The sequence below is a fragment of the Haliotis asinina genome, chromosome 11 (genome assembly GCF_037392515.1).
Source record: "Haliotis asinina isolate JCU_RB_2024 chromosome 11, JCU_Hal_asi_v2, whole genome shotgun sequence".
In the NCBI taxonomy this organism is placed as follows: Eukaryota; Metazoa; Mollusca; class Gastropoda; order Lepetellida; family Haliotidae; genus Haliotis; species Haliotis asinina.
In genome coordinates, this window is record NC_090290.1 from 15,145,009 (window position 1) to 15,696,081 (window position 551,073).

Sequence of the window (551,073 nt, forward strand, 5' to 3'; positions counted from 1 at the left end):
ACTGTTTCAGCACCCAGCTGAGTCGACATGGTCAAGATGGGGCAGAAAAAGAGGTGTTTGAGGTACGGATGATGATGATGTGACAGTGATGATGACAATGGTGGTGGTGGTGGTGCTAAGTTTAGTCACATGTTTTGATTATCCTGTTTTCATGACATGCCAGTTTAGTCACATGTTTTGATTATCTTGTTTTCATGACATGCCAGTGAGCTAAGTTTAGTCACATGTTTTAATTATCCTGTTTTCATGTCATGCCAGTGAGCTAAGTTTAGTCACATGTTTTGATTATCCTGTTTTCATGACAGAAGTCAGTGAGCTAAGTTTAGTCACATGTTTTAATTATCATGTGTGCATACATTTTGTCCTCTTGGATTATGTCCAGTTGGGATTTTGTCTGTTCAGGATTTTGTCCTACCCTCTGAAAGAACCATTGTGATTGATTCAGCATGATTGATTATGCCATTGTGAATAATGTAGTGTAACCATTGTGACAGAGTTGAACCGTATGGTGGAATTTTCACTCTGTGGTTTCTGTCTCCAGGCACTTCAGAGGATCCGGGTGATATGTGACAAGGCTGGGGTGCCGATGGCCAAGGCAGCCCTGTCGTGGCTTTTGCAGCAGGATAATGTTTCTGTTGTCATCGTCGGAGCCAGCAACCCACAGCAAGTAGTCGAGAACAGCAACATTGTCAAGCTGTCAGATGTAAGCATCACTCATGTATATATTAGACTACTAGATTATGCTTAGTCTGTGAATATATTTAATATTGATAGAAGCAAACTATTCCGTTTAAATTGAAAAGGTTGTTTGGTTGGTATTTAATGTCGCATTCAGCAACATTCCAGCTATATGGAAGCAGCTTGTAAATAATCAAGTCTGGACCAGACAGTCTAGTGATCAACAGCGTGAGCATCAATCTACGCAATTTGGATACAATGGCATGTGTCAACCAAGTCGGCAAGCCTCAGATATTTGAAACTTTGACATACTTGTTGGTACAACTGACATCAGTAGACACTTGGGTGACATTCTCTATAACATGCAATTTTAGCTGAATACAACCATCTGTTGCCCTTCTACCTGTTTTTACACTACTCTCTCCTGTCCAATCTGCTCCGATTTACTCTGCTGTGTCAACCCTCTCATCACTCACTCACTCTCTCTCTCTCTCTCTCTCTCTCTTTCTCACTCTTTCTCTCAAAAGGTTAGAATATGTTCTCAGCAGTCTTTGCTGATCATAGGAGACAATGTTAGTAGATCGGTGGTCAGTCTGCATGACTTGATTGATGACATGTTGTCATATATATTGCATGAACCATTATTCACAATCACTGAACTGTCTAGTCCAGACCCCAAGTTTTTACACCCCACTGTCTTTTAACATTAACCGGAATTGTGCCTACTATGGCATCAAACAACTCAGACATTTGATGTAGACTGTCTTGGTTTTTTTAGCAATATTACCAGGGCTGGCTGATCAGATTCATTGACTTTATGTTATAACTCTTTACTTCATCTGGGTTTCAACTACAAGTACTGTAACTATTTCAACATATTTCTATCACTCTCTCAACAGGATGTTGCAATAGACTTGCTATCACAATAGTATGTTGCAGTAGACCATCACCCTCTCAAGAGGATGTTGCAGTAGAACATCACCCTCTCAAGAGGATGTTGCAATAGACTATCACTCTCTCAACAGGATGTTGCAATAGAATTGCTATCACAATAGTATGTTGCAGTAGACCATCACCCTCTCAAGAGGATGTTGCAGTAGACCATCACCCTCTCAAGAGGATGTTGCAATAGACTATCACTCTCTCAACAGGATGTTGCAATAGACTTGCTATCACAATAGTATGTTGCAGTAGACCATATGTTGCAGTAGACCATCACCCTCTCAAGAGGATGTTGCAATAGACTATCACTCTCTCAACAGGATGTTGCAATAGACTTGCTATCACAATAGTATGTTGCAGTAGACCATCACCCTCTCAAGAGGATGTTGCAGTAGACCATCACCCTCTCAAGAGGATGTTGCAATAGACTATCACTCTCTCAACAGGATGTTGCAATAGACTTGCTATCACAATAGTATGTTGCAGTAGACCATCACCCTCTCAAGAGGATGTTGCAGTAGACCATCACCCTCTCAAGAGGATGTTGCAATAGACTTGCTATCTCAATAGGATGTTGCAACAAACTATCACTCTCTCAATAGGATGTTGCAACAGTCTTGCTATCTCAGGAGGATGTTGCAATAGACTATCACTCTCACAATGGTATGTTGCAATAGACTTGCTATCACAATAGTATGTTGCAATAAACTATCACTCTCTCAATAGGATGTTGCAATAGACTTGCTATCTCAATAGGATGTTGCAATAGACTATCACTCTCGCAATAGTATGTTGCAATAGACTTGCTATCACAATAGTATGTTGCAATAAACAATCACTCTCTCAGTAGTATGTTGCAATAGACTTGCTATCTCAATAGTATGTTGCAGTAGACTATCACTCTCTCAATAGTATGTTGCAATAGACTTGCTATCACAATAGTATGTTGCAATAGACTATCACTCTCTCAATAGTATGTGTGTGAGGCCCATTTTCTGGTGTCACCCGCCGTGATACCGCTGGAATATTGCTAAAAGCGGCGTAAAACCAAACCCACTCACTCACTCACTCACTCACTATCACAATAGTATGTTGCAGTAGACAATGACTATCTCAATAGTATGTTGCAGTAGACTCTTACTATCATAATGGTAGTATTCCCCTCAGTAGTCACATATATTATCTATGCATGAAGTATAGGAGAAAGGTTTCCTCCGAGGTTTTAGTAGACATTGTAAACCTAACCCCGATGGTTGTACATTGTCTTCCAAAACTGAGGAGAAATGTTTTCTCTACTAAACTGTAAAATCATTATTATTCGCGGGGGTTTAATTTTTGCGCTTTTCGTGCAAAAAAATTATCCGCAAAAATAAAACCTCCGCAAAAAATTATGATAAATTGTGAAAATAAGAACAAAGAGCTTTGAGTTTCAGTTTTGTATTGCTAGTAATTTGATGACAAGTACACTTCATTCATTCATGACTCCGTGAAACAAAAAGATACATAAAAACAAATGAAATAGTTGATTCAACACCTGTCATTTTCAGTGTCTCTGATTGACACGATACACACGACTTTACTAAATTAAAAATGTCATGTCACCTGCTACTGGTGAATTAGTCCAAAAGTCCAGCTTGGCGGAATCCGCCTTGGATTAAATCCTTCCTCTTGGATATGTTGTCGTAGGCCTGGATAATCCAATGCGCATGTAGTGGTTTGACAATACTGGTACACGTGCACAGAGCTTTCTGAGTAGCTGATTGGCCGAGCGCGTCACGGATCGAGGTCACATATAGGTCAATGATTTCTTCCACAAATCTCAACATGGGTTCTTCAGTGCTCCATTGCGTGTCTCAACATAGCGGAAGGCCCATGTTTCCCCAACTAATTAAGCAGGTGACAGGACGACAGCTAGGGTCAGTGTTTTCTTTACAGTTTACAGTTTCCTGTGTTATACTCTCGTGATTTCTGTACTTTGATGATGAGCGAAAATTAAACCGCGCGAATCAGTCAATTTTTCTGTTTCCGCGAAAATTAAGCCGCATGAAAATAAATGATTTTACAGTATACCGTCAGTGATGGATAATTACAATGTAGATGATCATTTAATGAAGCTACATAACAATGACTGAAGTGCACATAAAATCAATTTAATGGCAGTAACTGTAAACAGATAATTCAACCCTACTTCCTTCGTTGGCCTGGTGGCCATGTGTAGAGCGTCTGCCTTCAAATCTGTACGTTGCAGTTCCTATTTTGCTAGGGAAGACATTTGCAGCTTTGAGCTTAATCTCAAATGATATTTTTCAATTCATTTCAAACACTCATATATCACTGGAATGTTAATGCTCATACAGAGTTAGGAAAAGATGATTGCAGAAAGTAAAACCTGAGAAGAGTTCTTAGTAACAAAAAGTAAAACCTGGGAAGAGGTCTTTCTAGTGAAACTAAAACCAGTCCCCACAAAAAACCTCAAATGTGGTTATTCTGGGAAAACAAGAGATGGCGTAATATATACTGAGAAGCTCACTTCAAGTTTATATTATGTCATCAATTTTGTACTATGGCGGGTCAGCAATTTTGTACATGAAAATATTTTAAGACATGCTTAACACTTTTGGGAAGAGGATTCATTGATTTTGTACATGACATGCAGGGGGTCAGTTTGTGAAAAAGGTTTTATAGGTTCATTCTCATTGTAAATGCATCCCCATAAAAATCATCGTCACCCCCCTAGTCATATTTTATGAACAATCCCCCAGTTGATTAGACTTTGTTGTTTAAGAATGGCAAATGTCAGACCTAGAATGGATTATTCTGAGATTGCAGTGATCAACTTTTGAGGCTGCTTACTGTGCCATAAAAATACAAAGTTAACATTTTGCACTCACTCACCTGTCAAGATCCGGGGTGGAATAGCCCTTCAGCTACCCATGCTTGCCATGAAAGGTGACAATGCTTGTTGTAAGAGGCAACTAACGCGATCAGGCGGTCAGACTCACTGACTCAGTTGACACGTGTTGTTGTGTCCCAACTGTGTAGATAGACCATTTTGCTGTTGATCACTGGATTGTCTGGTCCAGACTTCATTACTTATAGATCACTGCCATATTGCTGGACTATTGCTGAGAGCAGTGTAAAACTAAACTCACTCACTCCCTTCCGCACTCACTGACCTCCGCCTTCATGTTGCAGGATGTTGTGAAGCAGCTGTCTGACGCCACAGAAGAGCTCAAGGCCAAGGTCGGAGAGACACTAGATGCGTGGGCTCACCCTGATAGATGTGAATAGACATGACTAGATGAGAACAGATGAGATCAGGACACTTATCACCAGAGGATAGGTTCCATTTCTCAAACATGCACTGGGAGTTTTAGTGACACATGAACTTTGATAAAACCACATTACTTTCCCCATCTAAAACATGTTTAATGAAGGATTACTTTATATAATATATTGTTGTGCTATCAGGAAGTTATTGTATTATCTCAATTGAGGTCACTGTTTGGTGTGTTTGGATCACCTGTTTCAACTACAGGGAGATTTATTGTTGGACGTGTCAGATATTTTACTTCTGGGGCTATGATTTGACAAATATAATGGAAAAGTGTTTTGTTATGATTTCTGTTATGGCGTAGGCCTAGGGTAATTTTTAAGCTGGCCTTCACAAGACTTCTGTGTATTATTTACTTGTTTCTAACCACCCATCCTCACTCTTGCCCCCCTCCCTCTCCTTCACACTGGCTCTCCCAGCCTCAGCTTACATTCACCACCCACCCCTAACTAATACTATCTCTAATTAGCCACCCAAGCATTGTCCGGAACACCTAGTCTCGTCATTATGCCACCCCTCTGTCTAGAGGGTTATATTATACACCTTCAGATAATGTAACCATGTTTATAATGTATGTTTTCAATATATATATTCCAGACCATTCCACAGTGCCTTATGTCAAATTGTCTCAAGAGTTATACAGATATGCTTGCTTGTCAGACAGGAACTCCAAAAAAATACACCAGTCCCACAAACCATTTTTAACATGACTAAGGTTTTCACCAATATTTTTCACAAATATTCAGAAGGTTTTTAAGTACTTCCTTAAAAGTTACGTGTGTTACGGTTAATAATTAGCCGTGATAAAAGGTGTAAGAAATCCCCTGTGAACCAGCAAAATGTAACACAGACAAGTCTAAAATATTCAGTATTATGTATTGACAAAAGAACAAGATACAGTGATTCACAAGAAAGGTTTCTAGTACAATGCAGATGAGACAAATCTACAGTAATGGGTCATAATTATAATATCAAATCACCAAAGTCTTGGTTTTAAGTGAGAAACAGTTTTGCTAAATGTTACGTTTCAAGTGGTCTTGAAAGTAGGTCAACCTTGGCGAAGAGGTAGACAGATGTAGATAGGTCAAATGACCACACAACATCAGTATCACTCTTAGCGTAAGTCCGTGTGTTTGTCTGTCCTGTCAACACAACAACCAGCCTTATATATACTCAGTCACTGATTCTTGAACATTCCAGAGAAGTATCGAAGCTTTGCAATCTGCTTCATGTTTACTAACGGTCAAAACACACATCAAAGGGAGGCAACTCTAAAGCACCACCTTAAGTGCGTGCCTCTAAAACACTATTACCGATGATACGAAATGTGTACCATAATAACTATCACTCAAAACTCTAAACATTGTGACCCAATAATAACTATCACTCAAAACTCTAAACACTGTGACCCAATAATAACTATCACTCAAAACTCTAAACACTGTGACCCAATAATAACTATCACTCAAAACTCTAAACATTGTGACCCAATAATAACTATCACTCAAAACTCTAAACATTGTGACCCAATAATAACTATCACTCAAAACTCTAAACATTGTGACCCAATAATAACTATCACTCAAAACTCTAAACATTGTGACCCAATCATAAGTATCTCTTAATCACTAACAAGACAAATTGCAGAAAATACACTCTCGTAACATGCGGTACTATGCACAGACAGACATTTCATGATTCTCTGCAGCCAATTTGACACTTTGACGCCTACAAAACAGATTATCTTAATATGGACCTCTTCTTAAGAACTTAAGGCCTAGATTTTTTACCTTCTCTTAGCATTGTAAGTTAATGTTGTGTGGCACTTATGACTAGCATAGCGCTAAGAGAGCTTTGATAATCTATGTGCTGGTTCCTCTCTGTTTCTGCATGTACACTTGAGAAATCCAGAACTTTTTATATTTGAAATTATATCTCCTTCAGTATTGTTGTTATGGAGAGAAGTTGTTTCAGTGCACTCATAGATGATGTGTACTCCATGATCAGTATGAACCTTCATGAATATGAGCGAACCACTAAACAAAGAGCCGATTCTAACGAATTGTTATTTATAAATATTAGGGCTGGTTATATGTATAGATCAAAGAGATTGATAATTGTTGACTAAATATTGATGTTTTATCGATGAATATCGAAGAAGTGACTTAGATCAAAGATGTAAACAAATCGGAAAGAAATACTTCATACTTCACATCACTTTTGTGTAGAGACATTTTTGTGGATTACTAACAAAACAGGGTTGAGAACATAATTTAAGAGCAGTCTTATAGACATCGGATTGTGTATTGTGAGTAAATTTACATGTTTATCATCATTATTGTCTAGAACACAAGTTTCATAGCTCTAATCATCAATGATTCTTTTCATGGATGATCTTTCCGATAACTGATTTTTAGCCAATCATAATCTATACATTATTGTGTGTCAAAATTGCTGCATTAGGAAATATGTTTTTCCAAGTCAAAATATCTTTTAAGTTTAGGAATTTCTAGCTAACTCTGCTTGTGGGTTCTGGCTCTGTCATTTTTATGGAATGGAGGATTGCTGGGACATGCAGCCTGGTAATATGTTTCTTACAGAAAATGTTCTTGAATCAGGCCAAGTGCTTACAGGATGTATCCCATTGTTTCTGTACTGAAGAATGTTTGGGAATATTTTGTATTATTTTATAACATGTGAATATCTGACAGACGGATGTTTGTTTTGCTGATTGTTTTGATATTTGATGACTTTATATCACTCTGTGTAGGGCATTTGATCACAGTCTTTATGGAAGAAGGAAATAAATGATGCTTGAAATCACTGTTTGTTGGTTTGTGTAGTTAGAATAGATGATACTCAGATGCTGGTGCTCTGTAGCTCTGTGGTCCAGTGAATAGAGGACCCATGGAGACCATGGGTTAGAACTAATCTTCAGTATCCCATGCTGTTGTAAGAGAGGGAGTAATGGGATTCGGTGGTCAGGCTTGCTGACTTGGTTGACCCTTATGTCATCGGTTACCAATGGCGTAGGTCTATGCTTAAGCCGTTGATCACTGGGTTGTCTGTCTAGACTCAGATATTTACAGACTGCCGTGCATATAGTTGGAATATTGCTGAGTGCAGCATAAAACTAAACTCACACGCTCACTCACTGGAACATCTGCTTACAGGGTGGATCATGCTGGAAGGTGAATGGTTTGGTCAGCCTTGCAACAAAATACATCGTCGAAGATAATGTTTGGAAAAGCTGTTTGTTTTAGACACACAAAGTTACTTCAGGCAGCTGGATAAACTAACTTGTCCTTTCCTTAAACTTAAATATTAGTTTGCTTAATCTTGTAATATACCAATGAATGTGCCTGATGACACGAGCCTTTAACAGATTAGTTAATGTATTGAATGTTCGCAGGTATGTATACTAGGCACATAAAGAAACTGTGCATACAAAATTTAAAATTTAAATTTATCAACCCGTGTAGACACATAAGGATTTAAACTCAAAGATGAGCGACCTGCATCCAACATGTATGCACGTTCCGTGACGTCAGTGGTTTCGTCCTTGAGACGTGCACTACGTTGTTGCACGTGCATACCGGGAAAGAGAAACAGCAAACGAATGCCACACATTACTGTCACTTTGGAAAGCTCAACCCCTGCCCTTTCGATCTTTTAAAAAATAAATGGCTATTGAAACGCATAGTATGCGTAGGGTAACGTGTGCAAAACTTCATGAGGCCATCGGGATGGTCCTTAGGGGTACGTCCCTAGGGGGCCTACAAGTGGCTGTACATTTCCCCTGCCACCGGAACACATTTCGGCACTGGGGAGACGTTACCACAGGTTTCAGACTGCAGTGATGACTGCCCGGACCATCCAAGGATTTCTTCCAAGCCAGTAGAGGGACAGTATATGTTCTGAGAGACAAGACAGACAAGACAATCGTTTATTGAATTTTAGGCCACTGGCCCCTATACAAGACAGTTGCCTTCAGCATTGTGATACATGTTGTAGGGATATACATTAGGACATGATCAATTGTAAGTGCTCCTTACGACGAATAAATGCGTACTTAACATAGAGAGCTAGGTTACGAAGAGTGGATTCATTGTTAGTTGTTAATATACTAATAAGAGCTATCAATGATGGTTTCGATTGATAATACTCTGTAACGTAAATCTTCATAAAATTGACAGTCAAGGTTAAAATGTTCTTCATCTTCAACTGAAGAATTGCATAAAGGACACATTCTTTCAGAATTTGGGATGGACAGTTTTCTGCCTCTATTAACCATTAAGTCCAACCAGCCTATCCTGTACTTGGCAAATATGTTTCTATTACAGTTAAAAGTTAGTTTACATGAATGCAGTTCAGGTTGTATTAGAGTTTTAAATGTTCTATCATAATTCATAACGAGAGCTACCTTCTATAGTGACAAGCCTTTCCTGATAAACATCCCCAACATAAAGACATCTCCAACACCCTGGCTTATCCATACCAGTCTATACCCATGAGAAAACAGAGGATTTCTTATATGTGATGCCCAAGATGTTTCACCCATATTATCTAGATGAACCATCACGTTATACGATATTTTTGGTAGACGACATTCAGGCATTATCACAATCTTAAACCATTTTTAAGGCATTGCATTTGTGAATTAATATACATGGGGTGTCTCCCGCATTCACCGTAAACCATGCAATTTGGAGTAGCGGGTCCGACACATAAAAACTTCTCGCAAGCCATAAGATGTAATCTCACCAAGTAATCGTAACGTTGAAATCCCCATACGTCCGATCCACATAATAAAATGGGTTGTACCTGGGCATCAAACAGTTTGAAAAATATATTTTGAGTACAAATTCCACATTCCTGGGAGATAGATAAAATTGAAACTGTAGCTTTCTTTGCACGCGGGAACAAGTCATGGACACAACATTTTAAATTCATTGTAGGCGACAAATTGTTCCCAAATATGTACATTGATTAACAACAGCAACATGTTTTCCCTAAAAAAACAACATTTCTCCACGGATTCTACAGCGCCACCCCTTCTAAATATGACTATGTTAGTTTTGTCTAAATTAACGGATAGTTTCCAGTTTGCAAGATAACTTTCAAGAATATTTAGCTGATTTTGCAAACCAGTAATAGTTTCAGATATCAAGATGGCGTCGTCTGCAAATAGAAGCATAAACAGTCCTATCATATCTGGAAACATCTGCACACCATGTTTGCCATTTCGCATAACATCGTAATACAATTCGTTAATGAAAAACGAGAACAAAATCGGACTTACAGTGCATCCTTGCCGTAGTCCCAACGGACGGTCAAACTAATCTGTTACACCAGAGGCACATCGTACACAGGATTTTACGGTTGAATACATTGCTTTTAACATACTGTACATTTCCCCACCTAACCCGAGCACAATACCATAGTTTCTGTCCATCTACAGAATCGAAAGGTTTCTTAAAATCGACAAAAGCTACACACATTTTGTGTTTTCGACAGGATAAGCATGTCTGTATCAGTATGGCTTATGAAACCCAGCTTGATTCTCAGTAATGCCGTCCCTCATGTTTGCCCATTTTGAGAGTCAGCTATTTAGTACAGACGTGAAGACTTCGCCGAGAAAACTCACAAGAGACATTCCCCTATACTTATCGGGATTATTAAAATCACCTTTCTTGTTATTTGGGACAATAATAGAAACCGAGCAACTCCGGGGAAATACTCTTTTTGTGAACAAACTATTGAAGCATTTATTGAGAAATGGAAGAATTTCTGAGACAGGAGATTTAAGCATTTCAGTAATGATACTATCAGGACCAGCTGCTTTTCCACATTTCAGTAATGATACTATCAGGACCAGCTGTTTTTCCACATTTCAGTAATGATACTATCAGGACCAGCTGCTTTTCCACTTTTCAGTAATGATACTATCAGGACCAGCTGCTTTTCCACATTTCAGTAATGATACTATCAGGACCAGCTGCTTTTCCACATTTCAGTCGTGAAATTGCACTCGTGATTTCATCATCCGATATAGGTGATTCCAGTACAAAATCATCTACTTCATCATAGCGCCCTTTAAACTCATCGGAAATTTCGAAAATTTCTTGGTCGGAGTCAGACTGGCCGAGCTCTGAATTATTTGAGAGAACATTCCACCCAGATTGTATCACCTATTGCAGCACGGCTCCCTTGGGAGCTGCATTCGCCGCCTTACACGCGCATCCTGCACGTCATTGGATAGCGGGACCCTTGCGCGTCACGTAGAATTTTTCCGTTTCTTTTTTGGCAAATTTATAGCCCAGCAATTAAGGTTTCCGTGATTTTAGGCCTTCTGAATTTCTTCCACAGGAGTCTCGGTGGAAGACTTTTCTTCCACCCAGCCTCCGGTGGAAGTCGCTCGCGCCATTGTATTTTGGAAGCCTTTTACTTTGTGATATCTATGCATGTTATACATGGTTGGAAACCCGATCCAACGCTCTCTCCAAAAATGCAAACGTGATTCTAATGGTGCCCCTGGTAACCAGTCCAGATTGAATCTCCGACATGATGGTTTGTGTAATTTTGTTGAACTTCAATTCTTCTATATCACAGTAGTCATCATGCCACCATAGTCCGGTCATGATCTAATGGCAACCACTCTTACGATTCACCTTAGAAAATGCATTTCTATACTGCGTTTGAAAGCCAGTTAAAGCGTGTGTCAGACAGTGTATAAAACGCACACGTTGCGCATTTAGTGGTGGAGCTACATGGGTTTTCATGTGCGAAATGCAACAAATACCGCAGGTGATATAGATTGGCGGAATTTACATAAATCTGTTCACCGGCTATACCGGCGTCGTTAATATTTACAACTACAAAGCATTTGCAAGGGGATTCATGTGGGATTCTGGAAATGTGCAACATGCTGGTGTGCAACATTAGACATTCGCTCTACACAGGAATCAATATACGTGACAGAGCTAAAGTTGCAACGAACTGGAATAAAGCCATAGAAGCAACGCCTGTGGTCTTAATATATAAACTTTTACGGTGGTGGAAAGCCCTTGAAAGTGCGGTTCTGCCAAGGTGTAATGTGCATTCGAGTCGCGTCTGAGAGTCAAGCAATGCGCGCCATTATGTAAATGCATTTGCGCCAATGGCGGGTAAAGTAGTCGGGGATCCGGCGCTCGTCTCCCGTCAGTGTTACGGCAGCTATAATTTCACGATCCACCATCCAAAATTTAATGTTTAACATGCATCTGAAAGCCCTTGAAAGTGCGGTTGTGCCAAGGTGTGACGTATATTCGTGTCACCTCAGACAGTCAAGCCATGCGCGTCATTATGCAACTGCTGATGGCGGTTAAAGTCGGGGGTCTGGCGCACGTCTCCCGTCAGTGTTACGGCACCTATAATTTCACGATCAATCATCCAACATTTAATGTTTCAAACGCACCTGAAAGCCCTTGAAAGTGCGTCTATGCCAGGTTATAATATGCATTCAAGGAACGTCTTTTAATCAAGGAATGCGCGGCATTATGTAACTGTACTTGTGCGTGTGGCTGGTAGAATTGGGGATCTGGCGCGCATCTTTCCTCAGCTGTTACTTCAGCATCAGAAACCAATGGTGTAAAAGGGGTCGGTAATACCTTGACAATGTGGATGTGCCAAGGTATACTGTGCATTCGAATAAACGTTCCCTTATGTAACGACGCGCATCAAACAGACAAGATGGCGCCATGCTCTGACAACTGTAACTTATCACAAAGGCCGCCTCTGTCTGGCCACTTAGTTACTGAGTTGCGTTCGCAACTCCTTATCATCATTATTTTCATAACTTCTTTCAGATCTGTCCGCATGGACTGATTGTATATACTACGAGTACACGTTCTTCTCTACCTTCCTGTAAACTTAATTACTACGTGATTAGCTGCATATCACTCGTCTGTGTTCACATCTTCGTACCCTGGAGATGCTATTTATCAGCAATTGTAATTTCGTCACCTGCCTTGCTCTCTTATGGTTATAATCACTCAGCTTGGGTCACTTCCTTTTGACATGCCGCTACTTTGTGATTTTAAACCTCGTCGCCCCACTGACTTCAACTTTGCGTATAAAATTCCTTTGGCATGTGCAATTCACACCTTTTGGCATGCTCTTGCCCCTCCAAATGGACATCACGCATGGAATGGAGATGGACAATTTCCAGTTTCCTCCTCCCCCGTAGAAACATCCGGCTTGGCCACGTGAACTTCATCTAAACCATCCCATTGGTTGTCTGACCGCGACATGGTAATATAAGGGAATGCATGTCACTGCAATTTCATCATCACAGACCAAGTGTCTTAGTGGATCACTACCAGTCAGCGCTGGCAATCACCATTGGCAAGTGAACTTTACTTTTATTTCTTCTCGTTTGTTCTTAATTTCTGCATTTTTCAGTCATTTACGTTGCTCACTTTATCAAACTGATACTCAACATTACTAGGTTTATTCCCTAAATAGACATATCGTATAAGCAGTTTATTTCTTAATTTGTTCAAGACTGTGACATCCAGACCAATCATTCCCAGAAAGTAAGTGTCCCAGCACTATCATCAAGTATGCCTTCCACAAACATTTCGGTCGTTTGTCAAAAGTGTAAAACATATTACAAAGGCATCGCGCATTTAAAGCAATGTTATCCTGGTAGCTCTACTCCTGGTCTACACGCCATACACGCCCAAAATCGCCGCCGTAGCGAGTCCTATACTGCTACACAGCTGGTGTCAATGTCGGCTCTACTGGCATTTTGTGGCACATACAGTGTCAACAAAAATCAAATCCCTGATTACATCAGGGTACTTAAACACTTTGGCCACACAATTCAAGGAGAGGACGCATCTGCAGCCTCTCCTTCAACTAGTAATCCAATGCCGAGTACCAGTGCTGGTTTAACTGGGTCTACCAGAAGTGGTACTCGGTATAATTACAAACAAAACACAGTCAGGGCTAATCTTACAAACACTGGCTTATACGATAGGTTCCCTGAAAGTGAGCCGACACTTTCAGGGTTTTATCAATATTTAACCAATATTCTTAAAAAAGCAGGGCGTAATGCTGGTGACACGTGTCGCCGCGTTTCTAAGTTTTTCTATTATATCCAAAAACATGTTTTCCCAAATAGTAATATGGCTTGTATCAACTTTGATATATTTGAGCATGTAGATGAAATTCATTATTTTAACACGGTCCTTTCACAAAATGGGGTATCTGCAGGTGGCATTAAAAATTACATGTCAGCTGTCAAATCCTTTCTCAGCTACTGCCAAACGTACGTTCAAATGTCCCCAAGGGTTTTCGATAATTTGCGTAGGTTTACAAGTGCTACGCATTGTTCATATACAGGTGTCTCTAGCCAGTATAAACGCGAAGAGGTCCGTAAATCTGTTACAGAATTCAGAGATGAAACCAAACAACCGCCGCCCATTTCCGTTGTTCAAAAGGGGTACACCGATCCTGCAACCAGACAAGAGGTGAGGGACATCCTGGACCGGGCCAAGGCAGATCAACTTCCATCTGAGGACGATCAGCGCCTGGTGATGCGGTACTTGTCTTGTGGGATAATTCAACTTGGACATGCCCAAAGACCTTCAGTGCCGTCGTGTATGAAGTTGGCAGATTTCAATAAGGCACGGTGTGTTGCCGGGAGGTACCAACTTTCTTTCATGGACCACAAGACGTCCATGAGCTTCCTGGTCACCCTAAGCTTGTCCAAAGAGGATTACGACATGTTCAGGGATTACCGTCAATATGTACGTGGTGACATGCCTGAAGATGCTCTACCGGACAAATCGCCTTTCTTCAGGAGAGTGGACGGCACTGAAGTGGGGAATATGTGTCTCGAGTTGGCCCGCTATCAGAGGACAAGAGGTTTCCTTAAACCCAACTTCGAAAACGAACGGAGGACATTTACGGCCACGGATGTTCGGAAAGCTTTGGAGACTGAAGTGGCAAGGCAGCATCCCGATGATGCTGCAAAACGTAAGATGGCCAGTGACTATCTTGCACATGGCCAAAAGACTGTCAGTAGGTACTACGCTAAGAAGACTCCCTTACAGGCTGCTAGTGAGTGTGCTTTTGTGCAAGATGTTATCCAACAAGCAGCGGGTACATCAAACGCTGAGGAATCTGCATCGGCGTCAGTTCCAACAGATTCCTCCAGCCAGCTCCAGCCCCAGACCCACCCCCTTGAAGGTAGGGGGAAGGGAAAAGGGAAAAGCAAAGGAAAAGGCAAGCTCATAAAGCCCAAAAGGTGAGAAACAAGTAGATGAAAGTGAAAGTAGACCGGAAAGTTGATAAAGCCAAACCCGTAGGATAGAAGTAGTAGGTTATAGCCTGTAATTCCATAACCTTATGTCAGTTTCGACCCATTAGGTTTATACAGCAGTAGTAAAGGGGTTCGCTGTTCGAACTTGCTGTTGTGGGAATGGTGCAGGAAAAGCTACATGACACTAGACCAGAGAGTAGATCAAACCAAAACCGTAGGATAGAAGTAGTAGGTTATAGCCTGTAATTCCATAACCTAATGTCAGTTTCGACCCATTAGGTTTATACAGCAGTAGTAAAGGGGTTCGCTGTTCGAACTTGCTGTTGTGGGAATGGTGCAGGAGAAGAAAAATGGCACTCTTAAATGAGCAACCTCCACGTGGTGAGTGCTGGTTAACACAAATAGCTCATAATGTATTTGGTTCAGTGATACAATTCTTTATGTATCTAATGTGTTATGTCTTTTTCAGATATATTTTTCTATATCCATTCTGCGCTACATAAGTCAAATTTCAAATGCAATGCAATGTTTCGTTCATGTGGTTTCGCAAAAGTCTATTTCATGATATATTTGGTTCAAACACACAATTCTTTATATATCTAACATACTATATCTTTTTCAGCTATATTTTCTTTCTACCAAAGATGCTAGGCATGTCCGTAGGCGATGCCGCTTGTCCGTTCCGTCGCAACGGCGCCGGTAGCGGAAGTAGACTTTCGTTCTAATTTCGTTATCCCTCATTGGATTTCTAATATCTATGATTCATTTGAAAGGTCTCTTCATGGGGTTTCTGGCGATGCATAACATGCACGTCTGCAATGCTGTGCACAGCTGCAACCGTCTGCATATAGTGCCGCTTTTCTATCCGGCTTGACTTCCGCCGCCGACTCATGTCGACCCCACCAATAACCCCTTATAATATCTCTCTCCTTTCGAAGATCGCTATCATCTACAGTGCATGTGAAAGCCCATGCAAATGGGCTTCAAGACGATGTAAGACAAGCCCATGTGCACTGGCATGGCAAGCTACATACGTCTGCGTGTCATGCCGCGTGTCCCGTGCGTCGCCAACACCATCAGTGCGTTATTTCTTGGTTAATCATGTGTACATGTCTGATGCGACTTTCAGTATCTTATATTCATTAGAAAGAGCATTTCAATTCGCTTCTGGTGGTGTATGGCATGTGCATGTGCGACGTTGAGCAAAGATGCTAGGCATGCCCGTAGGTAATGCCGCTTGTCCGTTCCGTCGCAGCGGCGCCGGTAGCGGAAGTAGACTTTCGTTCTAATTTCGTTATCCCTCATTGGATTTCTAATATCTATGATTCATTTGAAAGGTCTCTTCATGGGGTTTCTGGTCATGTATGACATGCACGTCTGCAATGTTGTGTATAGCTGTCCAGATTTGATGCCGCATGTTAGTTCCGTCGCAAAGGCGCCGGTAGCGGAAGTAGACTTTCGTTCTAATTTCGTTATCCCTCATTGGATTTCTTATATCTATGATTCATTTGAAAGGTCTTTCCATGGGGTTTCTAGCGATGTATAACATGTACGTCTGCAATGTTGTGTATAGCTGTCCGTATGTAATGCCGCATGTTAGTTCCGTCCCAACGGCGCCGTTAGCGGAAGTAGGCTTTCGTCCTAATTTCGTTATCCCTCATTGGATTTCTAATATCTATGATTCATTTGAAAGGTCTCTTCATGGGGTTTCTGGCGATGCATAACATGCACGTCTGCAATGCTGTGCACAGCTGCAACCGTCTGCATATAGTGCCGCTTTTCTATCCGGCTTGACTTCCGCCGCCGACTCATGTCGACCCCACCAATAACCCCTTATAATATCTCTCTCCTTTCGAAGATCGCTATCATCTACAGTGCATGTGAAAGCCCATGCAAATGGGCTTCAAGACGATGTAAGACAAGCCCATGTGCACTGGCATGGCAAGCTACATACGTCTGCGTGTCATGCCGCGTGTCCCGTGCGTCGCCAACACCATCAGTGCGTTATTTCTTGGTTAATCATGTGTACATGTCTGATGCGACTTTCAGTATCTTATATTCATTAGAAAGAGCATTTCAATTCGCTTCTGGTGGTGTATGGCATGTGCATGTGCGACGTTGAGCAAAGATGCTAGGCATGTCCGTAGGTAATGCCGCTTGTCCGTTCCGTCGCAGCGGCGCCGGTAGCGGAAGTAGACTTTCGTTCTAATTTCGTTATCCCTCATTGGATTTCTAATATCTATGATTCATTTGAAAGGTCTCTTCATGGGGTTTCTGGTCATGTATGACATGCACGTCTGCAATGTTGTGTATAGCTGTCCAGATTTGATGCCGCATGTTAGTTCCGTCGCAAAGGCGCCGGTAGCGGAAGTAGACTTTCGTTCTAATTTCGTTATCCCTCATTGGATTTCTTATATCTATGATTCATTTGAAAGGTCTTTCCATGGGGTTTCTAGCGATGTATAACATGCACGTCTGCAATGTTGTGTATAGCTGTCCGTATGTAATGCCGCATGTTAGTTCCGTCCCAACGGCGCCGTTAGCGGAAGTAGGCTTTCGTCCTAATTTCGTTATCCCTCATTGGATTTCTTATATCTATGATTCATTTGAAAGGCCTTTCCATGGGGTTTCTAGCGATGTATAACATGCACGTGTGCAATGTTGTGTATAGCTGTCCAGATTTGATGCCGCATGTTAGTTCCGTCGCAACGGCGCCGTTAGCGGAAGTAGACTTTCGTTCTAATTTCGTTATCCCTCATTGGATTTCTTATGTCTATGATTCATTTGAAAGGTCTTTCCATGGGGTTTCTAGCGATGTATAACATGCACGTGTGCAATGTTGTGTATAGCTGTCCAGATTTGATGCCGCATGTTAGTTCCGTCGCAACGGCGCCGGTAGCGGAAGTAGACTTTCGTTCTAATTTCGTTATCCCTCATTGGATTTCTAATATCTATGATTCATTTGAAAGGTCTCTTCATGGGGTTTCTGGCGATGCATAACATGCAAGTCTGCAATGCTGTGCACAGCTGCAACCGTCTGCATATAGTGCCGCTTTTCTATCCGGCTTGACTTCCGCCGCCGACTCATGTCGACCCCACCAATAACCCCTTATAATATCTCTCTCCTTTCGAAGATCGCTATCATCTACAGTGCATGTGAAAGCCCATGCAAATGGGCTTCAAGACGATGTAAGACAAGCCCATGTGCACTGGCATGGCAAGCTACATACGTCTGCGTGTCATGCCGCGTGTCCCGTGCGTCGCCAACACCATCAGTGCGTTATTTCTTGGTTAATCATGTGTACATGTCTGATGCGACTTTCAGTATCTTATATTCATTAGAAAGAGCATTTCAATTCGCTTCTGGTGGTGTATGGCATGTGCATGTGCGACGTTGAGCAAAGACGCTAGGCATGTCCGTAGGTAATGCCGCTTGTCCGTTCCGTCGCAACGGCGCCGGTAGCGGAAGTAGACTTTCGTTCTAATTTCGTTATCCCTCATTGGATTTCTAATATCTATGATTCATTTGAAAGGTCTCTTCATGGGGTTTCTGGCGATGCATAACATGCAAGTCTGCAATGCTGTGCACAGCTGCAACCGTCTGCATATAGTGCCGCTTTTCTATCCGGCTTGACTTCCGCCGCCGACTCATGTCGACCCCACCAATAACCCCTTATAATATCTCTCTCCTTTCGAAGATCGCTATCATCTACAGTGCATGTGAAAGCCCATGCAAATGGGCTTCAAGACGATGTAAGACAAGCCCATGTGCACTGGCATGGCAAGCTACATACGTCTGCGTGTCATGCCGCGTGTCCCGTGCGTCGCCAACACCATCAGTGCGTTATTTCTTGGTTAATCATGTGTACATGTCTGATGCGACTTTCAGTATCTTATATTCATTAGAAAGAGCATTTCAATTCGCTTCTGGTGGTGTATGGCATGTGCATGTGCGACGTTGAGCAAAGATGCTAGGCATGTCCGTAGGTAATGCCGCTTGTCCGTTCCGTCGCAGCGGCGCCGGTAGCGGAAGTAGACTTTCGTTCTAATTTCGTTATCCCTCATTGGATTTCTAATATCTATGATTCATTTGAAAGGTCTCTTCATGGGGTTTCTGGTCATGTATGACATGCACGTCTGCAATGTTGTGTATAGCTGTCCAGATTTGATGCCGCATGTTAGTTCCGTCGCAAAGGCGCCGGTAGCGGAAGTAGACTTTCGTTCTAATTTCGTTATCCCTCATTGGATTTCTTATATCTATGATTCATTTGAAAGGTCTTTCCATGGGGTTTCTAGCGATGTATAACATGTACGTCTGCAATGTTGTGTATAGCTGTCCGTATGTAATGCCGCATGTTAGTTCCGTCCCAACGGCGCCGTTAGCGGAAGTAGGCTTTCGTCCTAATTTCGTTATCCCTCATTGGATTTCTTATATCTATGATTCATTTGAAAGGCCTTTCCATGGGGTTTCTAGCGATGTATAACATGCACGTGTGCAATGTTGTGTATAGCTGTCCAGATTTGATGCCGCATGTTAGTTCCGTCGCAACGGCGCCGTTAGCGGAAGTAGACTTTCGTTCTAATTTCGTTATCCCTCATTGGATTTCTTATGTCTATGATTCATTTGAAAGGTCTTTCCATGGGGTTTCTAGCGATGTATAACATGCACGTGTGCAATGTTGTGTATAGCTGTCCAGATTTGATGCCGCATGTTAGTTCCGTCGCAACGGCGCCGGTAGCGGAAGTAGACTTTCGTTCTAATTTCGTTATCCCTCATTGGATTTCTAATATCTATGATTCATTTGAAAGGTCTCTTCATGGGGTTTCTGGCGATGCATAACATGCACGTCTGCAATGCTGTGCACAGCTGCAACCGTCTGCATATAGTGCCGCTTTTCTATCCGGCTTGACTTCCGCCGCCGACTCATGTCGACCCCACCAATAACCCCTTATAATATCTCTCTCCTTTCGAAGATCGCTATCATCTACAGTGCATGTGAAAGCCCATGCAAATGGGCTTCAAGACGATGTAAGACAAGCCCATGTGCACTGGCATGGCAAGCTACATACGTCTGCGTGTCATGCCGCGTGTCCCGTGCGTCGCCAACACCATCAGTGCGTTATTTCTTGGTTAATCATGTGTACATGTCTGATGCGACTTTCAGTATCTTATATTCATTAGAAAGAGCATTTCAATTCGCTTCTGGTGGTGTATGGCATGTGCATGTGCGACGTTGAGCAAAGACGCTAGGCATGTCCGTAGGTAATGCCGCTTGTCCGTTCCGTCGCAACGGCGCCGGTAGCGGAAGTAGACTTTCGTTCTAATTTCGTTATCCCTCATTGGATTTCTAATATCTATGATTCATTTGAAAGGTCTCTTCATGGGGTTTCTGGCGATGCATAACATGCAAGTCTGCAATGCTGTGCACAGCTGCAACCGTCTGCATATAGTGCCGCTTTTCTATCCGGCTTGACTTCCGCCGCCGACTCATGTCGACCCCACCAATAACCCCTTATAATATCTCTCTCCTTTCGAAGATCGCTATCATCTACAGTGCATGTGAAAGCCCATGCAAATGGGCTTCAAGACGATGTAAGACAAGCCCATGTGCACTGGCATGGCAAGCTACATACGTCTGCGTGTCATGCCGCGTGTCCCGTGCGTCGCCAACACCATCAGTGCGTTATTTCTTGGTTAATCATGTGTACATGTCTGATGCGACTTTCAGTATCTTATATTCATTAGAAAGAGCATTTCAATTCGCTTCTGGTGGTGTATGGCATGTGCATGTGCGACGTTGAGCAAAGATGCTAGGCATGTCCGTAGGTAATGCCGCTTGTCCGTTCCGTCGCAACGGCGCCGGTAGCGGAAGTAGACTTTCGTTCTAATTTCGTTATCCCTCATTGGATTTCTAATATCTATGATTCATTTGAAAGGTCTCTTCATGGGGTTTCTGGCGATGCATAACATGCAAGTCTGCAATGCTGTGCACAGCTGCAACCGTCTGCATATAGTGCCGCTTTTCTATCCGGCTTGACTTCCGCCGCCGACTCATGTCGACCCCACCAATAACCCCTTATAATATCTCTCTCCTTTCGAAGATCGCTATCATCTACAGTGCATGTGAAAGCCCATGCAAATGGGCTTCAAGACGATGTAAGACAAGCCCATGTGCACTGGCATGGCAAGCTACATACGTCTGCGTGTCATGCCGCGTGTCCCGTGCGTCGCCAACACCATCAGTGCGTTATTTCTTGGTTAATCATGTGTACATGTCTGATGCGACTTTCAGTATCTTATATTCATTAGAAAGAGCATTTCAATTCGCTTCTGGTGGTGTATGGCATGTGCATGTGCGACGTTGAGCAAAGATGCTAGGCATGTCCGTAGGTAATGCCGCTTGTCCGTTCCGTCGCAACGGCGCCGGTAGCGGAAGTAGACTTTCGTTCTAATTTCGTTATCCCTCATTGGATTTCTAATATCTATGATTCATTTGAAAGGTCTCTTCATGGGGTTTCTGGCGATGCATAACATGCACGTCTGCAATGCTGTGCACAGCTGCAACCGTCTGCATATAGTGCCGCTTTTCTATCCGGCTTGACTTCCGCCGCCGACTCATGTCGACCCCACCAATAACCCCTTATAATATCTCTCTCCTTTCGAAGATCCCTAACTTCTATAGTGCATGTGAAAGCCCATGCAAATGGGCTTCAAGACGATGTACGACAAGCCCATGTGCACTGGCATGGCAAGCTACATACGCCTGCGTGTCATGCCGCGTGTCCCGTGCGTCGCCAACACCATCAGTGCGTTATTTCTTGGTTAATCATGTGTACATGTCTGATGCGACTTTCAGTATCTTATATTCATTAGAAAGAGCATTTCAATTCGCTTCTGGTGGTGTATGGCATGTGCATGTGCGACGTTGAGCAAAGATGCTAGGCATGTCCGTAGGTAATGCCGCTTGTCCGTTCCGTCGCAGCGGCGCCGGTAGCGGAAGTAGACTTTCGTTCTAATTTCGTTATCCCTCATTGGATTTCTAATATCTATGATTCATTTGAAAGGTCTCTTCATGGGGTTTCTGGTCATGTATGACATGCACGTCTGCAATGTTGTGTATAGCTGTCCAGATTTGATGCCGCATGTTAGTTCCGTCGCAAAGGCGCCGGTAGCGGAAGTAGACTTTCGTTCTAATTTCGTTATCCCTCATTGGATTTCTTATATCTATGATTCATTTGAAAGGTCTTTCCATGGGGTTTCTAGCGATGTATAACATGTACGTCTGCAATGTTGTGTATAGCTGTCCGTATGTAATGCCGCATGTTAGTTCCGTCCCAACGGCGCCGTTAGCGGAAGTAGGCTTTCGTCCTAATTTCGTTATCCCTCATTGGATTTCTTATATCTATGATTCATTTGAAAGGCCTTTCCATGGGGTTTCTAGCGATGTATAACATGCACGTGTGCAATGTTGTGTATAGCTGTCCAGATTTGATGCCGCATGTTAGTTCCGTCGCAACGGCGCCGTTAGCGGAAGTAGACTTTCGTTCTAATTTCGTTATCCCTCATTGGATTTCTTATGTCTATGATTCATTTGAAAGGTCTTTCCATGGGGTTTCTAGCGATGTATAACATGCACGTGTGCAATGTTGTGTATAGCTGTCCAGATTTGATGCCGCATGTTAGTTCCGTCGCAACGGCGCCGTTAGCGGAAGTAGACTTTCGTTCTAATTTCGTTATCCCTCATTGGATTTCTAATATCTATGATTCATTTGAAAGGTCTCTTCATGGGGTTTCTGGCGATGCATAACATGCAAGTCTGCAATGCTGTGCACAGCTGCAACCGTCTGCATATAGTGCCGCTTTTCTATCCGGCTTGACTTCCGCCGCCGACTCATGTCGACCCCACCAATAACCCCTTATAATATCTCTCTCCTTTCGAAGATCGCTATCATCTACAGTGCATGTGAAAGCCCATGCAAATGGGCTTCAAGACGATGTAAGACAAGCCCATGTGCACTGGCATGGCAAGCTACATACGTCTGCGTGTCATGCCGCGTGTCCCGTGCGTCGCCAACACCATCAGTGCGTTATTTCTTGGTTAATCATGTGTACATGTCTGATGCGACTTTCAGTATCTTATATTCATTAGAAAGAGCATTTCAATTCGCTTCTGGTGGTGTATGGCATGTGCATGTGCGACGTTGAGCAAAGACGCTAGGCATGTCCGTAGGTAATGCCGCTTGTCCGTTCCGTCGCAACGGCGCCGGTAGCGGAAGTAGACTTTCGTTCTAATTTCGTTATCCCTCATTGGATTTCTAATATCTATGATTCATTTGAAAGGTCTCTTCATGGGGTTTCTGGCGATGCATAACATGCAAGTCTGCAATGCTGTGCACAGCTGCAACCGTCTGCATATAGTGCCGCTTTTCTATCCGGCTTGACTTCCGCCGCCGACTCATGTCGACCCCACCAATAACCCCTTATAATATCTCTCTCCTTTCGAAGATCGCTATCATCTACAGTGCATGTGAAAGCCCATGCAAATGGGCTTCAAGACGATGTAAGACAAGCCCATGTGCACTGGCATGGCAAGCTACATACGTCTGCGTGTCATGCCGCGTGTCCCGTGCGTCGCCAACACCATCAGTGCGTTATTTCTTGGTTAATCATGTGTACATGTCTGATGCGACTTTCAGTATCTTATATTCATTAGAAAGAGCATTTCAATTCGCTTCTGGTGGTGTATGGCATGTGCATGTGCGACGTTGAGCAAAGATGCTAGGCATGTCCGTAGGTAATGCCGCTTGTCCGTTCCGTCGCAACGGCGCCGGTAGCGGAAGTAGACTTTCGTTCTAATTTCGTTATCCCTCATTGGATTTCTAATATCTATGATTCATTTGAAAGGTCTCTTCATGGGGTTTCTGGCGATGCATAACATGCACGTCTGCAATGCTGTGCACAGCTGCAACCGTCTGCATATAGTGCCGCTTTTCTATCCGGCTTGACTTCCGCCGCCGACTCATGTCGACCCCACCAATAACCCCTTATAATATCTCTCTCCTTTCGAAGATCCCTAACTTCTATAGTGCATGTGAAAGCCCATGCAAATGGGCTTCAAGACGATGTAAGACAAGCCCATGTGCACTGGCATGGCAAGCTACATACGCCTGCGTGTCATGCCGCGTGTCCCGTGCGTCGCCAACACCATCAGTGCGTTATTTCTTGGTTAATCATGTGTACATGTCTGATGCGACTTTCAGTATCTTATATTCATTAGAAAGAGCATTTCAATTCGCTTCTGGTGGTGTATGGCATGTGCATGTGCGACGTTGAGCAAAGATGCTAGGCATGTCCGTAGGTAATGCCGCTTGTCCGTTCCGTCGCAGCGGCGCCGGTAGCGGAAGTAGACTTTCGTTCTAATTTCGTTATCCCTCATTGGATTTCTAATATCTATGATTCATTTGAAAGGTCTCTTCATGGGGTTTCTGGTCATGTATGACATGCACGTCTGCAATGTTGTGTATAGCTGTCCAGATTTGATGCCGCATGTTAGTTCCGTCGCAAAGGCGCCGGTAGCGGAAGTAGACTTTCGTTCTAATTTCGTTATCCCTCATTGGATTTCTTATATCTATGATTCATTTGAAAGGTCTTTCCATGGGGTTTCTAGCGATGTATAACATGTACGTCTGCAATGTTGTGTATAGCTGTCCGTATGTAATGCCGCATGTTAGTTCCGTCCCAACGGCGCCGTTAGCGGAAGTAGGCTTTCGTCCTAATTTCGTTATCCCTCATTGGATTTCTTATATCTATGATTCATTTGAAAGGCCTTTCCATGGGGTTTCTAGCGATGTATAACATGCACGTGTGCAATGTTGTGTATAGCTGTCCAGATTTGATGCCGCATGTTAGTTCCGTCGCAACGGCGCCGTTAGCGGAAGTAGACTTTCGTTCTAATTTCGTTATCCCTCATTGGATTTCTTATGTCTATGATTCATTTGAAAGGTCTTTCCATGGGGTTTCTAGCGATGTATAACATGTACGTCTGCAATGTTGTGTATAGCTGTCCGTATGTAATGCCGCATGTTAGTTCCGTCCCAACGGCGCCGTTAGCGGAAGTAGGCTTTCGTCCTAATTTCGTTATCCCTCATTGGATTTCTTATATCTATGATTCATTTGAAAGGCCTTTCCATGGGGTTTCTAGCGATGTATAACATGCACGTGTGCAATGTTGTGTATAGCTGTCCAGATTTGATGCCGCATGTTAGTTCCGTAGCAACGGCGCCGTTAGCGGAAGTAGACTTTCGTTCTAATTTCGTTATCCCTCATTGGATTTCTTATGTCTATGATTCATTTGAAAGGTCTTTCCATGGGGTTTCTAGCGATGTATAACATGCACGTCTGCAATGTTGTGTATAGCTGTCCGCATGTACTGCCGCATGCTATTTCCGTGTCAACGGATCGGTAATCGGAAGTTAATTTCGTTGATAATTTTTATATCGTTTTCTCGTTCCTAAATGTCCATAATGCGTATGAATGCCCTTTCAAATCTGCTTCTAACGACGTATCACATGTACATATACAATGGTTTTTGGAGAGGCTACACACGTCCGTATATACCGCCGCTTTTCGCGTCTACGGCCTTTCAATGGCGCATTTGCTCTCGTGTTGCCTTATTGCGTCTTTTTTGCTTCTAACTGCAGCACTCTAGTCTGTAGCATACATTTTTTGGTATCATTAGAAAGCTCTTCTGGTGACGGCAACAATGGTGTAAGCAGATTTCATCTATTCTGAAAATTGTAAAGTATATTGCACAATTTGTTCGAAAAAATAGTCGTTTTTTACTGTACTTTTTAAAAAAATACTATGTAACTTCTTTTCTAAAAGTCAGATGTCAAATTGGATGGTATTGCCAGAAAGCCCATTTAATGGCGGAGGTACATGCAAAATTTCGTTGCTCTATCTTTTCAAATAAAGTAAATCTAAACTTTTTAAAATGTGTACTATCGTCAGGTGAAAGTTTAACTATCCAACGTATTTACGTACTTTTCTACACAAGGGGAACCCGAGCCAGCTTGGCCACTGCTCGGAAAATGCCTACGTTCCCCGGGCACGAACGTAGACGGGACGGGAACGGAACGGCGATGCGGAAATTGCGACGCTGCCCTCTACGTCTGCCCACGGAGGTTGGAAAGTATCAAGGTTGTGCATAGGGGCATAATTCCGACCTCCACCATGATCAAGCACTTGGTTGACGTGGTGGTTAGCGTGAGCAACGGCGCGCGACGTTGTTCATACTATTCATCATTCGTTCTGCCGAAGACGCTCGATCCATAAGCGGCCATGGTGTAGCAAAACGGAAAACTATCGAGTCTTGACAGGGGGCTCAATGGCGAGTTTGCGAGAAGCAGATCGACAGGCTGGTGTTGCATAGCAGGCGAGGGGACGATCCCGAGAGGAGAGTCGATGATGGTGAAACGGTAGCTGGCGCAGGCAAACCCGTTCGAGTCTTGATTTGCCCGTGAGCAAGTGTAGACTCTGCTGACTTTTGCCTAGAGATGGGTGATAGTGTCGGAAGCAGAGCGACAGGTTGGTGTTGCATAGCAGGCGAGGGGACGATCCCGAGAGGATAGGCGATGATGGTGACAGGGTAGCTGGCGCAGCGAACCGGTTCGAGTCTTGATTCGCCCGTGAGCAAGTGCATACGCCGGTGATTTTACCTAGAAGCAGGCGATGTCTCAGCCACGAAGCAGGCAAAACACTGGTGTTGCACAGAGGTTGAGGGGGCGACCTCGAGACGAGAGGCGATGATGGTAAAACGGTAGCTGGCGCAGGCAAACCCGTTCGAGTCTTGATTTGCCCGTGAGCAAGTGTAGACTCTGCTGACTTTTACCTAGAGATGGGTGATAGTGTCGGAAGCAGATCGACAGGCTGGTGTTGCATAGCAGGCGAGGGGACGATCCCGAGAGGAGAGTCGATGATGGTGAAACGGTAGCTGGCGCAGGCAAACCCGTTCGAGTCTTGATTTGCCCGTGAGCAAGTGTAGACTCTGCTGACTTTTGCCTAGAGATGGGTGATAGTGTCGGAAGCAGATCGAAAGGCTGGTGTTGCATAGCAGGCGAGGGGACGATCCCGAGAGGAGAGTCGATGATGGTGAAACGGTAGCTGGCGCAGGCAAACCCGTTCGAGTCTTGATTTGCCCGTGAGCAAGTGTAGACTCTGCTGACTTTTGCCTAGAGATGGGTGATAGTGTCGGAAGCAGAGCGACAGGTTGGTGTTGCATAGCAGGCGAGGGGACGATCCCGAGAGGAGAGTCGATGATGGTGAAACGGTAGCTGGCGCAGGCAAACCCGTTCGAGTCTTGATTTGCCCGTGAGCAAGTGTAGACTCTGCTGACTTTTGCCTAGAGATGGGTGATAGTGTCGGAAGCAGAGCGACAGGTTGGTGTTGCATAGCAGGCGAGGGGACGATCCCGAGAGGATAGGCGATGATGGTGACAGGGTAGCTGGCGCAGCGAACCGGTTCGAGTCTTGATTCGCCCGTGAGCAAGTGCATACGCCGGTGATTTTACCTAGAAGCAGGCGATGTCTCAGCCACGAAGCAGGCAAAACACTGGTGTTGCACAGAGGTTGAGGGGGCGACCTCGAGACGAGAGGCGATGATGGTGAAACGGTAGCTGGCGCAGGCAAACCCGTTCGAGTCTTGATTTGCCCGTGAGCAAGTGTAGACTCTGCTGACTTTTACCTAGAGATGGGTGATAGTGTCGGAAGCAGATCGACAGGCTGGTGTTGCATAGCAGGCGAGGGGACGATCCCGAGAGGAGAGTCGATGATGGTGAAACGGTAGCTGGCGCAGGCAAACCCGTTCGAGTCTTGATTTGCCCGTGAGCAAGTGTAGACTCTGCTGACTTTTGCCTAGAGATGGGTGATAGTGTCGGAAGCAGAGCGACAGGTTGGTGTTGCATAGCAGGCGAGGGGACGATCCCGAGAGGATAGGCGATGATGGTGACAGGGTAGCTGGCGCAGCGAACCGGTTCGAGTCTTGATTCGCCCGTGAGCAAGTGCATACGCCGGTGATTTTACCTAGAAGCAGGCGATGTCTCAGCCACGAAGCAGGCAAAACACTGGTGTTGCACAGAGGTTGAGGGGGCGACCTCGAGACGAGAGGCGATGATGGTAAAACGGTAGCTGGCGCAGGCAAACCCGTTCGAGTCTTGATTTGCCCGTGAGCAAGTGTAGACTCTGCTGACTTTTGCCTAGAGATGGGTGATAGTGTCGGAAGCAGATCGACATGCTGGTGTTGCATAGCAGGCGAGGGGACGATCCCGAGAGGAGAGGCGATGATGGTGAAACGGTAGCTGGCGCAGGCAAACCCGTTCGAGTCTTGATTTGCCCGTGAGCAAGTGTAGACTCTGCTGACTTTTGCCTAGAGATGGGTGATAGTGTCGGAAGCAGATCGAAAGGCTGGTGTTGCATAGCAGGCGAGGGGACGATCCCGAGAGGAGAGTCGATGATGGTGAAACGGTAGCTGGCGCAGGCAAACCCGTTCGAGTCTTGATTTGCCCGTGAGCAAGTGTAGACTCTGCTGACTTTTGCCTAGAGATGGGTGATAGTGTCGGAAGCAGAGCGACAGGTTGGTGTTGCATAGCAGGCGAGGGGACGATCCCGAGAGGATAGGCGATGATGGTGACAGGGTAGCTGGCGCAGCGAACCGGTTCGAGTCTTGATTCGCCCGTGAGCAAGTGCATACGCCGGTGATTTTACCTAGAAGCAGGCGATGTCTCAGCCACGAAGCAGGCAAAACACTGGTGTTGCACAGAGGTTGAGGGGGCGACCTCGAGACGAGAGGCGATGATGGTGAAACGGTAGCTGGCGCAGGCAAACCCGTTCGAGTCTTGATTTGCCCGTGAGCAAGTGTAGACTCTGCTGACTTTTACCTAGAGATGGGTGATAGTGTCGGAAGCAGATCGACAGGCTGGTGTTGCATAGCAGGCGAGGGGACGATCCCGAGAGGAGAGTCGATGATGGTGAAACGGTAGCTGGCGCAGGCAAACCCGTTCGAGTCTTGATTTGCCCGTGAGCAAGTGTAGACTCTGCTGACTTTTGCCTAGAGATGGGTGATAGTGTCGGAAGCAGATCGACATGCTGGTGTTGCATAGCAGGCGAGGGTCGATCCCGAGAGGAGTGCCGATGATGGTAAAACGGTAGCTGGCGCAGGCAGACCAGTTCGAGTCTTGACAGGAGACTCTAGGTCGATTTGGTGGTAATTGTTCATGATTTGCCGTGTCAAATCTTTGCGATTCCCTAAGGTGTGGCATATGGGAAATGAGCGGTTTATTGCTGTAGTGTCTACAGCTACGAGAGACATCTACTTGATGGGTAGATGCGACGGCATGACATGCCAGACGGACATTGACGTTTTGTTATGCATGTTGATGTAAAGCGTAGTGTGTGTTGTTCACGTGTAGCAGCTCAACTGCCAACAGTACTTGAAGAACCACGACCTCCTTCCTACGTCGACTCAAGTGTGCCTTCACAGCAATCAGACTTTGGAATGAAAGTTGTATCCTTCCAGGTTTCATGATTTGTATGATACATTTGTGTTAACATATTTGAGGTATCTGTCCATTATGTACGGCAATTGTATGGGTATTCAATAATTCGTGAGCTATGGTTATCATGGTGCATGCTAAATTAAAAGAACAACCTAACGCTGTTCCCTTCTAATCCAAACCATTAACCTCCAATCAAAGTAACATAAAATTAAAACGGAAAGTCCACGTCCTTCTCTCTACACCAAATCACTAACCCATTCCGAATTAACCTAAATGACATAACCTTAAAGCTAAAATCATCAATACCGACAATGTTAAAACTAATCCGCTAACCCAAACCTAAATGACATAAATTTAAAGCTAAAACCATGAATACCGCGGTGCGTATAACTGAATAATAAACACTGACAATGACAGAACGTAAAACTGGAGATAAACGCCAAACTAAAAGGACAAAAGTAACACCGCCTAAACCACTTAACCCCAAACCAAAAACATTAAATTAACGTGAAAAAATTACCAAGAGAGAGAGAAGGTGACTACGAAACTCAAACATTACCAACTCAAACCAAAAACACCTAACACCACTAATAAAAAACTAAAAGCGCGAAATAAACAAAGTAGGTGGAAAAGGGTAGATGATGTAACCCTTGACCCAAGTGAAATGGTATACTTGCATCAAGGTCTACAAAGTCAGTCGTTCGGCCGAGGCATTGATAATATGTTACCGGGTGAAGGTGCCATATTTTCAATGCCTACAAACTGGCCCGGAAAAATTGTCTTTAATTCCAGCTGGTGTGATGCTTAGTACCGGGTTTCCATGTTTGCCGATAGTTTGATGTTGCATGGAAATGTAGCCTTGGTATTGTCTTTAGTTCCAGCTGGTGTGATCCGTACTCCCGATAGTTTGATGCTGCATGGAAGTTGTTTGATGTTGTATGGAAATGTAGCCTTGGCATTGTCTTTAATTCCAGCTGGTGTGATGCTTAATGCCGGGTTTCCATGTTTGCCGATAGTTTGATGTTGCATGGAAATGTAGCCTTGGTATTGTCTTTAGTTCCAGCTGGTGTGATCCGTACTCCCGATAGTTTGATGTTGCATGGAAGTTGTTTGATGTTGTATGGAAATGTAGCCTTGGCATTGTCTTTAATTCCAGCTGGTGTGATGCTTAGTACCGGGTTTCCATGTTTGCCGATAGTTTGATGTTGCATGGAAATGTAGCCTTGGTATTGTCTTTAGTTCCAGCTGGTGTGATCCGTACTCCCGATAGTTTGATGTTGTATGGAAGTTGTTTGATGCTGTATGGAAATGTAGCCTTGGTATTGTCTTTAATTCCAGCTGGAGAGAAAGCGAAGACACTGCCTTTGTGATTTTTAGCGTTACTACAGGTCACCCTCACACAAGACAAACACAATCACATCACATCACTACATTGTCTGGAATTGTGCCGTGACTGGTGTCATGTTTGCAGAAGCACTTGTCGGGGTGGGACACACAAGCTTGGCTCTGATGCTTTGATGGTAATGCCTAATCCGTGAGTTTCTGAGTGAGAAGCCAATCAAAGTGGCGGCAATTACGACTGAAAACACCAATCATTGACTCGTTGTTTTATCCCATAACTGAACGAGATGAGTGAGTCGTGTCAGGCTTAAGCTAACAACAGGTCTTAATCCATGAACGATTGATCCCGTGAGTTCAATGCAGAGCTCAGTACAAACACGTATCAATGACCCAGGCTATATATACTTAGCAGTCAGATACGAGCATCACGGCACTTGTGCTGATATTATTTGACACAACTCATTGTCAGAAATCGTTTTTGAAGACTAACTTCATTCAAGTCATGGCCTGCGCACTTTTTGAAGCTCCTGTTTCAAAGCCACTGCACTTTGCCATCCTGGGGCATAGTTTCGTGCGGCGACTTGTTCAAGTCTGTCCCCCTCCACATGGCATCCTCACTACCGTGCGTGGGATCGGAGGGGCGACCGTCGCTCGGATGAAAGCTGAGGTGGATGCCCTTGATGCAGCTTTTCAGGGCATTGTGTTCTTTCAAGTGGGAGAGAACGACGTGTCGGCCTCTACTGATCCTCGGGACCTGGTCGAAGACCTGCTGGATCTTCTGGACTACCTTCGGTGGAAACGGCCAGGCTCCAGGGCGGTGATAGGGAGTCTGTTTCCGAGGGTAAAACCAAGGAACATGACGGTCTCTGCCTACAAGCGGAAGGTGGAGGAGGCGAACCGGCGCTTGAAGAAGATGTTGCGACGCCGTCTGGATGCCACCCTTTGGGAACACAGCCAGCACATGAGGATGGGACCTGCGCTGCTAGCCAAGGACGGCGTACACCTGACACCAAAAGCTAATGGGCAGTTCTGGCTTTCAATTCGTAAGTGTATGTGTAGGTATGTTTAATCACTCTCACTCACTCACTCACTCACTCACTCACTCACTCACTCACTCACTCACTCACTCACTCACTCACTCACTCACTCACTCACTCACTCACTCACTCACTCACTCACTCACTCACTCACTCACTCACTCACTCACTCACTCACTCACTCACTCACTCACTCACTCACTCACTCACTCACTCACTCACTCACTCGCGTGATATCAAATAAGCTGTTTTGCATCCCGCCGCACGCACAGGCTTTGGCTTTGGGTGGCTTTAAGGGTGGGAAAACATAACGGCAGCCACACGTGTCGCACATGACGCGAAAGTCAAGACACAGGGCTTCCGACCCATGTCGAAGACAAAACCCTGGGGTCGATGTACGAAACATGACAAGTACCTACAGCGTGAAAAAATTGCCATAAATCGGGCTTAAAAGCGCCCCGGCGTCGAACCCGGTAAAGATTTGTCACTTCTGATGTTACCACCAGATAGCCCTGGGGACCAGCTTCACGTCGATGTGAAACCTGTCAATAGGATGTGAATATCGTTCGAGTGACGTTTAAAAGATGCTCTCCGAGTAAGGCTTTTGTCTTGGTAAAATTACAGGTCTATAACAGATGGGAAAATGGGCGTGGACGCCCAACCAGGCACCCCATGTCGACCCCGTGATAACCCCAGGTGCTTCATGCACGTGGCCGAATTTTCATGTATGATATGTGTGCAGTATGTCTCTTTCTCCCGGGATGGGACAATTAGTGAACGCAGGATGCATAGATCAAACCCTGGTGATATCAAATCTGAGCTGTTTTGGCCTCCGTTACGCGCACGGGGCTTAGCTTTGGGTGGCTTTAAGGGTGGGAAAACATGACTGCACCCGCATGTGTCGCACATGACGTGAAAGCCAAGACACAGGGCTTCCGATCCAGAGTCAAATCAAAACCCTGGGGTCGATGTACGAAACATGACAAGTACCCGCAGCGTGAAAAGCTGCCAAAAATCGAGTTACATCGGACTTTAAAGCGTCCCGACGTCGAACCTGTCGACGGCAGGTCATTTCTGATGACACCGCCAGATAGCCCTGGAAACCAGCTTTACGTCGATGTGCAACATAGGAATGGGCCGTGCATGGTCAGCGCCCAGGCGGCCGTTAAGTGACGGCACCCTACGTCTCTTGCTCCCTGATATAGGCCTGAAATGGATGAACCACTCAGTTTTGGAACCTGAATCTTGTTGAGAGCGTTTAGTTTTGATATGTCGAATTTCTTTCCAGAATTTAGACTGACAATGCATAGAAGTACTTAGTCTGTTTAGTTTATTACTTTTGAGTTCCTGTAACATTCCTTACACATATTTTATCTTTACAGTATGTGTGTCTGTGACTGTCAGGCTCTGAGTGCTTTTCTCTTGACCAATTTACATTCTCTGCTAAACTGTTTATTATTTTTCATATATTCATCAGATTCCAATATCATATCAACGAGATCATTAATAGTACCGTTGATATCGACCTCAAGTTTAATCAGCAGGTTTTCACCAAGCTGGCCCAATTCCTGAAGTAGAGTATTTAGAAATAAGTACATATTCAGTGACAGCAGGGAGGCAGTATATATTCAGTGACAGTAGAGCGGCTGTATATATGCAGAGGTAGTAGAGAGGCAGTATATATGCAGAGGTAGTAGAGAGGCAGTATATATGCAGAGGTAATAGTGAGGCAGTATATATTCAGTGGCAGTACAGCGGCAGTATATATTCAGTAGTAGTAGTAGCAGTTAAGTTAATTGGTGTTTGCCAATCCTTCGGACGAGGTTGATATACAGCATACACACACACACACACACACACACACACACACACACACACACACACACACACACACACACACACACACACACACACACACACACACACACACACACACCCCACACACCACACACCACACACCACACACCACACACCACACACACACACACACACACACCAGAGCATTATATCTATCATTTACGCATTACATTTAACACATTTGTTCGAAGACAAAGGTCCGATTCCCCACATGGGTACAATGTGTGAAGTCCGTTTTGGTGTCCCCTGCCATGACATTGCTGGTATATTGCTAAAAGCGGCATAAAACAATACTCACTCGGCCATCACTTAACATACGAAATCTTACATACATGCATTATATAAACATTGAGCAGATTATGGATCTGTACATCTTGCTCAAGAACCTCAGTAAGACCTTTGACCTTCTGGTCCTCTAGCTGGCAAGCTCATCCACATCATCAGACTCGGACATTGAACGATCCGTTTCGAAGCATTCAGTGGAGTGCTGTCGGCTTGTGATTTGACCACCGTTCTCCTCAGCCTCTTCTGGTGTCCCGTGATATTGCAGGAATATTGCTGAAAATGGCTCAACTAACTAAACTCACACGATCACTCTTCTTCACTTTTGTCCCCAGACCAGCCAACCAGGGCCAGGTACAGGGGGTGTACATCCGGCACAGTCATGACGGCGCAATTTTTCGACAAAGCCAAGACCAAAGCACTGACTGATCTTATCCTGACATTTGACGACCTCCAGGTGCTGACCTCAGTGATGAACAAACACTCCGTAGCCACAAAGACGTTTGGACTCCCACCAGCCTTATGAAGTCAAGCAACAACAACACTCCTCCACCCATCACCCTCGACGGTACTGAACAGATAGATAGATAGATAGATAGATAGATAGATAGACAGATAGATAGATAGATAGGATATTTATACAGCGCACATATCCACGCACTAGTGCATGCTCAAGTGTCTGCCGACACTTGACATCTGCATTTAGAACCCGAGCATCTTATCCAGTTACTGCCAGCTGTCCTAGGAGATCAATTTAAGGGTGAAAATCTCGCAGGGATAAAGGCGAGGTCAAAGCAGTTGATTTGTAGAAGACATAATACCTGTGAAGATCCGGGTTAGACTTTGTCTTCAGCTACTTATACTCATCGTACAACACGACTAACGTGACACATGTCATTGTATCCAAATGGCGTAGATCCATGATCATGCTGTTGATCACTTGGTTGTCTGGTCCAGACTCGATTATTTACATACCGACGCCAAATAGCTGGAATAATGCTGAGTGCGGTTTTAGATTAACAAACAAAACAACTGTCTTTCCAGTTAATTAGATCATCAAATTTCGTAGTAACCGGAGACGCCATACAAAGACACTTCATGCACTTAAAACCACGTTTCATGTTTTGCAGATATGTTCCACGTCGTTAATTTTGTCTTTATTGAAAACCATCCATTTAATTATAAGCCATTATGTTCTTTTCGTACAGCTGCCACGTTCTCCTCATCGAAAAACGTAATGGAATTGCATTCGTCATAGATGTTGTTCACTGAACTCTTACTTCATCGTCACCCTTTTTTAAAGAAATTACCAAGGAAAATAGATGACACTGTTCATCAGGTTTACGTTGTTTTCTTCGTGCTTATTATAGATGTAAAGTAAAGTACCCTTCGACACTTTAATCACCTGATTAAGAGCAGCGGTCCAAACGCTTCGAAATTCACATGCATAAACGATTTTATTCCTTCGAGAAAAGACACGGACTTCAATGCGAGTTTCAGATAAAGCAAACAGTATCATCACCGTAATTGTGTCTTCAAGGAATTGTTCTTTGACGAGAGCAAGCAAACAAGGCTGCAAAGAGGATTTCCAGTAATGTCCATCGATGTCACACTGGTGTTTTTTGTTTGGGTGATACTGGACTGTGTATTTATATGTACTCAGGGAAGTAGTTTGTGTGTTGATGAGGTGTTTGACCTCGTATTCAGTGGCAAAGCCGCCACAGATTACGTTGTAATTAACAAGACGGTTCCCAGTCGGGCGGAGTGTTCTGTCCTGTGTCATCACGAGGAAGGGTGTCTGTCCGTGGCGTATTCAGACTCAGGGGAGTGTGTTCTCCACAGTCAGCCACCACAGAAACTGACAGTGGTCACTACACCGGACACTGACATCTACTACCGTCAAGGTAAGACTAACCTGACACAGACATCCACTGACACCAAGGTAAGATATACCTGACACTGACATCCACTACCACCAAAGTAAGATATACCTGACACCTGACATAGACATCCACTACCACCAAAGTAAGATATACCTGACACTGACATCTACTACCACCAAGGTAAGATATACCTGACACTGACAGCCGCTACCACCAAGGTAAGATATACCTGACACTGACATCTACTACCATCAAGGTAAGATATACCTGACACAGGTATCCACTAACACCAAGGTAAGATATACCTGACACTGACATCAATTACCACCAAAGTAAAATATACCTGACACTTGACATCTACTACCACCATGGTAAGATATGCCTGACACTGACATCTACTAACACCAAGGTAAGATATGCCTGACACTGACATCTACTGCCACTAAGGTAAGGTATACCTGACACACACATCTGCTACCAGCAAGGTAAGATATACCTGACACTGACATCTACTAACACCAAGGTAAGATATACCTGACGCTGACATCTACTAACACCAAGGTAAGATATACCTGACACTGACATCTACTACCACTAAGGTAAGATATACCTGACACTGACATCTACTACCACTAAGGTATGATATGCCTGACTGTCACATACTAGAGGAAAAACCAAACCCCAGATTTAAAAGTTAATGCAATTTATTAACTAAATCTATCTTATTTACAATAAACCATTTAGGTTTGCCTTCACACCTGCATTCTCACCTCACCATCCACCCTCTGACTCTTTCCCTACACACTCACGCACGCCTGTCATACTTCACTCTTCAGTCATATCAACACTCTCACAACAACTCACAATATCACAACACTACAAATGCATTTAAAGAAACACACAACAAATCATATAATTATATCATTTACACTGAAGATGGAATAGACAATAACAATTCATTGAAAGCACACATCAGTCAATTATTGTTCACTGTTTCAATCACAATCGATGTTGTTGTCACCATATGTAGGGTTTCAAACAGTTTATTATTTCGGTGGTATATCAGGGGTCCTACCCCTGCGTGTTCATTTCCAAACACTTTGTCGGCATGTCACTGTGATCCCTGATGATCAACTGATGCAGCCTTACTGGCGGGGCACGGCACACTCCTCAGACACCCCGGTCAGTTCAACTCTATACAGGCGGCCTGTCAGGGTCGATGGCTCACGATCGTCGGGACAGCCTTACGGGGTGTAACACCTACCCCGGACACTGAATACAAAAAGCACACCATGTACATGGTGTCTTTACACATACACAGCATATGGGTTTTACACATACAAAATGTGTTTACAGGGCTGTTTTACCGTTACTTAATATACCACACTATCACTATACTTTACACGTAACTGTTGTCTGAACATTATTATTACCCCATCATATATACTAGCTTAGAGACATTCTCAAATGCTTACATTATAAATCACAATTCTTTCACATTCCAAACTTCAACAATTATATTACACATATTTCATCTAAGTTAAGGTTACACATTATAAGTTGAATGCTAAATCTCAATACATATACAAACAATTCATTGAACTAGTCTCATTAAAAGATAACACAAAACCTTATATTCCCCCCTCCTCCTCACCCCCCTCCCAACCTACTTGATTGACCCCCCAGCCACATACAATTGTCTTTCATACTGCACACCTCAGACACAAACAATAGCTCAACGCTTGCATCACTGCCCTCGCTCACAAGTCCTCACAAGTCCTCACCTGTCACCCTTCAGATTTAACACTGAACATTTATTATGATAATCGTGATCTTGACACTGACACATACATCTCATACACCCAGGTAAGATATACCTGACACAGGCAACTACTCCATGTGTCACACATGTATTGTACTATATGTACATAGTATTGTATCTCGAAACTTGAACCAATGGTATCTGCTACAGCATTTATGTTAAACGCACGGTTTTGATGATACGCGTGCGGTAATAGTCCTTTCTTAAGACAAAAACCCAGGCTGTCTTTTTTCAAACGGTCAGTACCACATTGCAGTGTTCGAAATCATCACTTTGAGGTAGCAAATTCGCTATTCAAAATCTTATTTTGCTACCTAAAGAAAATACACAGTAGCAGCAACTTTCTAATTGGCGTATTTTAATGAAACTGCTTAAGTTCATAAATTAGTCAGCACTTTCAAAGAAGAGATCTCCACTTTCACTCGTAAACTTACCCATACTGGTATTTTACTTTCTCCCAAATGCCCATCGGAGTGTTTTGTTCGTCACTAAAATTGCGACAGAGAACCAGCCAAGACAGTGTGCATGCACATAAGTATTACATTGCTGATTCCGATGTTTGAGAATAGACGTTTGTCATTTCCCGTGTAAGGACAGTAAAACATCATATGATAATACAAGGAGACCTAATACAGTTCCTTATGACCTACGACAACGAGCCTGACCTCCCGATCCGGTTAGTCGCCACTTACGACAAGCATTGTCGCCGTTTATGGCAAGCGTGGGTTGCTGAAGGCCTATTCTACTCGGGACCTTCACGGGCTTACGACGGTAATAGAACTGGGAGGGAAGAATTAACAACATTACGAAAGAATGCTGCTAGCTGCCAATAGATTTTGCTACCTATTTTTAAACCAGTTTGCAAGTAGTTGCTACTTGCTAAAAATTAATTGCGAACACTGCATTGACCTTATCATCGACGTGGTATGTCATGACATTTGGACTCATTATAATTTGGGTTCTTTGTGCATCTTTAGGAGGTCCCCAAGGCTGGGGTTTATGATATACATACACACACTGCTTACTGACTGATACCTGAAGTAACTGGCTCAAAGAGAGCAGTCCCTGACAAGGCACTTGCACAATTCCAAACTGTCGTTCTTGTGGAAACCCAAACCTGTAAAAGTTGTATTGTGAAAATGAACGCATCGGGAACACATATTAATCTATGGTGCATGACAGTGTATACAGATGACGATCTCAGCGCACTGACAGGTGAGACAGGAATTTTCTGTATTAATGTTTTTTTATCAATACTACCTACATGATGTATCAAAGATTCATTCTTCCCGATCAGGCACATTGAGAATGAGTCTCCGATAGAGAGTTGGTCTCAGTCTTCTTGCAGCGCCTGACCAAGTTTAGCAAACGTTGTCGGAGGCCCATTAACTTGACTCATGCATGTTGCTGAAATGCTCCCTGGAGGAAGGTTTAAGACCCATAGCTGGCAAAGTGATTGTTGTTGCTTGATGTCTGAGCACTGACAAATTCTACACAGTGAGCACAACGTCCTAAACAACAAGAACGTCTACTCATACACCGACGAAACACGAAAACGGGACATTGTCCACACAGTACTGTCCGGTCACCCTTACATGAACAGAATGAGTTCCGTCAGTCATATTAATGCTGATCCACAACGTGAGCTCACCACTGTCTATTCTGTCATGTGGATCCATGAAGATTTGGGTTAGAATTGGTCTTCAGTAAGCCATGTTTGTCGTAAGAGGAGGGTTATCAGGCTCGCTGACTTTGTTCACACATCGTATTGCGTATATCGACGCTCCTGATTTTTATCACCGGACAGTCTGGTCCAGAATCGATTACTTACTGGCCGCCGCCATACCACTGGAATATTGCGAAGTGCGGCATAAATCTAAACTCACTCACTCACAGCCATATGGCCCCAGGCTGACCTTCATGTCGGAGTTCATCTGATACATGACAGGTTATAATACACTAATGAGATATAATACGTTTGTAGAGTAACAAACATCCACCTCAAGTTACTCGCCGGGGACAGGTTACGTTTCACACCGCTAATGCAAGACACTCGAAGTTTAGCGGTAATGTGGCCACTATCCAACAGGGTACCCATTCCCTGCTGGGTGAGCAGAGGAAATTATAAACAAAACGACCTCCGAACTGTGTGACTACATGTGTCACATGTGCTTCATTGTAGGGAAGGACTGAAGCCAGAAGCCAAGCTGCTAAGCATGGTAACCCACATCGTGACACACTGTGTAAAGCGTTGCTTAAGTTCCACTGATTTTTAACATGGACCTTCTGCACAAGGCTGTATGCACGTTATGTACGTACACTTACACCGTGGATGTTACGTATGCCATTGATCTTACGTACACCATTGACCTTACGTACACCATTGATCTTACGTACACCATTGACGTTATTTACACCATTGACGTTACTTACATCATTGATGTTACGTACACCATTGACGGTGCGTACACTCCGACGAGTCAAAACATTGCTTACACATCGGCCTTGTTTCCGGCTGTCTTATTGCGCAACTTAGAACAATACCAGCTCCAGAATATTGACTCATTCAACCGGATATATTGATATTAATCAGCATTGTTTGAAACACCTAATCTCTTACGAAAATCGTGCAAATCTCGAAACCAGGCTGGGCCACTAGGAACATATGGTACGGATGTGATAATATATCAGTCACATTGTACGTTACAAAAATAACTTAATAAGTGAAAACAAACACATAAGAGGAGTAACTAGTGAGCCAGATGAATTATGAATCATTGTACGATCTCTGGGGCAATCTGTTACCTCTTCTTATCGGTCATGCTGTCTAAACCTCAACATAACATATAGAATTACGACATTTTTAAGTTTTAAAATTAAAATTAATTTGCAAATACCATTTTCTTATGAAACAGGAAGTTGGAATTTAGTGTAACCATGTTGTTTGTAGTGTCTTAGTGGGTTTTTTACTTTCACACGAGAACGTTTCGGATCGGCTGAAAAGTAGGTAGCCTAGTGGTTAAAGTTTGAATTGGTTAATGAGACTCATGTTTCGGTTTGGTCATTGACGCTCTGTGCATTATCAACTTATGCACACCATTAATGTTGGACGTAACTTACACCATTACGTTAACTATACCACTGACATACCTTACATGTACAGCATCGATGCTACATACACCATTGACTTCACGCACACTACTGCCCTTACGTACACAATGACGTTACGTTCACAGTGACGTTAAGTACGTTAGTCACGTTAGTTACACACGCCGTTGACTTTACTTGCACTATTGTTGTTGCGTATACCATTGACGTTACCTACAGCATTGACGACTGTCGGCAGTCTGACAATTTGCAGTTGTCCATTTACATGCCATTTGAGGTATGCTTCGCAGAGTCTGACTTCTGACCAATCGACCCTTTGCTCTTGACAGCGATCTTTAGCTCTTGACATGCATCCTTTGCTCTGGGCGTTGACATGAGGCATCTTGAACATTTTAGGTATACTGGGTTCTGCTCCACGGTCAAATAGTCACATTACCCAATAGACAATAGCAAAAGCCGGGTCTCGCGTTCATCTGTCTCATCTGTAATGCATGCATAATAAATAGCACCAACTCAACATCAACCATGAATAGCATGGTGTAATAATTTATATGTCATGAGCCCTACTCTATTTGTTTCTTTGAAGGACATTCATAATGAGCACTTCTAACACGTCCTCCGTCATAAAATCTTAATGATCTGAACGAAAGAACGTGACAACTGATGGTTTAATGGTTACAATATAATGAATATTGTTTACGTAGATGTTTCGTCCACATCAACTGTCCACGCTGCAACACCACCGACTACAACTACTGGTTCAGCAACGATGACAACTTCATCTACTGTGACGTCTCCCACACCGACGACGACTTCATCCGTTTCTACGGCCACAACTACCACGGCTTATTATTCTACTGCTCCATCTACGACTACTACTGCTGATTCATCGACTTCGACTACGATTTCACCACCAACAACTACATTCACTACCACTGCTCACACTGGCGCTCCTGTTAGTGCCTCTACAACTACTTCCACTCCGACTCCTACTACACCTTCTGCAACTACTACTACTGCTGCTGCTACTACTACTAGTACTACTACTGCTGCTGCTACTACTGCTACTCCATCTACTCCTGCTGCTACTACTGCTCCGTCTACTACTACCACAAGTATCACACCGTTGACTGCTACCACCATCTCTACTACAACTACTACTCCTGCTGACTCTACTACCACCACCACTACTACTACTACGTCGCCTACTACTAGCACTACTACTACTACGCCGCCTACTACTAGCACCACTACTACTGCTTCACCTACTACTACTACTACTACTACTACCACTACTACTACGCAGCCTACTACTACCACTACTACTACGCAGCCTACTACTACCACTACTACTACTACCACTACTACTACGCAGCCTACTACTACCACTACTACTACGCAGCCTACTACTGCCACCACTACTACTGCTTCACCTACTGCTACTACTACTACTACCACTACTACTACTACTACGCCGCCTACTACTACCACTACCACCACCACCACTACTACTACTACTACCACCACCACCACCACTACTACTACTACTACTACCACCACCACCACTACTACTACACCAACAACAACTACAACTACAACTACACCAACAACGACAACGACGGCTACATCAGGTACGTAACCAGTCTGATCATGCATATCATACATACATATCAAGAGAAATCAGTGACGTATCTGTTTCAACGAGATGGTTATCGTTGCTTGGTTTTGAACTGAGTAGACTGATTATTAAAATGCAGAAAATTCAGACAGATGCCGTATTTTAAAAAGCATTACAAACACCTCCTCTTACAGACGTTTCTCTGTTTGACATCCATGTCTGTGTGATAACTGATAATGAGGGCGGTGGGGTAGCCTAGTGGTTAAAGCGTTCGTTCCTCACGCTGGAGGCCGGGGTTCGATCGCCCACGTAGGCACAATGTGTGAATTCAAAGGGATTGTAGCTCGGTATCACCTTGTCTTTCATTGCAGAGGCTGGACTGTGGGTGACTGATGTTCTGGACTATTCGTCACAGCAGGGCGTCTCAGACAAGTAGATATTCTCTACTAATCTTTTTATACATGAATCTGTTCTCTTGACCAACGTGTGGTTTTTGTTTTGTTTTGCTTTCCGGTTTCCGCGTAATATTTTTTACCAGTTTGTCATTATGGCTTATATCCACAGTGAGTGAGTGAGTGAGTGAGTGAGTGAGTGTCACTACCACAGAGTTATGATTATGGGCGGATGAGTTTAGTTTTACGCCGCAGTCAGCAACATCCCATCCATATAGCGACCTATCGTAAATAATCGACGCTGGACCAGATACTCCAGTGATCAACGTCATGAGCATCTATCTACACAATTGGGAACCAATGACATGCCAAGTCAGCGGGTCTGACCACCCAATCCCGTTAATAGCCTCATACGACAAGCATGCTCGCCTTTTGTGACTGAAGACCGATACAAACGGGATCTCTACTAGTAAAAGTACCTGTAACGTCATCATCATCGTAAGCTACCAGACCTCTTAGTCCATTCGTTTCATTATGTTCATTTTAGTTTTGATTCAGATAACACCTTATGTTTCTCAGCGCCGCTATCCAGGTGATCGGAAAGCCTGACGTGTACCCGACTTACGGCCACAGTGTTAAAGCCTGGGGACAGACCAATTTATACTACTGGGGAAGGAGCCAGTATATAGAGGTGGGTGGACGTTCAACAGCATCTGTCATTGTTTGGTTGGTTGTTTGGTTGGTTGTTTGGTTGACTGGCTGGTTGGCTGTTTGGTTGCTTGGTTGGTCGGTCGGTTGGTTAATCCGTCGTTCATGTTTACAGGTAAAGTTCGCCATGAAGCTCTACATAAAGGAAGTGCACGTGTATGAGACGTACCGCGCAGGCGCAACATGGAGGCTGGAAGTCATAAAGCCTGGAGGATTTCAGACGATCTATCACTCGCGAGACACATTTTATTACACGTCAGCCCGAATCTTTAAAAGAGTTCTAGACAACGTAAGAAAATCTATCTCTCTTCCTTTAATTTTGATTTAAGAAAAAACCAAATCATAAAATAGTTCATTTTGTTTAACGCTGGACTTGTTCCCAATTGAACAGATTGTTGGTCATGCCCGTGCTCAAACCTCTATAAGTAATCGCACGTACCAGTACAATGGTTTGACACCATGAGTTGGGACAGGATGGTATGTATCAGAATTATCACGTGATCTCGCAAGTCGCCTCTCACGACAAGCGGGATCGGACACTGCAGTACACGTGCCCAGTAATCATGGCGGCATTGTTACTTCAGAAATTATTCAGATAGAAGTGCAAAGAAGTCGTGAGTTGGTGGGTTCAGTTTTATGCTACATTTCAGCAAATGTCACGGAAGGGTACACCAGAAATAAACTTCACACATTGTACCACGTTCCACCGCCCCAAACAACGAACCCCGCCATGTAGTAATATTGATTTTGTAACATGTTGTAGCATAGATTGAGGCGGGCTTCAGAAAGGGCAGATTATTATTAATATGTTTTACAGATTAAGATTGATATGCAGCAGAGAGGGTTTGGGTGATCCTGGCACAGTCAGGCCAGTAAGGCTCATCATCAGCTCAGGGTTCTCGCCCCCTCTACACGCAGCCCAGACAGCGAATGGGACTTCTCCCAGGAAACACTGCCTAGTCGAACCCACCAAGAACTTTCCGGAGAATATGGAGGCTCCCCAACACTGCAGCCTTCTGCATTACCCAGATTGTCAGAAGGGCTGTGCTCCCAGTGGAGAAGCCGGGCACTCTTCTGATCTGCGTCAAGAGATCACGAGGTACCAAACCAAGGACACCGAGAACAATGGGGAGCCTGACGACAGAGTACTTTGGATGCCAGCGAGACATTTCAAAAGCGAGGTCCGCATATTTATCATGCTTTTCCCGAATCTTGCCAATCACATTGCTGTCAAAGGGGACAGAAAATTCAATGATATAAATAATTTCATTGGTTTTATCAGAAAGGACAAGATCGGGTTTATTGGATGGAATATGTCTCAGGCTGTATATTGGCCTATTCCAGAGAAGTTTAAAAGCATCATTTTCCAGGACGCCCTGGACATGTTCAGGGTCGTACCATGGATGGACCTCGGAGTCAAAGCCACAGGCATGGCGGAGACGATAGTAAAAGCAGCGAGCCATGCCATCATGTCTTTTAAGATATGCTGTTTGTGCCAAGGAAGGGCATCCACTGACAAGGTGTTGGGCAGTCTGTAAATTCATTGCATAATCGATATTTCATATTAATATTTTGATTAAGAATCACATTCTGACGATTGCGAGTGGGAAGTGACTGGTCCTGGGCTGCAAAAGGGAAGCCCTCAGTTTCACAATTGAGACCAGCCGACTTCATCCAGGCGAAGGAGTCAGTTGGATTGCTGTTCTGTTCCACACACCGCATGTGCACACGATACAATGGGTTCTCAGAAAGCTTCTCCACAAAGAATCGACTCTGGACAGACTTGGTAAAGGACTTCACCTGGTTTACTCCCATTGCTGTACCGTCAAGGAGTACTTCGCCATCAACAAAATCTCAAATTTCAGATTATGTCCAACAACCTTGGCACGTTTAAAATAGCTGTGGAATTCCTTGTTTTCATCGTGAGTCTTGACGTGCATCACCAGAGGATCTTCTGATAAATATATATGTGCAAAAGTACACAATAAAATTCTGTCATGAAGAGCGTAAAACATAACTCAATCACTCACTCTTGCAGTAACCCGACACATGACTGTACAACGGCACTTCATGCTCTCAAAATAACCTTTCACGTTTTCAGTGTGCTGATTATGTCTTCTCTGCAAAGTTTCCATTCAATTAAAAGTCATATGGTGTTTTGTTTTGCTTTGTTTTGTGGGGTTTTTTTCGCGCAGCTGACACTTTGGATTATTTACAGACCGCCTCCATATAGCTGGAATAAAATAACAAACAAACACAAAAGCCTGTGCAGTCCCGCAAACATTTTATTTTTTTCTCATAAACAATGCTTGGACTTTTAGATGCTGGGGTTTTCGTCTGACGTCATCCGGGTTTTTGTGGATCCATGGTACATCGGGGCAGCAGTGGAGATAGACGCTATCAAGCTTGTTGGAGAACCCGACCCTCAGCAGAAGTAGATTTCAGCATGTCACATTTCTCGACATTCACTCACTCACTCACTACAGATTACTGGCATACGTATGTAAAGTGGCGTCACATATTTCATCAATAAAACTTGATTCGACGAAAACACTTCTCATCGTTTTGTTTGAAAACTGTACATTCCGACAGGTACAAATCCTCTGCAACACGTTTCTCCGCAGGTAAACGCCTTCTAGATATGTATGAGTAGATATATGGAAACATAAATTCTGGTGCCGATGAAAAGGATCCGTTTCGGTTTCTTAACAGCGGAGAACATTTCATTTTCAAGTTTACAGACATGACGCCAAATATACTCTTTCCTCATGAAGTACTATTGATTCCGTTGCTCCTTTCTCCATCATTGTTTACAGACTTATCCTGTGTGAACTCCTCTGAGACAACACGTGCGAACTACAGATGTCTTGGGTATAGTATCATGATTAGAGTAGCTCAATTGTGTGTTGATGGTCTTTGGTGGTAATGCACAAGATCACCGCACCAAGGGACTTCATATTTTGCCTGGAGCATGTAGCCAGGTGATAACATAGACAAGGCAATGAATTGTGGACAAAAGGAGGGTAGTCAGGCGCAGCAGAACTTTCCGCCGATCTGTAGTTTGAAGTCCAGACGAGCCTTTCCATATCAACATCGCGTATTGTTTTCAATGCCGAAAATATCCAGGTCACACGTGGGTTGCTTCCCTTTGAATGAAACATTGTTCACTGCGGAGTTAAATCATTGCACTAAGTTTCATACTAACGCACTTCACACTAACTGTATTACTTCTAAGCGGTACCACGTGTTTATGACGGGTTTTCTCTTTGTGATATATGTGCAATTTAGTGATTATTGACATTGATTGTTTGATCGTAAATTTATAAACTAGTGGGCAAAAGAAAGTGAACACCTTTATTAATGATCGATAAAATCGACGCAAAACATTCAGTCATTATGGAGCACAGTGAATCGACTGTCGGTTGTAAGAAAACACTCTCTGCTGCCAATTTCGTACCACGTGAACAGTGAACAGTGAAAAGTTCAGGGTATTGGCAACATGGCTGTTTCTGGTGCCAGTCTGCTTTTCTCTCTCTCTCTATCTCTCTCTCTCTCTCTGTCTCTCTCCATCTCTCTCTCTCTCTCTCACTCTCTCTCTCTCTCTCTCTCTCGTGCGCTGTTAACAATGGCATAACTCCGGTGGTTTTCCATCAACTGAAATTTGTGCCACTGTAAATAAACGACAGAATAGCTAAAGAATGAGGTTAATAGCTTTGAATTCAGGCCTTGCCTTGAGGTTTCTAATGTGCCATTGGGAAGTCCGTCTCTATTCAGTGGCAAATACTGGTGGGATGCTGGACGTACTGGAAGACACATGTCCAGGGATATTCCACCCTATGTACAGCCTATGTCCTTCAGTGTCACAAAGTTGTACAATTCGTCGTGGTGAGAGGCGTGATGGAGTTGATGTAACCAGACTTCGCCCACTTATAGCCTACAGAAGTATTATTGATGAAGAACTTTCACCTCTTTGTGACCAGTGCAGGGATAAAACGCCTGAAACAGGGCAACACTATCTTCAGGAGTATCCCTGTTATAGCTGCATTAGACAAAATCTTAGAAGTGTCGTGATCGTTAAAGGCGATACATTCTCCCTTGTTGCAACATTAGGCCCAACATACTATACAGTTCAATCCAAGGGGCTATATTAGAGTGCGGTGCATGTATCAAGCAACTTTCAAACAAGGAAATGTCGTCCAGTAGAAACATTAAACCAAATGTGAGTAAATTTAAATAGTTGAAACATTTCTTGTTCAGTATGCTGTACTGCTTTTTCATTGAACGAGCACTATTTGTGTATGTGTGTTACGTTGTTGCTTTTTGTTTGGTTGGTTTTTGCTTTGAAAATAAAAATTGGTTACTTGATGTTTATGTCATTAAGCAGAAAATTCCGTCATTTCATCAAAACATTTAGATAATCAGTGAATACTTATTTAATCACATGCAGTAGACTCACTTATATTTATGGTAGTTCAACGTCAATTAATGTAGACAAATAGATCTTTCTTCTGGTCCAGGTCGCTATAAAACACTATCATCCCCTATCACCACCTATACCGAGTACCCTGGTCGGGTGGGGTACCCAGGTAGAAACTTAGAACCTGTCCACGCGCTGCATCAAACAGTTTATATTTCGGTAAGGTTAATACGTTGCTCACTGGTCCCTCCGGTACATGGGTTGATGTACCGTCTATGTTTGCATATGTTTCTCTCGGGCTCCCAGTTCAGTGGACATAAACAAACAGCCAGTCATCAACTCATGTGCCCTTTTGATCGGTGAACAACTTACAGTGTCAAGCAAGTCAGCGTTCCCGTTACTCGCCTTTTACCACATGCATGATTGTTGCGTGCGATGATTTTTTTTAATCACGCACGCAACAATCATGCATGTGGTAAAAGGCGACTAACGGGAACGCTGACTTTGAAAATGAATATTGACAAAACTTGAATTGGATAATTTATTGCTTTATACTGGGTATATGGATGTGTTTTGGGTATATGGATGTGTTTTGGGTATATGGATGTGTTTTGGGTATATGGATGTGTTTTGGGTATATGGATGTGTTTTGGAACTATTAATGCTGTGTGAATGTTAACTGAGCTATTTCAAAAGAGAATTTGAGAGATTTAAAAAACCACCATTGATATGATGTTTCCTAAAAATTCAACAAGTTTACATTTTATGAACCAATGTGGAAGATTTTCTGATTAGGTTGACAAAAAGAGCAAATATCACTATCAATCATTTGCATTGCAACAACATGTTTCCATTGTTAATAACATGATTTATAAATATATACTGAAAAGCTAATACATTTACACTCTCCGTGCAATTTCTGTATTTTGTTAAGACCATTATTCAATTCAAATGTATATATTAAATTGATTGTGGTTTCAGTATGGATCTTCGAGTTTAGGATCAACAATAAACAAGGATATCGTTATAGTTGCTGTATGGGGTTATCAAGAGAAGGATAATAGAAGGATAATATACCCCTCATAAAACGTTTAGACGCACATAAAACACTCACTACACGTTATGTAGGTAGTATATATGGATACATCGAAGGTGGATTTCTCCGCTAACTTAGATTAACCAACTGCAAACCTTAGTTTGATGAACTGCACGACGGATCATGCATCAAATTGCTAAAAAGCATGTGCAAACATCGTATATGTGAACAGCTGCGTTTTTGGTGTATTTGTGTAAAGAATTAACCGTTTTACTACTTTTTATCATTTATTGAACTCATGACAAAGATCTTTTCAACATTACTAATTTGTTTTATTATACGTCAGTTCATGTGTAAACATTACCTTTAAACAATATGGAATATTTTGCGAAATCTATTGTACAGCTGTCTGAAGTTCTATAATTACACAAGTGAGTCTTAACTTTTAATAGGAAGTATATATGGATTAAAAACTTCTTTATTGCAGTGAGACCAGAGTGTGTGTGTGCGTGCGTGCGTGTGTGTGTGTGTGTGTGTGTGTGTGTGTGTGTGTTAGAGATGGGTCCAATGATCACTGTTGATTGATGGTTGGGGTCTTTTGATGTAGATAGCTTTGTGGAGTTTCGTGACTTCTAAGTCTTTGAGCCGGGTTGTCCGGTTGTGATCTTGTTCCGCTGGATGCTGACCATGACAAATGTATTTAGTATATTAAACCCTTTTAACCTTTTTCTGTCACAAACGATGACGTAACACAATTTTCATATTTATTAATAATATTTTCGATCGATGATATTTCCGGTTATCGATCATTTTAGCCAGGCCTTGTAAACAATACAGTCAACTCAGCTGCATGTGCATAAAACACTATGAACAATGGATCAAGCAAAGGTGGAACTGAAGTATTTGACACTAGGAACATATAGGTATTGACACCTGGAACATATAGGTATTGACACCTGGAACATACAGGTAAGAAATGAAAATCTGGGGTCATCTGACAAGAGCACGACAAAATAAGTTCAATTACAGCACGCAGATTTATAAAAAACATTTCTTTATTTATTGCATTAATACAAAATAAATGAAACATTCTTTAGCAACAAACAAGTTATCCAGATATTTACAAAGGAACATCTCTCTTGTGTCTACTAAGTAAAATTTATACACCAATATCAGAAATCCAAACTTAATTTGGCTCTATTTTGCAATGGATCACAATTAAAATGATATCAACAGTACAAAAATGTCGACATTATATCGCCAGAATAAAAATCATAAAAAGGTATACATATATACTCAAAATATCAGCAGTGGACAACATACACACAAACTATGTACTGATGAAAAGCATCAAACAAGATCTAGACAGGTAATCCAGATATGTACAGAAGAATTCTCTTAGGTGTTGTAAGTAAAATGTACATACCACTATCAAATAACAAGAACTCAAATTGGTTCTGTTCTGCAAAGGTCACCCCAGCAGACTCAAGGGACGGAAGCTCCTCATCAGGACGCATGAGGTACTGATGGAGACAACGTCTTGGAAAAAAAACTATTGTGGAGAGTTCCTCGGTAACCCTGACCTCTAGGAATTTACCTTCTAGTTCAATTACTGAGTTGGATGGTATAGATTTTGAGGCTAATACCTTATATCTGTCTGATAGTTTCGAACCCGTGAAGGTCCTGGGGTAGAATAGGTGATGCTTGCCATAAAAGGCGACTATGCTTGTCGTAAGATGCGACTAACGGGATCGGGTGGTCAGGCTCGCTGACTTGGTTGACACATGCCATCGGTTCCCAATTTCGCAGACCGATGCTCATGTTGTTGATCACTGGACTATCTGGTCCAGACTCGATTATTTACCAAGCGCTGCCATATAGCTGGAATATTGCTGAGTGCGGCGTAAAACTCAACTCACTCACTCACTCACTCACTCTGACAGTTTCGAGTATGAGTCTAGTTCTCGTGTTATAGTGAAGGGGAATCTGAAGAAACATCTTGCTTTACGGAGATACATTTCTGCTCAAGATTACATTTTGCATAGGATATGGTTATGTTACTCCATTTGTTGACACCCATCCACCCCATCTCCCACCCCTTTTTGTGTAGTCTCAACAATTGCTCTGCATTTGAACATGGCGAGTGTGTGACTGACACAATTCAACAACTCTTGAGTAATAATTATTTTGTTCCACTTCAACAAACAGCTCATGCAAAAACCACTGTCAGTGTCTGTTCACAAATCTGACAAGAAGAGGATAATAATAGACCTGAGGTTAGTAAATCGTTACGTTTGGAAGGAGATGATTGTTCTGGAAGGCTTTCAGAGCTATCCCGTGATTCCATACGCGCCGCCATATTGGTTGTCATTCTCCTCCCCAGCAACCATAGCATGTTGCTTTGAATCATGTACATACTGGTGGATATATGTTACTATGTTCTACTCGGCAAATATTTTATGTTCGTTTCAGTGAAGAGAACTAGAACATATTCCACTGCCAATGGGAATTACTACAAACTTTGAGCTTCAAGTCAAAATCAGTTAGGAAATGTTCCGGTTTCTCAACATGCAGAGCTGTGAACAGCATGCAGATATGTTTATTATACTTACTACAAAACACGCCTATAACGAATTGACGAGTATAACGACGTCGACTTTGAATTCCGGCATTTTTCACATTTTTAACAAAACTGGATGTAACAAAATGCGGTTATAATGGAGTAAATAAGTGAGGTGTTTGTTATAACCATGGTATACTGTTATATGGAAAGAGTGAGTGAGTGAGTGAGTGATATGTCACGTAGTCAGCACCTCAGCCCTATAGTGAAGACAACAGTTATATTGGTGACTATCTGTCACAAAGGACAAAGCATAAAATGATAGACAATTTCCTTTCGTAAAAACAAGAGAATGTTTACCATAAAGCGAACCCAAGAGATAAAGACTGACTGACGCTAGACTGACACTAGTCAAACAGAAAAACATAACAATGGTTTATCCCTTTTCTAAGTAGCACAGTTATACTACTCTTCAGAAGTCCAAATAACATGCTACATATATACTTGTACACTGCCAGTTATGCATCCATCACTCAAACACCTGTTGAGGCACTGTATTCACCACGTTCAGACTGTGGTCAGTAGTACGTGAGATATGTTCTCTTCAATCCAGGGCAACTATTATCATGATGGAGAGGACCTCAGCAGATAAACAATGTGCTCGTTGAAATTAACTTTTGCAACAGTGACATATTTCTCTATTTCCTTTTGACAATGACCAAATTGTTCCAAGGAAAGAAGGTGTTTCACTATAGACATGTTTTGAATTTCGGCATATTTCACATTTTTAACAAAACTGGATGTAACAAAATGCGGTTATAATGGAGTAAATAAGTGAGGTGTTTGTTATAACCATGGTATACTGTTATATGGAAAGAGTGAGTGAGTGAGTGAGTGAGTGAAATGTCACGTAGTCAGCACCTCAGCCCTATAGTGAAGACAACAGTTATATTGGTGACTATCTGTCACAAAGGACAGAAGCATACAATGATAGACAATTTCCTTTCGTAAAAACAAGAGCTTCAAATAATACCATTTTCTGATGAACACAGACAACAATAGCATTTTAGTACGAGTACGAGCAATTGACCACCAGCAACCAAGCCCAGCTGACCTTAATGATGGATCATATGGACCATATGATCATATGATCATAAGAACTTCAGTTTCCTGCGTACATCCCTGCAGGACTTGGGCCATCGCTTTAGTTGATGTTAGCTTCATAGTCGTCTTGAACAATAATCAATCGAACAAGCAATAAAATATCAGTGAGTGATTTTAGAGATCAGGAGCATGAGCATCGATCTACGCAAAAGGAATACAATGACTGGTGTCAACCCATTCAACGACCCTGACCATCCAATCCCGTTAGCCGACTTTTATGACAAGCTGGATCTTCACGGTTCCGCAATAAAATATTAAGAGAATAATACGAATATAGAATTTTCAAAGGGCTTAAACTATACGCACGTTTAAATTGACATTTTGGGATATTTACAAAGTTTATGCATGTAATAATTATCACGATATTCAACAGAAACAGACTCACACTGTTCAGATGGAATGTAGGTGAAAAATAAAACACTGGATCGTTTGATTCCTATGCATATGGAAATGAAGAATTCTTTTATTACTAAATTGTGACAACTACGGGAATGAGTCTACGGTTTCGTGACCGAAATGAATATACAGCACAATGTAGAAATGCCACTGAGAAAATATACTCTTAAATATGTTAGATTTCATCCCCTTCTAAATGGCCCTCTATAATCATAGTTTGGCCGTGCCAGTTTACACTTATCAGTGGGGTACACAAAGTCCTTAGCCTAGACCACCTGTTCTCCGATTTCCATTATTGTAGAAGCCATGGTGTTTACATGGGTAAGACCGTATACTTTGTGTGCTGGCGATCAGTGCCCTCAGAATGTGAGTTCTGGGTGTGGACTCAACCCAACAAAAGTACCAGAATCTTTACATTACTGTAAATGAGTTATCAAAAATATAACAAGCGGTATATTTACAGAATGTTTACCGTAAAGCGAACCCAAGAGATAAAGACTGACTGACGCTAGACTGACACTAGTCAAACAGAAAAACATAACAATGTTTTATCCCTTTTCTAAGTAGCACAGTTATACTACTCTTCAGAAGTCCAAATAACATGCTACATATATACTTGTACACTGCCAGTTATGCATCCATCATTCAAACACCTGTTGAGGCACTGTGTTCACTACGTTCAGACTGTGGTCAGTAGTACGTGCGATATGTTCTCTTCAATCCAGGGCAACTATTATCATGATGGAGAGGACCTCAGGAGATAAACAATGTAAACCTTGAAATTAACGTTTGCAACAGTGACATATTTCATTATTTCCTTTTGACAATGACCAAATTGTTCCAAGGAAAGAAGGTGTTTTACTATAGACACATTATCCCCCTACACATGCCAACATCAAACAGTCAGTGTTGCGTTTATCCAGATCAGCTCCCTCTGACACAAGAACATTATAAGCATCATAGTCTCCTCTTTCTGCTGCTATCATAACAGCCGATCGCTTCAGTAACCCACCTGTCCTGTTAATATCAAAGTTTGTCAAGGAAAGAAGGTGTTCACTATAGACTTTTTATATGGTAACATCAAACAGCCACTGTTGTGTTTATCCCTCACTGACAGATCAGCTACCTCTGACACAAGAAGGTTCGATACATCATGGTCTTCTCTACCATGTGCCATTATAACGTTTCATCGATTCTTGGACCCTCTCTTCCTGTTGACATCAAAGGTTTTCAAGGAAAGAAGGTGTTTTACTATAGACACGTTGCCTCTCTCACATGCCAACATCAAACAGTCACTGTTGTCGTCATCAGTCAGTGACAGATCAGCTCCCTCTGACACGAGAAGATTATATACATCATAGTCTCCTCTTGCAGCTGCCATCATAACACCTGATCGATTCTTGGACCCTCCCTTCCTGTTGATATCAAAGGTTTTCAAGGAAAGAAGGTGTTTTACTATAGACTTGTTACCTCTCTCACATGCCAACATCAAACAGTCACGCTTGTCGTCATCAACCAGTGAGAGATCAGCTCCCTCCGACACAAGAAGATTATATACATCATAGTCTCCTCTTGCAGCTGCCATCATAACAGCTGATCGATTCTTGGACCCTCCCTTCCTATTGATAGCAAAGGTTTTCAAGGAAAGAAGGTGTTTTACTATAGACTTGTTACCTCTCTCACATGCTAACATCAAACAGTCATTGTTGTGCTTATCCCTCAGTGACAGATCAGCTCCCTCCGACACAAGAAGATTATATACATCATAGTCTCCTCTTGCAGCTGCCATCATAACACCTGATCGATTCTTGGACCCTCCCTTCCTGTTGATATCAAAGGTTTTCAAGGAAAGAAGGTGTTTTACTATGGACTTGTTACCTCTCTCACATGCCAACATCAAACAGTCACGCTTGTCATCATCAACCAGTGAGAGATCAGCTCCCTCCGACACAAGAAGATTATATACATCATAGTCTCCTCTTTCTGCTGCCATCATAACAGCTGATCGATTCTTGGACCCTCCCTTCCTGTTGATATCAAAGGTTTTCAAGGAAAGAAGGTGTTTTACTATAGACTTGTTACCTCCCTCACATGCCAACATCAAACAGTCACGCTTGTTGTCATCAACCAGTGAGAGATCAGCTCCCTCTGACACAAGAAGATTATATACATAATACTCTCCTCTTGCAGCTGCCATCATAACACCTGATCGACTCTCGGAACCACCTTTCCTGTTGATATCAAAGGTTTTCAAGGAAAGAAGGTGTTTTACTATAGACACGTTACCTCTCTCACATGCCAACATCAAACAGTCACTGTTGTCGTCATCAACCAGTGAGAGATCAGCTCCCTCTGACACGAGAAGATTATATACATCATAGTCTCCTCTTGCAGCTGCCATCATAACAGCTGATCGATTCTTGGACCCTCTCTTTCTGTTGATATCAAAAGTTTCCAAGGAAAGAAGGTGTTTTACTATAGACTTGTTACCTCCCTCACATGCCAACATCAAACAGTCACGCTTGTTGTCATCAACCAGTGAGAGATCAGCTCCCTCTGACACAAGAAGATTATATACATCATAGTCTCCTCTTGCAGCTGCCATCATAATAGCTGATCGATTGTGAAACCTGTCTTTCCTGTTGATGTCAAAGGTTTTCAAAGAAAGAAGGTGTTTTACTATAGACACGTTACCTCCCTCACATGCCAACATCAAACAGTCACGGTTGTGCTTATCCCTCAGTAACAGATCAGCTCCCTTCGACACAAGAAAACTATAAACATCATAGTCTCCTCTTTCTGCTGCCATCATAACAGCCGATCGCTTCAGTAACCCACCTGTCCTGTTAATATCAACGTTTGTCAAGGAAAGAAGGTGTTTTACTATGGACTTGCTACCTCTTTTATATGCCAACATCAAACAGTCACTGTTGTCGTCATCAGTCAGTGAGAGATCAGCTCCCTCCGACACAAGAAGATTATATACATCATAGTCTCCTCTTGCAGCTGCCATCATAACAGCTGATCGATTCTTGGACCCTCCCTTCCTATTGATAGCAAAGGTTTTCAAGGAAAGAAGGTGTTTTACTATAGACTTGTTACCTCTCTCACATGCTAACATCAAACAGTCATTGTTGTGCTTATCCCTCAGTGACAGATCAGCTCCCTCTGACACGAGAAGATTATATACATCATACTCTCCTCTTGCAGCTGCCATCATAACAGCTGATCGACTCTCGGAACCACCTTTCCTGTTGATATCAAAGGTTTTCAAGGAAAGAAGATGTTTTACTATAGACACGTTACCTCTCTCACATGCCAACATCAAACAGTCACTGTTGTCGTCATCAGTCAGTGACAGATCAGCTCCCTCTGACACGAGAAGATTATATACATCATAGTCTCCTCTTGCAGCTGCCATCATAACACCTGATCGATTCTTGGACCCTCCCTTCCTGTTGATATCAAAGGTTTTCAAGGAAAGAAGGTGTTTTACTATAGACTTGTTACCTCTCTCACATGCCAACATCAAACAGTCACGCTTGTCGTCATCAACCAGTGAGAGATCAGCTCCCTCTGACACAAGAAGATTATATACATCATACTCTCCTCTTGCAGCTGCCATCATAACAGCTGATCGACTCTCGGAACCACCTTTCCTGTTGATATCAAAGGTCTTCAAGGAAAGAAGGTGTTTTACTATAGACACGTTACCTCTCTCACATGCCAACATCAAACAGTCATTGTTGTCGTCATCAGTCAGTGACAGATCAGCTCCCTCTGACACAAGAAGGGTATATACATCATAGTCTCCTCTTTCTGCTGCCATCATAACAGCTGATCGATTCTTGGAGCTACTATTCCTGTTGATATCAAAGGTTTCCAAAGAAAGAAGGTGCTTTACTATAGGCCTGTTCCCTCCCTCACATGCCAACATCAAACAGTCATCGTTGTGCTTGTCCCTCAGTGACAGATCAGCTCCTTCTGACACAAGAAGATTATATACATCATAGTCTCCTCTTGCAGCTGCCATGATAACAGCTGATCGATTCTTAAACCCACCTTTCCTGTTGATATCAAATATGTTTAAGGAAAGAAGGTGTTTTACTATAGACTTGTTACCTCCCTTACATGCCAACATCAAACAGTCATTGTTGTCGTCATCAGTCAGTGAGAGATCAGCTCCCTCTGACACAAGAAGATTATATACATCATAGTCTCCTCTTTCTGCTGCCATCATAACAGCTGATCGATTCTTGGAGCTACTATTCCTGTTGATATCAAAGGTTTTCAAAGAAAGAAGGTGCTTTACTATAGACCTGTTCCCTCCCTCACATGCCAACATCAAACAGTCACGGTTGTGCTTATCCCTCAGTAACAGATCAGCTCCCTTCGACACAAGAAAACTATAAACATCATAGTCTCCTCTTTCTGCTGCCATCATAACAGCCGATCGCTTCAGTAACCCACCTGTCCTGTTAATATCAGCGTTTGTCAAGGAAAGAAGGTGTTTTACTATGGACTTGCTACCTCTTTTATATGCCAACATCAAACAGTCACTGTTGTCGTCATCAGTCAGTGAGAGATCAGCTCCCTCCGACACAAGAAGATTATATACATCATAGTCTCCTCTTGCAGCTGCCATCATAACAGCTGATCGATTCTTGGACCCTCCCTTCCTATTGATAGCAAAGGTTTTCAAGGAAAGAAGGTGTTTTACTATAGACTTGTTACCTCTCTCACATGCTAACATCAAACAGTCATTGTTGTGCTTATCCCTCAGTGACAGATCAGCTCCCTCTGACACGAGAAGATTATATACATCATACTCTCCTCTTGCAGCTGCCATCATAACAGCTGATCGACTCTCGGAACCACCTTTCCTGTTGATATCAAAGGTTTTCAAGGAAAGAAGATGTTTTACTATAGACACGTTACCTCTCTCACATGCCAACATCAAACAGTCACTGTTGTCGTCATCAGTCAGTGACAGATCAGCTCCCTCTGACACGAGAAGATTATATACATCATAGTCTCCTCTTGCAGCTGCCATCATAACACCTGATCGATTCTTGGACCCTCCCTTCCTGTTGATATCAAAGGTTTTCAAGGAAAGAAGGTGTTTTACTATAGACTTGTTACCTCTCTCACATGCCAACATCAAACAGTCACGCTTGTCGTCATCAACCAGTGAGAGATCAGCTCCCTCTGACACAAGAAGATTATATACATCATACTCTCCTCTTGCAGCTGCCATCATAACAGCTGATCGACTCTCGGAACCACCTTTCCTGTTGATATCAAAGGTCTTCAAGGAAAGAAGGTGTTTTACTATAGACACGTTACCTCTCTCACATGCCAACATCAAACAGTCATTGTTGTCGTCATCAGTCAGTGACAGATCAGCTCCCTCTGACACAAGAAGGGTATATACATCATAGTCTCCTCTTTCTGCTGCCATCATAACAGCTGATCGATTCTTGGAGCTACTATTCCTGTTGATATCAAAGGTTTCCAAAGAAAGAAGGTGCTTTACTATAGGCCTGTTCCCTCCCTCACATGCCAACATCAAACAGTCATCGTTGTGCTTGTCCCTCAGTGACAGATCAGCTCCTTCTGACACAAGAAGATTATATACATCATAGTCTCCTCTTGCAGCTGCCATCATAACAGCTGATCGATTCTTAAACCCACCTTTCCTGTTGATATCAAATATGTTTAAGGAAAGAAGGTGTTTTACTATAGACTTGTTACCTCCCTTACATGCCAACATCAAACAGTCATTGTTGTCGTCATCAGTCAGTGAGAGATCAGCTCCCTCTGACACAAGAAGATTATATACATCATAGTCTCCTCTTTCTGCTGCCATCATAACAGCTGATCGATTCTTGGAGCTACTATTCCTGTTGATATCAAAGGTTTTCAAAGAAAGAAGGTGCTTTACTATAGACCTGTTCCCTCCCTCACATGCCAACATCAAACAGTCATCGTTGTGCTTGTCCCTCAGTGACAGATCAGCTCCCTCTGACACAAGAAGATTATATACATCATAGTCTCCTCTTGCAGCTGCCATCATAACAGCTGATCGATTGTGAAACCTGTCCTTCCTGTTGATGTCAAAGGTTTTCAAAGAAAGAAGGTGTTTTACTATAGACACGTTACCTCCCTCACATGCCAACATCAAACAGTCACGGTTGTGCTTATCCCTCAGTAACAGATCAGCTCCCTTCGACACAAGAAGACTATAAACATCATAGTCTCCTCTTTCTGCTGCCATCATAACAGCCGATCGCTTCAGTAACCCACCTGTCCTGTTAATATCAACGTTTGTCAAGGAAAGAAGGTGTTTTACTATAGACACGTTACCTCTTTTATATGCCAACATCAAACAGTCATTGTTGTCGTCATCAGTCAGTGACAGATCAGCTCCCTCTGACACGAGAAGATTATATACATCATAGTCTCCTCTTGCAGCTGCCATCATAACAGCTGATCGATTCTTGGACCCTCCCTTCCTGTTGATATCAAAGGTCTTCAAGGAAAGAAGGTGTTTTACTATAGACACGTTACCTCCTTCACATGCCAACATCAAACAGTCATGGTTGTATCTATCAGTCAGTGACAGATCAGCTCCCTCTGAGACAAGAAGATTGTAAACATCATAGTGTCCACTGACAGCTGCAATCATCAGTGCTGTTACTTCACTCCATCCTCCTCGCATGTCTAAAGTTATGTTTTCACGCGTCAGTAAATAGTTTACAACTGATACGTGACCATTGACGCATCCGCGGTGAAATGGGTTCATATTGGCATACTTGTTCATTTTCGTTAGGTCTACTTTGTGCGAAACAAGAAGTTTCAGGATTTTTATATGCCCTGACTCAGCACATAATATGGCAGGGGTGTTTCCATCTTCGTCACCTAGATTGATCAGGTGTGGAAACTGTTTAAGAAGAACTCTTACTATATCTTGGCTTCCTGATTTACATGAATGATGGAGACAGTTGCAATGTTGATTGTCTGTCGCTGAAACATCAGCTCCTTCTTTCAGTAAGAGGGTGAACACATCCAGCTGTCCTGCCTCAGCAGCAATCATCAGCAGTGTTTTGTGGTCCTTGGTTCTGTGGTCTACATCAAATGTGTCACGCTGTTTAAGTACAGCAGCAATACGCTGAAGATGCTGGAGATTACCAGTCTGTATACAGCCTATGATGCTATCGTATAAGTCAGTGACAACAGAATTTGAAAGCCCTTCCTCTCCACACATCAGTGACAATGAGCGTTCCAACAGGGAATGGTTAGTTGAAAGCGAGACCCAATACAGAAAGGATTCACCGGAGCTCCTATCTTTTCTGTGAACAACATCTGGCAGGTCTGGCTTAATTTGTGCCAAGAAGGAGGAGGATAGTTTGTCGTCACTAAATATAGGGTGACCGACTGTCCATCTAAAACACCCTTCTCGGACACCTTGCACCAGTCTGGTAATCACTAATGGATGTAGGTTTGAAGTGATGTAGATCATGTTTGTGACATCATCAACGTGGCTTGACTGAAAGCCATCATCCTTGTTAAGTCTGACTCTTTCGTATAGGAACTGCAGAGAGCAGTGTTTTAGTAACAACACGTCATTGAGATGGCCCAAAGCACATGCTGTGGCGTCGTGAATGGATGGATGAGAGAAGGAGGCTATATGATTCACCATTGTACAGTAGGTGCCGGTAAAGTTCCTGATCTCCTTCCCGATGTCTGTACGAGTGCAGGATGCTATCTCCTCCTTTACAACCTGAAACAATGCTGCACATTGTGTCCCCGACTTGAAGGAGACAAGATCCAACTTCCCCCCACACAGGACGAGGAGAACGAGAGCTGCTGATCTGCTGCTACCTTCACGGATTATGGCGTCAAGGTCATCTCTCAGATAGGTCACGGGCATCTGAAAGAAGCTAGTAATATTGTGCATCTGGAGGACTGGGTTGGTACAGTAAAGTTGACAGATCAGTGGAAACCCAAACATGTTGTCTTGTAACTGTATAATTGTGTTCTTGTCCTGACTGGAGATATCAAACATTTGATTTCTTTTCAAGAAGGAATTTAGTATAGACTCCCTTTCTTCTGTAGTCAGAGTGTTTGTGGTCAAATCAATGACAGTCTCAGGTCTAAAGAGTTTTATTTTGTACTTATAAAGTCTGTTACACCCTTCATTCCAGTCGTATGTTCTAGATGTGAAGATGAAGCAAACTTTGTTGATTTTTTTCGCATTTGCGTCAGACAAAGTCTCAGTTTTCTTTTTGTCTTCATTCAGTTTCTTCTGCTCTCTCTTCTTTTTGTCCTGTTCTTCCTTTTGGACTGAAATATTTACTAAAGCATCAGTCAGGACAGTCAACACTTTCCTGATTTTCTGCAGATTAGACGGAAATACTATAGAACCAAATATATCATCAAACACAATCAGCATGTGACACTGTCGCTGAATTATTGCATCTACCTGAAACTCTTCAGTATTATCAACAAACAGAACTTCGTATTTCTTTTGCAGATATTTCTCACATATCTTGAGAGCAATGCTTGTTTTCCCATCGCCAGGAGCTCCACAAAGTGTCACATGGCTGTGTCTTTTCACGAGTTCTTTTGCTTTGTGTAGAGTGCCAATTTCCTGAAACACTTCATTGAGCTGCTTGATCCTTATGCTGAGCGATGCTGAAAACAATAACATCAGAGAACTAGAACACATCTTTCCAAATATTGAAACATCAGACGAATTGAGGTTTTAAGAAAAATAGATGAGAACAATAAGTCTGCAATTATATTACATTCTACTGTAGATTTTCACATAAACCTTGGGCAGTGGTTGGGACAAAACAAAAGGAATCTATTATATTCTTTCTCCAATAAAACTAGCAGCATCTGTCTACAAAAGTAATGTTGCAATTGCATACTAAGCTAAGTTTATAGTTAAGTCCATTCCTAACCGTTGCATAGGAGATAGAGATAGAAGACATGTTTTGGCTATAAGTGACCGGTCACTAACAGATACCTTGTGACACACAGCCATGATGTCTGGCTTTCTCCTCAGATAAGGTGAACAGATTATCATGAGACATTGAGCAGCCTGGAACGAGAAACAACATTTGAATGAGGTGGCAAGGGCAGGCGACATTGGGATACTGCACTACCTGGAACAACACAACACTGATGAACTCGGACAATTCACACTTCGGTAAAGAACAGCCTGGAACAGAAAACCAATTAATTAAATTCTGTGACAAGAAACAAAAGTGAACGACTCTTACTGAGATACTAACATTATGGTACGGGGACAGGGACAGATAAAACAGAGATACTGAACATCATGGTACAAGAAAACAACATTGTAGGACGAGGATAGATATGACAGAGATACTGAACATCATGGTACAAGAAAACAACATTGTAGGACGAGGATAGATATGACTGAGATACTGAACATCATGGTACAAGAAAACAACATTGTAGGACGAGGATAGATATGACAGAGATACTGAACATCATGGTACAAGAAAACAACATTGTAGGACGAGGATAGATATGACTGAGATACTGAACATCATGGTACAAGAAAACAACATTGTAGGACGAGGATAGATATGACAGAGATACTGAACATCATGGTACAAGAAAACAACATTGTAGGACGAGGATAGATATGACAGAGATACTGAACATCATGGTACAAGAAAACAACATTGTAGGACGAGGATAGATATGACAGAGATACTGAACATCATGGTACAAGAAAACATTGTAGGACGAGGATAGATATGACAGAGATACTGAACATCATGGTACAAGAAAACAACATTGTAGGACGAGGATAGATATGACAGAGATACTGAACATCATGGTACAAGAAAACAACATTGTAGGACGAGGATAGATATGACTGAGATACTGAACATCATGGTACAAGAAAACAACATTGTAGGACGAGGATAGATATGACTGAGATACTGAACATCATGGTACAAGAAAACAACACTGTAGGACGAGGATAGATATGACTGAGATACTGAACATCATGGTACAAGAAAACAACATTGTAGGACGAGGATAGATATGACAGAGATACTGAACATCATGGTACAAGAAAACAACATTGTAGGACGAGGATAGATATGACTGAGATACTGAACATCATGGTACAAGAAAACAACATTGTAGGACGAGGATAGATATGACAGAGATACTGAACATCATGGTACAAGAAAACAACATTGTAGGACGAGGATAGATATGACAGAGATACTGAACATCATGGTACAAGAAAACAACATTGTAGGACGAGGATAGATATGACAGAGATACTGAACATCATGGTACAAGAAAACAACATTGTAGGACGAGGATAGATATGACAGAGATACTGAACATCATGGTACAAGAAAACAACATTGTAGGACGAGGATAGATATGACAGAGATACTGAACATCATGGTACAAGAAAACAACATTGTAGGACGAGGATAGATATGACAGAGATACTGAACATCATGGTACAAGAAAACAACATTGTAGGACGAGGATAGATATGACAGAGATACTGAACATCATGGTACAAGAAAACAACATTGTAGGACGAGGATAGATATGACTGAGATACTGAACATCATGGTACAAGAAAACAACATTGTAGGACGAGGATAGATATGACAGAGATACTGAACATCATGGTACAAGAAAACAACATTGTAGGACGAGGATAGATATGACAGAGATACTGAGCATCATGGTACAAGAAAACAACATTGTAGGACGAGGATAGATATGACTGAGATACTGAACATCATGGTACAAGAAAACAACATTGTAGGAAGAGGATAGATATGACAGAGATACTGAACATCATGGTACAAGAAAACAACATTGTAGGACGAGGATAGATATGACTGAGATACTGAACATCATGGTACAAGAAAACAACATTGTAGGACGAGGATAGATATGACAGAGATACTGAACATCATGGTACAAGAAAACAAAAAATGTAGGACGAGGATAGATATGACAGAGATACTGAACATCATGGTACAAGAAAACAACATTGTAGGACGAGGATAGATATGACTGAGATACTGAACATCATGGTACAAGAAAACAACATTGTAGGACGAGGATAGATATGACTGAGATACTGAACATCATGGTACAAGAAAACAACATTGTAGGACGAGGATAGATATGACAGAGATACTGAACATCATGGTACAAGAAAACAAAAAATGTAGGACGAGGATAGATATGACAGAGATACTGAACATCATGGTACAAGAAAACAACATTGTAGGACGAGGATAGATATGACAGAGATACTGAACATCATGGTACAAGAAAACAACATTGTAGGACGAGGATAGATATGACTGAGATACTGAACATCATGGTACAAGAAAACAACATTGTAGGACGAGGATAGATATGACTGAGATACTGAACATCATGGTACAAGAAAACAACACTGTAGGACGAGGATAGATATGACTGAGATACTGAACATCATGGTACAAGAAAACAACATTGTAGGACGAGGATAGATATGACAGAGATACTGAACATCATGGTACAAGAAAACAACATTGTAGGACGAGGATAGATATGACTGAGATACTGAACATCATGGTACAAGAAAACAACATTGTAGGACGAGGATAGATATGACAGAGATACTGAACATCATGGTACAAGAAAACAACATTGTAGGACGAGGATAGATATGACAGAGATACTGAACATCATGGTACAAGAAAACAACATTGTAGGACGAGGATAGATATGACAGAGATACTGAACATCATGGTACAAGAAAACAACATTGTAGGACGAGGATAGATATGACAGAGATACTGAACATCATGGTACAAGAAAACAACATTGTAGGACGAGGATAGATATGACAGAGATACTGAACATCATGGTACAAGAAAACAACATTGTAGGACGAGGATAGATATGACTGAGATACTGAACATCATGGTACAAGAAAACAACATTGTAGGACGAGGATAGATATGACAGAGATACTGAACATCATGGTACAAGAAAACAACATTGTAGGACGAGGATAGATATGACTGAGATACTGAACATCATGGTACAAGAAAACAACATTGTAGGACGAGGATAGATATGACAGAGATACTGAACATCATGGTACAAGAAAACAACATTGTAGGACGAGGATAGATATGACAGAGATACTGAGCATCATGGTACAAGAAAACAACATTGTAGGACGAGGATAGATATGACTGAGATACTGAACATCATGGTACAAGAAAACAACATTGTAGGAAGAGGATAGATATGACAGAGATACTGAACATCATGGTACAAGAAAACAACATTGTAGGACGAGGATAGATATGACTGAGATACTGAACATCATGGTACAAGAAAACAACATTGTAGGACGAGGATAGATATGACAGAGATACTGAACATCATGGTACAAGAAAACAAAAAATGTAGGACGAGGATAGATATGACAGAGATACTGAACATCATGGTACAAGAAAACAACATTGTAGGACGAGGATAGATATGACTGAGATACTGAACATCATGGTACAAGAAAACAACATTGTAGGACGAGGATAGATATGACTGAGATACTGAACATCATGGTACAAGAAAACAACATTGTAGGACTAGGATAGTTATGACTGAGATACTGAACATCATGGTACAAGAAAACAACACTGTAGGACGAGGATAGATATGACAGAGATACTGAACATCATGGTACAAGAAAACAACATTGTAGGACGAGGATAGATATGACAGAGATACTGAACATCATGGTACAAGAAAACAACATTGTAGGACGAGGATAGATATGACAGAGATACTGAGCATCATGGTACAAGAAAACAACATTGTAGGACGAGGATAGATATGACAGAGATACTGAACATCATGGTACAAGAAAACAACATTGTAGGACGAGGATAGATATGACTGAGATACTGAACATCATGGTACAAGAAAACAACATTGTAGGACGAGGATAGATATGACAGAGATACTGAACATCATGGTACAAGAAAACAACATTGTAGGACGAGGATAGATATGACTGAGATACTGAACATCATGGTACAAGAAAACAACATTGTAGGACGAGGATAGATATGACAGAGATACTGAACATCATGGTACAAGAAAACAACATTGTAGGACGAGGATAGATATGACTGAGATACTGAACATCATGGTACAAGAAAACAACATTGTAGGACGAGGATAGATATGACAGAGATACTGAACATCATGGTACAAGAAAACAACACTGTAGGACGAGGATAGATATGACTGAGATACTGAACATCATGGTACAAGAAAACAACATTGTAGGACGAGGATAGATATGACAGAGTTACTGAACATCATGGTACAAGAAAACAACATTGTAGGACGAGGATAGATATGACTGAGATACTGAACATCATGGTACAAGAAAACAACATTGTAGGACGAGGATAGATATGACAGAGATACTGAACATCATGGTACAAGAAAACAACATTGTAGGACGAGGAAAGATATGACAGAGATACTGAACATCATGGTACAAGAAAACAACATTGTAGGACGAGGATAGATATGACAGAGATACTGAACATCATGGTACAAGAAAACAACATTGTAGGACGAGGATAGATATGACAGAGATACTGAACATCATGGTACAAGAAAACAACCTTGTAGGACGAGGATAGATATGACAGAGGTACTGAACATCATGGTACAAGAAAACAACATTGTAGGACGAGGATAGATATGACAGAGATACTGAACATCATGGTACAAGAAAACAACATTGTAGGACGAGGATAGATATGACAGAGATACTGAACATCATGGTACAAGAAAACAACATTGTAGGACGAGGATAGATATGACTGAGATACTGAACATCATGGTACAAGAAAACAACATTGTAGGACGAGGATAGATATGACAGAGATACTGAACATCATGGTACAAGAAAACAACATTGTAGGACGAGGATAGATATGACAGAGATACTGAACATTATGGTACAAGAAAACAACCTTGTAGGACGAGGATAGATATGACAGAGATACTGAACATCATGGTACAAGAAAACAACATTGTAGGACGAGGATAGATATGACTGAACATACTGAACATTAAATTACAAGAAAACAACTTTGAAGGACGGCGACAGATATGACTGAGATACTGAACAGCCTGGAGCAAGCACATACGAAGTAATAGGTAATATTTGAAAAAAAAAAAATTATAAATTCTTGTGTTGAAGAAGGGTTGGATTGTATCCCTCCGCCATTTTACACCCTTCTATTACTGCCGGATTTTCTGATGGCAACAGCGACTACATGTCAATAAAGACTACCCGGTGAATTTTGTCCTTCAATGTCTGTCTGAATGAAAGCTTATGGTATCGACAGCACTTAAGTTTAGCAGTTGATTTACTAGCCTGTCTGCGTTAACCGGTATGCTGGGATTTGGGAGAGTGGGTGTGGGTGCAGCTGGGGGGTGGTAGCAGTGGTGTTGGCTGCAGCAGATGGAGGCTCCTCTGGCTGGAGAACGGCGCTGTTGCAGGTAGCGCTCCTGGGGTCTGCACCAGAAGCGTCTGCCTCCTCCGTATGTCCGTGGTTCGCAACTGCTTTCCTCTTTGGTGGCATGGTGATGGCGAGCACGTGACGCGAAACCTACCGCAGGTATACAAAAGGGAAAATGACTTTAATGCTAAATGACATTACTCCTTCTGTTACCTCTACAGTGTGTGTTGATGGTACGGCCACGAAACTTTCTCGTTGACTCCACTCTGTTAAAGCACCATCTTGTGCTTGTGTTTGTGTTGGCGACAATGTGGATTGAATGTCCAAGTGTTCGTTTGCTTCAATAACAGACTGTGTGCCTGTTTCTGATCCTGCCATCTAGTCTTGGTGCCGATGGGGATTGTCTGCACTCTGTGACATCTCGAGTGTGTGTCAGTGGTCCAGTTTTAATTTTTCACGAGACCTGTAAATATTGATAATGGTTTAACAAATGTTTCTAAATGATTATTGCCATTAAAAGTTAAAAATACATCCTTATGACCAGAAACAACCGGACATGACAAGGCTGATCCTCCTCAGACTCATAAATTCAGATACGTCAGACAGGTTTACATTCCGAGGTAATAATGGTCAAATTTTAAACTCATGCAAGATTAAAATCGAAAAGATCTTTCAAAAATAGTTATATATGTTGATGTCCAGGAGTAACCTATTTTGTTTCATTTTCAACCACCAAGTGACACGTGAAGGTCCGGGGTAAAATGGGCCATCAGCAACAGATGCTTGCCATAAAAGGCGACTCAGCTTGTCGTAAGAGGCGACTAACGGGATCAGGTGGTCAGGCTCGCTGACTTGCTTGACGCATGTCTTCGATTTCCAATTGTGCAGATCCATGTTCATGCTGTTGATCACTGGAATATTGCTGAATGCTTAAAACTAAGCTCACTCATTTCATCCACCAAGTGAACTATTGATAAAGGCAGCTAAAGAACTTGCAAGTTTGACAATGTGTAAACCAAAAGCATGACAAAGCCCAGGTGTGGATATGAACAAGCTACCGAGTAGTTTAAAAAATCATAAATTCAACTCTGGGAGATTTCCTCACTTGAAGACAAAAACAACATGAAACAACATTAAACATGACCCACTTACAGAGATACTGTCATTATGCAGTCCCACTCCACCTGTCCATAAAACCAGGAAGTGACCAGTGACTATGTCCGCCATAGTGCAAGAATGGCGAGTTTTCGTGCAGGAATAATCTATCATATACTCTTCAGAAGAAAAAGAAACTTGATATAGAATAAAAGGAATTTTAGGAAAATATTTGACACAAACCAATCCACACTGCATCGCAACTTGTGGGTGAATGGATGCCGAAGACACGATGCCAACGACTGCTTACAAGGATTGACATCGCAGCATGAGGTGGCAAGGCACTTCAGCGTGACACATGACATCTATTAGCCACAAATGGAAATGTTATTCAATAAACGGAGGATAACCATTGCGAGTTCTCTCACTTAAGGCCGACACTGTCTTTACAACAGCCTACAGCACCTAGCAACAAGGAAGGGTGAAAGAATGGATGTAAAGCATTGAAGACCTCGGAGGAAACCCTAACGACACTGGGCCTACATTTTCGAAGGTCTCTTAGCGCTAAGATAGTTGTAGGTGCCATACATTGACATTAATTTACGACTTATTTAGCGTTAAGAGAGCTTCGAACATTTCTGTCTTGGTGGGTAAGGCCACAGAAACGCTCAAAGGTATAACTGGCAGATTTGAATCCTGGCTTTTCGGTCTATTATGAAAAGCAGCCACTGGGCCTAGTCAAAACTATAGGCATTAATTGTCTCAGCTACAGGTTTGTAGTATGCTTCTGCTAACATTAACCAAAGACAGAGACCAACAGCAAGACGGCCTACCACAAGCAAGGTTTTCTGATCGATATGTCGTTGATTTTGTGTTTGAATACTGACTTAAAGTGGCTGTGACTTCTATGGTGAGCTCACACTTCCATCTCATCTGTATGGAGTTGTGTTATGGATGTTAATATCTGGGTTGATGCCTATTTTCTATTCACTCGTAGCAAGTGCAGTCTCGTTATTCGTCCGTGTGGGTGTGGAATTGTGTTATAGATGTAAATATCTTGGTTCATGCCTATGTTCTATTTACTGGTAGCAACTGCAGTTTCGTTATTCGGTTCACATTAACTCATTTCATATCACTAGGATATATTGGTAAACCTATTCTGAAAACGTCTACTTTTGAAAAAGCTTTTTTCGATGTGTCTTGATAGTGCTTGATGGCGATTTTTTCTGCTGAGCAAAAGCTGTCTCCTGGCCTATAATATTTGAAAGTGTTTATGTTTGTGCACCAAGAACAGAATTCATACATTCTGATTGCATGATTAAGTCTTACAACACTTGGATGAGAAAACCTGTTCGATTTCTAGATTTCTTCCCAAGCAACTTCAGGTCCCTGTTGAAACCTCCAAACACGGAAATCCTTACTAATCCTTATCAAAACCCATAAGGTCATCTCTCCACTCATGACATAAAATTTGCTCATCACTTGCGATCCCATTCTTTTAGCCTTTAGCTAGCGTCTGTGAGGGGCATATTGTAACCGATTGGAATACCCACACGGAACGTACTCATTATTGACACCTTCATTGTGCAGTCGTGTGGAAGCGAGTGCTTATGCCTTTTAAAAATATGATCCTAATCTGGTAATAAAGACCTAATAGGAACAAACTTTCTGAGTTTTACACAACTCTCTTAAAAAGTCACACCACACCCAGTTGTCACGCACCAATTGTATACCTGAAGGCGAAAGTTTATTCATGAATTTCATGCAAATATGTTCGACGATGGTATGATCAAAAATATTGTATCGGAGTACTGTCCCAGTTATCCACCACCTTGGCACTATTGACGTACATGATATATTTTTCTAATAAATCGATAAAACTCATTCCGTTCGCACCCACCACGACGTCCTGGTCCGCTAGGATCTTTGTACAGTTAACATGTTCTGCTTGCTCTAACAAGCACCGTTGAGAAGTCATGTCCAATATGGAAACCAGACGCTCTATCATTCAAAGTCGGACACATTGTATGCGATGGTTTTAATAGTATTTTTTCACTAAACTACGACATTTATTATACCTGATAGAGCTTCCCTCACACCAAAAGCTTCAACCAGAATACTTACATTAAGTAATCTGGTTCAGTAGAAACCATTCCTTAGGACTTAATAAAGACAAAGGACCACCCAAAACACACACAGATTACCGGGAATTGAATTATAACCACTCTCAAAAATGACTGGTTCACATTTACCAGCTATAGTTACATATCAAGAGTTGTACATTTATCTCACTCAGATTAACAAAACCGATAAGGCTAAATAAAAAAAGTGAAATGTTTTTTTTCGGGCATCGGCTCGTCACTCTTAATTTTTTATTGTCATTTAAAAAAATAATTTTGACTTGACTGCGTTCCGATCATCCATTCGTCCACAACAAGAATGAGTGGCCTGTAAGAACGAGTGTGACTAAATCTGCAACTTATCAACAGGTGCTAAACCTCCCAAGCTGTATTTCTCAGAGAAAAATTTGTTCCTCCCTTTTGTATAAAATTTACCCTCTCAAGACACATTTTACATTGAACGATTTAACAAAATTCACTGTTCTTTGTACCCGCTTTACACAACAAAATAAAAAAATAAGATTTAATACTACTTCTTTAAACGCTTGATGTAAACACACAATATCTCTGTTGACCTCAGTAAATTTAAAGTACCTAGTGATTTTATTTCCATTTTAAGCTTTCAATAATTTTACCGTCCATTCCTGTCCATAAACATAGTCGTTTATGAAATGCAGCAATATGTGATCGTTAAAACTATTCGAATTTTTCAGACATAGAGTTGTCATTCAACTGTGAAGTCTGTGATAATCTAGTTGTTTTACTGTCCTTCCTTGACAGGTCTTTATAAATTTAATTCTAATCATTATAAATTCATACCTTGTTTTATGGCTGAAATATTGCCGATGTGACTTAAAATCCTAACTCACTCACTCACTCAAGGTTGGGCTATTCTTTAGCCAACATAAAGTCGGTCGGCTTGTCCCGTAATATCATGAGTTGGTCACGAATGAATGGTCAGGCAGTCTCCCAGTCCCTAAACCACATAATTTCCCCTTCTCTATTGCCCTTCCTACAATGATAAAGTCCTAAACGAAACAAGCCATGATTCTCTCAGGTCTGCATTTCCCATCTCGCAGGGGCTCCTTTTCAATTTAAATGGGTTTATTACAATTATAGATATTCAGACTATACGAGTTAGTCTGTCGACTGGAATACAGGACTCACTATGACGCAGGGTCATGTGATCGATCACAACTTTGTTCCTCACTTCCTGTTCCTAACACGCGTATTTTTACTATATTGTGACGATGTCTCCAGTTGTACATATACACAGAAATGTAAATTAATAAACAATAAGATTCATTGAGTTACAAGTATCTTTAGTAGTATTAGTATTGATAACATTATTACAGTGCATATATTCCTTCATACATATTCATATTTTGCACAAAATATTCTTAACTAAGGAAATCCGTATAGGAGCAAGTCTCTGTGCATAGTGTATCTTGTTTATGACACAACTTGTAAAGCACAGCGTCAGGCAATTAGCAAACGCGTTCATGCCAGCCTTAACTAATATATCACAGATGAAATTAGTGAACTGTGTCGGCACTGGCCTTTCTTCTCGGCTACATCCCATGGTCAAGTGCAGATAGGTAGGCCCATATAGGTCGTAATCGAAAATTACCATTGTACCATCCTCTTACTACGTACTGACAGATATTTGGATTAGCAGCTGCCACAAGATGGCCATGGCTTTACCATATAGAAAATCAAGTCTTGTTAGGTAATCATCTTCTTACCACCTACCTGGTATAGTAAACCTTGTCAGCATAGGACAGATAACGCATATGGAAAACTGCAACATCAGAGAAACTTGAAAACGACAAACGGGTAGAGCTGTCGGTTATACAAATCCTGGGTTCTTCCATCTCAGGCACACTTGCTTGAATAAACCCAAGGAACTCACAGCTCTGTCCTTTCTTGTTTCAATGTTCGCTCCCAATAGCTAATTCCCAAAATCGAGGCTTGACAGCCCCTTTAACCTAATAAAGTTAAAGGTTGCCCTAACCGGCACAAACAAGCTGTCTTAACATCATCGCTTCCATCATTATCAGTATTTGCGGTACTATGATGTGCCATAAAATCGCCATATACATGTTGGTTTTGTCCACACCTCTACTTGTCACTGTCGACACGTCTGGATGTCGACCTCGGGAGCGTTTACCCTATATGTTCTGGCTACCCCAGGATCTGGGTGTAGAGTCAGTAGGGGACGGTGGACGGTGGACGGTGTGTGACAGATGCACCCACAGATCTTCCCGGACAGCATGCAACAACGTACTACCCTTGTAGTAGTATCGGGTTTCGGGGTTCTCACCGCACAGCCGATACAGCTCTTGACGTTGATGAGAAGGAAGGTCATTGTCATCCCCTACACCTGGATCTTTCAATACTCTTTTCACCTTAACCGAGTGTCTTCCAAATGACACGTGCGGGCTATTATGTGTCTTGTCTTGTTCCAGCTGGTGAATATCCTGTGGGCTCGTTCTATGTCGCGGGGATGACAGATCTCTCATTACACGTGTTTTGTTAAGTACCCCTAAAACTTTCTGTGCAATTTGCAGTGTCTCTCCTTATTCCCATTCTCCGGTACACCATACAACACCAGGTCGTTACGTCTATGTTGCTCTTAGTCCTCAACACATGCTGCACAAACATCATGGACTTATGTATATAGTTTCAGGACATCACTTCCAAACAAAATATACAATCTTGTTCCAAATCAGATATGGTGTAGATAAAGGGAAATTAGACGATGTCTCGAGCGTCTTACAGACTCGTCTAACTCAACAGTGGAACTGGTCCTCAGAGAACCATGTTTGTTTTGAAAGAATACTAATTGATTCGGGTGGTCAGACTCGATGACTTGGTTCAAAATCATCGTGTCCCAGTTGCATTGACTGATGCCCTTAATGCTAATTACGGGATTGTCTGTCCACACTGGATTATTTACTGACCGCAGTTATATATCCATAAGATTGCTGAGTGAGGCGTTGAACAACAAACAAACCAGATAGCCCGGATGTGCAGGAAGGAGGACGTATTGACGATGCATGTCTTTCTCAACGCCGTCAGTATCCAGTTTGAGAGAACCTCACCCGTGACGCTGAAACCCAAGTTCAGTTCCCCACGAGGGTACAATATTGCTAAACGCAGCTTAAACCATACTCACTCACTCGCTCACTCACTCATTCACTCACTCACTCACTCACTCACTGTTAGGGTCACTGTTAATGTCACTTTTGAGTTCATTCTGTTCACAGTTCCGTTCAATGTTCAGATAATTGCTCATTTCACTGTTCTTGTTACTGTGAAGTGCATGGTCCTGCTGGTCTGGGGAGGCTCGGGCTCGAATTCGACTTCAATAACCCAATCTTGGAGTCAGAAGAGGTTAACGGGACTGGGTGGTCACACTGGCTGACTTGGTTGACACGTGTCATCGTATCCCATTTACATAGCTCGATGCTCATGCTGTTGATCACTGGATTGCCTGGTTCATTTACGGACGGCCGCCATATATTCAAACAAGAACGACAACTTTCACCTTGTATGACCAGACTCGTTCAACTGATTGTCACGCCGATGCGCATGTTGTTGTTGATCATTGGACTGTACGGTTCATACTCAATTATTTGCAGACTGCCAGCATGTAGCTGGAATATTGCAGTGTGGGGCGTAAAACTAAACTCACTCACCCACTTCAGCAACTCATCATTATCAAATTATGAAAACATTCCCATTTCAAACTTATGTCTTTGAATGAAATATTGACAAAACGTAATCCTAGTAGAAAAATAGTACCTTTGAAGATAATGATGCAATGCATTCACCTTCAGAAGTAAATCAAAAGTGTCATTTACAAAGTCAATTTGCTCCTGCAGTAAAATACTTGTCATAAGTAAATTTACTTAAATTTGATTAAATTTAATTACTTAAATGATTAAATACAAGGAAATGTACTCCTGTAAGTTAATGTGCACATGTAAAAGCATGCTTTAGACTCACAGATTCGGTCAGACAGGTTTAAGTTTGAGGGTAATTATGAACCTGGTCAAATTTTAAATTCATGCAAGATTAAAAGGAACTAGCAATTTAACAACGCCTGTACCACTGATTCTTATGCATGACAAAGAGTAGGTCTGGACATATACAAGCCGCCATGTAACTTCATAAATCATCATTTCAACTTCAAATGGAAGTTGGAAATTACCAGTCCTGACTATCAGCTGAAACAATAAAACTGAAAAAAAAACACAAAAAAACCCACAGAAGACCATCTTGCAAAGACATGTGTACATGTTGATTGGCTACCTTACCTAATAGGCTTTGACAGTTTAGTCTGGGAAAACACTCAGTTTCACATGGTTGTATGTGAATTAGTGAATGGAGTAACTTTATCAACACAAGAGCGGGGTCACTGCTCACAGTCTCTAGAGCTCACATTTACTAAGTTGATTTTTTGGCATAAGCACCCAAACGCACTGGTGGTATGGTAGATATGACGGCCCGAGAATGCTACTACAAACGACAACACACCTGTTTTTTGGCAATGTCTCCATTAGTGCTGCAATTTATCAAATCGCTTAGTTTACGAAAAACAAAATTCGAACAACCAGTAGCGGTGGGGGTGGGGGTGGGGAGTTCAGCATACGTCGTATTGAGGAAAGACTATGTGGCTCAAAAGGAGAAAGAAAGATCAACATGCTTAGAAGCGACTTCCAATAGAAAAGCACTGTGATTCCAAGTCTGAATTCAAAAAAGCATTTTCCAAGTCACCCATGAAGACATGAGGTCTGCCGAAAGATTAAAACGTTATATTCAATAAACAGGGGATAGCCGTTGCGTAGATTTTAACTGCACTTGGGTTTCTTATATCAAGTTTAATTCTCTCTCTTAAGGGTTGCACTGCTCCGATATTGCCTATCCTGCCTAGCGACAAGGACGGCGAGAAAAATGGATTAAAATATTTAAAGTCCTTGGGGGAATCCCTTGCAAGACTGGCGGGTTAATCATGGAAGTGCCCAGGGTATAGTTGATAGTCATTGTATCCTAGCTATTGGGCCTATCAATTTATGGTATTCCTTGGTATGATCAGAACCCATCAAGATCACCCCTCCACTCGTTACTCGTGACATAAATATTTGCACATAACTTGCCACCCCATTCTTTTAGCGTCTTGGTGGCTTCTTTGAGGGACATATTGTACACGATTGGAATACCGAACTCCTAGTAAAAACTCTTATGCGCACGCCAAACGTTCGGATTACTGACTAGTTCCACGGTCCTGTGGAACAGGGTGCTTATTTATTTTAGAATTATGTGGCTATAAGTATAAGCGGTAGTATAAGCGAAACATGATAACAAAATTGCTCAACCTTGGAGAGTCACACCACACCCAGTTATCACGCATGTTTCATTTGTTTCTGCTTGTCCTACATATCTTCACTGATAACGTTAGACAGCGTTCGGACTTGTGATCTAATCATGGTCCATATGTACATTTGAATCGAAACAACTCAACTTATATGCAAATCGCTCTGTAACTGCAGTGGGAACTGTTAAAAGGAGACCTCAGAATCACCGAGACCGATATCTGACAAAATGATGTCAAGTGAATTTTTATTAATTGCTTTACTACTAAACATAACTCTTGTTTGTTATATTTCCAGAAAGTATTATAAATAGCCCTTTCTCACATACTGCAACAAGTGAAGACAATGTTTTGTCAGCGACCATTCACTCTTTGATTTTCGTCGAACGTCTTAGATTTTTCATAAAGTGGGCCAAAAACTCGAACATACCCCAAAATAAGATTTATCACGTGGTTCCCTAGCACTGTGAAAGGTTTCCTGTTTTCAGCAGGGAAAGTCACATAACGTTAGGATTGGAAATCCTTGATTTCTGACTGCCGTCTTTGACGCCATCGTGGATTTTTCGGAAAATGGTCCCCCAAAACGGGCACTCCTCCAAAATATGTTTTTGTCATGATATTACCCAACACTCTGCAAGGTTTCATACTTTAGTCCAGGGTGTAACAATCAGCTTCAAAATCAGACCTAAGGCACTGGGCCTCGTTTCACAACACTCTCGTAAGCCTAAGGTCTCGTAAGTTTTCTCGTAGCCAGTGTACTCCCTATACTGTAACACAGGAGCTACGGTTGCTACGAGAAAAGTTACGAGATCTTAGGCTTATGGGAGCTTTGTGAAACGGGGCCCTGTACCATAAGACTTGGCCTTATAAAAAAAACTCGTGCTAACGGGAAATGAAATATTAACCCTCATCAAGTTATCAAGAAGTGTGCATTTATCTCGATCAGATTAGCGCAGCGGATAAGAATCGAGGTGAAAACGCAAGATGTGTGGAAATGGCCGCCTTCTGTCATCTATGTATACGACTACTTAGGACATGGCTCAAAAGATCAGGGTATTTGTTAAGGTGGCTTGTGACAGTTTGCATCCTAGATTCGACCAGTACCATGCTCTTTGTTCATTATACACCTGTCTCTGTAAATTCAGTTTGTATAAGCAGTATTTGCTTTTGCTTTTCCTTTGATTAAAAGCAATAACACTTCATGAATTTTGAAAGGTATTTACGTAGACCCCACCTTCGTTCACCAAAACGCAGATGAATCAAAGTGAACAGTGTGTTGAAACAACTGCTGTCTATGTTCTTATGTTGTACGTGTATCCCCTTTGGGTGTTTCGTGCTATAACTAGCACACGTATGTAACATGACACCATACTTTTCAACAGAACAAGAACCATCTTACCTTCACCGCTCTTAATGTCGCTGGGCTGTGATATCTAGGACAGACTGATATGTATCACCTGATGATATATGCAGTCTTATCTTGACAAGCAAAGGGGCCCTGATCAAGGTTGTTATAAATCTGAACAATCGTTTATGACAATACAAACGTGTGTGTTTCTTTGTTTAGGTGGGGTAGATTCGTAATCATTGCTTAAGCCTCCCCTATTGATGACACCACACTTGAACGTATGTGCTGAAGATCAGGTTATGTTTGAATTTCTTTCCATTTGCTACTGCCTCACCTGGGCCTCTTGTGCAGTGTAAACTCGAATCTTGAACTTCACCCTGTATTGATTTAACACATGTCACGGTGACATCACCTTCGTCACCACCTCCTGCACTATCAATAGAAGTTATTTGCGAAGTGATTTTAAATATGAAAATACAATGCCATTAAGACAGTGGTCAAATGTAACACATGCAATATTAAGGATTACACATCTCAGTAAAGTGCCGATTTTAACACTTTGTTTGGTTGAGTCCCACCCAGGAACCCACTCCATTTGAGCCAATATAAAAGAGATAGATAGATAGATAGATAGATAGATAGATAGATAGATAGATAGATAGATAGAAAGAAAGAATGTCGCTTACCGGCATATGATCCTTATTCCAAACGTAAGGTGAAACATGGAAATGCAGTACATCGTATAGAGAGAAGTAATGGAGTATATTATGCTGAGAAGTCATAAATATGCCGGTCATGCAGTGAGACCTCATGGAAATGCAGTACATTAAGCAGTGAGACCGTGGGGTCATCCAGTATATCATAGAGTGAGACCTCATGGACATACAGTATATCATGCAGTGAGACGTCATGGACATGCCGTGTAACATGCAGTGAGACCTCATTGACATGCAGTATATCGTGCAGTGAGACTTGTTTACGTCCGACAGATCTGGTATGACAGACTAACGAAATGGTGAAGTGGTCGACCTCTGTGAAGTCGTTGTGTTGCCTACATGGTTGTGTTGCCTATCAGGGTGTTAATTGTGGTGACTGGTGTCCGTTTTGAATCGACAAGCACCATGCCTGTAGTTGATTGTGTACCTTGGTTCCCACATACAAGTGCTTGGTTACAAATGCAGGATTATACGTGAACAGGGACTGATGCTGTGTCACATACTTCGTTCGGAAGTCACATGGTTAAAAACACAGTGAGTGTGCGGATGCGTGTATGTCGGAAATTACCGTTAACGTTCATCTGAGTATATGTCAGACCAATCCGAATTGAGACAATCCAGTGGTCAACAACATGAGCATCGATCTACGCAACTGGGATGTTTCAACCAAGTCTGACTACCAGATCGGACTGGACGCTTCTTATGACAAACATGGGTTGCTGAGGACCAATTCTAAACCACATCTCCAAGATCTGTTTAAAATTTTATAATGCATTAGAAATTGTAAATATACGTTCCAGAATAAAAGAGATAGAGTTGAGTGCATTGACTTAAATGTCCCCCAAATCGTACAACAAACAAACTTTGTGTGAAGAACAGTTTGTATAGTTGCGTCACGTGTCCCGTTCCTGTAAACGTGAGTTCGAATCCGGATTTAGATCTGCCATCACCCCTCCACCCATCCAGTTTCTTTCCACTTTTAGCTGCTACACTACTCGAGAGTTGTTAATTTTCTTGGCGTTTTGTTTCCTGCAGTTCAAACGGGTCACATCAGTTATTTGGTAATTCAAATTTATAACTTATTTCTTGTCCCTATGGCCATTGCACCATTTTCCTGAAATCCCACAAACCCTGGATACAAATGATCTTCAGTTAGGTTAACAGCAATATGAAATATCCCACCGGGTACACATTCAGTGCTGTGTCAATGGTTAACAAACTCACTTGATCAGGGTTAGACCACATGCCTCACATGACAACACAACACCACAAATATGTGTGATGACGTCAAATGAGTTTTTTCCAAAGTTTTAAAACTCCCAATGACAATGTAATGATGTCATTGCCACAGATCACGTGTTAATAAACATGTCGGCCAAACATGTAACATACATGTAAATAACACAGTAAACACGTCACCACTGGTGACGGGTGGACATCCGGATGTATTACGTAGCTTAATGTATTGTGTAACAAATGTGAATTTGTCACTATGCCAGTGAGATTATGTATGAAACAAGTATCAGACTTTTTCAAAAAAATCTGCTGATGTCAGATCCATATATATGTAGAAAAGAGTGTAAATATGGATTGGGTGTAAGCATGGTGGAATTATCTGTAGACATTTTTCATAAACATTCCCTCTTCATAATTTAAGCCACACGTGTATAACAATCTCGCATGACTGTTGGTTTAGAAATGTCAGTGAAAGGTAGGGCTGGCTAGTGACAAAGATAAAGGATATCGATCATCATTAACTAATATTGGTCGATTATCGATAAATATCAGAAATATAACTTTTCGCAAAATGCTAACAAATGAAAGAATTCTGTCAGTATCACATCACTCGTGACAGGTGACGTGATTCATTTTGAGTGAAATAGCAACAAAAAACAACATCCACGTGCTTGATAGGGGTGTTGGAACCCACATCGAACTGTCGAAGAAGTTGTTCATATTGTCATCCTTCCTTTAAAAGATTATCCTATACATACACAAGCAGACCATGAATAAAGTCGCAATTTGTACATTAACCCTTTTTCTGTCACAAAAGCTGACATTCGATATTACAGGTGACATAATTTTCATATCGATAATCATTAACATTTTCCCCATCGTTTATTTTTCGGATTGTCCATCATTTTTGCCAGCCCCAGTAAAGAGAATTGTCAATATAGCTTAATGTACCTAAAAGCCTCTGGACACCAAACCAAGCCAAGGGAGATATGAGGAATTTGACACCTTGAACATACAGCTGAGAAATGGAAATCTAGTGTCATCTCACAAGAGCACGACAAACCTGATTAAGATATACATATCTATTAATATATGAAAATATATAAAGTATAAATAGCGGACAAAATAAACAACGAATTCTTTACAGATGTTAACCAACAAAACAAAATCCAGATACTCAAGCAAAATATTTACAGAGGAATATCTCTCTTATGTGAAGTGTGTGAAATTTATGCATCAACAAGAATTCAGTTTGGTTCTGTTCTGCAATGGGTCAGCATTTAAATGATATCAATTCTCCAACAACAAAAAGTCGATCGTAGAGAAAAACATAAAGTCCATGTTGCCACTGGTGGAAGGCATGAACTTAAACAAGCAAACGCTGGACATGTTACGCATTTGGTTTACTGGAGAAAATCATTTTTAGCCCATTTCATGTTGTGTCACTGGAACCCTGTCTCTCTTTCGTATATTTTCCATTCCATGTGTCAGAAAGATAATGACTAATTAACGTCCATCGTTAACATGTTCCAATGAATTATCACCAAGCGATGAAATATGACATGACATTTATATGAGGAACTGGTTATGTGGTCATATAAATTAAACCTCCCTCACATTTGTTTGCACAGATACAAACAAAATCAACATTTATTTGGAATGATTTTTAACATGTCTGTGGAGTCAGGTCAGATGGGCTGATGCCATTTTACCATTTTTGGGGGTAAATTTCTACTCAAGTCAAAATTTTGGCCTCATGTGTGGCATCATTTGACATGTCAGTGATGAATAGGGTTTTGTTCAAGCAATGAGGTCATGATCCAACATACTCATGTTAAGGTGTTTGAGACTTTGTCAGTGAGGACAACTGCAGACTTTGAACATAGAGTCAGATTCAATATGGAAATTTACTCAAGATGCAGGGCGAGCTCTGAACGATATGCCGATATAACGAACGGACGGGTATAACGGGTTTTTTTACCCTTCTTACCAAAACTGGATATAACGAACCCCAGTTATAACGGGGAAAATACGTGACCCTGTGGTGTTTGCTAAAATCATAGTATACTGTTAATTATATGGATAGATTGAGTGAGTGAGTGAAATGTCACAGTATCTCACAAAGGACATAGACATCTAAATAGACAATATCCTGTCCCATAAGAGAATAGATTCAAATAATACAATATTCTCATCAAGAAATACATCAATGATATTTGAATACTCCATTGCCATCATGAAAACCAAACAATCGAACAAGCAATAAATTATCAGTAAGTGTGTTTAGTAATCAGCAGCACTGTCATGGGTCTACGCAAATGGGATACAATGACTGCTGTCAGCGAGTCTGACCACCCGATCCAGTTAGTCGCCTTTTATGACAAGCCGAATCTTCATGGGTCCGCAATAAAATATTAAGAGAATAAAACGAATATAGCATATCCGAACAGTTTAAATTTTACACGCGTATAAATGGATATTTTGGGACATTTACAAAGTTTATGCATGTACTATTTATCATCATATTCAACAGAAACAGACTCACACTTTCCAGATGGAAATTTAACAATTGATATCAACGTAACATTCCAGTACTTATTGAGGAACCAATCACCTATGCATATGGAAATGAAGATTTGTTTTATACATAAATTGTAATTACGGGAATGCGTCTACGGTTTGGTGACGGTAATGAATATACGATGCCATCTAGAAATACCAGTGAGAAAATACACTCTTAAATATAACATATGTTGCATTTCATCCCCGAGCCCATTAACACCTATCAGTCGGGTACACAAAGTCCTTAACGTAGACTGTCTGTTGTCAGACTTCACTTATTGTAGAAGCCATGGTGTTTAAATGGGTTAAACTGTATACTTTGTGTCCTGGCGATCAGTTGGCTTCAGAATGTGGGTTGTGGGTGTGGACTCACCCCAACAAAAGTACCTGAATCTGTACATTACTGTAAAGTAGTTACCACAAACATATCAAGGGAAATATTTAGAGAATGTTTACTGTAAAGCGAACACAGGAGATAGAGACTGACTAATGCAAGGTTAGCACACAATGATGATTTCTCTCTTTTCGGAGTAGCTCAGTTATACTACTCTTCAGGTGTCAAAATAACATGCTACATATATACTTGTGCAGTGTTAGCTATGCATCAGTAATACACATGTTGAGGCACTGTGTTCACAACGTTCAAACTCTGGTTAACAGTCAGTGAGTTATGTTCTCTTCAGTCCAGTGAAACTATTCACACGGTGAAGAGGACCTCAGAATATTCACAATGTGATCGTTGAACCATTTCTTTGCAATAATGACATATATCTCTAATCCCTTTGGACCCTGGCCAAATTGTGTCAAGGAAAGAAGGTGTTTCACCATAGACACGTTACCTCCCTCACATGCCAACATCAAGCAATCACTGTTGTAGTCATCAGTCAGTGACACATCAACTCCCTCTGACACAAGACGATTATATACATCATACATCATAACAGCTGGCTGATTCTGAGACCCACCTTTCCTGTTGATGTCAAAGGTTTTCAAAGAAAGATGCTTCACTATAGACACCTTACCTCCCTCACATGCCAACATCAAGCAGTCACTGATGTAGTCATCAGCTATCCTGACAAATTCGCTAACTGTCCCGTTATCTGTCCTGCTAACCTTTGTAAACATTCGCCTAATTCCTGGCCAGCCATTTCAACAGAGAGAGTACTAACGAACCCTTAGTTCCTCAGTCGTATTTCGCAGTCCACTGGGCGCTCCAAGTTTTCGTCTGAGGAGGATCCGGGTCACGGCACCAATCAAGAACCCATCCAGCCAATTACTTGTAACAAAGTAAGAGACAACAACCAAAAATACAAGGATATAGACGTTTCTTTATTTGTCAACTACGTCACATAGTCACCTGGGAGAGAGAGAGGGAGAGAGAGGGAGAGAGAGAGAGAGAGAGAGAGAGCCTGAGTAGTAGCGAGGCTGTGTTTGTGAACTCCTTCTCTCTCTGGCTGATTATTGAGACCCACTCTTCATACGCTAGCAATGCTCGGCCAGAGCTTTTCTGCACTGCCCAGTGACCATTATTCAGGGGATTTCTACACTATCTCTTAGACCCCTGGTCACTCTTACTACACTGGCTAGAGTCTACTGTACAGGGCAATTCTCAACTCATGCGGAGTTACGGGGAGCTAACCTACACTGACCATTTGGTCATTGCTCTGAGTTTCTACACGTGGGTTATGGTCCCTACATCAATCCCGATTCTCCGGGTGCGACATGGCTTCTTCCCGCTCCTTTTTCCTTTTCGTTAAAATGGATTTGTTAACACAGTATTGGTCATTTCCCACTGAGTCCACTTTGTTAGAGAGAGAGAGAGAGAGAGAGAGAGAGAGAGAGAGAGAGAGAAAGAGAGTTATTGACAGCTAGAAGCATACGTTAGGTACACCTATTTGTATGGCCTCTTGCCGATACATGTTGTCTTAGAGGTGCCTGTGTTCAAGACATACAAAGAAATTAAGGTAAAGTGGACTCTTATTTTGATGTTGTAGAAGCACAAGCTATATAATCTACATTTGCACCGAAAAGGCCCAGGCCCATAGCACACAAAGTTATGTTACATTTGAGAGGAATTTAGATCGGGTAATCATAGCATAGTCAAAGAACACTGAAATATTCCGAGAAAAACTGAATTCTCACAACTTAACAGTGAGGAGAAATTTATCAGACTGGATGGACATAGTAATATATTTAAATATATTTGATTCAAAACCGGTCATAAAAAGAAAATATCAAAAGAAAATGTAATTCATCTTCTATAACCTATAAATTAGAAAGTGTACATAATCTATGTTCTATTTTCACAACCTTATATCTGCCTCTTTCAATCAACAAAACATGAGAAGAACATCTCATTCCTGCGACTGCATTTCTGAACCTTTCTACATTAACACAGGACAGATATAGCTCAATGACTATGGCATTTTAAAACGGTAGACAATACATGCATTTACTTGATAAGAACATCCTCTCTCGCCATGTTTGAACATACATATCTGTTTGTCTTGTCGTTAAGTGTTGTTTGAATCATGTAGGTGATATTGTGAATTCCAAGTAATTCCAAAACCAACAGAACATAGAAAGCTTTCTTCAGCATTTGTTGCCCCGTGTGGGTGTCCTCTTTATCATATAACAACATGTTATTATAACACTTCTTGGGAAAGTAATTTGAAGGCATAATCAGCAGTTTTATCCAGTATTTAATAACTTTACTGCTTTTAAAAATACTCATTGGATACCTGCCGCATCCATCACAAATCAATGCGATAATAGTGTTGATTTAAGCTCCCAGAAATTTCGTGCATGCTTACAAATGGATTTTGTCAATTTCGTCAAATTTCGGCTGGATATGGTAGAATAACAAGGGTTAGTCTGTCGACTGGAATGCCGGAGTCAACTGTGCACTATGACCCCGGGTCACGTGATCACAACTTTGTTCCTCACTTCCTGTTGGTGCCAGGTCTGGAAAGTAAGACCTGGGGGGATGCGGCAAGATTTCGTACCCGCATTCCTGTACAGCAGCGGCTGCAACGCGAGAGGTGTGTACTGGAGCATTGTCTTGATGTAGAAGAATACCACGTCTGATCTTGCCCCGGCGCTTCTCCTTGACTGACTGTCGCACTTGCTTCAGCAAGTTAGCGTAATATTCCCCATTCATTGTTCTTCCTTTTTAGTAAGTAATCTATGTGGATGACGCCTTTGCTATCCCAGAAGACTGTCGCCATTACCTTCTGCACTGATCTGGAGGCTTTGAACTTGGTCCTGGGAGAAGTGACATATTTCCATTCCATGGATTCTTGTTTGCTCTCAGGATCATAGTGGTGGATCCAGGTTTCATCACAGGTTACTAGCCTAAAGTGAAAATCTTGATTCTTGTTGTATCTGGTTAGCATGGAGTTGCTTATGGAGACCCTTGTTTGCTTCATTTCATCTGTAAGCATTCTTGGCACCCATCTTGCGCACACCTTAGACATGACGAGATGTTCATGAAGAATTGTCTCGATGGATCCGTGTGAAATACCTGTGGTCTCCTCTAACTCGTGGAGTGTGATTCGACGATTTTCCAGCACGAGTCTATGCACTCTCTCAATGGTGTCCTGATTTGTGCTTCTTGTTGGGCGACCTGGACGGGGTTCATCTTCAAGACTCTCTCTACCATGCTTAAATTCATTGACCCTCGTTTGATGGTAGCAGATCAAGGGGAAGACTTCCAATAAACTGCTGAAAGCCTTTCTTCAATGTTCTTCGCCGAGTTTCCTTCAAGAACTAAAAACTTAATTACTGTTCTATACTCAATTTTATTCATTTTCACTGCCGTGATGGGGGTCTCTTTCTGTCAGTGTGAGCTGTTCAATAACTTCTGAGAGTAGGATACCAAAACTTATACATGTATATCACATCAGCTACACCGAAAGGTTCAATGTGTGTGTGTGCGTGTACTTACAATAAAATAATACAGTCTTGTCACGTGCATCTTTCGTGTTCCAAATAACAAATGGTGTAGATAAACAGGAACTAGAGGATGTCTCGAGCGTCTTACAGACTCGTCTAATTCGCCAATGGAATTGGTCTTCTGCTACCCATGTTTGTTTTAAAGGAATATTAATGCATAGGGTGGTCAAGCTCGCTGACTTGGTCGATGCATATCATCGTGTCCAAGCTGCGTTTACTGATGCTCTTCCTGCTAATCATGGGATTGCCTGTCCATATTCGATTATTTAGAGACCACAGTTATATAGCCAGAAGATTTCCGAGAGAGGCTTTAAACAACAAACAAACAAACCAGATGGTCAGGGTGTGTATGAAGGAGGACATATTGACGATGCATGTCTTACTCAACGTCGTCTTTGTAAAATACCCAGCATGCCCCCAGGGCTGATAAATGAATGTTGCTGGTCCTGTTAACATGTAGCCACCCCTGTATCAAAAACAAGAAACTGGGATAAAGTGTTAAAATAAATAAAATAGTGTGGGATAAGGTGTTAAAATAATGTGATTAATGAATCGATGTGTTATTGTTACAAACTATCAGAAAAGAACAACACTGATCATTGGCTGAAAACATTCTCTAGACCAATCACATTTCGTGTTAGATAAATGGTTTGGCTGATCTGTGGAAGTTATAGTTTGATTGATCATGACAGACATCATTTAGCTACCATATTTTCGAAATATTTCCAATAGTCAATGACATGGTCAAATGTATGACCTTGGAAATAATATTGGTCCATAGGGCTGGCTATAAAATGAAGTTTTAAGCCCGCCATGTAACTAAAAGGCAGCGGGCCGCCGGGCAAACACTATTTCATACACTGATTGTATGCGATTGTTGTAACAGTGTTTGTTGACTAAACGACGACATTTTTAAACCCAATGGAGCTATCTTCATCCCAGTCAACCAGAATCCTTACATTAACCAGTAGAAATCATTCGTTAAGTCTTGATAAAAACAAAAGACTATCCAAAACACTCAGATTACCGGGAAATGAATCATTAACCCTCTCCAAACTGACTAGTTCAAAATTACCAGCTACAGTTACATTTCAAGAGCTGTACATATATCTCACTCAGATTAGCAAAACGGACAAGGCTAAATGAAAAAGTGAAATGTTTCTCCGACATCTGTGTGTCACTTTTGTGCGTGTAACAGTTTTTTTTATTGCCATTTGAAAAAATAATTTTGACTTAACCGCGTTCCATTTGTCCACTATAAGAATGCGTGTCTGTAAGAACGAGTGTGACTAAATCTGCAACTTATTAACGCGTGCTAAACTTCCCAAGCTGTATTTCTGAGAGAACAAATAAAAATGTGTTCCTCCCTCGTCACATTTTTTCTATCAAAAATTAAAAACAAAGTCCTACCGCCCTCGCCACTTTTGAAAAAATGAGGTGAAAACGTTTCATGAGGGGAATTGGCCCCGTTCTGTCATGTGTGTATACTACTACTTACGACATGGTTCAAAACACCAGGGTATTTGTTATAGTGACTGGTGACAGTTTTGATACCACCATCACCGTGTTCCTGTGTCATTATATGCCTGGCTTTTGGTATATTCAGTTTGTATAAAATAGTGACTTGGCCGCGTCCCGATCATCCATATGTCCACTACAAGAATGAGTGGCCTCTATTTAGTGTAACTAAATCTGCAACTTACTAACAAGTGCTAAACTTCCCAAGCTGTATTTCTGAGAGAAAAACGTGTTCCTTCCTCGTCACTTTTATAAAAAGTGCCCGAGAAACATTTAATTTTTTTTGCAGCCTAAGAATTGAGGTGAAAACGCTTGATGAAATAGCCCCATTCTGTCATTTGGGTATACTACTACTTACGAAGTGGTTCAAAACACCAGGGTATTTGTCATAGCGACTGGTGACAGTGTTGATTCCAATATTCCACCATCACCGTGTTCCTGGCTTATCATATACCTAACTCGCTATATTCAGTTTATATAAAATTCACCCTATCAATGCACATTTTACATTCAACGCTTTAACAAAATTCACTGTTCTTAATACCCAGTTTACACAACAAAATGAACAGATTTAAGATTTAATACTACCTATTTAAACGCTGGATACAAACAAACAATAACTCATCAGTGATGAACGCGGGAGAGTCTGACATTACAAGTTAGATGAAAAGTTTTGAAGACATTTTGAAGAAAAAAATCATAACTATTGAAAGGCATTTACGTAGATCCTTGTATATTTAACATGTTTGCTATGTTTCTGCTTGCTTCAACAAAAGCCGGTGACCAGTCATGTCCAAAATGGAAACAAGGCGCTAGATCATTCAACTGAATGTTTTGAAACAAAAACGGACACATTGTATGTGATGGTTACATTAATTTAGTGTTTGTTCACTAAACGACGACATTTTTACAGCTAATGGAGCTATCTTCACACCAAAAGAGTCAACCAGAATCCTTACATTAACCAGTAGAAACCATTCCTTAAGACTTGATAAAAACAAAACACTCAAGTTACCGGGAAATGAATTATTGCCCCTCTCAAAAAATGCCTGGTTCAAAATTACTGGCTGGATATAAACAAACAATATCTCATCAGTGGTTTAGATCAAAAGTGAAGCAGTACTTACTTTCGACATTTTGACCTTCGTCTATCAATTCACAGACAAATCAAAGTGAATATCACATAACAGATAATATTGTGTCAAACACCTGTCTTTGTTATAATTTCTAGATTTATGGATATTCTACGTGTATGCCCCTTTGAGCATTTAAACTTATCACGAATAAATATGTGTATGCTACAGTACACCAACATTGTCACCAAGACAAGTACCGTCCTTTGTCGAGTGCGGCAGGATTACGACATCAAGGACAAACTGATCACCTGATGTAACGTACATGCTTCTTACGACAAACGGAGGGTTCTGATTAAGGTTGTCATAATTCTACACACTTGCTTGTGACAGCATAAAGGTCTGTGTCTTCTTTGTGTGTAAGTGTGGTAGATTCGTAAAGATTGTTTCCGCCACCCCCCTACTGTTGAGAACACACGTGAAAGTATGTGCTATGGATTTCAGAATATGTTGTGTTTTGTGACTATTTGCCGCCACCTCCCTTGGGTCTCTTTGTTTTAACCCGTGAAGGTCCCGGGGTAGAATAGGCCTTCAGCAACCCACGCTTGCCATGAAAGGTGACTATGCTTGTCGTAGGAGGCGACTAACGGGATCGGGTGGTCAGACTAGCTGACTTGGTTGACACATGTCATCGGTTCCCAATCGTGCAGATCGATGCTCATGTTGTTGATCACTGGATTGTCTGGTCCAGACTCGATTATTTACAGACCGTCGCCATATAGCTGGAATACTGCTAAGTGCGACGTAAAACTCAACTCACTCACTCACTCTCTTTGTTTTACTGGAAACTCGCGAGCGGCTTCTTCTTTGATTTGCTTGAGTAAACAGACCTTGAATAGGTTTAAGACGGGGCACGGTGGCATCACCTCCGTCATCACCTCTACCCTGTGAGAAAACTCGTTCCCAATATCAATGAAAGTTGTTTACGAAGTGATTTCAACTATGAATATATGAGTTAGAAACTGGACAAGTGTAACACATGTTATGTTTGGAAATACACAATGTCAGTAAAATGCAAATTCTCCCTTGTGTTGGCCTGAGATCCACACACCATGGGTGCGACTGCATCCAGCTAAAGGATTAGAATCTTCACTCAGAATATGTAGTCCGAATTATACGGGTGGGAGTCATGCTAATTTACATTTATCAGAAATGTTCACAAGATCCGAGGGCGAGACTACAATCTGTTTGAGTTGGCCCAAGTGGGTCATATTCAAACATTTACTTCAACATTGAGGGTGCGTTGCAAGCCGAAAATCGCTTAGAGTAAGGAAATGAATCGCTTTTGAACAGCTCGAAGTGCTTATCGCTCTTCCATAAATGGTGGAGTGATTACAGTTTGCTCGTCTGGGGCTTATAAAGAACGTAATAGGAGAGTCTCGATGACGAGTGACGAACTGATTGCTGATGACTACATTGAACCTGTGGAACAAACAGGGGATGCTGGGATATAAGATGTTTGGGGGTTTTTTTTGTAGTTGTTGCTGTTTTGTTTTGGGGTTTGTTTTGTTTCTGTTTTGGTTTTGTTGTTGTTGTTGTTTCTTTTTCTTTTTTCTTTTTTTTGTTTGTTTGTTTGTTTGTTTGTTTTGTTTTGTTTTGTTTTTGTTTTGTTTTTTGTTTTTCAAGATTTGACAGTCAAATACTTTTGTTCAGCCTTTGAATTCAAATTTTCTTAAGCCGCCATTTTGGTTTGAGAACGAAGCGACCTCATCCAGCGATTGATGCGGTTGCAAGCGGCTGACAGTTAGCACTCCGTTGAAAGACGAATCGCTGTACATCGCTTGAAAGCGAATGGTTTTTGCCCAGAATGTAGTGAAAACATCACACCAAAAACGAACCATAACGTTTGTATCCAAAAGTTAGAAAGCAAACTATCAAACTATTTTGATTTGATTTTCCGTGTGAAGTGTTACAAGGTTAAAGTTATGGTAAACTGTTGCAGGTACAGCCTGAAGAGTTGGAAGCCCATTTACTTTAGACTGTGTCAAAACATATATAATCACTATTATCAACTAAATATATATAATCACTATTATCAACTACATATATATAATCACTATTATCAACTACATATATATATTCACTATTATCAACTAAAGATATGTAATCACTATTATCAACTGAACATATATTATCGACTGTCAGCAACGAAACATGTATTATCAAACTATTATCAACTAAAGATCATCATATTCATTTCCTTCTTGTAGAGGAGATAGGATGTTGTTGTTTACATCATGGGACAATGAGCATACGTACATATAAAGTAGAGGTTTTCATTTACTGAAAGTCCGATATTAATCATGTAGAATCAGTTGCTGCTCGCACTTCAAAGAGCGACAAGGCGCTGGTATTCAGGCATTGATGACACAGCAAAACAGCGGAGTGGAAGTTGGAGGCTGCAAAGGGCACAGATCGCCTCACTGGGCTGAAGGACTGCAGTCCACATCTAGGCCTCGATGTGGTGTCTGTTTTTGGCCAGGCTTCATGGATGACACGGTGATGATTTCCAATGTAGGAAAAAAAGTAACAGGAAAAAGAAACATGGAAAAAGTAACAGGAAAAATGGCTTATTTTAGTTAATTATTTTAGTTAAATAAAAACTGTTACTTTGATCATGCCCTGACCTACTCAGCTTATTTGATAGTATGAGCCACTTTGTTAAAAAAAAATATCCATCTGTAAAAACAATTCTCTACTTGAAGAGGAAAACTCGCACTTCTTACGAGGTTTTGTTTCAGGCCATTGTAGACAAGCTGAATGATATGAACGTGGTGTCACTCCAGGTTGAGCCACTCAAGACCTTTTGTGAACACTATGCAACAGACAGCCTATCCATCTCCTATTTCCTGACTGGGGTTCCTGAGAACATTAGACACAATAAGAACATTTAGTGAGAACCGAGAACAGGATGCAAAGCATGTACAAAACATGTTATACTTTGTTAATAAAGAAAAAAAAGGTGTTTTTTTCCTGTTACTTTTTCCTAGCAAAATCTGTTCCTTTTTACATTTCTTTTTTCCCCTGTTTCCTTTTCCGCGCATGGTTTCATGTGGAGACATCTGAAGTTGGAGTGCATCATCATAAGTTACACGGTGTTTCCATTCAGTTTGATGCTGCTGGGTTACTCGTGCTGTGATGTGTTTCCCAAGGCTGTTTGACGTTGAATGGAAGCAGTGAAGCAGTGTTCGAGATTGCAATACTGACACAGTTCGCTCTTTGTTACAAGGGAGGAGTGCAGAGAAAGTGACAGTCAGGTGTGTGAGAAGGCATGCATGGAGACTTCACAGCACAGGTTAATGAACAAATAACTTCGTCTGCACTTGTGCACATGCTTCTCGCACACCTGGCTGTGCCTTTCTCTGCACTCCTCCCTCGTAATAAACAGTGAACTGTGTCAGTATTGTAATGATAGTTTAGTAAACAACTGTTTTGTTATTTTGACAAAAATTCTGCAAAAACCTCACAGAGTTGGTATGATGTTTTGATTATGATCAGCGTTTCATTGAGTATGTCATGTTTATATTTCCGAGTTACGTTGCAATTCATCGGACCGCTTTTGAACCAAACGGAGCGTACCTATGTCCCACACCATTCAAAAGACAACAGATGTGGTAGTAAAATATTCACAACCGGTTATTTGTGTAACGACTGGCACAGCTGGTTACACATTATTGACTCTACTTATCGTTGAGTAATATTACTGCAGTCTGTGTCAATAATTCAAATACAAGAAAGACTGTGTAATTATAGCAAATTCACTCTAGAACTCTGTATACTCCAATCAATACTCAATATCTTCTGCGTATTAAGTGTGATGTAATAATTTAAATGTCCTTTTCAAAAGTTGCTTTCGAGTGCTTGGACGTATAGGGGCAGAGGAGTAGCTGTCAGGTTTGAGCGTTCGCTGATCGCGCCGAAGACTCGGGTTCGATTCCCCGCGTGGGTACAGTGAGTGAAGCAGACTTTTGGTGTTTCCGATGGGGATATATTCAGGGGATTCTGTATAATCCGACACTGACTGGGACCGGGACAAAATGTCGGAATGTGCTGAGTGTCGGATAATTCAGTGTCCCCTTGCTTGAATACTCTTCAATCGTACAATCCTGGCTCATTTAATTAGATTAATGATTAATAGCTATTTTCTTAGTAAATAGTGTGAAAAACAAATTCTGCATTTACATGTATATAATTGGATTTATTTTCTTCAGTAAATATCCATACATGTACTACTATGTTGTAACAGTGAAACGAAATTGCCTGAGGTACAAAGCTAATATGGATGAAGGTTAGAGGTGTGAACATTCATTACGTCAGTCGGTTTTCACATGTGGCAGTTCCGGCAATGTTTGCCAAAGGCATACAATACCTGATTGGCACATGCTGTCTTCTCCCTGTCACATCCGGGAGTGCGTGCATAAATCTAGATTTGTGTATGCAGGTAGCGACAGTTGCAGCGCTGATGTCTTCAATGAGAGGCTTGATCATTTTACTGGCAGCCATTGTAAGTGTTTCACTCTGGTTTTTCGGTCGGGTGGTGCTTGCAATTGTATAACACGTTGCGGCGGGTGACACTATTGATCAGTATGCGTGTTAGGTTGTACTGATATCAAGCGATACGGGTGGTGGTTGTAATGATATCAAGCGATACGATTGGTGATTGTAGTCATATCAAGCAGTTCGGGTGGTGGTTGTAATGATATCAAGCGATACGATTGGTAATTGTAGCCATAACAAGCAGTTCGGGTGGTGGTTGAAATGATATCAAGCGATACGAGTGGTGATTGTAGTCATATCAAGCGATACGGGTAGTGACTGTACTTATATCGAGCGGTATGTAAGAAACATCAGGTTGTGATGGCACTTGTGTGTGTGGCCATTGTTGTATCGACTGGCATGCTAAGCTAGTTGTATTTAAACAGTCGAAAGTCTTTGGATGCAGCCACTAGCCATTGTTGTCATCACTACATCCCTATGCTCACTATATCCATATACAACAGGTGCTTTAACATAGAACCCTGTAATATTCGTAAACAATTTGACGGAGTCATGCACTGGAGATACTGGGGGTCCTTGTACAGGAGCTAACTCTTTGTGACTGGTTGAATATAGATTCAGGGTCTCAGACAACCTTTGTATCGGCGATATGTTTACTGATTGTACAAACAATGCAGGTTTGTCGGTTCACGTCGGTAACACAATTTAATGAAATCAACAATCCCGCGATGAAGGGAACACGGGCTGAGCCACATCCACATGCGTCGCATGTCGCTGTAGTATTGTTATAGTGTACTCTATTGTGCAGCACTTAAAGGAAACTAGGTGACATGCTCACTCACGCCCGAGGCATGTCAAACTTCCCTGTCGAGCGGGAGACGGATAGACGGTAGAAGATAGACGGAACCAGGGTAACACCACCACCACCACCACCACCACCCCCACCCCACGCTGACCTCTCCTTCCCGCCCCACCCCTATTCTCAAAATATCAAAAAGCTGTATTCTCCCCGCCCATGGTTAGTATTTTGTACCACGTTATATATTTTTATACATAAACAATTACTGTGTTTGGGGGGGCATGTCTGTATATGCTTGAGTTCATTCCTTAATTGATTAGTTACACTAGCTTAAGTAGTCAATAGATTTTGAATGTATGAATCTACAAAAACTCGGACTTCCTGTGTTTTTGTATAAACGAGTGTGGTTTTATAACACTTCTAGCAGTCGGCTTTCAGCCACACCAGAAATTGATTCATGAAATGAACCGTCCTCTTGAGAGGGTACGACCGAAACAGAGAGTACTTTACCTCTTACCACAATTTTAAACGCAGAATATTGGTCATTTTAATTCATTACTATGTTTCTCTATAGTTATCAGCTGCTTAAGGGATTCTGTACATCCAGGGGCGATGGGGGAAGCCAAGTGGTTAAAGCGTTCGGTTCCCCACATAGGTACAATGTGTGAAGTCCATTTTCTGGTGTCCGCCAACGTGGTATTGCTGGAATGTTGCTACAAGCGGCGTAAAACTAAACTCGCTCACTAACTCACTCACTGTGCATCCAGGTAGGGTCCGTGTGGGTAGCCAAAGCACTGTAGGTCCCCATGGTCCCTGGTATGGTGATCTTCCATCGGTTGTTTGCGATCAGTAGCCCATTTTTATATTGCATAGTCCAAACAGAGTTTTCTAAAGTAACTTTTAAAGATATAAGCTAGCTGGTTGCGACTCCTGTTGTGATAATCTGGTAATTTTTCTGTCCTTCGCTGACAGGGTTTTTATAGTATATGTACTATGCATTATGAACTATTTTTCGTCACGATATGGCTGATATATTGCCGATGTATCTTTAAACCTCAATCAATCAATTAAGTTTCCTCTTTGCGTATATTTATATTCAGTGTAAACGCTTGTTAGGTAGGCCTGGCGGTTCATATGTTTGCTCGGCATCCCGAAAACTTGAGTCCGATTCCACACATGAATACAATATTCATATATTCATGAAGCCCATTTTCACAGTGGCTCACCCAGACATTCCCAGGATATTGCAAATATTGATCCTGAATATACATTTTGAAGAAAGTGGTCTAATCACCAGGTGACTGCCGAGGGTGCAAGATACTCAGGCGGAACAACATGCAGTACGTCACAAGATTGTGGAACCGGCTCGTGCTGCAGGGATGAGAAAAACGTACTCCTCGACCCTTCAATGAAAAGTACGTATGCACCTGCATGTAATTACAGTTACTGCTTGACAAGTAAAAGATAAGCCAGCGCAGTGAACGCGTTTGTGACAAGCAGGCGGGGCAAGTAATCTGGACGAATGCACTTGCTACAAGTACATTGGCGATTAACCACGTGCAATACACACTGACCGTGGCGTGAAATCAATACCTCTTTTGTTTAACACGTGTCTCGTACAGCGAAAAACATAACACTTGCCCAGATTTTTAATAACGTAATCGTGATGATGTAAATCATGGAAGAATACATCAACATTGCCAATGTTTTGTGGACTATTTATTGGGAAGTGATGTATAGCAAAGAAAGTTATCTCTACTCTATTATCATTATGAAATTGTCTAGCGATTTTTAGCAGATATGAAATGAAATCCGAGTTTATTTGCATTTTGAAACCGTAAGAAGAAATTATCTTGCCTGAAATGAAAAGTGACTTGTTTCGGGCGTCAGGCGATGGGGTTTTTGAACACCTGTATTATGGGTTTTTCTTTCGTAGAATACTGCTTAAGAGGAGACTAAAATTTCCCAATCAATGTCCCCTTCTAAAGAACAGTCTCATGCTGTGCACCGTCGACTTTCAGTTCCAAGTATATGCTTTAGAAATCCTTCAGTTTTGTGTACAATAGTACGACAGAATCTACAGACTTTGAGGACATTCTGGCAGTGTTGTAAAATAAACACCATTCGTATCATTGGGATCTAACCTTTAATTTTCCGTAGTCTGCTGAGAGAACCAGTAAACACACATGGTCTATGATAGTTCAGCAAAAGCCTTCTTATCAGATGTCTGTCGGCAAGAGATATGTTACGTCCGCTTCTTGAGGCCCATAGAGGCCAAATGTTGTTCCAATTTTTTGGTTCATGAGGCAGGTAGAACGCTATCCGACCTTGCAAACACTCAGGGAATAGTCTCTTAATCATGTTTTCAAACAAAGGCTCAGGTGTCAGGATAGCTTTTATCATTTACTTCGAATTTTCTATTCTGTTTGTCTCACCGGTGAAGCTATATGTTTCAGTCGATGTGAACATGTGTTTAAACCAGAAGTAGAAGTTATCTTGACACCGATTTTGATGATGTAAATGAATCTTTGACTTTTGACCAGTAAAAACTGAAACCGTGAAGTTGTTCTAAGGGCACCAGAGAGGTAGCCAAGCAACATCCAAGTAAACACTACCGTACTAGTTATCGTGTCAGAGACTTTTTCTGCTGCATCGATCACCTGACTGTTTTTGTTGATCAGGCAGCCGTTGTCCAAAGCGTTCCCAGCTGCCCAACATCTGTGTTAGAGTATGGGAGTTAAGTCACCTTAGCGCTAAAATCACTTTGTACAACATCGGGGAAGTGGTGAAGACAAGTGCTTAAGCGTTTTCTCGTCCTGCCGTAGACCCGACTTTGATTTCTCACATTTGTACAATGTGTGAATCCCATTTCTGGTGTCCCTTGCCGTGATAATGCTAAAAGCAACTCCTCATGTCTGATGAGGTTGACCGACTGTCCTCCTTTGACGTCCTGGGGCGATATTCAAAGCTTTGATTTTTATAAACATAATGATGAAATATTTTCCAAAGTAACTGGCTAAAGAATCGGATAAATTATCTTATTTCTAACCTGCTTCTAAACATTTGCTATAAAAAGAAACGTCACTCACTTTGGAACGTGGAATTGATTTGAGCGTATATGTCTGTCCATTTTTCCTTTTTCGTTTGAGCTGTTACCCCCGCACCGAATTTGCCGAGTAAAAGGCTCTTGTTTTGCACCACAAGGCGGGTTGCCTTGATTTATTTGTCAGAGGTTCCATTTTGCTGTCGTCTGCCTAAAAGACGTTACTAAAATTCTCGTGGGGTTTTCCAAAATGTCATTTGCACCGCTAATACTCGTACATACAATCCTATCATGCATATCAATTCTGAGTTGCAAGAACATTTTTCGCTAAGATGTTTTCTTAGTTTGGGCTAAGAAAGAAACTAAGAATGTTTCTTAATCTTAAGAATTCTTATAGAAACTTAAGCGGCGGTTTGTAAATAATCGAGTCTGAACCATACAATCCGGTGATCAACAGTATGAACATCGATCTGCGCGATTGGGAACCGGTGACATGTGTCAAGTCAGTCAGCCCGACCACCCGATCCCGTTAGTCGCCTCTTACGACAAGCTGAGTCGCTTTTTATGGCCAGCGTACGCGTGGGCTGCTGAAGACCTGTTCTACCCCGGACCTTCACGGACAAAAAACTAAGAAAATGACCTGTATATGCCCGGTGTCCAGGGCCCGGTTGTTCGAAGTACCGTTATTTTAACGTACCGTTAAACACTAACGACCCGTTAAATAGCTAACAGTAAGTTCAAATTTGGTTGCTGGAATGTCTTTTTAACAGGCCGTTAACTAACAGTATGATTTGAGGTTAACAGCCTGTTAAGGACCTTACCATTACCCACAATTCCTTGAACACTGTCCCATGATTCCCTGTCAAAATGGCATCGCTATCAGAAGCATCTGAAATCATCAGCTCAGCACCATCTGACTGTAAGAAAAGGAAAAGAAAAAAATTCAGCTTCGAAGAAGAAAATGTTATTAAGTCAATGTATCGGGAACATGCTGAAATTTTAAGTAAAAAATAACAGTAATGAAGTTACCAAAAAGGCCAATATCTGTATCTTTGGTGTAATTCCTCTTCATTAAAATCAACAACAAATTTCTGAATTCCTTAGGTTTTCTTTTTAATCTAATGTTCATGAATGCTGCATTAGGCTGGACAATAAATGCCATTTTGTCACCATGTATGTAGGTCTTGAACTAATGCCAATGGTAACGTTAGTGAACTAATGTACCCCCTTTCATGACGTTGACTTAACGTGTTCCTAAAAGGCAGTTAAAAGGTAACAGAGCTTTGAACAACAGGCTTTCACTCTCTTGACGTTAACGTTCCGTTAAGGACTAGTTAACGGTCCGTTAAAATTTAACAGGCTTTTGAACCGGACCCAGGCCTGTAGGTTGACACTTAACACCACCATTTACAAGACACTCCTTTGTAGAAGGCTTACGAAGCGGTGTTTATGGGTGACTATTTTTGAAAGTGTGTGATGAGACTTGTCACTGTTTTTGTAGATGCTGAAATTGGTCTATCTACCAATAGGGGCACGTGTAAAGCAGGATCAGCCCAGCTGAAGGAGGTGTGTAGCAGTAGGTGCCAGTGTGCCCCAGGTGAGTCGGTGTGAGTCGGTAGTTTGACTTAGTGTGCGTCTTTGTGAGTCAGCAGTGTGTCTGAGTGTGCATCATTGAAAGTCAGCAGTGTGACTTAGTGTGCGTTAATGTGAGTCAGCAGTGTGACTTAATGTGCATCATTGTGAAACAGCAGTGTGATTTAGTGTGCGTCATTCTACTCGGCAGTGTGACTTTATCACACTTGTACATGTATAAGGAAGACGTACAGTCAGCAATATCACAGCTGAATCAGAGAGACGTAGTCAGCAATATCACAGCTGAATCAGAGAGACGTAGTCAGCAACATCACAGCTGAATCAGAGAGACGTAGTCAGCAACATCACAGCTGTATCAGAAAGATGTAGTCAGCAACATCACAGCTGTATCAGAAAGATTTAGTCAGCAATATCACAGCCGTATCAGAAACACGTAAAGTCATCATCATCACAGCTGTATCAGAAACACGCTCAGTCAGCAATATCACAGCTGTATCAGTTAGACCTACAGTCAGCAATATCACAGCTGTATCAGTAAGACGTACAGTCAGCAGTATCACAGATGTATCAGGAAGACGTACAGTCAGCAGTATCACAGCTGTATCAGTAAGACGTACAGTCAGCAGTATCAAAGCTTTCAGTAAGACGTACAGTCAGCAGTATCGCAGCTATATCAGGAAGACGTACAGTCAGCAGCATCACGGCTGTATCAGAGAGACGTACAGTCAGCAGTATCACAGCTGTATCAGTAAGACGTACAGTCAGCAGTATCACAGCTGTATCAGGAAGACGTACAGTCAGCAATATCACAGCTGTATCAGTAAGACGTGCAGTCAGCAATATCACAGCTGTATCAGTAAGACGTGCAGTCAGCAATATCACAGCTGTATCAGAGAGACGTAGTCAGCAATATCACAGCTGAATCAGAGAGACGTAGTCAGCAACATCACAGCTGAATCAGAGAGACGTAGTCAGCAACATCCCAGCTGTATCAGAAAGATGTACTCAGCAACATCACAGCTGTATCAGAAAGATGTAGTCAGCAATATCACAGCCGTATCAGAAACACGTAAAGTCATCATCATCACAGCTGTATCAGAAACACGCTCAGTCAGCAATATCACAGCTGTATCAGTTAGACCTACAGTCAGCAATATCACAGCTGTATCAGTAAGACGTACAGTCAGCAATATCACAGCTGTATCAGGAAGACGTACAGGTAGCAGTATCACAGCTGCATCAGTAAGACGTACAGTCAGCAGTATCACAGATGTATCAGGAAGACGTACAGTCAGCAGTATCACAGCTGTATCAGTAAGACGTACAGTCAGCAGTATCAAAGCTTTCAGTAAGACGTACAGTCAGCAGTATCACAGCTATATCAGGAAGACGTACAGCCAGCAGCATCACAGCTGTATCAGGAAGACGTGCAGTCAGCAGCATCACAGCTGTATCAGGAAGACGTGCAGTCAGCAGTATCACAGCTGTATCAGGAAGACGTGCAGTCAGCAGTATCACAGCTGTATCTGTTAGACCTACAGTCAGCAATATCACAGCTGTGTCAGGAAGACGTACAGTCAGCAGCATCACAGCTGTATCTGTTATACCTACAGTCAGTAGTATCACAGATGTATCAGGATGACGTACAGTCAGCAATATCACAGGTGCATCATGAAGACGTACAGTCAGCAGTATCACAGCTGTATCGGGATGACGTACAGTCAGCAATATCACAGATGTATCAGGAAGACGTACAGTCTGCAGTATCACAGCTGTATCTGTTAGACCTACAGTCAGAAATATCACATCTGTGTCAGGAAGATGTACAGTCAGCAGTATCACAGTTGTATCAGGAAGACGTAAAACCTTTCTAGTTATTTCTATTAACATGTCCGGCGGATTTCCTTTGCATCAAATCTGCATCAGAAAGACGCGTAATCGTTATTATCACTGATTTATTATGTCGACCTGTAAACAGCAATATTAGATATGTACTGAGGGACATGCATTCTGTAAGCACGCAGCTACATCACTTCAAAAATATCAGTGGTGATGGCATATATGATGTCACTGATTTAAAGTGTTATAGTGATTTGTGTTTCAAAAGAATGCATCGTCCTTTTTAATACGTGTGTGAATGAGTGAGTTACGTATTACGTCACTCTTAGCAATATTCCATCAATATCACGGCGGGGGACACCAGAAAAGGGAAAATGGGCTTCACACACTGTGCCCATGGGGGGAATCGAACAAGGACCTTCGTCGTGACGAGTGAACGCATTAACCACTCTCCCCTCTCCCCTCCTCCTTTAATACTTAAGATCAGATACTGGTTATTATGAAATCACCTTAAGATGTTACATCGGTGTCATTAATGCCTGTGTTCACGCCTTTATTTTGTGTTTGCAGGATTGGTCTGTTACACGCCAGTCAGTGGAGTCTGCTGTCCCGCCAACCGTTGTGAGACGCAGGAGTATGTGGACCAGATGAAGAAATACTGGGACAACTGCGCCCCACCCTTGTGCTTTTTTCCAGCTCGAAAATAAATCCTAATGATAAAAGGTGTGTTGTACTGTTGCACTGTTCACATGACTGTTTATTTGGTCGCGGTATTTTAAACTGTATATTGCTTTGTGGTGCTGAAAACATGTAAGGTACAAAGGGTGCAGTGGAGCTCTGGTTCGTGTCAGTGTTTCTGACTTTCAAACATCCAGAACACAGTGGAAACGACCTTGACCTGAAAGGAAGGTTGCTTCCGGTTGTGTAGAGCAAGGCGAAGTGAGTACTGGTTTCCGATTTTGCGAGCAATAGGATGCTGTGACTAGTTTCCTGTTGTACAGAGCAAACGGGAAATGATGACACGTTCTATAGTCCGGTCTAATTTTAAAAAATGATGAAGAAATGAAATCGGCAGATATGTTTTACCAGTCTTCCTAAATGACATACTAGAAGTCCCTTAAACCCTACGTGAGCTAAAGTGCACGTGCATACGTGGCTATCCTTTCACTAATAGAAGAGCAACTGTGCTTGATAAAATAGTCACAACCTCTTTAGCTCTGTACATAAGAACATAGGTGTTTTATAAGAGAGTGAATATATCTCAAGCGTGTTGACGATGTTTGAAATGAAAAGAATTCTTAATTAGAAGGGGTGTGTGTAGCGGGGAGTAGAGGTGTGTGTGTGTGTTGGGGGGGGGGGGGGTCACGTGTTACTGCCTTGAGTTGGCCACAAACAGTTGGCCATCCCCGTTCTTTTGGCGGACGGTCAACCCTCTAGCCGCTGCCGCTGTTTGTGTGGTAAGGCACATAACTTTTATGTGTGTGTGAACGGGACATTTAGCAACCGCTCTTGTGAAACTATGAAATATGAGCTCATTCACAGATTCAAGATACTTAGGCGCCCTATTGATTACTGACAAGTGATTGCAAGTTCTGTCGTTTTGTGAACACCACAACAGCTCTTTTCTTTCCCTGTCAGTACAAGGCTGATGTAGTGTTACAACCAGTTTATAGCATGGGGACTGGGCAACCCAGAATTGAAGCAGTCTGCCAATTCTTGCCGTAACAACGAAATGTTGTATAGACGGTCAGCAGTCTTACCGCTCCCAGCTGGAAAGAAGTACAAGCTTTCTGAAGCACACAAATGAATGAGGAGCAAAACCAGTCACAAAAAAAGGCTTTGTGCCCATTATCAGTACAAGCAATACCCCTTTGTACCATAAAAATGTCAGCATCTGCACTGGCTTCTTTCACTGTGATATTGAGCTCATGAAATTGTTGTGTCAGAGCCTTTATCAGATGTGATCTGTTTTTACTACTGAACAGGAATTTATCCTGTTTGATCGTCAATGGTGTTTCAGAAATGAAGACAATATCAGTGCTCAGATGTCTAGATGCTTTCCGATTCTGTTCAACAACTTCTGTGGACACAGACTTGCCACACCCATCAAATACAATGATGCAATTGTTTCCAAAGTGTTTCTTCACATATACTCCAATCAAATGCTTAGACTCACTGTAAATGTAGCCGTTTACTTAAAACGCCTTCCACGCCTTCCGCACAGTGTGCTGTACATGGCGTCGGTAATGTTTTCACTTACAGACAAGGACATCGTGTCATGTCCATAAAGGACGTCAATGAAGGGCAATAGGCCACCTTTGTCAGACAAACGAGGGGCTGCTGTTGTAGAATAATGAGTGGGTCAGTTTAGTTTTAAATTGTAATTTTAGCAAATAACAATATTCAAGCAATGTCACGGCTGGGGACATCTGAAACGGACTTCAAACATTATATCTACACACTGGGTCTTCGGCATGACGAGCGGACGCTTTAACTACTAGGCTACCCTTGCTTTTGTACAAAGTGATATTAGCGTCTAACACAGACGTGGGGCAGCTGTAGCCGTTATGGTACGACACCATAAGGAACAAAACCAACCAATTCATTGATGGAACAGAAAAGGTCTGTGACACTGTAACTGGTACGTCAATGTTTTATAGACGTTGAATCGACGTTCACACTGTTGACTACCTTTCTGGTACCATTAGCAGAACTACTCAGTTGCGTTTTGATATAATCTTTCCCTGGGCCAAATCCAAAGCTTCATTTGCATCATCAAAAATAATAAAAAAATCATTACAATAACTTATTAATACATACATACTAATAATACATATTGTTTAAACACATTCTTTATGCTTGTCTCCAGTACATCATCCTTGTCCTCAGCGCCTCAGGCCTGTCCACAGTGCCTCATGCTTGTCACCACTAGTGTTAGTGAGTTAATATGTAACGTCACATCGGCAATATTGCAGCCATAGCGTGACGAGAATGATTAATTATAAAAATACAAATGAATTGATAGCACATACAGTGTAAAACCCTGTCAACGAAGGACAGTAAAACTAACTAGAATATCACAGAGTAGAAGGTAAAAATAGTGAAGAGACCTAAAACAACGTATCTATAGAGGACAGTACAATGAGCTAAAGGTTGCCAACAACTGAAGGTAGATCACCATACTAAGGACCATGGGGACTTACAGTACATTTGCTTCCTGCATGGACCCTAGTGGGATTTACATCATCCCCTCAGCTGTTAGCAATTTAGACAAATCTAGCCATAAAGTAAAAACACACTTATTCTACGATTAAAAAGCTGGAAAACTGAAATTTACTTCAAATGTTTTTGGACTTACGCACCCTCTCAGGAGGACAATTATTTTACAGTACTTCAACCCCCTTTGAGGGTACAGCCACTAACGATTTGAGTTACTATTTTAATCTTCCAATTATAAAATATTTATCTATTTACAGTTCATTTAACAAATCCAATTCCTTTAAAAATGCAATAATTAAATGAGGACTAATATTGCTAAAAAGATCCTGCAGGGATTGTGAATTAAAATACTGATCCCTTGTGATTGAATACTCAACACAGTCAAGCAAGATATGCTTGACTGTGATTCTTTCATCACAAGGGATACAGAACGGAGGATCCTCACCTTTCAAAAGGTATTCATGAGTATATCTCGTATGGCCAATACGACATCGCCGCAAAATGACTTCCTCAAATCTGGACTGACAGCCCAAGTGGGTATAACGAATATAAGGTTGTATTGCATGTAATGTATTGATACCCACTTGGGTGTCCCACTTCTTCTGCATCAGATCACGGATATACGCTCTAATTGTAGCTTTATAATCAGAGTATGGAATAAGAAATGGAGTCACAGATTTGTTGAGTGCTGCCTTGGCAGCAAGATCGGCCATTGTGTTGCCAGAAATGCCTACATGGCTTGGTAACCAACAAAAGATGATGTCGTATTGGCCAGTAGCAAGATTATTATATAGTTCAATTATTTCTATTACAAATGGATGTTTACATGACAGGTTTTTAATTGCCTGGAGGCAAGAAAGAGAATCGGAGTAGATAATATACTGTTTATGTATAGGATGTCTTTCAATATATTTAAGAGCCGTTAGTATAGCGTTTGCTTCCGCTGTGAAAATAGAACTATTATCCGGTAATCTGAAAGATATTGTTCTGGATCCAATGACAGTGGCACAAGCCACTGCACCACCGTCCTTGGACCCATCTGTAAATAAGGATTTATAAGTGCTATATTTATGTTTCAATTGATTATATTCTTGTTTATACTGTAATTCATTCGTTTCTGATTTTTTATATGTAGTTAATGTTAGGTCAACTTGTGGCCTAACCAACTGCCAAGGAGGAGAAGAAAGAAGTCGGAAAGGAGCTATATTTTCCAACTCAAGGCCGGAAGCAGCAAGAAATGGAATTCTGAGACCAAGAGGCGGAACAAGAGAAGACGTTTTGTTATAAAAATCCTCATACAGAGGATTAAAGACACAATTAAATGCGGGATTAGACTCATTGGAAGCTAATTTTGTGATGTATTGTAAAGACAGTTTTATACGGCGTTGGTTGAGAGAAGGCTCATCGGCTTCAACGTAAAGACTGTCAATAGGAGAGGTTCTAAAAGAACCAAGACAAAGTCTTAGGCCTTGGTGGTGGACAGAATCAATTATTTTTAGGTTGCTTTGACAGGCTCCACCATATATGATGGAACCATAATCAAGTTTTGATCGCACAAGTGATCTATATAAGTGAAGGAGGGTAGTCTGATCTGCTCCCAATTGGACACAACCTTTAATAAATCGAGAGCCTTCAAGCATTTGGCTTTTAGGGATTTAATATGGGGCACAAAGGTCAAAAATAAGTCCCAAGAACTTAGCCTCCTTGACAACTTTGATAGGGTGCCACTGAGAAATAGGTCTGGGTCTTTATGGGGTTTATATTTACGGCAGAAGTGTATACAATTGGTTTTTGATTTAGAAAATTTGAAGCCATTTTCGAGACACCATTTATCTATTTCGTTTAAGCACAGCTGCAGTTGCCGTTCAACAGTATGCATGTTTTTCCCACGACAAAAAATATTAAGATCATCCACAAATAGCGAACCATCTATTGAATCGTTTAAAACTTTAGATAAACTGTTGATCTTGTGGAACACCCTGATCCTGATTGTAATGATCAAACAGGGTAGAACCCACGCGGACTTGAAATTGTCTGTTACTTAAAAAGTTGGATATGAATTCAGGCAAACGACCTCGCAAACCGAAATCATGTAAATCTCTTAAAATGCCATATTTCCAGGTTGTGTCATATGCTTTCTCAAGATCAAAAAAGATAGACACAGCGTGTTGTTTATTAATTAGAGCGTTTTTGACAAATGATTCTAAACGCACTAAGTGATCAAGAGTACTTCTGTTTTTACGGAAACCACATTGTATATCTGTTATAAGGTTATTGGTTTCCAAGTGCCAAACAAGTCGGTTATTAATCATGCGCTCCATGGTCTTGCAAACACAGCTAGTTAGTGAAATGGGTCTATAATTACACGGATCGGTATGATCACGTCCAGGTTTAGGTATGGGTACTACTATAGCGTCACGCCATGAGGGAGGAAATTTACCTGATGCCCAAATATCATCAAAAATAGTTAATAGAGTTTCTAGGCAGGATTCTGGTAAATGCTTCAGGAGCTGATAATGTATGTTATCAGGCCCTGTAGCAGTATCGTAAGCTTGATTAAGAGCAGTATGAAGCTCATGAATAGAAAATAGTTCGTTATAATATTCCCCGTTATCTGAATGGGAATTAATAGGTTTCTTTTCTTGTTGTCTTTGATACTGTTGGAATTTCGGCATATAGTTAGAAGAGGAAGAATGTTTAGCAAGCGTTTCACCCAGTTTATTTGCAATATCTAATTTATCAGTAAGTAATTGATCTCCATGTTTAAGATGATGGACAGTAGATTTTGTACCCTTACCTTTAATTTTCTGTACCATGTTCCACACTTTAGACATGGGCGTTCGAGAATTTATTTTGGAGACATAATTTTCCCAAGATTGACGTTTATTCATTTTAAAGGTACGCCTCGCTTTAGCATTTAAAATTTTAAATTTATTTAAATTATGGACCATAGGATGGCGACGGAAATACTGTTCTGCTTTCTTTCGTGCCTTCCTAGCTTGTTTGCAGTCATCAGTAAACCATGGTTTACGTATATGTGGATTAGACGAGGACTTCGGAACACATTCATCAGCTATTTTATGAAGTTCGGTAGAGAAAGAATTTATGGGATCAGGAACATCAAGAAAAACATCAGGTGTTAATTTACTAGAACAAAGAATTTCATACCAAGTCCAGTTAGCTTTAGCAAAGTTCCATCGTGATGATGGAGAGACATCCGATGGTGTCACAGACTGTAATAAAGTGGGAAAATGATCACTTCCACAGAGGTCATCGTGAACTGACCATTCGAACTCACTCACAGCTAAATCAAGACACGAATACGTTCCAGTTCCTGGATGCAAATATGTAGAAGAACCATCATTGAATATGCATAAGTCATTGTTTAAGAAAAATCCTCCAAAAATTTACCTTTCGTATTGCTGTCATTGCTACCCCAAAGTGGGTTATGGCCATTCAAATCTCCCATGATTATACAGGGTTTCGGGAGTTGGTCATAAAGTGACTGAAGATCATATTGTTGAAGACAATATGACGGTGGGATGTATAAAGAACATAAAGTGAACACGACATTCAATGTCACACGAACTGCAACAGCCTGGAGAGGGGTACGAAGAGGGACAGGGCTATGAATGACACCCTGCCTCACCAAAACAGAAGATCCCCCAGTTGCTTTATCGCCTGGGGGAGAAAAGTGATGATATGAGTCATATTGTCTTAAATCAATTTTATCTGTGTTTTTGAGGAATGTTTCTTGTAAACAAAGAGCATTTGTTTTTCCTTCTTTCTGAGCAAAGTAGTTCGTTTTATCTCAGGTTCAGGCTGACTTTCAGTTTCTGGTATTGTTTCAGCAGACACAGTCGTTTGTGAGGATGATGTGGAATGGGAAGGTGTGACTTCAGCATATATTTCATAAAGAACCGTCTGTTCATCAGATATCCAGTTAATTGACGTTTGGCATCCTTGATCAACCTTTGTACGTGAGGAAGAAACTACAGCAGAGTAAGACACTGCAGAAGTGGAAGAAGAGGACTCCTTTTCTACTATTTTTTTGGCCTCAGAGAAAGAAACATCTTTAGAATATTTTATGGTGAGAATTTTATTTTGTTGCATGTAGCATGGGTATGATTTTGAGAAGGACATGTGGTCGCCACTGCAGTTTGCACACTTGATCTGTGCAGTCTGTACCGTCATGTTTCCCACTGCAGCGGGAGCAAACTGGAGAGTTACGGCAAGATTTTGCACCATGTCCAAATTGTTGACATCTGAAACACCGGAGAGGATTTGGGATATATACATCAACTCCAATGCTGAAATACCCGGCTTTAATTGATGAAGGTATTTTTGATAGTGCAAACGTGAAAAGGTAAGTGTTTGTTTTGATAACTCTCTCACCATCTTTCCTAGTGAACCGTCTCACATTCGTAACGCCTTGACTCTGCAGCTCTGCTGTAATCTCATCCTCTGACATGTCTGAGAGGCACTTTGCACGGTCACGGACAATACCTCTACATGAATTCAAAGTTTTGTGTACTGAGACAACAATCTTAGTATTTGCAAAATGATGGGCTTTGAGGAGATTCACAGACTGTTGTCTCCGAGCACATTCCACAAGCAATGAACCAGAGCGGAGACGGGTAACATTCTTTACGTTGCCACATATGCCCTCAGTTGACTTCGAAATTACGAAGGGATTGATTTTGAGGGGTTCACTATCAACACCTGTTACGACTAAAAATCGTGGCCAGTAATCAGTATTGTGTACAGATTCCTCATCCGAAGAAGTAGCAATATCTGCATCAACGTGTCTTCTCTTAGTTTTTGACCGAGCACCAGTTTGTTGTGGGGTAGCCATAATGAAGGAAATATATTCAACAGCCCTGCTCCCCACCCACCATGGAGTGTCAGCGCGGACGGTGTTATAGTGGAAGCCAACTACAGACACCAGGGTTACAGTTATGCTATACAGCAAAATGGACACGGGTAGCTATTTTTGCCAAACAAGGTATAAGTCAGGCTGGTTCTGCCCTAGACAGATCCCTGAAGACAAACAGAACCCGGAGGTCAAGATTGCCAGATTGGCCCATGAGCCACCGCCTTCTGGCATAGGACTCTAGGCAAGTTATTACACATATAATTTTGCATGGAAACTCGAAATGCCCAAGACCCAGTAACAGAAATGTGCACAAAATAATCACCATGCACAGGGCTTGGCGTGACCAGCCGATTGATAGAACCGGGCCAGTTCTACCACCCGTCTAGGTGAAGTCAGGGCCAAAGTGGTGTGCTGAGCAACAGGAACACGGTTCCAGGCCCCTGTTGCCCTCAACCACCAGGATCCCCGCCTCCACCGACACAGGGCCGCAACCCACGGCAAACGGGTTGGTGGACCAAATATCCCCCCGGGTCCACAACGGGGGTGTCGGCGAGCTCTTGGCGTTACCCAGCACCCACCACGAAGAGGTGGCTCGCCACGGGTGCCTTGTCGCCACTACCTTAAGCTAGTCACAATGGATAATGCGTGTCCTCAGTACCAAGTGTTTGCCGCCAATACATCATGCGTGTCCCCAGTACCCCATGCTTGTCGCCAGTACCTTATGCTTGTCCCCAGTGCCCCATGCCTGTCCCCAGTACCTAGTTCTTGTCCCCAGTGCCTCATGATTGTCCCCAGTTCCTCATGATTGTCCCCAGTACCTAGTTATTGTCCCCAGTGTCTCATGCTCGTCCACAGTACCTAGTTCTTGTCCCCAGGGCCTAGTTCTTGTCCCCAGTGCCTCATGCTTGTCCCCATGGCCTCACACTTGTCCAGAGTACCTAGGTCTTGTCCCCAGTGTCTCATGATTGTCCCCAGTTCCTCATGCTTGTCCCCAGTACCTAGTTATTGTCCCCAGTTCCTCATGCTTGTCCACAGTACCTAGTTCTTGTCCCCAGGGCCTAGTTCTTGTCCCCAGTGCCTCATGTTTGTCCCCAGTTCCTCATGCTTGTCCCCAGTACCTAGTTATTGTCCCCAGTTCCTCATGCTTGTCCCCAGTACCTAGTTATTGTCCCCAGTTCCTCATGCTCGTCCACAGTACCTAGTTCTTGTCCCCAGGACCTAGTTCTTGTCCCCAGTGCCTCACACTTGTCCAGAGTACCTAGGTCTTGTCCCCAGTGTCCAGAGTAGAGCATGGCAACAACCAAGAGGTAACGATGATCAAGGAAGGATTTCTCCTTGTCTCGGAAGGGACACAACGCCACAGTGTCGCCAATAGCACAAGCATTACAAAAATAGGTTATGCATTATACATCTATAAAAGACCTAAAGGACCAAATGGTTTGGGCACCACTCTCTGAACGATAATGACCAAAGATACTCTCGCTGAATATGCCTGCATGATCCTTGTCCCAGGTACTTCATGTTAATGTATACTAACGTACTAAAGAAACGTTGGCACTTGGAAATCACCATCACATTAAAACACATCCCCCGAACGCAGAAATGGGTTTTCTATTTCGAAAAAAGGCATACAATGCATGCTTCTTTCATTTTATCCAAATACGGTTTGCATGCTTTTCACACAAAGAGACAAAAATGCCAAACGGGTATAAAACCAATCCACACGGGTTCTCGGACATGCATTCTCTCCAATAAACACCAAATGAATAGTGCGATTAACTTCGAGAACTAGAACAGGCGATTGGAATGATCACCGTTTAAGACTGGTTGGCTGCCATCATGTCACCGTCACCAGACACGTCAGCGATACTGTCAGACAGGACTAACCACAGGTGGGGCAGACCTCTAATCACAGCGCCCCAAGAGGACCAGTATCTGCACATACTCAGAAACCGTTTGCTGGCGGTGACACCATAGCAACCTTTAGGTCATCATGTCAACCGATATACAGTAGCCAGTCTATTGAGAACCCATGGAATCATGGCTGACAGACCTTTCCGGGGGACAGCAGTTGACAACCGGACGTCGGCATCAGAGACTTAGATGGGCCGGGACGGTGGGACGGTTCGACATTGCCAACAACGTTATCGTCTTGCCTTGGCGAGCACACGTCCTTGAGAAGTCACCCATGAGCTACCCAGTAGCCAGTAGCCAGTAGCCATTATTAGCCATTAGTCATTTGCCATTGGATCGTCGAATTCGTCAAAGACCACAACTGCCAGATAACCGCCAATACCTTGCTCAAGCACTGCAGGTAGAGTGGACGTAGGAGGACGCATGACTGCTTATTGCAGGGTGAGGTCATACACATTATCAATGTGAACTGTTTTCCCAACACAGACGATGAATTTCCTTGTGTCGTGCTACGGTCACGAAAGTGAAGTTTAACTTTGACGCTCACACCCACATCGACAAAAGTGATGTCGAAACCGGAACTTTCATTGTTGCCTTTTATGAGTGTGATGACTTTACGAGTTATTGTTAAAAATATATTTTGTGCTATGGATATATCATTTGTGGTTGTTTCACTACAGGGATTCAATCTACGGTAGCCTTTCGTTAGCCCGTCAGTTTAATTTGGTGCTGTCAGCGGAAATTTGCTCAAGCAATTATTATTCCCAAAACACGAAAGACTATTGTCCACAACAACGTCTTGAAAAGACAAAAACAAATATGAAAATAAAATGAACACGAAAACTCTTGACACGAAGGTATTTAATGAATGAATTTTTTTGTCGTCATCGCGATATTTTTTAAAAAGTAATGAAATTAACTTAAATACATTTCTGTACATAATACCAAACAGCATACCATATAGAAAATTATGCCTTGTGATAGTGCGGCCATGTTTGGCTGACGTTATCAAAAGCAGTCCCGACACGGACGCTGAGTATGTAGTGGGACTGAATCTTATCTCCACTGACACCGACACCTGGATAGACAAAACACAAAAAACATGCCAAATCTGCTTGGAAGAAATCCGGATTTTGCAATCGCCACAACCCCGGGTGATATACCTCAACCAACACTGGTCTACCATTGGTTGAGAGCGACTGTCCTTTCACTGACTTACCCAGACCAACACCGTTGTAGTTCCGGGCTGTGAGCCTCTGTCCTGTCACCGACTTACCCACACTTATCCTGTTGTAGCCCAAGGTTTGAGCTCCAAACATGTTCCAGCCGCGACCCTCGTAAACGTTGCCGCCCTCGCGGCAAGCTATAGACGATGTCGTACAAGCCTGTCACCATCGTTATCACTGATTACATGTAAGTGCAACGTTTCTATTACTTCTGCCCTGTTCTGCAACGAAACTTATGTCATACATATGGTCTTACCTAAGACAAGTGAGTTTCTTCAAAATTGCCTTTGTTCACCCAACAGAAAATCGGTATCCGGAGTGATCAGTCATGTGGCTCTTAACCTAACAGCGCCTAACAGGCAGTTTGGGATATCTGGGATATTGTTCAATATCGTAAGAGGTCTCATTATTATGTTTATAATGATATGTATATAGTTTGTGTGTCAGCTGTAACCGGGACCTGAAAATCTGATTTAATCTCCGGGCATGTGCTTCTTTTCCACTCATTCTGATACGCTCGAGAGAACATCGGCAACCGAGAAGGGATCTACATGCATGTGAACCTTGATCACGTACACATCGTCAACTGTGTCACCCTAGCTGACCACGTGTCTGGACTTTCAGGCATTCTCACCCTCGCTACCTTCACCCATCCACTCACTCACTCACTCATTCATCTGACATGAAAGTATGGCATGCCTTTGACAATTGTGGAGTGTTCCACTGTCCCGGCAAGCTTTTCGTGAACCACTGGGCGTAAGCGCCCCACTACGCCCTGGTGATGAGGCAGGTGATGACCAGATAACATTTGTTCCACAAGATAGGGCTTCAAAGTCAATCGTCTTTCCCTTTATGTCGATAAGCATTCTACAGGTTGCACAGATTTACCTAAGGCATTGCATGACCGTGTCACAACTGGTTGGGTCAATTATTGTGAACGGGTGTGCCTTTGCCAGGTGATCGTTAACATGTTCGAACAGCCGAGACAAGGTCGGCGTTTGACGTCTCAGTGTCGAGAATTTGTCAACAGTCTGCTAACGTTCTTTAAACAGTTTGCTGCAGATGGTTTAATGTTTCCTATTTGGGCTTTTAGGCACGGACTCCCCTATTTAATGAACTCGACCAGTCGTTTGTGTCGTTTGACCTCCCGGGTCATGCATGTGTAAAATAGCTCAGGTCAAGCTGAACAACCTGTAATAGACACTTGTGTTTAAATTACAAAACGTTTGAGCAAACAGAGCATGCTCTTTACTTGAAGCATTGTAAGAGCACCATATGACACTTGCTGAAAATATGTTGACCCGGATGGTAATTTTTGTGCCATTACCACGTTAACATTTTCTCGAAATTTGCCTGATTTCGTTACATATATTCACCAGTGTCTGTTCTTCATTGTTTCAGGTAAAACTTGACGGGTTCACGAGTCTCGCTGCTCTGACAGAGATCAAAATCAAGAATTACATTGACTCATAAATGTTCATAAGCCTGACATCTGACCCGCTTAAACCAACGTCTCGCCACGAGGTGAGCTTCGACTGAGCTTATGATGTAATATTAAAAACCAGTACTGATGAAGGATACACTAAGAAAAGTACATGTAGATGAAGCCAAACAGCTTTTACCTGCACCGTTGGAATTATCCGGACAAGTCTGAACGTTTACGTTGCCTTTCATAATCCATCCGTCCTGTACTGGGGTATGACGTGACAGATGTTCGACGAATAATAGTTCTCATAACATTACATCAAAGCTGATTGTCCACAAAATTATCTATGGCCTGTGCTCTCAACACAAGTATATATCGACCACTACATTCCCGTAAAGGCTATTTCTGGGGGACACATGTGTTGAGGGCCGCAACATGTTCACGTGTCGAGGAGATAAATCTCTCAGTAACACATATCCTAAAAAAACCAAACGGACACTCGAAAAAGCAAAGTTCTATGAATCGTCAACATCTTTAGTGCAATGCGGCCTACGCTATGTATGTACTGACACTTTTGTTTTCCTTTGTCTTTACAACTTCTAAAGTGCCCCTCAAAGAAAACTTAAACTAAATCTTACAATGAAATGTAAACGTATTTTGGCACTCTTGAGGAAGTTTGAAAGTTCAGACTTGCTTTTTTAAACAGGTCAGGCGTCCTGACTTGGTAGATACATCTCAGCGTGTCTCAGCCGTGTGGGTAGATTGATGCTCGTGATGTCAATGACCGAACTGACTGGTCCACACCCGCTTATTTACACAACATCGTCATCCATATAAATCATAGTGTGGCTATAAACAAATGTCCACATGCAAGAAATGATGGCCATATTTAAACGCTATGAAGAGGATTTCGCTGCCTGTGTCCATCACGTTGTCTATAACGCATACATTATTCATGCAGCATTCACTTATGAAGTAGATACAAACATATGCTATGCAATAGTTAATATCTCTTACATTGACTTTGAACCTGAAAATAAAACCAAGCCCTCTTTCTATTGCATAATTAAAGACACGAGCAAAGCTTTCAAGGAAACTCGTGATTGTTTGTTTGCCGTAATAATATTCCAGCTTCATGTATATTGGTATAGTGTATATTGGTATAGTGTATATTGGTATAGTGTATATTGGTCTAGTGTATATTGGTATAGTGTATATTGGTATAGTGTATATTGGTGTAGTGTATATTGGTATAGTGTATATTGGTATAGTGTATATTGGTATAGTGTATATAAGTTTCATATTCGAGCTATAATACTGTAGTAATGTGACAGGGACATACTTTGTATGTCTGTGCATGGGTATGTGTGTGCATATAATTAGTTTCCTTTAGCTACTTTTTAAGCATTGTAAACAACTGTTAATTCTCTATATTTATTTCGGCATCCAACAGAATAAAACATGCAATGCAAATATAAGTCTAATGTATTACTTAAGTTTCAACTTACCATTGTGGCAGAACTAAAATAGATCATAATTCGTGTATTTTAAACAGGTTCTTGATTGCGGATCATATCAGTGCTGAAACAGTTCATAGTTTCATCGCTTTGTTTTAATAGTGAAATCAATAGTGTTTGCTCAAACATGGGAACATGTTACAATAGATCAGTTCAAACCTGCATGCTTTTTCTGTGCATGAGCATCTCGCACCCTGACACGTCATATCGTTATCGCACACGACTGACAAAACGTATGTGACAGACAAAGCCTAGCCATCTACTAAATTCTTATCAGGTTAGTAAGTTAACTATCTTAAGTAATCTTTAATCATATCTAATGTAGCCATAACATTATAAGTAATCTTAAACACATAATATATATTAAATAAGTCACAAACAATTAATGCCGTCAGGGTAGCAAGCGTGTGTGGTATTCGCCACGCTGGTAAACACAGAGTTTTATTATCTAAATCTATATCATAGGTCTCCTTTGAAATATATTAAACATTAAATAACTACAAAACGAGACATTCCGAGTATGCTTTGAGTATGAATGGTGCCCAAGTGTTGTATCTTATTTTGCACAAATGATGACTAAGTATCTCAATCTAAGGTTTTAAAGTTTGTAAAATATGTTTCCAATGTGTGTTCTGCACGCTGAACTTTGCTATTATATTGTTATATTTTTATTGCATTGTTGCCATGATTGTTTCAGGGTTCATCGTGTACTCCTACAAATCTCACTCCACAAAGGAATAAACTGAACTTACACCCTGCATTCACTTTGAGTGCCGCCATGGTGACCCTGCTACAGTAAAATAATCAATAAACGGATTGATATCATCAGCATCGATGTACTCATGTACTCACTCACTCACTCACTCATCCATCCATCCATTCACTCATTCGCATCCACCCCTCTACTCACTCACTCACTCACCCATGTATTCACGCACTAACTCACTCACTCACAGATAAAATACATGCAGAATGTATGGATGATGATCATGTACAAAAACAAATAGACGAAGTCTGAAGTCAATGGGCGAGTGTGGCTCACCCCCTCTGGGTCATCTCATGGAGTACAGAGCGGCTCTGTTCTGTCACATGGAAATATCACCAGAACCTTCCATGTCAGCAGTATCAAATTTATACAAGTTAGACAATTCCTAATACCAAAAAACCCTCAGCTATGTTGAGGTCGGTGAAAAAAGGCACTTACACAGAAATAGGACATACCACTCATCCATATCACATTCACCAATGTGTCCAGTACACACAATGTCTGGGTGGATGTTGGCTAGACCTACTTGATAGCCAGCAGCTGCTGACATCTCGATGGCAATGTTCTACACAGATATTCAGTCTCTTCTCCACAAGCCATCTCTGTCCTTACGTTTGACTCAAACCGGTATGTGTCTTGTTTGGTTTGGGTGGTTGGTTTCTTTATTGACTAACGCCGCTCTCAGCAGTATATCTGCCATATGGCGGCGTCTTCTATAAGAGGCATTTTAGAAGTTAGTATGACGAAAATGAAAACTTTATGGACAGACAACTTCATTCTTTCAGTAGATACGGGAGCAGGACAATTCCCACCCGGACAATGCCCACCCGGACAAAGGCCACCTGGACAATTCCCACCTAGGGCACTTCCCACCTAGGACAATTCCCACCCAGTTATTTCCACTTTAGTCCCTACCATACCACATGAAGCTGTTTTAACTATACATATTTTTAGATGAATCTTAGTGTGGATGTTCCTTTAAGGTGAACATACATACTTTGCTAGAAAAACAGTAGAATTCTACAGGTTTCATCCTTTTGTTTTTCAGAATTAATCTAATTTATTAGTGTTTGTAGTAAATTAGAGAACTGTACATAAAATGGGTCTGCATTCCACATGCACCTAACTTCCATAATGGATAACCAAGTAGAGTATGTTTTGTCGCAGAGAGGTGTCAAAAAGATTCATTTCAGGGGGTATCGGTGTGTTTGATACAAGGATCTGAAGAATGGAGTTGTCAGCTACCACTGTGGGCTGAGACAGACTGGACAGCGTAGTGTGCCCATCAAGGTTCTCGACGACCAGTGTGTTGGTGTCCTGCATGAACACACACGCGCGCCTGACACGCGCAGTCAGTCGCCACAGAGTACTCCAACAGACGGTGTCTAGACTTCTTGCGAATCGTTGCCCACAATATTAGAATGTAATGAACTTTAGTTCACGCTACATCAGTGAACATGCAAACATGGCACTATCATTAAAAGTTACAGTAACCTTAAGTATGTCACAAAATAGTGCTTCCTTGCTTAAATGCTATCATTTGTTATGTGCTAAACAAGATCAGTAAAACTGATACTAAAGCATGTCAAGAAGAAGGTAATAGTTCATGTTTGTTTTATATGGCACATGTGTTAAAATGAATAAATGTTGAAGCTGAACTATGTTCTTCATATTACTTTTATTTTGGGGTGGGGATTGTCCGGTTGGGAATTGTCTTAGGTGGGAATTGCCCTACGTGGGAATTGCCCTAGGCCGGCATTGTCTAGGTGGCATTTGTCCGGGTGGCAAGTGTCCTAGACCCCTGACACTGACATCCACCACCACCAAGGTAAGATATAACTGACACTGACATCTACTACTACTAAGGTAAGATATACCTGACACTGACATCTACTACCACCAAGGCAATATATACCTGACACTCAGATCCACTACCATCAAAGTAAGATATACCTGACACATACATCTGCTACACCAAAGTAAGATATACCTGACGCAGACAACTACTCCAAGTGCAACATATGTATTGTACTATATGTACTATATGTACATAGTATTGTATCTTGAAACTTGAACCAACGACATCTGCTGCAGCATTTATGCTAAACGTACGGTTTTGATGACGCATGCAGTAATAGTCCTTTCCTTTAAGACAAAAATCCAGGTTATCTTTTTCAAACGGTCAGTACTACATTGCAGCGTTCGAAATCATCACTTTCAGGTAGCAAATTCGCTATTCAAAATCTTATTTTGCTACCTAAAGACAATACACAGTAGCAGCAAGTTTCTAACTGACACTGGATTCATATTAATCAGCATTATTGGAAACATCTAATCGCTACCATCCTTCTAATCCTTGCTAACACGTCGTGCAGCGCGAACTGTCGTATATGCAGCCTGCTCTGACAAATGGAAATCCGGAAATCCTGAAAATCGCGAAACCAGGCTGTCCTGCTGGGAACATTTGGAGGTCTGGTACGGATGTGATAAGATATCAGTCACATTGTACGGTACAAAAATAACTTAATAACCGAAAACCAACTGTAAGGAGCTAAGATCATTGTGGTCAATAGCAAAATGGCGTTCAACTTGGTGTCAGTTTCACGCAAATAATTAGTTTTACGTTTGGGGATTGCTTTTATGTTGCATAAAACTGTATGATTCGCCTCGACACTTCAACAACACGGAGAGTGCCACATCGATTTAACGTCTGAAATATCGTTATTTGGGGTAGTGAACAACATCATTATCGAGTCGATATCATAGAGTACAATTCTCACCCGATTCAGTGTTGGAAAAAGAATGAACATACCTTTTTCATAAACAAAGAAAGGATAGTATCAAAAAGTGTCTGCATGCACTTAGCAGTGGCCATGACCTTTTCAATAACTCAAGGGCAGCTAATCTTAGTTTTTACTAACGGGATCAGGTGGTCAGGCTTGCTGACCTGGTTGACATATGTCATAGGTTTGCGCAGATCGATTGGGGCGTATCCCTTTTCAACGAGATGGTTATGGTTGCTTGGTTTTGAAACCGAGTACCGTCCACTGATTATTATGCAGCAACTTCAGTCAGATGTCGTATTTTAAAAAGCATTATAAACAGCACCTCTTAAAGATGTTTCTGTGTTTGACATCCATGTTTGTGTGATAATGAGGGCGGTGGGGTAGCCTCGTGGTTTAAGCGTTCGCTCATCATGCTGGAGGTCCGGGTTCGATTGTCCACGTAGGCACTATGTGTGAATTGAAAGGGATTGTAGCTCGGTATCACCTTGTCTTTCATTGCAGAGGCTGGACTGTGGGTGACTGATGTTCTGGACTATTCGTCACCGCAGGGCGTCTCAGACAAGTAAATATTCTCTACTAATCTTTTTATACACGAATCTGTTCTTCGTGACCAACGTGTGTGATTTTATTTTCCGGTTTCTCCATATGTTTTTAAACAGTTTGTCATCATGGTGTATATCCACAATGAGTGAGTGAGTGAGTGAGTGAACATCCCATCCATATAGCGACCTTTTTGTAAATAATCGACGCTGGACCAGATACTACAGTGATCAACGTCATGAGCATCGATCTACACAGTTGGGAACCAATGACATGCCAAGTCAGCGAGTCTGACCTCCCAATCCCGTTAATCGCCTCATACGACAAGCCTGCTCGCCTTTTGTGACTGAAGACCGATTCAAACCAATTTACTCTACTAGTAACAGTACCTGTAACGTCATCATAATCGTAAGCTACCAGACCTCTTAGTCCTACTCGGGCCATCAAATTAGTTGGAAATAAAATATACACAGGGAATGGCCAATCGGATGGCCCGTGTCTGTTTGTGCGGATCTGATCAGTTCACTTGAAAGTCAAGGTCACTTATGGCCGACAAGTGAGAAGGATTGTCAGCGGTTTGGGTGAAAAAGCTTGCTTACTGTCGAGAAAATGACATGTAGATGTTGCAATACGTTTTCCGAACCGCGGAATCCCGCAGCCGATCGAATCCAGCCCAACGCTGGTGCTGTCAACGTGGCTGGAATGAATAAACGAATTTTAAAGGTGAGTTTTCGCCGTATTTGGTGATCCATGATTTTGGCGTGAAATAGCGGAGGTAATTGTTTTCGATGATTCCTGGCGTATAACTTTTGATCCGATTGTGACCATTTATAGATCATTTTGTAGGGAAATCATCTGGCTTTCGATCCGTTGGCGTCGACAGGGCCTTAAAATAGTTTACGCGATGACATGTAACTTTGAACGAACAGGGGGTGGTTTCTTTGTTACATCCCTTTCCTTTTATATAGTACTAGGGTAGGGTCTATACATATATGTCTTTCGAGCGCTGTTTCTAAGCAATTTATGTCCCTGTGGTGTGGAGTTAAATCATTGCACCAAGTTTCATACTACACGTGAACACACTTCACACTAACTGTATTGCTTCTAAAGTAATCCCATCCGGAGAGGAGTTCCCGGGTAATTTCTTTGTGATATTTGTGCAATTTAGTGATTCTCGACATTGATTGGTCGATGGTAAATTTTTAAACTAGTGGGCACAAGAAAGTGAACACTCTAATTAATGATCGATAAAATCGACGCAAAAAACATTCAGTCATTATGGAACATGGTGAATCGACTGTTGGCTGTAAGAAAACACTCTTAGCCAATTTTGCACCACGTGAACAGTTCAGAGTCCTGGCAATATGGGTCTTCCTGTCGCCCATCTGCTTCATAACCTCTCTCCTCTCTTTCTCTTCCGCTGTTAACAATGGCATAACTTCGGTGGTTTTGTACCACCGTAATGAAACGACACATACACTTACCAAGTCTGGATTGCTAAAGGGTGAGGTTAATATGCTGACACCAAAAAGAAACTTCACAAAATGTAATTTTTAAAAATAATGAATGATTTTTCTCTGATGATACATCTATGTATCAGAAATGGGATCCCTATCTGTCGACTCTAGAAAAACGTTAGCAAAACCCACTCAAACCCATCCATTCGTCGTGCCAAGTCAGGTTTTGCACGTGCAGTCGATCACGTGATCTTCGCATCGAATTTTTCGTCACTTGCACGTGATTGCATTTCTGCCAGATAGACGAACCAGATCTGAGATGTTTAGAGGTCGACTGTCCTCATAGACCATTCGAAATCGGTGCGGGGTGCCAATCTCTATTCTCGACGTCCATATCGTGGGTCAATATTGACGCCGTTTCATCAATGTCAACGTCAACGTCAACGTCAACGTCAACGTCTGCTGTGGGAACAAAGTCACCTCCGATGGACCCAGAGAGACTGGAATCGAGTCGTCTTTAGCGATGATTCGCGGATGACAGGCATAGAGTCTGGAGACGACGTTGTGAACGGTATGTCCAATGTTGTGTACAGGAAGTCGACAGATTCGGTCGCTGAAGTTGCATGGTGTGAGATGCTTTCTGTGGGAACAACCGTTCCCGACTTCTGGTCATTCGTAGAAACCTCTTAGGTGCTGCTTACCGCGACCATGTGGTCACCCCTAAACTCGCTCCTTTCATGGCGGCTCATGGCCCAGGTCTACAGTTCCAGCATGATAATGCTCGGCCGCATACCGCGATGTTGACACGAAATTTCCTTCAAAACGCTGGAATCAACGTCATGGACTGGCCATCGAGGTCCCCTGACCTTAATCCAATAGAGCACGTTCTGGATGCACTTGGGAGAAGGCTTCGTGGTCTTAGGAACCAACCTCAGAATTTGCAGGAACTTGGCGCTGCTTTGCAAGAGAAATGGCGCAGAATCCCCAACCACGTGTTCACAAGCATTAGGGAGTCGACGAGGAGACGGTGTTTGGCAGTGGTGAATGCGCGGGGCAGCCATACACAATATTGCACAGAGAAATTTCGAATTTTTATTCTTGTGACTTGACATTCTGTATACCCATGTTTCGGAACGGCGGTGTAGCCTAATGGAACTGATTGTGACACTGTCAGTGTATCGAGTACATCACACAGATCTCGGAAATGAAATCATAACAATTTAACCATCTTACCATCTCTTGTTCTTTTATAGTGCCCTGAAGATAGAATGTGAAGTTTCTTCTTTTTTTTGTCTAAATATATTGCTTTGAAATCAGGCCTTGCCTTGAGGTTTTCAATGTGCCATTGAGAAGTCGGTCTCTGTTCAGTGGCAAATATTGGTGGGATGCTGGATGTACTGGATGACATATGTACAGACTATGTCCAACAATATTCCAGCATATGTAAAGACTTTGTCCTTCAGTGTCACAAAGTTGTACGATTCGTCGTCGTAAGAGGCGTGATGAAGTTGTTGTAACCAGACTTCGTCTTGGTCACTACGCACTTAAAGCGTACGCAAGTATTGTTGATGAAGAACTTTCTAACTTAAGACAAAGCGCCGTGCTCGAGCAAAACGATACATTTCCCTCCCTGGAACATTGGGTCCCAACATCCTATACCGTTCAATCCAAAGGGCTATACTAGATTACGCTACTGCATCAGGCAAATATGAGAGAACCTAAGCATATGTCGTCCAGTAGAAACATCAAACCAAATATATGTATTGCTGTTAAACGTTTCTTTCTCAGTATGCTTTTCTGCTTTTTCATTGAACGAGCACCATGTTTCTCTCTCTCTGTCTGTGTGTGTGTGTGTGTGTGTGTGTGTGTGTGTTTATCTTTTTGTTGTTGTTGTTGTTGTAGGACTGCAACTGAGAAGCCAGTAACAATAACATCGCATTGGCTGATGAGATAGGAGCGTTAGCAAATGAACCTGCCATGTGAACAAAAGTGAGTGAGTGAGTTTAGTTTTACGTCGCACTCAGCAATATTTCAGCCATATGGCGGCAGTCAGTAAATAATCCAGTCTGGACCAGACACTCCAGAGATCAACAACATGAGGATCGATCTGCGCAATTGGGAACCGATGATATGTGTCTGTGCGTGCGTGCGTGCGTGCGTGCGTGCGTGTAATAGATGGGTCCAATAATCACTCTTGATTGAAGGCTTGGGTCTTTTGACATAGATAGCTGTGTGGAGATTCGCGATTTTTAAGTCTTTGAGTCTTTGAGGCTGGTTGTTAGGGTTGTGATCCTGTCTCGCTGGCTGTGGACCATGAAAAATGTCGTAATTTGTACATTAAACCCTTTTAAACCTTTTCGATGTCACAAAAGATGACATAAGATATTATTGATAACACAATTTTCATATTTGTTACTAATATTTCCGATCAATGATATTTCCGGTTATCGATCATTTTAGCCAGGCTTTGTAAACAGTATAGTCAATGCAGCTGAATGTGCTTAAAACACTATGGACACTGAATCAAGCAAAGGTGAAACTGAAGAATTTGACACCTGGAACATATCGGTATTGACACCTGGAACATATAGGTAAAAAATGAAAATCTGGGGTCATCTGACAAGAGCGCAACAAAATATGTTCAATTAAAATATGCCGATTTATTAAAGCTTGAAAATGAACACAAGTATATTTCCAAAGTATTAATACCGGACAAAATAAACAAAACACTCTTTCCATATGAAAAGCAACATACAAATTATCCAGATATTTACAAAGGAACATCTCTCTTGTGTCTACTAAGTGAAATTTATACACCAATATCATAAATTCAAACTTAATTCGGCTCTGTTCTGTAATGGATCACAATTCAAATGACATCAATTGTACAAAACTGTCAACATTATGTCGACAGAATAAAAAACATGAAAAAACAAATACAAATATATACGCAAAAATCAAAACAGCGGACAAAATATACACCAATTATTTACCGATGAAAAGCATCAAACAAGATCTAGATAAGTAATCAAGATATGTACAGAAGAATTAAAATGTAAGTAAGTAAAATGTACACACCACTATCAAATAACAAGAACTCAACTGGTTTTATTCTGCAAAGGATCACACATTATAAATTGAATTCACTGACATTTGTTTGCGCAAATCGTTTGAGATTAAACCTGACTCAAATACTTTCTGTAAGTATACGAATATCATGTCTTGACTGAAGGATGAAGATCAGTCTGTGAGACACGGATTCGGGTGTATATTTGCTGGGCCCACCATCTTCTTGGAATGAGTTTTGGTAATCTTTTGGTGAATTGCTAGTGCAGCTCACATTCTGGCCCAATGTGTGGCATTATTTCCTTTGTCACTCATACATAGGAATTCGTACCAACAATAATTTTATGATGCCAAGATAATAAATTTATCTAGGGTAAATACGGTAGTCAAAGCCGACCATCGTGGATGCATGTGTTGCAAGAGAAGTCGTGCTTGTTTCGTCACTTGGTAAAAGGTTACAAGGTGAGTTGAAGAAATTGTTTCGTCACTCAAAATATGCGCGTTGCCATGCGGGTTGCTTTCCTTGGTTTCTGTCCATTTGTCCCGTGATCCGTTAACCCATGTCCTTATCCCCAACCAATTTTGCAACCAACATCTCAGATTCCAGTCAGTACTTCCGTCAGTACTTCAGGCTAATACCTTATATCTGTCAGATAGTTTCGAGTATGAGTCTAGTTCTCGTATTATAGTGAAGGGGGATCTGAAGAAACATATTGCTTTCTGGAGACAAAGTTCCGCTTAGGGTTACATTTTGCATAGGATGTGGTTATGTTACTCCATTTGTTACTCCCACATAGTCAGCACCTCAGCCATATAGTGAAAGCAACAATTATATTAATGAATATCTCACAAAAGACAGAGACATCACAGCATGAATAGACAATTTCCTTTCGTAAAAAGAAGAAGTTCAAATAATAAGAATTTGTCATGAACACGCACAACAATAGTATTTTAATACGAGTACGAGCAATTGACCACCAGCAACCAAGCCCAGGTGGCCTTAATCTGGATCATATGGATCATATGATCATAAGAACTTCAGTTTCCTGCAGATATCCCCTGCAGTACTTGGGCCATCACGTTAGTTAGTGATAGGTGTACACAATACTAGCCATTAATAATACATTTGTGATGTATTTGTGAAAAATAAACAATCGAACAAGCAATAAAACATCAGTGATTGATTTTAGAGATCAGCAGCATGAGCATCGATCTACGCAAATGGGATACAATGACTGGTGTCAACCCAGTCAACGAGCCTGACCTGACCACCCCGATCCCTTTAGTCGCCTCTTATCACAAGCGGGGTCTTCACGGGTCAGCAATAAAATATTAAGAGAATAAAAGGAAAATAGAATATTCAAAGGTCTCAAACATTTAAATGGACATTTGGGATATTTACAAAGTATATACATGTAATGTTTATCACGATATTCAACAGAAACAGTATCCCACTGTACAGATGGAATGTAGGTGAAAAATTGTACACTGGACATCATCGTTTGACTCCGATACGTATTGATTAGCCAATCACCTATGCATATGGAAATGAAGTTTTTTAATTTTTAAATTGTGACAACCACGGGTATGAGTGTACGGTTTGGTGACTGTAATGAATATACAGCACAATCTAGAAATGCCACTGAGAAAATACAACATATATTACATTTCACCCCCTTCCAAATGGCGCTCTACATTTACATTTATCAGTGGGATACAAAAAGTCCTTATCCTAGACTACCTGTTGTCTGATTTCCATTATTGTAGAAGCTATGGTGTTTAAATGGGTTAAACTGTATACTTTGTGTCCTGGCGATCAGTGGCTTCAGAATGTGGGTTGTGGGTGTGGACTCAACCCAACAAAAGTACCTGAATCTGTACATTACTGTAAAGTAGTTACCACAAATATATCAAGCGTAATATTTAGAGAATGTTTACTGTAAAGCGAACACAGGAGATAGAGACTGACTAATGCAAGGATGACACACAATGATGATTTATCTCTTTTCGGAGTAGCTCAGTTATACTACTCTTCAGGTGTCAAAATAACATGCTACATATATGCTTGTGCAGTGTTAGCTATGCATCAGTAATACACATGTTAAGGCACTGTGTTCACAACGTTCAAACTCTAGTTAACAGTCCGTGAGTTATGTTCTCTTCAGTCCAGTGCAACTATTCACACGGTGAAGAGGACCTCAGAATATTCACAATGTGATCGTTGAACCATTTCTTTGCAATAATGACATATATCTCTAATCCCTTTGGACTCTGGCCAAATTGTTTCAAGGAAAGAAGGTGTTTCACTATAGACACGTTGCCTCCCTCACATGCCAACATCAAACAATCACTGTTGTAGTCATCAGTAAGTGACAGATCAGCTCCCTCGGAAACAAGAAGATAATATACATGATAGTGTCCTCTTGCAACTGCCATCATAACAGCTGATCGATTCTTAAACCCGCCTTTCCTGTTGATATCAAAGGTTTTCAAGGAAAGAAGGTGTTTCGTTATGGACACGTTACCTCCCTCACATGCCAACATCAAGCAGTCACTGTTGTATTTATCAGTCAGTGACAGATCAGCTCCCTCTGACACAAGAAGATTATATACATCATAGTGTCCTCTTGCAACTGCCATCATAACAGCTGACTGATTCTGAGACCCACCTTTTCTGTTGATATCAAAGGGTTTCAAAGCAAGAAAGTGTTTCACTATAGACACGTTGCCTCCCTCACATGCCAACATCAAGCAGTCACTGTTGTATCTATCAGTCAGTGACAGATCAGCTCCCTCTGACACAAGAAGATTATATACATCATAGTGTCCTCTTGCGGCAGCCATCATGACAGCTGATTGATTCTCAGACCCGCCTTTCCTGTTGATATCAAAGGTTTTCAAGGAAAGAAGGTGTTTCACTATAGACACGTTATCCCTCGCACATGCCAACATCAAGCAGTCACTGTTGTCGTCATCAGTCAGGGACAGATCAGCTCCCTCCAACACAAGAAGATTATATACATGATAGTGTCCTGTTGAAGCTGCCATCATAACAGCTGATCGATTCTGAAACCCGCCTTTCCTGTTGATATCAAAGTTTTTCAAGGAAAGAAGGTGTTTAACTATGGACACGTTAACTCCCTCACATGCCAACATTAAGCAGTCACTGTTATACCAATCAGTCAGTGACAGATCAGCTCCCTCTGACACAAGGAGATTACATACATCATAGTGTCCTCCTGCAGCTGCCATCATAACAGCTGATTGGTTCTCAAACCCACCTTTCCTGTTGATATCAAAGGTTTTCAAGGAGAGAAGGTGTTTCACTATAGACATGCTACCTCTAGCAGATGCCAACATCAAGCAGTCACTGTTGTATTTATCAGTCAGTGACAGATCAGCTCCCTCTGACACAAGAAGATTATATACATCATAGTGTCCTCTTCCAACTGCAATCATAACAGCTGATCGATTCTGAAACCCACCTTTCCTGTTGATATCAAATATGTTTAAGGACAGAAGGTGTTTTGCTATAGACACGTTGCCTCCCTCACATGCCAACATCAAGCAGTCACTGTTGTAGTCATCTGTCAGTGACAGATCAGCTCCCTCCGACACAAGAAGATAGTATACATCATAGTGTCCTCTTGCAACAGCCATCATGACAGCTGATGCATTCCAAAATCCACCTCTCCTGTTGATATCAAATCGCTTCAAGTAAAGAAGGTGTTTCACTATACACACGTTGCCTCCCTCACATGCCACCATTAAGCAGTCTCTCTTGTATCTGTCAGTCAGAGACAGATCAGCTCCCTCTGACACAAGAAGATTATATACATCATAGTGTCCTCTTACCGCTGCCATCATAACAGCTGATAGATTCTCAGACCCGCCTTTCCTGTTGATATCAAAGGTTTTCAAGGAAAGAATGTGTTTCACTATGGACATGTTACCTCCTTCACATGCCAACATCAAGCAGTCACTGTTGTATTTATCAGTAAGTGACAGATCAGCTCCCTCCAACAAAAGAAGATTATATACATCATAGTGTCCTTTTCCAGCTGCAATCATAACAGCTGATCGATTCTCAAACCCACCTTTCCTCTTCAGATCAACTGTTTTAAAGAAAAGAAGGTGTTTCACTATACACACGTTACCTCTTTCGCATGCCAACATCAAGCAGTCACTGTTGTATCTATCAGTCAGTGACAGATCAGCTCCCTCTGACACAAGAAGAGTATATACATCATAGTGTCCTCTTGCGGCAGCCATCATGACAGCTGATTGATTCTCAGACCCGCCTTTCCTGTTGATATCAAAGGTTTTCAAGGAAAGAAGGTGTTTCACTATATACTTGTTACCACCCTCACATGCCAACATCAAGCAGTCACTGTTGTAGTTATCAGTCAGTGACAGATCAGCTCCCTCTGACACAAGAAGAGTATATACATCATAGTGTCCTCTTAGAGCTGCCATCATAACAGCTGATCGATTCTTAAACCCGCCTTTCCTGTTGATATCAAAGGTTTTCAAGGAAAGAAGGTGCTTGACTGTGGACACGTTACCTCCTTCACAAGCAAACATCAAGCAGTCACTGTTGTATTTATCAGTCAGTGACAGATCAGCTCCCTCTGACACAAGAAGATTATATACATCATAGTGTCCTCCTGCAGCTGCCATCATAACAGCTGATTGATTCCGAAACCCACCTTTCCTGTTGATATCAAAGTATTTCAAGGAAAGAAGGTGTTTCACTATGGACACGTTACCTCTCTCACATGCCAACATCAAGCAGTCATTGTTGTATTTATCAGTAAGTGACAGATCAGCTCCCTCCGACACAAGAAGATTATATACATCATAGTGTCCTCCTGCAGCTGCCATCATAACAGCTGATTGATTCCGAAACCCACCTTTCCTGTTGATATCAAAGTATTTCAAGGAAAGAAGGTGTTTCACTATGGACATGTTACCTCCCTCACATGCCAACATCAAGCAGTCACTGTTGTATTTATCAGTCAGTGACAGATCAGCTTTCTCCGACACAAGAAGATTATAAAGATCATGGTGTCCTCTTCCAGCTGCAATCATCAGTGATGTTTGTTCCTTCCATCCTCCTCGCATGTCTACGGTTATGTTTTCACATGTCAGTAAATACTCTATAACTGATACGTGACCTTTCATGCATCCTATGTGAAGTGGGTTCATTTTGACATACATTTTTGTTAGGTCTGCTTTGTGTGTAACAAGAAGTTTGAGGATTTCCACTTGACCTGACTCTGCGCATAAAATGGCGGGGGTGTTTCCATCTTCATCAGCGACATTGGTCAGATGTGGATAATGTTTAAGAAGACCTCTTACTATATCTTCGCTTCCTGATTTACATAAATGATGAAGACAGTTGCAGTGTCGATTGTCTGTGGCTGAAACATCAGCTCCTTCTTTCAGTAGGAAGTTGAACACATCCAGCTGTCCTGCCTCAGCAGCAATCATCAGCAGTGTTTTATGGTCCTTTGTTCTGTGATCTATATCAAATCTGTCACGCTGTTTGAGTACGGCAGAAAGACGTTGAAAATGCTGGAGACTGCCAGTCTGTATACAGCCTATGATGCTACCGTAGAAGTCAGTGACAACAGAATTTGAAAAGTCTGTCTCTCTGCACATCAGTGACACTAAGTGTTCAAACAGTGAATGGTTAGTTGAAAGTGAGACCCAATAAAGAAAGGATTCACCGGAGCTCCTGTCTTTTCTGTGAACAACATCTGGCAGGTCTGACTTAATTTGTGCCAAGAAGGAGGAGGATAGTTTGTCGTCACTAAATATAGGGTGACCGACTGTCCATCTAAAACACCCTTCTCGGACACCTTGCACCAGTCTGGTAATCACTAATGGATGTAGGTTTGAAGTGATGTAGATCATGTTTGTGACATCATCGGTGTGGCTTGACTGAAAGCCATCATCCTTGTTAAGTCTGACTCTTTCATACAGAAACTGCAGAGAGCAGTGTTCCAGTAACAACACTTCATTGAGATGGCCCAAAGCACATGCTGTGGCGTCGTGAATGGATGGATGGGAGAAGGAGGCTATATGATTCTCCATTGTACAGTAGGTGCCGGTAAAGTTCCTGATTTCCTTCCCGATGTCTGTACGAGTGCAGAATGCTATCTCCTCCTTTACAACCTGAAACAATGCTGCACATTGTGTCCCCGAATTGAAAGAGACAAGATCCACCTTTCCCCCACACAGGACGAGGAGAACGAGAGCTGCCGATCTGCTGCTACCTTCACGGATTATGGTGTCAAGGTCATCTCTCAGATAGGTCACGGGCTTCAGAAAGAAGGTAGTAATATTGTGCATCTGGAGGGCTGGGTTGGTACAATAAAGTTGACAGATCAGCGGAAACCCAAACATGTTGTCTTGTAACTGTATAATTGTATTCTTGTCCTGACTGGAGATATCAAACATTTGATTTCTTTTCAAGAAGGAATTTAGTATAGACTCCCTTTCTTCAGTAGTAAGAGTATTTGTGGTCAAATCAATGACAGTCTCAGGTCTAAAGAGGTTTATTTTGTACTGATGAAGTTTGCTACATCCTTCATTCCAGTTGTATGTTCTAGATGTGAAGATGAAGCGAACTTTGTTGATTCTTTTCGCATTTGCATAAGACAAAGTCTCAGTTTTCTTTCTGTCTGCATTCAGTTTCTTCTGCTCTCTCTTTTTTTCGTCCTGTTCTTCCTTTTGGACTGAAATATTTACTAAAGCATCAGCCAGGACACTCAACACTTTCCTGATTTTCTGTAGATTGCGCGGAAATACTACAGAATCAAATATATCATCAAACACAATCAGCATGTGACACTGTCGCTGGATTATTGCATCTACTTGAACCTCTTCAATATTATCAACAAATAGAACATCATATTTCTTTTGCAGATATTTCTCACATATCTTGAGAGCAATGCTTGTTTTCCCATCGCCAGGAGCTCCACAAAGTGTCACATGGCTGTGTCTTTTCACGAGTTCTTTTGCTTTGTGTAGAGTGCCAATTTCCTGAAACACTTCATTGAGCTGCTTGATCCTTATGCTGAGCGATGCTGAAAACAATAACATCAGAGAACTAGAACACGTCTTTCCAAATATTGAAACATCAGAAGAATTGAGGTTTTATGAAAAATAGATGTGAACAATATCTGTACTGTAGATTTTCACATAAAGCTTGGGCAGTGGTTGGGAGAAAAGAAAAGGAAACTGACAGACATTTCAAACTATTCTTTCTCCAATAAAACAAGTAGCAACATCTATCTACAAAAGTAATGTTGCATAACAAGCTAACTTAAAGTAAACCGGTGCACAGAGATAGAAGACATGTTTTCGCTATAAGTGACCGTTCATCAACAGTTACCTTGTGACACACAGCCATGATGTCTGGCATTCGCCTCTGAAGTTTCAGATAGGGTGAACAGATTATCATGAGATACTGAGCAGTCTGGAACGAGAAACAACATTTGAATGAGGTGGCATGGGCAGGTGACAGTGGGATACTGAACTACCTGGGACAATACAATAACACTGAAGAACTCGGACAGTTGACACTGCGGTACAGAGCAGCCTGTAACTAAAACCTAATTAAATTCTGGTAAACAAAACAACATTGAAGGACTGGGACAGATATTACTGAGATACTGAACGACCCGGAGCAAACTCATACGTAGTGGAGGAAATAATTGAAAACAGTATATGAAAATGAGCTGGAATTTTTCCAAAAGTATGCGTTAACATTTTGGAAAATGCTTCCAGTAAATTTTGATCAATCAAAGCGATGGACGGATTGACTAGGAACAATACCGCATGGCATAAGCTCAAACTGACAAAAAGCACCCATGTGTGCATTTACATACAAACGGCTGGGATGAAACAAGGAAAACCGTTGAAAAAAAATCATTGAAGTAAATATACAGTGGAGGACGAGGTCAAGTATTACTGAAATACTGAACATTAAATTACAAGAAAACAACTTTGAAGGACGTGGACAGATATGACTGAGATACTGAACAGCCTGGAGCAAGCACATACGAAGTGGAGGTAATATTTAAAAACAAATATATAAAAATGAGGTGATTATTTTGTATGCTTTGACTTTTTGGAAAATGTTTATGTTAATTTTGGATTAATCAGAGCTATGGACGGATTGAGCTCAAACTGACAAAAAACAGCCATGTGTGCATTTAAATACAAACAGCCTGGAAGAAACAAGGAAAACCGTTGAAGAAAATCATTGGAGTAAATATACAGTCTGTGTGAACACTATTCACATGTGAAGAAGCTAATCGTCCATGCTTCACATGTGAATCAGGTGTCAGTCTCTCAAGGTAGTCCGGCCACTGCACTCTCTTGTGTTGAGGAAGGGTTGGATTGTCTCGCCTTGCTGTTTACCCGTGTCTGTTATATATTTCAGGATTTTCTGATGGCAACAGTGATTTCATGTCAATAAAGGCTACCCTGTGAATTTTGTCCTTCAATGTCTGTCTCACGTGAAAGCTTGTGGTATGATGGCACTAAAGTTCAGTAGCTGATTTACTAGCCTGTCTGCTTTAACCAGTATGCTGGGAGAGTGGGTATGTCCAGTTGTGGTGTGGTTAAGTGGCTACGGTACGGAATAAGCATATCAGTCCATATATCAAAGTGACTAAACGGTAACATACCTTGCACACTGTCTGACGGGGCCAGCGGTGTGATAACAGTTGGCTGCAGCTGAGGGGTGGTAGCAGTGGTGTTGGCTGCAGCAGCTGGAGGCTGCTCTGGCTGGAAGGCCTGATTGACCTGGGGGACAGCGCTCCTGCAGGTAGCGCTCCTGGGGTCTGCACCAGAATCGTCTGCCTCCTCCGTCTGTAGCTTGGCCGCCTTCGCCTGTCCGTGCTTCGCAGCTGCGTTCCTCTTTGGTGGCATGGTGATGCCAAGCACGTGGCGTGAGACCTACAGTACTAATACAGGAGAGAAAATGACTTTGAAAGCGATCGAGTGTAAAAGTACGGCCTATAGATGCAACAGAGGAAAGTTCATGCAGGAATTCAACGGGAACTTAAGTTAAATCTGAAAGCGACATGCAAAGAATAGAAAAGAAGTGGAAGTGCTGTATGCCTGCCAAAGTGCCATCAGCCAAAATGTACTAGTAGTTTTTTATGCATGGATAGTAAAACAACACATGACCACAGTACACAGGATGGTTGATCTATGCAGGGGAAAACGAGAGTTCAAAGTTATAAAAAAGGAATTGTAAATTCTGCCAATAAACCCGTTTAGCTAATTCATTCTAAATGACATTACTCCTTCTATTACCGCTACAGTATCTGTTGATGGTACGGCCACATCACTTTCTCGTTGAGGAGAGGTTTGAGTATCTCCCCTGCTGTTGACTCCACTCTGTTAAAGCAGTGCTTGTGCTTGTGATGGCGACAACGTGGATTGAATGTCCAAGTGCTGGTTTGCTTCAATAACAGATTGAGTGCCTGTTTCTGATCCGGCCATCCAGTGTTGGTGCCGATGGGGATTGTATGCACTCTGTCACATCTCGAGTGTTTGTCAGTGGTTCAATTTCAATTTTTCACCAGACCATTCTGTAAATATTGATAATATATTGCCATTAAAAGTTAAAAGTACAATCCTTATGACCAGAAATAAACGGACATGATAAGGTTGATTCTTCTCAAACTCAGAAAGTCAGATACGTCAGAAAGGTTTACACTTGAAGGTAATAATGGTCAAATTGTAAACTCATGCAAGATTAAAATCGGAAAGATTTAAAAAAAACATATATGGTGATGTCCAGGAGTATGCTATTTTGTTTCATTTTCAACCACCAAGTGACACGTGAAGGTGTAGAATAGGCCTTCAACAACCCATGCTTGCCATAAACGGCAACTATGCTTGTAGTAAGAGGCGACTAATGGAATCGGTTGGTCAGACTCGTTGACTTGGTTGACACATGTCATCGGTTTCAAATTGAGCCTGCCGATGCTGTTGATCACTGGATTGCCTGGTCCAAACGCGATTATTTGCAGACCGCCACCATACAGCTGGAATACTGCTGAATGACAAAATTCACTCACTCATTTCAACCACCAAGTGGACAATTGACAAACTTGAGTAGGGTTAGCAAAGGCAGCTAAAGAACTTGCAAGTTTGACAATGCGTAGACCATCAGCATGGCAAAGTCAGGTGTGGATATGCACCAGCTGCCACATAGTTTCAAAAATCATAAATTCAACTCAAGGAGATTTCCAGACTTGAAAATAAAAAAACTACAAAGACAACAAAAGACAAAACAAAACTAAAAAACAAACACAAAAGGCATTGTGGAAAAAATGACAAAAGACAACCATCTTGCAAAGACATATGTAGCTACTGATAGGCTACCTTATAAAAATGCTTTGAAAAATTAAATTTTTTCAGTAAGTTTTTTGTTGGGAACAACCCTCAGCATAGAATGAACAGTTTTATATGGAGGCACTTATCAGAGATTACTTAGAAGTGTGTGAGGTGGCTTCATCAACACAGGTGTTAGGTCACTGCCAACAGTGCCTGAAGCCTGTACTCAAGACTGAACAATAACATCAAGATAAACCCCAAAGCACTGAGCATGAAACAACATTAAACATGACCAACTTACAGAGATACTGTCATTATGTACGCCCACTCTACCCGTCCATATAACCAGGAAGTGACCAATGTTCAACTTGCACGTCTACTAAAGTGGAAGAAGGGGGAGAACCCTTACAGTAATAGTCTATTATATACTTTTCAAAAATAAAAGAAACTTGACATAGAAAAAAATGAATTTTGGGAAAATATCTGATACAAACCAATCCACACTACATCCCAACATGTGAGGGAATGGATGCCGAAGATAAAACATCCTCAAATTCGGTATCACCCTGAGCTGAAGTCTATGACTGTAGGCTTTAAACAGCCATTTCAATGGTACTACATATGCATTGCTTTAAGCCACCATGGATGACAAGAGAATGAAAAGCTGACATAAGCTCAAAGACACCATGCCATCGGCCGTTTACAAGGACTGGCATCGCAGCATAAGGTGGCAAGGCACTTTAGTGTGTCATGACGGACTATCTGAAACCTTTCGACACGATACAATAATACTCAGAGTGTTAATGACAGACTCAGGTCAGGTCGACCTAGATTTGGCATCTCTGCCCAGGATCGCTACTTTCAGTTGAAACATCTTCGTACATCGGACTGCCCCGAATCTCTTACTAGACAGTGTGCAGTTTGGCTGCCAGAAGACCAGTTCAACGTCAAGTTGTTCCCTTCATCAACGTCAACGAATATTCGATCATGACAATACTCGGCTTAATGCTGCACGTGTTTGACAGAATTTCCACCAGCAAAACAATGTTCAGGTGTTATATTGGCCTTCTCGATTACCTGATTTGTACATTACCCCAGTGAACATCTATGGGATACTGTTGATTGACACTTTCGCCATCATAATCCGCCAACTCAGACAATACAAGAACTGCTCAAATACTTCAGCAAGACTGTCAAAACATTTCGCAGCATAAAGATTTGTTTGTAAATATAAATACTGTCGTTAAACATCACACACCCATTACTATAGACTTATTGTTGTTTGGTCATTCTGTCACCTCATGAAAACGAACTATTACTTGAACAATGCTAAATACGACAACACAGCTTTCTTTTTAGTGATATCTTTATTAGCGCAGTAGAGTTCAACAGACTTCACATTGTGGAAGCAAGAGAAAAGCGTTTTAGGTTGATGCCTATTTTCTATTCACTCGTAGCAAGTGCAGTCTCGTCATTCGTTTCACATTAATTCATTTCATATCACTAGGATCTGTTGGTAAACCTATTCTGAAAACGTCTACTTTTAAACAGGCTTTTTCAGTGTGTCTTGATAGTGCTTGATGGCCATTCATTCTGCTCATCAAAAGCTGTCTCCTGGCCTTTAATATTTGAAAGTGTTTATGCTTGTGCACTAAGAATAGCCCATTCATACATTCTGATTGCATCATTAAGTCTTACAACACTTGGATGAGAAAGATTTTCGAATTTACACATTTCCTCCCAATCATCTTCTGGTGCCTGTTGACACCCCAAAACACGACAATCCTCACTATAATCAAACCCCATAAGATCATCTCTCCACCCATGGCATAACAATTTGCGCATCACTTGCCACACCATTGTTTTAGCTTTTAGCTAGCTTCTATGAGGGGCATATTGTAAACGACTGGAATACCCACATCCTAATAAACTCCCGGGAAACGTAAATCTGGATTTGTGTTCATTTCTAATTCACTTTTTTAATTTATGCGCACACCGGACGTTCTCATTATTGACACGTTCATTTAGCAGTCGTATGGAATTGGGTGCTCATTCCTTTTAAAAACAAACTTTCTCAACTTTTCACAACTGTCATCAAAAGTCACGCCACACCCAGTTGTCACGCACCACCAAGTCTTTAAATATATTTGATTCAAAACCGGTCATAAAAAGAAAATATCAAAAGAAAATGTAATTCATCTTCTATAACGTATAAATTAGAAAGTGTACGTAATCTATGTTCTATGTTCACAACCATATATCTGCCTCTTTCAATCAACCAAACATGAGAAGAAAATCTCAATCGTGCCACTGCATTTCTGAACCTTTCTACTTTAACACAGGATAGATACAGCTCAATGACTATGGCATTTTCAAACGGTGGACAATGCATGCATTTATTTGATAAGAACATCCTCACTCGCCATGTTTGAATATACATTTCTGTTTGTCTTGTCGTTAAGGGTTGTTTGAATAATGTAGGTGATATTGTGCATTCCACGTAATCTAACAATTAACAGAACATAGAAAGCTTTCTTCAGCATTTGCTGCCCAGTTAGGGTGTCCTTTTATCTTATAACATCATCATCTTATAATACTTCTTGGGAAGCCGATGTGAAGGCATAATCAGCAGTCTTAGCCAGTATTTAATAAGTTTACTGCTTGCAAGTATGTGAATTGTATACCTGCCGCATTCACCACAAATCACTGCGATAATAGTGTTGATTTAAACTCCCAGAAAGTTTGTGCATGCAATACAAATTCATTTTTTCAATTTCGTCAAATTTCGGTTCCTTATGATAGAACTGGATTTACTTTGGCACCAAATGTTTTGAAGAATGAAGAGTAGCTAACATTACCATGAACACTCAAATGTTTCATAATTTTAATTAATGCCTTTTGTCCCAATAAAGCTGTATATTTTACATGTATTGTCCATGGCAGACCACTGGTGAAATATAATCCCAAATATTTATAACAACCAACACATCTCGGCTTCATACATTTACATAAGCAGTTTTTCCTGAGTATTGAATAGAAGCCAGAGGTTATTTTCGTTGTATTAAATCAAAAGCTTTTTTAAAATCCACAAATAATGCATAGTATTTCCCTCTTTACAGTTCAAATACCTTTATATAATTCTTTGTAGTATGAACATATTATCTACTGTCGTATACCTCTGTCTGAAGCCAGCTTGAGCTTCGCTGATCTTATCCACTGAGTCTCCCTAGTTGAAAAGTCTTTTATGTACTATAGAAGTGAAAGTTTTATTAAATATCGACAGTAGTGTTATGTCTCTGTAGTTACTTGGCTTATTCATGATACTTTGTGTATGGAAAACGACTATTATGCCAACTGCCCAACATTTGGGGAACGTACCATTTTCTAATATCAAGTTAAAGAGCAATAACGGAACGATGAGATCTGCAGAGTATTTCAAGAAATCAGTTATTATGTTATCAAATCCTGGTGATTTCTTACAATTCATTACATCGGTTTGATTCTAATCTTTCACATTCAGAGTCAAACCTGTTATCAGTTGTTCTTGTGGCTTCTTCTTGGCCAACATTAAGTCCTTTGGCGTGTCCCATAATACTATGAGTTGGTCACGAATGAATGGCCAGGCAATCTCACATTCCTGAAGTAAATAATTTCGCCTTCTGTCTTGCCCTTTCTGCAATGTAGTCTGTCTGATAGTCCCTGAACCACATAGTTTCTGTCTGGCCCTTCCTGCAATACTAAAGTCCTGAACGAAACAAGTCATGATTCCCTTGGGTCTGAATTTCCCATCTCACAGGAGCTCCTTTTCAATTTAAATCTGTTTATTACAATTACAAATATTCAGACTACAAGGACTAGTCTGTCGACTGGAATGCAGGAGCTAACTGTACACTATGACGGCGGGTCACATGATCACAACTTTGTTCCTCACTTCCTGTTCCTAACACGCGTATTTTTCACTATTGTTGACTTTAGAAAACACTCATTTTCAAGATACGTGTTAATATGTGTTTTATAAATGATTTGATTTCAGAGTAGTATACTCTACATCCCCTTTCAGTGGAATGGTAATGTTAGACGGTGTGGCGTACTTTTCGATCACAAGAGCTGGGCCACTAGACATAGAACGGCATGATTGATGCACTGGAAACCAAACAATAACACTAAGATTGTAGTCGACAGAAACAGTCCTATACTAAGCAGTTCAAAACAGTAATATCAGTAAATATGAACAACTTACAATGAAACCCGACTGTGTCAGTGTGTGCGGCAGTCCTCCCGTCCACACAACCGGGAAGTAATCTGTGTTCTACTTTCATTATCGTGTATGAAGGGGGACAACTCTTGCAGTAACAGTCGATTGACATTACTTTAGGCTGTGGACTGGTTCAACTTGTGGCTCACATTAACTCTCTTGCTGTAATACTATATATCTGTATGGCAATTTTTATTGGTTCAAGGGTGAGATCGATCCTGTACATGTAGTTTAAAAAGACATGCTTCCAGCACAGTGCAGTGGTATTTTACTGTAAATCACAATAGGCCAATAGAGTCCAAAAGAGAGAGAGAGACAGAGAGAGTTTATTATTGACAGTTAGAAGAATATCTTACATACGCCGATTTGTATGACCTCTTGCCAATGCATGTTGCCTTGGAGGTGCCTGTGTTCAAGACATACATATGAACTATGTCAGGATGGAGTTCAATCCCGTGTACACAATTAGTTTCGACTTTTTGTGCTTACCTTTTTATTAAAAAGGAAAACTAGAAATTGGTTTAACATACAACCTTGTCTTACACCAAGTTTCATGTCAAATGTTTCTGAAAAATAATGATTACTTTAAATACGTATTGCATAAAAGTTTATTCATTTTACCTTTGACAGCGAAACGAAACAAGTCATGATTCCCTTGGGTCTGAATTCCCCATCTCACAGGGTACCACTTGTTTACTCTATCACATACTGTTGTTAATGTTAATCCTCTGTTTGTCACAACATACCATGTATATAAGCTTCTCTCTGTTGGGTTGTATTCACACTTATCTTTTAAGAATCTACATCGAAACGGCGCTACATGTAATAAACAAGAAGTTGTAATCCATAAAGCTGTATGTTTCATTTTCCAAAGGAACTCCTTTTCAATTTAAAAGGATTTATTGCAATTACAGATATTCAGACTGTAAGGGTTAGTCGTCTGTCGACTGGAATGCAGGAGTTAACTGTGCACTATGACTCCGGGTCACGTGATCACAACTTTGATCCTCACTTCCTGTTTATAAATGATTTGATTTCAGAGTTCTATACTGTACATCTTCTTTCAGTGGAATGGATCCGAGTCTTGCAGTACAGTGCATTGTCATTTGACTGTAAATCACATTAGGCACTAGACGGGCATGCCAATATGCATACATTTCATAAACATAACAACCAATTTGAGAAAACCTGGGTTGATTTGTTTTATCATGACGATGTCTCCAGTTGTACATATACGCACAAATGTAAATGAATAAATAATAAAATTCATTGAGTTACAAGTATCTTCATTTGTATTAGCATTGTTAACATCATCACTATCACCATTATCATTATTTGCGGCACTTCATAAAATCGCCATATACACGTTGGCCCTGTTCACACCCCTACCTGTCACTGTCGATACCTCTGGATGTCGACCTCGGGAGCGTTTACCCCATATGTTCTGGCTACGCGAGGATCGGGGTGTTGAATCAGTATTAGCAGGGGACGGTATGAGACAGATGTACCCGCAGATCTACCAGTGTCTTCCAGGGGAGCCTGTAACAACTCACTACCCGTGTGGTAGTATCGAGTGTCGTGGCTTACACTGCATAGTCGATACAGCTCTTGACCTTGATGCGAAGGTAGGTCATTGTCAACCCCTACTCCTTGATCTTTCAATACATGTCTCACCTTAACCGAGAGTCACTTGTCTTCCAAATGACACATGCAGGCTATATTGTGTCTTGTCTTGTTCCAACTGGTGGATATCCTGTGGGTTCGTTCTGTGTCAGTCTACCAATCTAGTGAGAGATCTCTCACTACAGGTGTTTCGTTAAAGAAGAAAGTAAGATTCTTTATGGATAACAACTTCTTTTATTGTACTTGATGCATCGTTTCAATATGGATTCATATACCGTTGTCAAACAAAACCATTTACACTAGAAGAAGTTGTTATCCCTAGAGAATGTATATAGAGATGTTGGGTTTTGTAAATACACGTTCTCTGAATTTGAGTTCGATCAAATCAAAAATCATCTCAGCAGAGATGGTGAACTACTGAGTGTCTAGAAACTGTCATTCGTCCAAGTACAAAGCAGGACTTGAAATTGACAAGAGTTTGCACCAGTTTCCGTCAAATCCAGTCATCCGAAAAACTGGTTGTAGTTTGTTTGCAACCCACAGACATAAAAACTTGTCATGTGGACTCGGGTGCACGAGTCATAAATCAATTTATTTTGTTTATGGCGTATAGCCTGATAGGCGTTAAGTTCAAATTGCACGTGGTCAATGATTGAAGCTGTCTATTGTATATTGTATATTGTCTGTAGCAGACGGACAGGCAGACATACGGGTGTCAATAAACCAGACATTGTGCTTTCTCTGTGTCACAGGCCGTTTACTACAGTCATCAAGTTTTTTTATGTAACGAGTAGATTATTTACTCACGACCTCATACTCCGAGCATGCATACCTAGGTCAAGGTCTGCGAACCTATTCACTGCGCATGCGTTATTGCGCAGCGCCGCACAGCTGCTGAAGCCAGTAAGCCAGTTTCCCCCCAAGCGCTGGGGGGTCGGGGGGTAGTGAATCGTTTGAACTCCGATTTCTACGGCTTTTTTCATCGCGTTTTTTCAACTTTATAGACTGAATTGGCACTTTTCATGATTTGTTTCGGTAAGCGCATACCTAAAGGTATCAGAATCTGCAAAGTTGTGTTTTACGTTGCATGTGACCTTTAAGTATTCCTATGCACTTTTAATGTTATCTTATGCGAAGTATACGAGGTGATGTCAATAAGTTTTGAGCCTTGCATAGAAACACACAAAATATTGGTATGAACCACATTTATTTTTCAACATACTCCCCTTGTGAGTCATGACACTTGCTCCATCTTTTCTGCCAGTCGCTGATGCCATCTCTGTAAAAGGCGCCATTTTGGTCCTCAAACTAAGCCTCAGTAGCAGCAATAAGCTCCTTATCATCCTGAAATCTACGACCGCGCAAGTGTTTCTTGAGATTTGGGAACAGATGGTAATCACTTGGTGCCAGGTCTGGAGAGTAGAGGGATGCGGCAAGATTTCGTACCCGCATTCCTAGACAGTAGCGGCTGCAACGCGAGAGGTGTGTACTGGAGCATTGTCTTGATGTAGAAGAATACCACGTCTGATCTTGCCCCGGCGCTTCTCCTTGATTGACTGTCGCACTTGCCTCAACAAGTTAGCGTAATATTCCCCATTCATTGTTCTTCCTTTTGGTAAGTAATCTATGTGGATGACGCCTTTGCTATCCCAGAAGACTGTCGCCATTACCTTCTGCACTGATCTGGAGGCTTTGAACTTTTTGGTCCTGGGAGAAGTGACATGTTTCCATTCCGTGGATTCTTGTTTGCTCTCAGGATCATAGTGGTGGATCCAGGTTTCATCACAGGTTACTAGCCTAAAGTGAAAATCTTCTGGATTCTTGTTGTATCTGGTTAGGATGGAGTTGCTTATGGTGACCCTTGTTAGCTTCATTTCATCTGTAATCATTCTTGGCACCCATCTTGCGCACACCTTAGACATGACGAGATGTTCATGAAGAATTGTCTCGATGGATCCGTGTGAAATACCTGTGGTCTTCTCTAACTCGTGGAGTGTGATTCGACGATTTTCCAGCACAAGTCTATGCACTCTCTCAATGGTGTCCTGACTAGTGCTTGTTGTTGGGCGACCTGGACGGGGGTCGTCTTCAAGACTCTCTCTACCATGCTTAAATTCATTGACCCATCGTTTGATGGTAGCAGATGAAGGGGAAGACTTCCCATAAACTGCCGAAAGCCTTCAATGTTCGTCGCCGAGTTTCCTTCAAGAACTAAAAACTTAATTACTGCTCTATACTCAATTTTATGTGTATGTATGTATGTATGTATGTATGTATGTATGTATGTATGTATGTATGTATGTATGTATGTATGTATGTGTGTCTGTATGTCTGTCTGTCTGTCTGTGCCTGTGTTTGTGTTTGTGTGTCTGTGTGTGTCTGTGCGTGTACTTACAATACAATAATACAATCTTGTCACGTGCGTCTTACGATGTCTCGACCGTCTTACGGACTCGTCTAATTCGCCAATGGAACTGGTCTTCGGCTACCCATGTTTGTTTTAAAATAATATTAATGCATAGGGTGGTCAAGCTCGCTGACTTGGTCGATGCATATCATCGTGTCCAAGCTGCGTTTACTGATGCTCTTAATGCTAATCATGGGATTGTCTGTCCATACTCGGTTACTTACAGACCACAGTTATATAGCCAGAAGATTTCCGAGTGAGGCGTTAAACAACAAACAACAAACAAACAAACCAGATGGTCAGGGTGTGTATGAAGGAGGACGAATTGACGATGCATGTCTTACTCAACGTCGTCTGTGTAAAATACCCAGCATGCCCTCAGGACTGATAAATGAAAAATGTTGCAGGTCCTGTTAACATGTAGCCAGCCCTGTATCAAAAACAAGAAACTGGGATAAAGTGTTAAAATAAATAAAATAGCGTGGGATAAGGCGTTAAAATAATGTGATTAATGAATCGATATGTTATTGTTACATACTATCAGAAAAGAACAACACTGATCATTGGCTGAAAACATTCTCTAGACCAATCACATTTCGTGTTAGATAAATGGTTTGGCTGATCCGTGGAAGTTACAGTTTGGTTGATCATGAACTATACAGACATCATCTAGTTACCACAATTTTAAATTATTTTCGAAATATTTCCCATAGTCAATGACAAGGTCAAATGTATGACCTTGGAAATAATATTGGTCTAAAGGGCTGGCTATAAAATGAAGTTGTAAGCCCGCCATGTAACTAACAAGCAGCGGGCCGCCGGGCAAACACTATTTCATACACTGATTGTATGCGAACGTTGTAACAGTGTTTGTTGACTAAACGACGACATTTTGAAACCTAATGGAGCTATCTTCACCCCAGTCAACCAGAATCCTTATATTAACCAGTAGAAATCATCCGTTAAGTCTTGATAAAAAAAAGACTATCCAAAACACTCAGATTACCGGGAAATGAATTGTTGCCCCTCTCAAAAATCATTAACCCTCTCCAAAATGACGAGTTCAAAATTACCAGCTACAGCTATATTTCAAGAGCTGTACATATATCTCACTCAGATTAGCAAAACGGACAAGGCTAAATAAAAAAAAGTGAAATGTTTCTCCGACATCTGTGAGTCACTTTTATTTGTGCGTGAGTAGTATAGGGAATGACAGTCCGAAAACACTTTTCAAAAACCCCTCTAAAAAGCCTCATTTATTAAATGAGGCTTTGGTGGGACTATTAGCTCTTGCTATTATTGCCCCTACTACAAAGCCACGCCATCACGTTTACCGTGACTTGGCAGGCGGTAACACTGTGCCGTACGGTACGATCAATAATTTGTTGTAAGTTTTGACTGACCATATAGGATCGGTGGCTCACTTACGGTTATGTTATGTTTATATCAATGAAACAGTTTAATGTGAACCGCCTACGATCTCTTTGGTGTTCATAATAAAGGCTTGCTGGGCTTTTTGTATTCCCTGTGCTATGTACTTTTTTTTCTCGTCCTCGCTGATAGCAGACTTACGAGACTTGGATCGAATATCTTGTTTCATTCCGTTATATTTTTTGAGTTCAGAGAGGATTGAACTAAACTCCTCTTCTGAGATCTTACTGTCAGAGAGTGCCGTGGAAATTCGCTCACTCACTGTGTTCAGCTTTGCTTCGGCCAGAACCCTGATCTCGTCGTGTTTCAATGCCTTACGATTAAGTCTGCGTGATACTAACTTAAGTGCCAACCCTACCAACCCTGCCACCCCAGCCGTTATTTCAATACCTAACACTATAGGTGCAGCCACGATGGTGGTTAACAACCCAACGCCTGCCGCCCCTAGTCCCATGCTGGTTGCCATAAGGGTAGTGTCAGCCCCGTCCACGATATTGAAAGCTCTATTGTACTTTTTACATAGTGCTTTCCGCGTGTCACGGTCTTGTTCTAGTTGGCGTTTCACATCACATAACTGCCTCAAGCGGAACCCATCTACGGTTTCCAACGTCTTCGCTACTTCCTCTACGACTGGGTACAGACCCATCCTATAATATATATTATGAAAGATATTTTAATTGGGTTTCAGTTAATACTCTATCAATGTATTTGAAGCTTATAAGGTCTATACCCCTAGTCAGGGTAATAGGTGAGAGTCTAATAGACTTTTCTGTTGTAATAAAAACCCCACGGAGGCTTATTAAGCGGTTTATAGGACCCGTGGAGGTATCCTTTTGTATAACAATACGGCAATATTTGTTTGAGTGTTCTTTAGCCCAGTGTATTACCACCCCGGGTAAAATTGGGATTACTCTCGTGGTGTTTTCCGGGTCCCCCCATCTTATAAAAAAGACTTCTAGGATGATTGTGGAAGGGAAGTGTGGTATCTCAATATTCCTCACCCCGGGAAATATATTAGTGACAAATGTTAATTTACTGTCTAATCCAAAAGCTCTTAACCCAATTTCTTCGTTACCATACCATATCATGACTACTACATCACCCTCCGGAATGAAATCCCCGACCCAGATACCACTGTTCCTAATCTTAGAGATAAACCAATTTCCGCTAAATGTGATATAAGGTGAGGCGATTGTTAAGTTGATTAGCCATTTGGGCTTTTTAAAATCTGGTAACGACACCCGTCTGTATACGTTGTCTTTGAAGTGTAGGACGTATAATTCATCTTCCTCACCAGGCTGATCGAATCCCTCCGTATCTCCTAAGTCGTTAAGCGTAGTGTTGGGATGATGACTGGTCATTATTATACTATTATGATATAATTTCCAACTGGTTTTCTGATAATAATTCAGGGGTTAACTTAATACCCATGAAGTGTATGTTGTCAGGCAGGAAGATATTAATTAGTGATATCTTGTTTTCTACGATCACGTTGACCCCCTGCAGACTGGTCTTGGAGTCGACACCCACCCGCACGTAAACGTTGCAAACTTGAAACTGGTGTCGTTTCACCCACCCGAGTTTGATCCCCTTCACGATCTCGACATCATTCCCCGATGGTTCCCCTAGGTAGACTTTGATGAACAGTGTTGAGTTTGCCGGTAGACTCTCTAGTATCTTAACCACGCCTTCGAATTCAGACACCAACTGCAATTTAACGTTTTGCATGGCCGGTTTACTCGATAGCATGTGGGCTGCTATAGTGTTGACTGGGCTGACGACTATACTACGTCTCTGAGTTGGGACGTAAGCCACGAGCAGGGTTCCATTGTTTACGACTTTGTTTAGGTGGTTGTCTTTGTTATCCGTGAACACGTAAGGGGAGACGAGTCTAATATTGAGAAACCATTTGTTATCGGGTAACAACACCCACTTGTCATCTTCGGTGAAGACGAGCATATATGGTTTGTTTTTGACGACGGTAGTGCTCTCAACATCGTCTAAGTCGAACAGTTTACCTCCGAATGATGGGTATATTCTCCAGTTGTCATCACCGGTGTTGACGAGGGCGTACTTAGTGTTGGCTGTTGCCCCTGTGGTATCTATCATATCACTTAGGGCTCCACCGGAGGGGATTTCAACGCGTTTGTAAATGTTGTTTTTCAGTTGCAAGGCGTACGATTTACCATCTACTCCGGGAGCGTCGAAACCGCGTGTGTCTCCGAGGTCGGAGATCCCGATATTGACGCATTTTTTCACTCCGGGTCCTTGTGCGCTGGTCATGTTACGTGAAGCGTTAAGCTGAGGTATCCTATATTTACAGGATTATGATTTATATCTAACACCGATATTGTCAGCTCAGGTATGTTGCCCTGGGTTAATCTCTTATACTGCCGTGGTGAAAACGACTCGGTTCTACCGTCGTTGAATTTCTCAGTTTTCACCGGCACTGCTCTCAGTATAGTGGAAGGGTGGCCTCCTTGAATGTTATACGTTGTGCTCACCTGACCGAGATGAATGTATAGCTCTCGGTACGGTACTAGTTCGGGTAACTTCGTGCCTGTGACGGTTGTTGTTGGTTTTATCTCGTCAGGAGACATACCGAGTATCCTCGCTAATGGTCGGCCTAGCCTCAAGGAGGTTCTTCCGTTGTTGATTAACACCACTGTACCGTTTGAGTCGTTCATCTTGAGTTCGGCTCCCAGGGGTTTGAAGACCTCGTCGTTTAGCGAGCACACGCTGTAGTAACCGTCAGTTATCTGACTGCGAGTTCCACTGACGAACAGCTTATTGTTGCTGATATTAATGTTAGTCCATTGCGGTAGGTAGGTGATATCGCAGAGTGCGACTTCGAGTTGACCTGACGTGTTATCGATCGCGTGCGTCAGCTGAACGGCCTCACCGCTCGTTATTCCAGGAAGTGTTATGTACATATTACATATATATTTATTTATATAATAGTTTTAAAATGTATTCCCCTGGTGTGTTTTACCCTAAACTGGATGTAGATTTCTCCCCCATGAAGATCGTGGTTGCTCCTGAGTTGTATTTCAATGCCCAGCTTTTAGATGTGTTCGATAAGTATAAGCTTATGGTGACTAACATTGAGGCAGTCCACGCGTGGTTCAACAACCCTATGCAGTTCTGGCAGAATCAATTCAACTTTGCTGTGTGGTGCGCTACAACGGGGTGTGGTGTGGCATTGGCCGACTCTCGGCGTGGACCGCTGAGTCAGTCTGTGTTCAAGTTCCACGTGTACTACCAGGTCAGACGTATCCTTAAAGAGATCAGTGCCCCCCTCCCACAGGACAAAACGTGGGACGCAACAAACAACCCATACGATAGACGGGCCTACGAACGTATTTGTAATGAATTCGAAATAAACCCGAAGACGGATTGGCGTTTGCCGGGGCCGAACCACGGGTTGGGTATTCCTTCTGATGGCGTGCGATCAGTGAAAGAACTCAGTGATCTTATACTGAAACAAGGTAAACTACGCCCGGACTTTGCTTTGTTGAGTAATGAATGGAGGGATGATCGTATGAACTTTAAAGGTGGTGTTGCTTTCACAGTCCAGAAAGTGGAGCAGTCAACCGCAGACGGGTGGAAAATGTTCATGCTGGACACATCGAAAGGATTCACTCGTGCTGGTATAATACGCTTGAACGACTCGATTCGAACGTACGTGTGGTCGCTGTTGGGTGCGCAGTCGCAAACGCGTTCCAACATCATCGGTAAGGGAACTGCTTACGACGCTCAGAAACAATTCGTTGCCAACGTTGAGGATGCTATTAATTCTCCAGTTGATCTCCCGCGGGCCATCGAACGCTACCAAAACGTGTTAGAATACGCCAGATCGAAAGTTAACTACGTGTTCGGTGTGGGGTTGTACATGGCTCCGAGTGATATGCAACTGAGAGTAAAAAAAGTGGTGGGTTATAACAACAAAATAGTCATAGCCACGGCGGACCAAAAATTGGGTATCAACCCCGATATTAACACCCCCTATATCCCACACACCCAACCACGTGAAAAGGGTATAGTGGCGCCACCTCCGGAGTCTAAAATTCATGTGGAGGTACCCCCGGGGGTTTCCACCACCTATCAGCAGCATATTGATAATAAAACAGCCCTAGTGGTTGGTGGGGTAACTTTGGGACTTATTTGGTTAAAGATTTCTTAGCCGCTACGTACACCAGACCCGCCACGGCGACTATGGCTGCCCACAGGTTTTGACTGAGCCACATGGCAGTTTTAGATAGAGCGCTCAACAACCACGAGACGATGCTACCCAGGATGCCGGGAAGGGCTTCGGCGGCTTTACCAGCCAGTTTAGCTAGGCCTTCCCCGAGTTTTTTAATCCAGTCTTTAACACCACCACCGCCACTTGGAGTTCCGCCGCCTCCTGTAGACCCAACAGGGGCACCCCCCACCAGTGACACCACCAAGGTTGATATGATGAAACCCAATGCAGTCAGAATGCTGGCGATGGTGATCCCTTGCTCCCGGAATAATATCCGAATCCTGTTGGCTAAAGTTGTATCTTCGTTCAGTATTCTATCGATTGTTTCCCGAATGCGACTGATCTGGGATCGAAGATGTTCACGATTCGAGGAAGCGGCTTCCAATCGTGTATGTTTCTCGTCTTCTAAATCACGTATTCGTTCATTGATGCGACGCTTCATATCATCGTCGTCAGTTTCGGTGAGTTTGGTTTTTTCCCTAGCGATGTGCTCGTCGATTTCGTTCAGTTTCCCCATGTTGTTCACGAGTTCTCCACGCACGCGTTTCACGGCTTCGTCTAAACCGCGCAGTTCCCTTACCGGAAAGTCAAATCCCGGTAACGGTTTGTCCCAGTAGGTGCTCAACAGTTTTTCTATGCTGTCCGAGGCTTCTGTAGCACGCTCTGGCGTCATTTCATCTATAGTGGTGAGGTGGGATCTGGTAGCTTGCAGATCTTCTTTAACGGTCTTAGGTATTGCACCACCGTAATCACGCATGTTTAGATGTTCACGGATAAATTCAGCACCACCATTGCGGCTGGCTAGAGTTGACAAGGCCAGTGGTTTTTTAGTGATCTTGTTAAAGAGGTCAACCTTTGGGGCAGACTTAAGGCGTAGAACACCCTTTGTATCAATAAAAAAATCCTTATGGTATCGACCCTGTGGTTCAACGTAGTTTTTATCACTTTTTAAACTTTCGTAATAATCATTTACCGTTGTTTCTAAAAGTTGTTGGCTCAATGGCAAACTAGTAAATGAGGTCTCCTGCTCATCATATGCCTGGGCACTATCGTCCCACATATCATCCATAGGTATGTCTTCATCCATTAGTATTAAAAATATATTTCTTTTATATAACAATGTACGGTAGAAAATTAGATCCTTTCAGAAAATTGAGAGAGCCATTAGGTGCCAGAGCCGTGCGACAGTCGGTGACCATCACCAACAATCCCAGCAAGATAGACCAGAATCAAACTCTGCTGGTTAGATTTCCAAACCTTGGTGAGAATGACCTCATTGTACCAGGCACTGTTCGACTGGCGTTTAATATTACGTTGACCTCCGACAACGACAAACGCGAGCTAGTGCGGAACGTGGGCCGAGCTATCATCAAGAAAACGACCGTCAAGATCAGCGGTAACGAGGTGCTGAGCATCGACGACAGCGACGTGTTTCACTGCTACAAGGATCTCTGGAAAAGCGAGAGAGAACGAGTCAATGATGTGTACCAGGGTATCAGCAAATCAACCCGGGCGCGCATAGGATACGTCTTCACGACAGACCAGCAAGACAAGCTATCGGACGGTGAAAAGGCCATCGCTCTAGCATACGGGAATCGATTCTGCGTGCCGCTCGACTTCGAGTTGCTCACGGGGCACGCGCCGTTTTACCAGGCCGCGCTGGGTGATAGGCTAGAATACGAGCTCACGTTTAACGACTATAGCAAAGTAGTGCGTACGCCGAACGGTGATGAGGCCAGTTATGCCATAGACAACATCTCTCTGGAGTTCGACATGGTCACTAGCCCGGAGCTGGCCAGGCAGGTTCGAAGCCAGTACTCTGGGAAGATGGCTATCCTGTACGATCGCGTACTGAGGCATAGATCAGTCGTGCGAGATAAGAGCGACACTGTATGGAATATCAACCTGAACGTGCCGGCGAGATCGATGAAAGGTATCCTGGTCGTCCCCGTGGAGGATTACGATCCATTCCGGAGGGACAGCGAGAAGTTTTTCAACCCCGAGATTGAAAAGGTGGAAGTGACCATCGAGGGCGTGCCCAACCAGCTGTTCAGTCATGGTATGAGACCACACCAGCAGTGGGATGAGATAAAAAAGCTACCAGTGGGGGATTACATAACAAAGGACCTGGACCTCGGCTCCGTGCAGATCGGTGAATACCTGACCACCAAGTACGCCCTATGGTTGGACATGCGATCCACGGATGATGATAAACTGCACGGTAGCGGGCGTCGTATAGATAACGGCAGCGAAGGGATAACCATCCAGATTAATAAGAAGGCTCAAACCGCTGGTAAGTTGAAATTATATCTGTACGTTATTATGGACGCGCAACTTAATATAGACAATGGGAGATTCGTGCAAGCCATCTACTGATGGGGGGTACCCCCCCAATAAACTACCAACCTCTGGGGGGTGTGGGGGTCTCCCCCTCCCCACTGACCCACACTGCGCTATCATATGCGGGCAGACTGGCTGTGGGAAGACCGTTTTCGTGTTGGATATGTTGGAGGGTTACTACAAGGATGTGTTCGATAACATCGTTATCATGTGCCCAACTCTAGGTATGAATAAAACGTACGCGCGACCTTGGGTGATGACGGACCCGGACGTACACAAAATCGACCCTGGAACACGCCTGCAGGACTGGTTGAAAGCTCTTCACGAGAAATTTAAAGGAGAACCGACGCTGTTTATACTGGACGACTGCAGCGCTAATCGCGAGATAACAAAAAAGAGAGACATGCTATCGTACCTGGCCTTCTCCGGCCGTCATGCAAATCACAGCGTCTGGGTGCTAACGCAGAAGTTCAACTCGGTGTTGAAAGACCTCAGGGAGCAGACGCGATGGGTGGCCTTATTTCACTGCAAGGATAGGGATTCGTTTGAGGAGTGTTTGAGAGAGAACGATGTGATGAGTAAATTAGAACGGGAACGGGTGAAGAAACAGCTCGCTGAAACTAAACACGCTAAGCTCGTTCTAAAGACCGATCAACCAGTAGCATATAGAGTATACTAAAGCTAAGCAAAGCTAAGCTAAAGCTAAGCTAAAGCTAAGCAAAGCTAAGCAAATGCTAAGCATAGCTATGATATTTGAAGTATTTGTCGTGTGCAACTTAACTTTCATTTCTCTGTGTTTTGTCTGCATCGGGTATTATATAGTTAAAACTAAATCTTACTTGTTATATTATAAGATGGAGTGTGAGGAATTGCTCGAACAATTGTCTGTGGAGGGTTCCCCAACTGGGGATTCCCCCAAGCGAGAGAAACTGGTGGCGTTGGCTGTTGGCGGCAAAGCCAAACATTACTTTGGAGACTATACTCCAGATAAAATCAACAAAATGTCAGCCGAAGAAATCGATAAGCTGTACGCTAGATACGAGTCCCGACTCGGAGCAGAAATGACAAAGACAATAGGATCGGCTATGACCCAGATATACACCGGTATTGTGTCACATTTCCTTCCCATTCCACCAGAGCGCCGACTTTACCTGTGGGAGGACCTAGATAAAGACCCTTTTATCGAACACGCCGTGAGCTCTATCAGCTGCGGGCTGTACCACAAATATGGTATGTTGTTGGCTCCAGTGACGGCGGCGATTATCACGGCAAAACATTGCCAATTTGAGAGAAAGAATAATAATAATAGTATAGATGGATGCTGCACAGGAAACCCCAGTGGAGGTACCCCCAACAGTGATGGAGGAGACCCCAGTGGTGGTACCCCCCACACCCCCTACAGTAACCAGACAGAAGAATCCTAAGAGAGTAGCTGCCGGTAAAAAACGGTGGTGTAACCAACATAAAGTGACCAACCCAACCCGACTGTTGTTGGCTGTAGGCGTAACTGCTGCCGTGGTTATAACATGGTTATACACCTCCCACAGTGAGCCACCACCCAACAGTGAGAACAGTGAGGGTATGGGGGTATCCCCCATGGTAGACCCGCATATCATGTTATAATTTAAAATATTTTATATCATATACATAATGTCTGAGGGGAAAACGTTCGTCAACGACGCATACCACGCCACAGTGGTAGCCAGTCTAGCAGTAGGGTACGCTCGGTTGACTAAAATGGTGCTTAAACAACCAACTATCAAGCTAGATTTCAACCTGCAGGATATGGGTATGCTCATAATGAACCTTGGTATGGCGATGGCCACAAAAGACATCCTAGTAAAACAAGGAATAATACCTGATAATATAATGAAATAAATATAGGGATGGCCACGATAGCTATGATGGTTGGTGGGGCGTTAGTGAATGCCCTGGCATTTTCCGGGAGTAATTTCCTCTTCTCGAAACTACGAGATGATCACGCGGCTGAAATACAGGAAGAAAGGAAGCGACACGATCTCGCTACTGAGAAACTACAAAGAGCACAGGCCGAGTACGCTAAAAAACGCCTCCAGAGGATCGATTTTATTAATAAACAACTCACGCGTGAAAACCATGCCGTTCAAACATTCAAAGATGTCGATGAAGCAATGAAAGAATACTACCTACTAACTGGTAAACGATTGGAAGCGCTCAATAAACCCACACTCGCTCAGTACTACACACCATCCAAGGGACAAATGAATCGTGAACTGGGCTTCATAGTGTTGGGTATAGCAGCTACTGCGTTGGTTGCTAAGCAATTAAACTAAAATACCTATATAAGTAAACATGAGACCCGCTCCATACCGATGTGAATATATACTTATGGGGAAGACCGAGGCCTGTGGTAGGAAATGCAGGAATCAGGGGTTCTGTTGTTTCCATATGGGAAGTCCTAACTACACGTGTTCTGTGTGTGGTATCGGGGTTAAAGGACACTACTGTTTATGTAAAGCTCACGGAGCGAACGTAGTCAGACATCAACTCATATACGAGAATAAAAAAGACTACATAAAAGAACGTAGGCGACTGCTCAAGATAAAATCCAATTAGAGATTGGTTCTCTTAGGTGTAAACATGTCTACTGTACATTCTTGAATATGGAAGCCTATCTTACGGTAAAACAATTAAAAGCTATAGCAAAACAGCTTGGATGCCGGCGTTATTCAAACCTGGGGAGAGCCGGGTTAATCAAATTGTTATCAAATAACCAAACACTGATCGATGCCTACATAGATTCACACAAGCTGTTGGAAGACTTACGAGAATTGTGGCCAACAAACCGAGTTTGGTTAATAAGTGATTACAAGAAATAAAATATTTTTTATCAAGAGTGGAGGAGTTACCTCCCCTTACTGTGAACCAATTAGACATTAGTTCTCTTAGGTGTAAACACAATGACTACTGTGCGCGAGCTCAAGAGGGTCGCAAAACAGAGAGGTGTTATCGGGTATTCTAGAATGCGGAAGCCAGCATTGTTGAGATTACTAGGTTTAGAAGTCCCTCCTACGGTAAAACAGTTAAAAGCTCAAGCGAAACAGCTTGGATACACGGGTTATTCAAAATTGGGGAAAGCCGGGTTAACTGCATTGTTATCACATACCCCAGTAGCACGTCCAACTATAAAACAACTGAAAGCCGAGGCACACGATTTGGGTTTAGGTGGGTATTCTCGTATGAAAAAACCACAGCTTGTAGAATTATTACGACAGAATAGAGCTATTGACCTACAGTTTGTGCGCACTGAACACGCCGTAGGCAATTATTTGAGAGGTTGGCGCATGCACATTGATAGAAACATAGACATTACAGATATTAAGCCTCTGATAGCTGATAAGGTCAACCAGGAACTAAATAATCTAGGAAGTATCAAGTTTCAGATCACAGTGAAAATGTCACTCAATAAGCAGGTTGGGAGTACCACTGAGTATGTTCAACCTTACTTCCGAGGTAAACAAGAGGTCGCCACACATGCAGAGACCATTGACACATCAATCGATAATAGTTTTCAGCAGATACGAGAATACCTAGAACGCTACACACACATGGGGTCCGGGTGGGTTGTAGATAAAATCGATAATGTCTATCTAGATATAGCTAAATACGTGCCGTTCAGAGGTGGGTCATACCTAGACTTGCCTCCCTACTATAAGAACAAACAAGCCATAGTAAACGTTAAGAATAGAGGAAACGATTGCTTGAGGTTATCTCTCAGGTCAGCCATATTTCCAGCTGCCACTAATCCGAACAGGCCTTCTAATTATCCACAGGATGATGGGCTCAACTGGGATGGTATAGATGAACCAACCCCAATAACCCAGATTACTAAAGTAGAAAAACAGAATAATCTGGCTATAAATGTTTTTGGTCACGAAGGTAATACAACAATAATACACAGGGTCAGCCCGGTGAAGGATTGTCAAGTTATTAATTTATTCATGATTCAAAAAGGTGAAAAGTATCACTACACGTGGATAAAACATCTCAGCCGGTTGTTACACGACCAGTCGAAACACGATGGGGAAAAACACTTTTGTGTACGATGCCTACACTGTTTCAGTCGGGCCGATTTATTAGAATCCCACCTGGAGGATTGCCAAGGTGTTGGGCAGACGGCCATACGAGTCGACATGCCTAAGGAAGGTGAAAATATCCTAAAATTCAACAATCACAAGAATCAAATGTCTGTGCCTTATATTATATACGCCGACTTCGAAGCCTTAGTTGTAGGGGAATCATCCACTAGTGGGAGTTTCACACAAAAAACACAAGAGCATAAAGCCTGTTCGTTTGGATACATTGTCGTCCGTTGTGACGGGGAAACGAAAGCTCCGGTAGTGTATAGGGGTCCTGACGCGGCTGAAAGGTTTTTAAAGTGCTTGCAGGAGGAAGAAAAAATTATTAGGAATGCATTGTATAAAATCGCTCCAATGCGTATGACCAGAGCCGACAAGCTAGCTCACGTCAGTAGCACTAACTGTCACGTGTGCGACTCGCCACTTAACGGTGATTCGGTGAGAGATCACTGCCACATAACTGGTAAGTATAGAGGCGCCGCTCACAACGCGTGCAACCTCAAGCTTAAAATCAATCCTAAGACAATAAACATCCCCGTTGTCTTTCACAACTTGAGAGGGTACGACTCACACTTGATCATGCAGGCCATCGCGAAAATCGATGGTAATATATCGTGCATCCCAAACAACATGGAGAGATACATCTCCTTCAGCTTAAACGGACTTAGGTTCATTGACTCGTTTCAATTCCTCCTGTCGTCACTCGACAGTCTGGTCAAGGCCAACAATACCTTCCCTATCACCGATCGATACACAGACGCCGAGACTAGACACCTGCTCATGAGGAAGGGCGTATACCCATATGAGTACATGGATAGCTGGGCTAAGTTCACAGAGACCAGACTACCTCCTATCGGCTGCTTTTATAGCAAGCTGAATGAAGCGTCCGTCTCACGAGACGATTACTCACACGCGATTAACGTATGGAATAAACTGGGTTGTAAGAACCTTGGCGATTATCACGACCTGTACTTGAGGACAGATGTACTGCTGTTAGCCGACGTGTTTGAGACGTTTCGGCAAACATGTTTAAAGCAGTATAAACTCGACCCCGCATGGTATTACACCAGCCCAGGTCTGTCGTGGGACGCCTTGCTTAGAAAGACCGGAGTTAATTTAGAATTGCTCACAGATTACGACATGCACCTATTCATTGAGAAAGGCTTGCGAGGTGGGATTTCCATGGCATCCAAACGATACGCTAAAGCAAATAATCAATACGTGAAAGGTTACGATCCTAACAAACCAACCAATCACATTCTCTACCTCGACGCAAATAACCTGTACGGCTGGGCTATGAGCCAGTATCTACCTACAGGAGGATTCGAATGGGTACCAAACGTTGATGTTATGAGCATTGCACCAGATTCGAACAAAGGGTATATCCTCGAAGTTGACTTAGAGTATCCCAAGGAATTACACACATCACACAACAGCTATCCCCTTGCACCCGAACGTATGAAAGTTAACACAGACTGGATGTCTGAGTACCAACATAACTTGTTAGGTGGTCGTGTGGCGGACGTTGAAAAACTCGTGCCTAACTTAATGAATAAGACCAAGTACATAGTTCACTATCGCAACCTACAGCTGTACCTGTCATTGGGTATGAGGCTGACCAAAATACACAGGGTGCTCATGTTCGACCAGAGCCCATGGATGGAGCCCTACATCAGAATGAACACAGACCTACGAAAAAAAGCCACCAGTGATTTTGAGAAAAATCTCTACAAGCTCATGAACAACTCGGTGTTTGGTAAGACTATGGAAAACCTGAGGAAACGCGTAACCGTGAAACTGGTTAGATCTAGTGAGGAAGACAAGCTCAGGAAATTGATAGCCAGTCCGGCATTCAACCGTAATAAAATATTCACAGATGACCTAGTTGCCATACACATGAAGAAAAGCCACATAAAATTCAACCGACCTGTTTACGTTGGGATGAGTATCCTCGATTTATCCAAACACCTGATGTACGACTTTTACTACAACGAGCTTAAGAAACAGTACGGCGACAGGTGCGAAGTGCTGTACACTGACACGGATTCCCTGCTGATGGAGATTCGAACCGAGGATGTATACGAGGATATGAAAAAACACATCGATTTATACGACACCAGCGACTATCCTAAGACCCATACCATGCACAGCACGGTAAATAAAAAAGTCCTAGGTAAGATGAAGGACGAGTGTGCTGGCACGCCAATAGCTGAGTACATAGGTTTGAGACCTAAGATGTACTCCATATTGAAAGCCGACAATAGTGAGATCCGAAAAGCTAAAGGGGTTAAGAAGTATGTGGTGAAACAACACATCAAACACGCCAGATTCAAGGAGGCCCTGTTCAAGACCCGTACCTTTAGACATAAGATGAACACGCTTAGAAGTGATGGACATAAGATATACGGACTGACTATAAACAAGACGTCCCTATCGCCTATGGACACGAAACGTTGGATAGCTATTGATGGTATAAACACATACGCGTATGGACATGAAAAAATTTGAGGCTATTTATTACAGCCCGCGTGGATATTGGAAAGGAGCTAGCGCAGTAGATAAGCTATCTAAAATGGCACGAGTATCACCAGAGAAAGCCAAAGCGTGGCTTGAAAAACAAGCCCTGTGGCAGATCTATTTGCCGGCGCCACGCTACGTACCTAGAAGGAGTTTCGGAATTAACATACCTAATAGCATTCACCAGGCAGACCTACTGTTCCTACCTCATGATAAGAGGTACAAGTATGCTTTAACCTTAGTGGACGTAGCCAGTCGTTACAAGGAAGCCGAACCCTTGACCACGAAAGATTCGGTCAAAGTAGCCAAAGGATTAGAACGCATATACAAACGCAGCCCGCTGACTTGGCCAACAGAGCTGCAAGTTGATCCAGGACGGGAGTTCATGGGTGCCGTTTCACAACTGCTAGCCAAACACGATACAAAGGTCAGACGTGGCACGGCCGGAGCCCATCGCAGCCAAGCTATAGTTGAGAGATTTAATAGGACTTTGGCTGAGCGCTTGTTCGGCCATCAATATGCTAGGGAAATGACAACCACTGGAAAACGATCGACTGAATGGGTAGCGAGGTTACCCGAGGTGGTGTCGGCAATCAACCATGAAGTAACCCGGCTCACTGGTAAGAAACCGGCAGACGCTATCAAACTAAAATCAGTGTTAGCAGAGTCGTCTGCTCCATTGCGTGGAAAGGAGAAACAGATACCAGATAGGGCCTTAGTTAGGTATCTATACCAGCCGGGGGAACACGAGGGCGATAGCCGTAAGCGAGCCACCGATCCTATATGGTCAGTCAAAACTTACAACATAGATAAAGTGGATATGAAAACCGACGAACCTAACTTGTACTACTTGAGGGATGGGCCGGGTAGGGGATTTGTAAGAGAAGAATTATTGATCGTACCGTACGGCACAGTGTTACCGCCTGCCAAGTCACGGTAAACGTGATGGCGTGGCTTTGTAGTAGGGGCAATAATAGCAAGAGCTAATAGTCCCACCAAAGCCTCATTTAATAAATGAGGCTTTTTAGAGGGGTTTTTGAAAAGTGTTTTCGGACTGTCATTCCCTATACTACTGCGTGTAACAGTTTTTTATTGCCATTTGAAAAAAAATAATTTTGACTTAACCGCGTTCCGATAATCCATTTGTCCACTATAAGAATGCGTGGCCTGTAAGAACGAGAGTAACTAAATCTGCAACTTATTAACGCGTGCTAAACTTCCCAAGCTGTATTTCCGAGAGAACAAATAAACATGTGTTCCTCCCTCGTCACTTTTTTTCTATTAAAACTTAAAAACAAAGTCCTACCGCCCTCATCACTTTTGAAAAATTGAGGTGAAAACGTTTGATGAGGGGAAGTGGCCCCGGTCTGTCATTTGTGTATACTACTACTTACGACTTAAACATCAGGGTATTTGTTATAGTGACTGGTGACAGTTTTGATTCCACAATTCGACCATCACCGTGTTCCCGGATCATTCAGTTTATATAAAACTTACCCTCTCAATGCACATTTTACATTCAACGCTTTAACAAAATTCACTGTTCTTAATACCCAGTTTACACAACAATATGAACAGATTTAAGATTTAATACTACTTATTTAAACGCTGGATACAAACAAACAATAACTCATCAGTGATGAACGCGGGAGAGTCTGACATTACAAGTTAGATGAAAAGTGAAGCAGTGCTAACTTTCGACATTTTGAAGAAAGATCATGCTTGTTGAAAGGCATTTACGTAGATCACACCTTCGTCTATCAATTCACAGACAAATCAAAGGGAATATCACATAACAGATAATATTGTGTCAAACAGCTGTTTATGTTATAATTTCCAGATTTATGGATATTCTACGTGTATGCCCTTTTGAGCGTTTAAACTTATCACGAATAAATACGTGTATGCTACAGTACACCAACATTGTCACCAAGACAAGTACCGTCCTTTGTCGAGTGCGGCTGGATTACGATATCAAGGACAAACTGATCACCTGATGTAACATACATGCTTCTTACGACAAACAAAGGGGTCTGATTAAGGTTGTCATAATTCTACACACTTGCTTGTGACAGCATAAAGGTCTGTGTTTTCTTTGTGTTTAAGTGTGGTAGATTCGTAAACATTGTTTCCGCCGCCCCCTACTGTTGAGAACACACTTGCAAGTATGTGCTATGGATTTCAGAATATGTTGTGTTTTGTGACTATTTGCCGCCACCTCACTTGGGCCTCTTTGTTTTACTGGAAACTCGCGAGCGGCTTCTACTTTGATTTGCTTGAGTTAACAAACCTTGAATAGGTTTAACACGGGGCACGGTGGTATCACCTCCGTCATCACCTCTACCCTGTGAGGAAACTCGTTCCCAATATCAATGAAAGTTGTTTACGAAGTGATTTCAACTATTAATATATAATGCCAGTTAGAAACTGGACAAGTGTAACACATGTTATGTTTGGAAATACACAATGTCAGTAAAATGCAAATTCTCCCTTGTGTTGGCTTGAGATCCACACACCATGGGTGCGACTGCATCCAGCTAAAGGATTAGAATCTTCACTCAGAATATGTAGTCCGAATTATAAGAGTGGGAGTCATGCCAATTTACATTTATCAGAAATGTTCACAAGATCCGAGGGCGAGACTACAATCTGTTTGAGTTGGCCCAAGTGGGTCATATTCAAACATTTACTTCAACATAGAGGGTGCGTTCCAAGCCGAAAATCGCTTAGAGTAAGGAAATGAATCGCTTTTGAACAGCTCGAAGTGCTTATCGCTCTTCCATAAATGGTGGAGTGATTACCGTTTGCTCGTCTGGCGCTTATAAAGAACGTATTAGGAGAGTCTCGATGACGAGTGACGAACTGATTGCTGATGACTACATTGAACCTGTGGAACAAACAGGGGATGCTGGGGTGTAAGATGTTTGGGGTTTGTTTGTAGTTGTTGCTGTTTTGTTTTGGGGTTTGTTTTGTTTCTGTTTTGGTTTTGGTTTTGGGGTTTTTTTGTTTTTGTTTTGTTGTTTCTTTTTCTGTTTTGGTTTTTTTTTTTTTTTTTTTTTGGGGGGGTTTTCAGATTTTGCAGTCAAATAATTTTGTTCAGCCTTTGAATTCAAATTTTCTTAAGCCGCCATTTTGGTTTGAGAACGAAGCGACCTCATTCAGCGATTGATGCGGTTGCAAGCGGCTGGCAGTTAGCACTCCGTTGAAAGGCGAATCGCTGTACATCGCTTGAAAGCGAATGGATTTTGCCCAGAATGTAGTGAAAACATCACACCAAAAAAGCACCATAACGTTTGTATCCAAAAGTTAGAAAGCAAACTATCAAACTATTTTGATTTGATTTTCCGTGTGAAGTGTTACAAGGTTAAAGTTATGGTAAACTGTTGCAGGTACAGCCTGAAGAGTTGGAAGCCCATTTACTTTAGACTGTGTCAAAACATATATAATCACTATTATCAACTAAATATATATAATCACTATTATCAACTAAATATATATAATCACTATTATCAACTACATATATATATTCACTATTATCAACTAAAGATATGTAATCACTATTATCAACTGAACATATATTATCGACTGTCAGCAACGAAACATTTATTATCAAACTATTATCAACTAAAGATCATCATATTCATTTCCTTCTTGTAGAGGAGATAGGATGTTGTTGTTCACATCATGGGACAATGAACATACGTACATATAAAGTTAGAGGCTTTCATTTACTGAAAGTCCGATATTAATCATGTAGAATCAGTTGCTGCTCGCACTTCAAAGAGCGACAAGGCGCTGGTATTCAGGCATTGATGACACAAGCAAAACAGCGGAGTGGAAGTTGGAGGCTGCAAAGGGCACAGATCGCCTCACTGGGCTGAAGGACTGCAGTCCACATCTAGGCCTCGATGTGGTGTCTGTTTTTGGCCAGGCTTCATGGATGACACGGTGATGATTTCCAATGTAGGAAAAAAAGTAACAGGAAAAAGAAACAGGGAAAAGGTAACATGAAAAAGGGCTTATTTTAGTTAATTATTTTAGTTAAATAAAAACTGTTACTTTGATCATGCCCTGACCTACTCAGCTTATTTGATAGTATGAGCCACTTTGTTGAAAAAAAATATCCATCTGTAAAAACAATTCTCTACTTGAAGAGGAAAACTCGCACTTCTTACGAGGTTTTGTTTCAGGCCATTGTAGACAAGCTGAATGATATGAACGTGGTGTCACTCCAGGTTGACCTTTTGTGAACACTATGCAACAGACAGCCTATCCATCTCCTAATTCCTGACTGGGGTTCCTGAGAACATTAGACACAATAAGAACATTTAGTGAGAACCGAAAACAGGATGCAAAGCATGTGCAAAACATGTTATACTTTGTTAATAAAGAAAAAAAGGTGTTTTTTCCTGTTACTTTTTCCTAGCAAAATCTGTTCCTTTTTACATTTCTTTTTTCCCCTGTTTCCTTTTCCGCGCATGGTTTCATGTGGAGACATCTGAAGTTGGAGTGCATCATCATAAGTTACACGGTGTTTACATTCAGTTTTATGCTGTTGGGTTACTCGTGCTGTGATGTGTTTCCCAAGGCTGTTTGACGTTGAATGGAAGCAGTGAAGCAGTGTTCGAGATTGCAATACTGACACAGTTCGCTCTTTGTTACAAGGGAGGAGTGCAGAGAAAGTGACAGCCAGGTGTGTGAGAAGGCATGCATGGAGACATCACAGCACAGGTTAATGAACAAATAACTTTGTCTGCACTTGTGCACATGCTTCTCGCACACCTGGCTGTGCCTTTCTCTGCACTCCTCCCTCGTAATAAACAGTGAACTGTGTCAGTATTGTAATGATAGTTTAGTAAACAACTGTTTTGTTATTTTGACAAAAATTCTGCAAAAACCTCACAGAGTTGGTATGATGTTTTGATTATGATCAGCGTTTCATTGAGTATGTCATGTTTATATTTCCGAGTTACGTTGCAATTCCTCGGACCGCTTTTGAACCAAACGGAGTGTAGCTGTGTCCCAAGACAACAGATGTGGTAGTAAAATATTCACAACCGGTTATTTGTGTAGCGACTGGCACAGCTGGTTACACATTATTGACTCTACTTATCGTTGAGTAATATTACTGCAGTCTGTGTCAATAATTCAAATACAAAAATGACTACATAATTATAACAAATTCACTCTAGAACTCTGTATACTCCAATCAATACTCAACATCTTCTGCGTATTAAGTTTGATGTAATAATTTAAATGTCCTTTTCAAAAGTTGCTTTCGAGTGCTTGGACGTATAGGGGCAGTGGAGAAGCTGTCAGGTTTGAGCGTTCGCTGATCGCGCCGAAGACTCGGGTTCGATTCCCCGCGTGGGTACAATGAGTGAAGCACACTTTTGGTGTTTCCGATGGGGATATATTCAGTGGATTCTGTATAATCCGACACTCACTGGGACCGGGACAAAATGTCGGAATGTGCTGAGTGTCGGATAATTCAGTGTCCCCTTGCTTGAATACTCTTCAATCGTACAATCCTGGCTCATTTAATTAGATTAATGATTAGTAGCTATTTTCTTAGTAAATAGTGTGAAAAACAAATTCTGCATTTACATGTACATGTATATAATTGGATTTATTTTCTTCAGTAAATATCCATACATGTACTATTATGTTGTAATAGTAAAACAAAATTGCACTTCCGACACTAATCATCTTAATGTTATAGGTGGCTATGTTGTCAAGGCACTTCCGACACTAATGATGTTAATCTTATAGGTGGCTATGTTATCACCCCATTCTCAGAAAGCTATAACAGTTGTTTATTGTTTGATATTTGCATGCTTTTCTCCTCACGACAGCTATCTAAGTTATTCCGTAGCGGTATTAACATAAGCAATATATTGCGTGTTTACCAATCCGAGTCCTCTTCTGGAAATAAACATGTTTAAACCACATGTACTGCCATCACAATCATATTCACACGCCCACATGTTTCTTCATTTTCGACTCCAGTGTAAATTTCTCAAAGACAGCTTTATATTGCTGACAGTGACAATTCAAGTTGACAGCACTGCTTCACTGGTTGATCTCACCAAATTCATTGATCCCTTTTCTCAGCCCATTCATCCTATGCTGGACAAAACAAATGCCTAGGTCCTCACATTGGCAAGTCAGTTTGCAAAAACAAAGGTACAGTTGTTCTCATGCTGCTAATCACCTCCCAGTTAGCAAGTGCTGTGACCAAAGAGATTACCAATAACAGGATGTTGATTGTCGGCTGACCACTGACAGGTTGATTGGCTATTTGGGTCAAATTATGGGGAGAGGATGTCGAATTTTACAGATTGACAGTGCCACCGGAACCGGAAAATAGTGTCGGAATATACAGATGACGGATAACTCAGTGCTTAAATGATGGTAATATATAAGAACGCTGCCGGGGCCTCAAAATATGTCGAATTGACAGACAGTCGGATAATTCAAATGTCGGATTATACAGAATCCACTGTATATATACTGGACAGGAGTTAATAAGTTAGGGATGTTGGTATTTTCATTATATTTCATTTTATCATTGTGTCAATGAATGGGTCACCACTCCCAATTTCAAAATCCCTAACTATTAATGTCCAGCATATATTGCTGAAGTATTGCTGTAAGCTATAAGATGCATAAAACCAACTCATCGATTCACTACCACACTATTAATTCTGTTCTGGAGTGGCGTTAATGTAAGCCGCTGGGCTTGTTCGCCTATCCAGATATCAGCACGCTTTGGTGCAATAAAAATACTTTTAAACCACCATCACATAATGCATCACCATAACAGGAAAGCATAGCACAGCTTGTTTTAATGAACGTGGCAATAGTTCACGATTAATGACATTTATATATAATCACGTTTTATCACTTTATATGCTGACACATGACAATCCAGACAAGGTGCCCTGTAACCTATGCTAGTGATGAGAGAAGGCGAAATGGTCAAGTGGTCGAGCTCTGTGACCTGATTGTGTTCTGAGTGGTTCAAAATATCAGATGTTTATTGTGGTGACTGTTGTCAGTTTCGAATCCTAGATTCGACTAGCACCATGCTCATCGTTCAGTGAGTGAGTGAGTGAGTGAGTTTGTTTTACGCCACCTATAGCAATATTCCAGCAACATCAAGGTGCGGGACCAAGATGCTGGCCTCACACGTTGTACAGATGTGGGGAATCGAACCCCGGTATTCGGTGTGACGAACGAACGCTTTGACCACAGGGTTCGGGGTTTCGCGGCTGCACTAGCCTGGGTATCAGATCTAAGGTGAAAGATTCCAGGTTATATTTGAAGGGTTGCAGGTAAAAGACCTGAGGTACAAAGCTAATATGGATGAAGGTTAGAGGTGTGAACATTCATTACGTCAGTCTGTTTTCACATGTGGCAGTTCCGGCAATGTTTGCCAAAGGCAGACAACACCTGATTGGCACATGCTGTCTTCTCCCTGTCACATCCGGGAGTGCGTGCATAAATCTAGATTTGTGTATGCAGGTAGCGACAGTTGCAGCGCTGATGTCTTCAATGAGAGGCTTGATCATTTTACTGGCAGCCATTGTAAGTGTTTCACTCTGGTTTTTCGGTCGGGTGGTGCTTGCAATTGTATAACGCGTTGCGGCGGCTTATGGTGACCCTATTTATCAGTATGCGTGGTAGGTTGTACTGATATCAAGCGATACAGGTGGTGGTTGTAAAGATATCAAGCGATACGGATTGCGATTGTAATGATATCATGTGATACGGGTGGTGGTTGTAATGATATCAAGCGATACGGTGGTGTTTGTAATGATATCAAGCGATACGGTGGTGGTTGTAATGGTATCAAGCGATACGGGTGGCGGTTGTAATGATATCAAGCAATACGCGTGACGGTTGTAATGATATCGAGCGATACGGGTGGCGGTTGTAATGATATCAAGCGATACGGGTGGTGGTTGTAATGATATCAAGCAATACGAGTGGTGATTGTAGTCATATCAAGTGATACGGGTAGTGACTGGACTGAAACTTTGGATTCTTATGGGAGTTGTGTGTGTGGTCATTGTTGTATCGGCTAGCATGGTAAGCCAGTTGTATTTAAACAGTCGAAAGTTTTTGGATACAGCCAAAACCAATGTTGTCATCACTATATCCATATGTTCACTATATCCATATGTTCACTATATCCATATGTTCACCATATCCATATGTTCACTACATCCATATGTTCACTACATCCATATGCAACAGGTGCTTTAACATACAACCCTGTAATAGTCATAAGTAGTTTGACGGAGTCATCCACTGAAGATCCTGGGGTTCCTTGTACATGAGCTAACTCTTTGTGACTGGTTGAATATAGAATCAGGATCTCAGGCAACCTGTGTATCGGTGATATGTTTACTGACTGTACAACCAATACAGGATTGTCGTCTCAAGTCAATGAGGCTAGCGATTCATCATGGTAGTTGTATAATACGATGGATGAAATTAACAATCCCGCGATGGAAGGAACACGGGTTGAGCCACATCCACATGCGTCACATGTCACTGTAGTATGTTTATAGTATACTCCTATTGTGCAGCACATACAGGAAACTAGGCTACGTGCTCACTCACGCCCGAGGCAAATAAAACTTCCCTGTCGAACGGTAGACGGATAGACGGAGCAGGGATGTAGCTAAAGACAGACGGAAACAGAGTGGGTGTCAGGGATGCACATCCCCATCATCCCTTGAGAGCGTACGCAAGTCCCGAAACACAGAACGTATATTACCCCTTACCACAATTTTAATCGCAGAATATGTGTCATTTTAATTCTTTGCTATATTTCTCAATAGTCATCAGCTGCTCAAGGGATTCTTTACATCCACGGGTAGCCTAGTGGTTAAAGCGTTCGCTCGTCACGCCGAAGACCCGCGTTCGATTCCCCACATTTTCTGGTGTCCCCTTGGTGATATTGCTGGAATATTGTTAAATGCGGCGTAAAATCAAACTCGTTCACTCACTCACTGTACATCCAACTAGGGTCCGTGTGGGATCATGATCGATACATAATATTGCTCGCCATCCCGAAGACATGGGTTCGATTCAACACATGAATACAATATTCATGTATTCATGAAGCCCATTCTCGCAGTGACCCACCCAGACATTCCCAGAATATTGCAAATATTGATCCTGAATATACATTTTGAAAAAGGTGTTCTAATCATCAGGTGACTGCCGAGGGTGCAATATGCTCAGGCGGAACAACGTGCCGCACATCACAAGATTGTGGTACCGGCTCGTGCTGCAGGGATGAGAACAACGTACTCCTCGACCCTTCACTGAAAAGTACGTATGAACCTGCATGTAATTACACTTACTGCTTGACAAGTATTAGATAAACCAGCGCAGTGAACGCGTTTGTGACAAGCAGGCAGGGCAAGTAATTTGGACGAATACACTTGGTTGCTACAGGTAGATTGGCGATTAAGCACGTGCAATACATGCTGACCGTGGCGTGAAATCAATATCTCCACGTGTCTCGTACAGCGATTTAGTTCCGCAAGACACCATGACGGAAGAGGAAACTGAACATTCCAACATTTAGACGACAGCCTGTTTCCCTCTTGTTTCAGATAGAATGTTCTGGAGGGCGGTCTCATATATGCAAACTGGAGTCATTTGTCAGGTCGTGGCCCCTCTAAAACTTCTCAAGCAGTACAATAACTTAGTAGATTCTTCAAGTCACAGACCGGGCCAGGTTTTTGAAAGTCTTAAAAATAACACTTGCCCTCGTTTTTCTAACGTTATGATGTAAATCATGGACGAATATATCAACATTGTTAATGATTTGTAGACTATTTATTGGGAAGTGATATACAATGTATAGCAAAGAAAGTTAACTCATCATTGTGAAATTTTGCATTTTGAAACCCTAAGCAGAAATAATCTTTTAGCTCACGGACAAGTCAGATACCACTATTTGATTGCCCGAAATGAAATGTGACTTGTTTCGGGCGTTGGGCGATGGAACTTTTGAACACCTGTATTTTGGGTTTATCTTTCTCAGTATAATGTCATAGAGGAGGCTAACATTTCCCCAAAAATGTGCCTTTCTAAAGAAACTTCTCTTGCATTGTACCGTCGTCTCTCGGTTCCAAGGATATGCTTTAGAAATGCCCCCGTTTTGTGTACAATATTACAACAGAATCAACAGACTTTGAGGACATCCTGCCAGTGTTGTAAAATAAACACCAGGTTTTCATTCATGTCATTGGGATCTAACCTTTAGTTCCCTGTAGCCTGGTGAAACAGCCAGTAACACACATGGTCTGTGATAGTTAACCAAAAGTTGATGATGTCCAAGCCTGTAGATGGGCACTTAACGACACCATTTACAAGACACACCTTTGCAGGCGGCTTACGAAGCGGTGTTTATGTGTGACTATTTTTGATAGTGTGTGATGAGAGTTGTCACTGTTTTTGTAGATGATTTCATTGGTCTATCTACCAAAAGGGGTACGTGTAAAGCAGGATCAGCCCAGCTGAAGGAGGTGTGTAGCAGTAGCTGCCAGTGTGCTCCAGGTGAGTCGGTGTGAGTCGGTAGTTTGACTTAGTGTGCGTCTTTGTGAGTCAGCAATGTGACGTAGTGTGCGTCATTGTGAGTCAGCAGCGTGACTTAATGTGCATCATTGTGAAACAGCAGTGTGACTTAGTATGCGTCATTGTGAAACAGCAGTGTGTTTTAGTGTGCGTCATTACTACTCGGCAGTGTGACTTCATCACAGCTGTACATGTAGAAGGAAGACTTACAGTCAGCAATATCTCAGCTGTATCAGAAACACGTAAAGTCAGTAGCATCACAGCTGTATCAGAAAGACGTGCAGTCAGCAATATCTCAACTGTATCAGAAAGACGTACAGTCAGCAGTATCACAGCTGTATCAGGAAGACGCACAGTCAGCAGCATCACAGCTGTATCAGTAAGACGTACAGACAGCAGTATCACAGCTGTATCAGGAAGACGTACAGTCAGCAATATCACAGCTGTATCAGGAAGACGTACAGTCAGCAGTATCACAGCTGTATAAGGAAGACGTACAGGTAGCAGTATCACAGCTGTATCAGGAAGACGTACAGTCAGCAGTATCACAGCAGTATCATAGCTGTATCAGGAAGATGTACAGTCAGCAGTATCACATCTGTATCAGTAAGACGTACAGGCAGCAGTATCACAGCAGTATCACAGCTGTATCAGGAAGACGTACAGTCAGCAGTATCACAGCAGTATCACAGCTGTATCAGGAAGATGTACAGTCAGCAGTATCACAGCTGTATCAGTAAGACGTAAAACCTTTCTAGTTATTTCTATTAACAAGTCCGGCTGATTTCCTTTGCATCAAATCTGCATCAGAAAGACGCGTAATCGTTATTATCACTGAATTATTATGTCGACCTGTAAACAGCAATATTTGATATGTACTGAGGGACATGCATTCTGTAAGCACGCAGCTACATCACTTCAAAAAAAGCAGTAGTGATGTCATATGATAGATGATGTCACTGAGTTAAAGTGTTTTGTGTTTCAAAAGAAAGGTTCGTCCTTTCTAATACGTGAGAGTGAATGAGCGAGTTTAGTATTACGTCGCCTTTAGCAAATATTCCACCAATATCACGGCGGGGAACACCAGAAAATGGAAAATGGGCTTCACACACTGTGCCCATGTGGGGAATCGAACAAGGACCTTCGTCGTGACGAGCGAACGCATTAACCACTAGGCCACTCCCCTCTCCCCTCCTCCTTTAATACTTAAGATCAGACACTGGTTATTATCAAATCACCTTAAGGTGTTACATCGGTGTCATTAATGCCTGTGTTCACGCCTTTATTTTGTGTTCACAGGATTGGTCTGTTACACGCGAGTCAGTGGCGTCTGCTGTCGTGCCAGCCGTTGTGAGACGAAGGAGTATGTGGACAAGATGAAGAAATACTGGGCCAAATGCGTCCCACCCTTGTGCTTTTTTCCACTTCGAAAATAAATCCTAGTGTTAAAAGGTGTGCTGCACTGTTGCACTGTTCATATGACTGGTTATTTGGTCACGATATATTTAAACTGAAAGGATGTAAGGTACACAGGGTGCAGCGGAGCTCTGGGTCGTGTCAGTGTTTCTGACTTTCAAACATCCAGAACAAAGTGGAAACGACCTTGACCTGAAACGAAGGTTGCTTCCGATTGTGTAGAGCAAAGCGAAGTGTGGACTGGTTTCCGATTTTGCGAGCAACCGGATGCTGTGACTAGTTTCCGGTTGTACAGAGCAAACGGGAAATGATGACACGTTCAATAGGCGGGTCAAATTTTTAAACATTATAGAGAAATGAAATCGGCAGATATGTTTTACCAGCATTCCTAAATGACACACCACAAGAGCTTAACCTAAAGTGCACGTGCATACATGACTGTCCCATGCAACCTTTCACTAATACAAGGCCAACTTGATAAAATAGCTACAACTTCTTTTGTCCTGTACATAAGGGCATAAATGTTTGATAACAGACCGAACATATCTCAAGTTTGTTGACGATTATTTCAAAATGGAAAGAATTCACAATTAGGAGTTGTGACCCTACTCGTGTGCTAAAAATAGAATTTTGATGGTTTTCCCTTGGGTGACACCAAAACATATAGGTATAATAATAAGGCACAGATATGTCCAAAAGACCTTGAAGTGCATTGCTCAATGTCTTTTTCACCACCAACCCTAAAAAAATATAATTCATATTATCATATTTGGACATTTTGACTGAAACTCAAAAAACAATTCGCTGGCATTTTAAGTCATGATTACACGATGCCATTTAGAAAGTGGTCAAATGTAACAGATGTCATATTTGGGATAACACTTTCTTAGTAAAAGTACAAATTCTAGTACTTTTTGGAAGTCGCGGTGGCTGAGCGGTCTAGGCGGCTGACTTTGTGTGCTGGCGTTTAGGTGCCTGACTCTGAGGGTGCGGGTTCGAATTCCGGATGGGACTCAACCCACAAAGTACTAGATTTTGTACTTTACTAAGAAAGTGTTATCCCAAATATGACATATGCATATGAGGCATTTTAAGTCAATGAAAACTCAATACATGACCCAACAATTGCAATAATTTGATTTTTCACACCCGAAACTCGAGCAAGTCAGTTGTTATAATTTCATTAAAACACACTTTTAAGTAGCCATTTCCATGTTTTAAAAAGAGTTTTTGCGTTTCGATACTCACAGTTTCAAGAAAATATCATACGTCAACCTGACAGTACATGAAAATAACTGATAGTCTGTAAAGTACCAAGAAAAAGAAAGAAAAGAAAGAAGGAGAGGGGTGTAGCAGGGAGAAAGGGTGTGTGGGATCACGTGTTGTTACTGCCTTGAGCTGTCCACAAACATTTTGCCATCCCCGTTCATTTGGCAGAGGACTTCTTCCCAGTCACTGCAGCCCTCAGAGAATGTTCTCTCTACGCTGCCAATGTAGGTGGCAAGGCCCTTAACTGTAATGTGTGTGAACGGGACACTTGGCAACTGTTCTTGTGAAACTGTGATATATGAGCTAATTCTGAGATTCAATATACGGCTCCATACAATGCCAGTACGAACTGCTCTACTGCAAACGCAGCCTCATCCTTTGTGCATAATTGATTATTGACGTGATTGCAAGTCCTGTTGTTTTGTGAACACCACGACAGCTCTTTTCTTTGCCTGTCAGTACAAGGTTGATGTTGTGTTACAACCAGTAATAATATGGAGAATGGAGAAAGAGCAACCTATGCCAGAAATGAAGCTGTCTGTCAATGCTTGCCGAAACAACGAAATGTTGTATAGACGATCAGCAGTCTTACCGCTCCCAGCTGGAAAGAAGTACAAGCTTTCTGAAGCACACAATTGAATGAGGAGCACCAGAGGATCAACACCAGTCCCAACAGAGGTTTTGTGCCCAAGCAAGCAGAGACAATACCCGTTTGTACAATGAAAAGGTCAGCATCTGAACTGACTTCTTTCACTTTGATACTGAGCTCATGATATAGTTGTGTAAGAGTCTTTATCAGATGTGATTACTATTAGACAGGGATTTATCCTGTTTGATCGTCAATGGTGTTTCAGAATTGAAGATAAAATCAGTGCTCGGATATCTAGATGTTTCCCATTCTGTTCTACACATTCTGTGGACATTGACTTGCCACACCCATCAAATACAATGGTGCAATTGCTTCCAAAGTGTTTCTTCACATATACTCCAATCAAATGTTTAGACTCACGGGTGTAAATGTAGCCGTTTACTTAACACGCCTTCCGGGTCTTCCGCATAGTGTGCTGTACATGGCGCCGGTAATGTTTGCACTTACAGACATGGACATCGTGTCATGTCCATAAAGGACGTCAATGAAGGACAACAGGTCATCTTTGTCGGACAAACGAGGGGCTGCTGTTGTAGAATAATGAATGAGTGAGTTTAGTTTTACGTAGAGTTTAGCAAATAACTATAATCAATTAATATCACGGCGGGGGACACCTGAAATCAGCTCCAAACGATATATCTACAAACTGGGTCTTCGGCATTACGAGCGAAAGTTTTAAAAACTAGGCTACCCTACCACCCTTGCTTTTGTACAAGGTGATATTGGCGTCTAATATAGACGTAGGGCAGCTGTAGTGGTTATGGTACGACACCATAAGGAACAAAACCAACCAATTCATTGATGGAGCAGAAAAGGTCTGTGACACTGTAACTGGTACGTCAATGTTTTATAGACGTTGAATCGACGTTCACACTATTGACGTTCACACTGTTGACGTTCACACTATTGACGTTCACACTGTTGACGTTCACACTGTTGACGTTCACACTATTGACGTTCACACTATTGACGTTCACACTGTTGACGTTCACACTGTTGACGTTCACACTATTGACGTTCACACTGTTGACGTTCACACTGTTGAAGTTCACACTATTGACGTTAACACTGTTGACTACCTTTCTGGTACCACTAGCAGAACTACTCAGTTGCGTTTTGATATAATCTTTTACTGGGCCAAAGCCAAAGCTTCTTTTGCATCATCAAAATTACTTCTTACATCATCATCACAATGACGTCTGTCTCTGTATACAATTGTTCAAACACACTTTTTATCCTTGTCTCCAGCGCCTCATGCTTGTCACCAATACATCATGTGTGTCCCCAGTACCTCATGCTTGTCGCTAAGTACCTCATGCTTGTCCCCAGTGCCTCATACTTGTCCCCAGTGTCTCATGCTTGTCCCCAGTGTCCCATGCGTGTCCCCAGTGCCACATGCGTGTCCCCAGTGCCCCATGCGTGTCCCCAGTGCCCCATGCGTGTCCCCACTGCCTCATGCGTGTCCGCAGTGGCCCCATGCGTGTCCCAGTGCCCCATGCGTGTCCCCAGTGCCTCATACGTGTCCCAGTGCCACATACGTGTCTCCAGTGTCTCATGCGCGTCCCAGTGTCCCATGCTTGTCCTCAGTGCCACACGTGTGTCCCTAGCACCTCATGCGTGTCCACAGTGACTAATGCTTGTCCTCAGTGCCTCTTGCGTGTCCCCAATACCTCTTGCGTGTCCCCAGTGCCTCTTGCGTGTCCCCAGTGCCTAGTTCTTGTCACCAGTGCCTCACGCTTGTCCCCAGAGCCCAATGTAGAGAATGGCAGCAACCACGAGGTAACGTTGACCAAGGAAGGATTTCTCCTTGTCTCGGAAAGGACTCAACTTCACAGTGTCGTGAATAGCACAAGTTTTAAAAAGACAGGTTATGCATTATACGTCTATGGTTTGTGTGGCAGCTGTAACCGGGACATGAAAATCTGATTTTATCTTCGGGCCTGTGCTTCTTTTGCACTCAGCCTGATACGCATGAAAACAAAGGGGACAGAGAAGGGTTCCCCACTTGCTTGTGAACCTTGATCACGAATACATCGTCATTTGTGTCACCCTAGCTGACCACGTGTCTGGACTTTCAGGCATTCTCACCCTCACTACCATCACCGACTCACACACTCACTCACTCACTCACTCACTCACTCATCCAACGTGAAAGTATGGTGATTCTGTATGCCTTTGACAATTGTGGAGTATGAGCTTCGACTGAGGTTATGATGTAATATTAAGAACCAGTACTAATACACCGAGGAAAGTACATGTAGATGAAGCGAAGCAGCTTCTACCTGCACCCATTATGGTACGACATCACTGCAAATGGTTCTGTCGAACTGACCAATACGCAGGTCATAGGGGGTTTCGCCTGTAAGAAGTTATCGTACACATACATAAGTCAACACGTCTGCTCCTTCTTTGCTATGTAGTCATAGCCATACACATTATAAGTCTTGGTTCTCTTTTTTCCGACACTTGTCTCCAACACTTGTCTCCAGATACCGATCAGGAGTCCTAACGTGTAAAAACATCTCAGCGTGTCTCAGCTGCGTGGGTAGATTGATGCTCATGATGTCAATCACTGTATTGACTGGTACATACCCGATTATTTACAGAACATTTTCATGCATATAAATCATAGTGTGGCTATGAAAAAATGTCCACATGCAAGAAATGATGGCCATGATGAGCATGAACCTCTGTAGGTGTTGTCTAAAGGGCGTTGGACAGAATCTTTCCTGGTAAGGTCAAGGCAACTGGAGCTTGGTCCTTCAGTTGCGATCGGAACTTGACAGCCTCTACTGCTGTCTTGTGTGCAGGATGACTATGTGGGTTAGTTGGTAGTTAACACATGTTTGGGGATTTTGTCCACAGGCCTTTGTTCGGGTTGTTTGTCCTTAGGGGTTTTGTCCTTGGGGACTTTTGTCCTAAGTCTTTTTGTACCAGACGTTTTTTGTCCACATGGGGTTTTCTCCTACAATCTATTCAAACGCGGCTGCTATGAAGAAGATTTCTGTGTTCAGCATGTGCCCATCACGTTATTTATACCGCATACATTATTCATGTAGCATTCAGTTATTAAGTTTACGTCTGATACTGTAGATACAAACAGTCATAACCTAACACATTATAAGTCTTGGTTCTCTGTTAACACTTGTCTCCAACACGTGTCTACAGATACCGATCCTGACCGTGTCCTGACTTGGTAAATACATCTCTACGTGGCTCTGCTGCGTGGGTAGATTGATGCTCATGATGTCAATCACTGTATTGACTGGTCCACACCCGATTATTTACAGAACATCGTCATCCATATAAATCATAGTGTGGCTATAAACAAACCGTCCACATGCAAGAAATGATGGTCATGTTTAAAGGCGGCTGCTATGAAGAAGATTTCGTTGCCTGTGTTCATCACGTTGTTTATAACGCATACATTATTCATGTAGCATTCTCTTATGAAGTTTAAGTCTGATACTGTAGATACAAACATATGTTATGCAATAGTTAATATCTCTTACATTGACTTTCAACCTGAAAGTAAAACTAAGCCCCCTTTTTACTGTATAGTTAAAGACATGAGCAAAGCTTTCAAAGAAACTCGTGATTGTTTGTTTGCCGTAATAATATTCCAGCTTCATGTATACTGGTATAGTGTATATTGGTATAGTGTATATTGGTAAAGTGTATATTGGTGTAGTGTATATTGGTATAGTGTATATTGGTATCATGTATATTGGTATAGTGTTATATTGTATATTGGTATAGTGTATATTGGTGTAGTGTATATTGATATAGTGTATAGTGGTATAGTGTATATTGGTGTAGTGTATATTGGTGTAGTGTATATTGGTATAGTGTATATTGGTGTAGAGTATATTGGTATAGTGTATATAAGTTTCATATTCGAGCTATAATACTGTAGTAATGTGACAGGGACATACTTTGTATGTCTGTGCATGTGTATGCGTGTTCATATAATTAGTTTCCTTTTGTTAGTTTTTAAGTATTGTAAACAGCCGTTATCTATGTTTATTTCGGCATCCAACAGAAAAAAACATGCAATGCAAATATAAGTCTAATGTGTTACTTTAGTTTCAGCTTACCATTGTGGCAGAACTAAAATAGATCGTAATTCGTGTATTTTAAACAGGTTCTTGATTTCAGATCAAATCGGTGCTGAAACAGTTCATAGTTTCATCGCTTAGTTTTAATAGTGAAATCAATAGTTTTTACTCAAACATGGGAACACGTTACGAAAGATCCACTCAAACATGCATGCTTTTTCTGTGCATGAGCATCTCGCACCCTGACATGTCATATCGTCATCGCACACGAGTGACAAAACGTATGTGACAGACAAAGCCTAACCATCTACTAAATTCTTATCAGGTTAGTAAGTTAACTATCTTAAGTAATCTCTAATCATATCTAATGTAGCCCTAACATTATAAGTAATCTTAAACACATAACATATATTAAATAAGTCACAAGCAATTAGTACCGTCAGGGCAGCACGCGTATGTGGTATTCGCCACGCTGCCACACGGAGAGTTTTTATCTAAATGTATATCATAGGTCTCCTTTGAAACATATATAACATTAAATAGGTACAAAACGAGACATTGCGAGTATGCTGTGAGTATAAAAGCTGTCCAAGTGTTGTTATCTTAATTTGCACAAATGATGACAAAGTACATTTATCTCAATCTAAGGTTTTATCGTGTGTGAAATATCAATTTGTGTTCTGTACTCATGCTAAACTTTGCTATTATATTTTTATTGCATTGTTGTCATGATTGTTTCAGGGTTTATCGTGTACAAATCTTACTCCACAAAGGAATAAACCGAAGCCTGCATTCACTTAGCGTGTCGTCACCGTGACCCTGCTACAGTAAAATAATCAATAAACTGATTGACATCATCTCATTTACTCACTCACTCACCCCTCCATTGACCCACTCTCACCCACGTATTCACGCACTAACTCACTCACTGTGAGATGAAATACATGCAGAATATATGGATGATGATCAAATAATATAACAAACAGACAACGTCTGAAGTCAATGATCTCATGGGGTACAGACCGGCTCTGTCACGTGGAAACATCACCAGGACCTTCCATTTCAGCAGTATCAACTTTATACAAGTTAGACAATTCCTAATGCAAAAAAAAAAACAACCTCAGCTGTGTTGAAGTCGTAACTACCACCGGACGTGGGAGACCTGTCACAAAGTTTGAAGTCAATGAGCGAGTGTGGCTCACCCCCTCTGGATCATCTCATGGCGGACAGAGCGGATCTGTCACAACGTTTGAAGGAAATCCGTGGGCAGTGAGATCATGTCTCAAAAAACTCCTCAAAGGAGACAAAACGGTCGCATTCTTTAGTGAAAAACACAGCATAGCAGAGATTGAGCATAAAACCGGATCAGGTATTCGGTGTGATACAGGGTGGTAAACTGTTATTCATCCGCGGTATTCAGTCAGTGAAAAAAAGTACCTATACAGAAAGGTACCACTCGTCCATACCACGCTCACCAATGTGTCCAGTGCACACAACGTCTGGCTGGATGTTGGCTAGACTAACCAGTATGTGTCTTGTTTGGTTTGGGTGGTTGGTTGCTTTCTTGGTTAATGCCGCACTCCGCAGTATGCCTGCCATATGGCGGCGTCTTCTTTAAGACTTTTTTAGAAGTTGGTATGAAGAGGATGAAGACTTTGTGGAAAGAAAGAAGTTGTTTGTCCATAAAAGTATTCATCCTCATATGACGGTTGTCTCTACATGATCGAGTCTGGACCAGACTATCCCCTGATCAGAATTATGAGGATTCATCTACGCATCTCTTTCCTAACGTTTGACTCCTGTATAATCATTTCCCTTTTGAGTTGACACTTCTGTCAGGTTTGTTGTTTAACGCCACACTCAACAATATTCCACCAATATGGCGGCGTTGAAGATGAAATGATGCTGAGTAATCATTGTCGTCACTATCAAAGGCTATGCACATTAGTTCTGAGGCAATTAACTTCACTTTGTGGAAGGCACCCGTGAAGAACCTCCTCGTGGTGGGTGCTGGGTAACGCTAAGCGCTATTCTCCCGTGTGGACCCGGGGTAGAATGTATCCACAGCACCCCATTGCTAGTCGTAACAGGCGACCAGATTGAGCAACCTGTTTGCCGTGGGTTGCGTCACGTGTCGGTGGAGGACGGTAGTCTGATGGTTGAGGGCACTCGGAGCCTGGGACGTGTTCCTTTTGCTCAACACACCACTTTGGCCCTTACTTCACCTAGACGGGAGGTATAATCGGCCCGATTCCATCAATCGGCTGGTCACGTCGTGCACTGAGCATGGACACATTCATCTTGAAATTGACAAATGTGAAAATTATTGTGAATGATCTGAATGAATATCATCCATAACCTGTTGTCTTCAATTTGTCTAGAGTCCTATGCCAGAAGGCGGTGGCTCATGGGCCAATCTGGCAATAAAGACCTCTGAATTCTGTGTATCCTGCTTGACTGTGTTGAATTCTCCGTCATAAGGGATAAAGTTTTTAATGTAAAAATAATTTCAGATCTTTTTAACACATTTAGTGCTCATTTAATTCTTGGATTTTTAAAAGATATTAATTTAATGAATGAATTCTGATTATTATGTTCTGTATATAGTTGCATTTATAATTATTGGTAGTTTAGATTAGTAACTTGAATTGTTGGTGGCTGTACCCTCAAAGGGGGTTGAAGTACCGTAAAGTTATTGTCCCCCTGAGAGGGTACGTACGTCCAAAACATTCACAGTAAATTTAAACTTTCCACCGTTCTTAATCGTAGTATATGTGTGGGGTTTTTTTATTTTTGGTTAGATGTATCGAAATTGCTGACGGCTGAGGGGATGATGTAAATCCAACTAGGGTCCATGCAGGTAGCAAAGGTACTGTAAGTCCCTATGGTCCCTAGTATGGTGATCTACCTTCAGTTGTTGGCAATCTATAGCCTGTTTTTATATTGTATTGTCTGAATAGTCATATTAGTTTTAACTTTCCACGCTAGTTTTAATTAAAACTGTGATATGCTAGTTGTTTTACTGTCCTTCGTTGACAGATTTTACTACATGCATACATTTCATTTAAATGTTCTCGTCACGATATGACTGAGATATTGCCGATGTGACGTAAAATATTAACTCACTCACTCACTCATGGGGGCAAGTTCTGTCGTAACAAGACGATATGTTCTGGTTGTGGTGATGCACATGAACTCTCTGAGTGCACAAATGTCATCAAGTGTGCCAGCTGCAATGGTGATCACTTGGCTTCATCCAAAGCTTTCCCTTCCTATGAACTTGAAAATAAAATCCAAAATATCAAATACACCAGCAATATTTCATATGCTGAAGCTAGAAAATTGGTAGCTATTTCAACCACTTCATCAGTATCATATTCTGATGCAGTTTCATCACATGCCACTACTTCTAAACATCCCATGAGATCTACGTCAATATCATGGGTACACAAACAACTTACAATAGGTGACACAGATGAGACCTCTCAAATGGTCGAATCCAATACTTCAACATCGGCCTCTCAGACAGATACTATCACATCGACTCCTTCAGCTGAGCCTTTGTCTGTAACAGAATGTACCACAGATTCATCGAAAATACAACATAAATCATCTACAAATGTGCAAGAGGAAAAGAAGCAATCGAGAAGAACCAGAACCATCCAACACTTGGAGGTGCCTTCCTCTCAGTCGTCCCCCATACAGTTTCAAAATTAATTTGATCCTTTGGAGATGGAGGTCACCCCAACTCTGTGGGAGTAGACCCCACGCTAACTCACGAACTCCGATTGAGCCTCCATGAGTAGTTTAGACACCATTGTTCAGTGGAACTGTAGAGGACTAAAGAATAATTTTAATGATTTGCAACTACTAATACATGATTTCAAACCATCGGCATTTTGTTTACAGGAAACTTATTTTAAAGCAACAGATCAATTTGATATACGGCAGTATGCTTCATATAACTTCTTTTCTCCTCCAGGATTTAGAGCTACTGGAGGATCTTCCATTTTGGTGCGACAGGGTGTCATTCACAGCCTTGTTTCCCTCAATACAACACTTCAGGCCGTTGCTGTCAGATTGACTTTGAGCATTGTTTTTACATTATACTCCCTATATATACCACCATCTACTCATCTTCACCAAACTGATCTTCAGGCGCTCTATGACCAACTTCCGAAGCCATGTATCATTATGGGTGACTGAAACGGTCATAATCCACTTTGGGGTAGTTCTGATACAAACCAAACTGGAAAGATACTAGAGGATTTTCTTTCAAACAACGATCTGTGTATATGTGTACTTAGAAAACATATTTGCATCCTGGTACAGGCACATATTCATCTCTTGATTTGTCCCTCACTGATGCAGATCTGTTAAATGAATTTGAATGGTCTGTCCATAGTGACCTGTGCGGCAGCGATCATTTTCCAACCATTTTTAAACCATCAATCCCGGCTGATATTCCCCCATCATCACGATGGAACTTCAGCAAAGCTAACTGGACTCGCCTTTGTTTGAATTACTATGTACTGACAAACTGAATCCTGCTCGTTTTATTGGTGCTCCTGATTCTGTGCAATTATTCTCTGGTGAGCTAAACAAAATTGTCGAAAATCAATTCACGTACGATCCAGAAAATTAAAGGTAAGGGTAACAAATCAAGCACACATCATCTCAAAACTGGAGATCAGGTATTAACAGATAAATCTGATATCGCAAATAAACTGGGTGAAACACTTGCTAAACATTCTTCTTCATCAAACTACGTTCATCCATTTCAAAAATACCAAAAACTGCAGGATAAGAAACAAATTAATTTTCATTCTGATAATGCGGAAGACTATAACGAAATCTTTTCCATGCATGAGCTTCATACTGCCCTTGAACAAGCTCACGATACTGCAACCGTGATCAGGAGCTGATAACATATATTATCAACTCCTGAAACACTTACCTAACTCCTGTTTAGAGACACTATTGAATATTTTCGATGAAACTTGGATTTCTCGTACATTTCGTTCCTCTTGGCGTGATGCTATAGTTGTGCCCATACCTAAACCTGGACGCGATCATACAGATCCATCCAACTGTAGACCCATTTCCTTGACTAGCTGCGTTTGCAAAACCATGGGGCGCATGGTCAATAACAGATTAACTTGGTACCTAGAATCTAACAATTTAATCACAACTATTCAATGTGGTTTTCGTAAAAATCGCAGTACCATTGGCCATTTAGTCTGATTGGAGTCGTTTGTTAAAAATGCTCTTCTCAACAAGAAGCATTCTGTGTCAATATTTTTTGATTTAGAAAAAGCTTATGACACAACATGGAAGCACGGTATTTTAAGAGATTTACATGATTTTGGTTTACGGGGCCGTTTGCCTGAGTTTGTAGCTGAGTTTTTAACTGACAGGCAATTTCAAGTGCGTGTGGGTTCTACCCTGTCTGATTATTATAAGCAGGACCAGGGTGTCCCACAAGGCAGTATTTTGTCTGTCACTTTATTCAGTATTAAAATAAGTAGTCTTTCAAATGTTTTAACAGATTCAATCAATGGTTCCCTTTTCGTGGATGACTTTAATATTTCTTGTCGTGGCAAAAATATGCGAACCATTGAGAGACAATTACAGATCTGTCTCAACAAAATTCATAAATGGTGCCTTGAGAATGGGTTTAAATTTTCTCAATCTAAGACAAAGTGCATTCACTTTTGCCGAAAATACAAACCTCATAAAGACCCTGACTTGTCTTTAAATGGTGCACCCATCAAAGTTGTCAAGGAAGCTAAGTTCCTTGGTCTCATCTTTGACTCACACTTAACCTTTCTGCCACATATTAAATACCTAAAGACCATATGCTTGAAGGCGCTTGATTTGTTGAAAGTCGTTTCAAATACAAAGTGGGGAGGAGATCAATCAACCCTCCTACATTTATACAGGTCACTCATCCGTTCTAAAGTGGATTACGGTTCCATTGTTTATGGTGGAGCCTGTAAAAACAACCTTAAAATACTTGATTCTATCCATCATCAAGGGCTAAGACTTTGTCTCGGATCATTCCGAACTTCCCCTGTTGCCAGTCTCTATGTTGAGGCTGATGAGCCATCTCTTTCACAACGTCGTATACGTTGAAGCAGATGAACCTTCCCTTGATCAACGCCGTATTATATTATCGTTGCAGTATCTCACTAAACTGCATTCAAATAAGTCCAACCCTGCATATAATTGTGTCTTCAATCCCCCGTATGGGGATTTGTACAATAAAAAGCCTTCTCTTGTTCCGCCTCTTGGACTAAGAGTGGAACCTTTTCTCTCAGCTGCTGACATTAAGCTAGAAAATACAGCCTCTTCTCGCTTGTTTTCTTCACCTCATTGGCAACGGGTTAGAGCACAAGTTGACCTTACATTAAGTACATATAAAAAATCAGAAACTAATGAATTACAATATAGACAAGTATATAATCAATTAAAAAGTAACTATAGTACGTATAAATCCTTATTTACAGATGAATCCAAGGACGGTGGCGCAGTAGCTTGTGCCACTGTCATTGGATCCAGAACAATATCTTCCAGATTACCAGACAGCAGTTCCATTTTTACAGCAGAAGCACATGCCATATTAACAGCTCTAAAATATATTAAAAACTCCCTCAATATAAACAATATATCATTTATTCAGACTCTCTTTCTTGCCTTCAGGCTATTAAAAATGTATCTTCTCAACATCCACTTTAAACTGATATTGTTGAATTGTATAATAATCTTGCTACTGGCCAATACGACATCGTCATTTGCTGGTTACTAAGCCATGTTGGAATCTCTGGTAACACAATGGCTGACCTTGCTGCATAGGCAGCACTCAATAAATCTGTAACACCACTTCTGATTCCATACTCTGATTATAAACCTGTTATTAGATCTTATATCCATGATCTGATGCAAAAGAAGTGGGACATCCAAGTAGGTATCAATAAATTACACCAAATCAATCCAACAATCGGTTATACTTACTTGGATTGACAGTCCAGATTTGAAGAGGTCATTATGCGACGATGTCGTGTTGGTCATACAAGATACACTCACGAGTATTTGTTAAAAGGCGAAGATCCCTCGTTTTGCATCCCTTGTCATGAAGGAATCACTGTCAAGCACTGTCCTGCTAGACTGTATTGATTTTGCCATCACCAGGGATAAATATTTCAATATCAAATCAATTAATGATCTTTTTAATAAAGTAAATTATCATTTAATAATTGTTTTTTTAAAAGAAATAGAATTGTTGGCTAAATTTTGAATAATATGTTTTGTATATAGAATAAAGTTATTTTATTAATGGTAGTGTATATTAGCACTGCGATTGTCAGTGGCTGTGCCTTCAAAGGGAGTTAAAGTAATGTAAAATTATTGTGCCCCTGAGAAGGTACGTAAGTCTCAAAACTTTCAAAGTAAAATTTTCACATACCAAGTTTTTAATCGTAGTATTTTTGTTATTTTAAATTTTGGCTAACTTATCTTACAATCGCCAATGGCTGAGGGGATGGTGTAAAACCGCTGGGATCCATGCAGGTAGCAAAAGTATTGTAAGTCCCTATGGTCCCTAGTATGGTGATCTACCCTCAGTTGGTGGTGATTTATAGCCAGTGTTTTTTATTGTACTGTCTTCTCTCGTTACAGTGTTTTAGTTTTACCTGCTAAGTTTTATGTTCATACCTGTGATAATCTAATAGTTTTACTGTCAATTGTCGACAGGTTTTACTCTTCCAGACGTTTTCATTTTATTGAGTGAATTGTTCTCGTCACTATATTGCCGATCTGACGATAAATTTTAACTCACTCACTCACTCACTTTATGGAAGCCGTTGAGTCGAACTGGGAATGTCATCGGAGTTGTCATGTTTCTGTTTTTCACATTTTCATGTTCTAACGGACCCGTGAAGCTCCGGTGTAGAACAGGTCTTCAGCAACCCATGCTTGTCGTAAGAGACCACTAACGGTATCTGGTGATCAGACTCGCTGACCTAGTTGACACATGTAATCGGTCACCAATTGCGCAGATCGATGCTCATGTTGTTGATCACTGGATTGTCTGGTCCAGACTCAATTATTTGCAGACCGCCCCCATGAAATCGGCATATAGGTGAGGCGGTGTAAAACTAATCTCACCCACACAGTTATGTTTTAACGTGTGTTTCGTCACCATTGCATAGTTTGGTATCACTCACTTTCCATTGGTGGGGAAGTCTAGTGGTTAAAGCATTCGCTAGTCACGGCGAAGGCCCGGGTTCGATTCTATACATGAGTACAATATGTGAAGCCCATTTCTGGTGTTCCCCGCCATGATATTGATGAAATATTGCTTAAAAACGGCGTAAAACTAAACCCACTCACTCACGTTATTTGTTAGAACCCTTCTTATAACAAGCTTTGATCAAGGTTCATCGTGATATATATCATAATCTGGCCACATTACTTTTTGTCTCAAATTAGTCTTTCACCCAATTTAATTAGTACACATCGTTTCTAAATCTCAATTCATACACATTTCCTTCTTTTGCTGTTACCCCACACCCTTCGGGATATTGGTTGTAAGCTACACCGTCATCTTTACCTAGTTCATACCCATCGGGATATTGGTTGTCAGCTACACCGTCATCTGTACCTAGTTCATACCCATCGGGATATTGGTTGTAAGCTACACCGTCATCTGTACCTAGTTCATACCCATCGGGATATTGGTTGTAAGCTACACCGTCATCTGTACCTAGTTCATACCCATCGGGATATTGGTTGTCAGCTGTACCGTCATCTGTACCTAGTTCATACCCATCGGGATATTGGTTGTAAGCTCTACCGTCATCTGTACCTAGTTCATACCCATCGGGATATTGGTTGTCAGCTGTACCGTCATCTGTACCTAGTTCATACCCATCGGGATATTGGTTGTAAGCTCTACCGTCATCTGTACCTAGTTCATACCCATCGGGATATTGGTTGTAAGCTCTACCGTCATCTGTACCTAGTTCATACCCATTGAGATATTGGTTGTAAGCTGTACCGTCATCTGTACCTAGTTCATACCCGTCAGGATATTGGTTGTCAGCTACACCGTCATCTGTACCTAGTTCATACCCGTCGGGATATTGGTTGTAAGCTACACCGTCATCTGTTCCTAGTTCATAACCGTCGGGATTATTGGTTGTAAGCTACACCGTCATCTGTACCTAGTTCATACCCGTCGGGATATTGGTTGTAAGCTACACCGTCATCTGTTCCTAGTTCATACCCGCCGGGATATTGGTTGTCAGCTACACCGTCATCTGTTCCTAGTTCATTCCAGTCGGGGCAAAGATTTTGACAGACGTGACTGCACAAACGTGACACCTGTTTTGGTAGACGTGACTCTACGTATGTGACACTAATTATGATAGACTTGACCGCACACACGTGACACCTGTTTTGACAATCGTGACTCACATGCGTGACAGCGAACAATATACAGTTCTCTGACAAACCCACAAGTCTAGAAAAAACCAACACATTCTGGATTCTCCTTTAGCACCCTCGCCATTTACTTACCAACATTTACATGTTTTGTCTCAATAAGGACAACTCTCATGGTTCGGACACATTTTCGAAACCATCTTACAGATACGAGGGTTGGCTGAAAAGTTCTAAGCCTCACTGTGAAAATAAGTTACAAAGTCCACGTTTGTAATTTATTTTTCTACATAGTCCCCTTCCGAGTTCACACACTTTTGCCAGAGATGCTGCAAGGCCCGAATCCCGGTCAGGAAGAAATCTTCTTCGGCTACCCTAAAAAAATCAGTCACAGCGGAAATAACGTCATCATTACTTGCAAAATGGCGACCGGCGAGTTCCTTTTTCATTTTGGGGAACAGGTGGAAGTCAGAAGGAGCCAAATCAGGTGAATAAGGAGGATGGTCAATGAGTTCAAAGCCACAATCGCGGATTGTTGACATGGCCACCACCGATTTGTGAACAGGCGCATTGTCTTGGTGGAAGAGGACACCTTTAGCGATCATCCCTCGTCGTTTGGCTTTGATTGCTTCTCGAAACTGGTTCAGTAGATCAGCATAGTATCTGCCGTTGATAGTTTGACCTTTTTCAAGATAATCAATGAGCAGAATACCCCTGGAATCCCAAAAGACTGATGCCATCACCTTTCCAGCTGAAGGAACAGACTTGGCTTTCTTCGGAGCTGGTGAATCAGGATGCTTCCACTGTTTTGACTGTAGTTTTGTTTCTGGTTGAAAGTGATGTATGCAGGTCTCATCCATGGTTCCAAATCGTGCCACAAAATCATCGGGATCTGCTTCAAAACGACGCAAATTGTCAAGGAACGTCTGGAACCTGACACGTTTCTGTTCTGCTGTCAAGAGCTTTGGCACCCATCTTGCAGAAACTTTAGTCATTCCTAATTCGTTGGTGATAATATGCTCAACCCTCTCATGAGAGATGCCCACTACACTAGCAATATGTCGAGTAGTCAATCGTCGATCATCCCCAACATATCGAGCACTCGCGTGATGTTTTCTGGAGTGGTTGCTGTTGAAGGCCTTCCTGAGCGTGGGTCATCATCAAGGCTTTGTCTGCCACGCTTAAATTCTGCAGCCCACTTCTTTACTGTGGAAAATGAAGGTGCATCATGTCAGCATGTATCTGTGTTGGGGACATCCCTTTCTTTTGCAAGTACTTGATGACTGCCCTGTATTCAGTTTTGTCCATTTCTGATGATTTCAGAGGGTAGATATACCAAAAGAGCTGTAGTTGAGATAAAACTATTAGTACGTTTGTAGTTCTTGTGTCTATGATTCACTAAATGATTGTCCTCATTGGTGGCAAACACCTGTCTCTACCTGGTGGGGAAATACCACTGAGGCTGAGAACTTTTCAGCCAACCCTCGTACATTAGATGCAGGGAGCTAAATCCACTCTTACTTGCGTTTCAGGATCGTGCCTATTACTGTGACACCTTTCCGTCTTGAAGCAAGACTGCCACAACAAGACTGATACAGCAAGAACGGCACATCAAAACTGTTACAGCAAGGCTGCCACAGCAAGACTGCCACAGCAAGACTGCTACAGCAAGACTTCCACAACAAGACTGCTACACCAAGATTGACGCACCAACACCGCCACAGCAAGACTGCCACATCTTGTAACAAACACATATTATGATCATATTACTCAATGCACAGTGCATAATGATAATAAAGGAAAGAACAGCAGACAAAGCTACACCACCAGGTAAATTGAACAACCTAGCTCAAGCGAATGAAATTTCAATAACCACTAAAGCCCTGTTTGGAGTTTCTAAAAACGCTTCTCTGTCTCATAACAATCTCTTTCATTCTTGTCAGTTTGTAAATTGACATTACTTGGCTCGATTTTGTGCTTTATTACCTGTACAAATCAATTCTTTTAGTAGTTACACTTCTCATTAACACACCTACAAGATTCCCTAAGAACTGAGAGCAATCAAATCTTTTGACAAGTTTAAATTGCAGCTGAAAACTCATCTATTTACCATCTACTATGCTTAAATCTCAATCTGACTCACTAGTGTTCACACTTTCCGTCAAATATCCTGTCTTTTATAATGTGTTCTAGTTTATTTCATGTTACCCTTTGAGCATATGTTCTTATGGAATCTAGCGCTATACAAAACTACATTATAATTATTTATTGTTAATAAAAGATTCAATAGTATATTTGTTTCATTACATATTGCAACAAAAGTGGAATGTGACTGGTACAAAGAGGTTTTTATGTTAGATTGCGCTTGGTGCAAGTAGGATCAGATATCTTATATCGAGCCCTGCATTAGGCTAAATGGATTGACATGGTGATGTACCTAGAAAATTAAACCTTCATATATAATCTGATGCGTTGGCATCGCTCAAAACATTCTTCTTTGCAGGTGTGTTCACTTTGCTTATCATATCTTCATTGAGTATAAATGTTCATTCAATCGTGTAGTTTTAATCTGTGTATTTAGAAACGTTGATATTCTCTAGAGTAATGTCGTAATGAAGTAGTTCAATGGATCGTTCTGTTCTGAATATTTAAAGGTTGATTTTCTCGTATCTATCAAGGTGCAACAAGACAAAGGTCGCTTTGACACTTTACCACCTTATGGACACCTGATGGACACCTGATGACATTACGCGTTGCTGAAACAATTCTGAAATTGGAAGCTGCCGTGCGTGATCCAATCATACAATGGAGGAAAACGTGTGAAAAGATATTTTCAAGTCAACTGTGAACACGACGGTGAATGCGTTATCCAGATCAAACACGACAACGGCGATGTTAAAGTGTTTTGCAGTTTGGAGAAACTAGTTTGCGAGGAGACATTTCGTTCTTCGAAACATGTCTTTGGGTGTCAGTTGTATTCTCTGTGTACTGATCACGTTAGATTGTGTGCTAGTAAGTACCCAGGGAAGTAGCATGTGTGTGGACGAGGTATATGACCTCGTATTTAGTGGAAAAGCCGCCACAGATTACATTGTAAGGAACAGGACGTCTCCCAGTCGGGCAGAGTGTTCTGTCCTGTGTCATCACGAGGAAGGTTGTCTGTCCGTGGCGTATTCAGACTCAGGGGAGTGTGTCCTCCACAATCAGCCACCACAGAAACTGACAGTGGTCACTACACCGGACACTGACATCTACTACCGTCAAGGTAAGATGTACCTGACACTGACACCCACTACCACCAAGGTAAGATGTACCTGACACTGACATCTACTACCACCAAGGTAAGACTAACCTGGCACAGATATCCACTAACACCAAGGTAAGATATACCTGACACTGACATCTACTAACACCAAGGTAAGATATACCTGACACCTGACACTGACATCCACTACCACCAAGGTAAGATATACCTGACATTGACATCCACTACCACCAAGGTAAGACATACCTGACACTGACATCCACTACCACCAAAGTAAGATATACCTGACACCTGACACTGACATCCACTACCACCAAGGTAAGATATACCTGACACTGACATCCACTAACACCAAGATAAGATATACCTGACACTGACATCCACTACCACCAAGGTAAGATATCCCTGACACTGACATCCACTACCACCAAGGTAAGATATACCTGACACCTGACACAGATATCCACTACCACTGAGGTAAGATATCCCTGACACTGACATCTACCACCACCATGGTAAGATATCCCTGACACTGACATCTACTATCACCAAGGTAAGATATACCTGACACTGACATCCTCTACCACCAAGGTAAGATATACATGATACTGACATCCACTACCACCATAGTAAGATATACCTGTTACCTGGCACTGACATCTACTACCACCACTCAGCCTTCCCTGAGCCTAACCTTCTTTTGTATTACCATGTGTAGTGTGTTGTGTCATTCCCGATGAATAATTTCAATGGGTATTAAGTAGTGTCAGTCGATTGTAAATTAATGTAAAACAAGATATCAAAATTGTTGTTTTATTCTGTATTTTTTTATGAATGCTAACCTGAAAAAAATAAAGACAAGAAGAGATTTTCGTTTTCTGACGTTTATTAAGTTCTCAAAAGTACATCCGCAGACTGAAATGCGTCATTTTAATAATGCGACACGTGTACAGACGCATTTTTCGCATTAATAAAATGCTCGCATTAATTTCATGTTTTACAGTATATATTATCGCCTCTTAGGTCGGCAAATGTTCACAACTAAGAGGATACAGAGAGTTGTGTTCTGATTAGTTTTCCGTAGTCCAACCTAATAGCTAAAAATACATTGTTCAACGAATGATCGCACAATGATTTAAGAATAAGCGTTGATTGGAAAGCAATGATTGTTTACAATAACCACAATTGCTGCGACAACATCTCTGTTCCAACAGTTGTGACAACTGCAACCAATGCACCTTCTACAACACTGATGGTAACTGCACCAACTGTAACAGCCATGACTACCCCAGCAGCATCCACGCATGCGACATCTCCAACCGTTGTGACAACTGCAACCAATGCACCTTCTACAACACTGATGGTAACTGCACCAACTGTAACAGCCATGACTACCCCAGCAGCATCCACGCATGCGACATCTCCAACCGTTGTGACAACTGCAACCAATGCACCTTCTACAATACTGATGGTAACTGCACCAACTGTAACAGCCATGACTACCCCAGCAGCATCCACGCATGCGACATCTCCAACCGTTGTGACAACTGCAACCAATGCACCTTCTACAATACTGATGGTAACTGCAGCAACTGTAACAGCCATGACTACCCCAGCAGCATCCACGCATGCAAGTACATCAACCGAAACTACTTGGACCACCACCACGACTGAACCAACAACTTCACCGCCAACTTCATCAACTACGACTACTGTTGCTGCCACAACTATTTCCACAATGACTACAACTACTGCTACTACTACTACTAGTACAACTACTACTACCACTACTACTCCTAGTACAACTACTACCACCACTACTACAAGTACAACCACTACCACCACTACTACTCCTAGTACTACTAATACTACTACTACTACTACTACGACGACGACGACGACGACGACGACGACACCAACTACACTAACGACGACCACGGCGGCTACATCACAAAGTAAGAAACTTATCTGCCGTGATCCATTCTCTCTCTGGAAATTAAAATCTGTTTACTTTGTCAAAGAAAAATATCCACAATATTTTTACCATGCTATCCTCATTGCTGTTTAATTGAAAACCAAAATATTCATTGATGCATATCATCAGAAACTCAAATGTCAATGCACGCAGTCATTCAACATCAGTGCGATCCGTATAGACAGTCAGAGCTCCAGATCAGACGGGTATTTGCGTATTTTCAATTAATGAGAAAATCTGGGAGTACAAGAAAACGCGTACGAATCACTTTAAACCCGGTAGGTCTATAATACCTTGTGTACTTTACTCAGTCAACTAAACTGACTTCGTATGATAATTCGTTGTCGTGACATAGCGATGTCTAATATATACATATACTATTAAAGTCGCAGCCGCTGTCCCGAGTTCACTGCAGCAGTCACGTGACTTCCATGTTGGATTTTTAGAAATGGCTGCCATCAGTTTGGCAACATCAAAATTGCTAAAAACTTAGGTATGTTGAGAAGCACGTATATTCATATACTCACCGCCTAAAGAAACGCATATTGTGTGAAATGATGACATTGACAATGAGTGAAAACATGACATTTTTTCTACTAATCGTAATTGCTCAAGAGACAACTCGAAAGAAAGTATTTAGTGTGCTTATTTCCATGTAACATTAAATCCAGTCAATCAATAGGGAAACCACATAACGCTGTTATTGAGACGTCGAATGAAATATTCAATATTCCCCATTGCTCTCTGACGTTCGTTAGCGCTTAAACGTGACATGTTCACTGTTACATGAAAATGCGATAGCAGACGTTAAGCAGTATCCGTTCCTTAAGAGGCATCGTAAGGGCATGGACATCATGCAGAGAATGCAATTCTAACTTCACGGCCTGTCTCTGCAGGACACAATGAAAACCATTTAGTTCACAATTTAGTGATGTGTGACGTCATGTATGCTGCGTATGTGATAAACATTTTTTTCGCCGTGAAAAAGAGTATTAACGAAATCAGTTACAAATCAGAAACCTATTTAACACTGCGGCATAACGTCACAGTAGATATTGATGCATTTCTCGTTTCTTTTGGCTGTGAGTATATATTGAGAACTGTTAATTACCCAATAAAGATAATAAAAACCTCTGTGTAGACGCATCCAATTCTTTATAACTAGTTTGAGTATACTAGTTACTCCTAAAATTATTCATAAATATACATACCTGAGAGTAAATACCTATTGCTTGAAAAAATATCTGGAGCTCTGATTATTTATCTTATGCATCTTCTGGTGATAGCGCTAGACAATGTGCTTTACTTATTGCTCAGTCTAAGCAAACTTATTATTCGTTACGTTCCTTCACTGAGTCTGCGCAGATCGATGCTCATACTGTTGATCACTGAACTGCCTGGTCCAGACCTGATTATTTACAGACCGCCGTCATATAGCCGGAATATTGTTGAGTGGGGTGTAAAACTCACTCACTCACTCACTCACTCACTCACTCAAACCCCTGTCCAGTCAAATGCGAAACGGCCGAACGGCTTTGACCAATCAGATTCAGGATGGTCACTCACACTGACAGCTCAGCAAACTAAAATCTTCGTAAAGTACAGATATCTGACCAGCCGTATATACGCTTAGGGCTTTCTACCGACATGGTTACCATTAGCCAATATTTCCACATGCTGACATATCCTTGAATATTGACGGAACGCTGTTTTCAGCGACTGTTTACTCACGACTGTTTGCGGTGTGCTCACACAGAAGCGATCGTTTGGAAAATAGCATTCGGCATCGTTCGGGTACAAACCTCTTCGGTAAAAGTTCAAAGGGTATTTGCGAATGTCAGCTCTTGCGATTTGGTAAGCTATGCTCTGATTGGTCAATCGCAAAGGTTACGTGACGCAACCTTCTACTGGTACTAGTACGTCTTCGACTCAGTACAGGAGTGTAACGAATAATACTGAGACTAAGTTTACTTAAACTGCTTTTTGCTATATCTGTTACAGAGGTGGAGCTGTGGGTGGCGGAGGTACTGACGTACTCTTCACAGATGACCAACAACGACAAGTAAATACACTCTAGCGACCCTTCATTCTCATTGTATGGTACATGCTCGCATTGTATTGTCCATTGACTGGAGCTCCAGTTTTCATCTGTTTGAATATGTTTGATTTTAATTCGATATAGTATGGAAGTTACAAACAAATTATGCAAGTATTGAAATTTGTTGTATGCAGTTTCTGTGAACTGATGAATTGTAATTGTCTATTTTTCATATATATCTTCCATACAATGCCAAGCCTCCACGTCGGACATAATCAAAATTTGTCTACACTGTGCTTTCGCTTGTTAAGCTGAAGACCTATTTTCGAATCCCACATGGGTACAATGTGCCAAGTCCATTTCCGGTATTTCCCGTATTTCCGGTACTGCCGGTATTTAGCGTCATGCTAAAAGAGGCATAAAGCCAAAATCAGTCACTCAGTCTTGGAGAGCACTGTTTTTGGGTTTTTTTGTTTGATGGTGATTCACATACACATGAGCAAGATATCATTGGAGTTATATATTTGACTCAATTTTCACATGGATCTAACTCTGTATTAGTGTCGGAGTTCAGTTTTACGTCACGCGGCGGACACATTGTACATATGAAATGGTACATATTGTACCCATGTGGAGAATTGAACCTGGGTCTTCGGCTTTCACCACTGGGCTACCCCATCGCTTCACCTGCTACTTACTACTTCAAGAAACATGTCCTGTTTCTCAGCGCCGCTAGCCAGGTGATCGGAGAGCCTGACGTGTACCCTGACTACGGACACAACGTTAAAGCCTGGGGACAGTCCGTCACAAACGATGACCAGTATGTTGAGGTAAGTAGTGTTAACGTTCATCGGTTTTAACACAAGATTCAGTAAAATCTGAATGTGTAAAGTCAGTCCCGAAGAACGGAATCATATGAAGTGTAATCTTAAACACAGGGAACGCCCAAAAGGAGGTGAAGTTCTCGAACAGCTCGTCCAAACACACGAATCGCTCAACTTTGGGCGTTTGCACAAAGACACGTTACGCCCCTTGCACGTATATTTGCGTGTTTCACGTGTTCTTCTTGCTTTTCCCATGTCTCATCCTACAGACAGCGATAAATACGTTCATCTCGTCACAGTCGTTCTGATCTTTATGTCCCGTCAGAAGTTTGTTTTAAATACATAAGAAACAATGTGCAATGGCGAAAAGAATATTGCATTTCATTCTGGAATGTGGTTAGTGTTCACATTTTTGTTGAATGAGCTTTAAAGATGTTAGCTGAGGAAAATATTTTGCGTTTTCTAGTATTTTGGGGGAATTCATTTTATTGGAAAGCCTAACCCTGCCATTTTTAAAGAAAATATTTCAAATAATGTGACAATGCTCCCAAGCGCAGAAAAAAATAATGAAATCAACAAGACATTTCACTGAAAAAGAGATTGTATGTTACAAATGTAGAAGCATTTTGATTTCGTAGAAAGAGACACCTTTCATTCCAAGATATATCTTTTTTACTTATTTAATTAGAAATAATTTACATCTTCTAATCAGTGGACAATAAAATAGTTAAATATGATCAGTCACATTAATGAATTCATTGAAGTGAAACTTTTGTCTTCCAGTTGAAGTACGCCATGAAACTCTTTATCTCGGAATTGCACGTGTACGAGACGTACCGCGCAGGCGCAATGTCGATGGTGGACATTCGCACACCTGACGGGCAGTTTACTACGGTGTATAAAGCGAAACGTTTAAATCGTATCAGTTCAAGCCAAATCACCAAACTTGTTATGATAAGTGTGAGCATGCATTCCCTTCTTCTTCTTCTTCTTCTCTCTCTCTTTCTCTCTCTGGGAGGAGCAGAATTTGTGCACCAGTGATGCGTGACAATGACGCTCGTGTCGCTTGTGGCATGCACGTGCATCATGCTACTCTCGAGGATCACACAAAGCAGTATAACTCAACTGTTTGTGGATATGTGACGTTGGCAGAAACGACCATTCAAGGATACTGAACCGCAACATAAACGTCGCCCTACCCAACATTTTGACAGATATGTTCCGTCTTAGTTTTCATTATTTGTTGACTTTTTATATGTTAGTCATACCTGGTTCGTAACCAGTGTTAAAAAAATTGGTTTCAGATTCTGTATGGGATACGAAAGTCATGTCGTCAAAACACAGTTGCTAATGATTGGACGAGGAATTTGTGCGCATTTCGAAACAATGACAATGCACGTGCATTTTTGCCTTGACACAGAGACGATTGTCAGTCTACACGAGGAATACGGTCATTGATATGCATACCACAGGAGTAAGGCAACTGTCGACCATTACACCGTTATTAGTTTAGTCCGGACAAATGAGCAGACCGGAAGTCCAAAGTCACTACACCACGTGAAGACAAACAACTGCTACGACATGCACTCCTAGAACCCTTCAGTCTGAAATAACTGTGGTTACCCAGTGGGACCCATCAGTACCACAATAGTCAGATCATCTCAAAGCAGCTGGAATGAAAGCGTGAAGCGTCATTGAGCGTCCCTAGTTGAGTGACCCCCATAAATGTCACTCATGACTTGACCAGACGACACTGAAATCTGAGGACCTGAAGCAGGTCCATTGGTCGGACGAAAACCCCTCCATATGTCATGTTAGATTTGTACGTATACGAACTCAACTTACACTCCCGTGAACATTCTACCAAATGTTGTCTATGGAGGAGAATCTGTCAGGCTGGATTTGGTCACCCTTTGGGCAAACGTAACATGAGCTCAATACACCGGGGTTGTTTAGTTGGCTGTTCTGTTAGATGGCATTTCAGTGTCCAAGCATTTAGGGCCAGAGTGGGCCTGACATGTCTTTTCCTATTTCCCATTTGGTGTAAGGAAAATATCAGGGTGAGCTTAACTATTACCCTATAGCAGGAGAACCGCTTAAGGCGGTGTGAAAACCTTCTACTAATTCACTGTCACGTCTAAAATCCCTGCCGGCCTGTGTATAAAGAACAACCTTCCCCGCTCCCCGTTCTGTGTATAAAGAATGTCATTTCTGTTACAGTTGCCAAGCTACACGTCTGACGTCATCCGGGTGTGGGTGGACCCTCTTTACGCGGGAGGAGCTGTAGAGATAGATGCTGTGAAGCTTGTAGGGTGGACCGATCCGTAATTGGAGCTGACAATATCTCCAGACGTACAGTGCACCACCTTTTGCTCTTGTAAACTATGAATCTATCGCGAACTTTCAACAAGACATTGGCGGAATGCCTGGCTTTTAGACACATCAACATCACACTGTCAAGATGTCCACCAACGTGGTGGATAAACCGGATAGGTGTACTTCATTCACAGATGAGTCGTCTCACACCTTATTAATTGGTATTATACTAGAAGAATAAAGCAACTGTGCATTATTTTATTTCAACTTGTTAGATGTGATTTGATAATGCAAAATAGATTATATGATTTATAATAACTGAACTGCAAAAGAAACTTTGCACCAGAATGAGGTGATTGTAATTCTGGTTACTGTGAAGGTGCTCACCCGCTGACCCAAAGTATGCCCTACGTATGACGTAACTGTGAGAGCCTTTTCTTGAGTTTCTTGAGGTGCAACGATGTGGACTGGTGATCCGTAGTCTTTGTTTTGTTTGTTTTGTATTGTTTTTGGGTTTTTTTTCTGTCTTTGGTTTTTTGTTTGTTTGTTTTGTTTTTTGGGGGTGAGGGTTTGTTCTTTTTTGGTTTTGTTGTTTGTTTGTTTTTTGGGGGTGGGGATGGGGGTGGGGGTTTGTTTGTTTAGTGGGGGGGTGGATGTTTGACATGGTGGCTGTGCGGTTTTCATCCCCGTTTGCCACCAGCAATGACAGCACGTGATTTTCCACTTTTTCGCATTTTCCATGTGATTTTACGCTAATTATCGTGACACGCTCTGAAGAGATGTGGTGCTATAAGTCACTTCACTACTTGACAGTATCGTGTGTGGTCACTATTGGCGTTGTTGTAAGCTGGAACACGACGAAAATAATCGATTGAAGAAGGCCTCCTTTCATCCAAAGCGTGCTTGATAGAAGACAGGTTCGGAGATGCACTGCTGTCTGAGGAAACTTGTCAGAAAACGAGCGTCATATACAGCCCCGTGCCAAACATATTGTGCCATTTGACGCCATTTCTTTTGACGTACATCTTATTTCAGTGTAGCATAAATAATTTTATTTGAAACGCACACTCGCTTTCTGGTCTCTGTTTCACTCAGAAATAAAACGTAAATTACAAAAGTGAGTTGGTTTTTACAAATCGATTCTAAATTCAGCATTATTCGTGAAAGAATATTTGCTTTGTGAAGTACTCCATGACAGGCGACACGTGTGGCCTGCAGGTGTTATGTCGTGTTGATTATCTACTTGATCACTGAACCATGGGGAATTGCCACATCTTTTGTCAGCACGATAAAAATAGGAGGCAGCTTGTCATTTTGCATTAGCCTGGGTTCTGGATCGAATATTTCATGGTGGCGTCCATGTCAAGTCAACGCCATGTTAAATTTGTAAGAGTCGTAAAGGTGTAGTATGCGTCATCGCATACTGTTTAGGAAAGACTTGTGGCGTTACAATAATCTCACTACGTTCCATATTGACACACCATGTGTTAATCTATTGTCGTGATAGAAGTGACCGTGGTTAAGGCGTCCGGTCGTCATGCTGCAGACCCGGATTCCCCACATGGGTACGGTGTTTGAAGCCCATTTCTGGTGCCCCCTGCCATGATATTGCTGGAATAGTGCTATTAGGGTCGTAAGATCTTACTCACTTTATGGAATACAACAGTTTAACGACATCATGTAATATGGAGTCGATTGTCACTGGAACACTCATTCATCTACAGCACAAAACGATTCCTCATGAAAGGGGTTCGAAATTTTCCCTGCATTGATCCCTGGCATGCCGAAATCATTTTGTAACTTACATGTATATGTCGTCTTTAACACAGACCTGTGTCATCAACATCTGTCACTCTCATAAAGGTCAATTCATGTTGTAAACGCCAATTCATGTTGTAAACGTCAATTCATGTTGTAAACGCCAATTCATATCGTAAACGTCAATATATATATCTTAAACTTGAATCTGTATCATAAACGTCAATCCATGTAGTAAACATCAATCCATGTAATAAACATCAATCTGTGTAGCAAACGTCAATCCATGTTGTAAACATCAGTCCATGTAATAAACATCAATCCATGTAATAAATATCAATCTGTGTAGCAAACATCAATCCATGTTGTAGGCACCCGTGGCGAGCCACCTCCTCGTGGTGGGTGCTGGGTAACGCCAAGAGCTCGCCAACACCCCCGTTGTGGACCCGGGGGGATATTCGGTCCACCAACCCGTTTGCCGTGGGTTGCGTCCCTTTGTCGGTGGAGGAGGGGATCCTGGTGGTTGAGGGCAATAGGTTCCTGGAACCGCGTTCCTCTTGCCCAACACACCACTTTGGCCCTGACTTCGCCTAGACGGGTGGTAGAATGGGCCCGGTTCTACCAATCGCCTGGTCATGCCAGGCCCTGTGCATAGTGATTTATTATTACACAAATTTAATATATTATTTGGTCTTGGCTTTATGAAATTACAATTATTCCTCATATTATACTGCCTAGAGTCCTGTGCCAGAAGGCGGTGGCTCATGGGCCAATCTGGTTATTCTTCTGGATTAACTGGAGTATACCATTCCTGTAACCCTTTCGTGTCAGTTTGCTGGAAGTCCGCTTACGTATGACATCACCCTTGTTGGCGCTCCATGGCGGGCAGGGAACAGGTTTGCTGAACCAATATACATTTCAGCATGGGTAAACACAATCCAAAAAAACCAAAACGTCAACTTTCAGAATCCGATTCTGAACTTGATTCTGATGAAGATGAAATCGTTCACAAATTATTGTATTCTGAAAGGGATACTTGGCCACGCTTTCTTGTGCTGGAAGCAAAGGGTGAGCGTGCCCTTTCTTCCTACTCACCATGCCTTTTGGAAAAGGGTCTACAAGGTAAAGCTGGTGTCTTGAAAGATGTTACAAAATTACGCTCTGGAGGTCTTTTGGTTGAATGTGCCAGGAAATCACAAGCTATTAATCTTATGACTTCAACCAAATTAGCAGACATTCCAATTACCTGTTCTGCACATAAAACCCTTAATTTCTCTAAGGGTCTTATCCGTGATAGAGACCGACGCCTCGCTGATGAATCTATTGAAGGAATCGTATCAGAGCTTAGAAGTCAAGGTGTCATTGATGCCAAGCGGTTTACTTATCGTAAAGATGACCGTGTTTTCCCGTCAAATACATACCTTTTGACTTTTGACACGCCAGTGCTGCCAAGTTCTATTAAGGTTGGATGTTTCTCTATTTCTCTATACCTGTGGATCTTTTTATTCCACGCCCTACACGTTGTTTCAATTGACAGAAGTTTGGTCATGGGCAAAATTCTTGTAAGAATAAACTGACTTGTTTCAGATGTGGAGACTCTGATCGTGATGGGAAGATGTGCACTAACACCATTAAGTGCTTACATTGCAAAGGCGATCACATGGCATCATCAAAAGACTGTCCCATGTGGAAATATGAAGCCAGTGTGCAGAAACTGAAATATGAGAAACGAATCAGTTACTCTGAAGCCAGACAACAAGCACGACTACTTATACCTGACAATGCTGAACCGAGATCTTATGCTTCAGCAGCCAAAAAGGTGACCACGTCTGTTCCTTGTCAAACTGATTTAACTTGGGTCACATCGGACCATCCAACATCACTTTCGGAAACAGTACTGATTCAAAAAGCAGCCTCAGATTCAAAACAGCCATCGTTAAAACCAACAGGAACAACATCATCTACACAAACAGAATCCCATCAAATCAAAATGTCAAAGTGTGCCAAAGTAGATATTAAGAAAAAGCAGAGTCAGTCAGATAGATTGCCGAAGGCACTAAAAGACACTGTGCTACTTCACAATAAATACGGATTGCTTGAAGATATGGATACTGAAGTATCCACCCGTGTGAGCGCTGGTGGCCATCCAAGTGGTCACTCACCGAAAAAGAAAGGGAGAGCAGTATCTCCTGTTACTGCTCCTCAGATATTTAAACCACAATGGGTTATTCACCTAATCTATTACAATGGAATCGCAGAGGACTTAAAAATAACTTAAATGAAGTACAGCTGTTGGTTCAAGACTTTAAACCGTCAGCACTATGTCTCCAAGAAACGTATCTCAAACATACTGATGCATTTGATTTAAGGCAATATTGTTCTTATCATTCATTTTCTCCTCCTGGGGATAAAGAGACTGGAGGTTCAACTATATTAGTTAGACAGAATATCATTCATAGCGCTGTTCACCTGAATACAAATCTCCAAGCCGTAGCTATTCGCCTCAGCTTGCGCATTGCGGTCACTCTATGCTCTTTGTACATTCCACCCTCGTTTGCTCTTCGACAAACTGATCTTCAGAATCTATATGATCAGTTACCAAAGCCCTGTATTATCATGGGCGATTTGAATGCGCACAACCCTCTGTGGGGAAGTACAAGTACAAGCAATAAAGGCAAGGTTATTGAGGATTTTATATCTGAAAATAGCTTATGTGTTTTTAATGACGAATCAAACACCTATTTACATCCTGGTACAGGATCGTATTCTGTACTTGATCTGTCCCTCGCTGATTCAAACGTGTACAACGAATTTGACTGGTCTGTTCATAATGACCTTTGCGGAAGTGACCACTTCCCAACTGTCCTAAAAGCTATCAAACCTGACGATGACCCACCTTTATCACGGTGGAATTTTAATAAGGCCAATTGGTCTTTGTATGAAGCATTGTGTATGGAAAAATTAATACCAGAAAATTTTATCAATATATCAGACCCGATAGAGTTCTTTTCTGCTCAGTTAAATGAAATTGCTGACCAGTCTGTTCCTAAGTCCTCTGCAGTTCCTCACATTCGTAAACCGTGGTTCAATAATGAATGTAAACAGGCAAGAAAGTGTAGAAGGAAAGCTGAAAAGTATTTTCGCCGACACCCCACTGTACATAATCTAGATAAAGTAAAAATTTTAAATGCCAAAGCTAGACGGACATTCAAACAAAATAAGCGTCAGTCACGGAGAAATTACGTTAGTAAAATATATTCACGCACGCCAATGACAAAGGTGTGGAACATGATCCAAAGAATAAAGGGCAAAGGTTCGAAATCTACTGTTCATCACCTAAAGGATGGTGATAATTTATTAACTACCAAAACTGACATTGCAAATAAACTTGGTGAAACTCTCGCCAAGCATTCATCCTCTTCCAATTATGTCCCTGAGTTTCAAAAGTTTCAGAAACAACAGGAGAAGAAAAGATTAAATTTTAACTCAGACAACGGTGAGGATTATAATGAATTATTGTCAATACATGGGCTACATACCGCCCTTGAGCAAGCGCATGATACAGCAACAGGGGCTGATGATATCCACTATCAGCTCCTGAAGCATTTGCCCGAATTGTGTCTGGAAACGTTGCTAAACATTTTTGATTCAATATGGACATCAGGGAATTTCCCACCTTCCTGGCGTAATGCCATTGTGGTCCCAATACCAAAGCCTGGCCGGGATTATACAGATCCGTCGAATTACAGACCAATATCTCTCACTAGCTGTGTCTGTAAAACCATGGAACGAATGGTGAATAATAGATTAGTTTGGCATCTTGAAACCAGTAACCTTATCACAAATATTCTATGTGGTTTCCGGAAAAATCGTAGTACCATTGATCATCTGGTACGCCTAGAATCCTTTGTTAAAAATGCTCTAGTAAATAAACAACATGCAGTATCGATTTTCTTTGGTCTCGAGAAGGCCTACGATACCACCTGGAAGCATGGCATTTTGAAGGATTTACATGACTTCGGTTTAAGGTATCGTTTACCTCTTTTCATATCAGAGTTTTTAAAAGACAGGCAATTTCAAGTCCGAGTGGGCTCAACCCTGCCTGATCATTATAATCAGGATCAGGGTGTCCCAGAAGGCAGTATTTTGTCTGTAACACTTTTTAGTATCAAGATAAACAGTTTATCAAAGGTTTTAAATGATTCAATCGATGGGTCACTTTTTGTGGATGATTTTAATATGTCTGGTCGAGGTAAAAAATATGTATACTATTGAAAGACAATTGCAGTTGTGTTAAAACAAAATAAATAAATGGTGTCTTGAAAATCAAATCAAAAACTAATTGTATACACTTTTGTAGAAAATATAAGCCGCATAAGGACCCAGAACTATTTTTAAATGGTTCTCCCATCAAAGTTGTAAAGGAGGCCAAGTTCTTGGGTCTAATTTTCGATTCCCACTTAACCTTTTTGCCACATATCAAGTTACTAAAAACAAAATGCTTGTAGGCACTCGATTTACTAAAAGTGGTATCCAACTCAAAATGGGGAGGTGATCAAGCAACTCTCCTATATTTATACCGATCACTTGTCCGTTCAAACCTCGATTATGGCTCCATCGTATATGGTGGTGCTTGCAAAAGCAACCTGATACTTCTTGATTCTGTCCATCACCAAGGTATAAGACTTTGTCTTGGGTCTTTTAGAACATCACCTATCGACAGTCTCTACGTTGAGACTGATGAATCATCTCTTGAGCAGCGCCGCATAAAATTAGCTTTACAGTACATTACTAAATTATACTCTAATGAATCTAACCCTGCATTTGATTGTGTCTTCAATCCCCTTTATGAAGATTTATACAACAAGAAATCTTCTCTGGTTCCACCTCTAGGGCATAGAATTAAACCATTTCTTTCTTCAGCCGGCATTCAGCTGGAAAACATAGCTCCCTCTCGTCTTCTTTCTTCTCCTCCTTGGCAGTTGGTTAGGCCCCAAGTGGACTTAACATTAACATCATTTAAAAAAATCAGAAACTAATGAATTACAATATAAACAAGAATATAATCAAATGAAGCATAAATACAGCAATTATAAATCCTTATTTACAGATGGGTCCAAGGACGGTGGCGCAGTGGCTTGTGCCACTGTCATTGGATCTAGAACTATATTTTCTAGATTACCAGATAATAGTTCTATTTTTACAGCTGAAGCCAACGCCGTATTAACAGCTCTCAAATATATTCATAGACACCCTAAACGTAAACAATATATAATCTATTCAGACTCTCTTTCTTGCCTACAGGCGATTAAAAATATTTCCTGTAAACATCCACTTTTAATTGAAATTATTGAATTGTATAATAATCTTGCTACTGGCCAGTGCGACATCGTCTTCTGTTGGTTACCCAGCCATGTAGGAATCTCTGGTAACACATTGGCTGACCTCGCTGCTAAAGCAGCACTCAACAAATCTGTGACACCACTTCTTATTCCTTACAGTGATTACAAAGCCACCATTAGATCTTATATCCGTGATCTGATGCAGAGGAAGTGGGACACTCAAGTGGGCATAAATAAATTACATGAGATAAAACCTTACATTGGTTATACCCACTTGGGTTGTCAGTCCAGATTTGAAGAGGTCATACTCCGACGATGTCGTATTGGCCATACAAGATTTACCCATAACTACCTGTTAAAAGGTGAGGATTATCCATTTTGTATCCCTTGTGATGAGAGAGTCACGGTCCACCATATCCTGCTTGACTGTGTTGAATTCTCCATCACAAGGGATAGATATTTCAATGTCAGAACCATCAAGGATCTTTTTATCACTGTTGCTTCTCATTTAGTTATTGGTTTTTTAAAGGAAATTGATTTTTTGGTTGAATTTTGAGTACTATGTTCTGTAAATAGATGTATGTTAAATATTGGTAGCTTAGATTGGTAACTTGTATTGTTAGTGGCTGTACCCTCAAAGGGGGTTGAAGTAGTGTAAAATTATTGTACTCCTGAGAGGGTACGTAAGTCCAAAAACATTGATAGTAAATTTAATTCTACCAGGTTTTTAATCGTAGCATTCTTGTCATTTTAAATTTGGCTAGCATTTCGTACAATCGCCAGCAGCTGAAGGGATGGTGTAAACCCAGCTAGGGTCCATGCAGGTAGCAAAGGTAATGTAAGTCCCCATGGTCCCTAGTATGGTGATCTACCTTCGGTTGTTGGTGTTTTATAGCTCGTGTTTTATCATGTACTGTCTTCTTTAATTACAATGTTTTAGTTTTTCATGTTGGTTTTATATTCATATCTGTGATGTTCTAGTGTTTTTACTATCCTTCGTTGACAGGTTTTTATGCAATACATATATTTCATTTCAGAATTAAATGTTCCCGTCACGATATGGCTGAAACATTGCCGATGTGACGTTAAATATTAACTCACTCACTCACTCACTCAATCCATGTTGTAAACGTCAATCCATGTTGTAAACATCAATCTGTGTAGCAAACGTCAATCCATGTTGTAAACATAAGTCCATGTAATAAACACCAATCCATGTAATAAACATCAATCTGTGTAGCAAACGTCAATCCATGTTGTAAACATCAGTCCATGTAATAAACATCAATCCATGTAATAAACACTAATCTGTGTAGCAAACATTAATCCATGTAATAAACATCAATCTGTGTAGCAAACGTCAATCCATGTTGTAAACATCAGTCCATGTAATAAACATCAATCCATGTAATAAACACTAATCTGTGTAGCAAACGTCAATCCATGTTGTAAACATCAGTCCATGTAATAAACATCAATCTGTGTAGCAAACGTCAATCCATGTTGTAAACATCAGTCCATGTAATAAACACTAATCTGTGTAGCAAACGTCAATCCATGTTGTAAACATCAGTCCATGTAATAAGCATCAATCTGTGTAGCAAACGTCAATCCATGTTGTAAACATCAGTCCATGTAATAAACATCAATCTGTGTAGCAAACGTCAATCCATGTTGTAAACATCAGTCCATGTAATAAACATCAATCCATGTAATAAACATTAGTCTGTGTAGCAAACGTCAATCCATGTTGTAAACATCAGTCCATGTAATAAACATTAGTCTGTGTAGCAAACGTCAATCCATGTTGTAAACATCAGTCCATGTAATAAACATCATTCTGTGTAGCAAACGTCAATCCATGTTGTAAACATCAGTCATGTAATAAACATCAATCCATGTAATAAATATCAATCTGTGTAGCAAACGTCAATCCATGTTGTAAACATCAGTCCATGTAATAAACATCAATCTGTGTAGCAAACATCAATCCATGTTGTAAACATCAGTCCATGTCGTAAACGTGAATCCGTGTTGTAAATATCCATCAATGTCATAAACATCAATGCATGTAGCAAACATCAACCATGTTATAAAAGTCAATTCCATGTCAAAATCATCCATCTTTGTCGCAATCATTAATTCACGTTGTAAACGTCAATCCATGCCATGAACGTGAATCCATGTTGCAATAGCCAATCCGTATCTTGAACGTCAACCCGTGTTGCAAACGTCAATCCATATCTTGAACGCCAACCCGTGTTGCAATCGCCAATCCGTATCTTGAACGTCAACCTGTGTTGCAAACGTCAATCCGTATCTTGAACGTCAACCCGTATTGCAAACGTCAATCCGTGAGATAAACATCCGTGAAAATCCGGGTAAGAATTGGACAATGGGTGCTGTAACAGGCGACCAGCGTCTAGACAACAAAGAGGTATTAGTTATACGATTGATGAAATCGCTTATTTATTGTGCAGAATGACAAACACTGCAACGTGTCACGTGTACAATTCCAGAATCTATTCAAGCCACCCGTGTCTCCATTCTAGTAATGAGGCCACGTTTTGATGAGGGCATACAGTTTAGTCCCTGGACAGGCGGTGGCACCAACATCTCGATGCCCCCTAAGAATATAGTTGGACTGGATCTTGCCTTTAGCCACACCACAGGCTATCAACCTCTGGACAGTGTCCAGGGCCTTGGAGTCGGGGAGACGCTCCATATAGTTGCCCATGATACAGAACCCTAGTTGAATGTAATAATGCTTCAGTATATGCAAGTAAACCTTTTCATCATCCAAACCATCTAACCTGTCATCATCTGACCCTAGGGTTAGGGTTCCACAGGAGATATCGCTTGAGTTAGATTTTGTACAGCAGACTTTGTACAGTGCCCTGAAAATGCTACGCTGTCATGAACTTGATGACGTTACAATGCTATGAAATCCTACACTGAAAGTGTAATGGTAGTACAGTGTTGGAAGATGTGCATGTTTCATTGAAAACTAATGAAGGATGATTTTGGATAACTAAATAGATTTTGATAAATAGAATCTCACACTCGTGTCTACTGATATTAATTATATCAACACTCTTTCGGCAAGCCCCGGATATTTGTAATATTTCTAACGTTATCAACTCTTGTTGATACAATTAGTATCAGTAGACACTTGGATGAGATTCTCCATATACTGAAGAGCTTTAAAAGTGTTTGATTTTTGTTTTCGATGTGCGTAAATCAGTGTTTAGTGATCAGGCTATAAAACAACAATGATGTCGATTGTTATGTGTGAGTTTAGTTTTACGTCGCTTTTAGCAACATTTAACAACTTTTAGCACCTATATCACGATAGGGGACACCAGAAATGGGCTTCACACATATTCGGAAGCCAACATGGGCTCTCAGCGTGACGAGCGAACACTTTAACCACTTGGCTATCCAACCGCACTGATTCCTCCTATATGTTCACACACATCACTGACTACCTTACTGACTGTTTAATGACCAGTTCAAACAATAACGCTTAATAACTCGAAAATTTCAGAACAGTAATGATAAACAGATCCACCTATCCTATCTAAAAAGGCGGTGGTGTAGCCTAGTGCAAGGTTAAAGTGTTCGCTCGTCACGGAGAACCCAGGTTCCATTCCGCACATGGGTGCAATTTCTGGTGTCTCCCGTCGTGATATTGGTGAAATATTGCTAAATGCGGCGGAAACCATACTCACTCATTATCTTGCGAACTGCAACGGTCTCTGGAAAATGTTTTAAGTGTGATCGATATCAACAGTTATATGACTAGTTCTGTTGTGTGTTATACATGAGGGAACATGTCAGATGTGTTGGTTTAAGTGCTAAAGTTTTAAAACGGGGTGCTGGGACGTAAAGTTCACTCCTTAGGAAGAGCAACTGCTTACCTTTACGCTGAATAACTTACCAAGTCCGTCAGAGTTATACCCCTTGGTGTGAGCGCCGACGATATCCCAGCCACGCCCCTCGTAGGCGTTGCCGTCCTCGCCGATCAGGAAGCTGTATCCCACATCGTTGAAACCTGAACATGTTCGAAGAGTGTGTGAGTGAGTTGTGTTTTACGCCACACTCAGCAATATTCCAGCTACATGGCGGCGGTCTGTAAATAATCGAGCCTGGACCAGACCGCCGCCATATGGCTGGAATAATGCTGGGTGCGGCGTAAAACTTAACTCACTCACTCGCTGTGCTAAGTTGCGCAATTTCACGGAATCCAGTCAACAGGAAACGTGACTTGTGTAATCAATGTCTTGACTTAACTCCTCATTCTTAGCGATGGATAACCTTTGCCAAAAGAAAAATCAGAAGAAATCATATTACGTTACTTAGATTTTAGTTACCAAATGAATATTCATATAGCTACCACGTGAGTCTATATGGTCTCTCTGATAGGCCCTCGCCATGGCAGCACATGAATTCTCAGTGTGGCAGGCAGCGCTGGCGCCGTGGTGAATGAAGGCGTATTTCACAGCGCCGTGAAGATGTAGTTGACCAGCCTTGGGCGTCCTGGCTCCCCATTCTGACTTGGAGATGATTCGGGGACAGCCGGCGTGGGTACTGGTTCCTGGAACATGTGGACATCACACTGTCGTCACGGTGTTCTCGAAATTATCTTCCAGGACGCCGTTTCACATAGCTCTCGTAAGCCTAAGATCTCGTAACTTTCGTACTTCGTACACAACGAGAGTTTTGGTCTATTTGACGCCGCTTTATGGCTGGCCCCGAGAAGATCCGGGTTAGAATTGGTCTTCAGCACCCTTTGCTTGCCGTAAGCGACTACCAGGATCGGCTGATAAGGCTCGCTGACATGGGTGACAAATGTCATCGTATACCAATTGAGTATATTCATGCTGTTGATCACGGAATGGTCCAGGCTCTATTATTTACAGCCCGCCGCCATACAAACGCAACATCTTTGCGTGCTGCGTGGAACAACTATGAATTGTTCAACCAATAACAGTTTTTATTTATAACCACGGTCGCTCAAAGATACATGGTAAAATACATGTCCTCCGGAGGGACTAACTCCCATGCTATGGGTACGCGTCCGCACATTGATGCGTGTGTTCGCGCGTGCGTGCTTAAACTGCAGTACTGTTCTACCCTTCACAGAAGTTTTGAGGTCCGTGAAGACCGATGCCATACAATCGCTAAGCTGTATTTATATCGGTGTTTGTATCAGTTGTATACCAGTTGCACTGCACACGTTCAGCGTGAGAAGGAAACTGACAAAGGATAAGTCTTTTTGTCTTCCCTTATCAGTGTCCGACCAGTTGCACTGTTTTCACTGGTTAAAACGGGTGAAGAAACTGACAAAGGATAAGTGTCTGCTGGTTAAACCGGATTAAGAAACTGACAAAGAATAAATGCCTACTAGTTAAACTGGATAAGGAAACTGACAAAGGATAAGTGTCTTTGTCTTCCCTTACCCGTGTGTGTACTAGTGTGTGCTCCACTGCTGGGGTTGGACGCCACGGACGACGGACAGGTCTTGAGGTCCACGTAGTTCTCTGCAACCCAACCGTCCTGCAACAAAAGCCAACTTTATATTTATTTTAAAGAAATGACGGTGGTCATAATGAGTGATTGAGTATGGTTTGGCGCCTCTGTTAGCATTACTCCAGAAATATCACAACGGGAAACAACAGAAATGGGCTTCACACAGTGTACCCATTTACGGAATAGAACCCGGGTCTTCAGCATGACAAGCAGACGCTTTAACCTTTAGGCTACCTCACCGCCCCTGATCATAATGAATATATATATATAAGGTTATCTACAGTCCACTTCGATATATCAACAATATTTTTATGACATTGTTCGTGCACACACTTTATATAGATATTTCACTCCGTCACTCTTGACGCCAGGAAAGCATCAGTTAATGGCATAGAAAACCAAGATGGGGATGAAGACAGACAACGGCAAGTCCAAGCCACAGGTTGTAATCTTCCGATGGACCCTGTTTTCAGTCGGCCATCACTGCATTAAATAGTACGATGCCGTCCAGTTATGCCGCACACCTAAGCACATCGATTGCTGCTGGAGATCAGAAGTATTGAAATGTATTAGGGCCAGATTATTTTAAAACATCACTTTTCACCAATGTAAGGAAACGTTTTTCATATTAAATCCAAGTATGATTAGTGAAGAAAAAGGTTTGAAGCCTGATGAAAACGAAATTAGCCCTCGCGAGGAATCATCGGACTCCATGGTTTTTGGTAACCAAGCACTCTTCGTTTCATGGACAAACGCTTTGTCCCTGAGCATTTTAGTAGAAACAATTAATTCCTTTAATCCCTTGATCTGTAGGGGAGTCAGACACTCCAGGAAATAATAGTGGTCAACAGTTAGGTGTTTGTTGAAAACAACTAAATTCCTTTGGAATTTGAAAGGATTTCAGTGACCTGAGAAAATTTCACTAACTTCACTGTAAGCATGGGCATAGTGGAAAGCTCTGGGCGGAAGGGGAAAAAATGCGGTTCAGGGTTATGAGACTCGTTGGGGATTGGTATACAGGGACCAAAACACTGTAGGGAATGCCTTTGGAATTGATTAGGAGCTCAAGGGATGCTTTGGCATGTTAGAAGATGCTATTTATTGAACACATTTTTCTGGGTTACATAATCTTTTCAAACTTTAGTGCAGAGTTACTGTTCAAGCCTTGAAACGTTGCACTCAAGAATAAATAGAGCCCAAGTGAGTTGCCTAGCCCTGACTTCATTGAGGACTTAAACTTTGGGCGGAAGTGGGGACAATGTGCTTCAGAACTGTGAGACAACTAGTGGCCTCTGTGAGCTTACCTTCCCATCATAGTCAATGTGCGCCCACTCATAACCGCTGGCTTTGCTCTCATCTCCTTTGAACATGTAACAGAACCCGGGATATATGTTCCCTATTGTGCTATGTGTAGTTCCGGGTCCTGACCGGACGTGAACCGTGACCTTTCCACATGCGCATGTCGCTGCGCTAATACCCTCCACATTTGAGACTATGAGCAGCAAGGCAGCTACAACTGGGCCGGTCATGATCTAGGAAGAGTCAGGAATCAAATAATAAAATCAATAACTAATGTGTTCAATAACCACAATCAGTCATACTGTTTCAACTTACATTAATTACATTTTTCAGGTCATTTAAATTTAAGTGTTAGTATTATTAATCATTTATCATTTATTTGTCGTAAATATCGAAATACCAACCAATGCCGTTGATAGTATAATGGACAATGCCATGATCACAAGTTGAACCATACCGTAGGTGATCAATACTGCCACACTGGGCTTTCCACGGACATTAAATTCAAACTGTGATATACGAGCAACTGAAATATTGTTTCAAAGCTTAGTTCGTTTGGTGTTCGACACTGTATTCAGTAACGTTTCAGCTGAGTGATTGCAATCTGAAAACAATCGAGTTTGGATCAGACAGCTGAGTCATGAACATCAGTCAGAGCAGTCGGGATAAGATGTCGTGTATCAACCAACGTTGCCTCACATCTCATCCCCTTAGTCGCCACTTACGACAAGCATGGGTTACTGAAGATCGATTCTAACCTGGATCCTATCGGGTATTACTGCTATGAAGGTGGTATAACTTCAGCAGTCATATGATCATCATTTCACTCTGAGGAATACCCTAAAGAATAGAACAATTAAGCTACAAATAATCGATTTCCTGTGTAGTTATGCAGCAGGGACATGCTGCTTATTAATGAAGTGCCTTATTCTATCTAAAACACATGCTTGCTTATAGATACGAGAGGTATCTCTTGCTGTTGCAAAGATAGTTAGTGGCTGTGTCCTCAAAGTGGATTAAAACACAGTGAATTGATTGACCTCCTGAGACAGCACTTTAAATCATAGAACATGGCTAAATGTCAGTACAATCGCAAACGGCTGAAGGGATGGTTTAAATCCAGCTAGGGTCCATGCAGGTAACCAGAGTCTCTATAGTCCCTAGAGTGGTGATCTACCTTCAATTGTTGACGATTCTCAGCCTTTTTTTGTTTGTTTTGAATTGTCCTAATCTGAAATCCTATTTATAGATGCCCGCTAGTTTTATATTTCTTGATACTGAGAAATATTAGTTCGTTTTACTGTCCTTTGTGGGCAGGTCTTAAAAATCTGTGCAGTTATCATGATTCCAAACAAACACATTGATCGTGCAGCACATGCATGTATTGTCGATGTTTCAGTCTTCGTGTAGGTCACCTGTGTTTGTCAGTACGGACACCATCAGCCCAAATCCGGTCTTCGAAAATATAATAACGGTAACACCTGCAGGTGTTCGAGAAACGAAAGAACATGCCCCGAGTGCTTGCCAAGGCTTGTAACCAATACATATCAAACTGAACGGAAGGCTTGTAACCAAAACACATTAATTAGAACGGGAGGTTTGTAATCAATACACATTACTCTGAACGGAATGCTTGTAACCAATGTACATTAATCTGAACGGAAGTAGTACCTAGTACATATTAAAATGAACGGAAGGTTAGTAACCAGTACATATTTACCTGAACGGAAGGCTTATGACCAGTACACATGGAAAGGCTGTAAACAATACACATTGATCGGTGCTAAACCAAGTGAAAGTGTGCTTTATGCCTGGTACATATTTTAGCTTATTGCACGCATGTACGTGTTATGGAGCAGCATAATTAACCTGAACCTGAATATTGTCACACTGAGTTTAGGTAAGTTTTCATCTGACGTAGAGAATGACGTTTAGGTAAGTTTCACACATGGTCATACTTCGTACGTTGAAGTTCATGGACATATCTTGGGATGGCAACATTGCGGCTCAAAACATCGCCTTCCTTGTTCTGTTTGATCGACTCTTAAATTGTGTCGGCGTAAGGTATACTTGCCTTGGGAGCTGGACCAGGGGCAGAAACACACAGGAATGTCTCCTAGTGTGGAAATACGCAGAACAAGATAACCTATATTTACCTAATAGTGTCAGATAATGAAAATGTTCAGGAAAGTAACAATGGTGTGAAACCGATTTCAGAGAATGCTTGAATATTTATATATATATAAGAGCAGTGATTCCAACCTACATTCGCTTTGTGAGTGAGTTTAGTTTTACGCCGCACTCCGCAATATTCCAGCTATATGGCGGTAGTCTGTAAATAATCGAGTCTGAAGAAGGCAATCCTGTGATCAACAACATGGTCATCTATCTGCGCAATTGGGAACCGATGACATGTGTCAACTAAGTCAGCGAGCCTGACCACCCGATCCCGTTAGTCGCCTCTTACGACATGCTTAGTCGCCTTTTATGGCAACCATGGGTTGCTGAAGGCCTATTCTACGCCGGACCTTCACGGGTCTCTGTGTGAGGAGGGAACACATTTACCTCAAGACCACAATACCGAATTAGTGTCTCTTAACAATCCAGTATCAATCAATATTCGAACTACATTATGGCGAACTATCAATCTGGACAAGTCAACCCAGTCTGTATATTGAGAGCAAGGTCTTTAATGTCATGACTTTCTCATCTTTAATACTGATATCTTAACATTCTCAAATTGTCACATCTTTACACTGTCAGGCCTTGAAATAATGACATAGTCCAATATACCAGCGTGTCCAAACTTTGACATCAGGACTTTTCCCCATCTTCCTACTTGAACATCTTGGCACTTTCCCGCCTTGAAATACTGATATACTCCCATATTTCCGTCTTCAGAAGTTGGCATTTCTACTTTTTCCCCATCTTCCAAACATAACATCTTCACACTTTCGAACCTTGAAGTAATGACACATTCCCATTTTAGCGTCTTTAAACGTTCGCTTTTTCCGGCCTTGAAATAATGGCTTAGTCCCATTTTAGTGTCTTCCAGCTATCACAATTTTACTGTTTCCCATCTTCCTTCTATAACATCTAGAAACTTTCCCACCTTGAAATAATGACACATTCACAATTTCAAAATATGACATATTTTCTTTTCCCATGTTACAAAAATATTATGCCATTTTCACTTTTTCTTATCTTCATTACAGGACTCTTAGCATTTTCATTGACATATTGCATTTGCATTTTACCATCCCTCGGATTATGACATTTTAGTATTTTCTCACATTTTAAATCTTCATCTTCACACTCACTCACCCGACCGCTTCCTCACTCAATCAAGCACTCAAAGAAACTCCCAATAAACTCATACACGCACACACGCACAATCAAATGTCAAACACAACGCTTTGCTCGAACAATTTATATTATTCACAAATAGCGTGGCTTAATCTCCTTGTATGCCAACTGTTAGTAATGAGGCCAGGTCTTTATGAGAGCATACAATCTGGCCCCAGGACATTTTGAACTGCCTATGTCTCTATGCCCCCTGAGAGTGGGTACAGTGGTACGAGTATATGTTGGTAACATTTGTGTGTTCTGATATGAATACAATGGTACGAGTATATGTTGGTACCACCTGTGTCTCATGGTAAGAAAACTAAGAACAGAAGTTTTTCAGCATTTCAGGCCATATGACCTAGAGTACAGTTGTTGTATATTATCATACTGCACAGTCACCTGGATATATATATATAGCTGTCTAATTAAAAAAAACATTTAAGGAATATTAAAACGGAGTTTATTAAATCTATATTTCTTGAATTTAACAGGTTTTCCATCTGTTGTTCATCTTTCTACACAGTTGAGATCATAGGGACCTTCTATGAAACTGGTAACTTTTAGAATGAGAAAAACATGAAACTCATCCTCAACATAGCCTTCATTACATAAAATACATGAACTATTATTTTAGCATGTACATTTTTCTTTCTAAGAGTGTTAACACTAAAATTGCACAGTGACATTCGTGATTTACAGAATGCTCTTAAAGTTCTATCCAGTAGTTCGGTTACATATTTCTTCAGGAACAAGCAATGATTTTTATATTTGCATAGTGACACATAAATCTGGATAATGATTTTCGGCAGTGCCAGTTTTGTGTAAGCATATCATTTAATCTTTGCTTAAGGATAAAAGTAAATAATGTATCATTTCCAACATCTTAAGACATCCAAGCAAGGGAAAAACAGACGTAAAAAGACTGTTTCTTATATCAGACACCCATTCCCATTATCGTCCAATCTTTTTAACATGTTATAACATTGAATGGTAAATCTATTTGAAGTGATACAAAGTGGCTTTATTCAGTATTTGACAGAGCGTACGTTGACGCAATAAAGAGACGAGAGCGACCAGTTTCTCCTAAAATAGCTTTGTTAGAGGCATATTTACCAACACCTAAGAAATCTTTAAAATACAAAGCTTGATTTTTTTTTGATGGAATCATTGTATTTATCTCCCCATGTCACGGAACCATATAGGAGATTTGGTGCTATTTTTCTATCAAACATTTTAGAAACAACTGGGGATGATGGAAACTTTTTCTTTAAATATCTTATATGCGGGGATTAAGGCTTTAGATGTGTGCAACTGCTTGCAGACTGCTGACCATGATAATCTGGACCACACAATCAGCCCTAATCATTTGTCATGTGATACAATGCTTATTTCCTTAATACATGCGTCCATTTTTCAGATTTATTAATAATACCACCTTTTCTGAAAACATTTACATTTGTCTTTTTCAGGTTTACTTCAAGGCCCCGTTTTTCACAATATACCTGAAGGACATTTAATTGTTTCTGGAGGTTACTAACTGAAAATGATATTAATAACATAATATCAGTAGTGTCTTGTGAAACGAAACCTCCATAGTCACATCCATTATTCACTTCAGTTGCAATCCAACCATCCTGTATGAAACAAATATCACTGCAACATAGAGCATACATTTCTTATTTTGTGAGACAAATGAGAAACTTGTTTTTACATCGTCACGCAGCACTTGATTAATAAATAAAAATGCATTCCTAGCAGATGAGAGTGAATGCATTGTTTTACGCCGTCTAAGCGCTATTCAAATGAAGTGAATTGCATCATGTGTGAAATCGAACGCAGATCCTGGTCGTGACGAGCGGTCGCTTTACCCGCTAGGCAACCGCTATGTTACACAAAGGGTAAATCGGTGTAAGGTTTTTTTTAATCTGTACTGTTTACGATTAACTGACAATCATACCAACATTTACTGCGGATTAAGACACATCTACTTATGTAATGGCTGTCTTTATCGTGTAGCAAAACTAACCTTACGATATTCTGAAAATTTAACTGCAATACAAATGTAGGTGATAAACTGAAAAGAAAACACATGATACTTTATTGGACTTAGTAAAACTAACCTTACGATATTCTGAAAGTTTAACTGCAATACAATGTAGGTGATAAACTGAAAAGAAAACACATGATACTTTATTGGACTTCTGGGCCTAGATTTTCGAAGCTCTCTTAACGCCGAGATAAGTCATCAGTCAATGTTAATGTATGGTGGTCACGGTTATCTTAGCGCTAAGACAGCTTCGAAAATGTAGGCCTAGAATCTTAACTTCGCTGAAAAACACCAAGTTCACAAGACTTATCGGGTTTTCGTTATCTCGAATATCAGGAAATATTTTTTGAAGATCGTCACAGCAGATTTTAACAGATGTCGATGTCCCATCTTATCTTTGTGTCAAACTTTGAAACGTACACGAATATTCTGTTGTCACAGACATTCAGATGAACTAGTGTCAAGACTGACCGAGGAATGACATGGAAAATCCTTTTTATTAACGTTTTGTTGTTTAGCACATATGAGGACAAAGGAACAGGTGTTATTCCACCTTACCTACCTGTCAAACAGAATTCACGTTAGTACACGTTGGTGAAAGGATATTTTCATTTCACGAAAGTTAATATTTTGATAAGACGAATCACGATTTGACCTGGAACAGGTGTCACTCCCACTGAGAAGATAGAGGAGGTAAATTGCAAGTGGCATTAGTTTTGATAACAGTAACCCGTTGTCCTATACTGACATGCTCTAGTTTTCGGATAAGTATTATTTCTGTTGAGTTGCTTTTTAAATGGGAGCTGGAATGTTGAAAAACACGTGCAAAATCCGTTCTCTGAAGTACAACATACATGAGTTCAGAAAGAAATTCAAATACAGTTTTTGATATTGCGTAAAGGAATGTGAATGAACGATTCTATAGATTCCAAGCTAGCATGTAGGCTTGTGATTTAAATAGCCGCGGTTTTTGTTGATGAGGACAGATATAGTTATATTTACATCACGATAGGCAATACTGACACATAAAACATGCGTCTTTATGATCTTTAAGGATATATTTCTAAAGCTTGATGATCTATCAAGCACCTGATAATTTGGTTTGTTAAGAGGTCACCTGTGTTCTTATAAGCAGGACTCAGCAATATTGCCATCAGTAACTAAAGGGATAGTGTAAATCCAGCTAGAGTCCATGCAGGTAGCACAAGTACTGTAAGCTCCTAAGGTCCCTTGTATGGTGATCTAACCTCTGTTCTTGTCGATCTATGGCCTGTGTTGTAGTCACTTAATATATTCTCTTAAAGATACTATGTCACACCACACCTCTCTAAAAACATGCATTTCTCTCAGTAATACTATCAGCCATCGGAGAAGCTACCATATAATCTGTTCCCCAAAATATGTACTTAGATTACAACGTTGCATTAATTCGAAACTCCCTCCCTCCACCGGCTGAACATAATCTCAAACGAACCCCATAGCGTTTTGTCCCTTGGAGAGCTCTTTGCAAATATTTGTGATACTTACCTATTTTACTGTCCTTTCTCAACAGATATTTCAAAATGGATACATGTAGCGACATGGTGAATATTTCCGAAGAGATGTAATGCTTAATTCACTCACTGACTTTGTAAATACGCTGCTCCAAACATCGACAACACTACGTGCGACAGTACGATGTACAGAGCAAATGTTTTAGTCCACATATGGCAAGTGTTGTCCGTTGCCTCAAAGTTTCAATCGTTGGTTTCAGAAGAGACAATTTAATAGATTATATTGATACGGGTAAGTGGTAAGGGATACTAAGTATTTCATTAGGAATAATAGGAAGCGAAAGTGCAAATTTCCCAATGTGTGTAATATAGGCTAAAAGTTTGTCGAAAATGTGTGAAATTGTGCCTTTCAAAGTTCTGATGCCTGTGTTAATCTAGTAATTTCACTGTCCATCGATGTCCATATAATATATCAAGCATTTGTATTCAACGTTTCGTCACGATAGGGCTGCAATATTGCCGAAGTGACTCCCTAACAGGTCCCCTTCTCATGGCGGGTTCTACGGCGTCGAACTAAAAACGTGTACATTTTAAGGCAGATCGTATTAATGACGGATACTACCGGTGGAGCAGAACTGTTTACCCTTATCCCGAGACATATCGGATGTCATCAATGATTTACAGAACTATTTTGCCCTTTATGATTACTAAAATCTGTTTTAGGACGTTGTATATTGTTTTGCATTGATGTCGCATAATATCTAAATGAAACATGGCGTGAGAGAGGGAGCTGGATTTAACGATGATTAGAACGTATTCCAGCTATAGTTGTGCGTCATAAATTTAAGTGAAAGGTCATCCTCAGGTCAAAGGAGAGTCACTTAATAAGAGGTATGCGTGCTATTTTGAATTTACCCACTTAAAGTGGCCATGAGTAGTTTTTGAAAACTAAGAATTATCTGCTCCACGAAGACCAGTTTTTGGTCGTATACCTTTCATGGCTAAAACGGGTTTTCATAACACATCCCAAAACTTCTAAAGGATGTTAGTGTGAATCTCTATCCTCTTCTTGATGGAAACTCGTCCGGTATAGAGCCAACTGGCCCCGAAATTTCGGAACTCCACTCTTCCTCTTCTTCAGCTGCTGATCTGTCTGTGTACATTTTGTTCCATTTAATTTATGATGAAATATCTGATATCCCTTGAGAAAAAAAATCGGGGGCCAGTTAAACAAACAAATGTATCTTTTCCTAAATATGAAATTAAATCAATTTATTGCATAATATTGATATGATTTCTAAATACATGGCTGAAGCGGTCTTCCATAGCACTGTATAGATAACACCAAATACTTGATCCTCTGACTTCGTCCACACAGGTAGGTTGGTAGGTTATTATGGCTCCATACAGTTGAATTATTCTTTCTTTCTTTAAGCCGACAGACTGTTAAAACCTCCTTTGAAATATGTTTTCCCCTTGACATGAAATAGAAAACATGTTCCAAATGAAAAGTTTCTAATATTTTTCATTTCATTGTTTGATCAGTATTCCAGAAGTCGGTGAGGTAATAACGAAGCAAACCCATTTAAGCATAACATCTTCTTGTTTTATTAAATTACCTTGATTACGGTGTAAGTATCTATACTGACACGTTAACGTTGCTGTAAGCAATAAACTAAAAGATGCTCTCCACAATATTGCACTTATCTTTCATTTTGATCAATTTTACAATTACCTAAATTATTACTTCAGTTTTTGTCACACACTGCTCACTTGGTCAAGGTTGTTAAGAGTCTAGAGTTTGTTTCAAACAGTGATTCAAAGAAGACGGCCAGATATCAAAAGTGGTGCACTTACTTCAACAAGTACAGTCTTTCAAATTGCTCGACTGCCTAACTTCACTGATAAGTCACCATATTCATTTAGTCAAATTATATTAACAGCGTCATCTTTGGTAAAGGAAGGAGGAACTGACAGAATATTGCTCTTCGCTGCGTTACCATTTTGGGAACTTTTCGGTGTGAACAGCATTTAAAAAGGTGATGTTACTTGAAGACTAACGAAATTCACGAAATATGTCTGGATACGAATGGAGTGAAAAATGAACTGACCGACCGGACCTTAGAGTCCTAACAGAATGTTGTAAAACATTTCTTTTCGCTTTTAATGACAATCATTCTGGTAACCTCTGGTGGAGAAGAATTAATGACAAGGAAAGGATAATGAAAAAGCAAGGAAAGCATCCCCGTGATATAATGTCCACAATCCCTGGGATATTGTAAAATCTTCTTTTGAATGTGTTCTTCATCAGAGCTCTTTATCTGAATGGATGACAACTATTACCTTTATCAAATATTTTCTTCTTTTCTTTTTTTGTTTCTGGGTCTTCTCTATTTCACACAATTCTCCAGACTAATGATGCTGCTGAGTTTCATTACCGTTGGTCTCTTGGCAACGTCTCTGCGTGGGGCTAGCGCTGCTCAGTGCGCATGCGCCACCGGAGATGTCCACGTCCGCTCTGGTGTTGGAACGAGCCATTCAATCCTTGGCGTGCTGACTAAAGGCAGTTGCGCCACCTATGAAGACGAGCAGAGAAGCGGCTGGGTGCATGTCAACTTCAACGGCAAGGTAGGTGCTGTACATCATGGTGGTAGGGGCGGCGGGTAAAGCGTTAGCTTATCATGGCCAAGACCCGGTTACAGTGTGTGAAGCCCATATTGCTGAAACAATGTTAAAAGCGTCGTGAAACTCATTCACTCACTCATACCCTCAGAGTGTAAGTCATTCCGGTGAGATACCGTGATGTGGATCACCAGCTTCCGGATTTGCAACAACACAGTAAATTGTCGTTAGGCATACTAACTCATGAAATGCGTTTTCGAAGTTTGGTCGTACAAAAAATGGTTTGGATTTGTCAGTGTATTTTCAATGGTTGTCAGTGTATTTTCATCTAACACAAGTCCCAGAATCCATCAGCACATGTTTAGGGCACATGTTGTATTTGCACGGATTTACTGACGGGGTATGTAGCTCTAAACACCCGTTGCAGTGTTGAAGAGTCTACACATTCTTCTGAACGTTCCTGGTTGATTCGTCTAGCTCGGGAGCGTTTGCTATTCGCTGTCTGGGCTTTGTGTAAAGGGGACAAGGGACAAGAGCTGATTATTAGCCTTACCAGCCTGACCGTGCCAAACTTTCTCGGCTGCATATTTGTCTTAATCTGTAAAACGTATTAATAATTTCTAATACGATTTCATGAAGGCCAGTATGAGCGTGGTGAGATGGAAAATATGTATTTGATGAGAGCCAATGGGGCCGTAGAAATGACAGGTACGGTTTAAAGGTATAATACGAATGTGAGGAGTAAATATAGGTTTGAAGAGGCCAATACGAGTTTCAGGAAGGCCAAAACGGGTCTGGAATCAGTACGGTTCAAGGGGGTAGATATGGATTGGAACGGAGGGATACGGACTGGGCGAGGACCACTACGGGTTTGAACACTGTCAGTTCGGGTTCGAAGGGACCAGAACGTGTTTGGAGTCAGTAAGAGTTGAAGGGAGTAAATTTTGGATTGGAACGGATCAATACGAGTTTGAACCTGACAGGGTTGAACAAGACCAGTTAACTTTGAAGAGGATTAAAAGACGAGCAGTACAGAGGACGTATGTCCATTCTGTGTTAAAAAGGTGTCATCAGAGGGCTGTCATGTGCATATTTCTTGAGAATGTGGAAAAATATTTCTCAGTATTTTTCAACTCTTTGAAGAATTTGGTAAGGCAGTTTATCACTGATAATGTCGTTTATTCGTGCTTTCATACTAGCTTTGATACAAGTCCTAGTTCTTTCATATTAAGCCACGGCGTAGTTCCTGTGGTCAGTGTCACTGGCAATACATGCCAATGTGTAAAAACATACATGTGCATATCGACATATACATGTATATGTATATTACATGACTGTTCAATGCAGTGACATATTCGTTACAGAGCGGATGGACGTCGGGACATTACGTCAACATTCAGAGTTGCTCGGGGGGTTCTTCAGGTAAACGGATCGCCGCCATCTTGATTTCAGAACTGTCAGAAGAACCAGAGTTATCCGAATTTTGTCGTACTGTTTCGTTTGCACAGCTGCTCAGATGGGGAAAGGGTGATCTTTACTTATATATAGTTCCATTAAATACGGTATCAATGAAACAGTACGTTTTGCTTTGAAATGACCTTGACCTTTATTCCGCCATCACAGTACACACCTTCGAACTGCTACTGGGTACGTGTTAGCCATGCTCGTGTGTTCATGGAAAGGGTTACACAGTGATAACATACACAGGACTATTGCTAAAAGTTTCATGTGTCGAACTCACGCTTCACTCGAAGTAAACGCTCGCTCCTTGCGTAATTTAATTTCTGTGGTCATAAATTATCGTTTACCTAGAAGTATTCACATTGGTTTCTTCAGTGCACTAGATACATGTTTAAATAAAAAGTCTGTAAAATATTCCTTAAGGATTCTTTGACCGATGTACTGTGACCGATGTCATACGACAATTCTGATTGGATCGTTATGTACGACAGTCCATTCCCTTCCATGTGTTATTAGGGACAGTTTATTTTAGAGCTTATCTTCAAATTTAACAGTTTATCTTATCTTGTTCCACATGGGTATCATATAGTATCGAGTACTTTCGTTTACAGGTGGTACGAGCACCTATGACGGGTGCCCTCCCATTGTGACCAGGGCGCAGTGGGGCGCCAGGGCACCTGATTCCATCAGCCATCTTTCCGGGGCTGTGAGATACGCCTTCATCCATCACGGAGAGAGTGGAGCCTGTTCCAGTCAGAGCTCTTGCTCCGCCATTGTCAGGAGCTACCAGAATTACCATATGGACACACACGGTGAGTGAGGGAGGGAGGGAGGGAGGGAGCAAGCGAGTATAAGGGTATTCTGGATGGATGAAGACTGGCGATGACTCGTGGAGAAGGGACTGAATTTCTGGGTAGAACACTACCATCGAGATAACTCACCAGCTGCTGGCTATTAAGTAGGTCTAACTAACAGGCAGCAAGACTGATTCCATATATATGTGTATCTGTACCTTTTCCGGATCGATTGATCTCTTAACACAACTAGTCAAGGGAGGCAACTCTAGAGAAGTACCTTAAAGGCCTGCCGCTAAAATACCAATGGCACTGAACATTTATGATACGAAATGTGACCCATATTAACAATCACTCCAAACTCCAAACATTGTGACCCAATAATAATTATTACTTAATCAATAATACAATCTACAATAAAAAAAACACTCTCGTAACAGCGGAATATGACAATGTTTCATTCACCGAAAAAATCCAAATAATCTCGACAGTTAAAAGCAACCCTGAACAGTGAGTGAGTGATGAAGCGATCCAGTGAGTGATCGCTCTAGTGACTGAGTGAACGAATGATTGACCAGGTGAGTGTGTCGGCGAACACTGTAGTGAGCATGTTGATTCACACAGATTAGTTTTTTCAAGCTTCGAGATACATATTTCTTTTGTACACAGGGTGGAGTGACATCGGGTACAGCTTCTTGGTTGGCGAAGACGGCAATGCTTACGAGGGTCGCGGATGGGACAGGATAGGAGCTCACACACAGGGCTACAACAGTGTTGGTCTGGGTAAGTTAGTGACAGGACAGGGGCTCACAGCCCGGAACTACAACAGTGTTGGTCTGGGTTAGTCGGTGACAGGACAGGGGCTCACCTGGATCTACAGCAGTGTTGGTCTAGGCAAGTTAGTGGCGGGACAGGGGCTCACAGCCCGGAACTACCACAGTGTTGGTCTGGGTTAGTCGGTGACAGGACAGGGGCTCACCTGTGTCTACACCAGTGTTGGTCTAGGCAAGTTAGTGGCGGGATAGGGTCTCACAGCCTGGAACTACCACAGTGTTGGTCTGGGTTAGTCGGTGACAGGACAGGGGCTCACCAGGGTCTACAGCAGTGTTGGTCTAGGCAAGTTAGTGACAGGACAGGGGCTCACAGCCCGGAACTACAGCAGTGTTGGTCTGGGCAAGTTAGTGACAGGACAGGGGCTCACATCTAGGTCTAAAACACTATTACTCTGGGTCAGGACCAGTAAGTGGCAGGACCAGGGCTCAAACTTGTCCCTTCAGCAGTGTTGGTCGAGATCGGGGATCACACCTCCGGCTACAGTTACGGGACAATGGGTAACATCTGAGACTAGCATCGTGTTGGTGTAGGTAGGGCAGCTATTGGACAAGGATTGACACCCGGGACTTCAGAAGTGCCGGTCATCAATGCGTCATTGATGGGACAGGAACTCCCATCCAGGGACAGACAAACTCATATCTATTGTCTATTGTGTTTCATCTACCCAGGTTTCTGCATGATCGGCAACTTCATGACACATGTGCCCAACACTGCGGCTCTCAACACTGTAAAGGCACTCATATCATGCGGCGTCAGCATGGGCAAGATTCAGTCTAACTACATCCTCAGAGGCCACCGCGACATGGGCAGCACTGACTGCCCCGGGACCGCTCTGTACAACCTTATTCGGACGTGGCCGCACTATTGAAGTGTTCCTCTCGTAATGATAACATGACGCAGAGTGGAAAAATAAACACAGTTGCAGATAAAAAGTTGACTCCATGTGTCGATATTGTATCTTGCTATGATTTGAATTAAAACAGGGAAAGAAAAGGATTGTTACTCAGTTCAAACCAGGAGTCACGCATGTGGAATCACGTCTGTCAAACAGGTGTCATGAATGCAGAGTCACGTCTGTCAAAACAGGTGTCACGTATGTGGGGTCACGTCTGTTAAAACAGGTGTCACGCATGCACAGTCACGTCTGTTGAAACAGGTGTCACGTACGTGGAATCACGTCTGTCAAAACAGATGTCCCGTACATGGAAACACGTCTGTTAGATAGCTGTTACGTATGCAGAGTCACGTCTGTCAAAACAGTTGTCACGTATGTGCACTCACGTCTGTCAAAACAGGTGTCACGTACATTCTATTAACATGATGAGTCACGTTAAATGAGTTACGCCTGTCTAAGGTTCTAGCAATATGTCAAGGAAATAATGGATTTTTTCAGACATTTTATTAAAACAGGAGTGTGTGAAATAACGTCTGTCCAAACAGGAGTCATGTGTGTCAAAGAGTGTCATCTAACACCCATCCTGTACCAGACAGAGTACTTGTCCTCGCACGACTCAAGACACGCAATCATGCGCTGCCGAAACACAGTAAGTGTGGTCCTGACTGTTGTAATAAACTAGTCACACAGCATTCTTCATAGGTGTCTATTTCATGTCACCTGGGCGTTTCGGTCAGAAGTCTGACCCACACATTTATACATCCCATTCCTATATCCTCGGCCTCAAGAAATATCTTTAGTTAGTTGCTCCTCAACCAACTGTATAACGACCTTGACCTTCAGTTTTATTTGGCGGAGGTCATGACATGCTCCCTTTTTTGTGAAAATCTTTTCATAGGTGATTCGTCAACTCTGAGAGGTGACTCGTGAGTATCAGGTTCTATTTGTGAGTATCATGTTCTGTTACAATCTTTGATACAGGTTGTTCCTGAAACCGGAGAGTTACAGTAGTCTAGTCTGGAGGTCCCATAACACTTGATTAGGAATTTGGTGGTCTCAGTGTATAGATATCGTCTAATATCCCAACTCGCTGTAGATGCAGTGAGACAGCCCTCCCCATGGTCAGAGAGTAGGCATCCGGTGACGTGGAACTTGAGAATGTCACGCCAAGAATTTTCGCCTGTTGTATGCAGCAATGGTGTCTTTACCTGAGAGTGGGGGATTAGAGATCTTGTTTAGTTGTTCCCTGGTGCCAGTTATTATGAATTCTGTTTCGTTGTCTTTCCACACCAGACACTGTTGCATCTTATGCCTCAATTACGAGAGCACCCTCCACTATCAGCCACAAAACAGCCGTGTCCACTTCATCAACACTGTGTCAAACTGATCTGACATGGGTGGATACAGAAAAGCCTGAAGTATACTCACCAAATCAGTCCACTCAGACTGCTGAGTCCCTTCACATTACTGAATCCCTTCCAACAACACTAGTTCAAGTTCAGTCACGGTCATCTCAGGAACTATCATCGTCATCATCATCACGATCCATAGCGAAACATGAATCTCAAAATAGTGGGAAACATCTTACTAAAACTAAAATCAAAACCAGAAATGACTTACAAAAATGTCAAAGTAGAAGAGCCTCAAAGGGTTCGAATGACGAAGTCCAACTTTATAATAAGTTCGGATTTTTAGAGGACATGGATGTGTCCAAATTAGGGCACATAGCTTGTCGCCCTCAAGGAAAGCAAGGGGCAGATCCCCAATAAACCCTCCGAAGAAAATACAAATAATTTCTTCACATATTATTCAATGGAACTGCAGAGGCCTGAAGACAAATCTGAATGAACTACACCTGTTAGTCCAAGACTTTAAACCTGCAGCATTCTGCTTGCAAGAAACATATTTAAAACAGATGGATAATTTTAATCTTCGTCACTATAATGCATCTCATTCTTTTTCTCCATCAGGCGATAAAGCCACAGGAGGATCGTCAATCCTTGTAAGGCATGATGTTATCCATGGCCCTGTGACTCTCAAAACTAATCTTCAAGCAGTTGCAGTCCGAATTACTTTGCACGTTACTCTTACTTTGTGTTCATTGTACATTCCACCTTCATCGACTCTTCTCCAGGCTGATCTACAAACTCTCTATGATCATTTACCCAAACCATGTATACTCATGGGTGATTTAAATGGGCACAACCCTCTTTGGGGTGGTGTGACCACAAACACAAAAGGTCAGGTTCTGGAAGATTTCATTTCGAATAATAATTTATGTATATACAATGATGGTACAGATACATATTTGCATCCTGGCACAGGAAGATATACAGCTCTTGATTTGTCACTAACTGACTCCAACTTACTAAACGAATTTGAATGGTCAGTCCACAATGACCTCTGTGGAAGTGACCATTTTCCTACTATACTAAAATCTGTAACACCATCTGATGTGCCCCCATCAACAAGATGGAATTTTAAAAAGGCTGACTGGCCTTTATATGAAACGCTGAGTGCTGCCAAGCTTCAACCTGAATATTTTAGGCACCCATGAAGAGCCACCTCCTCGTGGTGGGTGCTGGGTAACGCTAAGTGCTCTTCTCCCGTGTGGACCCGGGACAGAATGTGTTCACAGCACCCCATTGCTTGTCGTGAGAGGCGACTAAATTGGGCAACCTGTTGGCCGTGGGTTGCGTCCCGTGTCGGTGGAGGACGGGATCCTGGTGGTTGAGGGCATTTGGACTTTTAACTGCGTTCCATTGCCCAACGCACCTCTTTGGCCCTTACTTCACCTAGACGGGTGGTTGAATGGGCCCGATTCAACCAATCGGCTGGTCATGCCAAGCCCTGTGCATGGACTGTATATGTGTCATTGCACAAATTTGATTTGAAATTGTTTTGAGTTTCGGCTTTGGCACTACTTGTGATCTTTAAGTGTTTGATTGTGAATTCTAATATGAACTTTGCCTAGAGTCTTATGCCAGAAGGCGATGGCTCATGGGCCAATCTGGTAGTTTAATTATTTATAATTCTTCTACTGGAGTATATCATCCGAGTATCCTTGGTGCTGCAAGCTGGAGGCCCGCTTGCTTTAGCATTGTCCTTGTGATACTCCGTGGTGGGTGGGGAGCTCGGATGATGAACCATATGACACCAATCATGGCTTATGAAATACCCCCCCAAAAAAACCAAACGTCCACTTGAAATTGATCCCGTTGATACTTCTCATAGACCGTCTCTATCGATTGAGTATTGGCCACGTTTCCTCGTTATTGAGACTACTGACAAGACACCGTTAAAGTTGAACCCTTTCGCAGTATCTAAGGGCATTCAAGGTATTGCTGGGGATGTTAAGAACATTACACGCTTACGTTCGGGTGCACTGCTAATTGAGTGTGGCAAGAAACAGCAAGCAACCAATCTGATGAGCATTGAATCTTTTGTGGGCATCCCGGTCACGGTCTCTGCTCACAAGACCTTGAATACAAGTAAAGGTATCGTCAGAGATCGTGATCGGTTGTTTGCTGATATGTCCGAACTTGATATAGCATGCGAAATGAAGGATCACGGCGTGCAACAATGAAACAATGAAACATTCCAAACGAATACCTATCTGTTTTCGTATTCATCGCCGAATGCTCCCAAATCAGTAAAGGCGGGTTACTGCGATATCCAAGTTGAAACCTACATCCCCAACCCGCTCAGGTGTTTTAAATGCCAGAAATATGGACACGGTGTATCTACCTGCACATTGTCTGTTGTGTGTGCTCACTATGGTGAGAAGACACACACAACAAAAGATTGTGACAGTGACTTTAAAAAATGCACTAACTGCTCAGGCGACCATTCATCTTCGTCAAAACAGTGTCCAATATGGAAAGAGCAAATGGCGATTAACAAAATAAAGTTCACCCAAACTATCTCTTTTTCTGAAAGAAACAGGTAAAGAGATCTGACCTTCTAGAAAGCTATGCTACAGTAGCAAACTCATCTGAATCCAGCTCAAAAATAACAAAATCATCCACAGGATGCCAAACTACCTTCACTTGGGTCAGTTCCGACTCCCCACAGGTTGTATACCCTGCTATATCATCCCAGACTGAGGAATCACTTCCTACTACATCAAAGTCCTCTGATCATAAATCATCTTCACAGTCACGCTCTGAGTCTCTTTCAACAGCTGATAGACAACAAATTGTTAAAACTAAACCCAAACCTAAGTCTGATGCTTCAAAACAACAAAGTGGTAGAGCTCCTAAGGGGTCACAAAATAAAATTCAACTGTTTAATAAATATGGGTCTCTTGAAGATATGGACGTTTCTGTGGTAGATCCCCAATAAATCCCCAAAAGATAGTTTATTCCAATAATATTCTACAGTGAAACTGCAGAGGACTGAGGACTAATTTACATGAATTACAGCTATTAGTCCAAGATTTCACACCTTCAGCGTTATGTCTCCAGGAGACATATTTAAAACAAACAGATACATTTGACCTTCGTCATTTTAATGCATATCATTGTTTTTCACCTCCGGGTGATAGGGCCACTGGCGGATCATCCATTCCAGTGAAACAAAACGTTATTCAAAGCCCTGTTTCACTTAATACTAATATGCAGGCTGTTGCAGTGAGAATTACTTTACATGTAGCGTTTACACTATGCTCTCTTTATATATCTTCTGCTTTTGCCAAAACCGATCTTCAAGCTCTATACGATCAGCTCCCAAAGCCCTGTATTATAATGGGAGATTTAAATGGACACAACCCACTCTGGGGTAGTGTAAATACAAACACTAAAGGTAAATTGTTGGAGGACAATGATTTATGTATTTGTAATGATGGTTCCAACACATATTTACACCCTGGGACAGGGACCTATTCTGCTCTTGACTTGTCATTGACAAATTCAGAACTACTAAATGAATTCGAATGGTCAGTCCACGATGACCTCTGTGGAAGTGATCATTTTCCTACTATTCTCAAATCTGTACCTCCATCTGATGTTCCTCCATCATCAAGGCGGAATTTTAAAAAGGCTAACTGGGCTTTATATGAAACACTGTGTGATGAGAAACTTAAACCTGAACGTTTTATTGACGTTCCTGATGCTATTAAATGTTTTTCTGAGGAACTAAATTCCATAGCTGATGAGTGTATACCAAAGTCCTCTGCAGTTCCACACATAAGAAAACCATGGTTCAACGATGAGTGCAAACAAGCTAGGAAGGCAAGGAAAAAAGCAGAACATTATTTCCGTCGCCATCCTATGGTGCATAATTTCAATAAACTTAAGATTTTAAATGCTAAAGCACGGCGTACTTTTAAACAGAGCAAACGCCAATCTTGGCAAAATTATGTATCCAAAATCAAGGTATGGAACATGGTCCAGAAAATTAAAGGTAAAGGTACGAAATCTACTGTCCATCATCTTAAACATGGAGATCAATTGCTTACTGATAAATCAGACATTGCTAATAAACTGGGTGAAAACCTTGCTAAACACTCTTCCTCTTCAAATTATGTACCAAAATTTCAGCAATATCAAAAACAAAAAGAAAAGATAACTATTAATTTCAATTCTGATAATGGGGAAGATTATAATGAAACGTTTTCTATTCATGAACTCCATACTGCTCTTGATCAAGCTCATGACACTGCTACAGGAGCTGATAACATACATTATCAACTCCTGAAACATTTACCAGAATCCTGTCTGCAAACTCTCCTAAATATTTTTGATGATATTGGACATCGGGTACCTTCCTCCTTCATGGCGTGACGCTATAGTAGTACCAATACCTAAACCTGGACGTGATCATACGGATCCATCCAATTATCGTCCGATTTCATTAACTAGTTGTGTTTGTAAGACCATGGAACGCATGATAAATAATCGACTTGTTTGGTACTTGGAAACAAATAACCTTATCACAGATATACAATGTGGTTTCCGTAAAAACAGAAGTACTGTCGATCACTTAGTGCGTTTAGAATCATTTGTGAAAAACGCGCTGATTAATAAACAACATGCTGTGTCTATCTTTTTTGACCTTGAGAAGGCATATGACACTACTTGGAAATATGGCATTCTGAGAGATTTACATGATTTCGGTTTGCGAGGCCGTTTGCCTGAATTCACAGCCAATTTTTTAAATAACAGACAATTTCAAGTCCGCGTGGGTTCTACCCTGTCTGATCATTACAATCAGGATCAGGGTGTTCCACAAGGCAGTATTTTGTCAGTCACTCTTTTTAGTATAAAGATAAACAGTTTATCAATAGTTTTACACGATTCAATTGATGGATCATTATTTGTGGATCATTTTAATATTTCTTGTCGTGGTAAAAATATGCATACCATTGAACAGCAACTGCAGCTTTGTTTAAACAAAATAAATAAATGGTGTCTTGAAAACGGCTTTAAATTTTCTAAATCCAAAACTAATTGTATACATTTTTGCAGAAAATATAAACCACATAAGGACCCTGAACTATTTCTAGATGGCAGTCCCATCAAAGTTGTAAAGGAGGCCAAGTTCTTGGGCCTAATCTTTGACTCCCACTTAACATTTCTGCCTCATATTAAGTCCCTTAAAACTAAATGTCTGAAGGCTCTTGACTTGTTGAAAGTTGTTTCCAACTCAAAGTGGGGAGGGGATCCAGCAACCCTCTTACACCTGTATCGATCACTCGTACGTTCGAAATTCGATTATGGCTCCATCGTATATGGTGGAGCCTGCAAAAGCAACCTTAAACTTCTGGATTCTGTCCACAATCAAGGTTTAAGACTTTGTCTGAGGTCTTTCAGAACTTCACCTGTTGATAGTCTTACGTTGAGGCCGATGAACCATCTCTTACTCAACGTCGTATAAAACTGTCCTTACAATACACTACTAAATTATATTCTAATGTATCTAACCCTGCCTATAACTGTGTGTTCAATCCCCTTTATGAGGATTTGTATAACAAAAAGTCTTCTCTGGTTCCACCTCTTGGGCACAGAATTAAACCATTTATTTCTCCTGCCGGCATTGAGCTGGAAAGTATATCGCCTTCCCGTCTTCTTTCTTCTCCTCCTTGGCAATTGGTTAGGCCACAAGTCGACCTAACATTAACATCATTTAAAAACTCAGAAACAAATGACTTACAATATAAACAAGAATATCATCAATTAAAACATAAATATAGCAATTACAAACCCTTATTTACAGATGGGACCAAGGACGGTGGCGCAGTGGCTTGTGCCACTGTCATTGGATCCAGAACAATATCTTCTAGATTACCAGATAATAGTTCTATTTTCACAGCAGAAGCTAATGCCATATTAACAGCTCTCAAATATATTCAAAGGCACCCTAAACGTAAACAATATATAATCTATTCCGATTCTCTTTCTTGCCTTCAGGCAATTAAAAATATTTCTTGCAAACATCCACTTTTAATAGAAATTATTGAATTGTATAATGATCTTGCTACTGGCCAATACGACATCGTCTTCTGTTGGTTACCCAGCCATGTAGGCATTTCTGGTAACACATTGGCTGACCTTGTAGCTAAAGCAGCACTCAACAAATCTGTGAGACCACTTCTTGTTCCTTAGAGTGATTACAAAGCCACCATTAGACCTTATATCCGTGATCTGATGCAAAAGACGTGGGACACCCAAGTGGGTATCAATAAATTACATGAGATAAAACCTTACATTGGTTATACCCACTTGGGTTGTCAGTCCAGATTTGAAGAGGTTATTTTACGACGATGTCGTATTGGCCACACTAGATATACTCATGTGTACCTTTTGAAAGGGGAGGATCCTCCGTTTTGTATCCCTTGTGATGAGAGAGTCACGGGCAAGCATATTCTGCTTGAATTCTCCATCACAAGGGATAAATTGTTCAATGTCAAAACTGTCAAGGACCTTTTTAACACTGGTAGTTGTCATTTAATCATTGGTTTTTTAAAAGAAATTGATTTTTTGGTTGAATTTTGAAAATTATGTTGTGTAAATAGATGCATTTTAATGATTGGTAGTTTGAATTAGTAACTTGAATTGTTGGTGGCTGTACCCTCAAAGGGGGTTGAAGTATTGTAAAATTATTGTCCTCCTTAGAGGGTACGTAAGTCCACAAACATTCACAGTAAATTTAAGTCTACCAGGAATTTAATCGTAGTATTCATGTTCTTTTAATTTCGGCTAACTTTACGGACAATCGCCAGCAGCTGAAGGAATGGTGTAAATCCAACTAGGGACCATGCAGGTAGCAAAGGTACTGTAAGTCCCCATGGTTCCTAGTGTGGTGATCTACCTTCTGTTGTTGGCGATCTATAGTCTGTTTTTATATTGTATTGTCTAAATAGTGCTATTAGTTTTAACTTTCCATGCTAGTTTTAATTGAATTTGTGATATTCTAGTTGTTTTACTGTCCTTCGTTGACGGGTTTTTACAATGTTTATATGCTCTTTTTCATTGTTGAATGTTCTCGTCACGATATGGCTGAGATATTGCCGATGTGACTTTAAATATTAACTCACTCACTCACTGAATATTTTATTAATGTTCCTGACGCTATCAAATGCTTTTCTGATGAACTGAAATCTATAGCTGATGAATGTATACCAAAGTCCTCTGCAGTTCCACATATTCGAAAACCGTGGTTCAATGATGAGTGCAAACAAGCTAGGAAGGCAAGGAAAAAAGCAGAACATTATTTCCGTCGCCATCCTATGGTGCATAATTTCAATAAATTTAAAATTTTAAATGCTAAAGCACGGCGTACATTTAAACAGAATAAACGCCAATCTTGGCAAAATTATGTATCCAAAATAAATTCTCGGACACCCATGTCCAAGGTTTGGAACATGATCCAGAAATTTAAAGGTAAAGGTACTAAATCTAGTGTCCATCATCTAAACATGGAGATCAAGTACTTACCGATAAATCAGATATTGCAAATAAACTGGCTGAAACTCTCGCTAAACATTCGTCCTCTTCTAATAATATGCCTTAATTCCAACAATATCAAAAACAGCAAGAAAAGAAAACTATTAATTTCAACTCAGATAATGTGGAAGATTATAATGAAACGTTTTCTATTCATGAACTCCATACTGCTCTTGATCAAGCTCACGATACTGCTACAGGAGCTGATGACATACATTATCAACTTCTGAAGCATTTACCAGAATCATGTTTACAGACGTTGTTATGTATTTTTGATGATATTTGGAATTCCGGGAAATTTCCTTCTTCGTGACGTGATGCTATAGTAGTACCAATACCTAAACCTGGGCGTGATCATACGGATCCATCCAATTATCGTCCGATTTCATTAACTAGTTGTGTTTGTAAGACCATGGAACGCATGATAAATAATCGACTAGTTTGGTACTTGGAAACTAATAACCTTATCACAGATATACAATGTGGTTTCCGTAAAAACAGAAGTACTGTCGATCACTTAGTGCGTTTAGAATCATTTGTGAAAAACGCGCTGATTAATAAACAACATGCTGTGTCTATCTTTTTTGACCCTGAGAAGGCATAAGATACAACCTGGAAACATGGCATTCTGAGAGATTTACATGATTTCGGATTGCGAGGCCGTTTGCCTGAATTCATAGCCAATTTTTTAAATAACAGACAATTTCAAGTCCGTGTGGGTTCTACCCTGTCTGATCATTACAATCAGGATCAGGGCGTCCCACAAGGCAGTATTTTTGTCAGTCACACTTTTTAGTATAAAGATAAACAGTTTATCAAAAGTTTTAAACGATTCAATTGATGGATCGTTATTTGTGGATGATTTTAATATTTCTTGTCGCGGTAAAAATATGCGTACTATTGAACAGCAACTGCAGCTTTGTTTAAACAAAATAGAAGAATGGTGTCTTGAAAATGGCTTCAAATTTTCTAAATCGAAAACCAATTGTATACACTTCTGCCGTAAATATAAACCTCATAAAGACCCAGAACTATTTCTTAGTGGCACCCCTATCAAAGTTGTCAAGGAGGCTAAGTTCTTGGGACTTATTTTTGATTTACATTTGACCTTTTTGCCGCATATTAAATCCTTAAAAGCCAAATGCTTGAAGGCACTCAATTTATTAAAGGTTGTTTCTAATTCAAAGTGGGGAGGGGATCAGATTACCCTCCTCCACTTATACAGATCACTCATCCGCTCAAAATTTGATTATGGCTCCATCGTATATGGTGGAGCCTGCAAAAGCAACCTGCAACTATTAGATTCTGTCAATCAGCAAAGTCTAAGACTTTGTCTTGGTTCCTTCAGAACTTCACCTATTGACAGTCTCTACGTTGAGGTTGATGAACCATCTCTTGAGCAGCGCCGTATTAAGTTAGCTTTACAGTACATTACTAAATTATACTCTAATGAATCTAACCCCGCACATAACTGTGTTTTCAATCCCCTTTGTGAGGATTTGTACAACAAAAACTCTTCTCTTGTTCCACATCTAGGACATAGAATTAAACCATTTCTTTCTTCGGCCGGCATTGAGCTGGAAAACATAGCTCCCTCCCGTCCACTTTCTACTCCTCCTTGGCAGTTGGTTAGGCCCCAAGTGGACCTCTCATTGACCACTTATAAAAAATCCGAAACTAATGAATTTCAATATAAACAAGAATATAATCAACTAAAACATAAATATAGCAATTATAAATCCTTATTTACAGATGAATCCAAGGACGGTGGCGCAGTGGCTTGTGCCACTGTCATTGGATCCAGAACAATATCTTCTAGATTACCAGACAACAGTTCTATTTTTACAGCTGAAGCTAACGCCATACTAACGGCTCTCAACTATATTCAAAGACACCCAAAACGTAAACAGTATATAATATATTCCGACTCTCTTTCTTGCCTTCAGGCTATTAAAAACATTTCTTGTAAACATGCACTTTTAATTGAAATTATTGAATTGTACAATAATCTTGCTACTGGCCAGTGCGACATCGTCCTGTGTTGGTTACCTAGTCACGTAGGCATTTCTGGTAACACAATGGCCGATCTGGCTGCTAAGGCGGCACTCAACAAATCTATGACACCACTTCTTATTCCATACTCTGAGTATAAAGCTACAACAAGATCTTATATCCGTGATCTGATGCAGAAGAAGTGGGACACCCAAGAAGGTATAAATATATTACATGAAATAAAACCTTATATCGGTCATACTTACTTGGGTTGTCAGTCCAGATTTGAGGAGGTCATTATGCGAGGATGTCGCATTGGCCATACGAGGTATACACACGATTATCTATTAAAAGGTGAAGATCCTCCGTTTTGTATCCCTTGTGATGAAATAATCACGGTCAAGCATGTCCTGCTTGACTGTGTTGAACATTCCATCACAAGGGATAAATATTTTAATTCAATTGAAGGATGTTTTTAATAATGTTAGGGGGGGGGGGGGGGTAAAAATTGTAAAATTATTGTCCTCATGAGAGGGTACGTAAGTCCTAAAACATTTGAAGTCAAATTTGATCTTCCTGTTTTTTAGTCGTAGTATTTCTGTCATTTTAATTTGTGACTAATCTTACATACAGTCACCAGCAGCTGAGAGAATGGAGTAAATCCAGCTAGGGACCATGCAGGTAGCAGAAGTACTGTAAGTCCCCATGGCCCCTAGTATGGTGATCTACCTTCAGTTGTTGGTGATCTATATAGCCTGTTTTTATATTGTATCGTCTGAATAGGGATATTAGTTTTAAATTTTCACGCTAGTTTTATTTCTCATTGTGATATTCTAGTTGTTTTACTGTCCTTCGTCGACAGGCTTTTATCATATGCATAGATTCCATTTTTAAGAATGCTCTCGTCACGATATGGCTGTCATACTGCCGATGTGACGTTAAATATTAACTCACTCACTCACTTGAATATTCCATCACAAGGGATACCTATTTTAAATCACGTAGTATGGAGGACCTTTTTACTAATATTAGTTCTCATTTAATCATTGCATTTTTAAAAGAATTAGATTGATTAAATGAATTGTAAATAGATAATTGTTTTATTATTGGAAGTTTGAATTCGTAACTGTGCTTGTTAGCGGCTGTATCCTCAAAGGGGGTTGAAGTACCGTAAAATTATTGTCCTCCTGAGAGGGTACGTAAGTCCACCAACATTCAAAGTAAATTGTAAAATTTCCACTTTTTTAATCGTAGAATAAGTGTCTTTTTATTGTCTGGCTAGATTTCCCAAATTGCTGACGACTGAGGGGATGATGTAAATCCAGCTAGGGTCCATGCAGGTAGCAAAAGTAATGTAAGTCCCCATGGTCCCTAGTATGGTGATCTACCTTCAGTTGATAGCAATCTATAGCCCATTTTTATATTGTATTGTCCTCTATAGATGAATTGTTCTAGGTGTAGTTACTAGTTTTACATTTTTGTCTGTGATATTCTAGTTGTTTTACTGTCCTTTGTTGACAGGTTTTTATAATGTATGATCTTTTTCATTGTTGAATGTTCTCGTCACGATATGGCTGAGATATTGCCGATGTGACGTTAAACATTAACTCACTCACTCACTCACTGTTTCGTTGTCATTAATTTTAGCTAGAGAAAGTTGGCGGACATCCAGATGTGGAGATCATTTATACACTACTCTTGAACTACAACTGATGTGGAGCAGTTCGATGGTTTCAGCCTGAATAAGAGCTGCGTGTTGTCTGTGTAGCCGTGAAACTCGAGGTTGTTCTTTCTGATGATGTTGCTAGTGGGGATGATTACAGGGAGAAAAGGATCGGGCCTAACACTGAACCCTGCAGTACACCAACCTTTATATTGATTGAGTGAGTTAATATCTACCGTCACATCGGCAATATAGCAGCCGTATCGTAACAAGGACAGTTAACAATGAAAAGGACTATATGTATATTATAAAAAGCTGTCAGCGAAGGACAGTAAAACAGCTAGAATATCACAGTTTGAAATAAAACTTGTGTGGAAAGCTAAAACTAATATCACTATTTGGACAATACAGTATAAAAACAGGCTATAGATCGCCAACAACTGAAGGTAGATCGCCATACTAGGAACCATGGGGACTTACAGTACCTTTGCTACCTGCATGGACCTTACTTGGATTGACGCCATCCCTTCAGCCGCTATCGTGTGTAAGAAATGCTAACCAGAATTAAAATAACAAGAATACTACATCTAAAAATCCTGGTAAGTTTATATTTATGAACTTCCGGTGGCGCTGTCCTCATGACTAGACGCTAGTTGCTCACACTCTCCAAACTCCAGACAAATGTCCGGTAAGAAAGGTAATAAAGCCAAACAGAATACTGAAACTCCCACGAAGGTTGCACCCCATACTATCGAGGAATGTCTATCGGACACGAGCCCGGACAAGTTCAGAGAGGCCCCCTGACCAAGCGAGCTTGCCGACCACGCCGTGGCCATTACAACCCTAGCCGATGCTGAAAGGGCCGAGATGAAAACTTTTATCCTGGATTCTCTAAAGACCCAAACAGTGCAAATTGTGAGATAAGTAGATATAATGAGCAATGAAATCAAGGAATTGCATGTTAAAACCAGATATATTCTTCAGTTGGTATCCAGAACAGGTAGACACGAACACCAGTGAAATAGAGGCTAAAGCAAGAGAGATCCAATATGAGGACTAATTTTGAAAAGAAACTATTAACACAAGAGCTCTACCCACGGAAAAATAATCTATTTGTGTATGGAATTCCGGATGATAAAGACGCTGAGGGGGCAGTCAGAGACTTGTTTACCTCACTGGGTGTGTCCGATGCGGACAAAATACAGTTTGTTAATATCGACCGTCTCCTTCGAACCAGTACGGATCCAACAAACTTCAGATCTAATATGCCAAAACCCATTGTGATGAAATTCGTCAGATATTGTGACCGCCAAATGATCTTCAATGCTGCGATGAAGGGGTGGACCATTCTTACGCCGAGGAAGATCAGCATTCGAACCGATTTACCTGTTGTGCTGAAGAAACAGAGGGGAAACTGGCGAACAGAGCATATCAACTGCGCAAAACGCACAAGGTACAGACACGGATCCAGGAGCGAGGGTGGAGTTATCCCTTCAAATCAGGAGGAATTCTCAGGACAGCTGGAGAAACATTGAAATTGACGATGAACCATAATATAATATGTTAGCCAACTCGAACGGAAAAGCTAAATCTTCATTTGTAAACAAGAATTCAAGTCTGTTTGTTTAATTAGCCTTTCTTAATTACAGCAAACTATAAAGATCGGGCTAAACAAACTCTTGCCGGACATTCATGAGGGTAAATGCACAATTTAGTACATCTATTGAATGTTATAACCATCACGCGTGTACCTAGCACAATCTGTTTCCATTTCCAGTCAAAGCAACTATGTCTACAACGTACACATGCTTGGCTATTTATATCCAGTGCGGATATCTACTGGAGGTGATGAACATATCCGCTCATATGGCCGGATGTCTAGGACTGAAAAGTTTTGATGTTGTACTCTGGCTCTTCACGTGAGTTACTGCTGGCATTGAGATTATCAATCCTATTCACGGGGGTTTGTCAGTATTCAGTGCACACTTATCGACAAGGGTTATATCGAAGAAATTGATACCAATCCGCTTCCCTGATAGGTTAAAACTATTGACTGTTGTAATGTTTATACGCAAGATACACGTTCGTGTGTATAAACTGTACAATTATGAGCTGCCGATCAGTGTTATAACTAGGAAAGTGAATTTAACCTGTTTTCCATAATGTACATTCACAGTTCTCTTACAATGTTCATATACAAGATACACGTGTGTTGCTATTTATAGATGGCACGCAGTGCGCATGCCGGATGTTTACGTAGTGGCTGTGCTATAGTCGGTCGGACTCTTTAAATGAGTTACTACTAATTTTTAGTGAGTATGATACTAGGATTGGACTGTTTCAGCTCATATCGGACATTTGTGAGGATAAATTAAACCATACAACTGACCTCAATTTGCTTCCCAGTTCTGAGAATTCAGTGGTATTATTTACTCACAAGATACACGTGCTATGCTATTTTAGCTGACACCCAATACTTGTGCGCAGAGCCGCTTTCATTGCCGGGTGCTTCTGTGTGGCAGTCGGTAGGGTTCTTCACGTGAGTTGCTAGTTTCTTTGCTAGTTTGACCTCTGCTAACTTGAGTACCGGTCTGTGCCAACTCATACCGGATGTTTGTGAATATTAATGGCACACCTGTTATCATCTAATGAATGGAGTAACTATGGTAATCAACTCAATCTAGGATAATGTTTATACACATGATACACTTTTGTGTTGTAATTAAGAAATTGATGTCATCCTCTTTTCCACATCGGTGACTCCTATTGTAATGTATACTCAAGACTCGCCTGTTGATATTTATTTCTATTCGACATACAGTGAGCATAGCCGCTCACAGTGCCGGGTGTTTACGAATAGTCTGTGTTGCAGTCGGTAGACCTCATCAAATCTGCTACTACTACCTTGCAGGGCTACGTTTGTAACCTTTTAAGATTGGACTGCCCCAACTCTTATGAGGCGTTAGTGAGGATAAAATATACAGTTATCAGCAGCTAATGAGTGGGTTTTTTTTTTTTTTCTTTATTGTAGCGACTGTGATACAAAATTCCATCTATGTCATACTCAACAAACACGTGCTTTGCTATTTTTAGATGACGTATAGTGCGCATATCCGCTCACACCCAATAGGACCGCTTTCATTGCCTGGTGTTGACATAGTTTTTGTGTGGCAGTCCGTAGGGTTCTTCACCTGAGTAGCTAGTTTCTTTGTAAGTTTGACCTCTGTACCGTCAGTCTGTTCAAGTGAGTTACCGCGTGCCTGATGAGCATGGCTTTTGATATCCTGAGCATTGGAGTGTGCCAATGCATATCGGTCGTTTGTGAATATAAATATGTACAGATATGAGCTAATGAGTGGCGTATCAGTGAAACTATCAATCTGTTTCCGTGATTTGGGAGATTAATTGCTTTCCTTATTGAATTATGAATATTATATGATATATGTGCATTTTGGTCAGTGATGGATAAGAGCTGCGTCTGGAAGAGATATAGACAAGCCCACTCCTTTACTTGATTTTAAACTTTATGTTTCTATTTTTTTAATTCTTATCTTATTTTCTACTTTCGCATATTATGTGTCTACACACATTGTTTTTATCTCTCTCTATCCTCTTTATTTTTGTTATGCATTAAATCTTTCCTTCCAGGCACCCATGAAGAGCCACCTCCTCGTGGTGGGTGCTGGGTAATGCTAAGTGCTCTTCTCCCGTGTGGACCCGGGATAGAATGTGTCCACAGCACCCCACTGCTTGTCGTAAGAGGCGACTAAATTGGGCAACCTGTTGGCCGTGGGTTGCGTCCCGTGTCGGTGGAGGACGGGAACCTGGTGGTTGAGGGCATTTGGGCTTTTAACTACTTTCCATTTGCCTAACACACCACTTTGGCCCTTACTTCACCTAGACGGGTGGTTCAATTGGCCCAATTCAACCAATCGGCTGGTCATGCCAAGCCCTGTGCATGAATTACATATATATGTCATTGCACAAATTTTATTTGGACTTTTAATTTCGGTCTTGGCTGAATTATTCATCGACTTTTCTGGTTTTGGAATGTATTTGATGTTCTGAATTTTGCCTAGAGTCTTATGCCCAGAAGGCGGTGGCTCATGGGCCAATCTGGTGGATTAATTCTTTGTAATTCTTCTACTGGAGTATATCATCCGGGTATCCTTGGTGCTGCAAGCTGGAGGCCCGCTTGCTTTAGCATTGTCCTTGTGATACTCCGTGGTGGGTGGGGAGCTCGGATGATGAACCATATTACACTAACTATGGCGTATGAAACCCCAACCAAAAAAACAAAACGTCCACTTGATATTGACCCTGTTGATACTGACCATAGACCGTCTGCATCGATTGAATATTGGCAGCGTTTCGTTGTTATTGAGACTCCTGACAAGACACCGTTAAAGTTGAACCCCTTTGCTGTATCCAAGGGTATTCAAGGTGTTGCTGGAGAGGTGAAAAACATTAGACGCTTGCGTTCGGGTGCCCTGCTAGTCGAATGCGGGAAAAAGCAACAAGCAACGAACCTGATGAACATGAAATCTTTCATGGGCATTCCCGTCACGGTCTCTGCTCACGTGATCGATTGTTTGCTGATATGTCCGAAATTGACATAGGATCAGAAATGAAAAATCAAGGTGTGCTGTATGTGAAGCGCTTTTCAACCCGAAAAAACAATGAAACATTCCAAACTAATACCTATCTGTTTACTTTTTCATGTCCAAATACTCCGAAAGTTGATACCTACATCCCCAACCCGCCCAGGTGTTTTAAATGCCAGAAATATGGACATGGCGTGAATACTTGCACATTGTCTGTTGTGTGTGCTCACTGTGGTGAGAAGACACACACAACAGAAGATTGTGACAGTGATTATAAAAAATGCACCAATTGCTCAGGCGACCATTCTTCATTTTCTAAGCAATGTCCTATTTGGAAAGAGCAAATGGAAATCAATAAAATCAAATTTACTCAAAATATCTCTTTTTCCGAGGCCAAAAAACTGGTAAAGACATCTGATCTTCCACAAACTTATGCTACAGTAGCAAAAACATCATCGGGATCTAAATCTAAAACTACATCAACCACAGGCTGCCAAACTACCTTGACTGGGGTAAATTGCGTTTCTCCACAGTTTTTGTACCCTGCTATATCATAACAGACTGAGCAATCACTTCCTAGTACCTAAAAGTCTTCTTCTGATCACAAATCATCATCTCAGTCAAACTCAAAGTCTCAATCCACAGCTGATAGTCAACAAACTGCGAAAAATAAACCGAAGCCAAAGCCTGATGCTTCAAAATAACAAAGTGGCAGAGCTCCAAAAGAACAAAATTCAATTGTTCAATAAATACGGGTCTCTTGAAGACATGGACGTTTCTGAAAACGTCCATTCTAGGGCACATAGCTTGTCGCCCTCCAAAAGAGTGCGGGGTAGATCCCCAATAAATCCCCCCAAACGATAGTTTATTCCAGTAATATTGTACAGTGGAACGGCAAAGGATTAAGGACTAATTTACATGAATTACAGCTATTAGTCCAAGATTTTATACCTTCAGCGATATGTCTCCAAGAGACATATTTAAAACAAACAATATTTCTCCGTCTTCGACGTTTGCTAAAACTGATCTTCAAGCTCTATATGATCAGCTCCCGAAGCCCTGGATTTTAATGGGAGATTTAAATGGGCACAACCCACTCTGGGGTAGTGTAACTACAAACACTAAAGGGAAATTGTTGGAGGACTTTTGTTCTGACAATGATTTATGTATTTGTAATGATGGTTCCAACACATATTTACACCCTGGTACAGGGACCTATTCTGCTCTTGACTTGTCACTGACAACTTCCGAACTACTAAATGAATTCGAATGGTCAGTCCACGATGACCTGTGTGGAAGTGACCATTTTCCTACTATGTTAAAAGCTGGAACTCCATCCGATGTTCCTCCATCATCAAGACGAAATTTTAAAAAGGCTAACTGGGCTTTATATGAAACACTGTGTGCTGAAAAACTTAAACCTCAACGTTTTATTGACGTTCCCGATGCTATTAAATGCTTTTCGGATGAACTGAATTCCATAGCTGATGAGTGTATACCAAAGTCCTCTGTAGTTCCACACATAAGAAAACCATGGTTCAACGATGAGTGCAAACAAGCTAGGAAGGCAAGGAAAAAAGCAGAACATTATTTCCGTCGCCATCCTATGGTGCATAATTTAAATAAATTTAAAATTTTAAATGCTAAAGCACGGCGTACTTTTAAACAGAACAAACGCCAATCTTGGCAAAATTATGTATCTAAAATAAATTCTCGGACACTCATGTCCAAGGTATGGAACATGGTCCAGAAAATCAAAGGTAAAGGTACTAAATCTACTGTCCATCATCTTAAACATGAAGATCAATTACTTACTGATAAATCAGAAATCGCAAATAAACTGGGCGAAACCCTCGCTAAACACTCTTCCTCTTCTAATTATTTACCTAAATTCCAGCAGTATCAAAAACAACAAGAAAAGAAAACTATTAATTTCAATTCTGATAATGGGGAAGATTATAATGAAACGTTTTCTATTCATGAACTCCATACAGCTCTTGATCAGGCTCATGACACTGCAACTGGAGCTGATAACATACATTATCAACTCCTGAAGCACTTACCAGAATCCTGCCTAGAAACTCTCCTAAATATTTTTGATGATATTTGGACATCGGGTAACTTTCCTCCGTCATGGCGTGACGCCATAGTAGTACCAATACCTAAACCTGGACGTGATCATACGGATCCGTCCAATTATCGTCCGATTTCATTAACAAGCTGTGTTTGCAAGACCATGGAACGTATGATAAATAATCGACTTGTTTGGTACTTGGAAACTAATAACCTTATCACAGATATACAATGTGGTTTCCGGAAAAACAGAAGTACTGTCGATCACTTAGTGCGTTTAGAATCATTTGTAAAAAACACACTGATTAACAAACAACACGCTGTCTCTATCTTTTTTGATCTTGAAAAAGCATATGACACTACTTGGAAATATGGCATTTTACGAGATTTACATGACTTCGGGTTGCGAGGTCGTTTGCCTGAATTTATTGCCAAGTTTTTAAATAACAGACAATTCCAGGTCCGCGTGGGCTCTACCCTGTCTGATCATTACAATCAGGATCAGGGTGTTCCACAAGGCAGTATTTTGTCAGTCACTCTTTTTAGCATCAAGATCAACAGTTTATCTAAAGTTTTAAACGATTCAATTGATGGATCGTTATTTGTGGATGATTTTAATATTTCTTGTGGTAAATATATGCATACCATTGAACGGCAATTGCAGTTGTGTTTAAACAAGATTAATAAATGGTGTCTTGAAAACGGCTTTAAATTTTCTAAATCGAAAACTAACTGCATACATTTTTGTCGTAAATACAAACCACATAAAGACCCTGAACTGTCTCTAGATGGGACGCTTATTAAAGTTGTGAAGGAAGACAAATTCTTGGGTCTAATCTTTGATTCACACTTAACGTTTTTACCACATATTAAATCACTTAAAACTGAAAGCCTGAAAGCTCTTGACTTGTTGAAAGTGGTTTCCAATTCAAAATGGGGAGGGGATCAAGCTACCCTTCTCCATTTATATCGATCACTCGTTCGTTCTAAACTTGATTATGGCTCCATCGTCTATGGTGGAGCCTGCAAAAGCAATCTTAAACTTCTTGATCCTGTCCATCACCAAGGTTTAAGACTTTGTCTTGGGTCCTTCAGAACTTCACCTGTTGACAGTCTTTACGTTGAGGCCGATGAACCATCTCTTGCACAACGCCGTATCAAATTATCTTTACAATATATCATAAAACTATACTCTAACGAATCTAACCCTGCATATAACTGTGTCTTCAATCCCCTTTATGAGGATTTGTATAGCAAAAAGTCTTCTCTTGTTCCAACTCTTGGGCTCAGAATAAAGCCGTTTATTGCTGCTGCTGGTATTGAGCTGAACAATATAGCTCCTTCCCGTCTTCTTTCCTCTCCCCCATGGCAGTTGGTTAGGCCACAGGTTGACCTAACATTAACTACATTTAAAAAAACAGAAACTAATGAATTACAGTATAAACAAGAATATAATCAATTGAAACATACATATAACAATTACAAATCCTTATTTACAGATGGGTCCAAGGACGGTGGTGCAGTTGCTTGTGCAACTACCAGATAATAGTTCTATTTTTACAGCAGAAGCTAACGCCATATTAACAGCTCTTAAATATATTCAAAGACACCCTAAACGTAAGCAGTATATGATATATTCCGACTCTCTTTCTTGTCTTCAGGCTATTAAAAATATTTCTTGTAAACATCCGCTTTTAATTGAAATTATTGAATTGTATAATAATCTTGCTACTGGCCAATACGACATCGTCTTTTGTTGGTTACCCAGTCACGTAGGTATTTCTGGAAATGTGATGGCCGATCTTGCTGCCAAGGCGGCACTCAACAAATCTGTGACACCACTTTTTCTTCCATATTCAGATTACAAAGCTTGCATTAGAACGTATATCCGTGATCTGATCCAGAAGAAGTGGGGCACTCAAGTGGGTGTCAATTACCCACTTACATGAGATAAAACCGTATATTGGTTACACCTACTTGGGTTGTCAGTCCAGATTTGAGGAGGTCATCATGCGACGATGTCGTATTGGCCACACAAGATATACACATAAATATTTGCTTAAAGGTGAGGATCCTCCGTTTTGTATCCCTTGTGATGGAAGAATCACATTCAAGCATATCCTGCTTGACTGTGTCGAGTATTCCATCACAAGGGATCAGTATTTTAATTCACGAACTCTGAAGGATCTTTTTAATAACACAACCTCTCATTTAATCATTGCATTTTTAAAAGAATTAGATTTATTGTCTGAATTGTAAATAGATAAATATTTTATTATTGGAAGTTTAAATTCAGAACTGTGCTTGTTAGTGGCTGTATCCTCAAAGGGGGTTGAAGTATTGTAAAACTATTGTCCCCCTGAGAGGGTACGTAAGTCCACAAACATTCAAAGTAAATTCAAACTTTCATATTTTTAATCGTAGCATAACTGTCTTTTTATTTACATGGCTAGGTTTCCCAAATTGCTGACGGCTGAGGGGATGATGTAAATCCAGCTAGGGTCCATGCAGGTAGCAAAGGTACAGTAAGTCCCCATGGTCCCCAGTATGGGGATCTACTTTCAGTTGTTAGCAATCTATGGCCCATTTTTATCTTGTATTGTCCTCTATAGATCAATTGTTTTAGGTATAGTTACTAGTTTTATATTCTCATCTGTGATATTCTAGTTGTTTTACTGTCTCTCGTTGACAGGTTTTATAATAGATATATATATTTCATTTCAGTATTAAATGTTCTCGTCACGATATGGCTGAGATATTGCCGATGTGACGAAAAATATTAACTCACTCACTCACTCACTTTCCTTCCAACACTACAAATTGTCCATTCTCCTGTAACAATATGACACTCTTCTCGTTGTATTGTATTTTTCTCTGTCTTCATTATCTTTCTTATTCAAAACAAACGCTGTTCCCAAAATCCCAGTGCAAATATCGCCTTCATTTGTAATAATGAGTGAGTGAGTTAATATTTAACGTCACATCGGCAATATTTCAGCCATATGGTGACGAGAACAATTTAACATGAAATGGAATATATTTATATCCTAAAAAACCTGTCAACAAAGGACAGTAAAACAACTAGAATATCACAGAGAATGTAAAACTAGTAATTAGATCTAGAACAGTTCAAGAGGACAATACAATATAAAAATGGGCTATGGATCGCCAACAACTGAAGGTAGATCACCATACTAGGGACCATGGGGACTTACATTACTTTTGCTACCTACATGGACCCTAGCTGGATTCACATCATCCCTTCAGTCATTGGCTTTTATGCGGAGAATTAGCCATACCTTAAAATAACAAAAATACTGCGATTAAAAGCCTGGAACCCTTAAATTTAGATCAAATGTTTCGGGACTTACGTACCCTCTCAGGAGGACAATAATTTTACAGTACTTTAACCCCCTTTGAGGGTACAGCCACTAACAATTTGAGTTACTAATTTAAACTTCCAATTATAAAATATATATCTATTTACAGATCAGCTAACAGATCTAATGCTTTTAAAAATCCTATGATTAAATGAGCACTAGTATTGTTAAAAAGATCCTTCATTGTTCTTGATTTGAAATAAGTGTCCCTTGTGATGAAATACTCGACACAGTCAAGCAAGATATGCTTGACTGTGATTCTTTCATCACAAGGGATACAAAACGGAGGATCCTCACCTTTTAGTATATATTCGTGTGTGTATCTTGTGTGGCCAATGCGACATCGTCGCATAATGACCTCTTCAAATCTGGACTGACAACCCAAGTAGGTATAACCAATAGAGGGTTTTATCGCATGTAATTTGTTTATACCCACTTGGGTGTCCCACTTCTTCTGCATCAGATCACGGATATAAGATCTAATGGCGGCTTTATAATCACTGTAAGAATGAGAAGTGGTGTCACAGATTTGTTGAGTGCTGCCTTAGCAGCAAGGTCAGCCAATGTGTTACCTGAGATTCCTACATGGCTGGATAACCAACAGAAGACGATGTCGTATTGGCCAGTGGCAAGATCATTACACAGTTCAATAATTTCTACTAAAAGTGGATGCCTGCAAGAAATATTTTTAATAGCCTGAAGGCAAGAACGAGAGTCTGAATAGATTATGTATTGTTTGTGTTTAGGATGTTTCTGAATATATTGAAGAGCCGTTAATATGGCGTTAGCTTCAGCAGTGAAAATAGAACTATTATCCGGTAATCTAGACGATATTGTTCTGGATCCAATGACAGTGGCACAAGCCACTGCGCCACCGTCCTTGGACCCATCTGTGTATATAAATTTATAGTTGTTGTATTTACTTTTTAATTGATGATATTCTTGTTTATATTGTAATTCATTAGTTTCTGATTTTTTAAATCCAGTTAATGTTAGGTCAACTTGTGGCCTAACCAATTGCCAAGGAGGAGAAGAAAAAAGACAGGAAGGAGCTATACTTTCCAGCTCAATGCCGGAAACAGCAATAAATGGCTTAATTCTCAGTCCAAGAGGTGGAACAAGAGAAGATTTTTTGTTGTATAAGTCCTCATAAAGGGGATTGAACACACAGTTATGAGCAGGGTTAGATTCATTAGAGTATAATTTAGTAATGTATTGTAAAGACAATTTTGTACGACGTTGTGTAAGAGATGGTTCATCGGCCTCAACGTAGAGACTATCAATAGGTGAAGTTCTGAAAGACCCAAGACAAAGTCTTAAACCTTGGTGGTGGACAGGATCAAGAAGTTTAAGGTTGCTTTTACAGGCTCCACCATATACAATGGAACCATAATCAAGCTTTGAACGGACCAATGATCAGTAAAGGTGAAGGAGGGTAGCTTGGTCCCCTCCCCATTTTGAATTGGAAACAACTTTTATTAAATCCAGCGCCTTCAAGCATTTATTTTTTATATATTTAATATGCGGAAGAAAAGTTAAACGGGAGTCGAAAATTATACCCAAGAACTTGGCCTCCTTGACCACATTGATGGGAGTGCCATCTAGAAACAGTTCCGGGTCCTTATGTGGCTTATATTTTCTACAGAAGTGTAGACAATTAGCTTTTGACTGAGAAAATTTGAATCCATTTTCGAAACACCATTTATTTATTTTGTTTAAACATAACTGTAGTTGTCGTTCAATAGTGTGTATATATTTACCACGACAAGAAATATTAAAATCATCCACGAAAAGTGATCCATCTATTGAATCATTTAAAACCTTGGACAAACTGTTAATCTTAATACTAAACAGTGTGACAGACAAAATACTGCCTTGTGGAACACACTGATCCTGATTATAATGGTCAGATAAGGTTGAACCCATCCGGACTTGAAATTGTCTATCGTTTAAGAAATTTGATATAAATTGAGGCAAACGTCCCCTTAATCCAAAATCATGTAAGTCTCTTAAAATACCATATTTCCACGTCGTATCGTATGCTTTTTCCAGATCGAAAAAGATCGACACTGCATGTTGTTTATTAATGATGGCATATTTAACAAAAGATTCTAAACGTACTAAATGATCAATGGTACTTCTGTTTTTACGGAAACCACATTGCATATCACTGATTAGATTATTTGTTTCCAAGTACCAAACTAATCGGTTATTGATCATGCGTTCCATGGTTTTGCAAACACATGGTTTTTCAAAATTGCCATAGAAACTGGAAGATACACTAATACTGATAGACATCTAAGACTGTGTAGCCACTGCAAAAATAATAATGTAAATGTCATTCAGGATGAATCCCATATTTTATTGGAATGCCCACTATATGCAGATATTAGAACGAAATACCTTAGTAATACGCTAAAGAAACCACACAACCTCATGTCTGTTGTTAACATTTTTAAAGATCCCAACACAAATACTCTCCATAATGTTGGACATTTCCTCTTTCATGCTGAAAAGAGGATCCATTTAAAATATGCTCAGCGACTGTAATTGAATTATGTTTGTATTTTGGGCCTGTGGCCTTTATACAGAATAAAAAAAAATGTCTATGTCTAAAAAATGTCTAAAATGCAAACACAGCTAGTGAGTGAAATTGGTCGATAATTGGAAGGATCGGTATGGTCACGTCTAGGTTTAGGAATTGGAACAATTATAGCATCACGCCATGAAGAAGGAAATTCACCAGATGTCCAAATAATATCAAAAATATTTAAAAGGGTCTCTAAACAGGTTTCCGGTAAGTGCTTCAGAAGTTGATAATGTATGTTATCAGCTCCTGTAGCAGCATCGTGAGCCTGGTCAAGAGCAGTATGAAGCTCATGTATCGAAAAGGTTTCGTTGTAATCTTCCCCATTATCTGAACTGAAATTAATAACCTTCTTTTCTTGCTGATTTTGGTATTTTTGAAATTGGGGTACATAATTTGATGAGGAAGAATGTTTTGCCAATGTCTCATCAAGTTTATTCGCAATGTCTGATTTATTAGTCAATAAATGTTTCCCATCTTGGAGATGGTGAATGCTAGATTTAGAACCCTTACCCTTGATTTTCTGGATCATATTCCACACCTTTGATATCGGTGTGCGTGAATTTATTTTAGATATATAGGTTCGCTAAGTGTGGCGTTTACTTTGCTTGAAAGTACGCCTTGCTTTAGCATTTAAAATTTTGAATTTGTCTAAATTGTGGACCATAGAATGGCGACGGAAATAATGCTCCGCTCTCTTCCGTGCTTTCCTAGCCTGTTTGCATACATCATTAAACCATGGTTTTCTTATGTGTGGAACTGCAGAGGACTTTGGTATACACTCGTCAGCAATATTATTCAATTCATCTGAAAAACATTGTATGGCATTAGGAATATCATTAAAAAGTTCAGGTTTAAGTTTGTCTGCACAGAGTGTTTCATATAAAGGCCAGTTAGCTTTTTTAAAATTCCATCTTAATGATGGTGTAACGTCAGATGGAATCACAGGGTTTAATATTGTTGGGAAATGGTCACTTCCACAGAGATCGTCGTGGACTGACCATTCAAATTCACTTAATAGGTTGGAATCAGTAATAGACAAATCAAGAGCAGAATAAGTACCTGTGCCAGGATGTAAATACGTATTTGAGCCGTCATTATATATGCATAAATCATTATTTGAAATAAATTCCTCTAGTAATTTACCTTTGGTGTTTGTGTTAATGCCACCCCATAGTGGACTGTGGCCATTTAAATCACCCATGATTATACAGGGTGTAGGTAGTTGCTCATAAAGATCTTGCAGATCAGTTAGTTGGACAGCCGATGAAGGCGGAATATATAAAGAGCATAAAGTAAAAACAACTTGTAATGTAAGTCGGACTGCAACAACTTGAAGATTTGTTTTTAGTGGTACTGAGCTATGGATAATATTGTTCCTCACCAGGATTGATGAACCACCAGAAGCTCTATCACCCGGAGGAGAAAAGGAGTGGTTTGCATTGAAGGGACGGAGCTCAAAATTATCTGTCTGTTTCAGATAGGTTTCTTGGATGCAGAACGCCGACGGTTTAAAATCTTGGTTTAATAAGTGTAGATCATTTAAATTATTGCGGAGTCCTCTACAATTCCACTGAATTATAGCAGACGACATTATTTCCTTGGTGGATGTACAGGAGATCTACCCCTCACTTTCCTTGTGGGTGACAAGCTATGAGTCCGACCTTGGATGTGGTAGGACACATCCATGGCCTCAAGTGATCCAAACTTATTATATAGTTGGACCCGATCATTAGACCCCTTAGGAGGCCTGTTACGTTGATTTTTCTTCGTGATTTCATTGCTCGATCTCCATGTAATGTTCACATTTGACTTCACATTAGAGTCTGATTTAGATGCCTGTTTCTGAGAAGCAGATGAATCCTTCCCAGAGGAAACCTTAGACTGAACAATAGTTTGTACGCTGGAAGTTTCTTTTGAAGAATTCGCCTGTATTTCAGCAGACAGCAATGTTGGAGCTGATGTACTAGCCCACGTGTAATCCGTTTGACAACCAACTGAACTGCATGAAACGTTTTGGTTTAGAGGCCTGAACAGAAGCAGAAACAACAGCAGCATAACTCGGGCCCGACTGTTCTTGTGCCAGAACGATCTGTTTTGCTTCAAAGAACGAAACGTTTTGCTCATGCTTCACCCGTGAAATCTTAGATTGTAACTTCCATGAAGGACATTCCTTGGATGAAGAGGGATGGCAACCAGAGCAGTTTACACATACAGGTGTGTTATCACAAAGGGTACTATCTTTGCACGCTCCAGCGCATCGTTGGCATGCAGCTGGATTGTGGCATGACTTGGATTCGTGCCCATACTTTTGGCAATTATAGCACCTCAAGGGGTTGGGGATAAAAGTATCAACCCTTAGGTTGCAGTATCCTGCTTTCAGAGATTTTGGAGGCATCGAGAGACAAAATGTAAACAAGTAAGTATTTGTCTTGAAGACATCATTATTCTTTTTGACTGTAAAGCGTTTAACATAAGTAACACCATGTGATTGTAGTTCAGTAACTATGTCAAGTTCACTCATGTCTGAAAGGCAACGTCCAGTATCACGGACGATGCCTTTGCTGGTATTTAATGTCCTCTGAGGGGACACCTCTACAGGAACATTAGCTAGAGACTTTGTTTTGAGCAGAATTTTTGACTGTATTTCTTTCCTGCATTCGATTAGCAGGTAACCAGATCTCAACTTTTTAATGTCTTTCACCTCCCCAACCAAACCTTCAATGCCTTTTGACACAGCAAAGGGATTTAACTTGAGAGGGCCCCCTTCAGGGACACACATCACAATGAAACGAGGCCAGTTATCAGGGTTACTGGAAGTTGTATGCAACTCATCATCTGAAGATAACGAATCATCAGATTCGTGTGATCGTTTTTTAAGTGGGGGTGCCATGGTAGAAAAATATATGATTCACCCTCCTAGCTCCCCACCCACCATGGAGTGTCAACAAGGACGATGCCTCATGCCTGTGGATCTCCTGCAGACGGCACCAAGGATACTAGGAGGGTATACTCAAGCAGAAAATATCTTGAAAAGATATATCCCACCAGATTGGCCCATGAGCCACCGCCTTCTGGGCATAAGACTCTAGGCAAAGTTCACAACATCAGATTTCAAAATCAATAAACATTTTAGATGAGCAATTAAGCCAAGACCGACAGTAAAACAAGTTCAAATCAAATTTGTGCAATGACATATATAGAAAAGCCATGCACAGGGCTTGGCATGACCAGCCGATTGGTCGAACCGGGCCCATTCGACCTCCCGTCTAGGCGAAGTCAGGGCCAAAGTGGTGTATTGAGCAACAGGAACACGGTTGCAAGCTCCTATTTCTCTCAACCACCAGGATCCCTTCCTCCGCCGACACAGGGCCGCAACCCACGGCAAACGGGTTGGTGGACCAAATATCCCCCGGGTCCACTACGGGGGTGTCGGCGAGCTCTTAGCATTACCCAGCACCCACCACGAGGAGGTGGCTCGCCACGGGTGCCTCATTTGTAATAATAATAATAATCCAATTTCTTAATCACCTTAAATCAGTTACTGTAACATATTGTTCAAATTATTTTGAGATCACTGTTTTAAACTGCTGTTTCAGTATCTCATAATGGATAAGGCAAAGGCAATTAGATTGATTTCAGCGAACTGTAGAGGCTTAGCTGACAAAATTAAAGGAAGTGATGAATTTATTTAGAAAAAAGGGTTATTCTATAATCTGTTTACAAGACATCCCTGTCACTAAAGAAGATATTAACAGAGTTAAAATGAATGGGGGTTACAAAGTATAATTGCGCCTTTTAAATCTAACTCTGGAGGAGTAGCCACATATTTTAATAACGACATCGAGTTCACTATAAAGAGAACATTAGAGGATGAAATTGGTAAATATATTATTGCAGATGTAACCGTAGACGATAAAAGATTTACCCTTACCAATTTATATGGACCCAATACCGATGGTCCCAATTTGTATCAAAAATTATTTCAAAACATACGTAATTTTGATAATGAACTATTGTAGGTGATTGGAGTTTGGTTTTGGATCCTTCCACTGATTTGGAAAATCATAAGAATATTAACAACCCCAAGGCTAGAGATATAGTTTTAGACAAAACTGAATCCTTAGATCGTACAGATATCTGGCGAGAACTAAATCCTGATTTGCGAAAATATACATGGTGGAAAAAACCCTAGACAACAAGCAAGATTGGTTTCTGTTTTAATTTCGCAGGACAGCTGGACTGTGACATTATACCTGGCTTATAAAACATTCTGCTATTACTTTTTCTTTCTCAAACACAATTAATCAACAAAGAGGGAGGGGTTACTGGAAACTCAATACTTCATTACTCATAAATCCTGAATATGCAGATTTTGTCAGATCAGTCTTAAAGGAGAATACGCAGATACTGACACTTATGATGAGAATATGAATGAGTCGGATATCAAACTAAAGATAGATGACAGCTTATTCTTAGAAGCATTTCTGAAGAATGTTCGAGGTATATCAATATCGTTTTCATCGTACCTTAAAAAAAGATAAAATTAATAACAATAATAATAATTATAATAAGTGTTCTTGTATAGCGCACAAATCAAACTGCAAGGCAATTTCTCTAGGCGCTAGAAGACAGAGTGATCTGAAGAAAGGGTTAAAGTTCATAAGCTTGTTTAAAAAGGAAGGTTTTCAGTTGAGACTGGAAAGATTCCATGGACGAGGCTTGTCGTATGTTAAAAGGCAGTGAGTTCCAGAGAAGGGGAGCTGTGTAAGAAAACTGTCTATGTCCATATGACTTTAGTCTGACCTTGGGAACATTCAGCTGACAGTTCGAACTTGATCTTAAAAGCCGCGGAAGGACATATTTACTGAGGAGATCTTTCAGATAGATTGGAGCTTTGTCATGCAGGCACTTGAAAGTGAGAGTGAGGACTTTATACTCTATTGTCTGCTTCGTAGGCAGCCAGTGTAAGCGTATCAGCAATGGTGTAATGTGACTGCGCTTGTTGACTCGGCAAATCAGTCGCGCCGCAGAGTTCTGAATCCTCTGTAGCTTAGACAGTAGTTCTTGGCGGATATTTACAAGAAGACTGCAGTAGTCCAAACGTGAGAGAATAAGTGGACGAACTAGATGGTGAGCTGCGTCGAGTGTCAGAATATCACGAATGGAAGCAATACTTCTGAGGTGAAAATAACATGACTTACAAACAGAGTTCACGTGCGTTTCCATGGACAAATTTGAGTCTAGAAAAACACCAAGGTCTTTCACCGAGTCACTGAAAGGAACTTTCTCGTTACCCACTACCAGCGAGGACACATCCACCTTAGCTTTGTTACCGGGTGATCCACACAGCAGAACCTCGGTCTTACTGTCATTTAATCTCAGCTTCCTTTGTGTCATCCAAACTAATGAATTACAAATTAAAATAAGAGACTGTAAAGATAATATCAGAAAAGATTTTCAAGACGTAGATGAAGAATTATTATTTGAACTTTCAAGAAATACGAGGAATTCAACTCATGGTACATGGTACGAAGAAGGAGGAAAACCAACAAAATATTTCTGTCACTTAGAAAATAGGAATTATGTCAGCAAATCAATAAATAAAGTTGTCACAGATAAGAATGGAGAAATTACTGAAATTGCCGTATTCTTCTACTGAAAATCATGAGAATAATACCTTTTTAGAAAATGTGATATCTCCAGCATTGACACATACTGGAAAAAAGAATTAGACATAAATCAAATATCATCAGCAATACGAAATATGAAAAATAACAAAAGCCCCGGCATAGACTGATTTCCAATTGATTTCTTTAAATTCTTCTGGAAAGAACTTAAGGTCTGGCTTTTCAGATTTATTAAGGATGTATCAAAACGAAATAAGATGTCTCTGACTCTGAAGAGAGGAGTTATAACTTGTATGTCTAAAGCAAATAAAAATAGGACTTTATTGAAGAATTGGATACCAATTACCTTTTTAAATGCTCTGTGTAAACTAATAAGCGCATGTATCTCAAACCGGTTAAAAACTACTCTTGATTCCTTGATACACAATAACCAAACCGGATTTATTCCAGGGAGAACATTAAGTGAAAATACAAGGTTATTATATGACATTATGTTTGAAACTAAGAAAAGAGATATGTCAGGTTTACTAACTTTGATTGATTTCGAAAAAACATTTGACACAGTTTCCAAGGATTCAACAATTCTGTTCTAGCAATAAATGTTGCTATATTTGTCCAAATATTTCGGTCCAAATATTATACGTTGGATTAATGTCTTAACATATGACACATCCTCGTGTGTTATTCAGAATGGGCATCTCTCTGACTTCTTCCCAAACCAACGGGGCTGCAGGCAAGGGGATCCCATATCTCCATACCTGTTTCTTTTTGTAGCTGAAATCTTAGGATGTATGATAAGAAAACATGAAGTTATAAAGGGCATTATAATTGACTATCAAGAATACATACTGGGCCAATGTGCAGATGACACTGAACTATTTCTGGATGGCACCGAGGAAAATGTACTCCGATATAGACACACTTAATACATTTTACAATATGTCAGGACTACAAATAAACATAGATGAGACTAAAGCAATCTGGATAGGCTCAAATGCTGGTAGCGGGGATATACTATGTCATGATGTGAATATAGAATGGCAAAGAGAACAATTTGAAGTTTTAGGAATTAAATTCACTCCGGATTTGAAGGATCTATGGGTTATTAACACCTAGAAAAGATTGAAAGAGTTCAATAGATTACAGGCAACCTGGAGAACAAGACAATTGACTCTAACAGGCAACATTACTGTTAAGATATTGGCCCTTTCAAAATTAGTTCATATTTTTAACACTTTACCTAACCCTAAATAGGAAGGACTTTATCGCCGCTCTTGAACGAATTATTTTTTAAGTCATCTGGAATGACAAAAACTACAAGATCAACCGGAGCACCTTAAAGGGGGGGGGGGGGGGTTCTACGGATGATTGTTGATATCAAGATCTTTGTTAACGCCATGAAATTATCTACTCTCAAACTATACTTGAAAAAAAAACCCAAATCCTTGTTACCCATGCGATTTCCCATTTAAGTATATACTAAAATATGGGGCAAACTTTCAGAATATAACAGCAGTTGATAATCCTTTTTGGAAAGATGTTTTAAGTGCATAGAAAATATATTTACCAAAAATAATATTGATGCTGAGAATATTAATGAAATCTTATCCCAGCCCCTATCGTTGAATAACAATTTCAAAAACTCAAACCACATTATTAGACACTGGGCTAAAAGAGGAATCTTGACAATGAAGGACCTATGTGATGAACATGGGTTTATATTCTTTGAACATTTGAAGCGTAAATTTAGTATAAGAGGTACATACCTAGATCTTGAATATGTTGGAAAAAGACTATAAAGGAACATGGATATATAAATACAAATGACCTCGCCTTAAATTCTCCCCAAAAGGAATTTCAAGGGTCTTCTATGATAAATTGCTAGCTGAGAATGCTAAACCCCACAGGTGGGAAACATTATTTAATTGTATTGATTTTCATTGGTGTTTGATTTTTGATACTTGCAGAAAGAATTTAAAAGATGTGAAATTGTTAGATTTTCAATATAGATTTCTGCACGGAATTGTGAATACCAAAACAAGAACTTTTTAGGATGAATCTGGTCGACAATACAATATGTTCTTTTTGTAATGGATCTGATGAGACCTTATGCCATGTATACTGGGATTGTGAGGAAACCAAAACTTATTGGAAGAAACTTGAACAGTGGATTACTACACATATGCAAGCATATCATTTGACAAAAAATTGATTTGCTTTGGCTTTTGGGGTAAGAACCCATTACTAATTCACGTATTGTTATCTGCTGAGAGGTATATGTACACATGCTCTTTAAAAAATAGAAAAAAACTCCGAAAGTTGATAATTACTTGAGGCCACTGGAAGACATATTTACCATCGAAGCTTTCATTGCCAGAAGAAATAATAAGGTTGGAAGATTTTTAGCCAAACGGTTTCCTCTAGTCCATGAATTCAAACCCTGAATGACCACAAATACATACCACTGATATTGATATTGATATGTGATGTACTCTTAATCCACTGTATGCGTTTTTATATCTCTGTACCACATTCAATATTGGTTATAAGGTTATTGGTTTCAAGACACCAGTTTAATCTATTATTCACCATACGATCCATGGTTTTACAGACATAGCTAGTTAGAGACGACATTAGTCTGTAGTGTGACGGATCTGTATGATCCCTGCCAGGCTTTGGTATTCGGATTACAATGGTATTACGCCATGAAGGAGGAAATTGCCCAGACGTCCATATTTGATCAAATATATCCAAAAGTGTCATCAAACATGGTTCAGGCAAGTGTTTCAGAAGCTGGTAATTGATATTATCATCAACAGGTTGCAGTGTCATGAGCTTGTTCAAGAGCAGTATGTAGCTCATGTAATGAAAACACTTCATTATAATCTTCACCATTATTTGAGTCGAACTTAAGTTTTGTCTTTTCCTGTTGTTTCTGATATATCTGAAACTCAGGGATATATTTGCCCATGATGAATGTTTTGCAAGAGTTTAGCCAATCCTAGTTGCCATTTTAGATTTATCATCTTTAAGATGGTGAACAGCAGATTCTGAACCATTACCTTTAATTCTTTGAACCATGATCCATACCTTGTACACTGGCACGCGATTTGCATGCATTATTTTGTACTTATTTTATTTAAGTTATGGACAGTTGGATTTTTCCTCGCTTTTCTGGCTTGTCTACATTCTGTATTAAACCACGGTTATCGTACATGTGGAGTCGTAGAGGACTTTGGTATACACTCATCACCTCTTTCATTTGAAACGTCAGCAAAACATTGAATGGGATGAGTTATGTCACTGAAACACTCGGGTCGCAGTTTTGATATAAAGACCAGTAAGCCTTTCAAACGTTCCATCTAGTATAGGATGGAGAATCAGATGGATATATTTCTGAGAGGATGGTCACTTCCGCAGAGGTCATTGTGAACTGACCAATCAAATCCATTCAGGAGGGTAGAATGTACAAGAGACAAATGTAGAGAAGAATAAGTGCCAGTTGCAAGATGCGGATAGGTGTTTGAATCATCGTTACATATGCACAGGTCATTATTGGAAATGAAATCTTCAAGTATTTAGCCTTTTGTATGAATATTAGTACTGCCCCAGAGTGGGTTATGACCGTTTAGGTCACCAATAATAACACATTGCTTAGTGAGTTGATCAAATAGTGATTGTAGATCAGTCTGTTGAAGTGCCGATGAACGTGGGATATACAGAGAGCATAATGTAAATGCAATACCCAGAGTAGGTCGCACTGCAACAGCTTGGAGAGATTAGTGTTAAGTGTAACAACCCTGTGAATGACATCCTGCCGTACAAGGATAGTGGAACCTCCAGTGGCCCTATCACCGAGAGGGGAAACATAATGGCAAGCTGCAAACTGACGTAGGCTGAAATTATCTGTCTTTTGCAGGTATGTCTTCGGCAGACAGGACGCTGATGGTGTTAGATCCTGGATTAAAAACTCTATTTCATTCAAATATGTCCGTCGTCCTCTACAGTTCCACAGTACAATATGTATATAGACCTATATTTTAGGTGGATTAATAGGGGATCTAACCCTTATCTTTTTCGAGGGCGACAAGCTATTTGCCCAAGAATGGTTGTTTTCAGACACGTCCATGGCATCAAGTGATCCCTATTTGTTAAACAATTTGATTTTATGTTCTGACCCTTTAGGGGCTCTGCCACTTTGTTTGTTCGAAGTATCTGCCTTCGGTTTGCTTTTGCTTATTACGATTTGTTGAACGTTTCTGTTTGATTGAATCATTTAAGATGCCTGAGAAGATTTACCACGATCATAAGATAATTCTGATTGGATTAGTGCCGTGCGAGGAAGTGGTTCCACATTTTGTGTAAACGTTGCAGGTGATCTCATCTAAGGAGACTCGGTTTTCATCCACGTCTAGTCCGTCTGACAGCTTGCAGATGACGATTTCTGTAGGGGTTACAGCGGACGATAATTTCCTTGATGTTTTCTTGGCCTCAGATCTTAACAAAGCTTTCTTGCATCAACGAAACTGATGTTTTCAGTACATTTGATCTAAGTGATCTCCATATGTTGTTTCCAGATCGGAAAATCTTTGGAGGATGATGAGTGATTGCCAGCAAAGTTGGTACAGTTCTTAAAGTCACTATCACAATATTCTGTTGTATGTGTCTTCTCATCACAGTGAGCACATAGAACAGACAATGTGCACGTACTAACACCATGACCAAACTTCTGGCATTTAAAACAGCTTAAAAGGATTGGCTATGTAGGTGTCGACGTTATTGTGACAATATCCTGCCTTTGCTGATCTGGGAGCAGTTGGAAAGGAAAATTAAAACATGTACATGTTAGTCTGAATAATCTTCTGGTTTTTAGGTGTTTTAAAACGCTTACCGTATGTGACGCCTTGATCTTTCATTTCTGAAACAATATCAACTTTAGACATCGATCTCTATCTCTGATGATTCCTTTTGGTGTGTTAAGTGTTCTATGACGAGACACCGATACTGGAATGCCTACGAATGTTTCAATAGTCATCAGCTTATTTGCCTGTTGTCTTTTTCTGCACTCAATGAGCTGTGTACCTGAACGGGAACGTTTGATATTTTTAACGTAACCGGCAATTCCTTGTATACCTTTCTGCATTGCAAAAGGGTTCATCTTTAATGTGGTGTCATCTTTTGTCTCAATCACGAAAAAACGTGGCCAGTAACCAATGGAAGTGGTCAGTCCTTGGTCGTTATCATCTGGATCAGTGTCAAGTGGACGTTTGTTTCTTTGTAAAAGGGGTTACGGAAGCCATGGTTAGTGAAGAATGGTTCATCAACCGAGCTCCCTATCCACCACGGAGTATCACAAGGACAATGCGTAACACAAGCGGGTCTCCAGATGATATACTCCAGCAGAAAATTAAAAGGATTAATTCTTCTACCAGGTTGGATCCACCGCCTTCTGGCCATAAGACCGTAAGCAAAGCTCGTGATAAACATAATACAAACTCAAATGATATTACATAAACAACTGGTATCAAGACGATAATTTAAATCAAAGTTAAATTCCAAATCAAAGTTACAGATATATATTGTACGTACATATAATCTATACACAGGCACTGGCATGACCAGCTAATTGATAGAATCGGGTCCATTCAACCACCCATCTAGGTGAAGTCAGAGTGGTGTGTTGAGCAAAGGAAAAGGCGGTGCTCTCAGTGCTCTCAACCACCAGGATCCCGTCCTCAACCGACACAGGGCGGCAACCAACGGCAAAGGGGTTGGAGGACCAAATATACCCCCGGGTCCACAACGGGGTGTTGGCGAGCACTTATCGTTACCCAGCACCAACCACGAGGAGGTGGTTCGCCACAGGTTCCAGTAGGCTGACAACACTACCATATGAAATAATTTGTTAAAAATGGCTTTAGTGTCAGTCAATAACACCCGAGACTATGTAATCGAGGAACAGCCCTCGATTTAAGCGCAAAACCATCAGCGCTTTGCCTTTGCCAGGCCAAAACGTGTGCACCTCAGTCATCGATTTTACGTATTTTCATTGCAAATGTAACGGGAAGTTAGCAGTAGGGTGGCGATGTGTATCAGTTATATGATAGACCGTAGTGCTGATGGTTAATGATAAAGTGTTGGAGAGGGCCGTCCCTCTGTTATATGAGCTCTTATTAAACCATCTGTTTGTATCATTTGTGACGGAGACATCTGTACCACCACATTGTCATTGATTAATCCTGACGACACACGTTGTTCTTTTGTTCATTGCACACCACTCACATCAGCGCTAGTAAAGGTTGCGTTATACAGGTAAGTAAATTGTCTATATAGAATAATGTTTAGTAAAGGTACAAGAGCGCTTCCGTACTTACTCAAAAATATACTCTTCAAAAAAAGTGGTGGATAATGAACTTTCAATTTGGATAGGAAGTGTAAACGTTAACAAGCTCTTCAAGGACAGACATCTTATAAACGCACCACCATTTCCCTCTATTACCACCCCTAAACACAACGCATGCACACATGCACGTGCACAACGCAGTAGCCCCATACACGTGCATGGGGTCCCATTCTTGATTTTGACGTTTTTTCAAGAAGGTGGAGAAATCACTTCGAACATTAATTGACCCGTGAAGGTCCCGGGGTAGAATAGGCCTTCAGCAACCCATGCTTGCCATAAAAGGTGACTATGCTTGTCGTAAGAGGCGACTAACGGGATCGGGTGGTCAGACTAGCTGACTTGGTTGACACATGTCATCGGTTCCCCATTGCGCAGATCGATGCTCATGTTGTTGATCACTGGATTGTCTGGTCCAGACTCGATTATTTACAGACCGTCGCCATATAGCTGGAATATTGCTAAGTGCGACGTAAAACTAAACTCACTCACTCACTCACTCGAACATTAATTATCTGGCGACTCCAGAAATGGGATTTACATATTGTACACACGTTGGAAATCGAACCCGGGGTCTCGGCTTGACACACTTTAAACACTTTCTACCCCGCTTCCCCCGTCTATTTTGTTCTATTCAAAATAAGTAGGAAAATGTTGGAATTATCAAAATATATCTTTAAATCGATACAGTATTGGCAACTAGAAATGTTTTGACCGTATCTACAGAGAATTAGATGTATGTCATAGAGTGATATACTGAGTTGAGCATTACGCCGCTTTTAAATGTCTTGACAATGTCACGACGGGGAACGCCAGAAATGGGCTTTACATGTTGGACCCATGTGTGGAATCGAACCCCGGCCTTCGACGTAATGAGCGAACACTTAACCACTAGGCTACCTCCCCGTCCCCATGTCATAGAAGGTATTCAACAAAGAGATGCAGCAGATAAAACATGCCTTTCAATGTTGAATCCGTCATACGCGGCTTCAAAGGATGAATATGTAGATGACACATTATTAGGCACAGATGCAAGGTACCCTAAAACAGATGATAACACACGGGGACAATAAAAGTATTAAATCGATATCACTTGTCTTAGAATTCAAATTGTATCTTCCGTTCTGTAATACAATACCATATTGGCACAAATATACGCTAACGTAAGTTTATTTCCATGTTAGCAGTCATTCGTAACTACTCCTGTCATCATGGCAAGTCGGATGGCGTCTCGTGCCCTTCTCCTGGCCAAGTTTACGACTGGGTCGTGTCTAAACGTAGACGGACATGGAAATGAAAACACTCTAGTAACTTGATCTAGGAAAGATAACTCTGAAATTCCAAACGGGGCTCTAATAGGATCCTACATCCCGTGGGCAAAACAGCAATATCGCCATTCCCTTTTCAAATATGTTTCACTGTCGAAGGTGTAGCTCAAAGTTCATGTTTAAATTGTCCTTGGTATAGTTTAGCGAAGTTTCAAAGTTCAGCGCTTCCGACATTTTCATGCGTTTTACTATGCGCGTTTTCATTGGTTTGCCACGACTCTTGGCAATATGGCGTACAAGATGGGCACGAGTCTTCTTGTAGGTTACGGAAAGAGACGAGTAGTTGCTTATGGTTAGGTATAATCCAGAAAGTGTAAGATCATTCTCTACAAGTGTGCCATTGCAACACTCGCGATGCAATGATCGTATGAAACGTTTATCAGAAAGAAAATACTTCGACATAGAGTCATTACCATCGCAGCCTTTACTGTAACTGCTTCAAATATTATTACTATTATAAGGGTAACGCAATATTTGACTGCAAGAGGTAATGCCCCGAAACGTAGCGTTACCGTTATAATAGCTAAAATGAATGGAATTTTGGATAAAATAAAAACAAACAATGGTGTCTGTTTTAAAACATTTTTCACTAACAATGTGAAGATACTTCTTTGCAACGAGCGATGGAGGTTACTGACACACTTTTTGCAAATATGGAAACGCCCTAGAGCAAGACGGAAGACGTCACAATTGAGCGTGACGACATTCGACAATGACATTTCACCTTCCTACCATCCGCCATGTTCAGTTCTAAACAACGTTCCAGTCGATGATTTCAAATTATGAGAGTTAAAAATTATGGTACAGTTGTTGTGGTTCAATACTGAACCCACTATCAAACAAACAGTTGGTGATTGAATATCAAAAGCTGAGCTCCTTATGACGTCACCTAACAATGGGCATAAAAATGGCCCATCGTCAAGAAATTTGGGGGCATTATCAAGTTAAAGTCACTTTTGATAACATGAGGGCCTTTCAATGATAATTCTATCCATACTAGCTATAATTTATGTTAACATGCTGACGTTTTAATTACAATTCTATCCATTTTAGCTATAATAATCGTGACAAATAGACTTTGGAGCAAAAGATTGCATTTAATGCATTGCTCGTACAAGGTATCTATCATCTGTCACTCACGTCCCTCGAGGCTATAAACGTGGAGTTAGAATGGGAAGTATTGATCGTACAGTGATTGCAACCTACCACACTTCGCAGATGAATCCCATTCGTTGAACCTTGACACCCATGAAGATCCAGGTTAGAACTGATCTTCAAAAACCCATGCTTGTCGTAAGACGCGACTAACGGGATCGGGTGGTCGATTCGCTGTCTTGGTTAACGAACACCATCGTATCCGGAGCGCGTAGATCATTTTTTATGATGCTGATCACTAGATTGTCAGGTCAAAGCTCGATTATTTACAGACTGCCGCCATATAGCTGGAATATTGCTGAATGTGGCGTCAAACAACAAACGTGGCATAAATAGCAGTCTCAGTCCAAAAGGAGTAAGATGCATAAAGACGTGAGTCAAATGTTAGGACAGAGATGGCTTGTTGAGAAGGGACTAAATATCCGGTTAGAACGCTACCATCAAAGTGAGTCACCATGTGCTTGCTATCCAGTAGATCGCACCAAACTCTAGCACGATATTGTATTTACTGGGCACATTCGTCGCTGTGGTATTGAAAATAGGTATCTCCTATATGTACATATGTACCTTTTTTCCTCACCGAGTGAATACCGCATGTGAATAACAGTCTGCAGCTGTATATCACATATGACAAAATCGTACCAGTTTGTAAGCTTGAACGCTGTCAAACTGGCAGAATATGAACATATATTATCACCCGAAAGAATCAAAAGAATGCATCAATGAAAACAGCCCCGAATAGTTTTGTCTTGTTTGAAGAGATGCAGATTTGATCTCACTGCCCAAGAACTTCCATGTGAGGTGGTAGGTATCCGACCCGTGAAGGTCCCGGGGTGGAACAGGCCTTCAGCAACCCATGCTTGCCATGAAAGGCGACTATGCTTATCGCAAGAGGCGACTAACGGGATCGGGTGGTCAGGCTCGCTGACTTGGTTGACACGTCATCGGTTCCCAAATGCACAGATCGATGCTCATGTTGATGATCACTGGATTGTCTGGTCCAGACTCGATTATTTACAGACCGCCGGTACATGGTTGCAATATTGCTGAGTGTGGCGTAAAACTAAACTCACTAACTCACTGGTAGGTACCCTGACACGTGGTGTTTGCGACAACTCTGACATACCCGAGAACAATTTTATAAGGGTCGGAGATCGTAGGACTTGTACAATGTCCATAGTACTGAAATGTAAGGTCGTGCAATGAGTGCTGGCCTACCTATGCTTCACATCTCTGCCACTGAAATATCTACTACTCTCCCTGGTTGCAAAACTGTACTGCTATGTTGAGTGAGCGCCATGTATTGTTGAACAAGAGAAGGCCGACCACCATATCCGAATGACGTGCCATCATCCATTGATAGCTTGGCCTGGCTGTCTGCCATTGGTGCCATCTCCTGGCATCTCTGCCACTGAAATCTCGAAAGAGCATCAGATATCACCTTGTGACGGACGCTCATACACTTGCCATGAAAGATGTTTTGAGGACATGCTTGTGCGTAAGAAGCGACTGATTGGGTTTTTTTGGTGCAGGTTACATAGTTCCGTAGATCGTTGCTCCTCAGTAACCCATGCTTGTCCTCAGACTATCCGAATCGGATGGTCATCCTGGTTGACGCATGTTACTGCATCCCACAAGCGTAGATAGATGCTCATGACGTTGATCACTGGATTGTCTGGAACATTTATAGCATTTACTCACATACCGTCGTCACATAGCTGGAACACAGAGCGCTGCATTAGACAAGAAAACAACCCCACAAACAAATACCTAATACTCATGACACAGGTGTCAGTGTGTGAGTTAATATTGAACGTCACATCGGCAAAATCTCAGCTATATGACGAAAACACACAGGAGTCAGTGAGACGTTCAGGGGTTTCCACGAAATATAGCTATATGTGTCATCTAGTCACACCCAAAGGATCTATAGCCTGTTTTTATACTGTATTGTCCATATACATTGTAACGATATCAGTTTTAACTTTCCACACTAGTTTTAATACTAATTGTGATATTCGAGTTGTTTTACTGTCCTTCGTTGACAGGTTTTATAATGTACACAATAGTCCTTTTCATTGCTGGATTTTCTCGTCACCATATGGCTGAAATATTGCCGATGTGACTTTAGATATTAACTCACTCACGCACTCATACCCAAAGTTATCAACTTCCGTATTTAGTAGTTAAGCACTTGCTTCACGTTGCCAATGGGTCCGGAACACACTTCGGCTTCATGGCAAACAAGGGGCAGAAGTGTTATCCGTGTGGACGACAACTTCTTACAGGTGAAACCTACTACGACCTGACCATTTGTAGAATACACCTTTTGTTTGTTTACAATCTGTCTGCTGTCAACCACGTTTTGTTGTACTGCTAGACACCCGTGAAGGTCCCGGGGTAGAATAGGCCTTCAGCAACCCATGCTTGCCATAAAAGGCGACTAACGGGATCGGGTGGTCAGACTAGCTGACTTGGTTGACACATGTCATCTGTTCCCAATTGCGCAGATTGATGCTCATGTTGTTGATCACTGGATTGTCTGGTCCAGACTCGATTATTTACAGACCGTCGCCATATAGCTGGAATATTGCTAAGTGCGACGTAAAACTAAACTCAAGTGGATCGTTCTGTCGGGCGTTCCCAAGTATGCAAATTGGGGTCATTTGTTAGGTCGTGTATCATCTTATATGTGTTTACCAGTACCAACCTGGCCCCGTGGCCTGGCCACAGCATCCCCGTGTGCTGTAAAAGCCTGTGCAGTTCATGCGTGTGGCGCGCTCGCGTCTGTATTCCGGTAGCCACGTGTGGTGGCTGTAAATAAAACGACGAAGGTTTCAAGGTGTTGTGTCCCGTGTTGGTAAAGTTAGATGAATGAAAACACTACACTATTGGTCAGTTGGACAGTAGTTACGTCTTTGTCTCACATTACCAGTGGTCCTGGACACACAACATCTGAACAACAAAAACAAGTAACGCCCTCTAGTCATAAGAAAAAACATGACCTTGACCTATATGTCTGTGGCCCATCATTTTCTGAGGAAACATGTCACGTGACCAATCTGTATTCAGACCACTCTTATGTTTTGGCATATAAATACCTGACTAGTTGTAAGAGAGAGAAAAGCGCTCCCTCACAGAGAAACATTATTCGGCTGTTTTGCTTGACAGGACAGGTAGGTTGTCATGGTTAATATTGTTTATATCATGCTATTTTACATCTACTGGGCCCATGGTGCTCAGTGGGGATATTTCCCACTTTTCAATTAAGTCACTCACCCTCTTGATATTCAAAGCAAGCGCTGGAAACTGAAAAGCTTTTAACTTGATAATGAGATGCCAGAAATGAAGATGTGCAATATTTAGCCTTAGTACGGAGGTCAGTTGTTACTCAGTACCATTTCATATTCAGCAATTTAATATTTATTTTATATTTCTTTCGTGCTTCTTGACCTTCGAATATAAATAAAGGCGTGACTGAGTATTATTTTGCACCGCTTTTAGCAACGTTGCAGCAGTGCCACGAGTGGATATCCTACTTTGTGTAGCCATGTCGACCCAGACCTTCTGTGTGAGTGAGTCAGTTTAGTTTTACGCCACACTGAGCAATATTCCAGCTATATGGCAGCGGTCTGTACATATTCTGGAGTCTGGACCAGACAATCCAGTGATCATCAGCATAAGCACCGATCTGCGCAACTGGGAACCGATGACATGTGTCAACCAACTCAGCGAGTCTGACCTCCCGATCTCCTTAGTCGCCTCTTACAAACATGTGTAGGATATAACATGACCCTTGGGCATTTCTCGTGGGAAGCGGGCTTACTTTTCAGTAGTGCCCACGGGTCATGATATATCCAACTTATAAACCGACTGAATATGCACTTTAGTTATAAACCTAATTCTGATCACTGCCTTTAATGGTCATTATCCTTTCTACTTGCACCAATACCCTGTAAGAGGTTTTACTCCCAATGTAAAACCTGGGAATAGGTTTAACTAGATTTAAGTAAAACCTATTCCCAGGTTTTACTAGGAGTAAACCCTCGTCCCGAAAGTACCGGTTTGGAGCGATCAGCCACCGAAATCTGCATTCACAGGAAAGGAAAAACAAAAACTCTGACAACAGTGTTTTAATTGAAATTGAACGTCATTGTAACACTTCCGTGAGCGACAGTTTGTGTTGTACCGGAATCTCCCTCTGAAGTAGGAACCGACACTGTCGCAGACGTCTGAGTTTTCTTTGGAGCTGAACATGAGAGAACATCTGACGCCATTGCTTGTTGTTGATCACTGGTTCTCTTGTAAACCCTCACTGCCTCGCTTTTGTGACCTACAATAAAAGAATTCATCTTGATAAGTCATTTCAAATTGTACATAACCGTTTGAAAAGCAATTTATATGATATTGTAATCGCTTTGCTTGGGGCCATCATTGGGATTCGAACCCGGATCTTGGCATGTTAACCATAACACATGTTGACATCACAAGTTCTAGCATTTATAATCGCCAAATTGCAATTTGGCCCAGTCACTTCAAGTTTCATTCGTGTTTTGCAGATATTCATTGAGTTACATACCAGTTTGTTCACAAATCTGTTGCTCGCTTATGTTTGCCTCGTAGAGACGGGTAGCAGCAGTGCATCTGAGCGAGTGGTTCGTTTTCCTTCCTTCAATTCCGGCTTCAGCACATATTCTCTTCACCGTTGTCTGGATTGTGTTGTGGCCCATGGGCGACTCTAGGTACCATTTTCCATCCTTAGGTTTCTTCATCGGGGTGAAGTAAAACGCATTTGCTCGAGTTGAAGATGGTAGGCTGGAAAGTTAAATTGTGTTGACATAGAATCAATTAAGTATGAAATGTTTGCATTTGTCATTTATATGCCCCTAAACCAATGCGTGCAATCATCATCAGGGAGTAAAATTATAAGACAATTTACATGCAGTATGGGTCAAGTCACCCGCATGATGTGATTAAATGAGTGGTATATCTAAAGAATGTATAACATGTATCAGAAATGTATCAGAAAACATCTAATACATACCAAAGTGACTTGTACTTCATGAAAAGGCGCACATAACATCGTTCCGGGTTCTTGGTATTTTCATACGCTCGCACCTTTTTCTTCTGCAGTTTCCTGTCTTTCACTCCCCCGGCATTTGTCTTAGAGACGTCTTCCACATACTGCAGGTACCTGCGGCCGTTCTGGTCTGTATGTGGGCCTGTAATCTGAGGTTGTTGGTGTAGTCTTAAACTCCGATGTTCCTTTCCACCTCTCAAGGCGAAGTTAAGTCCTGGAAAATAAAATTCCGTACACAATTATATAATGTTTATCTATTTTGGTCTTAACACGGGATTCAAAATATCCATCCAAACTTTGTTTGGTTTGGTTTGCCTCAAAGTGAAGTCGGGCATTTTGTTCCAGTTAATCACATTTATTTTCGATGTGAAGGTTTGATTGTAAATGCCAAAATTGCTAATATCCGACTTTTCGACAGGGAAATCAAATGCAAAATGCAACTCACCAGTTAAGTAGAGGACTGTGTCCAGGAGTTTTTGCGGCGTGCCTTCTCCAAGAGCCCCCTTCTCCCACAGAGTGTTCTCCTCGTCTCGAGTTATCACCTCTGTAGGTTTTCTCACGTCTGCTCCAAGACCAGCTGTGGACCTCTCACGCATGCATGCGTCCAGTGCCTGTCTGCTGTCCTGGAACTCTTCGCCTTCCATCAGATTGTAAGGAGATTTGTTAGCTTTCAAGTGTGACGCTATTGCCGTGAATAGCCCATACACAGTAACAGCTGGGTAGCAAGTCCCGTCCACTTTCCTCGCCTCGAATAGGAAATACTTTAGGGCTGTATTTATATCTTTAGCAGTCATATCCAGCAAGTCTTCAGTCAAGACGGACGACGACAGCGCGATGTTTGCATCCATTGACCTCGTCCGACGCTCTTCTTGCCATCGCCTGAATACTCCTTTCGCCCAATCATTTTTGTACCTTGTCGTTCTTGGAACACATCGAGATAATTTCCTTTCAATATCTTCCTCAGTCAAAGGTGCCGCGAAACGGAACAGAAAATCATCATCATCATCAGCAGCAGCAGCAGCAGCAGCAGCAGCATTGTCATCATCTTTCTTAAACTGCGACTGTGTTAAAAACATTTCGTCTTCGCTCTGGTTTGCCATGGTTAGCAATGAGCGGATTCAAGTAACCACGTGGTATATAACTGACTCACTCACAAAAAACACGTGCACTGCGTGAAAATCCCGTGCGTTTTCTAACTTGTGCATTAGAGTTGCGACATTGCTGTCATTCCGAATGTTCGCGGTATAGTGAGGTCCTAATTCCTTATAACGCAATATTTAAAATGACGGTTTATAAGCAAGAGAAAAAACTTCTCCTCAGTTTTGGTAGAGAATGTAAACCTTCGGGGGTCGGGAAATCCCTCGGGGCTACGCCCCTCGGGATTTCCCTACCCCTCAGGTTTACATTCTCTACCAAAACTTCGGAGGCGTTTTTTCTCCTATACATATAATTTCAATATTTGGTATTCACTGATGAAAATCAGCTGGGATGAGACTGGCAACCGACGCCTCGCCTTGCATGCGCTCGGCACACGTTACTCGTCTTGCGAGGAGCACAGGGTTCATACCTAGAAACAATCTCCTTGTTCACAGCTTTCCTTCGTAGCCTAGTGATGGCAAGACAACGTCGTATCAATCTTTAAAATAAGTACTAATTCAAAGTTCCGGTACTGGGGAACATTATTAAGATAATACCCGGGGCAGGGGAAAATTATTAAGATATTGCCAGGGGCAGGGGAACATTATTAAGGTAGTACCCGGGGCAGGGGAACATTATTAAGATAAAATACCCGGAGCAGGGGAACATTATTAAGATATTGCCAGGGGCAGGGGAACGTTATTAAGATAATACCCGGGGCAGGGGAACATTATTAAGATATTGTGAGGGGCAGCGGAACATTATTAAGATATTGCCAGGGGCAGAGGCACGTTGTTTAGGTAATTGCCCGAGGAAGCCAGATTGTGTCAGATTTCAGGGATATTACGAGAAAAAATGTTGCCAAGAACAATAGAGTGACGTCATTGTCGTTTTTTTAACAACTCTACTACACGTTCAACAAAGAAAAAAAACCATGATCGATCTAATGGTGAATATATCAGATCATTGTCATGAATAAGATCTTGCTCATGTCTTAGGTCATGCAGTTGTAATACCCGATGATAAATTGTTTATCGGTGATTAGTTAAACCAAGCTTAGAGGTATCATGTCAATGCATATGGTAATCAATCAGGAAACACACAATTCATTGACATAAATTTAGGGAATTAAGAAAACTGAGCATTTATCGGAATAGTTCATCGCATCTTGCTTCATAGCACGATTTGTGGAAATAGTCAGTGCAAGTGCAAAGACGTCCTGCAACGAACACATGTGATGCGAACACACCTCAGGCAATGGGTTTGTTCAAACATGTCTCTATTCAGTCAGCACAAAATGGGTACCCTATGGAATAGGTCATGTGACTATAACCTTTTAGCACCTCGCAGGCAGGTGATAATGTGGTGTGCAAGTGCATGGAGCAGACGCTTAGTGCTTGGAGCAGACGTTTAGTGCATGGAGCAGACGTTTAGTGCTTGGAGCAGACGTTTAGTGCATGGAGCACACGTTTAGTTCTTGGAGCAGACGTTTAGTGCTTGGTGCAGACGCTTAGGCAGACGTTTAGTGCTTGGAGCAGACGTTTAGTGCTTGGAGCAGACGCTTAGTGCTTGGAGCACACGCTTAGTGCTTGGAGCAAACGCTTAGTGCTTGGAGCAGACGTTTAGTACTTGGAGCAGACGCTTAGTGCTTGGAGCAAACGCTTAGTGCTTGGAGCAGACGGTTAGTACTTGGAGCAGACGCTTCGTGCTTGGAGCAAACGCTTAGTGCTTGGAGCAGACGGTTAGTACTTGGAGCAGACGCTTCGTGCTTGGAGCAGACGCTTAGTGCTTGGAGCACACGCTTAGTGCTTGGAGCAGACGTTTAGTGCTTGGAGCAAACGCTTAGTGCTTGGAGCAGACGTTTTGTGCTTGGAGCACACGCTTAGTGCTTGGAGCAGACATTTAGTACTTGGAGCAGACGTTTAGTGCTTGGAGCAGACGCTTAGTGCTTGGAGCAAACTGATAACTATTATTAATGACCTAAAATATCATTCCCCCAGCTCATTCGTTTCAGATGAATGTATTCCATAAAATCCATTTATGCCCAAGGTATCTGATTCTTTATGCTATATCTCGGTGTTATATATGTGAAGTCCATTTTTTGTGTCACTCGACGTGATGTTGCTGGAAAACTGCTTGAAAAGGTTTGCAGGAAAAATTGGATCAAGTTTGAAATATTATAATATCACGCGTATATCTTGTTTAGTAGCTTTGAAAGAATCATGAAATGGAGATTTGTTTTGTTTCTACCTTCACTCTCCTGTGTTACGTGCGCTGTAAAACTCAGAAAACAGAGAATGTTCCCCATGGATGTGTTGTATTGTCCATGTACATCTCATCACTGCAGTGGACCAAGTGTCTGAAACACTGTCAGCGTGGACTCACTCACCCCGGTTGACTCATTCACTCGCACACTACCTCACATTGACGCACTCACGTGCGTGGACTCATTCACTCAAAGTGACTCATTCATGCAACCAGAGTACATTTTTGAGTGCCACCCACCATTCACTTTACATGAGCTATTCCATGTTTATCACTCACTCACTCACGCACTCAGTTGCTTACAATGACTCATCACTCGCTCGCTCACTTTGACTCGTTCGCTCAGGTTGACTCACTCAGATTGACTCATTTACCCAGTTTAATAGCCACACTATGACTCACTCATGTTCACTTACTCGCTCAGTCGGCACCCGTGGCGAGCCACATCCTCGTGGTGGGTGCTGGGTAATGCCAAGAGCTCGCCGACACCCCCGTTGTGGACCCGGGGGTATATTTGGTCCACCAACCTGTTAGCCGTGGGTTGCGGCCCTGTGTCGGTGGAGGAGGGGATCCTGGTGGTTGAGGGCAATAGGGGCCTGGAACCGTGTTCCTATTGCCTAACACACCACTTTGGCCCTGACTTCACCTAGACGGGTGGTAGAAATATGCCCAGTTCTATCAATCGGCTGGTCATGCCAAGCCCTGTTCATAGCTCACTTTTTGCACATTCAACATATTGGGTATTGGTTCTTGTGATTATGAATTTCAATATACAAATCTTTGTTACATTTAATTGCCTAGAGTCTAATGCCAGAATGCGGTGGCTCATGGGCCAATCTGGTGGTATGGACCTCTAAATTCTGAGTTTCTGAGGACTTATGTCATGGGCCGAACCAGCCTGGCATTTGATCTTTTAGATTTCTTAGCTATTTATGTCCTTATTTCTGGAGTATAACATCCCTGTAACCCTGGTGTTGCAGTCTGGTTTCCGCTGCAGCATCGTCCATGTTGACACTCGATGGCGGGTGGGGAGCAGGGTTGTCGAATAATATTCTAATACCATGGCTCAAAATATGCATTCTGGTTCATCAAAGACGTACAAGCGGAGACATCCTTCTTCGTCATCTGATGAGGAGGTATCCCCTTCAGTGAATGATTCTTGGCCAAGGTTTTTGGTTATTGCAACTGATGATGGGAGTCCACTTAATATAAACCCTTTTGCTGTTTCCAAGGGCATCCAGGGTGTCTGCGGAGAGGTAAATGGTTCCCTCTTGGTAGAATGTATACGGCGACAACAATCTGTCAATCTGCTGGGCTTGCAGCATTTTGTTAACAAACAGGTTGTTGTCTCCGTTCATAAGACACTGAATACTTGTAGAGGCATTGTTAGAGACAGGTCTCATTGTTTGTCAGAAATTGTGGCCGAGTTGAAAGACCAAGGTGTTACTTCTGTGACGCGTTTCATCAGGAAACAGGATTCAAATGTGGTCAAAACTAACACCTACCTTTTCACTTTTTGTATGACAGTACTCCCTAAATCTGTTAAAGCAGGATACTGTGATATCGGGGTGGAAGTCTATGTACCGAATCCACTCCGGTGTTACAAATGCCAAAAGTTTGGACACGGTGCAAGATCTTGCACAGGCCAGTCTGTATGCTCACGTTGCAGTGGACCTCATGAGAGTACTGATGGCACTGATACTCAAGTGCGCCAACTGTAGTGGTGAACATCTGGCTTCGTCTAAATCTTGCCCAAAGTTTGAACATGAAAGCCAAGTTCTAAAAATCAAATCCACAGATCCACAAATGAGTCTCAACGCTCCTCCTCGTCCCAGACAGAATCTCAGCCAGAAGCCATGAATTCAACACAGGCGACAAAAGGCGTTGATCATATTTCTAGCAAAGAAAAGAAAAGAATGAGGAAAAAGACCAGAGCTCTTCAACATTTAGAAGAGTCACCATCAGTGACGGTTCAAAATCAGTTTGAAGCGCTTGACATGGAGATCACTCCTTCACAAACAGGGTGCAGGAGTGGCGCTACCAAACACGCACGGTCTCCAGTTGAACCTCCCTAGATATTTTTATGACATTAGTACAATGGAATTGCAGAGGCCTTAGGAACAATTTTAACGACTTACAATTATTATCACAAGATTATACACCATCGGCGTTTAGTTTACAAGAGACTTATCTGAAAAGTACTGAAAAGTCAATTTGAACTGCGCCAGTATAATTCATTTCATTCATTCTCACCTGAAGGTGATAAAGCCACTGGCGGTGCTTCTATTCTTGTGAGGCATGATGTAATCCATAGCTCAGTTCGCCTTAAAAGTAACCTTCAGGCTGTTGCGGTCCGGCTTACTTTGCAGATAACCTTTACGCTTTGTTCTTTGTACATCTCTCCTTCTTCAGCTCTTCAGCAGTCCGATCTTCAGGATCTATTCGACCAGCCTCCTAAACCATGCATAATCATGGGTGATTTTAATGCCCATAACCCATTGTGGGGAAGTGCCGATACCAACAATAAAGGAAAAATTCTTGAAGATTTCATTGCAAATAATAATTTGTGCATATTTAATGATGGATCTGTCACATATTTACACCCTGGTTTTGGAACCTATTCTGCACTCGATCTGTCGCTCACAGATGCAAACATATATAACGAATTCGAATGGTCAGTCCACGACGATCTTTCTGGAAGTGACCATTTTCCCACAATACTTTCAGCTATAAATCCGAATGATGAACCCCCTGCAACAAGGTGGAATTTTGATAAAGCTAACTGGCCATTATTCCAGACACTGTGTGCTGACAACTTACAATCTGACTCTTTTCTCAATGCCCCACATCCGATTCAGTTGTTCTCTGAAAAACTGAAGAATATCGCCGATGAAACTATTCCGAAGGCTTCTGCTAAACCACATATTCGTAAACCATGGTTTACTGATGATTGCAAACAAGCTAGAAAGTGTAGGAAAAAGGCAGAGAAATACTTTCGCCGCCATCCTAATGTTCACAATTTTAATCATTTCAAAGTAAATAATGCTAAGGCTCGACGTACTTTTAAACAAAGTAAACGTCAATCTTGGAAGACCTTTGTATCAAAAATTAATTCACGTACACCAATGACAAAGGTGTAGAATATGATACAGAGAATAAAGGGCAAAGGTAGAAATATTAGTGTTCATAATCTTAATGATGGACCAAATGTATTAACTGATAAACTTGCCATTGCAAACAAGTTGGGTAAAACTTTAGCTGCACATTCGTCTTCATCCAATTATAATCCAACGTTTCAGAAATATAAAAATCATCAAGAAAAGCAAAAGCTGAACTTTCATTCTGATAATGGCGAAGACTGTAACGAAGTATTTTCACTACACGAGCTGAATACTGCTTTAGCGCAGGCTCATGATACCGCAACAGGCGCTGATAATATCCACTACCAGCTCCTGAAACATTTACCCACTGTATGTCTTGAAACACTTGTGAACATTTTTTATCATATTTGGACAACAGGGCACTTTCCTCCTTCGTGGCGTCATGCCATTGTTGTACCAATACCTAAGCCTGGTCGTGATCATACAGATCCATCGAACTATAGACCTATTTCACTAATTAGCTGGGTTTGCAAGACCGTGGGACGCATGGTCAATAATAGATTAGTATGGTTTCTTGAATCTAATAACCTTGTTACTAACATCCAATGTGGTTTTCGCAAAAATAAAAGCACTACTGACCATTTGGTTCGACTAGTATCGTTTGTTAAAAATTCCATAGTCAATAACCAACATGCTGTTTCAATATTTTTTGACCTGGAGAAAGCCTATGATACCACATGGAAACATGGTATTCTAAGAGATTTACATGAATTTGGTTTGAGAGGCCGTTTGCCACATTTTATATCCCAGTTTTTAACAGACAGACAATTTCAAGTTCGTGTTGGATCAACCTTGTCTGACTATTATAACCAGGATCAGGGGGTTCCTCAAGGCAGTATTTTGTCTGTTACTTTATTCAGTATAAAAATAAGTAGTCTCTCAAAAGTTTTAAATGACTCAATAGATGGCTCATTGTTTGTGGATGATTTTAACGTTTCATGTCGTGGTAAAAATATGCATACAATTGAGAGACAATTACAGATGTGTTTAAATAAAATTCATAAATGGTCACTTGAGAATGGCTTTAAATTTTCACAAATAAAGACCAAATGTATACATTTCTGTCGGAAATATAAGCCTCATAAAGATCCCGAACTGTTCTTGGATGACTTTCCAATTAACGTTGTAAAGGAAGCCAAGTTTCTGGGACTGATTTTTGACAAACATTTGACCTTTCTACCACATATTAAGTATCTGAAGAATAAATGTCTGAAGGCATTAGATCTATTAAAAGTCGTGTCCAATTCAAAGTGGGGAGGGGATCAGACTGTCCAGTTCAAAGTGGGGAGGGGATCAGACTACCCTCCTTCATTTATACAGATCACTCATCCGGTCGAAACTTGATTATGGCTCCATCGTATATGGTGGAGCCTGCAAAAGCAACCTAAAGCTATTAGATTCTGTCCACCACCAAGGCCTGAGGCTTTGTCTTGGGTCTTTCAGAACATCTCCCATTGACAGTCTCCATGTTGAGGCCGATGAGCCATCTTTAAAACTTCGCCGTATCAAATTGTCTTTACAATATATCACAAAGCTATTTTCTAATGAATCCAATCATGCTCATAACTGCGTTTTTAATCCTCTTTATGAGGATTTGTATAATAAAAAATCTTCACTTGTTCCACCTCTTGGTATAAGAATCCAACAATTCATTTCTGCCGCCGGCATTCAGCTGGAGAATATTTCTCCTTCCCGGAGAACTAGTGAGGCCACAAGTTGACCTAACACTAACAAAGTTTAAAAAATCAGAAACTAATGACTTACAATATAAGCAAGAATATCATCAATTTAAAACATAACTATAGCAATTATAAATCCTCACTTACAGATGGGTCCAAGGACGGTGGCGCAGTAGCTTGTGCCACTGTCACTGGATCCAGAACATTGTCTACTAGAATACCAGATGACAGCTCTATATTTACTGCAGAAGCAAACGCCATATTAACAGCTCTTAAATATATTCAAAGACACTCTAAATATAAACAATATATAATATTTTCAGATTCCCTTTCTTGTCTTCAGGCTATTAAGAATATGTCTTGTAAACATCCACTTTTAATAGAAATTATAGAATTGTATAATGATCTTGCTACTGACCAATACGACATCGTCTTTTGTTGGTTACCAAGCCACGTAGGCATTTCTGGTAACGCAATGGCTGATCTTGCTGCCAAGGCAGCACTCAACAAGTCTGTGACACCACTTCTGATTCCATACTCTGATTATAAAGCTACAATTAGATCGTATATCCGTGATCTGATGAAAAAGAAGTGGGACACCCAAGTGGGTGTAAATACATTACATGCAATAAAACCTTATATTGGGTATACCCACTTGGGTTGTCAGTCCAAGGTCATTTTGCGGCGATGTCGTATTGGCCATACGAGATATACTCATGAATACCTATTGAAAGGTGAAGATCCTCCGTTCTGCATCCCTTGTGATGAAAGAATCACAGTCAAGCATATTCTGCTTGACTGTGTTGAGTATTCCATCACAAGGGATCAGTATTTTAATTCTCAAACTATGAAGGAACTTTTTAGCAATGTTAGTCCTCGTTTAATTATTGCATTTTTAAAGGAATTATATTTGTTGAATGAATTATAAATAGATAAATATTTTATGATGGGTAGATTAAAACAGTAACTCAAATCGTTAGTGGCGGTACCCTCAAAGGGGGTTGAAGTACTGTAAAATAATTGTCCTCCTGAGAGGGTACTTAAGTCCAAAAACATTTGATGTATATTTAATTTTTCCAGGTTTTTTAATCGTAGAATAAGTGTTCTTTTACTGTATGGCTAGATTTCTCTAAATTGATAACAGCTGAAGGGATGTTGTAAATCCAGCTAGGGTCCATGCAGGTAGCAAATGTACTGTAAGTCCTCATGATCCTTAGTATGGTGATCTACCTTCAGTTGTTGGCAGCCTATAGCCCATTTTTACATTGTATTGTCCTCTATAGATAAATTGTTTTAGATCTCATCACTAGTTTTACACAATATTCTGTGATATTCTAGTTAGTTTTACTGTCCATCGTTGACAGGGTTTTAAAACGTATGTGTTATTAATTCATTTGTATTTCTGTAATTAATCGTTCTCGTCACGGTATGGCTGCAATATTGCCGATGCGACGTTAAATAGAAACTCACTCACTCACTCAATACTCGCTCAGTCAAACTGAGACATAACTATTTGTAGTGACGTCGTGCCAGAATGTATGGGCGAGAGAGTTAAAAATTATAGTCACATCGGCACTAGTCACATCATCCATATCGTGACTAAATCCAAATATAGATGGACAACAGTTAAACGTAAATTAGAAATAGCTGCCAAAGAAGGACAGTAAACAACTACATACGAGGGTTGGCTGAAAAGTTCTCAGTCTGAGTGTTTTTTCCCCACCAAGTAGAGACAGGTGTTTGCCACCAATGAGGACAATCATTTAGTGAATCACAGACACAAGAACTACAAACGTACTAATAGTTTTATCTCAACTACAGCTCTTTTGGTAAACCTACCCTCTGAAATCATCAGAAATGGACAAAACTGAATACAGGGCAGTCATCAAGTACTTGCAAAAGAAAGGGATGTCCCCAACACAGATACATGCTGACATGGTCTCCACTCTAGTGGGTGATGCTCCTTCATTTTCCACAGTAAAGAAGTGGGCTGCAGAATTTAAGCGTGGCAGACAAAGCCTTGATGATGACCCACGCTCAGGAAGGCCTTCAACAGCAACCACTCCAGAAAACATCACGCGAGTGCTCGATATGTTGATGGATGATCGACGATTGACTACTCGACATATTGCTAGTGTAGTGGGCATCTCTCATGAGAGGGTTGAGCATATTATCACCAACGAATTAGGAATGACGAAAGTTTCTGCAAGATGGGTGCCAAAGCTCTTGACAGCAGAACAGAAACGTGTCAGATTCCAGACGTCCCTTGACAATTTGCGTCGTTTTGAAGCAGATCCCGATGATTTTGTGGCACGATTTGTAACCATGGATGAGACCTGGATACATCACTTTCAACCAGAAACAAAACTACAGTCAAAACAGTGGAAGCATCCTGATTCACCAGCTCCGAAGAAAGCCAAGTCTGTTCCTTCAGCTGGAAAGGTGATGGCATCAGTATTTTGGGATTCCAGGGGTATTCTGTCATTGATTATCTTGAAAAAGGTCAAACTATCAACGGCAGATACTATGCTGATCTACTGAACCAGTTGCGAGAAGCAATCCACCAAGACAATGCGCCTGTTCACAAATCGGTGGTGGCCATGTCAACAATCCGCGATTGTGGCTTTGAACTCATTGACCATCCTCCTTATTCACCTGATTTGGCTCCTTCTGACTTCCACCTGTTTCCCAAAATGAAAAAGGAACTCGCCGGTCGCCATTTTGCAAGTAATGTTGACGTCATTTCCGCTGTGACTGATTTTTTTAGGGTAGCTGAAGAAGATTTCTTCCTGACCGGGATTCGGGCCTTGCAGCATCGATGGCAAAAGTGTGTGAACTTGGAAGAGGACTATGTAGAAAAATAAATTACAAACGTGGACTTTGTAACTTTTTTTCACAGTGAGGCTTAAAACTTTTCAGCCAACCCTCGTAATCACAGATATTAAACTAGACTAAAGTTTATCTAAAATAAAAATCTAACTACACATGACGATACAATATAAAAACCAGGCTACAGATCGCCAACAATTAAAGGTAGATCACCTTACTAAGGACCAAATTGACTTACAGTACATTTGCTTCCTGCATGCATCCTGGTTGGATTTACACCATTCCTTCGGCTGTTAGCAATTTTGACAATTCTAGCCAGACATTAAAATACATCTATGCTTCGCTTACAAACGTGGAAAGTTTTAATTCACTTTGAATGCTTTGGGACTTACGTATCCTCTCAGGAGGACAATAACTTTACCGTACTTTAACCCCCCTCGAGGATACAGCCACAACAATATTTGGTACTAATTTAAACTTTCAATCAGAAAACATTTATTTATTTACAAAGCTATTTCTTTTAAAAATGTAATAATTAAATAAGAACTAACATTGTCAAAAAGATCAAACATAGTTCGAGCCATAATAAGTGGACCAGTTGTTGAAACAAACAGTTGTTTGGAAAACATCACCTGACAGTAAATATGCATACATTTATTCTTTGAAATGGCCCACATTTGATCTCAAAAAGAATTTCTTTGCTTTACTTTATGATCTCTCAGCCCAATGATTATGTGTTATGGCAGAGTGAAATTGGATATTTCTGTTGCAGAGAGGTTTTTGGAATACGTATGGCACCTATTCTGGTCTTCGTTGCCTTTTTGGCAACAGCTGTAACTGAAGTTAGAGCTGCACAGTGCGCATGCGCTACCGGAAATGTTAATGTCCGCTCCGGTGTGGGGACGAGGTATTCCATTCTGGGTGTCTTGAGAGTTGGACGCTGCACTTCCTTCGAAGGCGACAGGAGATATGGATGGGTTCGCGTCAATTTCAAGGGAAGGGTAGGTATTTAACTATCTTTATTTAATTATTGAATTCATATTTAATGAATTACTTTTACCATTTTCATTTCCATTGGCCAATGCATGTAGAATATATTTAACATCAATTTACTCAATATTATTTCTCAAAGCATCTTCACACCATGAATAAATGTTTTTTTTCAACATGATTTCCATATTTAGTGTTTCATTATCAACTTCAAATTCTTTAGCATGAAGAATTTGTCTGTGACTGTGAATGGTTTTACGTAGCGTTCAGCAAGATTCCAGCAATAACCCAGTGACACACCAAAACTGAGCTCCTTACATTGCACACGTGGAAATCGAACCATGTCTTCGGCTTGACGAGCGAACGCTTTAACCACGCGGCTACCCTACCGCCCCGTCCCATGTATTTCTGGCATACTCAGGTCCCAAATACCCGTCAATAAATGAGGACAGACATTGTGCACGTGCAATCTTTCAAAATATTATTGTGATAGGAAGAAACCGTCTTGCAATGCATCGGCCAAAGAGAAAAATGATGGGTTACGGGGATGTGTGTTTTAGAAGGCGCCGCATAAACGAAGGTCCAACTTTAGTTCAAATTCCATGTTCGCTCTTGTTTTGCATGTTAGTGAGACGTTTGTGTGGGAAGAATTCACTAAAACAGTCTGCCTTCAGTTGTTGGTGATCTATATAGTCTGTTTTTATATTGTATTGTCTAAATAGGGATATTAGTTTTAACTTTTCAGGCTAGTTTTATTTCTTATTGTGATATTCTAGTTGTTTTACTGTCCTTCGTCGACAGTTTTTTATCATATACATAGGTTCCGTTTTAAGAATGCTCTCGTCACGATATGGCTGCAATACTGCCGATGTGACGTTAAATATGAACTCACTCACTCACTCACTAAAACAGTAAACGTAAAGAGCATCGGTTGTCCTTGCACAGCTAGGTAAAGGTCAAACACTTTTGTTTTTTTCTCACACAATAAAGAGCAATCCTTTTGCTTTCTTCACACAATAAAGAGCAAACCTTTTGCTTTTCTCACACAATAAAGAGCAAACCTTTTGCTTTCTTCACACAATAAAGAGCAGACCTTTCCTCACACAACAAAATGTAATGGTCAAAGACCTACGTCTGACACAATAAGGTAGACGTCAATGTCTTTTGGTCTTTCTCCCTCAGTAACAGAGAGACGTCAAAGACGCTTGCCTGTCCTCACCCAATAAAGATTAGACGGAAAGACTTGTTTTTTTCTACCCAAAAGGATTAAACTCACAAATATTATTGTTTTCCAGTAAAGGTTAAACGTCAGTTACTATTGTTTTTCTCGTACATTGAAGGATAAAGGCATCATACAATTGTATGTCTGTTACAGTAAAGGGAAATTGATGATGCAGCGGTTGGCATGTGTTAAGACTTGTTACCTTAAATCCAGATTTAATTTTTCCCACTATTCCTTGAAAATCTGGACCCGTGAAGGTCCCGGAGTAGAATAGGCCTTCAGCAACCTATGCTTGCCATAAAAGGTGACTGTGCTTGTCGTAAGAGGCGACTAACGGGATCGAGCGGTCAGGCTCGCTGACTTGGTTGACACATGTCATCGGTTCCCAATTGCGCAGATCGATGCTCATGTTGTTGATCACTGGATTGTCTGGTCCAGACTCGATTATTTACAGGCCGCCACCACATGGCTGCAATATTGCTGAGTGCGGCGTAAAACTAAATTCACTGACACTCACCTGAAAATCTGCGTTGTAATTTTGTAAATATAATTTTGTCAAGGGTTCAATGTTATACCCATTACAGAACGGATGGATTTCGGGGCGTTACGTGAACATTCAGACTTGTTCGGGTAGTTCCGGCACTTCAGGTAAATACTATTCCAGTTCATTTACATTAATTTTGCTTCCAATAATGCATCCTTCATCTGTGTTGACTATTATTGATAAATCATAACGTCATACAAGGCTCATCTTACAGGATGCCCGGGGATTCCATAAAAATGATATTGTAGCCCTATAAAACTTATCGTCTTGATAAAAGAAACTTTCAGCAAGAGTCATATGATAATAATGAGGGTACTTATACCACGCAATACTCTACACCAAAAGGGTCAGGCTCAAAATGCGCCTCCACACCACAACATTACTACTCCTGATAACCCAAGCTGCCTGTTAGGCGCTAGAAGGTTATTGCCATATGCCTTTATTTCACCGGGTACCTGTTTTCTGCTGAATGAATAGAGGCAGACTTTTTAACAAATGCACTTGCTTATGGGGAGACCAGATCATTCAAGCTCATTGTTGCTGAACTTCAGCTGATTTGTGACCTGAACTCTATGCACAGGGCCACACGCTCATACAACGTGAAAAAAAACATGGTCGGTTGCATATTAAACGTTTTGCAACACAGACACGAAAACAGGGTCTACCGAACTTTCGCTTACAAAGGGAAAGACGGCTGGCTTTGAAGTCATCTCTCTTATCGTACAGCTGTTATGTGGAGGTCAACTCTTTACAGGAAGCACCAGCTCTGTCTGTCCCCGTATCACCAGTAGGTCCGAGTGGGGCGCTAGCCCTCCACGGTCTACCAGCAAACTTAACAGGCCTGTGAAATACGCTTTCATCCATCATGGAGCGAGTGCACCCTGTTTTAGCCAGAGCTCTTGCTCCGCCATGGTCAGGAGATATCAGAATCAACATATGAACAGGAACGGTGAGTGAGTGAGTCAACCTGAGCGAGTGCGCCAAAACGCGTGAGTCAACCCGAGTGGGCGAGGCAAGATGAATGAGTCGACCCGAGAGAGATTAAACCCAAGTGAGTCAATCCGAGTGAGGCAACCTGGGTTAGAAAGAGTTAGTCAACCTGAGTTAGTCAATCTGAATGAGTGTGTCAACTTGAGTGAGATAGTCAGTTAGTCAACCCGAGTGGGTCAACCTGAATAAGTAAACCTGAATGAGTGAACACGGATGAGTGAGTGTATCAGTCCAAGTCAGTGAGTCCACCCGAGTGAGGGAGTGACTCGAGCTGAGTGAGTGAGTCAATCCGAATTAGTGAGTCAACCCGCGTGAGTGAGTCAACGTAAGCGAGTCACTATCAGTGAGTCAACCTAAGTGAGCAAGTGAGTCAACCTGGGTGAGTCAACCCGAGTAAGTGAGTGATTCAAGCTGTGTGATTAAGTCAATTCGAATTAGTGAGTCGACTCGTGAGTGAGTGAGTCAACCTACGTGAGCTAAGAGTCAACCCGAGTGAGTGAGTTAATATTTAACGTCGGGAATATCTCAGCCATATTCTGACGAAAAAAATTATATGAGAAAAATGAAAACATTTTGAAGAATGAAACCTGTCACGATGGACATAAAAAATACTAGGGTATCACAGATATAGATATAAAACTAGCATGGAAAAGTAAAACATTCTAGTACTTAAAGCAGACAATACAATGTAAAACACGGGTCATTGATCTCCAGCAATTGAAGGTAGATCACCATAGTAAGGACTCAACCCGTGTGAGTCAACACGTGAGAGTTAGTGAGTCAACCTCAGAGAGTAAGTGTGTCAGTTTGAGTGAGTAAATGTTTCCAGTGCGTGACGTATCGAGATATTCTGTTTTCTCTGGCTTTACAATTTTATAACACGCGAGTCTGAAGGTGGGTAACAAGAGTTCTAACAAATTTCCTTTTCATTTGTCCCGTTTAAAGTCCATACGTTAATCATAGGCATAGCATTATAGAGAAACAAACACTTGACACTTGATCCCTTGTTAACCAAACTATTTACTCATCGTAAATTTCTGGAAACATTAACAAACCTTACACTTGTATGTTGTCAACGATGAATTCCTTTATAGTTCATGCCCAGACTGCGGTTACACTTCAGGCTGGAGTGACATCGGCTACAACTTCCTCATAGGCGAGGACGGCAACGTCTATGAGGGTCGTGGCTGGGACAGAAGAGGAGCTCACACACGGGGCTACAACAGTGTTGGTCTGGGTAAGTCAGTACGGGAATGGGTTTCACGTCAGCGTTGGTCATGTTGGTCAGTGCCGTGACAGAGACTCACATCTGGGCTACAACAGTGTTGGTAGGGATAAGCCAGTAACAGAACAAGGTTTCATAACACGAGGGCTACGAAAATGTTGGTAGGGTGAAAAAGGAACAGAACAAGGGTTCACGGGGCTACAATGGTGTTGGTAGGGGACCACAATAACAGGACAAGGGTTTACAAACGGAGGTGCAATGGTGTTGGTAGGGTAAGCCAGTAGCAGGACAAGGGTTTACAAACGGAGCTACAGCGGTGTTGGTAGGGGTAAGCCAGTGACATGACACGGGTTCACTTGTTCACATTTTCATCCATCCAGGTTTCTGTTTCATCGGTAACTTCATGAAGCGAGCCCCCAACAGTGCAGCTCTCAACACGGCCAAGGCTCTTATTGCTTGTGGCGTCAGCATGGGCAAGATTCAGTCCAACTACATCCTCAGAGGCCACCGCGACATGGGCAGCACTGACTGCCCCGGGACCGCTCTATACAACATCATCAGAAGGTGGCCGAACTATTGAAATGTTCATTTCACAAGACCTATGTTTATGGTATGTCATTTTGAATAAATTTGATTATGGACCGAATTTCGTTAGTTTTGAAAGATATCGTGACCATAACTCACCAAAGTTACATTCAACAAATACAAGAGACAGTCTAAGTAAACTTATCCTCAGTACTTTGCGTTACACTCCACTACTGAGTCTAACAAAACCTCATGGTAACCTTTGAGATTGACCAATCAGAACACAGCTTACCAAATCGCGAAAGTGGACATTCGTACATACCTTTTGAGCTTTTTATCTCGAAAAGGTTCGTATCCGAACGATTCCGAATGCTTTTTAAGTTTAGTTAGACTGATACAAGACAATTACACACAGTTTAAGCATTTACCATTTGTGTCCAGAGTTAAAATATAATTTCGTTTGTTTGTTTGGGGTAATTTTCTTAGTTGTTTTTCAGTGTTGCTGCGGACAATAGTCCGTATGCCTGGCTATGTACACAGCAAAAATAACTTCCGGTTTTGCTGAAACCTGACGTATACTGGGTAGTGTAGGTTCCGCTTTTTGTTGTCTTTGGTTTATTGCTTAACGCTGCAGTCAGCAGTATGCAAGCTATCTATTCTTTGAGAGCCATTTTAGAAGTTGTAAAAATGAAGGAAAACCAACCTCTGTTGATAGCTACTTTCTTAGTACCCACACCGAAACGTCGCACTGAAGATCTTGACTATGCGTAGAATCTGGTGTTTCTTAATATTTAAGCTACATGGCGGCGGTCTGTAAATAATCGAGTCTGAACCAGACAATCCAGTGATAAACAGCATAAACATTGATCTATGAGCTTTAGATGGCATATATCTGCTGCCTGAACACCCGATTCCGTCAGTCGCCACTTGGTTGCTGAAGACCAATTCTAACAAGTATCTTCTCGGTATTGTGATTTGTATAAACATAATTTTAAATTTTCTTCTAGCAATTGGCTTCATTCATGTGCGAACTCGTGTTATTCCGTGACAATTCGAACAGCGACTCGTGCCCCACTGGAAGAATTTCATTTTGGCGTAGGATCATCATATCTACATCAAACAGGAATGATAACTGTATTCCTGTATGATTCCACTGGTATTTAATACCGAAGTAGTCATGCACTGTATTGTTGTTTTTGTCCTTACTCATTTGTTTAAAAGAACTAAACCTCCTTGATAAAAAAAAGAGAAAAACATATTTGTCAAAGACATATTCTTACGTAATTATTACCAGATGTTCACTTTATATTTATATATTATATAGTTATATTCTTTAAAAGGGTTTAATAATCACAAATGGGATTTGATTCATTGGATATGCAAATAAAAAATCTACGTTAAATCACAAAGCAGAAAGTGAAATGTGACTTTAAATATTTCGCTTACTGGACATTCGTACAACCTTGCTGTAAGGTTGAATCTGTTCCTAGAAATTCAGACTAAAATATTCCCAAAGACGTGAAATATATTTTAAAGATGAAATTTGATAAGTACATACAGATATTATGTTATTGCTTGGAAACTTGGTAACTCATAATTACACTTCCTGAAACTGTTGGAAGCGCACGTACAATCACAACAACAAGCTCGCAAAAGCGTCAGCAATACACCAGTGAGAGTGAGTGAGTTAATATTTAACGTCAAATCGGCAGTATTGCAGCCATATCGTGCCGAGAACATTCTTGAAAAAAGGAATTTATGTCTATGGTAAAAAAAACTGTCGACAAAGGACAGCAAAACAACTAGAATATCACAGTAAGAACTAAAACTAGTGTGACACGTTAAAACTAATATCACTATTCAGACAATACAATATAAAAACTGGCTATAGATCACCAGCAACTAAAGGCAGATCACCATACTAGAGGCCATGGGGAGTTACAGTACTTCTGCTACCTGCATTGTCCCTAGCTGGATTTACACCATTCTCTCAGCTGCTGGTGATTGTATGCAAGATTAGCCACAAATTAAAATGACAGAAATACTACGGCTAAACAAAATGGACGATTAAATGTTTTGGGACTTACGTACCCTCTTAGGAGGACAATAATTTGACGGTACTTCAACCCCCTCGAGTATACAGCCACTAACAATCTCAGTCACTAATTCAACTTCCAATCATAAAATACATATCTATTTACAAGTCAGACAACAAATCTAATTCTTTTTAAAATGCAATAATTAAATGAGAACTTACTTTACTAAAAAGGTCCTTCATCGTTCTTCATTTGAAATAATTTTCCCTTGTAGTGGAATATTCAACACAGTCAAGCAAGACATGCTTGACTGTGATTATTTCATCACAAGGGATGCAGAACGGAGGATCCTCATCTTTCATAAGATATTCATGCGTATACCTGGTGTGGCCAATACGACATCGTCGTATAATGACCTCTTCATATCTGGACCGACAACCCAAGTAGGTGTACCCAACATATGGTTTTATTTCATGTAATTTATTTATGCCTACCTGGATGTCCCACTTCTTTTGCATCAGATCACGTATATAGGATCGAATGGTAGCTTTATAATCAGTGTATGGAGTGAGTGAGTGAGTTAACATTTAACATAACATCGGCAATATCTCGACCATATCGTGACGAGAACATTTACTACTGAAATGATATATATGGATACTATAAAGCCTGTCAAAACTAGTGTGGAAAGTTAAAACTTATATCACTATTCGGACAATACAACATAAAATCAGGCTATAGATTGCCAATAACTAAAGGCAGATCACCATACCTGGGCAATGGGGACCTACAGTATCTTTGTTACCTGCATGGACCCTAGTTGGATTTACATCATCCCCTCAGCTGTTAGTATTTTTAATTTTTGGCTAGATGTGACTAAACTGCTACGATTAAAAACAGTGGAAGTCTAAAAGTGCATGGAACGTTTTGGGACTTACGTACCTTCACAGGAGGACAATAATTTTACGGTACTTCAACCCCCTTTGAAGGTACAGCAACTAACAATTCAAGTTACTAATCTAAACGACCATGAATTAAAATGCAACTATTCACAGAACATAATAATCAAACTTCAGTGATGAAATCAATTTATTTTAAAAATCCAAGTATTAAATGAGAACTTACAGTGTTAAAAAGGTCCTTAATTGTTTTTTACAATGAAATATTTATCCCTTATGATGGAGAATTCAACACAGTCAAGCAGGATAAGCTTGACCGTGGTTCTCTCATCACAAGGGATACAAAACGGAGGAACTTCACCTTTTAACAGGTATTCATGAGTATATCTCGTATGGCCAATACAAAATCGTCGCATGATTACCTCTTCAAAACTGATCTGACAACCCAAGTAGGAATAACCAATATAGGGTTTTGTTTTATGTAATTTATTTATGCCTACCTGGGTGTCCCATTTCTTCTGCATCAGATCACGGATATAAGATCTAATGGTAGCTTTATAATCAGTGTAGGGAATAAGAAGTGGTGTCACAGATTTGTTGAGTGCTGCTTTAGCAGCAAGATCGGCCATTGTGTTACCGGAAATGCCAACGTGGCTTGGTAACCAGTAAAAGATGTCGTATTGGCCAGTAGCAAGATTATTATACCATTCAATAATTTCAATTAAAAGTGGATGTTTACAAGAAATATTTTTAATAGCCTGAAGGAAAGAAAGAGAGTCGGAATAGATTATATATTGTTTATGTTTATGGCGTCTTTGAATATATTTAAGAGCTGTTAATATGGCGTTAGCCTCAGCGGTAAAAATAGAACTATTGTCTGGTAATCTAGAAGATATTGTTCTGGATCCAATGACAGTGGCACAAGCCACAGCGCCACCGTCCTTGGACCCATCTGTAAATAAGGATTTATAACTGCTATATTTATGTTTCAATTGATTATATTCTTGTTTATACTGTAATTCATTAGTTTCTGATTTTTTAAATGTGGTCAGTGTTAGGTCCACTTGGGGCCTAACCAACTGCCAAGGAGGAGAAGAGAGAAGACGGGAAGGAGCTATATTTTCCAGCTCAATGCCGGCAGCAGCAAGAAATGGTTTAATTCTTAAACCAAGAGGCGGTACAAGCGAAGATTTCATATTGTATAAGTCCTCACACAGAGGACTGAAAACACAGTTATATGCAGGGTTTGACTCACTGGAATATAATTTTGTTACATACTGTAAAGCTAATTTGATACATCGCAATTTGATAATCGGAATAGATTATATATTGTTTATGTTGAGGGTGTCTTTCAATATATTTAAGAGCTGTTAATATGGCGTTCGCTTCTGCTGTAAAAATAGAAGTGTTGTCTGGTAATCTAGAAGATATTGTTCTGGATCCAATGACAGTGGCACAAGCCACTGTGCCACCGTCCTTGGGCCCATCTGTAAATAAGGATTTATAATTGCTACATTTATGTTTTAAGTGATTATACTCTTGCTTATATTGTACTTCATTGGTTTCTGATTTTTTTAATGTAGTTAATGTTAGGTCGACTTAAGGCCTAACCAACTGCCAAGGAGGAGAAGAAAGAAGACGGGAAGGGGCTACATTATCCAGCTCAATGCTGGCAGCAGGAATAAGTGGTTTTATTCTTAAACCAAGAGGGGGAACAAGAGATTTCTTATTGTATAAATTCTCATACAGAGGATTGAAAACACAGTTATATGCAGGGTTTGACTCATTTGAATATAGTTTTGTTACATGATGTAAAGCTAATTTTATCCGTCGCTGCTCATCAACCTTGACATACAGACTGTCAACAGGTGAAGTTTGAAAGGAGCCAAGACGAAGTCTTAGACCTTGATGATGGACTGAATCTAATACTTTTAAGTTGCTTTTGCGGGCTCCACCATAGACGATGTAGCCATAATCAAGTTTAGAACGCACGAGAGATCGATATAGATGGAGAAGGGTAGCTTGATCCCCTCCCCATTTAAAATATGAAACCACTTTCAACAAATCAAGTGCTTTCAGGCATTTAGTTTTAAATGACTTAATATGCGGTAAAAACGTTAAGTGTGAGTCACAAATGAGGCCCAAGAACTTAGCTTCCTTCACAACTTTAACTGGTGTGCCATCTAGAGAGAGTTCAGGGTCTTTATTTGGTTTGTATTTACGACAAAAAATGTATGCAGTTAGTTTTCGATTTAGAAACTTTAAACCCGTTTTCAAGACACCATTTAATAATCTTGTTTAAACACAACTGCAGTTGCCGCTCAATGGTATGCATATTTTTACCACGACAAGAAATATTAAAATCATTCACAAATAACGATCCATCAATGGAATCATTTAAAACTTTTCATAAACTGTTAATCTTTATACTAAAAAGTGTGACAGATAAAATACTGCCTTGTGGAACACCCTGATCCTGATTATAATGATCAGACAGGGTAGAATTCACGCGAACTTGAAATTGTCTGTTATTTAAAATGCTGGCTATGAATTCAGGCAAACGACGTCGCAAACCGAAATCATGTAAATCTCTTAAAATGCCACATTTCCACGTTGTGTCATATGCTTTTTCAAGATAAAAAAAGACAGACACAGCATATTGTTTATTAATTAGTGCGTTTTTAACAAATGATTCTAAACGCAATAAGTGATCGACAATACTTCTGTTTTTACGGAAACCACATTGTATATCTGTTATAAGATTATTAGTTTCCAAGTACCAAACAAGTCGATTATTTATCATGCGTTCCATGGCCTTGCAAACACAGCTAGTTAGTAAAATCGGACGATAATTGGATGGATCTGTATGATCACGTCCAAGTTTAGGTATTGGTACTACTATGGCGTCACGTCATGAGGGAGGAAAGTTACCCGATGTCCAAATATCATCAAAAATTGATAAGAGCGTTTCTAAACAGGATTCTGGTAAGTGCTTCAGGAGTTGATAATGTATGTTATCAGCTCCTGTAGCAGTGTCATAAGCCTGATCAAGAGCAGTATGGAGTTCATGAACAGAAAACGTTTCATTATAATCTTCCCCATTATCAGAATTGAAATTGATTGTTTTCTTTTCTCGTTGTTTTTGATATTGCTGAAATTTAGGTATATAATTAGAAGACGAAGAATGTTTAGCGAGAGTTTCGCCCAGTTTATTCGCAGTATCTGATTTATCAGTAAGGAATTGATCTCCATGTTTAAGATGATGGACTGTAGATTTAGTACCTTTACCATTAATTTTCTGGACCATGTTCCATACCTTGGACATGGATGTCCGAGAATTTATTTTGGATACATAATATCCAATCCAAAACACGATTGGTGTTTGTTCTGTTTAAAAGTACGCCGCGCTTTAGCATTTAAAATTTTAAATTTATTTAAATTATGCACCATAGGATGGCGACGGAAATAATGTTCTGCTTTTTTCCTTGCCTTTCTAGCTTGTTTGCATTCATCGTTGAACCATGGTTTTCGAATATGTGGAAGTGCAGAGGAATTTGGTATACACTCATCAGCTATGGAATTCAGTTCATCACAAAAACTTTTAATAGCATCAGGAACGCCAATAAAACGTTCAGGTTTACGTTTTTCAGCACACAGTGTTTCATATAAAGCCCAGTTAGCCGTTTTAAAATTCCGCCTTGATGATGGAGGAACGTCGAAGACGGCGAAATATAAAGGGAGCATAGCGTAAACGCTACATGTAAAGTAATTCTCACTGCAACAGCCTGCATATTAGTATTAAGTGAAACAGGGCTTTGAATAACGTTTTGTCTGACTAAAACGGATGACCCGCCAGTAGCTCTATCACCCGGAGGTGAAAAACAATGATATACATTAAATTGACGAAGGTCAAATGTATCTGTTTGTTTTAAATATGTTTCTTGGAGACATATCGCTGAAGGTGTAAAATCTTGGACTAATAGCTGTAATTCATGTAAATTAGTCCTCAGTCCTTTGCAGTTCCACTGTACAATATTAGTGGAATAAACTATCTTTTGGGGGGATTTACTGGGGATCTACCCCGCACTCTTTTGGAGGGCGACAAGCTATGTGCCCTAGAATGGACGTTTTCAGAAACGTCCATATCTTCAAGAGACCCATATTTATTAAACAATTGAATTTTATTTTGTGACCCCTTAGGAGCTCCGCCACTTTGTTGTTTTGAAGCATCAGGCTTAGGCTTCGGTTTACTTTTCGACGTTTGTTGACTATCAGCTGTTGATTAAGACTTTGAATGTGACTGAGATGATGATGATTTGTGATCAGAAGACGACTTTGAGGTACTAGGAAGTGATTCCTCAGTCTGTGATGATATAGCAGGGTACAAAAGCTGTGGAGAATCGCAATTTACCCAAGTCAAGGTAGTTTGGCAGCCTGTGGTTCATGTTGTTTTAGAGTTAGACCCCGATGTTTTTGCTACTGTAGCATAGCTTTCTGGAAGATCAGATGTCTTTACCAGTTTTTTGGCCTCGGAAAAAGAGATATTTTGAGTAAATTTGATTTTATTGATCTCCATTTGCTCTTTCCAAATAGGACACTGTTTAGAAAATGAAGAATGGTCGACTGAGCAGTTGGTGCATTTTTTATAATCACTGTCACAATCTTCTGTTGTGTGTGTCTTCTCACCACAGTGAGCACACACAACAGACAATGTGCAAGTATTTACACCGTGTCCATATTTCTGGCATTTAAAACACCTGAGCGGGTTGGGGATGTAGGTATCAACTTCCATGTTACAATAGCCTGCCTTCACTGATTTCGGAGCATTTGGGCATGAGAAAGTAAACAGATATGTATTTGTTTGGAATGTTTCATTGTTCTTTCGGGTTGAAAAGCACTTGACATACAGCAAACCTTGATCTTTCATTTCTGATACTATGTCAATTTTGGACAAATCAGCAAACAGTCGATCACAATCTCTGATGATACTTTTACTAGTGTTTAAGGTCTTGTGAGCAGAGACGGTGACCAGAATGCCCACGAAAGATTTCATGTTCATCAAGTTGGTTGCTTGCTGCTTTTTCCCGCACTCAACTAGCAGGGCACCTGAACGTAAACGTCTTATGTTCTTCACATCCCCAGCAATACCTTGAATACCCTTGGATACAGCAAAGGGGTTCAACTTTAACGGTGCCTTGTCAGCAGTTTCAATCACAACGAAACGCGGCCAATACTCAATCGATGCAGACGGTCTATGGTCAGTATCAACAGGGTCAATATCAAGTGGACGTTTTGGTTTTTTGGGTTGGGGTTTCATACGCCATAGTCAGTGTAATATGGTTCATCATCCGAGCTCCCCACCCACCACGGAGTATCACAAGGATAATGCTAAAGTAAGCGGGCCTCCAGCTTGCAGCACCAAGGATACCCAAATGATATACTCCAGTAGAAGAATTATAAAGAATTAATCCACCAGATTGGCTCATGAGCCACCGCCTTCTGGGCATAAGACTCTAGGCAAAATACATTCCAAAACCAGAAAAGTCGATGAATAATTCAGCCAAGACCGAAATTAAAAGGCCAAATATAATTTGTGCAATGACATATATATAATCCATGCACAGGCATGACCAGCCGATTGCTTGAATAGGACCCATCCAACCACCCGTCTAGGTGAAGTAAGGGCCGAAGAGGTGTGTTGGGCAAATAGAAAGCAGTTAAAAGCCCATCTGCCTTCATCCACCAGGATCCCGTCCTCCACCGACACGGGACGCAACCCACGGTAAACAGGTTGCCCAATTTAGTCGCCTCTTACGACAAGCAATGGGGTGCTGTGGACACATTCTGCCCCGGGTCCACACGGGAGAAGAGCACTTAGCGTTACCCAGCACCCACCACGAGGAGGTGGCTCTTCATGGGTGCCCACAAGCATTATTAACATTGGTACATTCTTGTATGTTTGGTATGTTATTAGTCCAAGGAAATGGACCAGTGAAGGTCCCGGGGTAGAACAGGCCTTCAGCAACCCATGCTTACCTTAAAAGGCAACTATGCTTGTCGTACGCAACCACATCACATTCACCATGCGTCAACATGTCACAGACATGACAGGATATATGGGCCTGACTTTGGTACACTGTTTCCTAGCAGAATACACACTTCGGTCTCATAGTGATAGTGATGGTTCCCTTGCAGGAAGGCAGCTGTTACGGGCGTGTATAAACAGGGGCCGTTTTTCCGTTTTCCACTTCGTCCGGAAAGGGAGGACATGTGCAACAATTGGTTCGGGTGTTTATACAGGAACCTTAATCCCAGAGGAAGACAACAACCGCACGACGTTACAAACAATACTGGAACAGTGTAAAATTTGATAGTCATCTATACACTTACACTGGTTTGGCCATTTATACTTCAAAAGTGAATGTACATATTTTGTGTGCTGCACGGGCACTATTATCAACATCTTAGGGCTTGAAGCAACTGATTCACTATTCGTTGAATTTCAGTGAAATGAAACATTCTCTTAAACAATGAAAAACAAGGGTCCTGAAACACACAAGCACTAGTTTAGATTCAAACGTCCAAACACAACAGAATGAAAAGAGACTTCCCAAGCGGCTGTGGCAACATATTCTTTAAAAACGTCTACAGACAGTATTAAAGTCTGTACAACTACTTCTGGATGCCACTGCGTAAACCGTTACACATCTACGTCGGAATCGGGGCCATTGCATGGTCACACGATGGTTAAGTCTTAAGAAGTATAAATAATATAAATGTCCTTGTGTTCTTCACAGAACGAGGGACAGGTTCGATAAAAACTGTTCACGAAATCGGCAAGAACGACCAATGAACTGTGTACACGTATAATTTAATCGCCACCAACACTAAACATGGAGGAGTACCGTGTTTCGCCTTTATGCGAATAACTAACACTTTAAAGTCACCTTCCGGCGAAGACACCCTTCTGATATGCCCTAACGTAGGACTCCCTCATTAACCTTTGATGTCAGTAAATCTTCATCTGATCCCGATAGTTAATAAAGATACTACCTCATTAACGTCTTCTACAAACTAATCGTAACTGTAAAATCTACAGTCACCACAAACACCACTACAACAGCCAATCAGCCATCAAAGGTTACACTGAATTGGATATCGAAAACAACAAAACAGTCAATCAATGTTTAAAAGCTTATGCACAATGAAGTAAATTTAAATTATTTAGGATAAGTAATAGTTATAGTATAGTAATAAGTTTTCACTTGGCACAGAGGCCGTTTCTCCAGGGTTAGGGGCCGTTCTCTCCTACACGTTGGCCGCTTTCTCGATTTGATTTTTTTTTAATTGGGGATGGGGGTCCCTTTTCTCCTCACTCCTTCACACAGGGAACCTTCACATTTCTGCCAACGTGCACCGATTGCAGAATTCTTGTCAAAATTCTAACATTGTGTCTCTTTATCTCTTTCCACCATTTGGTAAAATATGGATTGTATTGAGTACTTTATTCATAATGTCAGGATCCTGGAGATAGTTCCCAAAATGCAGATGCTCCTCTATGGAGCGTTAATTCAATTTCTGTCTTCACGGGTTGAAAATGAGCATCTGTCATGTCTTTGCGAATGTTGAAAGTTCCAGGTTATTACTATCAGGAAGGAAGTCTAAACATTCAGCAGTTTCAGCTAGAATGTCCACCTTATCAGCTGACGATTCCTCATTAGCAATTGCTACGTTATCATCACAGGAACCCGATATCGCACTGTAGGTTAAACATAGACCATAGATATACCCTCACGTCATATATATTAATGGCACCCGTGAAGAGCCACCTCCTCGTGGTGGGTGCTGGGTAACGCTAAGTGCTCTTCTCCCGTGTGGACCCGGGGCAGAATGTGTCCACAGCACCCCATTGCTGGTCGTAAGAGACGATTAAATTGGGCAACCTGTTTACCGTGGGTTGCGCCCCTGTGACGGTGGAGGAGGGGATCCGGGTGGCTGAGGGTATGGGAGCGATGCATAGCGTTACTGTGCCCAACACGCCACTTTGGTCCTAACTTTACCTAGACGGGTGGTAGAATGGGCCCGATTCTATCAATCGGCTGGTCACGCCGAGCCCTGTGGTATGTAATTTTGTTATATCTTGACTCGGTACCTTCATTCTGAATACTCAGAACGTTCATGAATTTGTTTTATGTTCTTACCTAGAGCTTACTCCCAGAAGGCGGCGGCTCATGGGCCAATCTGGTTGATCCTTTGGATTAACTGGAGTATATCATTTCTGTAACCCTTTGGTGTCAGTTTACTGGAACTCCGCTTACGCATGACAACGCCCTTGCAGGCGCTCCATGGTGGGCAGGGAACAGATTTGATGAACCATTCTACTATTCATTATGAGTAAGCAAAATCCCAAAAAACCAAAACGGCAACTTTCAGAATCTGATTCTGAGCTTGACTCTGATGAAGATGACGTTGTGACGAAATTGTTATATTCTGAGAGGGATACTTGGCCACACTTTCTTGTTTTGGAAGCAAAGGGCGAACGAACCCTTGCTTCCTATTCCCCATTTCTGTTAGAAAAGGGCCTACAAGGTAAAGCTGGTGAGTTGAAGAATGTTTCCAAATTACGGTCTGGGGGTCTTCTGGTAGAATGTGTCAGGAAGTCACAGGCCATTAATCTCATGACGTCAACCAAACTAGCTGACATTCCAATTACATGTTCAGCACACAAGACACTTAACTTTTCCAAAGGACTAATCCGTGAGAGAGACCGAAGTCTCGCTGACATTTCTGTTGAAGACATTGTCTCTCAACTCAGAAGTCAAGGTGTCATTGAGGCAAAAAGATTCACATACCGTAAAGATGACCGTGTATTCCCGTCCAATACATATCTTTTGACCTTTGACACCCCAGTTCTGCCTCCTTCTATTAAGGTTGGATGTTTCTCCATGAGTATAGATCTCTTTATCCCACGCCCTACTCGTTGTTTTAACTGTCAGAAGTTCGGCCATGGGCAAAATTCTTGTAGGAATAAAATAGCTTGCTTTAGATGCGGAGAACCTGACCATGATGGGAAAACATGTACCAACACCATCAAGTGTTTAAATTGCAAAGGAGACCATATGGCATCTTCTAAAGACTGTCCTCTTTGGAAATATGAGGCCACTGTGCAGAGATTAAAAAGTGAAAAACGACTGAGTTACTCTGATGCCAGAACACAAGCCAGACTTCTTGCACCTATTTCAGAAAGTCCATCATATGCTTCAGTAGCTAAAAAGGTCACGGTGTCTATACCCTGTCAGACAGATCTTTCCTGGGTACATTCCGACCATCCCAAATCCCTTTCAGATCAATTACAAAATACCGTAAGTTCCAAACCGGCCACAGATCCATCACCAAAACAGAAAGGAACATCTTCTACACAGACAGACTCAAATCAAATCAAACCGTCCAAATCTACCAAAGTGGATACAAAGAAAAAACATATTCAGTCTGACAGATTGCCAAAAGCACTAAAAGACACAGTGCAATTTCATAATAAATATGGATTGCTCGAAGATATGGATACTGAAGTATCCACCCGTGTGAGCGCTGGTGGCCATTCAAATGGTCACTCACCCAAAAAGAAAGGTAGAGCAGTATCTCCTGTTACTGATCCTTAGATACTTATCCCTCCGTGAGCCATTCAGCTAATCTAGTACAATGGAATTGCAGAGGACTTAAACATAACTTTAATGAACTACAGTTGTTAGTGCAAGACCTTAAACTGTCAGCACTATGTCTCCAAGAGACGTATCTCAAACATACTGTTACATTTGATTTAAGGCAGTACACTTGTTATCACTCTTTTTCTCCTCCAGGGGATAAAGCGACTGGAGGTTCAACTATATTAGTAAGACGTAACATCATTCACAGCGATGTTCATTTGAATACCAATCTCCAAGCGGTAGATATTCGCCTCAGCCTGCACATTGCGTTTACTCTGTGCTCTTTGTACATTCCACCTTCATCTGTTCTCCGACAAACTGATCTCCAAAATCTCTATGATCAATTACCAAAGCCCTGTATCATCATGGGCGATTTGAACGGGCACAACCCTCTATGGGGAAGTACAAGCACAAACCATAAAGGTCAGATTATTGAGGATTTTATATTTGATAATAACTTGTGTGTTTTTAATGACGAATCAAACACCTATTTACATCCTGGAACAGGAACCTATTCTGCACTTGATCTGTCCCTCGTTGATTCGAATGTTTACAACGAATTTGACTGGTCTGTTCATGACGACCTTTGCGGAAGTGACCACTTCCCAACTGTCCTAAAAGCTATCAAACCCGATGATCCCCTTTTATCACGGTGGAATTTTAATAAAGCCAATTGGCCTTTATATGAAATGCTGTGTATGGAAAAATTAATACCGGAAAACTTTATGAATGTATCAGATCCGATAGAGTTGTTTTCAGCTGAGTTAAAAGAAATCGCTGACCAATCAATTCCTAAGTCCTCTGAAATTCCACACCTTCGTAAACCATGGTTCAACAATGAATGTAAACAAGCAAGAAAGTGTAGGAAGAAAGGAGAAAAATACTTTCGCCGACATCCTACCGTCCACAACTTAAATACTGTTAAAATTACGAGTGCCAAAGCACGACGAACTTATAAACAAAACAAGCGCCAGTCTTGGAGGAAATATGTTTCCAACATTAATTCGCGCACACCCATGTCTAAGGTGTGGAATATGGTCCAAAGAATAAAAGGCAAAGGTTCCAAATCCTCTGTTAAACATCTCAAAGAAGGTGATAAATTGATAACTGGTAAGGGTGACATTGCAAATAAAATTGGTGAAACTCTTTCCAGAAATTCATCATCATCAAATTATATACCTGAATTTCAGAAATATAAAAATCGACAAGAAAAACAAAGAATTAACTTTGACTCCAATAACGGTGAAGATTATAATGAAGTATTTTCATTACATGAGCTACATACTGCTCTCGAGCAAGCTCATGATACTGCAGCTGGTGATGACAACATTCATTACCAGTTACTGAAACATTTACCTGAGACATGTCTTTTGACACTTTTGGAAATATTTGACCGTATTTGGATTTCAGGAAATGTTCCTCAGTCGTGGCACAATGCCATTGTAATCCCCATACCAAAGCCTGGCCGGGATCATACAGATCCCGCAAATTACCGCCCTATATCGTTAACCAGTTGCGTTTGTAAAACCATGGAACGAATGGTAAACAATAGATTAGTCTGGTATTTGGAAACGAATAATCTTATCACAGATATTCAATGTGGTTTCCGGAAAAACCGAAGTACTATTGATCATTTAGTACGATTAGAATCCTATGTTAAGAATGCTATTGTAAATAAACAACACGTTGTATCAATTTTCTTCGATCTGGAGAAAGCATATGATACCACTTGGAAGTATGGCATTTTAAAGGATTTATATGATTTCGGTTTGAGAGGTCGTTTGCCTCATTTTATCTCACAATTTTTAAAAGACAGGCAATTTCAAGTCCGATTGGGATCATCCCTGTCTGACCATTATAATCAGGATCAGGGTGTTCCACAAGGCAGTATTTTGTCTGTAACACTCTTTAGTATCAAGATTAACAGTTTATCCAAGGTTTTAAATGATTCAATAGATGGATCACTTTTCGTGGATGATTTCAATATTTCTTGTCGTGGAAAAAATATGCATACTATTGAACGGCAAGTGCAGTTGTGCTTAAACAAAATTAACAAATGGTGTCTTGAAAACGGCTTTAAATTTTCTAAATCGAAAACCAGGTGTATACATTTCTGTAGAAAATACAAACCACATAAAGATCCAGAATTGTTTTTAAATAACACTCCCATCAAAGTCGTTAAGGAGGCAAAGTTATTGGGTTTGATTTTCGACTCACATTTAACGTTTCTCCCCCATATCAAATCTTTAAAAAATCAATGCCTGAAGGCGCTGGATTTATTAAAAGTAGTTTCTAATTCAAAGTGGGGAGGTGATCAAGCTACCCTCCTACACTTATATCGATCACTTGTCCGCTCAAAACTTGACTATGGTTCCATCGTGTATGGTGGAGCCTGCAAAAGCAACCTGAAACTATTAGATTCTGTCCATCACCAAGGTCTTTGTCTTGGATCCTTCAGAACTTCACCTATCGACAGTCTCTACGTCGAAGCAGACGAACCATCTCTTACCCAACGCCGTATAAAATTATTCTTACAATATGTTACAAAGTTATATTCTAATGAGTCTAATCCTGCATTTCACTGTGTCTTTAATTCAACTTATGAAGATTTATATAACAAGAAATCATCTCTTGTTCCACCTCTTGGGCTGAGAATTAAGCCTTTCATTACTGCTGCCGGCATTGAGCTAGATAATATAGCTCCTTCCCGTCTTCTTTCTTCTCCTCCTTGGCAGTTGGTTAGACCACAAGTTGACCTAACGTTAACTACATTTAAAAAATCAGAAACTAATGACTTACAATATAAACAAGAATATCATCAATTGAAACATAAATATAGCAATTATAAATCCTTATTTACAGATGGGTCCAAGGACGGTGGTGCAGTTGCTTGTGCTACTGTCATTGGATCCAGAACAATATCTTCTAGATTACCAGACAACAGTTCTATTTTTACAGCTGAAGCTAATGCCATATTAACAGCTCTTAAATATATTCAAAGACACCCGAAACGTAAACAGTATATAATATATTCCGACTCTCTTTCTTGCCTTCAGGCTATTAAAAACATTTCTTGTAAACATCCACTTTAAATAGAAACTATTGAATTGTACAATAATCTTGCTACTGGCCAGTGCGACGTCGTCCTTTGTTGGTTACCTAGTCACGTAGGCATTTCTGGTAACACAATGGCCGATCTTGCTGCTAAGGCGGCACTCAACAAATCTGTGACACCACTTCTTATTCCATACTCTGATTATAAAGCTACAATAAGATCTTATATCCGTGATCTGATGCAGAAGAAGTGGGACACCCAGGTAGGTATAAATAAATTACATGAAATAAAACTTTATATCGGTTATACTTACTTGGGTTGTCAGTCCAGATTTGAAGAGGTCATTATGCGACGATGTCGCATTGGCCATACGAGGTATACTCACGACTATCTATTAAAAGGTGAAGATCCTCCGTTTTGTATCCCTTGTGATGAAGGAATCACAGTCAAGCATGTCCTGCTTGACTGTGTTGAATATTCCATCACAAGGGATAAATATTTTAATTCAAAAACTTTGAAGGATCTTTTTAATAATGTTAGTTCTCATTTAATTATTGCATTTTTAAAAGAATTAGATTTGCTAAATGAATTGTAAATATATAAATATTTTATGCTTGGAATTTCGAATTAGGAACTTAGAGTGTTAGTGGCTGTGTCCTCGAGGGGGGTTAAAGCACTGTAAAATTATTGTCCTCCTGAGAGGGTACGTAAGTCCCAAAACATTTAAAGTCAAATTTGATCTTCCTGTTTTTTAGTCGTAGTATTTCTGTCATTTTAAATTGTGGCTAATCTTGCATACAGTCACCAGCAGCTGAGAGGATGGTGTAAATCCAGCTAGGGACCATACAGGTAGCAGAAGTACTGTAAGTCCCCATGGCCCCTAGTGTGGTGATCTACTTTCAGTTGTTGGTGATCTATATAGCCTGTTTTTATATTGTGTTGTCTGAATAGGGATATTAGTTTTAACCTTTCACGCTAGTTTTATTTCTCATTGTGATATTCTAGTTGTTTTACTGTCCTTCGTCGACAGGTTTTTATCATATGCATAGATTCCATTTTTAGGAATGCTCTCGTCACAATATGGCTGCAATACTGCCGATGTGACGTTAAATATTAACTCACTCACTCACTCACTCATATATATTAATAGAGTAAAGGAGCAGCAGCTGCCATTTTGAGTTGTCGTGCAGACATCGACTCGTTCCGATTTCAAGCTGAAATGCACGCTAAGAATTCGATGACATTCAAAACTATGCACACGTACCTCTCAAATATACATGTTCCCACACATCCTGCCTGATTTCCACGACACAACACCCATTTTATTGACTTTAATACGTCCTCAAACTCGAAAATCAAACCAAAACACCTCTGTGGTGAACGTTATCCCGCACTCGCAGCCTCTCGCTTGATCGCTGAACCGAAGTTTTATAGTATCGGTAAACAAGACGGCATGGTTTGAGAGCGAAAAGTTTTGGATGAGCTATTAATTTGACACCCGATCATGTTTCAACGAAAAAAACCAAAGACGATTTTTAAATTTCGCGCTAATGTAATGAATTTGTTCTGAAAAAATTACTTACGTTCAGCGGACCAATGAGATTGCTCGAAAGGCTGCGAGTGCTGGATAACATTCACCCCAGAGGTGTTTATCATGGCCTTCCTAGTGTAATACTGATTTAGAGATGAATAAAAGCAATATTATATACATATAGTTTTCTGATATATATTGTTGCCGTTTTCTGTTGGCCAAAACGCCGTTTTCTCGTGGGTGATGGCTGTTTTGTTTAAATGATCATTGGGCCGTTTCGGCTGGGGGCCGTTTTCACTAGTATCATCCTATTAATTATACGCTACTAAACGTAACAATTTGGTACAAAGTATATCCATCGTAGTTCATTGTTTGTCACGTAAGACCCCTTTAAGAAAATTGACTGTTTGGAACAGCAGTTACTTCTTTTGCAACATACGTATATTTTATGTGTAATTCCAAAGTTTAACGGCTGAAGGCTTCTTGTGCAGTAAACATCTTTCACGTTACACACTGCAGGTCCAGTCATATTACGCTTGGGAAAGAGTGACCTTTTTTATTCCAGCAAAAGTTCGCCGGGGGACACCAGAAATGGGCTTCACAAGTTGTACCCATGTGGGAAATCGCGACGAGCGACCGCTTTAACCACTTTAACCCCACAAACCGTCTCTGATACAAACTGACGCAATATTTACATTTTGAGCAGTGAGCGAAATAATTTCTACAATTGGCAACCAGATTGGTAAGCTATACCTGTAAGGCCGAAAAAGAATTACGCCCACGTCAGTTGCAACCCAGCGCGTGCTTTGTCATGTAAGGCCATGTCGTTTCTAATAAAATTCCATCTTGCTGAAATCTGTTCGTCCAAAGTTCACATCCATAAAGAAGGATTGGCAGTACAATTTTCTTCACTGTTGACAGTGCAATCAGAGGATTGAGCTGTATGCCAATACCAGTAAGGGAATGGTAAGAGGCTCTTACTTTACGACAAGCGGTTTTTATAGACTGTGAATGCTTTAGATTGTTGCAGGCTTTAGTTCCACGGTGGGAGATGCAGTCACTGCTGCGAAGTGGTTTGCCAGCAAGAAAGAAGACACGATACTTAATTTGAGTGCATTGCTGACTGAAGACGATAACTTGGCACTTAGTAGGATTACCTCGTATCTCCAGTTGGAGCTATATGAAGTGATTATATCAAGAAGTGGTTGGAGTCCAGTGGGATGAAGGGAGACTACTGTGAGGTCATCTGCTAATGTCGGGTTCCCAAGGTTCAAATTTCACACATATGTCATGTCCTGAATATTGAAATTGATTCAGCAGATCGTCGATAAATACCAGGTACATGAAGGTCGAGAGTACTCCTCCTTGTCTTACTCGTTGCTTGATGGAGAAGTGTTCTGAATGACACCGTTAACTGCAACAAGACTTTTAAGGTCATAGAGGCAGTTCACAAATAATTTCCATGTTCTACCAGTGATTCCGAGGTTAGCTAATTTGACAAAGAGTCCACTATGCCATTCAGTGTTGAATGCCTGCTTGTCATCGATGAAGGCTCCGTACACTTTACTCCTTAACTCTCGGTTATGGTGAATGGATTCTGATAAGTTAAAAGAGGTTGTTGTGCATCCAAGTCCTTGTTGATAACCTTATTGTTGTGCATTCGGGAGTAAGGTACCAGTGCTGGTAATCCATTTGGAAGGTTGCTGTTCAAGAGTTTTCTAAACAGTTTACAAGGAACTGGCAGTAAAGTAATGGGTCTGTAGCTGTTTGCAAAGTGTTTTGGCTTGTCGTTTCCTTTGTGTGTATGATGATGCCTATGTTGCAGTTTTGAGGAACATCCGCAGACTGTATCATGGCGTTGAAATGAAAAAGAGATGAAAAATAAGCTGAGGTCCATCATATATGATGTTTTCATTTTGTATGCTGTCTTGTCCAGCAGCTTGTTCCGTTTGTGTTTCTACTATACTTCCAGTTTCGTCACAGTGAGGAATATGCTTGGATGTGATCACGATTTGGGGAGGAGGATTAACTCATTTAGTTTCCGTTCTGTTTCTTGCAGGAAATGCTGGTGAAAGTCTGGATTTGTCTGAGGAGTATGAACTGAATGATGGAAATCGGCAAAGGAGGTGCATAAACCCAATGGATCCCAGACATCGTGCTTATCAACAGTCATATGTGCACAGTAATTGCCATTCCTTCCTTTCTTAGCTTGCGACATTTTCAAGAAAAGCTTGCAATCCCACTCTGCGTACTGTTCAAAGGCTTTGGGGTTTTGTTCAATAAGGTCTTAGGAGGCAGTTCTTTGGGCACGTTTGAAATCTCTCTGAAGACGTTTGTAGTTTCTTAGCGCACGAGACAGAGCATCAGAGTAGGATTCAGAAGCTGTATCATCACAATGTTTCCATGAAGGTCTCGTTTCTTCGAGTGGGCAATTTCATGTTGCACAGTGTGAGCAACGATAGGGAGGTGATCTGAAAAACAGTGTAAATCATCTTCATCTTGTATGTAGACGTGATGGATGTGACATTTATTCTCACTGGAGATGAAAATGTAGTCAATCTGTGTTGTGGCAGGAGTGAACGTGTAGCTGCTGCTTGTGTTTTCGTTCGATATAACTGAGATTAAGTTGTTGTCAGCTACAAACTCTGAGAGAAGAATTCTTTTGGGATGAGTCCCTAGGATGGTGATCTGCCCTCTGTATTTGGCGATCTATGGCCTGTTTTTATATTGTACCGTCCAAATAGTGATACTATCATTTTTTAAGGTTCCACGCTAGTTTTAATACTAACTGTGATAATTTAGTTGTTTTACCGTCCTTCATCGACAGGTTCTTCATAATATGCATATATATTTCGGTTTTTGTCACGTATAATCAGTCACGATATGGTTAAAATATTGCGTTAAATATTAACTCACTTACTCACTCAATTGGGATGATGGAGGGGAGTTTAGTCTCGCATTAAAATCTCCCAAGAATACAACCACACCGTCGCTGCTGTAGTAGTCGTGAACATCTTGAGGACTGTTTGATATTCAGCAGTTCCTACTCGGAGTTGGTATATACACTGAGAACATGAAGAGCGGGGGCATGTCTTTCAGCACAAGTTGGATGCCAATTATCCGTTCACTTTGTATGTGATCTAAGAGTGTTCCGTAAGGGGACAGAGTTGTCTTGCACATGATGGCAACGCCTCCTTTTCCACATCGTAAGTTTGTTCCCGTTAGAGACTGTGTTTTAGCAAAGGATATGTAATCAAGATGGATGGAGTTGATGAATTCCATTGAATGGTGTAGAAGTTTGTGTTCGGTTATAAAGGCGATGTCAGTTTGATTTGTTGTCAGGATTTCACCAAGTGAGAGTGCTGACGACATGATACCCTGACGTTCTAGGTTAAAATGTTACTAGGTAGTAATTGAATGAGTGCATGGTTAAGAGCTTGTTTTGACATCCTCTTGAGATTAACACGACTAGTTGTGATCATCATATTGCTGTGCCTGATTGTTCTGCTTGTCCTGCCATTGTCTGATACTCAGCCATCTCCTGCAGTAGATTCCAGTGGGCCAATCGACCTGTTCCTCTATCATAGCTGATTGATATTTGGATACAGTTAACTTCGCTGTTTGGGCTTCAACTAACGTTGGTGGTATTGCTCCTGTAGTAGCAGAACTTAAAAACCTGTCAGTACTCTCCTTCCATTTCCTTATGGACACATTCATGAAGAGTGTTTTGCTACTGCAGGAGATATTGATGTCTTTGTAGTTTTGTTCGAAAATGTGTGAATATAGAGTGTATCCCACCAATGTTAGAGGCTCAGTATTAATAGTCTTTAACTATTAATTCGTGAAATGACTACTCTAACTATTTTCATGTGTGCTTTTTATTGTCCATAAATTATCATGAGTTTGCCGGGTCAGTAAGGTGTTTGAAGTGTTAGTGACATTCTTGGGTCACTAGGTGTATCCTCAATTGGGGCTAAAGCATTGTACAATTATTGTTCACGTGAGAGGTTACGTAAGTCACAAGTCAATGTAACCATACTAGGATTTGTAAACGTTGGGTTCTTGTTATATTGATTTTGGCTAATATTTCGTGCACTCACCAGCGGCTGAAGGGATGGTATATATCTAGCTAGAGTCCATGCTGGAACCAAAGGTACTTTTAGTCCCCATGGTCCCTACTACGGTCATCTACCTTCAGTTGTTGGCAATCTATAGCCTATTTTTACATCGTATTGTCCCTTTTAGCTAAAATATTTTACCTTTAATTAATTACTAGTTTTACATACTGTGCTATTCTAGTTAGTTTAATGTCCTTCGTTGACAGGATTATATAATTTGTCTTTTATTACTGTTACTCTACATACTGTTTTAGTCACGACATGGCGAAAATATTGTCAAAGTGACTCTAAATTTTAACTCACTCACTCACTCACTTTGATGTTGGCTATTTTACGTTTGTCGCAGTTAGTCCCCATAGTCCTTAGTATGGTGATCTACCTTCAGTTGTCGGCCATCTATATGCCTATTTTCATATTGTGTTGTCCCGTATAGTTAAATGTTTTTGATTTAATTACTAGCTTTACGTGTATATCTGTGATAATCTAGTTATTTTTCCGCCCTTCGTTGACAGGATTCTATAATCTATCTTTAATTACAGACCTGAAAATGGCCTGTAGTGGGAGACCCCGATAGTCGCCTCCAAATACAGACATGAATTCTCACCCGATCTACACGGTTCGTTTCAAATGTAAGAATGCCTTCAAAATAAACAAGCGGAAGATTTAGCTGTCTTGCTAAATATCTGGGAAACCCATACAAGAAACAACCTTTGTGTGAAAAACGGTTAGTACAGTGGAGTTCTTTGACGACGACAGAAGCCTATTAACCAGAGTTCGAATCCAGATCTAGATCCGCCAACACCCTTGGTTTCTTTCTTTCACTACACTGTATTATAACTCGTGTTTGGGTATTTTTGTGACTTTTGTTTGTTATGTATTTTGGTATTCAAGTCTATTATGAACACTCTGCACGTCATAATTGCAAACAGCACGAGTCTTCTGTAATTCCCACAATCCAAGGTTGATCTTCTGCAGGATTAAAAGCCATATGACTTATAGCTTATGTGTTCACTCCTGGGTGAACAGAGATAATTTTAAGCAAGTTCACTTAATCAGTATGAGACCACATGTGACACATGACCACACAACACCAGAGATATGTGAGATGAAGTCAAATGAGCTTTGTCCAAAGGTGTAAAGGTGTGCACTCGCTTAGCCAGATTCTATCAAAACTGGTCTCAGGCTGGCTGTGGTTAGTGTTTTGACAACACTTAGTTCAGATGAGCCATAGTCTGTATCATCAAAATGCTCAGTTAGTGGGATTAGCTAAATTTGTATTAAAGTGAGATACGTGTACATTGAGTGGGTGAGTGAGTGAGTTTAGGTTTACGCCGCTTTTAGCAATATTCCAGCAATATCACGCCGGGGTCACCAGAAAATGGGCTTCACACATTGTGCCCATGTGGGGAATCGAACCCGTTATCTTCGGTGTGACGAGCGAACGCTTTAACCACTAGGCTACCCCACCGCCCCACGTGTACATTGATATGGTGTTACTTGAACTGATTATCAAGAAAAATCATTTTTACTATTGGCAATTGTGAACCTAATGAATTCAAGAATAAGATTACATCATATTGTAATACTGCATTCGGGTTTGATATCAATAATTGAAATTGGTCCTGTTTGTCCTGCCCATTATTGGAGCAGATTTACCATACCTCACACATGAATGTCGATTTCTGATTGACTAAGCGACCTTATACCTTTCCAATGTACCACGCTTACAGACTTTTTTTCAATGAATACCGCTGGGAATGCCGAACTCATTTGCTTCTTCATGGTATTACTTCTTTATCTCGAATAACATTGATTCACGCATCAAGCACGAAAATTGTTTTGCAATTGAAAGTGAATGGAAGGCAGATAAGTCTTAATTTGTTTTTCTTGTGCACAATAGCGACGAAACGATGCGCCATAATACGAGGCTGTACCAGTGCTTCAAACAATTCAAATTGTAATTCATGTGTTCGGTACTCATGTACCCTCGAGGCCCACAGATCCCTTGTGACCAGTAAACAACTTATATTATAACCAGTAATTTCTTTCACTGGGTGTGCTTCATAATTAACACTCTTCATAATTGTCTTTTTTGTATGCCTTATCTGTGATACTATGAGATACTTTGTATTTTCTTTCAAACATGGATATAACATAAATAGTGTTCTGTATGGTAAGCTGGAATTACCCGATCTTTAAATAATGGTATTACCAAATCAGTACATAACTTTATTTCAGCTTTAAGAAGATTTAATCAATCTGGCTCTTTTCAGAACTAATGTTATTTCCTTCGGTTGAAAAATGAATGAGAAGGAAATTGCTTTCTCCAGGGTATGTAACTCTGGACAGGGTAGTTGTGTTGATTGGTAGATGGCGCTGCAATATGGGTATAAAAAGGTAGTGTAAGCCGAGTACGTCATTCTCGCTTCACGTGCAGCTACGGTCAGTTGGTTTTTCGAATTGACAATGGAGGCGAAGATTGACGCCATTTTGAAAAACTTGGAGACAAATAAGCGAGAGCTTCATGATGCTCTGGAGATCAAGATATCGGCCCTTGGAGAGGAATTCAGTCAAACTACAACTGATCTCAAGAAACTTGAAGCTGACAAGGACTATGTTTGGTCGAAGGAAGGTAACAAAATCCAGTACAATTTTAATGAAGAGACTATTCAGAGCTTACAACATGCGATCGCATCTGTTCACAACCAGATGCTGGAAGATGCTGAGGCCATGATCAGATCAGAAATTGAACGTTTAAAACTAAGAAACAAACATATCAGGATTGCGGATTCTTCTGAAGGCGGCTGGGAGACAGTGAGGCAATATGTTTCTAATGAACTTGCCGACAATTCTGACGATGATCGGGCAATTTTCCGTGCGAACAGTAGAGCTGTCAGGAAATTGCGACAGAAGCGTGGAAGATACGCCCCGTATGCAAGTAGAGCACCTCGCAGGACTTCAACGGTTACTCGACCCGTGCAGCAACTGGCTAGTGTTTCTAACGGTCCTCAGCATATCCAGTCAGTTAACCAGCCCTTTCGTACCAGAGGTCGGCGTTCAGGAGCATGTTGTGCCTGTGGCGAGTTTACCCACTTCCGGAGAGACTGCCCCTATACCTGTGGCGGAAGTCAAGGAACACAAACCGGAAGTACAGCAGGCCAGTCGGCCTAGTGAGCAGAGACAGGACTTATCGGTTAAGTGTACATTTCACGAATGTTCAAATGCTGTCGGTGATGTTTATACAGAAAGTCTTACTGAAAACTATGCAGAATATGAACAGGGAATGTCGGAGATTTTGGTTAAGGGTCGGCTTAAAAGATGTTTTGCATTTTGGAAATCTATTGGTTCCTCAAACTTTGTACTAGATATCATTGAAAATGGCTATAAAATTCCTTTTTTAACCAGACCTCCTAATATGTTTTCCAGAAACAACCAGTCGTCAATACAGTACGCAAGTTTTGTGACAAAAGCTATTGATGAACTGAAGAAGAAAAAATTGATTTGTGAATGCGACACGCCCCCTGTTGTCGTCAACCCTCTTTCTGTATCAGTGCAGTCCTCAGGCAAAAACCGTTTGATTTTGGATCTGTCGAAAGTGAATGATTATGTTTTTAAAGTCTAGTGTGAAATATGAGGATTGGAAAACGGCTTTATTTTATATACGTCAGAATGACTATTTAGTTAAATTTGACATACATTCGGCCTATCACCGCTTTGACATTTCCTCGTCTCATACAGAGTTTCTTGGTTTTGCTTGGCCAGATAGTACTGGTAGGATACATTTCTACAAATTTCTGGTGTTGCCATTTGGCTTGACTTCGGCACCATACGTATTTACTAAGGTTATGAGACAGCTTGTGAAGAAATGGCGGGCAGAAGGTTACAGAATTGTCACTTTTTGGGATGATGGCATATTATCAGGAGATTCGAATATGCATACACTTGCTATAGGTTCTACAGTCAAAGAAGATATTATTGCCTCTGGTTTTGTACCAAAGGTAGAAAAGTCCTTGTGGTCTCCCTCACAATCTTTGGAGTGGTTAGGCTTTAGCATTGATACTACAACAATGTCATTGAGTGTGCCTAACAGGAAAATTGACAAGCTTGTCTCTACTATACGTCATGTACAGAGTCTTAGTTCGAGTCTGGTACCAGTGAGGAGTGTAGCTTCTGTTGTAGGGCAGATCATTTCTATGAAATTAGTGCTTGGTGGCCTTGCTCAATTAATGACTAGATCTTTGAGTATGGATATTGTTACTGCTAGGTCTTGCAGGAGTAAAGTAAGACTCACTGACTGCAGTAAGCATCAGTTACAGTTTTGGCTGGACAACATTTGGCGTTATGTGTCAAGACGTTTGATTCAATCAGCAAGTATGAGGAAGTTAGTGTATTCAGATGCTAGTGATATGGGGTATGGCGGTTATTGTGTAGATGTGAACAAGGTGGTGTCACATGGTCAGTGGTCTGAAGAAGAGCGTGGTTATAGTTCCACATGGCGTGAACTTCAAGCAGTGAACATGGTTTTGAACAGTTTAGCATCAGGCTTAAGACATGAAAGGGTCAAGTGGTTCACTGATAATCAAAATGTGGTAAACATAGTTGAAAGAGGTAGCATGAAATCAAATCTGCAATCTATTGCGTTGCAAGTTTTCAATATTTGTTTTGACAACAACATAGATTTGCAAATCCAGTGGATCCCTCGCAATGAAAATGAAGAAGCTGATTTTCTCAGTCGAATGGAGGATCATGACGGCTGGGGGATTAGCCAAGGTGTGTTTCAGAGTATTGACAAGAAATGGGGACCACACCAGGTTGATCGATGTGCTTCATACTACAATGCGAAGCTGACTACTTTTAACTCCCGTTATAGCAATCCAGGGTGTTCGGCTGTAGATTGCTTCACTGTGAGTTGGAGAGGAGTCATGAACTGGGTTGTCCCCCCTGTGTGTTTGATACCCAGGGTTATTGGATATATGGCTGAATGTAAGGCTGTTGGCACGCTTGTTGTTCCAGAGTGGAAGTCGTCTAATTTCTGGCCAATACTGTGTTCACAATCGCAATACATACCAACAGTGAAAGATTGCATATATCTGCCAAGGTCAAGAGAAGGATATGTTGCTAGTAGGATAAGGGGAGGTTTGTTTGGTTAACACGATATAGATTTTAACATGTTAGCACTGTTGCTTGATTTTCGTTAATGTTGATGTCCCTGTTACAGGCGTGGTTCATGACGTTTATGAAGATGAGATTGGTTGTCTCCCTTCTCTTGTTCGGGATCTCGCATATGGACTGCCTGATTTGATATCTCATGCAAGAGCTGATTCCACAACCAAGAAGTATAGTATGGCTTATGCTGCATGGAAAAGGTGGGCAAGGAATAATAATATGTCTGATGCGCTGCCTATTTCTCATTTGCATTGTGCAATATATTTGTTGTCTATTGTGCAAGAAAGTGATTCAGTGTCTCCTGTTTTGAATGCTTATTATGGCTTGAGACATGCTCATTGCAGTGTTGGCTTGGTCAGTCCAACAGAGAATGGTTTAGTTAATAATGTTGTTGAAGCTGCAAAGAGAAAGCTCGCTCGAAAGGTGGTTAAGAAAGAACCAGTTTCAGCGGCTGTTTTAGAACAATTGTATGATGCAAGAGGTCATAGTGATTCTCTAATGGATTTGAGAATATTAGCAATTTGTTTACTTGGCTATGCAGGATTTCTTAGATCGGCTGTATTATTGAATATTACTCGAGCTGATATTGTATTTTATCAGTCTCATATGATGTTGTTTATTAAGCAATCCAAAAGAGATATTTATAGAGATGGTGCCTGGCTAGTTATTGGTCGGACTAATACAAAATTGTGTCCGGTAAGTTGTTTGGAAAGGTATTTGGTTCAGGCCCAAATTGATCCTAATTCTGATTGCTTTATATTCAGGAATGTGTCTAAATGTGCCAGTGGTTATAGGCTAAGAAAAGATAATACGCCTATGTCATATAGTAGGTTGAGGGAATTATTTTTAGAAGCTTTCAGTCCTTTTGTTGATAACATTAAGAAATATGGACTACACAGTTTGCGTAGTGGTGGTGCTACTGCAGCAGCTAACAATGGAGTTCCAGATAGGATGTTCAAGAGACACGGACGCTGGCAAAGTGACAAAGCTACAGATGGATACTTCAAGGATAGTTTAGAAAACAGGCTAAAGGTTTCCCTCTCTCTCGGGCTCTGACTTTCTTTGATTCTCTTGGCCGTGTAGCGCACAGCGAGCCCTGTGTTGATATAATGTGTTGTGTTGTCTGTTAGAGTGGAATGTGGGGGCTGGAGAAAAAGTATGTTTGTTGTATGGATGCTTGTATTCATGTATATTATATGCTTTGTGTTATTTATCACATCATGCACTTTTGTAATTGTCAAGATCACAATTATTATAATGTATACAGTATATGTTGAGTGAGTGAGTGAGTGAGTGAGTTAAAACTTAACGTCACATCGGCAATATCTCAGCCATATCGTGACGAGAACATCTAATATCAAAATAAATTATATGTCTACTATAAAACCTGTCAACGAAGGACAGTAAAACAACTAGAATATCACAAATGGAATTAAAACTAGCACGGAAAGTTAAAAAACAACATCATCATTAGGACAATACACTATAAAATCAGGCCATAGATCGCCAACAACTGAAGGTAGATCACCAAACTAGGGACCATGGGGACTTACAGTACCTTTGCTACCTGCATAAACCCTAGTTGGATTTACATCATCCCTTCAGCTGCTGGCGAGTGTACAATATGCTAGCCAAAATTAAAACAACAAGAATACTACGATTAAAAACCTGGTAGATTTAAATTTACATGGAATGTTTGTGGACTTACGTACCCTCTCAGGAGGACAATAATTTTACAATACTTCAACCCCCTTTGAGGGTACAGCCACTAACAATTCTAGTTCCTAATCTAAACTACCAATCATTAAAATACATTTATATACAGAACATATTACTCAAAATTCAACCAAGAAATTAATTTCCTTTAAAAAACCAATAATTAAATGAGCGCTGACTGTGTTAAAAAGATCCTTAACAGTTTTTACAGAAAAATACTTATCCCTTATGATGGAGAATTCAACGCAGTCAAGCAGGATATGCTTGACCGTGACTCTCTCATCACAAGGGATACAAAACGGAGGATCCTCACCTTTTAAAAGGTATGCATGAGTGTATCTTGTATGGCCAATACGACATCGTCGCAAAATGACTTCTTCAAATCTGGACTGACAACCCAAGTGGGTATAACCAATGTAGGGTTTTATTTCATGTAGTTTATTTATACCTACTTGGATGTCCCACTTCTTCTGCATCAGATCACGAGTGTAAGCTCTAATGCTAGCTTTGTAGTCAGAATAAGGAATACGGAGTGGTGTCACAGATTTGTTGAGTGCTGCCTTAGCAGCAAGATCGGCCATTGCGTCACCGGAAATGCCAACGTGGCTGGGTAACCAACAGAAGACGATGTCGTACTGGCCAGTAGCAAGATCATTATATAATTCAATAATTTCAATTAAAAGTGGATGTTTACAAGAAAGATTTTTAATCGCCTGAAGGCAAGAAAGAGAGTCGGAATAGATTATATATTGTTTATGTTTATGGCGTCTTTGAATATATTTAAGAGCTGTTAATATGGCGTTAGCCTCAGCGGTAAAAATAGAACTGTTGTCTGGTAATCTAGAAGATATTGTTCTGGATCCAATGACAGTGGCACAAGCTACTGCGCCACCGTCCTTGGACCCATCTGTAAATAAGGATTTATAACTGCTATATTTATGTTTCAATTGATTATATTTTTGTTTATACTGTAATTCATTAGTTTCTGATTTTTTAAATGTGGTCAGTGTTAGGTCCACTTGGGGCCTAACCAACTGCCAAGGAGGAGAAGAGAGAAGACGGGAAGGAGCTATATTTTCCAGCTCAATGCCGGCAGCAGCAAGAAATGGTTTAATTCTTAAACCAAGAGGCGGTACAAGCGAAGATTTCATATTGTATAAGTCCTCACACAGAGGACTGAAAACACAGTTATATGCAGGGTTTGACTCACTGGAATATAATTTTGTTACATACTGTAAAGCTAATTTGATACATCGCTGCTCAACAGATGGCTCATCGGCCTCAACGTACAGGCTGTCAACAGGTGAAGTTCGAAAGGAGCCAAGACAAAGTCTTAGACCTTGATGGTGAACAGAATCTAAACGTTTCAGGCTGCTTTTACAGGCTCCACCACATACAATGGAGCCATAATCAAGTTTTGACCGGATCAGTGATCGATAAAGTTGCAGGAGGGTAGCTTGGTCCCCTCCCCATTTAGAATTTGAAACGACTTTCAACAAGTCAAGTGCCTTCAGGCATTTAGTTTTGAGGGATTTGATATGTGGTAGAAACGTTAAATGTGAGTCAAAAATTAATCCCAAGAACTTGGCCTCCTTTACAACTTTGATGGGAGTGCCATCTAGAGATAGTTCTGGGTCCTTATGTGGCTTATATGTTCTGCAAAAAATGTATACAATTAGTTTTGGACTTCGAAAATTTGAAGCCGTTTTCAAGACACCATCTATTTATTTTTTTAAACACAACTGCAGTTGCCGTTCAATAGTATGCATATTTTTACCTCGGCAAGAAATATTAAAATCATCCACAAAAAGAGATCCATCAATTGAATCATTTAAAACTTTTGATAAACTGTTGATCTTGATGCTAAAAAGAGTGACAGATAAAATACTGCCTTGTGGAACACCCTGATCCTGATTGTAATGATCAGACAGGGTAGAACCCACACGGACCTGGAATTGTCTGTCATTTAAAAAGTTGGCAATAAATTGAGGCAAACGACCTCGCAAACCAAAGTCATGTAAATCCCTCAAAATACCATGTTTCCAGGTTGTGTCATATGCTTTTTCAAGATCAAAAAAGATAGACACAGCATGTTGTTTATTAATTAGTGCGTTTTTAACAAATGACTCCAGTCGCACTAAGTGATCGACAGTACTTCTGTTTTTACGGAAACCACACTGTATATCTGTGATAAGATTATTTGTTTCCAAGTACCAAACAAGTCGATTATTTATCATGCGTTCCATGGTCTTGCAAACACAGCTAGTTAGTGAAATAGGTCGATAATTGGACGGATCCGTATGATCACGTCCAGGTTTAGGTATTGGTACTACTATGGCGTCACGCCATGACGGAGTAAAGTTACCCGATGTCCAAATATCATCAAAAATATTGAGAAGAGTTTCTAGGCAGGATTCCGGTAAGTGCTTCAGGAGTTAATAATGTATGTTATCAGCTCCAGTAGCAGTGTCATGAGCTTGATCAAGAGCAGTATGGAGTTCATGAATAGAAAACGTTTCATTATAATCTTCACCATTATCAGAATTGAAATTAATAGTTTTCTTTTCTTCTTGTTTTTGATATTGCTGGAGTTTTGGTACATAATTTGAAGAGGAAGAGTGTTTAGCAAGGGTTTCACCTAGTTTATTAGCAATATCTGATTTATCAGTAAGCAATTGATCTCCATGTTTAAGATGATGGACACTAGATTTAGTACCTTTACCTTTGATTTTCTGGACCATGTTCCATACCTTGGACATAGGTGTCCGAGAATTTATTTTGGACACATAATTTTGCCAAGATTGGCGTTTGTTCTGTTTAAAAGTACGCCGTGCTTTAGCATTTAAAATTTTAAGTTTATTTAAATTATGCACCATAGGATGGCGACGGAAATAATGTTCAGCTTTCTTCCTTGCCTTCCTAGCTTGTTTCCACTCATCGTTGAACCATGGTTTTCTTATGTGTGGAACTATAGAGGAATTTGGTATACACTCATCAGCTATGGAATTCAAATCATCAGAAAAAGATTTAATAGCATCAGGAACGTCAATGAAACGTTCAGGTTTAAGTTTTTCAGCACACAGTGTTTCATATAAAGCCCAGTTAGCCTTTTTAAAGTTTCGTCTTGATGATGGAGGAACATCGGATGGAGTTACAGCTTTTAATATAGTAGGAAAATGGTCACTTCCACAGAGGTCATCGTGGACTGACCATTCGAATTCATTAAGTAGTTCTGAATTTGTGAGTGACAAGTCAAGAGCAGAATAGGTCCCTGTACCAGGGTGTAAATATGGGTTGGAACCATCATTATAAATACATAAATCATTGTCAGAACAAAAGTCCTCCAACAACTTACCTTTAGTGTTTGTAGTTACACTACCCCAGAGTGGGTTGTGCCCATTTAAATCTCCCATTATAATACAGGGCTTCGGGAGCTGATCATATAGAGCTTGAAGATCAGTTCTGGCAAACGTCGAAGACGGAGAAATATAGAGAGAGCATAGCGTAAACGCTACATGTAACGTAATTCTCACTGCAACAGCCTGCATATTAGTATTAAGTGGAACAGGGCTTTGAATAACGTTTTGTCTGACTAGAATGGATGATCCGCCAGTGGTCCTATCACTCGGAGGTGAAAAACAATGATATGCATTAAAATGATGAAGGTCAAATGTATCTGTTTGTTTTAAATATGTCTCTTGGAGACATATCGCTGAAGGTGTGAAATCTTGGACTAATAGCTGTAATTCATGTAAATTAGTCCTCTGTACAATATTATTGGAATAAACTATCTTTTGGGGGGACTTATTGGGGATCTACCCCGCACTCTTTTAGAGGGCGACAAGCTATGTGCCCTAGAATGGACGTTTTCAGAAACGTCCATGTCTTCAAGAGACCCATATTTATTGAACAATTGAATTCTATTTTGTGACCCTTTAGGAGCTCTGCCACTTTGTTGTTTTGAAGCATCAGACTTTAGCTTAGATTTACTTTTAACAGTTTGCTGACTGTCAGCTGTCGATTTAGACTTCGAGAGTGACTGAGATGATGATGGTTTGTGATCAGAAGACGACTTTGAGGTACTAGGAAGTGATTCCTCAGTCTGAGATGATATAGCAGGGTACAAAAGCTGTGGAGAATCGCAATTCACCCATGTCAAGGTAGTTTGGCAGCCTGTGGATGATTTTGTTCTTTTTGAGCTTGACTCAGATGATGTTTTTGCTACTGTAGCATACCTTTCTGGAAGATCAGATCTCTTTACCATTTTTTTTGCCTCGGAAAAGGAGATATTTTGAGTAAACTTTATTCTATTTATCTCCATTTGCGGCACCCGTGGCGAGCCACCTCCTCGTGGTGGGTGCTGGGTAACGCTACTACCCAGCCACATACAATAGTCTTTCCTACTGCACACCTCAGATCCGAACAATAGCTCAACGCTTGCATCACTGCCCTCGCTCACAAGTCCTCACTCCACACTTATCACCCTTCAAATTTAACACTCAACATATACGGCACCCGTGGCGAGCCACCTCCTCGTGGTGGGTGCTGGGTAACGCCAAGAGCTCGCCAACCCCCCGTTGTGGACCCGGGGGCATATTTGGTCCACCAACCCGTTTGCCGTGGGTTGCGGCCCTGTGTCGGTGGAGAAGGGGATCCTGGTGGTTGAGGGCATAGGAGCAGGACCATTGTTCCTATTGCTCAACACACCACTTTGACCCTGACTTCACCTAGACGGGTGGTCGAATGGGCCCGGTTCTATCAATCGGCTGGTCACGCCAGGTCCTGTGCATGGGGATTATTTTTGCACATTTTCATTGTACTGTTGGATCTTGGGTCTTGTTCAGAGTCAGATTTTATTTCTCTGCATCGAGGAAATTGCCTAGAGTCCTATGCCAGAAGGCGGTGGCTCATGGGCCAATCTGGTGATGTTGACCGCTGAATTCTATATGTCTTTGGATTATTGTTATGGGCCGAACCAGCCTGACAACTAATCTTTTGGACAAATATAGCTATTCATGTCATATTTACTGGAGTATACCACCCCTGTATCCCTGGTGTTAGCATCCTGGAGATCCGGTGCAAATTGACACCGTCCTTGTTGACACTCCATGGTGGGTGGGGAGCAGGGGTGCTGAATTCGTATGTTATACCATGTCTCAATACAATTCACCTGGTTCCTGCAAAGCAACTAAACGCAGACATGTAGATGTGCTCTCGTCTGATGAGGAGGTAGCTCCAGATATTTCTGATTCTTGGCCACGGTTTATCACAATTGCATCAGTTGACGGAAGTCCTTTAAAACTAAACCCGTTTGCTATCTCACTGGGCATTAGAGGTGTCTGTGGAGATGTTAAGAATGTCACACGACTACGGACTGGTGCCTTACTAGTGGAGTGTTTGAGGAAACAACAATCAGTCAATCTGTTGGGTTTACAACAATTTGTTAATACTCCCGTTTTTGTTTCAGTGCACAAGACACTGAACACGAGCAGAGGCATTGTGAGAGATGTTGCTCGCTGTCTTTCTGATATGAGCGAGGAGGAAATTGCTGTTGAATTAAAATCTCAAGGAGTCACACATGTAAAACGTTTTTCCAGAAAAGCACAAGATGGTGTCTTTGTTAGAACCAACACCTATCTTTTCACTTTTTCTCAACCTGTAATACCTAAATCACTAAAGGCTGGATATTTCAACATCGGGGTGGAGGTTTATGTACCAAATCCACTCCGATGTTTTAAGTGTCAAAAGTTTGGTCATGGTGCTAAGTTCTGCCGTAGCAAGATGGTAGTATGCTGCCGTTGCACTGGAGCCCATGATAGCTCTGAGTGCACAAATGACCTCAAATGTGCTAACTGCAATGGTGATCACATGGCGTCTTCTAAATCCTGTCCATCGTTTGAATTTGAAGCCCAAATCTTAAGAATTAAGCACACAAACAACATAACCTACCAAGAAGCAAAAAAACTAGTACCATCTCCTGCTCAAACATATGTAAAAACATATTCCGCAGCAATTGCATCCTCCACTCGAGTTTGTAAGACAGTCTCCGTGTCATGTCAGACCGACATCTCCTGGGTCAAGGATGACCAGACTGTACTGCACCAACCCTCTGACATATCTCAGAAAAGTAATATGAAATCAACCACTTCACAAACAGACAATCCTACTCGTGATGTACCATCTCACTCCATGGAAAGTACACATACCGATGATGCAACTTTAACTAGAAAAGAGAAAAAGAAAGTACAGAAAAGACGAAAGGCGCTCACTAACGTGGAGACGCCAACTCAAGTTCTTGCATCTGTTGAGGTTCATAACTCGTATGAACCTCTGGAGATACACGTTCCTCCTTCACAACCAATTCATAGGAGTGAACACTCCTCCCAATCACGATCTCCAGTTAAGCCTCCATGAACACTTCCAATACTATTATTCAATGGAATTGTAGGGGACTGAAGAACAATTTTAATGATATACATTTACTTATACAAGATTTTAAGCCATCGGCATTTTGTTCACAAGAAACATATTTTAAAGAAAACGATCACATCGATATACGACAGTATACTCCATATCACTGCTTTTCTCCTCCTGGGCCGAAAGCAACTGGAGGTTCTTCAATATTAGTGAGACAGGGCACCATTCACAGTCCTGTTCCTCTAAATACCCATCTTCAAGCCGTTGCTGTCCGTGTAACGATGCACATTGTTTTTACATTGTGCTCTCTCTATCTTCCTCCTTCCTTTTCTGTGCAGCCTGGCGATCTGCAGGCACTTTATGACCAACTTCCTAAGCCCTGTATCATCATGGGCGATATGAATGGACACAATCCCTTGTGGGGAGGTACACATACAAACAGCAAAGGTAACATACTAGAACATTTTATTTCTGCCAACAATATCTGTCTCTTTTACGTTGTTGGAGGACTTTTTTCTGACAATGATTTATGTATTTATAGTGGTGGTTCCAACACTTATTTACATCCTGGTACAGGAACATATTCTTCCCTTGACTTATCAATTACTGACTCTACTCTGCTGGGTGAGTTTGAATGGTCAGTCCATGATGACTTGTGTGGAAGTGACCATTTTCCAACTATTCTTAAAGCTATATGTCCATCTGACGTCCCTCCTTTGTCACGAAGGAATTTTACCAAAGCTGACTGGCTTTTGTTTGAATCACTTTCATCCAACAGATTGAAGCCTGAACTGTTTATGGGAGTTCCTGACCCCGTCCAACTCTTTTCTGATGAACTGAACAAAATAGCCGATGACTGCATTCCACAGCTTGTGCCACTGTCATTGGATCAAGAACAATATCTTCTCGAATTCCAAATAACAGTTCTATTTTTACTGCAGAAGCGAACGCCATATTAACAGCTCTCAAATATATTCAAAGACACCCTAAACATAACCAATATATTATCTTTTCCGACTCTCTTTCTAGCCTTCAGGCCATCAAAAATATTTCTTGTAAACATCCACTTTTAATAGAAATAATTGAATTAATTAATAATCTTGCTACTGGCCAATACGACATCGTCTTTTGTTGGTTACCAAGCCATGTAGGCATTTCTGGCAATACAATGGCTGATCTTGCTGCCAAGGCAGCACTCAAGAAACCCGTGACTCCACTTCTTATCCCATACTCTGATTATAAAGCTACAATCAGATCGTACATCCGAGACCTGATGCAAAAGAGGTGGGACACCCAAGTGGGTATGAATAAATTACATGCAATAAAACCTTACATTGATTATACCCACTTGGGTTGTCAGTCCAGATTTGAGGAGGTCATTATGAGGCGATGTCGTATTGGCCATACACGATATACTCATGAATACCTTTTGAAAGGTGAGGATCCTCCGTTCTGCATCCCTTGTGATGAAAGAATCACAGTCAAGCATATCCTGCTTGACTGTGTAGAGTATTCCATCACAAGGGATCAGTATTTTAACTCACGAACTATGCAGGATCTTTTTACTCATACCAGCTCTCATTTAATTATTGCCTTCTTAAAAGAATTAGATTTGTTATCAGAATTGTAAATAGATAAATATTTTATTATTGGTAGTCTAGATTAATAACTGAGATTGTTAGTGGCTGTGCCCTCGAGGGGGGTTGAAGTATTGTAAAATCATTGTCCTCCTGAGAGGGTACGTAAGTCCAAAACATTCTATGTAAATTAATCGTAGTATATTTGTTGTTTTTAATAATGGCTAACTCTCAGTATAATCGCCAACGGCTGAGGGGATGGTGTAAATCCATCTGGGGTCCACGCAGGTAGCAAAGGTACTGTAAGTCCCCATGGCCCCTAGTATGGTGATCTACCTTCAGTTGTTGGCGATCTGCAGCCCGTATTTTATGTTGTATTGTCCGAATAGTGGTAATTGTTTTAACTCTCCACACTAGTTTTAATTGTAAATGTGATGCTCTAGTAGTTTTACTGTCCTTTGACGACAGGATTTTATAATGTATACATATTTCATTTCAGTATCAAAATGTTCTCGTCACGATATGGCTGAAATATTGCCAATGTGACGTTAAGTATTAACTCACTCACTATCTCCATTTGCTCTTTCCAAATTGGACACTGTTTAGAAAATGACGAATGATCGCCTGAGCAGTTGGTGCATTTTTTATAGTCACTGTCACAATCTTCTGTTGTGTGTGTTTTCTCACCACAGTGAGCACACACAACAGACAATGTGCAAGTATTTACACCATGTCCATACTTCTGACACTTAAAACACCTAAGCGGGTTGGGGATGTAAGTGTCAACACTGATATTACAATATCCAGCTCTTACTGATTTTGGAATACTTGGAGAAGAGAAGTGGAAGAGATATGTGTTAGTAGGTTTTGTTTCTGAGTTTATCCGAGTTGTAAATCTTTTAACAAAAGTCACCCCTTGATCTTTCATTTCTGATACGATGTCAAACTCTGTCATATCTGCAAACAATTGATCTCGGTCTCTAACAATGCCTTTGCTCGTGTTCAGAGTCTTGTGTGGAGTAACTGAAACCTGGACTCCAACAAAGAGCTCAGTTGACAACAGGTTGGTTGATTGCTGTTTCCTGCTACATTCTACAAGTAGGGAACCTGAACGCAGTCGTCTGATATTTCGTATCTCACCTGCTATGCCATGTATACCTTTAGATACCGCAAATGGGTTTAATTTGAAAGGTGATTTGTCAAGAGTCTCGATCACTAGAAATCGTGGCCAGTATTCAACGGACGGAATAGACGGTCGTAGTTCATCATCATCATTGTCAAGTTGACGCTTGTTTCTTTTAATGGGGGTTGTGTAAGCCATAGTTACTTTGATATGGTTCATCATCTGAGCTCCCCACCCACCACGGAGTATCACAAGGACAATGCTAAAAACAAGTGGGCCTCCGACTTGCAGCACCAAGGATACTCAGATGATATACTCCAGCAGAAGAATTATAAATAATTGATCTACCAGATTGGCCCATGAGCCACCGCCTTCGGGCATAAGACTCTAGGCAAAATTCATATTATCATATTTCACAATCCAAAACGTTAGAGATCAATAGTAGTGCCAAGAAAATACGAACAATTCAAAATAATATTTGTGCAATGACACATACACAGTCCATGCACAGGGCTTGGCGTGACCAGCCGATTGGTCGAACCGGGCCCATTCGACCACCCGTCTAGGCGAAGTCAGGGCCAAAGTGGTATATTGAGCAACAGGAACACGGTTACAGGTCCCTATTGCCCTCAACCACCAGGATCCCCTCCTCCGCCGACACAGGGCCGCAACCCACGGCAAACGGGTTGGTGGACCAAATATCCCCCCGGGTCCACAACGGGGGTGTCGGCGAGCTCTTGGCGTTACCCAGCACCCACCACGAGGAGGTGGCTCGCCACGGGTGCCGTATATGTTGAGTGTTAAATTTGAAGGGTGATAAGTGTGGAGTGAGGACTTGTGAGCGAGGGCAGTGATGCAAGCGTTGAGCTATTGTTCGGATCTGAGGTGTGCAGTAGGAAAGACTATTGTATGTGGCTGGGTAGTAGGCTTGGGGTCAATCATGTAGCTTGGGGGGTATATAAGGTTTGATTTGAAGATTGTGAGTTGGCAACCAGTTAGAAAGTGTATGTGTGTGAGGTTGGCTGTTTTCCCTATATATTCAGCTGGTGTGAGTATTATGATTTTGTGTTATCTTTTGATTGAATTGTTTATGTATGTATTGAGGTTTAGCTTTCACCTTATATTATGTAACCTTAACTTAGCTGAAATATGTGCAATATTATGGTTGAAGTTTGGAATGTGAAAGAATTGTGATTTATAATGAAATCACAATGAAAGCAGTTAGAATGTCCCTAAGCTGGTATGATGGGGTAATAATGACGTTCAGACAACAGTTATGTGTAAAGTATAGTGATAGTGTGGTATATTAAGTACTGTAAAACAGCCCTGTAAACACATTTTGTATGTGTAAAACCCATATGTTGTGTATGTGTAAAGATACTATGTATATGGTGTGCTTTTTGTATTCAGTGTCCGGGGTAGGTGTTACACCCCGTAAGGCTGTCTCGCCGATCGTGAGAGATCGATATGCCGCCTGTGTATAGCTGAACTGACCTGAGTGTCTGGGGAGCGTGCCGTGCCCCGCCAGGAAGGCTGCACCGTTTGATCATTAGGGATCAAAGTGACATGCCAGCCAAGTGTGTGAAGATTAACACGCACGGGATGGACCCCTAATATACCACAGAAATCATAAACTGTTTGAACCCCTACATATGGTGACATGACAACAACATCGATTGTGATGGGAACAGTGAACAATAATAGACTGATGTGTGCTTTCAATGAATTTTATTGTCTATTCCATCTTCAGTGTAAGTAATATAAGTATATGATTTGTTGTGCGTTTCTTTAAAGACAATTGTAGTGTTGTGATATTGTGAGTTGATGGGAGTGTTGATATGAATGTATGTGCGTATAGTTGGAGAGTGAAGTATGATGGGCATGCATGAGTGTGCAGGGAAAGAGTACGAGGGTGTGTGATGAGGTGAGAATGCAGGTGTGAAGGCGAACCTAAATGGTTTATTGTAAATAAGATAGATTTAGTTAATAAATTGCATTAACGTTTAAATCTGGGGTTTGGTTTTTACTCTGGTATGTGACAGTAATCATGTCATAAAATGCAAGTCGCTTCTTGTTAGTTTGACGATCCAGTTTCTGAGCAATGTATCAGAAATACATTTTAATATTACAATAACAAGGCATATGCACACGTGCATGCATCTTAAATAGTGTTGCATTGTAGACATAGACTATAGACCTTAAACAAAGGCTCACGCTTCAGTGGCTAATGCTAATTACCCGTTTCATTTCTCTCACCTACAGTGTAACCATAGTGCAATGTTTTAACAAGACTTTTTTGTTAGACCCTGGTTAAGTGAAAGAGAACCGGTTTAAATCTCCCAATAACAGGGGATGATATCATTGTCACGTGTCACATGCAATGTACATGAAATAAATACAAGTAAATACGTCACCAGTGGTCACAGGTGAACACCCGGATCACTATTACCAAAAATAAAATATCATCACTATTAACAAAAATTCATCCATAAATCAGAAGCGGAACGTCAACAGGTCATACTGCCTGAGAACATTAAACCTTTCTTCAGTCATTAAAGCTGATATATACGATTTTATGTAGGACACAATTTTCAAGCTGATATTCATGACGATATTTCCAATCTATAGTTTCGAGTATTGATCATTTTAGTCAGGTCCAGTAAATAGTATTGTAGATGCAGCTTAACGCACGTAAACAGAATTAAGCAGAGGTGGAAGTGAGGAATTTGACACATGAAACATACAGGTGAGAAAAGAAAATCTGCAACCAGCTGACAAGATCCCGACAAAATACGTCTAATTGAAATATATATAGATTTATTAAAACATGAAAACAAATACAAATCTATATGCAAAATATCAATGGTTCACAAAAATAAAAAAACAATCATTACATATGTAAACCGACATGCAAAATCCAGGTAAATAATCCAGAAAGTTTACAGATTATCTTTCTAATGTGGAGTAAGTGGACTTCACACATCAATATCAGACAGGAATTCAATGTGGTTCTGTTCACACAATTCAGGTGATATCAATTCTACAATGAAAGCAATTTTGGCAATGAAAGCAATGAAAGCAAAGTCCACGTTGCTCTCTTTCAAAGGCATTGGCTTAAACCGTATCGAACGCTGGACATGTTTGAATCGTGTTTAAAGGAGAAAATCATCTATAATCCATTTCATGTTCAGTTACTAAAGTTATATTTCCTTTTCATATATAGTTTACAAACCTTGTTTTAGAATCATAATAATGAAGTGTTCAAATAAGACATGGTAGTTTTACATGCAATTGGCTGAAGAAATGTGATTATGAACTGAAATTCACTCATTTGTTTGCAGAATACAAAGAGTCGTTTGAGATTAAACCTGTCTGAAATACTTTATGTATGAGAGCAGCATTACGTAGGAGTGATTTAGACATGCCTTTGGAGAAAGGTCAGATGTGTTGATGGTAAATCCCTACTCCACTTAGTATTCTGGCCTAATATGTTGTATTATTTGACACGTCACTGATACCTGGGTTTTTGTTCACGGAATAATGTGATGATGCCGAGACACACTGGCTGGGGCCTTTGAGACATTGTCAGGGGGAACTAAAATACTTTACAAGCTTGGTGTCAAATTCAGTATGGAAATGTTACGGTTATTCAACATGCGGTGCGAGCAACAACATGCCGATATGTTTATTACGGTTATTGCGAATATCAGTTATTAAGGTTATTACGAAACACGCATATGACGGGTATAATGGTATAACTATAGATATAACGGGATAATTCAGTGATCCCTAAATGTTTGTTATAACCATAGAATACAGAGTGAGTGAGTGAGTGAGTCAAATGTCACCTAGTCAGACTCTTAGCCATAGAGTGACGACAAAAGTTATGTTATCTGTAATAAAGGACAGAGACATCTTTGCTTGAATACGCTTCGCTTTCCAATAAACGAAGAAGTTCAAATAATACAATATACACCTGAAGATAGATAACAATGTTATTTTGTTATGCTTATGAAGTGCGGGTAATTGAACACCAGCAACCAAATCCAGTTTGCCTTACTATAGATGAGTACCTACTTCAGCCTTCTCCGTGTATTAAATTTAATTCATAAAGGTTTCGTATTTAACAGTGCCATACAAATTAGTGTTTCATACAACCTGGTTCAGTTTGAAAATTATTTTAACTCCGGAAATTGAACATCTCTAATGGACACATTCAAGAGTGACATTTTCATGTAAAACAAATACTTAAACATAACACATTGTAAAAGGTAATAATAATTGATCTGAGATGTAGCATACATGTACGATTGTAGCTATATAGCTCTATAGTCAAACAAAAATACATAATTGTGATCTAACGCCACTGGGAGTAGCACCGATAAGTATTCTTTTCTGGACTCGTGCTACATACATGCTTGTGTAATACCAGTTATAGACATGAGAAATGCACTTGTTCAGACACGATGTTCACAACGTTCTAACTGTGATGAACCATCAATGAGTCATAATGTCTTCAGTCCATGGAAACGTGGATCATCGTGATCAAGTTTTTGCAATAATAATCCAATCACTTTCGTTTTAACTGTTTCGACAGGTGTTCCATTATAGATATGTGACCTGCGTCACATGCCAATTCCAAACAGTCCATGCTGCAAAGATCGCTCAGTGACAGATCAGCTCCCTCTGAAACAAGAAGATTATATATATCAAAGTGTCCTCTTTCAATTGCAATCATAACTGGTGTCCGTAGTAAAGTCATAGCCCCGCTTCTCCTGTTGATATCAAATGTTTTCAAGGAAAGGAGGTGTTTCACAATAGACATGTTACCTCCCTCACATGCCAACATTAGGCAGTCATGTTCATGTATGTCAGTTAGTGACAGATCAGCTCCCTCTGACACAAGAAGCTTATATACATCATAGTCTCCTCTTGCAGCAGCGATCATAACAGCTGAGCGATTCTCAGACCCGCCTTTCCTGTTGATATCAAAGGTCTTCAAGGAAACAAGACGTTTAACTATTGACGAGTTACCTCCCTTACATCCCAACATCAAGCAGTCACTGTTGTTTCTGTCAGTCAATGACAGATCAGCTCCCTCCGACACAAGAAGCTTATACACATCATAGTGTCCATTGAGAGCTGCCATCATAACAACTGAGCGATTCTCAGACCCGCCTTTCCTGTTGATATCAAATGTTTTCAAGGACAGGAGGTGTTTCACTATAGACACGTTACCTCCCTCACATGCCAACATCAAGCAGTCACTGTTGTACCTATCAGTCAATGACAGATCAGCTCCCTCCGACACAAGAAGATGATATACATCATAGTGTCCATTTAGAGCTGCCATCATAACAGCTGGTCGTTCGTAAAACCCGCCTTTCCTGGTGATGTCAAATGTTTTCAAGGAAAGGAGGTGTTTCACAATAGACACGTTACCTCCCTTACTTGCCAGCATCAAGCAGTCATTCCTGTAGTTATCCCTCAGTGACAGATCAGCCCCCTCCGACACAAGAAGATGATATACATCATAGTGTCCACTTGCAGCTGCTATCATAACAGCTGACCGTGTCTTGCGGTACTCTCTCCTGTTGATATCAATTTTTTTCCAGGAAAGGAGGTGTTTCACTATAGACACGTTACCTCCCTTACTTGCCAGCATCAAGCAGTCATTCCCGTAGTTACCCCTCAGTGACAGATCAGCTCCCTCCGACACAAGAAGATGATATACATCATAGTGTCCTCTTTCAGCTGCCATCATAAGTGCTGTTTGCCCAAACCTTCCCACTCGCATGTCTACGGTTATGTCTTTCCGTGTCAGCAAATATTCAACAACTGATGTATGGCCCTTAGTACTACCTATGTGAAACGCATTCATCTTGCTACGCCTAGTCATGATTGTTAAATCGGCTTTATGTGAAACAAGAAGTTTGAGGATTTCCAATTGCCCTGACACAGCACATAATATGGCGGGGGTATTTCCATCTTCATCACCAACATCGATCAGATGTGGAAACTGTTTAACAAGAACTTTCACTATATCTTTGCTTCCTGACTTACATGAATGATGGAGACAGTTGCAATGTCGATTGTCTGTGGCTGAAACATCAGCTCCTTCTTTCAGTAGGAAGTTGAACACATTCAACTGTCCCGCCTCAGCAGCAATCATCAGCAGTATTTTATGGCCCTTTGTCCTGTGGTCTACATCAAATCTCTCACGCTGTTTGAGTACAGCAGCAAGACGCTGAAGATGCTGGAGATTGCCAGTCTGTATACAGCCTATGATGCTATCGTAGAAGTCAGTGACAACAGAACTTGAAAGTTCTTCCTCTCTACACACCAAGGACAACACATGGTCAAACAAGGAATGGTTAATTAAAAGTGAGACCCAATACAGAAAGCACGCACGCTTTTTCAGCCCAGCAGCAAGACGTTGAAGATGCTGGAGACTGCCAGTCCGTATACAGGCTATGATGGCATCGTACAAGTTAGTGACAACAGAACTTGGAAGCCCTTCCTCTCTACTTATCAGGGACAATGAATGTTCAAACAGGGAATGGTTAGTTGAAATTGAGACCCAATACAGAAAGCATTCACCAGAGGTCGTATCTTTTCTGTGAACTGCATCTGGCAGGTCTGACTTAATTTGTGCCAAGAAGGAGGAAGCCATTTGGTCGTTGCTGAAAACAGGGTGACCGACTGTCCATCTAAAACACCCTTCTCGGACACCTTGCACCAGTCTGGTAATCACTAATGGATGTAGGTTGGAAGTGATGTAGATCATGTTTGTGACATCATCGGTGTGGCTTGACTGAAAGCCATCATCCTTGTTAAGTCTGACTCTTTCATACAGGAACTGCAGAGAACAATGTTCAAGTAACAACACTTCATTGAGATGGCTCAAAGCACATGCTGTGGCGTCGTGAATAGATGGATGAGAGAAGGAGGCTACATGATTCTCCACTGTACAGTAGGTGCCGGTAAAGTTCCTGATCTCCTTCCCGATGTCTGTACGAGTGCAGGATGCTATCTCCTCCCTTACAACCTGAAACAATGCTGCACATTGTGTCCCCGACTTGAAGGAGACAAGATCCAACTTTCCCCCAAACAGGACGAGGAGAACGAGAGCTGCCGATCTGCTGCTACCTTCACGGATTATGGTGTCAAGGTCATCTCTCAGATAGGTCACGGGCTTCAGAAAGAAGGTAGTAATATTGTGCATCTGGAGGGCTGGGTTGGTACAGTAAAGTTGACAAATGAGTGGAAACCCAAACATGTTGTCATGCAACTGTGTAATTGTGTTCTTGTCCTGACTGGAGACATCACACATTTGATTTCTTTTCAAGAAGGAATTTATTATAGATTCCCTTTCCTTAGTGGTCAGTGTAGTTGTGGTCATATCAATGACACTCTCAAGTTTGAAAATGTTGATTTTGAACTGGTGAAGTCTGTTACATCCTTCATTCCAGTTGTATGTTCTAGAGGTGAAAATGAAGCGGAGCTTGTAGAGGATTTTTGGATCTGCATCAGGCAAAGTCTCCTTTGTCTTCTCGCCTGCATTCATATTTTTCTGCGCTCTCTTCTTCTTGTCCTGTTCTTCCTTTTGGACTGAAATGTTTACTAAAGAATTAGCCAGGACGGTCAACACTTTCCTGATTTTCTGCAGATTGGACGGAAATGAAACAGAACCAAATATATCATCAAATACAATTAGCATGTGACACTGTCGCTGAATAATTGTGTCTACCTGAAACTCTTCAATGTTATCAACAAACAGAACTTCGTATTTCTTTGGTAGATATTTCTCACATATCTTGAGAGCAATGCTTGTTTTCCCATCGCCAGGTGCTCCACAAACTGTCACATGGCTGTGTCTTTTCAATCGTTCTTCTGTTTCATGGAGTGTGCCAACTTCCTCAAACACTTCATTTAGCTGCCTGATCCTGATGCTTAGAGAAGCTGAAAAAAAGAGAGAGAACACGTCTTCTCAAATATTTAAACACCAGAAGGATTGAGATTTTAAGAAAAATAGAAGGGAACGTTACGTTTGCAATGATACTTACAAGCGATTGTACAGTTTCCCATAAGGCTTGGGCAGTAAATGGGAGTAATCAAAATGGCACTCAACATGTCTTAAAGCAGTGAAAAAATCTATCTACAAAAGTAATGCAGCAAATCAGGTTAAATAAAAGTAAGATCCATTCGTAATCACAGAGATAGAAGTTTTCGCTATGTGGCCGTTCACTAACAGTTACCTTGTGATAAACAGCCACGATGTCCGGGACTCCCGTCTGAAGTTTGAGATGAGTTGGACAGATCATACTGGCATACTGAAGAACCTGGATCACGAAACAACATTTGTTTGAGTTAGCAGGTGACAGTGGGTTACTGAGCATCCTAGAACAAGAAACGAAACTTGAACGAGTTGGTCAGGTGATTGTGCAATATGGAACATCCTGGAACAAGAAACGAAACTTGAACGAGTTGGTCAGGTGATTGTGCAATATGGAACATCCTGGAACAAGAAACGAAACTTGAACGAGTTGATCAGGTGATTGTGCAATATGGAACATCCTGGAACAAGAAACGAAACTTGAACGAGTTGGTCAGGTGATTGTGCAATATGGAACATCCTGGAACAAGAAACGAAACTTGAACGAGTTGGTCAGGTGATAGTGCAATATGGAACATCCTAGAACAAGAAACGAAACTTGAACGAGTTGGTCAGGTGATTGTGCAATATGGAACATCCTGGAACAAGAAACGAAACTTGAACGAGTTGGTCAGGTGATTGTGCAATATGGAACATCCTGGAACAAGAAACGAAACTTGAACGAGTTGGTCAGGTGATTGTGCAATATGGAACATCCTGGAACAAGAAACGAAACTTGAACGAGTTGGTCAGGTGATTGTGCAATATGGAACATCCTGGAACAAGAAACGAAACTTGAACGAGTTGGTCAGGTGATAGTGCAATATGGAACATCCTGGAACAAGAAACGAAACTTGAACGAGTTGGTCAGGTGATAGTGCAATATGGAACATCCTGGAACAAGAAACGAAACTTGAACGAGTTGATCAGGTGATAGTGCAATATGGAACATCCTGGAACAAGAAACGAAACTTGAACGAGTTGGTCAGGTGATAGTGCAATATGGAACATCCTAGAACAAGAAACGAAACTTGAACGAGTTGATCAGGTGATAGTGCAATATGGAACATCCTGGAACAAGAAACGAAACTTGAACGAGTTGATCAGGTGATAGTGCAATATGGAACATCCTGGAACAAGAAACGAAACTTGAACGAGTTGATCAGGTGATAGTGCAATATGAAACATCCTGGAACAAGAAACGAAACTTGAACGAGTTGGTCAGGTGATAGTGCAATATGGAACATCCTGGAACAAGAAACGAAACTTGAACGAGTTGATCAGGTGATAGTGCAATATGGAACATCCTGGAACAAGAAACGAAACTTGAACGAGTTGGTCAGGTGATAGTGCAATATGGAACATCCTGGAACAAGAAACGAAACTTGAACGAGTTGGTCAGGTGATTGTGCAATATGGAACATCCTGGAACAAGAAACGAAACTTGAACGAGTTGATCAGGTGATTGTGCAATATGGAACATCCTAGAACAAGAAACGAAACTTGAACGAGTTGATCAGGTGATTGTGCAATATGGAACATCCTGGAACAAGAAACGAAACTTGAACGAGTTGATCAGGTGATTGTGCAATATGGAACATCCTGGAACAAGAAACGAAACTTGAACGAGTTGGTCAGGTGATTGTGCAATATGGAACATCCTGGAACAAGAAACGAAACTTGAACGAGTTGGTCAGGTGATTGTGCAATATGGAACATCCTGGAACAAGAAACGAAACTTGAACGAGTTGGTCAGGTGATTGTGCAATATGGAACATCCTGGAACAAGAAACGAAACTTGAACGAGTTGATCAGGTGATTGTGCAATATGGAACATCCTGGAACAAGAAACGAAACTTGAACGAGTTGGTCAGGTGATTGTGCAATATGGAACATCCTGGAACAAGAAACGAAACTTGAACGAGTTGGTCAGGTGATAGTGCAATATGGAACATCCTGGAACAAGAAACGAAACTTGAACGAGTTGATCAGGTGATAGTGCAATATGGAACATCCTGGAACAAGAAACGAAACTTGAACGAGTTGATCAGGTGATTGTGCAATATGGAACATCCTGGAACAAGAAACGAAACTTGAACGAGTTGGTCAGGTGATAGTGCAATATGGAACATCCTAGAACAAGAAACGAAACTTGAACGAGTTGATCAGGTGATAGTGCAATATGGAACATCCTGGAACAAGAAACGAAACTTGAACGAGTTGATCAGGTGATAGTGCAATATGGAACATCCTGGAACAAGAAACGAAACTTGAACGAGTTGATCAGGTGATTGTGCAATATGGAACATCCTGGAACAAGAAACGAAACTTGAACGAGTTGGTCAGGTGATTGTGCAATATGGAACATCCTGGAACAAGAAACGAAACTTGAACGAGTTGATCAGGTGATAGTGCAATATGGAACATCCTGGAACAAGAAACGAAACTTGAACGAGTTGGTCAGGTGATAGTGCAATATGGAACATCCTGGAACAAGAAACGAAACTTGAACGAGTTGGTCAGGTGATTGTGCAATATGGAACATCCTAGAACAAGAAACGAAACTTGAACGAGTTGATCAGGTGATTGTGCAATATGGAACATCCTGGAACAAGAAACGAAACTTGAACGAGTTGATCAGGTGATTGTGCAATATGGAACATCCTGGAACAAGAAACGAAACTTGAACGAGTTGGTCAGGTGATTGTGCAATATGGAACATCCTGGAACAAGAAACGAAACTTGAACGAGTTGGTCAGGTGATTGTGCAATATGGAACATCCTGGAACAAGAAACGAAACTTGAACGAGTTGGTCAGGTGATTGTGCAATATGGAACATCCTGGAACAAGAAACGAAACTTGAACGAGTTGGTCAGGTGATTGTGCAATATGGAACATCCTGGAACAAGAAACGAAACTTGAACGAGTTGATCAGGTGATTGTGCAATATGGAACATCCTGGAACAAGAAACGAAACTTGAACGAGTTGGTCAGGTGATTGTGCAATATGGAACATCCTGGAACAAGAAACGAAACTTGAACGAGTTGATCAGGTGATAGTGCAATATGGAACATCCTGGAACAAGAAACGAAACTTGAACGAGTTGATCAGGTGATTGTGCAATATGGAACATCCTGGAACAAGAAACGAAACTTGAACGAGTTGGTCAGGTGATTGTGCAATATGGAACATCCTGGAACAAGAAACGAAACTTGAACGAGTTGGTCAGGTGATAGTGCAATATGGAACATCCTGGAACAAGAAACGAAACTTGAACGAGTTGGTCAGGTGATTGTGCAATATGGAACATCCTGGAACAAGAAACGAAACTTGAACGAGTTGATCAGGTGATTGTGCAATATGGAACATCCTGGAACAAGAAACGAAACTTGAACGAGTTGGTCAGGTGATAGTGCAATATGGAACATCCTGGAACAAGAAACGAAACTTGAACGAGTTGATCAGGTGATTGTGCAATATGGAACATCCTGGAACAAGAAACGAAACTTGAACGAGTTGGTCAGGTGATAGTGCAATATGGAACATCCTGGAACAAGAAACGAAACTTGAACGAGTTGATCAGGTGATTGTGCAATATGGAACATCCTGGAACAAGAAACGAAACTTGAACGAGTTGGTCAGGTGATTGTGCAATATGGAACATCCTGGAACAAGAAACGAAACTTGAACGAGTTGGTCAGGTGATTGTGCAATATGGAACATCCTGGAACAAGAAACGAAACTTGAACGAGTTGATCAGGTGATTGTGCAATATGGAACATCCTGGAACAAGAAACGAAACTTGAACGAGTTGATCAGGTGATTGTGCAATATGGAACATCCTGGAACAAGAAACGAAACTTGAACGAGTTGGTCAGGTGATTGTGCAATATGGAACATCCTGGAACAAGAAACGAAACTTGAACGAGTTGATCAGGTGATTGTGCAATATGGAACATCCTGGAACAAGAAACGAAACTTGAACGAGTTGGTCAGGTGATAGTGCAATATGGAACATCCTAGAACAAGAAACGAAACTTGAACGAGTTGGTCAGGTGATTGTGCAATATGGAACATCCTAGAACAAGAAACGAAACTTGAACGAGTTGGTCAGGTGATAGTGCAATATGGAACATCCTAGAACAAGAAACGAAACTTGAACGAGTTGATCAGGTGATTGTGCAATATGGAACATCCTAGAACAAGAAACGAAACTTGAACGAGTTGGTCAGGTGATAGTGCAATATGGAACATCCTAGAACAAGAAACGAAACTTGAACGAGTTGGTCAGGTGATAGTGCAATATGGAACATCCTAGAACAAGAAACGAAACTTGAACGAGTTGATCAGGTGATTGTGCAATATGGAACATCCTGGAACAAGAAACGAAACTTGAACGAGTTGGTCAGGTGATTGTGCAATATGGAACATCCTGGAACAAGAAACGAAACTTGAACGAGTTGGTCAGGTGATTGTGCAATATGGAACATCCTAGAACAAGAAACGAAACTTGAACGAGTTGGTCAGGTGATAGTGCAATATGGAACATCCTAGAACAAGAAACGAAACTTGAACGAGTTGGTCAGGTGATTGTGCAATATGGAACATCCTGGAACAAGAAACGAAACTTGAACGAGTTGATCAGGTGATTGTGCAATATGGAACATCCTGGAACAAGAAACGAAACTTGAACGAGTTGATCAGGTGATTGTGCAATATGGAACATCCTGGAACAACAATCAGCGTTGAAGGATTAGAAGAGATTTCAGGGAGATCGTGACCATTTTGGTGCAAGAAAACGTCATTGAAGCAATGGGACAGATATTACTGAGATACTGGACAAATATACGAAGCTGAAGGAAATATACTGAACATCATTGAAAACGCACTACCTGTAAATTTTGAAATAAGGCAATAGAATCTTTTGGAAATGGAAAAGTAATGGTGGGAATTTTGATAATAACACACTAGATCGTAAATAACGCTCTACAGTAAAAAACGGATCGTTCGAACACATCATCGAACACATCACATGAAAACAACAAAATTCATGCACATCACACACGAAGGGCACAAATTGCATGCAGAAAGCATGCTGTTCAGGGGTATAAATGACCTTCGGCACAAAACCGTTCTCAATTTCGCAGTACTTTCGTAAGTAAAGTTTTTTCGCCATGCCAAGATTGTCACCAGAGGAACGAGAACAGGCCTTGGGTATGTTGCAGGTCGGCGCTTCAAGCAGAAACATTGCACGACGATTTGGGTGTCATCATTCGACCATTCTGAGGCTTGCTAACAGATACCAACAAACAGGAACCAGCAGGGACCGGCAACGCCCAGGTCAGGCACGTGTTACCACCCCTCGTCAAGATCGAGACATTGTACGGCGCCATATTCGGGATCGAACCTTGCCCGCTGCCAGAACCGCCAACGCTGTCCTGGGTCGACGTGGTTTGATCAGCGCTTCCACCGTCCGACGCCGTCTCCGTGCGGCAGGGTTACGTTGTCGACGCCCTTACGTTGGACCCATCCTGACTGACAGGCATCGCCGTGAACGCCGACAATGGGCTGAACAGCATCGTGTGTGGTTGTTACGACGTTGGCATGGTGTGGTGTTCTCCGACGAGTCGCGTTTTCACTTGCGAAATGCTGACGGGCGTCTACGGGTATGGCGTCGACGGGGTGAACGTTATCATCAGGATTGTGTTGTGCAAACCGATCGGTGGGGTGGAGACAGCATTATGGTGTGGGGAGGGATAAGTTATCACCACAGAACCGCTCTGATTGTTTGTCGTGGCAGAGTGAATGCCGTTTACTACCGTGACAACACTCTTCAGAACAACGTCGTTCCCTTCTTTCACCAGCATCAAGATCTGCACACATTTCAACATGACAATGCACGAGCCCACACTGCACGTGTTTCGATACAGTATCTGGCTAACAACAACATTCCTCTACTTCATTGGCCTGCATTGTCACCAGATTTGTCACCCATCGAACACTTGTGGGATTACATCGGCCAACGCCTCGCACGTCGTCCGCAGATCAACAACCTTGGGGAACTCGACAATGCCTTGCAGCAAGAGTGGAATGCAGTGCCTCAGGACTTTATTCAGAGACTTATCCGTTCAATGAGGAGACGTTGCACAGCTTGTGTTGCTGCTAACGGGGGTCATACACGCTACTGACTTTCCATTTTGACCCCATCTTTATTTCATTGTCAGCTGCATTAAATCTTCACTGTTTTGCTTGATTGTTTTTTGCTTCTTTTCTTTATCAAACATTGGTCTACACAAATATGTAAAATTTACATAGATTGCTCACTTCTGCTCTTAGAAATCCACAATTTTAGGGGTGGTGCGTTTTCAATGATGTTCAGTACTGAAAAAGATTTATGAGAATAAGCTGATAATGTTCTTAAAGATTCAGGTATGATTCAACATTTGATCCATCCGAGCTATTAGGCCGACTGATAACGAGCAATAACACCGGATATAAACTCAAGCTTTCACCATAAAACCTTTGGTAACAGTATGAAACTACATACACATTTGTGTCCTTACATGTTTGAAGATAATCGCTAATGCTTACCGTTATCTTTTGCTACCCTTTAATGTCATGCAAGCAAACTTACATCACACTCCATACTAAAGTTTGACTTAAGTTTGACATGTGTGATGACAGTGATGACATGTGTGAACAATAATCCTTCACCACATCAGAGATATTCAGTGACGTTACATTTAATCCTACTTTGCACTGGGTGGTCAGCAGGAACTGTACTCGTTGTGATATAAAAACGACAGCACTAAATCAAACTCTAATATTTGGTGTAATTTACCTTTAATTACATTACACTATCTTACCTTTCTAACTTTCTATAACATTCAACCTCAGTCAAACAATCTACTGCCTAAAGACACAATCACTAACTGACAATCTCAAGGCGTGCTGCTTAATCAATGTATCGATACGAACTAACTACAATTTCAGTCCGATCCCCGCACATGGCGAAAATGCATGTCTTTTTCATGCTCGAGCACTCCGCGAAGTAAGGTGTTTTCAGGTGTTTTCAACCGTTCGGAAGTACACAAACTGAAACGCAACAACCTGTCTGATAAACAGAATAATGAGTTCTATGAATAAACCATGATGAACAATACGTTTGTGTGGACAATCCTTTTGTCCACTGGGGTTTGGCAGATGCTCTACCCAAGTACATCATTATAGGAAAAATATGCTGGAACAATACAGAATCAGTGATAGTAGGGAAAGATTTACCGAGGTAGTTGTGTGTGGTTGTAGAAACAGACTGAAGTCTCTGCTGCTGGTTATCCTCCGGAATTACCACCGGATTATGTGTTGTTGAGGAAGGACTGAGTTGTCTCCCCTCTTGTTGACTCACTTCTCTTGCTGCCGGAGAATCTGTTGCTGCTCCGGCCATGCCACATTCTTCCTTTGATGTAGGGTTGTGTTGTCTCCCCTGCTGTTCACCCTCTCTTACCACCTGAGTGTCTGTTGATGGTCCGGTTAAAGCATCTTCCTGCGTAGAGGAAGGGTTGGATTCTCTTCCCTGCTGTTGAGTCCCTTCTATTACCGCCTGAGTGACTGTTGATGGTTTGGCCACAGAAGCTTCTCGTGTTGAGGACCGATTAGATTGTTTCGGCTGATGCTGACTTTCCCCTCTTACCACCGGATTTTCTGAAGGCAACAGTGATTTCATGTCAATAAAGTCTCCTCGGTCAATTTTGTGCTTCACACTCTGTCTCACATGAAAGTTTATGGTATCGATAGCCCAAAAGTTTAGTTGCAGATTTAGTAGCTTGTCAGCCTTAACCAGTATTGTGGGATTTGGAAGAGGTTGGGTGGGTGTGTTGTGGAGGTGTTTGCGGTGATTGTATGGCAACCGGTGACTGGTCATGATGCAGGATAAGCATATCAGGACATATATTAACGTGATTAAATGGCGACATACCTTGCACGCTGCCTGACGGGACCAGATGAGGGGTGGTCGTGGAGCTGGCTGCAACTGTTGGAAGGTCCTCTGGTTTGGATGCCTGACTGATCTGGAGGGCAATGCTCCTAGGGTTTGCACCAGAAGTGTGTATCCCATTCGCCCGTCGCTTGGCCGCCTCCGCCCGTACCTTTAAGATGCTATAGTTCCCAACCACTTTCCTCTTTGGTGGCATGACGATGACGAGCACGTGGCACGAGACCCAAAGTTCTAATACAAGGGAGAGAATGGCGTTGAAGGCAATCGAGCGGAAAGCGAACACAAATTATCGACGAATCAAGGGACTGTACATGCAGAATTTCGAGATAATTTAGTTAAAACCGAAAGAGACAGGTAAGGAATAGAAAGGGAGCAGAAGTGTTGTATGCCAGCCGAAGTGGCATCATCCAAGAAATGATGTAGCTGTGATGGTTTGTAAAATGACACAAGACCAGGATGGTGCCTCTATGCAGAGTAAGTATGAGTTCAAAGTTATGCAAAGGAATTGTAAATGCTGCCGAGAAAGCTAGTTAATACAAAATATCATTACCCCTTTCTATTACCGCTGCAGTGATGCTACGGCCACAGCACTTACTTGTTGATGAAGGGTTGGATGACCTCTCCTACAGTTGCCTCCCTTTTATTAGAGCACCATCTTGTGATCGTGTCGACGGCAGTGTGTATTCAATGTTCTAGTGCTGGTTCCTGTAAATTACAGACCATGTGCCTGTTTCCAGTCCAGTCACGGCGCCATCTGTTGATGTCTATGTGGCTTGTCTGTGGTCCAGTTTCTATTTTTCACGAGACCATTCTTAAAACATAGATAACGGGGTAACATATTGTCATAAAAGCTATTGCCATTAAAAGTAACCTAAAACTACAATCCTTATGGCTAGAAATCTACGGACATGGTCACGGTGAGGTTGATCTTTCTCGGACTCACAAAATCAGATACGTCAGACAATAACGAAGTCGGTGAAACGTTTAATTTATACAAGATTAAAATCGGAAAGATTAAAAACATATATGATGATGTCAAGGAAAAAAACTTTTATCCCATTATATTTCATTTTCAACCACGAAGTGGACAGTTTATAAATATGAGTAGGTTTTGCAAAGGCAGGTACAGAACTATCATGTTTGACAACGCTCAGACCACTGATTCTTAAGCATTTTTCAATATAAGAATATTTTCTGAAATATTAATATTGGGAAAGACATTTATGCATTTAATTCTGGACAGAGCAATATAACGTGAAATTTATTACAGATAGATAGATGATGATATTTCAAAATCGTAAAACATGCCAATTCCATTCAGCAACCCGTGGTTTGAAGTTCTAAGTTTAGTTAACCAGGGTCTGTATTAACAGGGTAATTGTGATAACAAGGTTTTAAAAACGCTTATACATAATGTGTAGTAAAAACTTTTAACTGCTTAAACTGATCAATGAGATTGAATTGTACATTGGTGAGCGAAACATAATACAATCCAGTATCCTGTACGACTGCCGACTCTCGTTCAGTGTCTATGATGGTGTGTTTGGACCTCTCTGCTGCATTTGATACGGTTGACCATCAAGGACTACTGGATCGCATACACCGTTAGTATGGCGTGAGCAACAAGCACTGTCATGGTTCAGATCATACCTCCTTTATATTAAGAGAAAACGCACTGATCTTAAAGTTGGTTCTGCACACATCCTTGACATGATGTGTTATGCGTGCTCCACCTTCTTTAAAGCAATTACATCCCACAAGCTTACATTTTGGACGCTTGTCAGCGGAAAATGATGGGAAAGAGAATTTTCGGAGTAAAGGATTCTGTTTCATTTCGAACTCTGAAAATTTTAATTCTAAATGTTTTAATGTCAAAAGGTACTTTTGTTTATGAAATTAAAGTGGGAAATGTTGAATAAACATCTTAGTGTCTTTAACGTTATATAGATATCAACACAAAGAAACACAGTATTGTCATTTTCATAACTGCCTTTGTACAAGATCAAGCAGGTGTCGCTTGTTTATGAAATTTGCGGATGTTTCAAGTTATAACCATTAAACCTAGAGCTCAGAAACAGAGCTATAGGTCTTGTTCGAAAAGCTTGTGTAATTCTGCTGTTTAACAGCCAACATGAAGTCGTTCGGTTTGTTCCATAGTCGATCACAAATGGATCACTCCACACTTTGTCTCACAGTCTGTACCTGAATTACATAATTTTCTCTACCGCCCAGTCCTCCATGCATTGCTAAAACCCTAGATTAAGCAAATCTAGATTTCCCCAGGTTTAAGAACCTCCCAATTAACCGGAGCTCCTTTTCAGTTAAAAGTGGGTATATTGGTTGCTATAGAAATTAAATGTATTCAGGGACTACCCGTTAGTCTGGTGTATACTATGACGTCAGGTCAGATAATGGCAACTCTGCTCAAGTCTCGTTAGTTTCTGGATCATGGGTAATCTTATTACAACTGTTGATTTTAGGAAACAATCATCTCCAAGATACGTGTTGGTCCATGTTCTATAAATGATTTGAGTTTTACTGCATATCCTTTCCGTTGAGTGATGACATCACAGCGTGTGGCGTAGTTAAACCTTCAGTTATTTGAAACATAAGAGAACCACTATGAAGGTAGTTGGTGCTATACCAATAGTAAAAGTCCTATACCAAATATGGAGACAACGAGAGGGAACAATACTAAATACGGACGACGCTCGCACCGCAGTCCTGCCATCCAAACAACCAGGAAATAACCTGTGTACATCTTTTGTAGAAAGGGAGATAACTCGTACACTAATAGTGTCATTGGCGATCTACGTATATTGTTCAGAGGCATGCCGAATGCCGACTCGTGCTTTCTGTTAGGGTTTCATTGTGGCTTTTGAACATGAAAACTACTCCAAACAAGAACGTCAGCTCCATTTCTGTTTCATCCTCGACAGTAGGAGACATTTTTTAGGATATCCAAAATTACTGCTTTTAAAATTGTTTTAACATATTTCACCTTCAAAGAGATTCAAACCCAGGCACATGCGGTTGTTTTACGTAACGAGTCGAATGTTTTCAACTGACTGCTGTATGTGATGCTGTATTGGCGGCTTCACATATTTTTGTCAGTTTCACATCCATTCTGATATGTACTCACACCTGGCTGTAAGTAATTAAGGTTAACAGTTACATGTCACAAAACAATATATTTTCATGTGTACGTAATCAACGTTAAACGTAAATACTATGCTATAATTTCACTTCAGTGTGGAGAATTTAGCCTCACATTCCCTTGATAATTTATATGTGTCAGTTTTAATATTCCTTCACCGATCTGGCTCCAAGGTCACATGCAAACTATACAGCTGGACAAACAGGTTGTAAAATCAATCATTTGGTCCCTCCGAGAAAGTTTCAGTGTAGGATATTTCCTTAAACTCATTATATGTACACTGAAGTACAAGCGCGGATTTCATATGTTGGATAAACCTATGCAGACTTGTCTGTTTGAAACAACAAGATTTTGAAAGATGGGAAGAATGTAAAAAAACATAATACATTAATTAATTCCACTGTTATTGCCACCGGCGATTATAGGAAAAACTAGCCGAAAATTGAAATAACAAAAAATGTTAGATCTTTAGTATAAAGGTGGTATGTTCAAAGTTTTCTTTAAAAGTTTGGGGTCTTACATATCCTCCCAGAGGAACAATAATAATAATAATGTAAGAGATATTTGGTCTGTCTTACCTTTCGTCCTATAAGACAGTAATGAATAGAACGCTGATGATGATAGTCAAGTTCCCATAAAGCTTTCGCTTTAACGGGAATTTCCCAGATAACTATTTTTAGCCTATGACTCATGAAGTCGTTGGTATTACCGTGCGCTGCGTTGCATGAAATGCAATAAAGGACGATCGACCCGTAATATTTGGTGCGTGTGTACGTGGCGGGGGACAGGGGTGGTGGGGGTAGAAGAGGCTGAGCGACATACAATTATTTTCACATGTTATTAATCATCTTGAAGCTTAAACACTGACCTATAAGGTCAGTTCAATGACGAGAATTCATTCTGGTTCTCTGATTATTCGATCATCCACGTTTGTGTCCAAGCACAACCCCATCCCCCATCCCCCATCATAGTCCAGCATGTAACTACACGACTTCGCACTATATACGAGTTTATTCACATGAACTACCCCCAACTCACATTTCGTCACACACATCCACCCTAAACACATACCAGATAACAGTAGATATCAACAACTTACAGAGAAACTCTCAGTCTGTGCGGGTGGTTCTCCAGTCCATATTACACCCGACTTCTGCTTCGTGATGGTGTAGGAAGGGAGACAACTCGTACAATCAACAGTCTGTTTTATCGATATTACCCGACATTGTGAACAGGTTCGAATCGTGGCTCACATCAACTCTGGCGTTTTAATACTTTGTTTTAGTTGGTATTCCGTGTTTGGTTACCGATTTCATGCACAACTATCCTAATTTGTCTGGTATTTTCATGGATCCGAGATTGAGACCACTTCACATGAATTCACATGGCAATAGTGACTGACAGTACAGAAGAGTATTATCTGACTGTAAATCACACTAGGCACTGTTTTTCAAAGAAGGTAGGGGTAATATTTCACACCAATACTCGCGTTTGCTACTATACCCAACATATATACTGAGTCAAAAAGGAAACTTCACCTTCTTTCTTCAGGGCACTATAAAAGAACAAGAGATGGTAACATGGTTAAATTGTTATTATTTCATTGCTGTTATCAGTGTGATGTACTCGACACACTGACAGTGCCACAATTAGTTCCATTAGGCTACACCGACGTTCCAAACCATGGGTATACAGAATGTCAAGTCACAAGAATAAAATTTCGAAAAATGTCTCAGTTCATTATTGTGTATGACCGTCCAGCGCATTCACCACTGCTAAACACCGTCTCCTCATCGACTGCCTGATGCTTGTGAACACGTGGTTGGGGATTATGCACCATTTCTCTTGCAAGGCAGTGCCAAGTTCCTGCAATTCTGAGGGTGGCTCCTATGACCACGAAGCCTTGTCCAAGTGCATCCCAAACATGCTCTATTGGATTAAGGTCAGGAAACCTCGATGTGGCCAATCCATGACGTTGATTCCAGCGTTTTGAAGGACATTTCGTGTCAACATCGCGGTATGCGAGCGAGCGAGCATTATCATGCTCGAACTGTAGACCTGGGCCATGAGCCGCCAGTTTTCAAAATGATCGATTTACAGAATGTCATTGCAGTGTCAGATTCATCTAATATTAACTGAAAAATGCCTAAAACTTTATTACTAAAGTATCCCTAATCATGATTATTTTCAAAATGTTGTCACAATAAATATGTCAGTCCTTTTTATGTGAAACCAACCCAACTTTTGACATATGCTCTACTTTTCGTTACGGCTGACAGTCAGTTTTCACCGCGGCAGAATCGCGGAATCTAGGAGGGACTGATATACACAATTCAGTACAAATTCAGTTACTCCTTCTTTTAAAAAACACTGCAATTTATTAAATATACAAAAGAGTTTACAAGTTATGTTCTGACAAATTTATTGAATCAATTATTGAATTTATTATGAATATATTTAGGAAATTTGGTAAACAAACAATATCAATTATGTGCAGAGTTCCATTAAGAAATATTCCTCGCACGTTATCCTCTAGAAACAAAATGTGACAGATGAAAAGTCCGATATTTCTAGATCCCTGTGTCAGAGGATATCATTATAAATAATAATAATAATAGACAACTAATTTCCTAAAGCTATTATGAACATTAATCGAAATTTCAGAATGATCTCTAAAATATTAACTTTTGAGATAAAAGAAAGTTTGGTGATGAAAATCAAACATCATTATTTTACAGGCTGCCATCTCTTGCCAAATACAGATCTTGTAGTCAAAGTCAATGTTTTCAAATAATCTATTTGAATCATCCAGTAATGAAATTCTGTAATTGCATAATCATGAAAAGAAATAACTGCCAAGTGACAGTGATCTTTATATGAACTCCAAGGTAGCTGATGCACCGTGCTGGTACTGAATGTTCGAAACGTAATAGAGAGAGCAAAAAGTGCACTCAGGGATGTTATGAAGCTTGTCAAGTCAGACAACCCCACCACTCTGAATTTCCTGCCTGTAACATGAATGGTACGTGCAAATATATTGTTTGGTATCTATTTGTCATGTTCTTAAAACTGAGTGAGTTCAGTTTTACGCCGCACTCAGCAGTATTCCAACTGTGTGGCAACGGTCTGTAAAAATCGAGTCTGGACCAGAAAATCCAGTGATCAGCAGCATGAGCAACGATCAGCGCAATTGGGAACCGATGACATGTGTCACCCAAGTCAGCGAGCCTGACCACCCAATCCCGATAGTCGCCTCTTACGACAAGCATGGGCGCCTTTTATATACCAAGCACCTTAACGGAACGCTAAAAATTGAAATAGACATTCCGTCATGTGTGTAAAATTGGCTTAGAACTTTTATTCATAGGATAATTTGGGGACTCAAGAGAAATGGTGTAGTCTTTCTTAATCAAGCGCAAAGTGACAGGGGTTGAAAAATACAACCCCTGATAACCGGGTCAAGTGGAACTTTCCGGTCGGTCAAGTCAATATCCGCATTAACCTTTACAGTGGTACAGTAGTGCCAAATTATTGGCATGTTTTGATATATGCATTTTAAGCTGAAATAAAAAGGTAATTACTACCACATTGTTAATTGTGGTAAAGTGAAATTAATATGTGGCTTTGAAAGTTTACTGGACCCGAGTCCAGTCGAGTTGTGAAAACAAATCAACCCTAAAACAAATTTTACCAGAGCATACCAATTCTCAGCCTGCCATGTACATCCTCTGAAATAAATAAATAAATAAATAAATAAATAAATAAATAAATAAATAAATAAATAAATTACCTGAGCAAACTATCCGTGGAAATCTTCAACTTCAGATCTGGTAAACGTGTCCTGAGCTGTACATGTATAACAGTATATTCAGTACGAAAGCAACACATGAAATTCATAAAGTACCCTTTTCAGCATGTTATTATATAACTCCTGCTGCAGCTACTACACTGTGAAAAGACACAAAGCCTTTGGTTTTGGATAAGAGGCTAAGTAATGATGTACGAACATGCTACATTATTGACTTTCTCAAGAAATGTCATGACAAGGTTATTCCCAAAACACCCCAAAATTGTAAAATGACTAAAAACTAAATATTTCTAAATTCTTACATCAACCGTCAAGAAAGGTTTTTCTTCCCCCTCCGAGAAGTACTTCATGATAGCAAGGATATTTGTAGATAGCCAAGCAATAACACTGTCCTTTACAGTTTGAACTTTAGTCTCTTTGACGAGTTCATCAGTTTCTTTACAAATACCAGATTCTTCTGTTTTAAAAAATTGTTCAGACTGTGAAAACTTGGCACATTGTGTTTCTGATATCCAGTCCAACCAGTAGCTTGAAATGGAGGAAACAAAACTCTGTGTAAATAAAAATAAATTTTAAAAATTCGAGTTGCAGTTCCCCAAGTGCATATAGTGGAGGACTCTGGGTTTGGCCACATCCTCTCTCGTACGACTAGCATGTAGGGTAGTGTGGTGCAGTGCTTCCACAGGATGACGTCCAACAGCAACACTGCAGCCACCAAAATGTAGACTCTTCTTTGCATCACTTCCACCATCTTGATTTGATATCAAAATGGTTCTCTTCTTCTTGCCGCTCCTCTTTCTCGTCCAGTCTAGACAAGACGTCTACCAACATATTTTGGTGCTTCTCCTTCGACTTGAGACATGACTTCCTCCATCGCCTGTCGACGGATGTTATATCGATCCGATATCCAAAACACTTTTTGGTCTCGGCTGCCAACAGCACACCTCCAAGTGGACATATTTCTTGGACTTAGCTTTCTGACAGTTCACTTTTCAGAGGTATGTTGGATTTTCTCATATATACTTTCCAAACATTCAATATGTCTATATGGAAATTCCTGTTTAGAGGGAGTCCAGTTTTCCTGCATCTAACTGCAAACCCATATGAGAAACCATCCAAAATACCTGCAGAATCTGAGGAATTTGCTGTAGTTTGTTACAGTTTGCTTGTTTGTTTTTTTCTACAATGTGCTAGTTTTTTTCTCCAGTTTGATTGTTTTTGGGGTTTTTGCTTTAAAGTCCATGTTCTTCCGCTGAATGTTTCTTTTTCTGTGGCTTTTATTTATTTTTCTTTTTTTTTGTTTTTAAGCTTTGCTACAATTTGCTTTTTTTGTTGGTATTTTGTGGGGTTTTAGTTTGATTGTTTGGGATTTTTTATTTCCAGCCGTGAAGATAGTCTACCGTTGAGATATGAGACTAGAGGCTGATGTGCGTGTTTTCCAGGACGAGTTGATGTACAATTGATTTGCTGCACCGTAGTTGTTGTCGGACTGCACACTCTATGGTGCAGCAACTCTAATTGAAAGTTCAAGCAACTTTGGTGCAGTGTCGATAAATGAGTTGTGAGGTTACTGAAATACGGGGTTGCCCTAGCGAAAATGAGATTCTAACCAGGAGGCTATACATCATATACAACGCTCGCTCATACCAATACCTGAGATAGTAGCGAGCTGATCACACACCCTTCAGAGGACGATCGCCTCGCTAGTCAGCCAGCCGTGCATCACTATACCCTAGATACGCTGCGAGTCGCCGCCTGCCCAAAGCGATACCTCAGCGAGCCAAGTACAGCTGAGGCTCGCGTTTCATTCTCTCGTCAGACAGCAATCACCTTGTTAGTCAGCCAGCCGTGCATCTTTGTAATCGAGACGCACACACTGCGAGTCGCCAGCCCACCGCGCTCACTCATAGCAACCCTTGGAGACTGTGGTTCTCCTGTACCCAACCGTTACGCAACATAATAACACATTTGACAGTGGGACACGCTGTGCGTTGCACGGCCGAGACTTTATACACACAACTGCATCATATACTCGTTACATACGTCTGATCACAACATCTTGCTGCTGCCCGCCACGTAAAACCAGAGGAAAACAACTCTCTTGGAGAAAATACTCTGGAACCGTGTTCCCTCAACGAATGCAAACAGCAACTACCGGAGGGTTTACAGTACACATGTGATCTAAAAAAAAAGATTTCTACCCATCAATGTCTTATGCACATTACACAAGTGACTATCATAGTGTACTAAACAAGTATATTTAAAAAAGCTACATCACTTAATCACATCACTGTTTGAACTGACAACATCCTTATTTAACAGCCTCCAGTCCACATAATATATACCGACTGCACCTACAGCAGTTCACATTAGTATTTTAACGACTCTTCAACCCAGACAAAATACATCATCAATGACTGCACATACAGCAGTTTGCATTAGTATTATAAAGGCTCTTCAGCCCAGACAACATACTTTATCGAATGACTGCACCTACAGCAGTTTTGCATTTGTATTATAGCTGCTCTTCACCCCAAAGCAAGATACATTGTATGTCTGCAAATACTGCAGTTTATATTACAATCTCACTTGCTCTTAACCTAGCGACAGCAACACGCCAGTAAATACAACGGCTTTTTGTCCCACTCTCACAAATCTGAAACATACAAAACAATGTTAAATACTGAAAACTACAGTAGTTACATAAGATTATGATGTGTTGGCCGTGCTTGCACTAGAGCGAGAATGAACAATTCAAATCTAAACCTTCTTATTCATCCTTCAAACGAAAGAAATTACATTTCTCCTGTACCCAACCGTTACGCAACATAATAACACATTTGACAGTGGGACACGCTGTGCGTTGCACGGCCGAGAACTACAAAGAAAGTCAAAGTCCAAGAGCAAGAGAAACTTTCATTCTGTTATCGATATCATCTTTAATATAACCGTCCTTAGCGTTCTCACTTTTCCATCTTCCGTGTCTCTTAAACATACGGTCTGGTATTCCATTGTTTGCTGCAGCTGTACCACCACCACTACGCAGACTATGCAGTCCGTAACTGTTTATATTTTCAACAAATGGAGACAATGCATCCAAGAACAGTTCCCTTAACCTTGTGTACGATAGAGGATTGTTGCCTTTTCTTAACACATATCCAGATGCACATTTGCTGAGACTTCTGAAAACATACTGATCCGAATCTGATGGAATGTTTGCAAGTTTTAGATATCTTTCCAAACAATCCACCGGACACAGTTTTGATTGAGTCCTGCTTATAATAAGCCAAGCTCCGTCTCTGTATACATCTTTTTTAGACTTTTCAATGAAAACAGCCATATGAGTTTTATAAAAAATTAAATCAGAACGAGAAATTTTAATCAACTCAGACGATCTTAAAAATCCGGCATAAGCCAACAAACACATAGCTAGTATTCTCAAATCAGACAAGGATGCATTTACAATTCTAGAATCATACAACTTCTCAAGAATAGCTACAGTAACTGGCTCCTTCTTAACCACTGGCTTTGCTAGTTTCCGTTTAGCTGCTTCCAACACATTTTTTACAAGACTGTTTTCAGTCGGACTCTCAACTCCTACACTGCAATGTGCATGCCTTATACTATAGAAAGCTGAAAAGACGGGTGACACTGAATCACTCTGTTGGACAACAGATAAAAGATAAATGGCACAATGTAAGGGTGAAATAGGTAACACATCAGGCATATTATTCATTTTAGCCCACCTCTGCCAGGCAGCAAAACCGTAGACATACTTCTTCAAAGTGGACTCGGCTCTCGACTCCGACAATAAATCTGACAGACTACTAGCCAACTGGCGTACGGAAACAGGTAGTTGATCAAGTTCTTTCTTATATGTACACAGGAACACATCTGTAACAATGAAAACCTCAATCAGCGAAAATCAACAAGAAGAGCAAGCATGTTAAAGTGCAGATCAGTTTCTCCAAACATTCCCCCTGGAATCCTACTTGCCGTATAAGACTCTCTGGAAGTAGGCAAATATATAAACCTTTAACTTGTGGGATAAACATTGAATTTGAACTTAATAAAGGCCAGAAGCAAGCAGAATGCCATTCAGGGACAAGCGTTCCAAACGCACCACGTTGTGCCAAATGCTTGATCGTCTGTGGAATCAGACATACAGGGGGAACAATCCAGTTCATTGTTCCTTTCCAGTTCACAGTGAAGCAGTCAACAGCTGCACAACCTGGATTGCTATAACGAGAGTTAAACACCTCTAATTTGGTATTGTAATACGTTGCAAACCTATCAACTTCATGAGGATCCCACTTGGCGTTTACATTGTCAAAGATGTTTTTAGCAATACCCCAGTCATCATAGTCAACCATACGACTTAAGTAATCTGCTTTCTGGTTCTCGTAACGAGTGAGTGAGTGAGTGAGTTAATATTTAACGTCACATCGGCAATATTTCAGCCATATTGTGACGAGAACATTTAACAAAGAAAAGGATTATATGTATATTATAAAATCTGTCGGCGAAGGACAGTAAAAGAACTAGAATATCACAATTTGAATTAAAACTAGCGTGGAAAGATAAAACTAATATCACTATTCGGACAATACAACATAAAATCCGGCTATAGATTGCTAACAACTGAAGGTAGATCACCATACTAGGGGCCATGGGGACTTACAGTACCTTTGCTACCTGCATGGACCCTAGTTGGATTTACATCATCCCCTCAGCTGTTAGCAATTTAGTCCCATCTAGCCAAATATTAAAAATACACATATGCTACGATTAAAAACACTGGAAGTTTAAACGTACGTACCCTCTCAGGAGGACAATAATTTTACGGTACTTCAACCCCCTTTGAGGGTACAGCCACTAACAATTCAAGTTACTAATCTAACCTACCATGAATTAAAATGCAGCTATGTACAGAATATAATAATCAAAATTCAGTGATGAAATCAATTTCTTTTAAAAAGCCAAGAATTAAATGAGAACTTACGGTGTTAAAAAGGTCCTTAATTGTTTTTACATTGAAATATTTGTCCCTTATGATGGAGAATTCAACACAGTCAAGCAGGATATGCTTGACCGTGGTTCTCTCATCACAAGGGATGCAAAACGGAGGATCCTCACCTTTTAAAAGGTATGCATGAGTGTATCTTGTATGGCCAATACGACATCGTCGTAAAATAACCTCTTCAAATCTGGACTGACAACCCAAGTGGGTATAACCAATGTAAGGTTTTATTTCATGTAATTTATTTATACCCAATTGGGTGTCCCACTTCTTCTGCATCAGATCACGGATATAAGATCTAATGTTAGCTTTATAATCAGTGTATGGAATAAGAAGTGGTGTCACAGATTTGTTGAGTGCCGCCTTGGCAGCAAGATCGGCCATTGCGTTACCAGAAATGCCCACGTGGCTTGGTAACCAACAGAAGACGATGTCGTATTGGCCAGTAGCAAGAGTATTATACAATTCAATAATTTTAATTAAAAGTGGATGTTTACAAGAAATATTTTTAATAGCCTGAACGCAAGAAAGAGAATCAGAATAGATTATATATTGTTTACGTTTAGGGTGTCTTTGAATATATTTAAGAGCTGTTAATATGGCGTTAGCTTCTGCTGTAAAAATAGAACTATTCTCTGGTAATCTAGAAGATATTGTTCTGGATCCAATGACAGTAGCACAAGCAACTGCTCCACCGTCCTTGGACCCATCTGTAAATAAGGATTTGTAATTGTTATATGTATGTTTCAATTGATTATATTCTTGTTTATACTGTAATTCATTAGTTTCTGTTTTTTTAAATGTAGTTAATGTTAGGTCAACCTGTGGCCTAACCAACTGCCATGGGGGAGAGGAAAGAAGACGGGAAGGAGCTATATTGTTCAGCTCAATACCAGCAGCAGCAATAAACGGCTTTATTCTGAGCCCAAGAGGTGGAACAAGAGAAGACTTTTTGCTATACAAATCCTCATAAAGGGGATTGAAGACACAGTTATATGCAGGGTTAGATTCGTTAGAGTGTAGTTTTATGATATATTGTAAAGATAATTTGATACGGCGTTGTGCAAGAGATGGTTCATCGGCCTCAACGTAAAGACTGTCAATAGGTGAAGTTCTGAAGGACCCAAGACAAAGTCTTAGACCTTGGTGATGGACAGGATCAAGAAGTTTAAGATTGCTTTTGCAGGCTCCACCATAGACGATGGAGCCATAATCAAGTTTAGAACGAACGAGTGATCGATATAAATGGAGAAGGGTAGCTTGATCCCCTCCCCATTTTGAATTTGAAACCACTTTCAACAAGTCAAGAGCTTTCAGGCATTTAGTTTTAAGTGATTTAATATGTGGTAAAAACGTTAAGTGTGAATCAAAGATTAGACCCAAGAATTTGGCTTCCTTCACAACTTTAATGGGCGTCCCATCTAGAGACAGTTCAGGGTCTTTATGTGGTTTGTATTTACGACAAAAATGTATGCAGTTAGTTTTCGATTTTGAAAATTTAAAGCCGTTTTCAAGACACCATTTATTAATCCTGTTTAAACACAACTGCAATTGCCGTTCAATGGTATGCATATTTTTACCACGACAAGAAATATTAAAATCATCCACAAATAACGATCCATCAATTGAATCGTTTAAAACTTTAGATAAACTGTTGATCTTGATGCTAAAAAGAGTGACTGACAAAATACTGCTTTGTGGAACACCCTGATCCTGATTGTAATGATCAGACAGGGTAGAGCCCACGCGGACCTGGAATTGTCTGTTATTTAAAAACTTGGCAATAAATTCAGGCAAACGACCTCGCAACCCGAAGTCATGTAAATCTCGTAAAATGCCATATTTCCAAGTAGTGTCATATGCTTTTTCAAGATCAAAAAAGATAGACACAGCGTGTTGTTTGTTAATCAGTGCGTTTTTTACAAATGATTCTAAACGCACTAAGTGATCGACAGTACTTCTGTTTTTACGGAAACCACATTGTATATCTGTGATAAGGTTATTAGTTTCCAAGTACCAAACAAGTCGATTATTTATCATGCGTTCCATGGTCTTGCAAACACAGCTTGTTAATGAAATCGGACGATAATTGGATGGATCCGTATGATCACGTCCAGGTTTAGGTATTGGTACTACTATGGCGTCACGCCATGACGGAGGAAAGTTACCCGATGTCCAAATATCATCAAAAATATTTAGGAGAGTTTTTAGGCAGGATTCTGGTAAGTGCTTCAGGAGTTGATAATGTATGTTATCAGCTCCAGTAGCAGTGTCATGAGCCTGATCAAGAGCAGTATGTAGTTCATGAATAGAAAACGTTTCATTATAATCTTCCCCATTATCAGAATTGAAATTAATAGTTTTCTTTTCTTGTTCTTTTTGATACTGCTGGAATTTAGGTAAATAATTAGAAAAGGAAGAGTGTTTAGCGAGTGTTTCGCCCAATTTATTTGCGATATCTGATTTATCAGTAAGTAATTGATCTCCATCTTTAAGATGATGGACAGTAGATTTAGTACCTTTACCTTTGATTTTCTGGACCATGTTCCATACCTTGGACATGGGTGTCCGAGAATTTATTTTAGATACATAATTTGGCCAAGATTGGCGTTTGTTCTGTTTAAAAGTACGCCGTGCTTTAGCATTTAAAATTTTAAATTTATTTAAATTATGCACCATAGGATGGCGACGGAAATAATGTTCTGCTTTTTTCCTTGCCTTCCTAGCTTGTTTGCACTCATCGTTGAACCATGGTTTTCTTATGTGTGGAACTGCAGAGGACTTTGGTATACACTCATCAGCTATGGAATTCAGTTCATCACAAAAAGATTTGATAGTATCAGAAACGTCAATAAAACGTTCGGGTTTAAGTTTTTCAGCACACAGTGTTTCATATAAAGCCCAGTTAGCCTTTTTAAAATTCCGTCTTGATGATGGAGGAACATCAGATGGAGTTACAGCTTTTAATATAGTAGGAAAATGGTCACTTCCACAGAGGTCATCGTGGACTGACCATTCGAATTCATTTAATAGTTCGGAATTTGTAAATGACAAGTCGAGAGCAGAATACGTCCCTGTGCCAGGGTGTAAATATGTGTTGGAACCATCATTATAAATACATAAGTCATTGTCAGAACAAAAGTCCTCCAACAATTTACCTCTAGTGTTTGCATTTACACTACCCCAGAGTGGGTTGTGCCCATTTAAATCTCCCATTATAATACAGGGCTTCGGGAGTTGGTCATATAGAGCTTGAAGATCAGTTTTAGTGAACGTCGAAGACGGTGAAATATAAAGAGAGCATAGCGTAAACGCTACGTGTAAGGTAATTCTCACTGCAACAGCCTGCATATTAGTATTAAGTGAAACAGGGCTTTGAATAACGTTTTGTCTGACTAAAACGGATGACCCGCCAGTAGCTCTATCACCCGGAGGTGAAAAAGAATGATATGCATTAAAATGACGAAGGTCAAATGCATCTGTTTGCTTTAAATATGTCTCTTGGAGACATATCGCTGAAGGACTAATAGCTGTAATTCATGTAAATTAGTCCTCAATCCTCTGCAGTTCCACTGTACAATATTAGTGGAATAAACTATCTTTTGGGGGGATTTATTGGGGATCTACCCCGCACTCTTTTCGAGGGCGACAAGCTATGTGCCCTAGAATGGACGTTTTCAGAAACGTCCATGTCTTCAAGAGACCCGTATTTATTAAACAATTGAACTTTATTTTGTGACCCCTTGGGAGCTCTGCCACTTTGTTGTTTTGAAACATCAGGCTTAGGCTTAGATTTACCTTTAGCAGTTTGTTGTCTATCAGTTGTAGATTGAGACTCAGTGCGTGACTGCGAAGATGGTTTATGATCAGAAGAAGACTTTGATGTTCCAGGAAGTGATTCTTCAGTCTGTGATGACATAGCTGGGTATAGAAGTTGTGGAGAGTCACTGTTGACCCAAGTCAAGGTAGTTTGGCAGCTTGTAGATGACTTTGTTATTTTAGAGCTGCGCACAGATGATGCGTTTGCTACTGTAGCATAACTTTCTGGAAGATCAGATCTCTTCACCAGTTTTTTTGCTTCAGAAAAAGAGATGTTTTGGGTATACTTTATTCTGTTTATTTCCATTTGCTCTCTCCAGATTGGACACTGTTTCGATGAAGATGAATGGTCACCTGAGCGGTTGGTACATTTTTTAAAATCACTGTCACAATCTTCTGTTGTGTGTGTTTTCTCACCACAGTGAGCGCACACAACAGACAATGTGCAGGTATTTACGCCATGCCCATACTTTTGGCACTTGAAGCATCTCAATGGATTTGGAATGTACGTTTCCACTTTGAGTTGACAGTAACCAGCCTATATTGATGTGGGAGCAGTCGGAGTAGAAAAAGAGAACAAATATGTGTTTGTTTGTTGGATCTCATTGTTTTTCCGGGTAGTGAAACGTTTTACATATAGTACACCTTGTTCCTTCATTTCTGAGGCAATATCAATCTCCAGCATATCAGCAAAAAGGCAGTCTCGGTCTCTCACTATGCCTTTGCTGGTGTTAAGTGTTCGGTGGGCAGAGACTGATACGGGAATGCCGACAAAAGATTTAGTTGACAGGAGATTAGTTGCTTGTTGTCTCTTACTGCATTCAATGAGAAGAGACCCTGAACGCAAACGTCTAACGTTTTTAACATCTCCTGCTATGCCTTGTATGCCTTTTGAAATGGCAAAAGGGTTCAGCTTCAGGGGTGTCTTGTCAACGGTCTCAAGTACTATGTAACGTGGCCAATGGTCAATAGATGTGGAGGGTCTGAGTTCATTAATATCAGGTTCTGTGTCAAGAGGACGTTTTTTCTTGGTGACAGGGGTTTCGTAAGCCATGGCTAGTGCTTTAAGGTTCATCATCCGAGCTCCCCACCCACCACGGAGTATCACAAGGACAATGCTAATAACAAGTGGGTTTCCAACTTGCAGCACCAAGGATACTCGGATGATATACTCCAGCAGAAGAGTTATAAATAACAAATCCACCAGATTGGCCCATGAGCCACCGCCTTCTGGGCATAAGACTCTAGGCAAAGTTCAAAACATCAGTGTGAAAAATCGTGAACATTTGATATAAACAAATGTACCAAGTCCAAAAGTAAAACATTTGCAAATTAAATGCGTGTAATGACATACAAGTCCATACACAGGGCTTGGCGTGACCAGCCGATTGATAGAATCGGGCCGATTCTACCACCCGTCTAGGTGAAGTAAGGGCCAAAGTGGTGTGTTGAGCAGCAGGAACACGGTTCAGGCTCCTACTGCCCTCAACCACCAGACTACCGTCCTCCACCGACACGGGACGCAACCCACGGCAAACAGGTTGCCCAATTCGGTCACTCCTTGCGACCAGCAATGGGGGTGCTATGGACCTAGTTGACCCGGGTCCACACGGGGGTTTGAACGGCTCTTGGCGTGACCCAGCACCCACCACGAGGAGGTGGCCGTTCACGGGTGCCTTCTCGTAACGAGGGATCCACTGTAATTGTAGGTCAATCCCATTCTTCACACATAAGTCAAATATTTCCAAAGCTAGGGACTGTAAGTGGTCCTTCATGCTACCTTTCTCAATAATCGTAGCAACATTTTTGTTGTCTGTAAACCACTTAATGCTCTGGTGTGATAGACTAGTCACAAAACTTTGCAAAACCATAAGCACTCCTTTCAGCTCCCGCCACGTCGAGCTGCACAATGCCTCATCCCTTGACCATTGTCCATGTGAAGGGACATTATCCAGGTCCACGCAGTAGCCACCGAATCCAGTATCACTAGCATCTGAATATACAAGTCTCTTCGCAACTGTTCTTTGAACTAGATATCTGGAACAATACTTATTTATGCAGACTGACCAAAACTTCAATTGTTTGATGCTGGAATCTGACAACTCAATAGAGCTCTGCCATGACGGGGCTGCAACCACGTCAATACTCAAAGATCTTGTCATCAGCTGGGAAACTGGACCCATCACAAGTTTCATAGATATTATCTGTCCAACAACAGAAGCTATGTATTTGACAGGAAAACGCATATGCTTAGATTCCAATAATACAGTAATGTCCTTCAGTACCTTATCCCTTTTTCTGTCTGGAACACTCATGGTCATGGCTACTGTATCAATCCTAAAACCTAACCACTCAACTGACTGAGACGGCAACCAAAGGGACTTTTCAACTTTGGGAACAAAACCTGATCTAAGTTGGTCCTGTTTGACAGATGCACCTGACATTTGAGCTTCGTTCTGAGTAGAACCTGAAAGAATACCATCATCTAAGAAAGTTACTATTCTGTACCCCTCATATCTCCATTTCTTAACCAACTGTCTTGTAACTTTGGTGAACACATATGGAGCCGATGTTAACCCAAATGGGAGAACAAGGAATTTGTAGTAGTGCACGACTCCTTTATAATCAAACCATGAGAATTCGAGATAATCTGTGTGAGGGCAGAAAATATCTATGTGGTGATAAGCCGAATGGATATCAAATTTTATAAGCCAATCATTATTTCTGATGTAATTCAAAGCTGTATGCCAATCCTCGTATTTTACGCTCTGTTTGTACACATAGCAGTTAATTCTTTGAAGATCTGGGATCAATCTCTTCTTCCCAGAAGACTGGACTGAAACAGACAATGGGCTGACAACAGTGGGAGGGGTATCACACTCGCATATCAGACTTTTCTTCTTTAGTTCATCAATCGCTTGAGTTACAAATGTTTTGTGTTTAAAAGCTGACTGATTGTTTTTTACAAACATTGGAGGTGGCTGAAAGCAGAATGGGATTTTATAACCATTGGCAATCAAATCTACAACGAATTGTGAAGAACCAATGTCTATCCAAAATTGCAAACTGTTTTTGAGGCGCCCTCTAACAATAATTTCAGAAGTACCTTGTTCATACTCATAATAATCATCTGTAAGAGTCTTGGAGAAACACAAATCATCAACAACAACATCATCATAATTACACTCAACTGACAAGCCTTGAGAACTATTGGTTCCCTTGTGTTGATTCTCCAGCTGCAAACGTCGACACTCGCTGGGTTGACATATTTTGTGGACAGTGTCTCCTGAAGTGACTGAAGTCACCGCATGTGAAACACGCTCCTGTCTTCTGACCTTTGGCTCGAAAAAGCTGATTGGTGATTGGTTGAATATGCTGAACAGAAGCAGGTAAAACAGCAGCTTGCACGGGACGGGTGTAGGTTGCTGATCGTCTAGCTGGCCTAATTCCATAGGGCGTTTGACGTGCACGTTTCTGGCGTAATTTACGCACCGCCTTGCTGTCGGCCCTCGCAATTTTCCGATCATCATCGGAATCATCAGCCAGTTCGTTGGAAACATAGTTACGCACTGTTTCCCACCTCCCTCAGACGAGTCTGCTAATTTTATCAGTTTATTACGTTTTTGAAGCCTTGTGATTTCCGACGTGACCAACGTTTCGCAGTCCTTGAATCGTTGATTTTGAATAGCTACCAGAATTTGATTTAGTGAATCTAATGTCTCTTCATTGAAATTATGTTGGATTTTGTTGCCCTCTCGACTCCAAGCATAGTCTTTTTCAGCACGCAGTTTCTTTACCTCTTTGGTAGTCTGCTGAAATTCTTCTCTCAAAGCTCCAATGCGGTCATTAAGCGACAGTTCGAATTGTGCTTTGTTTGATTCCAGCTGCTGAAGTATGGCATCAAGTTTGGCGTTCGTCTCCATGATAATATGATGTGTTGGCCGTGCTTGCACTAGAGCGAGAATGAACAATTCAAATCTAAATCCCTTTAAATACCCCTGTCTAGCGCCACCTACCGGCGCAGACTACTCTACTTACAAAGCTCCACACCACTAGGAGAAATAAATTTCCTTCTTATTCATCCTTGAAACGAAAGAAATTACATTGATCCATTACTGCCTAGGACCCGTGAAGGTCCCGGGGTAGAACAGGCTTCGGCAACCCATGCTTGCCATGAAAGGCGACTCAGCTTGTTGTAAGAGGCGAGTAACGGGATCGGGTGGTCAGACTAGCTGACTTGGTTGACACATGTCATCGGTTCCCCATTGCGCAGATCGATGCTCATGTTGTTGATCACTGGATTGTCTGGTCCAGACTCGATTATTTACAGACCGTCGCCATATAGCTGGAATATTGCTAAGTGCGACGTAAAACTAAACTCACTCACTCACTCACTCATTACTGCCTAGAGAACTGTGTATCATTCACCCTTCAAACAGCGCTCACTCATAGCAACCCTTGGAGACTGTAGTGATCCATTACTGCCTAGAGAACTGTGTATCATTCACCCTTCAAACAGCGCTCACTCATAGCAACCCTTGGAGACTGTAGTGATCCATTACTGCCTAGAGAACTGTGCATCATTCACCCTTCAGACAGCGCTCACTCATAGCAACCCTTGGAGACTGTAGTGATCCATTACTGCCTAGAGAACTGTGTATCATTCACCCTTCAAACAGCGCTCACTCATAGCAACCCTTGGAGACTGTAGTGATCCATTACTGCCTAGAGAACTGTGTATCATTCACCCTTCAAACAGCGCTCACTCATAGCAACCCTTGGAGACTGTAGTGATCCATTACTGCCTAGAGAACTGTGCATCATTCACCCTTCAGACAGCGCTCACTCATAGCAACCCTTGGAGACTGTAGTGATCCATTACTGCCTAGAGAACTGTGTATCATTCACCCTTCAAACAGCGCTCACTCATAGCAACCCTTGGAGACTGTAGTGATCCATTACTGCCTAGAGAACTGTGCATCATTCACCATTCAGACAGCGCTCACTCATAGCAACCCTTGGAGACTGTAGTGATCCATTACTGCCTAGAGAACTGTGTATCATTCACCCTTCAAACAGCGCTCACTCATAGCAACCCTTGGAGACTGTAGTGATCCATTACTGCCTAGAGAACTGTGTATCATTCACCCTTCAGACAGCTATCGCCTTACTTGTCAGCTGGCCATGCACCATTCTAACCAAGCCCACACTGATTCTCGTCCACAGTGTTCGCTCAGAGCAAGTCGAGACGTCAGCAAGGCCGTTTTCATTCACCTTTAGACTGCTCTCATTTCGATGCAAGGACATCCTAACAAAGTGGAAGCAACAAAGCTCAGGGAACTACCGAAAGCACTAAAGTTCAGCTGAAAGCATCTATCACCTCGCTAAATATAACAAGTCCAAAGATGCGTTGGACTGTGGTGGAGTGTAACGAAATACACTGAGACTAAGTTTACTTAGACTGTTCACAGACTGAACCCATGCTCACTAAAAATTGTACAGACAGTGACATCTCCGAAGAGGAATTTCGTGTGGTGCTCACGGAAATCGCGAAATACCACAGAATGAAGCAAAACATTCACACAAATTCTCGTTAATGACCCCGTCTTCCTTGAAAACGAGAAAAAAAGTTCATAGAACAAGGAAGGCAACAGGCTCGAAAAGCCTTCCTTATAAAAAAACAAATTATCATGATTAACAATGAATTGCTTCACAGCCGAATAAATAGTTGAGGCTTCTGTATATGTGTAAAAGTAACATATGAGTAAACACAATTCACTCAGATGTAACATTCTAATAAGTATCAGTGACATCATGTGCATGAGTATTAGGAACACCAAACAGCTTCCTGTGGTGATTAGGGTTCGATTCCATACATGTCTGGTGTTGCTGGAATATTTGCTTAAACTCACTCATTAACCTAACAGTCGTGGTGATCGTAACAGAAGAAAAGTTTTCAAAATTGCAAAAATGTATCTATTTACGGTTCATTCAACAAATTTAATTCTTTTAGAAATGCAAACAAATTAGACGAGAACTGTTAGTATTACGAAGATCCTTCAAAGTTCGTGATTTGAAATAGTTATCCCTTGTGGTGGAATATTCAGTGCAGTCAAGACATGCTTGACCGGGATTCTTTCATCACTAGGGATACAAAACGGAGGATTCTCACCTTTAAGCAAATATTAATGTGTGTATTTTGTGTGGCCCATGTGACGATGTCGCATGATGACCTCGTCAAATGTGGTCTGACAACCAAGGTAGGTATAATCAATATAGGGTTTTATTGCATGCAATTTATTGATACCTTCTTGAGTATCTGCACCACACTATGGACTAAGGTCTAATGTGTTTATAATCTGAGTATGGAATACGAAGTGGTGTCACAGGTTTGTTGAGTGACTGCCTTGGCAACACGATCGGCCATTGTATTCCCAGATATGCCTACGTGACTGGGTAACCAACAAAAGACGATGTCGCATTGGTCAGTAGCAAGATCATTATACAATTCAATAATTTCAATTAAAAGTGGATGTTTACAAGAGACGTTTAATTTATTAATTTTTAATCGCCTGAAGGTAAGAACGAGATCATCTTGTCTTCCCTGGCGTGGCTTCTTTTGAGGTGTTGGGGAATAACTATCTACACCTTGAGGCAACTTTCTGTTTGTCCTGAAATTCAAACTGCATGAGTTGTGGTAAACCGCATCCTGAGCAAAAAAGTCGCCAGCATACTCAATTCTTGCAAGAACTTTTGTAGACCATTCATCACCTCTTTTGAAGCAAATACTTTTTGTACTTTCCTGGAACTGCTTTTTGGTCCTAACCGGAATCATGTTAGATCTGTGAGTCTTCCAATCTGTTTTCACAGTCTGTCCACAAAACAAGCAATTAATCTGTTTGGAAGCTTTTTCATTTTCTTGGTTTAGATCCTTATTTTCTCTAAATTTTCTTGTATTAGAGGCAGCAATACTAAATTTACTGATGTGTTTGCGGACCCCTCAGTACTCTATAGCATTTCTGCTCATGCACTAAACTCCCCAAAACTGCATAAAACTGTCCTGAAAGCAAGTGATTTTGAGAAATGTAATGGTCCTAATTGGCTTCCATACTTTGAAAATCCACATTACCACATTTAAAAAATATGTCTGATATGAATTGTGGTTTCCCACTTCGTATGATCATGTCGATGGCTTGAGATATTTAAAAAGAGATTTTATGATTGGTCCACTCAACCTGGTACACATAATTATTTTCACCATCCAAATACACTAATTAGTCACAAAATATATGTGACTTGCTACCAAATCAAATACAATCATATCCCCTCAGTTTCAATGCTGTAATTTCAGACTCAGTGGAATGTGGCCGTCATACAAACCCCGTATAATAGTCAAGTAAATACTGTCAAGTAATACTGGCAAAAGGGGTAGAACAAATTGCAATAAAAACAATTTCTGCTGGTATGGGATCCAGCCGTATTAATGTGTATGACTTGCTATGTCGTCTACAACAAACTGGCACCACATCTGATCTTCCAAGGTCACCGATGGATCCAGAGAGACTGGAATCGAGGCGTCTTTAGTGATGAATCCAGGGTTACCCTCACATTAGCGGACGATAGGCATAGAGTCTGGAGATGACATTGTGAACAGTATGCACAATGTTGTGTACTGGAAGTCAACAGATTCAGGGGCAGAAGTTGCATGGTGTAGGGTGCTTTCTATGGGATTAACCATTCCTGACTTCTGGTCGTCCGTGGAAACCCCACAGCTGCTGCTTACCGCGACCAGGCGCTCATACGTAAACTCATTCCTTTCGTGGTGGCCAATGGTCCAGGTCTACAGTTCCAGCATGATAACGTTCGGCCACATACCACGATGTTGACACTAAATTTCCTTCAAAATGCTGGAATCAACGTCATGAACTGGCCATGGAGGTCCCCTGACCTTAATCCAATAGAGCATGTTTGGGATGCATTTGGGAGAAGGCTTTGTAGTCTTAGGAACCAACCCCAGAATTTGCAGGAACTTGGCACTGCCTTGCAAGAGCAATGGTGCAGAATCCCAAACCATATGCTCACAAGCATGAGGCAGTTGATGAGGAGACAGTGTTTGGCAGTGGTGAATGCACGTGGTGGCCATACACAACATTGAACTGAGAAATTTCGAATTTGTATTCTTGTGACTTGACATTCTGTATACACGTTTTGGAACGGCGGTGTTGCCTGATGAAATGATTGTGGCACTGTCAGTGTATCATGTACATCACACAGATCTCAGCAATGAAATAATAACAATTTAACCATCTTACCATCTCTTGTTCTTTTATAGTACTATGCCCTGAAGAAAGAATGTGAAGTTTCTTTTATGACTCAGTACATATGAAGCATAATTCAAGGCAAAATATTACATTACTATCAAAGTACAAATACATGTTGGTCAAAACAAGCAAAATTTTATGCCATAAAATTTGAAAATTTAAGAAAAGGCAACTGGATGTTTTTAAGAACATCACTCATTATACATATCACAATAGTAAAATATAATAGATAACATGCATCACATTATATGGTAAATTAACATGAGCAAGGTTTGACTAAACAATAATGAATATATAAATCATATTAGTTTATATATCCTAGCAACAAAACAAATTCCGTGCACACCAAATATATACAGGTGTGAGCACAGCAAATATTGGAAACGCTCATGCACGTGACAAGCGATGTGACATCATTGATGATGGCCTATTCGACTTTCCCAAAAGTGTTGTTATCTGCCTTTATAGAATATTTTAGGATTATCTCCCTTACACGTTGACTTCTTCAGGTGAGTAGTTTCATCAAAATGGCGGAGAAAGGTGACGTTAGCGTTGTTGAGAATGATGTTCAATTTGATTCAGTGAACATGAAAGAACTTCGAACGTCCTTAAGAGACAGAAACCAGAAGGTAATAGGAGTTTAAGATCAACTCATAACAAAAGGTGCACATGCACTGAATTTACTTAAGGCACCCGTGGCGAGCCACCTCCTCGTGGTGGGTGCTGGGTAATGCTAAGAGCTCGCCGACACCCCCGTAGTGGACCCGGGGGGATATTTGGTCCACCAACCCGTTTGCCGTGGGTTGCGGCCCTGTGTCGGCGGAGGAAGGGATCCTGGTGGTTGAGGGCAATAGGAGCTTGCGACCGTGTTCCTGTTGCTCAATACACCACTTTGGCCCTGACTTCGCCTAGACGGGTGGTCGAATGGGCCCGGTTCGACCAATCGGCTGGTCATGCCAAGCCCTGTGCATGGACTTTATGTAATTGCACAAAATGGGATTTGACATCGTCTGTATTTCGGTCTTGGCGCCTTTGGATTATAGAATATTATTTAACTTGAATTTTGTATACATGAACTTTGCCTAGAGTCTTATGCCCAGAAGGCGGTGGCTCATGGGCCAATCTGGTGGAAGAATTTATCTTTTGGTTTTTCTGCTGGAGTATATCATCCGGGTATCCTTGGTGCTGCAAGTTGGAGACCCACTTGTGTTTAGCATCGTCTTCATGATACTCCGTGGTGGGTGGGGAGCTCGGATGATGAATCTTAAAACACTAAACATGGATTACGAAACTCCCCTAAAGAAAACAAAACGTCCTCTCGACACTGATCCTGATCACGATGACCACAGACAGCCAAAATCAATTGACTACTGGCCACGTTTTTTAGTAATGGAGACTAAAGATAACACACGATTGAAGTTAAATCCTTTTGCAGTGCAAAAAGGCATACAAGGCATAGCAGGTGATGTGAAAAACATTAGACTTTTACGTTCAGGGTCATTGCTCATTGAGTGCAGCAAAAGGCAACAAGCAACTAATTTGATGTCAACTGAAACGTTCGTCGGCATTCGGGTATCAGTCTCTCCTCACAGAACACTTAACACCAGCAAAGGAGTTGTTAGAGACAGAGATCGATTGTTCGCTGACATGTCCGAACTTGATATTGTTTCGGAAATGAAAGACCAAGGAGTCATTTACGTCAAACGTTTTGCAACACGCAAAAACCACGAAACCGTTCTGACGAACACTTACCTGTTCACATTTTCTTCTCCCAATGCTCCCAGATCAATAAAGGCAGGATATTGTAACATGACCGTTGACACCTACATACCAAATCCTTTGAGGTGTTTCAAATGCCAGAAATTTGGTCATGGTGTTAGTACTTGTACATTGTCCGTTGTATGTGCTCACTGTGGTGAGAAGACACATACAACAGAAGATTGCGAGAGTACTTTTAAGAAATGTACCAACTGCTCGGGTGCTCACTCATCTTTTTCCAAAGATTGTCCAGTTTGGAAACAGCATATGGAGATCAACAAGATCAAATTTACTCAAAACATTAGTTTCTCTGATGCAAAAAAGATTGTCTTAGGTTCTGAGATTAAGGAAACGTATGCTTCCATTGCAGAAACACCGTCTGATAAAACCCCTACAGTAACCACGTCATCTGCAAGCTGTCAAACGAACTTGACTTGGCTTAAAACCGAATCTCCTATGATGTTATCGCCTGTAATATCTACACAAACTGTGGAACCACTTCCTGACAAGCCCCAAACCCAATCAGAACCTTCTTCTGCTTGTGATACATCTTCTCAGGCATCTCAAATGACTCAGTCTAACAGGAACGTTCAACCAGTTGTCAAAAGCAAAACCAAACCGAAACCAGATTCTTTCACAAAGCAAAGTGGCAGGGCACCAAAGGGGTCAGATGATAAGATCAGATTATTTAACAGATACGGATCGCTTGAGGACATGGACGTGTCTGAAAACGTCCATTCTAGGGCACATAGCTTGTCGCCCTCGAAAAAGGTACGGGGTAGATCCCCTATTAATCCACCTAAAAGATAGGTCCATCTCAGCATATCGTGCAATGGAACTGTAGAGGACTACGAACAAATTTTAATGAAAATACAGTTGTTAATCCAGGATTTAGCACCATCAGCGTTCTGTCTGCAAGAGACATATCTGAAACAGACAGATAACTTTAGTTTACGTCAGCTTGAAGCGTATCATTATTTTTCCCCTCCAGGTGATAGGGCCACTGGAGGTTCCACTATCCTCATACGACGGGATGTTATTCACAGCCCTGTTACACTTAAAACTAATATACAAGCTGTTGCTGTGCGACTGACTCTGGGAGTAGCATTTACACTATGCTCTCTGTATATTCCGCCTTCTTCAACACTACAACAGACTGATCTTCAATCACTATATGATCAACTCCCGAAGCCATGTATTATTATGGGGGACCTAAACGGTCACAACCCATTATGGGGCAGTACTAACACTAATGCTAAGGGCAAACTACTTGAAGATTTCGTTTCAAATAATGATCTGTGCATATTTAATGATGATTCAAGCACCTATCTCCACCCTGCAACTGGTACGTATTCTTCTCTAGATTTATCTCTTGCAGATTCTAACCTCCTCAATGAATTTGATTGGTCTGTTCATAATGACCTTTGTGGAAGTGACCACTTCCCAACTATCCTCTCACAAATTACTCCATCCGATTCTCCATCGTTTACAAGATGGAACTTTTCGAAGGCTAACTGGTCTTTATATCAAACTATGTGTGAATCAAAACTGCGACCTGAGTGTTTCACTAATATCAGTGATCCTATTGAAACTTTTTCTGACATTTTAAATAAAATAGCTGATGAGTGTATACCAAAGTCCTCTTCGACTCCACATGTACGAAAACCATGGTTCAATGCAAATTGTAGACAGGCCAGAAAAGCGAGGAAAAAGGCAGAACATTATTTTCGCCGTCACCCAACTGTCCATAACTTGAATAAATTCAAAATACTGAATGCAAAGGCGCGTCGTACGTTTAAACAAAACAAACGACAATCTTGGAGAAATTATGTCTCCAAACTTAATTCACGCACGCCGATGTCCAAGGTCTGGAACATGGTTCAAAGAATTAAAGGCAAAGGTTCCAAATCTGCCGTACACCATCTCAAAGATGGTGATAATTTAATTACTAATAAGTCTAAAATTGCTAATAAAATCGGCGAAACTCTTGCCAAAAATTCTTCATCAACAAATTATGTTCCTGAGTTTCAGAGATATCAGAAACAACAGGAAAAGACAAAACTTAATTTTGAATCAAATAACGGTGAAGATTACAATGAAGTGTTTTCATTACATGAGCTACAAACTGCTCTTGAGCAAGCTCATGACACTGCTACCGGTGATGATAATATTCATTATCAGCTTCTAAAACACTTACCTGAACCATGCTTGATGACACTTTTAGATATATTTGATAAAATATGGACGTCTGGAGAATTTCCTCCATCATGGCGTAATGCTATTGTAATCCCAATACCAAAGCCTGGCAGGGATCATACAGATCCGTCTAACTACAGACCAATATCTCTTACTAGCTGTGTCTGTAAAACCATGGAACGTATGGTGAATAATAGATTAACTTGGTATCTTGAAACCAATAACCTAATAACCAATATTCAGTGTGGTTTCAGGAAAAATCGTAGTACCATTGACCATTTGGTACGTTTAGAATCCTTCGTTAAAAATGCTATAGTAAATAAACAACATGCTGTATCAATTTTCTTTGATCTTGAGAAAGCTTATGATACAACCTGGAAGCATGGCATTTTGAAAGATTTGCATGATTTTGGTCTGAGGGGCCGTTTGCCTCTTTTTATATCAGAATTTTTAAAAGACAGACAATTTCAAGTTCGAGTGGGTTCAACCCTGTCTGATCATTACAATCAGGATCAAGGTGTCCCGCAAGGCAGTATTTTGTCTGTCACACCTTTTAGCATCAAGATCAATAGTTTATCCAAGGTTTTAAATGATTCTATTGATGGATCATTATTTGTGGATGATTTTAATATTTCTTGTCGTGGTAAAAATATGCATACAATTGAACGGCAACTGCAGCTATGTTTAAACAAAATAAATAAATGGTGTCTTGAAAACGGCTTTAAATTTTCTAAATCCAAGACGAATTGTATACATTTTTGTAGACAATATAAGCCTCATAAGGACCCAGAATTATCTTTAAATGGCACCCCTATCAAAATTGTAAAGGAGGCCAAGTTCTTGGATTTAATTTTCGACTCTCATTTAACATTCTTACCACACATTAAATCCCTTAAAGCTAAATGCCTGAAGGCACTAGATTTGCTAAAAGTTGTTTCAAATTCAAAGTGGGGAGGGGATCAAGCTACCCTCCTTCACTTATACAGATCATTAGTACGATCCAAACTTGATTATGGCTCCATCGTATATGGTTGAGCATGTAAAAGCAACCTGAAACTTCTTGATTCTATCCACCACCAAGGTCTCAGACTTTGTCTTGGGTCTTTCAGAACCTCACCTGTTGACAGTCTCTATGTTGAGACTGATGAACCTTCTCTTACACAACGCCGTATAAAATTGTCTTTACAATATATCACAAAACTATGCTCTAACAAATCCAACCCTGCATATAACTGTGTCTTCAATCCTCTTTATGAGGATTTGTATAGCAAAAAGACTTCACTTGTTCCACCTTTTGGGCTCAGAATAAAGCCGTTTATTGCTGCTGCTGGTATTGAGCTGGACAACGTAGCTCCTTTCCGTCTTCTTTCCTCTCCCCCTTGGCAGTTGGTCAGGCCAAAGGTTGACCTAACTTTAACATCATTTAAAAAATCAGAAACGAATGAATTATAATATAAACAAGAATATAATCAATTAAAACATAAATATAGCAATTATAAATCCTTATTTACAGATGGGTCCAAGGATGGTGGCGCTGTGGCTTGTGCCACTGTCATTGGATCCAGAACAATATCGTTTAGATTACCAGATAGTAGTTCTATTTTTACAGCTGAAGCTAACGCCATATTAACAGCTCTTCAATATATTCAAAGACACCCTAAACGTAAACAATATATAATCTATTCAGACTCTCTTTCTTGTCTCCAGGCGATTAAAAATTTATCATGTAAACATCCACTTTTAATTGACATTATTGAATTGTATAATAATCTTGCTACTGGCCAATACGACATCGTCTTCTGTTGGTTACCCAGCCATGTAGGCATTTCCGGTAACGCAATGGCCGATCTTGCTGCCAAGGCAGCACTCAACAAATCTGTGACACCACTTCTTATTCCATACTCTGATTATAAAGCCAGCATTAGAACTTACATCCGTGATCTGATGCAGAAGAAGTGGGACACCCAAGTGGGCATAAATAAATTACATGCAATAAAACCCTATATTGGTTACACCTACTTGGGTTGTCAGTCCAGATTTGAAGAGGTCATCATGCGACGATGTCGTATTGGCCACACACGATACACACATGAATATTTGCTTAAAGGTGAAGATCCTCCGTTCTGTATCCCTTGTGATGAAAGAATCACAGTCAAGCATGTCTTGCTTGACTGTGTGGAATATTCCATCACAAGGGATAACTTTTTTAAATCAAGAACTATGAAGGATCTTTTTAGTAATGTTACTGCTCATTTAATCATTGCATTTTTAAAAGAATTAGAACTGTTACATAACTTTTAAATAGATTACTATTTTATAATTGGAAGTTGAATTATCAACTTAAGATTGTTAGTGGCTGTATCCTCGAAGGGGGTTGAAGTACCGTAAAATTATTGTCCTCCTGAGAGGGTACGTAAGTCCAAAAACAGTATAAGTCAGATTTAATCTTCCACTTTTTAATCGTAGAATATATGTCATTTTAAATTGTGGCTAATCTTGGATACAGTCGCCAGCAGCTGAGGGGATGGTGTAAACCCAGCTAGGGACCATGCAGGTAGCAAACGTACTGTAAGTCCCCATGGCCCCTAGTATGGTGATCTACCTTCAGTTGTTGGCGATCTATAGCCTGTTTTTATGTTGTATTGTCCGAATAGTGATATTAGTTTTATCTTTCCACACTAGTTTTAATCCAAATTGTGATAGTCGTTTTACTGTCCCTCGTTGACAGGTTTTTATAGTATCCATACATTTCATTTCAGTATTTAACGTTCTCGTCACGATATGGCTGAGATATTGCCGATGTGACGTTAAATATTAACTCACTCACTCACTGAATTTACTTTAAAATAATTCTGTAGTTGGACAGTGTAACGCTGTCCGTACCCTCGGTATATCTTTGTCAATAACATCAAAGCTTTGTACGTGTGTGTATCAGATGTCAGATCCTTTTCGCTAATTACTGGATGGAGCGACTACCTAGAATTACTACCATTAATCACAGAGAGGGATATATACAATTACCTGGTACTGAGCACCCATCGAACTGTGGACAGTAAACCCATGAAAGCTATTCGTCAGCTCAAGGCAGCAATATTTTATGAAGACCGGCAAGTCCATATCATAGCTGTGTATGATGTCTTTGACGACTGTGACCATCTGTTTGTCAGATGTTTAGTTATACCATCTCTGCCAACAATTGATAAGATGAGCAATCCTGGTCATCACGTCTGGGTCTGTCTGCCCAAAGTAACAGGCCATGTCAACCCTGTGTACTGTACCTGTGCAGCTGGGTATGTATTCAGAGAATTTCCGAAAAACTACAATCACTTAATAGTTCCCTGATAGTAGTTAAATTATTGGGTTATTTTTGTTGTTGTTGTTGTTGTTACATCTTGGTTTAAATGTTTATCATCTTGGTATTCACCAATGAATTTAATGGGTGGGTAATGCAAGTCAGTGAAACATTGAATGCACAAGGTTACATTCTTTTACAAAGCAGGTGAAGCCTGTAACCATGTCTCTGTTCTGCTCTATGCCTTGGTGGATATATCAAAGAAGAAAGAAGCAGGACAACTCTCTTGTACCTCCTCCAAATGTAAATGGATGATCCCTCGTGATCGAAAACTTGCTCCTTTGACCGCCGATGACCTACATCTAAAGTCAAGCGGGAGGAAGAAACTAACTGTACAGTAACGTCTTCAAATGCAGACAAACCCTGTGATATGTGTCCCAATACAGGTATGCCCAAAACAAGCATAAATCTGGACCGATTTAGGAAAAAACTGACAAGATATGAAAACAAAAAGAAGTGTGGATTTGGAGTCACAACAGATGTTGTCAGTGATGAAGAGCAGCTGGCTGATGTAGGATGTCCACAGTTAAATGCACCACCAGTGGACCTTTACTTTTGTGATAATGTTGATCTTTCATCTCAGAGTTGTCAGAATGTGTTTGAAAATTATGCTGAAACTATCCAAGTTACTGAAGAAGAGTCAGCAATTATTGAGAGTATTACTAGGGAACAACAGTAGCAGGAGAACTGGAAGGAGGCAAGGAAAGACAGGACAACAGGTTCTGATTTTGGCAGCATTTGTCTACGGAGACACACTCCTGAACCAGGTAGACTTGTCCACCATATTTTGGGTTACGGTTAAGACTTTTTCATCAGTCCATTCGAGATGGGGCACTTCCCACTGCTCGACAACTATATGCTCTCAGGATGACTAAAGACCATCCCAATGTCAGGGTAACACAGTGTGGACTCATTGTAATACACAGTATCCCTATTTGGGTGCAAGTCCTGATGGCCTGGTGTCTTGTGCTGACTGTGAAAAGTGCTGTTCATCACATGGAGTACTTGAGATCAAATGTCCCTCGGCACTTAGGGATCTTACACCTCAAGAGGCTGCTTCACAAGCGGATTTCTTTTGCAAATTGCATGAAAATAAAAACTTGAAACGTAAAGAACATCACCCCTATTACTTCCAAGTTCAAGGTCAAGTGGCTGTTGCACAGAGAGAATGGTGTAACTTTGTAGTTTGGACAGTGAAGGGTATTTCAATTCAGAGAATTGCATTTAATAAATTGAAGTTGGATGAAATGGTTAAAAAAAATAAATGTGACAGCAATTGTGCCAGAACTCTTCTCCAGACGAGTGCATCGTGGACTTAAACTCTACTAAGTGTTTTTACAAGTATTACACCCAGTGACTTGTTTCTGATGTTGCATATTCTCAAATGATGGTATTGTAATAGTTATCATTCTCAATAAACTTTCCTGTTCTGTAATTGTTCCAAAGCAATTTCAAAGTTTCACATTATGCAGAACTACATATTGTTAGTTGAACATACATCAACAGAAGCAAGATGAGTTTTTAGTCAAAGGACAGATTACAGTAATTCCAGTGATTACTGTAAAGCAACATGGAGAACTTTCATTATTTCAAATCTATAGCTGCAAAAAGATAACAAAAAGTTGATATGTAGTGATAAATCGTCCGGGTGGTCATGATCATTTGATCGTGTTTTTCAACCAATCAGATTACAGAACACAGTAACTTTTGGTTTACAATAAACCTTTGTCCCTACTGTGACGTCATAATGTATATGTAATGACGTCATACTGTAACTGCTACAATTTCTCTGAAGATACATAGAGGATACTAAACGACCTTCCGTGTAATACCATTTTTGTTAAACGAGTTCATGATTTGGTATCAAACGAGCGAATACATACATACATTATTACTTGCCCGTTGAAGATACTGCAGTGTAATATTTTACGGCAATATTGCACTAGAGTAGTACCGCTTGACGTATGACGTCAAAATGATTCAAAGTTGTGACGTCACAATGCTAATGCCGATGTCGCAATTTTACTAGACCTTGCTTGACTCGCGGAAAGCTGAGAGTGATCACACTGTAGGGAATTTCGAGGCTGGTTCTGTCAATTTATGTTGGCGAGTAATAAACAGAATACTAAACTCGTTTAATAAAAATGGTATTACACGGAAGGTCGTTTAGTATCCTCTATGTATGTATTCGAATCCCGAATCCGTTTCTAGCTTCATGTTGCTACACCTACTTGGGTTGTCAGTCCAGATTTGAAGAGGTCATCATGCGACGATGCCATACTGGCCACACAAGATATACGCATGAGTATTTGCTTAAAGGTGAGGATCCTCCGTTTTGTATCCCTAGTGATGAAAGAATCACAGTCAAGCATATCCTGTGTTAAGTATTCCATCACAAGGGATCAGTATTTTAATTCACGAACTATGAAGGATCTTTTTAGCAATATTAGTCCTCGTTTAATTATTGCATTTTTAAAGGAATTAGATTTGTTAAATGAATTGTAAATAGATGAATATTTTATAATTGGAAGATAAAATTAGTAACTCAAATCGTTAGTGGTTGTACCCTCAAAGGGGGTTGAAGTGCTATAAAAATAATTTTCCTCCTGAGAGGGTACTTAAGTCCCAAAACATTTTATGTAAATTTAAGTTTTCCAGGTTTTTAATCGTAGAATAAGTGTTCTTTTACCGTATGGCTCGATTTGCCTACTTTGCTAACAGCTGAATGGATGGAGTAAATCCAGCTAGGGTCCATGCGGGAAGCAAATGTACTGTAAGTCCCCATGGTCCTTAGTATGGTGATCTACCGTCAGTTGTTGGCAACCTATAGCTCATTGTTATATTGTCTTGTCCTCTATAGATACATTTTTCAGATCTAATCACTAGTTATACATTCTACTGTGTGATATTCTAGTTAGTTTTACTGTCCTTCGTTGACAGGTTTTTACAGTGCACGTGCTATTAATTCATTTGTATTTTTATAATTAATCCTTCTCGTCACGATGTGGCTTCAATATTGCCGATGTGACGTTAAATATTAACGCAGTCACTCCTTAGAGAGACCACAGGGTGACCTACGACTGATAAAGTTGTAAAGTAGATATAGTACACACAAATCCATATTTACAGATGGATCCAAACATGGTGGAGAAGTGGCTGGATCAGGAACAATATCTTCTAGATTAATGGATAACAGCTCCATTTCAACATCAGAAGCAAACTCAGTAGTGACGGCTCTTAAATATATTCAAACAATATATAATCTTTCTGACTTTCTTTCTTGTTTCCAAGCTAATGGAGGCATATCTTGTGGACATCCACTTTGATAAAAATTATTGAGTTATATAATGATCTTGCTACTGGCCAATACGACATTGTCTTTTGTTGGTTACCCAGCCGTGTAGAAATCTCTGGTAACACATTGGCTGACCTTGCTGCTATGACAGCAAGGTCTGTGACGCCAGTTCCTATTCCATACTGAGGTTACAATGCCACAGTTGGATGGTATTCGGTTAACTTATTCCTTCAATCGCCAGCAGACTTGTCAATCTAAAGAGGGTCCATCCAGATCTACCTTCAGTTGCTGGCAATCTATAGTTGATTTTTATGTTATAGTGTCCTCTATAGTAAAACTGTTTTAGAAATGGATAAATGAATATCTGTGATATACTAGTGCTTTTACTGTTCTTCGTCGGGAGGGTATTAGTTTCTTGATCTACAAAGTAAATATTGCTTGTTCTCGTACTCATATTAACCCACTCACGCACATAATCAGGATCATTGAACTTCCAATAACCCAGACCTCGCGTGATGTTATTTAAGTGCAAATGTATCTATACAAGAGATTGGTCTGTTCTGAAGCCTGTATCTATATTGGTATATTCTACTGAACAAAGGAGATTATGAAAAACAAGGAAATAATCAAGACGTGATTGATTCAAAGAAGTAGGCTGACGCCAGCTATAAGTCCTTTCAGTTGGGTTATGTCATCTCCAAAGGTCTTTCAAATCATACAACTCCATAATTTTATTTGGCTCGAGTACCCGATCAAGGAGTACCCGTGAGCGAGCCACCTCCTCGTGGCGGGTGCTGGGTAACACTAAGAGCTCGCCAGCCCGGGTGTGGATCCGGTTGACATTTGGTCCACCAAGCTGTTTGCCGTGGGCTGCGCCCCTCTGTCGGTGGAGGAAAGGATCCTGGTGGTTGAGGACCTGTAACTATGTTCCTGTTTGGTGGGCCAGTGGTGGGCTCATGGGCCAATCCAGCAGATTAACTATTTTTAATTCTTCTGCTGAAGCATATCATCTGATCGATGTATCGTTGGTGCTGCAAGTCGGAGACCCACGTGCTTTTAGCATTGCCTTTGTGATACTCCATGGTGGATGGTGGATGGGGAGCTCGTATGATGACCCATATTACACTGGGCATAGCTCATGAAATCCCCCTAGCCCACTTTTATGTTATGCATAATCAAAATTGTAGTGTAAGTTTATATATCATAAGCTAGTTTTAACCTCGACTTGTGATAATACCGCCCTTCGACGGCGGATTTTATGTTATGTACATATTCTTTATAGTCATACTTGTTCTCGTCACGATATGGCTGAAATATTGTTGTGACGTTTAATAGTAACTCACTCACTCACTCACTAAGAATTTAATCGGGCATGATTTTGGAAATTATTTAAGACACAGTTTAAAAATGCAGAGAACCGTAGGCGTACTGTCCCGTTAAACCCTTGTGTCTAGTAAATCTATGCACAACTTGTGTTGTCACTGTGCAGGGCTAGTCAGTTACATTTATGTCTGCAAATTCGTGTCAGACAGTCTGCCAATCACTGACTGACACATATTACTGACAACCTCTTTTTGAGTTCTACAAACTGGAAGCGTTAATCGATGTATCTATGGATGTGCAAATAGTGCACCGAAGCTGTTCAAAAGTGTATACGTGCCTCTGTGGATAAAGAGCTGGGCGTAGATGCCATACCTGTTGACAATAACTTTCGACTATCTTAGCGCTAAGAGAGTTTAGAATGTCTAGCCCCGGAAGTCCAAACTGTAGACCCATGAAGGCCTGGGGTAGAATAGGCCTTCAACAACCAATGCTTGTAATGAAAGGCGACTATGCTTATCGTAACAGTCGACTAACGAGATCGGGTGGTCATACTCGGTGACTTAGCTGACACATGCCATCGGTTCCCATTTACGCAGATCGATGCTCATGCTGTTGATCGCTGAATTGTCTGATTCGATTATTTACAGATCACCGCCATATAACTGAACTATTACTGCGTAAAACTAAACTCACTCCAAACTCTACAATGACACCCTAACGTGTTTGGTCTGAAACATCTTTTGGTCCTCTATTTGTAAGGCTATACATCATAATAGCGTGTGACACAAATGAAATATAAGATGTGAGGGTTCTATGCTTAGGAAATCCAAACAGTATTTTAAATATATATTATTTAAGAAGAGACAGTATACTGTAAGACAGGTTACAGTCCATACAGATCACACGCTCATGTAAATCAATAACAATAAGCATAAACATAAACAGAAGGCCGCAAACAAAAATGCATGCCTAATAATATCATATCACTAAAGCATAGGTCCAGTAAATACTCGTTCACCAAGATGCAATATCAGTTTAGTGGATGCAGTCAACAAAATGTAAAATCAGTTCAGGAAACCCGAGAACATGATATTTCATCTGAGAGAACACTTATAGAAAACACTCAATAAAGTGCAACATAAGTTCAAATGTCTCCGAAAGAACACAGGATCACCTCCAACAACAGTTCACCTCCAAAACACTATGTAAACATTCACAGAAACATGAAGTCTGTGTCCACAACACCCGGTGGGAATCTAGTCTCTGAAGTCGGTATGTCCGCCACCAAACCATGGTATCAATTATCAACCTCGTTTCCGAGAACTATCTAAAGCGTCTCATGAAGATCTCAGTAACCTATGCTTTTCGAGTTACATTACTAACAAACCTGTAGAAAGTACATATTCGTAATAAGAAATGAAATATAAAAAGTGAACACTAGAGAATAATCAGTCTAGATTATCTTACGAGCCTCCATTTGGCATAAAAGGCAAAGTTTCATCACTGAATATCAGCGGTGACATCAAACAATATCGGGAGATATTTCCAACTCTGAAGGATGCACCATAGAGCGTGTTGGTTTCTTTATGATACAATGCTCAGATACTTTGTAAATAATGTTCAGGCCTCCAACGTACACCGTTCTTAGCATTTGGCACAAAGTTTATACTTACAGCTTTGAACATCTATGTATTTTGTAAATGTAAGTTCTCGTGTAATTAGAATAAGATTTGTTGACTGATTTGTGAATAAATATTTTATGACTGGAAGTTTAAATTAATAACTCAGATTGTTAGTGGCGGTATCCTCAAGGGAGGTTGAAAGTACAGTAAAATTATTGTCCTGAGAGGGTACGTAAATCCCAAAACATTCTAAGTCAAATTCATTCTTCCACTTTTTTAGTTGTAGTGCTATCGTCATTTTAATTTGTGGCTAAACTTGCACACAATCACCAGCAGCTGAAGGGATGGTGTTAATCCAGCCGGGGTCCATTCAGGTAGCAGAGGCACTGTAGGTCCCCATGGTCCCTAGTATGGTGATATACCTTCAGTTGTTGGTGATCAATAGCCCTTTGACATGGTATTGCCTAAAATAGTTTCTGCTTTAAAAAGTACATTCTAGGTAGTTTTAACTCTTTGACAGTCCGTCGATGCCTGGTTCTTCAACTGCTTGTATTTATTGTGTATCTACAGCATAATATGTGGCTTCAATATTGCCGATGTGACGTTAATTTGTAGCGCACTCAACAACTCATTCACTTATGCAGTATGTAAATAATTATCACCCTGCTAGTGTAACAGGCTCCGAACGTATATTCATAAAACTGTAAGATCTATATACAATGGACACGCAACTACACTGAAAATTGAACTCAAGAAGGTTTCTCTCTTGGTAGGACACGGACTTTCAGTTTCTGTTCAACAGGTAATCTCACACAAGATGTTGTACCACAGCCATGTTCCCTCCGTGACGCGTAAATTTAACCACATTATGCCGCTGTGATTCCAGGTCAAACCCGCATTTGTGTCCACTGTTTAACCTGCATTTAAATTTGGTATAGGATTCTGACACTAGATAGTCTCCTAGACAGGCAAAGTGAAGTAAACTATCACCTAATGTATCAAGCAGCGTGAGGTCCACCCTTTGATTCCAGTAGGTCAAATACGCATTTGTGTCCATTGACAGCTGCAGTCATTATAGGTGTGCCTCCGTTTTCACCTCTCGGGCTGATAATCGCACAATGTGTTGTACCACAGCTGTGTTCCCTCCCAAACATCCATAATGAAGTAAAGTATTACCACATGAATCAAGCAGGGTGGGATCTGCTCCCTTTGATTCAAGGAGGTCAAACACGTCTTTATGTCCTTTGACAGCTGCTGCCATCAGTGGCGTTCTTCCATTACTGCCTCTGAGGTTGGTATTAGAATCGGACACTAGATGTTCAACCAAGCTCAGGTTGCCTCCCTGGCAGGCAAGGTGAAGTAAACTATCACCAGATGTATCAAGTAGGGTGATATCCGCCCCTTCTGATTCCAAGAGGTCAAACACGTTTTTGTGTCCATTGACAGCTGCAGCCATTATCGGTGTCCTTCCATTATCACCTCTAAGGTTAATAGCAGAATCCGACACCAGATGTTCTACCAAAGCCATGCTGCCCCCCTGACAGGCCAAGTGAAGTAAACTGTCACCATGTGTGTCAAGCAGAGTGAGGTCCGCCCCCTTTGATTTCAAGAGGTCAAACATGCTTTTGTGTCCATTGACTGCTGCAGACATTATCGGCGTCCTTCCTTTATTACCTCTGAGATTAATAGTAGAATCAGACACCAGGTGGTGTACCAATGTTATGTTGCCTCCCTGACAGGCAATATGAAGTAAACTATCACCAAATGTATCAATCATAGAGAGGTCCGCTCCCTTTGATTCCAAGAAGTCAAACACGCATTTGTGTCCATTGACAGCTGCAGACATTATTGGTGTCCTTCCTACTTGGCCTCGGAGGTTAATATTAGAATCTGACAACAAATGTTCAACCACAGCCACATTGCCTCCTTGACAGGCAAGGTGAAGTAAACTATCACCAAACGTATCAACCAGGGTGAGGTCTGCCCCCTTTAATTCCAAAAGGTCAAACACGCTTTTGTGTCCTTTTACTGCTGCAGCCATTATTGCCGTCCTTGCATTACAACCTTTGAGGCTGATCTTAAAATGGTAGAGCAGATATTGTACAATAGACATGTTGCCTCCCTGACAGGAGAGGTGAAGTAAACTGTCACCAAGTGTGTCAAGCAGAGTGAGGTCCGCCCCCTTTGATTTCAAGAGGTCAAAAATGCTTTTGTGTCCATTGACTGCTGCAGACATTATCGGCGTCCTTCCTTTATTACCTCTGAGATTAATAGTAGAATCAGACATCAGGTGTTCTACCAACGCTATGTTGCCACTCTGACATGCAAAATGAAGTAAACTGTCACCAAATCTGTCAAGCCTAGAGAGGTCCGCCCCTTTTGATATCAGGAGGTCAAACACACTTTTGTGTCCATTGACAGCTGCAGACATTATTGGTGTCCTTCCCATTTGACCTCCGAGGTTGATATTAGAATCTGACAACAAATGTTCAACCACAGCCACGTTCCCTCCCTGACAGGCAAGATGAAATAAATTATCGCCAAATGTATCAACCAGGGTGAGGTCTGCCCCCTCTGATTCCAGAAAGTCAAACACGCTTTTGTGCCCCTTTACAGCTGCTGCCATTATTGGTGTCCTTCCCATTTGTCCTCGGAGGTTGATCTTACAATCTGACAACAATTGTTCAACCAAAGTCAGGTTGCCGCTTAGACAGGCCAGGTGAAGTAAACTATCACCAGAGGTATCAAGCAGGGTGAGGTCCGCCCCTTTTGATTCCAGGAGGTCAAAAACGCTTTTGTGTCCATTTACAACTCCAGCCATTATTGGCGTCCCTCCATTACAACCTTTGAGGTTGATCTTAAAATGGTAAAGCAGATGTTGTACAATAGACATGTTGCCCCCCTGACAGGCAAGGTGAAGTAAACTATCACCAGATGTATCAAGCAGTGTGAGGTCCGCCCCTTTTGATTCGAGGAAGTCAAACACGCATTTGCGTCCCCTGACAGCTGCAGCCATTATTGGAGTCCTTCCATTACCGCCTTTCTGGTTGATATTCGTATCGGACTCCAAATGTTCAACCAAAGTCAGGTTGCCTCCTAGAGAGGCGAAGTGAAGTAAACTATTACCAGATGTATCAAGCAATGTTAAGTTCGCCCCCTTTGATTCCAGGAGGTCAAACACGCATTTGTGTCCCCTGACAGCTGCAGCCATTACTGGTGTCCTTCCATAACCATCTTTCAGGTTGATATTCAAATCGGACACCAGATGTTCAACCATAGCCAAGTTGCCTCCCTCACAGGCAAGGTGAAGTAAACTATCACCAGATGTATCAAGCAGGGTGAGGTCCGCCCCCTTTGATTCCAGGAGGTCAAACACGCTTTTGTGTCCCCTGACAGCTGCAGCCATTACTGGTGTCCTTCCATAACCATCTTTCAGGTTGATATTCAAATCGGACACCAGATGTTCAACCATAGCCAAGTTGCCTCCCTCACAGGCGAGGTGAAGTAAACTATCACCAGATGTATCAAGCAGGGTGAGGTCCGCCCCTTTTGATTCCAGGAGGTCAAAGACGCAATTGCTTCCCCTGACAGCTGCAACCATTATTGGAGTCCTTCCATAACCGCTTTTCTGGTTGATATTTGAATCGGACACCAGATATTCCACAATAGACAAGTTGCCTCCCTCACAGGCAAGGTGAAGTAAATTATCACCAGATGTATCAAGCAGGGTGAGGTCCGCACCTTTTGATTCCAGGAGGTCAAAGACGCAATTGCGTCCCCAGACAGCTGCAGCCATTATTGGAGTCCTTCCATTACCACTTTTCTGATTAATATTCGAATCGGACACCAGATGTTCCACCATAGACACGTTGCCTCCCTCACAGGCGAGGTGAAGTAACCTATCACCAGATGTATCAAGCAGTGTGAGGTCCGCCCCTACTGATTCCAGGAGGTCAAAGACGCATTTATGTCCCCAGACAGCTGCAGCCATTATTGGAGTCCTTCCATTTCCGCCTTTCTGGTTGATATTCGAATCGGACACCAGATGTTCCACAATATGCAAGTTACCTCCCTGACAGGCGAAGTGAAGTAAACTATCACCAGATGTATCAAGCACGCTGACGTCCGCCCCTACTGATTCCAGGAGGTCAAAGACGCATTTCCGTCCCCTGACAGCTGCAGCCATTATTGGAGTCCTTCCATAACCGCCTTTCTGGTTGATATTCGAATCAGACACCAGATGTTCCACCATAGGCAAGTTGCCTCCCTCACAGGCAAGGTGAAGTAAACTATCACCAGATGTATCAAGCAGGGTGAGGTCCACCCCTTCTGATTTCAGGAAGTCAAAGACACATTTCCGTCCCCAGACAGCTGCAGCCATTATTGGAGTCCTTCCATTACCGCTTTTCTGGTTGATATTCGAATCGGACACCAGATGTTCAACAATAGACAAGTTGCCTCCCTCACAGGCGAGGTGAAGTAAGCTATCACCAGATGTATCAAGCAGGGTGAGATCTGCTCCTTCTGATACTAGGAAGTGAAAGACGCATTTGCGTCCCCAGGCAGCTGCAGCCATTATTGGAGTCCTTCCATTACCGCTTTTCTGGTTGATATTCGAATCGGACACCAGATGTTCCACCATAGGCAAGTTACCTCCCTCACAGGCGAGGTGAAGTAAACTATCACCAGATGTATCAAGCAGGGTGAGGTCCGCCCCTTCTGATTCCAGAAAGTCAAAGACGCATTTCCGTCCCCAGACAGCTGCAGCCATTATTGGAGTCCTTCCATTACCGCTTTTCTGATTAATATTCGAATCGGACACCAGATGTTCAACAATAGACAAGTTGCCTCCCTCACAGGCGAAGTGAAGTAAATTATCACCAGATGTATCAAGCAGGGTGACGTCCGCCCCTTTTGATTCCAGGAGGTCAAAGACGCATTTGCGTCCCCTGACAGCTGCAGCCATTATTGGAGTCCTTCCATAACCGCTTTTCTGGTTGATATTCGAATCGGACACCAGATGTTCCACCATAGGCAAGTTACCTCCCTCACAGGCGAGGTGAAGTAACCTATCACCAGATGTATCAAGCAGGGTGAGGTCCGCCCCTTCTGATTCCAGGAAGTCAAAGACGCATTTGCGTCCCCAGACAGCTGCAGCCATTATTGGAGTCCTTCCATTACCGCTTTTCTGATTAATATTCGAATCGGACACCAAATGTTCCACCATAGGCAAGTTGCCTCCCTCACAGGCGAGGTGAAGTAAACTATCACCAGATGTATCAAGCAGGGTGAGGTCCGCCCCTTCTGATTCCAGGAGGTCAAAGACGCATTTGTGTCCCCAGACAGCTGCAGCCATTATTGGAGTCCTTCCATTACCGCTTTTCTGGTTGATATTCGAATCGGACACCAGATGTTCCACCATAGGCAAGATACCTCCCTCACAGGCAAGGTGAAGTAAACTATCACCAGATGTATCAAGCAGGGTGAGGTCCGCCCCTTCTGATTCCAGAAAGTCAAAGACGCATTTGCGTCCCCAGACAGCTGCAGCCATTATTGGAGTCCTTCCATAACCGCCTTTCTGGTTGATATTCGAATCGGACACCAGATGTTCCACCATAGGCAAGTTGCCTCCCTCACAGGCAAGGTGAAGTAAACTATCACCAGATGTATCAAGCAGGGTGAGGTCCGCCCCTTCTGATTCCAGGAGGTCAAACACGCATTTGTGCCCCTTGACAGCTGCAGCCATTATTGGTGTCCTTCCATTTCCGCCTTTCTGGTTGATATTCGAATCGGACACCAGACGTTCCACCACAGGCAAGTTGCCTCCTAGACAAGCAAAGTGAATTAACCTATCACCAAATGTGTCAAGCAGTGTTAGGTTCGCTCCCTTTGATTCCAGGAGGTCAAACACTTTTTCATGTCCCATGAGAGCTGCAAGCATGATTGGTGTCCATCCATTCATGCCTCTTTTGTCAATGATGACTAATGGTAGCAGCTGCCTAACAATGGCAGTGTTTCCTCTGTGACAAGCAATATGTAAAACACTATTGCCATTCATGTCTTCAGCATCCATATTTGAGATGGGCACCAGCTGTTTGAAGCATTTCTCTGATCCTGTTTTGGCTGCAACAAGTAGAGGAGTGTAGCCATTAACATCAACACTGTTTAAAGCATGTTTATGTTCCTGAGTATTTATAAGTGCCAAAAGTGTGTTTTCATGTTGTGATTTACACACCAGATGGAATATGTTTTGCATCATGGAGTTAGAGGAATGGAGACTGGCTCCAGCATTCAGCAAATACAAAAGTGTTTCAGTGCTGCCATTTTCTGCTGCAGACAACAGCAGACTGTTCAGTGTACTGGTCAGATCCTGTCCATCAGTCTTTGCGAGTAGCCATTGCAGTAACGTCAACTTGTTTGTTTGAGCACAACATTCAAGAGCCTCTGTGATCTCGTCATCTGTTAACACTTCTCCAGTTTGAATCTCCACATGTGTAACTAAATGTGGATTATGTCCCAAAACAGCCCAATACAGGAAACACTTTCCTTTTTCTCTTTGGTGAATCCATGCGTGGTCTACAGGATCATTTGTGGTGTGCTTTGTCTCATCAAATGTCAGTCTTGCAAGAAGTTGTTCCGCTAGTTTGCTGTTCCGAAGGATTGGATGTGTTATTGACTTCGAAAACTTTCCTTGCCTTATAGCATTGGCAAACCGTACCGACACAATATCATAATAGTCTTCTGAAATAAATATCAAATGGAGATAATCATCAACTTTGGTTTCTCTGACGATTTCTTGGTGTACTCGTTCGTAAAGAAAGGCATCACTGCAGTGCTTTAAAACAAAGCTTGGATTAACGCCATATACGATACATGCGCATGCATCATAGATTGAAGAATGAGCAAAGCCAACTGTGTCTCCTCTTGTGAAAAATGTTCCTCTGAAACGTCGTGTTGCTTGACACATCCCAGAGCGTGTTGCTGTAGGTATTAGACTTGTCACAATGTTGACTTTCTCATCCAACTCCTGGTCTGCACCATCACTTTCTAACTTTGTCAGTTGTAATCTACCCTCACAAAGTAACATCAGGACCAACACTGCAGATCGATTGTTCCATGCACCAATTATGACAGTGAGTTCCTCCCTCAAATAAGATAATGGCTCTTTGAAAAGCTTTTTCGGATTGTTTGAAAAGGTATAAAGTTTACATACGAGTGGGAATCCAAATAACTTTGAAGGTATTTCTAAATCTCTGTATTCGGGTAGATTAGCTTTGGAGTGGTTTTCTGCTATGCTCTTATGTCTCTCGTATATTTCCTGTTCCTCAGCTGGGGAAAGACTGTGTAAGGTTATATTCACCACTCTTTGTTCCTCAAACAGGGAAAAACAAACAAAGTTCATTTGTGCAAGTCCGTCATGAAAGTTGTATGACTTTGTTGTGAATATGACACGAATATCCTGCGTGTTTGTCTCATCATCCTGCCTTTGTTTTCTTTCATCTGTCCTCATTGGGTGAATTTGTTTTAAGGCATCTTTGCAGCGTTCCAAATGGAGAAGAAGACTTTTTAGAAATGATTTAATCTGTGGAACAGCGGTTGGCAAACCTACAGTACCAAACATGTCATCGATGATGAGAAATATCCTTGGTGCAGAATTGAGGCAGCTGTCCAAATCAAACTTGTCAATGCTGTCCACAAACACGACTTGATAACCTCGTTTTCTGTAATGTGAACTCAATATCAGAGCCATTGTGGTCTTCCCTTCTCCCGAGGCGCCACAGATTGTCACGTAACCGAACGTTTTAAGTTTACGCTTCACCTGTCTGTAGACATCTGTTTCAACAAATGTTTTCCTTGCTTCGGCTAGAAGACGTTCGAGAGTACCTGTGGACAAATACAACATTGTATAAAGATAGCTATGCTTAGTACATAAACTCATCGAAGTGATTAGATACAGATGTTGGCGTCGCTTACATGGGTAATTAATGTAAATAGACATAATATTTCACACTCATCAGGCCAGTGTTCAATACTTTAGATTGTATTTGCGTATTTGGTAACTTCTTTGAAGCTGGAGAAGAGGAATGTGTGTATGAAGACGTCATAACGTATGAAAATATTTTGCCTTTTCCTACTATATTTTATGTTGTGATTGCTAAGCATGGGTAGTATTTGAGATACCCTAAGCATCAGAGTTTTACAAATACTTTGACAAATCCCTTGGGAATGAGGCAGTTGTTATTCCCCATTTATAAAACAAACGAAAAGTCAAAAAAATTATGTCTGAGCATTTAATGCACCCAAACTGAAACAAAGCGGTAAAACCAATGAAAAATCCCTACACACTTCACATTCACCGATAATGTGAATGCTAAGACTTCTGTATAAAATGTCTTCCCGATAATGGAAGCTATTCTTAATTCTAATTTAACTGTAACCCCCAGGCTGGTACTCTATACGGACGTCTTTGTCCCGCAACAGTCATCTAACCAACTGCCAGCCTTCAACTCATAAACGCTGTCGCCAGCTATATCCACGAAATGCACGGGATAATTTCAACCCTCGAGCATGTACGCACAGCGACGGGTGCATTCGGGCGCGTTAACCCACGCTACAAACGAAAACATCAGTTTCCTTCTGTTCATACCCCTCTCCTTGACAGACTCCTGTCAATACAACACAAGCATTCAATCTATTTCAATACAATGCTAGCATCTCTAACATCTGCAAAAACAGAAATTAAATACTTTTCAAAATTACAAGCTGAAATCAATATTATCCACTAACCCTCCTATATCCTGTAATGTTTATAACAAGTCATATAATCTCAGACAGTTCATATAGTTCATATAGCATTCCACAGTCAAAGTTCAAGACTCACAGTTCACAGTTCAGTGTCAATCTTGATGTCACATAATCCAAAGTCCCAGAATCCGGATAATCTATTGTTACAATCCACAGCATCCAGCGTCACACAGAATCCAGTATCACATAATCCGATGTTAGAGAATCCACAGAATCCATGTTGCAAAATCCAAGTTGCTGTATCCGATGTATCTGAAGTCACAAATCTGTATCACAATTCTCAGATGACCACTCCAGTGGACAAATCTTGTTTGCTGGTCTGGTAATCACTGATTGTCCGATTCGTACATCCACCACACGAACATGTCCGTCTCGTCCTGGATATGTCTTCACAATCCTGCCAAGGGGCCACTGTCCTCGTGGAGTGTCCGGAGAAATCACAAGAACAATATCGTTGGCACAAAGGTCTCTGCTTTGAGTTCTCCATTTCCGCCTTGGATTCAGACTTGGGAGCCATTCCTTCATCCACCGCTTCCAAAAGTGTCTCATCAGCTCCAGCGCCTTCTTGGACGGTAATCTGTAGTGTCGACGGATTCTGGAGCAAATACTCCTCCGATCTGGCCGTGCAGGAAGTGATTCGGTGTCAGAGGAATCAGATCTTGGGGATAAGTCGACTGATAGGTGAGAGGACGCGAGTTGATCAGCGATTCAGCTCCAGTAAATGCAGTTTCCAGCTCCTCGTCTGTGACATCACCATTCCCTAGGATAGCGAAGATGGCACACGTTTAGCCGACTTAATCATCGTTTCGAATACCCCTCCAAAGTGAGGCGAGTATGGAGGGTTGAAGTGCCATTTTACTCCCCGGTTAGCCATGGAACGTTGAACAGCATCCCGATCCAGCTTGTGAAAAAGTTCTTTGAGTTCTTTAACGGCACCAACGAAGTTGGTTCCATTGTCCGATATTACCTCATGTGGTAGACCTCGCCGATTTACCATTCTGTAGAAAGCATTTAGAAATGCACTTGTATCCAAGTTGTATGCCATTTCCAGGTGAACGGCTCGTGTAGTTAAACATGTGAATAGACACAAATAACGTTTTTGACGTGCCTTTCCTCTGCCTTGCACTGTGATAAATGGGCCAGCGTAATCCACTCCTGTCTGGCTGAATGCACGGAGTGACTTTTGGAGTCTCATTTTCGGTAATGGCGCCATCAGTGGACAAACAGGTTTTGCTTTGGCCCTATGACATCTAGCACATTCTTTCTCCCATTCTCGTATAGCTTCTCGTCCTGAGATAATCCAGTATGAACCCGACACTGCGGCCAATGTTTGATTCGTGCCCAAAACATGTTTACCGTCTTCGTGATACTGTTTAATGATAAGCTTTGTCACCCAACTTTTGCGAGGCAGAATTATGGGAAATCTTGCTCCAAGAGGCAAACATTCCGCGTCTCTTAGGCGCCCACTCATTCTCATGACTCCATTTTCATCTAGTTGTGGCTGGAGTGTAAGGAGTTTAGAACTGGAAGGCAGCGCCTTTCCTGATTGCAAAGCAGCATATTCTACTGGAAATGACTCCCCCTGTGCATTGGCAATGATTCTGTGTTCAGACTCTTCTATTTCCTCTGCTGTAAGTTCACCTTTTATTCTGTATTCACCCGAAGTGGAACAGTTATATAAGAATCTGTATACCCACGCATTGATACGTGTGAGTTTTCTCCAGCTGGAGAATTTTGACGGTTCAAGTCTGAACATCTCAATGTCAGGTTTCTGTACCACAACTAGAGCAACATGCTTCTTGTTAGTTTTTGCTTCCTTGTCATCCTTTAACATGTCAAGCGACAATGCTTTGTTTGATGGCCATTCAGATTCTGGTCCAAGCAGAAACATAGGTCCATACCACCATAATTGGTTGTTTATCAGACAAGAAACCATCACACCTCTTGAAAGAAGATCTGCAGGATTTTCTGCCGATGGTATGTGTCGCCACTGATTTGGATTTGTGATGCTGTGTATTTCACCAATTCTGTTGGCAACAAAGGGTTTGAAAGTACGACTGTTGTTTTTAATCCAGCACAAGACATTCATGCTGTCTGACCAGAAAGTAACTGTTTCATTCTCTACCTGAAGGATCTTGACTACTTCACAGGTAAGTCTGAGACCAAGTATAGCTGCCATCAGTTCAAGGCGTGGTATACTACAAGCTTTCAACGGAGCGACACGGCATTTTGCAGCAACTATCCTGCTAGATTTTTTCCCGTCCAGGTAAGTATAAACGGAATATACAACAGTTCCGTATGCATCCTGTGATGCATTAACAAAGGTGTGAATTGATACTGAACAAACATCAGCGTCTAGACGCAAACATCTTGGCACCTGAACACATTGTATTTCTTGCAATTGTACTAACCATTTGTCTATTTTCTGTTGCAGGTGTTGGGGCAATTCATCATCCCAGTGATGTCCTGTTAACCACATTTCCTGTAACAGAATCTTGGCAGTGATGATGAATGGTCCTATGAATCCTAGCGGATCAAAAAGTCTTGTCAATTGCCTAAGAAACCCTCTCTTGGTTGTTTCTTTTTGAATAAACGTTCCTGCTTTAAATGTGAAAATGTCTTTTTCAGCAATCCACACGAGCCCAAGAGCTTTTACAGATGGCAAATGGCCCTTTGAAAGATCAATCTCGGAAGCTCTGTCTTCTTCGGGGATGTTATCTAGTACTTTCAGTGAATTGGACAACCATTTTCGAGCATGCATTGAAGCACTAGACCATAACTGAGCTAACTCTTTGTACAGTTCTATGCCTTCATCGACATTCTCTACTGAGTCCATGCTGTCATCCATGTAGGTGGATTTCATGACCGTTTCAGCGGCCAGAGGGAGATCTGCCGCATGTCTCTCAGCATGTTCTTGAGTTACATACTGAGCCAGGAATGGAGAAGAGGTGTTTCCAAATACAACACGACTGAACTCGTACACCTCAGGAGGAGAATCTGTATTCATAGATCTCCAGAGAAATCTGTGGTATGGTCTATCCTGTGGTGAGATTTTGATCTGCAAGAACATCTCTGCAATATCACAAATAAGGGCTACTGGTTTTCTCCTGAACCGTATCAGCACATCAAAGAGTTCACAATGAAGCTTCGGACCTGGACTGATTACATCATTTAGTGATGTGTCTTGAAACTTTGCTGAAGCATCAAAAACTATGCGGACTTTTGTTGTGGCTTTATCTGGGCGCAAGATTGGGAAATGAGGAAGATACCACACACCTTCTCTTGAATCCCGACGTTCTACTTTACAGACATAGCCTTTCTCAACATATTGCGAGATTATTTTGTCATAGGCTAATGCTATGTTTTGGTCCTTGGATAATTTCTTTTCAGTGCTAAGGAGTACCCTTCCAGGGGACACCAATCTGGTATCGGCCATTCTCATAAAGTAAGGTATCGTGTGCTTTGTGAAGAGCTTGCTCTTCATCTGGTGTAAGGGGTTTGAGAGGATTCTTAATCTCTTCAATTTCCCAAAATGATTTCACAAGGGAGCATAAGTCACTGTCTTTGCTGTATGCATGATATGTATATACACAGTGTGTTTGGGAGATAGCTTGACTGCAGAGCTTGCCTATGCATGTCCATCCAAGGGGCGTTCTCCTTGCAATAGGATCACCTATTTCCCCACACACATCTTCACATGACTGATGCAGATGCACCTTGTCAATTCCTATCAGGAGGTCAATTATTGGACGTCGCCCAACGTTAGGAAAGCTTATGTTTTCTAGGTGACCCCATTTGTGTCTGTACTTCTGCCAGTCAATCACCTGAAGGTCGCCTGTAACCCTAGTAGTAGTCAATGCAGACATGTCCTCATTCACTGTACCATCCACACTTTCAATCCCAAATGCGACAGGTCTCGTCTCAAATGTTTCTTTCTTACCATTCAAAACACTCACAGATATCTTCTCTATTGAACCCTGCATCCCTAATTCGGAAGCCACATCAGCATTGATATAGGACCTCGTACTTGCATCATCCAACAATGCGTTAACACGAATCCTTTTATTCCCGTTCTTCAGCATTACTGGGACTGTCCTAAGTGCTACGAGAGGTTGGTCATTATCCAATGGTACGGTTGCATGCACTCTTTCAGAAAACACCTGATCATGACCTTTTGTTACAGAACTTACCTGAGCATTTTCCCTATTCGCAGCTGAACCATGTCTCAAGTCCAGATTGCGTTCTGAATAATCTGTTTTGAGTGTGTCATCATGTAAAAGCCTGTTATGGGTTTTCACACACCCATTGATCCCACACCGATATGTGTGTCTACATTGTGCACCACGATGATTGCCACCAAGACAACGGAAACATAATTTCAGTTTCTTTGCAGTGTTCCATCTGTCGGAAACAGTCATGTTTTTGAACACGTTACATTTCCATAACACATGCTGTTCACTACAAACCTTGCATACAACATCCCTGTATGACTTTCTACTCTGTCCTATCTCGCCGACAAACGAGCACGATTCTTTTCTTTTGCTCCTATCACAAACACCATGCATTGTTTCTGCAGCTATTGTTTGGTATTCAGCTTCCTGAAGTACCCATTCTCTCAATGTCTCGACTGTCTCTTGTCTATCTCTATCATGAAGCCACCTCTGGTACTGAGCTACCATAGATTCTGTCAGTTTCTTTTGTAGTGTGGCATACAATAACCCATTACCTAGTTCTTCTACTCTATCTGCTTCTCTCAAATTAACGACAGCAATGTCTAAAACATCGGCAAATGTTTGAACATCTCTGACAGAGCCTGGGCGAATAGGCTTCAAATTTGTCACTTCTTCTAACTGTAACGCTACTTGACGCCTTTTACCACCATACTTCCTATCTAGACGTTCTAACGCAGTATCATAGGCCACAGCACTATGTCCCAAACCTTGAATTGCTTTCAAAGCGCGACAGCCAGATATTGCCTCAGCTGCAATAACTTGTATTCAGCAGTCGCTGGTGCCTGGTCTATGCATGTCAGAAAAGCAGCTTTCCAACCTTCGTAAGATTTTACATCGCCAGAAAATATTGGGATAGAAACTCGTTTGAGTTGTTTCCATAAATCATTTCCTATTGCATGACTGTGCGACTCAGTTTCATAACAAGGCGTGTTTTCCTGTGCTTTGTTTTGAACAAAATGTTTTTGGGTGGCTTTGTTGTGAACGCTTGGTTAACTTTGAGCAGATAGTTGTCCAGATTTAAACAATCCAGGAAGTCCCCTACTTGACGTAGATGTTGCATCTGTATTATTATCTAAGTGAGCTTGTGCCTGTTCAATCACAGCATTAGTTTCATCTTCAAGATGACTAAGTTCTTGTTCTGTTTTACTAACATTTTCGCCCTGCTGATTCTTTGCATAAGCCAAAGTGAGTTTTGTCATAACATTGATTGCTTTCACCTGACATTCGTTCACTTTATTTATGCCATCTCTAATGTCTGTACGAGATGGTTGATTAGGCGATTCTAGTTGACTGTACAACTTGTTTTTAGCTTTGGTGAATGTTGACTTTGCATTGGCTTTTAGTTGTTTCAGTTTCAAAATGTTCTCATGTTCTGACTGAGACCCGTTTGGTTCTTGGGGATTTAATTTGCCATTCTTTATAGAACCTTTCTCCTGAATGTCAGACATGACTAATTATCGACTTACCGTTTAGTTAACTGACTTACCGCTTGAAACCACGCTCTGCTACCATATGGGAATGAGGCAGTTGTTATTCCCCATTTATAAAACAAACGAAAAGTCAAAAAAATTATGTCTGAGCATTTAATGCACCCAAACTGAAACAAAGCGGTAAAACCAATGAAAAATCCCTACACACTTCACATTCACCGATAATGTGAATGCTAAGACTTCTGTATAAAATGTCTTCCCGATAATGGAAGCTATTCTTAATTCTAATTTAACTGTAACCCCCAGGCTGGTACTCTATACGGACGTCTTTGTCCCGCAACAGTCATCTAACCAACTGCCAGCCTTCAACTCATAAACGCTGTCGCCAGCTATATCCACGAAATGCACGGGATAATTTCAACCCTCGTGCATGTACGCACAGCGACGGGTGCATTCGGGCGCGTTAACCCACGCTACAAACGAAAACATCAGTTTCCTTCTGTTCATCCCTTTTCTGTTGGCTGGTTCAGTGTCAGATTTGAGAATAGTCAAGTTAAAGTCTATAAGTAAATACTTGACTGAAACTAAGTTCGTTTTGTGCAAAAGGCACTATTTTACTATTTCTCATGGGTCTGTCTCTAGTAATAGACTAGTAATAGACTAGTAATAGCATGCTGAATGTTTCAACATTTATTAGAAAAGAATTTTCATTGAATGTGTACAAGTGTGTAATCAAGGCTAGACTGATCTACCATTTACGCACCTTCTCCGACTGTCCCTGGAACTGTCTGCCCAGTGGAAATATTCACGTACTTCGAGTTGGAAACAGTGATAGCGGGGGCAGGACCACCTGACAACAAATCCATGCTAATATCAACAACCAGTTCCACTGTTTCACACAAGATAGGGAGGGAGCTATAGTTTGTTTGTTTTTATTAGAGTCTGAGTGTATGATTCTAATTGGACTATGTGAATGTAAGTCTCTTTCTGTAAGTCTCGGGTGCAATTCAATAGCCAACAGTCTGCTCATCGATCAGGCCAAATGTCTCTACATGTTCACATGAATCACGACACATCAATGAATATCCACTGCTTAATGTCCCATTCATTATTCAAAGTGTGTTAACCTCATGTGAAAAGTTGATCAAAGAGTCATGCAAGTATCATTGTGGCGTCACAAAGTTCGTTTAACGTCCTGACCCGAGACTTGTACTTTCGTCACTGAGGCGATATGTTACGAGTGTTTCGATGTTTTTACCCTCTCCACAACAGCCTGTGGTCTGTTTGCCGTGACCATGGTCCTTGTTATTGTGATCTACCTTCAGCTGTTGGCAATTTGTAGCCCATTTTTATGTTGTATTGTCCTCTATAGATAAACTGCTTTAGGTCTAATTACTAGTTTTACATTCTTCTCTGTGTTATTCTAGCTAGTTTTACTGTCCTTCGCTGACAGGTATTCATGTATGTTTTTATGTATTTTTATGCTTAATTGTTCTCGTCACGATATGGCTGAAACATTACGGATGTGACGTTAAATTTTAACTCACTATTTTCCGTGAAAACGCACCGATGAATTTCACTTTATACAAATAAGTAAATCAAATGAAGTGAAATTAAGATTGCGAATCCTCATAATTTCACCATGCCACTTGAACATTTAAATCTCAGGATTTGATTCAGCTTTGGATAAAGATTCTTTAACAAAGGATCATAATTTCACCATGCCACTTGAACATTTAAATCGCAGGATTTGATTCAGCTTTGGATAAAGATTCTTTAACAAAGGATCATAATTTCACCATGCCACTTGAACATTTAAATCTGAGGATTTGATTCAGCTTTGGATAAAGATTCTTTAACAAAGGATCATAATTTCACCATGCCACTTGAACATTTAAATCTCAGGATTTGATTTAGCTTTGGATAAAGATTCTTTAACAAAGGATCATAATTTCACCATGCCACTTGAACATTTAAATCGCAGGATTTGATTCAGCTTTGGATAAAGATTCTTTAACAAAGGATCATAATTTCACCATGCCACTTGAACATTTAAATCGCAGGATTTGATTCAGCTTTAGATAAAGATTCTTTAACAAAGGATCATAATTTCACCATGCCACTTGAACATTTAAATCTCAGGATTTGATTCAGCTTTGGATAAAGATTCTTTAACAAAGGATCATAATTTCACCATGCCACTTGAACATTTAAATCTCAGGATTTGATTCAGCTTTGGATAAAGATTCTTTAACAAAGGATCATAATTTCACCATGCCACTTGAACATTTAAATCGCAGGATTTGATTCAGCTTTGGATAAAGATTCTTTAACAAAGGATCATAATTTCACCATGCCACTTGAACATTTAAATCGCAGGATTTGATTCAGCTTTGGATAAAGATTCTTTAACAAAGGATCATAATTTCACCATGCCACTTGAACATTTAAATCTCAGGATTTGATTCAGCTTTGGATAAAGATTCTTTAACAAAGGATCATAATTTCACCATGCCACTTGAACATTTAAATCGCAGGATTTGATTCAGCTTTGGATAAAGATTCTTTAACAAAGGATCATAATTTCACCATGCCACTTGAACATTTAAATCTGAGGATTTGATTCAGCTTTGGATAAAGATTCTTTAACAAAGGATCATAATTTCACCATGCCACTTGAACATTTAAATCTCAGGATTTGATTTAGCTTTGGATAAAGATTCTTTAACAAAGGATCATAATTTCACCATGCCACTTGAACATTTAAATCGCAGGATTTGATTCAGCTTTGGATAAAGATTCTTTAACAAAGGATCATAATTTCACCATGCCACTTGAACATTTAAATCGCAGGATTTGATTCAGCTTTAGATAAAGATTCTTTAACAAAGGATCATAATTTCACCATGCCACTTGAACATTTAAATCTCAGGATTTGATTCAGCTTTGGATAAAGATTCTTTAACAAAGGATCATAATTTCACCATGCCACTTGAACATTTAAATCTGAGGATTTGATTCAGCTTTGGATAAAGATTCTTTAACAAAGGATCATAATTTCACCATGCCACTTGAACATTTAAATCGCAGGATTTGATTCAGCTTTGGATAAAGATTCTTTAACAAAGGATCATAATTTCACCATGCCACTTGAACATTTAAATCGCAGGATTTGATTCAGCTTTGGATAAAGATTCTTTAACAAAGGATCATAATTTCACCATGCCACTTGAACATTTAAATCGCAGGATTTGATTCAGCTTTGGATAAAGATTCTTTAACAAAGGGTCATAATTTCACCATGCCACTTGAACATTTAAATCTCAGGATTTGATTCAGCTTTGGATAAAGATTCTTTAACAAAGGATCATAATTTCACCATGCCACTTGAACATTTAAATCGCAGGATTTGATTCAGCTTTGGATAAAGATTCTTTAACAAAGGGTCATAATTTCACCATGCCACTTGAACATTTAAATCGCAGGATTTGATTCAGCTTTGGATAAAGATTCTTTAACAAAGGATCATAATTTCACCATGCCACTTGAACATTTAAATCTCAGGATTTGATTCAGCTTTGGATAAAGATTCTTTAACAAAGGATCATAATTTCACCATGCCACTTGAACATTTAAATCGCAGGATTTGATTCAGCTTTGGATAAAGATTCTTTAACAAAGGATCATAATTTCACCATTCTTTAACAAAGGATCATAATTTCAAATCACTTTATTTGTTTGTATGATAAGGGGGTATGCACATGAAACGAAATGAAACACCGAGAAAACGTAGGTTCTGACTTTCTAGCCCTGAGCTGGTTGAACCCACCTTCCCTAAACTGACAAATAAGGATCTCACTAAACTATATTATCTGGCTGAGACTGATTCTGCGAAGAGGAATGTTCTACAGTGTTGGCTTAATATGATTGATCATCAGATGTGAAACCCATAGTGAACAAGTTACCTTACTCACTACTCACTGCAGGAAATGTGGCCTAACGAGGCCACTAAATACAAGCAGCGACAAGGTATGGCATACCTCACTTTCTCACTCTTCTCAGAATTTATCATGCCAGACTGATAAGTGATCCCAGATTTCAGTTCGACACTCATACAACTAGTAGCTGCTGTAACACAAGAAGACCGACTACCTCAAACAATAAAACCGATCTGCAGCTTTTGTCCAAGAAAACCAATGTTGGAGACAAAGACAATGATCCAAGTAACCACAGGCACTGTCCCTACCATGAACAATCAGCTGGACAAGGGTTTTCGTCGGCTTCCGGCTTCCATTGAACCAGAGGAAAACCATGAGTAAACATGACATCTGTTTCAAGTGTTGTGATAGTGTTCAGGATACTGCCAAAGAATGCCAGACAGAGGTGTTTCTTTTGTGGGGATGATCATTACCCCACGGGTCTACATTTGTATTCTGTCCATAAACCTTCAGTTGAGAACCCTACAATTTCTACAGGGAACTACGGGAAAACAGAGATGAGATCAATTACACTCTCCTTTCATGCACAGGGCACGTTTCCATTTCCGGAAACCTCTTGATGGATCTTCAACGCTAACCATGCCAACACTGATTGAGTGCAATGCCAATACAGACATCCACGATGGAATTGCAACTACTGAAGCTGCTTTATATAGCTAGTTATATACCTCCCACAGATCCTGATGCAAACACTCTCATCCTTACTGGGAGGGACTTACTCTCAGCCCATCACTTCATCGGAAAACGAACAGGAGAAGCAGATTCCCCTTTCGCCCAGAGACTGTACCTTGGTTGGGTTATCATTGGAGACATATACCTTGGTAAAATACACAGAACTGACACAGCAGTTGCAGACAAGACCTACCTTTTTAGGGATGGCCAATCAACGGCACTGACCCCGTGCCCAAATAACTTTGACGTCCAGGAGAGTGTGGGTGTGAGTGACAATATATTTCAGCGCTCAAAATTTGATGCAGCACTACCGGTGTCAGTAGAGGATAAAGCAGACATCGATTGTTTTTTACTGTTTTAAGATCACAGAATCCCATCGTGACTTGTAGCGATTCCTTTGGTACAAGGACAAAGACCCTGATCAGGAGCCCTGCGGGTTGAGAGAGTATCGTATGACCGCCCATGTTTTTGGGAACTCACCTTCTCCAGCTGTTTCAACATTTGGCTTCAGAAAGCCTGTCGAAGCTGCAGACGATGATGTAAAACAATTCACTGGAGACAGCTTTTATGTTCACGATGGTTTACACTATCCCTACCGACAAAGGTGCTGTTGACCTCATCTAGGGAACTCACAGCACTCTGAAGTCAGGTAGAAACATCAGGTTGCACAAGTTCACCTCCAACAGTCGTGCTGTGTTGGCTTCATTCAAAACTGATGACATTGTGAATATGGACTTCAGTTGTGAGACACCACCATCTCTATCAAGCCTCGATCTTTGTTGGAATATGATTCATGACACCTTCATCTTTAAAGTTGGCTCTGAAAACAAACCCTCCACAAGACGAGGGGTCCTGTCAACTGTTCACAGCCTGTATGACTCAACAACTGGGGCCACAAATCCGATTATCAGAGGGAAATTACTCTTAAGAAACCTCATGTCCAGCACTACAGACTGGGACTAACCTCTTTCTCCCACATATTCCCAAATGGCAGAATTGGTATAACTCCCTGAAACTCCTCGAGTATATCGTTACCACAAGACTTTACTCCAGTCTCTCGTTATCTGGAGTTCTTGAGAAAAACATTCACATCTTCTAAGATGCTTCGAAGGAAGCGATCGGTGCCGAGGCGTATCTGGAATCAAGCCAGTACAATCAGTTTGCTGCTGGGGAAAACCAGAGTAGCACACCAGGACTGGAGCTTTGTGTCGCTGTGCGTGCAATAGAGATGGACATCTTACTATAGCAACTTGGTATTGGGACTGAATTCCTGAAATTCTACAAAGGCAGCAAAGTTGCTTTGGGTTATATGCAAAATGAAAAACGGCGCTTTCATCTCTCTGTTGCTAACCGTATCTACAGAATTCGCCGTACCTCTTGCCATGGACAGTGGAACCATGTGCCGACAGAGATTTATGTCAACCTCTAACGTCTCTGATAGCCTTTGGCTCAGAGGACCAGTCGTTCTGACATGGAACCAGGTGTAATTCATTTCCTCTTGTACACCCGGATGATGACAAGCAAATCAAACCCGAACTCAGATCCATGAAAACTTCAGTGAAATACACTACATCCTTTCAGCTTGGCAGTGCCAACCCCATCATACTTCAAAAAAGTGTTGTATTGGAAAACGTTTTGTGAGACACACTCATGAAAAAGTCAAACACCAAGGCAGACACTTTATGAAGGGATCATTGAGATTGGCAGGTCGTAGCTTGATCTGCAGGGTGTGTTCTTTTACATTCTGGTCAAATCTTCTTCTCATCACCAGCTACTGAAAGAATGATGTAAATCCAGCCAGGGTCCATGTAGCTAGCAAAAGAAATGTAAGTCCCCATGGCCCCTAGTGTGGTGATCGTGTTATCTGTTGTTTTGCCCAAATAGTGCTATGAGTTTTACCAGTCCACACTAGTCTTAATGGTAACTGTGATATTCTAGCTCTTTTGCTGTCCTTTGACATGTTTTTTCCTAATGTATACATATCCCACTTCAATTCTAAATCTGTTCTCGTCACGATATGGATGAATATTGCTGATGTGACGTTAAATATTAGCTCACTCACTCACATACTTTGACATCTATATTTCACTGATGTGTAGATTTTCTAATTGAAATCTGGAGGGGAGTGTGGCTTAACAAAGTGTGACGTTTCCAGTTTTGACGTCAGTTTGGCGAGTTTTTGGACTTTCGTCATTGAAGCGATATTTTACGACTACTTCAATCGTTTTACCCTCTCCAAAACAGCCCAGCATTACTGCTGGCAAGAGCTGGAGACCCTGCTGGTTGTCTCCCCTTGTGTCTTCCTGGAAAAAGCACATGGTGCCGGGTTGCACATGTATTCTGCGTTTAGGCGCATATGAGTTTTCCACGAGCATGAAAGGGTGCTTGTAGTGACGCTTGCAGTGAAGGGTTTTAAAACATATCAAACGTCTTTGCAAGGTCATTACAGTCATTATTGTGTTTAATTGTACAATTATTGATCGTTATAAATCATAGCGCGCTCCATCTTGTATTTCATTGTCTTTGGACTTTGCAATAAGGCTGTGTTCCATGTAATAAAATCGGGAATGTATTTGAAACTGTCATATCAGTTCGTTTGTTCGAAGGAAATAGCCTACCACATCAAGGTTGTCCCAAGCATATTACGTTATTGCAACTTTATAACTGTCAAATAAATATGGTAATGAAATGAATTATTATTAGGGTAAACAGTATTTGGGAGATCCATACAAACACTGACAAGGGCAGAATGAAGAGTGGCTATGTACACGTACCATGCCCTAGATTGAATACGACAGACTGACTGTTTGGCGCAGCGATGGCCGAATGATCTTCAGAGCAACGTCCACGATCAGTCAATCTGTCAATGGCCGTGTGGTTTCCCAGGTCATCCTCATGTAGAGTTGTGCTGCCATTGGGCGCAGGATCTTCCTCGCCTGTGTCAACCATGGCTTCCGTGTTCGGGTCTGAGCTGGCCATGTCCTACTCGTTGTCAATATTCTCTGCTCGATGTGTCCTCAAAGATGGTAGATGCCTCCTCGGGGATGACAAATATACATTCTTCACGGAAATCGCACAATCTGCAAAATTATTCACTGCTGCAGAACGCCATACGAATATATCCTATTAAAAAGTATAGGATACTGGGTTTACAAGAGAGACTAATACATTGCCATTGATGAAGCCAAGGAGGAAATGGACGATTAAGAGAAATTAAGGGGAAATTGACAATTTCATTCATTCGTTTCATCTGTATGGATATATATTATTTTAACATGGGCCCCTAATGTGGGCAGAAATGATTATTACGGACGGGTTCTGATCACCTGTGAAAGATGCCATATGTCAAACCACAAATAACAGTTAGCCTTAGCCTGATGAGGGGGCTAGGATAAGCTCCGCAACGTCGTGAAAATAAACCCAAGAAGTTGCTATCCATAAAATTGTCATGTATTACAAATCTAAAAATAATGAATAAGCTGTATTAATTAAAACATTTCCATCATTACTGTTTTCAGCTGCTTCACATGTACGATTTGGATACAAACCATGTAAATGGTTCAATAGCTCTTGATGTACTTTGTTAAAAAAGAGTGTATGAATTCAGACCTGATCTAGTCACTATATAGCTACATATATGTGATGCAAACTCATTTCAAACTAAACTCAACTTCTTGACGATTTGTAAACACACTTGACAGAGACCTCAACCGTTTGCTACTTTATACATGAATCTCACCTTCCCTCACAAGAAACTCTCTTCATTACTTATTTTACATTAAACCGTCCTCGGTACAAACTTTACATGAAACTCTCCTTCAGTTCCTATTTCATATTAACCAAATTCTCAATACACACTTCACAATGAACTCTCCTTCAGTGCCCAGCTTACATTAAACTATTCCTCAATGCACACTTGACACGAAAATCTCCTTCGGTGCCGACTTTACATTAAGCTATTCCTCAATACCCACATCACATGAAACTCTCTTTCAGTTCCCATTTTACATTCACTAATCATCAGTACACACTCCACATGAAACATAAACATTTTAGTCTCTATAACTAATCTCAAAACTCACTTTACACAAACTTCACACACACACACACACACACATACACACACTCTCTCTCACTCACACACACACTCACACACACTCACACACACTCTCACACACACACACACACACACACACACACACACACACTCACACCTCGCCTCATGGACCCCACCTCAATACCTAATTAGTGTGAAACTCGCCCTCCCAATACATATTTTAAATGAAACGGGTAACAAACTTGACTGCCCTATGGACTCACTTTACAGAACAAACTAAAAAGAATTCACTTTTAACACCACGTCTTTAAACTTTGGATAAAAACAAACAAGATGTCCTCTGAGATCAGCGCAGTGTCCTAGACCGGCTTGTATCAAACCTAAAATGAAGCATTAACATCCCATTAAACGTTCATTAAGTAATGTATCATTGCATTCTCTTGTATTAACGTTTTAACGACGCAGTGTTGTCATTGGCCTCTCGTTAACTTAATCTAAGTTCATGCATTATTAGAGCTTCATAACTTCTTGGAAACGCGAACGTTTCGACAGAATTTCTTTGGCGCATCACTGTATCTACAACTACAACCCACGTCACATGAAACTCTCTTTCAGTTCCCATTTTACATTCACTAATCATCAGTACACAATTTCGACAGAATTTCTTTGGCGCTGCACTGTATCTACAACTACAACCCACGTCACATGAAACTCTCTTTCAGTTCCCATTTTACATTCACTAATCATCAGTACACAATTTCGACAGAATTTCTTTGGCGCATCACTGTATCTACAACTACAACCCACGTCACATGAAACTCTCTTTCAGTTCCCATTTTACATTCACTAATCATCAGTACACAATTTCGACAGAATTTCTTTGGCGCTGCACTGTATCTACAACTACAACCCACGTCACATGAAACTCTCTTTCAGTTCCCATTTTGCATTCACTAATCATCAGTACACAATTTCGACAGAATTTCTTTGGCGCTGCACTGTATCTACAACTACAACCCACGTCACATGAAACTCTCTTTCAGTTCCCATTTTGCATTCACTAATCATCAGTACACAATTTCGACAGAATTTCTTTGGCGCTGCACTGTATCTACAACTACAACCCACGTCACATGAAACTCTCTTTCAGTTCCCATTTTACATTCACTAATCATCAGTACACAATTTCGACAGAATTTCTTTGGCGCTGCACTGTATCTACAACTATAACCCACGTCACATGAAACTCTCTTTCAGTTCCCATTTTACATTCACTAATCATCAGTACACAATTTCGACAGAATTTCTTTGGCGCTGCACTGTATCTACAACTATAACCCACGTCACATGAAACTCTCTTTCAGTTCCCATTTTACATTCACTAATCATCAGTACACAATTTCGACAGAATTTCTTTGGCGCTGCACTGTATCTACAACTATAAACCTACACAGACATGCAGAATATGAAACTGCCTATCCAATAGTGTTAACTCAGGTGCAAATACTTGAGCTGTTTGACACTGCTATATGTTATCCCAACTTTTGTCATGTGTTACGAATGGATTTTCCTATACGATGTCAAATGACAACAAAAGGGTCATACACCTATAAAGATAAGGGTGCATCACTCCACGATGCTTTACACAAAGTCATTGTAACTGATCACTTTGAGAGAACTTGCTGTGCATTGACACTATATTTTCGTGCCGTACATTTGTGACGAAATCCAGTCTAAGTAAACTTAGTCTCGGTGTATTTCGTTACACTCCACCACTGAGTCTAAGAAAACCTAGTAGAGGGTCGCGTCAGGTAACCTTTGAGCGACAAATGGCCGTCCAGTCAAACACGAGACGGTTTAACAGATTTAACCACTCAGACAACGGCTACTCTTTAGGGATCGGAGGGACTTTCAAAATATTCAAGTCACTGACACAGATCTCTCCACAAACAAAAATCCACATAGAACACAGTTATTTGGCCTGCAGTATATACGCGTTGGGGTTTCTATTGACATGGTTACCATTAGCTAATATTTCCGCAAGATAACGTCTTTGAATATTGCCCAACACTATTTTCAGCGACTGTTTACTCACCGTTGTCATGGTTGTACGTACGCCGTGTACATTACCCGGAAGCGAGTGTACACTAAATAGCATTCGGAATCGTTCGGATACGAACCTTTTCGAGATAAAAAGTTCGAAAGGTATGTGCGATTGCGCACTTTCGCGATTTGGTAAGCTGTGTTCTGATTGGTCAGTCTCAAAGGTTACCTGACGCGACCTCCCATAAGGTTTTGTTAGACTCAGTAGTGGAGTGTAACGAAAAGTACTGAAGATAAGTTTACTGAGACTGTGACGAAAGCGCACCTGACCAAAAGATTATACGCCATTGTTTTGTCTATGAAAAACAACATAAAAAAATCCATTGAACAATAGATTTCCTTTAAATTCTGTGCATATAAATATTATGAAACAAATACATCATTTGCGTTTATTTATTTACGTTAGATATATATGCCTACATATCTCTTATTTTGTCCTTTAAAGTCCTTTTCATAAGCCACACATTGGTCTGTCATTCTAATCAATCAAAGTGATCATTACTCTCCCGTGGAGGTTACTGCCGTGTAACATTTTTATGGCAATATGACAGTAGCAGTGTAATACCGCCACACCTATGACGGCATCAGCAATGGTTTACAGTTATAACCGTCACTATACCATTACCTCCGGATCTACCTTCAGTTGTTGGCGATCTACAGCCCGTTTTTATATTGTATCGTCCTTTATAGTTAAACAATTCTGAATTACTAGTATTAAATATCTATCTGTGATAATCTAGTTGTTTTACTGTGCTTTGTTGACAGAGTTTTACCTGTTATGTAAAATATGAATTGTTCTCGTCACGATATGACTGAAATACTGCCGATGAGACTATAAATTTTACCTCACTCACTCACTAATACCTCTGTCACAACGGTATTAGACCTTCCTTGACTGGACGAAAACTGAGATTCATCAAACTGCAGGTAGTTCCAATCGAATTATGTTTGAGAGTAATACACAGAATACCCTCGTTTGATCCCGAATCATTAACTCGTTTACTAAAACTGGTACTGGCTAGCCAGTATTGTGTGGAAGGTCCTTCATACAATGTGTTACATCAACAGTTGTCTATGTTGTTTTCATTTCTAGATTTATGCATATTGTACTTGTATCCCCCTTGAAGCATTTCATTGTATCACAAACAGATATGTAATTAACAACACAACGACATTTTCAACGAAGCAGGAGCCATCTTACCTTCACTGTTCTCTGTCGGGTGTGATATCAAGGACTGATCACCTGATGTAATGTTCAAACTTATTTAGACGAGCAAAGGGGCCTGATCAAGGTTGTTAAAAATCGTTTATGACAACATAAAAATATGTGTTTATGTGCATATGTGTGGTAGTTTCGGACATTCCGCCGCATTGTTTTCCCCATTGATGTCAGCAAACTCAAACGTATGTGCTGAAGATTTCATCATGTTTTGATCTATTACCATTTGCCACCTCACTTTCGCCTCTTTTTATAGTGAGATTTCATAGCGGCTTCAACTTTGAGATAACACACGCTATATAGGTCAACACAGGGCACGGTGACCTCCGTCACCGTCTCCCCTCTCTTACCGCGCAAGAAAAGTCAAATGTCAAATGTATTTGGGGTTACACAATCTCAGTAAAGCACAGATTCTAACTGTTTCTCTGGCTCACGTCCTACTCGGGAACCCACGCGCTATAGGTGAGAAAGTGCAGTTACAAGTATAACCTGTGTGGAAGTCGTGGCAATGTTGACGTATCAGACAGGGATACAAAATCCTTGGTCTCGACTACAAGTTTGCCGAAATCCATTTTTGTGGAAGTCGCAGTGGTTTGGTGGGCTAGACGACTGATTTTGTACACTAGCAATTAGGTGCCTTATTCGGAGATTCGAACTCAACTAAACAAATAGAGTACTAGAATCTGCACTTTACAAAGTTTAATGACAAAACGTAATGTCAAGTATTGCAGATGTAATTACACGTGCACTAGCGATTAGGAGCCTGATTCTGAGAGTTTTCATTCGAATCCGGGATGGATTTACTATCAAACCTAAAGTCAAGTATTGCAGATGTAGTCACATTTTATCATAACTGTGTAGAATTGGAGACAACACCACCACAGATATACTCTGTCGATCTGAAAACAGCAACATCATGGCGGTACCATGTCTGTAAACAGCAACATCATTGCAACACTGTAAAAACTTACCACCAATATTTACGACGAAATAACTGGCAGCATAGTTGAAACATGTTTCTCGTCAATTAACACTGAAAATGTCAGTTGTAAGTTACAGTGTTTCTGTAAATTTACATGAATTCTGCATTTCATCAATTTTACTATTACAGTCTGGACAACATATATGGCGTGTCAAATAGTCTAGTAAACACCATGAAAGAAAAGCTAAGGGAAACAGCAATTCAGTCTTTGTGCACATCTTTCAGTAATGATCCACAATCAGTGATGTTAATTTCAACATCATGTAACTAAACACAATTGCAAGCAAACAGCTTGTTTGCAATACATGATTTGTTTTCTCTAACAGCAATAATTCAATACGATTGTCGGCAACTAGCCCATTTGCATGGTGTGCAAACTAATGGCACGAACAGTCTAGGTTAACACAACTGTTACATACAACCGCGAGAGAAACTTGAATACTAGAATACGAATAAAACTGCAACAGATTCATTTGCAAAGAGATCATATCCACTGTTTCAATGAACAGTTTAACTCCAAGTGCAAACAAAGTTACTACCTGCTGAAATAACAAAAACTCATCATCTTCCTGCACACCACCAGCGCCATGTCAAAACTAAGATAATTATAATTGCTGAAAAGGTCATGCTGTCTCATTTGCAGGGAATACAATTGACATTAAACATGTACTGCTCACCAGATGTTTTCCACAATTAAACAATATACATTTGAATTCTGGAACCATTATTTAAGAAATTTGAAAGAAATGGACGATACAAATGCTGATACAAATGGTGATACAAATGTTAATACAAATCCTGATACAAATGCTGATACAAATGCTGATACAAATGTTGATACAAGTGCTGATACAAATGCTCATACAAATGTTGATACAAATGCTGATACAAATGTTAATACAAATGCTGATACAAATGTTGATACAAATGCTGATACAAATGTTGATACAAGTGCTGATACAAACGCTGACACAAATGTTGATACAAATGTTAATACAAATGCTGATACAAATGCTGATACAAATGTTGATACAAATGTTGATACAAATGTTGATACAAATGCTGATACAAATGTTGATACAAATGCTGATACAAATGCTGATACAAATGGTGATACAAATGTTAATACAAATGCTGATACAAATGCTGATACAAATGCTGATACAAATGTTGATACAAGTGCTGATACAAATGCTCATACAAATGTTGACACAAATGCTGATACAAATGTTAATACAAATGCTGATACAAATGTTGATACAAATGCTGATACAAATGTTGATACAAGTGCTGATACAAACGCTGACACAAATGTTGAAACAAGTGTTAATACAAATGCTGATACAAATGTTGATACAAATGTTGATACAAATGTTGATACAAATGTTGATACAAATGCTGATACAAATGTTGATACAAATGCTGATACAAATGTTGATACAAATGTTGATACAAATGCTGATACAAATGTTGATACAAATGCTGATACAAATGTTGATACAAATGCTGATACAAATGCTTATACAAATGCTGATACAAATGCTGATACAAATGTTGATACAAATGCTTATACAAATGCTGATACAAATGCTGATACAAATGTTGATACAAATGCTGATACAAATGTTGATACAAATGCTGATACAAATGCTGATACAAATGTTGATACAAATGCTGATACAAATGCTGATACAAATGTTGATACAAATGCTGATACAAATGTTGATACAAATGCTGATAAAAATGTTGATACAAATGCTGATACAAATGCTGATACAAATGTTAATACAAATGCTGATACAAATGTTGATACAAATGCTGATACAAATGCTGATACAAATGCTGATACAAATGCTGATACAAATGTTGATACAAATGCTTATACAAATGCTGATACAAATGCTGATACAAATGTTGACACAAATGCTGATACAAATGTTGATACAAATGCTGATACAAATGTTGATACAAATGCTGATACAAATGTTGATACAAATGCTGATGCAAAAGTTGATACAAATGCTGATACAAATGTTGATACAAATGCTGATAGAAATGTTGATACAAATGCTGATACAAGTGCTGATACAAATGTTAATACAAATGCTGATACAAATGTTGATACAAATGCTGATACAAATGCTGATACAAATGTTGATACAAATGCTGATACAAATGCTGATACAAATGTCAATACAAATACTGATACAAATGTTGATACAAATGCTGATGCAAATGCTGATACAAATGCTGACACAAATGTTGATACAAATGTTGATACAAATGCTCATACAAATGCTGATACAAATGTAAATACAAATACTGATACAAATGTTGATACAAATGCTGATACAAATGTTGATACAAATGCTGACACAAATGTTGATACAAATGTTGATACAAATGTTGATACAAATGTTGACACAAATGCTGATACAAATATTGATACAAATGTTGACACAAATGTTGATACAAATTCTGATGCAAATGCTGATACAAATGTTAATACAAATGTTGATGCAAATGCTGATAGAAATTTTGATACAAATACTGATACAAATGCTGATACAAATGTTGATACAAATGCTGATGCAAATGTTGATACAAATGTTGATACAAATGTTGATACAAATGCTGATACAAATGTTGATACAAATGCTGATACAAATGTTGATACAAATGCTGATACAAATGCTGATACAAATGTTGATACAAATGCTGAAATAAATGTTGATACAAATGTTGATACAAATGTTGATACAAATGCTGATACAAATGTTGATACAAATGTTGATACAAATGCTGATACAAATGTTGATACAAATGCTGATACAAATGTTGATACAAGTGCTGATACAAATGTTGATACAAATGTTGATACATCTGTTGATACAAATGTTGATACATCTGTTGATACAAATGTTGATACAAGTGTTTATACAAATGTTGATACAAATGTTGATACAAATGCTGATACAAATGTTGATACAAATGCTGATACAAATGTTAATACAAATGCTTATACAAATGTTGATACAAATGCTGATACAAATGTTGATACAAATGTTGATACAAATGCTGATACAAATGCTGATACAAATGTTGATACAGATGCTGATACAAATGTTGATACATCTGTTGATACATCTGTTGATACAAATGTTGATACATCTGTTGATACAAATGCTGATACAAATGTTGATACAAATGCTGATACAAATGTTGATACAAATGCTGATACAAATGTTAATACAAATGCTTATACAAATGTTGATACAAATTCTGATACAAATGTTGATACAAATGCTTATACAAATGTTGATACAAATCCTGATACAAATGTTAATACAAATGCTTATACAAATGTTGATGCAAATGTTGATACAAATGCTTATACAAATGTTGATGCAAATGCTGATAGAAATTTTGATACAAATACTGATACAAATGCTGATACAAATGTTGATACAAATGCTGATGCAAATGTTGATACAAATGTTGATACAAATGTTGATACAAATGCTGATACAAATGTTGATACAAATGCTGATACAAATGTTGATACAAATGCTGATACAAATGCTGATACAAATGTTGATACAAATGCTGAAATAAATGTTGATACAAATGTTGATACAAATGTTGATACAAATGCTGATACAAATGTTGATACAAATGTTGATACAAATGCTGATACAAATGTTGATACAAATGCTGATACAAATGTTGATACAAGTGCTGATACAAATGTTGATACAAATGTTGATACATCTGTTGATACAAATGTTGATACATCTGTTGATACAAATGTTGATACAAGTGTTTATACAAATGTTGATACAAATGTTGATACAAATGCTGATACAAATGTTGATACAAATGCTGATACAAATGTTAATACAAATGCTTATACAAATGTTGATACAAATGCTGATACAAATGTTGATACAAATGTTGATACAAATGCTGATACAAATGCTGATACAAATGTTGATACAGATGCTGATACAAATGTTGATACATCTGTTGATACATCTGTTGATACAAATGTTGATACATCTGTTGATACAAATGCTGATACAAATGTTGATACAAATGCTGATACAAATGTTGATACAAATGCTGATACAAATGTTAATACAAATGCTTATACAAATGTTGATACAAATTCTGATACAAATGTTGATACAAATGCTTATACAAATGTTGATACAAATCCTGATACAAATGTTAATACAAATGCTTATACAAATGTTGATACAAATGTTGATACAAATGCTTATACAAATGCTTATACAAATGTTGATACAAATGCTGATACAAATGTTAATACAAATGCTTATACAAATGTTGATACAAATGCTGATACAAATGTTGATACAAATGTTGATGCAAATGCTGATGCAAATGTTGATACAAATGTTGATACAAATGTTGATACAAATGTTGATACATCTGTTGATACATCTGTTGATACAAATGTTGATACAAATGCTGATACAAATGTTGATACAAGTGCTGATACAAATGTTGATACAAATGTTGATACATCTGTTGATACAAATGTTGATACATCTGTTGATACAAATGTTGATACAAATGTTTATACAAATGCTGATACAAATGTTGATACAAATGTTGATATAAATGTTGATACAAATGCTGATACAAATGCTGATACAAATGTTGATACAAATGCTGATACAAATGCTTATACAAATGCTGATACAAATGCTGATACAAATGTTGATACAAATGTTGATACAAATGCTGATACAAATGTTGATACAAATGCTGATACATCTGTTGATATAAATGCTGATACAAATGCACAGGCGCCATAGTTTGCCTCTGACAAGACAAGAGGTTCATGGATGGACAGAGTATACACTATATCAATAACTCACTTTGACCTGAGGTGCCACTAAAACAAACTTAAAATAACAGGTTTACAATAACTTTGGAAAACCTCTAGACTAACAGCTAGTCTCTGAAATGAACATATTTTACTAAAAACACGTTCATAGTGAAAAAAATAATATAATGAAATGGAGCCCTGATACTGTCTTCATTTTCAGAAAGCAGTGCAACATTTTCTAGACTTGCGTGGGCTTTCTTGGATAACTATACTTCAGGGTCTGTACGACTGACTAGAAAACCTCCTACAAAAAGATTGCACGGGCATCGTCATGTCCTTCCAGTCAAGGAAGAAAACTGCCAAAGTTCACATGAACAGGTTGTCCATTCAAAATTTGTCATTTGGTTGATAAGTCGTGGAGCATTAGCATTTACACTTCCAGCACAACTCGATTTCCGTTTTCTGTCACTCTTGCTGCCCCTGTCTGGACTGATTCCAACAAAACATCTCAAAGTAAACCAATTAGCAAATAATTACAATGAAGCAGCTTCACTGAAGATAAGCACATTAAATACTATTGTAAACCAAAAGTCACTGTGTTCTGTAATCTGATTGGTTGAAAAACATGATCAAATGGTATTAGATTCCCGGAAACTGAAAGACTATTCACTGCGTATTGACACGTAGAAACGTCGTAAACAATTGTTTTGCTGTGTCATCAACAGTGGTGACGTCATTCAAATTATATTATGACTAAGTTAGAATGACGTCACAAATGAGCAAACTCCAGATGCTACCATGGAAACCAGCTGAAACGGCCAGCTGATGACACTTCACTGCTGTACCCGTACTCGATGTAAACGAGTGCAGACAGTAAAACCCTTTGGTTTACTTTTCTGTTTACAATGTCTATAAACATCATGCGCTGGCCAATATCCGGGTGTCATTGAGTGTTTGAAACAATATAATTTTCCATTTGTTCAGATGGAATAAGAAAAAGAAATGTTTGAGTAGCTATCTTGCAACACCCACTCGCGTGCGCACGCATACACTGTCATCCTGAGTGATATAGAGACGGATGCATCTAATCACTGTGTTCATTATTGACGGGTTCATGAATGAACTCTTGCTTGTATCTATTGCCATGGTGATGCCTGTGTTCAAGACATACAAATACGTTCATGTGTAGTGGATTCGCATTTTTGATATTCTAGTAGCTCACGTATCGTGAGTTCAAACAGTTATCATGAATAAAATATGTTGTCGTATATTCACGATATTCATCGAGTTTCTTTTCGACCTTGGTGTTGTTCAGAACTGGGCCTGGTTGAGTAAGTGAACAGTTATTAGAAATGTCGTAATCTCAAGTGATGGAATCTTATCACGTGCATCTTTCGAGTTCCAGATTACAGATGCTGTCAGGGAAGTTATAACCCGAAATTTGACAGATAAATCCCATAGCCAGTTTGGCATGTGTGGATCGTCTTACAGACTCGTCTAACTGACCAACGAAATTGGTCTTCAGCAACCAGCATGTTCTAAAAAGACATCACTAATGGTATCGGGTGGTCAGGCTCGCTGACGTGGTTGATGTATATATTCGTGTTCCAGTTGCGTTGACCGATGATCTTAATGTCAATCACTGGGCCGGCTGTCCAAACTCGATTCGACCTTGAATGTCTTACTCAACGTCGTCAGTAACCTGGTACAGAGTACGTTCACTCGTCACGCTGGATTCGAATTGGACTTCTGAAAACTATTCTTGCCGTCAGAGACGACTAACGTGGTCGAGTGGTCAGACTCGCTGACTTGGTTGACACACGTCATCGTATCCCATTTACATACATTGATGCTTATCTCCTTGATCACTGGATTGTCTCCTCCATGTAGAGAAAGCCAATATGTTACTGTATGTGGCGTAAAACAACAACTACATCAAACAATAACGAAAACTTTCATCTTGTAAGTCGACATGTATATTGCTGAAAACGTTTCATAATAGCATATATTTACTTCCTGAATAGGCTATTAAACCATATTTCATTTGTAATGAGACACGAAGTAGGTGCAAATATATGACTTACAAAAAGCTCTCAAAGTGTCTAATGAAAGAAAATGGACAAGGTTTATTTTTTTCTTTTGCATTTGTACTTTTTTATGGGGGGGTGGGGGGTGTGGTGGATTGGGTAGGCATAATGGAACGTAAGTGTGTGTGTGTCTTTGGGTATGCGCCAGCCTGCCTGCATGCATGCGTACGTGTGTGTGTGTCGCCATGCATGTCAGACACGTGCTATCCGGTAACAAACGGCAAAGCAAGTTGACCCTCTGTCACGTTCTTCATCACGGGACAGACTGCGGCGTAAAACTAAACGCACTCACTCACTTCAGAACCTCATGTTTGTGGGCTCGCTGGCAGACTTGACACCAGCGGACACCATCCGATCTATATGAATGATACCTTCATTGTAGAAGAAGCATTCATCTGGGTAGAAGTTTTGTTGAATGAATTGAATTAAGGTTTGTATGAACTCTAACTTGAAACTTGAAATTGTGTCAATACAGAACACGTTAACTGAACTTAAACCATTGTACTGAATATGTACACATTTGTCAGTTGTAAACTTTGTTCACTTTACACTTTTCATGGTATAATAATCATTATCACAGTTTTATCTCTGAAGCATCGTGCACTTACTTGGGATATATGATGATATTTTCACCCAAAGGCTAGGTCTACCTTGGAAACTTGACCCACGTTGCTCTTAGGTTAATATTAATTATTATCTCAGACCTAATTGTTTTAAGGCAACTGCAGACTCGCGTCGGGTTTGTCCCTAGAACCCTCTCATGCAGACTTTGAACGTGCTTTCCAGATAGTGTGTTCCTAGTATGGCAAAGTCTTAGAAAAGTATCCCAGTTGTAATTTTCCAGCGATCTCTAAAGCTCTAGCTAATTATTCTAAGTTGTTATTTTCAGGTGATTGTGCCGGCCAATTTAGGAGCTTGATCTCATTTTCTTGAATGAAGGCTTTTGGTAATACGAGCCCGGTGAGCGGACGAATTGTCATCTTGCAGAAGAAAGTCATTTCCAGGCAAATGCCTGGCGACAACACTTCACATTTTGGAATTGACAAGGTCAATATATTTTGCAATTTTAATGTTAATAACAACAGCCATGAGTGTTCCTTCGCGGTAAACTGTCAAGCAATCCCAGATCAAAACTTTGACGTCCAACTGGTGGTCACACGTCCAATTGGTAGACACACACACTGGCCGTTTTTGTGGACGGTCTACCCAAATACAGAGGCAGCCACTATGATGGGGAAAATATGCTCCAACAAAAAGGAAACAGTGATAGTAGGGGAAGATTTACCGACAAAGTAGTTGTGCGTGGCTGTAGACATGCTCTGAAGTCCCAGTTGCCTGCTGATGGTATGGCCACAGAAGCTTCTTGTGTTGAGCAAGAGTTGGATTGTCTCCCCCGCTGTTGACTCACTTCTCTTACCGACCGAGTGACTGTTGATGGTATGGGCAGAGAAACTTCTTGTGGAAGGGTTGGATTGTCTTCCCTGCTGTTGACTCCAGCTGAGAGGTTGTCGCGGTCCTGGCTGTAGCGAAAGGTCCTCTGGTTGGAAGGCCTGGCTGACCTGGTGGCCAGGGCTCCTCGGATCTGCACCAGGAGCGTGTGCCCCCTTCGTCTGTAGCTTTGTCGCCTTCGCCCGTCCGTTTAAGATGTCATTGCTCGCAGCTTCTTTCCATTTTGGTGGCATGGTGATGGCGCGCACGTGGCGCGAGACCTACACTACCAATACAAGGGAGAAAAGGACTTGAAAGAGAGAGAAACTGATTTTTAATATCTATGCTTCATTTTCTACTCAAGATTGTGTTAATATCTTTTGAGACAAGCTTACACAAGCTTACACAATCGCTGTGTAATAAGCCCCGTGAAGGTCAGGGGTGGAACAGGATTTGAGCAACCCTTGCTTGTCATAATACATGGAGGTGGTCAGACTCGCTGACTTGGCTGACACATGTCATCGGTCCCCAGTTGCGCAGATCGATGCTAATGCTGATGATCACTAAACTCACTCACTCACTCTGTGTAATAATGCTGGATACCTTTAATCATTGTCTAAGGCCTATCCGTGGTATACAAGAGTATACAACGTTTACAATACAGAGCTATCAGAAAGGTAAGCAAATCAATGAATGTAATTCGATGCTCATATTAATTTTCTCAATTTCTCATTTCTGTTTCTTATTTCAATTGTGTAAATATGTTGATGATATCAAGAAATGAATAAAACAGATCTGAATAAACATAAAACAGCGTCTGGTATCATTCCAACGACGTTTTCTATCCCTATGTGAACATGAATTCGATATTATGTACAAGGATAATATTCACCGGGAGGGCCAGGCCCGTGCGGACACAGGTCAGCAAGTAACTTCGTTATTCAAAACGTCAGCTCCAGAGGATAACTAGTGGAAACAGATTCAATGTAAAGTCTCACAAAACTTGTCAAGTATACTCGAAAAGAAACTTTTGTAGGCAATGATAGGCTAGTTTGAACATTGGTAGAGTGAGTGAGTGAGTGAGTTAATAGTTAACGTCACATCGGCAATATTCCAGCCATATCGTGACGAGAACATGTTTGATATTGAAATGAAAGGTGCATATACTATAAAAACCTGTCGTCAAAGGACAGTAAAATAACTAGAATATCACAGTTATAATTTAAAACTAGTGTAGAAAGTTAAAACTAATATCACTATTTGGACAATACAACGTAAAATACGGGCTATATATCACCAACGTCTGAGGGTAGATCACCATACTAGGGACCATGGGGACTTACTGTACATTTGCTTCCTGCATGGACCCTAGCTGGATTTACATCATCCCTTCCGTTGTTAGCAATTTAGGAAATCTAGCCCTATATTAAAAAGACACATATTCTACGAATTAAAATATGGACAGTTTGAATTTACTTTTAATGTTTGTGGACTTACGTACCTGAACATTGGTAGAAACAGTCAAGTTGGGTCAAGATTTCATATGAACGATGACCGGTTCACATGTTCGAAACACAGCAAACTAAACAAGAACATAATAGTAGCCAACTTAAAACAGTCCAATACCAAATATGAAGGCAGTGAGAGAGAATGTAGCAACATTAATATGAACGACTTACAGTGAAACGCCCACTGTGTGAGGGCAGTTCTCCGTCCATAGAACCAGGAAATAAACAGTGTGCTACTCTTGTTATCACGTATATATGACAAATTTAATGATCCGTCAAACCCATTACTGGATTAAAAACATTTCTGCAGAACTTGAAATTTATTGCTTTTATATTTTTAACTACGGCAAGAGATTCAAACCCACAAAACAATGGTTCCCTGAAAATGTATTTGTTGATTCACATATTTTTCATACCCATTGTGATATGTACTAAGAACTACCATCAAGTAAGTGAAATACTCTACAAGTCTCATATAAGTATTCAACTTTAAACGTAATTACTAAGCTATAATTTCACTTCAGTGAATACAGTTTATTCTGACGTTTCGCTGATCATTCAAATATGTGTCCATTTTAATATTCCTTCGGCGATGTGGCTGCCAGGTTACAACTTCATTCAGCTGGACAAACAGTTTGGTGCTCAATAAATCATATATAGGGACGCCCCATGAAATGTTCAACGTAAAATAGTTCTTCAAATTCATTTTATGTAACCTAAAACTCCAAGCGTCGATTCGATGATTTGGAAAAAAAGAGGCAGACCTGCTATTATAAACAACTAGATGTTTTAAGATAATCAGAATACAACAATGAAGATATTAATGTTTACCTATAGTTGCTTTGATTCTTCAAACGGATATAGACGGATATAGAGTTGTCAGTATTTGGGTAGTGAGTAAATGTTTAGTACTGAATACGGTCATGGACATTTGCCTCGCCTTCTTTCCAAAGACAGTACACGGATGATGATATCCTAGTACCGTAGAGCCTGATGGCTTTCGATTTAACAGCTATTTATAGCCTATGATTCATTTGGTAGTTGGTCGTTTTCTGTAGGACCTGAACTGCCGTTGTTCAAATACTTTTCATAATGTACATGTGTTCCTTTGGTCTAAAACATATAATAACACATAAAACAACACTTCCTTATTTCGAACTCTGAAACTCCTACTTCTAAGTGTTCTGTTTACGAAAAACACACAAAGACAATAAACTCACAACCCTGGTTTATGAAAACTAAACGTAGTAAATCCAAATGGTTTGTTAGCTAAAATGGATGCTAATATTGACGTTATATGAACACATGTGCTCTGTCTTTGGACTTATTATTTTGATACAAAATAATATTGTTTTTACCTATTAAATGAAAATGATTACACAGCCCTGAAACCACATTACTTTCCTTACCGCCTTGCCCTCCCTGCAAAGCTCTAAATGAAGATCTCCTCAGGTCATGGATTCCCCATTTCATTGGGGCTCGATTTCCCTTCAAAAAATTATTAATAAAAAAATTACTTATTAAAATTACAAGTATTCACAGACAAAGCATAAGTCAAATGAATGGAATGCAGGGGTCAACTCCACACTAAGACGCCAGGTCACGTGATGGCAACTATTGACTTCAGAAACAATCATCTCCAAGATGGTGTTGGTATATGCGTTATAAACTTTCAGAGTTCTGCTGTACACTTCAGTTCAGTGGAGTGGTAATATCAGAGGGTGTGGAGTAGCTTAGCGAACATAATTGTTAGATCACAGAAACAGATAAACCACTACATGTTCGAAACACAGGAAACTAAATAATAACATTAAGATTGTGGTCGACAGAAACAGTCATATACCAAGCTAGTATAAAACAGTAAATATGAACAGCTTACAGAGAAACTCTCACAGTGTGCAGGCAGTCCATAGCCCAACAACCAAGAAGTAAGTTGGCGTCAAGGGGGACATGCCGACAACAAAGTACACTGTGGACAGGTTCAAATCGTGGTTCACATCAGCAGATTTGTTTTAATACTTTGTTTCAGTTTGTATTCCGTGTTGGTTACGGACTTCTTGACAAGTGTTAGATAAGCCAGCGCAGTGAACGCGCTGAACCCCATTTATTACAACCTCACTATCAAGTTGCCAACATTCTGGGACAATGTGGTGTACATGTAACCATTTTTATCAAGAAGGACGATTGTACAAATTCCTTGCTTTGTTTCTTGTGGGGGAGGGGGGTTGTTCTTTTTTTATTGTACGCAAGTATCGTAACCGCTTTGCAACGACGTCTTTTCGTTCCATTAAAACCTTCAGCGTTAATGCGTTTTCAGTAGCAAGACCAGTAGCAAGGCCTCCCGAACTTGGACTTGTCAAGCTAACTGAAATCCGCAAACATTCAAAAATTGAATGAAGTGGTGATGGTGTCTTGTTGAACTAAATCATGCGTTCATTGGTAGTGGATTCTCATTTTTGTTTTCATGAAGGACGTGCATCGTGGACTTTTATACTTTTAGAACATCACTAATAAACAAAGTATATCGTAAGTTCACGAGACTGATCATGTTTGCTTTCCGCTCTCGTTTTGTTTAGAACTGGGTGGATTAAGTGAACAGTCGTTAGAAATGTCATGATGCCAAGTGATGCAAACTTGCCATGTGCATCTTTCGCGTTCCAGATTACCGATGGTGTAGCTAAACGGAAATCAGAACCAGAATTATGACAGATATATCCCACAGCCAGTATAACATGTCTCGATTGTCTTACAGGGTTGTCTAACTGACCAGTAAAAGTGGTATTCAACGAAACATGCTAGTTTTAAAATGATACAATTGTATCATTAGGTTGATGGATGTCATCGGGTCCCAATTGTCGTGATCTGCAAAATAGCAGCAAAATCCCTGCCATCCAGTGATTTTCTCTTTCAACATCTACGAAATTCGAGTGAGCCCATCGTTTGAAACTACTTCAAAACAGATTGAACAGCAGACCTGGGTATATCTAACAATTCGCCAGTTTTCCGAACACTTGATCCGTCCTGATTTCAACACTTTCCTTCACGCCACTCGCAAATTCTTCGATTTTTTTCTGATTTCATTTTCCAATACTTTCCTTCACACCACTCGTATATTCTTCCTTTCTTCGCCTCATTGAGTGGGTGAGTTTAGTTTTACGCCGCACTCAGCAATATTACAGCTATATGGCGCAGGTCTGTAAATAATCGAGTCTGGACCAGACAAACCAGTGATCAGCAACATGAGCATCGATCTGCGCAATTGGGAACCGATGACATATGTCGCCTTTTGTGGCAAGCATGGGTTGGTGAAGGCCTATTCTACCCCGGGACCTTTACGGGTACTTCGCCTCATTGACTAAACGTGGACATATAGTCAATGTAAACAAGCAGACAAGACTTCCACGGGATCACGTGACAAAGCTTGTGTCAAGTAGGTCATTTCTGGTGGCGCTTGAAAGCCTTTACAGACGTCTCAAAGATTACCAATACACCATGTCACGCTACGGAACCCGGAAGAGTCCGAACTGGCACGAGGTTGTTATACAAGAAAAACAGTTCGCTCTACTACCATGTATAGTATGATAAAGCGTAATAAGCCATGGTTATTATCACTATCATTATCATATACGTAATGTTTCCGCCAGTGATGTCAGCTGCTTAAAGCAATTGCAAACCAAGAATCTCGAAGCAAGAAACTCAGTGTTCGGAATAACTGCCTGCCCGCTTTGCTGAAAGCTGAGGAATTGATCATGTTTCCTGAATTCGGACTTACCAAGTTTAGCGACATCATCGTCCTCAAAAACATAAACAAATAGACAAATTCATGTTAGTACAAATACTTATCTAAATCGTAAACGGCATCGTCACTGGTCAGTTCTGAAGTGCCAGAGCATGAACCCTGTGATTCACCTTTGGTTGAAAGCTAAATCCAGACTGACAAGGGTATAAGAATTCATACCGAAACGTCGTATAATATACAACAGAAGAAGCTGTTATCCACAGAGAATGTATATAGTGGGTTTTGTAAACGCATGTTTTCTGCTTTTGCGTTCGATCTAATCAACAAATAGTTAGATGTTGAACTGCACGAATCCGATCAAGTCATCCGAGAAAAAATGGATGTAGTTTGTTTGCAACCCACAAATATCATAACATGCAATTGGTACAAGTATCACTCCTGTCTTTCTGTGTAATTACATAATATGAGAGACTCAGGTGCATAAACCATAAATTAATGTGTTTGTTTAAGGTACATAGCCTGATAGTGTTATGTTCAAATTGCATGTGGTCAATGATTGAAGTTGTGTATTGTATATTGTCATTAGCAGACATGCAAGCAGACACATGCGTGTCAAGAGAACAGACATTGCTTTTTGTCTATGACAGAGAGCTTTCCACAGACATGTCTTAAACATTTCAGCTTTCAAGCTGACTATTTTTTCACTGTGAGGTTAGTATTTCTAATGCTACACTTTCTTGAAAACTTAGTTTGCAAATCTGCAACGATGTTTGGGACCCGTGTAATTTTTATAAGTGCAGACGCAAGATGCTTGTAATCACAAGAAACATTTCTTCTCCAGCTTCGACCGCGGCGATTATCCTTGCATGCACCCCTTGCTGTGCCGCCTTTCCGGTTCAATCCGAGCGAACCTGATCACTGCGCGTGCCCCACGGGCGCAGCGCAGCACAGCTGTTGAAACCACTGTTGTGAAATTAGTGAAGTGAGTGAGTGAGTTTAGTTTTACGTCGCACTTAGCAATATTCCAGCTATATGGCGACGGTCTGTAAATAATCGAGTCTGGACCAGACAATCCAGTGATCAACAACATGAGCATTGATCTGCGCAATTGGGAACCGATGACATGTGTCAACCAAGTCAGCTAGTCTGACCACCCGATCCCGTTAGTCGCCTCTTACGACAAGCATAGTCACCTTTTATGGCAAGCATGGGTTGGTGAAGGCCTATTCTACCCCGGGACCTTCACGGGTCGAAATTAGTGAAGAGTTTGAACTCTTTTTAATCGTGTTATTTTCCAACTTTATAAGTTCGAACGGCATTGTTGATAATGTGTTACTGTAAGCCCAAACCGAAACGTATCAGAATCTGCAAAGTTGTGTTTCGCGTTGCATGTGGCCTTTAAGATAATTTAATGTAAAGATAATTACCCCCAGCAATGCCTTTTGTGTGGGGTATTACATTGGAGTCCGCCCGTGCCTCCGTGCACATTTGTCTTTTCTTGGATATGTCAGGTGGTGCACTGGTGCATTTTGATACTTTGGGAATCAGAAATAAAACTGGTTAGCCACATTTTGAATCTATTTCTAACACTGCAGCGGATTAATTTACTGTAAGTTACTGCATTATGAGACGACGACAATTGACATGAATTGACATGAATTGTGACGTCGGTTATGTACCTTGTGACGTAATGTAAAAGTGTTCGATTACGAGGGAGCAGACTAGAATGGCACAGTAACGCCAACACATTGTGGCATTTTGGAAAAAGTGCACATTATCGTCTGATAAGTACTGTGATCGCCTTTGATGCTTCACGGACGCACCTTAAAATTATCGATATTGAAATAATGTTGCATCATATTCTGCCCTTCTGGAGAGAGGGGATCAATGTGGTGTTCATGTGTCCTTTTATGGCGACGTGCATGCACATATAATGCTGATGGTACTGGTCCAGACTGTCCCATTGTGCACCCCATTGTGCACCCCATTGTGCGCCCCATTGTTAAAACCATACGTCAGTTTAACACTGATCCGGACTCTGACACAGAATCCGATCCTCGCGAGTCCCAGTCGACCTTTTCCTGATTTATCGCATTTGTGGCGAGAGCCAGGCAGTGATACCATAAAACCTTTCAAAGTCCGTTGGTATTACGTAGCTCTGTCCACAAAACCATTAAACCACGGGCGGACCTGTACATGACCTTGGGTGGAAGGCCCTCTTAGTTTCCTCGAAATACTCGGCCTAACCCGATCGTCATGGGTAGTTTCAAATGTAAAACTGATATGATAACCCTAAATAAGAGGCAGATTTAGGACCCTTGCCTAGATGTTGTGGAAAATCGTACAAGACACAACCTGTGTGAAGAGCGCCAAACATCAGTGATCTAGATCTGACACTTTTAGGTGCAACAGAGCATTATAGCACGAGTGTTGTTACTTTACGTGTGACAGTTTGTTTACTGCAATCATAACGTGCCAAGTCAGTTATTTGGTTAATCAACTCTATTTTACGAACATTTTGTGTAAGTCATCAGTGGTCTTAATCAACTCTATTATACGAACATTTTGTGTAAGTCATCAGTGGTCTTAATCAACTCTATTTTACGAACATTTTGTGTAACTCTATTTTACGAACATTTTGTGTAAGTCATCAGTGGTCTTAATCAACTCTATTTTACGAACATTTTGTGTAAGTCATCAGTGGTCTTAATCAACTCTATTATACGAACATTTTGTGCAAGTCATCAGTGGTCTTAATCAACTCTATTATACGAACATTTTGTGTAAGTCATCAGTGGTCTTAATCAACTCTATTATACGAATATTTTGTGTAAGTCATCAGTGGTCTTAATCAACTCTATTATACGAACATTTTGTGCAAGTCATCAGTGGTCTTAATCAACTCTATTATACGAACATTTTGTGCAAGTCATCAGTGATCAACTGCATTTTCTGTAATTCAAACAATCCCTGGATGATCATCGGCAAATTCCTGTTGAAAAAAATAAATTGCCAGACAAGTGAACAGTGTAAAACTGTGTACAGTGTAGACTGGTTTGTTTTTAAAGGTTTGACTTTAGCAATCTGGGCATGCAGAATCCATTCAGGCAACTGTAGATTTTAAAGCCTGCAGTCCCTGATGTCAACTGGCATATTATATTATTATAACACTTCCGGATGCGGTCACTGCTCGGGTCACTTGATGAAGGTGAGATCACATGTATCACGTGACTCAACAAAGATTGTTAGGTTAAAACTCCCAATGACAGTGGGGTGATCTTCATGTCACAGGTCAAACATGTATATACATGTGATAATTACAGTAAATATGTCACCAGTGATGACGGTGAGCACTCACGTGTATTCACATACATTAATTCATTGTGTCATAAGGATGACTTTGAATGGATATCAGTGAGCTTATGTGTGACGCTGTTGATCAATCAAGTATCGGGTTTTTAAACTCGTCTGATATCATTCTGATCACCTTCCCGTTATCTTTCTTCTCCTACTAGGCAACTGGTTAGGCCACAAGTCGGCCTTACATTAACTACATTTTAAAAAATCAGAAAGTAGTGAATTACGACATAAACAAGAAGATCTCCAATTAAAAAATAAACATAGCAATTACAAATCCGTATTTACAGCTCGGCCCAAAGACGGTGGGACAATGGTTTGTGCTACTGTCTTTGGATCCGGAACAATATCATATAGATTACCAGATACAGCTCTGTTTTCACAGCTGAAGCAAGCGTCATGTCAACGGCCCTTAAATATATTCAAAGACACCCCAGGAGCCCGATATCGCACTGCAGGTTGAACATAGACCACAGATCGACACGCACGTCGTATGTGTTTAACTTACTGTGCGATATCGGGTTCCTGTGAAAGACACCCTAAACAGTATATAATCTATTCAGACTCTCTTTCTTGCCTACAGGCGATTAAAAAAACTTATCATGTAAACATCCACTTTCAACAAAAATTATTGAATCGTATAATGACCCTGGTCAATACGACATTTGTCTGGTTACCCAGCCACGCAGGAATTTCTGGGAATACAACGGCCGATCTTACTGCAAAGGCAACATAATCTGTGACACCACTTCTTATTCCTTGTTCTGACCATAAAACTAGCATTAGAACTTACATCCGTGATCTGATGCAGATGATGTGGGACACCCAAGTAGGTATAAATAAACTGCATGAAATAGAGCCCTACACTGGTTACACCTACTTAGGTTGTCAGTCCCGAAGAGGTCATCATGAAACGATGTCGTATTGGCCATACTAGATATACTCACAGTACTTGTTGAAAGGTAAAGATCCTCCATTTCGTATCCCTTGAGATGGGAGAGCCGGGTCAAACATAGCATGCATACCTGTTACGATAAGATAATACGATAAGAAGAGTTGAGGATCTTTTTAACACTGTTCGTTCTCATTTAATTGTTTTGGGTTTTTTTGTAAATAAACTTTATTTCATTGATGAATTATGCATATCAATTACGTAATATGTACTGTAGATAGATGTATACCCAGGCCAGTTATGTTTGTCATCCCCTTCAGTGTTATCAATAGGACTGGGGTGACAACCATTACTGGCATGAGTATATTTTAATGATTGTTAGATTAGATTAGTAACTTGAATTGTTAGTGGTTGTATCCTCAAAGAGTGTTGAAGTATTGTAAAAGTATTGTCCTGAGAAGATGCGAATTCTTGCCTAGTGTGTAGTATTATTTGACACGTCACTGATACCTAGGTTTTTGTTCAAGCACTAATGTGATGATGTCGAGATACACGGGTTAGGGTCTTTGAGACATTGTAAGAAGGAAATAAAATATTTTACAGGCTTGGTGTCAAATTCAGTATGCATGCCGATATGTTTATTACGGTTATTGCCAATATGAGTTATTAAGGTTATTACGAAACATATGACGGGTATAATGGTATAACTCCAGATATCACGGGATAACTCAGTGATCCCTAAGTGTTTGTTATAACCAAGGAATGCAGGGTGAGTGAGTGAGTGAGTCAAATGTCACCCAGTCAGACTCTTAGCTACATAGTGACGACAAAAGTTATGTTGATGAATATCTGTCATAAAGGACAGACACATCTTCGCCTGAATACGCTTCACTTTGCAATAAACGAAGAAGTTCAAATAATACAATATACACCTGACCATAGACAACAATGTTATTTTTTTATGCGTATGAAGTACGGGTAATTGAACACCAGCAACCAAATCCAGTTTGTCTTACTATAGATGAGTACCTACTTCAGCCGCCCCCGTGCGGAGTGGTTTGTATTAAATTTAATTCATAAAGGTTTCGTATTTAACAGTGCCATACAAATTAGTGTTTCATACAACCTGGTTCAGTTTGAAAATTATTTTAACTCCGGAAATTGAACATCTCTAATGGACACATTCAAGAGTGACATTTTCATGTAAAACAAATACTTAAACATAACACATTGTAAAAAGTAATAATAATTGATCTGATATGTAGCATACATGTAAGATTGTAGCTATATAACTCTATAGTCAAACAAAATACATAATTGTGATCTATCCCCACTGGGAGTCGCACCGATAAGTATTCTTTTCTGGACTCGTGCTACATACATGCTTGTGCAATACCAGTTATATACATGAGAAATGCACTTGTTCAGACACGATGTTCACAACGTTCTAACTGTGATGAACCATCAATGAGTCATAATGTCTTCAGTCCATGGAAACATGGATCATCGTGATCAAGTTTTTGCGATAATAATCCAATCACTTTCGTTTTAACTGTTTCGACAGGTGTTCCATTATAGATATGTGACCTGACTCACATGCCAATTCCAAACAGTCCATGTCGCAAAAATCGCTCAATGACACATCAGCTCCCTCTGAAACAAGAAGATTATATATATCAAAGTGTCCTCTTTCAATTGCAATCATAACTGGTGTCCGTAGTAAAGTCATAGTCCCGCTTCTCCTGTTGATATCAAATGTTTTCAAGGAAAGGAGGTGTTTCACAATAGACATGTTACCTCCCTTACATGCCAACATCAGACAGTCATATTCATGTATGTCAATCAGTGACAGATCAGCTCCCTCGGACAAAAGAAGGTTATATACATCATAGTCTCCTCTTGCAGCAGCGATCATAACAGCTGATCGATTCTCAGACCCGCGTTTCCTGTTGATATCAAAGGTCTTCAAGGAAACAAGACGTTTAACTATAGACGAGTTACCTCCCTCACATGCCAACATCAAGCAGTCACTGTTGTTTCTATCAGTCAATGACAGATCAGCTCCCTCCGACACAAGAAGCTTATACACATCATAGTGTCCATTGAGAGCTGCCATCATAACAGCTGATCGATTCTTAGACCCGCCTTTCCTGTTGATATCAAATGTTTTCAAGGACAGGAGGTGTTTCACTATAGACACGTTACCTCCCTCACATGCCAACATCAAGCAGTCACTGTTGTCGTCATCAGTCAGAGACAGATCAGCTCCCTCCGACACAAGAAGATGATATACATCATAGTGTCCATTGAGAGCTGCCATCATAACAGCTGATCGATTCTTAGACCCGCCTTTCCTGTTGATATCAAATGTTTTCAAGGACAGGAGGTGTTTCACTAGAGACACGTTACCTCCCTCACATGCCAACATCAAGCAGTCATTCCTGTAGTTATCCCTCAGTGACAGATCAGCCCCCTCCGACACAAGAAGATGATATACATCATAGTGTCCACTTGCAGCTGCTATCATAACAGCTGATCGTTCGTAAAACCCGCCTTCCCTGTTGATATCAATTTTTTTCCAGGAAAGGAGGTGTTTCACTATAGAAACGTTACCTCCCTTACTTGCCAGCATAAAGCAGTCATTCCCGTAGTTACCTCTCAGTGACAGATCAGCTCCCTCCGACACAAGAAGATGATATACATCATAGTGTCCTCTTTCAGCTGCCATCATAAGTGCTGTTTGCCCAAACCTTCCCGCTCGCATGTCTACGGTTATGTCTTTCCGTGTCAGCAAATATTCAACAACTGATGCATGGCCCTTAGTACTACCTATGTGAAACGCATTCATCTTGCTACGCCTAGTCATGATTGTTAAATCGGCTTTATGTGAAACAAGAAGTTTGAGGATTTCCATTTGCCCTGATACAGCACATAATATGGCGGGGGTATTTCCATCTTCATCACCAACATCGATCAGATGTGGAAACTGTTTAACAAGAACTTTCACTATATCTTTGCTTCCTGAATTACATGAATGATGGAGACAGTTGCAGTGTCGATTGTCTGTGGCTGAAACATCAGCTCCTTCTTTCAGTACGAAGTTGAACACATCCAACTGTCCCGCCTCAGCAGCAATCATCAGCAGTGTTTTATAGCCCTTGGTTCTGTGGTCTACATCAAATCTGTCACGCTGTTTGAGTACAGCAGCAAGACGCTGAAGATGCTGGAGATTGCCAGTCTGTATACAGCCTATGATGCTATCGTAGAAGTCAGTGACAACAGAACTTGAAAGTCCTTCCTCTCTACACACCAAGGACAATACATGTTCAAACAAGGAATGGTTAGTTGAAATAGAGACCCAATACAGAAAGCATTCACAGGAGGTCGTATCTTTTCTGTGAACAGCATCTGGCAGGTCTGACTTAATTTGTGCCAAGAAGGAGGCGGCTATTTGGTCGTTAATGAAAACAGGGTGACCGACTGTCCATCTAAAACACCCTTCTCGGACACCTTGCACCAGTCTGGTAATAACTGATGGATGTAGGTTTGAAGTGATGTAGATCATGTTTGTGACATCATCGGTGTGGCTTGACTGAAAGCCATCATCCTTGTTAAGTCTGACTCTTTCATACAGGAACTGCAGAGAACAATGTTCCAGTAACAACACTTCATTGAGATGGCCCAAAGCACATGCTGTGGCGTCGTGAATGGATGGATGAGAGAAGGAGGCTACATGATTCTCCACTGTACAGTAGGTGCCGGTAAAATTCCTGATCTCCTTCCCGATGTCTGTACGAGTGCAGGATGCTATCTCCTCCTTTACAACCTGAAACAATGCTGCACATTGTGTCCCCGACTTGAAGGAGACAAGATCCAACTTCCCTCCACACAGGACGAGGAGAACGAGAGCTGCCGCTCTGCTGCTACCTTCACGGATTATGGTGTCAAGGTCATCTCTCAGATAGGTCACGGGCATCTGAAAGAAGCTAGTAATATTGTGCATCTGGAGGGCTGGGTTGGTACAGTAAAGTTGACAAATGAGTGGAAACCCAAACATGTTGTCATGTAACTGTGTGATTGTGTTCTTGTCCTGACTGGAGACATCACACATTTGATTTCTTTTCAAGAAGGAATTTATTATAGATTCCCTTTCCTTAGTGGTCAGTGTAGTTGTGGTCATATCAGTGACACTCTCAAGTTTGAAAAGGTTGATTTTGAACTGGTGAAGTCTGTTACATCCTTCATTCCAGTTGTATGTTCTAGAGGTGAAAATGAAGCGGAGCTTGTAGAGGATTTTCGGATCTGCATCAGGCAAAGTCTCCTTTGTCTTCTCGCCTGCATTCATATTTTTCTGCGCTCTCTTCTTCTTGTCCTGTTCTTCCTTTTGGACTGAAATGTTTACTAAAGAATTAGCCAGGACGGTCAACACTTTCCTGATTTTCTGCAGATTGGACGGAAATGAAACAGAACCAAATATATCATCAAATACAATTAGCATGTGACACTGTCGCTGAATAATTGTGTCTACCTGAAACTCTTCAATGTTATCAACAAACAGAACTTCGTATTTCTTTGGTAGATATTTCTCACATATCTTGAGAGCAATGCTTGTTTTCCCATCGCCAGGAGCTCCACAAACTGTCACATGGCTGTGTCTTTTCAATCGTTCTTCTGTTTTATGGAGTGTGCCAACTTCCTCAAACACTTCATTTAGCTGCCTGATCCTGATGCTTAGAGAAGCTGAAAACAAGAGAGAGAACACGTCTTCTCAAACATTTAAACACCAGAAGGATTGAGCTTTTAAGAAACATAGAGGGGAACGTTACGTTTGCAATGATACTTACAATCGACTGTACAGTTTCGCATAAGGCTTGGGCAGTGAATGGGAGTAAACAAAATGGCACTGAACATGTCTTAAAGTAGTGAAAACATCTATCTGCAAAAGTAATGCAGCAAATCAGGTTAAATAAAAGTTAGATCCATTCGTAATCACAGAGATAGAAGTTTTCGCTATGGGGCCGTTCACTAACAGTTACCTTGTGATAAACAGCCACGATGTCCGGGACTCCCGTCTAAAGTTTGAGATGAGTTGGACAGATCATACTGGCATACTGAAGAACCTGGATCACGAAACAACATTTGTGTGACTTAGCTGGTGACAGTGGGCTACTGAACATCCTGGAACAAGAAACGAAACTTGAACGAGTTGATCAGGTGATTGTGCAATATGGAACATCCTGGAACAACAATCAGCTTTGAAGGATTAGAAGAGATTTCAGGGAGATCGTGACCATTTTGGTGCAAGAAAACGTCATTGAAGCAATGGGACAAATATCACTGAGATACTGGACAAATATACGAAGCTGAAGGAAATAATTGAAAAAGATTTATGAGAATAAGCTGATAATGTTCTTAAAGATTCAGGTATGATTCAACATTTGATCAATCCGAGCTATTAGGCCGACTGATAACGAGCAATAACACCGGATATAAACTCAAGCTTTCACCATAAAACCTTTGGTAACAGTATGAAGCTACATACACATTTGTGTCCTTACATGTTTGAAGATAATCGCTAATGCTTACCGTTATCTTTTGCTACCCTTTAATGCCATGCAAGCAAACTTACATCACACTCCATACAATAATCCTTCACCACATCAGAGATATTCAGTGACGTTACATTTAATCCTACTTTGTACTGGGTGGTCAGCAGGAACTGTACTCGTTGTGATATAAAAAAGACAGCACTAAATCAAACTCTAATATTTGGTTTAATTTACCTTTAATTACATTACACTATCTTACCTTGCTAACTTTCTATAACATTCAACCTCAGTCAAACAATCTACTGCCTAAAGACACAATCACTAACTGACAATCACAAGGCGTGCTGCTTAATCAATGTATCGATACGAACTAACTACAATTTCAGTCCGATCCCCGCACATGGCGAAAATGCATGTCTTTTTCATGCTCGAGTACTCCGCGAAGTAAGGTGTTTTCAGTTGTTTTCAGGTGTTTTCAACCGTTCGGAAGTACACAAACTGAAACGCAACAACCTGTCTGATAAACAGAATAATGAGTTCTATGAATAAACCATGATGAACAATACGTTTGTGTGGACAATCCTTTTGTCCACTGGGTTTTGGCAGATGGTCTACCCAAGTACATCATTATAGGAAAAATATGCTGGAACAATACAGAATCAGTGATAGTAGGGAAAGATTTACCGAGGTAGTTGTGTGTGGTTGTAGAAACAGACTGAAGTCTCTGCTGCTGGTTATCCTCCGGAATTACCACCGGAATGTGTGTTGTTGAGGAAGGACTGAGTTGTCTCCCCTGTTGTTGACTCACTTTTCTTGCTGCCGGAGAATCTGTTGCTGCTCCGGCCACGCCACATTCTTCCGTTGATGTAGGGTTGTGTTGTCTCCCCTGCTGTTCACCTTCTCTTACTACCTGAGTGTCTGTTGATGGTCCGGTTAAACCATCTTCCTGCGTAGAGGAGAGGTTGGATTCTCTTCCCTGCTGTTGAGTCCCTTCTATTACCGCCTGAGTGACTGTTGATGGTTTGGCCACAGAAGCTTCTCGTGTTGAGGACCGATTAGATTGTTTCGGCTGATGCTGACTTTCCCCTCTTACCACCGGATTTTCTGAAGGCAACAGTGATTTCATGTCAATAAAGTCTCCTCGGTCAATTTTGTGCTTCACACTCTGTCTCACATGAAAGTTTATGGTATCGATAGCCCAAAAGTTTAGTTGCAGATTTAGTAGCTTGTCAGCCTTAACCAGTATTGTGGGATTTGGAAGAGGTTGGGTGGGTGTGTTGTGGAGGTGTTTGCGGTGATTGTATGGCAACCGGTGACTGGTCATGATGCAGGATAAGCATATCAGGACATATATTAACGTGATTAAATGGCGACATACCTTGCACGCTGCCTGACGGGACCAGATGAGGGGTGGTCGTGGAGCTGGCTGCAACTGTTGGAAGGTCCTCTGGTTTGGATGCCTGACTGATCTGGAGGGCAATGCTCCTAGGGTTTGCACCAGAAGTGTGTATCCCATTCGCCCGTCGCTTGGCCGCCTCCGCCCGTACCTTTAAGATGCTATGGTTCCCAACCACTTTCCTCTTTGGTGGCATGACGATGACGAGCACGTGGCACGAGACCCAAAGTTCTAATACAAGGGAGAGAATGGCGTTGAAGGCAATCGAGCGGAAAGCGAACACAAATTATCGACGAATCAAGGGACTGTACATACAGAATTTCGAGATAATTTAGTTAAAACCGAAAGAGACAGGTAAGGAATAGAAAGGGAGCAGAAGTGTTGTATGCCAGCCGAAGTGGCATCATCCAAGAAATGATGTAGCTGTGATGGTTTGTAAAATGACACAAGACCAGGATGGTGCCTCTATGCAGAGTAAGTATGAGTTCAAAGTTATGCAAAGGAATTGTAAATGCTGCCGAGAAAGCTAGTTAATACAAAATATCATTACCCCTTTCTATTACCGCTGCAGTGATGCTACGGCCACAGCACTTACTTGTTGATGAAGGGTTGGATGACCTCTCCTACAGTTGCCTCCCTTTTATTAGAGCACCATCTTGTGATCGTGTCGACGGCAGTGTGTATTCAATGTTCTAGTGCTGGTTCCTGTAAATTACAGACCATGTGCCTGTTTCCAGTCCAGTCACGGCGCCATCTGTTGATGTCTATGTGGCTTGTCTGTGGTCCAGTTTCTATTTTTCACGAGACCATTCTTAAAACATAGATAACGGGGTAACATATTGTCATAAAAGCTATTGCCATTAAAAGTAACCTAAAACTACAATCCTTATGGCTAGAAATCTACGGACATGGTCACGGTGAGGTTGATCTTTCTCGGACTCACAAAATCAGATACGTCAGACAATAACGAAGTCGGTGAAACGTTTAATTTATACAAGATTAAAATCGGAAAGATTAAAAACATCTATGATGATGTCAAGGAAAAAAACTTTTATCCCATTATATTTCATTTTCAACCACGAAGTGGACAGTTTATAAATATGAGTAGGTTTTGCAAAGGCAGGTACAGAACTATCATGTTTGACAACGCTCAGACCACTGATTCTTAAGCATTTTTCAATATAAGAATATTTTCTGAAATATTAATATTGGGAAAGACATTTATGCATTTAATTCTGGACAGAGCAATATAACGTGAAATTTATTACAGATAGATAGATGATGATATTTCAAAATCGTAAAACATGCCAATTCCATTCAGCAACCCGTGGTTTGAAGTTCTAAGTTTAGTTAACCAGGGTCTGTATTAACAGGGTAATTGTGATAACAAGGTTTTAAAAACGCTTATACATAATGTGTAGTAAAAACTTTTAACTGCTTAAACTGATCAATGAGATTGAATTGTACATTGGTGAGCGAAACATAATACAATCCAGTATCCTGTACGACTGCTGACTCAGTGGCTATGATGGTGTGTTTGGACCTCTCTGCTGCATTTGATACGGTTGATCATCAAAGACTACTGGATCGCATACACCGTTAGTATGGCGTGAGCAACAAGCACTGTCATGGTTCAGATCATACCTCCTTTATATTAAGAGAAAACGCACTGATCTTAAAGTTGGTTCTGCACACATCCTTGACATGATGTGTTATGCGTGCTCCACCTTCTTTAAAGCAATTACATCCCACAAGCTTACATTTTGGACGCTTGTCAGCGGAAAATGATGGGAAAGAGAATTTTCGGAGTAAAGGATTCTGTTTCATTTCGAACTCTGAAAATTTTAATTCTAAATGTTTTAATGTCAAAAGGTACTTTTGTTTATGAAATTAAAGTGGGAAATGTTGAATAAACATCTAAGTGTCTTTAACGTTATATAGATATCAACACAAAGAAACACAGTATTGTCATTTTCATAACTGCCTTTGTACAAGATCAAGCAGGTGTCGCTTGTTTATGAAATTTGCGGATGTTTCAAGTTATAACCATTAAACCTAGAGCTCAGAAACAGAGCTATAGGTCTTGTTCGAAAAGCTTGTGTAATTCTGCTGTTTAACAGCCAACATGAAGTCGTTCGGTTTGTTCCATAGTCGATCACAAATGGATCACTCCACACTTTGTCTCACAGTCTGTACCTGAATTACATAATTTTCTCTACCGCCCAGTCCTCCATGCATTGCTAAAACCCTAGATTAAGCAAATCTAGATTTCCCCAGGTTTAAGAACCTCCCAATTAACCGGAGCTCCTTTTCAGTTAAAAGTGGGTATATTGGTTGCTATAGAAATTAAATGTATTCAGGGACTACCCGTTAGTCTGGTGTATACTATGACGTCAGGTCAGATAATGGCAACTCTGCTCAAGTCTCGTTAGTTTCTGGATCATGGGTAATCTTATTACAACTGTTGATTTTAGGAAACAATCATCTCCAAGATACGTGTTGGTCCATGTTCTATAAATGATTTGAGTTTTACTACATATCCTTTCCGTTGAGTGATGACATCACAGCGTGTGGCGTAGTTAAACCTTCAGTTATTTGAAACATAAGAAAACCACTATGAAGGTAGTTGGTGCTATACCAATAGTAAAAGTCCTATACCAAATATGGAGACAACGAGAGGGAACAATACTAAATACGGACGACGCTCGCACCGCAGTCCTGCCATCCAAACAACCAGGAAATAACCTGTGTACATCTTTTGTAGAAAGGGAGATAACTCGTACACTAATAGTGTCATTGGCGATCTACTATATTGTTCAGAGGCATGCCGAATGCCGACTCGTGCTTTCTGTTAGGGTTTCATTGTGGCTTTTGAACATGAAAACTACTCCAAACAAGAACGTCAGCTCCATTTCTGTTTCATCCTCGACAGTAGGAGACATTTTTTAGGATATCCAAAATTACTGCTTTTAAAATTGTTTTAATATATTTCACCTTCAAAGAGATTCAAACCCAGGCATATGCGGTTGTTTTACGTAACGAGTCGAATGTTTTCAACTGACTGCTGTATGTGATGCTGTATTGGGGGCTTCACATATTTTTGTCAGTTTCACATCCATTCTGATATGTACTCACACCTGGCTGTAAGTAATTAAGGGAAACAGTTACATGTCACAAAACAATATATTTTCATGTGTACGTAATCAACGTTAAACGTAAATACTATGCTATAATTTCACTTCAGTGTGGAGAATTTAGCCTCACATTCCCTTGATAATTTTTATGTGTCAGTTTTAATATTCCTTCACCGATCTGGCTCCAAGGTCACATGCAAACTATACAGCTGGACAAGCAGGTTGTAAAATCAATCATTTGGTCCCTCCGAGAAAGTTTCAGTGTAGGATATTTCCTTAAACTCATTATATGTACACTGAAGTACAAGCGCGGATTTCATATGTTGGATAAACCTATGCAGACTTGTCTGTTTGAAACAACAAGATTTTGAAAGATGGGAAGAATGTAAAAAAACATAATACATTAATTAATTCCTCTGTTATTGCCACCGGCGATTATAGGAAAAACTAGCCGAATATTGAAATAACAAAAAATGTTAGATCTTTAGTATAAAGGTGGTATGTTCAAATTTTCTTTAAAAGTTTGGGGTCTTACATATCCTCCCAGAGGAACAATAATAATAATAATGTAAGAGATATTTGGTCTGTCTTACCTTTCGTCCTAAGACAGTAATGAATAGAACGCTGATGATGATAGTCAAGTTCCCATAAAGCTTTCGCTTTAACGGGAATTTTCCAGATAACTATTTTTAGCCTATGACTCATGAAGTCGTTGGTATTACCGTGCGCTGCGATGCATGAAATGCAATAAAGGACGATCGACCCGTAATATTTGGTGCGTGTGTACGTGGCGGGGGACAGGGGTGGTAGGGGTAGGAGAGGCTGAGCGACATACAATTATTTTCACATGTTATTAATCATCTTGAAGCTTAAACACTGACCTATAAGGTCACTTCAATGACGAGAATTCATTCTGGTTCTCTGACTATTCGAACATCCACGGTTGTGTCCAACCACAACCCCATCCCCCATCCCCCATCCCCCATCATAGTCCAGCATGTAACTAAACGACTTCGCACTATACGAGTTTATTCACATGAACTACCCTCAACTCACATTTCTTCACACACATCCAGCCTAAACACATACCAGATAACAGTAGATATCAACAACTTACAGAGAAACTCTCAGTCTGTGCGGGTGGTTCTCCAGTCCATATTACACCCGACTTCTGCTTCGTGATCGTGTAGGAAGGGAGGCAACTCGTACAGTCAACAGTCTGTTTTATCGATATTACCCGACATTGTGAACAGGTTCGAATCGTGGCTCACATCAACTCTGGCGTTTTAATACTTTGTTTTAGTTGGTATTCCGTGTTTGGTTACCGATTTCACGCACAACTATCCTAATTTGTCTGGTATTTTCATGGATCCGAGATTGAGACCACTTCACATGAATTCACATGGCAATAGAGACTGACAGTACAGTAGAGTATTATCTGACTGTAAATCACACCAAGCACTGTATAGGCAGACCAGTGGGCATACGGTACGTAAAACATGACAGACGATTTGAGAAAATCTGCTATGTTTTTCCAGAGACCTTATAATATGGTCTCTGGTTTTTCAAAGAAGGTAGGGGTAATATTTCACACCAATACTCGCGTTTGCTACTATACCCAACATATATACTGAGTCAAAAAGGAAACTTCACCTTACCTTCTTTCTTCAGGGCACTATAAAAGAACAAGAGATGGTAACATGGTTAAATAGTTATTATTTCATTGCTGTTATCTGTGTGATGTACTCGACACACTGACAGTGCCACAATTAGTTCCATTAGGCTACACCGACGTTCCAAACCATGGGTATACAGAATGTCAAGTCACAAGAATAAAATTTCGAAAAATGTCTCAGTTCATTATTGTGTATGACCGTCCAGCGCATTCACCACTGCCAAACACCGTCTCCTTATCGACTGCCTGATGTGGTTGGGGATTCTGCACCATTTCTCTTGCAAGGCAGCACCAAGTTCCTGCAATTCTGAGGTTGGCTTCTATGGCCACGAGGCCTTCTCCCAAGTGCATCCCAAACGTGCTCTATTGGATTAAGGTCAGGAAACCTCGATGTGGCTAATCCATGACGTTGATTCCATCGTTTTGAAGGACATTTCGTGTCAGCATCGCGGTATGCGAGCGAGCGAGCATTATCATGCTCGAACTGTAGACCCGGGCCATGAGCCGCCAGTTTTCAAAATGATCGATTTACAGAATGTCATTGCAGTGTCAGATTCATCTAATATTAAAAATGTCTAAAACTTTATTACTAAAGTATCTCTAATCATGATTATTTTCAAAATGTTGTCACAATAAATATGTCAGTCCTTTATATGTGTAACCAACCCAACTTTTGACATATGCTCTACTTTTCGTTACGGCTGACAGTCAGTTTTCACTCATTTTTTAAAATGAGCAAATTCTGCGGCAGAATCGCGGAATCTAGGAGGGACTGATATACACAATTCAGTACAAATTCAGTTACTCCTTCTTTTAAAAAACACTGAAATTTATGAAATATACAAAAGAGTTTACAAGTTATGTTCTGACAAATTTATTGAATCAATTATTGAATTTATTATGAATATATTTAGGAAATTTGGTAAACAAACAATATCAATTATGTGCAGAGTTCCATTAAGAAATATCCTCTAGAAACAAAATGTGACAGATGAAAAGTCCGATATTTCTAGATCCCTGTGTCAGAGGATATTATTATTATTATTATTTTTTACGGATTAGAATGAAAATGCAGCAGAGAGGGTTCGGGTGATCCTGGCACAGTCAGGCTGGTCAAGCTCATCATCAGCTCAGGGCCCTCGCCCCCTCTACACGCAGCCCAGACAGCGAATGGGACTTCTCCCAGGAAACACTGCCTAGTCGAACCCACCAAGAACTTTCCGGAGAATATGGAGGCTCCCCAACACTGCAGCCTTCTGCATTACCCAGATTGTCAGAAGGGCTGTGCTCCCGGTGGAGAACCCGGGCACTCTCCTGATCTGCGCCAAGAGATCAGGAGGTACCAAACCAAGGGCACCGAGAACAATGGGGAGCCTGACGACAGTGTACTTGGGATGCAAGCGAGACATTTCAAAGGTGAGGTCCGCATATTTATCATGCTTTTCCTGAATCTTGCCAATCACATTGCTGTCAAAAGGGACAGAAAATTCAATGATATAAATAATTTCATTGGCTTTATCAAAAAGGACAAGATCAGGTTTGTTGGCTGGAATTCGTCTCAGGCTGTATATTGGCCTATTCCAGAGAAGTTTAAAAGCATCATTTTCCAGGACGCCCTGGACATGTTCAGGGTCATACCATGGATGGACCTCGGAGTCAAAGCCACAGGCATGGCGGAGACGATAATAAAAACAGCGAGCCATGCCATCATGTCTTTTGAGATATGCAGTTTGTGCCAAGGAAGGGCATCCACTGACAAGGTGTTGGACAGTCTCTGTAAATTGATTGCAAAGCCGACATTTCATATTGATATTTTCTTTAAGAATAACATTCTGGCGATTGCGAGTGGGAAGTGACTGGTCCTGAGCAGCAAAAAGGAAGCCCTCAGTTTCACATTTGAGACCAGCCGACTTCATCCAGGCGAATGAGTCGGTTGGATTGCTGTTCTGTTCCACACACTGCATGTACACTCGATGCAATGGTTTCTCAGACAGTTTCTCCACAAAGGACCGACTCTGGGCAGACTTGGTGAAGGACTTCACCTGGTTTATTCCCATCACTGTACCGTCCAGCAGTACATCGCCATCAACAAAATCAACTTCAAATTTCGAATTGTGTCCAACAACCCTGGCACGCTTAAAATAGCTGTGGAATTCCTTGCTTTCATCATGAGTCTTGACGTGCTTCACCAGAGGATCATCCGATAAATAAATATGTGCAAAAGTACACAATAAAATTCTGTCATGAAGAGCTTCCACATTAATCAAACCCCGACCTCCAGAATTGATTGGCATATATAAACGATTAAGAGAGGAACGAGGGTGGTGTGCTCTGTTATCAGACATGATCCTTCTGGTCAGGCGGTCAAGACTCTGTATGTCTTGTTTTGTCCAATCAATAACACATATCTAATTTCCTAAAGCTATTACAGTACTAATGAACATTAATCCAATTTTCAGAATGATTTCTAAAATATTAACTTTTGAGATAAAAGAAAGTTTGGCGATGAAAATAAAACATTATTTTACATGCTGCCATCTCTTGCCAAATACAGATCTTGTAGTCGAGTTACAAAGCCAAATAGAGTAAACTTTCATCTATAACTGGCAACGTTTTCAAATAATCTATTTGAATCATCCAGTAATGAAATACTGTAATTGCATAATCATGAAAAGAAATAACTGCCAAGTGACAGTGATCTTTATATGAACTCCAAGGTAGCTGATGTACCATGCTAGTATTGAACGTTCGAAAAGTAATTGAGAGCAAAAAGTGCACTCAGGGATGTTATGAAGCTTGTCAAGTCAGACAACCCCACCACTCTGAATTTCCTGCCTGTAACATGAATGGTACGTGCAAATATATTGTTTGGTATCTATTTGTCATGTTCTTAAAACTGACTGAGTGAGTTTAGTCTTACGCCGCACTCAGCAGTATTCCAACTATATGGCAACGGTCTGTAAAAATCGAGTCTGGACCAGAAAATCCAGTGATCAGCAGCATGAGCAATGATCAGCGCAATTGGGAACCGATGACATGTGTCACCCAAGTCAGCGAGCCTGACCACCCAATCCCGTTAGTCGCCTCTTACGACAAGCATGGGCGCCTTTTATATAGCAAGCACCTTCACGGAACGCTAAAAATTGAAATAGACATTCCGTCATTTGTGTAAAATTGGCTTAGAACTTTTATTCATAGGATAATTTGGGGTAAAAGACTCAAGAGAAATGGTGTAGTCTTTCTTAATCAAGCACAAAGTGACAGGGGTTGAAAAATACAACCCCTGATAACCGGGTCAAGTGGAACTTTCCGGTCGGTCAAGTCAATATCCGCATTAACCTTTACAGTGGTACAGTAGTGCCAAATTATTGGCATGTTTTGATATATGCATTTTAAGCTGAAATAAAAAGGTAATTACTACCACATTGATAATTGTGGTCAAGTGAAATTAATATGTGGCTTTGAAAGTTTACAGGACCCGAGTCCAGTCGAGTTGTGAAAACAAATCAACCCTAAAGCAAATTTTACCAGAGCATACCAATTCTCAGCCTGCCATGTACATCCTCTGAAATAAATAAATAAATAAATAAATAAATAAATAACCTGAGCAAACTATCCGTGGAAATCTTCAACTTCAGATCTGGTAAACGTGTCCTGAGCTGTACATGTATAACAGTATATTCAGTGCCAAAGCAGCACTTGAAATTCATAAAGTACCCTTTTCAGCATGTTGTTATATAACTCCTGCTGCAGCTACTACACTGTGAAAAGACATAAAGCCTTTGGTTTTGGATAAGAGGCTAAGTAATGAAGTACGAACATGCTACATTATTGACTTTCTAAAGAAATGTCATGACAAGGTTATTCCCAAAACACCCCAAAATTGTAAAATGACTAAAAACTAAATATTTCTAAATTCTTACATCAACTGTCAAGAAAGGTTCTTCTTCCTTCTCCGAGAAGTACTTCATGATAGCAAGGATATTTGCAGATAGCAAGCAATAACACTGTCCTTTGCAGTTTGAACTTTAGTCTCTTTGCAGAGTTCATCAGTTTCTTTACAAATACCAGATTCTTCTTTTTTAAAAAATTGTTCAGACTGTGAAAACTTGGCACATTGTGTTTCTGATATCCAGTCCAACCAGTAGCGTGAAATGGAGAGAAAAAAACTCTGTGTAAATAAAAATAAATTTTAAAAATTCGAGTTGCAGTTCCCCAAGTGCATATAGTGGAGGACTCTGGGTTTGGCCACATCCTCTCTCGTACGACTAGCATGTAGGGCAGTGAGGCGCAGTGCTTCCACAGGATGACGTCCAACAGCAACACAGCAGCCACCGAAATGTAGACTCTTCTTTGCATCACTTCCACCATCTGGATTTGATATCAAAATGGTTCTCTTCTTCTTGCCGCTCCTCTTTCTCGTCCAATCTAGACAAGACGTCTACCAACATATTTTGGTGCTTCTCCTTTGAGTTGAGAGAGACATGACTTCCTCCATCGCCTGTCGCCGGATGTTATATCGATCCGATATCCAAAACACGTTTTGGTCTCGGCTGCCAACAGCACACCTCCAAGTGGACATGTTGCTTGGACTTGGCTTTCTGACAGTTCACTTTTCAGAGGCATGTTGGATTTCCTCACATATACTTTCCAAACATTCAATATGTCTATATGGAAATTCCTGTTTAGAGGGAGTCCAGTTTTCCTGCATCTAACTGCAAACCCATATGAGAAACCATCCAAAATACCTGCAGAATCTGAGGAATTTGCTTTAGTTTGTTACAGTTTGCTTGTTTTTTTGCTACAATGTGCTAGTTTTTTTTCTCCTGTTTGATTGTTTTGGGGGTTTTTGCTTCAAAGTCTATGTTCTTCCGCTGAATGTTTCTTTTTCTGTGGCTTTTAGTTTTTTGTTTTTGTTTTTATGCTTTGCTACAATTTGCTTTTTTGTTGGTATTTTGTGGGTTTTTAGTTTGATTGTTTGGGATTTTTTATTTCCAGCCGTGAAGATAGTCTACCGTTGAGATATGAGACTAGAGGCTGTTGTGCGTGTTTTCCAGGACGAGTTGATGTATAATTGATTTGCTGCACCGTAGTTGTTGTCGGAGTGCACCCTCTATGGTGCAGCAACTCTAATTGGAAGTTCAAGCAACTTTGGTGAAGTGTCGATAAATGGGTTGTGAGGTTACTGAAATAAGGGGTTGCCCTAGCGAAAATGAGATTCTAACCAGGAGGCTATACATCATATACAACGCTCGCTCATACCAATACCTGAGATAGTAGCGAGCTGATCACACACCCTTCAGAGGACGATCGCCTCGCTAGTCAGCCAGCCGTGCATCACTATACCCTAGATACGCTGCGAGTCGCCGCCTGCCCAAAGCGATACCTCAGCGAGCCAAGTACAGCTGAGGGTCGCGTTTCATTCTCTCGTCAGACAGCAATCACCTTGTTAGTCAGCCAGCCGTGCATCATTGTAATCGAGACGCACACACTGCGAGTCGCCAGCCCACCGCGCTCACTCATAGCAACCCTTGGAGATTGTAGTGATCCATCACTGCCGAGATAACTGTGTATCATTCACCCTTCAAACAGCACTCACTCGTAGCAACCCTTGGAGACTGTAGTGATCCATCACTGCCGAGATAACTCTGTATCATTCACCGTTCAGACAGCGCTCATTCCTACCAACCCTTGGAGACTGTAGTGATCCATTACTGCCTAGAGAACTGTGTATCATTCACCATTCAGACAGCGCTCACTCATAGCAACCCTTGGAGACTGTAGTGATCCATTACTGCCTAGAGAACTGTGTATCATTCACCCTTCAGACAGCTATCGCCTCACTTGTCAGCTGGCCATGCATCATTCTACCCAAGCCCACACTGATTCTCGTCCACAGTGTTCGCTCAGAGCAAGTGGAGACGTCAGCAAGGCCGTTTTCATTCACCTTCAGACTGCTCTCATTTCGATGCAAGTACATCCTAACGAAGTGGAAGCAACAAAGCTCAGGGAACTACCGAAAACGTCATTTCATTCAGCTGAAAGCATCTATCACCTCGCTAAATATTACAAGTCCAAAGATGCGTTGGACTGTGGTGGAGTGTAACGAAATACACTGAGACTAAGTTTACTTAGACTGTTCACAGACTGAACCCATGCTCACTAAAAAATGTACAGACAGTGACATCTCAGAGGAGGAATTTCGTGTGGTGCTCACGGAAATCGCGAAATACCACAGAATGAAGCAAAACATTCACACAAATTCTCGTTAATGACCCCGTCTTCGATGAAAACGAGAAAATAAGTTCATAGAACAAGGAAGGCAACAGGCTCGAAAAGCCTTCCTTATTAAAAAGAAACAAAACAAATTATCATGAATGAAGATTAACAATGAATTGCTCCACAGCCGAATAAATAGTTGAGGCTTCTGTATATGTGTAAAAGTAACATATGAGTAAACACAATTCACTCAGATGTAACATTCTAATAAGTATCAGTGACATCATGTGCATGAGTATTAGGAACACCAAACAGCTTCCTGTGGTGACTAAGGTTCGATTCCATACATGTCTGGTGTTGCTGGAATATTTGCTTAAGCGGCAAAAAACTAAACTCACTCAATAACCTCACAGTCGTGGTGATTGTAACAGAAGAAAAGTTTTCAAAACTGCAAAAATGTATCTATTTACAGTTCATTCAACAAATTTAATTCTTTTAGAAATGAAAAATACAATAGACGAGAACTGTTATTATTACGAAGATCCTTCAAAGTTCGTGATTTGAAATAGTTATCCCTTGTGATGGAATATTCAGTGCAGTCAAGACATGCTTGACCGGGATTCTTTCATCACTAGGGATACAAAACGGAGGATTCTCACCTTTAAGCAAATACTAATGTGTGTATTTTGTGTGGCCCATGTGACGATGTCGCATGATGACCTCATCAAATGTGGTCTGACAACTCAGGTAAGTATAATCAATATAGGGTTTTATTGCATGCAATTTATTGATACCTACTTGAGTCTCCCACTTCATCTGCACCACACTATGGACTAAGGTCTAATGTGTTTATAATCTGAGTATGGAATACGAAGTGGTGTCACAGGTTTGTTGAGTGACTGCCTTGGCAGCACGATCGGCCATTGTATTCACAGATATGCCTACGTGACTGGGTAACCAACAAAAGACGATGTCGCATTGGCCAGTAGCAAGATCATTATACAATTCAATAATTTCAATTAAAAGTGGATGTTTACAAGAGACGTTTAATTTATTAATTTTTAATCGCCTGAAGGTAAGAACGAGAGTCTGAATAGATTATATATTGAGGATTAAAACACAGTTAAATCCAGGTTTTGATTCATTAGACGATAGTTTTGTTACATACTGTAATGACAAAATTATAGGGATGGTTTATCGGTCACAACGTAGAGATTTCCAACAGGAGAAGTTCTAAAGAACCCAAGACAAAGTCTTAGACATTGGTGGTGAACAGAATCTTATAGTTTTAGGTTTCTGTTGCAGTCTCCACCATAGACGATTGCGCTATAATTACCAAACCAAAATGTTCACACAGTAGTTCTTCATCAGAATGCAAATAAAAAGCCATGTTTGGATACTAGATCTGTTACTGTAACCTGTTCATCATCATTTGTTTCAGTGTAGTCAGCAACTTGTAAGAACGCAGCAAGTTTCACAGGATCATCTGGTCTTCCCTGGCATGGCTTCTTTTGAGGTGTTGGGGAATAACTATCTACACCTTGAGGCAACTTTCTGTTTGTCCTGAAATTCGAACTGCATGAGTTGTGGTAAACCGCATCCTGAGCAAAACAGTCGCCAGCACACTCAATTCTTGCAAGAACTTTTGTAGACCATTCATCACCTCTTTTGAAGCAAATATTTTTTGTACTTTCCTGGAACTGCTTTTCGGTCAAAACCGGAATCATGTTAGATCTGTGAGTCTTCCAATCTGTTATCACAGTCTCTTCGCAAAACAAGCAATCTGTTTGGAAGCTGAACACTTTTTCTTGGGACCCTAAAGATCGTTTTTCATTTTCTTGGTTTAGATCCTTAATTTTCTCAAAATTTTCTTGTTTTAGAGGCAGCAATACTAAATTTACTGATGTGTTTGCGGCCCAGGTCTACAGTTCCTGAATGATAATGCTCGGCCACATACCACGATGTTGACACTAAATTTCCTTCAAAATGCTGGAATCAACGTCATGGACTAGCCATCGAGGTCCTCTGACTTTAATCCAATAGAGCATGTTTGGGATGCACTTGGGAGAAGGCTTCGTGGTCTTAGGAACCAGCCTGAGAATTTGCAAGAACTTGGCACTGCCTTGCAAGAGCAATGGTGCAGAATCCCAAACCACGTGTTCACAAACATCAGGCAGTTGATGAGGAGACGGTGTTTGGCAGTGGTGAATGCACGTGGTGGCCATACACAACATTGAACTGAGAAATTTCGAATTTGTATTCTTGTGACTTGACATTCTGTATACACGTTTTGGAACGGCGGTGTTGCCTAATGAAATGATTGTGGCACTGTCAGTGTATCATGTACATCACACAGATCTGAGCAATGAAATAATAACAATTTAACCATCTTACCATCTCTTGTTCTTTTATAGTACTATGCCCTGAAGAAAGAATGTGAAGTTTCTTTTATGACTCAGTACATATGAAGCATAATTCAAGGCAAAATATCACATACTTTATTTATCAAAATACAAATACATGCTGGTCAAAACAAGCAATATTTTTCTCCATAAAATTTTGAAAAATTTAAGAAAAGGCAACTGGATGTTTTTAAGAACATCACTCATTATACATATCACAATAGTAAAATATAATAGATAACATGCATCACATTATGTGATAAATTAACATCAGCAAAGTTTGACTAAACAATCATAAATATAAAAATCATATTAGTTAATATATCCTAGCAACAAAACAAATTCTGTGCACATGAAATATATTCAGGTGTGAGCACAGCAAATATTGGAGACAATCAAACGCTCATGCACGTGACAGGTGATGTGACATCATTGATGGTGGCCTATGGACTTGAAGTGTGCTAATGCAAGTGCAGAGCTTGCAGCTGCACACAACATGTGAAACTCAGAAATTTCTCTCAGTGTCAAAAGATTGATCTTTGGTCATTCAAACATTCACTACTTCACATGAGAAGCCACATGCAAATAATGCCAAGATTACCATCTGTTCCACATTCCATCCTGACTCCATTAGAATGGTTCCAGCAGGAATAAGTCAACAACAGGTGGCAGCACATTTCCATTACCATTACAACATGATATCTGCGTTATCGAATCACTAATGATGTCGTCTAATCTTCTGGGCTTCTTGGGGCGGTGGGGTAGCCCAGTGGTTAAAGCGTTCGCTTGTCACGCCGAAGACCCGGGTTCAATTCCCCACATGGGTACAATGTGTGAAGCCCATTTTCTGGTGTCCCCCGTCGTGATATTGCTGGAATATTGCTAAAAAGCGGTGTAAAACTCAACTCACTCACTCTGGGCTTCTCCGAGTAATGATGCCAAGACAGGACAGATGGATTCGAGTGACACATCTCCGGCGAAGGTTCCAGACGGCACTGATCACATCCTGGACCATTTCAGGACTGCATCCTAACACAGAATTCCTTGATATCACTTTTGGATTCTACCACAACGTCCTGCTGTACGACCCATTCTCACACAAGGTCACTGAGACAACCACACAGCTCATAAAGTGTCTACATCATTTCATCTTTGCTCCACTTTTGAATGCATCTTCTGTGTGCACAGCTGTTTCTTTATGTGACAAGTATACTAATACTTAAACAAGAAACAAGGGAGCTAGTATTCTGAATGTATTCAGACAATATACAATCTCAACAAAATTTGATAGGGATGGGTATGCTAGCTGATACAGTGATACACATGCTGCACTGAGATACATATGACGATAATGTGGTATAAATGTTACATTCAGGAGCAATCAGAAACATCATGCATGAACTGAACTTAATGAATAGAACAAAACATGATGGTGATGAGTGATCCTAAATTTCTAAATTTAGAATGATGCTACAAATATTGATTAAAGAGTGGCTGAGTATGGTTTTACGCCGCATTTAGCAATATTGCTGCAATATCATCGCAGGAGACATTAGAAATGAGCTTCACTCATTGTACACATGCTGGGAATCATGAAGAGCGAATGTTCAAACCAATAATGAATAGTATTGCACATTTTCAAATTTAAAAATACTTCTCAGAATAAAAATAGCACATATACTATCAGTGACTACATCAACAACAAATTCTGCTAACAACAAACAAAGCAATGCAACATATAAATAATACAAAACAGCTTGTCATCAAAAAGAAAGGCTGATTGTGACAGTCAGAAATTTGAGAACATTTTTCTCTACTGAGACTTTCAAAGTACAAGAACAATCATGCAAAACCGTTTAAGTGTCTGAATGCTGACAAAAAATATTTCCTCAATTATTCATCCCAATCAAATCCAACCTCTAAAACCCTTAAATTGAAATAATGCCAAAAAGTACTAAAATCGGTGCTGTACTAAGAAACTGTAATTCCTGATATAACATACGTTGCATTTGACCAGTTTGGCAAAGACATTGTGTTTTCATAAAAGCAGGTTTAAATGAAACATAATTTACATAATCTTTTCAACAAAAACCTTGTTAAATTAGAATGACACCAGTGTATGAAACAGTATCTGCCCAGCAACCCGCTGCTTGCTGGTTACATGGTAGGCTTACAAATTCATTCTATAGCCGGTCCTGTGCGCTAATACATTTTCCAAGGGTACATATTTGACCATGTCATTGACTACAGGAAATTTTCTTGAAAATAATTTACAATTGTGGTAACTAGATGATGTCTGTATTGTTCATGATCAATCAAACTGTAACTTCCACAGATCAACCTACCCATTTATCTAACACTAAATGTGACTGGTCTAGAGAATACTTTCAGCCAATGAATAATGTCATTCTTTTCTGATGGCAATGACACTAAATGAATTAACAACGACCACCAACTCATGGTTTTATTAAATTAGTTTTTGCACATGTTTAAATGTACCTCACTTCAAGATATTCATTAATTACTTTCTTTTAACACCATACCTCAAATTTCTATATTTAGTACAGGGCTGGTTACACATTAACAGGTCCAGCAACATTTTTTAGTTATCAGCACCGTGGCTTAATGTTTGTTTGAAGGAGTTTCATATACTGATTACATTTACAAAAAATGTGGAATAATCAAATTTGCATTATGCACATTGTAGTATGTTCTTGAGTGAACTGAAGTATAATAATTAATAATATAATATAGTTAACAATATTCTTAACTTTTGTCACACATTTTTCATCACATTTTCTGGTACGGAGCCAGATCAAGAGAACAGTACAAACATCTGTGCAAGAAAAACTTCAACACTTGAGAGAAGGTACTTGTAAAGTTTTAGATAAAATATTGTAAATATATGACGTGATAAGCGGATCTGAAAGAAAAGTATTTTTTTGGGTCTGCCTCCAGCATATATAATAAATGATAGTGAGTGAGTTTAGTTTTACACCACAGCAATATTCCAGCTATATGGTGGCGGTCTGTAAATAATTGAGTCTCTACAAGACAATCAAGTGATCAACAGCATGAGCATCATTCTGCGCATTTGGGAACTGATGACGTGTGTCAACTAAGTGATCGAACCTGGCCATACGAACCCGTTAGTCGCCTCTTATGACAAGCACAGTCGCCTTTTATGGCAAGCATGGGTTGCTAAAGGCCTGTTCTACCCAGGACCTTCACAGGTATAATAAATGATAGAGGCATCTGAGTTCTAGGGTTAAGTGTGCTTCTCATGTCACTTTTTTATGGCTATATGGTGGCAGTCTGTAAATAATTGAGTCTGTACCAGACAATCCAGTGATCAACAGCATGACCATCAACATGTGTATCTGGCAAGCACTGGTTGCAGAAGATCTATTCTGCCATGCATCTTCATGGGTGCATCGTTCTTGAAGAGAATACATTATACATATACAGATCATTTAAGACTTCTCATAGCTACATAGGTACTAGTGTGTCATGATTAATGTACTCATATACTTATTAGAGATAAGGGGCGGTGGGGTAGCCTAGTGGTTAAAGCGTTCGCTCGTCACGCCGAAGACTCGGGTTCGATTCCCCACATGGGTACAATGTGTGAGGCCCATTTTCTGGTGTCCCCCGCCGTGATATAGCTGGAATATTGCTAAAAGCGGCGTAAAACCAAACTCACTCACTCACTCACTATTAGAGATAAGTTTATTTCATTTTATAGTCAAGAAATCAACCATTTGCAAAACACATTCTGATAACAGAAGATCCTGAAACCGTTTCAAAGGTTATGTGTTGCAGAGTAGTGCAGTCTAAAGGCATCAATGGAGGTGTTTTGCTATTTCAAGACAAACATTTGCCAATGTCTGTCATTCATCACACTTACTACTCCAGATTTAGTAATGAGTTTACTCTAAACACAATCATGATCTCACCTCTGGAATTCACCAGTGATGCTTTCAAATGGCAATGTTCCTGAGATGCTATGATTTTTAGTTCCAAACGATTGGGCTAGAAATGCTACGAAATTTGGATTTAAATTTGGATATATACATATTCATCAAGAAGAGGCAACAAGAAGAAATGTAATGCTGACAATTTGGAAATCTTCTGTTTGAGGTACGAGTATCATATTATCTTTCATCTTCACCTGGGTTTCAATGGCCATATAACAAACTTTCAGGAAAAAAGATGGGGTGAGCACCCCTGAAACCCCCCTTCCAGATCCGCCAATCTGTTTGCAACACTTGTTGGCATCTCTGATGTTCTCATCTCCAGCATTCACCACAAATCATAACAAACAACAACAAATGATCCTATAAAATCTCAGACATTCATCACATCTTTAGAAATAATTCATCAACACAATATTTGGCACTCATTGCAGTCATAATTTTCCAAAGTTCATCTCTAACATGTCATCGGCATTGAGTACAAAGTTTTAACTGGTGAGTCCCCTAATATATCTTAGGTCGGTTCTTCTAGCAGTGGTTCCATCAAGAAGTGGCATGCCCAGTTTTGCCCTCAACACGTTGGGGATGTAGGGGTTAGAGTTGCAATGACCATGACGGTTGGGGATGTCCGACTCCCGATAAACGTGGATCTGAACATTGGAGCGAAGATCAACCTCAATCTCACTCCATGTCTGAAAGGTGAATGAATTGCTGCTAAAGTCAATGTAATGTATTTGTTTGTTTGCTTGTTTGTTTGTTTGTTGTTACATCACATTCAGTAGTATTCCATGTACATGGTATCAGTCAGTAAATATTCGAGACTGGACCAGACCATCCACTGATTGAGTGAGTTTAATTTTATGCTGCACTCAGCAATATTCCGGCTATAAGGATGTGGTCTGTAAATAATCTAGTCTGGACCAGACAATCCAGTGATGAACAGCATTGGCATTGATCTGCTTAATTATGAATAAAAAATGTGTCAACCAAGCCAGTGAGCCTGACCACTCGATCCCGTCAGTCACCTCTTTCAACAAGCATGATTTACTGAAGATCAATTTGAAGCTAGGTTCAGCCAATGATTGACGTTATGGGCATCGATCCACACATGTAGGGCACAATGACATGGAATCCACGTGACAATGTATCACTGCTGTGACCAAAGAAAGCACTTAATTAAAGCCATCTTATTGGTTTAAAATACCGAATAAAAAGCATCTGACAGCAAAAATATACTGAGGATTCAAAGAAAACACATCTCCATTTAAATGAAAATGTGATAATACTCAACAGCTTAAACAGTAACAAACTAGCAAATATTTTTCACATCATCTTTCTAACAGCTTTAACCAAATGACATACCTCAGTGCCAATCAATTCCTCAAACTTTTTGGCAAGTTTCTTTTCAGGCAGCCAGATATTTCCGTTAGCGAAGACGACGCAGTCCTGCCACTTTCCGTTGAGAATTACACGGAGCTTGTCGGCCAGGAGTGGGATTGAGGCTGCATTGTCACATGTCACGATGCTCTCCACTAGGATACGGAAGCCCTCATCACGATCCTTGTATGTACTGACAAGGTACCCTGTCAAAGGCAGAACACTGTCAGTGTTATGACAAAGGCAAAACTAGGCACTCAGGTGTTGGTCAGGACTGTGAAAGTTGTAGTTAAGGAATTATGTTGCACATGGTGAGGTGACTTTGTGATTAAAATTATGGTTCCAGTTGTTAAATGCGGCTAATCATGATAACAATAACTGATTTCTAAAACGCCAAGTATCCATTGACCAATGCTCACTAGTGCAATGGCAAAATTAAAACCAAATTCATACACATACATGTACATACACACAATTGTGTCTAGGAGAATGCTTGGTGGAAGAGATGGGTTTTAAGGAGAGACTTGAAAAGGTTTTGAGGTGATATGTATCCATTGCTGTCCAACAGTTTAACATAGATATCCTACACAGATATAGTATACTCTGACATGAGGGGTCCTTGTATTATTCTATTATTGATGAACACCAGGCACTATAACGATAGCTTATGTCTTCATGTAATACACAGCTATGGGACTGAACCAGAACAGCTTCCTTTCCATCAAACAATGGATTTAATTTCAGATTAGAAAACCAAAGAGGAATAGAAATATCAATTTTGTCCCTTCTGGTCAGAAGTGCCCTAGTATGGTGATCTACCTCCAGTTGTTGGTGATCAATAGGCAATTTTTACGTGGTATTGTCCAACATAGTTTTCTGCTTTTAAAAATACATTCTAGCTAGTTTTAACTCTTTTTGTGATACTCTAGTTATTGTACAGTCCGTCAATGACTGGTTCTTTAATTACTTGTATTGTTTTGTGCATCTACAGCATTACTCGTCACTATATGGCTGCAATATTGCCGATGTGATGTTAAATTTTAACTCACTCACTCAGTGGACAGAAGTTAGCTGAGTCAGCGTGGCAAATGGCACGACAAATATTTTTGGGGACAACAATAAGATTGCACTAATATCTTCTATACACAATACTAAGCCTTATGTTACAATCGTGAGGAAATTTACACTTTCCATTTCATGATCAATTGACAAGACCCAAATAGCTTTAAGATTTTTTAAGCTTGACCTCAGGTTTGGGGAACTTGGAAAACTGAGGTTGGAATATTGCTGACACTACGTTATACAACCAGTGGATACTGACTAATATAGTTGGTTACTTAGTTGTTTAATGCCACACCCAGCAATATTCCAACTATATGGCAGCAGTCTATACAATAGCAACTCTGGACTAGACAATCCAGTGATCAATATCACAAGCATCAATCAATACAATATAGGGATACGATGACAAATAAGTCAGCAAGCCTGGCCACCCAATCACGTTAGTCTCTTGTTATGGCAAACATGAGTTGCTGAGGATCAGTTCTAACAGATTTTCACAGTTGATGTTGTCATGCAGGAGAGACAAACAGGGCCTGGTGTTCCCGACTTACCGATAAAGGCCCACACCGTCTCTGCATGCAGCATACTGTAGTTAGCTCTCTCCCACAGCACCTTGTTTATCAAAAACTTTAGAGCTCCATCTCGACGCAGTTCTAGCAGTACATGGAAGTCACGGAGGGTGACAATAGCATTTCCTGAAAGCAGAATTCATTATTCCTAACTATACAAGCCATATACTGGGTACCCATATTCTGCTGGGTGGACAGAAGCAATTTGATCAAATGCACTTTGGTGAGACCAAATGTATTACATGTGCTTTGATATTGGGAAGGACGAAGTCCAAAAAATTCCCAAGAGTCAAGTCGCCAAACATGTTCACCCATCTAAAGACTCTCCACACTTGACTTTAACTGATTTGCAACCTGAGCTCTATGTACAAGAACACATACCACCACCCTGACTTCTACTTTACTAAGAATGAGTGAGTGAATGAGTTTAGCTTTACACCGCACTCAGCAATATTCCAGCTATATGGTGGTGGTGACCAGACAATCCAGTGCAATTGGGAACCAATGACATGTGTCAACCAAGTCAGCGAGCCTGACCACCTGATCCCGTTAGTCGCCTCTTACAGCAATCACAGTCGCCTTTTATGGCAAGCATGGGGTGCTCAAGAAATACTCTACCCCTGGACCTTCACGGGTCCTTTACTAAGAAAATGTAACCCCAGATACAACATCTGTTACATGTGACCTTTTTCTAAATGGCATTGTGTAATCATATTCCTTTGTTGCGTGCTGCTTTCACAAACAGTCCTCTTACTGACTTTCAAAGATCAGAAACCTGTTATGGTGTAAGTGAATGAATGAGGCCTTACGCCTCTTTTAGCAATATTTCAGTGATATTACTGCAGAGGACACCAGAAATGGGCTTCAGACATTGAACCCATGTCTTAAGTTTGGCAAGGAACAATTTAAATAGGTGCGTTGTCACTATTCTTCCCTGCTGCCCTCAACTCCCTTTATGCTGATACTCACCTTCACAGCTGAGGTCCTTGAGTTGTCCTTCCTTGGCTCCCGCCCTGGCCCGGCTGTTAGAGTGGAAGGCAACAGCCTGACACAGCATAGCTCGAATCATGTTTACTTGATTCATATTGGCATTTACACAGTGGAGGATCATGGGGAGACTGATGTGTTGCTGTACTGCACGCTTCTGCCTGGTGCGGGCATAGTCATCAGAATCATCATCACTTACATAATTAAACCCATCACTGTCACTTCCTGTTGCATCATCACGTGCATCATCAACATCCTTGACATCGTCAGCTGCAGTTACCTCCCCTGTTGACACGTCTGCTTCAGGTACTGTGTTGGTTGAAGCTGCTATCAGCTCCTCATCCGTTGCCATGACAACCAAAGTATTTGGATCTGATGTTTCAGTTTGCTTTACTTCAGCCTCACAAGTGTGAAGAAATTCTGAAAATGTTTGATTTTTTTCCATTACTAGTTATCGGCATTTATAACTGGCATTTTATAACTCACGTCAAACACAAATCAGAAACTGCTTTTGTAGGTTTAAACCACTGAACCAAGCCAGTTGAGTGAGTGAGTGAACGAACGAACAAACGAACGAGCGAATGAACGAGCGAATGAAGGAATGAATGAATGAATATGGTGTTACACCATTTTATGCAATATTCCAGCAATATCATGGTGGGGAACAACAGAAATGTTCTTCACACATTGTACCCATGTGGGGAATCAAACCCAGGCCTGTGGCATGACAACAATAGAATAAGATCTCACAATCATTATCGCTTTAAGAATTACATACAAAATATCAGCCAGTCAAAAAACATTGTAGCGTTGCTCATCTCTAAAATTCTTCTCACCATTCATCTTGGCATACATCTCCGAAACAGCGACCTTGACCCCTCCGATCCACATGTAGGGTGCCAAGCCACCATTTTTGTCCATGTGTTCATAGCTTCTCTCTTTCACAAGCCAGTGATGGAGGAAAGCCATGAAGCCTGGGACGGAATTCAGACTTGGGAAGCTGTTCCTTGTGATTCTCTCGAGGAGCTATGAAGAAAGAAGCAGTCACGATTAGTATATGTGTTTAGTGTTATATACATCATGTCAGTGTTAGCATAGCATGACAGCTACTGTGGACATGAAGCCTACTATAATGCAGACATTAAAGACACTGGTGAACTGTGGACACAGAGTATTTGACAGGAAATGTGGAAAAGTGTAGATAATGGACACAGAAAACATAATATATTAATGTAAGCCTAAACTTTAACTCATAAATATCATCATAAAACAAGGAAATAAAAAGTTTGTGATGAGATTTGCTTCCATGCACATTTCTTAATTTGGAGGTTTACAGGACTGCCAACCTTGGCCTGAAGGGATAATGATCAGAAAACAATCACGTAACATAATTAGTTATCACGTAATCTAACTGCTCTCCTTCAGCATATTCTAAAAACTCTTCAGCAAGAGAAGCTGGTGAAGGGACCATAGTCTGTCTCACAGTCCCTGAACCATACTATTTTCCAAAAATGAAGTTTAGACTTTCCTAAATGAAGTGTAGATTTCCCCAGGATCTGAATCCTTGGTCTGCCTTTGGATCTACTTCAATTTAAATAGGTGTGTTGTTGCTATCAAAATTATATATTCAGAGACTAAACATTAGCAACCATTGTAACGTCATGAGGAGCCTAAGGGAGGTAACTATGGATGAACTACAGGGCAGTGCCCATGGTAGTAAACTTTTGTTAGACTGCAAGTTCTCCTGCACTGGACCCCAACATGATAATCAGAAATCTATGTCCTACCTTAGCTGTAACTTCAAGTATTGTTGAGTCAATGTCATCGGCGTCATACCGATTTTCTGCCTCCTCCATCCTATTACCACCCTCTTCAGTTTTTGTTGTCTGTTCCGACTCAGTGTCCACCCCAGCCTGTACCCTCCCCTCCTTCAACCATCTCTTCATCTCCTTCTTGGCTCTCGACACCTGCTCATCTCTGTTCTTGTTCTGTGAGAAGGAGTGAGTCAGTGAGTTCAGTTTTATTACTTTTAGCAATATTCCAGCAAAATCATGGCACATGAAACCATAAAACATAAAACCCATGAGAGGCATCAAACCACTATGGGTGTTGAGATGAGCGACAACGACTGATTCACCCCAACATGTGTCAGAAGAGGAAAACCTAGCAGTGTTTGCAATACTTTAATTTGCCAGATGGCCATCAGCGCCTGCTGCCGCCTGCAGGCCATAAAATCTACAGGCCCTGAATGAAATCTGCAGGTCCAGTTTGCTTGAGTCAAACCAAAAGAAATAAATCAGACTACATTGAACACAGTTTCACAAGCTGAACCCAAGGTTCAAATCCATGATTGGTTCAGTGTTTGGTTCTATGGCTGATTCCATGTTAGGCCGCAAGTCACTCACTAACAAGAAGAAGATTCCTCTAAAACACTACTTACTCAGAGACATAAACACAGATTCAGAAGGCACACACCCATAAAGATCTGGGTTAGAATTGAACTTCATTAACTCAAGTTGGTTGTAAGAGGTGACTTAAGGGATTGGGTGGTCAGGTCCTCTGACATGGCTGACACATGCCACTGTATCCCAACTGCCTAGATCAAAGCTCATGCTGTTGATCATTGGATTATCTGGTGAAGACTTGCTTATTTACAGACTGACATCACTTGTGTGGAATATTGCAACAAACATCCACTGAGAACATGATTCTCCAAATGACAAGATAACTCAACAACAAGACTCACTCAACAACAATAAGGCCCATCACACAAGACTACAATGCCTACCTTTATGGCTCCACACTTAGCCTGGCCCCAGATATCCATGGCTTTGTCCATTGCCACTGAGTGTTTCAGTTCTACAGAAGGTGGCTTCAGTCCAGCTGTGGGGTCAAAGTCTGTCATCTTCAGTTTTATGTTAGCAGTGTCCACATCTTGGAGACACCTGCACTGTTCCACCAGCCGGGCTTGAGTTGTCTTCCTTGCATTCTTCTCAGCAGACGTGGTGGCTGGAAAGCAGAGGGTCAACCATTATCAGTTAATTTGTTTGAGTAATCACTGAAACATTGTAAATCATTGAAACATTGTAAATGTGACTGACTGAATTCATTTCCCCACGTCTTTGCAAAAAATCAGCCACAAGCAGATCAACTAATTTCACCAGAATGGAATGTCTGCGAGGTCCAGTGCAAGTTGCAAGAGATCTCTGTTTTTCCCAGCATATCCTTATGACGTCTTACTGCACTTCTAGACTTGTTTCAAAGTGAAAAAAACACAAACTACATCCATTTATCAAGGTTGTTTCTTGCAATTCTGATCACTGTATCCTAATTACAGGGTTTATACATATTATCAGCCATCAACCTTGAGATCATCTTAATGGTTTCCAAGGCCCAATGAATAATTTTTGGGACCTATAGTAACTTATAAACCTCCAGTGACATCACACTATTGTTCTTGGGAGACACTTTTTTCCATTAAATCCCTCCAGTCTGATACAATGTTGTTTCCTCAGGCAATAATCTAACTAATGTCCCTCTGCTCCACCCATTATCTCAATAACTTCCCTCTGTTCTGGAACTTTGAATTATTACTTATCATGAAGACTGATACAACTTTGTCTTGTCATCACTGAATATGATTGTAAAATATGACATTACTGACACTTTTCAACATGTAGTGTCAAGACTCGGTTTCGAACCCGTAACTCTTTGCTTACTGGCTTGGCGAATTTATCCCCTAGGCTATAAAGGATAGCTGTGAAGAATGAGATTGTTTCTCGGTATGAGCAATGTGTTTCTCACAAGACAGATAGGTAGGGCACGGCTAGCGCATATTGCACTTGCAAGGTCATGCAAGTTGATTTCATTAGTTTTGATTTCATCGGCGAAAACCAAATATTAACACTACAGCATATACATTTGGTCAGTTTATGAATTAGATATAACATGACTTGAGGGCATTATTGAAAAGAAAGCACTCTTCCCTTGAGCATTCCTAACGGCAAGCAGGCTTACGTTTCAATAATGCCTGCGGGTCATTTTATATCCTACACATATAACACATGTATAACACATACACACAAGGTTGACCGACCATCAGAGGTAATAGCTCCATTGTTACACTGGCAAAATTTTTCTTTGAGGTGGATATTAATTAGTGCTGACTGTCGTTGCAAAGTATTTTTTGTTATGTATCAGTTTGTTTGCATAGTTTGACAAATTTTCCTATATTTAGGACCCTTTACAGGTTAAAATAATCAAATTTCAGACTTTTTCAAGCCCACAAACTATACCAAACATTTTTTGCTCCGAAATACCACGCAAGAATTGTTTGAGGAAACACCTGGTTGCTAGTCTGGTCCAGAAAACCACATGCTTCCTGTCAACAGTATCAGGGACATCCACATACATATACAGGGTCTTTCAACATACCTCTTGGGTTGACCAGATGGTCGATGATACCATCCACCCTGGCATCACTGATAGCGTGGAAGAGTGACCCACCACCTCTACGTATACACTCTGTGATAAATGCCAGCCAAAAGCTGCGGGCTTGCTCTGGCATCTCGTCATCTTTGACTGAAAGTGACACACAACTATTTAATAATGTTTCTTTTTATTTCAGCAAAACAACTTAGCAAATAACTTAAGCAAACTCTGCACATTCACTAATTTCATCATTTTCATCATCATCATCATCATCATCATCATCATCATCATCAAGTGATTTTTTTAATTTTGTTAGTTCAGTTTGGATCCAATTAGAAGAAGACATACAGAGTTTCACAAATAATGCAACCAATAGTCTATGCATGTAGCATTAACACAAACACAATATTGGCGACAGGACAAGATATCTGTCATTTCCTTGAATTTTATTTCATAAGCTCACTTTTTTCTGCTATAGTTAAATCAGAGCATTTATTCCAGTGCAGTTCCTATCTGTACAGACATCTGACAAACACTCCTCCACTACTGGCAAACAAGGATAAGTCGAGCATTGACCTGGCAATTGACCCAATTTAGCATGTATGAGTGCTGCCTACCAACGTTTGCCATTGGGGCCCTGGGTTACCTGTAGTCATGGGTAGTGTAACAGACTTGTTACATCAGTTTGTGAGAGTTTTGTGAGCAGGGCGTGAGCGGCTACATGCAGAATCAATTTCATCATCATGCACTGCACATGTACTAGCCTACATCTGCTCCACCTTCACAAACCAAATGGTTTACTCATTGCTGTGCACAGCCTACTCCTCATAAACGCATTTTCTGTGCCAGTCCAGCTTATCCTTGTTGGCCAGTAGAGCACGTCACTTGAACATTTTATTCAGGCAATCTGCTTCAATATTTCCAATTTAGCAACACTAGCTAAAGAAATGTTTCAAGAAACATATTTGGTTGCTGTTCCTCAAAAAAAAATATAAACAGGTAGCTTAAATTGGAAAAAAATAAAGGCTGCTAAAGATCTTAAACACCACCTTTTCTAATCTCCCTTGCTATTAATTGGAGAAAGGTGTATCCTCTGTACTATTTCAGTTTTGCTTGAGTTTTTGGAAGCGATGCTACAATCATGATGAGGACATAAAACATAGCCCTTATACCATCCTGTCTCTTAGGTTCAAAATTATTACTCTTCGCAGCATCAGTGTTAATGGGGTTGACTTACCTTGATCGTAGCCAAAGAGTGGTCTGCTGACACTTGTTGGTATGGAAACCAGATAGCCAATCAGGGTAGAGAGGTTAGGAATGACGTCTTTTGTTCGTCCCTCTGGGCTGGAGATAAAGTTCTTCACAATAGTAATGATCTGAGACAGAAGGTCAAAGTCAACCACAGTGGCTGAAAAACAACGTGGAAAAAGATTAATTCACTTGGCTGCATATTACTGATGTTGGTGTGAAAGAGCCTCCCATTTGTGAGACAGTGGTGTAGGTAATTAACAAGAAAAACACAGCCTACTCCCTTAACTGATAGAATGAATTAACCATAGCTGATTAAGGTTTGACTATGTAATTGAGCCTTGCGAACAGAACAAAACAGACATGTTATTTCCAATACAGTATCCTGTAGGATATGATATGCTTGACACTTGATAACAATGGAAAATCAGAATCAGCATTTGAAAAATATTAACTGTACATAAGATAATAAAAAATGGTTTACAATTTGAAATTACAGCAAGGCATTTTAGTCCAGTTTGATACAATTGTTACATTTACAGATATTCTAATGGGATATCTACATAATTCACCGTAACTCATAAAATCTAATTGCAATAACTGTTTTAACTGTAATCCAAACATGAAGGTGGTTATCAATATCCCCTACAATGGCAAAATATTCTTCAGGAATATGTCTGTGCTAGTTATGACTATGGTATATGGCAAAGTAAAAGAAGAGTGGTGAAAGGTTGTCGAATTCCCGCTCCAGATAAAGGCACTACCATACCACCATACTCACTACCAAAAAGTCCAAAATAATAACCTTCACACACCCCTCTGTAGAAAGCGTTGCATGAGAAAAAAACAAATCTATCAACCAATTTATCCAATAACAAAGCTTTTCAGCTGCAAAATGAACAGAAAGAATCTTCTCCAACATTAAATCTATGCAACCGACCTGCACAAGTTCTCTGCATAGCAAACAAGAGTCGTAGTTGATGTTCACCGGCCGTGATGTCACTGAGTTGACCTATCATATTGCCGAGGACCATGAACAGGATGTCCATCTGCTTGAAGTCGTAGCCCAGAGGGTCAAGTGTGCAGAAGTAGCCCAGTGTTGGCTTCAGCATCACCTGGTCAACATCAACATATTCATCATCAACATCACCTCCATGGATTTTTGGTGGTCCACTTCTCTATGGCTCCATAATCTGACATGCAGTTGTGTCCCTTGGGGAAATGAATGACTTGAGCCCTTGTTTATTGTGTTTGGGTTGAACAACACCATTTCAGTGCTTATTGGTTTTGAGGTGAGGTGAGATGAAATGGGGTTTAACATCGTACTTAAGAATATTTCACTTACATGATGATGTGCGTGCATGTGTGTGTGTGACTGTTAGTACTAGCACAGACTTTAGCTGGTTTTATGGAGCTAGCTCACTGACACACCATACCACAGTTAAGCACAAATAGTGAATGAGTGAGTGAGTTTAGTTTCACGCCGCACTCAGCAATATTCAAGCTATATGGCTGTGGTCTGTAAATAATAGAGTCTGAACCAGACAATCCAGTGATCAACAACATGAGCATCAATCTGCACAAGTGGGAACCAATGAAATGTGTCACCCGATCCCATTAGTTGCCTCTTACAAGAAGTATCGTCGCCTTTCATGGCAAGCATGGGTTGCTGAAGGCCTATTCTACTCAGGGACCTTCATGGGTCTAAGCATGATTACCCTACCCAGACATATTATACTGACTCCAAGCTGACCAGTCCTTGTTGTACCCATGAATGGCAAGCTCCATGTTGGGGCTAACAAGTACCATATCTTAACATCTTTTGGTACGATGCAGACAGGGATCAAATCCAGGATGTTCCATTCTCTGGGTGGACCCTATAAGCACTACACCAAGCAGGCGATCACTGATTTTCAAAGGCGGTGGGGTAGAATAGTGGTTAAAACATTCGCTCTTCACGCCGAGAACCCAGTTTTGATTTCCACATTGGTAAATGAAGCCCATTTCTGGTCTCCCATGCTGGGACATTGATAGAACAGTGCAAAAAAATGCTTAAAACCAAACTCACTGCCCCCGGGCTCTTGCCAGAGTGGTGATGACTTTCAGTTTTTCAGGATTTCCTCAAACATGTTTGACACGTCAGGATATAGCTTACATAATGAATAGTGACACTAGTACAAACACTCTCCTACTCTATCACTCACTTACTCAAACACTCATTAAATCTCATTCATATACTATAACTCACTCACTCACTTACTCACTCACTAACTCACCTCCAGTTCGCCCAAACCAACACCTGAATAGCCTCTAGAATCAGATATCATGAATGACCTCCAACTCACCTTGACCCTTTCCCAGTGAGACTTTGTGATGTAAAGTGGAAGCCAGGCATTGATTGGCTCACGGCCCATACCAACAGTTGCACAGCCAAGAGGGTCAGAGAACTCGAATCCACCATGAGCGTTGAGGTGACCTTCAACCGATATCTTGTACTCAAGGGCATCAAAGATGGATTGTCTGCTCACCAATGTACCACTGATCACTTGGATCCGAGTCTGTGGAAATATCAGATAAACAGTTATACAACAGAATCCGATATGAAATTTAAAAATTAAAAATTATAGAAAAAGACATGTTTCAAATAAGAAGCACTTTTTAAGGTTAACACCTAGGCATAAATCATACTTCTAAGATACTTCGGTGAAAGATCAAAGGCGCCAACAATACTTCTATCAGACAATAATACGCTCTTTTTGCATTGGATCACAATACCTTGGAGTCACTTCGCCATTCTAGTCTGCCCTTCTCATAATTGAAAACTTTTCCATTCCAGAAATCACCTGTATGAGTCAGCTTACCGCTGTTGGTTCATCCAGCGCATGCTCAGGTCGCTTCACAGCCAATCCGAACCCGATTGCATTCTCAACATCATCCTTACTCAACAGGATATCCTTAACTGAACACTGGGACAGAACACAGAAGAAGAAGTCAGTTGCATCTTGGGATAGCTGGTCAATTTCTGCAGCACTCACAACCAGTGACTTCAGTTTTTCTTGATCGGCCTTGACCTTCGTGATGTTCTTGGACACACGCTGATCCATAAGTCGTTGACGTCTGTTCTTACTGAACTGAAAGAGAAATTGATAATGAAAGAATTTACCACAGTTTAACACACTGACAGCTGAGTATCAATTCTGGTCAAACTTGCCACGACAGGTTATCTTGTCTTGGCAACAGTGATATTTTCAACCAAGTTTCACATGCTGGCGAAACAGGTGAACAAGAAGCATGTGCACAAGTTATTTATTCATTAACCTGTGCCGTCTTGCACACTTGACTGTCCCTTTCTTTGCACTCCTCCCTCCTAAAAATAGTCACTCGCCAAATAGAAAATTCAGCTGATGAGACCATTTTAACTTGAGGAATGAATTGAAGAAACAATACAACTGACAACACTTTGCATCTGCATTTGTTGGAAACAGACACTGCCAATGTACTTTATGAGGGGATATATAACAGTATCAATTATCTTCATGGATTTATTGAGAAATTTTGATGAAAAATTGAAGGTAATATCAGTGATCCTTATCTTGTTAATGGACCCAAAACCATTTACTTCACTTTATCTATGACAGCAAGAAGAGTTAATTAGCATATATTAACATATTCCAATTCAGTGTTCTTGATGTCAATCACTGAGTCGCTTGGTCCAGACTGACTTATTTACAGACCACCAACATATAGTACTAGTGGGTGAGTGAGGTTTTACACGAAATTTACCAATAATCCAGCAATATCATGGAAGGCGACATCAGAACTGGGCTTCAAACATTGTACCCATGTAGGGAATCGAACCTGGATCTTCAACCAGACAAGCAAACGCTTTAACTGCTAGGCTACCCCACCATCCCTTATACAGAAGGAAGTATGTCAATAAACAACATATGAACAACACAAACCAGAGGTTATAACAACAGTCTTACCTTGGCCTCGTATCTGAGGTCGTGAGCTCTAGCCAGCATGGACACAGACTGTGTTTCCCCGCGGAGATAACGAGCCATCATACCATGCATCATATCAATCTGTGAACAGGGGAACATTTGAGAATTTATATGAGAGACTGCACGTCTTTTCCATCTCCTTAAACAATGGCAGATGGATTGTAGGTGAAGACTGGTCTCTTACATTCGCAACAAAAGCCTCGAATAGTCCGAATCCTGGACAGTAGCTCACCAACAGTTTTCAGCTGAAGTTCATGAATATTCTTGCACGTTGGTCTCACACCTCTTCAGTATTTTTCTGACCATATCTTTCACCTGAGTTTGTTTTCAAAATCACAGACCACACATTTTCTTTTTCTTTCTCTCTGGTTCCCGGCAGAATATTTCCCTTGCATAGATACATAATTGTTGTGAAATGGCAATAAATATCATTTTAAAAAATCCACTTTGATAAAGTCGTAAACACAAAATCAAGAATTCAACAATGTTATAGACGACCACAAAATGGTTGCCAATACTGAGAACTGTAGCTCTGTGACCTTCACCCTCAATCCCTTGTCTCACCTTCTGTTGGATCTCCTTGATGTGGTCCATCAGGATCTGCCTCATCTCCTTGGTGACACCATGACCGAACAAAGGCGTCTTGGCCACTCGTGCCTGAAGTCGATTCAGGCGAGTCTGCAGTTTGCTCACATCTGGAGTTTTGACAATGGTAAATGTGTTACATAGCAGTAATTGATTGATATAAGTGGTTTATTTAACACAGCAGTGATAAATATTTGTCATGGGCAATTGTATGCAGTACTTATCAGGGTAATTAATTGTCCATGGTAAATTTTAGCGGTAATTGTAAGCAGTAATTTTCAGGGATAATTGCATGCAGTAACTGTCCATAGTAGTTCCATGCCTGGAAACTAGGCGCTCTATAAATTAATTATTATTATTATTTTTATTATTATTATTATTATTATTATTATTATTATTATTATTATTATTATTATTAGTTACAAAGGGTAATTGTGACCAGTGAAGGTCCTTGGTAGAATAGGCCTTCATCGACCTATTTTTGCCACAAAAGGCGACTATGCTTGTCGTAAAAGGCAACTAACGGATCGGGTGGTCAGGCTCGCTGACTTGGTTGACACGTCATCAGTTCGCAATAGCACAGATCGATGCTCATGTTGTTGATCACTGGATTGTCTGGTCCAGACATGATTATGTACAGACCGCCTCCATAGAGCTGAAATATTGCTAAGTGTGGCATAAAACTAAACTCAGTCACTCACAAAGGGTAATTATAAGTAATTGTCCATGGTAATTATAAGGGGTAATTGTAAGCAGTAATTGTCCATGGTAAATATAAGGGGTAACTGTAAGCAGTAATTGTCCATGGTAATTATAAGGCGTAATTGTAAGCAGTAATTGTCCATGGTAATTATAAGGGTTAAGTGTAAGCAGTAATTGTCTATGGCAATTATAAAGGGTAATTGTAAGCAGTAATTGTCCATGGTAATTATTAGGGGTAAGTGTAAGCAGTAATTGTACCTGTCAGGGAAATGATAGTTTGCTAAACAACTTTTATATTTTCAGGGATTAAATTGTGCGAAAAAGACTCACAGAGTTGGTCTGATGTTTTGATTATGATCAGTATTTCATTGAGTATTACATGTTTATTAGTTTTCAAATTGCACGTCATCAGTCCACTTTTGGGCCAAATAGACTATAAACTTCAAGCACCTTGAAGACAGCTAGGGTTAATAATGTCTGAGTGTTTTCGGCATGCACAAGTGCATGGTTTGTAAGCAGTAATTGTCTGTGATAATTTTCAGTTTTAATTGTAAGCAGTAATTGTCTGTGATAGTTTTAGTTGAAATTGTAAGCATCCAATTGTCTGTGGTAATTTTCAGTTGTAACAGTGAAAGGTAATTAGCAAATAACAATATAAGACTGAAATATTAGTCAAACAGTGAATTACAGCCCATATTTGATACCTAAAGGATGAGATCTGATATGCATTAAACAGGGGACCAGCTACAAGACAGGGCTTGGCTTCTGCAGGTCCAAACTTTTCAACGTGCTTACCAAATTGAATATGGAAGGACACTACATTGGCAGAGCATTTCAATGTTATTGAGGTGAGTATGGTTTTAGCAATATTCAAGCAATATCTCAGGTTGGAACACACATTGCATCCATAAAGGCAAACCGAACCAATGTCATCTCATGAAGCACTGAAGCAACCCACAACCACATCAATCCAGTGATTAACAGCATGAGCATCAATCGATACAACTGGGATACCATGACATGTGTCAACCAAGTTATTAAGTGGGACCATCCTATCCTGTTAGTTGAATCTTACATACATGGGTTACTGAAGACCAATTCCAGCCCAAATCTTACTTAGTTACCACAAACATGAGCTATTCTATAACCACCACAAAGACTTGACAACCATTAAATATAAATCTTGTTCACCTCCATTGGTTTCAATTTTGTCAGCCAGCTTTGTTGTCAGGATGTCAGTGTTTCTGGACAAAATTCTCATTGCCCAGTCAACCTTTTCTGTTGCCGTAGTGAGCATCTCTCTGCTTATAGCATCAACAACCACAGCAATATTTAGGGTGTAAACCTTTTTATCCTGAAAAAGAAGAAATATATGCCATGAATTAAAAAATTATGCTTGAAATTAGATACAGTGAATGAGTCCATCAGTGAGAGATTGGAAAACATCATAGGTTTCTGGAATGCCTCATGGATTCAGAAAAGATAATCCTAGTCAAGACAGAAATGCATAAGTCTCTGGATAAGAAAAATTAAAAATACAAACAACCGTGATGAGCTGGCCTTGCAGAAAAACTGTTTCAGTAACCCATGTTTGTCGTAAGAAGCGACTAATGGGACCGGGTAATCAGACACACTGATTTGGTTGAAACATATCATTGTATCCCACTTGCACAGATCCATGCTCATGCTGTTGGATCACAGGATTGTCTGGTTCAGACTTGATTATTTGTAGACCACCACCATGTAGCTGGAATATTGCTGAGTGTGGTGTTAACAACAAACAAACAACAAAACACAAACCTTCCTGAATGTCTTCTTCATCTTCATCTTCATCTTTGGGAGACTGTTGGGGTCCTTCATGTATATCCAACTTTCTGCAACAACTTCCAGTTGGCCTACACCAGAAATCAAGCAATTTTATAAACAATTTGCATTCAACATTTTAAACATTTTCTTTGCCAGTGTTATCAAAAGCATATGGATCCATACCTTATGGATACCAACTTCTTTATGACGCAGCATTTTGCTACGGTTTGTTAAAAACATTGTCGCTCTCACTCTTACTGGAGAATGGAACAAGGAGCTATACCGAAATGTCATATTATAAAAGAATTCAGAAGTTGGCATCCAAAAATTATCATACCTCTCTTATTAGTCATCAACTTCTAACAAGCAAATCCAAATGATCAGTTCTATTATGCATGATCCAACCAAGAATTAGACATGTAGAATACACATAAACATTTTAAACTCTTTTAAGTTTTTTTCCATATGTGTTAATTCATAATATACTCAGGGAAAAAAATATGGGATGACATGGAAGCACAAGTGTTCCCATATTTATATCCATGTTTCTTCACAGGCTATGCAGTACAAAGCATGTGAAAAAACCTTCGATAGAAATAAAGTAACACATATCCTTTCATGTGGTACCTTATTTTTTCTGCCAGTATACTGTCTATGAAAAAATTTAAGTACGACAATCTTACCAACTGGAGTTCCATCAGTCTCTGTCTCAATTATCTGCCCTTGAATTGTGGATTTCTGCTCAACTGAACCCATACCAACAATCTTGTCTTCACCCTCCATTTCAAGGTCAAGGTCAATGGTTTGTCCAGAGCTGCGAGGAATCAAAATAGCAACACTGACACAGAGGAAGATGAGTCAGCTCTGGTTACACTGGATTTTGTTAGTTTGAACAAGAGCCCGAACCTATACTATCCTTGAAAGATAACATCAATCAAGCAACCCAGGCTTGCTATAAGAGGCGAATGTGCTTGTCGTATGAGACAACTCACGGTGGTCAGGCTCATCAGTTCCCAAGTAAGCAGATCGGTGCTCATGCTGTTAATCACTGGATTTTCTGGTCCAGACTTGACTATTTAGATTCTGACGCCATGTAGCTGATATATTGCTGAGTGCGACGTGAATCTAAACTCACTCACAAGACTAACGCCACTTTATGAAAGTGTAACAGTAACAAAATCCCATTTAGACTGAGTGGAACCTTATGGAGATAGAAGATTCATAACCTGAGGAAATCTATACATGCTTCATTTAGGACTTTATCATTGCAGGAAGGGTTAGGCAGTTGGGAAAATATTGTAATTAATCCACTTCAGGGACTGTGAAACAGTGCACTTCGGGAACTGTGAAACAGTGCACTTCGGGGACTGTGAAACAGTGCACTTCAGGGACTGTGAAACAGACTATTTTGTCAGTTGGAAGAACAAGTATCCCTGACATCCTAAAAAGCCAACATATACCTCAAAGAGATGTATTGAAACAGTTCCTCAATCTTAGCCTTGAGTGCCACAGGTCCATCTCCTGGCTCGCAGTAGCGGAACATCCCATCTGTGGTTCCAACTGTGCTCAAAAACTGGAGGAACTTGAAGTCATGGGCTGTAAAGTTTTAAAACAAAATATCAGGGCTCGATTTAAGGTAAGTCAACTACTTGCAGCAGGTGCTACCTATGATAAACAGCTAGTTACCACAGTTAAATTCCAGTTGTGATGTACAGGGTTGAAATGTTAGACGTTTTAGTGCTAATAAACATATTTCTGTGATGTAGTACCCATGAAACCATAGCAACACAGAGATGCAGCTTCTCCCTGTTTATAAGAGCTGTCATAGCCAAAACGTGTCTATAAATAGCAATTCAAAGTCCAGAAGAAAAATGAGCTGACATACTAATAGTTATAACGTTAGATTTATTGTTGATTCATTTATTGACTTGATTCAAGTTTGACAAGTAACTAAGTTGCACTTTGTAATCTTGGGTTGCACCAGTGCGAGTAACAAAGCACTAAATTGAGCCTTTAATATAATCTATAAAAATGTCATGCCACAATTCTGGAACCAAACTCCAGATAAAGTTGTTAATGGAGGCCTCAACTGGACATTTTACATCTTTTCAGAAGACTCTTTCTTATCTTATAACATTTTAAAATAGGTTACCAAATTGAGAAATTGTTAAGTTACAGGTGAAAAGTGATAAAAATATAATTGTACATTGGCTGAATCCGACGGTGTGAACGACGATGTCCATTTCCAGGGCCATCAGCCGCGTCTGCCACACACGTGACGCGCCCATTGCTTGTCCGTCATGTCCGTCAGTGAGGAAGATCACCACCACTTTGGTGAATCTTTTAGCTGGAAAGCAAATGATGAGATGCAAAGTGACCATCCTAATTTAATGTATGAAGCAATCACAGATCGTTGACCAAGTTATACAGACCAGTGTGAACATGTGCTTCCTGTGTCACCTGGCTGGTTTGTGTTTACAGCGTGCATATATTCATCAGAATATAGAGCAGACTGTCAGTACACTGCCCACACAGTGCTTGTACAGAGCACAGAGCAGTCAGTACAGAATGTAGTGCAGACTGTCAGTACACTGCTCACACAGTGTCAGTACAGAGCAGTTGGTACAGAGCACAGAGCAGTTGGTACACAGCACAGAGTAGTCGGCACAGAATATAGTGCAGACTGTCAGTACAGTGCTCACACAGTGTCAGTAACTGTCAGTACACTGCTTACACAGTGTCAGTACAGAGCAGTTGGTACAGAGTGTAGAGCAGTTGGTACACAGCACAGAGTAGTCGGCACAGAATATAGTGCAGACTGTCAGTACAGTGCTCACACAGTGTCAGTACAGAGCACAGAACAGTCGGTACAGAATGTAGTGCAGACTGTTAGTACACTGCTCACGTAAGTGTCGGTACAGCGTACACGGCAGTCGGTACAGAATGAAGACAGTACATAATCAAAACAGAAGAGAACATGGACAATCAATACAATACACATTTGCAATCAGCATAGTGTCAGTACAGTGCAGATAGTGTCAGTGCAGAGTGCATACAGTGTTAGTGCAGTGTGCAAACAGTTTCGTTACAGGGTACAGTGTCAGTACAGGGCACAGACAGTGTCAGTACAGAGTGCAGACAGTGTCAGTACAGAGCACAGACAAAGTCAGTGCAGACATAGTCAGTACAGAGTGCACACAGAGTTAGTTCAGAGAACAGACAATGTAGGTACAGAGTGCAGACAGTGTCGGTAGACAGCTAAAGGGTAAGGTAACCATGAAATCTTACCAGAGTTTTTAGCAATTACTTCATCAATCATTTTGAAAGCAGATTCAAAGCTAGTACTTCCTCTGCTATTAAGCTTCCCAATAACATCCTTGAAGTTACTCCGAGTGTAGTCAATATATTCTGCGTATGTGTCGTATGTGATGACGTCTACTTGGAGACTGCTGTCCTCAAGGCTGTCAGTGATGACATCCAGCAAAGCTTGTTTCACCTGTGAAAATTGAAGTCAATCTCAATAGGTTTTTGATGGACGGGCAAGTCATCTAAGGCAAGGTGTGTCTCCCTTAGGTAAGCCATGATTAGCATGAGTTGACCACAAATGTTTATGGTTTAAAGGCACCATATCTGTTTCAACAAAATTATAAACTTACATACTTTAGGTTTTCTATCAACATAAAGCTTACCTCCCTTGATATCACTGGAATGCTCATCAAAGCAGAATAAAACTCACTCACTCACTCGTGTGAGCAGTAGTTTCATCCTCCTTGAGTCAATAGTCATCAGATATATTCAATGCTTCTTACAACCTCCCAAACCCTCACATTCTGGTAAAGTAAAATTTGCTGATTAAGTGTCTTAATGCACAGGTGCCTGCCCTAGAAGTGCCCCATCAGCAATAAGTGATTGGAATTAAAAGTTTTTTCAGTAATTTTTATTTGTGTTGCAGAAATATACTATCTTTGCCGACCTACTTCAACAAACAATCAGGAACAAGCATGGGTGTCAAGAGGCAGTTCATTCACATATCAGAATTCCACGATTTTTGCCAACATGATTACCTCATGATGCACTCTGGAAATATTTGTTGCACCTGATTACAGAAAGTGCAGTAACTGGAGAAAGCTTTATGGATCGTTGCCAATTGTTTTAGATTAAAATTTTAACTTGTAAAGATTTTTAAAAGTAATTTGGAATTGTTGACACTAAGGAAATTGTAGTATTGCTATATACTATCATAATGCCGTAATTAGAAGGTAAAATTGCAGTAATTACACAGAAATCATATGAGTAGGTATCTCCGTTAATGTATTCAGTTGCACAACAGCTAACATGATACAACCAAAGCTCCACAGCTGTAGTATTGCTGAAGTTTGTATAAAACATTCAACACACATGCACTAGTGTACTGACACAATCAAGAACTTGTCTCTGAACATGTGAAATGTCTTTGTAAGGCAAGTGCCCTGGTTGATATCATATTGCATCAGTAACACACTTAACTGTAAGGTTTTGAAAGGATTGTTTACAAAAAAAGCAAACATCAGGAAATCTTTCCCACCCAAATGACCTGCCATGGGACTTTCATGTGCCAATGAAAGTACATGTTTTCGAAATATTTTCAGTACCACAATTTGATGGTACAATTTCCATTTATCCTCCACAGGAACATCCGATGACCTATATTTCGTCATCAGAACACCATCCTTGTAGAAATAACAAACTTTGCTAACTTCCTCAAAAGAAACAGCCTTACTAGCCAACTTCTGCACTTCTACATCCTCACCCTGTGCACTAATAAGCTGCTCTCTGGAAAGAACATGTTCACCACCTGACAAACTATCTGACTTATCAAGAAGTCCTGAAGAGCTACTACACTCTGAAGATAAGTCATCTGTCTCTACCTCATACAAAGAATGATCCATGAATGTACCGGACAAAGCATAAATGGTATCATTCTGCAAAAGAAGTCATGGAAGAAATGCCTTTTGACATTGAACAATTCACTGCACAAGAAGGAAAAATACCCGGAAATTCATCTGTACTAACTGAACTCTCTGGCAAATCAGTGACAATTGGATCAGCGCCAACTTTGGCGTAGGATCAACAATTCGACACCCGGAACTGGGAGAGAGTCAAGAACACCAACTTTCACCTCACCTGAAATCAGATCTGAAGTCAAATTCACAAAATGGAGAGGAGCAGAAGAACTGCCACCTATACCCTGAAGCAAAACATCTGAGTTAGCTGAAGACTCATCAGAAAAAGGCAAATATCCTTCAAACTAAGAGCCTGAAGAGCTCCAGTATCCCTCAAGATAATAACGGGCCGTGGAGTAGAATTATCTCACATAAGTGACACAGAACCCTTAAAAACAAAGGGCAAAAACTCCTTCCGAACTACAAAATCTGGAGACTTACTCTTACAGACAAAACTCTCCTCCCTGGGAAACCACCTGGAAAGAAAGGCATAGGTGCGATGGACACAAAACCATTTGGGGAACCTGTAGCCTGATTTCTAAACTGGAGTTTGTAACATGCAGAAACCAAATGACCTGGCTTCTTACAATATGCACAAATAGGATCGGAACCACTGGTAGTCTTAGGCTTAGACTGGAAAGTATGTGACTGCTTGCCACTAGAATTTGAACCTGTTCCAACACCACTGTAACCTGCATGTCCTGAAGTCTTAACCGGGGAAAAGCCCTTTTGGCCAGAAAACTTTGTATTATCCGGAGACCTAAAAGAACTCTTGTGAGACAAACAATAATCATCTGCCAACATTGCTGCCTTATGTAAGTCATCAACCTTTCGTTCATCCAAATAAGTCTTAAGGTCAGCATGAACACTCTGCTTGAAATCTTCCATCAACACTAACAGTCTCAAACCATCAAAATCTGTGACTTCCTTAGACCCACACCATCTATCAAACAATGTTTCCTTTTCCCTAGCAAACCCTACAAAAGTCTCATTGTCCCTTATGTGAGCATTTCTGAATTTCTGATAAGCCTCAGGCACTAACTCATAAGCTTTCAAAAGTGTACTCTTGACAAGATCCTAATCTGAGCTTTGTTGTACTGACAAGGCTGAATAAGCATCCTGAGCTTTTCCTTTAAAAACAGTTTGCAATAACGTAGTCCATGACTCCCTAGGCCACTGGAGATTTTCTCAAAATGTAGAAAATATTTGTCTACTTCTTTCTCATTAAAAGGGGGCACAAGCCTAGCATGCCTTGCAATGTCGCAAATGAGGAAGAATCTAAGGGCTGAGAAGGGTTTTCAATTTTTTTCAACTTAATTTCTCTGTCAATTGCCATTCCTTTCCATTTCAAACAGGTCTGAACATTCCTTAGGCACCATTTCCCAAACATCATCTTCAAAAATTCCCTCATCAATATAATGATTCAACACAATTTTCAAAATCTGAAATTCCCTCATTGCAGGTTTGGCATCAAGTTTGAGATTTGAAGAAATTTGCAATAAATCTGATTTCCTCAACTGACTAATTGTCTCAGAGTAAGGGGACAATACAAACTTCTCAAGATCAAACACCATTTTGCTAGTTCCACAATTTAACTTGTTGCAAAATTGCAAAATTTTTTTATAGATTTCTCAAATGGTCTCAATTGTCAAATGAATTCTTTCCCGGACAAACCCCCAATTTTGTTACGAGTAAGAATTTTGTCACGGCAAAATTCTTAACTGTAAGAAAATTGGGGACACACATATTCACATTCACATTCACAGGAGTTCACATCAACAAATCAGTCAGACCACTTGCCGAGTTACATTCTACATGGCTGTTTCTCTCTCACACTGAAACTTTGGTGGGTTTGGTATATTACATTTTGTGACCCATTGCTTTGATTTTGTCTCATTTGCATTGTATTTGAAATCCGTATTGTGAAATTGACTTGTGACTTTGTATATCTTGCTCTCTTTGATAATAATAATATTTGTGCGTTTTAGACTTGTCTTTGTTCTGTTTTGCTGGTTCGCAGGGGATTTCATACACCATTTGTCATGGCAAAATTCTTAACCGTAACATATCACATGCCACAAATGTAACTACTCATGATACCGAGTATACATTGAAAGATGAAAACCCTCTATCCACTACACCACAGAGGGACTGAACCACCAACTTTCTGCTCTCAAGGCTAACACTCTATCCACTTCACCACAGAGGGACTGAACCACCAACCTTCTGCTCTCAAGGCTAACCCTCTATCCACTTCACCACAGAGACAGTTGGGAATTGAACCACCAACTTTCTGCTCTCAAGGCTAACCCTCTATTCACTTCACCACAGAGACAGTTGGGAATTGAACCACCAACTTTCTGCTCTCAAGGCTAACCCTCTATCCACTTCACCACAGAGACAGTTGGGAATTGAACCACCAACTTTCTGCTCTCAAGGCTAACCCTCTATCCACTTCACCACAGAGACAGTTGGGGATTGAACCACCAACATTCAGCTCTCAAGGCTAACCCTCTATCCACTTAAACACAGAGACAGTTGGGGATTGAACCACCAACATTCAGCTCTCAAGGCTAACCCTCTATCCACTTCACCACAGAGACAGTTGGGGATTGAACCACCAACCTTCTGCTCTCAAGGGTAACACTCTATCCACTTCATCACAGAGGCAGCTGAGGTTTGAACTTGAAACTCAAAGTTTTGCATGCCGTCTAGAGAGGTCACTATTCATAAAAGTGTGGAATTCCAAGTTATGGTAACATCACCATGGCCTGATGATTAAAGAAGTAACCTAAAAACTAACAAGAACACAAAATGTTTCGCGTGTAGAACGCTCAGTTTCATGTGCAGAACACTCAGGTAGAAAATATTGTGTGTGAAATGCAGATTTATTTGCGTGAAACATGTATGTTTTCGCATTTATGTGAACACTGATATTGTGCATTACCTGGTTCCATGGGTTTCCAGACATGGACCCACTCCTGTCGGCCACAAGGATGATCTGAGTTCTGTCATTGGGCATATTCAGCAGCTCCGTCAGGTTGCTGGGGAGACACACTGACAGTTTTAGGCTCTGCTCATTCCCTTTACCTCCCTCATTCTGAGCACCTGAAAAACAGTGAGTGAGTGAGTGAGTGAGTGAGTGAGTGAGTGAGTGAACGAGTGAGTGAACGAGTGAACAAGTGAACGAGTGATCGAGTGAATAAGCGAGTGAGAGAGTCAGGTTTCATGGCAGGGAACAACAGAACTGTTACTGCTGATGATGTTGTGAATGTTGACAGTGATGAACTGACCGGCGAAAGCCCTCTTAATTTTCTATACAGCCAGTGCAAAAAGCTATGACTGATTTCTTGAAGTGAGCATAACTGCATGAAGAGGTATGAGACATGTTATGTATGCACTGATATTTGTTTATGTGCACCATAATCAATAAAGATTATGTCTGATGCCTACTATGTTCATTTCTTTGTACATTTCTTTGTACATATGCCCCGTGATTCAGATATCCGAAAATTCGCTTATCTGGACAATTTCAATAAAAACACAAGTGTTTGGATAAACAGGGCACGAATGTATTCTCATTCTCTTTTGAGTTGAGTCCCATCCGAGATTTGAACCAACACCCTCAGAGTCAGGTGCCTAATTGATAGCACTCAAAGTGAGCCGCCATAACTGCTCAGCTACAAAAGCTCCCACAAAATTGAAAGTCGGACAAATGGTAGTCTAGACTGCGGACTTTGTGTATCCCTCTGATAAGTGTTAATTGGCATGGCTGAAAACTATGATTACACAATGATATTGGGAGCGTTTTTACATCAAAATATTTAGTAAATCTGGTTCTATGCCTCTTATAGCCAATTGTTCCAGCAATGTCACCTCTAGGGACACTAGAAATGGCCTTCACACATTGTGCCAGAGTGGGGAATCGAACACCGATCTTCAGCATGACAAGGAAAAACTTTATCGCAACACTCTTGTAAATGTATGAACTTGTTTGATGTTTGATTTCCTGTCACTTGACAACATTTAGAACAAAGCTTTGGAAATCGTCAACACTTTGTCATGACATTTTGTCACAACACAGATATGGCACTGTTAATCCTATCAGCAAACTGATGCCAATCCCATCTCTGAGACGACCCCATGACCTGCAATATGTTTATAATCAAAATGCAATATGCCTAACATGATTATCTTGCTGGCAAAACTCACCTGCATCCTGATCTGTAGCCTCCTCCCCTAGAGCCTGAATGATAACCGACGCCTTCAGGGGGTTCCTGGTGAATTCCTCCTCCAGGAACTGGATGTAGGTGTCGGTCATCATGTTGCTGGCACTGGCCGCCATGTTGATGTCACTAAAGCAACAATGGGAGGTTATTTTACTAAGTCAACCCATACGAGTGAGTGATGCAGTGAGTGATGTGGTGAATGATGCAGTATGCAAGTGATGAAATGAATGATGCAGTGAATGATGTGGTGAATGATGCAGTATATGAGTGATGCAGAGTGATGCAGCAAGTGATGCAGTGAATGATGCAGTATGTGAGTGATGCAGTGAGTGATGCAGTATGCAAGTGATGCAGTGAAGATACAGTATGCAAGTGATGAAGTGAGTGATGCAGTGAATGATGCAATATGTGAGTGATGCATGGAATGATGCAGTATGCAAGTGATGCAGAGTGAAGCAGTATGCAATTGATGCAGAGTGATGCAGTATGCAAGTGATGCCGTGAGTGATGCATAATGATGCAGTGATTGATACAGAATGCAAGTGATGCAGAGAGTGATGCAGAATGATGCAGTGAATGATGCAGTGAGTGATGCAGTGAATGATGCAGAATGCAAATGATGAAGATAGTGGTGCAGTGAAAGAAGGATGCAGTGAGTGACGCAGTGGGTCAGTGATGAAGTGAGTGATGCAGTAAGTGATGCTGAGTGATGCAATGAGTGATGCATTCAGTGATGACAATGATTTTCAAGCTTCATCAATCTAACTGTATGATACTGTAAATATGTTTCACACAGTGTGTTCATGAACATGGGTCCTCAAAGAGTACTGAATGGTGCTGGCTCAAGACCCAGGTTAAAATCTCTCAAGCATGCAAAGAGTGAAACTCTTTTCTGCAATCTTATGGCTGGAATATTGTGTAAAATCATAAGTAATGTGATCAGCAAGCACTTTATTCCGTCTCTTAAAGAGGTTGGACACCATGATTTGTACGCATGTTGTATGCGACTGAACGTGACAGGAGGAGTGCGTATTTATGCTATGTAGTCAATTTCCCTTTAAGTGGCTTCTCATCATACTTCATAATAGCTTGGCCACACAAGCTGCATTTATCCTGAGGTAAACCTGGGCAAGAGTTATCCCCCTTATCAAATTCAACTTAAGTATGATGTTTCAATTGGAGATAATATTGATGCTGTCTGGTAACATATTTTGGGTTTTTCAAACATTAATCTAGTGGGAATTTGCTACATGAAAATACATTTTATAAAAAAATCTTGTTATCATAAACATCTTTTCTTCCATTGATAAATCAATATTATTTTTTAATTTGTTTTTTAAGAAGTTGATGAATGTGAAAAATACTATATACTGCCCTGAAAACTGCCTGAAAAGCACATATCAAATGAAGAACTTTCACTGACATATTGCTTTTTACAAACGGTGTCACAGTGGGGGGCTCTAATGTCAAATAAATGCTGTGATGACTTCCTATAATCCCTCTTCACAAAATTAGATCCAGTACACATTTTTCCATGAAATCATATCAAACATATCTATTTCTTGACATTTTGATGGTTGGTATACAACTTACTTAATGAAGACATAAAGGAAGAACTGTCTACAGCCATCACTGTGTGGGAACATGAAATACACCGCTGTTAGATTACACACTTGGTGTCTGCATAAAAACTAAAAGTACCCATGAATCACTGCACTTCCATACCTGGGTATCCATGGCAAGTGATCAAATTGTCACCTGTCTATCTGGTATGATGACTGAGGGAAGAACGGCATTTACATATTCTTATGTTGATCATTCTAATTACAGGCGAATAACCAGCTACCAAGAAAATGTTAGACTATAAATCTCCTCTTCACTTAGTGTCTACTTTTACACCACACTCAGCAATATTCCAGCTATATGGTGGCAGGCTGTAAATAATCAAGTCTGGACCAGACAATCCAGTGATCAACAACATGAGCATCGATCTGCGCAATGGGGAACCGATGACATGTGTCAACCAAGTCAGCTAGTCTGACCACCCGATCCCGTTAGTCGCCTCTTACGACAAGCATAGTCACCCTTTATGGCAAGCATGGGTTGCTAAAGGCCTATTCTACCCCGGGACCTTCACGGGTCCATCTGCTTCGAAACGTCACATTACCCAAATAAATAAACCAATAAACAAATAAGGAAGCTGAACAATGAAGCTGTCTCACCTGTTTTTCAGTGATCCGGGGACAATAGTGGACAGGAGAAACAAAATATCAGGTTCCTTAGAACAATATGTGCAGCAAAACAGAAAACAGCTTCAGTCTCTAAACTTTTCCTAGTAACATTTCCTTGGAGGACATTAGTTTATCGCGAGGCATTCGGCTGAGACACTGCAGGCTTATCATATTTATATCCTATGAGGCATTCTGAATGGAATTTAGCATTCACTTGATTTTATATACCCGTCAATTTACAGCGGCATTTCATCACCCTGCCCTGTTGTGCAAGAGTTCATAAACAAACGAGCTTGAAAACTGGGTCAAATTCGCAAGCTTGATATTTCCGAAGTTTGCATCAGACGACATGCGCAGCAAAGTGAGAGGCGGCAAGACAGCAGCTTGTAGGGGAAACAGTAAAATGCTTGCGAGTTTTTGATCGATCAGAATCTCAGAAAAGCTGGCTGTTTTGTTTGTTTGGGTATTTTTAACAGAAGGGGGCGAGGTCATGAAGTTCATCGATTGAAACCAGAACTGCTGTGATGAGAAGAGCGTGATGGATGCGGTGGTCTCGAGAGGTTGTGGTCGTTTGTAGAAGTACAATGTCAGCTTTCATACTTTGTTCCTAAAGAACAGAATAAAGGGCCGGGTGACTATGTTTGAAATTCATTGTCGTTGGTTTGACAATCACTACCAGCACGTGCTAAAATGAGCTCTACAGCAGGGTACGAATCAAACCGAAGATCACATTTTGCCAAGCTTGTACGTCGTGCGGAGTTGTGGGGGCGTTTGTTTACATCGGAAGCCACGACAACAACTTTTCTATCATATTTCACGCAATATTGACATTAAGCAGTTTGATAAACACATTATCCAATGTCGTGAAGCTATATTGTCCCTGTAATTGTTAACATTAAATTTACAAGCTACAAATAACTGGGTATTAGTCTATGGATGTTTACAGTAGAGAATTTGCATTTCTAAGGCAATACCAGTTTAAAGGTTTTTTTAAGGGGCAGCGCATCCGAAAGGTAATGACAGTTAACATGTAACATATAAAACTATGCATTAGTTTTAAAACGGACTATGCATATATCAATATGCGGATAAGGTGTATTACAGTGCAAGAATTATGATAATTGTCCATGGGTGTTATCATTTAAAATAAATTCTGTTACTTTATACATTTATATTTCTACCCTCTAAGCTTGTTTTTGATGGCATACCAAAGTTTTTTCTTTGAAATTGTTTTAAGCAACTCTCCAAGCAGGATGTTTGTTGGGTGCTGCTTGATTCAATACACTAGGGAAAGTGTAGTGCATCATAAGAAAAGAAAAGAATCTTTGTTTTGATGTGAAAAACAAATATGTGAAGACACATCAGTCATGATATAACTGTACTAGTCACAATATTTCTTTGTTTATATGCGTGCATGCGTACATACATCGATACATACATACATGCATGCATGCATGCATCCATCCATCCATCCATCCATCCATACATACACACACACACACACACACACACACACATCTTTAATGTCTTTTGAACTGTGCATATGGAAACTTAGACTATTTCGGAAGACAATCCGACATTTTGTTATACCCAAAGACGCCATTTTGCGCGTGATTGGCTTGAAAATATATCTCCAAATAGTTATGGATAACTGCAATATTCTTCGGATACGTTGTTAAAATGCAACTAGGCGTGCATTAATTGTAAGTGTTAAAGTCTGCTATGCCTTTGTTTTTATAAACCGAAAGTGTTTGTTATGGAAATGGGAATGCTCCGGTATCTGTTCAACAGGTGCCCTGTTTTCGAGCACTATGCTTGAAGTTGACTGGGATTTAGAAGCTCATGGTTGTTAATTGTCCAAAATGTAGTGTCTAGAGTTTTAAGATGTTCTGTGAGTAGCACGTACCAGCACACTCGGAGAAGTTTTCAACATATTATGCATTGTCTCCATCAATTTTCATCACATTTTTGCAATTGTCAAGCAGATTTCTGAAGAAAAGAGATCTGTTGACCCCGATCTATGCACATATGCAGCACATTGCCTAGTGAGAATTTTGTTGTGTTTTTAAGTATTGTCCTGTTGCTGATATGCTAATTAACAATATTTCTATGATATAAACATAAGTACTATCCAAAATGCATATATTCCAATGAGTTATAGCATTTCTTGGTCTCTTACCATTTTTCAAATGTCTATTGCTTCATTATGATAAGCCTTCAGTGTCTCAGCCGAATGCCTCTCGACAAAGTAATGTACACCTCAAATATATGATAATCTTGTGAATTACAAGCATTCAGGAAAAAATGCACCAAACATGACAAAGGATGATCTGGGGTTATATTTGCCTTGCATTTGACTACCATGGCCGAAGAAAAGCCAAATTCTTAGGACCTGATAAAGCAGTCTGTTAAAGAGGCACTGATGAGGAGCGAATAATGTTTCTCGCCAACGGTCTAATTACGAAACCAAACTGCAAATTGGTCAGCGCCCGCTCCCTCGACCGTTTCGGACAAAGGGAGTGGGCCTCTGTCCATAATAGCAGAATTTCTTCTCCTAAACAGTCAGGAGGCCGGATGCCCATCATATGTCATTATTTCAAAATATCCATGGTATTCCTTGTCTGTTCGTAACAAAATATCCCAGCAGTGTAGTTTTTTTCGGATGCTTGGATGGTATAGTGACTGATCCAATTTGATCCTATTTCTGTGTGTTTACCCTTGATATTTAATCATGCTATGTGTAAAATATGATGTCTACAGGCATTTGTCTCAGTCCGAAAGATTGCAAAGCCTTTTATTGAAATAGTTTTGAGTGTTGCTTCAGCTGTAATAGCAAATATCATACGTAAATTTTGATAGCTGTGGTAGCTACCCTGGTTTATTATTTATGATAATAAGAACACACAGTTGATTTATTTCTATTCGTAAACTAAAAACGATGTTGACTTTGCCTTTGGTAGAGAAATCTGAAAATCTTCTTACATAAAAAAAACAACTTATTACAACTATTTACCCAAGTAAACAGTAAATGCCCGTATGTATTCCTTATGTAATGAAGTTCCGTTGGTATTCTCAAAACAGTTGCGGCCCAAAAGTGTTTTCAGGCTGCATGCGACACAGAGATTATATCTTCCTTGCTGTAAGTCGCGTTTGATGGTGTAAACCTACACGTGTTATTTGTCATCATTCTCTGGATGGTCAGTTAATGAATTCATAACAGGTATAATTAGTAGTAACACCACTTCGGTTACTCAACAAAGGTTCCCATTTGGCATTTCTCTTGCCTGGACTAAAAACTCAACATTATAAATTAAGGTGTGTAATGGCAAATTTATTGTATGTTATGTAATATGTGCATGTAAGTGATGCATGAGGGTTTATCAGCTGAGTTACAAAAACAAACCGATCAAAGGATTAACCGATAACACACTGATTGATTAATTACTTTTATCTTCTACAGCGGATTTGTCAAAAGGCAGTGTGTGTAGATGTAATAATCTATACTGACTACACCCTGTTGTAAAGTGCGAGTGTAAAAACAACACCCTCCCTTCAAAGAATTAACCACCCTTGCGTTGATTGATTGATTGCTCATTATTGGATAACTAAATTACTTGGAATGGTGCACATCATACAATTAGTTGCCAGGTGTGCTATCTTGGGTGACAAATGAGAGGTTTATCAGGTTTTCACCAGTGTGGAAGACGTGAAACAATGTGTCAGTTTTTTCGCAAATTAGACTGTTGTAAGAAACACGACACAGAGCAGGATTATTTACTAGCTTGGAATATCGTTCTTTTATGTGGATATTGATGGATACATTCCTGAACAAGGTAGTAGCCTGACATTGTTGTTATAAAATTAGTCTGTTTTACATTCATTATTTGCATTTTGTTTCAATTTATTTGTTGTAGCATTCAACAGAATCTATACGACAGAAAACACACACTAGATTGCTTGTGTGTGTGAAATAGGATCCACATTGGCAATCTATACAATGTATAAATGTTGCTGTCATATTAGAAATTTACTATAAGTATAAGCAGACCGTGTGTTCTTTTATTAATTTTCAAAATCATACAAATATGACAACTAACTAATGAGGGTTATGAGACAAAATTCAGAGATGTACATTGGCTTCGTTATTTTTCCGTCCTAATAGTTTTTTACCATTTCTGCCACAGGCAGGTGATTAACCTTCAAAGTGTTTCATTTGTTTTCATAATACATGTGTGATGAAGTAAAAATGACTTCACCTCAGTTGATCTGTCTATGATTAAACTCTCATACGGACTGCGCAGCAGAGGTCACGAACCAGTCACGAATTCTGGGATATCGTCCGGGTACTCAGGGGAGAAAAACAATAACAAAAGTTTACACCAGTCCACGAAAATTGCTCTGCATCAGTGCCCCTTTAAAGGGGTTGGCATATCTACTATGTCTACAGGTTGCATTTGTCAAAAAAAAAAAAATCACATTTCCACATCCAATGATTGACATTATATATATTGTTCTAAGCAATTGTGATACAATGTGTAAACCTGACCATCTGATCCAGTTAGTTTCCTCTTATGACAAGATTGGGCTGCTCAAGATCTAACCCAAGGTCTGCATAGGTACCTTTTAATATACATAATGACCAATTTGTCATAAATTCTTTGTCATAGGTTCCTGATTTTAACCATGACTCATAACAGCAGCCCTTAAGAAGTTCAGAACTAACCTTAGATTTGGGAGTGGAACAAGTTTCTATACCAGATATACACTTGACATTGTGAAGGAATACGAAGGTTTTGAGTTATCACTCTTCTGCACAGTGAAGCGTAAATGGGTTGCGCAACAAACCGGATGGTGGGGCTGTTTTTATTATGAGCAGACCTTTTGAAAAACTTATTTTCCTTGTTGGGTGAAGGACTATGATCTTTCCAACTGTGGCAGTCTGTGGAAGCTCTTTGATGGGTTTCTTCTCATCCAAGGCCAGGTTGAGCAATGAGGTTTGAGTAGATTTATGAAAACATATAATTGATAATTTTCTGTGGCATAGTGTTTTAGAACAGAATATTTTTTATTTGCAAAAATAGAATAAACATCTAAAATAATGTATTAACGTCTAAATATTTTAGATATTTAAATACTTACCTTACCATTATTCACAATTTGTATATTTATGTTTAGCAGAAGTACAGACAGCTTTACAATAATATTTAACTAAACAAATAATTAAGACAGTCTGCTTTTCCTCTCTGTACTAATCATGCTAATACTGAGTCTTGTCCTCCATGAAGAACCACAGATCTATTTATAGATCCGCTGCCAAACTTGCTAAATTGTATCAAAATAAAGGCCAGAAGACTTTTAAAAAATCAGTGAAAAATAAGGTATATATGTAAATGGTCATTACGTGAGAGTGGAGGACATTTTAGAGTTGTTAAAGCAAAAAAGTGTCACACAGTCACCACCTGGCAAAAAATGTCTTGAACATATCCGACTGTACTTGTTTGCTGCCCATGTAGGCTCTCGTTGGACAAGCTTAATCCATCTTCTCCGAAGAGTTGATGCCCTGATCTTGTCTGAGAAGGAGAAAAAAGTCACCCCCTTATAGCCATGGCCACTCCTAAAGTTTTTGCTGCTTTCGTGTTGATGTGATACAACCCGGAACACAACAGTGATGAGACGCCATATTCACATTAGCAACAGCTTTGAAACAGCCCCACCTTCCTGTGACGTAACAACCCTTTTTTTGCCTGTTCTATAGAGAGCACTTACAAAGGGACGTAATCCGTAACCTCCATCTTGAGCATGAAGCCATGTAGAGATCATGCTGTTTTGTTGAGTTTTATGCTTTATTTATTGCAGGAATCACTACTTACACATGTTTAACTTCCTTACCATGTTTTTCATTTGATTTTTGTCAGTCATGGTGTCAGTGGTTAATCATTGCATGTATTGGTGTTCCAGATATGTTATGCTATACCATAGCAGCTGATGACATTGACAAGAATATGCCACAGATTGTGTCTCTGAAGTAACCGCCATCATGACAACCAGAAGTGGGAAGAGGCGTCCTACCGAGGTATCTTGGGACAGGTAGGCAACGTTTGCTCATGAGTAGCTTCAGCACGGTTGTGGAATCTGATGATATGGTAAAGTGTTTGAAATTAGACTTGAATTTGAAAGGTCCCCTTGTCGTAAATGTGTTAGTAATTGTTTCAGATGTTGCAGTAACTGGAATATAAATGTCATGTGATATTCTTAGCAGATATTTTTAGCAGAGATTGCATCTGTCTCCCTAGAAACATATTTAAGTTTTTCATTGAGTTTCTTTTTATGTTTGCTTGTTCTATAGTCTTTGATTACTTATAGATACATTGATTGACCCGCAAAGGTCTTGATTAGAATATTAACCTTCAGTAAAAGGCAACAATGCTTGTTGTAAGACGTGAAAACTAAAACCCACTCACTCACAAAGTGTTTTAACACTTCAATCCAGCCATGTTACAAATAAATGATTGAATATGTGCATGTATGTTTAACTTACTTGACTCATTATTTTTGAAGTGATGATGACCTTCTTCAGGAAGATATTGGAGGAATCAATGCTTTTCCCAAGAGCAAGGTGAGCATGGTAAGATGATCATACATGTACTCTCTGTACGAATATTTACAGCGTTAACACTGTTTACCATCGTGAATAGTGGTTTGTGAATTTCAGTGTTGTTTGTGATCCAAGAGAGCATTGCCATTGTGATGTGTTCGTTTTGAATCAGGAGAGACAGGCCCCATTATCAGTGCAGCAGTTTGCTTTGTAGAGTTGCTTCTGTTAGGCATTCTACAGTGAGTGAATTTAGTTTCCTGCTTTTAACAGGCGGTCCATATTCCGCAACCCCAAGACGCATGAAGGCCCCAGGGTAGAGTAGACCTTCAGCAGCCAATGCTTGCCATAAAAGGCGACTACGCTTGTCAAGAGAGGTGACTAATAACGGGTTAGGGTGGTCCGACTTGGTTGGTACATGTCATCGATTCCCAGTGGAGACACTAGAAATGGGTTTCACTCATTGTCTGTGTATGGAATCGAAAACTGGGTCTTTGATGAGTGAAGACTCTAACCACCTAAATATCCAAGCGATTCCAGAAATAAACATTTGCTTCCATTTGTGAGTATTATCCCTGTACTGAGTGGTAATTGTCCACTGCATGTGTTCCATCAGGCATTCCTCCTTGGGTTGCTTCCCTTACCTGTGACAGGATCTGCTTAACATGGCATTTGACTTTTTCAGGATTGATTTGGGGTGATGAATAGAAATTGATAGAAACTGATTCTATATGTCGGTATCTTGCTGAAAATACTTGCTCCATATTTTTTCATGTAGGGCCATGAATCCGAAGAAGAATATGACGAAGAAGCCCTACTAGGGTCTGATGATGAAAAGGGAGATAAGTCAGGTTATGCCAACACTACAGAAGAGGGAATCTCTCTTATCGAGGAATCAGAGAGCTTCAACCAGACCGCCGGGGACTCAATGGAAGGAGACTTTATTGAGTAAGGCTGCACAGTTGTAAATAGTTAGGTTAGGTCAAATGACCTGTCAGGTCAGGCAGTGGTTAATCTTATGAGCAGCAATTCAAACTTTTGGGTCAATGTGACGTGGGAACAGCCAGATCACACAGTGAAACCAGCTAATCACCAGTAACATAAGGTAAAGAAACAACTAAGTTTTTCAAAGTAGCAATTGTGTCAGATGTGATAACATCATGAACATTTGAAGATATTCGTCTAAAGCCACATTCTGCTTGGAAGTTGGAAATTGCTTGCTTCTTGTCGTCACTTTTTATGTTTGATTACGGTACTATATGCTTCGTGTTGAGCAGCATTTATGTGTTGTTTTTGAGTTTGAATTAGTTTAAACCCAATTTTTCGGCGATATTTTGCTATCTAACATTCTGTTGGGGTTCCCCTATGTAAGATCAGTGATAACTTATGTTCATGTCTTCAACAGGCACGATGCAGAGGGATTTGACGAGGCTCAAGATGCAGAAGTGAGTGTTACTCTGGTTCTTTTTACAACTATGCCGAAAAGTATGCATACATTGGAACCTTTGTATGAACAACCTTTGTGCTACGACTGCTGTAAGACAGTGTTGAGGTATGGGAGTTATGATCACCTCAGCGCTCCGACTGTTGTAAGTCAGTGTTAAGGTATGGGAGTTATGATCACCTCAGCGCTCCGACTGTTGTAAGTCAGTGTTAAGCAATGGGAGTTAGATCACCTCCGCGCTCCGAATGTTGTAAGTCAGTGTTAAGGTATGGGAGTTATGATCACCTCAGCGCTCCGAATGTTGTAAGTCAGTGTTAAGGTATGGGAGTGACGATCACCTCAGTGCTCCGACTGTTGTAAGTCAGTGTTAAGGTATGGGAGTTATGATCACCTCAGTGCTACGACTGTTGTAAGCTAGTGTTAAGGTATGGGAGTTACGATCACCTCAGCGCTCCGACTGTTGTAAGACAGTGTTAAGGTATGGGAGTTACGATCACTTCAGCGCTCCGACTGTTGTAAGACAGTGTTAAGGTATGGGACTCACGATCACCTCAGCGCTCCGACTGTTGTAAGACAGTGTTAAGGTATGGGACTCACGATCACCTCAGCGCTCCGACTGTTGTAAGTCAGTGTTAAGGTATGGGAGTTATGATCACCTCAGTGCTACGACTGTTGTAAGCTAGTGTTAAGGTATGGGAGTTACGATCTCCTCAGCGCTCCGACTGTTGTAAGACAGTGTTAAGGTATGGGAGTTATGATCACCTCAGTGCTACGACTGTTGTAAGCTAGTGTTAAGGTATGGGACTCACGATCACCTCAGCGCTCCGACTGTTGTAAGACAGTGTTAAGGTATGGGACTCACGATCACCTCAGCGCTCCGACTGTTGTAAGACAGTGTTAAGGTATGGGACTCACGATCAACTCAGTGCTACGACTGTTGTAAGTCAGTGTTAAGGTATGGGAGTTACGATCACCTCAGTGCTACGACTGTTGTAAGTCAGTGTTAAGGTATGGGACTCACGATCACCTCAATGCTCCGACTGTTGTAAGACAGTGTTAAGGTATGGGACTCACGATCACCTCAGTGCTACGACTGTTGTAAGTCAGTGTTAAGGTATGGGACTCACGATCACCTCAATGCTCCGACTGTTGTAAGACAGTGTTAAGGTATGGGACTCACGATCACCTCAGTGCTACGACTGTTGTAAGTCAGTGTTAAGGTATGGGAGTTACGATCACTTCAGCACTCCGACTGTTGTAAGACAGTGTTAAGGTATGGGACTCACGATCACCTCAGCGCTCCGACTGTTGTAAGTCAGTGTTGAGGTATGGGAGTTATGATCACCTCAGCGCTCCGACTGTTGTAAGACAGTGTTAAGGTATGGGAGTTACGATCACCTCAGCGCTCCGACTGTTGTAAGACAGTGTTAAGGTATGGGACTCACGATCACCTCAGCGCTCCGACTGTTGTAAGTCAGTGTTAAGGTATGGGACTCACGATCACCTCAGTGCTACGACTGTTGTAAGTCAGTGTTAAGGTATGGGAGTTATGATCACCTCAGCGCTCCGACTGTTGTAAGTCAGTGTTAAGGTATGGGAGTTATGATCACCTCAGCGCTCCGACTGTTGTAAGACAGTGTTAAGGTACGGGACTCACGATCACCTCAGCGCTCCGACTGTTGTAAGACAGTGTTGAGGTATGGGAGTTATGATCACCTCAGTGCTACGACTGTTGTAAGGCAGTGTTAAGGTATGGGAGTTACAATCACCTCAGCGCTCCAACTGTTGTAAGTCATTGTTAAGGTATGGGACTCACGATCACCTCAGCGCTCCGACTGTTGTAAGTCAGTGTTAAGGTATGGGAGTTACGATCACCTCAGTGTTATGACTGTTGTAAGTCAGTGTTAAGGTATGGGAGTTATGATCACCTCAGCGCTCCGAATGTTGTAAGTCAGTGTTAAGGTATGGGAGTTATGATCACCTCAGTGCTCCGACTGTTGTAAGTCAGTGTTAAGGTATGGGAGTTATGATCACCTCAGCGCTCCGAATGTTGTAAGTCATTGTTAAGGTATGGGAGTTACGATCACTTCAGCGCTCCGACTGTTGTAAGACAGTGTTAAGGTATGGGAGTTACGATCACCTCAGCGCTCCGACTGTTGTAAGTCAGTGTTAAGGTATGGGACTCACGATCACCTCAGTGCTACGACTGTTGTAAGTCAGTGTTAAGGTATGGGAGTTATGATCACCTCAGCGCTCCGACTGTTGTAAGACAGTGTTAAGGTACGGGACTCACGATCACCTCAGCGCTCCGACTGTTGTAAGACAGTGTTGAGGTATTGGAGTTACGATCACCTCAGTGTTATGACTGTTGTAGGTCAGTGCTAAGGTATGGGACTCACGATCACCTCAGTGCTACGACTGTTGTAAGTCAGTATTAATGAATGGGAGTTACAATCACCTGAGTGCCACAGTCTCGTAAGTCAATCATAGGTACAATCATAGGTGCGATCACCTTGGCACTAAGATATCTTTGTACTTCCAGTACCCCATTCTGGATAAGAAACATTCCTACTCAGCAGTCTTAATACCTATTACCCATGGACATACTTCACTTACAAGAAACAAGCTATTATCACTTTAAGTCAGTGTCACAGTACAGGAGCTGTGATCATCGTAGTGCTAAGATACGTCAGTGGATTCAAGTTTGCGTGTATATTTGTAAGAGGGATTGTGATGGTTCCTGACTAAGGGTAAGCTCAAGAGACTGCAACTTACATGGATATATTGGCAGGTTGTGCTTAATGCTTATGATGCGTTTGCACGTCCCCAGCTGTGACATTGCTACACACCCGCTTGCTCGCTCCGTCCCTTCCTCCCTTCCTCACTCACACACTCCCTCACTCACTCACTCACTCACTCACTCACTCACTCACTGCCAAGCTATAACTTTCTTGCTTTGACATTCGTTATTTGTCTTACAGGCTTTAGAGATAGCTGTTGATGATGAAGAGATTCAGGACCTGGCCGAAGGTCTTGATGACTTCAACCCAGATAGCTACAATGAACAGTATGATGATGGCATCCTCTACCAGGAAGGTGATGTGGGCTTCGAGGGGGGTGAGGAATCATATCCGCAAGATGAACAGCAGTACCAGGGGGAGGATTACGAAGCCCAGCAGTTCAATCAGGAGGGGGAAGAAGGACAGTTCAACACGACACAGGAAGATGCAGAAGAGCAAGAGGTATTTTTTTTTTTTAATTATTCTTAGCACACAACTTTAATTTTAACTCATGTGGCCTTTTCATATATTCCTCCTAGGGGTACATATAAGCATTTTAATGTCCATATGAAATCCCTACAACAGTTGTCACCATATTTTTATAAAATATTTACTAAACCAAAACTACGTTTTTGCTTTGTGAGACAACCCCTACAGGGCCCCCCTTGGACCTCTATAGCTAAGAGCAGGTAACTCTAGACTAATATTGTTACAAGTGTCGTAGGGATTTTTGCATGGACTTTACTTATGTGTATCCCAAGGAGGACTATATTCAAAGAATCTGCAACCTCTGTAGGTTTGTTTGAATTTTGCAGACCCACTCTGATGAAAAAGAGAAGGGCTACCGTAGAACATCAGAACCATTTGAAACGAACTTTGTGTTAGTTGTAGGAACCGAAGTGGTATTGGAGACCTCATCAATTCCATCATCTGCATATAACACGTTACATGTAGGATTTCAGTTTCGGGATCTTAATGGGTATGTAATAATTGTCGATATGGCGACCTATGATGTGATAACCGTTGTGTACAGGGCGATGAGACACAGACCACTCAGGAGCTGCAGGAGGAGAGTGACAGCGAGAGTGATAGCGATGGGGAGTCTGGTCGTGGCAGATTCAAGTCCGAGAGGTCCAACATCATCACCATTGCCACCACGAAGTCCAGACAGGACATCCCAGAAACTCTTGGTATGTCGTCATTATAACAGTGAGTGAGTGAGTGAAGTGAGTGAGTGGATGGGTGGGCAAGTGAGTGGATGAGCAAGTTTGTGGATTGGTGGGTGGTTGGATGGATGTGTGAGAATGGGTGGGCAAGTGAGTGGATGGGTGAGTGAGTGGATGGGTGAGCAAGTGAGTGGATGGGTGAGTGAGTGGATGGATGAGCAAGTGAGTTGATGGGTGAGCAAGTGAGTGGATGGGTGAGTGAGTGGATGGGTGGGCAAGTGAGTGGATGGGTGAGTGAGTGGATTGGTGGGCAAGTGAGTGGAGGGGTGAGTGAGTGGATGGATGGACAAGTGAGTGGATAGGTGGGCAAGTGAGTGGATGGGCAAGTGAGTGGATGGGTGGGCAAGTGAGTGGAGGGGTGAGTGGATGGGTGGGCAAGTGAGTGGATGGGTGAGTGAGTGGATGGATGAGTTAGTGGATGGATAAGTTAGTGGATGGATGAGTGGGCAAGTGAGTGGATGGGTGAGTGAGTGGATTGTTACTGAATGGGTGAATAGATGGGTGAGGTAGTTAGTATGGTTTTATTCTGCATTTAGCAATTTTCCAGCAATATCATGGCGGGGTGGATGGGGAGGACACCAGAAATGGTCTCCACACATTGTATCCATGTGGGGAATGGAACTTGGGGATAAGGTGTGACGAGGAACGCTTTTACCGCCATGCCACAAGACTCCACCTACTGCTTGGCATTAGCATGTACACTTCACTAGACCGTTTCAATACCTGACAGTATCACTAGACCATTTCAATACCTGACAGTATCACTAGACCGTTTCAATACCTGACAGTATCACTAGACCATTTCAATACCTGACAGTATCACTAGACCATTTCAATACCTGACAGTATCACTAGACCATTTCAATACCTGACAGTATCACTAGACCATTTCAATACCTGACAGTATCACTAGACCGTTTCAATACCTGACAGTATCACTAGACCGTTTCAATACCTGACAGTATCACTAGACCGTTTCAATACCTGACAGTATCACTAGACCGTTTCAATACCTGACAGTATCACTAGACCATTTCAATACCTGACAGTATCACTACACCGTTTCAATACCTGACAGTATCACTACACCGTTTCAATACCTGACAGTATCACTACACCATTTCAATACCTGACAGTATCACTACACCATTTCAATACCTGACAGTATCACTACACCATTTCAATACCTGACAGTATCACTACACCATTTCAATACCTGACAGTATCACTACACCATTTCAATACCTGACAGTATCACTACACCATTTCAATACCTGACAGTATCACTACACCATTTCAATACCTGACAGTATCACTAGACCATTTCAATACCTGACAGTATCACTACACCATTTCAATACCTGACAGTATCACTAGACCATTTCAATACTTGACAGTATCACTAGACCATTTCAATACCTGACAGTATCACTAGACCATTTCAATACTTGACAGTATCACTACACCATTTCAATACCTGACAGTATCACTACACCATTTCAATACCTGACAGTATCACTAGACCATTTCAATACTTGACAGTATCACTACACCATTTCAATACCTGACAGTATCACTACACCATTTCAATACTTGACAGTATCACTACACCATTTCAATACCTGACAGTATCACTAGACCATTTCAATACTTGACAGTATCACTACACCATTTCAATACCTGACAGCAACTGTAAATATTCCTATATGTACTGCAAATGCAGATGCTGTCACTGTCAATTTTGAAATTTTGTGCTCTGTGATTTGAAGTATTTGCTGAGGGATGATGTTAGTAATATACAGACAAGTTTTATGGATGAACAACTTCGTTATTCAAATGATGTGAAGTTTTGATACAAATTTGCTTGACAACAATACAAGAATTAGTATCAAAACATTGCATCAGAAAAAAAGACGTTTTTCATCCATTAAACTAGTTTGTTACTATCCAACTTCTAAATGATGCCACTCAGAGAAGTGGGTGTTTAGATTATTTTTTTTTCCTCTGGTTTTGGGGTATTTTAGGAGATTTTTTCAGATACTTTCTAAAATTTCTTGTTTATTGGGCTGATCCTTATTTACATTTTGATGATTTCAGAAATCAGTGAAGAACAGCAGCAAGAGATTGACCAGTTCTTGTCCAGCAACCAGAAAGGTCGTCGAGGTCGTGGGGGTCAGTGGCGACAGCAGGGCCCTAGAGGTCGAGGTCAGTTCGGACCAAGAGGACCCTGGCAACAGTTTAGACCTCAAGGAGGACCTGGACAGCAGCAGCCATTCAATCCTCAACATAGGTTTGGTCCTCCAAGACAGGCCTGGAATCAGTCGCCTCACCAGCATGGACCCCCAGACCACATGCAACATAATCAGCAACACCAGCAGCCGCAGCAGCAGCAGCAACATCAACATCATCAACCTCATTCACAACACCCATCACAACCTCAGGTATTGTAAATTCACAATTGTCCTTATATACATATTGTCCATATTGTTGAGGGACAGTTGGGTAGCCAAGTGGTTAAAGCATTCAGTCGTTATACCTGAGACTAGGGTTTGATTCCTGCAATGAATATGATGTGGGAATGCCGAAAAAAGCTTAAAACCTTAATCACTCCCTTAATGTTATCTCAGTGAGTGAGTGAGTTTAGTTTTACGCCACACTCAGCAATATTCCAGCTATATGGCTATATGTCTGTAAATAATCGAGTCTGGACCAGACAATCCAGTGATCAACAACATGAACATCGATCTGTGCTATTGGAAACCAATGACAAGTCAGCAAGTCTGACCACCCGATCCTGTTAGTCGCCTTTTACATCAAGCATAGGACCCGTGAAGGTCTCGGGGTAGAATAGGCCTTCAGCAACCCATGCTTACCATAAAAGGCGACTCAGCTTGTCATAAGAGGCGACTAACGGGATCGGGTGGTCAGGCTCGCTGACTTGGTTGACACATGTCATCGGTTCCCAAATGCGCAGATCGATGCTCATGTTGTTGATCACTGGATTGTCTGGTCCAGACTCGATTATTTACAGACCGCCGCCATATAGCTGTAATATTGCTGAGTGCAGCGTAAAACTAAACTCACACACATACACACATCAAGCATAGTCACCTATTATGGCAAGCATGGGTTGCTGAAGGCCTATTTAACCCCAGGACCTTCACGGGTCTTATCTCAGTAGTTTACATCCTGTAAAATAAGTGTGGACTAGGCAAGCTAGAGGTTGAAAACATGAGCAATAATCTATGGATAGTCCTCCAAGTTGTCCACATGTTTAGCAGATTCTTAAAGCTGCTAGAAGTTAATGTGGACGGATGTGTTTGTCTGACCCCTTCCTTTCTAGAGTGACCTCAAAATCAGTTCACAATTCTTAGATGCCATGTACAGATGTATGTAGAATATATCATTTCTCTTAAAGTGATCGCTTGTCATGCTAAAAAGCCCAGCTGGATTCCCCGCTTGGGTACACTGTGTGAAACTTATTTCTGGTGTCCCCTGCCATGACATTGCTGGAATATCTCGAAAAGCAGCATAAAACTAAACTCTTTCACTCACACTTGGTTATATGCTGATTGAGGTGTGATAGCAGATTTCCAGATGAGTTCACCTTTCTCTGACAAATTTGCGTAAATGTTTACTAAATGGTGACTGTAAAAGGTTTACAGATGGATCATGTTGACAGGCTCGTTGAGATGCTCACAATATAATTCACTGGATTGTCTCATTCAGATGAAATATTTACAGGCCACCATGTGCTGCCTTCAAAATTTGTGCTATGAAAAGCAACACACAAAACTACGTCTGTGGCATTTTTGTTTGTCCAGCATCAACAGCCACCACCACCTCAATCTCATGCCCTGCCTCACTCGGCACATCCTGCTCATACTGGTGTTGACAGCAGTCAACAACAAGCACTGGGATCGTCATCCCAGGCACCGCCATCGTCACAGCCATCATCCAGGAAGATCCTGATTAACCCTCACTTCCGGGCCCGGGCACCAGCGCCAGCCCCCCAACCAGCGTCAACCAACATATCATGGACGACACAGCGAGGCCCAGCTGATGTGTATCAACCCCCTCAGATGCCTCATCCGCAGCCTACAACTGTAGCCCCACAGGTGAGATATAGGGGATATTGTGCTACACAGGTGAGAAAGCATGGGGGCTCTGTAGTGAGTATTGCCTCTAAGGGGGGGCACCAATTCCCAGAGTAGAATTGGTCTTGAGCAACCCATGCTTGCCAGAAAAGGCGACTATGCTTGTCGAAAGAGGCAACAACGGGATTTGGTGGTCAGACTCACTGACTTTGTTTGACACATGTCATCGGTCCCCATTTGTGTAGATGGATGCTCATGCTGTTGATCACTTGTCTGGTCCACTTTATTAATTACAGACTGCCACCATATGGCTGTAATATTGCTGAGTGTGGCATAAAATTAAAGTCACTCATTCAAGATGGAGAATGTGTTGATTTTGCATCAGATATAAAGGGAGTTTAGTGAGAGTTGTGTGTTGTTATCACACTTGCACAGTAGAACAATGTCAGCTCACTTCTGTCAAAGTTTTTCAACATTTCTGTCAACCTGCAGGTAGCACCTTACCAGCCACCAGCATCAGAACCATGGCGAAATCAGTCCCAAGCTCCTGTGCAGGGCCAGTACCAACCTCCTCAGCATCAAGTATCACAGCCATATCCAGGTATGGAGTTGTCACTGTTCACCACTGGGGTGTTTGCTTCTTTGTTGAATGGGATTTGTGACCGATGTATCATGTGCTCATACCTAACATACAGGAAATAGTAGAAATTGACTGGAAAGATTACATGCCTGAATAAGAGGATCCCCCAAGCCCCACCCCATAAACAAACAAACAAACAAACAAATAAATAAGTAAAGGGTGAGGCTAGGGTGAGTGATTGTACGTTCGCTTCAAGGGAATTGAAGGGATTCAAAATTCCACCAGCCATTTGGACAGAAGGGGAGATAAGCAAATAAACTTGACTCAGAATAAGCATAAAATATCAATTTTATCATAAAAATTACATATTCTTCTCTTTGTTAAATGACCAGATATGATTGCTTTCAAAATTCCTGTCATTGAGATATGGTTACTCGAAGACTTTAAATTTACTGTTCCATTTTCCAATAGATAGTTGAATTTTGAGTATAAACTGTAACCCAGGTAATAATGTTTCTGCTTGATATGAATATTCAATGAATGTCTCCGTTAATTTTAGTCCACACAGGTCAGAACCCGCAATTTCAACAGCATCAGCAACATCAACCCCAACAGCAGCAACAACACCATCCACCCCAGCAGGCACATCCTCCTCAGCAAGGCTCCTATCCTTCTCAGCACACTGGTCCCCCACATGCTCGGCCGATGGTTACACCCCTCATTCAGACAGGCCCAAGTCAGCCACAGCCGTTAGTGTCCCAGCCGTCTCATGCACAGCACTCTGGAGGTAAGCTTGTTTGCTTGCTTGGCTTCCATGTAAGTGGAATAAAACAATTCTGATGATTGGTTGAGGCGGTGTGGTAGCCTAGTGGTTAAAGCTCTAGTTCAGTATGTCAAAGACATCAGGTTAATTCCCCACATGGTTGCAATTGGTGTCCCATGCTGTGATACTGCTGAAATATTGCTAACAGCAGTGTAACGCTACACACTCTGTCTTGGTCAACTGTGATCTACTTCAAAATGTCCTGGACCAGACAAACCATTGATTAATGACTTGGTTGATGTCATTGAAGCAGAGCAGAACTCAACTCATTTGCTATTTGTTGCAGGACCTGGTTACCCCCAGCCGTACCCCCAGACTCCCCAGCCACTACTGTCTGTCTCAAGTCAGCCCCGACCTCTCCTGACACCACAGGGCCCACCAGGTAAAACAACTAACTTCTAGGTAGATCTATTTACTAAATGAACCTAGACAATTTCTCAATTCACATTGAGAACAAACGAAAATCTTTAGTACTTTTGGACAAGGTGGAATAGGTTTCTTCAATTCCAATTTTAATTTCAATTTTATTATTTGCAATCGCTCCCCTAAGCCAGGACAGAGTCCTATGATCATAGCTTTGAAATTCAAGTTTTACCTATTAAAATTCTGGCCAGTACTTTACCTGTATTTTGGGGTTTCATTAGGTGTTTCAGAGTTCTGCATCACTGAGGGCTTTAATCTTATGATTCAGTGGTAGCCTAATGGTTAAAATGTTCACTCATTGCGTCTTAGGCCTGGGTTTGATTCTTCATTTGGACACAGTGTGAGGCCCCTGCTGTGATCCCTATGCTAAAAGCAGTTTAAAATCAAACTCCCTCACAAGCTAATGTATAATGATACTGATAAAACTGAAACCCAGTTCACTCGGCAACTGCAGGCCAGCCAAGGTATCATCAGCCCCTAGTTCAACAGCAGCACCAACCGCAGCACCAACAGCAGCACCAAACGCAGCAGCCAGGCTCCATGATTCCCACCACCAGCAACCAGCAACAGCGTTTCCAACAACCAGGCCACAACCATCCGTTCCAGCAGCAGCAGCAGCAGCTGATGCCTCCTCCTCCTCAACAACAACAACATCTGCAACACCAGCAGATGCACGGCTTTAACCGTGCTCCAAACCAGCATCTGGTGAATCAGCAACCCATGAACAGAAATCAAAACCAAAATTTTAACAGGTCCCCTGTTCAACAGAATGTCAGGCCTCAAAACTTTCAGCAGCAAGCAGGATTCCAACCACGAGGACCGCGACACCCAGTGCGACCTCATGGCCTTCAAGGTCAAGATCAAGGTCAGCGCCCTCAACATTCAGGAGGTCATTTCGGACAAGGCAACCAACAAATTCAAACCAGTCAGGCAGGAAATCGCCTTCAACAGCAAGGCAGAATAGGACAACAAGGAAATACAGGCAATAGGTGTGTATATTGTAGTAGTAGTAGTAGTAGTAGTAGTAGTAGTAGTAGTAGTAGTAGTAGTAACAGCAGCAGCAGCAGCAGCAGCAGCAACAGCAACAGTAGTTGTTTACAGATTACTGGCAGTCGAGGATAAGTAGGACCGGCCCAGTGAACTCGTTAATGAGAAGTAGGCTGTGCGTAACAAAAAGCAAACCCATTTGGTGTGTGAAAGGGTGAGCCTATGTAGGGTAGTTCAGGTGTAGTGTTTGACAATAAAATTGATTCTGCACGTAGCTGCACACGCCATGCTCATAAAAGTCTCATGGGCTTCACCCATCGCACTACACTTCATCACTGGCATCCTGGGGCCCCTTTGTTCACTATGGCAAGCACCAGTGGGTGGCTCACATACATGCCAATTTAGGTCAGTTGTCAGGTTGGTGCGCATCTTATCCTTGTTTGCCAGTAGCTGTCCTCAATAGGAAAGTTTGTAGCCTTGACTTGTGGACTTGACAATAACCCTTGCAAATTTACTCTTAACCAGATGGGGGGTGCTATTGGTTAAAAACGTTTGATCACCATGCCAAAGACTCAGATTTCGTTCATAGGTACAATGTGTAAAACAGCTCACTCATAGCTTTGGAATTACTATGTCAACCATTAAGTGGAAGGTAGATTCCTGTTATCATCAGAAGCATCAAGAGGATGAGCAGGATTTTATTCGGCTTAAGGAAGGAACAGCTATTGGTGCTTACAGTGTAAGTGTGTTTGTTCCAGGCTTCAGAGTAAACCAATGTTCACCCAGAACAAGATCCAGACAACCAACTCTAACCTGAAGGTGATCACACCTTTGCCCCAGAAGAGGATATCGACCTCCTCAGAGGAAGGAGTCAGTGGACCAAAGCAGGCTAAAAGCACTGTGGAGGTAAGCCAGTGCTTCATACCTTCCACTTTAAAATAGCATATGTCAGCTTGTTCTTGAACAGTTGGTTGGACATTAACACTGATGGAGAATCTTGTCTATGCTTCCTTCAGCATATACCTACTTTTAGACCAGCAGATTTAGCATAACGCTGCAACCATTTTAGCGCGGCAATCTCTTTGAGTAAGTTGGCACTTGGCTAGAATTGATCTTCATCAACATTCTGAACTTGTTATAAGACACTCTTTTTCTTTTGGGATTTCATTACGGCCTCTTCTTCCCCTACATACACACACACGCACACGCGCACACACGCAATACAGGTAAATGGAGCATAAAACGTCTGATTCCTTTACAAGGGGAGTCATAGTAGTCCTCATGCATAATGAAAGGCCATCCCCATTCTGCCTAGGTCATTTAGTCTTTTTCCGGAAAATGAGGAATTGGATATCCTAGTTGTAAATAAACTGGACTTGTCATCAAGAACACCTGGTTCAATGCCTCACACCGACACAGTGTGGGAACCTACAATAGGTGTCCCTTGCTGCCCAATGGGTTGAACATTGATTAAAACCTGATTCATTTATAGGAGGAGCCAATGGATGACGAGACTCGGGAGCTGAAGAAGAAACTGGAGGAGCAGAAACGGATGCGGGAAGAGATAATCAAGAAGAAGGAGATGAAGCGCCGCCTGGAGGCAGTCAGACGACGGAAGGAACTTGAGAAGAAGTTGGCTGAGAAAGGTAAATTACAGGAATCAGTAAAGGGTTTCCCAAGTAATGAAGTGTAGACAACTAGGGCCCATTTCACAAAGCTCTCGTAAGCCTAAGATCTGGTAACTTTTCTCATAACTTTTGCACCTCCTATACTGTAACATATGAGATCTTACGAAAACTTTGTGAAACATGACCCAGTTTATTATCTTGATCAGATGGACAAAGGGGTAGCTTAGTGGTTAAAGTGTTTGCTCATCATGTTGAAGACCTAGGATTGATAGCTCACATGATCACAATGTGTGAAGCTCATTTCTGGTGTTACCCATTGTGATGTTGAATATTGCTAAAAACTGTGTAGATTCATACTCTCCTCTTGATCAGGATCAGTCCCTATGACACATTGTTGATCTGCTCCGACACTTAGACAGACTAGGTTCACTGGGCAAAGTATTGAGGATCTGCTCAAACACAGGATCAGAATAAGCCCCCTTGGACCCAGTCCTGAGATCTGCTGAGACATTGGATCAGAATAAGTCCCCTTGGGCCCAGTGCTGGAGATCTGCTCAGACACCAGATCAGAATAATTCCCCTTGGACCCAGTGCTAGAGATCTGCTCACACACCAGATCAGAATATGTCCCCTTGGACCCAGTGCTAGAGATCTGCTCACACACCAGATCAGAATGTGTCCCCTTGGACCCAGTGCTGGAGATCTGCTCAGACACCAGATCAGAATAAGCCCCCATGGACCCTTGGAGATCTGCTCAGACACTGGGCCAGAATAAGTCCCCATGGACCTAGTGTTCTACATCTGCTCAGACACTGGATCAGAATAAGTCCATTGGCCCAAGTGCTCTTGATTTGTTCAGACAAACTTACTCATTCAGTCATTACTCATACCACGTGGGCGGAATAATAGTTTACTGGTTAATGCTTTCACTCATGACACTCATGACAAGATCTAGGTTTGTATGTCCAAAGTGTAAAGAATTTTTCTGGTGTCCTGTTTCATGATATTACTGGAATATGGTTTAGAATGGTGTAGAGATTACTATTTGGGTCAAAGTTCAGAATTTCTAATAACCGTTCTAAGAAGCATGAAAACTCCTTGGATGTGACATTTTGCACAATTAAAATTGTTATTGCCCCTAAGACCACTTGTGTTTTGTGTCACATTTGAAAAAAGAAAATGCCCTGTGGGGACTCTTGGTAGGAATAAAACCAAAACCATTAAGTGAGTAAGTTTCGTTTTACGCCGCTATCAGCAATATTCCAGCCATATGATGGCTGTCTGTAAATGATCAAGTCTGGACCAGACAATTCAGTGATCAACAGTATGAGCAAGGATCTGCACAATTGGAATCCAATGACATGTGTCAACCAAGTCAGTGAGCCTGACCACCCGATCCTGTTAGTTATCCCCAGCAACACGTTTTGCAGGGGCTATTTAGGAGATAAACATCATGTGTTGGCCAATTTCCAGGTGTTATTGAGTATTTGAAGCACGGGAATGCATTTGGAACCGACGGCGTCAGCCGGAGGTTTCAAATGAAATATTCCCGTGCTTCAAATACTCAATAACACTCCGAAATTGGCCAACACATGATGTTTATCGACATTGTAAACACAAAAGTAAACCAAAGGGGTTTTAGTGTCTGCACTCGTTTACATCGAATACGGACACAGCAGTGAAGTGTCATCAGCTGGCCGTTTCAGCTGGTTCACATGGTAGCATCTGGTGTTGCTCATTTGTGACGTCATTCTAACTTTACGTCACAATATGATTTGAATGACGTCACCACTGTTGATGACACAACAAAACAATTGTTTACGTGTCAATACGCGGTGAATAGTCTTTCAGTTTCCGGGAATCTAATACCATTTAATCATGTTTTTCAACCAATCAGATTGCAGAACACAGCAACTTTTGGTTTACAATATAATACACTTCATCCATCAGCCCACCCCATGCAGATTTATCATTTCCAGACCAGAACTTCAAAACTGTTCACTATTTCTTCACCAAACTTAGCACATAGATCTGGTGGTGTACTTGTTGGTTTTGGTAGCTTTAGATTTCTGAATAACATATATTTCTGCATTTCCATAGCATCAAGTTTGACTTCGACAGAATTTGGTAGAAGTGTTCTACCTGAGCAGAACTGTAAAACCTGTCACTATTTCCTCACCAAACTTGGTTGGTCTGGAGGGATACTGGTGCCTTAAGGTAGTTTGGAAATTCTGAATACAATACCTTTTTTCATTTCCATACCAGCAAGTTAGAGTTTGACTGAATTTGGTGGGTGTTCTCTTTTCAGGAGCAGAACTTAATACTGTTCACTATTTCTAAACCAAATTTGACCATTGGATAGGTCTGGTTGTGGTGGACTTTTTGTAGTGTTGGAATTCTGAGTTAAATATTTTTCTTGTTTCCATACCAACACATTTCACTTTGACTGATATTGGTGATACTGCTCTTTTCCGGGGCAGAACTTAAAACTGTTCACTATTTCTTCACCAAGCTTGGCACAAGGATAGGTCTGGTGGTGAAGTGAATTTAGTGGGAGTGCTCCTTTCAGTACTCTCCTTCCATTTTGCCATATGCACACCATTACATTTTACATTATCATAACTAAGAGACATATTCATAAAGAGTATTTTGCCATTGCGGGGGATATTGATGACTGTGTCCTCTTACTGAAGGCCATTATTCTAACCTAGACCTTCAGAACCATAAGACACAGCTAAATGCACACGTTGGTCAGCGTCAGTTTTGGTGTCAGTTAACTTATTTGTTTTGATTCAAGCCCATGTTTCATTTGTTTGATTGTTAGCTCCAGACTTTGAATTTTGCCATGTTGTATAAGATGACAGTGTTTACAAACGTTGAACTTACTAGTTAGTCTTTTCCAGGTTTGGGAGTAACACATGATGCATTCACTCGTCACACTGACGATCTGGGTTCCACTCTCCTCATGGCTACTGTGTGTGAAGTCCATTTCTGGAGTTTCCCCAATGTGATATTGACAGAATATTGCTAAAAGCGGGGTTAAGCTAAACTCACTCACTCTTTAAAAGATGACTCACTCACTTTGCCTCTCTTACAGGAATGACCATTGATGACATTGCTGACCCCTCCTCTGATTCTGGGCAAGATACTGGCATCCAAGATGGTCAGCCAATACAAGCTATAGGATCTCCAGCAGTTAAGCCTAAGGCAGTAGCAAGCAACCAGGCCAGTCAGACGACGGGCAGAGGTCAGCCTGTCCGTGGAACATCAGGGTCAGGAAACCAACAAGGGCCCCCTATGCGTCAGATGTCGGGCGGTGTGGGTGATGACCAGGGAAGTCAGAATGTTGGTATAAAACGGCAGATGAGTGGTGACGGACCCATCCAGGCCAAAAATACCAGAATTTCTCAGCAGGGAAATCAAATGAATGCTGGGAGAGGTCAACAGATGATCAGGGGTCAAGGGCATCCTAGAGGACGTGGCCAGATGAGAGGAGGACAGATGAATGTTCGTGGAAGAGGTCATCATCAAGGAGGTCCAAATGGACACGTCAACCCAGAGGTTAGGATGAATCAAAACCAAGGATTTCATGATCCTGGGTTTCAAGGTCAAGGTCCAGCAAATAGAGGTCATGGTCCTGCAAATAGAGGTCAAGGTCCAGCTATGGGTCGAGGTGGACCAGGAGGTCGAGGTCAGCCACTGATGCAGGGACCTAACCATGGAGGACTTGGACACCCCAACATGAGAGGAAGGGGAGGGATGCCCATGAGAGGAAATATGCAAGGCAATAATAACATGATGGGACCTAATATGATGAGGGGCCGAGGTCAGCCCAATATGCGAGGTCAACCCAATATGAGAGGACAGCCCCTTATGCGAGGTCAACCCAGTATGCGAGGTCAACCCAATATGAGAGGTCAACCAAATATGAGAGGTCAACCTAATATGAGAGGTCAACCTAATATGAGAGGTCAACCAAGTATGAGGGGTCAGATGTCCATGAGGGGACAGACCAACATCCGTGGGCCTCTGCGTGGCAGAGGACAAATGCATGGAGGTGGACGGGGACTTGTTACTAGAAACCAAGGTCAAGGTGAACCCGATGGGAACAATCATGGAGTACTAACCTCACCACCCCAGACAAGGTCAGTGGTGCAGGGTCAAGGTGAAGGTGAAGGTCAGACTCGGAAAGTTGTTGCTAGAGGGCGAGGAGCAGCAAATAGTGCGGGTCAAGGCAGAGGTCGTGGAGGTAGTGCTCAACCTGGTGCAAATCAGAGCAGGGTGAGTACATGTTAATCATTTGGAGGGAGCAACACGAAATAGCCTCAAAATATTTATCCATAAATTTCATTCAAATTACCTGAATCTGCATTTTATTTTACTTACAAGGTTGTAATTTCTTAGTGCTGATCTAAACGTTTGTTTCTAACATCCTGTTAATCATTGAAAGGAGTCCATAGCATGTACAACAGACATTGCAGAGAATTCCTAAATTATCGGCTGTTCGATGTTAAAACTGCACTGGTAATTTTTTTAGTAAAATTTCCATTCCTGACCAAGTTGTTCATATTCAATTTTTTTGTCCAGGTTCATCATTCCTGAAATTTTCATCATACATCTTTTATATCTTTCATGACACCTTAAAACATCAAACATGTGAACTCAATGGACACACTGTTGTTAATGTTTATCATTTCTTACAGAAAATTGTGATGAGTAATTCACAGACAATACGGATAACTAACTTATCGGCATCAACGTCCCAAAAAGTCCTAGACCAGCTGTGCAAAACTGTCGGCCCAGTGGAGGTGAGTCACACAATGCACATTGCTCATAACTCTTCATGGGCAGTGTAGTACAGTGGTTGAAGTGTTCTCTTGTCATGCCAAATCCCCTGGTTTGATTCCCCATATGGGTAAAATGTGTGAAGCCCATTTCTGTCACCTCCACTTGTAGCATTGTGGTAAAGGGAGGCTCCCGGTGGGTGAGTGTATTTTACGTCTGCTTCTCCTAGAAGGGGATTTCAGGTATTCCACTACCTTCATCAGGGAAGAGGAGATAAGCAATTAAGCATAAGTCAAGATAAGTACAAAATATCAATTTGTATTCAGAAAATTCCATTTTTGCTAACAGTGGAGAAAAGCAAACTCACTCACTCATAGCACTTCATGAAACAATCTGACATGACACTCAAATTTTGTATGTAATAGACTAATAGTTATAGTCCACAGTGCCATGTGCAGGCATTGCAAACTAACATCACTGGCACTACTGCAAGGCTAGTACATGTTCCATTCTTTCAGATGTCACTTTGAAAAAGGACTAATAATAATAATAATAAGAGTACTTTTATGGCGCCTCATCCACATCACTAAGGGACATGCTCTATGTGCATAACATACTGAACATCATTATTATTACCCCGGATAACCCAGGCTGCCTGTTACACGCTAGAAGGTTTTAGTCACATGACTTTATCTCACAGGATACCCATTTTCTGCATGAGGGCTCAAGTAAAACATGCTCCATTATAAAAATGTAAATATTCTTTCATATTTGGTTCTGGTGGCCATGAATATCAAATTGAATTCATAAAGCAGTACAGTTCAAATCACTGAATAAGTGAGTGTGTCATAACAGCCTTAGTAAACATTAACATCAAATGTCATACATGGAAAGGGGGGCAAATGGAAATTTAGTCAAGACAAATTGCTTTCTTGAAGTCACTTACCCTTTGGCAAGAGGCGTTTTATAAAAGCAGAGAAAACCAAATTCATTCAATATCTGTACTTTTGGCTCCACTGATATGGTAAATGCCTTTCATGACTAGTTTTCTCTCTCACTGTGAGAGAAGGGAGACTCATGTCATTTCCTGTTTCTCTTAAAGAGCATTTCTTTGATAAAAGCGGAGAAGGCCACCATCAAGTTCTGTAACTCCTTTGGCAAGAGGCGTTTTATAAAAGCAGAGAAAACCAAATTCATTCAATATCTGTACTTTTGGCTCCACTGATATGGTAAATGCCTTTCATGACTAGTTTTCTCTCTCACTGTGACGGAAGGGAGACTCATGTCATTTCCTGTTTCTCTTAAAGAGCATTTCTTTGATAAAAGCGGAGAAGAAGGCCACCATCAAGTTCTGTAACTCCAACCATGCGTCCATCTTCGCCAAGAGATACAACAGGTAAGACATGGGCATACATCAGTCGCAGTGCTAAGCAGGTTTCAAACCTGCTTGCACTGGTTGAAACCTGTGATAACAAAACTAGCTGTACCAAATTCCAAATGCACTGCTTTTATTGCAATGTGTAATGAAAGAAATATGCTTTTGAATTATTTAGATGTTTATTCAGAAGTTTACCCACTCAAAAATTGACTTGCACCCGGTGCAAGTTTGACTAATAACTAGGTTGCACTTTGCAATATGATAGGTTGCACAGAATACTGACATATGGCTTGAATATTGCTGAGTGCAGTGTAGAACTAATCTTACTACTATTATTATTAATTCTAAGGTTTGTGAGTACTATAGACATGCACAGATTCAAAGGGATTTCAGGCCTTGAACCACCTCACTGAATGATATTGAGTGGCAGTATGTGCAGGGCAAGGAAGAAGTGAACAAAAGTTTGTCTCACTGAGCAAGAACAGTTGAGTCACATGGTTTGGGAGGGATACGAATTGCCATGCAGCTGCAACAGAACAGATTGATTTAAACACTTTTTGCTCACTCACTCTACCAATTTCTCTCCAGACACATGATTGATCTGTCCCACATCAATGTTGAACTTGTCAACTGAGTTGGATCAGCCATCTTCCCATGCAACCCGGTGGAGTTGTTCCCCTTCATCACATGGGCTCCGACGGAGTTGTCCCCCTTCTTCACCTGACAAGTCAGAGTTGTTCCCCTTCCTTCACACGATGCAAAGTTTCTGGTTGTGGAAATAAATGGACTGCTGCCTGACTCACCAGGTAAAAAACTGATGTGGGACTTGGAACAGATTCAAGTCTCTTCTCTTTTCAGACACACTGCTCTTATATTTATAGATCATGTCTGCTGGTCTGGTTTTGGAAAAGCTGATATGATAAATGTTTGTCATTATTGCAATGATCATTGTGATGGGGTACATGTATACCTGTGAAAGAGTATGTTGGGCAATGAGAAAATATGTCAGCACTGATGTGACTCTTGGATTGTCAAGAAAGGATCAGCAGAAAAGGGTAAAGAGACAGTGGAACAAGGCCAGAAATAATCACAGAGAAGACAGGACAACCAGCAAAAGTATTATCAGGGCAATCACTGCATATAGCTACCACGAACTGGAATATCCCTTATTTGTGATTGGTCAGTTAGCAAATTGTAACACTGCATCTTAGCATTTTACTTGTTTGTGATTGATCAGATGGCAAATTGGAACATTGCATCCTGGGTGATTCAGAACATTTCATCCTTGAATGATACCAATTAATGTTCCAACCCAAGATTTGTGTTGGATGAGTTCGACTGTCGAGGCTGTTGTTGAAAGATGGTCGTCTGTTTTAGAAGAATATATCACAGATGTGTTGAAGATGAAGACATTCTGATCTTCTGTCAGACCTTTGTGACTGTGAATAAGAGACATGGTTTGTGTCTGATCCAAGAATTTCCTCAGCACCAGCGGTAATTGTTGTGTTGCTGGTGAAGATCTGTGACATTTACATATTACATGAGAGTTAGTAATTCTTACCAAAAATAGAACCAATGTCTGAATGGATTCCTATTTTTCACTATTTTAGTGTAAATAATTGTAAACAGAAGACAAGACCCCAGAAATATTTAAATAATGTGTGAAAATATGAAGATAAGGAGAATCCATTTTGAATTGACCTCAGTTTTAGTTTGACACAGTATTTTATGAAGGACTCTGTTGATCTGATTTTATGTCATTTCAGCTGTGTGTCCATCCTGTTTATTTTAATTATCACAGGAGATAAAATTTTCCATGTTTTATTCTTGTTTAAAAGTGCTATGAACAGGAAACCGGAAGAAATCAAAACTTTGGGGATCAGTATCTGTTTCTGGTACAGTCAGCTTATCAAACACTGGCAAGATGATACAAAACTCAAGCTCTGTGTTAGTTACATGGTTGTAGAAATAATAGTAATTGTAAGAATATCAGTAAACTGAGAATAATTTAAAGACTTGATAGGTATTTTTTAAGCATACGTCCATTCCAGACAAAGTGAATAGTGTCCATGCAAATGCTCCCAAACCCCATTGATGATGGAACATCCTCATCATTCTCCTAAATGTAAGGGTAATGTTATTCCTCAAAGCGGAGTGTAGATGCTCTTAGTTCGTAGTAAAAACAAATATTGCCCAAAATCAATCATCAACTCAGTATATATTGAAGATGTCCTCCCGCCAAGTTACAAACACCCCCAATCAAGTTATTTCTCACTATCTCCCCATCAAGTGAAGCCTGCCCACCCTCCCCTTCCCCTCTCTCTCTCTCTCTCTTTCTCAATTCTCTCTCTCTTCCCTCTTTCTCTCTTCCTCTCCCACCTCCCCCTACACCCTCCAAGTCAATCAATATAACCCCTCTTTCAAGTCACAATGCCCCTCATTCGAATATGTTTACCTTCTAAGGAACACGTGTCTATCACCATCTATTACCTTCTGGCTTTTCTCACAGATTAAACATAGACACCATGAAATGGTTGAATAGCATTCAAGGTACTCATTGTCTTCATGTTCAAATAGAGACAACCCTCCATCCTCTACCACGTACCCTCTAAATTAAGAGCAATGAATATTTGTATGAATTGAAACAACTAGTAGGATGACTGCTATTGTGATTGGTAACTGATCTGTATTAGAGAAGATTGTGCATCGGAATTAAGTTTTACATTGAAGAATCTCCAGGTTCTAAGTCATATTTTCATAACTACAGTAAGTATTGAATATTGAAAGATAGGAGTGGTTTTCTATACTGGATTCGCTTAAACTTCCTATGAATGTAATATTTCAAAATGATTGATAAAGTGCTATTGAAAGGAAGCGAAAGTCCTCAGATGCCTTTGCAGTAAATTTGAACTGTTTAGGTGACTGTTTAATTATAGAGGCAGCAAGCATGGACTTTGATTGTTCAACAGGTTATCATTTCAACAAGTGTATTTACCTTGTATGTATACTGTGATGATACGACGTTATTTATTGCACTTTAAGTCCCAGATCTTGGAGACTAGAGACATTCAATCCTACAGTCACTGAATCTGTCAGACATTGAATCCCAAAGATTGTGAATCCTATAGACATTGAATCCCAAACTGTACGTGAAGAGATCATGGTCGCATTACACAGAGAGTGTACGTTTAATTTTTTTCAACCTGGTTGATGTACATTTTTGGAAGACAAACAAATCTGATGTATATTGATAAATATGCTGTAAAATAAAAAACAGAATTGTACTTATGAATTGGTTTTCTAATTGATCAGTGTTGTGGGTGGTAAGAAACACTGAGAATGTTCAATATATATTTTGTCAAGGATTGGGATGACTATTTGAATCAGGTATGCTTAAAAATTTGCATTGTGAAATAAACATGGACTGTTAACAAATGTGAAATAAGGAATTTGCCAATAATGCAGCTGCTGGCTTTCATCTGTGATTTCACACTAGAATATTTTATTGTCAAATATTCTTGTATACCCCATTTGCGGAATTAGCTATCCTGAATCTCCAAATTATTTAGATATGTTCATAGGGAAAAACTTGCATAGAGATTATATTTGTTATTTATATATTTTTGCTCTGAGGTGTGGTATCATCTATGAAGATCACAATTGACCTTGTCTCAATTATTATGTATTTGTAGCTTTCGGCAGTTTTTTCACTGGATGATTCTATCACCTTCCTGCTTAAATGTACATTCAAAGGTTATCAAGAAGGAACAGATGTCATAGAGTTGCATCCGTTATGCACCAAGAAGCCCAGAATTGTATGTTCGAATCCTAGATAGGTGCTCTAGGGTTTCTTTGTTTGTCGAATAGTACTGTGGGCTTGTGAGTTTTGCAAAAATGGTAAATGTCGAAAAACTGTAACCATTTGGGCATTTCTTCTGTGTATTGCCTCAGTTTAACTGAAATAATTTTCAAAATGGCTCTATCAAACTCACTTCTAGAACATAGCTGTCGACCCAAAATGTGTCTCAAGAAGTAGCTGTATTTTGCCTGACTGTAGTTTGGCAGCTTAGTTTTTACATTTAGCTCTTTTGCCTTGTACCTGGGCTGAGGTTTTGGCTCCAAGCAATCAGAAATGGTAATTTAGAAAGCACTTTTATGAAAAAATATGAAATTAGCATATTACCATGAGAATACAATTTTCATGAAAAGAACGAGACTTACGGCAAAAAATGGGAGTTGACAAGTTTGAAAGAAGTAGGTTCCTTATTAAATCAAGTCTTCATACATCCACACATTTTGTGTGGATTTGTGTTTTTTGATGCAGAGTTATATCTGTAGGAGAACAAGACATCTTAATTGCCAGTAATTTGGGGGACTCACCGTATTTCCTGTAGTATTTGCCTTTGGAACTTTGATAAGGAGGTCACTTAGATGGATACTTGATTGCATTTTAGTCAGAGATGAGGTGGTAGAACAAGTTTACCTCATGATGAAAATCTCAGGTGTATTTGGGTAAGATGTTTTTCACTGTTCTTGAAGAACACAGCTCAGTTTCAAGTTAACTGTGGGAAAATGATGACAAAAGCAGTCACCATCAGTACTAGAATAAAGCATGAAAGTAATATTTTTACTGTGAAAAAAAAATTCATTTCTGCTTGAACTGCTTACTCTATTTTTGATGGTGGGGATATAAAGACTGTCCATTTTTAACTTTGTAAGTACAAAACACAATGTATAGCTCTTTCAACTACTATGAATTCAGATTGAACTGGACTGTGCTCCGGTTTCTAATGCAGTATGGGGAATATATTTTTACTTTTCCGGTATCCAAATTATCCAGTTATTGTGTTTTTTATGCCTGATTTCATTTAGCTGAAAGTCATCCCTCTCCTTGAGATTAACAGAGTGCTGGCATGTTTGTCATTTTGTCATCAGAAGATTTCTTTTTTTGTGATGCATGTTTTTGTTTCACAGTAAGGACAACAGTTTGGGGAATCGGTAATGAATTCCAGATCGTTCATTAGTTTTGAAATCCATTGGTCTATTTATGTTCAGTCATGAATGAGAAAATAACACATGATGTTTTCATAGATAATTTCTTTCATTCTTGCTCCTTCATCATTGTATTCATGTTCGCCAAATTCTAAATGCATTTCAAGAACTTCATTTGAAAATATAACAGTCTCTGTCTAGTCTGAGCAAAAGCAGTACAGAAAGACAGCAACACGATTATGACATTTTATGTAGATTCATTAGCATTGATTGCTTCAGTTGCACACACATTCGAAATGTGCCTGTGAGTACTTGTGGTTTACGTCACTTATGGTCCCTGCCCATGTGTTCAGACAAATCCTAGTTGCAAGTATGCGTACATCTCACCTCGCCTCTGTGTGATAACAAACCTGATGCATTCTCCAGTCCAAATTGGCAGCTCTTTGAAGTCACTTTTCAGTTACTTTGTTGATTTGTTTAACAGGTAATACTCTGTCATTGTTGAAGAGATGCCAACATCTACAATTTTATTGTAGTCTCTACAAATTTTAGCCTCTACACCAGTACGTTTCCAGAAATTGTACAAAATTTGAAGACAATTCATTAAAATTTGGATATATATAGACAAAAAATATTTTTGTCAAGGCGACAAGAAGAAATGATAATTTGGAAATCTGTTCTGGGAGGTATTTGGAATTAAAGCTTCACCTTTGATTGGTATCATATCATCTTTACCAGAATCCATCACGACTTTAAGTATTGAGTTGACTACTAATGATATGTTCAAACTACTAATGCTGATCCTCGAAACTACTATTTGCAACACTTTGGGATTGGCATCTCTGATGTTGTATTGTCTTTTATCTGGCATCAGATTCACTTGATCGGAAGGTATGGGGCTGGTGTATAATATCATTGTCAAGCTCCTGTTAAGGGTGTTGAGTAGTCAAAACTGCTGTAGGGGTTACAGAACAAATCTACACCTCGTTGTTTGAATCGAACAAATCATTGGATGCTTTTAGGAGGCTTTGGATTTCGTTTGAAACATACTCATAGAAACAAATAAGGAAACACATGAAAGTGCAGTTATTCCTATATTTATTTCCAGAATTTCACCTACAGTGCAATATATACCTTGTGTAGAAACCTGGAAAAGAATACATGAACACTTGTACTTTCATGTGTCCCCTTATTTGTTTCCTTGAGATTATATGTGTATAAAATGGCCTCAAATAACCAATAATTAGGATAATTTTACCACTCCCTAAATTAAGAAAAGGATAAATAATTCTTAAAAGATTATTCACAGGACAGTTGTTTATTTCTTGAAAAAAAATAAAATAAAATAAAATGTTAGTCTCGAGAATACTTGCTGAGCTTATTTTAAAAAGTTATGATTTTACTATATTTATGATTTTCTTTTTGGCCACTAGGTAGGAATTCATAAGAGGCAACTTTCCTGATTAGGCTCTATGACCTGATTTATGTTCAGTATTGCTGCTGTGTTAACAATCACTGGATTGTCTGGTTCAGGGTCTCAGGCCACAGGAACATAGCTGGCATTTTGCTAGAACAAGCAACAAATCCTTGAATTTGATCATAATTTTATGGCTTCAAGCCTCACTGACAGACCCCAGAGCATAGAGTTAGTATACCGAATCACCCTATAAATCTCATTCCATTATAAGACTTCAGTACACATTCCATTCACAGCTCATGACACTGACTTCAGAGTTCTTTTCATACACCAATACACCCTGTGTGAATTCTATTTTACATCATTCATAGCTCAAATGTCTGTCAGTGACGGGTGCATCACAAGTCGGTCATGTGGGTTATCCCAATATTCAGCTTTGTTCTTGTGCCAGACATTTGTAAAATTTTTATTGAAAATGTCAATTTTGTGAACTGCTTGGAAGAATGAAGGAAGTTTCTTGATACTATAAGATAAAAATGAATAACACACACGATAAGATATCAATAATGAAAGACATCTTTTATTAATATCAATTCCTACACTTTCTTTTCTCTGGTGAAAGAATTAAGGTTCTGTTATGGTTATACAATATGAAATGTATGTATACCTTTTCACCAGTGTTTAAATTTTATAGCAGAATGACAATATGCCAGTACTCTGTCTAGAAAGATTTGTATGAACTTGTTTCTGGTAAATGTGCCATACAAGTACTTGGCAATTATTTCAGTCAGCAAAGTCTTTTGTAGATGATGTATGTTGATTCATTGTCACAAGAGTGATGCTCAAGATTGTGAATCGCCAGCCATACTGTTTGCTTCACCCTCATCAGATATGTACTACTTTCCTGAAGAATGTTAACGTCTGCTGTAAACCTGAGGGAATCAAAAGGTGCTATTTTCTTGACGAATACTAGAACTGATTTTACCCAGATGAATGGTGAAATTTCCTCAAGATGTCCATATTGTCTCAGTCCAGGGACTTTTGTCGCAGAAATTGAGATGTGATATAAGACAATTTTACTCAACATAGAGCTAGTTAACAGATAATGGTCCTTTTTGACCTTTTTGGTGAGTATTAATTTATATTTTTTATATTTTTACAATTGTTAAATTATTTGTTTTTGACATTTGTTGATGTTCTTCCAATATTTTGTATTCATATATATGACATATACATTGTTACTTTGAGCAATTTTCTTGGTGTGTTATATTTCATTCAGTAAAGATATGAAAATGAAAGGAACAACAGGAGGGGAATAGTCAGACTATTACATACTGGTTGTCACTTTTGGAAGGCTCTTAAAGATGCTGACATTTCACTCTGAAATAATTGTTATTAAATATTCTGCCCATTGTTTGCTGTTCATTTTCACATCTTGGGGGTTTAATGTTTGTTTTTCTACCATAAAGTCATGCTTTTTTTCTAATTTTGGCAACTAGAAGTACCATACACCAAAGCTTATCTGCAGCTTTTTTGTTATATATTTATATTTTTCTAACGTACGATAAAGACTTGTCAAAATGAAATTCATTAATCAATGCTGCTTTTTGGAACCCATATGGTTATGTGTATCGTATCTGATAAAATATTCAACAATGCTGTGCAGATGTATTAATGTGTTTGTGATTTAGAATCACATTTCAAATGTATTCAACTAGAAATTTTTTGGATGTGCATTGTCCCATTGTTTGATACTCGTTTGAGGTTACTGTTTGTTTGTGATTGTTTCTATCTACTGACACTTGTTTATGTTAACAGTAAATCTTGTTTGAAATTACAGATTTCTGGAAATAGGGAAAGGGTGTTAGGAGCCCATTGGTTGAATCATCAGATCTTTAGACTGCAATTCCCCTGCAGATGTGCTCTGTTTTAAAATTATGCACTGTAGTGAAATGGTACCGTATCAAAAGAGATCTTAGGTCTAAGGTGATTGAAACTATCATGCTTAGACATACTGCTACAACTAAATAGAAAGTATGTCCTAAAGGATCTGAGTTATAGTCAACTTATACACCCATACTTATACACACTGCTGCAGTTATGTGGAAAGCAGATTTTTTAGTAATGCGTTCAATCATTTTAACCTCCCATCCTGAAAAATATTGCTACAACTATATACTAGGCATATTTATAAGTAAAGAGTTATGATCATCTTAATCCCTTGTACATAAACTTAGTGCCTCAACTATATAACAGACATATTTGAAGGTAATGAGTTACGATCATCTTGAACACTCAAACTTAAACAGACCCGCGAAGGTCCCGGGGTAGAACAGGCCTTTAGCAACCCATGCTTGCCATAAAAGGTGACTATGCTTGTCGTAAGAGGCGACTTATGCGATCAAGCGGTCAGGCTCGCTGACTTTGTTGACACATGTCATCGGTTCCCAATTGCGCAGATCGATGCTCATGTTGTTGATCACTGGATTGTCTGGTCCAGACTCGATTATTTACAGACGGCTGCCATATAGCTGTAATATTGCTGAGTGCGGTGTAAAACTAAACTCACCCACTCACTCACTCATACTTAAACATACTGCTAGTGAAATTATGTCATTGTCAATAGCATATTTTTAAATTATGAGTTACGATCATCTTAAACTCATGTACCTAAACATACTGCAACAACTATATGGTAAGCATATTTTAAAGTAATGCATTACAATTATCTTAAACTCTTACTTAAACGTACTACTGCAATTATGTAGAAAGCTTGTTTTAGAATAGTGAGTTACGATCATCTTAAACTCCCATATTTAGACATACTTCTGCAGTTATGTAGAAAGCAAAGCCTAAATTATTGATTCATGATCATCTTAAAATCCTGTATTTCAACAGTGCCACAAGTATACAGTAGGCACATTTTAAGGAAATGAGTTATGATCCTCTTAAACTCCCACATTTTATTGCAGTGCTAAAACTATACAGAAATCATATTGTTGCCGTATATTACCGTGTATAAGTCAAATGTCAAGGACAATGGTAATACTTTTACTAAACAAACTTACATTTTACGTCCAAGATTTCACAGGTCTTGTCTCGTTGATGCATACAGTGATCGTTGGGATCGTTGACATATATAAAGTAAGACAAACATACGTTTCCACTAAATACCAGTAAATGTTTATTCCCAGTATGTAATATCCTCGCCAAACATACTTACGTCCAAGATGTCTCTAACCTGGTCTCTGTCAACCCATTGTGGGGGTCAGCCTATCTGTGAGAGATACAATTTTGACACTGATTTAGAGGGTCAAGTTGAGAGGTCAGCCTATCTACGGGGTCAACTTATACTCTGTAATGTACGATATGTATATGAGTTACGATCACCTTAGCAGAGAGATTGCTTTGTGGGGCCTGGTCAGAACTGTTGACGACAACACGTAATTCTCAAACACTGCAAATGTATTTGTCCTAAAGTTACTTGGGCCTAATGTATGAAGCATTCGTAACACTACAACATTTGCAGGCTTGTGATGAACTATATGTCTGTGATAGCTCGTAACATTACAAATTCTTAGTAGATTAAGCCCAGAATTTGTTTGTCAAACAAGGTTTGCTGTTGTTTGAAGTGTGCCTTTCATTCCTTTCAAATCAGACTCAGGTGTGTTAGACCTTCTAGTGTTGCGCTAAAAAAACCCAAAACAACTCGGACATCAGACACCGCTCACCTCAAACCTACACAATTCAGGAACACCTATACACTTTAGGAACACTTACAAAATTCAGGAACACCTATACAGTTCAGGAACATCTTCATGATTCAGAAACACCTGTGCAAGTCAGAAACACCTGTATAATTTAGCAACACCTATATGATTCAGAAACTCCTGTCCAATTCAGGAACACCTGAACTCTTCACAAACACCCACACAATTAAGGAACATGTGTTCAAATCAGAAACACCTGTACAATTCAGAAACACCCAACCACTTCACAAATGACCAGTGACATATCCTTGTCGACTACCACTTTAAGAAATTGTTTTAGAAATGTTCCTGTCATTCTTGTAATCAGTGAACAAGACATTAAAAACAAATGCACAGACTGCAAGACTGCACATAATGATCAGTCCAGCATATGAACTTCTGGAACCCTCAAGAAGTGGAAAATACAACCAGTTAGTCATTTGGCTATAGGTAAACATGACAGATGAAGTATAGTTCATGATGAAATTGATAATTTGGGGTACTTTTTGGAGTAGTACTATCAGTATGTGAGGGCATTTTCTTGTTTCCATAGCAACATTGAAGTTATTTACATGAGCAATTGACATTAAATGAGGAAATTGATGCATTAATGTTTCTGGATTCGCGTGTGTGTAGTACTGTATATTTCTTCTTAGTGCAAAAAAAGAAAAAACAAGCACAATATGAGTCCTTAGTTTGGTGAAGATTACATAGACATCATATGAAAGAATGTTGGGAATTCTTCAGGGAACAGAATCACCCTCTGTTAATAATCAGGTGTAAGACCAAAACTAAAACATGATCAGAACAAGTTGGAAATTTTCAAACAGCTGTGTGAGATATTGGATGGTTGTGCCAAACATTCTTTGTACTTTCACAAACTTAACAGGTAGGATGCATCTTATATGTTGACAGCTGGCGCTCTTAAACAAGATATTTCATTACCAGGACAGGAAATAAGTTATATGACACATTTAAATCTTATACTCACTGTCTTGTTTGAATGGAGCAAAGTGCACATTTCATACTGTGTATTAACCTGGGCCTTGTTTTTCCGACCTTTCTTACCACTAAGATGCCATACATTAACATTAAGTTACGACCATCTTAGCGCTAAAAGAGCTTCGAAAATCAAGTCTGTGATCTCATGAAATTCATTTTCAGCTATAATCTTGTGTCTTAACAGTGGTGGTAGTAGTTGCACTATTTGTCAACCTTTGTCTGCTGGATTTTCATCTCTCAACCAAATTTTTGTCAGTGACGTCATGTGTAGATGTTAGAAGCAGTCATCTTCAGACTGTTGCCAGTAAGTGTGTGCCTCATATACTGCTCTGAATTATTTGTCCACATATTCTCACCCTTGAAGATCCAGGTTAGAATTGGTCTTCAGTAACCCATGCTTGTTGTAAGAGACGTATCATGGGATCAGGTGGTCAAGCTGGCTGACGTGGTTGACAGATGACATCAGTTCCCAAGTACATAGATTGATGCTAATGCTGTTGATCACTTGATTATCTTGTCAAACCTGGATAATTTACAGACCGCTGCCATATAGCTGGAATATTGCTGAGCGCAGCGTTAAACAAGAAAAAGGAAACACTTACCGTATATTCCTCATATCAAAGGGTTTGTAATGGGTGCACCAGTCATGTGTTTGTTGTGAAAGGTTCTGTCAGACACAAATCAGACACCTTAGATTTTGGGTTTAAATCCTGTCTAGTAGATATTCCAGAAACCTTTGATTGTGGATTTGAATCACATCCAGTAGAATTCAGAGGAGTATTAAACAGCTAAGTTATTCATACAGTTCTCCACTATTTAGGGGCCTCAAGGCTTTTACGTTATGGTAAGTATTTTGCCCCATTTTCAGGCCAGATCAGTTACATTGCTTGTTTTATGGGATTATGTTTTAAAACCTAGAAATATAAAGATACTTTTAGGTGTAAAAACACCAACATCCAGTTTTAAGTTATTTGACTTGTGGTACTTTGTGCTGTATTTCCTGGTGTAGTATCACTTTTACGGAAGATATTTTAGCTTAAGTGAAGACAGAGAATGACTGATCTATGGACTAACGCTGACCACATGGAGAAATCTGGACTTGCTTCATGCAGGGCCTTAGTATTGTAGAGAGGTTTGTGCAGTAGGGAAAGTAATGTGGTTCATGGACTACGAGACAGACTATCGCAAAGAGGTTTGTGCAGTAGGGAAAGTAATGTGCTTCATGAACTACGAGACAGACTATTGCAAAGAGGTTTGTGCAGTAGGGAAAATAATGTGGTTCATGGACTACGAGACAGACTATTGCAGAGAGAGCTGGGCAGTTGGGAAAATATTGTGGTTCAGGGACTGTGTGACAGACTACACTGCAGAGAGGGCTATGCTGTAGGGAAAATAATGTGGTTCGGGGACTGTGAGACAGACTACTCTGCAGGGAGGGCAAGGCAGTAGGGAAAATAATTTGGTTCAGGGACTGTGCGACAGACTACACTGCTGAGAGGGCTAGGCAGTAGGGAAAATAATGTTCCGGGACTGTGTGACAGACTAGACTTAACTGTAAAACAAGCATCTGGTCTGGTCTGGGTATGTAGTTTCTTGTGAGAGATCTTGTTTTGATGGTAAATGTTCATGTTAGCTGTCCTTTGTGAGATAAGTTTCATCTTAACCAATGTGTTTTGTTGCTGTTCCACTAACCATTTGAACAAAGTGTGAATTTCTACTCCCTAATACGAACAAACTTACATATTTTCTGAATGGCATTGAGCTAAGTGGAATGGTCTGATGACGTTATGTATTTGTAGGGAGCAATTCAACCACAGCTCATTGAAAGTTGTTTTCGGGGTGGCGTTAAGCCTATTTCTGGTGTCCCCGGCCGTGATATTGCTGGAATACTGCTAAAAAACAAACTCAATCACTCATAGGTTTGAAAAAAGTTGCTACTTGCTTCGCTGAACTGAAAGACTCTAATTACCAAATTATTGGTCAAAGCACTCTTTACAGTTATTGTGGCACATGGATAGCGAGAAAGTTATCTATCAAACAAAGTTGAAATTGAGTTGAAATCACTCAATGAATTCACACTTTGGTCATTTATGTTGCACACATTTCTTCATGGTATGTGATGTGTTTCAGGGATGTAGAGAGTTCAGGGTTAGCTTTTCGTTGACAGTGTTTGACACCATGTAGATAGTTCCATGACATTTAGACATAATACCTGCACCTTCAAATACTCAAACAGTATGAAGAGACAGCCTGGGGAATGTTAGAATATGTTCCATATTTGACATCTTGCTTGTGGGGATTGTCTCAAAACTAATTATTTGACATCTTGATCTCTTGGAATGTCTCAAAAATGTATATTTGATATCTTGGTTTTGGGGACTTTCACAATAGTATTTTTTCAACAAATACGTAAACTTTATTGGCTTAGTTTTGTTAATACTAGTCCTGGTTAGTTCCAATTCTTCTTTAAGTGTTCAAGTCAAAATCTATAAATCAATAGACCAATTTGCGTTTTGTCAAGTTGTTTGATCGATTCTTAGGCAAATCAGCATGGCAAATTTTTTACATAATATGATGCTATATATTCTGAGCTACTACTTGGCATCAACAAGCAAATGATTCAATTTTGTCAATGGAAAGCCACCCAAAACTCTTCCAGTCCTGTTAGCCAAATTGTTTCCATTTTAGAGTGTTTTAAAGGGGGACTGTGCTCACCATCTGGCGCTTATTTTTATTTTTCTTCCGCATTGAACCCTTGAATATCCGGGGTAGAATAGGTCTTCAGCAACCCATGCTTGCCATAAAAGGCGACTGTGCTTGTCGAAAGACTCAACTTACGGGATCGGGTGGTCAGACTCGCTGACTTGGTTGTCATTGGTTCCCAATTGATCAATGCTCATGCTGTAGATCACTGGATTGTCTGGTCCAGACTTGATTATTAGCAGACCGCTGCCATATAGCTGGAATATTGCAAAGTGTGGCATGAAACTTAACTCACTCTTCCCGATGTAATGATTGTGTGAAAATGTAATGTTTTTCTTGTTGTGAGAAATAATTAACTGATAGATTGATACATATATATTCTGAAATTGAAGTAAGCGGACTGAAAGTTTTTTTAACCATTTGAACTTAGGACTGCCAGTTTGAAGAGTCTAGTCCTCCTTTAAGAATACATTTATTGATATATCCATTTGTCTCAGTTTATGTGCCTCTTCTATAATATGGTGTACTAAGCCTGTGTCAAAGACTAACATTTTGGTTTCAGAGCAGTAATTTTTATTTTTTTGTGGAGAGAGTATTTGGTGATTGTATTATCTAATATGAAGGTTGTTTTAGATTCTTTCAGCTTCCATGGCATCCTTCCTAGACGAATTTTGATTGGCTGATTTTGCTGTGTGATTATGAACTACTCAGAACATTCTTTGTCACCTGATTGAAGCAGTTGTCTGCGGCTCATATGAACATTGTCATTGTGACATCCATTTTTGAACGCAAAGAATCGTGTACCTGTTTTGATACCTGTGATTTTATTGAACTTGTGTTTATACAAGATGGTGCTCTGTGATATACCTTTTGAATATTGTTAAATATTTTTTACTGAAATTATTGTTTGTCTTTTTTTAAATATGTGTTCTGATGTCATGGATGTCAACAAAGGGAGATCACTCTGATGTTTGAATATATGGTGCCTACAGGTGCTCTGTAAATGGGTCAAAGGTTGCACATGGGTTGATTGGTTCACAGATTCTTTACCATGTACTAATACAGGTCAGACATATAAAGGTCATCGGGAAACCTGGCATCAAATGTGTTGCTGATAAGGGCAGTAATGCCATTCCTTGTATCTTGTACAGTGAGGCATAACTGAGCACTCTTTTACGCTGCTTACATTTTTTCAGCAACATAATAGCAACAGATTTATAAAAGTTTGTTTTAGGATAATCAATATGCACAAAATGGAAACATACACATGAGTGTGACATCTGAAGAAATTTGATGATCCAAATATTCTCAGCCTTGTTGAACCAATAGGAAACAGCAATTGAGAGAGTGATTACTCACTGATTACACAAATGAGAGAGCAGTTACTGATTTATTACGCAAGTGAGGGAGTGATTACTGTTTTCCTGTGAGAGTGATTACTGATTGATTACACAACTGAGAGTGATTACTGATTGATTGCACAACTGAGAGAGTGATTACTGATTTCCTGCACAAGTGAGAGTGATTACTTATTGATTACACAAACAAAAGGATGATTACTGTTGCCTTGCACAAGGGAGAGAGTGATTACTGATTTATTACACAACTGAGAGAGTGATTACTCATTGATTACACAACTGAGAGAGTGATTACTGTTTTCCTGCACAAGTGAGAGTGATTACTTATTGATCACACAAACAAAAGGATGATTACTGTTGCCTTGCACAAGGGAGAGAGTGATTACTGATTGATTACACAACAGAGATTTATTACTGTTTGCTTACACAGGCAAGTGATTACTGCTTTCTTGCACAAGTGAGAGTGATTACTCATTGCAGAAGTTAGAGAGTGGTTGCTGTTCGCTTACACAAATCTTTGTTCTGATTCAGCTACAATCCGACATTTAGTCAGAGTGATCAGAAATGGGCTACACACATTTTAACCATGTGTAGAATCAAACCCAATCATGACAAGCAAACACTTAAACCATTAAGCTGATTATTGCCCTGAGTGAATTTACACATAGGAATTCCTTTTGTACCTACATTCTAGGTGTGAGTGAGGTTGGTTTTATGCCTCACAATCCAGTGATCAGCATCATGAGCATCAGTTTGCACAATGGGGAACTAATGACATGTCAACCAAGTTTGCACTTTCAAGGTGACACAACGCCTTAGTATAAGGCAGGACTAATCAATTTCACAAAATTTAATATGGAATTCACTCTCACAGTTACATAAACGATGACTGCATGATCCCCTAATGTAGGCTGTTGGTGAAGACTTTGGGTAGAACGGTTGAAGAGATGCTGCTTTAACAAGAATCGGAGGAACAGTTGCTACTGAACTTACATAGTCCCCTATGGCATAGTACTTCAACTTTGCCTGTTTCGGTGTCAATCAATTAATTGAAGTAAATGGTACAACAAAAGGGATTAGTAAGGAATAATGTCATCATAACACTTTACCTATATATTTCGTTTTACAAAATTTGCAAATACATATGATTCATGTCATAAATGAAGTTATATATAGAGATGTACAAAAATAAAGAAATTATACATGTAAAAGCAGATAGTTTGTGTTATAAGTTACAGATAAAATTAAATGTTATATATATAACTTATAACATTGCAATGCCATTTTAATCAAATACAAACAATACAAATACAATCCCACTAAGTGGGGACAGCATCAAATGGAAGAAGTCCATTTTGAAGCTGTCGCTTTTCAGACTCAAGCTCTGGGTTTGAATGAGTGAGTTGAGTTTTACGCTGCACTCAGCAATATTCCAGCTAAATGGCGGTGGTCTGTTAATAATCTAGTCTGGACCAGACAATCCAGTGATCAACAGTGAGCACTGATATGCGCAATTGGGAACCGATGACATGTGTCAACCAAATCAGTGAGCCTGACCACCCAATCCCGTTAGTAGCCTCTTACCACAAGCCTTTTATGGCAAGCATGGGTTGCTGAAGGCCCCTATTCTAACCTGGACCTTCACTGGTCCTCTGGGTATGAGACAGGCACAGAACAACAGAACTTTTATTACTTTCAGGGTTGAATATTGGGCATGTAAGGTACTAATATACAGTTGTGAATACATGGGATGGTTTACAAGAAGTCTTATACAGTTTTCATGATAATGCTACGAAAAATACAGTTTTTATAAAACCAGCTCACCAGACTCAGAAATTGGCAATAACCGGCCATTGTCTTGCTTATTAGGGTTTTAGTTATAATCTGATATTCCTTAACAGATTAACTGCTGGAAAATCGGGAGTAAATCCGAGTTGCTGCAGTGGGTAATAACAATAAGGCAATAAGATATATCTTTTATTTCACTGGTACTGTTTATTTTTTCATGTAAACAGAAAAAAGACAAAGTTATAATCTTATGCCGATAATAAATGATAAACGTTTTATTACATTTACGTATATGCCCTGACAAACTATACCAAGTGAACTTGTCACCAGATGTAGACACCAGTGTGAACTGCGTTTGATTTGAAACAGTAGTGTTTCCCCCAGGATTACGAAAGGGCAGGGTAGTCTCATAGACAAAAGGGCACTTGAAACTTCAAAAGGGCATTCAGCAAACTGAAAAGGCACAACAGTTAAGGGTACAGCAGTGAGTGAGTGAGTGAGTTTAGTTTTACGCCGCTTTTAGCAATATTCCAGCAATATCACGGCGGGGGACACCAGAAAATGGGCTTCACACATTGTACCCATGTGGGGAATCGAACCCAGGTCTTCGGCGTGATGAGCGAACGCTTTAACCACTTGGCTACCCCACCGCCCCTAAGGGTACAGCAATTTATTTTTGTGGTTGACATCATTTAGGTCGTTTGACATGCTCTGATGCAAGTTCACTCTTCATAGTCTCCTCTTTTTTCTTGCCAGGAATTTGGCCACACACTTCCCCAAGTCAATGTCAGCAGAAGATTTAGCATTCATGCTGACCATAAGTAGCTTGGTGCAGTTATCAATTTTCAGCCTGTTCCTATGGTCTGTCACAATGAGTTTCACGTGAGAGAAGACTCTCTCAACCTCCGATGTTGAAAGGATCACAGTAGCATGAATGCTCAGGAGCTTCACAATGTTTGGGTAGAGGTCTCCCAGTTGGGGCTTAAGGCTGGTCAGAGTCTTCAGGATGGTGGATGGTGAAGAGGTGTCAACTTCTTCAGCAAATAGTTCCTTGACCTGGCTCCACTCAAGCTGTGTCTTCTCAACATCAAGACCAAAGTGCTCTGCCAGTTCTGTAATCTGCAAAATTTGAACATAATATGAATATGTGAAAATGTGACAAAAGTCCTGTTTTGAATAATTCTTGTTTTCATTCTTGTTTTCATCTCTTACATTTACATTTTCAATTACAAAATTGTTATATTTTACAAAATCAGTTTGATAGAATTAATTTCCAGTACCTCAGCATCACCATGGAATGTCAGGAATGATGAATCTCCAGCCTTCCTCAGATCAAGTGCAGATAAACTTGTCAGGATAGGGGTGACCTTCAGTTTTTGCTAAAGATTCTCCATCAGTTTATCCAAGAACAGAGTCTTTGACCTTGAGACATCTGTTCTCCTGCTGCCAACTTTCTCCAGGTTATACTGCTCTCCAAGTTGATCCACACGGCTCAGGTATGGACCAGGTTTCTCCTTCATCTTTTTCAAAGATGCCAAGCTACTTCTCATCTGAGGCTCAACAATTCTAAGGTCGAGATCTCTCCTTTCAAACATCTTTGTCAGTCCTGATAGGAGTGAAAAAACGTCACACAGAAGCAAGATGAAATAAAAGTTCTGGTAGGACATCATCTGCTTGTAAAGACCTTCAGCAGTCACACTCTGTTTGTCACCAGCCCGCTTGTCATTCCCCATACCAACTGCATTCTCTAGGTCAGCAAGGATAGCAGGATAGCTTCTCCTGACAGCATGAACAGCCTTTTCATGACTCAGCCAACGTGTGTGCACAGCCTTTTTGATAGTCACATTACATGTGTCTGTGTCATCTGCAGTGTTTTCCATTTCTCTGATGAGTGTTTGCATCTGTTCAAGGCTCTTGGATCTTACAGTACTGTAATGATAGTATTTTAAAAGTCCCATTAGCATTTGCATTTGCAGTTGCAGTCTATGATTCACACAGTGGACATCAATCAAAGCTGGATTGTCTCTCTTCAGTTGTGCAACTACACCATTCCTTTTGCCTGTCATAACAGCTGGACCATCACTTGCAAAACAGGTCATTTTATTCTGGTCCAGGTCAGTCTCATGCAAATAGTCCTTGACATTTTTCACAATAGTGTCTGCAGTCCCATTAGGAATTTCAGCATCCTTGAGAAATGCAAGTTTTGACTCTCCATTTTCCAGATAACGACCCACCAATGCAATGTGTTTTCTGGTTGAAACATCTGTATATTCATCAAGCATCAAGCCAAATGAATTGCTCTCTCTCATCTTCTGCAGGACTTGCTCTTCCACTACCTCAGCCTGACATTCAAGAAATTCCTGGACTGTACTATGTCCAGTGTATGTGGCATTCTTTCCATGGCTCAGTTTGGCTATATTAGGAGCACCAAGTTCAGCACACAACTCTATGAGAGGTCCAAACGATGTTGTATGTGGCAAATTGTGCTTGATCAAGAAAAACAAAACTTTCTGTGCATCTACCAGTGATGAAGTTTCCTGCTCGGAATAACTATGAAATATGTCATGAATGGACATAGCATCATCATTTTCAAGTGTGACTGCTTCCTGATGCATTTGAGAGTTCTCGTGCAGAGTAATTTTGTCCAGTCTTACAGTCTGACATCCAGCTTGTGTCCAAACCATGGAGCCATTTCGTCCTTTCATATTCTATTTAGTGCAAAAAGAACAGAACATCATGCCGCTTCTTTCGCCCTCATCATTTGCATCCTCAACGTAATTTAGCCAGGGACGATCTTGTTTCCACTTGGTATCGAAAACAAGCTTGTGGCCTGCATCTTTCTTCTTCTGAGTTGGATGAGGGAGTGGGTCACGCTTCTCATAGCAAACAAGTTCCGAATCTTCCACATCAGGTCTGAAATACACATTCAAGTCAGTTTAAGTTCCAGACAAAATTTATTGTATTCTGTAATTTAGTAATAATAAAATATCATTTGAATATTAAGAAAATAAGAATAGTATCTTTCTCATAAACATTCATGTAAGAAACAAAATCTAACAATGAATTCCTTTAACAACTATAACACGTACACTTTTACACTGACATGACTAAATTAACCCAAAGACATACAGACTGAAAAGACAGACTTGGAGACAGGTACAAATTGCCTTTGTTCATCTTATCAAGCACAAAATCTGCCATCTTCAAATTAAATATACACATATAATTAATTTATCAGTTCTACCGATATTTTAAACAAAAAAATTTGCTTGAAAGCAGTGCAGTAAATAAACCTGGATACGTTCAGAAATAGACATGTGTTTCTTTCATTTGGAATCCTGTTACAGGAAGGTCAAAAAAGTTACACTTTGATGTCCATGAAAGTCCTCAACCATTGCTGGTATGCATGGTTCTACTGATTAAGGCAGTGCAAGCTGTTTTGTATAATATCTGTGCTCTCAACATGACATGCAAATGAAGCTTGTTTTGAAAGAAAAGGTTCAATCAAAATACACCTGGACGTCCTAAACTATTCTTGGTGTCCATCCCTCTTCTGTTGATGTAAGACAGTGCGAGACCTTCTGTACAACAGATGTGGTCCCAACATGACATGAAATGAAGCTTTGTTTGAAAGAAAAAGGTCAAACACAAAACACTTGAACGTCCTCAACTATTGCTGGTGTCCATCCCTCTACTGTGAGGTGGTATGTTATGTGCAATAGTTGTGCTCCCACGATCAGTAGATGTAGATTCTGCTTATGGACATCGGTTGTTGATATTTTGTCAAGGTTGCAGCAGAAACGATCAAACCAGGCAGATTCAACTCCCACGAACATGGTCGTTCATTTGGCCGCAGTCGCAAATGTCCTGCCAGTGTCTACGTTTCTAATTGTATTTTGAAGAATATTGATGCGAGGATCTGTTATTGACATATCTATAAATAACACTTTCATATCTTTTAAACCATGACCGCCGTAATATATACGGAAATAGTATTTGGGGACCGTGGTTGTAAAATATTCACTACAGGTAAACGGTTTATGGTGTGTATTTCCATATTGTCAGGTGGCACTTGACCAGAAATGGTTCTATTGTATTGTTAACTGTCCTATGTGCATTACTACTTCACAATGTCCAGAACGCGGTCAAACAACCATTATAACTATCCCGCTACAACATGGTCATCGCAAAACTGACTCTGTTGTTTGATAGCAGTCATGAGATGAAACATGTGGTGTAAGGTTGTACAGACATCTTTGTCAGACACAGACTGAAATGAAAATCGACCACCAACTGTATGTGCATCTCACATGACACAGGAAGAAGCTGTGACACCAGTGGTGAACCGGAAACTATACATGTTCTTCTGGCACCCCCTTCCTGGTTCGCCGCTCAGTCAACACCCCACTCGTGCGTGTTGCCTTCATCAAGATATGGCACCGGTATCCCTTTGGCCCTTTTCATCCCACATTTACATATAGTTGGTATCTTTGTTCATTATTTATCACCGCACTCAGAATAGAGTCTGGACCAAGCATTTCCGTAGGTATCTGAGTGAGTGTGTGAGTTTAGTCAGAAACGAGCTTCACACATTGTAGTGAGTGAGTTTAGATTTACGCCGCACTTAGCAACATTCCAGCTATATGGCGGCGGTTTGTAAATGATCGACTCTGGACCAGACAATACAGTGATCAACAGCATGAGCATCAATCTGTGCAATTGCATGGGAACCAAGTCAACCAAGTCAGAGAGCCTGACCGCTAGATCGCTTTAGTGGCCTCTTACCACAAGCATTCGTTCGCACATTGTACTTGTGTTGGGAATCGAAGCCGGATCTTCGGCTTGATGAGCGAACGCTTTAATCACTAGACTAACCCACCGCCCCAGTGTTTGTCGTAAGAGGCTACTAACAGGATTAGGCGGTTAAACTCGTTGACGTGCTTGACACATGCCATTGTATCACATTTGCGTACATAGATGCTCAGGTTGTTGATCACTGGATTGTCTGGTCCAGATTCGATTATATTATACAGACCACAGTGCGTCATGCATACACTGCTTTTTTGTAGATGAAATATTGCCAACAGTAGCGTTAAACAACACACCAACCCCATTCCTGTTTTTGCATCTAAGAAAGGTGAGCTCCAGTGCAATAGAACTATTTTAAAAATAAAGCTTCAGACGGGATAATAAATAGGATGTGTACCGGTTCCCTGCTACGACAGTGAATTCCAGAATGGGGTCTATCGCCAACTCATACACGATCTGCACACGCTTGACCTTTTGTATAGTTGTGTGAAGATTATATCTTATCTTCGCATATAATCGGCTACCTGCAATGCCAACACACGATTTTGTTATTTCAATAAGAAAAAACGTTTAATTGACGGAAATTGTCGACTGGGCCTTTTCCGTGTACAGCGCGCCCTTGAGCGCGTGCTGTCAAATTCGTCCACGTGATCACTGTCAACACTCGACTGCGGGATAGAGTTGACTTTTCAGGTAAGTGGTTGGTTGTTAAAGTTTGATAAGCGCAGTAGACGACGTGAAGACACATTGCACAAACACAATAACACAGGCGTCACAGGAGTGTTGGTGACTGTTATTAATTGATGATGATAGACAGATAATAAGTCTCACAGACTGAAATGTTAGGTTTGAGAAATGGCCATCGATTACCCGTGGCCCCGGTGTTGGACACAATGTTTGTTGACAGTCGCCGAAGGAATAAATAAATAACGTTATGATTATTGAAATAATGGTCTAATTTACTGAACTGAACATGATACAGATCACCATGCGGAAAGATTTCAATCCAGACCATGTGTTTTCCTTTATGAAGATTCCGGTTGTAAGAAATCTTTGAAGCACCCATAAAATATTCTGTTAATTTCGGGCAATGTTTTCTGAAACTACCACCAGAGAGTTCCACCAAAGGTGTTCTCAAACTTGATTTTGGCTTGCTTAATCCTCTGCCCACCCCACTCACCACTGGACAGTTTGTATTAAATAATCGGTTTACAGTAGATGAGGTATCCATGTTAGGAAAGAAGTGAAGTGTTTCAAGTGGGGTATTGTCAAAACAGTATTCTCTTACCACGGCACGGTATGTATTGCAGTAAAAGGCCTACGGTTCAGTTCATTTCGGTTCATTATGTGAGATGTGATCATAATGCAGAAAATTATCTGGCAAAGAAATGCATAGATTTGCAGACAGTTCAGAAAAAGTTGAAAAGCTTCATTCAGTGCTGGAACACAAACCAAAATACTGAATTTTTGGATTGCATTATGGCATACCGAGCCAAAGGAAAAAAAACATAGTTCTACTAATACCATGGTATACTGTCTGTAGTGTATTGATAAGGCAAGACCAGTTTTCTGTTATCCAGACAGTGTGTAGTTCATATGAACGAGTGCGCACATGGACACGCCGGGTGTGGATGAATGTAGCTGCCTGCTTGTAGACCACGTGGCTGCGGACTGTACTTAATTTGGACTTAATGACGGAATACACTGTTAAAGAAAACAGCTGTTTGTTGTTGCTGCCAAGTTCATCACACTGTCTGAGTCACCCCTACATGCTGTACCACAAAATGTTAAAATGCTGCTCTTTGTTACCATGCCTGGTGCTGACAAACCATATCCTGTGCTCATGATGAACACAAATCAGGTATAGAAATACAGTTTTCTCGAAGGGAGCCATAGGCCACCAGGCAGATGATTTGAGCACGCAAGCACCTAAGCTTGAAGCTTCAAACTCAAGGAAAACCACTGTCATCATCTGGTCTCCCATCCCTCTACTATGCCAGCAGATGTCACATCCTTGCACAGCAAGCATTGCTCCTAGGATCTCTCTCATATTCTGTTCTTCCTTCCTTCAGCTATGCAAGCAGGTCACGCATCCTTGCAAGAACAAGGACAAGCATCACACCTAGGATCTCATATATTCTGTTCTTTCCCTGAGCTATACTAGAAGATGACACATCCTTACATGAACAAGCATCACCCCATGGATCTCTGTCATATTCTGTTCTCTTTTCCCTCAACCATGGTAGCAGATAATACAGTCTTGCAAGTTAAGCATTACCCATAGGATCTCTGTCCTATGCTGTTGTCCCTTCCCACAGTTATACCAACAAAAACAAAGTGTGAAAGTGGACTGAAAAGGCTGTGATGGCTGAAAAGGCTGGTCTGGATTGATTTCAGTCACTGACTTCCCTGATACAGACTTCATTATCTACAAGCTGCTCTGTGAGAGCCAGAACATGACTTGATGTAAGGGATGGTGGGACTCCCTTGTTCTTGAAGTGTCTTCCAAAGGCCCAGGTTTGATTTTCACACATGAACACAATATTTGAAGCCCATTCCTCTCCTACCGTAATATTGCTGGAATATTGCTGAAAGTGGAATAAAGTCCAGCGCACTTAATGTGCAGCTAAACCACTGGACTGCCTCACCAGAAACATGCAGACAGAAGGCTTTCTATAGAAACAAGACTTTTGTCCCAGAATGCTGACAACACAAGTATTTCTGGAATGGTGACAGGATCTTCATTTGCTGAGGGACTTAGCTGGTGAATTACAGGAAGTTTGATCTCGCTGTGATACATCTGGTGACCTTGAGGGAAGGGATTTCCTGTTTTGTTCCATGACCATATGTCATGGCTGCTATTTTCAGCTGGTCGATGTTTGAACAGTCAGCGCCAGAGCTTCCTGAAAGAGGATCTAGGTGATCAGGATGAAGTTTGTTGAGTCAGGAAAATGGGGATGTATGTTCCTCAATCATAATCTTTTTTCTACACAAAATTATCTCTGTAGTAAAAAATAAGGTGGAGTTCATTTGTAAGGCTAACATTTCCACCAAGGACATTTGCTGGCTTAAATTCGTACTCTGTTTGTATAAGAGCTGTGTTTCAAAGAGAAACCATAAGACGACTTAGAGCTTGTGCATGATACTCCTTTGTGCTGTCATATGATCTTATGTGTCGCAATGACGGTTCTCAGAGACCAATTAGAGACTTCCGATGACAGACTTGCCTCTTCAGAGTACTTTTTCAATTCAGATTTCAGATATGTTTTTGGCTTCATTAGAGATTATATGTTTCAGGATTATTTCTTCCAATAGCATGAAGACTGATTATTAATTTTTTATATCTATAAAAATTAAATTAGTGTCTATTGTCAATATTTTTATGAAGAATTGGTTTGGTATTAAATTGTAACTAAAAAATTAGTGAAACTTATGCTAACTTTATTTGACATTGTTAAGTTTTTACTTTGGGTTGATGTTACTGATTGTTCGATAATACTGTCACTGTGGTATAACCTGTGGAAACTGTCACTGTGGTATAACCTGTAGAAACAATTCAATGTGGAAACCCTGCCAGTGTAACTTTGTCAGTGCAGGAAACTTTTCAAACCTTAACCCAAGTTAATCAGGAAACTGTGTTTGTGAGAAAGCCCTGCTGATCAGGTAACCTTCCTTCCACTGAGTTTAAGGGTTGGAGGGGTAGTGAGTAGCGTAGTGGTCATGCTGAAGACTCAGGCTCGATTCCGCACATGGGTACAATTTTTGAAGCCCGTCTCTGATGTCTCCCATTGTGATGTTGCTGGAATATTGCTAAAAGCGTCGGAAAACAAAACACATTGACTCATTTCACTAGGATGAACATATTGCCTGAGTTGAGTAACCATGGTAAACTGCACCACAGTATCTTTGTGTGTAAGCATTATAGGACGAGCAGTTTGGTTCACAAGTACAAACACGTTGCCATTTAAATGCAGTCTTCAATATGACGTTAAAGACCATTTCACATCTCATTGCTGTGGAATTTGAGAATCCAAAGCAGCAATTTAGGAAGCTATGATCATTAGTTTCCCTCTTAATGACACTGATCTACTTGCAGAAGATGATTTCTTGCTGTTGTCAACATCATGATTGTTCAGATTTGAACCATTGTTCTGCTTGGAAGTTTTGAAATGAGGGCAACAGTGTAAGCTGGTGTTTGAGGAACCAAACTGTCTCTTGACATCTAACTGAGCTATGAAGCAGCATGTGTTTTAATGGAACTGTTGGTGAGTCGATCCCGAGTGAATATGATGTTGCAGCAAACATTTAGCAGCTGTGTTGATTTTGTTTGATAATTTTCCATTTTTTTTATTTGTGTATGTCTGTTTTTGTTGTGTCCAGTAATTAACCAGATTTCCTGTGTCAATGACAGGTCTGTTTTTACAAATAAATGCCACATATTTATCAATTTTATTGATTAATGCAATTTTTCAGGTATCAGAGATCTTTGATTATGTTGTTCTTGTTGGAGTATTTAGATATGAAAGCATTTATTAGATGTTAATTTTAATCTTCCCTTTCTGAACAAATATATCCATTTTGCAAAGACACCTGAGTGCTCATTGGTCAATTTAGCACCCCAAGCCAGGATGTAAGTTCACAGATGATAAATAAAGGCTGATTATAGAAACCCTCTGCCTCTGCCTCTACCTCTGCATCATTTGTGTTGCCAAGTTCAACCATTTAGATAATTTTAAAAACGAAAGTGAGTTGTGATTATTGTGCTCAACTACCCAGCGTAGTCATCTGATTGGATAAAGAGCCAGTCAAGGGAGTGATTACGTGATGCCATTTAGAAAGTGTTCAAATGCAACATATGTCATATTTGGGATTTCATTTTTGTGGAAGTCGCGGTGGCTGAGCACGCTAGGGGGCTGACTTTGTTTGCTGGCAATTTGGTGCCTGACTCTGACAGTGCGGGTTAAAAAAAAGTACTAGAATTTGTACTTTACTAAGAAAGTAAAATCCCAGTAAAATCCCAGATATGGCATATGTTGCATTTCACCACTTTCTAAATGGCATCGTGTAATCATAGCTTTCGGCTGTGGGAGCTGTGCCAATTTACACTTATCAGAGGGGTACACAAAACACGCAGTCTACACTACCAGTTGTCTGACTTTCATTTTCATGGACATCGCGGTGGCTGAGCGGGCTAGGCGGCTGACTTTGTGTGCTGGCGATTAGGTGCCTGACTCTGTGCGGGTTCGAATCCCAGATGGGACTCAACTGAAAAAGTACTAGTGTAGATTTATCAGAATGTATTTGCTGGAGATATCAAGGATGACTACATCAATCATTGTGTTCAGGGACCAACCTTCTGAGGAGAATATTGTAAGCATAACGTGAAACAACGCACAAGAATGCTTGCATTTGTGCAGACATGCACACACACAAGTTCATAACAGTAGGGGATGGTCTGGTAGCTTAACAGTTAAAGCGTTTGTTAACTGAAGACCTGGGTTCGATTCACCATATGGGTACAATGTGTTAAGCTCATTTCTGGTCTTCACCTCTGTGATATTGCTTGAATATTGCTTAAAACAGCATAGAACCACATTCACTTAACACACAAATTTGAACATTGATATTTATCATGGTCAACAGTGAAGGTCAAGGTTAATGTCCTCTGTGATCACAGCTATCTGACCTTACAGGCTGACAGGGGACAAGGGTCTTTGTACCGGTCACAGTAGGATCATTGATCATTGATCAAACTGGACATCAATGATTTCATCTTCCATACAAAAGCTTTTACAAATATTGACATATTTTAATCAATTTTGATGTTAGTTCTGTTGTGACAGACGGCAAGGTAATATTCAATATTGAACCAAGTAACATAACAATGCCATCAATTGACAGGTTGGTTCAAGTATCTTACATGAACTCAAGTAGGTGCGACATTTCAGAATTCACTTTGATACTTTGTATGTGTTCTTAATAATGTTAGATGCATGAAAACCTGCTGAGATATCGTGTAAATCCTGTTTATGCAACGTGTGCTTATTGATTATTACTCTTGATTCTGTAAACATCGAAACACATTGAAGTGAGTTCTTACAAATAAATAATTAGTGGATTCTGTAGTTCGTTGCTCAAGGCTGCAATCGGTAATACTCCATCTACATATTAGTGGTCTGTAAATAATCAAGTCTGGACCAGATAATGCAGTGATCGAAAGCATCTACACAATAGGGATGTGTGTCAACCAAATCAGGGAGTCTGATACCCCAATTCTGTTAGTTGGTTAGAGCATCACAATGAAGTAGAGCTGTAAAGATGCATCAAACTATCGATGGATTGCAATTACAATTAATCAATTGTAAAAATGAGAAATTATCAGTGCATTGATAGCATGTTTGAATATCGATAGTTTAGTAATTGACTTCCATTGATAAATGCTCAGTGCTAAATGCTGGAAGTACCAGATTCGTTTACTTTGAGACTTGCATCTTCATTGAGTTCAAATTGTCTTAACTGTTTACTTGATGTTGATTTCAAGTTTCTTGTCAGTTATTAAAAGAGACTGAAACTACTTCAACTTGTTTTTATACCATATAACTTATACAATCATTCAGGAAATGACTTCAAATGACTTTCATAGAAGCATCTTAGCTTTATAGTAATTCCTCCTGTGGGATAACACATGCAGAGGTACAGATAACCCATGTGTGCAAATATTTATGTGAAAACTCAAATCCTATTAGGTCTGTTGCTGACAAGTACAGTTGACTTGTTGTAAATACTCAATAAATTTGATCTTACACAAGTACACGCAAAAATGTCAAATCATAGCTTGGAGGTTGCCAAGGATAGATAACTGAGATCCAGTGAGAACTTCTGTCTCAGTACATGAACTTGGCAACTTGCAGTCTTTCTTATCCTTTCTCATATTTCTGAACAAATATGTAAATCAGCATTAAAACCTTGGTATAGTTTTACAATTAATGGAAAATGGCAAATGAGTTTGAGTGAGGTGCGTACAACATATTTGGTTACTCAAAGGAAAATTACAATACCCAATTGAGGTGAACACAAGCAAGTTCATAACTCATTTTCCCAAAACGCTCATTTATATATATGCATATGCTTCTGATATTTGCACGGTGTAACATAGCCTTGATTCAGTGCCATGATTTTCATTGAATTGCTTCATCTACAATCCTTCGTTCAAGTCACACAGATGCGAACCATTCTGATTTGGGCATTCTCCAATTTTCAAACAAAATCTCCTTTGATTTGATAAAAAATAATTATCAATTTTTTCATGTTATGCCATTTCATAAGTCACCAGTGGTTTATTTGAGTTGAGTCTGGTGAAAACTTGACTTTAATGAGAAGTTATGTAACATCTGTTAGCTAAACAAGTGGTTGACAAACCTGGTGCAGTCATCCGAGATGTCATGTCCAAGGTGAAGCCAATAATTCTTCTTATTCTTCTACCTCTATATCATGAGAATAAATTCCATCTTTATTCATGACTTGACAAGTTGAAGAGCTAAATGCTAAAATGGCGATAATATTGTCTTGACAACTGGTCATGTAATGTTGACAGTGAAGAGCACTTCAGTTGAAAATTCTGAAGATATGTTTTGTATGATAGCAGTCAAAATACAGGTTTATGGCAGTGATGCAACAGAGGTATTATTCTTAAAGTCATCTACAATGACAACTGTTGTCCTTTCATTATGGATTTGATTTTCACTGGATTCTGTGTGTGAGTGAGTCAGTTTACGTAGTTTTTTAGCAATGTTCCAGCAGTATCATGTGGGGGGACTCCAGAAATTGGCTTCACGCATTGTGACCATGTGGGGAATTGAACCGATATGATCAGCATGATGAGCAAACGCTTTAACCGCAACCCCGTCTCCCTAACTTGATTAAGTGCCAGTGTAAGCTAGCACCATGTTACTGGGTTTGATTAAATTGGCGAATGTTCGGCATCATATCATGCTTTCATCTATGTTTAAACTGACAGTGTGATGAAACTCGACAGTTCAAATGCGATGTTAACAAACCCACTCATTCTTTCATCATAGGCCAGTGTTCCTGCACTGAATAAACATCAGTTGGATAAGATAGTTGTGCAAAGGCCTGTATTCACCCCAGGAAGCAGAGAATGTAGATTTTATCTCTTCCGATCTCTTCACTGCTGTGCATAACCCATGATTGTCGTAAGAGGCAATTAACGGGATTGAGTGATCAAGCTCACCGACTTGAATAACACGTCATCTCATTCCTATTGTGTAAATGCTGCTCACTAATTTGGTTGATACATCATTGCATCCCATTTGTGTAGAATTTGATCACTGGATTGTCTAGTGCTGACTGGGTTATTTTCAGTCTGATGCCATATAGCTGAAATATTGATGAGTGCAGTCTTAAGCAAAAGAACAACAAACAACCCAGCCTTATCATTACTGTATGAAAATTTCATTGATTGGCAAACAGTTACAAAAATAAATGTAATACAGCAGGGAATTTCTGAATGCTAAATGTTACATTTTTATCTACATATATATGTAGATTGAATGAGGAAAATATACAAAACGTTTCTGCTGGGATGCAAAAACTTTCTATGTATGGAATGAATGTTGCTGTTTCATAATTTGTTACCATGTAAAATATTTTTGTATGTAATTGTGTAGAAATTACAAGTTAAAGTTGAATGCTCCAAGCTCTTTTGGCACTAACACTTAGGGTTTCAGAAAGTCCATTTTTATTTCCTAGCTATTCAAGACCATTTGCTTGATCGAATTAGGGGCATGCTGTTGGTCTCAAAGGTAGGCTGTGTGCAAAATTTACACTGGTCATGTGGTCCCTGGCTAGCAAGAATTGATCAGGGCCCCATTCCTCAAAGCGATTGCAACGCTATGACAGTCATAACTCTGTGTTAAAGTATGAGAGTTATGACTGTCGTAATGCTACAGTCGCTTTGAGGAACGGGGCCCTGGACCACTAAGTGATAAGTTTGCAGTGGTCTTGGTGGCCAGTGAATTACGCATTGATAGTTAAGTAAATCTACGAATGTTGTTTTGGACCAGTGAAATATAGACAGGACCACTAATTATTGTCCACTCACTGGTCAAGTGGGAATTTCGACAGGTTTCTATTCCCATAGGAGGGGTGTTGGGGTAGATTACTGGTAAATATGTTCGCTAATCAGTTGATCGATTATTAATAAATATCAGGGATATTGGGCAAAATTGCCAAATAATGCAAAAGTTATGAATATATTTCAAAGCTCTAGTGAGTACAATGCCTCTTGAACATAATTTAGATGCAGCCCAAGAATATAAAACATAACATTGTGTATTGATTAGTAAATTAATTCAGGGGCAATAGGTAGCCTGGTGGTTAGAGCGTTCACTTGTCACGCTGAAGACCTGAGTTTGAGTCCCCACATTGGTACAGTTTATGAAGACTATTTCTGGTGTCCCTCAACCGTGATATTACTGGAATATTGCTAAAAGCAGCGTTAAACTAAACTCCTTCACTCACGAGCAAATATAAGTCATGAATCATATTAATTATTAATGACACTAATTTCATTTTGATGAGCATTAATATTTTTTTCTCGCAAGGATTTTTCCAATTATCGATCTTTATAGTCAGCCCTACTTGTCAGAGCCCTTTTTGTTAACGCTCTCGTAGGCCTAAGTCTTGCAACTTTCTTCGTACCACCTACACTGTAACAAAGACTTACAACAGTCGTACCGCTAGTTTGAGGCTTTCAGAGCTTTGTGAAATGGGACCCAGATCAATCTTTAATTGGCACCAACATTCCAGCCCTCTCTAATTGGACTCTACATGTACTTGTTATAGACCATAACTTGATGGTTTTACTTACATTCTGCACTGCTTGACATGGTGCTTACAAAGCCAATAATAATATAATGGCAAGATGGCTGAGAGATTGAGTATCATTGCACTGAAATGAAGAATATTAACTAGTCCTAATGAACATGTACAAACTGTGTAATATCACTATTTATATGTCAAAAAGTGAAAGGGATTTAATATCCCAGACCTAGAGCTCTGGAAAACAAATTTGGTGTAGGCTTTTGAATGAAGGATATTTGTAATGTTCCTTTGTATTTATTATTTGTTTTACAGATTGAGATTGATATGCAGCAGAGAGGGTTTGGGTGATCTTGGCACAGTCCGGCCGGTAAAGCTCATCATCAACTTAGGGCCCTCATCCCCTCTACATGCAGCTCAGACAGCGAATGGGACCTCTCCCAGAAAACACTGCCTAGTCGAACCCACCAAGAACTTTCCGGAGAATATGGAGGCTCCCTAGAAATGCAGCAGAGAGGGTTTGGGTGATCTTGGCACAGTCCGGCCGGTAAAGCTCATCATCAACTTAGGGCCCTCATCCCCTCTACACGCAGCTCAGACAGCGAATGGGACCTCTCCCAGAAAACACTGCCTAGTCGAACCCACCAAGAACTTTCCGGAGAATATGGAGGTTCCCTAGAAATGCAGCAGAGAGGGTTTGGGTGATCCTGGCACAGTCAGGCTGGTAAAGCTCATCATCAGCTCAGGGCCCTTGTCCCCTCTACACGCAGCCCAGACAGTGAATGAGACTTCTTCCAGGAAACACTGCCTAGTCGAACCCACCAAGAACTTTCCGGAGAATATGGAGGCTCCCCAACACTGCAGCCTTCTGCATTACCCAGATTGTTAGAAGGGCTGTGCTCCCAGTGAAGAACCCGGGCACTCTCCTGATCTGCGCCAAGAGATCAGGAGGTACCAAACCAAGGGCACCGAGAACAATGGGGAGCCTGATGACAGTGTACTTGGGAAGCGAGACATTTCAAAGGCGAGGTCCACATATTTATCATGCTTTTCCTGAATCTTTCCAATCACATTGCTGTCAAAAGGTACCGGAAATTCTATGATATAAATAATTTCCTTGGCTTTATCAAAGAGGACAAGATCAGGTTTGTTGGCTGGAATTCGTGTCAGGCTGTATATTGGCCTATTCCAGAGAAGTTTAAAAGCATCATTTTCCAGGACGCCCTGGACATGTTCAGGGTCGTACCATGGATGGACCTCGGAGTCAAAGCCACAGGCATGGCGGAGACGATAGTAAAAGCAGCGAGCCATGCCATCATGTCTTTTAAGATATGCTGTTTGTGCCAAGGAAGGGCATCCACTGATAAGATGTTGGACAGTCTGTAAATTCATTGCAAAGACAACATTTCATATTGATATTTTCTTTAAGAATAACATTCTGGCGATTTCGAGTGGGAAGTGACTGGTCCTGAGAGCAAAAAGGAAGCCTTCAGTTTTCATGAATCTTGACGTGCATCACCAGAGGATCATCCGATAAATAAATATGTGCAAAAGTACACAATAAAATTCTGTCATGAAGAGCTTCCACATTAATCAAACCCCGTCCTCCTGAATTGATTGGCATATATAAACGATTAAGAGAAGAACGAGGGTGGTGTGCTCTGTATTCAGACATGATCCTTCTGGTCAAGTGGTCAAGACCCTGGATGTCTTGCTTTGTCCAATCAACTACTCCAAAGGAATAGGAGAGGACTGGCACAGCAGAAGTATTGGTGGCTTTGATCTTGTTTCGAGCATTTAGCTCGGAGCTCCAGATTTTCTTTAAATGAGATATATACTCAGCCCGAAGTTTATCTTGAATCTGGGCATTCTGGAGCTTGTCTCGAACTTGCATTCCAAGATAGGTGTAGGCCTGATCTTCCACAAGATGGAAAAAATTATTATGTTTTACAGATTAAGATTGATATGCAGCAGAGAGGGTTCGGGTGATCCTGGCACAGTCCGGCCGGTGAGGCTCATCATCAGCTCAGGGCCCTCGCCCCACGCAGCCCAGACAGCGAATGGGACTTCTCCCAGGAAACACTGCCTAGTCGAACCCACCAAGAACTTTCCGGAGAATATGGAGGCTCCCCAACACTGCAGCCTTATTATTATTATTATTTGTATTTAATACCCGTGAGGATCTGGGTTAGAATTGGTCTTCAGCAGTTAATGCTATTTATGGCTTTAGATGGTTTTATATTTTCTTGGCAAACATGTTTGACTAATGTTATCCATAGTGGTGTTTTCGTCTAAGCTGTTACTTTTTTCTTTTGGGGAATTTTTCAAATTTTTTCTTTTTATTCACAATTTTCATAGCATTAAGTTAGATTTTTACCTGAATTCACGGGAAATGTAAAAGGGGCAGTGATATAGCTGTGTGGGTAAAGCGTTTGTTTGTCACTTTGGTCCTGGGTTTGATTCCCCACATGGGTTCAGTGTGTGAAGGATGGTGGGGCAGCTTGAGGGTTAAAGCATTAGCTCGTCACACTGAAGACCCGGATTTGATTCCCTACATGGTTTCAATGTGTGATACCAATTTCTGGTGCCCCCTCCATGATATTGCTGGAATATTGCCACTCACTCACTCACTTGATTACCAGTGAAATACAATTAGACTTTTACTAGCTAGTAATACTAATTACATTGATAAACGTGAATTTGAATTTGGAAATATTTTGTTTAGATATGGGGAAAATGCCCCCTATGCCACTGACTTCAGGCCAAATATGGGCGTCCGAAGAGATGGAGAAGTGTACATTAATTGCTGAGCGGACAGTGCCGTCACTTGAGTTTGTTTAGCCAGGCTTGGAATATCCTTACATCTACACTGACACTGCAAGGAGCTTTGCAGGTTTGCTTGCTGCACACGAACAGGACTATTGATCAAATCCAGTCTGGTTCTGTTGTACGATAGAGATCTAACAAATGTCACCTGATAGGATGTTGTAAGTGAAAGAAATGCGATCTGATTGGTTAACTGAAATGAATTTCATGTTGATGTTTTTATATCTTGTTGACCTTATTTGATTGAAAGTGCTGAATATTTTCTTAATTTCAAAGGTTGGATAGGTATAGAGGTATTTTTTGTTTGTTGAGTTCAGAATTAATAGTTTTAGGGAAATTATGGTTGATCGTTTCTTGATTTTTAGTCTCAGTGTTTGAGCTTCACCCAGGTGTCAGTGTGTTAGCTTTATTCAGGTGTCACTGTTTCAGCATCTCACAGGTGTCAGTGTTTCACCTTTACCCAGATGCCAGTGTTTTTTAATGCTTTACACAGGTGTCAGCGGTTCACCTTTACTCAGTTGTAATTGTTTCAGCCATTCATTGGTGTCAGTGTTTGAGCTTTACCCATCTGTCTGTGTTTCAGCTTATTCCAGGTTCCAGTAATTTTTAGATTTTACTCCAGGTGTCAGTGTTCATTGGGCTTTAACCAGGTGTCACTGTTTCAGCTTTACCAAGGTGTTGCTGATTCACATTTACCCAGGTGTCACTGTCTTAGCTTTACCCAGAAATCAGTATTTCAGCTTTACCTATGTGTCAGTGTATAAACTTTACCCAGGTGTCAGTGTTTCAGCTACATCCAAGTGTCGGTGTATTATCTTTACCCAGGTGTCAGTGTTTCACCTTTTCCCAGGTGTCAGTGTTTCAGCTACTTGCAAGAGTAAGTGTTTCAGCTATTTCCAGATGTGAGTTATTCTACTATTTCCAGGTGTGAAAGTGTTAGTGTTGAGTACCTTCACATTAAGTTTCCCAATGTCTTGTAGCATCAAATACCTGTGAAGGTCCTAGATATACGATCACTGCCAACAACTCATGTTTGTTGTAAGATCTAGATCTGACTTTTGATATGGGATTGACAAGATTACTGACATGGTTGGTGAATGTCATTTTATCCCAGCTCGACACTAGATTGACACTCATCACGCCAATAATTGGAGGATTGTCTGGTCCAGACACAGACAAATCTGTAACAGCATCACAAAGATTACATTTTTGTTTATATGGATGGAATCTGATTATGACTATGCAGGCATATATATATAGAGCAAATATCAAGGCAACTTAGCTTTAGGCTGTGGTATTTTTCTGTCAATCATTGGATGTCAGTCTCATCAGCACATCGTATTGTCAGTGTCAGCATCTTGGGGATCTTACAATTCTTGCAGCCACTAGGTGCACCAAGTTATTGAGGCTTTTTCATCCTTATGAGGTACCCACTCACAGCTGGATGGACTGAGTTGATTTCCTTTACTCTTAGTAAGGACAATTATAGTTTTCATGTTTCTTATCTCCTATTGGGCAGTGGGGAATCACGATGGTTAATGAGTTTGCTTGTCACACTGAAGACCGGAATTGGTTCCCCTCCTTCGTAAAGTGTGTGAAGCCCATTTCTGGTATAACCTGCCATGACATTTTGGGAATATTGCTAAAAGCAACTTTAACTCACTCACTTACTCACCCACTCACTCACTCACTCACACTGTCTAACTCACTGGGTACATTTCTATTCTGTTGAGTTTAAGAGGAAACTTCTTTGCTTCAGGAAAAATGTTTTGAGAAATACAGTCAAATCCTGATGAGTCGAATGGCTGGAGGCCAAGTAATAAATATGGTTTATTGATGTATTTGAGGCATCAGTCTAAGTAAACTTAGTCTCAGTGTATAAATTCGTTACACTCCACCACTGAGTCTAACAAAACCTAGTAGAAGGTAACTTTTGTGCAACCAATGACCGTCCAATCAAACGTGAGATGGATAAATAGATTTAACCAATCAGACAACAGCTACTATTTAGGGATCGGAGGGACTTTTAAAATATTCAGGTCACTTACACAGATCTCTCCACAAACAAAAATCTGCATATAACACAGTTATTTGACCTGCAGTATATACGCTTTGGGGTTTCTGTTGACATGGTTACCCATACCTAATATTTCCGCAAGATAACGACTGTTTACTCACCATGTCATGGTTGTATGTACGTCGTGTGCATCACCCGGAAGCAAGCGTACGCTAAATAGCATTCGGAATAGTTCGAGTGCGAACCTTTTCAAGATAAAAAGTTCAAAAGGTATGTCTGGTAGGTGTCCACTTTCGTGATTTGGTAAGCTGTGTTCTGATTGCAGTCAATCTCAAAGGTTACCTGATGGGACCTCCCATAAGGTTTTGTTAGACTCAGTAGTGGAGTGTAATGAAAAGTACTGAGGATCAGTTTACTTAGACTGTCGAGGCATAGGTATGTCATAAGGGTAAAAAAAAAGGATAGATTAGGTGACATAGATAATAAAAACAAATAAATGTACATATAAATATCAACACATTTAAATACTAGCGCAATGAAATACAAATACATGTAACTTAAAATCCATGAACAAAATCTGTTGGTATTTGACAGATATACATGGCACCATCTTGCTGGTTTGTTAATTGGATCAGTTAGCTACAGCAATTAACTTCTCATTGATGGACTTGACTTATGTATACAAGATTGCTGTTGTTTGAATCTCCTGAGATCAAATTTCCGTCTTGAGTCATCGTGTGTATTTATCAAATGAATTCATGTCAGAGGAAATCAAATGGTGACATAACGGGAAATGATCGGGACCAACAGGTACTTTGAGTAATGCATAATATTTGAGACGCCGGCATTTGACTCATCAGGATTTGACTGTCAAGCTATATCAAGGTGACCTGTTTTTTTTTTCTTATCACAGCAATGATGAGAATATTTTTTCATCACAGTTGGGCGTAAATTTTTACAGCACCAAGGGAAATTAGGATAAGAGGAGTTTTTGGTATTTCATATTGGATTAAAAGGTTTGGGCAAGCAGGACATCAGAAATCCAGGAAAAAACATGGATAGCTGAATTGTCCGCTCTGTTTTTCATCGGCATGCAAACTGAAGGTGAATCATTTCAATACACCAGATAGCTTCAACTTTTCCAGTTGTTACTGGGCGATGGGGTAGCCTAGTGGTTAAAGCATTTGCTCGTCACATCAGAGGCCTGGGTTTGATTCTCCACATTGGTACAATGTGTGAAGCCCATTTCAGGTTTCCCTTTTCAAGATATTGCTGGAATATGGCTAAAATATTGCGAAAAATGGCATAAGACCCAACTCACTCACTCACTTGAGCTGGGAAAACAGAATGATAAAGAACTTACTAAGTACAATGTCTCTGACTACAGACCGTGGCTAAATAACTGTTAGTGTTCATGTCATGAAGGAAAATGATCGTATCAGATCTAGAAAAAAAAAATAGCTGTAATGATGTTCTGAATTGTCAGTACCAGAACTCATACACATATAATGTTATATTTAGCAGAAAGTGCAACCTGTTTTCGTCTTGTGCAACTATGTTAAGTAAGGTATTATCAAAGGCATCAGGTGAAAGCAGGTTTCATTTCCTTGTAAAATCCAGAATTTTAGAAAGTTTGATATTGAGCAGCAGGTGCAACCTGTTTTGTCATGTACAAGGTTATTACCTAAGGTTGCACTTTGTGCTACCAGTATTTTTTCCTTAAATCATGCCTTGTGTATGTTCATTCTTATGCTGTTCTAAATTATCAATACCAAAATTCAGGCACTATATATAATGCTATATTGAGGACCAGGTGCAACCTGTTTTCATCTGGTGCAACAAGGTTCCTTAAGGTTGCACCAGACAATAGCAGTATGTGGTATATACTATATCCTAACTTATAGGAGAAAATAATTTAGCAAGCTGTGAAAGACCTATTGTTTTTATGCAAAAGCTCTGAATTTATGTAGCAAAACTAATCATCACATTCATATTAGTTGCTTGTTTGTCCATTAAACAGCGCATAATGAGCCAGGGGTGATAAATGTGCTTGTTGGAGAATTGTTCATGGTAGTAAAGAAACAGTATTTGTGTCACTGGGTTAATCAGTGTTCATGGATGAATAATTGCTTTGATGGAATTTGTGCTCACTCGAGTCGACACAAAAACAGCATGCGTTAAATTCTTTCATGCCTGAGTTTCACTGTGAAATAACATGAGCAGATGTGGGTTGGAAGATTTTTCATTTCTAAAGGGCAACTTTACTCATCTTCTCTGTTGTCTAAACGCTGTATAAGCTTGCGTGTTCCCCATATGCCAGTTCATACTGAACAGATGTCAAACTATATGGTCCAGTATACTGGTATGCAAATATAAGTCCATATTTTAACACCTTACAAGTGAAAATATTGTTGTCAGAGCCTATGGGATTTCATCCTCGATATCTCAAGGGTATACATTCTGAGAAGTCTCCACTATACCCTGGATACATCTACGGCTCAGCCCGATGAATTTCTTACCTCCCTTGGCCGGCATTTTATCCAATCAGGTGTCTACGCTGGGAAGTTGAGCGAACCAGTCACCAATCACTTTCACTTTTTAAATTATCAAACCGATTGAATGTGGCAACACAAACCATGCAGACGTTCTCTGAAAGAGGTAGGAGTTCTTGCGCATATTTTTTAAAGTTGCATGAATTTACCCAGATCTGAGTCACACTGCTAACAAACTTTTGCAGTTGTGACTGCTACATTTGTTGACACTGGCAAGCTCGGATGTAACAGCGGCCTAGCTGATTGGCTGCCATGAGCATGTGGCACCAGCAAAGGGAGGTAATAAAATTATTGGGACAGTGAGTGGATGCACCCAGAGTATAGTGGAGACTTATTGGAATGTATACCCTGGAGATATCGAGGATGATGGGATTTCTGCTAGTGGCCAATTAGTTAAAAGTGTTTGCTTGTGATGCCGAAGGTCTGGTTCATTGCCGACAATGGTACAATGTTTACAGCGCCTGTCATGATACTGCTGTGTTGGATCTGTGAAAGGAAGAACAACTCGTATTGAAGAATCATGGTTGTGTATTCAGTACAGTTCCCAGAGTATGTGAACACACCCCTGCAATGTCCACTCGTAGCAACTACCTAGATACTTGACAGTGTACACATCATAACAATATGTAATAATTGTTGTCACGTCATAGAACACAAATAACTTGCCGCATCCTTTGTTAGTTACTATGGAGACAGCCATGTTGGATATTAATCTCGCCTATGAGATTTTGTGAGACCAGCAATATAATACTTTCCCAACTACTACCTAACAGCTGGAATATTGCTAAAAGAGGTGTGATTCAACAATCACTCACTCATTCACTCACAAACTCGCTCACGAACAAACGGCCCGTGAAGGTCCTGGGGTAGGATAGGCCTTCACCAACCCAAGCTTGGTTTGTCTGGTCTAGACTCAATTATTTACAGACTGCCACTATATAACTGTAATATTGCTGAGTGTGGCGTGAAACTAAACTCACTCACTCACTCACTCACTCACTAACTCACAATTATTTGTTTTTGGGATCAATTGTAGGTTTTCTCGTGGATTAGCTGAACATGTTGATAAAGATTAAGACGTTTGTAATTCTATGAACCTAAAGTAGATACTGTATGCACTTCATGGAAATAGTTTAACGACACATGAACATACAAATATTTTAGTACAATGGAAACAGCTTAAGTAAAGACAGCTTAACTAAACAGACTGGATAAGTAAACATTATTCTTTGGTCCCAGCAAATTTCTTCATTAATTATCAGTGTTAGAGTCACTAAACTGTTGACTAAACTTGCATAAGTAAACTATACAACTGAAAAATCACACGCAACCAATACCACAAACATAATTAAGATACAGTTATTCATGACATATAATATACATTGCTAATTCTGAAGAAAACAAATAAAATTATAAGCATACATTCGTGAATCAAAAGTGCAATATTTTGTACCTGGGTTTACCTCCCTCAAAATGAAGCACCCAGAGGACGTACCTTGTCAGAGCAAGTGGGTGTGCACTCAAGTGTATCAAAGACTTTTCATTGGCTGGTTCATTTGCTGATACGCAGAAGGCTCATTGTGTGTATAAAGAGATGATCTGTTTGATTGGCATTTTTAGAAGTATGGTGAGTAATGAGAAAGAAAGATTTTTTATGGATAACGGCTTCTTCTGTTGTATGTGATGTGACGTTTCGCTATGAACAGGGATGAGAAATTTCCGCGGATCCGCGGAAATCCGCGTTTTTTTACATCCCCAGGGTCATTTTTCTGAAACGTCTAAATATATATACAGTGTTAATATTGCTTTTAGAAGCCATATTTAGTGTGTAAAATGCCAAAATCCCAGGAGCTTCTGGGGGGCTTCGCCCCCCTGGGCCCCCGACCAGGCTCTGCCCAGACCCCCGACTAGTTTTCAGCTGTAAATGAAAATTTCCATTCTCATCCCTGTATGAATTCATATTCTGTTGTCAAGCAAGAGTGGTAACTGTATAAGTATCCATACTGAAATGGTGCATCATATATGCAACATAAGAAGTTATAATAATGTAAATAATGTATATACAGATGTTTCTGTTTTGTAAATACATGCTCTCTGCATTTGCATTTGATCCAATCAACTCATAATGATATAGTGAACAACTTTGTGGCTGGAGACTTGTCGTTCGTCCAAGTACAAAGCAGGACTTGAAACTGAAGCAATCTGAGTTTGCACCGGTTTCTTTCTGCTCCAGTCATAGCAGAAACATGGATCCAGTTTGTTTCCAACCAACAGACATGATAACATGTCATGTGTACCAAGTATCACACCTGCAGATCTGTGTAATTATATCATGACAGAGGTAGAACCCATGTGCATAAGTCAATGTATTTTGTTTATGGTGTATAGCTTGATAGGTGTTTAGTTCATACTGCATGTGGTCAATGATTAAAGTTGTGTATTGCATATTGTTATTAGCAGACAGGTAGGCAGACACATAGGTGTCAGTAAAACAGACATTGAGTTTTGTCTGTGACAAATTTACATTTCAGTTTTCAAGTTGAACAATTTTAACTGGTGTGGGATCAGTGTATATTTATTACTGCAGACCCAAGAGTGAGTGTGTGAATGAGTGCATGGTCGCCTTTAACAGCATCAGACCTAAGAAGATTGTTATCACAAGAAACATCTCTTATTCTCCAGCTTTGGCCCAAGTGATAATCCTTGCGTGCATCACTTGCTGTGTTTACACAAGTCGCTTTCCTGATTCAAGGTGCTGGAACCTAATCACTGTGCATGTGCTTTGGGCGAAGCACAGCACAACTTTTGAAAACGATTTTCACCTCAGTGCTGGGGTGAAATTAGGGAACCGTCTGAACTTTGATTTTGCGAGGTTTTTTTTTCATTGTGTTATTTTTTAACTTTATGAGTTGAATTTGCATTTCTGATAATTTGTCACTGTAAGTCCATGCCAACAGGAATCAGAATCTGCAAAGTTGTGTTTTGCGTTGCATGTAACCTTTACTACATGTCTTCTCATGGTCCCTGAAAGTAAATAATAGTCTGTATAACTAAATTAGCACATAATATTCATAAAGAGGGGCAAGTGTCAGTCTCCAGCGAAACAGGTTTTGTAAAAATACCTGACAAGTAACAATTTTGGCGAGTCCCTTGAAATTTTGCCTATCAGATTTGCACTGTATATGACAATATGGCCAATTTGATTAAATTTAGTTCATCTGTGAATTTAGCATATCATGATGTTAATTTGGTGCATTCTTTGTGAAGTAAATACATGTGTCATGCTTACATCTCTTTTCTCATACGTCAAGATAAAGTTGATTATATATTCTATGGCATGTTTTCATTTTTTGTCAGTAAAGTATTCTGTAGTTGGACTCACAAGCCTAGATACCCTCTTAGCGACTGACTATCTCAATTTCATGGATGGTAAGGAGGACAGTCTGGGATTTTGCTCGGCGGCTGAATACTTTTTCAGCTGCACTGGAATGCCAGATTTTTTTTAATCAAAACATCAGCACTTAAATATTTAAAAAAAAGTCTTGCAGTTTTATTTGTTTTTTAGTTGTCTGCAGCTAAAAACATTTTTTGAAGCTCAGAGGGACAATTTATTTTCTCCAACTTTCTACCCTTACGTTCTAGCAAATCCTTATTTATCAAATAGTCAGTCCTCTGACGTGACTTGGATACAGGGTTGACTTCTGGCTGTGAAAGTCAGTTTAGATTTATTCTGCACTCAAAGATCAATAACTCTTAGCTGTATTTTTGTTTATTTTTTAAAAATATCTTTATTCGTTTCAGTGAGGTATACAACGACAGGGAGAGCACATTTCTGTGTGAAAGCAACTGTATGTTGGTCAGTTATTGAGAGAAGTAGCTTAAAGCAAAACATTTGAACAAATCAGCGTACAGTGTTATTGATGACACAATATTCTTAGTGATAGGGGCGTGGTGTTGTAGCTTAGTAGTTAATGCATTAGCTGGTCACACCGAAGAGACGGGTTCAATTCCCAACATGGGGACCATGTGTGAAGCCCACTTCTGGTGTCTCCTGCTGTGGTATTGCTGGAATATTGCTAAAAGTGGCATAAAACTAAACTCGCTCACTCATATCAACAATCAGGAATAATTTATCCCATGCAGGGTTTACAAACTGCACCAGTTCGGGGTGAAATTACTGAGTGCAGCCTATTTCGTATTTCAGGTAGCACGGAAGGCAGGTATTTGATTCAAATCCCTTGTAGAAAGTGAAAATTTGTGTTGTTGATTCGATTACTTGTACTTCTGTTTCAACTAGAATGAGCTATTTATCAGTCACAGTACAGAACTGTAAAGAAAAACAGTAGCGATCCAGTTTGTCAAGCTAAACTTTAAAAGGCCATCGAACTGGTTTGAAATAGTTGTTTTGAATAATTACACTTCAGATCTTCCGGAAATATAAAGGTCAGCCAATCAAAGTACAAAACATAAAAGTTTGTCTTGAATATTTATTTTATTTATTAGCTACATTCGGCAAGTGACACAAATAGGTTATCCAATCAAACCTCTTTTGATCGGCCCTCCCACTTTGTCTGTCTGTGTATTTCGCAAATAGGCACAGTGAAACTTGAGGACGTTAGGCCCATATTGATTGTGACACGCGAGTATTTGTCATGGCAAATCAAAAACAGGTTTCGATAACACACTTTTTCATACTAGTAAAGGTACAAGTGCTGGTACCCGTCAAACTGTAAGTGTATTAATACCCCAAACTGTCACTGATTCCTCAGTTGATGATTCAAGTACAAAATGGAGTGATGCTAGTGCAGCAAAACATCAAAGTTTTGAATCAAAAGATGAAAAAAAACCTGATGTAAAAAAAACAAAAGTACCTGTGTACTTTTTGCAATTCTTTGAAAGAGGGAACAGAATGGTTGTTCTGTTGTGAAACTGAAAGATCGATGTATTGCGCACTCTGTCAGAAACACGACAAGGTAGTCACCATGTTCTGATTGTGTTGTTTTTCCCTGAGGCTTCAAGAGTTTAAAATTCATGAAAACAGTAAATTACGTACATGTTATGTACACTCTGAATTAGCCACTATTTGCAGTGCATAAAAACTACCACTAGGAAATGTTGCGAAGATTGACTGTAGAAATACAGAAATATTAAGGAGATTATTTAGAGTAGCATACTGAATGTGAAACCCAACCCCAATTTTCCAAAGGTCGTTGACCTCTTGAAATCACTCAGTTTCTATATAGATCACTGCTATTTTACAAACAAAAAAAGCCAGAGAATTTGTCATGTGTATCAATGAAACAATTTTAAAAGATTTTTCTGAACTGAAAAATGATGACTTCTTTTCTGTTCTCTCTGATGGTACAACAGATGTGAGTACAGTTGAACAAGAAATAATGCTTGTGCACTATGGTCATGAAGATAAACCAAAATCAGTGTTCATATGTGTTTCATCAGTAGACAAGCCAGATACAGTTCAAATCAAGGAAGCACTGGTAGATATGTTTACCTCCAAACAGAGCAGCAATCAGGTCTTGTTGGCGTGTGCTTTGATGGAGCGTAAGGTGTGATGGGCAGCCAAAGTGGAGTTGCAATTAGATGTTTGCACCACATTTGCTTACTATACATTGCTGTACCCAAAGACTGGAACTAGTGGTTAAGTATAGGAGAAAACATGCCTCTGAGGTTATCTGGAAGGGCTCTGCCCGATGGTAGGTCATAAACGAGAAGTGTTTTCTTTAACATATATACTGTCAATGATTGATAATTACAGTGTAGAAGATCATTTAATGAAGATGCGTAACAATAACTGAAGCATACGTTAAAAATCAGTTTAAAGACAGTAACTATAAATAGATTATTCAAACCTGCTTTTGTTGGCCTGGTGGATAGAGTGTCTGCCTATAGATCTGTGTGTGGCTGTTCCAATCTTGCTAGGGGAAAACATTTTCACTTTGGGATTTATCTTGAATGATAATTTTCAGTTGATTCCAAACACTCGTATATGATTTGAATGTTCATGTTCATATAGAGTAGGAAAAGATGATTGCAGAAAGTAAAACCTGGGAAGAGGTCTTACTAATGAAAAGTAAAACCTTGAAAAGAGGTCTTTCCAGTAAAACCTGTCACTGCAAAACAAAAGCCTCAAATGCACTCATTCTGGGAAAACAAAGAGATTACCAAATATATAGTGAAAAGCACTCTTCAGGTTTATATTGATATAGTAAAGTCGTCAGCATATATGACTGTAATTGACAATTTATTGTATGACATATATAGATACTGTGTAAACAGGTGGGACAGATTGCAAGCTGCTGATAAAGACTAAAGTGTTAGACTGTTGCAACCTGTGAAAGTGTCAGGTATCAGGTGGCTCCCCTGCCATGACCATCCATCAAAGCTGTGCACCAGCTGACTGATGCTCTTGTTGCCTCATATGATTTGTGTTTGGTTAATTTTACAAGTCATGTTAATCATTAAGGTTGTACAAGGCACGGTTTATTAACACCACCCACTCAACCCCCGAAATGAACACCTGCATTAACAACTCTGCCATGAGTGCAGGGATTGATATGAAATGATGAAAAATGAAAATGAAATAATTATATAACTGACTTGAATTCAGTGCATGTTAGAAACTTAAAAATTTCTCGGTAGTTAGGAAGGAAGGAAGGAGGCTTCACCCGTTATCTTTATCTTCTGGGGCAGAAGGGAAGGTCATAAATTTTGTACACAAGCACTAGGAGGGGATCAGCAATTTTGTACAGTAAAATATTTCAAAATTAAGCTTAAAATATGTGAATGGGGAGAGGGTTATTGATTTTGCAGAGATAGTCACTTCAGGGGTGGGTGGCAGGGTCATTCATATTGTACATACTTCTTCTTCATCATCATCATCATCATCATCATCATCATCAAATGTATTGTTTTGGAAGAGTGGTACACCACCAGAGTGACCGCCAGTAGGTGTGCTTTTGTGAAAATAAGTGTGCCTTATACCTGTTGACGACCCATTTGAACTTAAAACATCACCATTTTATCATTCCAATCCACTGGTTGATAATCATCAAACATCATTTATACCTGTAATCTTGAGAGTTGTATTTCCTGAACACTATCAGGAAGCACTGCATGTTAAAGACATTTTTTGACCTGTAAAGATCCGGGTAGAATAGGTTTTCAGGAACCCATGCTTGCCACAAAAGGCAACTATGCTTGTCATAAGAACTGACTAACAGGATCATGTGGTCAGCTCGCTGACATGGTTGACACGTCATTGGTTCCCAGTTGGGTAGATCAGTGCTCAATCTGTTGATCACTGGGTTGTCGAGTCCAGACATCAATATTTACAGACATGCCACCATATAGCTGGAATGTTGCTGAGTGCAGCATAAACCTAAGCTCACTCACTAAAGACTTCTTGTGTTGCATTGCCTCTAAATTTGCACTGCCATAGTGATACCTTTGAACTGTTTCGTACAATTTCAAATACAATTGTTAATTTCAGCATAATTTGTTGTTTGTTTCAGTCTCAGTCAACCTTTCAGTTTCAACTTGGAAATAAACATGCTGCAGAATTTATATTGTAATCTGCACGTCAATAAGCTGTCTCACCTTACTGAATCAAGCTGGCAAAAGGTGTTTGTATTTTATCCACAGTTTACTATGGACAGCACTTGTATTATTGGCTTTGCTGTGCAGAGATGTGTTATTTCTGCGATAGCAGCTGGATTAGCATGAACCAGAGTGAATGCGTGAGTGAGGTTTTACCTTGGTCTTTGCTATATTCCAGGAACATCGTGGATGGGACACCAGTTGCTCCCATTTGGGAAATCAAACGCTGGTCTTTGGATTCACAAGCAGACGCTTCAACCCCACTGTTGCAGTGTGTTTTTTTTATGTTCAATACATTTCTATTCCCTTGGGCCCAGTCTTTTGGGTAGCTTTACACTTCAGTGAAAACACTTTTCTTTGGGAGTAATTCTGCTGAAATGCTAGAAATAAAACCTGCATTTTTATGGATGACATCTTCTTGTTGATACTTTTAGCTTAATAACAGTGTAAGAATCTCCATCAAAATGTCGCTCAGTGCAGTAGACAAGAAATTGTCATCCTTGAAGTTTTATGTTTCATTTTGACTCAGCAGTTTCTAGAATGCTGATCAAATGATTGATGAAATGTTTCTGATGATTTCTGTCTCTTTCTGTGTGTGTCACTAATTGTAAGAAAAGCAAGATTATGGATTTCAACTTCTTAATTGTGAATAACATGATTTCGGAGTGAACGCTTGCTCCTTCATGAGGTGAAGAGCAAACACATGCTCCGAAAGGTCGTGTTATTCACAAAACAGAAGTTAACAGCCATCTTTCTTTTCTAATGCATTCCACTTATAACTGCCCATCAAAGATTTCACCGACTGCGTATAGTGATCCTGGGTAGCCTACTGTTCAAAGTGTTTGCTCTTCACGCTAAAGACTGGGTTCTATTCCCCACATGGGTACAATGTGTGAAGCCCATTTTTCTTGTTTCCCCTGCCGTGATATTGCTGGATTACTCACTCACTCACTCATTGTGTTAACATATTGCATCCACTCATAGAAATACATGTTAAATAAATTTGTTATCTGAATCAGCATCATTAATATTCATTATGTATCATTTTTCTACTTCTTTTACCGATCAAATAAAAATCTGTAGAGAACAACATATGTACATTGTAATACAGTCATCTACTGTATAATTACAAAAAACTTGGCTTTTGTAATTTTAAAAACTTACTTTTGTTTGTATGCATGCAGTTCAACTTAATGCAATACAAATTTGATGCACTATTTTGGTACGTGAGTAGTATAAGTAATAAGGGGATGAGACCACTTAAAAAAAATAAGTATGTAAGCTGTAAAGAATCTAGGTGATTACCACGATTTATATTTGAAAAGGGATGTGTTGTTGTTGGGAGATGTGTTCGAGATATTCAGGAAAACATGTTCAAAGCAATATGGGTTGGACCCCGCATGGCATTATTCAAGCCCTGGGCTATCGTGGGATGTCTGCTGTGGGCTTGTGTGAATGGAGACGGGTTCTGTCATTTTGGTTTTGGTGTTTTTGAAAGGGGGGATCTATGTTATTGATATTAAATACTTATTTGTTTGAAGTGGTCTCGTCCTGTTATTACTTGTACTACTTACGTGCATGCAATTGCTTGTGTGGATGGCTGACATCTGTTGCCGTGATAGCATCTCAATTATTAACAATAAATGTTTAATGATACCCTCGAACATAAATAGGTGTCACGCCTGTGTGTCTCTGTACTTTGTAAATCCTGTAGGGGCGGTGGGGTAGCTAGTGGTTAAAGCGTTCATTCGTCACACCAACGACACAGATTCAATTCCCCACATGAGTACAATGTGTGAAGCCCAGTTTCTGTTGCCCCCTGCCGTAATATTGCTGGAATATTGCTTAAAAGCAACACTAAACTCACTCTTTCACTTTACATCATGTAGTGCAAGGCACAGTATTACTGTATACTGAGAGAAACTAGTAAAGGACCACAGTTCCAGAGTACCTGTAATGTTTTCCAGTTTCATCACCAGTTTGAGTAGTGCTTTGGTGGTGAAAACTAGAAAATAATAAAGGAATGCTTGAGTTTCTTGTGATTCTTTACTTGTTTCTCTCAGTATACATTAATGACTGTAAACCGGAAATATTCTGTGTCAGTTTACATTTTGCGAATTTTGCGTCTCTCTTCCCCCGCAAAAAATACTCTGCGCAGTAATATTAAATCTTGCAACCAGATGCATTTACTTATTATTTAACAATTTCTCAAGTGATATGTATGGTCGTCTATTTCTTAATTTGTTTCTATTTCACTTTACCCTTGCCAAGAGTATTTTCGCAGTTGTAAGAAGCGATTTTATTGGATAAAGATTGGTGTCTGCCTCAGTCTGCTATGAGGACTGTGATTGGTTGGAATCATGCACATATCTTTGGTTCAGTTTTATTCACTTTTAGCAATATTCCAGCAGTATCACAACAGGGGACACCAGAATTGAGGAATCGAACCTGTGTCTTTGCGTGGCAAGCACATCATGCTGAAGACCCAGAATCAATTCCCCACATTGATACAATGTGTGAAGCCCATGTCTGGTGTCCCCTGCAGTGATATTGCTGGTATATTGCTAAAAGCAGAATAAAACCGAACTCACATACTCATTCTAAACCCTTTCTGGCAGCTTCCATCACTTCACATGAAGACACTTTGGAGTTAAGTTTGCCTGCAGTCAACAAAATCGAGGTTATTTCCTCCCAGCTACTGACTGTGATGTTAGCAAGTGACAATTTTCATATTGTCCCACCTGTGTATAATTCCTTAAATGGCCTCCTCTGTATCTGTCTTCCTTACCATATTCTCTCTCCATGTTACACTAGTATAATATACATTGCTTTTGTATGATTAAATCTACAGTCGTTAATCTCTCTCATGTATACAAATTGATCGTTAATATTAATACTAATTGTAATGTTATTGCATGTTTACTTTCTAATTGTGATTGAGAATGGTGAAAGGATTTATTCCGAAGAATTGCATTTTAAAAGTTACGATCCAGTAATATGTCACTTTGTCCCTCATCTGTTGAACACTGCAGAAATGTCTCTCGGACAAGAAATGTTTTGCTGTTGTATTTGTAGTTGTTAATGATTGGTTGGTTGGTTGTTTAATGCCTCACTCTGCAATATTACAGCTGTATGGCAAGGGTGTGTAAATAGTCTGCCCCAGAAAATCCAGTGATCAACATCATGAGCATCAATCTACGCAAGTGGGAAGCAATGGCAACATAGTCAGTAAGCCTGACCACCTGATCCCATTAGTCATACGACAATCATGGGTTTGCTGAAGAACATTTCTAACCCAGATCTTCATGGGTCTACAGCTGTTAATGAGTGTTGCTAATTGTTGTTAGCCATTTTTTATCAATACGAAAATGATTTTAAAAAACAGAGGTAAGTAGATATGAACACAATTAATTGGTAAGTCAGTTACAAGATGACTATTGTCTCATCAAAGATTAAACTCTTGCTACTTTTCAAGTCCTTTTACACAAGGTGTCATGAATTATGCATTGGAGTTATTCGAGCGAAAAAAAAAAAGACAGGCATGAATTGCTTTCATGAAACATTTACTGCTGTCTGTGCTATGCTGGTGTTTTTTTATGGCTTACAAGTAAAACAGTGCTTAACAAACTGATTGAAAATGGCTTGATGTAAGGTGTAGGCAATGTTTGGAACTCTCCAAATTCAAAATGAGACAAAACTTGGCTGTCCAGTGCTCAAACACTGAGGAGTGTACCCTTCTCCTAGTCTCCTCCACACATACACACGGTTATTTTCTCCAATAACTATTTTACATTCATCACTGAATATGACGCGACTCCACTCTTCATTAACTCGCCATCGAAGTATTCCTCTGGCCCAATTAAGCGAGATGTTTTTTCACATTCACTCCTCTAATCCTGATGTTCTTTTGAACAACACTTCGGTGATAATTATTTTCGAATAAATTCCTTTGAATGCTACACTTGGAGACAGTTCTGATCCTGTTCTGGTTAAATGCTGAGGTATTTTCTGATAATGGAGAAATGTGCCTGCTCTTCACTAACTTTAAAGGTTGGCGAGTATATCTTTCAGTCAGCGTTACCTATGACTTACAGAATCTGGATTTCAAAGGAATACTAAAATTTTCAGATTGTCACTATTGGGGATTTGATCCTAAATGTATGGCACACCGCTGTACATAGTACTAACAGACATTGCACCAAGTTTAGATAAACTGAAAGTACATGTGTTGTGATTGCTTATTGTAAAATAAACTGTCCAATCGTACTTAGTTTAACATAATTTTCATCGTACCAAGACACCTGAAACTGAAGACAAAAGAACCTGTCTGATATTATGGAATATTTACTGTTAGAGGACGGACGGGACACTTTTGAAATTGCACCATTTGAGATACAGACTGTTCTCGATGGTCAGGCAGCAGAGGAATTTTAAACGCTGGTGTAGATATCGGTAAGGGTTGTATCAAAGTCCAGTTAAAAGTCTTGTCACTGACATATGCCAATTCCAGCCACGTTGAAAGTACCAGCATTCGACTGGATTAGATCGGCTACAGTATCCTGGGGGTCGGAAAACTATTATTGCAACATGTACGTGTCATTTTCTCGATAGTAAGCAAGCATTTTCAACAAAATCGCCGGCAGTCCTACTTACTTGTCCGCCATAAGTGACCTTGACATTCAAGTGAACTGAGCAGATCTGCAAAAACAGACTCAGGACATCCAATTGGTTGGAAATTAAATATACAGCGGGAATGGCCATGTATGTATGAATGTAGGGAAATCATCTGGCTGTCGATCCGTTGGTGTTGACGGGGCCTTAAAAATATTTTACGCGGTGACATGTAACTTTGATCGAGGAAGGGGTGGTTTCTTCGTTACATCCCTTTCCTTTTATATAGTACTAGGGTAGGCTCTATACAACTATATGTCTTTAGAATGCTGTTTCTAAGT

General features: G+C 40.6%; 15 protein-coding genes and 3 pseudogenes across 17 annotated transcripts in view; 10 read left to right on the forward strand and 8 right to left on the reverse strand.

Annotated features, from left to right (window-relative positions):
- Window positions 1-7,774, forward strand: part of LOC137256165 (aldo-keto reductase IolS-like) — a 22,584-nt gene extending 14,810 nt beyond the window's left edge. The window contains exons 6-8 of the mRNA XM_067793869.1: window positions 11-62; window positions 542-703; window positions 4,816-7,774. Coding sequence (XP_067649970.1) covers window positions 11-62; window positions 542-703; window positions 4,816-4,911 — 310 coding nt within the window. The 3' untranslated portion in view covers window positions 4,912-7,774. The remainder of the gene's footprint in view (window positions 1-10; window positions 63-541; window positions 704-4,815) is intronic.
- Window positions 7,775-35,904: 28,130 nt separating this feature from the next.
- LOC137255263 (integumentary mucin C.1-like) lies at window positions 35,905-46,373 on the forward strand. Its single transcript, XM_067792711.1, has 6 exons — window positions 35,905-36,236; window positions 41,850-42,776; window positions 43,135-43,195; window positions 43,735-43,846; window positions 43,979-44,152; window positions 46,185-46,373. The coding sequence occupies exons 1-6, from the start codon at window positions 35,927-35,929 to the stop codon at window positions 46,299-46,301; spliced, it is 1,701 nt and encodes a 566-aa protein (XP_067648812.1). The 5' UTR covers window positions 35,905-35,926; the 3' UTR covers window positions 46,302-46,373.
- Window positions 46,374-51,648: 5,275 nt separating this feature from the next.
- On the reverse strand, window positions 51,649-337,257 carry LOC137255257 (uncharacterized; annotated as a pseudogene).
- Window positions 59,399-78,057, reverse strand: LOC137256375 (uncharacterized; the record flags this gene model as incomplete). Its single annotated transcript, XM_067794205.1, has 4 exons — window positions 78,007-78,057; window positions 68,229-68,478; window positions 62,471-62,545; window positions 59,399-62,133 (listed from the first exon to the last, which is right to left on the reverse strand). Coding segments are annotated over exons 3-4 (2,802 nt in total), but the record flags the coding sequence as incomplete, so codon positions are not given.
- On the forward strand, window positions 93,348-101,567 carry LOC137255267 (uncharacterized). Its single transcript, XM_067792716.1, has 4 exons — window positions 93,348-93,578; window positions 95,668-95,785; window positions 98,915-99,010; window positions 101,416-101,567. Exons 1-4 carry the CDS (start codon window positions 93,357-93,359, stop codon window positions 101,550-101,552), a joined length of 573 nt encoding a protein of 190 aa, XP_067648817.1. The 5' UTR covers window positions 93,348-93,356; the 3' UTR covers window positions 101,553-101,567.
- LOC137255268 (uncharacterized) lies at window positions 164,394-168,994 on the forward strand. The gene is made up of 4 exons (XM_067792717.1): window positions 164,394-164,527; window positions 166,168-166,285; window positions 167,426-167,521; window positions 168,839-168,994. The coding sequence occupies exons 1-4, from the start codon at window positions 164,459-164,461 to the stop codon at window positions 168,973-168,975; spliced, it is 420 nt and encodes a 139-aa protein (XP_067648818.1). The 5' UTR covers window positions 164,394-164,458; the 3' UTR covers window positions 168,976-168,994.
- Window positions 187,260-194,891, forward strand: LOC137256376 (transcription initiation factor TFIID subunit 12-like). The gene is made up of 6 exons (XM_067794206.1): window positions 187,260-187,637; window positions 188,852-189,592; window positions 191,614-191,674; window positions 192,378-192,480; window positions 193,258-193,434; window positions 194,695-194,891. The coding sequence occupies exons 1-6, from the start codon at window positions 187,328-187,330 to the stop codon at window positions 194,800-194,802; spliced, it is 1,500 nt and encodes a 499-aa protein (XP_067650307.1). The 5' UTR covers window positions 187,260-187,327; the 3' UTR covers window positions 194,803-194,891.
- On the reverse strand, window positions 204,338-210,859 carry LOC137256110 (peptidoglycan recognition protein 1-like). Its single transcript, XM_067793809.1, has 6 exons — window positions 210,796-210,859; window positions 208,727-208,954; window positions 207,353-207,449; window positions 206,287-206,487; window positions 205,831-205,944; window positions 204,338-204,638 (listed from the first exon to the last, which is right to left on the reverse strand). Exons 2-6 carry the CDS (start codon window positions 208,949-208,951, stop codon window positions 204,439-204,441), a joined length of 837 nt encoding a protein of 278 aa, XP_067649910.1. The 5' UTR covers window positions 208,952-208,954; window positions 210,796-210,859; the 3' UTR covers window positions 204,338-204,438.
- Window positions 214,626-222,252, forward strand: LOC137255265 (peptidoglycan-recognition protein SC2-like). Of its 2 annotated transcripts, none has more exons than XM_067792714.1 (7): window positions 214,626-214,809; window positions 217,553-217,648; window positions 218,021-218,237; window positions 219,596-219,653; window positions 220,304-220,504; window positions 221,156-221,269; window positions 221,989-222,252. In XM_067792714.1, the coding sequence occupies exons 3-7, from the start codon at window positions 218,025-218,027 to the stop codon at window positions 222,186-222,188; spliced, it is 786 nt and encodes a 261-aa protein (XP_067648815.1). In that variant the 5' UTR covers window positions 214,626-214,809; window positions 217,553-217,648; window positions 218,021-218,024; the 3' UTR covers window positions 222,189-222,252. The 2 variants fall into 2 exon arrangements, with proteins under 2 accessions (XP_067648815.1, XP_067648814.1); XM_067792713.1 differs by lacking the exon at window positions 214,626-214,809 and adding an exon at window positions 216,950-216,987.
- LOC137255266 (peptidoglycan-recognition protein SC2-like) lies at window positions 278,915-283,718 on the forward strand. The gene is made up of 5 exons (XM_067792715.1): window positions 278,915-279,124; window positions 280,920-280,983; window positions 281,634-281,828; window positions 282,993-283,106; window positions 283,475-283,718. The coding sequence occupies exons 1-5, from the start codon at window positions 278,915-278,917 to the stop codon at window positions 283,672-283,674; spliced, it is 783 nt and encodes a 260-aa protein (XP_067648816.1). The 3' UTR covers window positions 283,675-283,718.
- Window positions 309,030-311,184, forward strand: LOC137255207 (uncharacterized; annotated as a pseudogene).
- Window positions 337,258-346,966: 9,709 nt separating the features above from the next.
- On the reverse strand, window positions 346,967-355,236 carry LOC137255182 (uncharacterized; annotated as a pseudogene).
- Window positions 355,237-360,967: 5,731 nt separating this feature from the next.
- Window positions 360,968-369,221, forward strand: LOC137255295 (uncharacterized). The gene is given in 4 exon segments (XM_067792748.1): window positions 360,968-361,037; window positions 368,126-368,484; window positions 368,668-368,908; window positions 368,911-369,221. Coding segments are annotated over 4 exon segments (981 nt in total).
- Window positions 369,222-375,854: 6,633 nt separating this feature from the next.
- Window positions 375,855-396,898, reverse strand: LOC137255296 (ankyrin repeat domain-containing protein 17-like). The gene is made up of 5 exons (XM_067792749.1): window positions 396,694-396,898; window positions 390,013-390,099; window positions 379,852-382,666; window positions 377,903-379,071; window positions 375,855-377,743 (listed from the first exon to the last, which is right to left on the reverse strand). Exons 1-5 carry the CDS (start codon window positions 396,896-396,898, stop codon window positions 375,855-375,857), a joined length of 6,165 nt encoding a protein of 2,054 aa, XP_067648850.1.
- Window positions 396,899-421,461: 24,563 nt separating this feature from the next.
- Window positions 421,462-431,433, reverse strand: LOC137255262 (uncharacterized). The gene is made up of 7 exons (XM_067792709.1): window positions 431,346-431,433; window positions 427,690-427,905; window positions 427,077-427,325; window positions 426,383-426,802; window positions 425,186-425,269; window positions 422,151-424,889; window positions 421,462-421,946 (listed from the first exon to the last, which is right to left on the reverse strand). Exons 3-7 carry the CDS (start codon window positions 427,288-427,290, stop codon window positions 421,687-421,689), a joined length of 3,717 nt encoding a protein of 1,238 aa, XP_067648810.1. The 5' UTR covers window positions 427,291-427,325; window positions 427,690-427,905; window positions 431,346-431,433; the 3' UTR covers window positions 421,462-421,686.
- Window positions 431,434-441,710: 10,277 nt separating this feature from the next.
- Window positions 441,711-472,999, reverse strand: LOC137255261 (uncharacterized). The gene is made up of 23 exons (XM_067792708.1): window positions 472,703-472,999; window positions 470,464-470,606; window positions 469,199-469,359; window positions 464,558-464,765; window positions 463,476-463,616; window positions 462,730-462,865; window positions 461,953-462,083; window positions 461,264-461,358; window positions 460,655-460,817; window positions 458,741-458,871; window positions 458,159-458,257; window positions 457,034-457,303; window positions 456,518-456,730; window positions 455,113-455,287; window positions 454,162-454,332; window positions 452,928-453,074; window positions 451,282-451,502; window positions 450,281-450,481; window positions 449,330-449,519; window positions 448,476-448,913; window positions 447,489-447,632; window positions 445,861-446,081; window positions 441,711-445,190 (listed from the first exon to the last, which is right to left on the reverse strand). The coding sequence occupies exons 2-23, from the start codon at window positions 470,594-470,596 to the stop codon at window positions 444,987-444,989; spliced, it is 3,993 nt and encodes a 1,330-aa protein (XP_067648809.1). The 5' UTR covers window positions 470,597-470,606; window positions 472,703-472,999; the 3' UTR covers window positions 441,711-444,986.
- Window positions 473,000-474,297: 1,298 nt separating this feature from the next.
- LOC137255271 (RNA-binding protein 33-like) lies at window positions 474,298-502,738 on the forward strand. Of its 2 annotated transcripts, none has more exons than XM_067792721.1 (19): window positions 474,298-474,414; window positions 478,670-478,798; window positions 479,270-479,336; window positions 480,082-480,251; window positions 480,709-480,748; window positions 483,729-483,989; window positions 484,561-484,717; window positions 486,851-487,194; window positions 488,578-488,871; window positions 489,343-489,451; window positions 489,990-490,217; window positions 490,540-490,635; window positions 491,131-491,665; window positions 492,422-492,569; window positions 493,156-493,309; window positions 496,389-497,572; window positions 497,995-498,099; window positions 499,384-499,472; window positions 500,043-502,738. In XM_067792721.1, the coding sequence occupies exons 2-19, from the start codon at window positions 478,749-478,751 to the stop codon at window positions 500,086-500,088; spliced, it is 4,077 nt and encodes a 1,358-aa protein (XP_067648822.1). In that variant the 5' UTR covers window positions 474,298-474,414; window positions 478,670-478,748; the 3' UTR covers window positions 500,089-502,738. The 2 variants fall into 2 exon arrangements, with proteins under 2 accessions (XP_067648822.1, XP_067648823.1); XM_067792722.1 differs by having other exon boundaries at window positions 474,304-474,414; window positions 479,270-479,327.
- Window positions 502,739-517,192: 14,454 nt separating this feature from the next.
- LOC137255297 (zinc finger protein 862-like) lies at window positions 517,193-519,168 on the reverse strand. The gene is made up of 2 exons (XM_067792750.1): window positions 517,915-519,168; window positions 517,193-517,582 (listed from the first exon to the last, which is right to left on the reverse strand). The coding sequence occupies exons 1-2, from the start codon at window positions 519,166-519,168 to the stop codon at window positions 517,193-517,195; spliced, it is 1,644 nt and encodes a 547-aa protein (XP_067648851.1).
- Between the last annotated feature and the right edge of the window lie 31,905 nt (window positions 519,169-551,073).

Coding starts and splice junctions, on each gene's coding strand:
- LOC137255263 (XM_067792711.1), top strand. CDS start 35,927: ATGTCCATCGATGTCACACTGGTGTTTTTTGTTTGGGTGATACTGGAC. Junction 42,777..43,134: donor GACAACGACGGCTACATCAG/GTACGTAACCAG, acceptor CTTTCATTGCAG/AGGCTGGACTGTGGGTGACT. Junction 43,196..43,734: donor CAGCAGGGCGTCTCAGACAA/GTAGATATTCTC, acceptor TATGTTTCTCAG/CGCCGCTATCCAGGTGATCG.
- LOC137255267 (XM_067792716.1), top strand. CDS start 93,357: ATGAAGGTTAGAGGTGTGAACATTCATTACGTCAGTCGGTTTTCACAT. Junction 93,579..95,667: donor TCATTTTACTGGCAGCCATT/GTAAGTGTTTCA, acceptor TCTAATCACCAG/GTGACTGCCGAGGGTGCAAG. Junction 99,011..101,415: donor TAGGTGCCAGTGTGCCCCAG/GTGAGTCGGTGT, acceptor TTGTGTTTGCAG/GATTGGTCTGTTACACGCCA.
- LOC137255268 (XM_067792717.1), top strand. CDS start 164,459: ATGCAGGTAGCGACAGTTGCAGCGCTGATGTCTTCAATGAGAGGCTTG. Junction 164,528..166,167: donor TCATTTTACTGGCAGCCATT/GTAAGTGTTTCA, acceptor TCTAATCATCAG/GTGACTGCCGAGGGTGCAAT. Junction 167,522..168,838: donor TAGCTGCCAGTGTGCTCCAG/GTGAGTCGGTGT, acceptor TTGTGTTCACAG/GATTGGTCTGTTACACGCGA.
- LOC137256376 (XM_067794206.1), top strand. CDS start 187,328: ATGTCTTTGGGTGTCAGTTGTATTCTCTGTGTACTGATCACGTTAGAT. Junction 192,481..193,257: donor ACGATGACCAGTATGTTGAG/GTAAGTAGTGTT, acceptor TTTGTCTTCCAG/TTGAAGTACGCCATGAAACT. Junction 193,435..194,694: donor CCAAACTTGTTATGATAAGT/GTGAGCATGCAT, acceptor TTTCTGTTACAG/TTGCCAAGCTACACGTCTGA.
- LOC137256110 (XM_067793809.1), bottom strand. CDS start 208,951: ATGACCGGCCCAGTTGTAGCTGCCTTGCTGCTCATAGTCTCAAATGTG. Junction 205,945..206,286: donor AGACCATATAGACTCACGTG/GTAGCTATATGA, acceptor GAACATGTTCAG/GTTTCAACGATGTGGGATAC. Junction 204,639..205,830: donor GTATAACTCTGACGGACTTG/GTAAGTTATTCA, acceptor ACATTCAACTAG/GGTTCTGTATCATGGGCAAC.
- LOC137255265 (XM_067792714.1), top strand. CDS start 218,025: ATGATGCTGCTGAGTTTCATTACCGTTGGTCTCTTGGCAACGTCTCTG. Junction 220,505..221,155: donor TTACCATATGGACACACACG/GTGAGTGAGGGA, acceptor TTTTGTACACAG/GGTGGAGTGACATCGGGTAC. Junction 221,270..221,988: donor CTACAACAGTGTTGGTCTGG/GTAAGTTAGTGA, acceptor TCATCTACCCAG/GTTTCTGCATGATCGGCAAC.
- LOC137255266 (XM_067792715.1), top strand. CDS start 278,915: ATGGCACCTATTCTGGTCTTCGTTGCCTTTTTGGCAACAGCTGTAACT. Junction 280,984..281,633: donor GGGTAGTTCCGGCACTTCAG/GTAAATACTATT, acceptor AACTCTTTACAG/GAAGCACCAGCTCTGTCTGT. Junction 283,107..283,474: donor CTACAACAGTGTTGGTCTGG/GTAAGTCAGTAC, acceptor TCATCCATCCAG/GTTTCTGTTTCATCGGTAAC.
- LOC137255296 (XM_067792749.1), bottom strand. CDS start 396,898: ATGGCCAGCTCAGACCCGAACACGGAAGCCATGGTTGACACAGGCGAG. Junction 379,072..379,851: donor CTTGATACATCTGGTGATAG/GTTACTTCACCT, acceptor ATCTGGTGATAG/TTTACTTCACCTTGCCTGTG. Junction 377,744..377,902: donor GCTTGATACATCTGGTAATA/GTTTACTTCACT, acceptor TCGAATCAAAAG/GGGCGGACCTCACACTGCTT.
- LOC137255262 (XM_067792709.1), bottom strand. CDS start 427,290: ATGCCACCAAAGAGGAAAGTGGTTGGGAACCATAGCATCTTAAAGGTA. Junction 425,270..426,382: donor AACCACACACAACTACCTCG/GTAAATCTTTCC, acceptor TTCGTGATCCAG/GTTCTTCAGTATGCCAGTAT. Junction 424,890..425,185: donor TCGTGGCTGTTTATCACAAG/GTAACTGTTAGT, acceptor TCTTGTTTTCAG/CTTCTCTAAGCATCAGGATC.
- LOC137255261 (XM_067792708.1), bottom strand. CDS start 470,596: ATGGCGGCCAGTGCCAGCAACATGATGACCGACACCTACATCCAGTTC. Junction 461,359..461,952: donor GACTGATGGAACTCCAGTTG/GTAAGATTGTCG, acceptor TTTCTGGTGTAG/GCCAACTGGAAGTTGTTGCA. Junction 451,503..452,927: donor CCATCTGGTCAACCCAAGAG/GTATGTTGAAAG, acceptor TCTGCTTTCCAG/CCACCACGTCTGCTGAGAAG.
- LOC137255271 (XM_067792721.1), top strand. CDS start 478,749: ATGACAACCAGAAGTGGGAAGAGGCGTCCTACCGAGGTATCTTGGGAC. Junction 487,195..488,577: donor AACACCCATCACAACCTCAG/GTATTGTAAATT, acceptor TTGTTTGTCCAG/CATCAACAGCCACCACCACC. Junction 488,872..489,342: donor CTACAACTGTAGCCCCACAG/GTGAGATATAGG, acceptor GTCAACCTGCAG/GTAGCACCTTACCAGCCACC.
- LOC137255297 (XM_067792750.1), bottom strand. CDS start 519,168: ATGAAAGGACGAAATGGCTCCATGGTTTGGACACAAGCTGGATGTCAG. Junction 517,583..517,914: donor AGCAGTATAACCTGGAGAAA/GTTGGCAGCAGG, acceptor CAAATTTTGCAG/ATTACAGAACTGGCAGAGCA.